The 576,716-nt window shown below is 45.1% G+C and overlaps 2 protein-coding genes across 3 annotated transcripts; one reads left to right on the top strand and one right to left on the bottom strand.

Moving 5' to 3' along the window:
- Window positions 1–92,738: 92,738 nt before the first annotated feature.
- Window positions 92,739–568,530, top strand: LIMD1 (LIM domain containing 1). 2 transcript variants are annotated; one of them, XM_085607366.1, is made up of 10 exons: window positions 92,739–92,963; window positions 152,318–152,390; window positions 243,661–245,698; window positions 370,741–370,842; window positions 440,303–440,370; window positions 485,657–485,719; window positions 543,914–544,044; window positions 544,683–544,734; window positions 547,681–547,749; window positions 566,030–568,530. In XM_085607366.1, exons 3-10 carry the CDS (start codon window positions 244,246–244,248, stop codon window positions 566,165–566,167), a joined length of 2,076 nt encoding a protein of 691 aa, XP_085463492.1. In that variant the 5' UTR covers window positions 92,739–92,963; window positions 152,318–152,390; window positions 243,661–244,245; the 3' UTR covers window positions 566,168–568,530. The 2 variants fall into 2 exon arrangements, with proteins under 2 accessions (XP_085463492.1, XP_085463493.1); XM_085607367.1 differs by having other exon boundaries at window positions 92,884–92,963; window positions 243,791–245,698.
- LOC146823113 (uncharacterized) lies at window positions 441,099–471,002 on the bottom strand. Its single transcript, XM_085608141.1, has 3 exons — window positions 470,923–471,002; window positions 460,868–466,078; window positions 441,099–441,201 (listed from the first exon to the last, which is right to left on the bottom strand). Exons 2-3 carry the CDS (start codon window positions 466,033–466,035, stop codon window positions 441,099–441,101), a joined length of 5,271 nt encoding a protein of 1,756 aa, XP_085464267.1. The 5' UTR covers window positions 466,036–466,078; window positions 470,923–471,002.
- Window positions 568,531–576,716: the final 8,186 nt, after the last annotated feature.

Genomic DNA, 576,716 nt, shown 5'->3' with positions numbered 1-576,716 from the left:
ATTTGTTCGAGTCTTAAGTTCGCCAGCAACCGTCATCATCCTTCAATCCCACCCGTGCCCATTCAGTCAATTCGTGTGGTGAGCTGGCTAATTGGATGTCCCTAATCGTTTCTCTAGCATCCTTCCACTTCTCAGTTTGTGACCTGGTCACATACATGCGGGTCGTGGACCTATTTTCGGCTGTGGTTCGGGCAGTAGTGTCAGCCAGAGCATTTCCCTGTCCTATAATGTCTGTCACCTTCTTGTGTGCCTGGCATTTGATCACAGCTAGCCGTGTGGGGAGGAGGACTGCCTCGGTCAAAGCGGAGACTAGATCTCCATGTAAGACGGGTGTGCCATGTGAAGTCAGGAATCCCCTCTCTTTCCACAGGAGCCCAAAGTGGTGAACTACCCCGAAGGCATACTGGCTGTCAGTGTAAATGTTTGCGGTTGTCCCCGCTGCTAGGATGCATGCTCGGGTGAGAGCAATCAGTTCAGCCGCCTGTGCGGATCGCTGTGTGATGTGGGCTGTCTCAACAACTGTTCGGGCCGTGGTGACTGCATAGGCGGCTGAGGTGGTGCCATCGGGGAGCTTGATGCATGAGCCATCTACCCACAGTTCTCCATCAGGGTCCGGGAAGGCAGTATCTCGGAGGTCAACCCTACTCTTGGTCTGTTCGTCAGTGAGGGTCACGCAGTCATGTATAGGGGACGCATTGGGGTCAGTGTCAGGGAGAGGTAGCAGAGTAGCTGGATTCAGAGTGGTGCATCGTTTCAATGTGATGTGGGGTGCAAGCAGAGTCAGTTCATAACCAGTCAGTCGTGCGCTAGTCAGGTGCTGAGTCTTGTTCTGGTTCAGGAGGGTGTCAACCGCATGGGGTACTAACACAGTGAGGGGGTTCGAGAGCACGATCCCCTCACTTTGTCGGATAGAGACAGCAGCGGCGGCTACTGCTCGAAGGCAGGCGGGCAAAGCTCTGGCTACAGGGTCAAGAGTGGCAGAGAAGTAGGCACAAGGGCGTTGTTTAGGACTTATGGACTGGGTTAGAACAGACAACGCGCATCCCTCCCTTTCGTGGGTGAAGAGGAAGAAAGGTTTAGTGTAGTCTGGGGTTCCTAGGACTGGTGCTGAACAAAGGGCATCTCGCAATTCTTTGAAGGAGGACTGGCATTCGGGTGTCCAGGGGAGGGGGAAGGGGACGTCTTTAGCCAGCAGGGAAAGCAGAGGTTTTACAATGAGGCTAACATTTGGCAACCACTGTCGACAGAAGGAGGTGAGACCAACCAGGGACCGCACTTGCTTCTGAGTTTTGGGGACAGGGGTTTCTAAGATGGTCTGAATTCGGTCAGGTGTAAGTTTCCTCCCGTCTTTGGATAGGAGGTGGCCTAGGTATGTCACTTGAGGTTGGCCGAATTGTAACTTCTTCCTGGAGACCTTGTGACCGTTCTCCGCAAGGAAGTGGAGGAGGTGAATGGTGGCTGTAATTGCAAGTGGAGTGGTGTCGGCCGCCAGAAGAATGTCATCGACGTACTGTATTAACACCACTCCATCTGGTAGTTGGACTGCATCTAGTTGTCTCTTGAGGGCTTGGCTATAGATGCTGGGGCTCTCAGTGTAGCCTTGGGGTGCCCTACAGAATCTGTATGAACGGGCTTTTAGGGTGAAGCCGAACAGGTAGCGGCTGTCTGGGTGGATGGGGATGGAAAAGAATGCGTTCTTGAGATCAATAACGGTAAAGGTGGTGGCAGTGGACGGAATCAGGGTGAGGATGGTGGTGATGTCCGAGACCACGGGGTACTGGGGTATGACTACTTTGTTAACCTCTCGCAAGTCAACAATGAAGCGGTATGCTTTCTCGTCTCCCTCGCCTTGCTTCTTTACAATAGGTAGGATAGGGCTGTTGCAAACATTACTGACTACTTCTTCTACCACTCCTGCATCGACTAGGGACTGGATGATTTCCACCAATGCCTTCTCGCCTTCGGGCGATATCCGATACTGTGGAAGCTTTGGGAGCACTGCGTCCGGTCGGACGGTTATGTGTACAGGGTCGATCACCATGCGCCCTACATCTGAGTCGGTTTTAGCCCATAGATGTGAGGGTAACGTGTCAAGTAGGGACAGGTCAGCATCGGTTATAGAGCACATACGTCGTGTGAGACAAGGCCTGAACAGATCTGGGTTATCGTGCAGGATGACTCGAACTCCGTCTGGGGAACATCTGATGGTAGCTCGGAAATGTTTTAGCAAATCAAGTCACATGATAGCATCGGGGGTGTTGGAGGAGAGCAGGAATGTCGTATCAGTGGTGTTACCTTCTAAGTCAAAGGAGATTGGTGCTGACAAGGGGTTAGTGGAGGGCGTTCCATCAAAGCCTATTGAGGTTACGTGTGAGCCAGACAAGGGTGCCCTAGGAATCAGTCGTTTAGATAACGCACTACGTGTCGCCCCAGTATCTACCAAAAATGGAGACTTTGTGCCCAAGACCTTAGCAGTGACGTAAGGACCTTGCTGGTCAACAAGGAGTTCGACTGGATCCCTCCCTTGCCCCTGGCGGTCCTATGCAAAGTCATGGGCGTTCTCGTAGTCGGACTGCTGGCACTGGTTCTGTCGGGGGCGGTCAAAGGTGTTTGGTCTGCCTGGCCTGTCGTTTGTGGCGTCGTTCGTGTACCCTCGTCCCTGTCCTCTACTTCTGGGGTCATGTGCTATGTCTCTGGTGTCTCTATTTCTGTTCATTTCCAGAAGGACCGGGCACTGAGATTTCCAGTGTCCGAACACTCTACAGAACGCACATTGGTTCCCGTCTAAGTCTCTTCGTCCAGCGTAGGATGCAGGTGTATGGTCTCTAGGGGGTAGCTTTCTAGGAGCGGTCTGTTGGTAATTTCCTTTGGGAGGCTCCCTTCCTATGGTCACCCCTTGTAACTGAGCTATCATTACTCTTTCCTTCAGTTCCTTTTTCTTTCTTTCGGACGCCCTATCGCTCTCATTCTTTTGGTGTTCGTAGTATTGGGTCATCTGAAGGATAGCTGCGGGTTTGGAGGCTGCCCAACTACTTTCGCTGGTCTGTAGCTTCTGGGAGACTTCTTGTGACAGACCCTTCACGTAATTCTGGACAAAGAGGTGGTGTCCGGTTGCAGTGGTCATGTCCTGGCCACTATAATCGGAAAACACTGTCTCGAATCGAGAGAAGTATTCAGACACATCCTCCTGGGGTTTCTGGTGACAAGCCGTCACTATCGACCAGTCTACCTTTCTTTCTGGGATTAGAGTCTTCAATTTCTGTACAATCTTGTCTGGGAGCTCCAATATGGCTTTTGGGGGTTTTTGTCCCGGTTCTCGCTGTTTATCTATGGTATCGAGTTGTACCCAGGTATATCCGAACGGCTCAGCATGGTCGACTTTCCGGATTTGCTTCCACACATCAGCCGGCAGACATAACCCAAAGAACAAGTCGATATCTGCTAAGGTCATTATTGTTGAACCTAAGGCTGTACCTAGTTCGGTGTAGAAGGCAGTTGGGTTCTTTCTTAAGTCGGGTAGGGTTTTTCTAAAGGTCAAAATGTCTTGTCGGTCCCATGGCTGGTAGACCCAGTTATATACAACCCTTCCTTTCGCATCTTGGTGGTTGATGTCGTCGTGTGTTCCCTGACCTCGTGGGGGGACCCAGTAGGGGGCGGCTTCTTTGATGGGCATCATGGTATCAGCCGTTCCTGCCTGGGGTTCAATCGCTATGGGGGTCTCTGCTTTGGTTGTCTGTCTGTGTTCGTTAAGATGCCGGGAGACCTCGAGTGTACGAGTGAAGAGGTCCGTCACATCGCCCTCTCCTCCTTCCCCAATGTCTACCTTCCTATATAGGGTCGCTAAGCCTTCTGGACCCTTATCGTGGTACCTATCCTCATATGTATTCAGGGCGTGATAACAAAGTCGTACGACGAAGTGTCGTCTGTGGTTGTCGGCATACGAGTTATACATGTCTGTTATATACTCCTCACTTTCCTTTCGCTCTACTAGTGTCCTTACTATCTTATCGAGTCCGGCTCGTTCATCCTTTGTTAGTCGATTCACTCTGGCGGAATCTTTCTTTCTCATTTCAGGGTCATCTAGCGTTATTGCTAACGTTGTGTTCAGCACAAGAGGCTCGGCTGGCGCGGAGGCCGTGAGGACCGAGGCCGTGGTACTGCTTTCACTTGCGTTTGGGGGTTGTGGGTGCTGTACTACAGGTTGGAAGGGGGCGTATGGAGGGGGCATGTAGATGATCGGGGGACCTAATAGTAATTCGTCATTTGTTTGTTGCCTGGAACGTAACTCAGGGTAGAGCGCAGAGGAGGTCCTAACAGGGCACTGGCCTGATGTTTCAGACTCTTGTTTTAGTTTAGCTTCCTTTCTCTCCTTTATCTCTTCCTCTAACTTTCTAGCGGCAAGGTGAGCTGCCTTTCGTAATTCCCTTTCTGCTTTTACTTCTTCCCTCTTTTTCCGTTGCGTTGCTTCTTTGCGCCACATGCCGATACTGTCAAGCATAGTAGGCGTCGTTTTATTACTACGTAGAGCTATTTCTAGTGTTTCTAGTTTGTGATCATCGAAGGATCCCATCAGTGGCCACTGACTCTCGGGGTCCCCCTTTGTATATTTATGCTATAGCTTGCTATAAGCTACGGCGACTAGTCCATATTTAGTGAACATGTCCTTATTAGGGGTGCCTTCCAGTGGAGCCGGATGGTTCGCCTCTAATAAGCGGTCCGGGCAGAACCAACTACCAATCAGTGGGGAGAAGACAGGCATGACGGGTTACAACGGGGACAAAAGTCTGCACTACCTATCTTTTCACTGCTTGCAAAGACTAGACAGAATATCTCTGTTCCTTGTTATTTGCAAGCAGAGAATATCTCCAAAGAACCAATATCGAACAACTGGTGTTCGGACAATCAATCAATCAATGGGGAGATAAAAATAGGCACGACGGGTTACAATGGGGACAAAAGTCTGCATTACCTACCCTTCACTATTTGCAAAGACTAGACAGAATATTTCTATTCTACGTTATTTGCAAACAGAGAATATCTCAAAGAGCACTATTCTTCAAAACAATCGATGTTCGGACAATCAATCAGTGGGGAGATAAAAATAGGCACGACGGGTTACAATGGGGACAAAAGTCTGCGTTACCTACCCTTCACTATCTGCAAAGGAAGAGAGAGTATTTCTACTTTTCTCCGTTTGTAGACAGTGAATATCTCAAAGAGAACAATCAATAAGCAATACTAGTATATTCAATCAATCAATCAATCGTTTCGCAATTTGTCGTGTTTCACGACCTTACCCGGACCGCATGGACAGTTTCTCGTCTTCCGCCTCCAGCGCCCGATCGTCCTCTACTCTCCGTATTTGCCGCGGCACTCCTGATGGTTCCCAGTCAGGACCGTAGATCACTCGAGAGAGGTCTGTTCGGAACCAGTGAAGTTCGGATGATCGGCTGCCAGACGAGGGTCTATCAGGCAGGAGCTCTCCCGATCGCTGCAGTCGTTCACTCTGTCGTTGGGACCTCTCTCACTGGATCCACGTGTCGCTGATGGGCCCCACGCTTGGGACGCCAATTGTTAAAAGGTAGGGGCAGTCGCAGTCGATAACCTTCTAAGTATTGCCCGGCGATAATCGCCTCTTATACCATCCGATAATTAACCAACAAAGAGACAGGCGCCGGAGACTGGAAGGTAGGAAACAAAGTTTTATTCCGTCGGAGAAGAACACATCAGATCAGACAGCAAGGTATCGTCACGAGGTGCTCTAACTGCATCTCTGAGGCCTGGCCTCTTATACACAAGTTTATGACTTTATTGCAGGTTTATCATACATGGCACATTCTTGAGATCGCTTTGATACATGAAAGAACATCCTCAGAATCCCCACTTCAAGCTCGTTCCCACACATATCTACAGTGGAAGTCCCCACCCCACCCACAGTAGGAGATGGCTATCACACAGCTGGCCATTCCGCCAATTCCCGGGGGTGTGTGCGACTGGACGGGTCTCAGGGGGTGGGGGGGCCTTGATCTACTGTAATCCCTTTGATGTGGGGTGTTTCCCTTACAGTAGGGGCAATAAACTACATCCGCAGGGCTAGGTGATGGCCTGGGATCGGCCCGGACAATCGGGCGAAGAGGAAGGGGGTTATCAAAGAGATGTATGACCATATATAGGATGTCGGTCAGGCGTGGGATGTGGTTCCATGGCAGGGTCGCGCAGAAGGAGAGGGTTTATGGCCCGTGTATGAGAGAGCGGGGGTGGTCAGCATGTTGGGGGATGTTCGCGGCGTTAGGGGGACGCGTCGGCGATCGACAATGAGCAGGGAGAGAGACCATGGTGCCTAAAATGGCTGCCGTGTGTTTTTGCGTGTGGTGCTGGGGAAAGACAAGATGGCGCAGATAATGTTCAGATACAAACTAAATTTCCACATATGTATAACTGTTTGTATTTACCAAGTGTCTATCATGATGCACCATGGTTGGTTTAATTGTTTGTGTTTATGTCAGAATTGTTTTTTTCTTAACCGCTTTATGAAAATATATTAATAAAATGAAAGTTTTAATCTAAATGTGTTGTACACTGGTTCTCAATATATATCAAATGTTCTTACACATATAGGGCTTAAGATGGTAATATAGCCCTTTAGTGGCCTAGGACTGTTATTGTTCACATTTGTTTCTCCATATAAATGCTTTGACCAATTTTTCCAGCGGGTGGAAGAAAGAAGGGCGAACATAGAGCAGGAGATTTATAAAGTAATATAGGAATTGGGGCAGAATCACCATTTTTGTGAGGGCTACCCTTCCCATCACTGACAACGGGAGCATGCTCCAGAATGTCATCTGGGATCAGACTGTTATCAGGGCTCTTTCTAGGGTGCCATCCAACAAAACCGCTGGGTTCCTGTATATGCGAATTCTGAGATAGCGGAACGTGTCTGCGCACCATTGGACCTGTACCCCGTTGAACGTGTAGCCCGGGTCCCCCCATTGTTCACTGAAGGAGTATAGGCAGGATTTGGAAATGTTCACCCTCAGCCCTGATGTGGAGGCGACGCTTTCCATTGTCAGTGCCAGTTGTTGTGGAATTTGATGGATGTCTTTTATAAACAGCAGGAGATCTTCTGCATAAAAAGATATTATGTGTGTGCCATCCCCTAGTGCGACACGTCACTCATCTCAGATCGGAGTGCCTCCGCCAGTGGCTCGATAGCTAGTGAGAATAGCAGGGGGGAGAGGGGGCATCCCTGTCTAGTCCTTCTTCGCACACTCACCAGGCCCGATATGTAGGGGGCTGTTTTGACTCGCACCGTTTGAGCGTTATATACTAATCTACCATGCTTAGGAAGGTCTCCACTAGTTTGTATCTCTCCAACACAGCGAATAGGAACCCCCACTCCAAGGACTCAAAACCTTTCTCGAGATCTAGTATCAGGCAACCTGAGCGCGGCCAGTGAGTTTTTGAGTAAGTTGCAATTCTGAAGAATCACATTATACATAATGAGGTGCTCCTGGAGGGTACAAACCCGTTCCAGTCTGTGTGTACCGGAGTGGGGACCACTTGCGTGAGCCTATCAGCCAATAGCTTCGCTAATATCTTATAATCGACATTGAGAAGAGCTAGTGGCCAGTATGATCCCAGCACTGTGGGAATCTTGTCGGGTTTGGGCAGGGATACCAGATTCACTTCCCTCATGGAAGGGGGTGACGCTGCTCGCTCAGGGCCATTGTGTACAGCACATGTAAGTGGGGAGTGAGCGTTGTAGCATAGGCCTTATAAAATTCTGCTGGGAATCTGTCTGGGCCGGGGATGTTCCCGTCCGTTAACGCCATTATCACACTTCGAATTTCCTCGGGTGTTATATGCTCGTTTAGTAGCTCCCTTAGCTCCAACGTAGTTTCTAGTAAGTGCACCGAGTCTAAGAATGTAGTTAGTTGCCTCTCTTCTTGAGACCCTGTGGACTAGTACAATGTGGTGTAGTGGCGTGTCATTGTTGCGTGTATTTACTGTTGTGTATACACAACTGGTCCTGCTTCAGTTCTTAAGTCACCTACGGGATGGTGTGCTTACTCTTGGCGTACTTGCTATGCTCGTGTTTTGCCTGAATGGTCTGCAGTGGCGTGTGTGTGTGTGCCGAGTGTGCTGTACAGTTGTTGCATCGGAGACGCTCTAGCAGGTCTGCGTGCTTGGCCCGTAGTGTGTCCAGTCGTCTCGTGTCCCTGCTGTCCTCTATCTGTTTTAACTACTAGCGCAATAGCTGCCGTTCTACTTTGCTGAGCAAATCATTCAGCTGTTTGCATATATTCCAGGTGGCCCCCATGCAGTGTCCTCTTAAAGTCACTTTGAAGGCATCCCATTCAATGAGGGAGTCCTCTGTGGAATATTTGTTTATCTCGAAATGTTAGAGTATTGTTGTCCCCAGGGAGGAGAGGAATGCCTAATATTCCATCGCTGCTGGTTATAGGCACCATTTGGGGATCAGGGGTGCCCTATGTCCCATGTGAGCTGCAGGAGCTGGGAGTTGTGGTCAGAATGTGTGCGCACCATGTATTCAGTGTTTGATGAGTGGGAGGAGGGCGGGCAACCCAACTATGCAATCAAATCGAATGTGAAGATCATGTATTGGGGAGTAGAACGAGTACATTTGTGTGATGTGGTTAAGGATTCGCCATATGTCTGCCCAGTTTGTTAGCCACTCCAACAGGTCCTGTGCATTGGATGTTCCTGTGATGCGTGTTAGGGGTGGGTATGACCTATCCAATTCTGCATCTAAAACTGAGTTTACGTCCTCTCCTATAAGCCAGGGGAGCCCACTCCATCTGGCCAGCACTCCTGTAGGTTTTCTAAGGAATGAGGCTTGTTCCACTTTCGGGGCGTACACGGAGTCCATAAGGAGCGTTTGCCCATTTAGTTTGCCTTTCACGAATACATATCTCCCCTCCGGGTCTGTGACCACTTCTTCTACTATGTGCAGAGCACCTGCCCTTATCCATTGCAGCGACCCCCGTGCCTGGGAAGAGTAATTTGTACTGTATACTTGTCCCCACCAGTATTTGCGGAGGCGGTCTGCTTCTATTTGGGTGAGATGTTTTTCCTGTAAAAAGACTATTTTTGTGTGCCTACGCTGGAGATATGCATACACTGAGTATCTGTGGGCAGGCACGTGCATGCCCCTCACATTCCATGTCAGGATATTAGTCTGTGCCATGAGTGTGTTTTGTAGTCTCCTTGCGTGGGGTGGTTGAAGTTTTTATTGGTGATCGGGGTGCCAGTCAGAGCTTCTAAGGGTGGGGCAAACATAACAAGGAGTGGGAATGCAACATAATGTGTGTAACATTATGAGGGCGAAGTCGTAGTCGAAGCTCGTCCAAACTGTGAGGCCAAACAGTGGCAACTGTCATGTTGGGTGTGACTAACTGCGGGAGTGCGTGTTGGATTGCACCCCGATATTTGCTATGGGTGGTTAGTGAATACCTTTGGGTTTTTTTTATACTCTGGTTTTGGCTGTGAACGTATCTTGTTTGGTGGGGAGGGCGCTCTGCTTTGGTGGTATCCTACCTAATCCATGACAAGTGTATTCACCACGCACCTCATTACAGGCACCAGGCCACGTCTTTCCTCTCTGCTCTTATGGCTCACCAACCTGCTTCTTCCTGCCTGTCAGCTGCACTTTGCTTTGCGATGTTTTCACTTGGTAGTGAGTACGTCTGCTGTGCTCCCATTCACTTGTTCATGTGTGGTGGCTGGCTTAATGTTCCACTTAGGCCTCTGCACCCAGACTCACCCGCCCTGCTGTAGAAGTGAGATTCCTATCAGTCTCACTGGTGCAGGGACACCCTTTGTCTACGGGTTCAGTAAATGTGTTTAGACACTGGAGTGGAATAAAACACAAGTTTATTATATCTTATGAGATGGCTCCATCAAACAGACACTACAAGTGCCTGAGAGGGAACAAACTAGAACAGTCTGAGACCTGCCTTTTATACATTTTGGGTACCATAGGATTTCACCAAAAACCCCTTTGTCATGGTTACATCACACTTAACATAACCCTCTCATGGCATTTTTACATAACGCTTACACAACCCTTTACACAACGCCTACATGCTGAACTGTGAAATCCTGATAAACCCCTACCCACGTCACCTTTGTAGACAGGCAAGGGAGATTACAGGCGTTGGTGGGCTAACAGATTAGACATCTGTACACGTAGGCCTTTCAGCAGGGCAGGGATGTTTACTCTGACACGCGAGCCTTATCAATACAACAAGCTTTCAGTGAACACGTAACTTCTGACTTCACCAGAGTCCCCGAATAAACACAAAATGGGGCTGATAAACAAAATGGCTGAGAGCAGAGGCTAATATAACAAAATACAATTTTTACTTTTTAACACTTCCTCCTTTTAGCCTCTGCTAAATAAATTTTGCCCAATCCAGAGTATATTTTAAACGTATAAATATAAAAACCTTTGCGAATACAGAATATATGAAGAATAAAAAAACAAATCAAAGTTATACTGCAACAGTCGAAGGTGCTCTATCTGCATCGTTCAAGCTTTCTGTATCCATTTTCATAAATTAATTTATTTGTTGCTGAAGCATAACCTGCTTATTAGCATCACGAATATCCACTTTCTTAGGAATACAGGACATGCATAAAGAAGTACAGAGGGGGCATACATTGAATACAAAGGCAACATCCTAGAATAGCGCCTATTATACAGGCTAAAATAACAAGTAATTTCCATCCCCACGACATAACAATGCTCCAGAACCAACTAGACCAGGTCCATGTTCCAGTGCCTTGGTGTATCTCAGCCGCTATCTTATGTAATTTATAAATGGCCTGATAAACAGAAGGTGCGTTGTCTGGTATATAAACACAGCAACTGGCACCGATAATTTGGCATGCACCTCCACGATCTGCAAGAATAACATCTAGAACCATACGGTTCTGCAAAACTACGAGTCTTGCCGCCTGGAGTTCCTCAGTGATGTTACCTAGAGCTGTCGTAGTCTGATTAACTACTGCCTCAACTACTCTAGTGAGTCTTCGTATGTTCCTACTATTAAGAGGTGGACCAATGGAGAAAGACATAATCTTGCAATGAGGTGTCAGTCTGATCCACTGCCTTAATATTTATCATTCTCTTGGTCTGAGCTAATAAAGGATTGAGGGGAGATAGTCCAGTCTTATGATAAGAAGCTGGAGCTAAATAAACGGAGGGGAGGAAGAAAGATACATAACATATCCCTGACCATCCTGGAGGTAGAAATAACCCTTATTCCCACAAATAAAATATGTATTATGGGATGCTAGAAAACTACTAAGAGTTGGACCTGTTATAGTCAATACAGTGTTACAATCAGTATTACCTACAAAAATGGAACCAAACTTTATACACATAGGGGAGCTTGTGTGTCTGTTACTGTTATAATAGGGAATCCTTTCTCTAGTTTGGTCCGTGTCCTTGATAAGACATATCTCGTGGCAGAGGTACCTCTAGCATATTCCTCAGTTTCCCATTCCGATCCCTTTGCTTGAGGATTACCATCATCGTCTTGATAACATACTGTATTCAATTTTTTATTAAGACCCCCTACATCAGCACTAGAAAGGCCCCTAATTTCTGCAGCCCACAAAAGTGCAAACAAAGCACAACAAGAACCATTGTGGGAGAACGGGAGCGGGATGAGAGGAGTTCCCCCTCCACCCTGGTGTGCAGGTAACAATCCGCAAACCCAACAATTAGAAATATTAGTAATGCTATGAGTGTAATGTAACATTCGAATAAATGAATTATTCTTGTAGGAGAGTCTATGCCTTTCATCTAACGGTGAAGGTGTGAAATTTTAATGTTCAGACGGTGTGGGTATTGGAGGTACAAGCATATGCACAGGAAATTTCACATGTAAAAACCAGGCTTTAGCACAAATTCCTATAACACTAATTAAACTTGCTGCTAAACAAATGGACATCTGTTTTCGTTTCTTCTCTCTTGACGTGAGGTGTTGAATATCTTGGTGTTCTTCCTCCATATTTAGCGACCAAAAGTCAACAATGTTCTTAACTGTATTGTCTCTCAAAAAACGCTACACAAAATTTTTTTTTTTTCGAAAAGGGTCTATAGTTTATGATCAATGCATGTATCAGTCAATGGGGAATTTCTGAGAATAAAGCAAATATTTGAATCAAACAACACTTGTTCACCTCAACAGAGTCCAAGCTAAAAAATAAAAATCATTGAAGGCTTGCAGTTCAATAATAGCAAAATAAAAATGAAAGTCAATATAACAAGAACTCAAGAATAATCGTCCAGAAGTTCATCCCCTACATCCTCAAGGATCGTTAGATATACTTCCTCTTTCAAAGGATGCAATTCGGGTTCCCTATAAAATTCTGTTGGGGAGAAGTCAGGGAACTGAAGCTCTGGGCCAAGACAAACCATAGCTATCTTACTTCTGACCGGATTCCTTGGCCAAGATGTGGAAAGTTCTGACTCTACTTCCAGTCCTGGTGTAGTAAATAAAATATTACGCTCTATGTATTTCAGGATATCAATAGGATCATACATAAAGCAAGAGGCTGAGTCTGTGGTATCAGGTTCAAAAAGGGCTTTATTCCAATAACTCGAGTCAAAGGGAGAATATTACCATCACCACAAGGGATCTGGAAGGGACTCAAAAGTATTCTCAAAACATTATTCACAGAGTACAGTATATATACATCGGAAATGAAAAGAGCAAAAGAGAGTGAGATAAGAGCATGTGGGCGTGTAAGTAGGTGTGAAGGTGGGCGTCCATGTGGGCGTCCACTTGATGATAATGGGTAATTTGTCATAGGTGGGTGGATACCTGGAGGGGGTTGCGTGATCTGCTGGAATTGTACTGGAACTTTGCCTTACTTGTGCTCAACTCGAGCATGACGTGTAACTGATGTGTGACTGGGGGAAGGCTGCTTGTGCAGTCGGGAAGTCTGGAAGAGAGACCTTCAGTGTCAGGGCGACCGGCACATCTTGTATTATCTGGTATCTAAAGTCTGGAGCAGGGACTGATTTGTGACATAGGTTGCTCATCACCAAGAGCCGATGTGGCATCTATTTCTTCATTTACTTCATTTACTGCAGAGGCCTTACATGAGGGCTATGGGCTTTTCACTGACGTGAGCTTTGCAATCTCACAAACAGAGACAGAAAGGCTGTGCTTTCTCCTGTGCTGATGGGCTATGTTGATCCCTCCTTCTCCAGGCAGGAATGCGGCTCTGTAGGAGTAAGCAGATAACCGTGCTCAATACTGTCTCGGCACCTTGTGACAGGGCCCCTTTTGCTGAGGCCCAAGTGTGTAAGGCCAAGGATATGCGGCTGCAGCTTTCTGAACGTCTGAGGCCTGAAACCTCTGTTCGGGTCTAGCTGAGCCACAAACACGGGTTTTTATGTGGTGCAGGAAAACATGATGCAAAACGTGTAGGCCTCAATACAGATTTGTCGTTTCTCTCATAGGGGACTGAATGATGGCAGGCCACGTTATAGCATAAGTCTCATGATAGGAAAGGCCATGGAGGGGAAATACATAGGTTACATGCATGTGCACATAAACGTTGGGGGGGGGGCACATGGGGACATATAGGCCTCATAGATTTTTATTTTCCTCACTGGGCAAAGTAGATTGATAAACACTCAAATAGTGTCAGGGGTTTTCTGCACCAAAATCCCTCGAATTCTCTCCATTCAAATACTGTGGGACGGATGATTTTACCACAAATCAATTCGTAGTTCAGAAGTTTGGGTTCTTCCACGGATTCAGGATATCCACGCCACAAACCGCACCAAACCTAGTTCAGCCGCTTCTGCAGAACAGAGTCTCCTGTCAAGTAGGCCCCCTAACTGGACCAGACTCGCCGCACCCTCTTCTCAAAGTCTTCGCTCAGTGGGTAACACGAGGTCTCAGATTGTACCTCTCTCTTCCAGCTATCGTTGGATCAGTAAAAAGCAATTCTTCAGGTGTGGTAAAGTAATATTCCGTCTTTTCTTTGTTGCTGAGAATATTGTGTGCACTTCCTGCGTTCTCAGATTCTGTAATCTGAGTCAGATCGGCTGGCACTTTCTTGCAGTGTGAGCCATGGATCCAACTCCTTCTGTTTGTAACCCGGAGTGCTGTTCGTGTTGCCAAGAGGACCTGTTCAGGTCCCTTCCAGTGAGGTTCAAAGTTCTTTGAATGCTGAAATTTCTTAGTTACAACCCAATCACCGGGTTGTAATGAGTGCCCAGGACCTTCAGAATTATCAGGAAGTGAATCTTGCACCTGTTGGTGAATCAAAGAGAGATTGTCTGTAAATTCCTTCATATAATCTAACAAGATAGGGTACTCAAGTTCTCTCATTTTCTTAGGACGTGGGGGACCCCATACATTCATTGGCCTGCCAAACACCACCTCGTAGGGCATAAGGCTGGACTTGCTATGTGCCACTGCTTGTGTGGACATGAGGGCTAATGGCAAAGCATTAGGCCATTTAAGCCCTGTCGAGGCCTGCACCTTAGCTAATTTAAGTTTCAAAGTCTCATTATAGCGTTCCACCAAACCGGCAGACTGTGGATTTTATTTATTTATTTATAAAGTTTTATATAGCGCGAACAAGATCCCGAGGGATATCAGAGCGCTTTACAATAGGATGGGAGGAAGGACATAAATGCAAAATCGACAACAAGTAGGAGTAAAAAAACAGGAATGATCACATATTCAGGGACAGTTGCACAAGAAAGAACCATAACAAATGATTGTCCAAAGGATGTAAGAGCGGTTGTCTTCGAGTAGGTGCACCTAGCCCAATTAGGGTAAGAATTTATTCATAAATTATTTTTTGGCTTCCAATTTGAATGCCGTTGTTGAAGAGATTCAGCGTACTTCCGGTGGAAGAGAGTTCCATAGCTTTAGGGCAGCACCGGCAAAGGCTCTGTGACAAGTTGTCTTTTTCCTAAAGATGACTGGTTTCAAGAGGAAAGTCTTGGCGCTTCTTGAGGCTCTTACACCACAAGAGAGTTCCAGTTTTTGCGCCAGGTACTTGGGAGTATTGAAGTGAAGGGCTTTGTGCGCCGAACAACAATCTTTAAGTGAATACGTGCTTCATAAGGCAACCATTGGAGAGATTTTAGGACTGGGGAAATGTGCTTGTTTCGCTTAGTGCCTGTAACCAGTCTAGCCGCTGTATTCAGTGATGCTCTAAGTGGAGCCAGGGAGTATTTGGGAAGGCCACAAAGGCCTAGTCCAGCCTAGGCAGTACAAGCGCTTGCACCACCTGCTTGAAATCGTTTTGTGGAAGGAAAGGTCTGATATTTCTGAGTGTCCTCATCAAGTGGTTTGCACCCTTGCATACCTTACTGATGTGATTTTTCATATTCAGGTTCTTGTCCAAGGTGACGCCGAGCGATTTGGCTGAGTCTATGATGAGAGGGGGGCAGTTGAAGGCAGTGAGGTGATTCAACCAGAGGTCAAGCTTGGGGGTGTGGTTAGGAGGGGAGATGACCAGGAATTCCATTTTGGAGGTGTTGAGCAGAAGATGGTTCTCAGATAACCAGTTTTGAGTAGACGTTAGGGTCGAGTTGAGAGAGATGATGTTTTCGGGAGAAGAGATTTTCAAATAGAGTTGCGTATCGTCCGCATACATATGGAAGAAAGTGTTTAAAGAGTTTAAAGAGTTAGCTAAAGGTTCCAGGAACAGATTGAAGAGGATCGGAGATCAGGCGGATCCTTGGGGGACCCCCATGAGAACTGGAGAGGGCTGGGAGAGAGAGTGGTTTGCCTTGACCCTTTGAGATCTGTGGTGGAGGAAAGACGAGAACCATTGTAGCACCTGACCAGAAAAACTCATCCTATTTTTCAGAGTGGCGAGGAGGTTGTCATAATTAACCATGTCAAATGCGGAAGAAAGGTCAAGGAGGATCAGGAGGCAGGATTCGTTTTGGTCAAGCATTTTTAACAAGTCATCCATGACGTGAGTGAGCCCCTTCCGAAAGCCTGATCGATGTTGGTCAAGAAGTTGGAAATTCTCTATATGCGCACAGAGTTTGGATTGTATGCATTTTTCTATGAGTTTCGCTAGGGTGGGGATATTGGAGATAGGCCGGAAGCTATTGAAATCCGCTTTGTCAGCGGTCGTTTTTTGTAGTATAGGTGATACCTGAGCTGCTTTAAGGCTGTCAGGGATCGTACCTTGTGAAAGTGAGGCACTTACAATCCTTGTCCAGGTGGGGATGAGTACATTCTTGATTTCTTAGAAGATGACCGGGGGTAACAGGCCACTGAAGTGGTTGGATGGGTTGATATTCAGAAGGATCTTGTAGATGTCTTTTTCATTAAGTGGTGTAAAGGAGCACCATGACACATTATTCTTGGTGAACAGGCTGGTAGATCTGTGATTTCCTGGGAGGTCATAGGATGGTATGTCCCTGGAGGAAGGCAATAGAGCCTTCTTGAGGCGAGGTCAATAGAGATGAGTCTTGCTTTCTCCGTGAAGAAAGCAGCAAGTTCGTCACAAGAGGGAGGGGTGCCACCAGAGTCAGAGTGGTTGGGACCTACTACGGATTGCTGTTTGACCAACTCGAAGAGTTTCTTGGGGCAGTTTGCCCCTTGGTCCAGTTGGTGTCTGAAGTAGTCGGAATTAGCGCTCTTGATTTATATGTTGTAGAGGCTCCTTTCTAAGGAGTTTTAGTTCCGAAGAGGGGTTGGATCGCCAGGAACGTTCGAGTGCTCTAAGGTTGCGGCTTTCGGTGTTTAGGTTGTCATTATACCAGGGTTTGGATATTTATATTGAAGCATTTTTTTGTTGGATTGGAGCAATGTCATCCATGATGTTGGAGATGGACGAATTGTAGGAGTCGGTGAGTGACTGCACCTCAACCAGGTCGGATAGGGAGGCGAGGGCCAAATTACAGTGGGTCGGTATTTTACCGGAGTCTATTGATCTGAGGTCCATATCTTTAATTTCGTCGGTTGAGCCAACATCATCGACATCTCCCTGTTGATATATCTGTTGATATAAAAGAGGATTCAGTGGTGGTCGGACCAGTCACACGGGGTAATGGAATCCAAAGTGATGGTCTGCTCCTTGGAGATAATGAGGTCTAAAGTTTCTCCTTTAATATGGGTTGGTTGGTCATAGTGCTGAGTAAGATCTTGATCATTTAAGAAAGAATTAAGGCAGGATACATCGAGGTCATTGGAGTTAGACCAGTGAAGGTTGAAATCACCGAGGAAGATATGGGCCATGGTTGAATCAACATTAGCAGAGATGATTTCCATTAGTTGCGCGATGAAGGGGAGCTTGTCTCCTGGGGGATGGTAGAAGGAGTGAAGTTTACAGACCGGTAGGTTCTTTATTGAGATGCTGAGACAAAGGTATTCAAAGGAGGAAGGAGTGGAGGACTCTACTTGAGAGATCGAGAGTGTGTTTCTGTGAATACAAGCTAGGCCACCGACCAACTTCCAGGTTCTGTTGAGCCTAATTATGTCGTGAGTGGGGGGAACTAGGAGGTCTAAGATAGGAGTGGAAGAGGTGTTTAGCCAAGTTTCAGTGAGGATGATAATGTCTAAGTCCTTGTGTTGGATGAGGTTGAAGATATCGGAAGCATGTTTACTTGCTGATCTGCAGTTGAGTAGTGCACATTTAAGACGTAACGGATTTGGGGAGGAAGGCGTCTGGGTGACTTTCACCTGAGTGAGGTTGTCAATATTACTGCGTCTGAGAATGAGTGAAGGTTCTCTGTATGGGTTTGAATGGACGGATTGTATTTGCCTCGGCGAGGTCATGTTGGGTTTGGACCAGGTAGGGTAAGAGTTGTGAGGGTCCTGGAGATCAATGGACGTCGGGAGGGTCACACATCTTCTGGGCCGAGAGGGATCGTTAGGTAGGGGAATGGATTTTATGATGGAGGGAGCTAGGGGCTGACCAATGGACGGCGGGTGGGTCACACAACTTCTGGGCCGGGAAGGATCTTCGGGTAGAGGAATGGGTTTCAGGATGGCGGGGGCTAGGGGCTGATTCCTGCGATCAATAACGCTTGAGGAAGCGCTGGGCAAATTCAAAGATGTGAGGAGAGAGCAGATCACGGGGAAAAAATCATTATAGAGGGGTTTTAGGTAATGATTAGCAGCATGAAATTTCTGACGTATGCCCAAACTTTCAGTAATCAATTTAATAACATGTGCAATAAAATGAGGTCTATTATCACTCCATAATATTTTACAAATTCCAAACCTAGGGAAATATTCTTTCAAAAGGATCTTAGCTGTGGTGAGTGCAGTATTATCTTTCGTAGGATATGCCTCCACCCACTTACTAAAGGCACATACTATAACCAAGGCATACCTAAGGTTATTGCACCTTTCCAATTCAATGAAATCCATCTGCAGGACTTCAAATGGCGCACTAGGTGGAGAGAACCCTCCTTTTGGGGTAACCACTCCCTTCCCCGGATTGTGTTGCAAACAAATTATATAGTGTTTGACATGGTGTTCAGCTGTTTGTCTTATATCTGGATGCTCCCATACTTGCGATAACTTTGTGGCTATACTTTTTGCACTAACATGTGCTAGGCCATGTGCCATAGTAACAAACGGTAATACATAAGAACTGGGTAATTTCCACCTGTCCCCATCTGGTCCTATTCTCCAACAATTTTCACTGTCCAATATTCCTGTCTTTTCCCATGGTTCTTTTTCCTCCTTTGTTGCCATCTGTTGAATCTCTCTAATCTCTTTGTTTACATTGTAATTTTTTTCTGCAGAGGAATACATTACATTAATTTTCCCTTGTTGGCTACGTGCTGTTTCTTTTGCAGTACTGTCTGCAAAAGCATTGCCTCTTCCTACATCATCTACTACTTTCTGGTGTGCACTACACTTAACAATAGCCACCTGCTTTGTAGCGTTAATGCATTTAATACATTTTGAATTAATTCTCCATGTTGGATCCTTGTCCCGTGTGATGTCAGGAACCCCCTTTCCTGCCACAAGTGTCCGAAGTTATGTTCAACTCCAAAGGCATACTGACTGTCTGAATAGATATTTACAGACAATCCTTGGCTAAGCTCACAAGCTCTCATTAGTACAATAAGTTCGGCAGCTTGTGCAGACTTATAGGGGATTCGAGCCGTCTCCACAATTGTGTGCAGCATAGTGATAGCATAAGCTGCAGGCATAGTGCCATCAGGTAACTTAAAACAGGACCCATCTACATACAATTCGCCCTGGGCATCAGACAGAGGTGTATCGGTAAGGTCCTCTCCACCTTTAGTTTGTTCTTCAGTGGTGAAAATACAATCATGTATATCACTAGGCTGTTCAGAAGGCAATGCCAACAAAGTGGCTGGATTTAGGGTCAAACATTGTTTAAGATTAATATATGGTGCTAACAGAGTGAGATTGTACCCGGTAAGATGAGCACTCGTCAAATGTTGTGTCTTAGTTTGATTCAATAATACATCAACTGAATGGGGGACAAAAAACGTCAATTTGTGGTACAGTACAAGTCCTGCTGATTGTCTGATCAAAATGGCAGTTGCTGCCACAGTTTTCAGGCAACCAGGGAGTGCCCTGGCCACAGGGTCCAGAACTGCAGAAAAGTATGCACATGGGTGTTGTTTGTCCCCGTGTGGCTGTGTTAGGACAGACAATGTACAACCTTTTCGTTCGTGTACATAAAGATAAAATGGTTTCGTATAATCAGGTGTTCCTAATACAGGTGCAGAACATAACACTGCTCGGAGTTGCTGATATGCATCCTGACACTCAGGACCAGGGCAAAGGAAATGGGTTATCTTTTGTTGTAAGGGCAAGGAGAGGTTTAATAATGAGTGAAAAATTAGGGATCCAATGACGACAATAGGACGCCATGCCAATCAATGCCCTAACATCCTTTTGCGTTTGAGGAATAGGTGTGTGTATGATAGCCTGAATTCTGTCTTTAGTCAGCGTCCTTCCCTCCTTCGACAAGAGGTGACCTAAATGGGTAACCTCTGGTCGACAAAACTGCAACTTATTTATCGATACTTTGTGTCCCAATTTCACAAGGTGAGTCAATTAGAACAATGTAGCCTCAATACCAAGTTCAGTGGTGTTGGCTGCTATCAGCAGATCATCCACATATTGTAACAATGAAGTACCCGGGGGTATTTGCAAGGTATCAAGTTGACGTTTAAGGGCCTGACTATAAATACTCTGACTTTCAGTGTACCCCTGAGGAGCACGACAGAATTGGAATGACTGCCCTTTAATAGAGAAACCAAACAAATACCTGCTAGAGGGTGCAATAGGGATGGAAAAGAACGCATTCTTAAAGTCAATTACCGAAAAAACACAAGCCATGGCTGGAATCATTGTCAATAAAGTAGTATTATCTGGAACTACAGGAAACTGTGGCACTACTATTTTTATTGATTTCACGCAAATCAATTACAAAGCGATAAACTTTTTCTTTATCTTCAGAGATGGAACGCTTCAAAACAGGCAAGATAGGGCCGTTGCAAACATTGCTATCAGTCTCTCCCACTACCCCTTTTACAATAAGATCCTTTATAATCTGAACTAAGGCGCTTTTGCCTTACTGGGATATTTTATACTGAGGTATGCGGGGCAAGACAGCATTCTGTTTAACCTGAATATGCACCGGTTCAATAGACAATAAACCTACGTCAGTATCTCCCTCCGCCCACACAGAAGGCGTGGATAATGCATGTGGGACCTCATCAATAACATGCTGCCTATTCTGTATTGGCTTACCAAACGTAAGATATACACCATCCGGTGAACAATAGATGTGTGCATGGAAATGTTTGAGTAAGTCGAGACCTAGCAGATTATCAGGACAATTTGGTGCAAGAAGGAACGGTGAATGGACAGTAAACGGTCCAATAGTAAGATCCATGGGTTGAGACACAGGGCTAAGAATAGGCTTTCCAGCAAAGCCTATAGACAGGTTATTATGGCCAGGCGGGGGAATTTCAGGGATTTGTTTTTTAGAAAGCGCACTTTGTGTAGCCCCAGTATCCACCAGAAACTTCTATCAGGTCCCCAATATTTCAGCAGTAACATATGGACCTGTCTGATCTATTGGTATGGAAACCAATCCTTCCCCTCGTCCTACGCTGTCCTAGTTAAACTGCATACCCGTGGCATCGGATGGACTGAAATCATCAGCATAATAGGCTTTCGTCGAGGGAGGATTGTCAAAATAATTCTGTCTATTACTAGGACCAGGACGCTGTTGAGGGCCCCTTGTCACTCCCCGTCCCGTACCTCTACCTTGTTCTTGAAGCAATGGGCATTCAGATCGCCATTGTCTGTCCTGCTTACAATATGAACATTTACTCCGTCCCAATGGACCAAACGTCCGAGAGTCTTGATAATTCCTCCTTGGGAGGTCAGCTCTAAATACTCCACTACCTCTACCTCTCTGTGGCCCATAAACCTGTTGCAACAACATTTTAGTTTTCAATTCCTTATTTTTACCCTCTTTCTTTTCCTTTTCATAATTTACTTGAGTCTCATAATACTGGGCCATTTCCAAAATCTTTGGCGGGGTAGAGAAAGCCCACATACTTTCAGCTACTCGTAACAGGTAACAAGTTAGCTACGAATTTGTCAACAAATAAATGTTGACCTGTATCAGAAGTTGTGTCTTGACCACTATAATCATGAAATGTTGTTTCAAACCTTGTGAAAAAGTCAGAGACGGACTCATCTTTCCTTTGTTTGCAAGCTACCAATTTCGCCCATAATATTTTCTTTGGTGGCACTATCTCTTTCAAATAAGTAATGATGTGACCCGGTAAATCTAATATAAGCTGTGGTGGTTTCTGCCCTGCATGCCCATCAATATCTGCCACTTGTAATTGCGCCCAAGTACCACCAAAGGCCTCATGGTCCTGTTTGCGGATCATACGCCAAAGGTCAGGGGGCAATATCAATCCAATAAAATCTCAATATCAACTAAAGTCATGACACAAGAAGTTACAGTAGCATTCAATTCATCATAGAATGCACTCTGGTTTTCTCTAGGGTCATGCAAAGAATTTTTAAGGTCCAATACGTCTGATCGCTTCCAAGGGAAATAAATCGATTGGAACCGGAACCCAGCCGCGTTAACACCCTGACCGTCACCTACGGCTGCTTGAAACACAGGGGTTGCTTCTTGCATAGGGAAAGCTTTAGTCGAGGCCGACATGATCCTCTTAAGTTTTCTTTTCTGAGTAAATATATCTTCCACCGCTACTTTTAAGGGAGAGGCGGTCAGCGCTCCTTCATTTCTCCTTTTACATATCTTAATTAATTCACGAGGAGCTTCCTCATTCATATTAGTCCTCCAGTCCTCCATTAGTGCATTAGCAATTTCCCCTACAACATACTGCTGGGTCATTTGTGGGTATTGTTTCAAAGTCCTGAAAACCTCGTCCAATCATATATCATCATACCGAACCCATTCACAGGTCCTAACCAATAATACCACTTTGTCATCTTCCATAAGGATAGATCTATGACGTAGTTTAGGAGTTGCAGGTGTACTAACTACAGTCTTTCTATCAAGAACAGGAGTTGCAGCAGAGGCAGCAGGCAATGGAGGATACATTTGAGCTACTGGAGGTAACTGGGGAGGCACCGTCGGGGCTGCATTATTTCCAACAGGATTCGGCGCATAAGGAGGCGGGGCTGATCTGCAAAGCATTTCTTCTAATTCTGAATCCTCCTCCTCTAAAGCCTTAAATACTGTTTCTTCCTTAGTAACATATGCTTTCTGCAATTGAAGTTTAAATTGTCTCTCATCACTCACTACAATTTCTTCTTGCATTTTTAATTGTAGCTCTTTAATCTTCTGTACAATAGTCTGCTCTTCAGCTTTCTTCCTATCCTTTTCTTCTTTAATCTGTTTCTGTTTAATATATTTTTTCCATAATCCTAAAGAATCAAACATACTCTGCCTACTTTTCTTTTTTTAAAGTTGTTCTTCTATATTTTGCAATTTATTTGAATCAAAGGTACCATGAAGTGGCCACTGTAAACTAGCATCTGCCTTTGTATATTTGTTCCATAATGTACTAAACAGTATGGAAGAAATACCATATTTAATGTACATTTCATAATTCGGAGTGCCTTCTACAGGCGCTGGCTTTCTTCCAGAAGATTTATTTTGTTGCAACAACAACATAGTTCACGAAGAATGCTCAAAACAGGCATGTTTACCAAATACTTCTTAACAATAGCGTTAAGAGACTCTTATACCAAAACCTAAAGATGAGAAGAAATTCTCACATTACCTGTCAAAGACATTTGCAAATGACTTTTACCACAAAAAGGACCCAAAAAAAGACAACCAATTCGATCCTACCTGATCGCAGTACTCCAACTCCCACCTGCAGATCCTTGGATCAATAAATCATCTCCAAAATACCAACCAAAGAGCCCCAGTTTAGACACACAGCCGCCACAAAGGTCAGGTTGATAAGCTGAAAATCACCTTGGCCGCGAGAGCAAGTCTCAGTCTGCGGGGCGCCTCTTAGTGTTTCTGTCCCGTCAAAATGACCTCCTTCTGCTCCAGCTGTGTCCTTCAATGGGGCCCCACGTTGCCGGCGCCAATTGTAGAAGTGAGATTCCTATCAGTCTCACTGGTGCAGGGACACCCTTTGTCTACGGGTTCAGTAAATGAGGATCGCCACTGGAGTGGAATAAAACACAAATTTATTATATCTCATGAGATGGCTCCGTCATACAGACATTACAAGTGCCTGAGAGGGAACAAACTAGAACAGTCTAAAACCTGCCTTATATACATTTTGGGTACCATAGGATTTCACCAAAACCCCTTTGTCATAGTTACATCACACTTACATAACCCTCTCATGGCATTTTTACATAACGCTTACACAATACCTTACACAACGCCTACATGCTGAACTGTGAAATCCTGATAAACCCCTACCCACGTCATCTTTGTAGATAGGCAAGGGAGGTTACAGGCGTTGGTGAGCTAACAGATTGGACATCTATACACATAGGCCTTTCAGCAGGGCAGGGCTGCTTACTCTGACACGCGAGCCTTATCAATACACCCAGCTTTCAGTGAACACGTAACTTCTGACTTCACCAGAGTCCCCGCAGAAACACAAAATGGGGCTGATAAACAAAATGGCTGAGAGCAGAGGCTAATTTAACAAAATTAAATTTTTACCGTTTAACAAGGCCTTGTCTACATCTACAATCAGACGCACAGCAGGCCCGCTATCTCCACTCTCACCTTGCACAATCAGGATTCTCAGTCGGTTTCGCGCATCTTTTTTCCCCCGCAGGGCAGGCCTCACATTGCACCAGATTTCCGTGCTCCACCACAGGTGCTAGGCTGCATCTACCCTCTCTGCTCTCGCCGCTCACCAAACGGCTTCGTTCTGCCTGTCGGCCAAAGTTTGCTCCTCATTGTTGAGAGAGGGCGGCACTTGCCAGTGAGTACATCCGCTGTGCTTCCGTTCACTTGAACTTGTGCAGCGGCTGGCTTAGCGTTACACGTAGGCTGCAGCACACAGCCTCCAACCCACCCGACACAGCCTCAGCCAGCCCGACCTTGTCTGCCTACGCAATCAGGCGCACAGCAGACTCGCTATCCCCGCATTCACCTAGCGCCCCCTTCATACATTCGGTGGTGAATTTGACTACGAAGTGGAGTACAAAAAGTTGGAAGAGGGCGAGATCTCAAATTGGGATAAAGGGGGATAAATGCTCTCCCAGCGAGCAGGAGATGGTGTTTGATTGAAAGGTGAAGAGGAGAGGTTGCAGTTAACAAGAGTCAGAGAGTTGGTGTTTTCCAGAGGACAAAAGTACAGGAAAGAGTCCAAGAAGGTGCAGGAGATCTAGGGAACTGGAAGCAGTGGTGCTCAGTATGAAAAGAATGAGAGAACAGTCGAAGGAGACAGACTTTGTCATGATATGGCATGATTGCGAGGGAATTGCGAGTGTGACAAGAACAAAGGGGAAAAGAGGCAATTAGCTGCAAGTCTACAGGAGTCAGAGAAGACTCAATTTATTTAAGTATTTATAGAGCGCGACAGCTACTTCCAACGGAAGTGTCCCGGCGCTCAATAGATGAACAACCATGGGCAGCATGCTTGATTGCAGGGCAGGGAGAGAAAAATGCAAGGAGGTTGGGGATCAGTAAAGTAAAGCAAAGGTGACACGACAGAATCAAAGAAGATGCACTCAGATGGATGGCATCTTTCCTTATGGGTCGCACGCAGAGAATCTGTCCACCCCCTTCACCTCGCAACCGAAGAGCCTCATCTGTGACATCCTACAATGTGTATTCCTCAGCCCCACGCCCTTCAACATCTACATGACGCCTCAAGCCGACATCATCACAACTCACGACATCAACATCATATCTGACACCGACAACACCAAGCTCGTCCTTTTGCTCTCATCAGACCCCACCACACCGAAAACCAACTGCCTGAAGCTCAACACAAACAAAACTGAAGTGCTGATCTTTGGCAACCATACCTCCCTCTGGAATAGCACCTGCTGGTCCACAGAACTCGGATCCACCTCAAAACCATACCTCCCTCTGGAATAGCACCTGGTGGTCCACGGAACTCTGATCCACCCCAACACCCAAAGACCATGCCCGCAACCTGGGCATCATCCTGGACAGCAAGCTCACCATGAAATGACAGATCAACACGGTCTCCACAGCCTCTTTTCACGCTCTCCGCATGCTGTAAAGAATCTTCAAATGGTTCCCCACAAGCACCAGGAAAGCAGTCATGCAAGCCCTTATCACCAGCCGTCTGGACTCTAGAAACGGACTGTATGCAGGGACCACCGGCAATCTCATAAGAAGGCTCCAGATGATACAGAGCTCAGCGGCCAGACTGATTCTAAACCTGCCCAAGAGGACCCACATCACCTGAGAGACCTCCACTGGCTCCTCGGGCAGCAAATATGCCAATTCAGACTACCAACACATGCAACCGACATAGCCACAGTGAAGAACTCTCCTTCTCTCACCTCACCGTGAAGTCCTGGAACATCCTCCCACCCCACCTCCAAACATCTCCCTAGCTGGCAGACATCAGGAAGAAACTCAAAACTGGCTCTACGGCTCAGCCAGCATCTCAGAACCTGAATTCCCTCACAGATGATAAACCGCACTCTACAAGTTATGATTGATTGATTGATTGATTGAGTGACACAAGGAGGTTTGGAGATAAGGGTACTAAGGTATCTCTATCTGAGGCTATAAGAGGAGGGTCCAAAGGGGATGCTAAGCTGAAAGAACTGAGGTTAAGGATAAAGAGGAGGATAAGAAAGAAGATGGGGAGCAGTAGGTTCAGGAATACAGAGGAGAGAAAATTGCCTTATTTGAGAAAACAATGCTTTTGGGCACTTATCTATCAGCATGAAGGCAGGAGAGAATTTGGAATGGGGAGTTCATTGATGTTTAAACGATTGCATAGGGAGGTAGCTGCTAATATCAATACAAGGACGCCGGAGTTCATAATTTACGGAAGCATCCATTATGCAACGCACCCAAAAAGGTCAGTGGCACTCTAGGGGATATTTATGTGATATGGAAAGCTCAGTTGCATTTTGGGGGTTTGTCTTTGCTATGCTATACTGAATAATTCAGGGATGGATTGGGGGTGGATCACATGAAACCATAGGGTGAGTTTGACAATGTGAACTGTGGTTCCTGTGAGATGCCAATGATGCAGCCATCCTGGCAGCCATAGTGGTCCTGCCCATGTTGTATCAGCCCTTACTGGGTCGCCCCATCCAAGGAGGGGTGGGTGTTTTTTGCAAGAGGACACACTGTCAGTGCAGAAGTATGTTGGAATTTTGCAATGGTGTGGTGACCCAATTTAAGCAATAGTGTTCACAAAGTGGTGCTAAACACTCTCTCACTCAATGTTTTGGATAGGTTGCAAGTGGGTCACAGTGGCAACAGTCAAAAGGGAAGGGTCAGCAGCAACCTATGGCCAAGGGGACTTACTCCAGTTAAGTATTTGTATGGAGAGAATGGCTAAATTCCTATTGATCTATTATTCTTCTGACCCACATTTGTATGAGTGAGTGTCTTGGGTCCCATCAGGCTTGTTTGAAAACCTTGAGCTCAACCCTTGGTAGCTATGGATCTGAGCAGCAAGGCTTAGCAAAGCAACAATGTGTAAAGCATTTAACAACACCCAGCAGTGCAATAAGAAAGTCACACAACAAGAAAGAGACACCCCAACAATTTATACAAATAGAACATGTTTTTATGAAGTTGTAGAGTGCTTAATGACCAAATTCCACCAGAGGATTCCGAAGACATGAAGTTTTAAAATTATTTAAAAATGTAATCATCAACTGCAAACAAGCCTTGGCAAGTCAAAACTTTGTAAACTTTTGAAAAGTTTGTAAGAGTTGGTAGCACTGAGTTATGCAACTCAGACCCGGATTGCGAGGCCATATCAGACAGGATAGAGGTCTATGAGACCTCAAAGGAATCTTTGGACAGTTACCTGGCAACCAGAGAATTTTTAAAGAGAATTCCATACTTTAAAGGACAACAGCTATTGACTTCTATGGAGTGGTCCTGATGCTGAGAGATATAGGCTTAAAGATGCTCAATGGGTGCTCCAGATGCTGTGCGGTCCACGGGACTGAAGTCTGGCCAATTCCTCGGTTCACAGGTGAGTGGGGCACCTCCAGCCATGGATCTCGGGGCCCAACAAAGTCCTCTATGCAGGGGTCAAAGGGCTGCTGCAGATAGTCCGTTCTTGCAACACAGCAGTCACAGTGCAAATCTTTGGTGGTGGCTAGTTTCCTTTGGAATGGACAAATCTGGTCCCAACAAACACACACGAGTCCCACATGCTCGGGTGCAACTTCTGGCTATCTCCAAATTGTCTGTTGAAGTACCCGCCGTCCGGTAGGGGCAAAGCAGCTGCAGCGGCTACCAGGAATGCAGTTTGGGCTCTTCCAGCTTTTTTTTTAACCTATTTTTGTTAATTTTGTGAGCAAACATGGACTACACAATTGTTCAGACTATGGTTTTTCGTAGTTGCTCATTACTTATAACTCCTGCAGAACGTCTCGACGTTATGCATACATTTAACAGGTTTATCATTGTTTTGCCAGTAAATTTGCAATCCCGGTTTGTATCGATCAATGTCATTTACAGTTGATAAACTACCGCCCAGATTATTGGTTAACGCAACCCTTCGAAGGTGATTGAGGCGTGTGCTGTACATCTGTGTTTTGATTGCATAATGCTCAGTATATCATTAACTGTGAAGGCGGGCTATAATGGAACGATGACAAATTAACACATAATAGGGTATGAATCTGAACCATGAAGCTAACTCCTGGTCACCCCAGCCGACACTTCCCTGGAATTGGCGCAGCTGACTGGCATTTTGGCAGTGGTTTTTGGAATTCTGTGCAGTAGGCGTGTGCATTGGTTCTCTATCTCCTTAGCGTGAATTTCTCTGTGCCGCTTGCTTTTTGTAATATGTGTGTTTAAGGCACAGCAGCTACTGGAGTTGGGGGCAGTGTGTTGTCATTATGGATAAGAGTTAAAGCGGCCAGAATCGAGTCCCAGCTAGTGGCGAGAGGGACTTTGGGGATACCTAGTGTGTCCTCTCGATGGAGTGCAACGCTTTCCGCTTTGGCCCAGATGAGCATCGGCGTCTCCACATTATTATGCGAGGATGGTCAGGGGCTTTCCACCTTTTGGTGATCATTCTTTTTGCTACTGCCATCCCCAAGTCCAGGAATCTGGAGGTGACTTTGTTGTTATGGTTTCTCCGGTACAGGTGTAGAATGTATGTATATCATTCGGGCGAGAGGGCTCTGTCCGTGCATTGCGACAGAGTGTTTGCTACAGCTTTCCAGTAGTCAAGTATGGCAGGGCATCCCCAAAGCATGTGTAGTAGGTCTGCATCAGCGAGTGAGCATCTGGGGCATGCGGCATCCTGGCACCTAAAGTATTGGTTAATCTTAGCAGTGTGAGATATGCTATGTGGGTGATGTAGAATTGGATTTGGCATAGGCGTGCCTTCCTGGGAACTTGTATTGAGCTTGTCAGTACCGAAGACCATTCAGAGTTTGTGAGTTGGTGGCCTATGTCATCTTCCCAGTGCTGCCGGAGTGGTGATAGGTTGGCTGCTGTGTGGTGTCTAAGAGAGGCAGCAAGCTATTTGGTTTGGTGTCCCCCCGTCCCATAATGTACATATTGTATGGTAAGGTGTGTCGCCACTAGGAGGGGAGCGGTGGAGTAGAAACTGCCTGGGCGGAAATTCATCCTCCTCCACCAGTGTCGTGTATGGGATCAGTGCACCCTCGCGGTACAGGTCTCCTATATCCTGGACTCTTGCTTCTTGCCAGCTTTGTAGCTCCACCACTGTGGTGATTGCGGTACTTCTGGGTGTTCCTTACAGTGGCAAGGCTGGTGCATACGAAGTAACAGCGTGAGTGATATATAGTGCTCTACGGTAGCATATGTGCGCTACGTTGAGTAGCAGTGAGTCTGGCGGCTTGGTTTTTGAGCAGGGGTGGAATAGTCCTGTCAGTTCTGAGAGGTATAGGGGCGGCTGTGTGGTCGCAGTATCTCTTCTGTGGCGGTCCGCTAGCCTTCCGGCCACCCACTTCAGTTGTGCAGCCAGGTAGTATTGCTCTAGGTTTGGGCGCTGACCTACCTGCTCTGTGTGCAGGTAGAGCTTGTTTATCCCTTCTCGGTGTCTGGAGTTTCCCCATATAAAGTCTTTGACCAATTTTTCCAGTGGGTGGAAGAAAGAAGGGGGGACATAGAGCAGGAAATTCATAAAGTAATATAGGAATTGGGGCAGAATCACCATTTTTGTGAGGGCTACCCTTCCCGTCACTGACAACGGGAGCATGCTCCAGAATGTCATCTGGGATCAGACTATTGTCAGGACTCTGCCTAGGGTGCCATCCAACAAATCCGCTGGGTTCCTGTATATGCGAATCTCGAGATAGCGGAACGTGTTTGCGCCCCATCGGACCTGTACCCCATTGAGCATGTATCCCGGGTCCCCCCATTGTTCACTGAAGGTGTATAGGCAGGATTTGGAGACGTTCACCCTCAGCCCTGATATGAAGGCAAAGCTTTCCAGCGTGAGTGCCAGTTGTTGTGGAATTTGATGGATGCCTTTTATATCCAGCAGGAGATCTTCTGCATAAAGAGATATTGTGTGTGTGCCATCCCCGTCACTCATCTCAGATAGGAGTACATCCGCCAGTGGCTGGATAGCTAGTGAGAATAGCAGGGGGAGAGGGGGCATCCCTGTCTAGTCCTTCTTCGCACTCTAACCTGGCCGGATATGTAGGGGCCTGTTTTGACTCGCATCGTTTGAGCGTTATATAGTAATATACCATGCTTAGGAAGGTCTCCTCTAGTTTGTATCTCTCCAATGCAGCGAATAGGAACCCCCACTCCAAGGACTCAAAAGCTTTCTCGAGATCTAGTATCAAGCAACCTGAGCACGGCTAGTGAGTTTTTTAGTAAGTTGCAATTCTGAAGAATCACCTTAGATTTATTGAGGTGCTCCTGGAGGGTACAAACCCGTTCTGGTCTGTGTGTACCAGAGTGGGGACCACTTGCAGGAACCTATCAGCCAATAGCTTCGATAATATCTTATAATCAACATTGAGAAGAGCTAGTGGCCTATATTATCCCAGCACTGTGGGATCCTTGTCGGGTTTGGGCAGGGATACCAGATTTGCTTCCCTCATGGATGGGGGGAGCCGCTGCTCGCTCAGGGCCATTGCGTACAGTGCATGTAAGTGGGGAGTGAGCGTTGTAGCATAGGCCTTATAAAATTCTGCTGGGAATCCATCTGTGCCAGGGGTTTTCCCGTTCGTTAACGCCATTATCGCACTTCTAATTCCCTCGGGTGTTATATGCTCGTTTAGTATCTCTCTTTGCTCTAACGTAGTTTCTGGTACGTGCACCGAGTCTAAGAATGCAGTTAGTTGCCTCTCTTCTTGAGACCCCACGGACTGGTACAATGTGGTGTAGTGTCGTGTCATATCATTGTTGCGTGTATTTAATGTTGTGTATACTCAACTGGTCCTGCTTCAGTTCTTAAGGCACCTATGGGAAGGTGTGCTTACTCTTGGCATAGTTGCTACGCTAGTATTTTGCCTGCTTGGTCTGCAGTGGCATGTGTGTGCGTGCCAAATGTGTTGTATAGTTGTGGCTTTGGAGACGCTCCAGCAGGTCTGCGTGCTTGGATCGTAGTGTGTCCAGTCGTCTCGTGTCCCTGCTGTCCTCTATCTGTTTTAACTTCTAGCCCAATAGCTGCCATTCTACTTTGCTGAGCGCATCGTTCAGCTGTTTGCATACATTCCAGGTGGCACCCATGCAGTGTCCTCTTAAAGTCACTTAGAAGGCATCCCATTCAATGAGTGAGTCCTCTGTAGAATGATTGTTTATCTCAAAATGTTAGAGTATTGTCGTCCCCAGGGAGGAGAGAAATGCCTAATCTTTCAGCGCTGCTGGTTGTAGGCACCATTTGGGGATCAGGGGTGCCCTATGTCCCATGTGAGCTACAGGAGCTGGGAGTTGAGGTCAGAATGTGTGTGCACCACATATTCAGTGTGTTTGATGAGTGGGAGGAAGGCGGGCAACCCAACTATGCAATCGAATCGAATGTGAAGATCATGTATTGGGGAGTAGAACGATGTGATGGGGTTAAGAGTTCACCATATGTCTGTCCAGTTTATTAACCACTCCAACAGGGCCTGTGCATTGGATGTTGCTGTGATGCGTGTTAGGGGTGGGCGACCCCCTGTGCCTGCACAGACGGACGCTCCCTCCCACTGCTGCTACCTACCTGCCTCCGCTGCTTGACGCCTGTTTGCCGCTCCTCACCACCTACCTGACGCCGCTGCCTGCATCTCGCCTCCGCCGCCTCCCAGGTACCGCCTGCTGCTTCCTGGTCGCCACCCACGCCGCTACCTTCACTCCCCACGCCCGCTGACCACCGCCACTTACCTGGTCACTCCTTGGGCTCCGTCGCTTCCCGCCGATTTTCCCGCCGTTTTCTCGGCGCCGCTGCCCCAGGCGCACACTCCCACTCCCGCCTCCTCCTTCAGTCCCGCCCCCCCTCCCTGCCCATTGGCCACCCCGCTCCCGCCTCCCGCTGACCCTCCCTCCCGGCTCCTTATTTAAGGGGACCCCGCGGGCTGGTCAGTGCGACCCCCTGTGCCTGCACAGACGGACGCTCCCTCCCACTGCTGCTACCTACCTGCCTCCGCTGCCTGACGCCTGTTTGCCGCTCCTCACCACCTACCTGATGCCGCTGCCTGCATCTCGCCTCCGCCGCCTCCCAGGTACCGCCTGCTGCTTCCTGGTCGCCACCCACGCCGCTACCTTCACTCCCCACGCCCGCTGACCACCGCCACTTACCTGGTCACTCCTTGGGCTCCGTCGCTTCCCGCCGATTTTCCCGCCGTTTTCTCGGCGCCGCTGCCCCAGGCGCACACTCCCACTCCCGCCTCCTCCTTCAGTCCCGCCCCCCTCCCTGCCCATTGGCCACCCCGCTCCCGCCTCCCGCTGACCCTCCCTCCCGGCTCCTTATTTAAGGGGACCCCGCGGGCTGGTCAGTGCGACCCCCTGTGCCTGCACAGACGGACGCTCCCTCCCACTGCTGCTACCTACCTGCCTCCGCTGCCTGACGCCTGTTTGCCGCTCCTCACCACCTACCTGACGCCGCTGCCTGCATCTCGCCTCCGCCGCCTCCCAGGTACCGCCTGCTGCTTCCTGGTCGCCACCCACACCGCTACCTTCACTCCCCACGCCCGCTGACCACCGCCACTTACCTGGTCACTCCTTGGGCTCCGTCGCTTCCCGCCGATTTTCCCGCCGTTTTCTCGGCGCCGCTGCCCCAGGCGCACACTCCCACTCCCGCCTCCTCCTTCAGTCCCGCCCCCCCTCCCTGCTCATTGGCCACCCCGCTCCCGCTGACCCTCCCTCCCGGCTCCTTATTTATGACGCCCCCTCAGCGACCGCGCAGCGGACGCGCGCAGCGGGAGCCCCGACTGAGCGCCGAAGGTGCGCCAAAGGTAAGCCCGTCTGCGCCCGTCCGCGCCTGGACCGCGCCCAGCGCCAGACCCCCTGGTCCCCGCGCCCGCCAGCCCCCCCGCAGGACCTACGACTTCGCTACGCTCATCGCACTCAAAACCGCCCGAGCCCCCGGTTGCTACCGAGCGTCCCCGCGACGCACCCATGGACCCTTCGCCTGCCGATCCTGCAACTTCTCTTGCCTCCGAACAAGCACCACGCCCACCAAGACTGACAACAGCATCCACCTCAAGTGCATCCTGCTCAACACCCGCTCCGTCCACAGACACGCCGTGGAACTCTGGAACCTCCTCGACACTGCATCTCCAGACGTCGCCTTCCTCACGGAAACCTGGATGAACGACTCTTCAGCCCCCGACATCGCCACTGCCATCCCGGACGGCTACAAGATCATCAGGAAGGATCGCGTCAACCAGACCGGAGGAGGCATCGCCATCGTACACAAGAGCACCATTCGCATCTCGACTGACTCCATCGACGTATTCAACGCCGCCGAATACCTGCACTTCCAGATCCACACCGACCCCAAGACTACCCTCAGAGGCACTCTCATCTACAGACCCCCGGGACCACGCGCACAGTTCTGCAAAGACATCGCCGACTTCATCAGCCCTCACGCCCTCCCCTCCGCCGACTACATCCTCCTCGGGGACCTCAACTTCCACCTGGAGAGCAACAATGACCGCAACACCACCGCCCTGCTGGATAACCTCGCCAACCTCGGACTTCAGCAACTGGTCAACACCCCCACCCACTTCGCCGGCCACACGCTCGACCCACTCTTCTCGTCCAGCAAGCACGTCACCTTCAGCCACTCCACCGGACTTCACTGGACCGACCACAGCTCCGTCCATTTCAGCTTCAGAAAGAACACGGTCCACCATCACCCGAAGCAGGCTCCCCACAGAAACTGGAGCAAGATCACCGCCGACCAGCTCGCCACCTCCCTCAGCCAGAGCCCACCTGTCAGGACCACGGACCCTAACACAGCTGCCCTCGACCTCACGCAGTGGCTGACCTCCTGTGCCGACGACCTCGCGCCACTGAAGAACCTCCTCACCAGGCCCAGAGGCAAGAAGGCCCCCTGGTTCACCGACGAACTTAAGGACTCCAAGAAGGCCTGCCGCACCCTCGAGAAGGCCTGGCTCCTTAACAAGACCGCCGACAACAGAACAGCACTGAAACTCGCCACTCGCAGACATCACCAGCTCATCCGCACCACCAAGAAGAAATCTCTGCGGGAACGACTGGACAAGAACGCCCATGACAGCAAGGAGCTCTTCAACATCATCAAGGAGTTCTCCAACCCCAGCACCGGCAACAACGGCATCACTCCCTCACAGGACCTCTGCGACTCCCTCGCCTCGTACTTCCACCGCAAGATCGCCAACATCCACAACAGCTTCGACATTTCACCCCCGCACCCATCGGTCGTACCTTCGCACCCCGCCGCCACCCTCCAGACATGGACCGAGGTGACCCCCGAAGACATGTCACGCATGATGAACACCATCCACTCCGGATCTCCGACCGACCCGTGCCCCCATCATGTTTTCAACAAGGCAGCCTCTACCATCGCACCCCACCTCCGAGACATCATCAATACCTCCTTCAACACAGCAACTTTCCCGGAGAGCTGGAAGCACGCCGAACTCAGCGCTCTGCTGAAGAAACCAACAGCGGACCCGACCGACCTCAAGAACTTCCGCCCCATCTCGCTCCTTCCTTTCCCCGCCAAAGTCATCGAGAAGGTCGTCAACAAGCAACTGGCAGCCTTCCTCGAGACGAACGGATCCCTCGACCCATCACAGTCCGGATTCAGAGCCAACCACAGCACCGAGACCGCCCTCATCGCAGCCACCGACGACATCCGAGCCCTGCTCGACAACGGCGAAACAGCGGCACTCATCCTCCTAGACCTCTCCGCAGCATTTGACACTGTCTGCCACCGCACACTAGTCCAACGCCTCAACGACACCGGCATCCAAGGGAAGTCTCTGGAATGGATCATCTCATACCTCTCCGGCAGAACACAGAGAGTACGCCTCCCTCCGTTCCGCTCCGAGGCCACCGAAGTCATCTGCGGCGTCCCGCAAGGATCGTCGCTCAGCCCCACTCTCTTCAACATCTACATGAAACCCCTCGCTGCCATCGCACGCCAACACAACCTCAACATCATTTCCTACGCCGATGACACCCAGCTAATTCTCTCCCTCACCAGAGACCCCGACACCGCCTAAGCCAGCCTGCACGAAGGGATGACAGACGTCGCTGAATGGATGAACATCAGCCGCCTGAAACTGAACACGGACAAGACAGAAGTCCTCATCCTGGGACCATCACCCTCCGCATGGGACGACTCCTGGTGGCCCCCGGCACTAGGCACCGCACCTGAACCGACGGACCACGCACGCAACTTGGGCGTCATACTGGACTCCTCCCTATCGATGACCAGACAAGTCAACGCCGTCTCCTCAGCTTGCTTCCACAACCTCCGCATGCTCCGAAAGATCTTCCGATGGATCCCAACCGAGACCAGGAAGACGGTCACCCACGCTCTCGTCACCAGCAGACTAGACTACGGAAACACCCTCTACGCCGGTACTACGGCCAAGCTTCAGAAAAGACTTCAGCGTATTCAGAACGCCTCCGCCCGACTCATCCTGGACGTCCCCCGACGCAGCCACATCTCGTGCCACCTGAGAGACCTGCACTGGCTCCCGGTCAACAAGAGGATCACGTTCAGACTCCTCACCCACGCACACAAGTCCCTCCACGACCTAGGCCCAGGGTACCTCAACAGCCGCCTCACCTTCTACACGCCCACCCGCCGGCTACGTTTCGCTAACCTCGCCCTCGCCGTCGTCCCTCGCATCCAGAGAGCCACCGCTGGAGGAAGGTCATTCTCCTACCTGGCAGCTAAGACTTGGAACTCCCTACCCGTCCACCTGCGGATGACCCAGGACCACCTGGCCTTCAGGAAACAGCTCAAGACCTGGCTGTTCGAGCAGTAGCAGACCCCCTTCCCCAAGCGCCTTGAGACCCTTACGGGTGAGTAGTGCGCGATATAAGTTCCATGATTGATTGATTGATTGATTGATTGATCCAATTCTACATCTAAAACTGAGTTGAAGTCCTCTCCTATGAGGCAGGAGAGCCCACTCCTTCAGGCCAGCACTCCTGTAGGTTTTCTAAGGAATGAGGCTTGTTCCACTATTGACAGAGTCCATAAGGAGCGTTTGCCCATTTAATTTGCCTTTCACGAATACATATCTCCCATCTGGGTCTGTGACCTCTTCTTCTACTATGTGCAGGACGCCTCCCCTTATCCATATCAGCGACACCCGTGCCTGGGAAGAGTAATTTGTACTGTATACTTGTCCCCTCCAGTATTTGCGGAGGTGGTCTGCTTCTATTTGGGTAAGATGCGTTTCCTGTAAAAACACTATTTTTGCGTGCCTACGCTGGAAATATGCATACATTGAGTATCTGCGGGCAGGCACGTGCATGCCCCTCACGTTCCATGTCAGGATATTAGTCTGTGCCATGAGTGTGTTTTGTGGTCTCCTTGCGTGGGGGAGGTTGAGGTTATTATTGCCGATTGGGCTGCCAGTCAGAGCTTCTAGGGGTGGGGCAAATATAACAAGGAGTGGGGATGCAACTGAGGTGTGTAGCATTATGAGGCTAACTCGTAGTCGATGCTCGTCCAAACTGTGAGGCCAAACAGTGGCAACTGTCATGTTGGGTGTGACTAACTGCGGGAGTGTGTGTTGGATTGCACCCCGATATTTGCTAGGGGTGGTTAGTGATTACCTTTGGGGTTTTTTTTATACTCTGGTTTTGGCTGTGAACGCATCTTGTTTGGTGGGGAGGGCACTCTGCTCTGGTGGTATCCTACTTAATCCATGCCAAGTGGATTTACAACGCGCTTAAGCATGCTTCTGTTAGATAAGGTGCATAGATAAATCCATTAAATAGGTGTATAAACAGTGAAAGGACATGCTTAATAAAACAATTGTTCATTGTTCAGATTATGGCGTCGGAGGTCTGCGGCGTAATATCTGGCAGCTGGAGAGAGTCATGGTCTTCAGGTCGCGTTGGCGATGATCCAGCCAAGCTCTGGGAAAGGGCTGAACATGTCTCAGGTTCGGAGGACTGTGGTTGCAGCCACATGGAGGGCTTCCTGTTGCGCCATCATCCTTTGTTCCATGTCAGGGATTGCTGCCTGTGGTCTTGCCTGCCTGAGGCTTCTTCTTCTGCCGCCGCCACGGGTTCTCCTGCCTTGGTGGGGCGATTGCATGTCCACGGGTGGTTTGGGCCACGTTAATAGTGCTGATTCTTCCAGCCAGTCCAAGACTTCAGAGGGTGTTTCAAAGAATCGTGTTTGTCCGTTTGCGACGACTTGCAATTTGCAGTGTCCAGGGTTGGCTTTTTACATCTGTGAATGATCCACGTCCTCTCTGTACCTGCATGGTGTAATCTGGAACAGCCTTACGTATTGGTTTTGCGCCTTTATTTCAGCAAGCTTACTGGTCTCTCTTAGTACCGTGTCTCTGCCCCTGTAGTTGAGCAGTTTGAAAAGCCATGGTCGTGGTCTGGCACCCCGGGGCTGCCGGCGGGCCGGTACCCGGTACGCTCGCTCCACCACAAACTGAGGTGACAGTGCGACCTCTGGGAGAAGTTCCCGCAGCCATTGCTCAATGTATGTGACAGGGTCTTGTCCCTCCTCTCCTTCCAGGAGGCCCACAACACGTATGTTGTTGCAACGCAAGTGGCCTTACGCATCTTTCAGCCTGTCTTCGAGAGTGTTAACTCGGTCCATGATGTCTTGTAGTGCTGCTGCATGGCTGTGGATGGTTGGCTGTAGTTCTATCAGGGCTTGTTCATTGGCCTGGACTTTATCCAATAGCTTTTGATGATCGGACCTCAGTAGGGTTAAGTCAGCTGCAAACTTGTCTTTTTTGGATTCTAGTGAGGTCCGGGTGTGATCCAGGACAGCGCCTATTTTCTCCACCGCAGCTAGGACTGACTCAGGTTTTGTGGAGAGCGCCAAGTTCGGGCCCCTCTTGCACATTCTTCCTCCATACGCTGAGTCCTTTGTGCTTCCTAGTGTGCGGCAAGTTGTTGTGTGTTTGTGCGTAGGCAACCCATGGCTAGCATGCAGGTGCTCAGTAGGTTATTCGACCATAAGACTTTAGCTGTAGCAGGGTGGTCGCCGACCATATAGAGCGGGAGGGACGCACAGCACTTCTATTGCCTAAGGGCTGATCCCAGTTGGCTGGTTCACTGCGGTTCCGCACTTTTTCCTCCTTTTTGTCCACCAGCTTCTCCACTCGTGAGTGCTGAAGTCCCCCCCCCAAAAAAAGTAGGACTGCTCCACCTGTTGTCAGCACGTGTATCGTCAGTTGTGTTTTTTTGGGGTCGTACCCCTCTCCGACGGGGGGGGAGCAGGGGCAGAGGGTCTGGCATCAAATTCTTGTTTGTTTTGCTCTGGGTGCCCCTCATTCAGTCACTGTGCCTTCTTAGGTTCCTGTCAGGTGTCAGGTTTGGTTCAGGGCCCCTTGGAGCCGTCTGTGACATCAAGTTGTGTGTGACAGCATTGTCTCTGGTAAGCACATACCAGACGGGGTCCGGGGGCGTCGGGGAGCCCGTACTCTTGGAAGCATCTCATGTTGCTCCCCTGCTTTGTTTATAGGGTTGGGAGCGCCTCGAGTCAGCGCCCCCATCAGGATGAGCCTCACACCTCTTTGGGGCCATTACATGTATGTCTCGCCGTCCATCCCCTTGTTTCCCCCACTGGGAGCGTCAGACCTGTTTGTTCCTGGTCCTTCCTTAGTGGCGCTGTCTCTGCGTGATTTATCCACTAAGTGGGGCCGCGTCAGTGCAGGCTCACGCCTCAACATTGTGGGCGTCTAGATATTGGCATCAGGGTTGTGCCCCCCCTCCCCAGGTGGCTTCAGGTCGGGGCGTATATACTCAGATTGCAGGCCCGGGCTGGCACAATTCCGGCGCGGACCTCGGCTCGCCCACCCTTTCCACACTGATCTCGCCGTCTGTTATGCTGGTCTCTTCCCGCGGGCCTGCGCAGCTACGTCAGGTCGACACGAGGCGCTGCTCCACTCTCTGCTATGTGTGGATTCCAGTTTCTGCTTATCTTCTCAATGGGGGGGCCCGCGTTGTTGTTAGACCAGGCCACCTGGCCCGTCTTCCGGCGCGCCAGACTCTGTGTCCCACCTCTGGGACTGGGGGTTTTCGAGCTGTTGTCCCTGGGTGACATCCGTCACGGTGGGGGCCCTCACCCCAGTCGGGCTCCTGGGCTCAGGCTCCTTCCACTTCAGCCAAGCTCTAATGACATCACTGCCACTTGTTCTTCTTTTGTACGCTGCCTTGTAGTTTAGCAAAAGTGCGCCATCGACTCCTCCTCGCTCCCAGCCCTCCTCCGTCTCCGCTCTCACCCGCGGCAGGTTCCATGGGCTGGGCGGATCATGGCGCGATGCCTCGCCTTGCCACTGTTTTTATACGGCAGATTTGCTCGCTGGCACCCCAGGAGTGGGTTCTGCCATGTTTCAGGCTGATGGGTCATGATTGTGCTGGATAATCGGGGCAATTGGGTCAGAGCGCCAGAGGCTCGCGTCCGCTTGGCTGGCTAGCAATGCCCCCCTCTTCCAGCTTTCATGTCCCCAGTGTCTTTCTGGAGGGCCAGCCAACTGACCCTTGGACTCTCTGCTTCGGATTGAGGCTGGATAGCAACTTTCCCAGAGCCAAGCATGCAGTACAGGATCCAAACTCTACTTGACCAAAGTGCAGCAGGTGCAGTCTCTCTGAAGTCACAGCCTCTTCTTGTGCATTTCCAATGGGTGCAAAGTGGTCTTCTTCTTGTCCTTTTCCCAAATGCAGCAAGTACTAATTTCTCTGCGTGCCAGGAGTGCCCATTATATCCCAGTAAAGTGCCCTAAGGGGAGGGGACAACGTGGTCACTGGCCAATGGGCTATCTGGTGACACAGTTCTAGTGATGTGTGGCATCTTGCATACAACAAACAACATGGCTGAAATCTTCCTCAAGTGTGAGGACCTTGGAAGTCCACTCCCAGGGGTGTGACTCCCATGGGCTGCACGCCCATGGAATACTGGTTCTGAAACCTCTTTTCCCTCCGTTGGCCAGAGCTCTACCTTGTCTAAGGGAAACAAAAGGCTTCCTGTGCATGAGTGTTGCTGCAGCGGCCCCTCATAAGCGGCATCACCTTTGATGTCTGCCTTTCGGGCTATCACCCTTTGCAACCCATCCTGTGGGGACAGAGGTCACACCTACAGTGCAGCAACATCCTTTGTTCCTGGTCTGGGAGTCATTCACATGTATCCCCAGCAGGAAGAACCCTGTCTCAACCCCAGTGCCTCTGCAAAGTCACTGGACTACCTGAGTCAAAGAATGGCAACTTTTGCAAACGTGGACAGCATAAAATTTGCCATAATTTGTTGATTGCACAAGTGAGTAGCATTTTATGTCCCCTTTAATATGATACTTTACATGACATGGTTAGGTAGCCTCTGTCAGGAGTTAGACACATTGGAATGCCTACCGCTAACCCTGCAATTATCTCCTAAGGCTGCTTAACTGTTCTCAGCAATCACCAACACTTGTTTTTGCTGCAGAGACACATCAAAACATATGTCTATCTTAATAATGTACAGCTCCTTGCCTTAGGGCTTCATAGGCCTGCCTTAGAGGAAACTTATATATATATAGTTAAAGGACTTGTGAACTTTAACACTAGTGCCAGCACATCCTCTTCAGTCTGCAATGACAGCTGAAAGTCATGTTTTCACTTTGTTACACACAGAGTGGCACAACCAGTGCTGCAGCTCTTGTGTGGGCTCTTGTGTGGGCAGCCAACCATACATGCCTGTGTACCATTTACTAGGGACGTATAAGTAAGTCAGCCATGCCGATTGGGGACACCCAATTAAACACATCATTTTGAATAGGAACGAACACTCACTGAGGTCTGGACAGCGGGCCTCAGTGCAATCTCAAAGTCGAAAACCAGAAGATAGTAACCCAAAGTGGGGCAAAACGTTGGGGGAAACCTGCAAAAAGCCTGTTTTCTCACACATCCCCATCAAGGGCATCATTTACAATGCGCCGCCTCAGAGCGGGTTGTGCAGCAGTTAGACTACATTTCCCATGTATTCGTTATAAATTAGAAAGCCTGTGTCATTACACTCATGCTTGCTCACTGTGCCACTGGATTCAAGCTAACCCTTGCTCACTGTGCCACCGGATTCAAGCTAGCCTTGCTCACTGTGCATCTGGATTCAAGCTAGCCTGAAAGAAAACGGTCGCAGGATGCTTGTTTCCGGTCCAGGGAGGACCTGGCCTGGCAGTTCGGTCTGGACTGTTCCCATGGGGCACAGGGTCAAGACTGATTTGCATATGGCTGGGTCCAAACGGGGTGGCGTAGTGGGCAAAAGAATGATGTATTTAACCCAGATCTTTTGACTGGGGGAGAATGTTTGCATTGTCAGCATTCCGTCCATCATATGTTTGCTGTAACACTTTTCGCCCTAAGTGAGATGGGTATGCCCAGACGTGGGTCCCTTGCTCACTGTGCCACTGGATTCAAGCTAGCCTGGCTGAAGAAGGGTGACATACCCTGAAACTGGTCCCAGGATGCTTGTTTCCGGTCCAGAGAGGACCTGGCCTGGCCGTTCGGTCTGGACTGTTCCCATGGGGCACAGGGTCAAGACTGATTTGCATAAGGCTGAGTCCAAACTGGGGTGGCATAGTGGGCAAAAGAACGATGGATTTAACCAAGATCTTTTCACTGGGGGAGAATGTTTGCATTGTCAGCATTCCGTCCATCATATGTTTGCTGTAACACTTTTCGCCCTAAGTGGGATGGGTATGCCCAGACGTGGGTCCCTTTCTCACTGTGCCACTGGATTCAAGCTAGCCTGGCTGAAGAAGGGTGACATACCCTGAATACAGTCCCAGGATGCTTGTTTCCAGTCCAGGGAGGACCTGGCCTGGCAGTTCGGTCTGGACTGTTCCCATGGGGCACAGGGTCAAGACTGATTTGCATAAGGCTGTGTTCAAACTGGGGTGGCGTAGTGGGCAATAGAACAATGGATTTAACCCAGATCTTTTGAATGGGGGAGAATGTTTGCATTGTCAGCATTCCGTCCATCATATGTTTGCTGTAACAGTGATCACACAGCACCTCCCACAGAAAACACTGTTAAACATGGCAAAAAAGGATCACACAGAACCTCCACAGGCCACCAGCATGGGTGAACAGTGGCATCCCTAGGCAAATAGCAGCACACAACCCTTGGAGTGGAAAGGTTACAAGCCCAGAGACAATTCACAATGGTAAGAGGAGACAACAAGGGGTCTAATCTCTTGCCTCTAATTTTGTCATCAGAGTGTGACAACAGGGATGTGCCCCACCAGGCCGTATACGGTGTGACTTTGCACCAGGGAGGGTAAGAATGTATACTTTTTTTGCAAAAATGCATCATACAATGGGTGTGGGACAAACATAAATTAGAGTGAGACATGAGGTACATATATCACTTTTTACATTGCATATATCTAAGACTGCTTACCAAATTCCAATGGAAAAGCATTAGAGGTTGGTGGTTGGTTCTAATGCTTGCAATAGTGTTTAATGGCATGCCCTGTGCATGATGTTATCTGTGTGTTATCTGTCTTCAGCTTCTACAAAATAGAACAGTGGGTATTAATTCATTCTTCCTTTTCTCTATTTGCACATTATAAAAGTGATGAAAATAGGCACCAATAGGGGGGAGACATCCATTACAACGCAGGCGTTGCATCGCAATGCATTTACATCGCGGTCATTACAACGCAAGTCGTTACAACGACTTGTGCTGGATGGCGCTCTAACCTAAGGAATAGTATGATTTACTATTCCAACACCTTCCCTACTGTATGTAGACTGGAGTTGGAATAGTAAATCATACTATTCCTAAGTCCAGCGCCCTCCAGCGCAAGTCATTGTAACGACTTGCGTTGTAACTAACGCGATGTATAATACCGCGTTGTGAATGTAAGCGATGTAACATCATACATTCCCAATAGGGGCCTCCCCAGCTAAAGGAAGAGCAAGTAGGCCTGCCCTATACACCAATGCATGTCTATGAGTATGTTTGTCTATGTCATCACAAGGGCTGGTTGACTGACCCAAAAAAACAGATAGGGCAGCAAAAATACTGCCGAAAAACACGGGCATTGAAAGAAAGTAGTCCTGATGAAAGCACAGGACATATATATATAGCCATTTAGAAGGGCTGAAACATGTCGACAAATAGTATGGGACAGGGGAAGTAACCCTCCCCTACGATAATACCTGACTAATAGTTTTTAATCATAGCAGTGGCACCCGACAATAAAGGGAAACTGGGGGCAAATTAGGTATTTTTAATATTTTTATAGTCCCCTTTAGGTTAGGAACAATATTGAAAGTGCCCACTGGGATTTGTTTGAGCCCACCCCTGTTTTTAGGGACCGGGGTGCGACTTGATGATAAAGCATGACACCATTAGGGTGTGTGTGTGGAAAGTAGCCTTTTTAGGGGCTCACTGATGCAGGGGTTCACCCTTATCTGTCCACCGGTTCTTAAACCAACAAAGAAGAGATTGGCACGGAAGCTGTAATATCAAAGAAATAGATGTTTTAACCTCTCATGAGTGGGACTACATCTATACAACACCCTCGGGCACTGTATGAGGTAGTCCATAGAATACAGAGGCCATGGGCCTTATATTTACATGTGTTGCATAGTCAGCATGGAGACTCAAAGGGGAGGTACTGGCACATACAAGAATAGGTATTGACTAACATGGGCATACAAAAATTGCTTGGTCAACAGAGTGGGAGGGTAGACATTTATGTTTACATCAGTTAAAACAGCCTGACAATTACACTCTAAGACAGGTACATTCTAGCAGCTACAGGCCTTTCTGAGCATGCACAGTGCTCTGGCTCAGTACTGAAAGAGTTAACTATAGTTGATGACTCAAGCAGAATAGAAAAGCAACAGTGAAGGCGGAAGAAGCACATGGCTAACACATGGCTAACTAAAATGGATGCCACAAACAAAATGGCTTCAGCTTATGCTAACGGTCATTTCTGCGATTTCCACAGATGGCCGTTTTAGCATTGGCTGAAGACATCCACTATGAATTAATAGGAGCATGGAAGTTATCCTGCACATCTATCCTCATAAATGTATTAATATCCTGATCCATTGCTAGGTGGTCATTTATATTTTAAACATTTTGTTAAGCGGGTATATAATATAAGATATAGGTAGAAGCACAAAGGGAACAGAGCAATGGGTCACATTAAATACAGAGGCAGCAGGAAAACAGGATCGCAACAAATATACATAGGGATGATAATAACTTCCAGCCCCAGACGGAAAACAGTGTCCAAAACCAACCAGTCCAAGTCCATGTCCCTGAGTTCTGGAAACAGTTTTTGTTTTGGGGGACCAGGAGGACCAAACGGGGCCATGGGAATTAGGACGAAGAGCCGCAAAGGGCTGCTCCTCCTCAAAAATGAGATGACATAAGGGGTACATTGCTAACAAAAAAAGTACTTGGGAAATTCAAGCCGCTGTACAACCAGCCATAGGGGAGTCTTCTCCCTGTGTCCGTCAGAGCCTCACAGACAGGCTCCTATCGTTCATCAAATGTTCACTTCTCCTATGGTGGAGCTGCACAACTTGCAACCCAGAGAAACCATCACGGCCAAAAGTTTTTCTTTCAGGATAGGGCAATCACCCTCCAGGGCAAATACCCTCAATGAGCCTGTCCAGTGTCTCAGGCAGTGCACCAGTATTCTTCACTCTAATCTAACAAGCACCAAAGGCACAGCACCTGTAACCTGAACTGAAGTCCATCCCTAACTCCTTAGTTGCTCACCTGGCGTACTGCTCTTTCGTCGGGGCCACAAATTGTACCCAGTGTGCACAGGCACCTCCTTATCAGCAAACAAAGGTGCAGGCTCACTTTCAGTTGGGGACCGGAACTCAGAGGCCTGATGCTGGAGTATCTGAAGCAACCCTTGTTTCAGAAGGGGTCACCTCGGGCAAAACCTCTTCGCCGTCCTTGTCAGTCTATTCCTCTTTCAGCTGGGCATCAGGAAAAAAGGAACAGCTCTCCATCCTAATTTGTGACCCCATCTTTCACCCAAGACAGTAGTAGGGGTACACACTTCTTCCGGTCTTCCACCTTCACCGCTGTTATAGTTGCCAGCAACGCCTGTGCTGGTTCCCTTTACCTCGACTCCAAGCTGGACTGGCGCTGACTCCCCAGGCTGGATCTGATGTCCTGACCCCTCTGGCAATGGTTGTAGGGCAGCAGATATCTGTTGGTGAACAGAACAAAGATCGTTTAGACAATGCATACACATAATCTATCAACAGAGAGGATACTCTATTTCAGAAAACTTCTTTAGTCTCGGAGCACCCCATACTCCCAAGCCCAAGAACCATTTCATCTATCTGAGAGTAAAAGACACCCTGGACCTATTAGCGAGTATAAAAGGAACTTTTAGTGAACTGGCAAGGGTAAACTTAATTTTTCTCTCCCAATCCCAAGCAGCTGGTAAAGTCTGTATTAATTTACTAAACATACTCTGAATCCTTACAAAACAACTATTTATTGGTGTTGCTTGTGGTAGCAAGATTGTGTTCCATAAATCATATAGTTCACAACACTTCTTCTCCTTGTGATTTTTTCACTACTGTACAGGACTGGGGACACTTCTAGAATTGTTTTCTATACGTAAGAACAACTATGTTTTACTCTTAAGGCATATGAGCTTCTTTCCTAGCATTGTGACACATATGTATTATACTTTTCATGATCTGGGCCATGTAATATCATATTCAGGGGAAAACCCTATTAACCAGCTCTAACAAGGGTTGTCAGCTCAATTATATGAACTAACTAATGAGGGACTAGTGATGCCTCTGCGACTTATGTAGTGCTGTAATAACATAAACAATAATGGTGTTGCACCCTGGGAATTTTAGAACAAAAACTACCCACATATAGTTCTCCTTAAAGGTCAAATAAGGGAACATCAGTCTATCCTACCATCCTTTCATAATTTCATCAGTTTACAGAGAGGATGGGCATTAACGTGGCATATTTATTTGTTCATTTTGTTAATTCTAACAATTTGTTCAAACAGTATTACTTAATAGCCAATTAGACGTGCACTGGTGAGGTGCTTTGTGTCTATTTATTTAAGAACATATTCACAGCATCTTGTGAAATGAAAGACTAAAGCCAGCCCAACCAATTGTCTCATAGCCGTTCCTAGACAGCTTAGACAGGCTCAAGAGTGAGAGAGAGAGAGAGAGAGAGAGAGAGAGAGAAAGAGAAAGAGAGAGAGAGAGAGAGAGAGAGAACACAACAACAAGCTTTCCTGCGTATTTCCACACAGAATAGCTCACAATAATACACATGATAGGCACAAAAACCAAGAAAAATGACAATGTGTTACTTAATTTTGCTTACCCTTAATTTGCCCAGGAGCTAGTCTCCTACCCCCCTTCGACAGTAGGTAACATAAGCAGGTGACCTCCTGTCGACAATACACACCCCTTTTGGCAGCTGGGCACGGACAGACTTGTAGGAGATAGATAACTAGGAGAAACCACACCAAGGAGACCATGTCCAATACTATCGGACTGTACCACTTTCTAAATGTTGGAGTACAAGCACATTGGGCTAACTAGAAAACTTTAATCCAATAACCAGCTACCAACTCCTTTAGCTTATTGAGCTGTGTAACATAATAGCGCATTAGTGGAGAAGTGTAGCTCACTGGTTAGAGGAGGCATACCCTGAAGCAGAGATCAGACCCGGGACCTGGGTTCGATTCCCGACGCGGCAGGGTCCAGAGCCCAATTGTCCATGGACTTGATAATTCTCGCTTCGGTGCCCACTCTAAGCATGAGTTCACACTATGCAGCTCTGGGCAACAAGCCTGCTTAATCTCCACAACGGCCCCCCGCGGTGGGATGCCTGGCTTTCACCTTGGGGATGCCCAGTACGGGTTATCTTACAGGGAAAAACCAGGAAGGGTTCCCAAAGCAAGCGCCAAGATGCCCGTAGGGTGATATCTGCGCTCTATAAGTACATCAATCAATCATTAATGCAAACTGTATTTCCTGGCCTTTTTATCTGGCCCTAGCACAACAATTTTAAGTGGAAACCATTATTTCTGTATGCATGGCACAGCTATTCTCTGCACATAGCCCACAGACGCTGCTACCCCTTGACAACGTTATTCAGTAGGATAAACCCCACCCTGCATATCTCCTACACTTGTATTATTTCTCAAGAAAACAGGGATATCCCATCTGCTCCTAACAGAATATGCAATATTTCCTTTAGCTAATGTTACCTAAAACAGATCTGTGGTGTCCAATCTTGTTCCAGGAAGGCTTAATCAAGGCCATAAGTTCACTGAAAACAACTAAGTAAATTCTTCCATTTCTTAAATGTAGTTAAATTACTAATGACGATATCCTAAATATTCTTAACATACATTAAGAATTAATTTGACCCTAATTTTCCTAGGCACATTATAGCCTCAGACATCTTTAGAGCAAAGTTTACATTACCTGTAGTGTTTTATCCTACAATGTTAGAATCAGGAAATGTAATTAATACAAAGGAATGAATTTTTTAAACTAATCTTCAACATTTCAAGCAGGTATTATATCTATGTTTTTCCTATTTAGAACAAGTGGCACTGATGTGTGAGTTTGCTTAACATTGGTTATTTGCTGTAGACCAAAATAGAAGCAAATCTGCTGAAAAGGAATATATTCCCCGTTCAATCAAATACAGCCCTGTTTATTTATTTATTTGTATTATCACTACAAGGGCTGTAGACTAAATGTACAACTTGCATTAACACAATTATATATGTACATGTACACATCAAGAAACACTGCAATGCTTTCATAGTGTAATGTAGAAATCACACACTGTCACAGTGGCTAACCTCAGATAAAAAAAAATGCTCCATGACTCCCTGCGTGGACATTTTACTTTCAGTAGTGTTGGTCAGTTCTAAATACAGAACTTGGCCTCTGACCCTTAAACCTGTTTTCCCCTGTCTGAGTAAGGCTATTCCCCTGCGGCCTTTACAATTCAAAGTAGCTCTCGAGAAGCATGACTGAAGGGCATCCCTGCTCCGTGCCTGCGTGCTGATCTTTTTTAAAGGTAGGATGCAACTTTTGCTGTCTTATTATTTTTTTATTTGTGTGCACTGTGCTTTCCTAGCACCTAAAGAACTTGCTCAAAATTTCAGCTTTCAGAATGGCATAATGCGCCCAGGATTCTTGTGCACAAAGGCTTGCAATGTAATTCACATGTCTGTACAGCTACTCTTTGCATGACTTTTAATAGCCTTTGTATTTGACACTGCAGCCATTAGGCCATACTACATTTTAAGTTTGTCACTAAGAGACAGTAATATTGGCGTTGTTAGATAAACTAATATTAACCCTTTTAATTTGGTGCAACAACATATTTTAACCAGTTGGAGATAGAAAGAATAATGTGCACATTGAAATCTGAATACATACTTTGCACAGGGTGATTTTCTACATTGCTAAATACTATTAAATGTTCACAGTGATGTTATTAGACATTATAAAGATCATAATAATGCAAAAACGATTTTAGTGCAATGATTTTTAATAAAAAAATGTCATGTAGTCAATTTTTTTTTTATAATGATCACTAACCCTTTCGTTTTTTTCTACATATGAAAAGCAAGTCTTATTCTTTTCCTTCTGTCTGTAAATGCATTATAACACTTACAGAATTTCCTTTGAAACTAAGCACAGAAGCTTTCATGAAACACAGAAAATGTGTTTCACTTTGTCTTTTAAAAAAGCAGTAATTATTTACCATCAGAACCACAGATGTGTTTTTTAGGAAAGCAACAAGAAAGAAAGTCCTTGCTTTTATCCTTTCTCTTTTATCCACAATAATGAAGCTGTATTTCTAACTTTCAAAATTAGTGGTCTGTAATGCACGTGCTTTAAAACCTAGTTGCCACTGCGTCAGCTGTGTTTTATGACCTCTGCTCTGACAGACAGCTTCCTTCGGACAGACCACTTTTGAGCAGCTGTTAAAAGCTCTCTTTCCGGTGCTGGGAATGAGGCTTAGTTAAAAACCAGGCATTCCAAGCCATTCAAAATCTATCGGCAGTGTGGTAAAATAAGGACGCTTTTATTTTAGCAGCAACCAATTACTCAGATAATGTGAATGCCTTTTAATATTTAATATAATGTATCTAAGGATAATGCTGTAACATTTTGTATTGAGTCCTAGTTGTGTAAAACCCACAAATTCGTTTTGTTTTATTTCTTTTTCTGTGAGGCTTACTTTTTCTTATTGGATTTTAATTCTAGTTTTTTACCATTGTGGCAATATAATAATTGAACTTTCACACATCTATACTTTGTTACTGCTTTTACTTTTAATTTTAGCGTGCAGCTACTTAACGTGTTATATAATTCATTCTTTGAATTTTAAAGTGTAATTTTTCCAATGGCATCTGCAGAACATATGACGACAACAAACCAAATTGAGCTACTTCCAGACATTTTCAAGAAGGGGGCCACACACTCATAACACACAACACAGCTTACAAAGGCAAGCCATTCTTACACAAAAAGCACAGTCGCTACTCACTCAAGCAAGTACTTCACAAGCATTACCACCGGTGTGAGTACACAAACCTCATAGACACTCAAACACACAATCAACCCACAAATCAACACCAGACCAAAAACAAGAGGCAACCCACAGACTGTACTCAAACCAAACCAATTGTAAATCATATTTACATACAAAAGAGCTCTCAAAAGCAGTTTAGGGACTGCACCAAGACAAGTAAACAGCCCAAAGACTGTTCCATGTTACAAATATCATAAGGCCTTTTACTCGTATATTCGTTCCACAGTGTACTTATACCTTATGGAAGAAATACTGTATTTAATATACATAAACCTATTAAGTGTCCCCCCTAGGGGAGCCAGCTGACTATTTTATACATCCATATTGATACCTCCAAGACAGCAACACTTTCTACGAAGTGTGCTAGGAGCAGGCATGCCAAAAATATTATAGTCAATATAATATTATATAAGTAAAGTAGTACTTATCCCAAATATAGTACTTATCCCAAATATATCAAAATTAGAGACAAAACATCTCCTCATTACCTGCCTTTGTATATTGCAATCTACAAAAAAAATCAAACCAGAATCTTGGCCTAGCAAATCTAAAACAAGAGTGTCGCTTTAGCGACCTCACCTAAGTCTCCAACCTCCACCTACCAAACTCTGGGTTGACCTAATGGTCACTGCAAAGAATTTACAACAAGGGAGATCTCAGTCGGGGCCTGCCAACACCTGGAGGGTCAGATTGGGAAAACCGGAAAACACGTTGGTCTGCAAAGACTAAGGGTCTCCTCGTGCAGGGTACCTCCTCAGTAGATTCCTGTCTTCCGTCAAGACCACTCCCTTGGATAGCCGCGTCTCCGATGAACCCCGCAAGTTGGGCGCCAATTTGTGGAAATGAGCCTTTTTAGGGGATCACTGGTGCAAGGGTTCACCCTTATCTGTCCACTGGTTCTTAAACCAACTAAGAAGAGATTGGCATGGAAGCTGTAATATCAAAGAAATAGATGTATTAACCTCTCATGAGTGGGACTACATCTATACAACACCCTTGGGCACTGTATGAGGTAGTTCATAGAATACAGAGGCCATGGGCCTTATATATACATTTGTTGCATAGTCAGCATGGAGACTCAAAGTGGAGGTACTGGCACATTCAAGAATAGTTATTGACTAACACGGGCATACAAAAATTGCTTGGTCGACAGAGTGGGAGGGGAGACATTTAAGCTTACGTCAGTTGGGGGGCGAAGCTTGGCTGCGAAGCAGAATGGCTGCCTGAAACCACAGCTCCGCCGATCGAGCGAATTAATCCGGCGTTTATCCTCTAAATCTGGTGCCTGGACTCGGACCTCTTGTCCCCCCTGAGACACACTGTGTGGGGGCTCAGCCTGAAGGAATTCCCGCTCCGGTGGTTGATGTGGCGGCTGTAAACGGCTTGGCGAAAAACGGGCGGCTGGACGGCCTGGTGCGATCCCTGAAGCCGGGGACTGGCGTGAGGCTGTGCCCGAAGGTATCCTGTGCTGCGTGGCGGCGAGCGGCTGGTCGGCCCGGACCTGAGATCCTGACCTGCCCCAGGCGCTACCCCCGTGGGCGGGGCCGTATTCCGGAGGCGGAGGGCCCTGCGCCGAGGTTCGTTGCTGGCCGGAGGAGCTGAGGAGCGGAGGGAGACTTTTCTGCGCCCCCGCGATCCGAGGGCCTGGTGATTATCCGGACGCCTAGGAGTGAGTGCCTGCGCCAGCGCTTGGAGAACGTTGCAGGGCCGAGTGGGCTGAGGCTGCTGTGCCGGACATTCAGGTAGGAGGGGGCGCCCGCGGTCCCCTTTGAACATCGGACCCCAACTCGGGTCTTGTGGCACGGATCGGAGGGCGGCCATTATCGGCGGATCCGAGGCGCTGAGGCTGACTGCGCGAAAGAGCCCCACTTAGGCGGGCGGTGTATCTGGGCTGGCTGGGGCGGCTGACGCTGCGTTGTGCCGGGGACGCTGGGCTGCAGAGATCCGGCCCCTTGATGACCAGTGGGTCCGCCCGGTGAGGAGAGAGACACTAGGTGCTGGCGCTTGGGAGGTGCGGAGCGCGCCACCAGACCTGGCGGAGAAACGGACTGGGGCCTGAAGCATTGCTGTGACCGATCTGCGATACCACGTAGCCCCGTGCTGCGAGATACCAGCGTGGCGGGTGCGTAGGAGGTGGCTGGAGGTTGGGGTCTGGCGCCGCTGTTGTCCCGTGTGGGCAAATTGCTAAACGGCGATCGCACCCCCGCGCAGAAGAAGGTGTCCCCCCGGTCTGCTAGCAGTGGCTGCTCGCTTGACTGACTACCGCGCGGGCCCGGTAAAGAGTGGCTGGGGACGAGAGAGGTGTCTGCGACGCGGCGGCTCCGATCGACCGATTGCGCTGGTCGGCGGCCATGGGCAAGCCGGACACCCGACAGCCGAAGATCACGTTCGACAAATCCAAACAGAAAGCGCCGGACCACGAACCTCGAGACGCTGAAGCTGAAAAGGTCGACCGCAGTGGCTCTCAAGATGCGGACATTAAATCAATGTTCCAGGAGTTAAAAGCGAGTCTGCAGGGCATTGACACTAAAATGGACGCGCTGGCGGAACGTATGGATGGCATCACAACGCGAATGGACAAGCAAGAAGGCAGGGTAGAAGCGTTGGAAACACGCGTGGCCGAAACGGAAGAGAGTCAGACCGACCTCGTTAACAAACTGAGGGGCATGGATAGAATATTGGCGCTCATACAGCAAAAGAACGAGGATTTGGAGGCGCGCTCGAGGCGCAACAACGTCCGCATCACGGGGTGGCGGAAACAACGGATATTGCCAACATGGAACAATATGTCGAGCAGATGATGAAAATCTTGTTTGGATCTGGCCTCTCGTCGATGTTCCTTGTTGAACGGGCACACAGAACACTGGGACCGAAGCCTAAACCGGGAGCACCACCTCGACCCATTGTTGCACGCGTCTTGAACTACAGGGACCGAGACACAATACTGCCTATGGCAAGAGACATGAAAGACGTGCAATATAAAGGCAACATCATCGCAATTTACCCGGATTATACTATGCAAGTACAGGCCGCACGCAGGGAATTCATGCCGGCGAAAAAAATCTTCCAGCAAACGGGCACGAAATATTCGCTCATTTACCCTGCGAAGCTCAGGGTACAGGGCCCGGGGAAACCATCCTTTTTCGTGGATGCTAAAGCGGCCCTGCAGTATGCGAAGCAACTGGCCAGGGACCAAAAGAACCAAACACTTGCAGAGGGTCCAACTTCGCAGGACAGGCTAAGCGACGTGGAGTGAAGGACGAAATCAGGTATCTGACATACTGATGCGACTTTGCTGTCTTGGCTGGCTCGGTTCCTGTTGTCCGCTGGGTACATCGGAGGCCACCTTGCCATGTTGAGGGAGATGTGTATTTGACTGTGGACTTGGGGAAGGGGGTCCTCGAGCCGGCACGCTGGGCCAGAGCTCGATCGCCCTGTCAAAAGTACAGGGTTAGTAGGTAGCCACCCTGCGCGCCTCAGGGGATGTTTCCCACTCACTGGTTGCTACCAATGACTTTAGTTACGGTTTCAAGGGTAGGGGGGGTGACCTGGGGGTATTTAGCACAACCTGATTGGGGGGTTGGAGCGGGTGGGGACGCTGCTATTGTGAGTTTGGGAGATGTTTTTGTTGTTAGTTTGTTCTGTAGCGTAGGGTCTGAGGAAACGAACAGATGGGATGGTCTCACTACTGTAATGTATTCACTGCCTTGTGTTCCGCTGCCTTGCTCGCTGAGCTGTGTACACTCCCATGTTGGGTGGCCGGGCGGGTTGATCAGTTCTGAAACGCACTTTGGCTGGGTGTGTGAGTGTGGAGCGCTGAATGGAAATGGTCTGTTGTTAGAACATTGTTTTTTTTGCGCCTCCATTGCCGTGCAGAACATAAAGTGTCTTACTTGGAATGTGCGTGGCATGAATGACGGCCGTAAGGCCAGGTTGGTGCAAGCCTACTTATTACGGAAGGAAATTGACATATGCCTCCTGCAGGAGACCCACTTGACCTCCAATGCTGCGCAGCTGCTCAGGCGTAATAGATGGGGAGTGATAGCCCACGCTTCGTATTCGAAGTACTCCAGAGGTGTGGCGATACTTATTAGAAAAGGTCTTCATTGGACCACGCACGAGGAACTCAGGGACACTGAAGGCAGATACATACTACTGGTGGGGTCGCTGTGCGGCGTGCGAATGGTGCTGGTGAATGTGTACGGGCCGAATGATGATAACCCAGACTTCTATTGGAATTTGTGGCATAAGGTGCAGACTCGTGGCCCGGCGACCTTACTGTGGGGGGGGGACTTCAATGTTGTTTTATCGGACACTATGGATAGACAGGGCGTAGCCAGGGAGCATCATCCTAGAGCGTTGGAGACGCTGGGTTGTATTGTACGAGATGAGGAGTTGGTGGACTCCTGGAGGCTACTGCACCCCGGGGACCACGTGGGTTCATGCATAACAATGCATAGAGCTGCCTGGTCCAGGCTGGACTTCTGGCTGCTATCTAGAGATTTACACACCTCAGTACTAGAGGTGGAGCACCTGCCGAGGTCACTGTCCGACCATGCCCCGGTATGCCTGACCATGTCCACCCCCTCGCCATATATTCAACCGTTTAGCTGGCGGTTTCCCTCCTGGGCGCTGCGAGACCAGGTATTTCAACAGGAACTCCGCGAAAAGCTGGAGGAGTACTTCGAGATTAATGAGGGCACGGTAAAATCACCGGGCACGCTGTGGGAGGCATGTAAGGTAGTGACGAGAGGGTACTGCATGTCGCTAAAAACAGGTGTCCTACGATCCATCAGAAACACATTGCGCACGTTAGAAACTGAACTTGCGCAACTTGAGACTGCATTGATTACTGCGCCGTCGGATAGTGTCCGTGCTGCGTTTCGTTCGAAGCTTACTAGGTATCAGGAGGAGGCGGACAGAGAAGTCGCTTTTCTGTCTAAAGACTGTCAGGCCAGACGGTATGGTGAAGGTGATCGTGCCGGCCGCACGCTAGCGAACTTGCTGCGAGCGCCGCGAGGATCGGACCATATCCTGGCACTACAGAGCGCAGAGGGCAGAATTGTGAGGGAGCCGCCGGACATACTAGCCGCTATGACGGGTTACTATAGGGAATTATACACCTCGAGGGTAACGCCGGACGATGAGGTGCTCTCCGACTACCTTGATACCTAGGCTGTCCGGTTTTCGGTTAAAACCGACTCTGCACGAGATTACCCTACCGATTGCAAATCAGCTGACCCGGTTTAAACCGAGTATCGCTGAATTTTTCAAATTGGATTCACCACTTGGCCATTTGCACCTTTTGGCCACTTGAGGGAGCCAAAGCAGTACAATCCAGCATCCGAGCTAGGCATCGGTAATTCCACGAACAACCCTGCCAGTCAATACATGAATCCAGATGAAGAAACAATACAGTAGCTGAAAACGGGTAAGAGAGAGATGTGTTAACTTCCAGCTGGAACCAACACAAATATATAGTTTTTTTGGGGGGGTGGGACATTTCTTTAATGACTGTTTGGTAAACATTCAGTACTCCGTTCAGAGCGGGAGCAAGTGATAGCATCAGCACAATGTATAGTAGAGTGGTAACAGCAGAGATACCATAAATGCAGCAGATGTGCAGTGCACAATGTCTCATCAGACATATGACCGTGTACACAGACAGGGGCAGGAGCAGCAATCAGTGCTCTGCATATCCTGAAATATCCCAACAGTAACTAAAAAAATAATAAAGGGGGGGACCCTAGGGGGATCCCATAGTCATCCACCAGGCTGTCAAATGTACAGAGAATCGAGTGGGTGAACAGGTCACCCCATGAGGTGACACCCACATTGGTCCAGTCCATCGCTTCCGGTTTTAGGCCCTGTGCTACACAGCTGGAAATCACCCAGAGGGGTAGTTACAGGGCATAAGGGGGGAACAGGTGAGACGACCCAAGAAGCAGTTGATCTCTGCCCGGCTTAGATAGAACCACCAGCACCACCTCCCGGAGTGAGGAGGGCAATACTCCTTGGCCGTATGCATCCATATACACACGGTGCAGTTGGGGAGCCCGCTGGGTTCGGAAAGTCGCATAAAACTCCAGGGGCCAATAGCCTGCCCCCGGGATTTTCCCTCTCGCCATCTGTTGGATAGCGTCTTCTACTCCAAGTACAGTGTTAGGGGACTCCAGCACCGCAAACTGCGTGGGCAAGGTATTGGGGAGAGTGATGCTTTCCAAAAAGTTTTGTCATTCCGCTGGGTTGCACTAATGAGGGGTTGTGTACAAAGAGGCATAGTACAAGTGGAAGGCAGTGTTCATGTCCTCCTGCATATTAACTATGCATCTCATATCAGAGGCGCAACTAGAGCCAAATTTCGGGGGGGGGCTAAGCATAAATTTCAGGGAGGGCTGAATCTTTAAACAGTAGGCAGAGTGGCGCTGATTTCGAGGGGGGGGCTGAATGTAGGCAGAGTGGAGCTGCAGGGGCTCGTAGAAGGGGTGAAACAACAGCAAGGCCTCATTAACATGCAAATGGTCTTTTAAAGACCTGTGAAGTGCTCGGGCGCGGCTGTTGAGACACTTAACGAGGCTTTGTTGTTCTTTCACCCGAGATTCAAAGGAGATTCAATAATAACACCTCGTCCGATTTTATGGGGGGGTGGGGGGGGGGGGGGGAGCGGGGTGTTCACACATGGCTGTGCCTGCTGAAAACATGGAAGCGCGTCACCGGTGTTAGCATTGATAATTGCTATCGTTGCAGTGTATTGTTTACTTTGGAATCAGGACACGTGGGTCTAAGCCCGGCTTCACCACGTTCACACACTCAAATCTTTATTATTGCTTGCACTTTTATAAATGACAGAGCTTTGAAACAATTGGGAAGCTAACCGCTTCCTCCTCGTAGCATCTCTTAATGTTAGCCCTGTGTGAGAAGGTGCGGCGGCAGCAGCGTGCAGTACTACATGTATTTATTTACTGCAGTTAAAGCGCCTCATGCTTCCTTCCTGCTGCTTCAAAGCGCCAAATGAGCACAATGTTCATGCCGACCTTGTTTACAAAAAAAGTGCCACATTCATGCTTTTTCTTCATCAAATTTGTTTGGTTAGAGGTTTTGTGAAGAACCGAAGGCATCTCAAAAAAATCTTGTGTTTATAAGATGAACTGGAACCTTCAGAGCCAACTGCCCTACTTATACACGCGAGGACGGAGAACAGGCACTGCACAGGCAGGAGCGGTGTAACCTCCCTATCATGCTGTAAATAGATACAGCTCAGGCAAAAATGCTTAGTTTGTAAAAAAAACTAAAAAAAAGTGCCAGGGCTTTGTCAGGAGGCCACTGTAGCTTGCGCCACCTTATTGCCCCTGCAAGTCCAGCCAATGACAGTACCAGCAGAACTATTATCATCAAACTGCTACAAGTGCGACTAGTCAGGCCATTCCAGATACCCAAGGCTGTTAGAATGGCTTGAGCAGAGGTATTAGTCGTTTCTAATGTATATAATTTAATAATACACTTTTGTACTAATTTCTAAATTAGACAAACAGCATGGCAGACTGTCATAAGAGTCAATTCAATTCAATTATAATCTTTATTCGGTTCTTAAAAAGACACCATAAAAGCGCAAATACAATATATATACACAAATTAAAAACACAGCAAGTGATATTCAGTTTAAAAAGTATAAATGTTAAGATTTTCTATACTCAGGGAGAGGGCCAGGGGATTTAAAGAGTTTAAATGTTCAAATCACGTTAGGGGCCAATGTCTCTGGTGTTCCTCAGTCTTGTTGCAATTCGAATAAAGTTTATCGTGCAAAACAGGGTATAAGCGTCCTCCGCTTCCTGTAGGAATCTCAGCGCCAGTTTTGCGTGTTTAAATTTTAGCTCTTTCAGGATTCCCACCAGGAACTTGCGTCTTGGCATCGTGTAAAATGGACACAGTAGAACAAAGTGGAGGGTATCCTGCGGAGATCTAAGATCGCAGCCGCAGGTACCCTTCTCCTCCACTGTGTGGGTAAACCCAGATGGCACTGCAAGGATGTGGTGTAACATGTTAATTCTGAAACGGGTCATGAGGTAGCGATCCTGCGCGTTGTACATGACCCTCAGATAGGGTTCCATGCCTTGCTTCGCGGTGAGGTCGTTATACGAGAGATTGGTGGGTTTATGCTTCTCTTTTTCAGCCCTTGATGTCTTCAGATGTGTAAGAAAAAGTTTTTTGACCAAGGTCTTGCTCTCCGGGGTCAGAGAGTCGGGGGATGAGAAGTATTTAGAGCAACCAATCTCTGTTAGCGACTTCTTGACAAATTTCAGCCAGGGGATTGCGTGGCCTTTGTCTCTTTTGAGGCAGTCCTCAATGATTTGTCTTGTAAGGGCCGCCTCAGGGTTGGTCCATACTTTCACCCATGCCAGGAGAGGTTTGGATTTGATTTTGTCCTCTAGAAAGGGTTCTCCTACCTCTTCGTGTATAATGTGGGCCGAAACACTCTGTGGAACTTTTAATATTCTTCGTAAGAATTTGTTTTCTTCAGTCTGAAGCGGCTGTGCTTTTTTGCCCAGGAAGCCCCACACTTCTGCCCCATAACTTACTTTCGCACAGCAGATGGATCTGTATAAGGTCAGAATTTGTTCCGGGGACCATTTCCCTAGTCTTTGCCCATACCCCATGATTGCTCCTACTGCAGCTGCCAGTTTTGTAGAGTGCTTCTCAATCAGGGGTTTGAACGATAAGTTGTGATCGAATAACACCCCCAAGTACGTAAAAGACTTGACCTGGTCTATTTTATGTGACCCGATGTTATAAGTGAAAGTTCCTTTTGTGGGTTTCCCAGATGACATAATATAGGACTTTTCCAGGTTTGTTGCCAGGTCCAGTTTGTCCATGAATTTGACAAACCCGTCAATTAGTTTTTGCAGTCCCAGAGGTGTTCTAGAGAGCAGGACCGCGTCATCGGCGTAGAGTAGTACGGGCACTGCTCGATGACCGATTTGGGGTGAGTCAACTTTAAGCTTAAGGAGGTCCTTTTCCAATGCATTAATGTAAATAGAGAAAAGGAAGGGCGCAAGGATGCATCCCTGCCTTACTCCACTATTGCAGGTGAAGGGATCGGTCTTTTTACCTTCCTGGCTGTACCTTACGCTTGCAGAGGTGTTCCGGTGGAGGTTTTGTAGAGTGTCGACTAGTGATTGGTCCGCTCCTAGTTCCTTTAGCATAGCCCAGAGCTTTCTCCTATTTACGCGATCGAAGGCCGCTGAGAGGTCCATAAACCCCATGTGTATTGACCCCCTCCCGGCGATGGTATATTTTGCAATCAGGAGGTATAGATTTAGGCATTGGTCGGTGGTAGATCTGCCTTTCCTGAAACCGTATTGGATTTCGGAGAGGATTTGTTGCTCCTCTGCCCAGTCTTGCAATCTCAATAGGATGACTTGCCCCAGGACCTTGGCTGTCACGTCGATGAGAGAAATGGGTCGGTAACATTGGGGGTCATCACGGTTGCCTTTTTTATAGATGGGGACTATGGTCGCCGTTGACCAGGACTGGGGGAGGCCTGCCTCCACTGCCTCGTTTAGCACCCTCGTAAGTAACGGAGCCCATAGTTCAGGTCTACTTAGGAATAGGTCTGGTGGAATTCCGTCCGGGCCCGACGCTTTATTTTTGCTGAGCCCGGTTATTCCTAGTTCGACCTCCTTCAGGGTGAAATTTAGCTTAACGGGCTGATGGGCCTCCGCTAACTCCTCCTGGGGTGCCTGGTTTGAATGGTTATATGGGCTCTGGAAATGTTTCTGCCATTGCTCCGGCAGAATGGTGTTCATGATTTTTGGAGCCCCTTGGTCCTGGAAGCAGGGGGCGTTGATCACTTTCCAGAAGGCAATAGAGTCTTTTCTTTCTGCGGCGTCCCTTAAGTCTTCCCAAGCCTGGTTTTGTATACTTTGCTTTCGTGCCTTCAGAGCTTTTTTGTATTCGGCTCTGTTCCGTGCCACCTTCGTTTTGTCCCTTGGTTGGGCATGGAGGCTATCCTTCAGGTTTTTCAGCGCCTTTGTGCAATTTGAGTCAAACCAACGGGGGTTTAGGGGCATTTTATTCTTAGCTCCTGTGGTTTGTAGGGAGTTATTTACAACCTGCGCGATTTCTTCAAATGCCTTCACCACCTCAGCTCCGATTACGCAGGGGTCAAGACATTTATCGATTGCTGCTGAGGCTTCGAGTAATAGTCTTTTGTAAAAGCTGTCCACATCAATTTTGGCCCATTTGATTCTTCTACCCTGGTCCACTGCTCTTTCCATGATGGCAGGTCTCTTTTGAAGTGAAAAAACAAAACCTTCCATTTTAATGATCACCGGATTGTGATCACTGAAGCTGCTGGCCTCTATGATGATTGTGCTGATGCTTCTTTTTAGATTAGGAGAGACTAGTGCAAAGTCGATGTAAGAGTGACAACCTCTTCCTTTGAATGTTGGGGTTAATTCTCCTTTCTCGTTTAGGATAACAAGGTCTAGAGTTTGGATTAGGTTGTGCCTTTTCATTAGTCTTTCTAGATCCCAGCCCTCTGTTGAATGGGTGAAGTGTGGGCCTTTCATGATCGTGCATCTTGACCAGTCGTTGTTGAAGGGTATTAGATTCTCACAAAGGTGACAATTAAAATCTCCCATTAGTATTAAGCCCGTGGGATTTGGTGTCTTAGATAAAAAGTTCAAACAATTTTCTAGTTCATTTATGGCTATACCCTTCTCCGTTATAGCCGGTGCGTTGTACCAGTTCATTAGCAGGAATGTTAATCTTGGTGAAGTGAACCTTAGTACTTGGAGGTTGTGTGTGGCCCATTTGGTGTTGGACCAGGTGCCCTTGATGTCTAAATTGGCATAGACCGCGAGCCCCCCACTTGCTCTCCCCGAAGTAGCTTTTTTTGCAGGGACGAAGAAGCTTTTATAGCCTTCCAGGCTATAGGCGTGCGGTTCAGTGGCCCAGGTCTCTTGCAGGCATAAGATATGGAATTTGCTTATATAGCTGAGCCAGTCCTGAGATGCGAACTTGGCCGCTAGCCCTGCGATGTTCCAGGTAGCTATTAGTAGATTATCATGGATCATGACCTTGGGTGTTCTTTTTCCCTCGCCTAGCAAAGGCTTTGATTGTTTATCCGTTGCGGGTACGGCAACCCGGCTTGGTTGCGGCCTGTAGGGGGTAGCGATTCTTCTATGAGTAGAGTGAGAGTTATCTGTTGTGGGATTTGTCCCCTCCCCTTTTCCCCGGATGGTATTCGGTGGTGTGCTACTGCCTCCTATGGTATGCACAGGACCCAAAACATCAGTTTGGCCCTGGTCTGCTCCTTCTTTCATCCCTGTTGATGGTAGACTTGGCTCCTTCCTGTATTTGGTTTTTGGAGATGAACAGCCCAATCTCTGTCAGTCCACCCCTTCAAGTGTACTGAACCTGTTCCAATGGGCGTACTGCGTTATAGAGGAGTCATAGGTTGGGAATACAGGATTTGGCCTTTGCCATTGAGGTGGGCCATATTGGAAACCCAAATGCGGTGTTCTGTTAGGACCAATATTCTGCCTGGGCCTTTGAGGTGCAAAGGGGTAAAAGTAGGATAGATGAACCGGGTGAATTTGTGATCGAGTATAACTCGGGGGGGCGTTGCAGATGAAGTTAACAGCCGCAATGTCTCTAAAGTTCACCGTAATAATGTCCCCTGCAATGGTCTTGGTACCTTTGCCGATCCACTCGCCCCTTCTCACTGAAAGGATTTCCCCGTAGATGTTAGGGGGCAAAGGTCTGTGTATTTGCAGCCACTGTGCACATTTGTTTTTTAGTTCGATTTGTGATTCCCGTTGACCCTCCTTTAAAGGAGGAACTCCTGTTAGGACAACTACAAAGGGCAATGCCTCAGGCGGAAGATTAATTGTCCTGAAGCGTGTTGCAGTTTTCTTTTCGTTGGTGGTTGTCGCGGTGGGAATCCGGGAGGACTTAGGGTCCGCCTTAGGGGTTAGGGCCTTATTTTCTTCTAACATTTGTGAAGATCCGGGTGGGGGTTTATTGTTGCCAGTGGGTGTTTGATTTTTATTTTTGCCTGCTTGCGGGATAGAGGCGACCTTTTGTTTTTCCTTAGCTCCTTTCTGCGTGACACTGGTATTATTGAGCTTAGCCCCCCCATTGGTTGCTAAAGAGACCTTATCTTTTGGTAAACTTATTGGTGTAGGGTCCTTTAGTTTTGTCGAGACCCGTTCCTGCACAGGATGGGCTTTCGGGCTGATCCCCTTATTGTTAACCAGTGATGTCAATCTATCTATTTTTGCTATGAGGGGTTTTAACAGCACCGTGATGGAGTGCTCCAGGTCAAGTTTAAGATCCGCCACCATGTTGGTTATCCAGCATGGTATTCCGGATGTAGATGGGTTTATAGGCGTGATCAGATTGTGATTACTGGATTTTACGTGACCTTTTTTCCTCCCTTGTTTGTGGCCTTCCCTGTGCGGCGTTTTCTCCGCGGGGAGTACGTCTTTGTCATAAGTGTTTGTTTGAGTGCTTGTTTGTGCGCCAGGTCTATCCCTGCTGGTTTCAGCGGGCGCCTGGGCACAAGGAAGGTCAGCAAAAGATGGTGGGGTTATGGGCCGGCTAGTATCGATCTCCTCTGCCAAGTCTTCGGAGGCTTCTGATAGATTAATCAGTGAATCCTGAGTTTCTTGGATGATAGTTACAGGTGGTAAGGACATTCTTCTCTCGGTGTTAGCTATGGCGTCGGAAACCGCCCCTATAGTCTGTTTGAGCATTTTGTCGATGGCAGTAAGGGTCGGTAGAGGGGGTGGATGATCCGATTTGGCTTTTGTGCTCGATCTTAGGGTAGGCATCCTGGTCTTCTTAGTAGTTTTCCTCATTGCAAGGGGTACTGTGTTTGGGGGGTAACGGGCAGATGTAGCTTATCTCGATGGGGATGGCCAGTAGTCAGGCTAATTGCCATGAGACTGTTAGCGATGAATTTTTAAAAGGGCAATTTTGGGGGGCTGGCCCAGCCCGGCCTCTTCTGGCCCCTGAGGGCCACAGAGGGCCCGCCCTTTGCCCGGGCTTCGCTCGGCGTCCCGCTCGCGTCCCGCTAAGCGTTGCCGCACTTTGTTTGTAGAGGGTGTTGCGGCCGGGGGCCTGGCTTGCTGGGGGCGCGGCCGTGCACACCTGTGCAGCGCGGGGACTCCTGGTCTATGGAGTCCCTGCGTCACGCGCCCCCAGTTACCTTGCGCAGTTCTTTGTTCCTCCCGGGTGCTGGATGCTGGGTGTAGACCTGCTGCCTCGACCCCACACCTGGGCGCCGCGCTGCGGCACCCGCGAAGCGGGTGCTGCAAGCTGTTTACGCGGGACTCAGGCGGTCAATCCCTCCTGGGACACAGGGAGGCTGCAGGAGCAAGTGGCGGTTCCCAGATCAAGGCGTCGGCGATTATCGGCGTTCTGGAAGGGTTTTCACCAGTAAGTAAGTCCCACTGTGCTCTGGAAAGTTTCGCTTTTTAACAGAGCTTAGACGGCCGGGGGCCTGGCTTGCTGGGGGCGCGCCCGTGCACACCTGTGCAGCGCGGGGACTCCTGGTCTATGGAGTCCCTGCGTCACGCGCCCCCAGTTACCTTGCGCAGTTCTTTGTTCCTCCCGGGTGCTGGATGCTGGGTGTAGACCTGCTGCCTCGACCCCACACCTGGGCGCCGCGCTGCGGCACCCACGAAGCGGGTGCTGCAAGCTGTTTACGCAGGACTCAGGCGGTCAATCCCTCCTGGGACACAGGGAGGCTGCAGGAGCAAGTGGCGGTTCCCAGATCAAGGCGTCGGCGATTATCGGCGTTCTGGAAGGGTTTTCACCAGTAAGTAAGTCCCACTGTGCTCTGGAAAGTTTCGCTTTTTAACAGAGCTTGGACGGCCGGGGGCCTGGCTTGCTGGGGGCGCGCCCGTGCACACCTGTGCAGCGCGGGGACTCCTGGTCTATGGAGTCCCTGCGTCACGCGCCCCCAGTTACCTTGCGCAGTTCTTTGTTCCTCCCGGGTGCTGGATGCTGGGTGTAGACCTGCTGCCTCGACCCCACACCTGGGCGCCGCGCTGCGGCACCCGCGAAGCGGGTGCTGCAAGCTGTTTACGCGGGACTCAGGCGGTCAATCCCTCCTGGGACACAGGGAGGCTGCAGGAGCAAGTGGCGGTTCCCAGATCAAGGCGTCGGCGATTATCGGCGTTCTGGAAGGGTTTTCACCAGTAAGTAAGTCCCACTGTGCTCTGGAAAGTTTCGCTTTTTAACAGAGCTTGGACGGCCGGGGGCCTGGCTTGCTGGGGGCGCGCCCGTGCACACCTGTGCAGCGCGGGGACTCCTGGTCTATGGAGTCCCTGCGTCACCCGCCCCCAGTTACCTTGCGCAGTTCTTTGTTCCTCCCGGGTGCTGGATGCTGGGTAAGAGTCGATGTTGACAATTCTGCTGAGCGCCAAAAACCACTGGCTCAAATTAAGCACAGGTAGCCACTGAACAAGCATCCCTCACACAGATAAAACAGGCAAAGCACACTTTCCTTTCACAAGCAGAAAGCACACCAAACAGCTACATAACAGGCGCTAGAACTGAAACAGTACACTCATTAGGTGAGCAAGCTTCCGCCACCTAGGGTCGGTAAATAACAGACAGCAACAGTGCAAGAGTCTATCAAACACACAATAGGAACAGCACAGCCATGCACCTTCCGCTGCACGCACAAAAGAGGCACAGCTCAAGTACATCAGTGCAAGCTGTATGCACATTCACGGAACGTATACACCTCGCAGTCCCAATAGACCTCACGCTCCATTCACTTCAGCAGCCATGGCAGTATTATATAGCGGGAACTCGACCCAAAGGTATTGGAGCTATATGTGAGCTGGGGCACCATATTCAGATATTGGATCCTATGGCACAGCTGGCCAATGGTACCCACGCGTAAACAACGCAGAAAATGCAATATATGCGCTATGAGCCATTAGTTTGAAAGACACCAAATGAAGTACCAAATAGCGTTTCGCGCACACAACACGTGTGAGGGCGCTATATCGATGATACATTGCAATGCAACACTCTCTGAGCAGGAGAGGGATAGCGACTCTGGAACACAGACTGTAACTTCCAATTTGCTGAGTGACCAATTCACGCTTTCATATAAAACAAGCATTTGCAATGCAATAGGTCTCGCATTTACGCAAGTTTGAGCTATTGACATTGCAAATAACAATGCCTTTTATTTTATTTTCGTTTTTAAATACAATGCTAAAAGCTTAAACTTGCATAAATGCGAGACCTATTGCATTGCAAATGCTTGTTAAATCTGAGCTGCAGAATCAAAGGACAATGGAAAGTATTTCATGACTGTATTAAGCTTCTGAAATGTAGAGCAGTATACAATTTCTGAAGAATGTTTTTTTTTTTAAGGTTAAGGCCCTAGAGGTATATATGTAAATCGATGTTTAGCAAAATATAAAACTGTAGAAAAAAAAAAATCATAAAATAGAAAATATCCAGGGCTGGTTGCTCCGTGGACTAATACATCCATTGTAGGGACCCCTGTTTGACTTAATGGAACCTAGTTCAAATCCTGGCACATCCATCCACTCAGCCTTTCATCTTCTGAGGTTGAAAAGACGAGTGCCACAGAGTCGGGAAACAATAAATTTCAGTTATACAGCACTGTGGTGCTCTTGCTCTTCGGGGTGAAAATACACTTTCTAAATACACTTTCTGTTCTGCTCATCCAATGTGTAACTTTGTATTATGCTGTGGTGGCACATATGAACACTTGTAAATCATGTCGTCCGAAGCTCCCAGTGATATTGTAGGGTAAATTATGAAAAATGATCCGAACTGTGAGACGTTGCTGGCTGCCACAAACGATTCTCTGTAGTTTGTACCTATATACACTGCTTGGTCTGGTCAGATGGTGACATTCTGGCATTCATCTCTTCAGCACACATCATTATCGCCCTCTTATCCACTTTAAATGTCATACAGTGTGGTCCTTACCATGGCTGGGGCCTGACGAAGAAAGCAAGCAATAATAACAGCAAAGCGTTCCATAAACACCGGTAAAACACTGTCTCAGTTGTTTTTTATGGCGTGAAAATGAGTAACCACTGAAAAGCACTGTTCTTTTGAGGTATTGAAATCACTGGAAAACACTGAAAAAACACCACCAGAATTTACCAAAAATAGAAACTGAAAACAGGAAAGCCTATTGATACCATAGCTTTGGCATGGTTCAATGATAGTGCCAGACAATATATGGATTTACCGTTTGAGCCGGACGACATACGGGCGATTATAGCCAGTTTGCCGCCTTGCAAGGCACCGGGCCCGGACGGGCTGACGGCGGCCTTCTATAAAGAATATGCAGACAACCTGGTTCCGAGACTACACAAGACATATGAGGAGGCGATGGAAACAGGCACCCCCCTCCAGTCAATGCGTGAAGCTTTGATTATCACGCTACTCAAACCTGGAAAAGACCCTATAAGCCCGGACTCCTATCGTCCACTTTCCCTAATAAACCTTGATGCCAAAATTTACGCGAAATTGCTCTCAGATCGCTTAAAATTCATGATGCCGCAGATAGCGCTCACTGATCAGTCGGGTTTCGTAATGGGGAGGTCCACCTCACATAACCTACGGGTGTTGTTTGGGCTCCTGCACTATCTAGATCCCATGTGCAGGCCGCGGCGGCGTTACTGGATGCGACCAAGGCATTCGACTCTCTTGAGTGGAAGTTCTTGCGGACGCTATTTACCCGCATGGGGTTCAGCCTGCCATTTGCCAGGCGCATTGGCATACTTTACAATGACCCGACGGCCAGGGTGCGTGTGAATGGTCAGACGTCTGCACCTATCCCCATAACTAGAGGAACTCGGCAGGGATGCCCTCTCTCGCCGCTACTCTTTGCTATCGCTACGGAGCCACTGGCAGCTCGCATGAGACAACACCATACCCAGCGTAGCATCGGATTTACATCGCGCGGTCTACTTATATCGATGTATGCTGACGATATCACCATCTACATGATGAACCCATCTGAGAACTTTGATCCGTTGATGAAAGAGATGATACGCTACAGTGGCCTAACCGGCATCGACATAAATTGGTCAAAGTCGGTGATGTTGCCATTGACGGATGGCACGGCCGAGTGTCACACTGAATATCCGATCACGTGGGTCGCGGACGAGGTTAAGTATCTGGGTATACAGATGAGCCGCTCAGTCCAGGACATATGGCTGTCAAATTATGGAGTAACCATGGAGTGGCTGGAGAGCAAAGTGAAGAGATGGAAAACACTGCCGCTCTCTTTGTTAGGCCACATTGCTATCGCCAAAATGGTCGTAGTGCCTAAATTCCTATACCTATTCGTCAATATCCCTTTGCCACTAACAAAGGCGTTCTTTCGCCGGCTCCGCTCGGCCATGATCGAACTAGTTTGGGCGGGCAAGCAACCTAGAGTCGCATGGAACCTCCTTACACTCCCCTTCCGGCAGGGGGGCCTAGCTGCCCCGGACTTTGAGCTATATGCATACAGTGCGCAGGCACAATACTTGCATTATTGGCATCACCCAATCCCTTACCAGCCACATGTGGCGATAGAAACGGACGTAGCGGCACCCTGCCCATTACGGACAGCGGTGTATCAGAGATATAAACGACCTCGGGAAGACATTGACACCGTGGAGATGGTGCGATGGGCTTGGTCGAGCATTGCGAGACGTGCGGGCGTGTCAGTCTTATATGCCCCGAGCATGCCATTGGATGGCAACCCCCTGCTAAGTCCGCTGACGGACGCGGCGGTGGTGCGACGGGCCCATGCTTGCGGCCTGAAGATGGCGGGGGACTTGTATCCGGACGACACTTTCCTAGACATGCAGAACTTGGCTGCAGCGTCCGAACCGTAGGCATCGGAATTGCTACTGTACTATCAGTTGCGATCGTCCTGCAAACATAGATACCCTATGTTCCCAGAGGCCCCGCCGACGCTGGCGGCCTTGGAAGCCATCCTATCGAACTCTTCCCCGCGTAAACTGATTACACGCATCTACAGGGGTACACAAAATACAACACCCATTGCGCACGTAGACTCCAGAGCACTGTGGGAGGATGACGCAGGCATACAAATCACAGAGAAGCAATGGGAATTTTGTTGCTCCCAGCTTGAGCAACTGTCACCTAATTATAGACTGCGGCTGATTCACTTCAAATACTTGCACAGGACGTACCGTACGCCCGTGCAACTTTTTAAAATGGGACTACAAGCTGACACGCAGTGTTGGAGATGTGGCGACAGGGATGCTACGTTCTATCACCTTGCGTGGACCTGCGCAGCAATACATAGATTCTGGGAAGCAGTCTTTTCTGGCTTGAGGGAGATAGTGGGCATGGTTATTGCTCCAGATCCACTGGTGGCCCTCCTGGGATTTGTCAAAAATATACCTGGTGCGTCGCGACGACTTGTGGCCCTCCTTCTGTTGCTTGCCAAGCGTCAATTGGCGATACACTGGAAGAAGAGGGCCCCGCCTACAGCCTCGGGCTGGGTGAAATCGGCGGTATACTGTAGGGAGCAACTCACCGCTTACTGGGACCAGTTGCCGCAGCGCACGCGACCAGTAGACATATGGCAACCGTTGGTGTACTGGCTGGCAAGGGCGGGGGGGACGGGAAGTGGCTGAGGAAGTGCGAGGGATGACTGGTGCGAGGGTGCCTCTGTGATGGTGGTTCGCGTCGGGGGGAGTGCGAGAGAGGGGGATGCTAACTTCGTCGCGGAGGCTCTAGCGGCTTACCTACGCTATACCGGGACGTGCCACACGGACACAGGGCGGTGAAGGTAGAGATATTGGTCATTTCAGTATGTTGTTATTCCTCAACTACTCGTTTATAGATGTTGTTGTTGCAAAATACGAAACACACTACTTTGGGCACTCTGCTTCAATGTACGACATAGATCAGCTCGAGCGGGTCGCCGCTATGTACTCCAGCTGCCTGCCTCCGGATTGTTGGCTGAATAGCAGTGTACATTTTGAAGAATCAATAAAGGTTTTTTAAAAAAAAAAACCTTACGTCAGTTAAAACAGCCTGACAATTACACTCTAAGACAGGTGCATTCTAGCAGCTACAGTCCTTTCTGAGCATGCACAGTGCTCTGGCTCAGTACTGAAAAAGTTAACTATAGTTGATGACTCAAACAGAATAGGAAAGCAGGCAACAGTGAAGACGGAAGAAGCACATGGCTAACACATGGCTAACTAAAATGGATGCCACAAACAAAATGGCTTCAGCTTATGCTAACGGTAACTTCTGTGATTTCCACATGTGAGGGTCCATAATGAATAAGCACAAATGCTCCTCTTTAGAAAAGGTTGATACGCATTACATTAGGACAAAAGAAGAAGGGGTGGTAGGATAGTTTAGATGACTACATTTCTATTGAGACAGAGAATGAGAGGGGTCAGCAGCAATCTATGGTAAAGGGTGCTTACTCCAATTAAAGTATTTGCATTGAGTGAATGACTATGTTTCTATCAAAACAGTGAAAAGGAGGGTTCTGCACCAACCTACAGCAAATGGTGCTTACTCCAGTTAACGTAGTTGCACTGAGTGAATGACTGTTTGTTTGAGGCAGGGAGGCTGTCAAGGAGATGAAATGAAGTTGTAAGAAGGGTTTTAGGTTGGGTTACTAAGGTCCCAGAAAAAGAAGGTTTGCAAAGAACTTGAACTCAGCTAAAGCTATGCCACTTAGGGTTAAGGGAAACCTTCATAGGGAAGTGCAGGAGGTGAGGGTTGCAAGCTCTTTCAACACATGGCCTGTAGCAGATTTGATCATTTCTTCTTTGGGGATTGTAGGAAGGTGGAATCTGACTATATGGTTGCCCCCACTTTTTTCCTGGTGTTTGGATGGTTTTTGACTAGTCTGGCTGGGATCCTGCTATCCAGGACCCCAGCCTATCTGCTTACTCCCTTAAATGATTGGTGTGCATATTAGATGCACTAGTGATTGGATACTGTGGTACCTTATGAGCCCCTAGTATATGGTACCTTAGGTACCTAGGGCATTGGTACTTCACAGGCCTACCAGGGGCTTCAGCATGTATTATGCCAGCCCTGGGAAGCATTCTCAATCTGCCACCACAGGCCTGCTACTGCAGCCTGTGTGAGGTAGTGTTAGCACTCCTCACTGAGGTATAGGTTCCTATATCTCACCATACACACACATATAAACCTATCAGCCACCCCTATTGCAGGCCCTATCAATCCGGAGGGCAGGGTGCTTGGTTTACTATGTGAGGGGGTGCTTCTGCATGAGCAGGACCCCTCTGCAGCTAGCAGAGTCTATTCTCTGCTACTGTTTGTGGACACGGTTAAACTATATACTCTTACGTGCATTATAACCTCGCCATAAATGCTAACTTTGGAATGACTGTATCAAAACATGTCGGGGCAGATTTATGAAGCCCTTGAGCCTCATTTACGCCGCCGTTGCGTCATTTTTGTGACGCAGCAGCGGCGCAAATCCTGCGCCATGGTGCGGGGTATTTATAACGTGACGCATCTGGGAGATGCGTCACGTTGTAAAGCCCTGCGCCACATGTAGGCGTTCCAGGGCAGGTGGGGGCGTTCCGGCGCAGGAACGCCTCCTAAAAGTGGCTGAGTGAAATCTACAAGATTTCACTCAGTCACTTTTGAGCCCATGCTGCGTCAAAACCCTGCGCCTGCTTGAAGCAGGCGTAAGGATTGACGCAGCATTGTGCAGATAGGGCACCCCCGAGCCTTGCTAGAGCTGCGTCGCGCTTGCGACGCAACTCCAGCAATGCGTCACTTTTACGGCACAGATGCGTGACGCATCTGTGCCGTTTGTGCCCCATGGTGCGCCGCATTATAAATGCGGCGCATCCATGATGGCGGAGCTGGGGCGCAAAATAACTGGCGCATCCCTGCTGATATGCAGGGATGCGTCAGTTATTATAAATATGCCCCGTCGTGTTTGGTGTCAAACAAATGGGAATCATACCCCCACACCAGTAACTGGTGTGGGAGTATGATCCCACCCTTCTAGAGGGGATGACATGTACCCACTGTACTAAACGGTAGAAATCTCATAGAGCCCTGGCATCACAAAATGGATGCCACCAGCACAGACACCGGGCTGCCCTCCTGCTGCTGACTGAAACTTGCAGTGGAGGAAGCCCAACAAAAGGTATCCTGTCACAGGGAGGTGTCACCACCTCCCAGACAGGATTTAGTGTATTGGAGCTGGGTGGGTGCACTCTTAGAGTGCTTTGAAGTCCTGCACTGGGGGAGCAGTAGGCTCCTCTGTGCATATGCCAGCTCAAACCGGTTCAGGGGCTACCTGCCCCTGCTCTGGCGCAAAACTGGACAAAGGGAAGTGGGTGTAACCACCCACTACCCTGACCCTCCTAGAGGAGTGGTCATAGAGCTAGTCCCTCCCCTATCTTCACTATAAGATACCAAGCATTGCCAATGCAATCCAGATTACCCTGGACGACGCTCTACAAAGAAGAATCCTGGCCCTTCGACGTTCCACTATCTCTGGAAGACTGAAGAATCTCCCTTGGAGTCAAGGAGTGACTCCCCTGCTTGGCAGGCACCAGTAACTTTACTCAACGGTTGCAAACTTCACCGCTCCCACCGGAGTCCAAAGTCACTGCATCCCCTGAAGCAGATTTCCTGACCTCTCGATGGCCATTTTGAGTCTCCAGCGAAGCTGTGGCATCTGGAGCCCACGAGTGATGAGGAACAGCAATACCAGGGAACCGTGCACTGATTTCAAGTGTAAACCCTAAACAAAGTTCTACGAACTTGTGCTTTGGACCATATGTAGTCCAAGTCCCTAGCAGGTCTGGTACCGAAAATCAGCAGCCTACCCCATCCCGAGTGACCGTGGGCTCCTGTGGAACTTTTCTTGCAAAGGCGTCTTTGCGGTTACTTGCCCATTGGCTAGTGACTCCACCGAAGACTTTCTCATCAACTTCAAGGGCTCTCCTGGTTGCTCGGGGCCTGCCCTCACTTATCCTTGCTGGGTAAGTCCATCAGACCTTGCTGGTCTGCATCATCGTCTATCTTCAGTTCACACGAGACTTGCAGTTGCCAAGGCTTGTTGGTGCCAATCCGGTTGCCGACACCGTTATCAGCTGCAGACGTTGTGGGACACTCCGAATCCAGCTGCTTGTCATCGTCGATCCCTCCTGGACTTCGTGAGCGAAGAGACAAATCACCATCGATGACCTGAAATGACGGGACATCAATGGTCATCCATCCTGCTGGCCACCGGTCACTGGCAAGTGACATTGAACACTGTCCCCTCAATTTTCAGTCCTCTTCAACTTCAATCCATCTTCGGATTCCAGCGGACACCTCTTCAGTCGTCTCAAGCAGCAAGTCTTCATTGGTCTCCATTGAAAACAGCATCGCGACCCGACACCAAAAGACACCTATGCACCCGGCTTCCCTGGGTGAGGTAACTCGTGCACTCCGGTGCCCAAGTGTGTGTTGGCCCTCGAAATACTTACCCTGTAAGTGGCTTGCTTGTTGACTTCTTCGAAGTGCCCTAAAACTTTAAAATACAAACCGCGACTTACGCCATTGTAACCTATAGGAAACCCGCGGCTGTGTTTAGACACTGCACGCGTCTCCCGTGGGCTTGTTACTTACCTGCTAACACTGCAGTAGTAAAGCCCCAGCGATTCCCAAGGCCCTAGGCTTTGTGACTTTGCAAGTCGAGTTTGTTAAACCATTTTCTTAGTATATGGTCTGGTACGCCCCTAGGGCTACAGCCATATTTGTGCTTAATTTATTGAGAACTGTTGACATTTGAATGTGTATCTGGGTTCTAATCTCATAAAGAGATTAGTAGAGTGTATCTAGAAATAAATACATATATATTTGATATATATACCTGTGTGGTGTCCTTTTCATTTGGTAATTCAAGAGATTATAAGGTAAAACAAGCTGCTTTACATTCCTCAGAGACTTAGCCTGAAGGCTGCTCTCCACAGCTACCACTAGGATAGCTTTCTTTAAAAGGTTGTCTTAAACCTATCTACCATAAGAGTCGAATTGGACTGGTGCAAGGTGGCCACTATAACTAGTGACCAGCATATGCCAGGCCAACTTCTCACAGGGATGGTGCACAAAAAGGTTTTGAACGAATTTAAGCTATTAGGTAGTAGACAAAGCTGTTCATCTGTTGAGGATTTGTGTGGAGGGGCAAAGCTTCCTAAATAAGATATCAAATCAGCCTTCTGATGTTTACTGGTGCACTCTGCGGCTTTTTAGTTATTAGACATGCATTTTGAAGGAAAACAATTGTGAATAAAGTGCTGCTTATGGCCTGTGCTATTTCTTAGTGTTTGTTTGAAACATTCAGCACTTTCCTGGAGTGCACTTCTTCTATGAGATCGGATTGTATGTGGCTCATTATTTATGGTTCATATCTGTTTGTTGCATTTCAAAAATACAAATTAGCAAACAATAAGCGGGTGCTTGCTTCCAAAAGAAAATACATCAAAATCAGAGAACCCAACAAACTAACAGCCCCCACCCCTATCCACACTCTCCCCGGAGTACTCACAACCAATGTCATCATGTTAGCAATGCTCTATTCGCCTTCCGCAAGTCTGTCCCAGGATCCCTCCCCAGTCCATTCCAAGGTGTTACCTTCCAGTAAGCGCAGCAGGTGCAGGTATCTGGGGCAAGTCAGCCCCCTAAACTGCGAAGAGAGGCGAGCAATGTAAGGATACCTCAGCTCTCTATAGGAGTCCCCCTTAATTAGTCAGTGTGAGAGTTAGTCTCTCCATCCCTAGTATATGCCATAGCCGGTGCAGCCGTGCAAGATGTGTCTGGAGCTTTTAGGGGGTTCCAGTGTGAGAGGATGTTGTGTACGACTGCCCCTAATGTAAGACCAATATAACACCCCCTGGGGGATTTGAGCAGGAAGGTAAAAACATTCAGGAGCCCCAGGATAGCATTTGCAGGGAAGCGGGGCAACTGTGTGTTCGAGTAGGTGTTGATATCAGTCAATGTCATGTCCCAATATCCTTTAAGCTTTGGGCAATCCCACAACAAATGAAGCAGCGTCCCAGGAGACCCACAACCCCTCCAGCAGTCCACACTATGGGCAGGGTTGCCCCTATGTAGCCGCACTGGGGTAAGGTACCCGTATGTAGCTATTTTAGTAGGGCTCTCAATGCTGGCAGTGTTACATGCGTATGTCTCTTTCTGTAGTAGACCTCATCTCATTCTTTGTGGTCAGCATCCTTCCTAGTTAATGCTCCCATCGCTTTTGCAATGAGGGCTTGGCTACTGGGGTAGCATGCTGAAGAATAGCATACAGTTCCCTGATAAGATGTCTACCAGAAGTCTAAATTCCAAGCCATTTCTCAAATTGGGTAAGCGGGTGTTGTGCCCCAGCGCAAACTGTTGGATTAGTGAACCAGTGGTAAACCTGAAGATAGTGTGTTCTCTCCATATCTGGCACCACATAATATTTGTGCAGCTGCTCGAAGGAGATGGAGCCCCCTTCATCAAAGAGGCGCTGACGGATCTGTACCCCGCCCTTTACCGGGACAGGAATGTGGCGTGGTTCAACCCTGGTGCAAAGTCCCTATTACCTACGATCAGTGTCATTGAGGAGGGGAACGATGACAGGATCTTGCACATCGCTACACGATCCCCCACATCAAGAGTGGTTTTAGTGACCCGGTAGGAGTAGAGATCCCATGTGCTCTGTGTTGCAGAAACGGGGCCTTCTACAGATGTTCCCCCAATACTACCCTTTCCCTAAACACACAATGTTTTTTGGACTTCTCCCTGCACTATTCTACCGACTAGCGGAGTTGCACCACTTGGTCATAAATTTTGATGTTGGAGATCCCACATCCCCCTCTCGGGTGGTCCGGCAACTCTGTTCCCGGCTCATGCAAGGCCTCCCCTCTTTACAGATAAAACAACACACCTCTCTCTGTAGGGACTGAAGCATGCTTACAGGAGTTTCTATAAGGAGGGTTGGTAAAAAGAACAGGATCTGCTGTAGGGTGGTTATCTTCAATGCCGCAACTTGGCCGAGCCATGACAGCTGGTAGTTTTTCCATTAAGCCAAGTCCCTTCGCATCTGCCAAAGTAGTGTTTGTTAGGTAAGGGCCACTTTCACCGTCTTGGCTAAGTGGACACCCAGACAGGGGATGGAGGTAGTTGACCATTTCATCTGATACTGGCAAGTCAGCAACATCTCCGTCGCTGGAGGGACCGAAAGGTTAAGTGCCTGAGACTTCTGAAAATTAATGGAAAATCTGGCAACTTTCTCAAAGTCCTCAATCTCTGTCAGAAATGCGGGGAAGACGTTGGCATAGAAGATAATGGTGTGCTCGTCTCTGCCGAAGCAGACCCCTGTGATGGTCGGGTTGTCACGTATTCACTGGACCAGAAGCTCCATATACAGAGAAATCAGCAGGGCCAACAGCGGGTACCCCTGCCGAGTTCCCCTGCGAATAGAAAAGGGGGTTGAGGTCTCCCATTAACCTGTACCATCGCTCATGGTTCACTATAGTTAATGAGAATCCAAGTGCAAACCCGGGTTCAAAAGCCAAAGTGTTTGAGAATCGCCTCTAAGTAGGGCCAATGCACCAGGTCAAATGCCTTCTCTGTATCTATGGCCAGGAGCATTAGTTCCCTCAGAGAGCATTTGGCTTGGTCTATCAAATGAATGATCTACTTGGTATTGTTGGTACATTGACGGTGGGGAAAAAATCTGGCCTTATCAAGGTCAATCAGACCTGGTATAAATGGACCCAGCTGCGCCGCCAGGATGCTAGTGAATAATTTAATATCTACATTAAGGAGGGATATCCGGTGGTATGAGCCAAATTGCTTTTTGTCCTTCCTAGGCTTGGGAATATCAATGATTGTTGCATCCAGCAACAAAGGAGGCACAATCCCAGGGCCAGCTAGGGAGTTAAAGAGCCTGGTTAGGACTGGGGAAAGAGCATTGCAGAAGGTTCCTCCACATAAATCGGGCAATCTAGAGTGTTTGATTAGTCAGGCATAAGGTGAGGACTACGTGCCTTTTTAAAACTATAAGTCACTAGTAAATGGTACCCCTGGTACCTGGGGCGTTGGGGCTGAAGAGGGTCCACAAGGGCCCTGCCACGCTAGGGTTCCCTCACCAAGACCATGCAAACTGCCATTGCAGGCTGCGTGTCTTGGTGCAGAGAAAATTGAAGAGTCGACATGGCACTCATCCTTGTGTGCCATGTCCACAGACACTGCATGAGATCTAGGTAAGTCACCCCTACTGTAGGCCTTACAGCCCAAAAGCAGGGTGTACTATAGCCCATGTGTGAACATATCTACATGAGCAGATATGATCCTACCATATCTAAGTCCATTCTTATATGTTGTGCACAGGGAAGCCATAGAGCGTACATGGGCTGAACACTTGTCATCAAGAGTTCCCTAGTTTCATGGTGACTTCACTATACCCTACGATGTTCAGCACACAGATGACAGTGTTGGATTTATCAATACATGCATACAGGAGACCCTTTAGAGGGGCTCCTGAAAACCTATCAAGCACTGGTGTGGTTCTCTGACTAGTCTTAGCCAGCCTGCCACACCAGACATGTTTCTGACCTCATGGGATGAGAGCCAGTGGTCTCAGAGGCCAGGAACAAAGCCTCTCCTGGAAGAAGGTGTTTCACACCTTGTCCAGGCCAGGATGGCCTTCCAGGGCGCGAAGCTTCAAATACAATAACGCCTTTGAAATGCGACCCAGGCAGCTCCAGATAGTGGAAGATGCCAATCCCACTTACCTGTTCCACATTTGGCAAGAGGAAAGGCAGGACAATTAGTAGGTGGGTCCCCATTCAGCCAGCACCATCCCTAAGGTGGGGCAGGTGATGTGGAGCCCACTTGTCATTTCCCTCCATCTTGGTTTCAGAGGGAAGTAGCCAATTAGGGTCAAGGTAGTGCCCTTTCCCACAGGAAGTGATCACTTAGAGGATAAAGGTAATTAGCCCATTTGCTACTACCTGTCACCTCCTTTAACGCCCCTAAATTTAGTTTTTAGGTGGCATCCCTGGACCCTGGACTTAGAATTGACAGACACAGAAGAAAAGGACAAAGAAGAGCTGCTGAACCAGGGACTGAAGACATGCTGCACCAAACCCTGCCTGCTGCCTTAAGGACTCGACAGTTGTGGTGTGCTGTCTCATCATGCAACTGTGAAGCCTCCAAGAACCCAAGAGATTCTCCAGCCTTCTACAAATCGCCAAAGAACTACCTTGGAGTGTAGGTACTGTTCCCCTGCAGCCGTAGGCATCGATCCGAAGAATCCGATTTTACAGACTTGCTGTTCCCCGGTGACTCTGATGCAGCACTCAAACCGAAAGTGGTACAACAGATCTGTCACCCTACCAAGTTAGGAGACATCATGACCTACTGGAGCCCCAAAACCTGGGGTACCAGACCCGCTGCAGCATTCACTGAGATGAAGAGTCCAATCCAGACTCCAGCTGCCCAGGAAGCAAGCACCCGTCAAGGGACGGCAAGACCCCTGAGACCCACTTCATGAGTAGCCCAGCTGTCCCGGAATCGCCGCTCCAAGCTGCCTGCTTATAACAACGAGGACATCTTGGCACATACCGCTCGGCTGACCTATCTGCTCATCAAGAGGCCCGACCGCCCTTGGTAACGACAATCCAGCTGTGTTCCCATTTTCCTCATGCCCTTACGACCCGCTCCCTCGAGTGGGACCCCTCAGACTTACCTTCAAGTCCCCTTCTGCAGTGTATTTTCAAGTGGCTCCCTTCTTCATAGTGCTCCATCTATCAACGACTTCAGCACCCTGCTTCTGGGCGAATCCGAGATGCTCCCGAGAATTCCACTGTTGGAACAGTGGGTCTGGCCTTGCTACTTACTTAAATTCCGAAGGTGCGCCTTGAAATCCAACTGTGTGATTTTAAATGCATTTTTCTCTTTTCTCCCATTGACTTCAATGGTGCATAATTGCGCACAAAAGTTATCTGTTTTACGAACTTGAAAAATTCCATAACTTAAAAAATACTTACTGAAGAACAAAGTTTTTGGTTTGAAAAATTTCATAAAAATCTGTGTTCTTTTTATAAATTGGTATCAGATTGATTCTCGAGTGTGTGTCTCATTTATTGCCTCTGTGAGTACAACAAATGCTTAGCAATACCCTCTGATAAGTCTAATTTCTCGCCCACACTACCACAACTAGAGCGTTAGCATTATCTACTTTTTCCTCTGCATACCAATCTGGGTCTCCCTGGACCCTCTACCTCCACACATTATATTGTGAGGGTCTCTGCTAGTTTAAGGTCAGATTTGAGGGTTTGGCTTTACTTACTGCAACACTTTACTAAAGTGTCCATGCGTGCATTGGTGGAAAAGATGAAGCCAATACAAAACATTGTACGGTTGTTTGGGGGGCATAATTAACTTATTGTGCAGTGAACTAATACCCACCATACATTGTCAGCAGGGAATGCCTGTCAGCAGTGCAAAAAGATATACCCACCGTAGTGTATAACAGTATCACAAATCAGAATAGGCTCCTCTATTTAATTGTAATTGTGATTGTATTTGTATAGTGCTTACTGCCTCTGACGAGGCATTGAAGCGCTTTACGACGAGTAGCACCCTACTTCAGAACCCAGGGTGAGAGATTAATCAAGAGCTTATTGTTGGTGTTTGTGATTAGTCATGTGCTTCCCAGAAAAATGTGCATGGATTTACCCCAGTTACTTTGTAATAGGAAATATAATACCAGGTAGGTCTGATCATTAGTGGGGGCTATGTAGTTTCAGGTGAATGGTTGGTGACAGAGACAGCCTGGCGGAGATTAGGTAATGTTAGGTTACAGGAAAAAGGTTTAACAGAGGAAGGCTTGTGATGTGTAAAATAAGGTGTCAGACAATTGAAGAACTTCAAAAACAGAATTAAAGCAGACAGGCATGAGACTGAGAGGTGGCAAACTCAGAAATAGAAAGCATGCAGGGGATGGAATGTCAGGTGAGGGCCACTGTGTGGGAAGAAGAATAATCAGGCAGGAGAAGTCATGGTCAATATTTCATGCCGGGTTTTAGGAGTATAATGGGAGAAAGGCTTTCCGAGACAGCAAGCAACCTGAGGATTCAAACTGTAGAAATAAACAACATTGTATACATAGTGGTCCATATCTGGGGCAGACAGCGTAAACATATGATTTGGAGTTTACAAAACATTTACACATTAAGAGCCATAGCCTGTTGTGTGCCAGGTCTAGGATGGCCCTTTTAAGCATATTCTGGAGTATCCCAACCATGGTACACGGTTTGCATGCTGCACAAGGGAATTGGCGCCCCAAAAATAGCTGTGATTTAAAGATCTTCCCTCACTATTCTGTAATGAACTTTTTTTTCACTCACTCACTTAACATTATTTATTTGGCACTGATTAAGATCATCTTGCAATTGCACAGCCAGATTTATATCCTGTTTTGTCACTTAATCCCATCCAAGTGTGTGTTTGTGAATGTGGCCATTGTAGTGTGTGCGTTGTATGTAAAAGCAAAGTAGAGTGATGAAGACCTGTGGGTTCCATTTTGAAAGCCCCTGGCCTGTTCCTGTGCACAAGGTAGGAATGGCCATCTTACAAAGCCTGGGATCCTTCTGTTTTGCACCAACACCCTAAAAACATGCATGGGATTTTTGGACACCCCCTTCAAAAGGTCCACATCCTACTTCATCGACTGGTGCCAACTAGTGCAAATAGGTTCCACAAGATCGGACACTCCCCATGTCCTGCTTCGTACTCCAGGGCTCAATTTTTTCTCCCACCATCTTTAACCTCTACATGGGAATCTCTCTGATCCATTCTTGCAGATGGGATGCCCATGATCAGTCATTAAACAGATGCCACCCAATTCTACCTAAATAAATCCTCACCCAATGATATTTGGAATCTCAAATCCTTCTGGAGTCTCATCCCATAATTGATGTAATCTAACTTTCCTAGGCTAAACTCAATAAAGCCTGAATTCCCCTCCTTTGCTAACACCACCAACCAACCCCAGATTGACGCCTGGCTTCTCAACTTAAACCTTAAAGGCTTCACTACCCACCCGACAGGCCATGAAAAATCTCTGGGATCCACCCTTGACATAGATCTCTCATTTAAGTAACACATTCCAATCACGAGCAAGACACCTTTGTTCCCGCTCTCCTTCCTGATTAAATTGAAGCTGTTTCTCACAGAAGCTGACTTAAGAACAACCATGCAAGCCTCTGCCCTCTTTCTTCGGGGTGGATGAACACACTGCTCAGCGGTCTCTAAGATACCGACTTAGTGCCCCTGTACGGTATCCTACATGGATAGGTATGGTACGAATCAACAAAGACTTGAAGAAATTCAGCCACATCGCCCATCAGGCCCCCCACGCCCTCCAAGACCTATACTGACTCCTCCTTTCAGCCTGAACCATAGACAAGCAGCATCTCTTATAAAGCCCTCAACAACAAGACCCCAACTTAGCCAGCAAACAATTTAGCCAAGTCTTGGGGGCAAAGCCAGACAAGAAGCCTGGATAACGCCAGGCCAGAGACAAAATATTGCAAGAAGAAAACGAAACAGAAGGCAAGTATTCTCTGTTCTTGCTTCTAGGATCTGGAATAGCACCTCTATCGAAATTAAATTAGCACCAATTCTCCTACAATTCATAAAAAAGCTGAGGACACACCATTTAAAGGAGCACTACTCCTGATCCAACAGTCTAGCCCTGATCTGCCACCAATAACATTATCTTCCTGGGAGCCATGCCACCTGTTCAGTGCCCCTTTGTTGTTGAGCTAGGTTCACAGTCTTCAAATATCAACAAATGACACATTGAAGAGAAATGCTTTTGGAAGAGCAGAAAGGCACTTTGGCATACCCAAGTGAGGGGTGCTCAGCTTAGACTCTGAACAGATGCCTCTCCGTTGAACATGTTCAACAGTTTTGCCTGGAGATCACCAGAGAGGTAGAAAGCACACAGACCTTGCAATAGCTTCGAACATGTGCAGGCCAATCTTCAGTGTGTTGCAAACCCACCACAATATATCTGACAAATGTAGGCCTCATCGCAAGGTTTACGATAATTCTTAACAATTCTAAAATAATGCCAGAGCAATTCCAAATAAGCTATGAAAATCCTGAGCCACAGCACAAACTGCATTGTTGGAGAAGTGTGGCTCAATGATTAGAGTGGCAGACCCTGAGGCAGAGGTCTAGCCCGGGACCAGGGTTCAATTCCCCGCCTCGGCGGGTCTTGGGCTCAAAAATTCCACGGACCTGCAACTCTGGGCAATAGCTTGCTTAATCTCCCCAATGGCCCCCACAACGCTAAGGATGCCTGGCCTCCACCTTGGGGGTGCCCAGGAGTGGATGCCTCACAGGGAAAGCCAGGATGGGTTCCACAGTGGTATTTGTACAAGTGCCTTGAGACCCTTGCGGGTGAGTAGTGCGCTATACAAGTATCAAATTTATTGGTAGCTCGGAGACCCAGATTATCGGAAACAAAATTATTTCTTGTTCCAGAGTCCAACTTCTTGGCCTCTCTGTCTGTAGTCAGTTAAGCAAGGCATTCCACTTTGACCAGATACAATAACCAAACCCCGTGGAGTGCGGTGAGCGGTCAGGCCGGGTGGCACTATGGTGATTTGGTGGTTTGCTCTCACTAAGAAGAGTGATGTGGAGGACTGTCAGCAGAGAGGGGACTGAGAATAGTTCCTTATTGGAACAGTGGATGTCAGTGAGCACATTGATGAATTTGATCCCAACAGCTTTGGTGTCATTGTTAGGTCCAGAGACCGACCACATGTATGCAAAACGCTGAGCACCTGCAGTTTCTCCAGTATTGAAAGCTTTCTTTGCTTCCCTTCCCACAAATAAAAACTGAAGAAGCAGCACAGTGTCAGGTCACTACTGCCTACTGCAGGCCGCCCAGTCTTTGAAAGTGTCTCCAATACCATGTCCACCTCCTATTCTGTATATGACTGGGACCCCCAGCAGTAATTTGCCCCACGCCCTTACTGAATATTAGTGTACACATATTGTTCTAAACCTTTATGGGCGTACTTACAAGCCACTGGTATGTCACATTTAATATGGGGAAAAAGTGAGGTACGGGCGGCGCAAGGGGCTTGTAAATAAGCCCCTTAATGTTATGTCTATCACTTGTCACCAGCCATTGAATGCTCTTGGTGCTCTGTCTGTCATAAATAAGCAAACACCCAAAACTTGCAAAGAGTGATCACTGCAACCTTCACCCCGTCCTACACAGCCTATCCAAGCTCTAATTATAATATTTGTTGTTTAATTCTTGGCTTGGTCTACTGATAATGTCAGAGGGTGCTTTGCCTTGAGAAATCGCTATTCAGAGTATTTATTGTACCGCATGGAGTTGCCCAGGAGAACTATCAGCCACAACATGTAACCCAATGCAATATCTTACTAATAAGAAAAAAAACTTTAAAAATGAATGCACTTAAACAATTAAACTGGATTCAGAATGTCCCTGTGCTATTGTGAAATGATAGTAACAATAGAAGAAATGCAAGCCAGTTTATTGAGAGAAAATAGAAAACGATAATAAGACACATTGTTAAATTATTAGAGGAAAGTTATTAATATTAGGGGGAAGTAGTAGAGGTTTTGCTGAGGAAAGTAGCCTGGCGCTGTCATATTAATAGTGAAAGCATGCGGGGAAAAAATATTTCAGTAAGTAAAAGACTAGTCAAGTGCTGCAGTGGGATGAGGGGAAGAAAGAACATGGATTTCTGTTACTGACTGAACAATCAATTGAGATAGCCCACTGCTATCGGACCAGCCGATGTGTACAGAGAATTACTTCGCTATTTAAGTATTTAATATAGCTGTATTTTCTAAGTTAGAGCAGGATTACAATGATATAATTTTAATGAGGTCGTTTTCTGAAAACTTAAATACAGTATTAGCGCTTTATACAAACCCAAATGAAGAGAAGCTGTTTAGCTCAGTCACTGTTTAAAGAATACACCTCCACTAGCATGCTGGGAAAAATACATACAAATCTCTGTGACGTAACACATACGGGTTACTGGCTGAGACTGCCATTGCTTCTTCGCTGATTCGCTGAAGTCTGAGCGGGATGCCGCAGCAACCCTGGTCACGGAAAGTCGATCTCATTGAATTTTTTCGGCAGGTTTTTGAGGGCATGACGAGATTCCTTCTTCAGTAATCCTCAGCCTGGAACTGTCACTGCTTCCGCAGACACACTGCATGCCGTTGATGCATTTAAGAGCTTTGCTGTTTCCCTCTAAATATGGCGCTCGTTCCAGCTTTGACGCCGAGGTGCAACGCTAAAGTTCTCACATGGTGGGTGTAAAGCGTTTACTCGGGGAAACTGCCTATTTTTTTATAGGTACAGTCGAGGTACAGCTTTGAATATATCGCCAGACAGACTCATGAAGTAACAAGCATTGGCAAATACAATTGATCTAGCCATGGCAAATTGATGTAAAGGTTAATTTATTATATTTTTTATTGCAAGTATATGAAACAAAAAAAGAAAATATGGTACCACTTAAATGTGGCTCCCATTCCTATGCAATGCAAATTCAGAATGTAAAAACATTCACAGATCTGGCTATTTTACTAATGATTTGTTTTTAAATACCAGCCCTTTGGGTTGAGCCATGCATTGAATTATTATTATTATTATTTGTGAAGGAGGCAAGGATAAATCATCATCACAGGCAGCCACAATGTTATAGTGTCACTTTATAACACCTACTTTAACAAGGACTGTCAATGCTACACTGCTGAACATTCAGGTGTACGTTGATTTTGTTTCTATACTTGTGATGATTGAATGCCAGCAAACGTTGGAAAGGGATTTCTACAAAAGGAAACTCATTCCAAGATGGCCACTTTATAAGGATGAACTGGGCCGACGAACTGCCCTATGATGTACGCTTTGGAGCACTAAATAAAATGTGAATGACATAGCGACACACCAATGGATGAATATGGCTGGCTGAATGCCCCCAGAGGCAAGAATACCATATACATATCATTCAGTAAAAGCAGTCATATCAAAAGGTCCTGGCTAACGCCAAACCTAAATAGGAAATCTAGAGCACGCATCTCCTGGGCAACGCATTGAGAGTCTTCTAGGTTCGTAGAAATGGTCACTTATCTCCAGAGGCAGTTCCACATGCCAGATTGTGCAGGTTGTCTAGCCATTCTCCAGCAAATTACGCAGCCAGAGTGAGAAAAAACTGGAGATCATATAAAGCCCTTCTAGCGGACCAATGCCTCCATTTCCTCAGCCCGGAAATAGATGCTCAAGTGATGCGGGGGCCCACAAACAGTGGTGAAAAGGCAAGGAGCAAATCGTTACAGGAAATAAATGAAATTAAAATTGGAACTGCCTAAAATATGATAGAAGTGTGCCTAGTGGCCGACTGCAAGCCCAATACTGTGAGAGCTGGCCATATAGAGCTAAGTATTGGATGGGATTTCCTTTAAAAAACACAAATATGCAAGTGTTTGTTGTAGTACTGTTGTGCAGTGTGTAAATTGGTGTATCTGGATGCACTCAATCGTGTGTTGCCAGCTTTGAATAAACATGGACATGTACTATTCCAGCTTTATTTTTGAAAATCCATGTTATTTAGCTTATATTCAATTCACAACATTTTGATCTCCCTTTTTAGTTGTTTCATAGAGTTGACCTGTAATGAGAATCAGCAATATTGTGGAAACGAACCATGGTGTCCTGGACTTTACTTTCAAGTAAATCATCCACTGGTATTTGAAAGATGCCAAACTAAACACAGGCCACCATAAATAAAAAACACATTTGAACCCCACTATGATTGAGGGAGGCCAAATTTACTGTAAAAACAGGATTATAATCCTTCTATTACTGATGAAAACTGACACGTGTTAAAATACCATGACCATTGAAATGGCTGATGAGACCACTCGCGAGGAAAAAGAAAATCACTTTTTGTGTGTTTGCCATACCCACAAAACTATGCCTTGTAATGTGCCACCCCCATTAGCATGGGACAAAGGACCCCTGCACCAACTGACATTTTAGATGAAATTGCAATGGACGCTATTCTCGCTTGAGGAAAACTACAGTGACTTAATTTGCAAACCTCATCAGGCACGTTCTACAAACAGAAATTGGTGCATAAAATGACTTAATTGACAGTGCTCGCAAACATAGAAAATGCAGTCCATGTGACAATAGGGTGACTTAAATGCAACTTTTACCCAGTATTCTCTGTGGTAACCTAATTGTTTTCTGCTTGCGCCTGATACCTCATTCCATACAGGAACACATGAACGCTAGATCCCTCTAAAGACTGGGACTAGTGTTGAATCCATTTAAACTATTTTACTGTCCGATGTTATATTGGTAAAGGAAGGGTGAGGCTCAAGGTAATACAATTTCAAGGCAAATATAAATTAACACATTTATACACCAATATAGTAATTATGGAGTGAAAACGCATCAGCCCACCCAGTTGCAAGTCTGACCATAGTGGAAAGGTTATGTTTTGCATGCAATTGTTAATAGCCCCTGGTACTAGAGAACCTTAAAATATTTTCTTATGCAAGACCATGTAAAAAAATAGGATTCAAACCCTTAACTTCAGTAAAGAATCTACAGCCTTAATCAATAAGCCATACATCGTGCTTACAAAATGGGGGGCAGCCACGTTACACAAGAAGGTCAGGTCATTATCCTATGGTCATTGTTCTGTCGCTTTGTTGGAAGTGTTTTCTGATCATACTTCAGATGTGGGGCTATCTTCTTGCCGCCGTTAGGACAGGTGGTAGGTTTACAGCAGATGGTATGAGGATGGAAAGCTTGGGAGGTCAGTATGGACTTTTGAAGATGAGACATTTTGAGGCAACGTTTGTGGCAGGTTGAAAAGAAGGGGTTTGATAAGATGTTTGAAGAGAGTGGATGTTGGGTTGTTTGGGGAAGTTTTTCATGGTTGGGTGGAAGGATTAAGAGCGGGAGCCGAGGTTGGTGAAATGTGTTAGCTAGCTATTGTACTAGCTGCATAGCTGTCCCAATAAAGCAGACTTTTTCTCTCCATTCCTTGTCCTGGTTTATGTCCACTGTCCAGCCCAATGGGAACCCGGGGGAGAGAAGCTGGGGGCTTCTTCCCCCGGAATCTCTATGTGAGTGGCTGCTACAGGGGTAAGAAGGACAAGGATAGGGTGTTTTGAGTTTGGAGGCGGGCCTTAGGGACAGTTACTTGTGACGTAGTGAGGTGCGGCTGTGGTCCTGAGTTTAGTGCCACTCTTTTACTCGGTTGTTCGGGAGTTTTGTTTTAAATTGTTCTTACATCGGAGGTCTTATTAACTAGCAATGGTGGCCAATGCTGTCTCAAAGGCCTTGAAGATGCTTTGTGAGGCTGGGCGGCAGGAATTATCAAGCCGTGAGTCTTGTCCTAGGCTTGGGTTGGCATGGCTGAAGAGAAAAGCAGTGGGAGGGGCTGGACGGGCTAGCAACCCCAGTACGGGCCTGCTCCCGCCCACATGGTAGATCATGGTTCAGGCGTTCGGGAGGTGAGGTGGGGCATTGATATACCACAGAGCCAAAAGCGGGTGCAGCAGCGCTCAGTTCACCTTTCTGTGATGCGATGTCTCAATTGATTTGTAGAGTGGGGGGGTCGCAGTCAATCCTCCAGGTTGCTGTGAGTACTAGAGGGGCTTGCAGTGTCAATAGCGTGAACCAGGCCTCAGGCTAGGCTGAGGCTGGCGGGGACAGCCCCTGTCAGTTCAGGTGCATAGTAATCCGTTGGCCCGCAGGTAGCGCATGCAAGCATGCTGGCCAGCAGTATAGAGGTAAGGAGCGTTTTGGTGGTTGGCCAGCAGATGGTACAAGAGTGCATGGTGGTAGGCTGCAAGACTTCAAAATCCGAGGCCCAACAAAGACAGGACATTAAACAGGGCAGCAAAGTGATGCTACCTGTTAAAAGATTGTGCACTAATAAAATAAAATAAAGTGACACAGAGCCACTGGGTAGCGAGAGTCAGTGGGTGTGCAAAGTGAGGTGTTGTCAAGAAAGGGGAGTGGGTTTCGATTCCAGCCAAAGGCACCCAGTTAATTGATGAAGGAAAGTCTTAGATGCCTTTTTGTTTCTAATAAGACTACCCCAGCCCCCCTTCAAGTTGGAGCACCTTGGGAGACAACGTAGGGACAAGTCTAGGGTGACCACCTGACATGGAGGCAAATTCTAGACAGGAATGTAAAAACAATTTGGGACAAAGGGTGAAAATTCAAGACAAAAATTCAGGACAGTGGTTCAAAATTCAGGACAAAATGTCATTGTTACAGACTCATCCAAGGAGCTGCCACACCCCACTACTTTATCCATGCATTTATTTACTTTTTTCTACACAGCACTATTTATTCACTATGGTTTTATATGATTGCCTCTAGGTATGCTACATTCAGGTAGCATCAGGGGCATTGCTTGGTCAATAAGATTGGGGGTGTGAGCTTCGGATTTTCCGACAATCATGCCGGCATACAATGTTAAAATACATAATAGGGCAAGCAGGGCACATGAGAGAGGATAAAGGGGTAGTGGAAAGAGAGACAAATGCAGATTGATTGGGGTAGTAAGTGAGAGAAAACACAATATTATGGAAAAGGACATTTTTTAAAGACTTTTAAAGAGGGAGAGAGTGCGTGTGCATTTATGTATGCGTTTATGTAAAAATTCCTTGTGAATTCCGAAAGACACCATATCATACTTGACTGAAAGCACCTGTACCCAACTATTTACCTGAAAGTACATTTATTAGGGGGGTGTAACACCCCAACACCTCCAACCCCCGAAGCCACTCCCCTTGGTAGCACATTATGTCCTTGTTCGATAGTAAATTAATGCCTTTGAGCATGGTGTCATGTACATCAACTATATCCAGATTTACCAAAACTTTCTTAGAGAGAAATTAACAGCAAAATATTGATTATGTTTCTAAACATTTTAAAACACATGGCAAACAGTTTGGGAAGCATTAAGGCAAGTGACCATCTACTAGTTTAGACAAGTTAAACAAAAACATCTGGCTCGCCTCAACCTCCAGTCAATGTTAAACCTAAAAAGAAATTCATGAGGTAGAGCAAATGGTGTGGGCCACAGTCTCACACCTAATGTTAGGCTGTGAGTAACCGACAAATTGACTGTAGTCTGCAGAGGTAGAATGCTATATTTAGCTGCACAGCTACTTCAGGTGGCTCGATGGCTGTCTGGCCCCTACATAAGACGGGGTTAACCTGTAAAGATTTTAAGGCGGTATTACTGCACAACTCACTGTTTTCTACTGACCATTCCACCCAACACCACCTGAGGGTATCCTGCACAGCTCTCTTGTCCTTCTAGAACCTGTATATTTACTAACATGAAGAAACTCTATGCTCCTCCAATACCTTTGCTAGGCCTCCCCACTCGCACACAATGGATTTGCTCAGAGCAACTTTGTCAGTTGCATGCTGCAGGCCTCTCAAAATTGGGGTAGTTGTTTGTTGACAGCAAGCTACAAAATTTCCAAACCCTTTTGGCAGATTAGTCTTCTCCCAGGTTTTCTTATGAACACCTTAAACATCATTAAATGGCATGTTTTATTTCCAGACCTAGCTCACCCCCTGATGAAGTGTACCAGAAGCTCTACACCATATTCTTATAGATTATACAGCCACTGTAGCCAATGAGAGACGGTGTGTATTTGCCAGCCTACTGTCAGGTTTGGTCGCTAACATTGGCACAGGGAATACAACTGCACTGTAGGAACTGCGACTATTAACTAAATTGCTATGGTCAATATTTGCCTTGGAAATCCCCACAAAAACAAATATTATGAGGAAACAAACAGAAAAGGACTAAGCCCTGAAGAAGGCCCGAGAAAGGGACGAAACGCATTGGCCACAGTGGCTGAATGATCTATATGAATATGAATAAAGAATTTTGCAACTAACAGCATGCTTCTACATATCTCATTGGAATCTGTGTTATGTGGATTAGAATCATTTTTTGAACAAATAACAGGTGTGGTTAAATTTGGTGATTTTTAATACTGCCTTGGTCAAAACTTATGGACAGAGAAAATTAAGAATAGTGAGTGCTGATCTCAACAGTGCACATAGAGTTGGATATGTAAACGGAATGGCAGCAAGCACCCGAGTTACATAAAGTGTAAATAAAATACATAGTAACAATATATAAAAGAAGTGTGTGATGGACAGTAGGACATGTGAACGTTATAGTTCAGATATAGTTGTGGTAGGGGGGTTATGAGAGTATGGGGAGTAGAGGCACTATTTCTCCCCTGAGGTAGCGATATTCAAATTTACGTGAGGGTTATGGGGTAGGAGCATCAGGCCAAACAGAGGGTTCAGTGTGGAGGGTTTATGTATTTTTGGTGAAGCAGAAGTTTGTTTCTTACTGAAATGAGGGGGGATGAGTGATTATTTATTTATTTAGAATTTGATATAACGCGAACAAGACCCATTTGGGTGACAGAGCTTTGCAGATATTGTATAAAGTAGACAATATATTATAATATATGACTTATGTGTATGTTATTTCCTGAGATGCAGTCGTGTTTCTCTGTTAAATCCATAACATTATGGAAGTGTGTTCCAAACATAAGCAAGGCACAGGAGCATATTTCCGGCTTTTTAGGTTTCACCTAGCGACGCAGCGCATGCACTGCTCGCTTGGCGAGAGCTATTGTTGCCGATTTCTTTTCGGAAGGGGGACAGGAGATGTGCACCCGTACGGAGGACAGGAGATGTGCACGCCTACGGCTCGCGGCGTTAGCACAACACGCGCATGGCACGCTTTCACTTTCCCTCCCTCCCCCCATCGTTCTTAACTTTCACACTGAGCGCAGCGCCTGCTTCATGGACACGGTGCTCAGTGTTAAAGTAAAAAAAAACAACAACAAAAAACGAGCGCGGTGTCCTTCAAGCGGCGCCGCACTCAATTTTAAACGGAAGCATTTGCAATGCATTCGGACCTATTGCCTTGCAAATGCTTGTTTTAGAATACAATGCTCTCCCCTCCATCACTTCATCATTCCTTTCCTCTGTCGCCTTCTCATTTTTACTGCCCCGTCTGGGTTTTGAAGCGATCTAGGGGTATGTATAAAGTGCTATACAAATATATAACATAACTTATGGAAGTCAACAGGACATGCGATCCCCTCCACATGAATTTCATCATTGATGTCGTCACTGTTTCCCTTGATGCCTCCACTCCCCCCATGCGCCCCCCCCCACGCCCTCCACACCGGTCCAGCCCCTGCACACTTTGCGTGATGATGTCAGGTTTCTCCTGCTTTCATGTAGGTCCCCTGAAGCCGTGTGACCTTAAGCAAATTGATTTTCTGCAGAAAGTTAGTGATGTCAAGTTCAACCAAATATTGCTTTCCCTCGAGGACCCCACAGGCCTTCTACCGAAGTGCACATTGGTTCCCGACACAGTGTGTGATTTCATAATACACCCATCTCTTCCGCTCTGGGCCCAGTACATCTTGTGATCTTATGCACAAAGTGTTCTATACAGGTGTAAGTACAGCGTGAACTCGCGGGACGGGGTGGGGTGGGGTCACACTTTTCTTGTACGCATGCCCAGGATGGGCACAACAGCATCCTATGTAAATAATGTAGATAAAGGCGACAGAGTAAATTACTTTGTTCGATACTTAGTTCAAACGTCATCAACTCCAGGCGCTCGTTCTAATTTATATAGAGAATTGGGCAGAAATATAATATACGGTTTGAGACATGCGGAAGTTATAATTTCCAAAACTCGACAAGCATCTCTGCAATCCTAACCAGCCTACTGGATACTTAAGAGGACCGAGACGGTCGGTCTAAATCAGCGCGCATTCAATCTTTGGCCTCTCAGCGGAGATCAAGATACAAGTGTGCCACACATAGAGAGAGTCAAGATATATAGAAAAGAAGTCTCTTGGTTTATGTACATGTGTGTACGGTTAACGGATTTCGCAATGCAAGAGGAATGTGAAGAGGCACGATGCAATTTCATATTTAAAATGTCAATTATAAAGAATGTTGTGGTATTTTCCGTGCAAAATTTTGTTTTTATAAATAGCGCCTTTTAAAAATGTTTGTTTGCCACATTTTGTTTAATTAATAAACCAGGATGCTGTGAAGAGTTAGTTTAAGGGTACTTTAGATAGGATATATCAAGAATGAACAGGGGGGGGCGTAAAAGGGCTTTACGGGAAAGGTCCAGCTAAGTATGCCCTTAAAGTGTACAAGAAAAATGACAAAGCTGTTCCTGAAAGTGGGTGAGATAGACAATGTTGTGTTCACGGGCAATTGAAATTTGGATATTGAAGCCCTCACACAACCTATAGGGTGTCGTGAATCACGTACCCCTAGGGATGTACCCCACTCTACCAGGACTGGCAATTATTACCTTTCATCTACATCACCAAAGAGCCCCACACACCCATTCACCCACCGGCAGCATTGGATAAAAAGATCTCCACAAGAGTGCTCCTTAAACAAGAGCCCGTCGGGTATTGCACCAGCCGACTCGACGCAGGAGCAGCCCGATGATGACGCGATACATCCTAAGGGGTACGTGATTCACGACACCCTACAGGTTGTGTGAGGGCTTCAATATCCAAATTTCAATTGCCCGTGAACACAACATTGTCTATCTCACCCACTTTCAGGAACAGCTTTGTCATTTTTCTTGTATACTTTAGATAGGAGCCTGAGGGAGCGGCGCTCTTGGTGGGTACCCTGCTTGATGAGGGTGCCTGTGCCCTTCATCTGTGCTGGCACTCTTCTTGTAGCAGTTTACAGCTGTCCTGCCCACCGTGCTCAGGTACCACCAAGTTGTCCTGCCAGGATTCAGTCTCTTGGGCTCCACATCACAGCAGACGTGAGTGCCGAGCGATTAACTGACTGAACCAAAATTTGCAAGCAAAAAGCTATGGTATGTACAAAACTCGATCTCAAAACTGCTCTATGGCCGGCCCCCCAAACAGCCCCATTAACCCTGGTCTTAAGTGGGATGAAATCTAGGGGTCTCTCATAGGGCCATGTGTAATGATGGACGGAGGCAAGCGAGGATTAAGGATTTATTCCATAAATACAAGGAACAGGTGAGCGCCAGGCAATCCAGCTTTCCATCCAGGACACCAGTGGAAACTGACGCTCTGGACTGGAAACAGTTTAGAACCCACAGAGATTCCATGCCTCGCTCCACCTCTATACATTTCAAAGAGAACAATATGTGAAATACAAAATACATAATTAAAGTAATACACAACACCATGGCCAATGTAATTAAGGGTGTGGCTTAAAAACACTTAAGCTAACAATCTGTGCTTAGCACACTGTGCTGCCCAACTGGTATTTTCCTGCTTCAGTCATTGTATCCAGATATATAATACAACAAGTAACATTACACCTACATCAAGAACGCCCTGGGATCCTGAGGTAGGATCAAGATTAAACAAGCTTTTGCATTGCAATAGGTTTCGCATTACTGAAAGTTTGACCTATTGGTGTTGCAAATAACAATTGCAATGCCAATAGCTCAAACATTCAGTAATACGAGAACTATTGCATTGCAAATGCTTGTTATTTTGCGTCTACCTCCATCCTCACTTTCTTCGTCTCTCTCTGTTTGACAGTAGGTGTCGCTGTTGGCCTCATCACCGCAGTCCCTCGCGCACCTCTGCATTGCTCAGATTCTCCCTTGCTCTGCTGCCTCTCGCGCCGCTGCTTCCTGTTTACCCTCGGCAGCCGTGCCTGCTGCTAGAAGAGAGCCCCATTGTGTGCCATCCCCTGCACCGGGCTCCTGCGCGAGGAGGGACCAGCCCGCATACCCTCCCCTTCTGCAGGAGGAGCCGCTCACCGGATAGACGAGAGCGGGCAGCGAGAAGAGGAAGGCTACAGCAGACTGGCACCGGGACCTGTGTGAGTAGTGCAGAATCTTTACCCCGAAAACTATTACAGAACCCCTAACGCGTGCTAAGAGGTCGTCTTTTCAATGAGTTACAGAGCGGGAGAGTTTATTTACATGCATGAACTTGTTTGGGAAGGGACAGCCATGGCATGCATGGCTCACCTTCCAGCATTAGGTCTACATTTGGACTTTTAAGTTAAAATGTAAGGGGAACGGTCTCGCGCCACACTGAAACGCAGTGACTTGAATTGGTTTTAAATAGAGTATAACAAGTTTGGCACCCAAACTAGCTATCCTAAAAAGTGAAAGTAAGAGGTAAGTGACTAGTACCCCCTGCTGAGCTGAGGAACGGCCGAGAGTCGGTGGCACCGCACATGTAAAGTAACTTTATAAGAGTCACACGGGTCATGCGCAGGACAGAGAGCGGTTTTAAAGGGTGGTCTTAGAAACTGTTTCCGAGTGTGCAGAGAGTGTCTGACAGGGGTTCTCGAGAGTGCAGGTGCTGACAGTGTGTCGTGATGAACGTAGACCGCAGGAGGGGAGCGGCAGCTGCCCGGGTCTGTCAGCCGGGGTAGCGGCAGTCCCTGTCTCCCATCACCCTTTCCGGTATGCAGTCTTAACTGAAGCAGCAAAAATACCTAACACACAAACCTCGATATATACGTGAACTATTTAAAACAAAAAAGGATGAATACCTGTTTAATCTTTTTTTTCAACCAAAGTTGCACTTTTGTGTAAATTTACGATTGTTTTGGGTTCACTAAGGTAATTCACGAGTAGTATCTTTAGGAGCTTGGAGTCTCCACAAATAAAAAGATTGAACAATCCTATCTTTTTATGGGCGGAGACTTGCACTCGTAGAGATACGACTTGTAAAATACCTTAGTGAATAGCAAACAATCCTAAATTTACACAAAAGTGTAAGTGTACCTCAGTGAATCAGGCCCGGAGTGTGGTGGTAAGAGTAATTTATGAATTAGCATTAGAGTCGCATTGTTTAAGCTTAAATTCAAGGTGAGAGCTCGGTTTAACTTTTTGCCACAAAGGGAGCGGAGAAGATACTCTTTACGGGTTTGACACTGACCTCAAAAGGGATTACAGAACACCACCCTCCAGTCCTGTATAAGCTATATATATAAAATACAGACTGTATCTGAGGCCATTCTAGTGTCAAATATGAAACTTCATAGTCGGGAATTATTTAATCAAATGGAAAGTTTATTGATTTCAGGGTTCCTTTATAGGCCTACACGAGTTTCACAAAACTTGTTGCTTCAGCAAAGCCCAAAAATATATGCTTATTGCAAATGCAATATGAAAATCATTTTTCTAAAACAATTTTTGCACAATGATGAACAAAGAGGAACTGAGTGTAGATTCTCCTGGGTATTAGGCAGTTTTTAAACGTATGTCTTTGATTCATGTAGATAATAGGATAAAAAAGAACTTCACTCACAATACAATGACCGAGTAGCGCCTATAGTTGGGGAAGGGGGGTAGTAAAACCGCTTTATATATTTTTTTGTCCCCGATGAAGTGACATGTTGTCTTGAAACATGAAAAATCAATAAACTTTCAATTTGTTTCAGTAATTCCTGACAATGAAGCTTCATATATGTCCACTAGATTGACCTCCAATACAGTCTGTGTTTATGTTTAACTCTGGTCTTGACATTTTGATATTTTTTTTTACATTTGATTAATTTCTGGACTATATTTTCGAGATTATAGTCCTCAACGTCATAGTCCTCGTTTAGGTGTTAACGTGTCAGTATTTTACATTAGATTGTTTTTGGACACAGCAGCTTTGGCATTCTAACCGTATTTTACCTTAGATTGTTTTTAGACAATGAAGATTAGATATTATAGCCTACCACCTTGTCAGGGGTGCTGCACATACATTTTCTAGATAATGCTTTCTGGTGCATCTCTCCTCAGCACCTCTTGAGGAGGAACCAATTTTGGAGAGCGTGTTTTGTAACAGGCCCTCAAAAAACCACTCCGTTCTAATCTAACTTGAATACCACATACTGAAGGCTTTGTTCATATTTTAGCAGCTATTGGCACCAACAGCGAAACCTGAACACTCACAGCGACTAAGGGCCAGATGTAGGTGGCTAAATACCGGTCGGTAACGCCGAAATTTGGTAAATTTCAGCGTTACCGACCGGTATTTAGCCATTCCTAATGTAGGTAAGGATTCAGTAAATACTGATTCCTTATTGCTCTTGCATTTAAGGAATAGGTAATACCGATTCCTTAAATGCAATGTAGGAAGCATATTAAAGAGTGCTTTTGAGCCTTAAGAAATCGGCAATTACCACCAACTTCAAGTTGGTGGTAATTACCCATTTCTTTTAAAAAATCACTTTTTTGTTTTTTGTTAAGTGCCATGTGGCACAAATTCATGCCCTTTGGGCATGTATGTGCACCACATGTGCACACATGCACATTTCAGGGGTGCAACAGGGTGTCCTTTTGACACCCTGGCACCCTTGAAAGTGCTCCCGATATTAGTGATTCGGTAATACCGAATCGCTAATAGTGAATGTCTTCACATTCATTCCTATGGGCCTCCAAGCCCATAGAAATGAATGGGTAGGTATTCCTTATTACCAAATCTCAATTACCGATTCGGTGATAGGGAATATTAAGGATTCGGTATTTTTTACCGAATCTTTACCTACATAGGAAACATCGATTTCTTAATAGCGAATCGTTAAAATTCGCTATTAAGAAATCGGTATTTCAGGTTTACCTACATCTGGCCCTTAATGTTCATATTCAAAAAGGACTTGTATGTACATTAAAGAATGTTACTCTTTCGACCCCATACACCTTCAGGTGACCTTCTGCTTTTTCACCATTGTTCATAGGACTGCAAAGTTACCATATGCCACAGACCCTATATTTGGTTTCCCTTTGGGACTATAGTAACCTTTGCTGCACAGGTGTGTGAGGGTGGACTCACTCAATAGATGCTGCATCTATGTTAGTTCTGTCTTAAGGTGTTTATTGAATGGTAGTGCATGGTGTGTCCTTGTGAAGAGTTGTGCAGCGATGCCCACCTATATGGTAATCTATGCTGTGTTGGATGTGTGCAAATGGTATATGATATTGTATTATGTGTGTGTGCAAAGCTTGGTGAAAATTCCTGAAAACCCACTAGCTGTTATATTGTGTGAAACCTCAAAGTTAGGGCATACTGTGCATTCAGATGTTTCCCACAGAGTGACATTTGGTCAAATTCATACGTTATGCAAGTGTAATAGACTTTTTCCCCTGCCATAATAACTTTGTAGGGTTCTAGAGTGCTGCTTGAAGTTGTCTATGTCAAGTGATTGGAGGCTGCTTGAAGTTGTTTGTGTGAAGTGATATGAGGCTGCTTGAAGTTGCCTGTGTCAAGTGACTGGAGGCTGCTTGAAGTTGCTTGTGTCAAGTGATTGCAGATGTTTGCTCTTATGAGCACATTGCTCTCTGTTACCCAGCCTTTAGAAGAGTTATTGAAGTGTGCTGTATGACCATCTTCACATGGCTTTGTTGGTCACCAAGTCATACCTTGTGTCAGTCTGCGTTTTTCTATGTTCTCTGTCAACATATTGAAGTTGCCAGAAGTTAGCAGTGTAAAATAAAGGTGGGTGAGCCAACAGAATAACAAGTAGAGACGAGCCAAGGGTCTGGCTTAGCTCTAAAAGCCCATGCATGCACCAAGCCATGACAACATTTGGCATGTAAATAATGGAACAAACATAATGTAAAAAGATGATCCCATGAACTAAAATTATGCTTGGGATATATAAGTGGTCAACTGAGGAAGCCAGGTTTGATCCCAGGTTTTCTGGTGTCATGTTGTGCAATTGAGCCAGTAGATGGGTATTCATTTCTCTCTACTGTGTTACATCAAACATGAGGTTAGAGAGTGTAGGTAGAAGAAAGAAGAAGCAACTTCAAAATTCAACTTGTTCTGTTCCCGAGGGTCCAAGAGGATTGCCGAGCCGAGCCAGAGTCAGGCTCTTGCTTGAGCTTTCAGTGGCTCCCACTTCTAGTGTAATAAAATAATGTACCAAAGAAACAGATTAGGGATAAAAGAAGTGTGTGTATGTCTAGATAGAAAGATATTTATACATATATATATATATATATATAATATATATATATATATATATATATATAATGTGTATATATATATATGTATCAATAAGATATTCAGCAACACCCTACGCAGCATGTAATCGAATATTGCTAGTAAAATAGCTCAATGGTTTCTGCAGAAATATACAAAAGTAGCACATGTTGCAGGTTTGAATGAACATCAGTGGGGTGCTAAATAACGCCATATATTTATACGTTAAAAGATAATTTAGTATATAGTGTTTAAAGCACATATGACAATAAATATATTTCACTTCTGCACTAATCAGCTGGAAAGAGTGTGGACTGAGTCACAGGATTTTACCAGGACTTCCTCCTACCATGAGTTTGGTCAAAGAGTACAACAAACCCCTTCAAATTCCCTGCCCAGTCCAATCTTAACAGATTTCGCACAGGTGGGCGAGGACACAGATATTACTGCTTGTCTGCAATCACTAGTAGCTTAATGGTATTTGTATTACTGCATTCTGATGCTATAACGTGCTTGTAATACTGTGTAATAACAACAGAACAAAGTGGGAGAAGGCCCAAGGGAAAAAGAATTTTTAAAGACCAGCAGGTTGTAAATCCCCTTAACCAAATCAACTATAACACAGGACAACCCGGGTCTGATGTTGAGTCAACAGGGACAAGCAAAAAGCATATCTACTAACTTCGACATCTCTAGTTAGATAAGAACCCTTTGGGGAACAGAACCCATCAATCACCGAGGAGTCAGTGTGTTGTCATCATCTGGGTTTGTCTCTCCTAATACATCGCAACAAGTCTAAGTGGAACGACCTGTTTGCGAGTAAAGAGGAATGGTATACGAGGGTTATAATCAAATCTCCACTAGAGATGACACAGACCAAAAATTGAGCTCTCGTTCAGGTGAAAGGGGTTCTAAAAATGCAGCATTAAATCAAAAGAGTGTGAATAAAACTGGCTAGGGGAACTCAAAAGTGCTTTAATCAGTAGAGTGCCTCTGCCAGAATTAAAAAGCAAAATGGCAACCTGGCATAAATACGTTGTCATTATGCACGTTGTCCATAGTATATGGTCGACATGACATGTTTCTGCCCACTACGATCTAAACAGTATCAAGGGCATTCATCAGGACCTATTTTTTGCTGCTACTATGTGAAAAGTGTGAAAAATATAAATAAATATATAACTGACAATCCTACCACCGGTTGTGCTCTACGGATGTCAAAACCGGATACCTAGGAGAGTAAAGAGACACAAAATAAGAAAAATGCAAGGATTTTATCCGTGTTGACTAACAGTCAACAGTATATGTATACCGTCTTAGATAGCACAAAATAATGTGTCATGTACATCCACTTGTTTATCAGATTGTACTTACCCCAGAATTCTGGGTAATTCCCTCACCTCAACCTGGTCACTACTCAGGGAAGGGGGCCCCGCTCTGATAGGGAGGAGGAGAAAGAGAAAAAGGCTGATGAACACATGCCCAAATCTTAATATTCCCCATCTAAAAGGCTATAAAATAGTGGTATAGAATTTGTCCATATAGATTTAAAAAGTAGGTGGAGGCAAAAGTATGTGGCAATAAAGTCTTCACACAGTTCTAGCCAATAGTTTGAAGAGACAACTCTAACCTTCTAACATGAGTAGTGTTTACGAAAAACAACTGAAGAACTAAAGAACCAGGGTGTTCTTCTACAAAGTGCCAATGTTAGAGGCTACAAGTTAAATGGACTGGATTCTAACTACAAAAAAGGGGGGAGAAAGGGGAACAAAGCGATGTAAATCAAGCTTACCTCTCCGTCGGTACCCCGGGGCGGTCTATGAGTAAAGACCGGAGGTACCGACGTGAGCGAGAGGAAGATGTTTTATAGCACGGCTGTAACAAGAAACAGGTGAGTCTCGTTGCCTAGGTGACTTCGGCACTGCCTGTTGTAATGAGAACGTCGTGAGGACCCAGCTCACTTTGTCTCGTAAAGCGCATATGCAGTTCGAGAAATATTACTCCGGCTGAGCATGCGCAATTATTGTATAAAGACACTACTGTAGAGCAGCTCCCGGGCTAAGTGATGTTAGCAAAATATCTTTGACGATTAAACGAAATAAATTATTGAACACAGGAAGAGTGTCTCGTATATATTTATACGATAGTGTGCAACCCGATGTAGTCATTTTGAAAAAAACTTTTTTTTGAAAGTGTGGAGATAACACGAAAGCATTGTAGGGACAGCATGTGAGCAAGAACTACTTTGTGTAAAAAGAATTTATGTAGTATGTGCCCCTCGTCTGTATACTTAGCAGGTCTATGTGTATACTATCTCACTCAGCGCGTCTAAAGCTGGCAATGTAGGGCCTTGGTAAAACGAGCAGAAATCTTAAGAGTTAATCACTGGACCCAATAATGTTAGAAATTGCGTGGGAGTAGAGGTATGTAGATTTGGATATAAATGTGTTAACTCGTTTGAGAGATCCTTAAATAAAACACAACAACCGCTATGTGTAAATCTCACAAATGGTGAGAAAAGGAGGGACTGGATCCATCAAAAATAGGACGAGATCCACATAACAAAGTGTTGACTGAGATGAAATAAAGGGCACATTACTGGCTACCCACACAACTCATAGCAAAAGCCAGGGAATGTCGTCATTAAGTCCTGTTACATCTGAATGTAGACGATAAACCCATTTCTGTTCTCTACACAGGAGGAAACGTTGGATGTCCACAATATGTTGGGGAATATATGGTTGTTCAAGTATCACCCAACGTAGATCTGTCTCCCTATGGCCTGCCGAGATAAAGTGGTTGGTGAGTTTGGTGGCACTCTTCTTGCACCGAATAGTGCTCTTATGCTCTGCTATCCTTAGTTTAATTTTTCGTGATGTCATCCCCACATAATTCATTTCACAGGGGCACTTTATGAGATAAATAACTCTCTCACTGTTACAATTGGTGTGTTTATCCAGCCGCCAAGGTCTATCTGTCCCAATGTTAACCTCTATGGTGTGTGATGTCTGGGGACACACCGAACAATTCCCACAGGGAAAGTGGCCTTTCACTGGAGGTAAGCCCCACAGGGGCACCATCTCAGATCTCTGGGGTGCTCGGGGGCGTGTGTGTATCAATTGATCCTTAATGTTCTGACTCCGTTTGTAGGCAAATAGAGGAGGAGGCAAAGTCTGCCCTTCGATCTTGACTACTCTCCAATTCTTGAGGATGCTCTTCTTCAGAGCATTGGAGTAGCCAGAAAAAGTGTTAACACAAGTAATCCTATTTTCCTCAGTGTTAGGATTACAAATTCTTGTCTCCAGGAGAGCCTCCCTATGATTGTTGAAGGCTCTCTTCATAGATGTTCTTACGACTCTCTTGGGATATTGTCTATCCAGGAGATGAGAAGAGAGTTGGTTGGCATGCTCAAAATATTTTGAAGTTGTAGAACAATTGCGCCGAACACGGAGAAATTGTCCAAAGGGCAAGTTCTCTCGTAGGGATCTCGGGTGAAAACTCTGAAAGTGTAACAGCGAGTTCCGAGCCATCGGTTTCCTGTATAGTTCTGTAATCAGGATGCCATCCTGAGAACTGATCGAAAGATCTAAGAATGGAAGATTCTCTTTCGACGCCACACAGGTAAATTTCAGAAAATTGTTTCTGTTGTTCAACCATGAGTGGAAGTTCTCGATTGTTTCCATAGGTCCTCTCCAAATGACTAAAATGTCGTCTATGTACCGTTTCCAGGACACTATATGACCTAGAAACGGATTGGTGGTAGACAATACCTCAGCCTGTTCAAATTGATGAACATAGAGATTGGCTAGGGAAGGGGCAAAAATACTCCCCATCGATGTTCCGGAGATCTGTAGAAATAACTGATCCTCAAACTGAAAAAAATTTTCCTTCATCGCCATAGTTGCGCAGAACATGATGAATTCAACTGGAGTGGGACTCTGCAGATCTGTAGTTTCCAGAAGTGTTCGTATAACAGCTAGAGTCTCATCCTGTGGGATGCAGGTGTATAATGACTCCACATCAAAACTCACAAGGAAGTCTTGTGTGGAGTCGAATGGCATTCCCTCCAGGATGCGCAAAAGGTCCTTAGTGTCCTCAACATATGTGGGCATAATTTTCACTAGCGGTTTCAGAAAAAAATCCACAAAGGTGGACAAGGGTTCAAGGAGTGACCCTATCCCCGAGATTATAGGTCTACCTGGGGGGGGTAACACTCCTTTATGTATTTTTGGTAATACATAAAAGTAGGGGACCACTGGAAAAGTGGTTTTCAGAAATAATGCCTCATGGTTCGTAATCCAACCTTGTTCTAAGGCATCATCTACTCTCTCCTTGATGGTAGCTGAAAGCCTCTTGGTAGGATCTAATTTGAGAGGCTGGTAGAAAGTACCGTTGGAAAGTTGTCTCATACACTCACTACGATATGTTGTGGTGTTCATGATAACTGTAGCGCCCCCTTTGTCCGCGGGTTTGATGGTAATTGACTTATCAGATGATAAAGTCTTAAGAGCGAAGTTTTCATTCTTCGACAGGTTCATAAAAGGTCTATTCTCAAGTTGGAACAGTGCTTCAGCATCCCTTAAGACAGCCCTCTCAAAGGTCAGTATTTCTGGAGGAATTAGATGTGTTGGTGGATTAAAGGTGGATTTGGGGCGCAAACCAGTGTTAGTAATGTTCTCATCATCGGCCTCTTGTGGTTTGTTGCCGAAGAAGGCACGTAGTCTCACTTTTCTAAAGAAAACCGCTAACTCTTGTCGAGTTTGGAATGAGTCTCCTTTATATGTTGGGACATACCCAAGGCCCTTCTCCAGGACAGTAGTCTCATCCACAGTAAGGAGGCGGTCGCTTAGATTCACAATCAAGCTGTTGCGTTGCTCGGGCCTGGTGCTGTTGGATCTCTCAGGTTGCTCCGAGTCCGGGACGATGGAGGGCTCCAATGGACCGTCGTTTGGGCGGGTCTTCTTTTGCCTCTGGAACGGCGTTGGCCTTGCCCTAAAAAAGGCGGTTGTTGGAAACTATCCGGATGTAGTGGACCCGTATACATTGGTTGTTGGAAGTACGGTTGTTGAAAATTATAGGGGCCAGGCGGCCACCATTGTGGCTGAGGGGGACCTCCAAAGAAATTGCCTCTCCTGGGCCCTCTTCTCCTCCAATTGCGACCACTAGAGGATTGATGCATGCCTGGGTCTGAATCAGATGAGTTGCCATCACTCCCAGATGTGGAGTAGTTCGAACCAGTCCTGCCACTTTGTTGGTTATATGTGGGAGGAACATAGGAGTCACTCGTGTAGGGGTATACTTTGGTCATAGAGAATTTGGCCAAATCCTTCTTAAATTTTATGATTTTATTGGCCAGAATGTTATCTCTAAACTCTTTGCTGGTTTTATCAGTTTCTTTAGACTGTTTATTATAGGTAGCCGTGACTAGTACTGATTTTATCTGAGACTCTAATTGTTGTATCTCGACTAGAATGTTATCCGCAATCCTCTTAGCTGTTGTGATTATCAGGATTAGCCAGTCACGTGTGCACCGCCATGCCACCAAAGACCAATCCTTGAGGAATGTCTTGTCCTCTAGGAACAATCTCGGTGCATTATTTACTATGAGGCCGGTCGGGGCACAGTCCGCCCGTAAATATTCAGTCATAATGGCCCCATGTACCTGTGTCCGTGCATGTGAACGCTTAAGAAAAAGGACTTTACTCCAATCATCATTATTGATAATGGTAGTGTTAGTAGGCAAGTCAATGATAGATGGTGTTTGGAGAATGTCTAATGCTACTGCATCATCAAAAGCTAAGCCCTGTCTTTCTGACATTGTTAGAAGGGAGTATTCACGATTTTGTTAGAAGTGAAGTTTTCAAAAAGAGTGATTAAATAGCCAACATCGCCATCCACCTATGGAGACAAGACAAAAAACATATACCACTAAAGCCAAAGAGCGTTTAGAATCCTCTCTTAAGGAAAGAGGACTCTTTACAGAAACGTATGGACCTACGGTCAAACGACGGTCCATTGGAGCCCTCCATCGTCCCGGACTCGGAGCAACCTGAGAGATCCAACAGCACCAGGCCCGAGCAACGCAACAGCTTGATTGTGAATCTAAGCGACCGCCTCCTTACTGTGGATGAGACTACTGTCCTGGAGAAGGGCCTTGGGTATGTCCCAACATATAAAGGAGACTCATTCCAAACTCGACAAGAGTTAGCGGTTTTCTTTAGAAAAGTGAGACTACGTGCCTTCTTCGGCAACAAACCACAAGAGGCCGATGATGAGAACATTACTAACACTGGTTTGCGCCCCAAATCCACCTTTAATCCACCAACACATCTAATTCCTCCAGAAATACTGACCTTTGAGAGGGCTGTCTTAAGGGATGCTGAAGCACTGTTCCAACTTGAGAATAGACCTTTTATGAACCTGTCGAAGAATGAAAACTTCGCTCTTAAGACTTTATCATCTGATAAGTCAATTACCATCAAACCCGCGGACAAAGGGGGCGCTACAGTTATCATGAACACCACAACATATCGTAGTGAGTGTATGAGACAACTTTCCAACGGTACTTTCTACCAGCCTCTCAAATTAGATCCTACCAAGAGGCTTTCAGCTACCATCAAGGAGAGAGTAGATGATGCCTTAGAACAAGGTTGGATTACGAACCATGAGGCATTATTTCTGAAAACCACTTTTCCAGTGGTCCCCTACTTTTATGTATTACCAAAAATACATAAAGGAGTGTTACCCCCCCCAGGTAGACCTATAATCTCGGGGATAGGGTCACTCCTTGAACCCTTGTCCACCTTTGTGGATTTTTTTCTGAAACCGCTAGTGAAAATTATGCCCACATATGTTGAGGACACTAAGGACCTTTTGCGCATCCTGGAGGGAATGCCATTCGACTCCACACAAGACTTCCTTGTGAGTTTTGATGTGGAGTCATTATACACCTGCATCCCACAGGATGAGACTCTAGCTGTTATACGAACACTTCTGGAAACTACAGATCTGCAGAGTCCCACTCCAGTTGAATTCATCATGTTCTGCGCAACTATGGCGATGAAGGAAAATTTTTTTCAGTTTGAGGATCAGTTATTTCTACAGATCTCCGGAACATCGATGGGGAGTATTTTTGCCCCTTCCCTAGCCAATCTCTATGTTCATCAATTTGAACAGGCTGAGGTATTGTCTACCACCAATCCGTTTCTAGGTCATATAGTGTCCTGGAAACGGTACATAGACGACATTTTAGTCATTTGGAGAGGACCTATGGAAACAATCGAGAACTTCCACTCATGGTTGAACAACAGAAACAATTTTCTGAAATTTACCTGTGTGGCGTCGAAAGAGAATCTTCCATTCTTAGATCTTTCGATCAGTTCTCAGGATGGCATCCTGATTACAGAACTATACAGGAAACCGATGGCTCGGAACTCGCTGTTACACTTTCAGAGTTTTCACCCGAGATCCCTACGAGAGAACTTGCCCTTTGGACAATTTCTCCGTGTTCGGCGCAATTGTTCTACAACTTCAAAATATTTTGAGCATGCCAACCAACTCTCTTCTCATCTCCTGGATAGACAATATCCCAAGAGAGTCGTAAGAACATCTATGAAGAGAGCCTTCAACAATCATAGGGAGGCTCTCCTGGAGACAAGAATTTGTAATCCTAACACTGAGGAAAATAGGATTACTTGTGTTAACACTTTTTCTGGCTACTCCAATGCTCTGAAGAAGAGCATCCTCAAGAATTGGAGAGTAGTCAAGATCGAAGGGCAGACTTTGCCTCCTCCTCTATTTGCCTACAAACGGAGTCAGAACATTAAGGATCAATTGATACACACACGCCCCCGAGCACCCCAGAGATCTGAGATGGTGCCCCTGTGGGGCTTACCTCCAGTGAAAGGCCACTTTCCCTGTGGGAATTGTTCGGTGTGTCCCCAGACATCACACACCATAGAGGTTAACATTGGGACAGATAGACCTTGGCGGCTGGATAAACACACCAATTGTAACAGTGAGAGAGTTATTTATCTCATAAAGTGCCCCTGTGAAATGAATTATGTGGGGATGACATCACGAAAAATTAAACTAAGGATAGCAGAGCATAAGAGCACTATTCGGTGCAAGAAGAGTGCCACCAAACTCACCAACCACTTTATCTCGGCAGGCCATAGGGAGACAGATCTACGTTGGGTGATACTTGAACAACCATATATTCCCCAACATATTGTGGACATCCAACGTTTCCTCCTGTGTAGAGAACAGAAATGGGTTTATCGTCTACATTCAGATGTAACAGGACTTAATGACGACATTCCCTGGCTTTTGCTATGAGTTGTGTGGGTAGCCAGTAATGTGCCCTTTATTTCATCTCAGTCAACACTTTGTTATGTGGATCTCGTCCTATTTTTGATGGATCCAGTCCCTCCTTTTCTCACCATTTGTGAGATTTACACATAGCGGTTGTTGTGTTTTATTTAAGGATCTCTCAAACGAGTTAACACATTTATATCCAAATCTACATACCTCTACTCCCACGCAATTTCTAACATTATTGGGTCCAGTGATTAACTCTTAAGATTTCTGCTCGTTTTACCAAGGCCCTACATTGCCAGCTTTAGACGCGCTGAGTGAGATAGTATACACATAGACCTGCTAAGTATACAGACGAGGGGCACATACTACATAAATTCTTTTTACACAAAGTAGTTCTTGCTCACATGCTGTCCCTACAATGCTTTCGTGTTATCTCCACACTTTCAAAAAAAAGTTTTTTTCAAAATGACTACATCGGGTTGCACACTATCGTATAAATATATACGAGACACTCTTCCTGTGTTCAATAATTTATTTCGTTTAATCGTCAAAGATATTTTGCTAACATCACTTAGCCCGGGAGCTGCTCTACAGTAGTGTCTTTATACAATAATTGCGCATGCTCAGCCGGAGTAATATTTCTCGAACTGCATATGCGCTTTACGAGACAAAGTGAGCTGGGTCCTCACGACGTTCTCATTACAACAGGCAGTGCCGAAGTCACCTAGGCAACGAGACTCACCTGTTTCTTGTTACAGCCGTGCTATAAAACATCTTCCTCTCGCTCACGTCGGTACCTCCGGTCTTTACTCATAGACCGCCCCGGGGTACCGACGGAGAGGTAAGCTTGATTTACATCGCTTTGTTCCCCTTTCTCCCCCCTTTTTTGTAGTTAGAATCCAGTCCATTTAACTTGTAGCCTCTAACATTGGCACTTTGTAGAAGAACACCCTGGTTCTTTAGTTCTTCAGTTGTTTTTCGTAAACACTACTCATGTTAGAAGGTTAGAGTTGTCTCTTCAAACTATTGGCTAGAACTGTGTGAAGACTTTATTGCCACATACTTTTGCCTCCACCTACTTTTTAAATCTATATGGACAAATTCTATACCACTATTTTATAGCCTTTTAGATGGGGAATATTAAGATTTGGGCATGTGTTCATCAGCCTTTTTCTCTTTCTCCTCCTCCCTATCAGAGCGGGGCCCCCTTCCCTGAGTAGTGACCAGGTTGAGGTGAGGGAATTACCCAGAATTCTGGGGTAAGTACAATCTGATAAACAAGTGGATGTACATGACACATTATTTTGTGCTATCTAAGACGGTATACATATACTGTTGACTGTTAGTCAACACGGATAAAATCCTTGCATTTTTCTTATTTTGTGTCTCTTTACTCTCCTAGGTATCCGGTTTTGACATCCGTAGAGCACAACCGGTGGTAGGATTGTCAGTTATATATTTATTTATATTTTTCACACTTTTCACATAGTAGCAGCAAAAAATAGGTCCTGATGAATGCCCTTGATACTGTTTAGATCGTAGTGGGCAGAAACATGTCATGTCGACCATATACTATGGACAACGTGCATAATGACAACGTATTTATGCCAGGTTGCCATTTTGCTTTTTAATTCTGGCAGAGGCACTCTACTGATTAAAGCACTTTTGAGTTCCCCTAGCCAGTTTTATTCACACTCTTTTGATTTAATGCTGCATTTTTAGAACCCCTTTCACCTGAACGAGAGCTCAATTTTTGGTCTGTGTCATCTCTAGTGGAGATTTGATTATAACCCTCGTATACCATTCCTCTTTACTCGCAAACAGGTCGTTCCACTTAGACTTGTTGCGATGTATTAGGAGAGACAAACCCAGATGATGACAACACACTGACTCCTCGGTGATTGATGGGTTCTGTTCCCCAAAGGGTTCTTATCTAACTAGAGATGTCGAAGTTAGTAGATATGCTTTTTGCTTGTCCCTGTTGACTCAACATCAGACCCGGGTTGTCCTGTGTTATAGTTGTAATACTGTGTACCCAACATTATAGAAAGAAATTCTCCCACACATTTTACTGTGTTTGTTTCACTTTGCCTAAAACACAACCTACCCTATTTACAAAAGTAATCTTAAATCTACTCTTGTAAGTTTCCTGCTATGTTAGGTGTAAATTTGTATTTTTTTGTTTTGGGAAATTTACAAAGGTTTTCAGGACTACTCACAGGATGCTGCCACTGTACCATTTTATCAGGAGTACTCCTGAGCTCCTTTTGTGAAATCCATTTTCTTATCAACAGATGTGCACGTTTATATTTGGTTATGCAAAATCTCAGAACAAGAGAAAATGCCCATGCTTCCTTCTTAAGTCTGGCGTGATACTGTCTATATACATATTGTTACATACTCTTAAAAACATACAAAGAATGGACTTTGAATCCTCCCAGGGGGAGATTTTTCTCTCACCTCGTGCAATTGGCTATTTGATGTACTATTCTGCCATCTAGGAAGTGCTTCCATTGGGGAGCATGGGGGACTGCCTAACTTCTGAAAAGTAAATGCAGTCATTACACTGTCACATTTAATTATTTATCTTCAATATGTATTCAAAACAGAAAGCAGTAATTTTGTACTACTTTTTTAAGCATTGGCAGCAAGTAGTTCCGGCTTTAAAGTGTAAACAGTGTTTACAAATGACTTTGTTTACTTGCACAGTGCATTAAACATTACCTATTGGCGTCACCAATGCTTTTTTCCCGTTCTTTTTTCTCCAAAGGAAAACCCTGTTTTTTTCTTTAAAAAAGTCTGCCAGTTCATACCTTAGGGAAAAAAATACTCTTGCCAATAGGAGAAGTACATCTCCAATCTTTTCCAGAATAGTAATGGTTTTGGAAAATGTTTGTGAGTACTCATAAAGAGTAAAAAGAACAAATGATGGATTGGAAACAAGCATCCTGGGACCGGTTTTGTGGTATCACCCCATATCAGCCGGGCTAGTTTGGATCCAGTGGCACAGTGAGCACAGGACCCACGTCTGGACATACCCTTCTCACTTAGGGTGACAAAAGCAAAAAGAGCACGGTCAACGAAAGGGCTGAGGCACAAGCTTTGCCTCTGAATCACACGGAGTTTCAGACAGATGTGCACATGCGATCAGAGAAATAGTCAATCACAGGGCAATAGAGCCATTGATTGAAGTAGGCTGACATGTTGTCCCATGCAATATGCTGTCATGATTATAAATGGAATGTGAATAACCCTGAAACTGTGCTGACCCACAGCTATCCTATGTACACATCTGAATTTATGTATTTTATTTTTTTATTACAAGAGCCTGGTAGACAGCCAAAGCTGTCAGGCAAGATATGATAGCGCTTTAATAGACACAGAGCTAAATACTATGCATAATATTACAAACATGTACAAAATTACAGTGGCAAAACAATAGACAACACCACCTAAGAAAGTCTAGCAAACAATTTAACAGAGCAAATCTTCTACCCCAATAATTTTTCAGGAGGGTGGGAACCAACCCCCAAACTCTTGCCTATTGCAGTAATCTTAGAAATACTCTGTAACTAAATACCGATCTACAGGCAACAACAATCCACTCTAAAAGGCCTATTGAGGATAAGAAATGTTTTGTACTTCAAATACGAAAAAAGCCTTTGTTGTTCATTTTCTAAAATAAATACACCAGGTCTGTGACACCGTACAAGACATTTAATGTTACACAAATCAGGCCTGTAGCCTTTATCACAAGGATTCTCATAGTTTGTCAGAGAAGGTAACCTTCACCAAAATCCTTACCGCCACAACAATCTATGAGACTCTGTGTAACAAAATGCCAGTCTACAGGCTTTAAAACTGTGTAAGAACAATCCACCCTTAAAGGCATATTGTCTTTAACATATGGTTTTCACAATGAGTGTTTCACGTCTATTGCCTTTGTTGTTATTTTTCATAGCAGACATATCCAACCCATTGTGTCTTACATAACTTTTTCAAGTGGACCATTCAGAACTACATCCTTTATTAGGGGGCCGTCACCATAACTAACTCGTGCCCGCTGTATTGAACATGAGCTTTTCCTCAAGGCATCCATCATGTATTCATTCATAAAATTACAAATGTGTACATAGTTACATTTTATGAAATAATGTACACTCTTATGAGAAACCGGCAGGGAATGTCACAATACAAATCATCTTATCCCAGGGCTTGTCAGGGGTTGGAGCAACCCACATCAAAACTGTTGCCTACTGTAGAAATCTGTGCAATTCCATATAACAAAATACCTGCCTACTGGTGTTAGCACCATGTAATGATAATCCACTATTAAAGGTCTGTTAGCGTTAAATATTCCTTTCACAATAAGTAAGTCAGGCCTAATACCTTTGTCATACTTTTTCATAATAACAGATCATACCTCTGACATCACTGGCTTGTCATCCTAACCATTTTAGCCGTACTCTATTGAGCAGATGTTTTCAGCAGGACATAAAGTACAATATGAACACTCTTTTTCGAATCAAATAGTGTAGTTAAAGGAATAAACATGTAGGCAGAGCCACAGTCCCTCTTTCAGTCGTGCTGCTTAAAGCTCATTTTCATTTGATCGCATAGGGTCTGGTGATTGCTGCGCTGTCTAGCCATATGTGAAAAGGACATGCACTCTTTTATCAAGCAATGAAAATGAATCTACTATTTAATTCTGTTATGAAAAGGAATACACCCTGTTCTATTACCTAATGAAAGGAAGTTTAAAGTTTGTTCTTCAGCTAATAGACAGAAATCTGTAGTTTTATTCGGTTACTACATGTAATAAGATCACAGAGACAGTCATCAGTTCTACAACCCTGATTGGTTTCCAAAGCAGGATGCACCTGTCACTTGGTGTAGTGAGTGACGCTGATCATAAATGGGAAAAAGAGCTTCACGGTTGGCTCAGCTCAACTATATCATGCATTTGTGTATAACCCATCTGCATTTTACACCATATTTAGCACAATAATATGGGCCAGATTAGAACAGGTGGTTGCTCCAAGTGAGTTTATAATGATTTTAGTGAGTGATGCACCAGTATCTGGTTGGCTGCAAAATTAGGTGTTAAGAAAGTGGGGAAACCTCTTGTGTAGACAAGTGGTCTCTCACAAGGGTGTGTCATGGCGTTACTATTGTTCAATATGTATATGTGACCGTGACCATTATCTTAGACAAGTATGTTTATATATGCTGTGCTCTGTGATCTATCTCCTTCAGGATTGCTGGGAGCCTTGAACTTCTTTTTTCCACGCACAAATTGTAATTGCCAGCAAATTAATACGCAGAAGTGGGATATGTGTTTTGGTTCCGCAAAATAATGTAGAAAGGGGAGTTTGAATAATTCTTGGAAATAACAGGTATCTTGCTTAGGCATGATTGTTGATAATCAGCTGGATAATTCTGAAGCTCTGGCTTTACCAACCATACTGCATTATGACCCAACAACTCTTGTGCAGGGTATCTTCTCGAAATTAGTCGGGAATGTGTGTATGGAGTTACCTCATGTGTATTTAAGGTCTGTGCCAGGTCTTCATGTCAGTAGCAGAAGAAAACTATAGTGGAATAGTTTAATTACTTCCAGTGCTGAAAATAAGGAGATATTTACAACATTTATGTAACCTAGTCAAAAGATGTGACCGTTTCCCTTGGAAGCTCACCGCTTGATTACAGCTTATAAAGCACGATTTGAAGTACATAACCGGTTTATCATAAGTGCAGTGCGAAAGACTATGTAGTTCTGGCCCGGAGTAGGCTCATTCGACACCAATACAAGTTTTCCATATTCAGTCACATTCCAGTACCGGAAGTTATGGGTGCTCGAACTGCAGTCTGCAAGAACAGAGACATTGCAGAAACTAATTTTTTTTTTGTTTTATTGAGTGTTAGTGTGACAAGCCATGCAGCAACTCATTGAAGCTATACATGTTATGTTATGTTAATTTGTTCTTGTATAGCACATGTACACCGACAGGTCTCATCAAATTAGAACGAGTTAAATCCCAGCCCAAGAAAACAGTATGTGTAAGTCATAGTTAGTGACGATGTTATACCAGTTCAAATATCAAGGTTATAAATTCAATCCTTGGTTCCCATGTTTTCTGGTGTTTGTGTGGACAACCTCTCATTTCATATTTTGGTTTCTCTAATCTAGCTTATCTCTCCATTTCTCTTTGCCATCCTCGTATTGTAGGTGTAGTTGGTAGTGGCGATAGACATTGCAGACTCCTAATTTTGAAAGTGGCTTCCCGGTCTGGTGTTCCTCTGGCTTCATTTTTAATCTGGTCAAGTGTGAAGAAACTAATTACATTGCAAATTTTGCATGGAATTATTGGAGAAAGTTTTGTTTGTTTTTATTAACATTCCCAGAGCACATACTAGAGTCCGAAGAAAGGCCATAGATACTTTGAAAATTGATTTCAGTGAAGTTTGAGGAACAGAAAGGCTATTTAATTTACACAAACTACCCAACTGTACGGCTCTCATTCTTCACATTCATAATGCTCAGTTAGCTTTTGACAGTACAAAGGAGATATTTTCAACACAAAATGTACACACACCATGCTGCTCCTTAACGTCCTTCAATTAGGATTATTTCCCTAGAAATACATGCAGCGAGGTTTTGGCTGTTGTAATGCGTATCAAGGAATTCCCACATTTCGACATCAATGATTCCAAGCAGATTTGCAGAAGTAAATCAAAATTGCAGATTCTCCTAGATAATATTGAAGGAGAGTTGTGATTTTATTAAAGACAAAGGAGGCAAATATTATGCAGTCTCTCTTCTAATGTAGTTTGTACAGCGCTTAAACAAACACTACAAATCCTATAATCCTTCTCCACTGGGCAGGAAGTTATTAACACAAACAAAAGACATCCCCACACCCCCACAACTGCCCATACAACAGGTCCTCTTCTCTTGGCGAGTCGAATTCTATGAAAAAAATGAAAATTCACAACTGAAAACAAAGAAACAGCCAAAGAACTTATTTTCTTTGCTTATCATCCTCCTAGGACGAATGTTCAGCTTGCGGGGCTTGCCATATGACAGCCATATTTTGATTGGATGCTTAAACCTGTTGCTCGGCAAGTTTAAATTGGCAATAGAGCTATTCAGCAGATATATTACTGTCAGCCATAGGGAGGACTAACAAATATCAGAGGTGGGATAATATTCGCCTCAGCTTCCTTTGTCTTTAATACAATTGGGACTCTCCTTCAATATTATCTAGGGGAATTTGAAATGTTATGACAAGACTAGGGGCTCTATTATACATGTCCAAACCCTTTGCACATCTGCTAAAGCTGCATGCTCTATAGATTTGCAATGGAGAGTTTTCAATGTAGATACCCTTGACCAATCTGCAGTTCTCAAAAGATCCTCCAACCTTGCTTCATCCCAAAATCCTTGAAAGTTATTGAACCTCTTGCTGAGTGAGCCCTAAAACAATCTGTGTCTACTCCTGCCATGACCATTATACTTTTAACCCTCTGGCTAAGGGTAGTAGAAAACACAGGCTTAAATGGCTTGCACAAAGCTATCGAAAGTTGTAGATCCCAGGTCCTCAAAGTCTCTGTTACTTGTATGTACCGCTTGAGACATCTGACCACACACAGCTTAGAGTCTAGAGGGAAGGCAGGCAACTTGATTGAAGTAAAGGCATTTTTGATATGTCTTCATCTTGAAATATGACCCCTCCCTCATAGCAGAAAACTGCATGGCAGAAATATCTAGTGCTCTAACCTCTGAAACCCTTTGAAAAGAAACCAAACAGAACAACAATACCAATTTTACTGACAACAGTTTCAATGTCATTGTCCTCCCCTGATAGAAAACGGTGTAGAACCACCTCCACATCCCATAAAGAATACATAGTTTTAGGTGGATGAATATACATGATACCCTTCAATAATTTACAGACCAGCAGGTGCTCCCTAAAGGAAATCTGCCTGTTCTGTGTGGTACAAAAGGGGGTGGTGATGGACGTGCTCAGACGTGAGTCCCTTGCTCACTTTGCCACTGGATTCAAGCAAGCCTGGCTGAAGATGGCTGAAATGCCAGAAACCGGTCCTAGGAAGCTTGTTTCCGGTCCAAGGAAGGCATGGCTTGGCAGTTTGGGCTGGACTGTTCCCATGAGGCACAGGGTCAGACTGATTTGCATATGGCCATGTCTGAACTGGGCTGGCAGAGTGGGCTAAAGAACAGTGATGGATCAAACCCAGATCTGTTGACTGGGTGTGAGTGTTTGATTGGTTCTGATGCTCTGTCCATCACCACCCCCTTTTGTACCGCTTTGTTCACCATAAGTTGGCAGGGTATGCTCAGACGTGAGTCCCTTGCTCACTTTGCCACTGGATTCAAGCAAGCCTGGCTGAAGACGGCTGAAATGCCAGAAACCGGTCCTAGGAAGCTTGTTTCCGGTCCAGGGAAGGCATGGCTTGGCAGTTCGGGCTGGACTGTTCCCATGATGCACAGGATCAGACTGATTTGCATATGGCCATGTCTGAACTGGGGTGGCAGACTGGGCTAAAGAACAGTGATGGATCAAACCCAGATCTGTTGACTGGGTGTGAGTGTTTGATTGGTTCTGATGCTCCGTCCATCACCACCCCCTTTTGTACCGCTTTGTTCGCCATAAGTTGGCAGGGTATGCTCAGACGTGAGTCCCTTGCTCACTTTGCCACTGAATTCAAGCAAGCCTGGCTGAAGACGGCTGAAATGCCAGAAACCGGTCCAAGGAAGCTTGTTTCCGGTCCAGGGAAGGCATGGCTTGGCAGTTAGGGCTGGACTGTTCCCATGAGGCACAGGGTCAGTCTGATTTGCATATGGCCATGTCTGAACTGGGGTGGCAGAGTGGGCTAAATAACAGTGATGGATTAAACCTAGATCTGTTGACTGGGTGTGAGTGTTTGATTGGTTCTGATGCTCCGTCCATCACCACCCCCTTTTGTACCGCTTTGTTCTGTGTGGTCACCTCAGATTTTTTGCCTTTTGCTGGACCCTATGTTTTTGCTGGCTTTAGAACTCTGTGCACTTCCCCTGCTATCTAGTAGTAAAGTCCCTGTGCTTCACATTTTAACATGGTCGAATTGACATGTTTCTAATTGGTATATTGGTATATTGGTATATTGAACTTCCTATAAGTCCCTACTAAATGATTTTCTGTGTACACAAGATCTGGAAGTTAAATGTTACTAGCGGACTGGACGCAGTACCTATTGTTCCATCTATTACAGTCACAGTGCAAACATGGCTTGAGGCCTACCACTGTCCTCAAACTGCAACAGTGGAAAACATGCACTATGACTATTCAAAATAAACCCTTTTGATATGTAAAAACATTTCCTCCTGTAGCCCACAAAGCAGGGTGCATGGTATTTAAAAGTAGGCATGTAAAAATATAATGTTAAAAAGTCCTTAAAGTGACTAGGACCCCAAAACTATACAGACCTAGTTGTCCTATGTAGAGATACACATTAAAATACTAATCCTATATCACGTAATGGAACCAGCCAAAGAAACATCTTTGTTTAATAGTTAATAAAAGACTAAGTCAATGGTGAAGTCAGATATTGAATAGATATGCAGGAAAAGTACCTTTTAGAAAGATACCTTTTCCCTTCTTGAAGTTCATGAAAGCTAATTTGCATTGGCTCTTTAGCTTCTCCCAGTCAGTAATTAGCCTTGAATAGGTGTAAAATGCTTCCCAGGATCAAACAATAGGCTGACCTGAATGGGCAGAGATGGCTCCTCTGAACTCCACGGAATATGCACGGTGGGGGCATCCGTTTTGACAGTGTAGTGTCAATTCCGGCTTGACAGGTCTGATGGGTTCACATCTAATACTTTGAGAACACTTGAAAGGTTAGAGAACAGGATGCCAAGACAGTTCTTGTGGATCCACTGTCTTGTTGCTGAAGGACTCTGCTTTTGTCCTATTAGACTGCTGTTTCTGGGTCACCAACTGGTGGAAAGAAATCTGGTGTTGTGATGTCACCCTCAACTCCTTATTTATCACCTTTAACTTTGCTTCTGTCAACAAAAGAATCTCCTTTAAGGAATCCACCAGAAACCCATCCTTCTTGAGACACCAATTCCGATTTTTCCCTATTGATAATGAAACCTAGTGAGTGAATCAACGCTATGGCCACCTGAACCTAGTTCACCAACCTCCCTCTCTGCTTTCCTAGGAATATGATATCTTCCAAACACACCACCATCCTTAGTCTCTGTGCTCTGAGGTCCGCTGCCAGAGGCTACATTAGCCTGGTAAGCACCAAGGAGTGTAGGATGGACTGAATGGAAGGGACTTTAAACTGAATACCTGTCCTTATCACAGAAACAACAGGTACTTCCTGTGCTCTTGACATATTGGCACTGTCAGGTAGGTGTCTTTTAAATCCAGATGCACCATCCAGCCCCCCGGAAAAAGCATTTCTGTAAGGCCTATGATAGCCTCCATTTTGAAACTGCAACATTAGAACGCATTGGTTGAGCTCCATCAAATGTATTACAAGCATGCATTTTTTGTTATTCTTTTGCAGTAGGAAGATGTTACTGACAATACCTTTGGGATGTGAGTGACATGGTTCTATAACCCTTTTCTGCAACAACTCCTGTACCTCTGCGATGACCATATCCCAACCTTGATGAGAAAAATGTTTTGGCAAAGGCCATCTAGTCTATATTGAGGTTACATAGAATTCTATTTGTAACCCTCTCATTTTCTGTAATACCCACGGGTCTTTTGATATTAAACACCATTTGTTGACAATATCAACCTGCCTCTCTCTTTCACAAAGAGAGCAGGCGCTACACTTACCTTGAGTTCCCTCTTCGCCACTGCTAACAACAAAGTGTCCTTCCCTTCTTCTTTGTGGGAAGAATGTTGGCCTTGCGTATCCATACTGTTAATGATAGAAGATCCCTCAGTCGGTGAAACGACCCCTATGTCTACCGGCCCTGGGAGAGACCTGTCCAAAAACACGAGCCAGTGATGATTGCACCTTTTCCAGAGAATCAAAGGTCTGAATGTATCAGCCAATTTCTTTAGCAAATTAGTTCCCAAACAGAGACCCTTGAGAATTGGCCCTTACATCCAAGCATGCTATCTCCTAAAGTTTGACATCAATACGTAACAGTCCAGTGTCTCTCTCAAACAAAGCTCTGTGTTCCCCCAAAACAACAGATCGTCCTTTGAGCTCAACCAGAAATTGTTTCCCAGTCCAATTGACCCCGTGACTAATTCGCTTCTTCAGAGGCACACAAAATATGGAAAACAGGGCCCAGGCTATCTAATAATTTATCTTAGCGTGAGGACCATGCCCTATCCACACCTTTTCTTAGGTTCTTCCAAACTTTGCTAAAAAATGTTACAATTTTAGCATCCAACCCCGAGGTTATGGCTGCTTTCTCAGATATTATTGGCCTTGGGCGCTCCGCTCTCATTTTCGATCAAACACTCTTGTCCACTAAACCTTTTATCTTAGAACTAATGTATTCATCAATAGACGGCAATCGCTGAATTTGGATGCTGAATGAGTCAAGGCTCAAACATGGGAATACCTCCCTCACCCAACATAACAATATGAGGCTAATCGCCATGTTTTCTTTTTCAGGACATGAGTACCATCATCACCATCATCGTAATCATTGTCATAGTATTTAGTGAACTTTATTTAGGCCTGCCATACTACCCACAATATGGTTTTGCCATTGACATCAAGTGGTTCTCTCCCTATGGAATTGAACTGCCACCAAATTCATCTCTCATACTCATGAGGAAAAAAAAAAATCTTTATCATTCTGTTGCCTCCATGGCTACACAATTCCTCATAATGGGAATGTAACCTGCCATCTACATGAGTTAAAGAGATTGTAATAGCATTCGCCTTGGGTTTCCTATATCAGTGGCCACAAGTCTAAATGAGGAAGAGACCGCTTTATAAATTAAATTAGAAAGTCATTTGTTCAAACATTCACAAAGGTTTTTCTTTAAAAATCCTCCATTAATAAACGGAGGTCAACCATTTTACTCTGCAAACAACGTGGAATTGATCCCCCAAAATATTTATTTGAACATGCTCTATCAAATATATGAAAACGATTACAAAGGAAAAAGGTTTGTTCCTTTAAATGGCATTCACATACATCTAGACAACTGCTTGCATATACACTGCCCCAGGCAAGCTATTTTGTGGAACAAATAACTAAAATGTATCCGACCATTAAATAAATATAGGCAAAGGTCCCTAGCAGCCTTGCACCGCTACAATGTAGTTATTCATACCCGAGTCTTTAAAACAGGTCAATTTGACCTTAAATAAACAAACCAGCTACAAAACTAAACAAAGTAACAATTTCACAACCAATACCTTTAAATAAAGTGCTTGTGAAATGAACTCAAAACAAAGTAGCAATTTATCGTAGTACCTTGCACTCACCTGTGTGAAAACTGCCGTAAAGAAATCAAAACTTGATTTAAACAACAAAACAAGAATAAATACATCTACAGTAAATCACAATCCAATGCTAGCAAACAGTGTTTTGTAATGGACTTCTCTTTAGTAGCGAGAAAATGGTGTATGGACCACTGCTATTTATAGGTAGGGGTGCCCCTTGTTTGCGTCCATAACTTCCTGCCCAGAGGAGCAGGAATTTGGGAGTTGTAGTGTTCTTTTAAGTGCTGTGCAAATTAAAGCAAGAACAGAGACAGCATAATAGAGCTTCATGACTTGTAATAAAATCTAGTAAGTAGGGTCACATTAAACTGACTCAATCATACTAGACGCACATCTCTCATAGATTCTTAAGTATTACAGACATATTTAACTCTGTTGTTGTAGGCCTCACTGAATCTATTTCAGCTGTTCTGAGAGAGATGGGATTCAAGAAGTGACTGATGCCATACAACCTTGCAGATCAAGCAATTAAAACAAATGGGGGAACATTCATTCCACAAGAAAATGTATTCCTTATAATCACTTGCACATACATGTGTACTAGATAACAAGAAATATTCCACTCTGGGGCTTGGAACAATTGTGTGACACGGGTGGCCTGACTAGCTTTGGGGGTTGGGACATAATAGGTATAAGTACATTTAGTGATGTATGGGGCAGCAATGTCCTGAAGGTTTTTCAGACTCTAAATGAAGTGTATGAAATGCCAGAAAACCCGGTCTTAAGATATATTAGACTCAGGCTAGCATTTCAAACTGATATACCTCCTTTTATTTATGTTTTGGGTTTTAAAACATATAAACGGCATTGCCATTTACAATGCTAATAGCTTAAACTCTCAAAAATGCGAAACCTATTGCTTTGCAACAAAGGGCCTCCTCGACCGCTTGTTATATTGTAAATATCATAGGAAGAGACCGGCCTGCGATGTCTTCAAAGTAGTGATAAATAGTGCAGTGAAGAAGATGTGTAAGTGCTGTAAATTACACAGACACAAAGTGTGAAGTGAGAGTTACATATGATCCAAGCTATAAACACTAGCAAAGCGCTGCAACTCCTTTCGCTCTGTGATTACACTGTCGCGGCTCAGGAGGAAGAGCGGGAGGGGGGCTAGTTCCTGCCCTCTCTGTGATTTGAGTGTGGCATTGCATAATGCCATTGCTATCTTTGGCCATGTAAAAAACACTCCAGCTGTAGTAGGGCCCTGACTTCACCTCCTGGTGCAGGGCGGGCTGGGCTTTATGGCAGGCTTGGGGGGAGGGAGGGATGGCCTCGGCATCAGCTCTGGACTCGTACAGTGCCCTGCTATTACTAGTGAGCGACAGGCGCTGAGGTGGTGGTATTAGTATTCATGGTGGTGGTGGTGGTATTGGTGGTGGTGGTGCTGGTATTGGTGGTGGTGGCATTGGTGGTGGTGGTGGTGGTAGGAGTGGTGGCGGTATTGGTGGTGGTACTGGTATTGGTGGTGGTACTGGTATTGGTGGTGGTGGTACTGGTATTGGTGGTACTGGTGGTGGGGTATTGGTGGGGTATTGGTGGTGGTGGTATTGGTGGCAGTGGGATTGGTGGTGGTGGTATTGGTATTGGTGGTATTGGTATTGTACTGATGGTGGTATTGGTGGTGGTTGTATTGGGCGTGGTGTTGGTGGTATTTTTAGTGGTGGTGGTGGTATTGGTGGTAGTAGTGGTGGTGGTGGTATTGGTGGTGATATTGGCATTGGCAGAGGTATTGGTGGTGGTTGTATTGGCGGTACTGGTGGTGGTATTGGTGGTGGTGGTATTGGTGGTGGTATTGGTGGTGTTGGTATTGGTGGTGTTGGTATTGGTGGTGTTGGTATTGGTGGTGTTGGTATTGGTGGTGGTATTGGTGGTGGCATTGGTGTATTGGTGGTGGTATTGATGATCGTGTTAGTGATCGTATTGGTGGTGGTATTGGTGGTGGTGGTATTGGTATTGGTGGTGGTGGTGGTATTGGTGGTGGTGGTGGTGGTATTGGTGGTGGCATTGGTGTATTGGTGGCGGTGGTATTGGTATTGGTGGTGGTGGTATTGGTGTAGGTATGGTGGTGTTATTGGTGGTGGTATTGGTATATGTATAGGTAGTGGTGGTGGTATTGGCGGTGGTGATGGTATTGGTGCTGGTATTGGTGTATTGGTGCTGGTATTGGTGGTGTTGGTATTGGTGGTGTTGGTATTGGTGATGTTGGTATTGGTGGTGGTATTGGCATTGGCGGTGGTATTGGTGGTGGTATTGGCATTGGCGGTGGTATTGGTGGTATTTGTTGCGGTATTGGTGGTGGTATTGGTGGTGATGGTATTGGTGGTGGTTGTATTGGTGGTATTGTTGGTGGTGGTTGTATTGTTGGTGGAGATATTAGTGGTGGTGGTGGTATTGGTGGTGAGTGGTGGTATTGGTGGTGGTGGTGATATTGGTGGTGGTGGTATTGGTGGTGGTATTGGTGGTGGTATTGGTGGTGGTATTGGCATTGGCGGTGGTATTGGTATTGGTGGTGGTATTGTTTGTGGTGGTATTTGTGGTGGTATTGGTGGTGGTATTGGTATTGGTGATATTGGTATTGGTGGTGGTATTGATCGTGGTGGTGGTATCGGCGGTGTTGGTGGTATTGGCGGTGTTGGTGGTGGTGTTGGTATTGGTAGTGGTAATGGTGGTGATGTTGGTATTGGTGAGGGTGGTTTTGGTGGTGGTATTGGTGGTGGTATTGCTGGTTGTATTGGTGGTTGTATTGTATTGGTGGTGGTGGTATTGGTGGTGGTGATGGTATTGGTGGTGGGGGTATTGGTGTCGGTGGTATTGGTGTCGGTGGTATTGGTGGTGTTGGTGGTATTGGTGTTGATGGTAGTGGTGGTGGTATTGGTGGTGTTGGTGGTATTGGTGTTGATGGTAGTGGTGGTGGTATTGGTGGTGGTGGTGGTATTGGTGGTGGTAGTGGTATTGGTGGTGTTGTTAATAAAACAGGCTTTTGAAAACAACCCATCAGGTGGCTTTAGTAGATGTCATGTAACACAGATGTGCTGTTGTCAGCTTTAGCCCTTTAGCACAGGATTATGTGCTACCTGGAATTCACATGACTTTCGCTAATCATTTCTAAATCCATTTTACTTGGGGGGGGGGGGGGAGGGTTGAAACAGACACGAGATAATGCCGGGTTGAAGTGATTGAAAGCAGGTGCCTGTGTTACGGGGGCAGCCGTGCTGCTTATAAAAACACAAGCTGTTTCAGCTGAAGCAGCGCATGTCTGGCCTGCAGTAAGACAAACTCCATAAAGTAAATAGTGCTTACATACTAAATAACAGGTCCCGTGTAACAACCGAAGTAAAAGGGCCTGTCGCCATGGGAGGGTACAAATGAAGACCAGACCATACTAAGGAGGGACTAACAAGCCTATTAACGAATCCGAAGGTAGCATTTACAAAAGACAATGACACAAGCCAATTAAAAATATGGGAGGAGAGTGGGCACGGCTTCTCTTCCATACTCTACTACAGCAGTCTCGTAGAGTGAGCAGCACATGCGGGCTGCCACTAGGCTCGATCTCAAAAAACAGTATCAACTATATGCAAAAAAAATCTTATTACACCAGGGTCTTATCACCAAAGATTGGGTGAGCGAGTACTAATGAATGCCTGCAAGGATGTGGACTAATTGGTACACTCATCCACACCAAATGGGAATGCCACTCGGTTCAAGAATTTTAGAAAAAAGTTCTGAAAAATGTATCTGGTGTGATCAATTTTTAGTTGCTCCAGAATAACATATTATGCATTCTAAAAACCTGGGACAACAACACATTTAATAAATATCAGAATCAGTTCTGTAATTTGTCCCATGTTGTGGCATGATGAAAAATTGCCGGACTATGGGGGGGTAGTTCACCCACCGACAGCGGAACAATGGATTAAAGATCTAGACTGATGTATGGGTGCTGAGAAAGTTGTATGTCCCAATAAATTCGAAAAGCTTTGGGGTACATGGAAAATATACCAGCGTTACATTACACCTAATGTAGTAATTACCCGCTGTTCTGACTGGTTCTCTATGGTGCATGTATATATGTAGACCCAAAGTGGGAATATTCCACTGCTGTATCGGAATTGATAGCCCCTCAATACATATTATTGTTGAAATTAGATGTATTTAGAAAAAAAAAATTAAGTTAAAAAAATAAATTTATACTAGAAAATATATTCCCTATAATCATGTGCACTAGAAAATATATTCCCTATAATCAGTCGCACACCACAGTTACCTTTGGTCTGTTCTCATAGAAATTTTTCCCCCTAGTACATAGAATAATATCAAGCTTTCAAGCAACTTTTTTCTTTTTCTATTTTTCTGATTTTGTCCTGGAGATTTGTTATGGAGTCATTGTACCTCTTAAAGAGAAAGTTTGATTCAGATTCGACGTTCTAGCCTATGTCTTGCCCATCACAGACAAGACCAAGGAGATTTGTCAGTCATTAAAAGTCAACAGAAGGCCTGTCAGACCGTTGTGCTGGAATAGGTAATGTCAGAGGTGACTCACGAGGTGCATAGTAAATTAGCTGTCTGGTTTGTAGTAAACTCCCGGGCACTGGGAAACCATGATCACGTAACTCTGTTACACCACAGTGTGATTTGCTTTTTTTCAAGGTACAAGTGTGCTGCCTCGTTTATCTTTTAAATTTTTTATTTAAGAATATAAGTGACTGTTTAATAAGACTATGCCCATATTTTAAAAAGGTCTATAGCGCCTAAACCATGAAATGTCATCAAACACTTTAGATAAATCGAAGGCACCTTCAATGACCGTGTGTTTAACGCTTTCTTGAGTCACAGGTGCTCAGCCATGTTTCTCATATTTTTCAGAAGCATGTTTCAGTCCTCGCTGGCGGTAGCAAGAGGTGTGCTTCCATCAGTTTTATCCGTAAGACTTTTTAGAGGCAAAGCAGATTTTGTTTAATGCCATACCTGGGAAGGCGTCCCAGATTTCTCAGCCAGCCATTTTGGTGTCTTGTCATGCATAGTGTGTGTAAGTTCAAGAGATCTGGGTGTAATCCTTGAAGCTAGAGGCAGCCAATGTAATTTTCTCAATGCATGTGAAACTTGTGCCCATCAGGGATGTTTAAGTACTGTGCTTGCCACAGAATTTTGCAAGAGCTGAAGTTTCTTAATGATGGCTTTAAATGTCTTTTGGATTGTTTTGTATAGTAGTTTAGTCTTCCAGGGACTGTTTTATGTGCTGCAAAAACAACAACTCCAACACTGAGGATTTGAGAGTGAAGCTAAATATGTAAGAGTTTGGGTGTAGTGCAGCAGCATATGGCAGAGGAGCCATTGTTTTGCCATGGGGATCAGTGACATTAAAGGAGGTAAGAGGGATTGGTAGAGAACGCATTACAAGTGGGTGAGCCAACAAATAATAGGGCGAGCCAAGCCAAGGGTGTGGCTAAGCTCTTAGAGCCTGTGAATGACCCAAACCTTGAAAATAGTTACCATGTAAATATTACAAGCATCACGTAGAATATGATAGTCTCTTGAAAATTTTAAAAAGTGTATTTCTTTAACATGTTGAAGCTTTGACATTATGATGTCACATTATAGCATTGCCAATATAGAAGGGAAAGGTACCCCCTACAAAAATATACATTATAGCTCCGTGAGCTAGAGGGGAAAAGACAAAAATAAATTTAAGCAGACTCCCACCCAACCTGTATCGCTTCTCTTTAGGCTAACTGGAGCTCTATGGACTGTCCATCACTGAATTGTGTTAAATCAAAAACATAGGCATGCTAATATTTATACTTTTATTATGTTTTTGAACTGTTTTTAAACTTTTTCATAATATTATATTATTGCAATAAGATAATCTGACTATACAAAGTTAAACCATGTTTGTGAAGCCACAACTTATTCATAAATGCAAATGTGCAACTCTTCCACATTTTGATACATCAAATATGTATCCTATCATGCTAAAACAGATTTGAGAACTATACATATATAATAAAACATTCATTAGTGTTGACATATGGTATGCCCCCTATGTCTAGCCACACACAACCATTCTGACCTCATACACAAAAATACATTCTCACATTCACATCTCAGACATAACCTCTCCAACCACTAAGACATACACTGATGAAAATAACAGAGAGAACACTTCAGGGAATAGCTGTAATTGTGTTTTAGGTTGGGAATTCAAAACCACCATATCAACGCACGTTTCAGTGGAATAAACAATTTACATCCACCTTCATCAGGACCACCCATTTATCCAATTTTAGGTGAGTGGTAGGGGGTATCATCAAAGTCCCTGCTGGCTACTAAGGCTTCTGCAAGAGGGTCTGACCGAAAGGATGCAAAGGCAATTGATAAATTCAGTGCATACAGCCTGTGTTAGATTTGTATGTTTCCTAGGCTAGTCCATCCAGTAGATAGCGAGGATGTCGGAAAGTGCAAAACTAATGTGTTTCAGTGATGTCCTTTTGGTCAGAATATCATGTCCAGGGCCCCAAGTGCCTGAGTTGCAACCTTATGTACTGGGTCAGGCTGCTCTGTATGCCAAGACATACTTTATGTTGTATCATACCTGTGTTTGACTGTGTCTTCTGTCAGGCACGTCTGCTATGGTCTTTCACAAACATGATTTTAACTTTGTATAAGCAGATTATCTTATTGCAGTAATATGAATAAGTTTAAAAACAATTCAAAAACATAATAAAAGTATAAACATTAGCATGCCTCAAACCAGGCGATGATTACTCTGGCGATCCCCGAGAATTACAAATGTATTCACCTGGATTGGGGTAATTAAAAAGGAGGAGGCATTGCCATTGCTTTTAAAAAAGACCTTGACGTAAAATGGGTTTCCTCAATATGCAATGACCACTTAGAACTAGGGATTTTTAGAGCTGCGGTTTCCCCGTCCGATACCTGGTATGGAGCCGTAGTATATCGACCACCGGGTTCAAAGGGGAATTTTGTAGACATGCTAGTAGAATACCTTGCACTTCATGTTTTGTCAGCAAAAACCTTCCTCCTGTTGGGAGATTTTAATTTTCACGGGGAAAAAGTAGATGACCCAGATGTAATTAAATGACTTGCCTCCCTCAAACTCATGGGCCTCACTCAAAGAATAATAGGTCCTACCGATAATGTGGGGCATCTATTGGACCTTGTATTTACCAACTCTGACCGGATTCAATGTGACCTTCCAGACCCACTCCCATGGACCGACCACTATATGATTATGATCCACATAGCCCGCCTTGTCGAATCCTGTGTAACGCGGCCCATCAAACTACCCCAAATTCTACGTAGGAGGTGGGATAATCTTACTCCTGTGGCATTCAATGAGATCTTCTCTCTTGACCAATCAGACCATACGATAGATATCAGCAAACAATTGGAGACTTTTAATACTGCGTTGGAAGTAGCTTTCGACACAGTTATTCCTAATAAACTAATGAATTCTAGTACGCGGAGAGTTTCGAACCTCTGGTTCTCAGGTGAATTGAAGCTAGAAAGGGCTACCTGTCGGCGTTTGGAAAGGAGATGGCGCACCGACAAGTCAGAGGAAAACAGAGCACTGTATAAGAAGGCATTGTCTAAATACCACCTGAATTTAAAAGCAGCTAGACAGCAATACATTATTAACCAAATTGACAATGGGAGTAACTCCCAGAAAACACTATTTAGTATTGTCCGGGATTTTGTCTCCCCTAAAGTCTGTAGACAGACGCCCCAGGAATCCCAGGAGCTATGTGATTCTCTGGCTTTCTATTTTCGGGAAAAGATATGAAATATTTATGCCAATTTTCCTTCCCCCACCAACGCCCCCGCAGCCTTTTTCCCAATCACTCCAGAAGCAAAATAACATGGAAGTATGTTCCCTAAACTGTTTTAAACTAGTTACAGTTGAGGAGGTTGTTAAAGCTCTCTCGGGGGCCAAATCTGGATCGCCACTGGATGTTTGTCCACCCAAAACCATGGCAGCGCTGGCCCCGAGTAGTGCCCCCGTAATCCGAGACATATTCAATAACTCCATCATCTCGGGCACCATTCCGGCCGCCTGGAAAGAGGCGGTTGTGCGTCTCGTATTGAAAAAAGTATCGGCAGACCCTCTGGTCTTGGGGAACTATCGTCCCATCTCCCTGCTACCACTGCTAGGTAAAATCCTGGAAAGCTTCATCAACCGACAGTTAAGTTTGTATCTAGAGGAAAACCACCTTTTAGATCCTTCACAGTCTGGTTTCCGTCCTGGTTTCAGCACAGAAACTGCTGTGTTGGCCGTAACAGACTCACTTAGACTAACTGTCGATAGAGGAGGCTCAGCTATTCAAATCCTCCTTGATCTCTCCACAGCATTCGATACTATTTCACACTCGAAGCTGTTGGAGAGACTCCCGGACTGTGGCATAAAAGGGTCAGCCTTGAAATGGCTAGAACAGTACTTATTGGGAAGAACCCAAACTGTCATGTTGGGACCGTATGTCTCACGTAAAATGCTGTTGGATAGGGGAGTTCTACAAGGCTCTTGCCTGAGCCCCACTCTTTTCAATCTATATATGGCTCCTTTGGCTCAAATAGTCGAGCATCTGGGTTTTGAAATCATATCATATGCGGATGACACCCAGCTTATGTTTACCATCGGACCTAACCCAGTACTCGACAAACTCCGTTTTGCCTCTGGAATGCTTACCATCTTTGACTGGATGTCAAGCAATTGCCTCCAGCTCAATCCAGGAAAAACTGAGGTTATGCTGTTAGGCAAAGCCAAAAACAGCTGGTCGGACGACTGGTGGCCTAGTCAACTGGGTCACCCCCCCTTCCTAAACAGTCAGTAAAGAATCTCGGGGTTCAATTAGATCAGGCGCTGTCCATGAAAGATCAGGTAGCAGCAACAACCAGCTCCTGCTATTATGGCTTAAGGTTGCTTAGGAAAATTTTTCCCTACCTGCCCATGTCTCAGCGCAGAACCCTAGTCCAGGCGATGGTTGTTAGCCGTTTAGACTATGGGAATGCCTTGCTGGCTGAAGTGGGTCAAATCCATCTGGCAAAACTTCAGGTTATTCAGAACACGGCAGCACGGCTTGTTTTGAATCGTCCTGCAGGCTCAGCTTCAACACCCCTGTTGAGGGAGCTGCACTGGCTAAATATAAGAAACAGATCCTTTTTTAATATCTGCTGCCTGACCTATAATGCCTTGAGGGGAAGAGGTCCTCTCTACCTTCGAAAGAAATTAGTCAAATATTCTCCAGACAGGAAACTCAGATCCAGCGCCTCAGACCTCCTTCAAGTCCCCAGAATTCGTCTCACGTGTACGGGAGGCAGAGCGTTTTCATATCTAGCCCCAAGCTATTGGAACAAGCTTCCTATAGCGGTTCGTAAAATCCCGTCACTGACTACCTTTAGGAAGCATTTAAAAACTTTCCTGTTTTAACTTTCTCATTCGGAGCTAGTTTTTTCCTTCCCCTCAGCCCTGCCCCGCCCAGTTAGCGCCTAGATGCCCCAGGGTGAGTTGTGCGCTCTATAAGAAATCTATAACATAACATAACACTTGATTTAACACAATTCAGTAATGGACAGCCCATAGAGCTCCAGTTACCCTATAGAGAAGCGATACAGGTTGGGTGGGAGTCTGCTTAATTTACATCATAGCATTGCACCGAGATGTACTTATTAAACGTGCTAGTTTTTAAACATGAACTTAGATCCAGTCCTGCCCCTGCACCCCAGCCTGGCAACAGTGCCATTAGTGATGGGGTTAAGCGGCAAGAAAGTAGTCATGTGAACCCTGTATGCGACCCAGCATGTTATAGACAAAGCAACATTATAGCCTATTAAATCAAACAATAGTTTTTTGTACAGCTGGAATTCTGAACTCCAGTGTATGAAAGGTGCTTTCATATGCGATAGTGAAGAAAAAGGAGGAACAGTAAAAATATATTTGTCTACGGTCACACAATTTGGTTAAGCGGGAAAGCCACAAATAATCCATGTTTTCTGGTTTCACTTTGCACAAAGCATCCATTAAACAGGTATCTGGTTCTCTTCTTTTTCTCTCAACTGTTGATGCTTTGTTTTTATCTCTTTTGTGCATGAGGGTACCGCGCAGATGCCACATGAAAGCTTGACTCGTTATGGGCTCAAGGTTCCAACGGGACCTTGAACTGAGCCAGAGCCAGGATTCAGCCTGGCTCAAGCTTTCAGCAGCTTGACCACCTCTAGAATGCATGAGTGATTGCAATTTCGTATAATAAGGGCACAAGTCCTAAAAAAAGAAGTGGGGGGACTAACCTAGTTAGGCAATATGCAAGTGACATCACGGCGCGCGACATTACTGCGCACGACATCAGTGCGCACAACATCACACATTGCATCACAGGAATTGACTTCATAGGAAGTGGCATCACAAGCCATGACTTTACAGGAAGTGGCATCACAAGAAGTGACATCAGATCTTAAGCCCTCACTTATATGTTTAGCAGGTCTATCATGAGCACATTTGAGTGCAATTTGAGTATACATGCAAACCTACGCCAGCTTTATGTAGACTCACAAGTTTGGTGCAAACCTATATTTACAAGTCTATGTAAATATGGTTCTGTGTCTAAATATATCGATGGATACACAGGGATGCCCTAGCACCACCCATATAATGCCTACCTGACGCATGGTAATGCAGAGCAGGGCAATGTGTGGTACTGTAAATCCCAAAATAGATTTGACATTAGAGTTGAGCCCGAAAAGTGACTTAACCCTGACACAAAATCTGGCCCTCAACTTATACATTTATTTAAACTCTGCCACAAAGAAAGTGGCAACAAGAAGAAAACTGGCAGTAAATCTGTTCTGGTTAATTGGTTGCAAAGAATGTATTTTAAAATATCTTATGGGGTTAAGTCACCTGCTGCAGAGATCCGTGTGTTCCAGTAAATATGTGTTAGAAATGGGGATCTCTAGTTGGCAGCGGATGGCGCCGATGTCCAAATAGAGATCCTTCTTCCTAAGTCAGAGTAAGCAGCTACACCCTTTGATAACCCCTGCTCAACCCTGTGGTAACGTAGTACGAGCAGACAGGCCCATCTCAGAGGCAGTGTGTGAAGCATTTATGACCATACCCAACAATGCAGTGAAGACACTACAAAGGGACACCACACAAGTAGCTATAGAAAAATAAGTATCTTTATATAGGCTTAACACAAGGCTCAAAAGCGATCAAGAAACCACAATGCACATAATTACAACTTCACTTCAAAAGCAATAGAGGCACTCAAAAAGCATGTGGAACGACCTTAGTTCAAGGCCGGGGTCCACGCAACCCGGTGATGCACAATGTACCTGAGATTTAAAGGGGCACGGCATCCAGCCTCACAAGGTGATGACAGGTGGACTTGCAGCGGCCACAGCTCCCCGCTGTAGCGGTCCGCGGCGTGCACTCACGATAATCCTGGGACGGGACTTAAAGGCGGGCACCCAGCTGCACCCGCAGGTGATAACAAGATCCTCGATGGGGTGACTAGTGCGGGCACTCAGCGGCACAGCTCCTCAGCTGCAGCGGCCCACGATAGCGATGATTCTCGTGGGACGGCAAATGCGGGCACTCAGCGGCACAGCTCCTCAGCTGCAGCGGCCCTCAATAGCGATGATTCTCGTAGGACGGCAAATGCGGGCACTCAGCAGCACAGCTCCTCAGCTGCAGCGGCCACAATAGCGATAGCGATCATCTTAATAGGACGCCAAATTCGGGCACTCAGCGGCACAGCTCCTCAGCTGCAACGGCCCAAAATAGTGATAGCGATGATTCTCGTAGGACGGCAAATGCAGGCACTCAGCGTCACAGCTCCTCAGCTGCAGCGGCCCACAATAGCGATCGCGATGATTCTCGTTGGACGGTAAATGCGGGCACTCAGTGGCACAGCTCCTGAGCTGCAGCGGCCCACAATAGCGATAGCGATGATTCTCGTAGGACGGCAAATGCGGGCACTCAGCGGCACAGCTCCTCAGCTACAGCGGCCCACAATAGCGATAGCGATGGTTCTCGTAGGACGCCAAAACGGGCTCTCAGCGGCAACAGCTCCTCAGCTGCGGCGGCCCACAATAGCGATCACGATAACTTTGGTAACACAGGCAAATGCGGGCTCTCAGCGGCAACAGCTCCTCAGCTGCGGCGGCCCATAATAGTGTTAACGATGACTTTGGTAACGCAGGCAAATGCGGGCTCTCAGTGGCAACAGCTCCTCAGCTGCGGCGGCCCACAATAGAGATCCCGATGACCTTGGTAACACAGGCAAATGCGTGCTCTCAGTGGCAACAGCTCCTAGCTGCGGCGGCCCACAATAGCGATGCGATGACTTTCAGCCCGCGTTCCCCGCAGTAGAACCAGAGGCTCTGGAATTCTCAACATAGGCCTCCCCTGCGAGTAGAATCCCTCTCAAATACGAATTCGGACGGATGATGGGTGAAGTCTAATGTCCCTGAGACTTCAGCAGGAGGTAAGCTCAAATCAGGCCCTTGGGTAGTTGCTTCAGCAAGATGGATGAAAGTTTCAAAGTCCTTTCCCTCTCGTTACATGGACAGAGGTTCGTCTTGATATCCAGAAGTAACACACCGTGTAGGGGTTTTTAGCACAGATCTGTATACCCCAAAAGTCTTTGTTCTCAAAAAGTCACAAATCACTGAACCCAGCCAGAACCAGTTTGGTGTTGTCCTGGAGCACTTTATTTACGAGGCTACATCCTGCCTTTCAGGGAGAGGGGGTCTGCCATCAGACGCACAGTGGGGGGTGGAGCCATCATTCACCTTCATCATTCATCAGCACAGCCTTGCTCAGATCAAAGGGTCACCCCTCCCCATACTCCAACTGCAGTTCTCTCTATTTAATCCAGGTCGGTCTCAACCTGCCCTGACCCTCCAAAACCAGACAGCCAATATGCATAACAGCAGAGCACACGAGAAGGCTTAGGCAAGAAAATACCTACTTCCCAAAAGTGGTCGTTTTAAACACAGAATATAAAAATAATCGTCACTAAAAGATGCACTTTAATATTTGGAGCTCAGGCATACTAAATTCGACTTTCCTATCATGTTCCGTGAGTCAATTAGGATGATACCAATTCATACAGTCAATTTACAATAGGGAGCATTCACGCTGTGGCACTGGATGGCAATGGCACAGCGCCCAGAGCATCTAACACCAGCAAACACAAAGGAGACAAAAGCGAAAAATGGAAGGGAGACCCACGCCAATGGTGCCAGGTCTAACAATATGAATGAATAATAAGTGTAAGATAACTCTGGACGGAGGTTGATGCACTTGCTGGAAAGATTTGTGCTTTGTCTAGCCTCAGTTTTGACTCAAATTAGCACAGAGGGTTAATTCAAAGCAAAAGCAACATGCAAATGGCAGATTTTATTTTCTGTAGATAGGTTAGTGGGTTACTTGCAGTTGCATTGTAATCCATTTAATAGATCACAGTGAGCTATGAAAGATGATATGTGACTTCTCTACACCTTGTAATCCCCACTGTTTTATGTAACACCTCCTGTTCAATGATTTACAAATGTATATGATTTATTGTAAATGTAATATGTATGTGTGATGTAAAGGGTTCTGACACCCTACTTAAGGATGAGTAGCGCTATACAAGAAAGCCCAGTGGTACTTAAATTATTTCAACACCTTTTCAGGGGTACTAAGGGCTATATAAATTGCATTTATTAGGTGTAAATACTGGGAAAGACCAACACATCTGGCATTCTTACAGTGCATGCATATCCAGTAAACAGAGTATGAACAAAGTGAAAAGCTGCCTCTATAAAGTTATGTGTGAAATGCTACCAAGGAGTTAGCCTGTGTTTCATCTCTGCTGCTGTTGCTTCTAGGTGTGAGGCCCCTGACTGCTCCCAGCTAGGAGACTCGAACAAAGGAGGCATGAAGAACCCTCAAATGGGATCTCTGTTATGGGCCCAGCAGGAATCTGAAATGCCTGCCCCCGCCTGCACGTTGTTACTTATCTAGAGCAGACAACTTGCAGGCGCTGCTGAATGTGTCCCGGTCTTTGAAAATCACACCAGGGCAAATTAAGCACATTATTCAGTGGGGCCCAACTTCTTGGCAGGGTGTACACTGCCCACCCTGTGAAAATAGTGGGTGACGTCGTCCACCCGCATCTGTGACCTGCCGTATAATGTATATTGGCAGTATGTTCTGCTTTACAGGCAGGCGCGGTGCGTCCATTGGGGCGTGGGGGCGTAGCCCCCCCGCCCGCACCTCGCGCCCGCAGCTCTCCCTCTCCTCTGTGAAGCCCGCGCCTCGCGCCCGCAGCTCTCCCTCCTCTGTGAATGTCAGTCAGCATGACGTCGGACCGTGGGCGGTCCGCGTCATGTTGACTGACATCATTGTCAGACACATTTGGGGAAAGGCAGCACAAGTGCGCATGAGTGGGCATGGAGCTTATTATTTTACTCCGTGCCCAGTCATGCGTACTTGTGTTTTTGCTGCCTTGCGCATGCCCATTAGGAGCCCCTCGGTCTCCTAATGGGCAGGCGGCGGGCGAGGAGTAGGCGGTGCCGTCAGCCAATCCTGGCGCTGCTGCAACGCCAGGATTGGCTGAGGGCCGGGTTGCCAGTCACTTGCGCGTCACGGTGTTCCGGACCGTTTGAAGGAGCAGAGAGGCGCCAACGCGGGCCAGGAGAAGGCGAGGCGGTCACCGGTCAGGTAAGTGTTTTTTAATTTATTTTAGGGTGGTTAAGGTTTCCTGACTGTGACCCGGGCCGTCGCTGGTGTATGTAAATCTACCACAGCACTCCTCAAGCAGTGACAGTTCGACATTGCTAAATCTAGGCATTGCCTCCCAAGTTATAACACACTCCTCAGACATGACTGCCTGCACACCCCGTTTCTTCCTTTTTTGCTGCTGGCACAACATGGGAGGATAAAACATCAGCAGCCCGAAATTCCACTAAGTTACATAAGTCATCATCGGCTACCTGGATAACAGAGTCTAATGCAGTTTCATTCCCATTTAAAATATCCATCCTGCTTGCCCGTATCCTATGTTCAATAGAGAGTCTCTGCTCTAAGAGGGCAATTTCCTTTGAAATACTTCTCTCTCCAACATGCTATCAACACCAGTTACATTAAGCAAGGACACATTTGTTCCCTTGGAGAAACCATCCCTCGGGCCCCTACATGTTTGGTGGCGAACCGTTCCATTTCCCTGTGCGGTTTCTCATTAACACTCGTCATAGTCTATATGCTAATCCATGCTTAAAATGTCATGTCACGGGCCGGCGCTGGAAATCATTCGGTAACTGTTTAACTGTAATCTTATTTTGAAAACACCTTTTGTTGGGAGAAGTACGTGGTGCTTGTATTATTCTGCGGTGGTTTGCAATTGCTTTACGGTCGCCAGGTCCGCTTCCCTGAGGCCGGCAGTGGCTGCTGGCTGGTGGCTACTACTTCCTCATTAGAGGGGAAGGTGAGGGAATGGCGTGGCTCGTCAGCACTATGTCTTGGTTATTTTGGTAAGGTGTGATTGGTTGTCTGGTTGTCGTTGAAAATGAAAAACTCTTATTCGCATGTTCGCACCATGCTTGCGGGAGGCTGCTAGGTAGAACTCGCCGCCTTGAACTGGCATCTCATTAAGTATGTGTGTGGCACAGACTTGGGCAGCCTCGAGCTTCGTGTGATTGAGAGATTGTTACTGCAGTATTTTATTTGTATATTCATTTTTAGCATGTACCCTGGCAGCCCCACCCAACCCCTTGCACGTGAGTTGTATTTAGTGGCACGGGTTAGATTAAGGGGATAAGCTGAATTTACTGGCTGAGAGAAGGCGTCATTTTGTTATTGCTTCATTAATTAAATGTACTGCATGCAGGTGCAGCCCATGTCATTGAAACAAAGAAAAATAAATTAGATGGACTATGACTTCCAGATGAGTGTAAAACATATGTATGTGTTTTAGGGGACATGCTGCTCTCCTGGGAGGGGGGCAGTGGGTGGGATCACAGCGTTCATGGCATGCTCAGAACTGCTCACATGCCATTTAACACTATCTGGATGGTTGTTGCTGGGAACAATACGCAGCAATTGCTCTGTTTCCAATATCTTTTCGCTCGAAGTTTGCATAGGATCAGGATGCTGAACGTAACCAGTTAAGCAATGAAAGGTTAACAACTTTGACGGTTACAAAATGTAAATAGGAGGGCAAAACATTACTATTAGATGACCCGAGACACAATGCGTTTCAAAAATGTTTTATGACCCTGCAGGACACGCTAGCAGTTCTCCCCAGGTGGCTGTCAGTAAGCTCCAAGCACAGATATCAGCGAGGAGAGTGCAACGCGATGTGCTCTACACTGTCAGATGAAGCTGTTAAACTGATAGAGCACAGGTTGTCTGAGGAATTATGAGGCAAACTCATATAGATTCATCACAAGGCTGATATAAATGCAATGAATTAAGGCCTTTGTGCAGATGGGGAACTGACCCTTTATAAATATCAGAATCTGTGCCTCTCTACATATCAGGCAGGGGTGTAACGCAGGCACCTGCAAATGGGCTGTGCAGCTTGATTTGCTGCTAACAGTGATAGAAGACAATGTTTGTATAACTTGTAAGTTATACAGGTACGGTAATATATAAGATGTTGAACAGTTTTATTTCATTTTTATGTGTTTCAGTATTTTAAGTCTATCCTTTCGCATTTGCCTTATAAAACTTCTCGCTTTCTCAAATTTGCTCACTCACTGCACTGAACTTTTACGCCCTACCACATTCAAATGTCACCAGCCGCCACTGTTTACAGGTGTTACTTCTTTATGAGGGGTACTGGAAACCGAATCGCGCGAGGACCGTGGCGCAAGCAAGGAAAATTGACCCTTTGACTGATGTTGGGTTAATGAAAGACAACAATTTTCCGGTTTCCTTGAGTCCGTCAGAGCTTTGGACCCCGGTGGCACTCCACCTGTTGCACCAACGGTTGCTACTCCCCTGAGGGTACGTGGGTATTGCTATGTGCCTTGCTAACAAACTTCCAACTTGCTGCGTCTACACACCCATCCCCACCTTATTCTGCATTGCTGACTGCAACAAAAACGGATCTCGCTCAAGACTGAAAAAGTAGCCCATCAGCACTTCGTGGAATCTATTTCTGGCCACGCCGCATTCCATCCAAGCTGCGTGAGCAGGAAGCGGAAGCGCTTCCGTGAAGTGTGCGGCCCCTGGTGACTGGATCCGGTTTGCCAGGCGCTGTAGCACCGCCATATTTTGATGCTACAGGAAACTCAACTTAAACACAGGATGGTGTTATGTGACAGCGATGAATTGTAGCCTTAATATAGAAAGCATTCCACGGCTCACTAAAGACAGAAACTCCCCGTTTCCTAGGCACCAAAGGTGCACGCAGTACGATTTCTGTATTACTTGTATTTAAAATATGTGTAAAACTGGACAAAACCAAATGCATCAGAGTGCGATACAAAAAAATATATACGTTTCTTAAGTAACAAAACACAAATGTTCAAAATGTGCGCGCGCGAGACAAAAATCCAAATGCATTCAAAACCTGACTTTCAGCTCTTTCTTAGTTAACAACTATGTAACAGAGAATAGCAAGTAACGGGGCAAGAGGATTCCCGGGTCTCGAGAAAATAAATGATTGCACAAAATGTGTTTGTAGAAAGAAATTGCAAGCATGCAATCACAAAATGTATTGACTGGAGGAAGAACGCGCGCCACCAGGAACTGTACGTTTTGAAGCCAGATAGAAAGACGACTGAAGATGACTGTAGAAATAATGTAGTTGTCATGACCTGCGACTTCGTTTCACGGTGATTGCTACGGAACGCAGCACCTGGGCTCATGTATTTTGTGTTCTAGAATTGTTTATGCTGCTGGTGTGGCTGCGCACGCATGAGTGAGATTGGAATGTGTGTGCACGGAGAGAGTGTGGAATGTTGGACCAGGGCTGGGTGGTTGGCAGATGTTGGCAGGATATTGGCGGTGCTGACTGTTCCTTCGTGTTACAGTAAACAGCATTCCACCGCCAAAACAGTTTTTTTTTTAGTATTATCTCATTTTTTTGGCATGAAGATCCCCGGGGAGCCAAATTGCACCTGTGGAGACACCGAGTGCTTGGAAACTAGAAGACCGTGGTGCTGAAACACATTTCAGGCTGGGAATGCTGCCGTCAGTGTTACGTCACTGAAGTCATAGAGATTGTGAAACATCCAAGTGAAACATCCAAGTGCCACACAAAGAACAAGTGTAGCAAATGAGCCACGCCCACTCAGCAAGAGAGTGGCAAGGGTGGTATGTAGCTGCTGGTGCATTTTGGAGCACACTGTCGCAAATATATTACTAATACATGGTGTAATAGCACACTGTCATTTACAGACTGCATATTTTCAATGAAAATGGGGGAATTTTTTTTACTGACTTGCAGTTTTCCTGAAAAGACAATATAGCACAGACATATTTGCCATGTGCACATCACCAAGTAAAGTGTCTTGATTTGTTTTGATCCTATTAAAATCTTTGTTTCCACCACCATTCAGAATTACAATAAAAGTGCTTCAGTTGTGTTTTAATAACTCCGGATACATTTTGAAATATTGGTAAAGTTCAGTTACAGATATATTATAGTTGTTGTGTTAGGAAACAACTGACTTCCTACAGCCAGATTGGCAGATATTTCATTCTGATATACTGCTATATTGTGATTTATAATAATATGCGTGTGCGTCACCATTTGTGAATAGTCTAATCAATCTTTGATTGAGTTCTTTGGGGATGTGGGTGTTATTCCCTAAGTTGAATGCACCGCAGTGCACTGACTGCATACTGAGATAAAATAGTGTGAAAGTTGTAGGAGCACGTGATTACCCTTTACACTTAATTTGGTCAATACAGATTGGCAGATAGTTCACTGTACAAAACCCTCAAACTTTGTAGTCAGAGGAAAAAAAGTAAACACCAATCTCCATGTTAAAAGAATAAGCAGCAATTTGTCAGAAAGAAAATAGCCTATTTGTTTTTGAACACACACTAAATGTGACAAGATACAAACAAAATGTAAAGGCGCCTTTATTGCCCATTCACCTTCTGAACTCCAGCATGGTTATTTGGGGGGTGCTGCAGCACCACCCCACCGCTACTTCCAGCGCCCATGCTAGAAGGGTGGATAACCTAGGGATGTGCTGGGAGCCAGTCCATCAGCAACTTTTACCAAAATTAGCCCTTGTGCACAGTAGTTGAAATGTCTATCACTACTGGGCTGTAACTGTGATGTAGACATTTGAGCAAGGAGAAGATGATTGTGGGCCTCGGTGCCGAAAGAGGCATCAGCGGCGCATTACATGGTTGTGGGGTCTGATTGAGAGGGAGGCAGTGTATGTAACACGCTCATTGAAACAACGTGCACTAGGGAAGCAGAGAAAGCCGTTGTGAGCGCTTTATATATTACATATGGAATCCAGTTGAAATAAAGTGAGGCCTGTTCCTTTAAGCATAGTGACAAGTGACAGGCAAAACCCTGTTGGTGGGCTATAATATGATCCCCTCTACATGGCCCTTTTAAAAATACTGTTGTAAGTAAACTTCTCTTCACAGAAGGTTGGATTGCCACTTTTTAAATCTAGTTGAAGAGTAACTGGTGAATGAAGAATTAAGACACACTTTAAAGGAAGTTGCTGGATAAAGATGTCAGCAAGCTATCTGGACCTTGTGCCTTATTTTATAGCTGCAGTTATTGATTTCCTGAAAGTTTCAGTGGATGGAACCAGCATCCCAATTGCCAAGGAGAATTGGTTTAGGTGTTCTAGAATATATACATATCCTATATTTTCCACAACTGCGTAACGATCTAGAAAAATGGTTTCCCATCCGAGGGTCTGATTCACAAAGGTAACTTACAGTTTTGAGTAAATTGCCATTTTTAAGTAATCTTATGACATTTTTTCTATTCACACACTGCACTTTTGCAGTAACTTACACTTTTGTTGTAATTCCAGCTTTAGACTCGGACAACCACTGATACTGTATCAACCATAGAAAATAATGAAGGTAGGGACTTAAAATAAAATCCCATAGGAAATAATGTTAAATTAAATTATTCAAAATAGTTGACACTATATAATAATGTTAAACAAATATGATAAAGGGTACATATTTATTATTTCATTACAAATAAATAAAAAATATGTACTATTTTAGATATAGTTCTGAATATTTTAAATATATTGTAATAATTGTGAAACAGGCCCTTAATGTTTAAAAAGGAGTAACATTCCTTCTCCCTTATTTACCAGCAGATCTGGTAGCACTATGCCACAATTCTTCAAAGTTCTTATTTTTTAGAGCAATTTAAACAATGAATTATTCCTGCCTCGTTCGGAGCTTGTATTCCGCGTATTTTATTGCTTGCTTAGACTTCCAGTCAATTTTTATAAGATAGAGGATTCTTCTGAAGAAGTATTGGTGGAACATCTTTAATTATTGTGATGAACCATTTAATTACGTGATCTCAATGTTCCTTTAAAAAATGAACAAACCTGAATCCAACTCCTATTCTAGGAAATATGTGATATTTCTGGTTTAGTAAGTCTGTGGTCAGCAAGGTTTTTGTAGACAAATGATGTCCATTTCTGTAAACAGCATATCACTTTGCCTCAGTAGCCTTTTTAAGCCTGCACACTTCCAACACAAGATTGTTAGTTTGTTTTTGGTGTGAGAAGTAATTTGTAATTTGTTGTTTCAAAGGGATTAGTTACCTGTAACCACAATTCGCTTTCTTCAGACATTGAATTTTTTTTAATGAACTTTTTTATTGGTATTTTTGATCGCCAAGATAACAAACCAAAAACCAGCAGGCTATGCAGTTACAAGTTAATATTTGCAACCCGATTTGTGGGGCGCTGGCCAAAACAGAGCAATAGACATTGCACATACATGAGCGAGATGTTATTAATTCACAGCATCAAAAGTGGGTAGACCCTAAGCCATATAGCTCTCACGAGGCTAGTCGCACTGGAGATTTTCGTTTCAAGGATTCCAGATTTTTTCATGTTTGTGGAGACAGCCCCTGGTTTCATATATTGGGCAGCTAAGAGCCACTAATATATCTTCATAATAACTCTTCAGTAAAATAGTTTTCTCTACCGTTATATTTCTCACTCTACACCTTCCTGCCTCCATCATAATTTTTTCAGCTAAAACCCAAGCTTGTGTAGTGTAAGGGAGATGTCACATCATATATTTTGCTCACGGTATCTACTATAAATCTGAAGTTTAACATGTCTTCAAGACAATTAATAGTATGTTTTGAACTCTTCATTTGTATGAGATTCACCTTTATGAAACTAATTAAGTTACAGTTATCACGGGGGGTGTGGCCAAGAAACATGATTGACAGGACATGAGCTCAAGGGCTCACGGCCCGTTCACTCAAAACCCTGAAGAATCCTGCGCTGACCCATGGGCTGCACAGTGGCTGAGGGTGGAGCCATAGACAGGGTGCAGGCGGTGCAGATCGGGGCCCGCCGTGAAGACTGCTTGGCCCACCAATGTCGCCGTGGCCTGGAGTGGCCGTGAGGTCTGTGCCACCGGAGCAGTCGGAACCCCTCTGGGAGGCGCCATGTGGGCAGGAAAGGAGCGGTCTGGCAGCCGACCCTGTCTCCTTGACCGCGTGATCCGGTAGACGACTGTTGGCCGGGAAACCTGCCATGAGGCTCCGACACAGCCCAGGACGAGGCGGCTAGTTGCTGGGAGGAGGCCACGGTGGCCATGTTACCTGTGGTACGCATCACCCATGACATTGCTGCTGGGGCCCTGACGCATTGCAGGGACCAGGTGAGTCATCCTCTCCCCCGCTGCAGAGGAATGCAGCCCTTCTTGGTGCATTGACAGAGCGTTGTACCCATGCAGCCACGTGTCCAGACGGATGCAGTGGTGCGAACATTGGGCGGCAGGCCCCTGGGGGGGTCTTCCCTGGCTAGTTGTGAGGGATCAGGAGAGTACCAGAATTGTGGTGCCCCCTGCACAGTGCAGATTAGAACCCGAACGGATGAGGGGGGCCTGGATCGGCAGGCCACGAAGTCTGGGGGTGAGGCCCTCACTGAATCGTCAGTGGGTTGCCCAGGTCAGTGAGGACAGCCTGAGGGTGTGTGTCTTTGCCTTCGGTGTGCACTTGTATGGCCTGAGACTTTGGGGAGGCCTGACGGAGTGCTGGAGGGGCCATCAGGAGGTGACCTGCAGGTACAAATGCTGGGTGGCAGAAGCAGGGGCACCCAGGTGGCTGGTAGAGGCATGGGTGCTGGATGCCATTGAAGATCAGAGATATGCAGGGAGGTTTATCTTTGCCTCTGGGAAGGCACACAACTGGCTGCGGAACTACTTGTGACTGGCCGGGGACCAGGAGGTTGGGCACAGGTGTGGTAGTGGTCTTAACCTGTCTACATATGAACTGGAGCTAAACAGCGTGCTGAACATCAGCTTCCAGAGAGGCCATGGGGAAGCAAAAGGCAGCACATTCGCACCTTGCTAATATCGTTACACAGTATACGATGATGTGACAACCGTCCCAGATTTAGGTGGAATTTGCCAGAGAATCCCCCAGGAGGGACTCTGAGCCTTCACGGGCAGAGCGGCTGGCGGCCATTCATAGTACTCAGACCACGCTTGAAGAAAAAATCTTAACTGTTTCCATAGATGTCAGTTTGCTTTGCGTGGATCTGCTGAGGGTGACAAACATGGTCACTGCAGCCGAGAGTAATACTGAGTAATTGCAGGGGGAGCTCACCACCCTCAAGGCAGATGGCTAAGCTGACCACAGTCTCCAGTGAGCTCGAACCCTAGGTGGAAGATGCAGATAGTCACTTCCGACGCAGTAATATTCAAGTGCTGGGGTTCCTGAAGAGGGCAAGGGGACCTCAACTGAGGTCTTCCTGGAGAACTGAGTGCATCTAGAGATTCAGCCATGAGGGTTGTCAGACTATACCAGTAAAGTGCAGAAGCAATGTAAATTCTTCTTTAGTGTTAAAAGGAAACTGCGAGCGTTGCAGCTGAAATACATCCTCCTGTATCCCTCAAAATTAAAGGTTATCTCACAGGGGAAGACGCACTTCTTCGAACACCCAGAGGAGGTCTGGGAGTGATTTGAGATGTGGGCTAAGACAACGGTGCTTCCCTAGTAGGGGGAGAGCACAGGGGGATCATGGGGCTGGGCCTCGCTGCGGTCCCAGGCGTGGCCACTCAGGGTGGATGCCTTTGAATGCTGGCCCTTGAGTTACCAGTGAGTGACGAGGAATACGGCATTATGTGGGTGCAGGGAGAGGAGGACCCAGTGATGTCAGCAAGAGAGTGGTCACCATTTCTTGTGCCAGGACCAGGGACCAGAGTGCTTGATCCCGTGAAAGGCTGTGTGCCGGACACGTTGTCCTCTGAGGAGATGCGGAATCGAACTTAAAAGTGCTGCAGGTGCCTCTCAATAACAAGGCAGATCCTGGGGGACAGGCTGATCGGATGGCTGAGTATTGCTGTCACCTAAAGGGAGAAGAATGACTGCACCAAGAGATAACTGTGATGTGTGGTTTGAGAAGCATTGGGCCCCGCCGTCTGGGGCTACAGCTGCAGGGGAGACAGGCTGGAGCACCTCTTGGGACGAGACGATAATTAGCTATTGACAGTGGGGCGGGGACACGGATGACATAAGCAGTGCTGAGTGGCGTGATAGGGAGTGGGGAGTTTTGGGCCTGTCCGTGTTGGATGGGTAGGGTGGCTGTATAGGTCCAGGCACATGCAATGGGTGGGCATCCGGAGACGTTTTGTTGCAATCCAGTTCTCTGTGGAAGGGGGAAGTTTTCAGATCAGTATAATTTATTGTTTATGTTCATGCAGAGGGTGGGATTAATCACAGTGCAGTGGGCTGTGGGAGGCAACCGAATTACTGCATCAAGACGATGGGATGGAATTTCCAGCTGCTGACGTGAAATGTCTGAGAGCTAGGTTCCTACACGAAAAGGTACAGAGTGCTCTCCTCCCTAAAGTGCCACAGGGTCAGTGTTTCCTGTCAGCAGAAGATACACCTGGATGATGTATGGGCTGAGCATTTGGCTCAGAATTGGCAGGGTCAAGTCTTTCATGCATCCTACTCTACGTACACCAGGGGGTGCTGATATGGGTGGCCTTGGGTACACCATTTCCCCTCACTTATGCTGAGGCAGACGTGGAGGGTAGGTATGTGTTGCTACAGGGTGCACTGGATGGGAGAGCAGTACTTCACACGTATGCACTGAATGTGAATGACCCACACTTTTTCTAGTTGTGAAGAATGCGAACGCACCCCTATTCTGGTTGGGGTACTTTAATTGCGGCCTGGATGGGGTTGCCCTGACAGGGTGTCGTCCAGGGAGGGCACCAAACCCCAAATGGCTAGCACTCTTAGGGAGGTAATGGATAATGTAGTGATTGTAGATGAATGGCATACCTCCCATCACTCACAGCGAGCATACATGTGCCATCCCCTGTATCATAAAACATTCAGTAGGCTGGATAGGATACTGGTGGGAGCAGTCTCTGTTGCAGAGTGAATGACCATGATACACCTGGCCCAATTCATCTCTGATCGCTCCCTGGTCTACTGTACGTTGAGTTGGGGGCGGGGGGGGTCTGCACAGCGAGGAGCGGCGTGGTGGTTTCCAGTGGAGGTATTAACAATGCTGTAGGCAAGGAGACGCGGTCCCGGGCCTTGACCGGTTAAATGGAACCGAACTGGGGCACTACTGCTCGTAAGGCCACAGAATGAAGGCAATGCTATGGTGGACATGACTGGGACTTACTTGCAGGATACGGTGCCAAATGCAGACAAAACGTAAGGCAGACGAGACAGGATTGTCCACGCTGCAGGCGAGAGATATGACAGACCCCAGAGTACATAGAGAGGAGATGGACATGTGTAGACGCATAGCGGAAACGTGGAACAGGCTGGACAGATACACTCTGAGACAATGCAGGCAAAGACTGCACAGAGAGGGGGACAAGTTGGGCAGACTCTTGGCCTGGGTCTTGTACAGGGAGAACATGTCACCCCCAATGATGCACTTAGTGGCCCCTTATAGTGCAAGTGTGACATCCAGGGTGGACATTGTGTTTACCTTCCTTTCAGGGACACCTGGAGAGTACATATAGAGTGGACCCCCAGGTCACAGGAACTGATTTAAGATTCCTGGAGGGTCTGGCTAAGGACTTAGACTCTGTCCTTGAGCTCGAGAAAAGATGTGCACCATTACGTATGCTTCTACGCTCAGACCAATGCAGGTTTGTCCCAGGATACCAGGATGACCTTTAGGCATTAGACACGTGCTGCAGGAGGTTGAGGGATGTAGGGCTGTAGGGATGAAATGGCCTTAGTTTCCATAGACGTAGAAAAGGCCTTCAATACTGTCAATTGGGGGCACTTGCTCAAGGTCCTGTGGGTCTTGGGATTCAGGCTCCAGTTCCAAGGATGGATCAGGCTTCTTTACACTGAGGAATTGTCCTAGGCAAGGTAAGCTCCTAGCAGTGGTTCCATAATGCGCTCAGGGAGGGGCCTCCCTCCAGATTTCACCCCATAATGCTGACAAATGATCAAGTGCCCCCAAGGTACGCCCTAAAGTGGGGGAGACCTACTTTCAGAAACAAGTGGGGGGACCTCGTTCGCCCCCTCGCATCCAGCAGACCAAATGCAGCTACCCACCAGTGTGTGTCACAGTTGCCAGAGTACAGCACAGCCCCTTTTGGCCCGAGCACCTCAGAGGTCGCTTCTGACCTGGGTATCGGCTGTGAAAGGGGGCTCCTCTATGTAGTGCTTTGAGCATTGGTCGGCCACCGAAGTAGGGCCAGTGGCACCTGAACGCAGGCTTCCTCCTGGGGGCGGGTCACAACATTGTTGGTGACAAGAGGCATCTCCTTGTTTCCTCAGCAACGTCTTGTTCGGGAAATGTGGCTCGGCGTGCACTCCAGTGCAACCTGAGTCCCTCGAAGGGGAAACGGTCATCTCTTCGGCAGGGCAGCGTCTTGATACCACAGGAAGTGGCTCGCCATCTTTGTGCAGAATGGTGGATCAGCCACGTGCTGATAGGGGCAACCTCTTCCCAATGGAGGGGAGGGGGGCTGCATAAAGCATGAGAGACTTTATGGAGAAGGGTCAAGGCTCAACATGTACTGGCACCATCCCTGAGGTCACTCACACACACTAGGGACCATGGGCAGGGCCGTAAGCACTTACACACAACTCTGCATTCAGCACACAGTTGCCGGACTCACCAGCGACAGTGTCCCACGGCAGAGGTGATGGGAGGCAATCTTTTATGACCCTGAGATAGCAAGAACAGGGGGCAAGTCAGCAAGCCTTTGGAGAACACTTGGGGCACAAAGAGGGCAGCCGGCAGGCAGGCCATCACAAAGGTCATGTTTGCAGAGTGGTAGTCCCTCCAGCAGAAAGCAGGTCAGCACAACAAAGCAGGTGGTCCAGTTGGCGGTTCCTCCTGGCAGCACAGCAGTCCTCTGGCGTGTGCAGTTTGTAGAGCCAGAAGCGTCTGGTTACAAGTCCAATGCAGTGTCTAAAAACATGAGTTAAGAGCCCCAGTACATATACTCAAGAATGTCTTTGATGCTTTGATGAAGGGGTGACTTTAAAGGAACCATTAGAAGTTCGCAACAATCCCTTTCAACCGAGCCCTGGCTCCAGACGATCAGTAGGGGTTAAATCAGCTCTTTGTGTAAGGGCAGGACACAACCTATACAAATGTAAAGTGTGAACCACCTCTCCCAGCCCAGGAAGACTATCAGTATGCAGATGTATCCCCTGTCAAACTCAGCCATTCCTGTGATGTGGTTGTCTGGAAACTATGCACCAAGTGTAGCTGTCACCAAGCCCAGACGTGTATTGGAGTCAGACGGCAAAGCACAAGAGTCCTACAAGTTCAGAGAAATGCCAACTTCCTAAAAGTGAAATGTCTAAAAAAGTAATGTAAAATCTAACTACACCAATAAGCAGAATTTATCACCACTATTCTAAACATACCAAACATGGCAATGCCACTCCTTTCTGATCAGGAATTACAATTAAAAAATATGTAAGGGAATTTCCAATGCTAGCCTATGAGAGGCGTAGGCCTCACAGCAGTGAAACATGAAATAAGGCTACCTAGGGCCTACCTTAGTGGTGACTTATGTGTAATAAAAAGGGAGTTGAAGGCTTGCCAAGTAGTTTTAAATGCCAAGTTGAAGTGGCAGTAAACTGCACACACAGGCCCTGCGGTGGCAGGCCTGAGACAGGTTTGAAGGGCTTCTTCTGTGGGTGGCACAAGCAGGGCTGTAGGCCCACTTGGCCATGCTGACCAGATGATATGAGGAGAGCGGACTGGAAGTGCAACGGCGCAAATTCCATTACTATGCTCCACACATGCAGCATGCTGCATGCTGGTTGGAAAATGGAGGCAATTGGGCGAAGCATATGCTGGCGGGAATGGTTGATGTTGGGCAGCTCCCGGCAATATTGATGGAGGGGTTTGGAGTCCTGGGTGATGCACAGTTTGTGGTTAGGCAGACTGCTCATATATGGCAGAAGCTAGTAAAAATTGTTTTGCGGCGTGCCCTTTTTCATCAAGCGCTGCCGGTATGGATACTGGCACAGATCAGGCAGATGGCTGAAAATATATACTTTCAAGCATGGAGAGATGGGGGCTGCAAGCTACTGGTGGACCTATACCCTAATGAACACTTCATTTTATTTGAGGACGTTCAGGTGAAGTTTGCACTGGGGATGGGCCACTTCTTGCCCAATGTCGGTCTGGTAGAGCTGGCCTGGCTGACCTCGACCACCTATGGGGTGGCCACAGAGGCTTTGATCACTCTGGGGATCCTGCTGTCCTGCGGGTCAGGGCGGTATCTGATATCCTTGATATGCAAAGCATTGGTGTCAGACACTGCTGGTGGCCCGTTCGGGTCCGGGCAACCTGGGAGGTTGACCAGGATGCCCCCATGGCAGATGTTGATTGGGCCTTCGTCTGCGCCCTCACGACAACTGTTTTGAGTAATTCTCGCTTTAAGCTGACTCATTATAACTTTTTACATCGTACCAACCTGACGCTCCAGACGCTGCAATGGATATCACAGATCCGGTCTGACGAGTGCCCTCACTGTGTGCCTCATTGTATTGTATTGTAATTGCATTTATATAGCGCTTACTACCCCTGACGAGGCGTCGAAGCACTTTTTCGGCGTGTAGCACGCTACTCCGGGACCCATAAAGGATTAGTGTTGAATTAGTATAGTGAAATATATAAGTAATTAAAGTGGTGGATAGGTTAGTCAGTTATTTGGATTCGGAAGGATAGCGGAAGGATAGAAGAGGAAAAAAAGTTTGTATTTATATAGCGCTTGATGGGGTGTTGAAGCGGCTTTTTATTTTTTTATTTTTTTTGGGTAGTAGCATGCTACTCAGGAAACCCATAAAGTATTAGTGTTGAAAATTAGTATACTGAAATATGTAGTAATTTAAGTGGTGGATATGTTATTCAGTTGTTTGGATTGAGAAGGGTAGGGGCAGGATAGAAGAGGGAAAGAGGTTTGTATTTATATAGCGATTGCTACTCCTGATGTGGTTTGAAGCACTTTTTTGGGTGAGTAGCACGCTACTCTGGAACCCATAAGGATTAGTGTTGAATTAGTATAGTGAAAAATGAAAGTAATTTGAGTGGTGGCTAGGTTAGTCAGTTATTTGGATTAAGAAGGGTTGGGGAGGGGTAGAAAAGGGAAAAAGGTTTCATTTACCGACTTGCTTCATCTGGCCTGGGAAAGTCTGAGTGCAGGACTTCTGGGGCCTAGTGGTGAGCGAACTCACATGCACCACTTCGCTGCAGACCACCCTTGTGCCGCAGTCTCTAGAGGAGAGAAGGATAGTCCAAGGTGTAATAACACCTTAGCTGAACCAAATCTGCGACCTCACCAGGATAAAGTGGGTTAGTAGTGGTGGGACAATAACCCAATGTAGCCCATATACGGCTATGATGCAATCGATAAACACCTCCTGTGGGGCGAAGACGTCTTCTACTGACCCACCTTATCCTGGTGAGGTCACAGATTTGGTTCAGCTAAGGTGTTATTACACCTTGGACTATCCTTCTCTCCTCCAGAAAAGTGTTTATCTTCGCTATTTGCACTCCTGTGGATACGAGCTTTACATAAATCCGATCTGTGAAGTCTTCCCATTGTGAACACTCCCCTGTTGACACATTTTAGGAGTGCCCAGCTCTTTGATTCCATGATACAGCTTCTGCTGATATGAGCTTTGTGTAGAAGTCGACCTACCTTGAATATTCCTCAAATTAGATGCTTTAGGAGTGCTCGGCTCCTTGATTTCATGCCCTGAAGAAGTCCATCACTGGGCGAAACGCGTTGGCTGTGTTGTGCTTTTTTTACAAAAAGAATAAAAAGAAGAAAGGAAGAAACTATAAGAAAAACACTATGGACATGGACCAGTGATTTCTTGTCTTGTTGTCCAGTGGTGCACCCTTGCATTTTTGAAAAGTATTATAATCCTGTATTGGATTGCACCGAGGCAGTGGGTGCATTAACCATGTGCACACATACTCTAAGGGAAATCCACATTGGATATATAAATGTTAGGGATAGTGGGTCAGGTGCTAGGATCCGACTGGGTACACTGTCACTTGTTTTTGTTTAAGTAAAGATTCATTTGATGCCACAAGTACAGAAGATGATGTAATATTCTTCCTCATCAGGGTGAATATATTTGGATACAAGCAGTAACTCCACTAATTCTAAAAGTGTGGTTTTTTTTTATCAGGATTACCTGGGAGAGAGGACAAAAGCCTGGCAGTGTTCTAATGCCACTCACAGTCCCTTCTTTGTCAAGATGTTGACAGATTTCAGCTGTTATTTTATTAGACATTGTCTCTGGAGGTCATTAAACCAGGAGTAGACTTTCCTTTTGGAAAAATGGATAATCGTTGAGGGAAACAATTATTTAATAAATTATTCATTAATGTATTGTGACTCCTTTTTATCCTTAATCAAGTCTGTACTTTTTTATGAGTTTGTGTTCCGCATTTTCCAGTCCATATTTAATAATGATAGTTCTGTGACATGTTTTTTGTAGTATTGCCATACAGTGAGTCATTAAATATAAATTGTAAAGCACAGCAATATTTACTTACCAAATCTTAAGTGTAACTTAAAAGATCCACTGATTCTGGGCACTTTAACCCATCCTTTGGCCTGTTGGATACTTATTTTGGCTACACTTACTGCGCATCCTGTGCAGATGCATCACGGTTACCACGCTGGATTGAATGCAGATGACTGTAGTTCTGTAAGCATATGGAGTCGAGAGCAGAGGTGTCAGGATGGGCAGCTCAGGGACAGCAGGGTGCAGGTTGAAAAGGTAGTAACTAAGGGCCAGATGCATCAAAAAAATGTTTTGCGATTCCCTTATTGCAAATCTTTGCGATTCACAATTAGGGAATTGCAAAATGGCATGCATGAAAGTGTGCAGTACGAATATGAGATGTTATTTTGCATACCATTACTTCGCATGCTATTACTACGCGGTTATTACTTAGCAATAACCGTTACTACGCATGTTTTTACTTCGCATACCATTACATTGAAAGCGTTAATGTATGCGAAGTAAAAACTTGCCTATTAATAAAAATGGTATGCGGAATAACATTTCATATTTAAAAAAGATGTTTAAAACACAACACTATATAAAATACACTACCCTACACATCTAAAAGACTAAAAACTAATAAAACACTACACTACCCTACACTACTGAAACACCACTACACTACCCTAAATCACTACCCCCTGCACTAACATACACATTCCCCTACTCCGCTCCCTACACTCATTCACTACCCATCACAACCCCCGACACTACACTAAACACTTAAACAGTAAACTACACTACACTAACACTACAACACTACCCTAAACCCTAAAACACTACCCCCAGCACGACCCTGCCCCTAGCCCCAGTCCTGTCCCTACTCCCAAACACTACCCCGCACAACCCCCTGACTTCCCTAAACCCTAAAACCCTACACTACTCTAACCCCACAACACTACCCTTAACCCTAAAACACTACCCCAGCACGACCCTAGCCCTACACTAACACAAGTGCACAACCCACAACTCTACCCTACACTAACACAAGTACGACCCTCCACAGCCCCTGCACGACCCTACACAGCCCCACTTACCTCTTACCATGCGTGGTTCCCTTCTTCTCTCCCTTCCGGCTTCCTCCATCGTGGGCAGGCAGGATATAAAGCTGATAGGGGGCTGGAGGCCAGGCGCAGAGAGTGGCACCCAGAAAAGCAGCAGCATACCCCTCACTGGAGCAAATGGCCGCCGTGACGAGCTCCAAGAGCGGTGCCCGCCCCCTACGCATGCGGCGTTACTACGCATGCGATGTAACAGCACGCGTACTAAAGGCAGTGCGTTGCTACATCGCATGCGTAGTGACGCTTGCGAAGTAATGGCATGCGTACAAACAGCCACGCACTAATGGCTGTTAACCGTGCAGTACACTTTCTGTGATTCCTGAGGGGTCGCAAATGACCTACCACTTGAATATTAAGGAGGTAGGTCGCAATTTGCAACCCCCTAGGAATCGCAAAAGTCACAGGGATGGTGGCCTACTGAGATCAGCAGACCACCATGATTGCTTTTAAATAAAGCAATCATTTTTTTTGTAAAGCAACCCATTTTCCTCAAAGTAAAACAAGATGCTTTACAAAAAAAAAAGGAAAGTTTTCTTTTCATTTTTTAAGAGCAGGCAGTGGTCCGTGAGACCACTGCCTGCTCTTAAAAATGCCTTTACTAGCATTCACAAAGGGGAAGGGATCTCTTGGGGACCCCTTCCCATTTCCGAATGTCTTACCACCTACTTGAAGTAGGTGGTAATATACAAATGTTTTGCGACCGCATTCATGGTCACAAAACATTCATGCATACTGTTAGGATTCGCTATTTAGCAGGTACACCCTAAACACGTCCCTTCCAAATAGTGAATCGTAAAGCCATTTTGGTTACCGAATCGCAAAATTGGGTTTGATGCATTGCAAAAGCATTTTTTGCGATCTCAAATGGGCCAATTCTGCAAATCGGCCCGTTTGCGTGGAGGAAAATGCTTGATGCATCTGGCCCAAGATGTCCGGGCATTCGGTCATGCATCCAACAGCCCCAAGCCCCTTTGTCTTGGCAGTGTAAACAAGCCTTGCCAATGCCAGTAGGTCTGTCTTATGAATGTTATGTCACGCCAGACCTAAAAACACATGTAAATTAATGACTGCCCTCCTCCATCTGTGCTGCCACCAGAGAAAAATGTCATACATTTTATAGTTTTCTATGACAGTTTAATAGCATTGTATTGACATGTGTGTGCCCCTGAAAGTCAAGCTCAGGGATCTGGATAAATAAAATGATCACAGCTATGTGGAGGGTAAGCAGTTTTTTGTGGAAGCACACAACTTCTGCCCAATCAAAATATACTGCCAGCTCCCACCATGTGGGCAGAGCCAAAGTCTCTCTATTGGTGATAGTCGCAAAATTGACTGATGACAGCTGCGCTGTCTAGCCAAATCATAAAAATGTCCCTCCGCATCACAATGGTGCTAATAAATGCTAAACTACACCATTGATAGCAAATTAATGCTCATCTTTTTTTTTTTTTACTGAAAAGTACAACTTTTAAACATACACAGGCTTCCTTTGTATTATGTATATATACATAAAGCTTTTATAGTCATGGCTCCATGCATTAGTTCAGTTTGTTTTGATACAAAAACAATACATTAAATCCGTGATTCAAACTCTAAATGTAGTGTTCCTTTAAGCCACTCCTGATCATCCCCAAGTATCTTGACTTTAGACGAATATGGTAAAAAACAATTAAGATTTATTCTTATATCTCAGCCATCACATTTTGTCTGCCGGACATCTTCAGGGCTTTCTCTTAATCACTTAAATCTTAAAGAGATAAAAATATGGTGCATGAAAACTCACTTTTGGATGCTTATAGATTTTATAATTTCCTCCTGTATATCCTGTGTTGACAAGTAAACTTCAATCTGTCTTTCCTAATGAAACTTGTATTTATCTCAGCATCCAATGCAGACTCCAAGTGCATATGTAGAGATGCCGTTTCCAAAAAGTTTGAGAACTTTTATCAGCAGAGCATACCTTTAATCAGGAGCACTATTTCACTACTCTGTTGTCTAATTAAGGTCACTCAGAAGCCCTTGGTGAAAAACATGTGTTTCCCTGTTTCTCATCTATAATTATGTATGTTATCAGTGTATATGGGATATGTACATGTATCTTTCTTTTTCACTTACTTTGGTAACAAATGTATAAATTGCACCCTATCTCAGAGTTTGTGAAATTACTTTTGGTGACCAAGTGGAGGTGTACAGTCCGTTATTCCATCATCGCCTCTGAATGTTCACCACTGAATGCCCGAGGCAGGGCCTCCTTCAGGTTGGACTGGACACCTTCTACCTCACACAGGATTGGTGCGTGGAGTCGTGCGTGTGCCTCACCAGACCCACTTACGCCCTCCTTTAATCGAGGCGGGCACACTTTAGTTTAATAACTAACCACCGTGGGAGCATATGGACCTCACTAGAGCAGTGCCTTGTCGGATATGTCACTTCTCATCATGCAGTGTCTGTAGGCCTCTGTTTTGCCCCACGCTGTTAGAGAAAACACTGCTATGGAAGCCTGCTATCACTTAGTACACTTTGACATAACAAAAGGTCTGGGTTTGTAGCATTCCTGTAGCCCTGGGCTCTATAAAACAAATCATAAATCCCTGCACACTACTTTGTAAGATATCAACTGAAACGTGTTATTAAATTAGAGGCTTCAAAAACGAAAATGCTGTCCAGACGGCGCATGCACTTTCTTCGAAAAGGAAGATTTTTGCATTTCCACATATTTTCATGGACATGTTGGCACTGATTGAGCGACATTTTTCTCCAGCAATGTTAATTGATAGGAATGACATCCAAGCCTCTGATCTGACCCCCCCCCCCCCTCACCCGCATATAAATGCTACAGGCCTTTCTGTGAATAAAAACCTCTTTCTTCCACAAGAGCCGTAAAAATGTGTGCCTCATGTGACTGACATAACGGTACTAAATATAAGATTCTTCATGCAATTAGTGGATTGTGGGATTTTCATGCTAACTCCGAGGTTTGTTAGTGTGAAAGGTCTTTATTCTCATGTTTTATAATTTCCTTTAATGGCATCTTGTGTGACGACTCTCCTATTAACTTTCTGTTTTATCTTTCGTTTCCAATTTTTATATATAACCTTTTTTATTTAATCTCTTTACAGAAACATTTTATGCATTTATATTTGCGCAGTTCCCCAGGGGTTTGGTCAGCCGCTATGTCAGATTTCCTTTCAGGTAGGTGACATTATTTACATAACAATTGTCGTAGTTGTGTACAGCTGTGTACTGCTATGTTTACCTCTTAGACGTTCTTAAATGGTGCCTTGTTCAAAGAAGAACTTGGAACTACTGTTTCATCTTTACAATATAGATCACTAATAAAGGTAATATTTATTAGAGCCAGGCACTGCAGTGGCAGGAGAACAGATAGCCGGGGTCTTATGTAAGCAGGTCTCCCCTTCAACCAACTGCTCATCAGCTTACATAGTGAACATTACATTCCAACATGAAACCATAATATCCGTGCCATAGAACTAAGATGAAATAAGGGTTAAATGCGTACAGCCAAGAATATAACATCTTCTTTTTCCATTAAGTCAACAAAAACATAATAGGAAAAAATTTAAATATAACAAAAAATGAACCTTATCTTTTCATTGTAAAAATTCCTGCAGTGGTTTGTGATCAGCATATAACAGAGGGGCCCTCCCTGCCCACCAACGACCATTCATTAGCTGTCACCGCCCCCTAGTAAGTTCCCCTAGGAGCATACATACCCTTCTGCACAGCTTTTAGTCAGTAGTTTGGTTTTAACATTAATCCTTTAAATATAGATGACATTGCTGAGCCCTGGTCTGGAGCTGGTGGTGGCCCAAATAGAAGAGGCTGGAGAAAATGGGATATGTCTAGAAGAGTGAATAATTGTGAATCAATGACAAGTCAATACTTATAGATCATAACCCTGTAAAATGTACTGAAGAAACAGAACATCAACAATTATCTCTTGAAGCCAGAATTGAATTAGTACATATGTGCCTCAAGTGCAAAAGATACATGTGAATGTAGAACGGACTTATACATGTGCACTAAAGTACCACAATATAAAATGTCAATAAAAATATGTTTAAAAGAAAACTTTTAGGGCCATCATCAATCTGCATTAACAATGCCCCAAGACTGTTTTCGCTCAAGTCGGTAACCACAGCACAATGTTTTTTAGGGAGAAATTCCTACACATATGTTACTACTTAAATTTTCCACAGACCTTCCATTGAATTCTATCATGCAAAAAAGAATACAAATTCCTGATTATTAGCATATTTTAAATTCTGTATGGTCTCCATCGCTTCTTACTTCAGACTTATACCACTTCTCGATATGCACTGTCTCAAGTAATAGGTTTCATATTTTTCCCCAAACCACATTTCTAAGTGTCAAACTATAAGCTTCAAGTCTTGCCAGTAGTTTTCCTAAATGTTCATTATGCTTCTCCACTGATTTTCCACAAATGAAATATCATCCTAATAATATCCTAATCCACAAGGTTATCTAAAATATCAAGTCATGTTCCACTGAAATACCGATGCCTCCAACAAAGGCAGAAAGGTGTTCTCAAAAACATGAACGTCCTCATGGGAGTGATACATGTGGTCAAGTTTTGTGATTCACTACGCAGTTTAATGTGATGATATTGTCAAATACAGCTAGGTATTTCTTTACAAAATCCACACATTTCCCTTCAATCTGATGTACCTGTATTTATGATGAAGCATTCGAGTCCAGGTACACACCAAGCTCTTTTGATGAGGCCATCCTAAAATGCTTTTCCCTTTAAGAGACACACACCTTGCACACGATGTACCTCCCAGTGAATTCCATACAAACCTGGCAAGTCCCCTTCATTTTAATATCTTGTCCCCTCCCCCCATAACCTTCTAGCTTAATGTCCATCTCACCTAGTTTTACTCTATTTTTTGAACAGTTGGTTGTAAAGTACATCAGAAACTGTGGCAATCTGTATCATGAGTCAAACATCAGGTCTATTTGTTCTCTTCCATTTCAATCAAGTCTGTATTTCCTCTATTCTGACTTCCTACCTGTAACACCTTCTCATCACAAACTTCCTTCACTTCATTGTTTTTCCTCCCTGACGTAGGGCTGCTGCAACTCTCCTGAGGCGGAAGCCGGGAGACGCTCGATTTTTAAAAATTGTAAAACTGTCACAAATACTTTGCTTTTAACCTGCACTGCACTCTCCTAGTGCTTACCTCAAACTTCCTAGCACTGCCTCGCCGTGCAGCCGATTGAACGCTGACACGGCACAGTGGTAGTCGCCGCCATTTGCTTCCCTCAGCCCACAGGCCACGCCCACGGCCCAGAGGCCACGCCCCCCTCGCCCCGGCTATTTAAAGCGCGCAGATCAAGAGCACGCATTTCAGAGGCACAACTCTCCTGAGGCGGAAGCCGGGAGACGCTCGATTTTTAAAAATTGTAAAACTGTCACAAATACTTTGCTTTTAACCTGCACTGCACTCTCCTAGTGCTTACCTCAAACTTCCTATCACTGCCTCGCCGCGCAGCCGATTGAACGCTGACACGGCACAGTGGTAGTTGCCGCCATTTGCTTCCCTCAGCTCACAGGCCACGCCCACGGCCCAGAGGCCACGCCCCCTCTCATATATAAATGTGTAATCCCCGGACGCGCAGCGGACGCGCGCTGCGGGCGCGCCACAGGTAAGCCCGTCTGCGCCCGTCCGCGACTGACCGGGGCCAGGGGCCACCCCCCCTGCTCATCCACCATGCCAGACCATCACCTATAGCTCTCACTCCCTTCATCAACTAAATCAGGCCGCAGGGTCACCCTGCCTACACGCATGGGACCCATCTATAAAACACCCCGCCTGCAACCAGTGCGGTTTTCATTTCTCACCCCATCTCAAAATGAAACCCAGAATATACTCTAAGCTCCTGCTCAATTGCCGATCACTCCCTAAACACTCCATGGAAATTTCCCTAATGCTAGAGGAAATAAGCCCAGACATCCTTTTCGTCACAGAGACGTGGCTGCAGGAACACTCTGAACCCTACTTGGTACAAGCCCTTCCACCTGGATACCAAATACTCCGCCTTGACCGCAAAAAAGGAATTGGCGGTGGGCTAGCAGTAATCCATAAAACAGAATACGAAGTCACTAGCACCCCCGTGCATTTTCCAGACAGTGAATGTCTTCCTTTCTATATAAAATTCAGCCCCACACATACCTTCTCTGGTATGCTCATATACCGCCCGCCAGGGTCACAAGGTCAGTTTCTTTCCAATCTTGCTCCGATAGCCGCAAACCTTGCACTTAGCTCCGCTAATTTTACAATCTTGGGTGACCTCAACATCCATCTGGACGACCCGAATGACCCAAACACCAGAGAACTATCCTCCAGCCTAAATGCCCTCGAACTACAGCAATGTGTCCTTGGGCCCACTCATCTAAAAGGCCATCTCTTAGACCCCATCTTCAGCAACTGCCCCAACCTTCACGTTGGAAACCCTTCCCCCCTTCCCTGGTCCGATCACTTCCTCATTCCTTTCACCTGGACCCTCCCCAATCACCCCCTCCCTAAACCCCCGACGATTCAACAGTCACGCAACTGGTCCAAAATCCCCCTACCTGAATGGCAGGACATCGTACAGCGCACCAAACCTGTCAACACCTCTAATCCCATCCAGGGCAACGAGAATTACAACAGATGGATTACCAGCTCCTTAGACCGAGTACTCCCACTAAAAAGCACCCATCCCAAGCGGGGCAACCCTACAGCCCCTTGGTACACGACGGATCTACGGGAGGCTAAACGCGCCTGCAAACGAATCGAGAGGAAATGGCGCCTCGATTATCTCCCAGTAGACAAAGCAAACTATAGAGCAGCCATCAAAAACTACAAAGCAAATATCAAACTAGCTCAGGCCAAATACTACGAACAAAAGATCGACAAGGCAGCTTCTAAACCCAAGGAGATCTACCGGATAGCTAAATCCCTCCTGCAACTTCCCGAGACCCCTAAGGATCACAACAATACCCAGACCCACTGTGAGGAGATAGCGGAGTTCTTTCACCATAAAATAGAAGTCATCAACTCCTCTTTCTCTCACTCCGCCACCTCGCCCAGCGATACCGCCAACATAGGCCCCACGACAGTCCCACTCAATGCTCTCAATATCATTCCGTCACTAGACCTAATCAATCTAGAAAAGATTATGGGACAGGTCAAATCCGGATCGCCCACCGATCCAGCCCCCCCTAGGGTTCTCATCCCGATAACCAGTCAGATTTCACCTACCATCCAAGACCTGCTCAACTCCTCCCTCCATACTGGCATTGTCCCGCCTCTGTGGAAAAGAGCTATGGTCAAAGCTCTTTTAAAGAAACCCAGCCTCGATCAAACCAATCCTTCTAACTACCGACCTATCTCCCTTCTACCCTGGCTCAGCAAACTTCTTGAGAAGCACGTCAATTCTGTTTTGACTGACTTCCTGGAATCTAACAACATACTGGACCCCACCCAGACGGGTTTTAGGCCTCGTCATGGAACGGAGACTGCCCTGATAGCAGTGACGGAGGAGGCAAGAAGGATCCTGGACGGTGGCGGGTCTGCGGCCATCGTCCTACTTGACCTAAGTGCCGCCTTCGACACTGTAAATCACGACATTCTACTCCACCGCCTTGGCATGATAGGAATCTCAGGAACAGCACTCACCTGGATGAGATCCTATCTCACAGACAGATCCTTCCAAGTATTTGAGAAGGATTTCACCTCCTCCAGTAACCTCTTAATTGCGGAGTGCCTCAGGGCTCCTCCCTGAGTCCCACCCTTTTTAATGTTTATCTTAGCCCTCTAGCTGATGTCGTCCGCCCCTTCGGTGTGAAAATTGTCACCTATGCGGACAACACACAGCTAGTGGTTGCGCTGGACCCACCTCTCAACTCCCACCACAGCCTACACAATTGCTTGGAAGCAGTTGCCGCCTGGATGTCAGGCTCCTGTTTAAAACTAAACGGGGATAAAACAGAGGTAATGCTCCTTGGAAATAACATCATGAAATCCATTGATTCCATCTGGCCCCTCTGCTTAGGCAGCCCCCCACAACCCAAGGAACAAATCAAGAGTCTAGGCATCTGGCTGGACAAAACTCTTACATTCAACTACCAAGCAACCAAGCTTGCCGCCACCTGCTTCGGGCTAATGAGACTACTTCGAAAAATCCTCCCTCTTCTTCCGTTTCACTCAAGACGGATCATGGTCCAAGGACTAATTCTATCCCGTCTCGACTGCGGTAACGCCCTATACCTTGGGGCCCCACAGTCCACACTCAACAAACTCCAAATCATTCAAAACTGCGCGGCAAGAATCCTTCTCTACATCCCTCGCCGAGTCTCAGTCAAAGCCAGATTGAAGGATCTCCACTGGCTTCCTGTGAGAGCTAGAATCGAATTCAAGAGCATGTGCATTGCACATCGCTCCTACTGGGGAACAGGCCCTTCCATCAATCACCCCTTGGTAAAAGCCTATCAACCCAATCGCCCCCTCAGATCCGCGACCTCCCACCTCACCTCATTACCACGCATCAGAAGAGCCAGATGTGGAGGCCGGTCGCTCTCCTACAATCTGGCCAAGATCTGGAACTCTCTCCCTCTCCCAATCAGATCAGAATCCAATCTACTCACTTTCCGAAAACTTCTTAAGACCTGGCTCTTTAATAAAACTTCTACCTAAATCTTCCCTCAGCTCCACTAAATCCAGCGTTCCGGCTCAACCTACTCTCCTCTGCAGCGCTGGGACGCCCCTGGGTAGCCATCGCGTTATATAAATTCTCTTTCCATTCCATTCCATTTGACATATTGATCTTTCTTTCACATCTTTTGCAAAATGCACTTAGAGCAGTGCAAATACTGCTGTTAACCAAGTAACGATTCATTTCATGCCTGTAACACTGTCCTTTGAATTTACCATCTCTCACAGTCTTGTTATCAGGCTTGTTGTCTTCTACAAAATTCACTCTGATACTCTTGCTTTTTTCCCCTTTCTCTACCCATTTAGGCTCTACCGATACGTAAAAAGTAAGCAGCTCATCTTTTGACCATAATTCTTCCCAGACAATCTCCAATTTACAATGTAACAGAAACTAAATCATTCATCTGTTAAGTCAAAAAAATTGCCCTTGGAGGCTAATTCTCTGAGAGCACCAACAAATTCCTCAACAGTCTCTCCTTCGCCTTGTACCCTTATTCCAAAATGGTACCTTACTACGATGGTGCTCACACTTTGCTTCTTAAAGCAAATTTCTTACAAATTTTGACCGTGAGCCAAGCCTGTATCCTAATCTGGAAAACTGTCAAGTACTTCCTTATCCTCTGCTCCTAAACAGTGCACTAGTAAAAATAACTTATGTTTAATACCAACATTGGGCCCACACACTCTTTCATAATTTTGTAATACTTTTTTCCACTACGCCTAGCTTAATGGAGGTACTTCAGGTTGGCCTAAGAAAAAAAAATGAGGGGTTACATCTTGCACGAGACAGGGTCCCTTTGTTCTATGGCACTCTGTTGAAGCTGACCTAATTATATCCTTATATAGTCTCTTCAAATTGTATAATTCCTCACTTACAGATCATGGAATTCCCCTTCCTATTTTCTCTGATCCTTCCTCAAAACTAATTGCAATCAAAACATTCTATATCTTTAATGCCTGAAATTATTTATCTTCTGTTGGTGTGCCAGTCACAGATGTCTTTATTTAGGTGAATTATAACAATAGAACAATGTCTCAACTGGAATATCATACAGGGGGACTGTTCATAGAGAGGGCATCAATCATATAGCACAGGGAAAAGGATGAGGGAGACCAAGTAGGGTGGAAGGGTTGTTATTTGCATATAGGAGCACTATAATACAACTAGATTGCAGTAACCATAACAACCAATTGTGCACTGGAAGTGTTGTAGTGAGTGAACGGCGCAGTGACACAAGTGATTAAGGAACAACGTGAGGCGGCGAAAAACAATAAAGAACAAAAAATTGGGGGGTCAAAAACAAGGTATTTACAATGATAGGTACAATTTCATGGTTTACAAATGACCCTTGGGTTGCCGCGAATGGCGTTGTGAAGTCGACGGCGTTTCGACCTAGTTAAATCAAGGTCATCATCAGGACGATGGTTATAAAATTCTTGAAAAGTGCTCTATAGAATCAGGAAGAAAGGAAGGGAGGGATAGTAAATAGGGATAGAGCCCAGTAGGAGAATACCTAAATTAAAACAGGGCATCGTGGGGCAGCAAGTGGTAAGTGGATAGAGTACCTGCTGCCACTTTGGCAGAGAAGTCCGTGCGGGGAACGCCGAGGCAGGAAACCATCAGTCTGGGCCTGCTGTGAAAATTAAGGAAGGATCAGGGAGGGCAGGGTGAAGGTGAAGGCAAAACAGTTCATCATGACATACACTTCAGGTGTGCCTCTCGTCATCTATTTAAGTCTGCAACAAAGAGTACTTGATTCACCAATCCTATTGTACAGGCTCATTTTTAGGTATGTCTGTCACTGTGATCACTAAGTTCCTTGTCCCACTTCTGTTCAGATTTTTCATAGGAGGCTGTCTTTCAACCTCTTGTCTGTACAACTTACTTACCAGTACCTCGTTTAGTTAGGTCCCTCCAGCAGGCAGGCTGCACCGGGCCTTTGTTCAGCTTGTTGTGGTTCTTCAAAGGAAGTCCAGCTCATTCAATCTTTCCTCCTTTTAGGTCGAGCCTGGGCAGCGCATGCACTGCTCTGCGAGGTATGCTGTATTAGAGTATGGCCTTGAAGCTCCATCCACTCTCCATCTATATTTTTCATTGGCTTGTGTCATTGTCCTTTGTAAATGTTGGCTTCTGATTCGTTAATGGGCTTGTTAGTCCCACCTTGTCTTCATTTGTAACCTCCCATGAAGACTGGCACTTTTACTTCCGTTGTTATACGGTATGTCTTACGTAGTCTGTAAGCTCTATTTTCTTTAATGAGTTTCTCCTACTGCAGGCACGACATGCGTTCCTGCAATATCCAGCGCGCCATGCGCGCTTTCACTTTCCAAGCAGCCAGGGATAATGGCGGCCGCCTCTTTGAAATGAAATAGGTCTAGCATTTACAAGAGTTTGAGCAATTGGCATTGCAAATGACAATGCCTTGTATGTGTTAATTATCAAAACAGATAAATAAAAGGCATTGTCATTTACAATGCCATTAGCTTAAACTCTTGCAAATGCGAGACCTATTACATTGCAAATGCTTGTTTGTAGATGGCAAGAAAGCCATGATAATAAATAGACTGGTCATGAGGAATATTTGTTCTCAACTTGTACTTCCAATTTTTTTACTCTGGGATTAGCGAGGTCCAATAGGGACTCAAATATGTCTCATGAACGTCTCCCATGGCTTATTAGAAAGTTACTCTGATTCTTGCCCGTCATTCTATGTACATCACATCTCTGGACTTATACTCTCCTCTTTATCTGCCGTAGAACACACACCTATGAGAATGAATTGGTCTCCTCTCCTCATCAATCCTTTGTTTCTTTCATCAGCAATCCCTTTTATAAACTCAAGGAGCTACTTTTGCAGAAGTCGCAACTGTCCCGGTAAGCTTCTTACTATGGGCCAACCAAACATAACATTACCTACGACACTTTGCATGGCCTCATCCTTCTCTATATTTATTTTCCACTCTTGTTGATTTACACACGCTAAATCTCCAGTGGTTTCATCAATTCATACGGTGTCCTCCTCCACCTTTTTCACCTGTTCTTCAAGTCTCTCCTATAAGGGTGATCTGAACAAAGTCAACTTTCTTGTTTTTTCCTCAGCAATGCGTTCTATTCAGAAATCATACGTGTCCCTAAACATGCCAGCCTGACAGTGGAGTTGGCTGAATGTACATTGACTCCCTCAAAAATGTACATAGACAGCTTGTAATCAGTTCTTTGTATAAACTTTGAAAACGATATGTATGCTTTGGATCTGTGCTCAGTCCACATATTCGTAAACATTTCTTTTTCTGTGATATAATACACTCCTGTGGCCTGGAAGTGCTTGGCGCAAATGTCACCTATTTCTTTTCATATCCCTCCTCTTGCTTTAAGATACCTTAGTGACTTGCATCAACCTTATTACATACTGGTAAATTTTGATCAAACCTTTTCAATAGTGGAGGATTCCACAACATACTCCTCAATAGCTTGAACGCCTTAATTTGACTGTCTTTGCACAAAACTAAACATTTGTTTTGAGCCACCTGCTGAGTGGTTTTGCTAACCTAGAAAAATCATGGACACTCTTAGTGAAAATATGCAAGTTCCCTAGACTGAAAGCAAGTAAAAGGTGATGTTCTAAAGGTTTATTTTCCAAAATATTTTTTAAAAATCTGACTTACCATTAAATTGGATTTTTACCTGATACAAAATCTTTTATTTTAAATGACTAGTTAACCATTTCCTGTCAAAAGTTATAGATTAAAGTTTAGAATCTGCATTTTGACATTTTCTAGGATTCACCTACGGTCCTGCAAGTGCCAATAATGTTTGTCGTCCCTCACAGATTACCTACTAATCACTGGAGGAACATGCCAAATTTAATTTCTCACAAGTTCCACTTTTAAATATCAGGCACCATGCCTTCTTGACAGCAACAGGGTACTTAAGTATGACTTATTAATATTCAAAAGTGGGATTTCCAACCTGTCAAAAAGGGTTATTATGCCAGAGTTGACACCAGCTTTTAGGCTGCTGCAGTCAAGCCTGAAGCCATGTTTTATACACCCACTCTGCATCATACAATAGGAACTTCAGTCCAAAGGTGGCATTTAACTTCCAAGCCCTCGTGGCATTTTCTACACCATATACTAGGGACATATAGGCAAATCAAAAATGTCAATCTGGGATAAGCCAATGTAACCGTGTCCAAAGTGGGAGCACAGACACTTTATTCCTGTTTAACAGATGGAACAGAGCACAGATGTATAAATCAAACAAAAATAGTGTCCAGAAATCTGAGGTGACCAAGCAGAAAAGGTAGATTTCATACATGGAGACATGATTTATCAAGGGGAAAAACATCCTGAATGGAATACAATGATTTTTAGAATGAAAGAAAAGTCAAGGATTGGATCGAAATCCAGTTACCCTGAGGACACCTTTGAAAACAGGAGAATATTCTGGGCATGTCATAAGAATCCTCTAACAGTTTAGATGATAGTAGAGAATGAGGCTAGTAGGCAGGAAGTCGGCAGACAAATTAGACTCCGGATAGATATTACAGAAGCAATGAATAAACAATGCAAGGCTGGAGTATTGTGAGTCAGGCTAAGAACCCAGGTCTTCCAGAGAGAACAAAGAAATAGATTGATCAGAAGAGTTGCAGCTCAATGAATGCCGGCTCCAGCACTTTTTTAATTCCAAAGAGCAAAGGATGACTTAAAAGAAGTGGTAAAAAGAACAGTGATTTATCTTTCACTATAGAGGGACTGTTAAGCTTATTTTATTTAGTCTAAAGAAAAATCCTTTCGATGGTAATTTCTGGAGCTGGAATTTAGTGAACAGGAATAAAGGATTTTCAAAATGGCAGAAGAAGGTAAAGTTCGAGGTAAGTATATCAATTGAAGATATACAGATGCCATCATGCACTTTCAGCCCAGGCCTGCTGTAAAATCCTCTACATGAGGCTCATTGATTTGCCAATCTTGGACTTTTATCCTGCCTGGGCACATAAAGAGGAGGCAGTTTCATTTAGATTATGCAGCTATCGCAAATAATCCTGGCTACATCTGTTGTGCTGCTGTCTCAAATTGGCAGACGAGCGCCGCCGCCAGCTTCTCCCTATTTTTTGGGCTAAGGGCATCGGGAACTGCAAGGAGGCCTTAGACCTGGGCTTCCCTGAAAACACTGCTTGCACCCTAGCCAGATTGGAGAAGTTTATTAATTCTGTTAGACTTCTATTTACAGAAGCTGCTATAGGATGACACTCGATCCTGACTTGCTAGCACACTGCCCTTTATTCTTCTCTTCCCACAACTCTGAATGCCCCAACGCAATCTTGAAGGTGCTAACAGCATTCAAACTATCTTTTATCCTGTTTTAACTCTGATTTAGTGTGCAATATGACCCTATTCATGACATACTACTGGCCAGCACTCTGCACTTTATCCTCTCCCTCCCAAAGCCCAGGATGTTTTCACTTTTGCTTGAAGGTGCTAATTGTACACAAACCAATTCTTATCTTGTTTTAACTTGGTTTTAGAGTGCACTATGTTCCTATTTATGATATATTATTGATTGAATTCTAGCATATGTCCTTACTGTTGGCGGTTCTAACTGTCACTTTCTTTTATGTGTAAGTACAACACACACGTGTTTTTCCCCCAGACATGTAATGATTTTAATTAATCGAACATGAATAAACAAATTGATAAATACAGCTGCAGAATATGCATTCAGAAAGATGACTGGCTGCTAAACACAGTTTGATATTTAAATATTGGTTAACAGTATTGATTTGTTTGGCAAAGGAAGTATCGGTGAACAAATAGTTATCCTTCCCGTAGGGATTAAGAGCACAGCAAACTTTGCTGCTGAGTGGCCAAAGGAAACCACAGTGTCAGCAGAATGGGCTCTGGGACCACGAGGCAATATGCAGGCCTGACCTGAGCAGTGCATAAGAGGTTCAGACTCAATGGAGTGTGTAGCTTGTTTAATTCATATTGGGCTTGTCTTTTCTGCAGTAAATACAGTGAGAGTCAGAGACCTCCTTGCACATAAACAGAACGCTAAAGCTTTCTTGCTTGACGGAGAATATTAGGAAAGGCGTCTGCCAGGGTCTAATTCATGAGGGATGTATCACAGATTTGCATTTGTTTTGTTTACTGCTGTGTTTACAAACATAAATATAGGGGGCATGGACATCCAAGCTTCAGGGTGTTTCACCATTCTTTGTACTCTGGCACAGGCTCCCTTTCTTGCCAGCCCAGCAAACTCAGAGAAAGAACTTGGGGTCTGCAGCCACTATCAGGATAGAAAAAGTGACAGTGCTGATCTAGGCGCAGAAGAAATATTACAGGCCACCTAATGCTAAATTTAATGTGACTTCCCACTCCCCAAGCTGAAGATCAAAATGGCCCACCAGCAAGGGCCAAATCAAATGTAATCCATGGTGCTGTGACTTTAGTGGTGTGATGACTTTTGCCTGTGGCGATGAGATAATGGATTCTGTAGTGCCATAAGAGTGCTGTAGTGGACTGGACTGCTGGGCTTCTCGTGCTGTGTGCATGCAAGAGGCTAGGAAATGTGACTTTTAGGAGCTGAAGTGGGCCTTGTGGTTGGAGACTATAGTTTCCCCATTGGTAACTACTGGAGGAGGAGATAAGAGTGGCTGATAGGGGGGGCATTTCAAAATTTGATCCTGGACTCCGGGTTAGAGTTCTGTGTGCAAGGGAGGTGTTGCCTTTAATGTGACTATTTTGCCCAGTTTCTTTGGAGCTGGTCATCATATGGAATCTTGATTGAGGCCTTTGAAAAGGACAATAAGGCCTAGCCCCATAAAGAAATGTTTACAATCTTCTAAGCCCACCAGTATAAGAGGAGAAAAGATAGATACAGGGACCGCTGAAACAATGTTCACACCTGGTGGGTCTCTTATGTTACCTACATTCAGGGAGCAGCCTTCTTCCTCTTGTGGCACTGATGCCAATGTGACATCTATGGAGAACAAACATGAGCCCTTCACAACAGTTGTGGAGAGACTGAAAGACTAGTAAAGAGGTTGTCTCAGCAATTGGAAGTTACTGCCAAACTCTGTACTCCCATTTCAAATCAGTAGTATTTCAGGGGCTTTACTTACTGTGTAGTTACTACGTTGATGCAATTGGAATCCAAGGTTGTTAGGTTGAAGAACATGTTGAAGGCATCTTTCTTGAGGATTTGGAGGTGCCCAGCAGTGCCAAAAAGATAGGAGCTGGATATAGGCCTCTGTAGGGTTTCTTAGTCCCTAAGATAAATGGTGATCATGCTGCATGTGTTACTATGCTTAGAGTGATAAAACCTTTCAAATAGGGGCCACCTGGGTCTTTGAAATGTGAAAGAACTTATCTGACTGAATAGAGGCATGCCACAGAGAGATCCTTTATTGGGGCGGCAGCTGTCAAGTGTCAGCAAGTCTTATACCGGGACAAAAAGTTCTGATCTTCCTGAATCGAGGTACCCAACAAAGAAAGCCGGAGCTTCAGGAAGTTTGGAAAAGTGTCTTTAAGACTGGTGCAGAGACACTGGTCTGACAACATGCCTATTTGAGGATGACTTTCAGAGGGAAGGTCCATGTGTTTACTAGGTTCAGCCCATTGAAAATGAATTTGAAAGAAAGCAGAGGGTTGAATCTGCGAGTTTATGTCCGTGTGGACTGCTGTCAGACATTCAGATACCTTATAGTCCACTTGCTAACATGTGTGCTCTGTGATTTTTGAGAGATGATGATTTGTCCCTTGAGTAATATACCATTTCAGCTGTTTGCAGGAAGATTCTTCCCCCAATCACCCCTCGTCCTCAAGTGTGTTACCAGAATATCTTAACCAAAATACTGTCTGACAGAAATATTGTGCACCAAAATATTATTTACAAAAATATTGCCCCATTGGACTTAATGATATAAAATTTTCAGACAATATTTTTGCTACCAATATTCTGATATACAACCTCCCCAGCCCCACATTGGGGTTTGTTTCACTCATTGGCCAGAATCTGACAAAGATCTTGTGTGTGCTTTGCTTAGAGCTTTTAGTTGAGTATATATTGCCGTTTGAGTAGGTGCCACCATTTTCTTATTCCGTTGGCTACATGATCTTTTTCCCTTCGATTCTGACCAAAACTTGCCGCCAACCAGAGCTTGATGGTGGTGGGGTAGGATATGAGTTGCCCCCTCATTATGACGATAATTTTTACATGGACTTACAGGATGCCATTTTGACCTGCAATGGAGGAGAGTGTATCATTTGCAGTGGTAATCTGATGAGCAGCTAAGGTCATGGACTTACAACTGCCCTCTATTGAGGTTAAGATAATTGTCCTTTCAGAAATCTTACAACATGGGCAAGCCACATCTGAGCCCTTGCTCCCTTTCAATGAGGTCCTCATAGACACAGTAATGGGCACCTGGTCTAAGCCCTGGCCTTGCCCATCGGTGATTAGGCATGTGGCCCGAGATCACAGACGTGGATGCACCCCATCAGAAACTGAGAAGACATACAGGCATCTTTAATGGTTATGCCTTTCGATCACTCACACCTGTTCAGCAAAAACGTTGATTCTGCCAAAGAACGCTTACAATAAAGTAGAGCCATGACATTCCTCCCAGGTCATTTGACCCCGCTAACCAGTTTCCTCACCAGTTAAGAAAATTATGAGTCTAATCTAGGGGCCTGGCATATAGGCAACGTTAGTCTCCCCAGTCACTGCTGGAGTCGTCCCAGTCCTTTCCAGTCTATAGCCACGGATCTGGCAGGCAATGTGCAGGCCTTCAAGGCGAGCAGTCCTCCCAAGTCCTTCCTCTGTGGAAGCAGCCACCAAGCCCCTTGAGCTTGCCATTAGGAGCATAGAACCACTGTGTGTGAGGCAGGATCCAGCACCTTTTCCCAGAGTGGCAATCCTTCACATCCAATAGATGGTCCCTTCAGCATGGCTAAGCCCAACCTTTTCTTTCTGCTCCACCAACGATTCCCCCTACATCATAGTGAATCTCAAGGGAACACCTGTCCATTCTGTTGTAAGAGATGCAAGTTTTACTTTCCAAAAGAGACATAGAGAGGGTTTAGGACTGGAGGGTTGCAACTCTTGCTGTCTCTTCAGGCTGAAGAAAAACAGAGGCCTTCCGCCTATCTTAGGCCTTTGTCTTCAGAATGCCTTCCTATGGAAGGACAAAACACTCCTGCAGTTCCATATCTGGTCTTCTTGGACCTGCAGGACACATATTTTTATATACCAGTCATGCAGTCCCACTAACGTTACCTGTGGTTCAAGGTAGCCCAAGAGTATTTTCAGTTTGCTGTGCTCCTCTTCTGCCGCACCAGTGCCCCTTGGGTGTTCACAAAGGTGATGGCAGTGGTCACTGCCCACCTTCAGATGTCAGGGATACCAGTTTTCTCCTACCTTGAAGACTGACTATTGAAGACAGGTTTACCACAGTCAGTCATAGATGACCTCTAGACGACGGTGTACCTCCTGACATCAGTGGGGTTCATGATCAACGAGTCGAAGTTGCACCTGACTCCTTCACAGAGACCTCCTTTTATTGTAGCTGTCTTGGATGTGGTACAGTTCAGGGCCTTTCCTTCATTGCAACAAGTCCAGGACATTCAGGTTATTGACTCGATATTTCATTCTCGGTTTTTGATCTTGGTGAGAGCAGCTATGAGGCTTTATTGTCATTTAGCCTCCTGTGTCCTCCTGATCAGCTACCCAGGTGACATATGCCTTACAATGGAATCTGAAGTTCCAATGGGCCCAGTAACAACAAAACCTATTGGATGCTATTCATTCTTCAGAAAAGACTGCACACAGACTGCTGCGGTGGCCACTCTACCTCAACAGGACCAGTGGCAGACCCTTCTCCCCCCCCAGAGGTGATGGTGGTGATGGAGCATTACAACTGAGTTGAAGAAGACATCTGAGGGTGGAGATCAAAGGACTGATGGTCTCCTACGGAACCAAGCGCCCTATTGATCTGTTGGATTTGTTGACCATTCATCTTGCATTGAATGCTTTTCTGCGAATCATCAAGGGTAGGCTGGTACAGGTTCTTACAGACAACACTACAGCCATGTGGTACTCGACAAGCAGGGTAGAGTTGGGTCCTAGGTCCTGTGCCAGGACGCATTGCACCTCTGGAGTTCTCTGGAGCTTCAGGGCATTTCCTTGATTGTGTCCACCTCGCATGCTCCTTGAATGCCAGGATGAACAAACTCAACCAACGGCACCTACCGCATCACAAATGGCATCTACATCCTGAGGTGGCACAGTGATTCATCCAACCGTGAGGAGAACCCTGGCTAGATCTTTTTACCACCAATGAAAATGATCAGTGTCAAATGTTTTGCACAATGGCTTTTCTGTGAAGAGACTCACTTGGTGAAGCATTCCATCTGGAATGCAACACAGGACTCCTATATACCTTCCTACCATGACTCTCCTGAGTTCCGAAAAAGTGATCCTGAATGACTGAGCACAAGTCTTCCTAGTGGCTCCAGATTGGGCTAGGAGAGTGTGGTACCTAGAACCTCTGGGCATGAGCAGCTGTCTGTGGATTAGATCAAAACTTTGGAAGGATCTTCAGTCAAAGCAGCAGGGCAGGTCTTTCACCCAAACCTGCACAATATACACCTCCATGAGTAGTGATTGAGCGGCAGCAGGTAATTGCGTTGGATATCATCCTTGCTGCCTGGCACCCTTCTACAAAGTTCATTTACTCTGGTCACTGAGGCAGATTTATGGCTTGGTGTGGGGTCCGCAAGACAGTCCCTTTACAAGCAAAACATGTGGATGTTATATTGTTTATTTTGTCTTACGCCCCAAAAAGGCATTGCAGTGGGCGCTATAAAAAATTATCTATCGGTCTTTTTGAGTTTGCCTGACCAGCCGTCCTTGTGTTGTGATGTGGTTTATTTAAGGTGGGACCTTAACCTGATCTTGACGTTTCTCATATGTACGCCACATGAGCCGATGCCCTGCTGCTCATTGCATATTCTGAGTCTAAAAACTATTTGCCTTATTGTGATTACTCCAGCTCTTCGTGTGAGTGAACTTCAGGCAACGCCAGCGAAACCACCTTTTTCCAGACAAACTGGTGGTGAGGACTCTTTTTGCATAAAGCTCCGATCCCCTTCCATGTTGACCAATTAATCATCCTATTAGTGTTCTTCACCCCTCCTCACACCTCTAAGGAAGAGGAGAGACCAGACCACAAAAGGACTTTAAGCTTTCATATTGATCGTACGAAGGAACACAATGTGGATGATCAACTGTTTTTGGGGTTCTACGGGCGAAGAACGGGGAGGCAGTGCAGACGAGGATTCTGTCAAGGTGGATAATCCACTGCATTAAGATCTGCTCTCCACTGGTCACAGAATGTCTGACAGCCCATTACAACAGGGCTAAGACTGCAATCACAGTGTTGGCATGCAGAATGCCTGTCCTTGATGTCTGCCAGACTGTGATGTGGGCGTTAGTGCCTTGACAGCCAGGTCCAACAGGAAGGGCATTTCACTCACTTGGTCCTACAAGACTTTTTGAGAAATGATCCTCTCCACTGACCTACCAGCTGGGGAACTACTGCTTTTATTTCTTTCCAAGGTGAGGAATCTGCAGTTAGAAGTATCCATTAGAAGAACACGTTTCTTACCTTCAGTAACACTCTTTCTGGTGGATACGCTGTCTAACCACTGATTCCTTACTTCTCTCCTACCTCCCCATTCTGTGGAGTGGCCTCTTTTAACATCAAAAAAGGACCCAAATTAGCAATCTGCACACTGGCAAGACCAATTGTTCATGCTCCACTTCTGAAAGAGACTAGCAAAAAAATGGTGCTTCTTATATGTAGCTCCACTCCATGAATTCTGGGAGTGTATGGAGTCAATGTGGAGTTGCACGGCTCTTCCCAGCAATGCATGGTCACCCATGGAGGAGACGAGATGGATATGGCGAGGGTTCTGTTCATTTCTTTATCTGAAAAATCATCACCCTAGCTTCTGCTTCTGCCTGTGAGTTCTAGCTCATCTACTGGCCTTGGGCATGTATTGTTCTAAAAATATCGGAGAACAATTACTGTGTATTATTACCTTCTATCTACGTAAATGAAAGTATTAAACATTTGAAACAATTTAATGATGATCAGTTTTATCTTACACTTTTCCAAATACGCTGGCAAAATGCTACTGAAGAGAGCTCCAATCAGCTTGTGACCTCTAAGCTCTTAATAAAGGAGGGGGCACCATAGTTTTAAGACAGTTGATGTAGTTTGTAGTTCCCATGCCTTTGCTCGTTTAGTGGGTATGCTACAGGACTGTTTTGTCTGTAACTTTCCATTCTCATTCTCTCTGGACTCTGGGCACTTTCCTACTTTCTAAGTTATATAGCTACTATTTCTGAACCCGTCTGCACCTTTCAAGGCTAAGCTGTATCCATTTACCCAACTTGGATATAAGCTGTATTATTTTTATTTGGAATGTATGTACCAGTGCTCTTGGTATGCTGCCCTTTGGCCTTCTAGTTCACATCTTCTTGGATACCTTTCGCTCCCATGTCTCACAGGAATGCTTGGACAGGATCAAATTGCTTTGCAGGAATAGCTTTCACATTCATGTTTACTAGAGACGGCTAAGGGAGCGGAGCATGGTGCTGAGTTAGCTTGATCATCCCATTTTGGAGGACGTGAACAAGTTGAAGAAAGTGATACAGTTGAAACTATTTTGACAAAATGATTTGACAAAAATCAAGCTGGAGAAAATCTTTATTTTCAAAATATTATGCTTTTTCATTACATCGAGAAAATGCATAACTTAAACATATTATATTCCAGTGCCGGGATTTGAAAGTAAACATTTGAAAAAGGGATATAAACCTGTTACAGTTCCTTAAACTAGGCCAAATGAAACTATAAACATATTCACTAAAATAAACTAAATCGTACAGAAACCTGTGACAACAGGATGCAGTGATGGCAGGGAAAGTCTGTTAACTTTTTCTGTGGCAGGAGTCTCTTCCGTCCACATTTGAGAATTTACAAAGGAGAAGACGAGGTTTTTGAGTTGAGGAGGTCGCACCAGAATAGAAGTTGTAAGGTGCAGATGGAGTTAGGGAGCAAATGTAGAGTGGGGAATTTGCATACAAGCCAACTAAAAATCACATTTCTAAAATAAGTGCTGGAGAGCAGATATTGATAAGGGAAGGAGATGGAAATGTAGGAAATTGCTGCGTGGTAGCAGGCTGTCTATGACATTTCATAGAAAAAAAGGGACAGAAAGTGTCTTTTCAATTGAAAGCAGAAGAATACAGCCAGAATATAGCTTTCCATACAAACGTATACTCAACAAGATTGACTCATCAGTTAGGAAAAAAAGCAGTTTAATGCTGTAAATTGTTCATATTTTTTTAGCCTGGAATTGTCAGAGATAAAAAGTAATCAGGTTTTTTCCCCCAATACCTAGATCTGTCAACTAGTCGGATAATAATAATAATCCACATTTGTAAAGCGTGAATTTATTACCCCTAAGGGTATCCAAGCGCTGAGGGGCAGTTGGGGAGATTAAGTGAGCTATCGCCCAGAGTCACATAATGTTGAGCTGAGCTGCTGCCGCCGCCGGTGATCGAACTGAGAGCCCCGCGATCTGGAGTCAGCTGCTCTGGCCGCTGCGCCACACCACACCTCTCCTGAATTAAACAATAAAAAAATCCTAAATGCTGAGTGGGCCTTTCACTTGCTTCTCAGTATGTCTTCTTTGGGGTAAAATGAACATGATTTGCTCGCTAACTGAAGCGTCAGCATGGCAGATGTGACCCCTCATCTTCCCGGAAGTAGTGCCATTAATATAAGTGTTATTTCAGAGAACCGTGGCACGGCCGGAGCCTGAATAAGATTGTCATGGGACTATAACAAGCAAGGCCTTGCTGATATGGCAAGTGTTTTTATCATCAGGGGATATTGTTTTCTGTGCTGCCCGTATTTCTTTTATGTGCGCATGTGGCTTAACGGTTAGAGCGGCCGATTTTGAAGCTGGGGAACCAGATTTGAGTCTGGCGGGAGGCCCAAACATCCTGTGATTCTGGGCAAATTACTTTATCTCCCCCTGCCGGAAAAAAAGAATACATGTATGTGTACGTGTATGTAAATTTCTAGGGTTTCCACAATGTGAATCATTCTCTTTTAGGATTCACTGTAAATGTATCTCATGTGAATAGCCTGAAACTTCAGTGCAGCTTCGCCTTCTGCGGACCAACGGTGGACAGTCCCGGTGAGGGCGTGCACCTTCTCTTTTTTTTTTTTTTTTTTTTTTTGAAACCGTTTATTGCAATCTCAAGAATATACAAGTATGGGCCTACAACCTTCCGGCCGGCCGCTAGAATGACAGGAGCATATGACATACGTTCAAAAACACTTGGCGTTGCAGAAAAGCAAAATCAGGAGGTATCAACGTCGTGGGCCACATCACTCTGACCCCACAATACGGTTTCATTTTATACGAACAACACGAAAACCACACCCGCAAGGCAACCCGCAATCGAAAGTAACAGCACGTGCTCCCCGAATGGGGGACCCCAGCCATCCACAGGAGTCTAAAGAGGGGAAGGGGAACAGATCGAGGACTGGGGGAACTCCGTGCTCGGGGCTAGGGAAAGGAGTCAACTAAGGGGACGGGGCTGGTGAGGCCGCAGGCAGCAGTGGTGGCGCGCAGATACCCCCGCGGTAGGCGTTCCAGGGGCCCCATACTTTCACCCATGCCCCAGGCTTACCCCTCGCCACATACACCACCTTTTCTCGGAACTGCACCTTCTCTTTATCATGTTTTTATAGCTTCTAAATTAGGCTTTTCTATCATGAAAATCTTGGAAAAGTGACTGCAGATTTTTTTTAGAACCCATCCTAGACAGTCTAAATTGAAACAGTTGAAGCGGAAGCTTCTTAATGTTTGTGAAGCATGTCCTACATTTGATTATACCTCCCCTGACTGCACACTCTGAGATTATGACCGCTCGCTGCACTCCGCACAGAGAGGGGCACTTCGGAACACTGAAATAACAATCTTGGCATTATCCATCATCCTTAATCCATCTGAAATCTGGATTAAGAAAAATACATGAGACATCACAATAATCTAAATGCTCCAATCAGAGCTGGCAGTCTCACTCACTATAAAGGTTAAAAAACAGTAGATTTAACTTTTAACTAGATGTACTGTATACACACCGCTGCCCGAGGGTATTGCCATTAGGTCTTTACTACACAAAGCATTCCTCTAGCCCCACCAACACACCCCACTGCCCAAAAGGGACCTACATCTGATCAACCAGTACCAAAATCCCCCAGGCTTAACTGCACCTCAGCACCAAACGCCTTCCAGAGCCGCCATTGCGAATCAAACAACACTCCCAAGTCGGGCAAGAAAACAACTCTTGGCCCGTGCGCCTCCCCCAGGTCTGGGCGTTTTGGACAGTCAACAGCCGGGCGGTGACCGCCTTGTCAGGGTAGGGGAGGAGCCAAGATCCAAGCGATGAGTCCTGTGCGGCAAGCAGGAACGAAGAGACCAGCCCGCCGCATCACAGCTCCTTTCAAGGGGCATGTACATCACCCTGTAAGCACTTAAGTGCTTCCGGGGCAGTGCCTAGGCGGCTAACCCTCGCCCAATGTCAACCCCTGGCCCAGGGTGAGTAATGTGGCCTCAAGCTTGTCCCCCGGCTCCCCACCATAGTGGGGAGAGACTTGGTAAATTTGAACAACCTCTCTTGACATGCCCCCCTTACACATGCTCCCACCCTCCTATGGCTGGCTTTTAAAGCATGGGTTTCTGCACATCCTTCAACTGATTTCTATCTCGTGTAGCTGCTTCTATAGCAGGGGGCCAGTACCTCTAAAGGTAGTTCTCTCTCGCCATATTGGGGGAAGCAGCAGTGTTGCATGTCTACCAGGACGTCAATATGCAAAAGCTGCATTCTGCCAGTTGTTGCAGCCCGTTCCATCTGTTCTCCTAAAGTAATAAAAGCATCCCCCGTTTCTGCCAGTCATGATGCAAAGTGACTTTTATCTTTGAATAGTAATCTTCATTCACTGGCTGAGAAGCTCCAGTAAAATTTGAAAATGCAAGCTTGTATTTGGGCAAGCATGACTTTTACTGTTCCTCGTGCTTGTGGCATTTGAATGTCAGCGGAATCCTCAGATTGGCAATTTTTGTATTACTTTTAAATGTTTCATGGCTATTAAACGTTTGTAAAAAATTAGACAACGTATGCAGGTTTGCTAGTGCCCACTCTTCAAACCCCGACGGCACAGCACCCAGGATAATGTGCTGCATGGCTAAACACATATGGTAAAAAAAGGCGGGACCTATTGGCTATGCCAATACTTGTTCTTGTGATGGCACTCTTCTTCCCAAGCTGCTCTCCATCTGCTTCAACCAGTCAGTAGTTATGATGCTACGACCCACACGGAAGGATAGATTTTTTTGGAGGGAGGGGTTAGTTGAGGTTGACATCAACCTCTATGAATTTTGGAACCTTGTACCTATGTAAACTGTTCATAAAACTACATAGCTAGAGATATCTGACTCTCAACATGCATTTATTGTAAACATGTTCACAGGTTGTGCCGCTGAGTTTCACGTGAGGTGAAATGTGCTAGCCTGCAGCCAAACACCATTTCAGATATTAAATTGCATTGAGCAACAGAGCCCTTTCAAACCAATCCATCATTACTCAATCCAGAAATAGTCATTACCTTTGGCGTCATGGATAATATTGTACCGTGCTCATTGCCTTCAAGCCAGAACCTCCAGTCCAATTAGGTCCAAGAAGAACCATCCCTCTCTAAGTTTTTAAGCAACTCAAACACAATCACAAATGTTATTTACATTTTATTCCAAAAGGGAAATATGCTTCTCTGTTGACTACGATGATGTCCTTGTGCTCTGACTGTTTTAATGAACCCCTGTCCATCAGTCTAGTAGATTCTATTAATTTAGCTTATTATGCTCAATATCAGAACTTATTTCTAAGTACCACCAAAATAGAATAGTCATCAAGAAATAATGTAGTAAACATTTTGCTCCCTGGTCAACTCGACTGTCAGATAGGTGTAGAGATTTATATCCTCATGCGTAAAGTCTGGGCCACCAGCTTCTTAGACTGACTTTCCTTGGCATATATTCCATCCCACTTCTCTGTCATTTTAAAGTTATTTGTGATGCACTGAACCAACCTGATAACAGGCTTACAAGCAGTAAGAACCCAACCTGAGGAGCGAAGACTAATCTGTTTCATGAAAAGGAAGATCACATTAGATATGTGCATTATAAAAATGGAAAAAGTTCCACATTTTGAATTAGTTATCAACACCTACTGCTTGAGGTCTGCTCACTTCAGTGGTTTGTAAAGTGGTGGCATCTTGTTGGACCTGGCTCTTTTTTACAGGGTGTCGCCTAGATTTTTGCCTTCTGTTGCTAAAACAGTTTTTGTTGGTATTGGTTCTCTGTGCAATACTACCCTCTTAACCAGTGATAACGTGCTTGTGCTCTCTCCCTAAAACATAGTACAATTGCACCTACCTGATTTTTACATACAATTTACTTGTCAGTAACTAGTAAATGGTGCCAAATGTATCTAGGGCCTGTAAATTAAATGCTACTAGTGGGCAGTAGCACTCATTGTGCAACCCACTAAAGTTGCCTTTTGAAACATGTCGCAGGCCTGCCACTTCAGCCTTTAGTGAAGCTTTTAACTACCATTTCCACATGGTCAGATAAACCGTTTGTCAGGCCTAAACCTTTTTTTGTAATACTTGTAATAATCCCCCAAAGTAGACCATAAAGGCTCATGAGGGTTACATTGTATAAGAATTAACAGCAGGCATCATCAGATAGAATAAGGAACCCCCCCGGATCCCAGCCCCGCCCACCCAATCCCACCCACACCCCCCCGACCCACAGACCATGCGGCATAGTTACAACAAATTCAACAATGTCCCAATACTGGGTCCAACGCCCAAACATCGTTCGACCAAACCATGCAAACAAAATTGACATAGTTCACATATAACCAATGCTACCGCCTTTGGGGGAAGGTCGCTAACACCATTAACAGTCGCTTAAAAACAGTAAGGCACACATAAGAGCGCCGGACCGGGAACTTACTCATCCGTTCCCACCTTTCGTAACGGCACACATGTTCTATGATGCTCTGCCCGACTGGCAAAGGCGGGTGTAGTGTACTATAGCTCTTCAATCCGGACAGGAAAACAACAAAAGGCTAAACATATCCCACAGGTCTAATGACAAGAAACTAAGAGTCTGCCGAGGCTAAAGGATCATTTCTGAGTCGTAAGGTCGCAGAAGGAAACAGTGCAACGCTACCATCAGATTCAGTGTCTGTGTTCAATCCTTCAGACGGGGTAGAGCTGATATCAGGGCGAGAGGTGCGAAAGGTGGAGGCAGTGTGTAGAGCCCTTTGCCTGCCCTCCAGTACCTACTGACGACTCAAGGAGTCGGAGATCGAACTTTGTGTGAGAAGACCCCTCTTACGCCTCCGATGGGGGCACTGCGACTTGGGTAGTGAGGAGTCCATGTGTCTCATAGGCTGTACATCAGGGAACGTCTTGTCAAGCCACTCCCACGCACCATCAGGGGTATCGAAAAAAAGGGAACGCTGCTCATATAGGATTTTCAGTTTTGCAGGGAACAATAAAGCAAATGTCAGGCCCGCTGCTCGAGCACGTGCCTTCACCTCCATGAAGGAAAACTTCTGCGCTGGACTGCTAAGGTGTAATACGGAAATATTGAAATCTTGGCGTTATCAAGCTGTAAAGGGCCAGGATGGGACGTGGGTTAGCTCCTGGTATTGGACGACGTGTAGGGACCCGATGCGCCCTCTCAACTGTGAAATGTGTGGATAGTCTGTTGGGGGCCACAGCAGTCTTCTACCAGTTCTCAATATATTCCGTAGGCGTAGATCCTTCCGTCCCCTCCGGCAGACCCACTCTTCGGAGGATTTTCCGGCGCGCCCGGCCTTCTGCATCATCAGCCCGCGCCTGGGGGGAATCAATCTGCTGTCGCATATGTTGTAATTGCTCTTCATGGGCCTGTACCTGGGGTGCCATGGTGTCTACCTTCTGCTCAGTCTTTCGAACCCTCTCAGCCAATTTTTTATGATCATCTTTTAGCAAGTTGAGATACACCGAAATTATGCCCAGCTGCGCTTCCAATACAGAACGGGAATCTCGAATCTCTCTCAGAATCATGTCCAGTTTGTCCCCCGACGTGTCGGTCTCTACAGCCCCCTCCACCAGACGGGGCATGGCAGAAGAGTGACCCGATGCCGGAGAGAGCGATCCTGTTCTCCCGTACTGTGGTATCGCCCTAGGCCTTCCCTTTCCCATAGCCGTCGGTGTGGTGAGGCCTGGTAACGGGCACCCAGCAACAACTGGATATCAACGCCTACCCTTCAGCCAGTGATATGATGCACCCGACAACCTGCAACCACCACCAGTCAACAGCTCGAGGCCGTAGAAAGGAAGCCACTCAGATCAATCACAGGGGCTACCCAGGTACCTTAGCAGGCTATGGCAGTCACTATCCTGTGAAATAGTGAGCCCCCTCCAGCGCACCAGTCCCAAAATAGAGGAAAGGGCCTCAATCAGGTGCTCATGCAGTGCCCGTGTCGCCAAACCCAAGCAGCACAATCAGGCCTTTGCGCAGCCAGGTATCCTCAGTGTCCATACCTCAAGGGAAGGGCCCCAGCCACCAATGCATGCCAGTCCCAATTCACCCCTGAGCACACTTCCACGTCAGGGATCACCTGACCATTCAGGGCAGGGCACCACCACAGCAATGCGAAACCAACAGGGCTCCTGTAGGTACACAATCGCCGCCTTTCTTGATCTTCCAGCCTAGGAGGCAGGATTGGGGGGGGTGGCACATCAACCAACTCGTGACAGTCTGCCCCCCGCAGCCTCACCAGCAATCCAAGGTACACAACGTCCGGTGAGCACAGCTGAGGTCCGCTGCCGATCCGTCACCGTCCCGTGACGTAACGCTGCCCCGCGACCAGCCGAGACCTCTTCGGGGGAGCTTCTACTTGTAGCGGCCACAGCAGCACCACCTCATCATCGTATCACCCTTCGCCTCAAGCGGCAGCAGGGACCAGCCGCTCCCCAGCCTTCTCAGGCAGAACACCCTTCAGGGGGAAACAGCGATTATGGCCGGGGCCTCGCGTGGGCGCCGCCTCCAGGATTCAACTCCCGCAGCCCCGCCAGGTCACAGGAAAGCTCGCGACTCCCGGCAGGCCCCAGAAAGGTCAAAAGTCCCCGCCGCTGAAAGGACCGGTCTCCGGGGGGTCCAGGCGTCCGGAAATCTCCTTCGAGGCTGTCCTGCCGGTTGGAGATGTTAGCCGCTCTCTGTCCACCGTCCGACAAGGTAAGGAGGGACGGATATTTGCTCGGATGTGAAGCCCCAGCCCGAAGCTCGCCGCTTAAGCGACCACCATCTTGGGCTGCAGACCACGCCCCCCTTAGGGCAGCATTTATTAACCTGCAAATGAATGCTTGCCTGTTTATTAAACAAACAAAAAAATTAGATCTCCTTAAACAATCCCAGACCCCCTACAGCCACCCTGCTGGCATCATTGCAGCCATCGGTCACACCACAGACCCTACTTTGTGGCTTCTGGGAAAATGTTTGCAAGTACTCCTGCCCTAAAGAATACAATTGAGAACAATTATGTCAATCATTTTGATGACTTCCAGGATATATCGCCAGATGGGGAAGCCGTAATCCCACTATGGTAGTAACTCTGAAAGTGGCTGAGGTACTTGACCTTATTCTGAGGTCAAAACTAATGTTATAGAGGTCCTAAACCCAGAAACCTAAGCTCCCCTTTAATCAGACGCTGATTGATGTGTCTCGCATTTACGCTAGTTTGAGCTATTAACATTGTAAATAACAATGCCTTTTTTTTTTTGTTTTCGGTTTTTAAAACATAAATAAAAGGCATTATCATGTATAATGCCAATAGGTCAAACTCTCGTAAATGCGAGACATTTGCATTGCAAATGCTTGTTGACCTTTGAAAGCTTGGCTCTCTTTCACAAAGAATGAATCTGATTTAGTCTATTAGAATGGACCATACCTCCTCTTTCAGTAGATCGTTAAATACAAAGGGAGGGCAAGAAAGGTTTACCCATGAACCCAGGGCCGTTTCTACCATTAGGCAAGACTAGGCGGCTGCCTAGGGCGGCAAAGGGCTAGGGCAGCAAAAGGGGGAAAAAATGTGTAGCACCTGCTCCAATTCGACGTCGTCGCTGGGGTTTGTATGCCGTTTATGCCGTAGCTCGTGCCTGGCATCTATATTCGGATGCTCTGTTGTAGTCTTGTGAACATGGAAGCATATAACGTTGGATGAAATTGACACTTTTTTTTACGCCTTGATTGTTCGGCTTAAAAGTCAGGGCCGCTAGAGTTATGTTGCAGTGGAGGACTAATTATGCGGAAGGTTTCACTCCATTATGCGCCAAGACAGGGCAAGTTATGCTGCACGATGCCGGGCATTCTGCTGAAGTATTATCTTGCTATTTTAACGCAGTAACTTCCTTCATGCTTTAACACATGTAATTCTTTTGCAACTTTTGACTCATTTGAGCGAGAACATTTTTTGTCAAAATCAACAAACTATTCAGCAGATAGTAGATTATGTGACAAGTACGGTAAATGGATAATTACACGGAATTGGCCTTGATAAAACGCTTCTTGTTTATAGAACACAAAAATATACGCAGGGGGCATTCGAGAGTAGTGCACGTGTAAATATTTTCTTTTCTGATAGCATTCTAGAACCCAGAACGGCGAGGCTTCTTGGAAACTGCGTAAGAGCATGCTTCCCCAAACCTTTTGCAGACAGTCCTCCTTTAGTAGATGCATTCATGGCCATTCCAGACGGCGCCACTGCGGCAGCAAAGGGTTAAGCGGGGTTGTTTATTCGCACCGCTGGGGCTCACAGTCTGCGCTCTGTCTAAGCTTTCAGAAGTTCAACACTGACCCCCTCCCCCCCCCCTGCCTCCGGGAGGCCGGGACCCCCACCTGTGTTCTAATTTCTGGCCTGTCCCACCAGTGATTCTAATTTCTGGCCTGTCCCACCTGTGGTTCTAATTTCTGGCCTGTCCCCTGTCTTCGGGAAGCAGGAGACGCTCTGTGCGCCCCAGGCGTAGCTCCACCCCCACTCGCTGGTGAGAGAGGTGCTACCCACGCACCCTATCCTGCAAGTAACTAGCAAGTGCCTTTGAGCCGCGGCACCAGCTGCAGCACCGCAGCCGCTCACCGAGTCACCCCCCCCTCCCCATCATCCACGCAGTTCAATAATCCTGTAACCCTCCTGTAACCGGGTCACAAAGGTGTTCAGAACACAGCCAGACAATCTTTGGCCTCTCTGCACAGACCAATGGTCGCTATTCCAGTAGCGATTCTGTGTAATGTGTGCGCTGGAGATCCACAGCTGTCAAAATACGCGTCATTTTACACATTTTCCCTGTTTAACTCCTCTCTACTGTCTCAACCAATGGGCAAATGTGCAGATTTTATTGCAAGAAAGATGTACTCGATAAAACACTTTCTTTCAGTGAAACTATTTACTGTGACCGACTTTCAGCCTCCTGAAATAACTGCAAAACGACACGAAGCATGTTAGAAACTCGCGAGTAAACACGTGACAAACTACAGAGCAGGTATACTTATATAATGAAGATGGTAACTATGCAACATACATAACTCGGTGCCTATGATATTTGTAAATATATTAAATATAGAAAGAACCTACACTGGCCCAATTACTCTGTGGTCAACGGTAACTTGATGACGATACCACTTTAATAGACCAGCTTTGCACCCATAGGGCAGCACCAAAGAACTAGAGCGTACACACAGCTAAGAAAACACCTGAAATACAATACATACGGAACTATATAACAATACTAATTAGATATGTCACATAATTGTATATCCTCACCTATGGATTTGTATGAGTAATTAGATGTAGCTACGGTAACTATGGATCCTTGTTGTGTAACTACACTGTCTATCTACATTATAATTAACTGCATATTGATACAAACTATGCCACTCGACTCCAACTCATTATACTCTATGTAACTGTATGAGAACACAAACGATGTAACTATGGGGCATATCAGCAAGGAGGCGATAGAAAATTATCGCCGCTTTTGCTTCCGCTTTCGGGTGAAAAGCGGCGATAATTTTATCGCCTTCCCTAATTAGCAAGGTCATGCTATCGCGTGAAACCTTGCATTAGCGCCTGGATTCTTAACACCCAGATTTGCATCTCTATGAAGCATACGCCTGCTTCAGGACTGACTTAGCCATGATATCCTATGGAAGGTGGATATCATGGCTAAGTGTGTGAGGCCCTATCAACAAGCTATCGCCAAACTTCGTGGGGTTTTCGCTGGGTTTCCAGCGATAATCTCACGTTTGACAGCGCTAGGATTTTTATCGCTATTGCTAATAGCACGCTATCTCAGCGATAAAAATCCACGTTAGCCGGCAATAATTATCCTAGTGCTAAGTGCGCTGAGCGATAATTATCGCCGGTTGTTGCCGATATGCCCCTATATTGGCTATGTAACAACAATTAAAAAAAAATCTACATCGCTAGAGTAACTGTGTAAGGTAAATTACGAAGGCCAAGCTGGCTTCAGGCATGGCATGTGATGGCCACTATCACGACGGAAGTTTCCTGGAATATTATCTGCAACTGCTGATGTGCCTTTTTGGATTTTTCGTTCATTCTCTGCTATAGAGTGAGCCTGGTTAAGGCGGACTAAGATCAAATGATGTTAGTGAGGGAGCGACAAACAATTCTCGCCTAGGGCAGCAACACGCCTAGAAACGGCCCTGCATGAACCTGTCCCTTGCTGCTGATTTTTACCTGCATTCTTATGTGTGATTTCATCTCTGCGGAAACATGTTTTGCAGCGAGTCGCTTCATAACAGAGATACTGTTGGAAATCCCAGGTCTCCCACGAGGGCAGCTCCCTTCCCTCTTGACCTTTTTACTCCTCTGCACACCATCTCGTACTGTAAGAAATTAAAATAGAGTGTTAAGTGTTAATGACTGGCAAGACGAATATGAGAAATGCCGACATACCTGTAGAATAGAAACAAAAAATGTTCTATCCCTATCGTTTGTGGCGCACTCCACCTAAAAGGAATGCCCATTCTGCATGTACTTACACTAGCTTTGGAACCCAAACGATGGGAAACCCAACTCAGACAACAAGATGATAGTATTGTAATTTAAAAACCATAACACCGTCTAGATACTCTGAAAAACACAGGCATGGTTGTGTTACCCTAAATAAACCTGTCATAGTTGTGTCAGCCCAAAACCCTGTCTTGTGTTCCTCAACCTCTAAGAAAACAATACCACCCAAAAAGGAACAGGGACAAGGCAGCAGATTTAGAAAGACACCAACATAAATCTGGTGGAGCTAGAAATATGAAATACAAAGCTCAGAAACGTTTGTACCCCTAGAACTTGGACTTATTAAATGAATCCAACCTGGAACTAGTACATAGATTTGATTTTCTTTGCCCCTTTTTTGTATTCTTTACTCAGCGATTACAAATAGGTACCGACCATATGCAGATCACCGGGGTCTTGCACCATTAGGAACAGGTCAGTATGAACGGACTGGCTGCGTCCCCTCTGAGTGGGAACACCAACACCCCAAATCAGTTTCTACCTCATTGCGCCTCGTCAGTGGGGAGCAGTTTGAGTTCTAGGTGCAGTGCAGTGAGCTACTGCACCTGCATCTGGGCATCGAGCATTTGACTCTGAAAAACAAACCAGGTGATGGTTGGAGTATTTCAATTATTATCAACAACTGACAATTACTCTGGGCCACATTCGGTCAATGCTTTTGTTCACTGTTCTATTAAAGACAGGGACCAAATCAGCCTTGTTCTAAAAGGAACAGTCTAGTATGAAGTTCCAGGTCACGCCCCCTCTGAATGGCAACACCAGCACACCCTATACTGCTTGTCAGGCTTATTGGGCTTCATCGGTGAGACTCAGCTTGTGTTTGAGGCACAGTGAGCTCGGAGACACGCGTCTGGGCATATATTGCATTTGACTGAGAAAGGCAAAAAAAAAGTAAATGGTTGAATGCTTGATGTATGGTCATCAACTGGTAATTAATCTGAGTCACAGTCCAGTCCCTCATTGTTTGGTCAATGCAACATCACAGCAAACAAAACATATGAAAATCAACCTTGGTCCTGCAATCCAGTCTGAACTGCCAGGCCATATCCCCTCAGAAGGGGAACACAAGCAGCCCCAGGCCGCTTTCAGCCTTCTCCGTTGAGGTGCAGCCTTAGCCCTAGGCAGGTTGAGCTATGAGGCCCAGGCATGGGCATACCGGTCACACTAACAGCATTTTACTGAAAAACAAAAAACAAAAAGGTTATGGGTGTAAATGCTCGAATTGAGAAATAACCTGCTTTCCATTTTACCTTTTTGTAGAAATGTTCACTTTCAGACAGGACCAATCATATTCAAATCAACCTCGTTCTTGTTTCATTTAAACATTGCGGTTCAAACTGCCAGGCCACATCCCCTTTAAATCTGAGCACAAGCAAATCTTTAACAGCCTTGTTAGGCCTAGTCAGGGTGGTGCAGCTTGAGTCATAAACAGAGTGAGATACAGGACTATTTTTAAAGAGAGAGAAAGTCCTGGCATATATACAAATGTGGATGTTCTAAAATAGGTTTCTGCGAGGGAGAAAATGAAATGTAGAACAGCACGGGGGTGCTTTGCAACGGTAAACAAACTAAGAACATCAAAGCAGAAGAAATGTGAGAGTTGATATGGAGCATCTGGGATGAAAGCTAATTGGAGCTAGGTAATGAAGACACTAGAGTACAATAGTAAATAAATACAATTTATTAAATATAAACAGGAAGCAGTAAAGGAAAAGTTTGTGTCTAGACCAAGTAAATGGAAATGGCAAATGCGTATAATACCATCAGAGGGCTCTATTCGCAAAAAACAGTAAAGTAGAAGCAGATATTCATGCCTCCCACTGAGCATTCTTTTCCTATTTTTTGCAATTCACAATCTGTGCCAGAAGCTTGCCTGGAAAGCTATGCTGTGTGCAGGTTTCCAGGTTTACTTCTCCAAATATCATGCGTCTTTTCCTACACGCTCTTCGTCCTCCACTGAGGAGTTCACCGTAAGAGGAGAACACACACGGGCAATATATAAGCATGCGTGCAAATGCACACTTTTTTTTCTTCACGGGGAAAAACATATTTCCCTTTGAAGAAAATCATCCACCTACAACCTTACCAAATGTGGGGGTGATCCGCTCTGCGTCCCATCCTGGAATAAATGTTATGACAGTCCTGTGCTGGAGTAAATCTCTGACCATTCTAGGGTGGAGGGATGTAGTTAAAAATTTGGGAAGTCCACAGAGGCATGTTTGAGGATATTTCCAAACTTTCAAACCTGTCCTTGGAAGTCCCCTTCCCACCACTTGTTTGGGATTTACAATTGTATAAACACATTGATGCCAGCCATTATTCCCTTTGTGCATTCGTGGCGTGAATAAACATAGTAAATTTACATTTACGACAACATTTACCTTTGTGAATTGGACCAGTAGAATGGTGCACAGTAATCAAAATTATGTTTGGTGGAACAGAAAGTAACCCAACATTATCATATACCAATTGAAATTTGAATTTACTTTAATGTTTTTTAGAGGTTACATAACATCAATTAACCTTTTTCTTTTTGACCTATACCATCATAACAAGCAATAGCTTCCTATTTAGGTGCGAAATTTGAATAGAGTGATAAATTATCCCATTTTCTATTTGCTTCACACCATGCTTGAGTGGGATCATCTCCAACCGCTTTAACTCCGACTTCCACTTCACAGCACTTCTGTTTATCCTATGAGAGTATTAGGACTGAGACAAATAAGTATTTGTTAAGTAAATCTCTGTCCATGCCCTCGTTTTCCCCTGTCTTTTCCATCTTCTGATTTATAGTCTACCCTTAACGTCAGTTCTTCCGTGATATCCACATCTATAACCCTTGCTTCCAGGTCTCCATCAACAGGCTTACATCCTTCTCCCTCAACTGCTCGTCAGTAAAACCAATGATACGCTTATCAGTCTGTATACAACCTGTCAATCAACTATTGCCTAAAATAGGCATTTACATTGTTATTGAGATGGCATGTTAAATTTTCAGATTTTTTTTTTTTATTACCGAATGTACTTTGGAGAATAGTCATCAGACTAGAATACAATGTGATGAGGTTGTCAACTGCTTTTACACACGCAAGTGAGAGCTAATTAGTAAGAGCCACATAACACTCTCCAATACTGTACAGCTTAGTGCGCCCAATACTTTTTAGGATCTCACTTAGGATTATTTTTTTTAACTGTACTCTTAATTCAGTAAAATATCATTGGGATTAATAATGCCAATTGAAAAGTAATCTGTTCTTTTTCTCAAAGTTTGGTCTCTCTGAAGCGAAGTGTGTATACATTACTGAAGGGTGGTGGTGAGCATAACGATCTTGTTGGGAAACTGCATTGACTTTATGCACTGAAATGACAAAGTGAGTAGCTGGGAAATTTTCTTGTCAATATTGTTCCGCTCGCACTACAATGTGCCTTAGACTCGTAGTCCATTTGTATACTCTTTCCTCTGCTCCCTCAATCCTTCATAATGCAGTGCTGTGCTTGCAAGCTTTCTGTTGGCATGGCATCTTCTCAGTATACATATGCGGGATGCAGATATTGGAAATATGCAATGTCTGTTGTCTTTAGACAAAGACGTTTCGGATCCTTGAATTGGGTGTGAAACATATGTCAAGAGAAAAATATTTGGGTGTATTGGCTTTCAACAGCAAACATTCCATCCCCTACCCACATTTTGTATAGTTTGTTTTATTTGTCAGACTCTTTAATTCAGATTTACTGATTTCTTTAAAAATTCATAAATAATGATCTAGCTTGCCATTTACTAACATGCTGTGTCACCTGTTTATCAGCATAGGATACTTAGTAGTCTTTGAAGAAATTGTCTGTTGCAGAGATTTTGGCTTACATTTTATTGTATGTGATTTTGTGCCGCATTAGCACACCCTCTACACACTAAATGCTTGCACAAAGTAGAATAACAACATAACAATTTGGTCTTGAAAACTAGCAACCACATTCACTAATATTCTAAAGGTTTCAACCTTGCAAGCTTACATGTCGGTCTATTATACGCTGGAAACAACTTCTTTAATATGTTCTCTGTATTTGATTCGGATGAACTGTAGCTGGATCTGACTTGGTGTTGTATGTTTTAAAATACATTTACTAGAATTATTACTAATAGTACTAAGGTATCGAGAGAGAGGATCAAGAACATCAGACCACCAATTTGAACATTTCATGGAGCGTCTCCGCAAAAACGTCCAACTCTTTTGGATGCATGAATAATCCTATTTACTCCCTTAACTGTCACTTAATATGTGTTCTGTTTCAATTGTGACCCAACAACACGTTATTTGTAGCAGCCATATTAATAAACACAGATTCCCACATTTATTTCTATTGTACAAAGGTCCCATTTCATGTTGTTACTGCAAGTCCAGTTTGATGCCTCCCCAAGTCAAGAACCATGTTACAGAAGGAAACAGAAGTGGCCATACGTACATTGTCTCTTTAATGTGATTTTGTTTCTCACTCATGCATTTAACCCCATGTGCTGTGATTATTTAAATACCTGTGTTTATAACTTCTGCACATGAAAAAAACAGCATGGCATAAACCATAAAGGCAGACCTTCTGAGTGTATTATAATTGGAGTCTGGTGATCTGGGCGATAAGAGAGTTAAGGGAGATTCTCCCCCAATAAAAGTTTGGAAAAAGCAGGGTAAAGTAGTATGAATGTATGGGGTATTTGTACAGCAGGGACCTTGCCAAAGCCAAAAGGCAACGGAGCACTCTAACAGGTGAAATGGAAGCATACAGTCAATAAGAGATTCTGTTACTCAATTGTGATGCAGTGTTATTTAAATCAGTATTTCCTACAAGTTAAACAGCATTGCGTTAGTTCCGACTGCTATGGGGATGTTGTTTGAGATCCTGTTTGCATGGATGGAAAAGGCTTTCTTCCTTGTTTTTTTCTTTTGTACACTTCTTAGTCTCCATTCTGATGATGCCCTGACTGCGGGTGTAGTGAGCGTCACCAGAGATGGCGAGAGTGTCTGCATGAATAGCAGGGGTGCTGGTCATGATGGCTTTGTAAATAATGCAGCTGGTTTTGAAGTTGGTGTGGACCAGCAAGAGGAGCCAGTGGAGTTCTACCAGGATGGGGGTGAAACAGGCTGCAGCATGTAGGATACCCTTAAGGGAAGGGACAAATGCGGAATCTGGGAGGCCATGGAGCAGGGCGTCACCCCCATACCGATGCGAGAATACGAGTGCTTGAACCCCAATTATGAAGTTGCTTTCTGGAAGAAATGGTTTCATTTTCTTTAGGAGAGAGCTGGTACTCTGTGTTCCTTGAGTGTGAAGTTGGTGTCCAGGGTGAATCCAAGTGACATGGCATCCAGCAAATGTTGGGGTTCAAAGCCATCAAGGTGCAGGTCATTGAGTCAAGTTTGTACTGTCTCTTGCTTGTTGTTTTTGGCAAATAAAAGGAAATTTGTCTTGGTGGGGTTGATCTTCAGGTAGGCGCTGGGCATCTAGGTTTTTATGAGGTACAGGTAGTGATTGAGGGATTGGAGGTCTAGCGTGGAGGAGACTTCCAAGTAGAATTGTGTATTGTCAGCATATTGGTGAATTTTGATGCTGTTTTCTGTGAGTAGAAACCCAAGAGGCTCAATTAGGAGGTTGAAGGTGACAGTATGGAACCGTGCTGAACTCTGCAGGAGATAGGGATCTTTTGTACCTGGATGTGCCCATGTGAAAGAACTGGTGTTCATTAGAAAGGTAGGAGGAGAACCAGTGAAGGATGCTGTCAGTAAATTCCATTGGAGACTCCACTATGTGAATGAGGGTATGTTCGACTGTGCCAAATGCAGCTGAGAAATGCAGCAATATCAGAAGGCATGAGTCATCTTCATCTGTGGTCAGGAGGGCATTGCCTACAATGTGTAAGTGTTGAAAATGACCATATCTTGCTTGGTATTCCCCTAGATGTTTGCTACTGTAGCTGAACTCTTTTTGTTGACCACGGGACTCTGCACACTTTACTCCTGATAACTAGTAAAAAATAGTCTTGTGCTCTGCATTGTATACACGATAAAATTGGCATACACTTAATTGTCACATTTAATTTACTTGTAAGTCCCTAGTATATGGTAAAACATGACCCAGGGATTGTAAATTAAATTATAGTAGTGGGCTGCAGCCCTCATTGTGTTACCCACTAAGCACCGTAAAACAAATCTATAGGTCTGCTATTGCAGCATGGGTTGGCAGTTATAACTTGGCAAAATAAGCCTTTTGCCAGCCCTAAACCTTCCTTTTTAAGTCGAGCCTGGGCAGCGCATGCGCTGGTCTGTGAGGCATGCTGTATTCAGGTAGGTACTTGAAGCTCCGCCCACTCTCCTCCCATCTTTTTTATTGGCTTGTGTCATTGTCCACTGTAAACTGTGGCTGCTCATTAGTCAATAGGCTTAGCAGTCCCTTCTTAGTACCGCCTTGTCTCATTTTGTAACCTTCCATGACAACACCCCCTGTTACGTGTGTTGTTACTCAGTAGACTTTGTTTACAACCTTGAAGCACTATTTTTTCAAATAGCTTTGTCCTACCTGCTGTTGCAGGCAGGACACACTCTCTCCTAACACTTTAAAAAAAATTATAGCAAGGGTTCCGAATGTGTTTGCAATGCAATAGGTCTCGCATTTGCGAGAGTTTAAGATATTGGCATTGTAATTGTTTATTTATCTGTGTTAACAACAACCCATAAAAAAGGCATAGCTCAAACTCTCATAAATGCGAGACCTATTGCATTGCAAATGCTTGTTAATACGTTTAAGTCACTCCTAAGATAGGCCCTAAATTCCCATAGGGAATGGTGTTTGAAAAGTAGGACATGTAAGTGGTTTATTTCCTCCCTAATCCAAATGTCACGTGGCTGGTGAATGGCTCCCCGGTGGTGAGATGTAGATTGATCCCAGACAGTTGGCAAAATGCTTGGGTGTGGAAAGGTGTTTTTCTTCCTTGGGCAGGATGGCCTGCGGCCCATGCCCAGTCCCTTCTTGAGCTTCAGAGTGTGCCTACCCTGTCACTGACGCACCTAGGACTGCCTCCTTTTTTTTTTTCCTGGTCAGCTTGGCTCAAAACCCAGTGGGAGAGGGGAGCTGCCCCATTTCTGGTTTGGGTTGACTTCAAGAGAGTGTTTGCCCATTATTATGCCACTTCTCTGGGTGGACACAGGGAGCTCTCACCAAGTGAACAAGGGTTTTGCCATGTTGGATTTAGATGGAAAAGGGCACTGTGGTATAGCGTACCGTACAACACACAGGAAGTGCTGCAAAAGTAGGTAGGATCACCCATGCCAACTTTTACCCCATTGGTTAGGGTGTGGCCAGGAGTGAATCCACCCACACGTCAGCACTGGGCATATATATCACACAAAAAGGGCCTGAGGAGTTTTAAAGACCAGCAGGGGGCGACTCACCCCTTTCATGATTAGAAACACACAAAATAGGCCCTTGGGTCTCAGTACGGAGAATTGAGCACTGGAGTATCCCTTTTACAGGACAGTTTCCCTCACCCTTCCGATGGTGGCATGCTTCATCATAGGGAACCCTCCTCACACTGCAAATCTGGTCGCTGTGTGCTACGACCCCCTCTCTATGAGTGAGGAGCTCAGGGATATTGTATTTGTAAAGAGAAAGAGGTATCCAAAAACCCATAGATGAGCAGGGTGTGGTGAGTGGAAGCAAAGAAAAAGTGTGTGTGAAAGCTAAAACTGGCTTTAAGGTATGCCTAACAAACTTTGTTAGGGCACCTTGGGAACAGGATTTAAAAAGAAAGGCCATGACAGGGGGTTATTCAACATGTTATTGGACAAAAAAGGTTGACATGTTTCAGCCTCATACCCTCCGCAGAGGTGTGGTGGCTTTCATCAGGACCAGAGTGAGAAATAAGTTTTAGGTTTGAGTACCCCAAAAAAATTAGAAGTGAAAAAATACTAAATATACAAAACCAGAGGTTGGAGTGAGAGTCACTGAAGTGTGAAAGCCCCTGGTCGGTGTACTACCTGTAAAGAGACAACATTATAATATTGTTGTACATGTTAGTACCGTACTCTACAACCAAATATGCCAATGTATATTTATAACAATTGACGTTTATGAACCATATAGTTCCAATGCGGGAGAATATTCAGCAATGTGCAGACAAGTTTGTTGTGAATATTGCTTACCCGCGTCTTTGGGTACTCAAGTGACACCTTACTTCGGCACAAAACTCGAGGTGGCATCTGGGTCCTGTTTTTAAATAATTACAGGTGTTTTTTAATGGTTTTTACTAATTAGCTGTCTATTTACAAAAAGCACAGTGTAAGCTGTTGACCAGAATCTTAATAGTAAAAGCCATTCATTCTCTGTGAGGGAAATAAATGTGTATATCTATTCTTAAATGTCGCAATAAGCATTATCAGATCCAAGAGGTGCACATCATATACATGTTAAACTTGAATGTTCAGAGTCAGTTGGACTTGTGTGTTAAAACGAGGATCTTGTCATGCACGTAATCAGAACAAGGACTGCTCTGTTGTCGGAGGAGCCTAGAGGAAGGCTACCTGCCCTGAACCCAGGACCCCAGAGTGACTTTACGGGTCAGTTGACAGACTTCCTGTTTGAGCTACAGGGACCAAACAAGCTCCCAGAGGCCTTTTTTGCATCAGCTCAGCTGACCAGTTCAAACTCGACCTGCCCTGGACCCTGCTGCTGGCCTCTGCTTGTGCTGTCCCCTACTGCCCTTTGCTGCTGTGAAAGTGTACTCCTCCTAAATGTTTTGAGCCTGGGACTTTAAACATTTTTGTCAACTTTTTGCACTGACAAGCAATGGTGAACCCATGCATACCTACCAATCGATCTGACGAAGGGACCAAAGATTCTGTTGCTCCCCCTACGTTCTTATCCACAGTAGCAAATCCAATCCAGCGGGACTTCATAGAAAAGGTTACTGGACTCTTTGGCTACAGTCTTCAGCCTTGCTCCACTGGAAAAATCCAAGCTCCAAAAACTGACCAAATCCAAAGATGTGATATGTATCTATCTGTCTGGTTAAGCATCTTCTCTGGGCATAAAATTACAATTTCTCCCTCTCAGAGTTTTCCCACCAAACGTCGACGGCTTCACAAGACCTTCCTTAGCAGCTGTCCAACGACATGGAGCCCTATAAGGCCACAGCCTGCTGCCTTGCCCTACTGAGGATTTTTGACTTCCATCCCAAAGTCTAAGTCCACATGTAAAACTTTGTGTCCAAACAAACCTGTTCCCTGCATCTGACCCGTGCTCCACTGTGATCTGCCTTAACTTTTAACTTTGTCCCTCTAAAGCTCACCCAGATGACCACAGTTGGTGATTATCCCTTTTTGGCACTATTTTGAACCTTAAATTTGAATTATTCATTACACTAGTTCTACTTATTGGGTGCTTGTTATTCTGGTGTCATTTTACTCTATTTTACTAAATTTGTTTATTTTTCTTGTGCATTCACTTTATTACTGTTTGAATATTGAATACATATTTTACACATTGCTTCTAAGTTAGGCCCTTTTTTGTTTAACCCTGAAAGGGATGTAATTATTGTTTGTGTAAAGTGAGTTCTCACCCCCTCAACTAATACTCCCATGTATTTTTACATCATGGTAGTGGTCTCTGTGCTGCAGCATGATGCCAAGCCAGATTGGTATTTGTGCAGGCGATGGTTATAACTGATGTGATATTGGTCTGCTTGTTTGATGACCGTGCCAATTAAAGATAGGTGTGCCATGGACTGGTCATCTGAGTCTAGTGTAGGTTGTAAGGAGTGGGAGGATCTGCCCTGTCTTGAGAGCTTCTGAGAAGATATCATGAGTAACAGAGGCATTAACAGTGGGGAGTAGGGGTGGTGAGCTTCCCCTTATGTATACAAATGTATGTCTGTGCCAATGTACTGGCCATTTCAATGCAAAATGTGCTGTCTACAAATGACAATACACTATAACACGTTGCTTTATTACGTTGAAAATATCGATTGCCTCATGTCCATTAAAGCTAGGTGGATCACGAATGTTTGTCGTACTGAAAAGTGGGCTGTGGTTCTAAGAAGTTTGGGAAGCACTGTTATAGAGCCTAAAACACCGGACATTTTGACTGGTGTGTTTTACTGATCTTTGCACTAACTGACCATTGCAAAAAGAACATTTGCACCAACCTACTGCCATAAAAAGTACATTTGCTTTGAGATTACCAATGGAAAAATCAATTTTGTGTGCTGTGCTTTGGTTGCAAATGTTCATACACAATTGAGGTGCACCATGCAAAGACTTTGTTTGAGTCTGAGCTCTTCTTTTTAAGTCAAGTTAGTACACCTGATAAAGGGTTTAACATGCATCTCTCCATTCTCTAGAAAAATCTCTTTTCTAAAAAAGAATCATGATGGGGAGTTCAGTGAGCATTGGTCAAGTGCAACACAACTAAAGTTGTTTTTAGAGCTCTGTAACACGTTCATTGATGGGTTCGAACAGTGGTAAAGCCAAAGCTAGAGTGTACCTGAACCATCTCAAATGATAGATCCCAGCATCCAACCAATACCGATAATTCTTCATGGGCTCCTAATGGACTCAAGAATTAACTTCAAAATCCTCTACACTGTCCATAAAGCCTATTGATGGACAGACCCAAAATATCTAATTTATGTAATTCCCACTACATACCAACCAGGATACTTCACTCTTAAATTGCACCCCTTGTTGCCCAACAATCCTTTAAATGGCTTAAATATAGAGGCAGATACTTGGGAGTGCATCGACCCATGCTTTGAAAAGCCCTTGACCAACACCGGAGAGGTGAATGTTCCAAACATTTCAGAAAACTACTTAAAGAACTAACTTTTCAAATTTGCCTACAACTGAGTCCATGCAGCAGAAGTGTCCGGAATGAAGAACAACTGGCAAGGTTCTACTTCACTAATCAGTCTATAGTGACCTTCTCAATTGAACAAAGCTTACCTATGTGAAACTGCTAAACAAATAAATCTAAATAAATTAACGTCTCTCTTTCTTGGGGAAGGTTCTATAGAAGCATGTCAGCGCTCCTGGCTGTGGTCGTGGACCTAAGATTTACATTGGATCGAAGCGGCACAGCAGCTTTGATTTTGTTAGATCGTAGCGTGGCTTTCGGCATGGTTTCTCATGCAATTCTGCTGGCAAGGTTACATAATATGCGGGTGACAAAGCTGACCTAGAAATGGCTTGCGTCCTTCCTGGAGAATCAGAGTTTCCCGGTTTGTGCTTAGATTCTTTGCCTCTAAAGTGCGAAGTACCCCAGTGCCTCTTTTAGTCCCACCCTGTTCAATGTCTATGTTTGTTCTTTAGCAGACTTTGTTCTGAGGAGTGCGTCCAGTGGAAAAGCCACCCTTGAGATTGCCTCCCAGTAGTGCTGGACTTGTGAACTTGTCTAGACATGTCAAACATTATCCATAATAATGAGGTGACACATAGTTGTAGTTGGTCACTCAAAACAGGCAGAAGTGAGGATTTCTGGAAGAAATCACACTATCTGCAAATTTGCTTCCACTAAAATTAATAAATAAAGTCATTTACAATTTTACTCTATCGTAATGTAGTCCAATTAGTACTGGGCAATAAGCAAAAGTTAAACCAAGCCTGAAGATTTACTAACTAATGTTATTGCCTCCCTTAAGTAAACAACACTTCTGCTGCACAACTTTTGAAACTTGCAGTAGCCTGACAGAACTAAAGCTCAAGGTGGATTTTAAGTTGGATTATCTATGTATAACTCATATATTTACCAGAGTGTGAGGCATATTCGATTTGTTATTCTATTCCATTATGTTGTTACTTATAAAGGGCATGGTTACCTACCAAAGGCATCTCGGTGTTAGGATGGACAGAAGCCAGATATGATCTTAACACAAATGCTCAAACAGCCAGTTCTTAAGGGATTTCCTAAAGGTGAGCTCATCAGGGGAGTTCTTAAGTGCAGATGGAAGAGAATTCCTTAACTGGTTGTACCAAATGACGCAACAGGCTTGGGCCCTCATCATTAAAGTCTCAGAAAGTTAGGCATAGGGTTCCTCACCTAAGCCTCAAATGACAACTTGGCATCTAGCTAGATTCCTAGATTTTTGATAACTGTTTCAGGCTGAGCCTGGAACCCAAGGCTTTTTGGCCAGCACTCAGGAGTCCAGCAGTTTGAATAGTTTCCAATTAACATCACTTCTGTTTTTCACTGTTAACTTTCAGGCAGCAGTTAGCCGTCCACTTAGCAACTGCTGTGAGACATGGCTTTAGTTTGGCTGCTTTTGAATACTGTTCTGCAGCCAGGGAGATGACCAACTGGGTGTCATCTGCATATGAAACCAAGGTGAGACCAAAAGCCTGGCCTCACCTAGCATGGGTAGACTATAACTCTATCATGCCACCTCCCAAGACAACTTTAAAGACAATCTTGGGGCCTGATTTAGAGTATCCTAATGCACTTATAATTAGGTGGACAGTATATCCATTCCTTTTATGAGGAAGCACCCATTCACCAAGCTCTAAATAAGGCCCTTAGTTACTAAAACATAATTTTCCATAAATATTACATTTCTTTAAGAATTGTGCTGTTTTACCAATCAATCTGGTAGCAGAGTGCCGTCAAGGGATTCTTTTTTAAGAAGCAACGTAGTTGTGTAATCTACAATTAATTTATCTAAATTCAGAATATAATCGTAGATGGGATTTATTCCAATTATTCGTGTCTAGAGTTTATACACAGTGAATTTATCATATGTATAAGTGTTCAGTCATCATAACTCGAGAGAGTGAAAAAAATGAAGCAATCAATTACCTCAAAATAAACTCAATATCAAAGTAATCAAACGAAGCAAAGGTGTGTAAAAGAGAAATGAATTTTATATCAATGAACGATATTCAGGGTACTTAAAAATAACAGCAGTTGTACTTATAATGGAAGGCAATAGTACATTCAATGGTTCCTTCACTTTAACAATAAATCAAACACTTTTTCAACACAGTATTCAATCGTTGTGGAAAAAAGTGAATCAGTCGACGTTTCGGTCTTTTGTTGTCATTTTACAAGACCATCCTCAGGACTACAAGGTTTTAAAAGATGACCCCTTATCATAACAAGTCAGATAGATGTAGCAAATCGTTTTGAAAGCGAGTTCTGATTCCATCCACCCACAGTCAGGATTTCTCAGTTAATGATTAAGTTGCTTATTTTTGTTCACCATAAAGTCCGAACTGGCAGATAGCTCGAAGTTCGAGAAGTAAAGTGCCAAGGGAGTTAAGCCTCACGCTAGTTATCTCTTTTTCAAACTGATACTGGCATTTGTTTGGCGTCGTCCGGGCAAGTAGTGAAAAATTTTCCATAAATATTACATTTCTTTAAGAATTGTGCTGTTTTACCAATCTCACATACACAGCAAGCACTTCAATAGTTTTCACAGAGGAATGGAAACGTAAAAAACAATAAGTTAAAGGTCTCTTTAATGATAAAGCTTTGAGTCAATTGATTTGTAATCCTTGAAGCCTTCCAAATAATGAGGAACTATCTGCAGAAGAACTTCTTGAATGGGCATCGCTCAAATTGCTCTGGAATCCTTTTTTGAGACCTTGTTTTAGCCAAGACATTTTAATTTTAGCAAAATGATATATATAATTACTTAACTTATGGGGCTTACTACAAACCCTCTTCATCCATTGGTTTGTTGTTGTGTTATTTACATTATTCTTCCACTCACTGCAGCTTACCCCGTGGAGCAGTGGGACAGCATACTTCAGCCATAGGCTAACTTTACTGTAAGTGATATCATTCTGATTTTTTACAAGCTGCACATCCACATAAATAGTAGCTCCCTTCAGTGCCAGGGACTACTGTGGCAGTGTGTATAAGTTTAGATTAAAAAAAAGACCCATCTATTTTTTTCAACACTGGCAAGGGTTGGTAGCTTGCCCAACACTCCATGCATGTTTGGGCATCTTTGAATGTTTTTCCAAAAGTAAAAAACCTAGCAAACGCCACCTATATGTGCGCATGCATGGGCAGCTAGGTTTGAATGATTTAACCCTTTAAGTGCGCCCGTCGGCCAACGGGTGCCGCGAGCACTACCTCAGTAGTACTGCGCACGTTCGTTGGCCGACGTGGCCCCGCCCACTCAATGGAACGTCCCGCACCGCGGCGGAAATTCTGCCGCGGTTAAGGCGTTAAACATTATACTACATGGGATTCTGCAGTCCCTTTATAAAAACGTGTCTTTAATTTCGTTATAATACATTGGATTCTGCAATCCCTATATGAAATCCCGTCTCTTATTTCTTCATAATTGGTGACTTGTGACACACCAAGTTGCTGCTTATAAAGAAATGACACCAGAACTAGACTGTAATAACTCATTCTGATGTCACAATGCTGCTAGAACCAGCAGTCAAGTGGAAAGGATGCTCAGGTCATAAGCATAACTTAAGCAACTATTTAAAAATAAACAAAACCCTACTTTTCTTTCTTCTGCTCTATTTTTCTAGCTGTAGAGTGGCAACTGCAAAGTAGATGTTTATGGAAACGTGTTTATTTTTCCACTCACTGCTTAGGAAATTATTGAAAGTTTGAATTTTTCTGCACGCTTCTACCCATTTCAAGCTACTGTGAATTATTTTTTAAACACTGACTTGCATTAAAATGATTCCAATATCTTCTTACAACAATTACCTCACTGCTTTTTTAATGTGTTTAATTTTGCGCTAGATTCTATTTTTGTTCTTCATGTTTACAAACATGCTCTCTATTTTAAATTAGAACATTAGAATAGCTCTGGCCTTATAGTAGCTAGTCAAAGTAATCTTCTCAAACATTCCAGTGGGTTATCTTACTGTTTTATCCTTTTTAATTAAGAAAATTCTATCCTTAGTGGGTGGAATGTGCTAATAACCATATAGCCCTTCTGTTTCGGGCTGTATCTGTTGCTAAAGGCCCTCAACCTCATTATAGGCCCTTGCCAATGACTTGGAACTATAACTTGGGTTCCGGGCCTTTGGCAACCGATATAGCGCTCTACAGCAGGCTATAAGGCTATATGAAAGACGTATGTACCGAGGCTTTAAGTGGTCTGTGGCAAAGGTGATTGTGTGACCATGTATTATAAAGGATAAAATACCCCTGCTGTACATTATAATGATATTGCAAGTCATCTTGGACTTCCATTACCCTATAAGTGAACTCTGCCTTCAGGCTCGTTTCTCTATATGGTCATGGAACTCCTCGGTGACTTGCAACGCTCTTCTAAAGTAAGACGGGAGTACTTTATTCCCTATATAATAGCTTTTGATACACCAAGCTACCTAATATAAAGAAATTACGTCAGAACCCAACTGTTATAACTTATTACAGTTAAGTTCTGATGTCACTATGTCTGCGGCCAGCAGCCGGGAGGAAAGGCAGGTTAGGTCATATGGCATAATTAAAACTGCTGTGTAAGGAGCATATTGAAATGTTGCTTTTCTTTCTTCCGCTTTGATTTTCTAGCAACAGGCAGAAAATATATTTTTTATGACAACCTGTTCTTTGCACTCCTAAGTTATTTATAGAAAAATTTGAATCTTTCTGTGTGTTTCTACACATTCTGAGCTACTGTGCCTTTTTAAAAAAACTGACATATACTGATTCTAATATCTTTTGCAGTTAATATCTAGCAGCCTTTTTTGTGTGTTTAATTTTGCACTAGATTCTATTCATAGTCTTCATATTTGCAAACATGCTCTCTTTTTCATATGGGAGAGCTACATACCAAGGATTAAAGTGGCTTGTAGGAAAGGTGATGGTGTGACCATATGCTATAAGGAATAAAGTACTCCCTGCCGTACATGCTACAGTTATAAAAAGTCACCTCGGAGTTTGGTATCCTTATAAAGGAACTTGCCGCTTGGTCTTCTTCCTCTATATGGTCCTTGAACTCCTCAGTGACTTGTATTATCATTATACTGTACAGTGGGGGTACTTTATTCCCTATATTATAAAAATAATTTCCAGATGGATATTGTTAGAAATGGGGGTCTCTAGTTGGCAAGGGCTTGCACCTTTGTCCAAGTAGGTACCCTTCTTCCTAGTCAGGATAAGGGAGTTACACTCCTAAAATAACCCCTGCTCACCCCCTTGGTAGCTTGGCACGAACAGTCAGGCTTATCTTAGAGGCAGTGTGTAAAACATTTGCACAAAACCAATAGTAATACAATGGGGGTCTCTAGTTGGCAAGGACTTGCACATTTGTCCAAGTAGGGACCCTTCTTCCTAGTCAGGAGAAGGGAGTTACACTCCTAAAATAACCCCTGCTCACCCCCTTGGTAGCTTGACACGAGCAGTCAGGCTTATCTTAGAGGCAGTGTGTAAAACATTTGCACAATACCAACAGTAATACAATGTAAGAACTACAAAAGGACACCACACCAGTTTAGAAAAATAGCCAATATTTTTATATACTTAAAACAAGACCAAAACGATAATAAATCCACAGTACAGTACTTTAAAAATCTTCAGTTATCACAGTATCCTTGAAAAACAATTCCTTGATGTTGATAGCTCCGTCCGGGGCTATCACGGCGTCGTGAACAATCAAATCCAAACAGTTGTGGCTGACCGCTGCGTTGCCGGTCAGCTACGGTGTCGGGAAGACCCGCAAACAGTACCTTTCAGAAATGCAGGTCGTCGATGACCTCTCGTTGTACCACGCGTTGCAGGTCGATCTCCTCTCTGATGGAATCAGGAGCACTGGCGTCGGCAAGCGTCGGGTGTTGCGGTGCGAAGTGCAGCGGTGCGGCCTGCGGTGCCCTCTGGTCGGGGCAGGAGCAGCGGCTCGGTGGCATCGTCAGATGCCGTCGTCGATGAGACCAGGGTCGCGGTGTGAGATGAAGGCGGTGCTCGTCACGGTGCTGGCAGGTCACGGTGCAGCAGCGACTGATGATGGCTGATTAGCCAGAAACAGGTCCCAGGATGCTTGTTTCCGGTCCAGGGAAAACATGGCTGGCAGTTCGGGCTGGACTATTCCCATGAGGCACAGGGTCAGACTGATTTGCATATGGCCATGTCTGAACTGGGGTGGTGGAGTGAGCTAAAGAATGATGATGGATTAAACCCAAATCAGTTGACTGGGGGTGAGTGCCTGCAATGTTCAACACTCCGTCCATCATCCCCTTTAGTTTTGCTTTGTTTGCCCTAAGCTGGCAGGGTATGCCCAGACGTGGGTCCCTTGCTCACTTTGCCACTGGATTCAAGCTAGACTGGCTGATGATGGCTGATTAGCCAGAAATCGGTCCCAGGATGCTTGTTTCCGGTCCAGGGAAGACATGGCTTGGCAGTTTGGGCTGGACTGTTCCCATGAGGCACAGGGTCAGACTGATTTGCATATGGCCATGTCTGAATTGGGGTGGCGGAGTGAGCTAAAGCATGATGATGGATTAAACCCAGATCAGTTGACTGGGGGTGAGTGCTTGCAATGTTCAACACTCCGTCCGTCATCACCTTTGGTTTAGCGCTGTCATCGGCTGTCGAACTGGAGTCGATGGCACAGGCGTCGGTAGGCCAAGGCTGCAGTGCGGGATGAGGGCGGTGCGTCGAGTAACTTTACAAGCGGTGCTCTTGAACCACGGTGCAAGCAGCGGCGTCGAGCCCGGCGTGGAGCGGCGTCGTCGGGGATACCAAGGCATCGTCGTGAAGCGAGGCGGTGCGGTGCCCACAGGTCGCGGTGCGAGCAGCAGCTCCATGGCGGCATCAGCAGGCGTCATCGGTGAGACCAGGGTCGCGGTGCGGCAGTGCTCTCTGTGGTGCCAAAACTTCGGTGTGAAGTGAGGCGGTGCAGAATGCGGTGCCCACAGGTCGGGGTGCAAGCAGCAGCTCGGTGGCGGCGGCGTCAGGTGTCATCAGTGAGACCAAGATTGCAGTGCGGCATTGCGGCGGTGCCCCCTGCGGTGCCTTCAGGACACGAATTCGGCAGCGGTGTCGTAGACGGCGTCGGGCTTGAAGTCTTTGCTTTTCCTGAGACTTCTTGAACAGGGGGCAAGCTCTACCTCAAGCTCTTGGAGAAACTCACAAACGTAGATTGCAGAAAGTTCAGTCCAGTCCTTTCACTGCCCAAGACAGAAGCAGCGACTGCAGGCCAACACAGCAAAGCACACAGCAAAGTGGTAGTTCCTCCTCACAGCTTCTCCAGCTCTTCTTCTTGGCAGTCTTCTTGATCCAAAAGAGTTGTCTGAAGTCTTTTCTATCCCTGAGACTCCCAACAGGAGGCAAGCTCTACTTCAAGCCCTTGGAGAAAACTCTAGCAGCAGGATGATGAAAGCACAGTCCAGTCCTTTCCCGACCCAAGACAGAAACAACCACTGCAGGCCAACCCCTCAACACGCAGCATAGGGGCAGTACTCCTTCTCCAGCTTTCCCGGTCCTTCTTCCTGGCAGGCTCCTTAGTTCAGAAGTAATCTAAAGTTCTGGGGTCTGGGCCCCAATATTTATACCACCAAATCCTTAGTCCTCTGAAGACAGAGGGTCCTGTGCCTAGTTCAACCCAGTTCTGGGTGCATTCTGCCAGGGTGCACCTTCTTCCTTTGTCAGTGTAGGCCATGGTCATCAGACGCACCACAGGAGGTGGAGCCAGCATTGTGGAAGGCAGGCACAGCCCTAGTCAGACCCAGGTGCAACTCCTCCCACCCATCTATGTGCAGAGAAGTCTATTCAGCCCTGTGCTGACTCGCCCTGTCTCCTGGAGTCTCCCCCAGCCCCTGTCACTCACAAACCAGACAGACAATACACAAGCTAGCTGAGGCAGACTGGAAGGTTAGGTAAGAAAATACCTACTTTCTAAACGTGGTATTTTCAAACACAGAATGTTAAAACCATCTCAACTAAAAGATGTATTTTTTTATTCTGAGTTCAGGCATACTAAACTCGAATTTCCACCATGTTCCCTGGGTCAGTTAGGATTATAGGATGTTATAATCAAACTGCCCATTCTGGCCTATGGGGAACAGGTAGCCTTGCAATAGTGAAAAACGAAGTAGGCTGTAATTCACTATCAGGACATGCCACACACACCAGGGCATGTCCTACCTTTCACATACAATGCACCCTGCCCACAGGGGTACCTTGAGCCTACCTTAAGGGTGACTAACATGTAGAAAAGGGAAGGTTTAGGGACTGGCTAGTGTGTGCACTTGTCAAGTCGACATGACAGCCCCAGGCTGCACACAGGCTCTGCAATGGCAGGCCAGAGTTACACTTTACGGGCTGTTTGCGTGGGTGGTACAATCCAGTGCTGCAGCCCACCAACAGCATTTGATTTATAGGCCCTGGCACTCGTAGTGCACTTTACTAGGGACTGACACATAAATCAAATAGGCCAATCGGGGAAACACCAATCCATAACACAGTTTACAGAGAGCATATGCACTTTAGCATTGATTAGCAGTGGTAAAGTGCCCAGAGTCCTAAAACCAACACACACAGGTCAGGAAAAAATTGGAGGTAAAAGCAAAATGTTTAGGGATAACCCTGCAAAAAGGGCCATTTCCAACACATATGTATACAGGTGTATTCCTATGCACAGATGACGGGTGACCATTGTTTTTAATGGTTTTTAAAATAAAGTTTTACAAAATCTGCAACTTCATGCTCGACACCAGACCTATTGGCTTTGCTAATGCTTGTTTTCAGTTTCCATCTAGTAAAGATGTAGGACACTGCACTGAGCCAGCCAGGGTTAATCATCCGCAATGAGCTGCTTCAAAGTGCTTCCTTTGCTCAGAAGAACACTTACACGGCATCCGTGATGATTCTTATTGTCACACATAAGAGCAGGAGCCCACGCATGTTTTTCCCCAGAACTTAGGACTTCTGGATCTACGCATTACAAAACTTTTTTATTAGTTATTAAACAATGCCCCTATTTTAGGACAAGATCCTAGCATACCAAGCATATTAGGCGGTCCTTCAAAGTCCGAAGTACGGTGAGCAAGGCTTAAATTGTACACTGATCCCATAAAATGCAACTAACGACATTCAGTAGAAATGAAACCATATAGTAGACCTCATCAGGATGTGTGAGTGAGTACATCCCTGTTATGTATTTACAAATGTCTGGTAGACCGATAGCAAGTCTGAAACTTGTGCAATTGTGCTGCAGAAAGAAGGCAAACATGGCAAAAATGCAAGTATTCTCAAAGGTCTCTGTTGTTGCAAGTTTCTTTTCATAAATGATGCCAAGGGTCAGAAAAAACAAACATTGGCAAAGCCAATATATTTAATCTATTCAAGATCTATTTGCTTTGTCTGGTTTTTTTTTTAGATGTTGCACAGCAGCAGGGGCTGCTGTACAACATGGCTTAAGGTAAAATAAAATTATACAAGCGCTATGACGAGACCAGTTTTGAGCGCATCAGAGTGTTTTTTTCTTTGTCATGTTGCACAGCAGCCCATGTTGCTGTACAGTGTGTCTAAAAAACTTAAACAAAGCCAAACTTGCATCTCTGGAGAGCTATTTGCCTTTGGTTAATGTTCTTTATCGGGGATGGGATGGTTGGAGAGGGCAGAGGGAACTGTGTTTGAGTGGGGGTTTAGCAAATAAAGGACAAGGGAAGGATGAGGGAGGTCAAGCAACACAAGGAAGGTGTAGGAGAGGAGGGAGGGGGCAGCAATGCCATGGAAAGAGACGAGTGCAAGGGGGTCAAGCAACATGAGGGTATGTGGGGAAGGCGGGAGGGAACGGCAACAGAATGGAGAACAGGTGGGGAGCAAGAGCAGAGATGGTGGGTGAAGGCAGGGACTGGAGACATGCACTCCTATTTCCCAACACTGTACAACATTGTCAAATACAAAAGGTGCAATGATGTGATTGCGTATCACTGGCGAATGCATGTGAAATGACTTATGTGTGTCCATGTGTCGGAGCTCATGCACGCACCAGTGGAATGACACGGTCCCCATTCGCTTTAACTTTGTAATTACTGACTCAAATGGCGAATGCTACTTGGATTGGTAAATAAAGTTTTTTTTTTTTGTTTTTTTTAATGGGAAAGCTTAGATTTAAAAAAAAAAATGGACCACAGAGGTTGGGGGGAATGGAGGAGCAAGTGGAGGAAGTGGATGCGTGAATGGAGGAAACTTTGTACGAAAGGAATACTGGATGGGGGTAGAAGCACTCCTGTAGAGAGGAACACAGGAACACATTGCAGAGAGAGAAGATCGTGAGGTGGCGTAAAGGATACAAGAGAGCAAAAAGCACACAATATTGACAGCAACAGGGAGCGGTAGAAGAAGCACACGACAGCAAGAACAACACAGAGCATTGGGAGAGGGGGGAGGAGTACACGAGAAAGAAACAGAACTAGGAGGTTGGGCAGTTGAAAGACAGAAGACACGCAGAGAGATAGTAATGAGGCTATGCTCCAGGGAAACAACAAACATAAGATGAACAAACTGGAATAAGGAAATTCAACGAGTAAAAGCAAGCAAATGAGTGACAATAAAGCTAACCAATGGTAAGCAATCGTCAGGCTTTAAGTCTCTTTGAGTCCCTGTTCAGCTCATTCTAAGTCTTTTGCAACCAGACAGCTAACGCTACCTGGTGAGCGCTGTCTAAACAGGCAGAAGCCAGCAAAATCTTCTGTCTCTAGCAGTAGCAGAATTCAGGCAGTAGTTGAGGCAACCAGGCATTTCAAGAAACTGAAGACGTAGGAGCAGAGAAACAGGAGCCAAGAGTAGCAGCCAAAGCAACAACCAGCAAGCACGAACAAGTGCTGATGAGACCTCTAGACTACAAACATCCTTTTTACGGTGCTGTTAGATCAATTGGCATGGAAGGTGGAGTGAGCCATACTGGTTTTGAATGTTTCAGTCAAAGACGTATGGATACTCCATGCATATTGGTTTGGGAAATATGTAAATATTAATCATTTGAAAACCTGGAATGGAAGGGTGCCTTTGAGGGAGCATGATGCCACACAGTCGTACTGAATGCCATGCTGTCCTGCAGAGTATCACAGAGTAGGCACATTAGGTATGGCAATGTTATGGCAGCAAGCAACATTCAGGGGCGTCAGCGATGGCACAGAATGATATTCACATTCCCAGTGTCTCCACTGGTTGGTTGTGTTAACTACTGGTCTCAATTATCCCCTTTCTTTTGTAGCCCATCCTCTGACTAGCATGGAAATTCTTTTAAGAGAAAAACATTCTCACTCTTATAGCATACTCAACTTACTCTTTCTTTGCAACTCCCCATTATTAGTAATATGTGCCCTGTAGTACCTGCTCATTAACTATACATTCCCGTAAAGCAACATATAAACAGAGAGGGCAGTGGGAAAAGGAGCAACCTTTAACTAAAATAAACCTGCCCATGGAGTACCTCGGGGGACATCTCTATGACTGGCATTTCATCCACAAATGATGAGGGCGTTGGAATCTATAGCTCTCGTGTTAACCGGGGATGACGCCACGTTGTTGAAAGTTAGGAACATTACAAAAGTTGCAGAAGAGCTACGATAAATGCAGAAAAACTGCGACATTTGGTAATATTAGCACAGAGCTGAACTTCCAAACTATAAGCAGAAACTGGTAATAAATAGTGGGATTGTATTAATTTGGCAAAAGCTCTAGGGTCGAAGTATACAAGCGGAAACTCCAAAGTAGCATGATGTCTAAAGGAAAATCGAGTAGTGATAGGCAAGCAATAATTTTTAATCTTCATTTCACATTGTAGATATTTAGAATAATGTATTCATTTATGTATTCATGCATTATTACAATACAGAACATACACTGGCTGATTGTTTGAAATAGAATAAACACGAATTTAAAAAAGAGACCATTTTAACTGTAAAAAGGGTGAATGGAAGAGGACGTGGTGGCTTTGCATACATAACGGGGGTAAATAAGCATCAAATGACTCATTTATAGAAAAAAAATTGTTACTGCAAGAGGTAACTGCTTAAGACTTTATAAATTATTTGCTCTCTCCAGCAACAAAAACACTCAGCAACAGGAATAGCTTCCTGTGGGAGGGAGCAGGAAGATCATCTTCCAAAGGCTTTATAGAAATTCATGATAAAGTAAGTAGATCTTCAGTATAGAGATTGTTCTTGCACAACAACTGGAAATTGGACGTGATTGCCCCGGGGGACCTTTCAAAATCTCTTCGTAGTGGCATTCTTGCTCAATCCTGCTGGCTTGTAGACTTGAATTTCGACTTTGTGCATTGTTTGTGTACCCTACCTGTTTGCATTGCACCTGCACATTGTTTTACTTGGTATGAAAAGAGTGCCAGTTAAGTATTGACTGGTTTGCACCAAGGTGATTTAGATTTAGACTGCTAACAGAATTTGTTTGGACCATACTTTGTGCGCATCTGAAAGTTTTTTTGATTTGGTTACATCAATGGAGCTGGTTACGTTAAAAAAAGAAGTCGTCCAAAGTCTGTAGTTTTTTCAGAGGGCTTTGTCACCATCAAATCAATTAACATAACTTTTGCAGACCAAGTCAAAAGTGTGAACTAAGTTTCATTTGCACCTACTGTTGACAGATCTGATTCACAGAAACAGAATCTTAAGACCTGGGTAGAGATGCACCTTAGAACTGCAGAAACGCGCACCGCATATCGTAACTGCAAACAGCGGATGTAGCTGGCCAGATTGGTTACACAGATTGTTGTCACGGTTACATTTTAGTAGGCAACACAGGAATATGTTATGACATTCCGTCAAACTTTAAGGGAGAAGAAATAAAGTTCATGTTTTACTGTTTTTGTTAATGTAAGGTAGCACATAAGGAGGATACCAAACGTGAACAGTGTCCACTGTATATCCTGGCATACGTTGCTATAACACTTCTCGCCACTATCCTAGCTCAGTCACAGTTTAATACTGATGGAGCGCAGGTATTTGAATATTAATCTCTTGGTAAAATCATCAACTGGAACCCCCCACTGGTCGTATGGACCTTTGGTTGTTGACTAAATAAATACAGTGAAACCAATGTGGCTTCACTGTAAAACAGAGAGGATAGTATTCAACCGTAAATGTTTAATTTCCAAATATTAGTCAGATCATCAATCAGCGAAATTGGCAATGGTTAAGAAAATCTATTAATATAGCCAAAATATTTCGATGATCAAGTATTTCAAATGTAAGTATTAGAAAAGACAAAATAATAACAATCAATATGTAAAGAATGCAAAATATCCAAATTATGTGTTCCATAAAGGAACTCACTCTGTCTAAATTAAGAAATGAATGAAAGTTAGGGATTTCCAAAGAGGAAGAGAAAAGGGTGTCAGCATTCTGTGAACCTCATTAGAAGTTCAGAGGAAATGAAAAAGTGTCTAACATGAAGCTTTCCACTTAGGGAAAACACAACAGAGAGATATGCTGACTTCCAAGTCGGGTTAGGTCTGCACTAACTAACTATAGAACACTAATTAAACTCACAATCGAAGGTTCCAGAACATCCATCTTTCGCTCTCACACTCCGGAGCCAATCCCATGGCGGCCTTTCCCAGGAGCCCATAAACTCCCTAAATTGCCACCCTCACAAAATTTGTTACACATCTACTTTGAGAGTTGCATCTTCCTAATACTCAAGGTACAGGAGGATCCTTTCACCGTCATCCTCCACGTCTGCTGCCAGCTTTCCTTTCTCAGGCCTCCCTATTAGTCTAATACTTAACAATAAACCTTTCTCTAACTAACGTTTAACCCAATAACAGCATACTGGCAAACTTTAAAGTTTGCAATGCTCAGCTAAGGCACAAAGTCAAGCTAAGTTAACTTGAAAATGAAAATGGAAACACATTACAGTATTGTTAATCCTTAGCAATTACACACTTTTTATTAAAAGTGTAAATATATTCAGTAAAAACAGTTACATTGATTATCATTTAACTCAGTGCAGCTACATATGATTTCTTAGCATGTTGAGAAGTGATGGGCTACTACAATTCTTATTGGAGTGAAACACCCAGGTTAATGAAGTTAAACACACATTGGATATGTAGGTTACATGTAAATGCACATAAATGAAGAAGATGGAGTCTAAATTTACACTGCTCCACTAACGTTCTGCATCTGGACTAAGGCAGGTGTAGATCGTTTACGGTGGTTGCCTTGAACCCAGTCAGAAGTGTGCCAGGATACTTTTGACAAGATTCATTTGTTAAGTCTGAAAACGTCTTCCCCGCTGAGCGTCCAACCATCAGCTTCACCCCATTGCATCAGCGCTCAGTTTCCCTCATGAGTGCTTGGTACACTGATGGTTTTACAGCAGCTTGTGATGGCCCTTTTCTCCAGTAAAAGAGCCAGATCAAGAAACTGTGCTGTTAGGGTATACTTTTTAGTTTCCCAGTACGCAAGCCTCCCATGCATTTAAGTGTAGTGTATTTGTTACTCGTTCCAGTCTCACCATGACTTCCAACTTGGGACAGTGATGGGCAAGACCACAACATATGTATCAGATTTGCATCTGCTATTCAGCAGCAAGGACTGCTGGTGTTTTCAACTGGAAAGAATTGATTGATTTCTTTAATTTATTTTATTTATTTTAATGCTTTAAATTTATTTTTCAAAGAAACAAACCAATGCAAAAACAATGGGTGAGGCAGATACAATCACAATGACAGGTGCCCTCCACCTCCGTTGCACCCAGGCTACACTTGTGCCAATTTCTAGGCTTCCCTCTCAATACAACAAGGAGCACCGCTGGCACCGTCAGGGGAGAAGGAGTCCATCACCATCTCTCGGGCCTCTGGCACAGCCCACAGCCTCCACAACACAGGTGTCTGCCATGTCCCTCGGCCTGTTTGGGGTCACAGCACAGCACTGGAAGCCACCCCAGTCCATTCCTCTAAGGCATCACAGAAAGTGCAGGGCAGCCCAGCCGCAGCCAAGACTACGTCCTCCCCAGGCGACGTTCCCCTCGCCTCGTGCTCCCAAGCTCTTCCATGGCAGTCATCCAGCGCGGCCGGGCCGGATGGCGTCTGCAGCAGTACAGCCTATTATTGGCATCCAGCAACAGGGCAGCCGCCTCTGAAGCTTGTAGGGCAGATTTGCAGGCAGGCAACATACAGGATTGTGAAGGATTCGATTATGGCACCGGGGAAGTAATGATTATTGTCTTGTCGGCCATCTTGGATGGCCACGCCCCAAATTGGTTGATTTTGACAGACAAGAGGCCCTATGCAGGACGGTGGTGATAGTGGGTAGGAACGCACTGCTTGTATGTAACAGCACCATTACCCCATAGCGTCTTGATAGTTGTAGTTCAGTTTTGCACACAAAGTTCATATTATTTTTCCGCCATTGTCGTCTTTCGAATTCGTATCTCTTGACACCAGTGTTTTAGGGTTCCTCCCTCATCAGTAGAGAATATTTATGGGTTGTTGAGCATGCTGCCACTTTTCCCAGATATAATCCCACTCATAGCATAAAGGCGTTACGAAGCTTGTCAGCTTGGGGGCAGCTCATGGGAGCCTTTTTTCAGTGAACTGTATAAATTTAAATCAGCCGGCCTTGGATATTACTGAATGATAAGCCAATATCCGCTCCCATTCTTTCTTGTGGAACACTCTTAACTATCTATGCCATCTTTCACAGAATGTTGCAAGGAGGGTGCTTGTGTGTTCGACTATTGCTTTGGCTAGCCAGCTACAGAAAAAGTTTTCAACATGAATTAAAAACAGAGTTTTCTGGAAGCATATGCAACATACACATTTTCCTTTACCCCAGTCTGGTGGCTTGTTTGCCTGTGGGCACTTTGCATGAATATGACCAAATTATATAATGGTGTGCCTAGAAATCTGCAATTCTCATAAATGTCTGGACCAACTTCTTAGGATTTTGAAAATGTCCAACGGGTGAAGAAGCAAGATTGCTTACGATGTATAGATTTATCCATTTTTTGTATGCTTACTCCCCTATTCCTGGTCTCTCTGTTTTGAGGTTTTGCCTGCACAGCCCTTGCAAAATCTCTAGTAAAGAAAAAAATCCTTAAAAGGGGATTAGAGCCCACCCATTCCTTACCATTGGTTGGCTCCCACATCGCTTTTGTTTCCTTGATTCTGTTTTGTCAATGCCTCCTGCTCCTTCCTGCTTTATCCTTGGGTTTTAACGGTGAGTACAGTTTCCTGTCTTTGCCCAGGGTCCTTCTACTGGCTGCAGGCTTCTTCCAGGTACTTTTTTAAAATTCTGGACATGCCCTTTTCGAGAGTGCATGTCTATGCAGTTGTGTCCCTATTCCCTCGTCTTGTTTTCATCACCCAACCTCCTCCCACTTACCATTGGTGGTGCTCCCGACCACCTCCCCTCCAGCTGTTGCTTCCCACACGTCCTTCATGTTTGTTTTCCTCCCCACTCACTGTCTTTCTCGCTGCTCCCTTCCGCGCACCTTAGTGTGTCTTTTTGTATTTATGGCCCCATCCCACGTTGCTTCCCAAACGTCCCTCGTGTTTGTCCCCACTGCTGTCCATAATCGCTACTCGCTACTAATTGTTGATTTTTCTTCCCGATCAAGAAATTCTAATCTGCATTTGTTTTTCTATGTGTGTTGTACAAATAGCGGCATCAGTCGGACATGGTATCCGAGCAGGGATTACAATGGCCGTGCTCATCTTGAGACAGTTCGTCTTACATGTGATGTGACTTTTGTCTACATTGGCCCACACTGTTTTAGGCAGAAAGTAACCTCAGTTGCTTGGATCAGTTTATTTTACCTGATGACTTCAAGTCATCATTCACACCATACAGAAGTGCCAGAGTCTCATTCAAAAACCTGTTGCATTTTGGGAGCTGTAGTTCTGGGTCACCTCAATTGAGCCAATTGAACAAAAGTTCAAAATTGAAAGGGTTTGTGGATAAAAAAAAGAGTATGGTGGCTTCCCAATGATGTGAAGTCATCTGGTAACTTTAATGTTTATTTAACCCAATTCAGTCTTGCACTGAAAGTTCTTCTTCTGGAGTTCTTCCGGTCTGCATTGGCTTATGCTCCAAAGAATTAGAGCTGTTTTTTTGTGTCTATTTTATCAATTAAATTATGACAATTATCCAATAAAGGGAAAAACAAATCAGAAAAATACACATCTATACTGAATCAGCAAGTAAGAATTGTCATTGCCCTGCACCAGCCCAAGTCAACGAGCTGAAACTGCTGATTAAACCATGAGCCCGGACGGTGTGAGGCTTCCAGTTACCTCAAGCAAAAGGTGATCTTATTGACTTCACAAACACTCTTCTTCCCACACAATTGGGAAACTATTGCAGCTCTCGACTGCAATCAGGTTCCCCAATTGACACTTGCTGGTTGTGCCGTTAGGCCACACCTCTCTGTACAGACGTGGCAGCCCAGACGCTAAGGCCCCACACAGCACAAATATCACTTACACCCTTTGTTATTACTCATGAAGGCAGGGGTCGCACCTGCTACTCTTGATTCAGAGTCCCACGAAATCCTACTTCGAATGTGTCCAGGGATTTATCCCTCACCGTGGAGGCAGAGCCCTGAGCATTGCTACTACCAGTCTCAGGCCACTGCCAACACTGGTCTATTTCCTAACCTCTTGGATCTATGCAGGTGCCATCAACGAGGTGATTGATCATCTCATATTAACTATAGGTTTACCAATTGCTAAACCGATGTCCAAGAATTTTTGGAAGGCCCCAGTATTTGTCTTCCATTGCAGAAGTCCTAGTAGACTCGGTTATGGAAATGACACCAGATTCAGTGCCAAAAAAATCTGCTAGAAATCACTTTCTCCCCCTCCTCCACAGGGGTCTTAGTTTAATACAGTCCCATCGCAGGTGGAATTAACCATCTGACACATACTAGTGCCTTGCCACGGTTAGCCAGGTGCACTGCTCTCATAGTAACATTTGCCATTAAGACACTTTTAGTGGATGAACTTGTGTAACATTGTCTTGTGTGTTACTTGCCTTGTATTAGTCAACACTCTCACACACCTCCGGGTGTCTTTTTGTATTTTGGCAATGCTTGTTGTATTTATGGTTCACTGCAAATTGGCAAACATCCTTGAAGCAATGCTGTAGAGCAGATCAACTGCTGCGCAACATGTAAAGAACACTGGTGCAATCTATTGGCTTTGCCACTGCTTGTTTAGAAGTCATTGTTTTAAGGCACGTTAGTTCACTTAGTTTCATGGGCGTGAACCACGACTGCAGCTGGCAGACACATGAGCTGGTGATCTGAAATCCCTGCAGTGGAAACCCGATGCACCGCGGGCAGAGTCACCGGGGAACCCTGATTGCGGGGGCACGTGGACAGACAGGCTGCTCTGGTGGGCGAGGATGAAGTTCAAACGCGGTGCTCGCCAACTTCTTGGCGCTTGTGCACAAGTTACAGAAAGTGCCGCGACTGTGCCGCTGACCGCGGCCCCCGCAGGGGGCCACTCGGCGGTCGGCGCCTTAGTGGCCCCGGGGCCCCGGTCACCCCTCCCCACTCCATACTTCGGGGGGGGCGGGGGCAGGGTTCCTGATCGTGCCCCCCTCCGTGTAGGGGGCCGGAAGTGACGCGAAAGGCGCGTCACTTCCGGGCCCAGGTGTGAGGGGAAGGCTATTTAGCCTTCCCCCACCCTCACTGGCGACCTCTTTGTCGCCCACCTCGCCCTTTTACCCACCTCGGTCGGTCGTCGCTGTCTCGGGGTTTTGTGGCCGTCGACATCGCCTCGCGGGTCCCACCGTCACCATTTGCTGTCTAGGTGAGTCTTGCTTAACCCTTCTCGCCCCGGCCCCGTCCCTGGGCAGTACCAGGTCGACGGGGCCCTGCGGCCCGGATAGCCGCGGGCGGGGAGGGCGCAAGTTGGGCCACGATGGCTCAGGGCCTTTGTGTCGGATGTGCGTTGGGTGGCTAGCCTCTCCTGGGTCTTGGCCGGGGGGGGGAATTTACGCCCGTCCTTTTGTGCGGGGATTGTCGGCCGGTTGCGAATATTTGGTCGGTCTCCGGTGACCCCCCCCCCCCCCCCACACTCGGCGGGGCATGTCGGCGCTTAGTTGGGGGGTATCAGCCTGCAATTACGGCGCAGCGAGGCGCGAGAGGGCTGAGCAGGCAGGACAGCTCAGGGGGCAAATGCGCATATGGTAAAGCCGTCGAGAGGTCAAAGGCGCTGGGGAAACGTTTCTGTCTCTACGGAGACGTGGGTTTTGAATATCATTGCTGCTATTTATGGTAGAACCAAGGCGCAGGGGAAACGTTTCTGTCTCTACGGAGACGTGCTTTTAAATTCTATTCTGTGGCACGCCGCGTGGCCAGTCACTCAGCTTTGTGCCAGCTGTTTCTTGGGACACCCGCGCCCGGTCATGCTTTCAATCTGGTATCGTTGAGCAGTGCCTTGCTAGTGGCACTGCATCGGGTGCGGGGTTCCGGGTTGCTAGGTATGGCCTGGGCGAGCACTTCGTCCCGCCCTTCGGCACAAGGGGGGGATGGCCCTGGATGGGGTGCTCTAATGAATAGCAATTTTAAATTATGTGTAAGCACAAAATTTTATAGTGGCAGGGTACACTTCCAGTCCAAAACCCAGGCGGTACATTACAGAGATGGCTTTGCACAATAGTGCGTAGCACAAGGCAGACAAAAGTGCTCCAGCACAGACAGGGAGAAACACACAATATCTTAGTCAAAATGGTGCTGTGCTGCTCTCTCTCTCTTTGACACTACACAGCTCATCAAATGTGGTTGTGTCCATTCTTTAGTTATCTCTAGATCTTTTATTTGTTCTTATCTATTTCTATTAGTCTCCGTCTTTCTCTATGTGCCTGGGTCTAGCCGTCTGCACCACTTCACAGTCAGTGTGGTCTTGGGCGAATTATTCATCTTCACGTGCCCCGGTCCAATTTTCACGGGGCGTACGCACAGCGCTCCATCTCCTGGCACTGTCTTCGGTGCTCGTGTACAGCACCACACGACTGCTCCTGAGGGTCATTGCTTTTGGGGAGGACGGGGGGGGCAGCGAGTCCCTCGTGGCCTCCCTCTGGGGCTAACCAGTACTTTCTGCAGTCTCTGGCCAGGGGCAGGGCAGGGAGTCCGGAAGCAGCAATGTTTCCGATGCGCAGTGGGGGACCGTAACAGCCTGAACGAGATCGCTACGCCGCGGGAGGTTGTAGTCATAAATTATGTTCCACTGCATTCAGTGGGCACAGGGTGCGAGGTGCGTTCTCTGTTTCCCTGGATAGTTGAAGTAAAGTGTGCCTTTTAGTGAGGCCATTGTGTCGAGCCACGTTAGCAGGCTTGGGTCTGGGGACCGGGGTTCGAGTTCGGTTTCAACGCTGATCCTCCTGTGTTTCTGGGTAATCACAATCTCCCTGTGACTTTGTGCTCGCGTCTCCCCTTTTGGGAAGGGATGTGGTCCGTCGGCTGCGCTGCCACCTCTGGTGCAGGAATACAGGGGGCGAGCCGCGAGGCCGCGTCCACATGCTGTGATTCGGGACAAATCACTTAATCTCCCCGTGCTTAAATGTGTATGTAAATACGGTGCTACGGGCCCCAATACCTTCGGGTCGAGTTCAAGCTAGATAAGGAATATATCACTTATTTTCCCCGGGTAAGGTGTCCCATACACCCGGGCGACCTCGCGTGATGATTACCAAAGCAAATAATTACTAGTTGAGCATAGTGGCGCGACTAGCACCTGTTACCCCGTCCCTGAATGATTAATGTACAGACGGTGACAATGCAGACAATTGTGTGACACGATAGGGAGCTCCAGCTCCATCTGCATACGTGGTGCTAGGGGAAGCGCTCCAAATCGGTCGCGCTGGATAGATGGTGCCATTATAGAGCCCTCTCTTTAAGGAGAGGCTGCGTGCTCTGCTGCCACTGCATAGGGCATGGCTCCCTCCCTGGTTAGGATGGCTCGGCATTACGTCTATTAGGCTTGCCAATTCCTCGCTGATTGAGCAGTTTTAGTTTGAAAACTAAAGGTGCAAAGTGTTGTGTGGTGCCAAGTTAAGGCGCTCCAAAAATTGAACATCACGGAATCTCCTTGACGGTGGTGTGGTCCGTCGGCTGCGCTACCGCCATTGGTGCGGGAATAGTTCTGCAGATAGCTCAGTTTGGTAGAGCGGGAAACACTTAATTGCAACGTCGTGGGTTTCAATTCACCGTCGTGGGTTTGATCCACGCAGTAGGCGCGAGGACTCATTGGCAGGTTTCGAGCCTCGTAGTCGCGTCCATTCCTGTGATTTTGGGCAAATCACTTATCCTCCCGTGCCTGAATCGGAAATGTACAGACGGTGCTATTTAAGGCGGGAGCTATAGCGCGGTGTAAAGGATCAATTACCGTCCGGCAGGGCGCACATTTTAGTGATCGCGGGTCCGTCGGCCTTTCGCCCGCGGGGCATACTTTGCAATGGCGGTCGCCCTCGCGAGCGAAGTAAATTAAAGGGGGTGCGGACGGCTTGAAGCCGCATACCCTGTGCCGTGGGAGCCGGTAGGAGTCTAGCGTGGGTTCACAGCCCCAATGCACCAGCACTGCAAGGCTGGGAGCTGCCTGGGTCCCCGCTGATCGCGGAAAGTGCAACCCCGGTGGCTCTCCCTGGTTAAGGTTAAGGTTATCGCCCCCCCTCCCGTCGGCTACGCTGCCGTTGAGGGTGGGGGGGGGGGCATGCAGTGGGCTGTGTGCGGCAGGCGCAATGGACCTGGCACGGGGATCGTTTAGTATGACACGAATCTTGTAAGCCCCGTGCTTGAATGTGTAATGTAAATAAGGTGCTCAGGTAAAGCGCTCCAACACCTTCAGGTCAGTTCGCGCTATATAATTCTGCAACATGTATTGCTGACTTCCTATATGGCAGATAAATGACACAAGTGCGTGCACTGTTCACATACGCGATTATGGGCATTAATAAAACCCCCGCACCTCAATGGAAAATCGGGTGCGGTGCTCGCGTGATCCGGTTTTGGGGATCGGGTAATATAATACGAATTTCTTAAGCACCCCCTGCGTGAGGATGTAATGTAAATACGGTGCTCATGTAAAGTTCTCCAAATGCCTTATTGTCGAGTTCGCACTATATAATATGCATCATGTAATTCCAGGCTTCCGATGAGGCAGCTACATGATACCAGTACATGCACTGTTCACATCAGGCGATTACGGGTATTACTAATCCCCCCACGCACCTCAAGGCTTAATCTGGTGCGGTGCTCGCGTGACCTGGAATGGGGATCGTGTTCTATGGTACGTATCTCTCACGCCCCCCGTACCTGTATTTGTAACGTAAAGACATTACTCATGTGAAGCGGTGCAATACCTTTGGCGTCTGGTTCGCGCAAATACAATATGCAACGTGTATGCGCTGGCTTGCTATAAGGCAGATACTTGATACAAGTGCAGGCATAGTTCGCAAGTTTTGCTCCAATACCTTCGGGTCGATTTCACGCTAGATAAATATGCAGCATGTATTGCTGGTTTCCTATAATGCAGACACATGATACAAGTGCACGTATTATTCACAAGAATTGCTTGTGCCCACATTCGCGCGCAGTAAATGAATACGGGCATTACGACACCCCCTGCACCCGAATAGGTTATTCAGTCGGTGCCTGTGCCCGGTGCTCGATTAATTTCGCGCACATTACGGTTTGAGCTAATCACTAATCGACCGTGCCCGAGTACGTATGTTAATACCTATGGCTCATGTACTGCACTCCAACACCTTCGGGCGGGTCACGCTGGGACTCTGGGAAGATAATTTAATATCCACGTGCCCGATGATGCATGTATATACAGTGCTCATGAACGGCGCGCGATTACCTTCGGATAGGGTTCACGCTGGGTTGCGATGCTAGGTAAATCAATGAATATCGCCGTGCCCGAATATGTATGCGAGCTGCTGGACCTGGTATGCCTGGGTTCCCGAGGGTGGTGGACCTGGCGGCTCATGATCTCACTCCCGTGCCCGAATATGTGTGTAAATATGTTGCTCATGCACAGCGTTGCCATAACTTCGGGTCGAGTTCGCGCGTCATAAAAGTGCTACTTACAGCAAGGGTCGCGCAGTCCGATCCCGACCACACGTGACCACGTGTCGCTCGTCTCCAACCTTTTGCTGAAAGGGGGCTTGGGTCGTTTGTCATTGTTGTTTGGCCTCGACACCCACCCCCCATTCCTTACGGCCTCGCCCTCCCAGGTGCATCAGTCCTTGGGCAGGGCGGACCATGGGGAGATAGTCCTAACGTAGAACGGTCATTGCCATGTTAGTGGCAGTTACACACGGGTCGCTGCCGACAGTCTAAAAGAAGGTATGCTTAAGCCTGCAACTCGGCCCCGCCAACATGCTTATGTGGGCAGCCTTCAACGGTCACTGATATGGGGAACTCACACATATCTAACTGTAACCTAGACACCCGGGTGGGTGCCTAGTCGGGCAGGGCTACGCAACCAAGATAGAATGGTAGTTATTATCTAATGCTAAAGGAAGTCTGGTTTGAGCCACTAGATGGGTTAGATATGGGTGCAGCTCAGTGCCCCAATCGCATTGAATACGGGGACGCTCTGACTTAGCGGCAAAGAATAAGTGGTCACCACATAGCGCATCACTAGGGCTTAAATCACGGCACAAGGTTACCAGCGTGATTGTCCAAGTGGTTGCGGGTGCGCCGCTCGCGAGCGGATGGCAACCCGGGGTTTACCTCCGTCTCAAATCGACCGATAGTTCATGGTTAAGCCGATTAGCCTGCAGAACACTGAGCGGGGCACCATAACCAAGAGTTAGGCATGCAGGAGGAGTAGCTGAAGGAACCATATAGGAATAGGTCCAGATGTACTTTGGGGGGCATTCCCATGCAACCAAAGACAGATTTCGGGTTGCTTCGATGAAGACCTTCCACCCGGTTTGTGGGTGGTATAGTTGTTATATAGCAAGTGTGCGGTCGTTCAAAGTTTGGTAAAGACCACGTAGAGCCCCAGGGCGTCAGGGCTTTATTGACCGTGCAGCATTCGCAACGTTCAGAATAAGGGCCGGTATTTGCACCAAAGTTTCCGGTTGGTTCCCACAGACTTGTCTGCCCCCAAGGTTATTCTCTAGGGGTAGAACTTGAGACTAAGGGGGCATTGCCTGCTTCGGCGGCACAAATAAGCGATAGCTACACCGGGATGGAGTTACCATACAGGTCCTGCCACCACTGGGTTCCCCCCAGGCGATGGGATCAATTTAGGCGGGACCTCGAAGTCTACTTTTCCTGGGAAGCTTCCAGCGGTAGGGCATTTAGCAACAGATAAGGTACCAGCGTGCGCACTGGGTCAGCAGCACCGTGCCCGGGGAGCACGCGCGTTGCCCTAACTCGGAGGCCCACCCAGAAGGGGGCCCGAGTAGCAAAACAGGTGAATAGGCTCCAGAGGCGGGCCTCCGGCCGTCAGCTGGGTGAAATCACCATCATTTGGAGATAGGCCCAGGTAAAATAGTGCTTTTCATAATGCCTAGAGGACCATTGCGGCTGGTGGCATTCTCCACCGGAATCACTGGTCGCGTACTGCAGCTGCGGAGACTGGGATCCTGGTTACGGACACTTTTACCGTTCTCAGGGGGCGCCGCCAGCCAGCATATGGGGGCTGCTGTCCCAATAACTGGGGTGTCAGCGGGGCAAACACAAGGGGACATTATGGCAATAGAACATTGGTCACGCCCAGGGTGCACTGAATCTCTACTTCAACGGAGCAGGAATTTGGCACCGCTGGGGATGCTCTGGGTTGTGGTGGGGGGCACCCCCCGCCACCCTCCTTCTGAGGAGCATGATGGGAAGGGCGTAGCAGGACTTAGTCAATCCTCAACGCGTGAACTTTACTGTCAGCGCGCAATGTCTAAGCTGGATAGATTCCCGAAGCTGGTACGCCTAGGGGGTTACATCACTGAGGGATCTGTAGGGGCATAATTCCCATAAGGAATAGGGGATGGTGCCCATGGTCAGGCGCTGGCAGCGAGGAGCTCTCCTGTGCCCCGGGTTTAGCAATCAGAGGGGCTGGCCAAAGGTTAAGTAAACCCCTTCTCGCCTTCATAGCCTAAGAGGGCAGGCCCATAATTGTGAAGAGGGTAACCTGCCCGCATGGGGGGCGAATAGTTCTTGGCACATCTCCCCAGGCCCAATGGGTCCTTTATTTCAGCAGACCCTATTCCGATTAGGATAGCGTCTCGGGCCTTGGGGGCCTTGATGGGGCCATCTACAACACCAGGAGCTATAGCTCACTGGTAAGTCTTGGGTTCGAGTCCCGTAAACGCTGTCAAAGTGTCAGAAGTTGGCAAATTTCAAACTCTTCAACAACCTGGAGCCATAGCTCAATGGTAGGTCTTGTGCCTACGGTTGTAATGGTCTCACAGGACAAGGGTTCGAGTCCAGGAAACGCTGTCAAAGTGTCATAAGGTGGCAAAACTTCAGAATCATCTTTTGGCCTGTGGATATAAGGGATCTCACAAGGTTTGAGCCCCGCTAGCGCTGTCACACTGTCATGAAGTGGCAGAATTTCAAACTCTCCCTTCTGCTAGGACGGTTCCCTTCCAGCTAGTCGCAGGAAGCCCTAGATAGGAGAGGTGGCAGGTAAGACTATAGCGGGTTGGTGGGGGGCCCTGGCTGCGACGGTTAGCCGCCTCCAGGGCTGTGGCGGAGTTACAGGGCGATCTGGAAGCAGGCCGGTACAAAGGGTACCTCTGCGCGGCACCACGTGGTGCCTGAGCCAAAACGAGGAGCCTCCGAGAGGTCCCGGAAGCCGGTCGGCGCCCCGCTAGGCCTGTGGGCGGTTGTGGGCCTGAACAACCGGGGGTTTGCTATGCGACGCTCCGCCCCGAGAGGGGGGGTGTGAGTAGAATCTCAACGGCACGTGATCGAAAAAGAATCACTTGGGGGGCAGCACCTGCGGGTCGTTCCCGTGCTGCCCGGCTCATCAGGCGGGGCAGGTGAAGTAGATGGCCGCCTGCCCTTGGATCGCCCGTAAGATAACCCACCTATTACATATCCTGGAAATTATGTAATAAATCCTGCAGCATTTGTTACCCATCTACAACTGTTTCTTGTGTCTTCTTTGGGTAACCTAATTTGGGGGAGGGGGGTAAGCGGGGTGCCCCTGGGGGTACTATGCCGCTGACCGCGGCCCCCGCAGGGGGCCACTCGGCGGTCGGCGCCTTAGTGGCCCCGGGGCCCCGGTCACCCCTCCCCACTCCATACTTCGGGGGGGGCGGGGGCAGGGTTCCTGATCGTGCCCCCCTCCGTGTAGGGGGCCGGAAGTGACGCGAAAGGCGCGTCACTTCCGGGCCCAGGTGTGAGGGGAAGGCTATTTAGCCTTCCCCCACCCTCACTGGCGACCTCTTTGTCGCCCACCTCGCCCTTTTACCCTCCCTACCGCTTACCCGGCGTGGTGTGGTGGGGTGGGGTTTTTGGCTGAACGTTTTAATGTTTTCTTTTCGTTGCAGGCGGAGTTACAGGGCGATCTGGAAGCAGGCCGGTACAAAGGGTACCTCTGCGCGGCACCACGTGGTGCCTGAGCCAAAACGAGGAGCCTCCGAGAGGTCCCGGAAGCCGGTCGGCGCCCCGCTAGGCCTGTGGGCGGTTGTGGGCCTGAACAACCGGGGGTTTGCTATGCGACGCTCCGCCCCGAGAGGGGGGGTGTGAGTAGAATCTCAACGGCACGTGATCGAAAAAGAATCACTTGGGGGGCAGCACCTGCGGGTCGTTCCCGTGCTGCCCGGCTCATCAGGCGGGGCAGGTGAAGTAGATGGCCGCCTGCCCTTGGATCGCCCGTAAGATAACCCACCTATTACATATCCTGGAAATTATGTAATAAATCCTGCAGCATTTGTTACCCATCTACAACTGTTTCTTGTGTCTTCTTTGGGTAACCTAATTTGGGGGAGGGGGGTAAGCGGGGTGCCCCTGGGGGTACTATGCTGATGTCTTCTGAAGTGCGCCCCACCCACTTAAACCCCCTCGTTTCACATGCTCTTCAGACTGTATTGACTTTGACCACCGGCGGTCGGGGTGGATATGAATCAGAGCTGTGTGTGAAAGGCTCTGCCCTCGTGCCAAGTTTGTGAGCTTTCCGGTCCCGCCTTCTTACCGTTTCTCCCTGAGCCCAGCCAGGCCGCGAAAAAACGTGTTCTTCTTCAGAAATTACATTGGCGGTGTGTAATCTTTAATGAACTGTGCCCGATTTAGTAGTTGCATACACACTTTCAGGCAGGCAACTAGAGCCAAATTTCGGTGGGGGGGCTGAAAAAGATTTTTTTGGGGGGGCTAAGTCTTCCAGCCATAGGCAGAGTGGCTGTAAGAAGGGGTGAAAACACAAAAAAAGCCTCATTAACGAGTAAATGGACTTTTAAAGACCCGTGAAGTACTCGGGTCCGGCTGCAATTAGACGGACGCCAGCCCGCGAGGCTGTCTCAGCCGGGCTGACACACCCGACGGGGGGGGGGGGGCTGAAGCCCGGTGAGCCCAATGGGTGTTGCGCGCCTGCACACTTTTCAGCGTGATTAAGGCAGGTTGGTTAAACGCTGTTATTGTGGACGCTGCAATCGTGAATTAATGTGGAATCGTGGGCAGCGCGGCAGTTCGTGCTGCCCTGGTGTTTTTTTCACAGCTGTCAGCACACAAAAATCGCTTCCTGCATCAGATGGGACGATTAGTTCGCAGTTTTGCTTTGTACTACACGGGTATTTTGACTCATTCGCCTCTGCAACGCTCTGAAACACATTCTCCAGCCGAATCGTCAGGCTCCCGCGGAGTGACAATATGTGGAAGAGCATTATATTTGTGATTAAGGATTCGAACCAGAGAACACATTGTGTGCCCGGACCCACGCAGCGTGGACGTGTTCGTGCACACAGCGCATCCAGCAGGTCATCTCTATGTTCCATTGCAGGATGTTAATCTTCTTAAAACGTATTTTAAGCTGTGGTTTTCAAGTTCGCCTTTGACTTGTGGGTAAACAGCTCCCATGGTGTGTGGATCTGTACGCAGCGAAGAATCCGAGTCTGTTTGACTCTTGTGAAACCCTGGACCCATCAAATGTCTTTATACCACGCAAAACAGATAGATACACCACTCGTACAAAAATATTTGCTCCCTCATTTTCTTTCTTCCTGACAGTATTTCCCCCCTTGCTGTCTGCCAGAAACATTAGGGTGGACATTTCACTCCATTAAGATCTAACAGTGTGGCTTTGTAAAGAGCAAACCTGGGCAACTGTAACAGCCTCTGACTCGATCCCATGCACCATTCTTTACTCGCCCTTGACAAAGTACTCAGCTTTGTCACCAGGGGTCTGTACCTCCTGCCTGGTTCTGCCCACGCATACACTTAGTTGTCCCGGGCCAACTGGCATTCGGTCTTCAAAGAGAGCCTTTCCTCCCCACCTCACCTAGTTTCCTCTCCAAGGCCCGAAAACCAACTCAAAGGCTGCGCCACCTCCCTAGCACAATGCATCTTTCAGTGCATGCCACTCCACCTCTTCGCAACCACCAAAGGCGCCATATCTGAAAAATGCACTCCGGCAGCACACTCTCTGTCGCATCACTTTTTGTTCCTTTTTTCCTGCCGTTTGCAAAGCCAGTGGGAAGGCGTTTATGTGATAAACATCATGTATGCATGCAACGCTTGAAGACAACATTTAAAATGCTAGTATTTACACATATTCCACATAAAATCCAGGCTTTTAGGGTTCTCCGGTGCTTGTTTTTATTGTAATTGAATGTCCTCTATGTATAGACACACACTATGAGCTGCATCATTTCTTGGCACTAGAACGATCAAAGAATAATTTTGAGAGACCACAGCACTAAACAGGAGAGCGTGTTTTTTCCACTGCATGCCACTGTTCCTGCCAAGTGTCGATTAGCGTAGACATTCTCCACTCTTAGACCCCAGTCTCCAAATCTTCTAGCCTCAAGGGATGTGTGCTTTGAGTGAAAATCCTTCAATGACCGAGACGAAGGAGTGGCTAGGCTGATACTGGAACAGTTTTCCACTAGGCAACATGGACCAACCATGGAGGCTGTGGAACACTGGGATCAAGATTAGAAATACTACATTTGAATTAAGCGGCAGCCAGTGAGTGAATGGGACACAAGTTTTGACATCTTGTCTCTTTTCTTTAATCCAAAAATGTATCTGATTATCGCATTCTGGGTGCACTGTAATCACTGCAAACTGTGCCTCGGGCAGACTCTGGTAGGGCTCATTCCTGTAAGTCCACTTGGAGTCGAATATTGCCACCACATGAGCAGAGGATATTTCCCTAGAGCGGATGCCTAACCCCAGAGATGACACCTTGGTTTTAGCTGCATTAAGTTTCTACCTTATAGCTCCCACCCTACAGCGTTTACATCGCCTCCTTGAAGTCCTCGCCCGACACACTAAAATGCAGATAAATGTGTATGGTATTGAAATTGAGAGTGTGACTTCTCAGAAGGTCATCAACAGGCCTGATATACATACATGTTGAACATAGATGACCTCTGAAGTATTCCACTTGCAGTTCTTTGCCTGTGGCTTTTTCTAGATTCTTACCATACCAAGGCAAGCCAACTTTCCTACAAAAAAAGAGAACCTAAGGACGTACATAGATTATTCTTTTCAGGAGAGAAGTCGGTGAGAACTTTTGTAAGACTAGGGTGAGCTGCCTCACATGACAAAGAGCTGTTCACTAATGTGGTAACCATTGGTCTGAGGATGTCTGCGCTGCATGCTTTCTAGCTGCCATTGTTGGCGGTGAATCCTCCAGCCTGCAGTTGGGCTGAATGACCTTCGGTAGTTTCGTACACAGTCGCTCATTGAGAATGTATAAATACAAATTGGGGTGAGGAAAAAAAACATTTCCATAAAATCAAATACGAGAAGTTCTTATCCAGAGAGAAAAAGCAGGTTAAATTGCTAATATGTTACTAATTTCACATCAGTTCAACGCTTCAGCACATCCCTTGGAGGCAGGCCCCCCGTCTTAAAACAATCTGGCCAGAAAATTATGAAACTTTTGTTTGGATTGTTGACTGCAGAAATTATTTTCCCAGTCTGAAAGTTCATTGTGGCTAGGTATGTTGCCTTATTGCATTCTCTGGACGCTCCCTTACATATTTCCAAAGAACTTTATTTCTCCGTAGACTTTCTAGTTACTTACAGTTTTTCCTCAGTGACGCCAACTAGTCCCGTGCAGCACGAAAAGCATATTACAGAAGTCTGTAATAGGTTTCACTAAAAGTAGAAAACAAGCCAAAGCGGCAGGAGCTTAGGTTAATGCTCGAATTAGACTGCGACAGAGATTGCCTAAGGACAGCAGAGGATATTACTTTCGGATCAATGAACCAAATAGGCCGCATGCTGTGGTAGAGTGGTTGCCACTGAAAGGAGCCCGATAGCAAAGCAGGTGACTGGGTGGGATTGAGTGAGCTGAACGCCACATCTGTACAAAGAAAAAAGTTTACGCAGTGCCTCTTATAATGCAAGGTGGCAGTTGAAAGGACCTCAATATCCAGAACTGGAACAAACACCAAGGCATCCACATGTGAACGGAAATCCAAATAAATTACATCCCCATTAACCAAACTGTGAGATGCTCCGAGTAATCATCCTGACACTGTCGGTCAAGTAGGCATGGAAGAGCTTAACTGAGCTTGGGTTTTATAACATGTCTTATACTTATCCCACATAGTTAATGGGAAAATCATACCCCTCAACACCTTCAGGAAGAAATCCGCCCTACTGGTGCAGCTGCAATTATTTGGAATCAAACTTTGAGTCCTTCCCCTTTGCTTTCCCCTCCTAAAATGTGGCTCAATAGAACAGTCATCTGGAGAAGGTGGATCCGCATGGGAGCAGTCCTCCATTAGCAAAGCCCTTTGACCAATAAATAGCCATGTCAAAGCTGTAGAGTAGGTTCTGTTGAATGTACCATGTTATTTACCAGGACAATCCTCTTAATCAGGACATTATTTAAATGAAAGTTGCTTTACGTTCTCAGCCAGTATTGTAATAGAAATAGCACTGATAGGAATCTAGTAGAGAGAATTTATAATAGGTGTGTGCGTTTATGGGGCCATCATCGAAGTACAATCATGTCATAAACCCTAGTTTTAAAAGACCCTCAAAATATTTAGATGAAAGGTGCTCATCAGGTCTCCACCTATAAGCAACAAGCATTGGCATAGCCAATAGGTCTCGCCTTTGGGACCTTATAAGTATTTAGTTATGCAGCACAATATCCTTGGTGCAACAACATCAACTGTTGCATCGCTAAACACTTATAAGGTCCCAAAGGCGAGACCTATTGGCTATGCCAATGCTTTTTTTTATTGTGTTTGTAAAGTGTGGCCTGCAAGGGGGATTTGTTTTATTAAATTGCACCTTGCACCTAATAGCCAATTGCCCGGACCCTCGTTAGTGAAGAAAAGATATTGGGTACACAGTAGTATTGCTGCCATCTGGATGCTGCTTTAAAGGCTTTCCGTGGATTACATTGTAATAGAGGAATAGTGCACCTGAAAGCACTTTAGGAGGAACATTAAGTGACTTTTGGCTCCACAGGAGCATTTTTATCTAGACAGCACTGGACAACTTTTTGAAAGTGAACTTTGTTGAAGGAGATAAGTGTATTGCACAGAATCAGCACATTTAGTAATAATAATTGAATTAATTTGTGTCAGAGGTCCAAGCAGAGCCTGCCTTTGCTAAGATATCCCCTATCGGCGTGTGCAGTGAGAAATGTGGTGCACTTGCTGGTAGTAGTGAATTAAATGAGGAAGCAGCGGTCCCTTTTGTGTTCAGTACCTGCCAGTAACAAGGTAAGTGGTGACAGCGCTATATATGAAGCCCCTGAACACAAACATCCATTTACCTCCCCCAGCTCACCTAATTCATCTTACACGACTATGGTTTTGTTGATGTGTGTAAGCAGGGGTCAGGGGTGAAGGGAGGGCAAGAAAGGGTTGGCTAAAGCACATATATACATATATATTTATTTGCTGCTAGAGATTTCACTTAAAATGTTAAAGTGATAATTCTAGCCTCCATGTCTTTAGTAGAATCCAAACCTGCTGTCACGCTAGTAGGGGGAGATTTTCCACTTTACTGCCTGTGTCTAAAATGATCTCACAAATGTGTGTCAAATGCAAGTGATGCTCGAGTCAGACAGACAGACAGACCACATACACACACCCCTGCATTATAGGCCAGGTACCCACCCGCCATCTTATTATCTTACTCTGCGCAGCAAGCACTCTGCCCCTTTATCAAGGTATGCAGGTTATACATATATACATGTATACATATATCCAAACAACTAAACCAGAAAAATATCACACTGGTTTCATCTATAAAACCTGCAAAATAAAAATAAATATATAATTAAAACGGTTTAGTTCACTTCTGCATCACCTGTACCATTAACCCACCAGCCTATGGCTTAATCAATTATTTGTGAAAAATAGCTGGTGAGAGCAGCGCGACATGTATGGTTTTATAGTACATAAATATATAAACAAATGAACGAATGAATGAATACATATGTTAGTAATATATGTCTCTTCCGTCCGACAAATCTTTGGCCTGAGGATAGCGCCAGAGGCGCTGGCTGTATGGATTGATCATTTTTGTTTAAAATAAATTTGCCTTGTGTGGGCGACGCAAGTGAGGGTGGGTGGGGGGGATGCGAGTGAGGGGAGCAGGTGAGGAGGGTCACAGGTGAGGTGCCAGCCGGGAGAAGGGTGGCTCGGTCCAGCCCCGCTTTCATGCTCCAGTAACGAGGCCTTTGGCGTGGCTGTGGGCGCAGGGCTCCTCATCATCACAGAATGAGGGAGGAAGAGAGAAAGGCAGAAACGGACTTCCACGTTGCACATAACCACCAAAAGATCATATGAAAGAGGTAATTTTACGGGTCATTAAAATGCAGCGAGTGAGCGAGAGGAGGGGAGGGAAAGAAGACGACGGTGCAAGGGAGAGAGCCTGGACAGAGAGAGGCAGGTGGGGGGAGGGGGCGGGGAGAGGCAGAGAGAGCAACAGTGAAGAGGGCTGGGAAGGGAGAAACAGAGACAAGGGGGCAGAGTTAGATTGGACGACGAGGAGGGGGGAGAACGGGAAAGGCAGAAGGGGGCATTTTATGGGTCATTAAATTCAAAGGGGAGACTGGAGGAAAGACAACATTGGATTTAAAGAGAGAGAAGGGCGTGTGGTGGAGGGGAAAGAGATAACAAGGCAGAGGGTAGACCGGAGACAGTTTAGAGAGGCGGAGAAAAGAGTCAGGGAGAGGCGGAGAGTATGGCAGGACGAGACCGAGCAAGCAAGAGGCGGTAAACGAGGAGCACCTGTGGAGGGGACACAGAGAGTAGAGGGGGGAGGGCAGCGAAGAGGGAAAGAGTGAGGCAGGAGGAGGAAGAGACACGTTACGGAGGATGCCAGGCAGAGAGACGGGGAGCAGAGAAATGGAGGGCGAGGCACAGAAAAGAGGCACGGAGAGGGAGACGCAGAGAGGGGCAAAGTGGGACGGCAACATTGGGAGGGCAATGGAAAAGAAAGGGAAGAACAACAAGGGTGAGAGTAAAGAAAGGACTGGTGAGAAAACCAGACTGGTGAGAGAAATGTGGAAGGGGTCGAATGAAGGAGCAAGAGAGAAGCAAGGAAAAGAGAGGGCAAGACAAGAGCAGACACTTGGGGGCGTGGCTTGGCAGCCGACGGGCATGGACGCGTGAGCGACGGGCTCCGCATCCAGCCCAGCCATTAATCCTGACACGAGTGTCCCCCGGGCGGTTTGACGCACCCGGAGGGCTCCCCCTGCCACCTCGGGACCCCTGGAGCAGTCGGACGGCGCGGACCGCGGCGCAGTGGGCGGACGCAGCGACGGAAAGGTGACGGAGGCGGGCGGCCGCCGGCCATCTTGGGCGGCCTCTGAGGGGACGGGAAGCAGCGGCCCACAGTGCTGGCGGAGCGGGCCGGAAGTGAGGCTGCATCGGCCGCGAGCACCGGAAGTGCCGGCCAGGTCCTGCTGGAGAGTGGCGGCGGGGATCACCCTCGGTGCGAAGCTTGGGGCTGAGGTGCCTGCAGTAGAGAGTGACCTAGAAGCGGTGGCTGCATAACGGAGCAGTGGCGACACGGCGGAAAGCTCTGGGCTGGTGTCGGCGAAGGAGGACCTGGACCTGGGGCGCCCGCAGTGAGACGCCACGGGCTAGACGGGCCAACACGGTGGGTGCAGTGACCCCTTGGTGGTAGCGGCTTGACTGCCCACAGGCGGCGGAAGGGCGGTTCTGGCTCCCGGGTGGTGCGACGATCCCGACGCCTCTCGGAGGACGGTGGAGAGGGCCGGACGCGGCCCTGGACTCAGCGGCTCTAGCGGCGACTGGTGGCCCCCCCGCTGAGGAGCCTGGTGAGCAGAAGGAGGGCGCTGGTTTCCCGGTGGACTGAAGGCACGGAGGAGCGGGGCCCCTGGGGCCGACGAGGGGGTGCGCTGTCCGCAGGTCTGGGGAGCGGCCCGGAGGCCGCCTGGGGAGAGCCTCTCGGACGCACCGCCTGGTCGGGAGCATGGTCAAGCCACGACTCAAGCCGGGAGGGCAGTCGGTGGAGTCGGCGGGGGACCCTACCGGTGGCGGCAGGGGCGGCGCTGGCGCCGACTCTGCGGCGGGCCTACAGCAGCGGCAGCTTGACCAGATCTTGCAGGCCATAGCGGACACAAAAACGGCGCTGCAGAATGATATCGCCCAGGTATCCTCGGACCTGGGGCTGCTCCGGGCGGACCACAGGAAGTTGGTGGACAGGGTCAAGACTACGGAGGACAGGATGGACCTGGTGGAGCCAGCGCAGAAGGTATTGGAGGATCAGACAGCGGATCTCCTACGGCGAGTGGTGACTTTGGAAAAGAGGGCCGAGGACGCTGAAGGGCGCAACCGCCGCAATAACATTCGCGTAGTCGGGCTGCCGGAAAAGATCGAAGGGGGAGATATGATAACCTACCTGGAGACCTGGCTGCAGGAGGTGGTGGCGCCCGAGGGACTCACGCGGTTCTTCACTCTGGAGAGGGTGCATAGGGTACCGGCCCGCCCCCCGGACCCGGGCAGGCCGCCCCGGCCGGTGGTGGCCCGACTGCTGCATTACAAGGACCGGGACATTATCCTTCAGAGGGCCAGAACTTCGGGACCCTATCAGGTAGAGAACGCTCGGGTCTCTATTTACCCGGATTACCCCATGGAGGCTCAGCGCAGACGTACCTCATTCCTGGCGGTGAAGAGGGCACTGCGGGAAGAGGGGCTGCAATACTCATTGTTGTTCCCGGCCCGTCTCCGAGTGGTGATGGATGGGGAAGCTGTCTTCTTCACTGACCCTGCAGCAGCCTGGAGTTGGTTGGAGTCGGCCAGGCCCCGAGCGGCGGCGCATGATGCTGGAGAGGGGCTGCGGGGTACTCCGACGAAGGCCCGTCGCACCAGACGCAACAGGGCGAGGACAGTGAGGGCCCGGTCCCCGGGTGCGTCCCAGACGGCACTGGAGAGGCGAGCCGCGCTGCGGGCGGTATCTGTGATCTCCGGGGCCACGGCCTCCCAGCCCAGCGAGGATTCGGGCTCTAGGAAGGGCACGGAGGACTCCCATTCGGATGGCGCCGTCGATGAAGGGGAGGTGCTGCCAGATGTTACCCCGGGGACGGCAGATGGAATGTTGGACGCTTGAAGGTTTGGGGAGTGCTTGGGCCCTGAACTAAGGGACTTGGGTTGGGAGGACTGGGTACGTGTGGAGAGGGACACCGCTTCGGGCTCGTTGGGGCTTACGGAGGGCCGAATAGTGGGTGGCGCCCATGGCTGGAAGGTCTGGAGATTCTGGGGGACCCCGGGGGTGGGGGTGGGGGAGCCTGCGGGGGATGGACTGCTGGGGGGGGTGACATTGATGGAGTCTGGGCATGGATGCTCTGGGGAGGACCATTGCCAACCCGTCAGGCGTAGAGTCACCACCTCAACCTCACGGACATAGTGAGACTCTGGTGGCTACCAGAGTATTTGGTTTTTGTTTGGGGGAGTATTTGGATGGGTGACTGCGGTTTAGAGCCTGTTCTGGGGAGGGGTGGGGAATCGGGGAGTTGGGGTGTTTTAGGGTGTCAAGGGATTGTCAGTGTGCCTCGGAGGGGTAGGATGGGATGGTTGGTCCGACGATGGGATGGGGACCCCCCTTGAATTGAGAATTGTGACTTGGAATGTGAGAGGGCTCACCTCTATGGTGAAGAGACATAAAATCCATGCATACTTAGTGCGGAGAGGGGTCCAGGTAGCCTTCCTTCAGGAGACCCACTTAGATAAAGAGGAGGGGAAGGCATTGCAGCGGTGCTGGCGGGGCCAACTATACTACACCACCTTCTCGAGGTTTGCTCGGGGGGCCCTGATCTGGGTGAGAGCGGGTGTCCCTTTCCAACCCCTGATGACATTGGTGGACACGGAGGGCAGGTTTGTAGCAGTGCAGGGGCGGCTGGATGGGAGGGACTTGAGCTTGTGTAGTGTATATGCCCCTAATGTCGACCAGGCGGCGTTTTTCTCCAGGCTGTCGGGGCAGTTGGCGGCGTATCTGACGGGGCCGGTGGTGCTGGGAGGGGACTTTAATTCTGTCACGGATGTGGAGTTGGATAGATCCCACCCCCCCGGCACAGTCGGCGGTGCGTCGGGTGGCCACTGCTCGGAGTGGCTGGCAGGGCACCTGGGGTCTGGTGGATACCTGGCGTGCTCATCACCCGCGGGACAGGGATTACTCATTTTATTCTGCCCCCCATGAGCTGTATGTCAGATTGGATGGTATATTGTGCTCCTCGGACGTCCAACCGCTGATGCGACATAGTGAGTATCTGGCGAAAACTCTCTCGGATCATAACCCCTGTCTGGGGGTGTTGCAGTGGTCCAGGCAGCGGCAAGCTATTCCCACGTGGCGTCTTAACCCTCTGCTCCTGGAGGACCCGGTCTTCCGGGCTGAGGTTAGCGACTGCTTAACACAATATTTCGAGCGCAACTCGGGTACGACGGCAAGCCGGGCGACGGAATGGGACGCGCTCAAGGCGGTGATCAGGGGGGTCTGCATCTCGTCCACAGCCGGGGTGAGGAAGTCGCTGCTGAAGGAGGTGGAGGGGGCTGAGGCTCTGCTGCGGGCGGCGGAACAGGCGCATCAGTCGGGGACCGGAGAGCTGGCTGCGGTCGCTGAGGCGCGCGAGGCGGTGGCGGTGCAGGTGGAGAGGCTCCGCTGCTTTGACCATAAAGGCTACCTACTGAGAGCGCACGCGGAGCGTGATAAGGTGGGATCCCTTTTGGCTTGGTTGGCGAACCCGGCGGCCCGGGGGGAACCGATACTGGCCCTGGCTGACGCGGGGGGCGCCCCGGTGTATTCCCAGAAGGGGATAAATCAGCAGTTCGCCGGCTATTATGCTGGGTTATACGACAGCACCATGGTGGGGGAGCCGGAGGGCCTAGCGGACTTCTTGTTGGAGGCCCACCTGCCTCGCCTAGACCCGGAGGTGGGGAAAGAACTTGGCGGTGCCATTTCGCTGGGTGAAATTCGGGCGGCGATTCGACATATGGCGCGCCGGAAAACTCCGGGGGCGGATGGGCTGCCTGTCGAGTTCTATGCGGCGTTTTCGGACCTGTTGGCCCCGCAGCTGCAGGCCCTCTACGGCGAAGCTTGGCGACGTGGGTGTCTACCCGCCTCTGCTCGGGAGGCGATTGTGATCCCCTTATTAAAGCCCGGAGGGAAGGCCGATGCGCACACGGCTTATCGGCCGCTCTCCATGTTGACGGTGGACTACAAGATATTGAGCAAAGTACTGGCGTCGCACCTCCTGGGTCATATGGCCGCCTTAGTCCACCCGGATCAGGCGGGCTTCATTCCTCGACGTAGCACTGCCACTTCTGTGAGAAGGTTGCTGCGAGTGATGGAACTGGACCGGGAGGTCTTCCCGGAAGCCTGTACGCTGTCGGTCGACATAGAAAAGGCCTTCGACAGTGTGGAATGGCCTTATTTGTACCGAGTGTTGCGGGAGTTCGGTTTGGGGGAGGACTTTGTGCGCTGGACCTCGTTGCTTTATAGCGAGGCTACAGCCCGGGTGAAGACAGGGGTCACCATATCGGCCTCCTACCATGTCCGGAGGGGGACGAGACAGGGGTGTTCCCTCTCCCCCTTGCTGTTCGCGCTGGCCATTGAACCATTGGCGGCTCATGCCCGACGAGGGGGTGCATATGTAGGGGTGGCCTTGCGGGAGGATACACATTATATCTCCCTCTATGCGGACGATCTACTGATGTTCTTGGAGGACGCGGCGGGTGCACTGGAGGGAGCGGTGGCCTTATTGGAGGTGTTTGGTCGGCTGTCCGGGCTTAAGGTCAATTGGCGTAAAATCTGTTTGTTCCCGCTGTCGCGAGGGGGGCAGCCCCCGCAGGCGTTAGGCCAAATCCGCTGGGAAGGCAGCTGTCTCCGTTATCTGGGGGTTAACATCTATCATACCCAGGCTGATTTGCTGGACGGTAATGTGGGTAGGGCGCTTCGTGGCCTAAGGGGTAGTATGGGATTTTGGAAAACGCTCCCGCTCTCGTGTGCTGGGAGGGTGGCGCTGCTGAAAATGGTGGCGCTGCCGCGGCTCCTTTACTATTTTCGCACCCTTCCAATATGGATCCCAGTGTCGTTTTTTGCGGCACTGCGAGTACTCACCACGAGCTTCATTTGGGGTTCGGGAAGGCGTCGAGTGGCGCTGACCACTTTGCGGCGGCCGCGGGCGGAGGGAGGCTTGGCGGCTCCGGACTTCGAATGGTATTATCTGGCGGCCCAGCTCCAGTGGCTCACACAGGCGGTGGCCAGGGAGTACAGGGGCCCGGACGGTCCCCAGGGCAGGCTAATCCCGCGCCACGTGCTGGCCTTTATAGTCCTTCACCAAAGGCTGGACCTCGCCCAGCTCACCATGGAGGAACGTACCCTCCGGTTATGTTGGAATAGATGCCAGAGAAAGGCCGCCATAGTTCACCCCTATGCCCCTGAGATCCCCCTGGGGATGTGCACGGCGTTCCCGCATGGAGGCGACTGGTCGGGGTTGGCGGTCTGGGAGGAAATGGGGGTCCAGATGGTAGGGGATCTATTTCGAGAGGGAGTACTGCTACCTTTCCAAGACTTGCAGGACTCTTATGGGCTCCCGCGGGGAGACTTCCTGCTCCATGCGGCCTTGGTGGCGAGCCTTCAGAGGCATTGGAATGCGGGGTTGTCGGAGCCCCCGACTGCCATGGGTTGCCAATATGTGGTGATGGCGGCGGGGACGACCAAGGCCATCACATGCCTTTATCGTAGGCTGTCGACGGAGAGCCTCCCCCCATTGGGCGCCTTGAGGGGGAAGTGGGAGGCGGACCTGGGGAAGGAGATCCCTGAATCCACATGGTCCACACTGGTGCGGAGGGCATGGAAGGGGACGAGGAATGCCAGGTTCCAGCTAGTCCAGTTTTTTACACTACACAGAGCGTACCTGACGCCGGCTAAGGTTTTACAGTATTTCGGGGGAGCGCACTCTCAGTGTCCGCGGTGCGGGGCGGACGGAGCAGACTTTCGACACATGTTTTGGGCCTGTAGGCAGTTGAGGGACTACTGGGAAGCGGTGGTGGAGTGCCTGAACCAGGTTACGGAACGCTCCATTGGCCCGGAGATGGGCACCTGCTTGCTGCTTTGGTTCCCCCACACCCGTCGCACGAAGGTCACGAGTAAATTCTACGATCTAGGGCTGATATTGGCAAAGAGGGAATTGACGCTGCACTGGAAATCCCGGGGGGGGCCCAGTTTCCTGCGCTGGAGATCAGCCCTGGAGCGCTGGGCGGGGGCTGAGGGCACGCTCCGGGTGCAATTGGCCCTCCGGCGAGATGACGAAAAAGCGCTAGCGACAGCCCGGGCGTGGGAAGCGTTGGTGGTAGAACTCCAGGGGCTGATGTCCGAGCCGGGGGAAGAAGGGAGCGGGCCTGATGAGGAAGTGGTAGTGGGGAGTGGGGAGTAGTGGAGGCGACTGGCGGGCCCTGACCGACTGCACTCTGGATAGAGTTGGGGGGGAAGGTATTGTGGCTGAAGGGAGAGGTGGGGCTCCTGTATTGCATTGACCAAGGGGAGGGGAAGCATCGAGCGTGGGACCGGGGTGGCAGATGGGGGCACACTGACAGAGGGTGGGGGGCGGGGGGGGAAGGGGCCGGGCGGGACAGCTGAGTGGAAATGCTGGTATATGTGGGGTACTTCCTGACTGGGCGGGGATTGAGAGTTGGTTGTTGTATTGCTGTGTTTGAAAACAATAAAAAAAATGTTTCAACAAAAAAAAAAGACAAGAGCAGACACTTGAAGACGCGAAAAGATAGGCAGAGAGAAAGCAACTGAAGTAGAGGGGTCGACGAACACAGACAGTGAGACGGGGAGACAAAACGACAGAAACAAGCATTGGCCGCGCGGCCGTGAAAGTGACGTGGCCGTGAAAGTGATCGCGGGCTGTAAGGGTGCCCGCGAGCGATGCGCTTATTGAGCCATGATGAGACAGGAAAGCCAGATGGCGCCTGTGCTTCTAACTGTGCGTGTAACCTCACACTCTAGGCCACACAAAAAGCGTGTGGTGAGCTTTTTGAAGCCCACTTACTAAAAGTCTCACCAGGGCTGCACATGCGCTGGCTCAGGCGAGACCTAAAAATTAATTTGATAATTTTGGATACCTGGTTAGGCAAGCAGCATTGACCCTCAAATGACAGTGTGGCATGGCGCACAGCAATTCCTGACTAAATAGGTCGAAACAGGATTCCCATAGTAGCTTTGTGCCTTGGCCACTATTTTGAGGACTGTGGCGCCTGAAGAATAAGGTTGAGATAAAGCACCACAGTGTGGGTTGGGGCTCAGATGTGCAGTCCATCGCTACACTTAAAGCGATATTCGACAGTCTGCACTAGAATCTACCAAGTTGCAAAGAACTACATCGGGTAAAGTATTTAGAAGTCCAACTTATTTTATATAATGGTCACATTAACCAACGTACAAAGGTCCCTAGCAGAGGTCAAGCTTTGCAATGCAGGCATTCGAGTATGGATATCGCAAGCAAAATGCGCAAACTGAGGTAGACACCAGCATTAGGGGGCTGAATCCAGTGTTTTTATTTTTTTATTTTTACAGAAGTTGACCACACACTGTGCCCTGAAAATAAATCTCGGGTTCTCCTATACCAAGACAATTTGTAAACCGAGGTTAAAATGGCACAAACATGGAGGCAGGGCCCTCGAGCTACAGTGCTCCAGGCCCTAACAGTCTTCCAGCTCTTTCTTGAGAGTGCACTTATACGTCCCATTCTTCAGGAAACTTAGAAAACCGATCAGTTCACTAAGCGTAATGTGTGATGAGATGCAGTGAGCTGAATATAACCAAGCATACTAATTATATTGAATTCAAGCTATGGATAATGACTATACTAATGATATTACCTCTCTTCCCATTTAAACCTGTAGTCCAAAACGTTATCCTAAGCATAAACTACCTGTCCCAAGTAAATTCTATCTTTTACTATTTTTCAAACATATTCATTTATTCGAATCAGGAATTCTTTTACACATACACAACTTACAATTGGTAATAAAAGAATAAAAAGCTTGAGAATTACCTGATAACCTAGAAATAATCATTATTAAAAATAAAAACTCTGGAAACACAGCAATTAGTGAGATAAACAGCAACATATTGACTAGTTAAAAAGAAAATGCAATGAATTCTTCTAAAAATGTTTATGCTAACTTTAAAAAACAAATACTAGTTGGGGCCGTCCCTGGTTGAGCATGGAGTAGCACTCCAATAAGCGAAGCTTCGTTCCTACCTGGCCTAAACAGCTTAACAACAGTACCAAGGGCGCTATCAATCGGTTACTAGACAGGGGGGCAAGTGGAGAACACCTCGAAGACACTCTCTGTCAGTAGTCACTACAGGAACCTGCTGAGGGCCCTTATAAAGATAAGCAGGCATCCTGTGTGACCCGGAAGGAAGAAGGCACCACCTTGGAAGCTGTGTGAATCTATCGAGCAGCCGATTGTGGAGGTTGCTGGGTCTTTCAGAGTGGAGGAGTACGCATTGAAGACCAGTGAAAGTACCTGCTGCAAGGAGTTGCCGCCATCTGCCTGACCTGGCGGGGGGGGGGAGAGAAGCTGAAATCCTGGCAAATTACAATGTGGCTCGAGGGGCGATGTAAAGTTAGTTGTTCCTGAGTTCCAGCTGAATACTCCAGGGGAGATATAGAGGCCTGTGAAGAAGGAGACCAGTGAGGACCCTGTGTGAGCCAGGAAGCGGATGGGTCATTCGTCAGGTGCCCATGAAGCGACCCCTGGAGGCCTTGTGGGTTGGAGTCTGTGCCTGCTGGAGGGGCCTAGTTTGATGGGGAGACATTAAACTCTGCTTGCCAAAGAGGCTGGACCGAACCCTGCCGCCATGTCATGGTACCAGACTAGTAGTCCCAGAAGCCTGAAAATAGGCCATGGAGCAGACAAGCCCCCTGGCCCTTTAACAGCGTGAGAGGAGAAGGGATGAGGCCACAAGAAGATGCCCGGATGGATTAAAGCAGCGGGCCTTTAGCCCCCTGCAGGCAAATGGTCTAGAAGGCAGAGCAGTGCAGGGATACTGATATGGACACATCGAGCTACAGAACCAGGCCCCCAGGAGACTTAAAGAGAGTGCTGCTTGGAGAAGAGTATCCCGATGTGGATGGTGGGGTGCCTTCACTCTCACCCCTGCCATCAATCTCTAACCCCTCCCCTCATGGTCCCAATTTTGATGGGAATGTCAACACAGACTGAATATGGAGCCTGACCTTTCTTGCAAATTAGATGCAGCCCAATGTAAAGGTAATCCCCAAAGAGATTTTGTCAGGAGAAGAGTAGAATATGCGTGTGGGTAATCCTTGGCTGGACACTAGCTCTTTAGAGCCCATCTAAGTGCTATTACAAGGTCCTTTGGTGAGCAGAGGCATGGGTCGAGGCATAAAAAGGAAAGAAAGCTCAGTGTCAGAGAGAAAGACACTATCCTCTTTAGAGGTCACAAACTCCAGCTCTTCCAGGACCTCTCAGCAATCAACCTGATGAAATGCAGAACTTTCGTCCATAGGTTGACTTCTGCATGGTTCAGCAAATGTCATAGCAGTGGGGTCATCCTTTCTGCTTGGAATTTACATGGAAGGGACAACCATGATCATTGCTTGAGGCCAGGAAACTCTTGGCCATCAAGGTGGCGGACTACAACCCTTAGGCGCAGACCACGTGGATGAAGTAGTCCAACGCCTGGAAAAAAAGGAGCTCCAAGAGAAGACAACTTCAGAATACAGCACAAAGAAGCAAAAAAATAATCGTAAGCCCTGATGAAGCAATAATAGCCCCTGCGGGGTCCAGGTGTCCCAGTGATGGGGAGGTGTGGGGGGGTTGCCTGAAGGCACATAGAGGTGCGAGCACAGAGATGAAGATTAAGATAATTTGGCAGACCCTTTCTCTCTGGGACGAGGACTAGTTTTAATCACAATTACTCTGAGAGACATAGCTCTACTAACGTCATGCACCATGTAACTTAATGCCCCTAAGGTTACCGCACATCTAAATCTCTACCTCCCTAATGTGGCCCAGGACCACCTTATGAGAAAACCCTGCATGACAACTGGGGAATGCAGAGGGTAGGCTGGTACTTTAGTCTGGTCTGGTTCCCTGATCTCAACAGAGATCTACAATTGCATTGGAACTTGAGGTCATGTTGGGCACACTGACAAAGTTGACATGATATTAATTCACAATCCACGGAGGGTTGCAAGTGACTGTGCAGCCTTTAGGCCAATATTCCTTTAGAATACCGACATGAAAATCTTTACAAATAGCTTAGCGAACAGACGTGTGGATCACATTCCATATCTGGTAGATCCTGAAGAGGGTGGCTGTTATCAAAAAGTACAAGGAGTGATAATATTATGTGCATTGCTTATTTGGTGAATAAGGACAGTTCCGGTTATTTAGCTTGCACTTAGTGTGGAGAATGCATTTAACTGGGTCAGTTGGGGATTTCTGAAGGATGTGTTTGAGAAGATATAAACTGGGGTGGGAATGAAGGACTGGATTGTGGTAGGATTCAGGGCTGAGATCCACAGGGTTTCCCCTGGGCAGGAGTTTGAAGCAGTGTTGCCTAATCGCCCCTCTCCTGTCTGCCCTAGTGGTGGAACCCCTAGTTTTGAAGATTAGAGCCTGTAGTTGACATCAGGGGAATTCTTTTTGGGGGCAAGGCTACAGAATCTGCCTCTTTGCAGATGAGGTCTTAACCTAACCAATCCGGAGAGTTAATCACCAACTATACGAGAGGAGCTACAAATGTTTGAAAATAGCTTGAGCTTCTAAGTGAACAGACAAATCGACCATTGTTACACTGAGCATTTCCCCGAACTGTATTGCAGATCTCCAATTCTGTTACCGATTCAAATGCTAAAATAATCCTAACAAGACGATGTGGGTCCAAATGTTAAGTGCACTGGCAGGCTATTCAAACCAAATAAACACCTGCTCAATATTCATTGTGTTACGCTCTACTTCTAGTGGTCCATCGTCAACCAATCACTAATCTATAAACACACGTTTCTACAAGAAGGAGCGTATAGATAATACAACAATTACACTCTAGAAAATATTAAATATTCATGAATAATGTCCAAAAGAAAACTCTTCCAGTAGAATAGGATGTGATTCTTTGTCTTTTATTCGATTATTTCATCGGTTATTTTATCATTTCAGAAAACTTGATCAGTCATTACAGAAAACAGCCGACGCGTTTCGTCCCCATCTGGGACATCATCAGGGCTGTAAAGCAAATGATATATAATCAAACAATCAGTCGACATATACATAACAAAATTTGAAGATATAAATTCAATGTTGATAAACAATAATAATGGCGTCTGGTACAACCTTCACAAATCATCCAAGTGTATCATAACACATCATGAATCTGCCTATTGAACAATCTAAATATACCAATATATATCACTGAATTCGTAATCATGAATAAAAGAACAATTATTTATACATATTTTATCGCAGCAGAGGAAATCATCATCCGATTATTATAATCTTCCTATTTATGTATTCGTTAAACTATTCGTAATCCTACATAACCCTATATTCTAAAAGAAACAAACCCCCCCAAAAAATGGGTTAAATCACATGTCATAATTAAAGTTCATCGTATATTGTAAAGTCCTTCAGCTAGTCATAAGCATATATAACCTTGTATTATAACCAAGATTTCTGTTATATAACCTCCTAGCTCACCTTAATATCGGTATCCTTATTAAATATCTAAATAGAGATCGTTGTATCACCAATCGTAATTGTAAGTATCTTCATATGTATAACGCCTTCCCATACATCCAACGTACAGAATCTAGATAAGTCACCATGTAAAACAAAAAATAATATACGTATTTATAACCATCTTTAATCAAAAACTATTCCAAGGGCAGGTTAAATGTAGAATATAAGATCACCAAAGGCTCACCTATTTCAATGTAATTAGTTCCACATCACCAGAATTATATTGACTTTCTAGGTGCTTATGTCCACCACAGCAATTTACATATCTAATCAAATATAAAGACAAGACAAAAGTATCCCGTTCAGAAACTCTATCACACATAAATCCAATATTTGTATCTACAAAATCCCAAAAAAACAGCCAGCACCCCCCTTCTTACCATTCTAGGCGAGAATGTCGGAAAACTTCCTACTTCCAGCACGTTGAATCCGCAATAAATTCAAACGTTCTCACGCCACATATTTAAGTCCTATTACCACCATTCATGATTCAGCTTCCATACAAATTCACACTCTCCAATCAAAACCATTCTAAAATCACAAACCAAAAATGCTTCCTTTCACGTCCACTACCATGCGCAACTACTGCGCATGTCTATTACGTGAAACCCCTTCTGACCAATCGCGATTAAGTTATTCAAGTCACTCCGCAGTCTCCAGTCTAAACCAACCTCAAATCCAAAACCTAACTGCTTCCTTTCACGTCCCGCGCAGGTAATGCGCATGTCCGTTCTATCCAAAATTAGTTACGTACTTCCTGGTTACCAAAACATAACAACCGGTTCGCTTTCCGGTACGTCGCCGGGTTCCGAGCATTACAAAAACCATCAGGAATGATACCCACGCACACAGGTGCCCATCCACACGTGTGTTTATTCACACATCGTCCATTTTACCAACCTGTGAAAAAAGACGTACTTACGCCAATACGTCATTAAATTCTGAACTCTTTTCGAGTACAACAATAATGATATATTAATATAGAAAAAAACAGCACCAATTCGTCATTAAATTCTGAGCTCATTTAAAATGCACAAATAATGACATATTATTGTAGAAAAAAACAGCACCAATTCATCGCTGAAAGTCACCCAACCATGCGGTAACTACTGTCCATTCAGACAGCCTATCCAATGTCATAAGTTATCGAAATATCCCAATCTATAAAAGAAATATATTATCACCTTCTAAATACAAGTCCAGGATCTACAAAACCCTCAACTGTCACAATACCTGCTAAGAGAAAGCAGACGGAATCCCATACCATCTCAATCAAAATCAAATCAAAATCAAATTCCCTATGCAAGTGACCAATATCGGTAATGTTAAAGTACCTAAGGCAATCCTAATACTGAATTTATCAAACTACACACACTTCTCCAGAAGTGGGAAATAATCTGCCCCAATTCCAAAAATCGCGTTCAGGGAAGTAAACCTTTTCTCTTCAAAGGACCAATGTCTAACTGTCGGTCATCCCAAAAAAATCAATAGAACCTTGGCAGCCATAACACCCAATCGCAGCACAGCTCAATATGTCCTGGCATAAAAACGGGTATCCATCCGAAAAATGTTACATAATATAAAATGACGTCAAACTTTACAAACACAATTTCGAACCAACACAACCCTCATTACACACCTATGTACCTGACTATATCATCTCTACATCTACCTCATGTCAAAAAGTAATGTAATTCCGAGTCAGTGTTTAAACCTTCAGTCACAGTTCTACATTTACTAATCCATCGTGCTTCTACCTGTCTAATTCTTAATTCCCAATCACCCCCTCGGATGTTGGGAATCACCTTTTGGATCCCATGAAATCTGAATTCTTTTGATGTGCCATCTTGAGCCTCCATATGAGCATATAGCGGTGATCTAGTGTCTCGATTGATCACTGCTCGTCTGTGTTCCTGAATTCTCATTTTTAAAGTCCTCTTTGTGCTTACAATGCTAACCCACTTGTTTCGATGTCTGGTTCTCAACCTGACAAATAAATTGAAAAACTGGAGAAAGGCGAACTTGTGTCCCTACGTAAACAACTTTACAGATTTAAGGCGATGACGCTCCTATGCCTATCTTGGTTGAGGCGAATAAACATTCTCAAATTAAACATATTCCTCAGGGTCCTCTACCTCTTTCAATCCCTCTGAATTTGCATCTTGGTTGAGGCGATTAAACGTATTCCCTAGGGTCCTCTACCTCTTTCAATCCCTCTGAATTAGAATCCCTCTCACTTAGATTTTCTAAATGCTGCAGCATCTGGTGGAATTTGTGTGAGGAGGAGATAGGCCCTGTATTTCCAAAAAGGTCCTACTGGCACCCTCAGGGATGTCAGGGCTGGCAAATCCACACCTCCTGTGCTGCTGTGGGATGCATCTCTGTTTTATGGAGGAATGGTGGGGAGAAAGAGTAAGAACAAATGGCTATTCGTGGATCGAGCAACAGTGAGCTGCGCTGTATTGGGTTTAACTTGGTTAGAAAAGTCACAGTGCCCATGCAATGCCTACCTAATAACTCCAGTGAGAACATTTCCCGATAGTATATGATAAAATAGCAGTGAATGGTGGGTTAACCGAATTCCCATCGCCTAATACACCAATTCTTCACTATCCCTCATTTACACCTTCCATGCAGGATGAAAATTTCTTATATTGGGAAAGGTAGGAATGTAGGTCTTTTGCAGACTTGTTCCATTTAGACCAAAATAAGTCTGTTATCCAATGTAAGACAAGACTTCCGCAAAGCAAACTTGTACTCCCAATTTCCACACGGGGCACTTCACTCCTTCAGTGCTACGGGAGCTACTAGGCCTCTGACACATTTTGAGAATGTAGTATCCTGGGTGCCCCCCTTCCCTGCATGTCTAAGCTAGTGTCTGGAATGCTGAGGGTGAATAAAGTAACAAGATGTTGGTGTGTGCTCTGTAGTGGAAGCTAGGGGATGGTGGCAGCTAGCGGGAAAATTAAGCCCTGACAGACCCTACCTGCTGGTGCTGTAACCTATGGGCTTAATATAGAAAAAATAACTTACCTCCCACTTGAGTGGCTTCAGACTCTTGTATAAAGAACCTGCGCTCTGATTTCGACAGAGAAGCTAGTCTGTAAGTATGCGGGTTCCAGAGAGCTGTTTTCGAACATCTACAGAATAGTCCAACTCAGCAGGTAAAACACAGAAATGGAGCTGTTAGAATAAGGCGGAGATGGAACTCGGGAAGAACGTGAGGGGCTGTAGGTTGACATCCCAAAGTAATACCAAAGTATCCTTACAGGGCATTTGCACACAAAATAATATAAAGATGGTACATGAGACCCAAGTTCCTTCTTCACATTTCACTGTCAGATAAGGGTTGGAGTGGGGATGAGACTGGTACTATCACCCACATTCGGTAGTCATGGTCATCCAGACAGTCTGGAAATTGGTGGTAGGTAATATCAAGGGGCACCGGGATTTCCAAGGTCAACGGACATGTCACTGACTATACTGGGCATACGTTATGATAATCTGGAAGGTAAGACATCACAGAACTGAACTTTGAGGCTACATAAAACCTGGAGTGGTGAGGCAACATACTGCCTTATATGGGAGAAAAAGGGACCCTTGACCATCGCCAGTGGTTCAGTAAGCTATGGCAGCTCTCAGTGATGGCACAAATGCAGCACAAATTCATATTTAGATGGAGACCACTAGTCCACTACTTCTCCAGACCAGCACACTTAAGCTTCACACCTTCATGCTTAGGGACCTTCTAGCTCTTCGAGGGACTTGATCTCCCACATAAGGTCTGGGAGCTCTGCTACCTTCCTGACCAAAACAGAAGTGTTGGGTTAGAAGTGGGGAGTCTAACACATCAGAATCCTTCCTATCACACCACACGTAACAGACATCCAAGCTTGGGAATCAATATAATATGCATCTTATTGGCCTAAATAAGCTGTTGTCTTAACTCCTATCTCATCAGATCTGAGTTGGGATTCATTTAAGGGTGTGCAAATCTCACATTATTATGTGTAATTATGCCAAATTTTACCAAAATTGTGCATAATTGCGTGAAATGCAAATCTGTCATTTCAAGTTATATTTTAGCACAAGTTCATCCTCACTAATTTTTGACACATTGACTCATTTCATACCAAAAACAAGTGCAAAAATCCCCCACCAAAAACAGCCGTTTGATTTTTGTTGTTTCTATGCATTTGCGGTCAATTTTTTCAGTGAATGGCACAGAAGTATGCAAAGTGGTGTAATGGTGTAATTTTTGGAATTTCACTTAACAGGCAAAATACACCCGAACCGACTGGCTAAGGCTATCCTTTTTTAAATCAAATAGATGTAGGCAGCATATGTTGGCAAATGTATCTTCCACGTGTAATCCGGGTTGTAGTAGTGCCTTAGTGCAACGCTTCTAGCTGCTAGATGAACTCTAGGCTGTGGCGCTGAATATGGAAGCAGGCAAGGGAGTCTAACCTTCTCACTCAATAGAAGGTAGGTGACCAAAGAAATATTCTTAGTGCCAGTGTTTGAACAGGGAGTGGACCTTTCAGTCTGTGTTTAACATGATAACTCTACTCTAATCAGCATGATGTAGGACAGTAGGGGAATCCAGCGGAATCCTCCCTTTTGTGCCAGGTATCTTTCCTGTTATGTTATCCCCATGGCTGCTCTCCAGATAAGTCTATTTTCCAGTGCTTGACTTTCTGCGTTGTGATCTCCTGTTTGCCGCTACATGCTCCCCGTCTCCAGCGCTCGCCTGGCAGAGCAGTGAGAGGAAGGAAGTGCAGGTGTAATACTTGTGTGGTCTGGAATGTGCCAGTAGCAATGCAAAGAATCTGGGTGGCCACATCATGAGAAACTGGATCTCTTTTTCCTTGTGGAGTTTCCCTGGGCAAAAAAAAACCCACAACAACTGCAGCTTAACTCCTGACCTGAGGGGAATGCTATCCTCAAGTCTGTCTGGAAGCCTAAAGTCTTTATTTTAATTGTCATACTGGTTTATTCTCAGGGCTTCATAAACCTATTTTATAAATGTTGTTAAAAATGTAACAGTCTATCAAGGTTTCCTTCTTTAAAATGTACATGTTTTCATCCTTTAGGGATGGCCACTGGAATCTCTGCCGATTGAGAGTAATGCTGTCATCCCTAGCGTATGAAAGTCTCGTAACATCTGACTCATTACACGGCTTCTAAATATAATCTGATCTGTCTGATGTCTATAAAAAACAGAGATGTGAGCCAGAGGAGGCAGATATAGAGACGTCAGAAGAACAAAAGGATTTCTCCAGTCGCCATTGGAAGGCATATGCCCGCAAGCCTGGCTTGGAGCGTAGAAGAACGCGGCGAACCTGCGGTTACCTGTCTCCGAGTTTTGCACTGGTTGAAGACTTGCATGCAGTTGAAAAGAGCAGAAACTGAGCCTACACTGGAATTTCAGCAGCAGACTGGTTAGTCAGATGTTGATTTTTGTTTGAGCCCTGTGAGCATGTATCCTCTCTACCAATGACTTTGAAAATGTGTTCATGTAAATACCTCTAGAGTGGCCATGATTGTTCTCACCTGATGTGAATAACTAACGGCGAACAAGTGCTTCTGTGTATGGTATATAGAGGCGTAATATGTAATTGAGTAATTCAAAGCTTGATGAAAGTCTAACGTCACCAAAAAGATTGCAGTCCGCACAGATGGATAGCTACGACCTAGGCTTGGAAGCAAGCAAATTCATTGAAGATCTTAACTTGTACGAGGCCTCTAAGGATGGGCTGTTCCGGGTGGACAAGGGGGTTGGTAACAACCCTGAGTTTGAAGAGAGAAGAAAGGTGTTTGCAGCCAAGATGGCAAGGATCCATTTGCAAAAGCAACTACTGGAGCAACAGGAGGATCAGAATGTGTCTTGCTCTGGCTCACTAAATGGAGGAGTGGGGGTCGAGAGCCAGCAGCAGCAATTCCTTCTGAGGGGTGCAGCAGGAAGCACCAAGCTGTCTCCTGTGGAAAGTGCTGCCAAACCACCTCTGGGCTCATCAGCAGCATTTTTAGGGCACTCAGGGAACGTGGGCAGCAGCAGCCAAGGCTTGCTTTCCAACCATGCTCCAACAGATTTGCAGCGGCACAAGCATACTCACGACGGTAGAAGGGGTAGCTCTGAAGGACAATCGGCAGGCTCAGAGAATAGCTTCTCAGGGTTGGAACAGATGAGTCCTGGGACTTCCCGCCCAGTTTTTCCAAACCATCATGATGCACAGCTTGTTAGCCCTGGCTGGGAAGCAGGTCGCGAGAAGATTCTAGACTCAAGGCCTCGAAAAGGAAGTTTACAGTCAAGCATACTTAACAACAATCAGCTGCCAAAGAGCCCTGTGAAAGACCATGCCGATTATCCTTATCAACAGTTGCCAACAATCAGTAGGACAACAGAGACTGGCTCCGGGAATCGAAAAAGCACAAATGAATCTCAAAGCTGGAACAATCATGAACAAAACCCACTAGGTCAAAGATCATCCTCTTTCTCGCACCGATTAGCCGCTCTGTCATCTTCAGTCAACTTTGTTAATGAAAAGCCAGTAGGACTAACACAACAAAGATCCTCCTCTTTCTCGGTCCCATCAGCATTGCCTGCTCATGGATTTTCTGGGTACCTGAACAAACACACGGAAAATGGGAGGCTAGACCATGACTCTTCGCACAAAGTTGACACAGAACATCGTTCTCAGTTTCAGGGTAATCTAAAATCATTAATCTCCAGTTCAGTTCCTAGCCCTTTAACTTCGCATGCAGTAGGTCAGCAGTCCCACACATTTTACCCATCGACAAACAGTGACTGCAAAGATCACGAAGACCAGCAAGGGACAGCTGGCGGTGACCATGGGGTACATCCTGAAAAGAATGTCCATAGCGTAACATCCCACGGACATGTGGCTCCACGCACTCCCTTATCACTCCCAGGAGTCAACATTCATCCATCAGATTCTGGCCACAACAGTTTGCACCCAGAAACTCCTAACACCACCAAAGTAAAATTGCCTTGCCAGAATCTCACACCGCAACAAGAACCAGGGCCATCCACCGCGGAAATAAAATTGGAAGCACTCACCAAGCGTCTTGAGCAAGAGATGGATGCTCAGCCCAGGGCTGACTACTTTGGTAAGTGTAAATATTTCCAATACTATTTCCCCACCCTTTTCCCATAAGTTAGATAGATGCAAGTGTTTTGCTTAAGGGTGATGTTTTCATATGATCTTCCCCAACTTCTCACCCCAACGTTTTGTCATTGTTTAGCTGTCAGTGGCCATTTTGTTTCAACTTTCTGAAGTTTGCTTGCTTTAGTGATTACTGCATTTCTAGTGGATTAGCTTCTTTGAAGTTTGGTAGTGTTTAATGATCAATTTACTAAATGCTCTGAAAGGTAATCCAGACTCAATTTTATTTCATTGGTGTGCGGTGTAGTTGGTTTCTTTGTGCACTTGTAGTCTTCTATTTGTTATGTTAGCAATAATTTTCATATTTTGCTATTGGGCTACTTACTAATTAAGCGTTTTGTGACAATTTCGATGAGGTTCATGTTTTATTTGCCATGGCAAATATTTTAGTGAAGATGTGTTGCAGGATGTTATGCTAATAAACCACTTCTGCTTACCAATGTTACTAATTTGCTGCAACACTATTTCACTTGAGTATCCCTCATTAGATGAGTCTTTATTTTTAGATCTAGAATTTTTTTTTTTATTTCTTAAATGTATTGATCTACTCACCCTTCTAAAAAACAAAACTTTCCTCCAAAAGCATGTCAGTGATTTTGGCGCACATATGCCAATATATGCTGCAAAATTCTGCCCTTTTTTTACTTCATGATGTTGAAAGGTAGATGCTGTCCTGAGTTTTAGAGTTGGCCAAAAGTATTCCACAGATCCTCCTGCCTCTTTTCTTTATGCGCCTGCTGGCCAAATTGAGCTACAAAATCTGCCCAAGCTTACTCCATAGGTAAACCTGAGAAACAGGCGGATTTATGATGTTTTAATGGTTTGTTCAGTTCTTGTGGTTCTGATTTGTAAAACGAGGTGTAAGGGAAAACAAAACAAACTGCCCATGAACTCAGTAGTTGAGGGGATGCTCCCTCCGCCTTGGTTTGCTTGGTGGCACCGCACAGACTACATGAACCTGCTAAGATATTGCCCTGGGCCTGGCTGGAGATAAATGTGGCACCCTTGCTGATAGTAGTGAATTTAATGAGGAAGAAGGGGGTCCCTTTTGTGTTCACTGGTCAATACCTGGATGAGCAGGGACTATCCCCTAAACACCAACAGCTCCAGACCTCCCCCAGCTCACCTAAATCACAGATAGCTTAGCTGCCTCACGCAGATGAATGTTTTTGTTGATGTGTGTCAGCAGGGTTCAGAGCAGGGCCGGCTTTAGGGCAGTACGACTGGTGCAGCCACCCTGGGCGCTGCCCTTTGGAGGGGGGCGCAGTGACCTCAGTGTTTAGCAATATCTTATGATAGGAGAGATGAGGGGCACTCTTGCAGGTGGGAGGGAGAGAATTTGAGGAGGTGATGATGGGACGTGGTGGCGCCAAAAGTGACTGTCGCACCGGGCGCCACCAGCACTAAAGCCGGCCCTGGTTCAGAGGGAGAAGAGAGGGCAAGGTAAGGGGCTAAAGTGGTGTTAAAAACATTGCACACCATATAATAATGAAGGGCTAAAACCACTTTATATTGGCAAATCAGACAAAAACGAACAGGCGGAGACAAGGACAGGGCTGGAGCAAGATGAGAAGGGCGCTGTTGCTGGAAAAACCTTAATGCTTACAATTCTGTGCACTCCTCAGAATATCAGAGACCTGGGCCCAGCTTGCCTATGCTAAAGGCTGGCCCTGAACCTGACAGTTAGCGGGTCTTTTGTGTTTTTGCGGTAGTTGAAAGCGAATTTCAGACTGTCAACAAACACTGGAATGAGAAAAAATCACCCAGATCTACTCTGCTGGGTATTGTGTGGATGTGTTTTCCTGCCAAACCTTTTCACACATTTTCCACAGCGCATGATCCTTTTGGCACTACTGAGAGAAAAAACTAAATATTAAAAAAGAAACAGTGAGGTTCTGATTATTAGTTGAGGCATTATTTTTCGCCATTGATAAATAACGATACCCCCAAGTACGTTATTTATCGGGTGCGATAAATAATACCTATTATGAGCTTATGGGGAATAACATGCATATTTTGGTGTTTAATGCACCAAAATCCACATGACATGGTGAATACAGGTATGACCTGCCAAACGTTAATGAATGTTGTGTTATTTAACGCATGCAATAATTCTCTGATGCATTAAGTAAAGCCAAACTTTTAATTCAGTCCTGTGTGTAAACCCGTGTTTACACACGGGACCGAATTTAACAAGCCACTCATAATTAGGCCCTAAGAGTTTTCCAACGATTTGCAGACATGGTTCTATGTTAAGTATTGTCAGACAATCGGAACAACTTATGTAACATTAAAAAATCAACCTTTGTTGACTAGGAAAGGCTTAGCACGTAGGGATAGAATTTAAGAGACGGTTCTTTGTATTGTCTGGAAGGTTTTTCAGACATGTTTTATTCTCGCCATATATTTATGTCAGAATATTAATAATTAACTTATATGCAGCTGTATCATCCGACAGGGACAATTCACTTTTTATTCCCAACGATTTTCTCTCCAGCTTTGTGTTTTGTATGATGCAGGTAATTATATTTTTTATTGGATCGAAAGAATTGGCTGTCGTCATTAGTTTGAGAGGCCACGCCTGCCCCCTTCCTAAGATATGACTAGTTGGAAATGGGGATATGTTTTATATAAACGAAGTGTTTTATTTCTTAAAAGCACTGCACTAAGACCAGTTCCTATGATGGTTAAATTAAGGTTTTTGCGTAGTGTGTAAGCCTACCTGCCTCCATGCTTTTTTTAAGGTAAACAAACTTTTATGGCTACATGGGTCAATATTACATACATGTCAACATTTTACAAGACGAATGTGGGAGATTAAAAAAAAAAAGAATCGGGAGAAGGTATTTCTGCCATTAACGTCTATTGAGACCTGAATCGGGTCTAACAGCATGTATGGGACTTGCAAATGTGGTGCTGTAGGATTGGATATCAGAAATGCAAATAAAAGCTTTTCATTACCTCTCAGGAGCACAGAGAGTGCTATGGCAGGCAGAGAGAGCTTGACAAAAATGTTGTGCACTGGCCTGCATGAGCAGGTTAATGGCAGTACATACTCCGGGTCACACAAGACCAGTCCCCGTCGGCTGAAGCCCGCCGAGGAATCGGGGTTTTGTATTTAGGAATCGGGAGGCAGAAGCCTAGCCTTGAAATTGGTAGTCTCTCGTCTGAACCGGGAGGTTTGGCATGTATGGTATTAGGAACGAGGAAGTGAAAAAAAACAATAGATTACGACTTCCACCAGCTCTGTGGCCTCAGAAAAATTCTGTAAGACGTCTGAGGCTCGCTTTAGTTTTCCCTGTTCTAGACTTTTCCCTGGGCGGCTTTTAGCTCGTTTCTAAAATAAAGGCATTCTGCCTGACAACCTCAAACTATTGATTTGCACTTTATTTTCTTGTAGACGAAATGTGCTTCCACGTGTTAGACATAGAAGTGTATAGTATTCTCGTGAAACAGAACGACTTAAACATTCTAATAACATTGTACTACTAAATCTCCCTGTAAAGTTAAATGAAATGTTTCCTACTTTAGGCCCAACCATTCAAATCCGAACAACTTATGCTATGGTCAAAACTTCTTATGTGCCATAACTTATGTAGTCTTTTGGTCATTCGGTGAAAAGGTGTGACTACTTACAGCATGAGGAATTCTTCCCTAGGCCACCACTTTGGCACGATTATCTTTTAAAAAGATAAAAATCGCATTGGTGTTTACTTTCTGTTATCTTAGCTTGCATTGCCTTGAGGTTTCTTACCCTGGTCTACAGTGCCATGTGAGGGGAAGTGATCTGGCTGATCAATAAGGGAAGAAGTGGACAAGTGCTAAGAAATAGCCTTTCTTTTCTTTTCGTGGATACCAGTGATAAATAAAACAAGTGTCAGAAATGAAAGTCGTCCACCAAATCCTATTTAGCCATTCTATACTGTAGTGGGCAGAAGCGCAATGTAAATGACAGCTGAGTAGACCATTGGATGAAGAGGTCAAGCCCAATATTTAATCATACATACATACATACATATATATACATACATACATACATACATATATATATATAGATATATATATGTTATGTTATGTTATGTTATATGGTTCTTATAGAGCGCTTATCACCACTGGTCTCTAAGCGCTAAACAGGCGACCAACAACATCGTACCGCCTTCCAACCATCTGCCAACTCCAATTAGACCGAAGATGTTACTGTACCAAACAAAAATGTCTTCAGTTTTTTCCTGAAGGAAAGAAGGTTAAATTCCTCCTTCAGGCTAGAAGGAAGGTCATTCCAGAGTTGAGGAATGAGCACTGAGAGAGCACTACCTCCTTTAGTTTTTAAATTGAATCTGGGTTGAACCAGATTTGGGACATAACCGCCCTAAGGACAGCAGAGGGGGAGGGGTGGCTATCATGTTCAGAAGGAATCTCAAGGTAACACAAATCATCGCAGAAAGTTGTGTTGGAGCAGAAGTCCTAGGGATTAAAATTTCACTAAAATCCTCATGTATACTGCTTATTGTAGTATATCGTCCTCCGCAGAGCTCGCCGGAATTTAATGACGCCATCTTTGAGCTGCTGACCGATCTGGCATCCAGATATAAGGCCCTGGTAGTAGTGGGAGACTTTAATTATCACTGGGATGAGATCCCCAGGGGGCCCACGGCAGCTGAGTTTGGATCTAATCTTGCGACCCTTTCTCTAAACCAGCTTGTTATAGGGCCTACCCATGAAAAGGGACATACCCTCGATCTTGTCTGGTCCACCATGCCTCGAATGGAAATCCTAGGGGTCAGCCCCTGCATTTGGTCGGATCACTATCTGATCAAGTGCTGGGTCCCAGGGGAGCCTCTAACTGCGGCCCCTCCACAAACAAGGAGGAAGGTCCGTCCATGGAAGAAGATCGAGGCCGACTCCTTAGTCACAACTCTTCTCTCCTCCCCCCCCTCCGAAGAGGATGCAGGAGAACCTTGACGCAGAGACCTTGACCATCATGACCTGGATCCGCTCTGCTTTAGACAAACTAGCCCCAGAACGTCTAGAGCTCACTCGGAAAAAAGGGAAAGGAGCTCCTTGGTTTGATGCATCCCTTAGGGAAAGGAAGCAAGCTCTCAGGAGGGTGGAGCGCAGCTGGAGACGGGATCACGGGCCTACAGAGGCACTGACATACAAAACTCTTCTGGCCAGCTATAAACGGGCCATCCTGGCTAGGAAAGCCGCCTTCTATGAAGGACGGATCAGGGAGGCAACGAATAAACAAAGGGAAACCTTTATTATTCTAAGGGAACTCACCCAACTGAATGACAAAAACAGCGGTCTGGCCCAGCCTGACTGCGACACCTTCCAAGGTTTCTTCCTCCAAAAGGTGCAGGACATCCTGTTGGATATCTCTACGCTCTCGGACAGCCTACCAACGCAACTTGGTACAGACAGCGTGCAGTCTGCGGGAGCTTTGCTCAAGTTCCCAACCATCAATGGAGAGCACCTGATAGAACTGGTTAGCCGTATAAAATCAGGATCCTCCAGTGATCCCTGCCCTCCGAAAATTTTTAAACTAGCCTTGCCAGGTATCCAATCCCAGCTCCTGCAGCTAATTAATGCTTCATTGGAAGCGGGTTACCTCCCAGCATCCCTGAAGGAGGCTAGGGTCTCCCCGCTTCTGAAGAAAGCAGGTACTGACCCTAAAGTACTAAAAAACTACAGGCCTATCTCTCAGCTGCCTTTCCTAAGCAAGATCCTGGAAAAACATGTCTTGAACGTAGTTACCAACTACCTTGAGGAGCACCATCTCCTTCATGCCAGGCAGGCAGGATTCCGACCACAACATAGTACGGAACTGGTGATGGCCACGGTCACCGATGAGCTAAGAGTAAGAGCTGATAATAAACAACCTTGCGCTCCGATTCTGTTACATCTCTCGGCAGCTTTCGATACGGTCAGCCATTCCATCTTGCTGAGCCGTATCGCGAAGCTGGGGATTGCTGGCCAGGCATACAAGTGGTTGGAGTCCTTCCTGTCGGGTCGTACTCAGAGGGTCCAGACGGGGGACCAGCTATCAGGGAGTAGGGATGTAACCTGGGGGGTGCCTCAAGGATCCGCACTCTCCCCCCTACTGTTTAATATCTATCTGTAACCCCTGATTGAGGAACTCACGTGTAAGAACTGTGAGGTCTTTAACTGCGCAGACGACACGCAGTTACTGGTCCAGCTGGGTGATACACCAGAGGCCCAGGAATCAGTCAGAGATCTTCTGAGATTCACGGTCAACTGGATGACTAACAACTTCCTTAAAGTTAATGCAGATAAAACGGAGGTTTTGGTGGTGACTAACACAGCCAATCCTTGGGATGATCTGTACTGGCCCCCAGAACTTGGCAAAACCCCCAGCCCTGGGACGGTAGTGAAGAGTCTTGGCCTAAAGATCGATGCGGCTCTCACTATGGCCCCCCAGGTGTCGACTGTGGTAGGTTCCTGCACTGCCGTGATGCGGCAGCTGCGTAAACTTACCGCCATTCTCTCTGCCTCCACGCTGCAGACTATTGTCTCGGCAACGGTCATCTCGAGGCTAGACTATGGCAACGCTCTGTACCTGGGCCTGTCACAGAAGCTGATGAGGAAACTGCAAGTCGTGCAAAACGACGCTGCCAGACTGGTCTTTTCTCTTCCCAGAAGTGCACATGCATCCACTCTCCTTCGTAAACTGCATTGGCTTCCAGTGAAGCTTAGGGTCCATTTCAAAGGCCTCTGTATGGCCCATAAAGCACTTTTTGGCAATGCCCCGGAATATGTCAAACAGCGCCTAAGGAAGTATGTTCCCGGTAGGTCCCTACGTTTTTTTTTTATTTATTTTTTTATATATATCTATTTATATATATCTTAATTCATACATATTTTCAGTTTTGTGTCTGGCAACACCTGTGAAGCCCTGTGTCGGCCAGACCTAACAAGCATTGGCATAGCCAATAGGTCTCGCTTTTGGGACCTTATAAGTGTTTAGTTATGCAACTGTTGCATGGCTAAACACTTATAAGGTCCCAAAGGCGAGACCTATTGGCCTATGCCAATGCTTGTTGCTAGTGCTACTAGTTTGCTCACCCTAAGTGCGCTGTAGAATGCCATAGCAAACACGATTTAAACAGTGCTGCTTCAAAGCCGAATGTTTCTTGGTTCACTCCTGCCAATAAGTGGCAGCCTGAACAACAAGCAGGAAGTGGGATAAGGGAGGGGGTGGCAAATGGTGAGGACTTTTGCGGACGCTTTGATGTTCTCAATGGCCGCGCGGTTCACTGAGAACATCAAAGCGTCCGCAAAAGTTATTCGGCAGGCTGCCAAATGATGCGCGCGCCCGGTGCACATGCACTGTATTTGGAGGCCTGAAAAGCACTAGTTTGCACTTCCAAATCCCCCATTTACTAAAGCTCTTGCCAGAGCAGCGCTAAAGCGCTGGCTCAGGCAAGACCTAAAAAGCACGCAGCTGACAGCACGAGTAAAATGGAGCATAAAGCTGTTCAAACGTTGGACTGACGGCCTGCAGGATGCAATAGTTGTCATCATTGCACAAGCTGTGGTAACACTATGCCAAGCCATGTCCCATTCGCTGACTCGGTGTGTTGCTCAATGAGGCGGGTCAGGGCTTTAAGCTGTGTAAATTGGTGTCACATTCCTGCCAAACAGCAAACATTCCTAATCGGGAACGGAGGCTGTCCTCTGGGGTCAGGCTGGTCAGCGCACCAGTATTCCAAGGGGCATGAAAGCAATCACACAGCATGTTACTCGGTGTCACTTGCCTCTGATATGGAGAGGGCGCGTTCAGCGGCATCTGGTAGAAAGACCTCGAACTACAAGACTCTCATCTTGTCTGGTTAGGGACAATCTACTCTCGCCAAATGAATCAAGGCCTTATTTTATGGAGCGACCCTTAAACACCTCAGTGAGCAGTTACTTCGCCTTTACAGGGGGGAGGGGAGCCCAAAGTGCTCAGGGCGGACAGCGCACTTGGTCATCTGGGGAACTTTTCTAATGCGCTGAAGAAGGGCAGCTGTGGTTAGGGGTCTGGCTTTAACTGGCCGATGATGTCCATAGGCAGCCCCCCTCTCAGTGCAGAGATCCAGCTAACACCACAGGCTCAGCCCGCCTTAGCCTCTGGCTGTCTTTCACTCGGAGTAATAGCATTGTTTCTGATCAGATGTGTACGTCTGCATAAAAAGCAGTGCACTTAAGTGAGAGAGGGGGTGGACTAACACTTTCCTGATGCTTTCTTCTTTTTTGATACTTTTGAAAAAATACTTCTTTAGCCACCTAAGTGTCTTTAAATTGTCTTCAGGTTACAGACATTTAAAGCCAGTCATGGTTTTTCTTTGCACCAGTAAGATTCATATTTTCCTGTGCTGTGCATTAAAATTAAAACACGTTTTTAAATCTGTTGCAATTACACCCATCCGCCCGCCTAGAAATCACCTATACTTTTCCATTAAAATTAAATGCAATTGTTATTTTTTTTTAATTTAACATTTTTATTGGAAGCATATGGAAGCCGGGTGTAGGCACCATGATTTTTTAGCATTATGTCATATGCTTGCAATAAAAAATAAACAACATAAGCCATCGCACCAGTTTACCAAGGAAGTTCAAGGCCATTCCTATTGACTTTGCCAGTGCCTACTTTCTACATACATTCATATGTGTCCTTTTTTACGGTCCAGTCTTCCTGTTGTGATCTGTGGCTGGCTGCTTACTTGGCTAAGCCGGGTCTGGTGGCTTAGTGGACGAATGCGTCCACTATAGGGACATGTGTTTGACCTCATGGTCACAGGTTCAAATCCCGGCGAGTCCACTCATCCTTTCATCCTTCTAAGGTCAATAAAATGAGTACCATTGATATGGGTAACAATAAACATCCATTATTCATGTCCAAGATACCATGAACGTGCTCTTTACAAATACACGTTCTGTTACAAATACACGTTATGTCCATTCCTCGTGCAGTGATCAGTGTCCTGCTGCTTTCAGTGATCAGTGCCTTCTACATGCATTGATGTGTGCCCTGATAGTCCCCATTCTGTGTCCACCGAGCTGTGCCCTGCGTGCGGTGATCTGTACCGTGCTTTATTCTTAATTCGTCCTCAATAATTGATGGCTTGCTAAAGCAGTGATTATCGTCCTGTTCAATGGGGCACTTTACATGCAGTCATCTGTGCATGTCTTATGCAGCTTCCGCCCCAGCTACTAACTCCATTCTACATGCATTGTTCTGTAGCCTGTTACATACTCCGTTCTCCTTGTAGTCTTATGTCTTACCACATGTTCTGCTCTACACTCATTAATTGCTGCCCTGCCACCTGTGCAGTATTCCCTCTAATGTATCGCTTTATACTCCTATATTGCTTTTTCTAAGCACCCCTGTACCTGACCACTAAAAAAACTGAGGTACAAGGAGATAAAGCGATGTGCCCTGAAGAACATAGTGTGAACTAGCGAGGCAGGGAGGAATTAATACAAGCAACAGATTTGGCATTTTTGAGACTCTAGCACATCCCTTCCTGCAACGAGTCCAAGAACTGTAAATACCAAAGACCAGAATTTTAATCAGTTTATTATAAAGTATTTAAAGAACTCTACATCACGATGCAGTAACAACCCAGTTATACCTCTGGTCGCTCACTAGACTCATTGACTGTATCTTTGATCCCATTTAGTGCTCCACATTCCTTGGTTAAATTCACATTATGCAAATACCACATACATACACATAAGTAACTACATACATAAAAAAAATTGCAAAATTGGTTTAGCAATTAATTAGTTTGTTTTATAAGTGACTGTAATAAAAAAACATACAGCTGTAGAACCATAACTAGTCTACGCATAAATAGACTAAATAGAATAATATGCAACTCCTTTCCTAACACCCCAAAGTACATGTTGCTTTTCCAGTAACCACACCCAGCCTCCCCTCCATCCCTCATGGAGCAATCTGCTGCTTCAACCCACCCCTTCATTCCTTCCATCAATACCAGGACGTTTTGCTATACGTAGCCACAGCTGTTGGATTTATCAATGCTTGTTTTATTTTCTGGTCGAGTTCTGCACCGAGAAAGCACAGCAGTTATGAGTACTGACGATTCGTTCTGTTCATAAAGAGACTTAGTTTCCAAAAAGAGCCGAAAAGCAGGAGATAGAAATATCTCTTGCCATGTCTGAATTTTGTACAAAGTCATTGCATTGTTGCGGCTTTGTTTATTGTTAGCATGCGCGCTTTATTTGTCTACTGCAAAGGAGTCACGAGTGAGAGAAACGCATTTGCCAAACTGACACTCATGGGCGGTGGTGCACAGGCGGCCCAACATTGCAGGCCCGAGTCTACGTGGCCCAGTAATAATGCTGTGTTAATACGGTATAACACAAATAAGGGGTAACCCGGTTATCCGAGGGATCTGGGTAATAAATCAGATGTACAACACAATGATCCCCTTGGAGAGTGGATAATGACTACCCTCCCTCGACCAGTAGAACTGTGTTCTAATTAGTATTGATCTTGTAGTGATTCACTCTATCAAGATGTTTGTAGAAAATGTAATGTTGGTGCTCAACAAATGACGCGTTGCAAACTGACATACGTGAATAAAGTGCGCAAGTGCTTATTTAAAATATATACAGTCTAGGAACTGATGTTAAGGAAAATTGAGAATACAAGACTCATGAAATGTTCTACTACAATTGTGATATATTTGCATCATTACAAGATCAATACATTGTATTTACATACTGTACCGATCATATTTAGTATACAGTTCTCATTATCCTAGGGAGGATAGGCCTTCTCCTCCCTCCAAGGGGATCATTGTTTGGCATATCTGTGCTAATACTGTAGCCAGGGTGTATTACTGAATTCCGACTCCCAGAATATCATGGCATGCTAATATCGAGGGACAAAATATACAAAGGTAAGCGCATATAGGGAAGTATAGATTTACTATTCCCAACTCCACATCCACTAAACTTGAAAATATATATACCATGTAGATACAACTATGTAGAGTTAGATATAGAAAAGCTAGACTTATTGATCTTACAGTGTTTTATTTTAAATATTGTGTCCTCGGTATTCTGTGGTCAATATTCAGGGCACACACATGTAGCCCGTATTACTGTTATCGGGCAGTATTACCGCACCATTACCAATGGAGGTTTTTCTTGATTACGGGGCAGTTTTCATGCGTATCTTCCACCTGGTGTGCCTGGAAATACTGGGCTACTTGTAATCCTGTATTCGGGTTCCTGTCCCACTGTAATGGGGCTGTATGTCTGTTCGCTGACAGCAGCAGGGCTGTTTTTCACAAACCGGCTCAGTCCACTACGATCCATCATCACTTGTCAAAATAGAGGGTCACTGTGATATCAGAAGTCAACTGCATCACTATATTAAATGCACATGCTTGCTGTGATGTCAGAATAAGCCTCTATCATGGCCAGCTGCCGAGGGCTCTACTGCTTTCTTAATGCTCTGAACCTGAGTCATAGTCTTTTAGCCAGCAGTACAGCCTGAGGCAGAAGGGCTGTAAGGGTATTGGAGCATTCCACTCTAGAGACACAGGTAGATAGCAGCCGTTATTGCCTTGAGCCACCCCTTGTCTTCAAAGGAGCTCTCAACATTCCATTGTTCTTATAAGAAAATAAATCTCTCGATCCTATGGGAAGATAATAGACCTATGTATAGATGCACGATAAAGAAATGTAAAGATATTTTACATTGTAATATTTTAGCCAAGAGTTTAGGTAATTATATTGGCTTCAGGTCGATCTTACATGAGAGTTAGTAATAAGGAGATTGTTAATCCTTTAAGTTCAGAAACATTTGGTTTGGCCGTCTTTCCTATAGAGTTAATATACAATTTAGGACCAGAGTTTTGCTTTGGTGCAGTGAAAAGTGGAGGTATTATGGCAGCTCAAATATCGCACATAAACACAAGACTGACCAGGGGATAGTTCTGAAGGCATCTATGCTAGGAGATCTCAAACCTTTACTGATCAGAGCCCTATGGTTTCTGCATTTAAAGGATGAGAGTCCTCACCCACCCAGAGCACATGCTTCTTCCACATCACATTCATAGCAGATTAATTTTATTCTGAGAGCCTGTAAATTGCTCACAGCCTTTTGTAAAGAGCTTGAAACCTGGATACATTTGCAACTGTGAATGTTTGGTTGACTCTGGTTCAGTGAAGAGGCTAGCGCTGGGAAACATTTTTTAGGTAGCCATGGGCTTTACAAATCATGTATTATAATAATAATAATAATCCAGATGTGGGTTTCAAACTTCCAAAAATGAGGAAAGCTATTTAGGAGTAAAGGATGCCATGGCGTGGCTGGTGAAAACTAGGATCACTGGTGTGGGGTATGTGTGATACAGAGAGGAGAGGAAAATTAAAACTACCTACCAGTAGACTAAAGCCCTTGTTTGTGTCTCCAGTGTGAATGATTAAAAACAGGCTAGAAAGGGAATCGTTATGCCCTTCAACATGTTTCAGCCCTTTACATAGCCAAAAAGAGTTGAAACATGACCTACTAGAAAGGGTGTAACGTGAGGAGGAGGCCTAGGATGAAGCATGCCAGCTCTGGGTGGGTGAAATTTCTTGTTCTTCAAGCAGAAACCATAGTACTCTGATCAGGTAGAGTTGAGATTTCATAACATAGTTCCCTTCAGAACTATCCCCTGGACATTCTTGTGTTTATGTGAATTATTGTTGGGAAAGGCATGCCAATTCATATCTTGTATCTCTCTGGTCCCCTCTTGTGGTATACAGCACAAATATTCGTCATTGTATGAATTGAAAAATTCCTGTGGCTGCCCGTCTTCTCTAACCATATGTGTGCATACATGTGCAGATTCTTCATACTGTCAGTCAGTCAGTCAGTCAGAAAAACTTTATTTCGGCTTCAAGCCATAAAAGTCATAAAATAGCATAGTATAATATTAACAAATTTAAAACGTGATTCTTAGAGGAAATACAATTCAGCAATTCACGAATTAAAACAGATTAATAACAATAATTGGTGCCAATATAATTGACTTAGTGAGGTAGTAGTTGTCTTCTGGTTAGCCACATAGAAAAGAGAAATTTAGCTATCACAGTGATGTATAGGGGGGAAGGATCATATTTCAACAACCTGAAGAGATCTCTGTGGTTCGTAACCCCTATATTCTTAGCAAGTTGAATTATCCATTTCCTACGGGAGGTTTTATATGCTGAACAGAAGATTATAACATGGACCTCAGTTTCATCAGTGGCACCACACCCAGGACAAGATTGTCTGAGTGAGCCGGCCCATTTATTTGTTCTCGAAAAAAGGGGGAGAGACCCATGCCTAAATTGTAGGTATAATTTTTTGGCCATTACCGGTTGGATCAAGTCTATTGCAGACTCGAAACTATAGCTAATTTTGACCTCGAGAAAAGCATACTGAGGTAAATCTGCATGTATGATTTACAAACGTTGTTTTCTTGGTTCTTTAAAGGACACACATTTTCGTTGTGAAGTCCTCCCTCCCGTCTGACAATGTTTGGAGAAATGGGGTGTTCCAAGCAGAACCCCTTACTTTCTGTGCTACTTCATTTACATAGTATTTTGTTTGTGTATCACCTGACACTACTAGAAATCCTTGAGGTTCTCACTTATGAATGCAGAAGCTTCAGTAGAGATTGAGGAACTTACCCTTCTGTAAGAGACAAACATACACATGCAAAGCTTTGCCAGTCCAGCCTTTGTGAATCTAGGCGAAGTAATGCATGTAGAGTTTGGCATTTTTCAGTGCTGGACTCAGACATACACAGAAAAAGCTTTCCAAATTGTGTCATTAACTGTACAATGTCTGGTTGCAGGTATTCAGTACAGATGATATTGTCCTTCTCAGGTCCAAAGGTCCTCTGCATGCACACCTGTATTAAAAGACAGTAGCAAACACAGTATTATCATGACCTACAACATTTAGAAAATCCCAACAACTACACAAAGGCATGCTTAATGTTCACATTCTGAAATATTTTGTAGGGGCCTATACATGTTTTCTTTTACAACTAAAGACTAAGAGGTGCTTAAATTAACAAAACAGCTTGGACATGTTTATTAGTATATCGTTTCTTCTAAAATAGATAATCTGTACTTGAGGCACAAATAAAAAGTACAAAAGGTAACAAATCAAAACAAAGTTGGTTAAAATAGATTTGTGAAACATCAAAATTGCTAAAGGAGTAAAATGTGCAAGGGTGCAGATCATAAAGTCATTTCTTGGCTTTTTGTAAGAACCTTGAAGTTGTAGGGGCCACTTCACAATATCAAAGTTGGGCGTGAATGTTTTCCCTTCGTACCAGTATGCTGGGTACTTGTTCTGAGATGGGAAGCTGGGCTTTGAAAGCCTTCTTTGCAGGAGATCTTGGTGGAGCAGTCAAAGCCAAGCTTATGGAAGCTGATATGGAGGTTGACATTAGATATAGTAAAACACAGTCCTCAAAGTCAAACTAAGGATGGAATGTCCAACCATGCAGGCTTAAGAAAATAAAACAAGGAGATAATGATACAGTGTGAGAGGCTGCATATAGGAAAAAAGAGTTTTCTAGGGCCAAGGTCTGCTGAACTTTTCCTGGAAGAGAAGCATAAAAGAACTGGTCTGCAGGGTCAGAGAAGAGCAAAGAGAGTGCAGTGCCCGTGACAGCGAATGTAGACATGAAGGGAAGAAAAGTCATTATTTGTTCTATCATAGGCACCAGACAAGTTGAGAAGAATGGGGATAGATGGTAGGCATTTTTTTGGGTAGTGGTGACAAAAGTATACCCAGGTTTGCTATTTGTATTACACAATGCAATGCAGTAACCAAATTTGCTGTGCTGAGGTGCTCATGAAGGAGAAAAATGTGCAGAACCATATTGTCGTCTCTGGCGCTGGCGTACAAACTGCCTTTCGTGATACAGCCTTGTAACGATGTTGTTGTTAGTGTACACTGCCTGGCATACAATTTGTACTGAAGGGATACCTTTCCAGTAAATTGTTTTATACTTACACAAACTCAGAAGGAACCCACGTGTTGGATGTGTGCTGTGCCCTGCTGTACACATGCAGTACATTGTGTTTTTATGAGACATGAACACATTCCCCCATGTTTTACACAAAGCTCGGTCTGGCTATCTTAGTATATCAGGCTTTGCCTCAATACCTATCGTTATTCGCATTGATATGCCCCAGTAATACCGTCTTTTGACAAAGAGATGCACAGCAGTGCAATTAGTTTTTGCACTGAGAAAAGGAACTTTTCCAATGCAAATCACCTTTTGCGCTGGATGGTAAAGACCATACAAGTCCTTGTGTCAAGGCATCGCTTTGAGCTAGTGGAAAGCCTTAATTAAATCTAGGCCTGAGGGATGTTTGTGATCCTAACTTAGGGCCTGATTACGATGATGGTGGGACTGCCACTGATAGCACTTCGGTGGCGGTCCCACTGCCATCGTAAGGAAGATTCCTGCCCGCCACATTAGGATGGTGGGCGAATGGTTGGCGGTGGAAGAGACCAACTGCCACGGACTGTCAGAGGGACTTTTATTCCCTACAACAGTGGTGGTGCCTGCCGTTTCATGGCGGTTAACCCACCAAGAAAAGGCAGGCGGAAAGGGACATTGGGGGCCTGTAGTGAGCCACCCGTCTCCTCTGGCCCTCAGCTGTGGGTTTTGGGGGGCACCAGCATGGTGCCTGTCATGTATTAGAGGGATGTTTGCAATGTCCACTTGTTGTACTGCGGTGTGTGCTGCAGCCCGCAGCACCCACCGCAATACAAAATATAGGCATTGCGACCGCCGTGATGGCGGTCGCATCCTAATGCCTATGGCGGGTCCCATTTACAAAAAGATGGTGGTCGGAGGAAAGTCTGACTGCCATCATAATGAGGCCCTAAGGCTGGTCCTTCAGGAGTTTGGGAGAAGAAGAACAGCAGCGAGAAAGGCGAAAAAGTCTAACATGAAATGTGGGGTGGAGACCACTTTTTGAGAATGGCTATGACTTCTGTGGTTACGAAGCAGAGAGGATGGACACCAGTGATTGACCGCCTGAGTAAGTGTAAGTTGACGAGATGGAAAAGGAAAAGTTATTGGCAGAATAGTTTGTGAATGCAAGAATGTCTGGAGAGGTGGATAAGGATTAAGAGAATGAGAACTGCGATGGGGGAAGACAATTAAAGGGGAGAAGGAGAGCGCTCTGATTGTTTGAATAATTATTGAGAGTAACTTTCCGAAATCTACTTGTTAAAGCAATTATAATACTAAATGTTGCCATTGGTAATCCCAGCAAAACTGAACTGTGCCAATAGAACAGTGCACAATAAAATATTATTAAATACATAGAAAAAAGAGTGGAAACAAAGCACAAGGAATTCTGAGCATAAGGACAATTTCTTTGGATGATATAAAGGGTGGAGAGAAGGGGCATGGACAATTCATATTTAGGCTTACTTTACATCCTCGGGATCTGTCCCTGAGCTTCGTGGGTTTTCATCTAATGTCAGAGCAGGTGCAGTTTTGTCAGGGTGAGCCAGTTGTGATTACTTTTCTCTTGCAAATTCACTGAAATGTTGCTTTAGTCTTCCTTTTTGTGTGACTGTCAAATAAACTGGGATTTAGCGTTACTTTATTAATGCAGACCTGATGCAAAACCCTGTTTGATATTTACTAACCAATGCAAAAGTAACACAATGCAGGTCAGTGTGCTGCCATGCATTACTTTGCGTCTCGGAGGCGTTCCTTGGGAGGTGCGTGGGCAGTCCTGTGCATCCATCCACCCATAGATTTTGATGCAAATCCATATCTACAGACAATTGAAGACATGGATTTGCACCTAAATCCCGTGCCTACCTGAGGCTGGTGTAAAAAGGAGAAATATCTTTATTTCTCCTCTGTTTTTTTTTTTCCATCCTGGCATGTGTGCTGCATTCTGCAACACACCACATATTGTAAATAGTCCCAATGCATGTTTTTGTACAGGAAGGTGCCACTTTCACAAAAACTATGCAGACCACACAGCAGACACCCTTACACTCTGGTGCAACGGTGACTGCTGGAGAAACTAGAACTGCACCCTCTCTGTGTAGATAAGGCGTAGTTCTCCTCTGTCCAGTTCAAGCAGTGCAGCCACTTTGCTTGCTGCAGTGCGTTGTGTGAACGCTTAGTAAAACTGGCCTTTATTTTTTGCACCTCCCAAGAAAGGAGGCGGCGGCCTAACGGCTAGAACGGTCGACCTTGAAGCTGGGGAACCGGGATTAAGTCTTGGCAGGGACGTTCAACATACTGCGATTCTGGGCAAATCACTTAATCTCCCCGTGCCTAACCAAATGAACGTGTCCATCTGTAACGCAACTAATGCTTATGTGAAGCGCTCCGAAAGAGGTCGCGCTATGTAAAACTCCCCCAAAAAATAAAAAAAGCGACATATGCCACCAATCATCACCGAAACATATAGCACACTTCCATGGGCACAGCATGATGTCAGTCTCCATGGTCACACCTTAGGGTGCAGCACAGTTTAAGGTTGTCGGGTATGAAAACATTAACCCCTTCGGTGCTCATGACGGAACGGTTCCGTCATGAGCCACGGTTGAGCTGTGCTCATGACGGAACCGTTCCGTCATGACCACGCCCGCGCAAGAAACCGTCAGCACAGCGGCGGAATTTGCGCAGCATGGAAGGGGTTAAAGGAAATCCATACAGTAAAGAACGGTATAGATGGTACTGCACAGCCACAATAGAATTCATTTTATTTATCTAGGCATGTATTTACCAAGCAACTATGAAGGCACAACAGTTAATGAATGAAGGTCTACTCGGCTTCAAGCACATGACCCACAGTATGTGTGCGCTGTGGTGCAGTCGAGGCGCACTGGGCAGTTTTGTGTCATTGCAAAGGCGTTTCTTGTGAAATATGCCCTATTTATAGATCCCTGAAACAGCGGGCCCTTCTTAGCTCACAGAGCTGCATTCTTTCAGTGCACTAAATTAACTGTTCAGCAGTCCTTTTTCCAAACCTACTCCGCATTCCCTGTAATCCCCTTTCTGCATTCTGGAACGCTTCTAAAATCTGTGAAATTTAATGTAACAAAAAAGAAATTCTGTTTTAGCATTTTACCAGTGAGCAAAAAACGGTCTTCTGAAAAGTATCTTGGTAATTTTAAGGGTTGTACCAAACTTTTAATTTCTTGGGTGAAATTTAAAAAGGAGACAAAATTCAGAAAGTTGCACATTTTGTCACTTTTGCAAAACATAGGTTGTAGATGGAAATTTCTGCAGAAAGTATTTTTCTGGTTGAATTTCTCCTCAAACATTTATATCTAAAGAGTGTGTAATGCAAAAATATTTGCCTGTGAAACCTAAATTTATGAAAATATTTTCAAACTGTTCAAATGTAAAAAAATGTACAACCTTTGTAAAATATGCAAACCTTGCAAAGTTTTGAAAACATTTTTTGAAATATATACAGAGAAAAATATTTCCACACCCTTGATTAATTACTGGCTTGTGTACTTTAGCTACCCAAATATGTGGCACTTCAAAAAGCTGGGTTTGCCAAATACAAAGATTGTCTGGTCTTCCTTCAACTACATTTGTTTCTTTATTCCAAACAACACTCCAATTCCTGTAACTTTATCTCACTCATGTAGGTTCTGTTTTAACTCTGCTTTCTCCCATTGGTATTGTTTTCCTATCTGTCTCTGCTGCTTTTTTTCTTCCTGTCCTGCCTTTCCTTTCCCTTTTTTTTGCCTTTCCTCTCCCTTTTTTTTGCCTTTCCTCTCACTCTCTTGCTCTGGGTCAAAGTCTGATGATGAAAAATAAGTCATGTTCTCCAAGAATGAGTGCTAGTGCCCAGAATGGAACTAAATAAGTAGAAATACCAGGTATGGGAACCTTCCTGATCTATGTGCAGCAGTGTGGCCATTATTGGATTCTTAAAATGGATTTAGTACAATAGGCCTCTATCTTATTGTTATAGTCATACCATAATATTAAAATCACACCAGCGCAGTGGCAGAGTACACGTTAATAAAAATGTGCACAAATATAGTTAGGGTGCTCAGTTCACTTAAAACAATAATATCTATGTGCAGCTAACAAACTCGAAAAATTACAACCCAACACACCTTCTATCACACTGTGCTAAATACCATGTCACTGTACGTATTATTAAAAGATTAGCCAGTTGGTCCACCGATGCTGATGTTCAACATCTCAGCCTTTCTCAACAAATGATCTTTCTGAATACATATTTAGTGGAGGAGTAAATGACTCGCATTTGGGTTTTTCATTGGAAAATGAGAAATTACTTGCAGAATTTGGTACCTTTGAATTCAAATTCCCCATGTATCAGAGTATACATGTTTTTCTCCCGAAATGTTGGCGATACTGTGAGGATGCAATAATTACAGCAGAACTTGGAATTCCAATCCCTGTGCAAGCACAATTTACCACTCCACTCATAATCTGGGCATCTGTTTTACCTACAGAGAAACACTGGCTAGCTTGACACACACCTCTGAGTAGAGAAACTCGAATTTAAAGTAGAGCAGGAGCACAAGCACATGCCCTGCCTGAAGTCAGCTACTCCAAGTACACATGGTGTAGGGGCCATGTGTACATAATATGTGATGTGGATAATTTTATGATTGGGCATGCAAATACCCCAGAGTTTTTCAGCATTTGACCATCCATTGAATGCATTGTTAAAGAAGCATGTTTTTGTTTTGTTAAAGGATTGCTTCTAAAACTTGTCTGAAACCGATCAAAAAAGCTTAAGGTCCTACAGCTAGGGTTGTGGAACTAAATATGAAACGTCACCCTATCCTGAAGTGTATCCGTGAATGTGGAGAGGAGAGAGAGAATAAGGACAGGTTGTAGCAATGTAGTTCTCACTGAGGCAGTTGAGAAGGAAAAAAAAAGACATTTTTGCAACGAAAAACAGGGGGTGAGGGTTAGTGACCTGTGACTCACGCACCTTACTCTGAACACAATTATCGTTTAAGTTGGTAATCACTGCAGTAAATGAAATGAGATGGAATCACATTTCTAAATAAATGAACAGTTGTGGCATTTGTATTCTGCACAAGTTGCAATGTACTAATTTACAATAATTCAGTAGGGAGCTAGCAATCACTGATGCAGATGACAGTTTTCATTTTTAGGCTGAAGCAGGCAAAGTTTTCCGCAACACATGGTGATGAAAATAGGAAAGTCAGTAACAACGTTTACCTTTGGCAAAAGGAACAAGTGTGCTAAGTCCTAAGTCTTCATTCTACACTTGTAGCCAATACTAAAGAACAAGATCACAGCTTTTTGGGCCAGAAATGACAGAATCAGAGATCATCACTACTGCCCATCACCATAGTCTACGATATCCTGTAATTTAGTATTAACCAGTCGCTGTCCATCAATTCTTGCATGACAAGTAGGCAGTTCATAAATCATGCAGCTGACCCACCTAAATCAGCCCTCAATGGGAGTGTAATGTCCATGAATATATATGTATATATATGGAATTTTTTAGCTCTTACAAAGGGCAGACATTGTTTGGAGTTAAGGGCGAAAAATTGGTGATATTGGCCACCTCTCTCCAGTGCCACATTTTAAGAACTGGGATGGAGATGCAGGTCATTGTGGCTGGCCTCGATCAACAGCTTCAGTAGGCAGCCCACCAAGTTGATCCTGCAGGAAGTCCAGCTCGGGGTCACCAGAACTTTTACTAACGTGGGTGATTGTTAGCTGAGGAGCAACTGTAGTAGACTGGACGCCTGCAGTAAATATCAGCGCTTGAAGCAAAAAAATATAATAAAATCTAGAATGCATAAATAAATACCTGCTACAGCAGTAAAGGTAGGATGCTGAAGCAAGATGTTGACCAGAAAGTGTCATGAACAAAAGGAGTAGGAGCGTCAATGAACTGGAAAGTTGCTCCTGCACCAGGAACGTTGTTCCATGCTGAGGAGTGTGCCCAGTACTGGGAAAAACAAGAGTACATAAATAGCAAAGCTTTTGGCCATGTTGTAGTTCAATTTCGAGCTTACCAATGTTTTAAACGTTTAGCTAATATAGCAAACGTCAGACTTAGCACAGTTTTCAAATTTGACTGAGTTTACTTTTTTGACTGATTTGAGCCCAACTTTGCATGCCTAAGATATTTACCACATTATACAAATTTTTTGTGAGCTAATATTTTTGTTACAACATTTGCCTGAGGATTTCTAAATATGTTTTTAGCTGTGTTTTCCCCACACAAACCAACTTTTAATTGGCATATTTTCAATTATTTTAAAAACTTGATAATGTTCATGAAGATTTCAAAATTAATATGAAAAATACTTCACAGAGTTACAGAGGAACATCTTTAAAACTTTCCACACAAATTTAATTTTGAAGATATTAGACTCCAAGGTTACTAAGGGCCTCATGTAGGTAGCATACCAGTTACCACTTCTAAAATACCGAACGATACCGAATCGGTATTTTAGAAGTGGTAACTCGTATGTAGGTAATGAGTCGGTATTTTTTACCGATTCGTTACAATTCGGTAATTACCGAATCGGTATTTACCGATTCGGTAATGAGGCATACCTTCCCATTGAGGGGAAGGTATGCCTCATTACCGAATCGGTAAATACCGATTCGGTAATGGTGGAGAAAATGCAAGGGTGGCAGGGTGTCACATTGACACCCTGTTGCACCCCTGATTCGGCCATGTGTGCACATGTGGCACACATACATGCCCTAAGGGCATGTATGTATGCCACATTGCACACTGCTACGCGCTTCCAAATGCATACACACATACATTAATTATTTACCACCAACTAAAAGTTGGTGGTAAATACCGACTCATAAACACACACACACACTCCCCCTACATATCATTTCTGAAATCGGAATTTACCGATTCGGTAAAATTACCGAATCGGTAAAATTACCACATCGGTAACGTTACCGATTCGGTAATTTTACCGATTCGGTAGTTTTACCGATTCAGTAAATTCCGATTTCAGAAATTGACCCCCTACATACCAATAGCCAATATACCGGTCGGTAACGGTATAATTACCGAAAATCGGCCGTTACCGACCGGTATATGGCTACCTACATGAGGCCCTAAGTGTTATATTTTGTGTATGTCTACCCCGAAGTTCCCACTGCCTTGCACTATACAAAATCAACATTCACTGACAGTCACATAAACTATTCTGTGTTGTTGTATTTTAGTCCACTGCCTAGGGCTATTGCGATTGTTAATAGCCCAGAACCTGAATTATAGGCCTGAGCCGCATGCAAAGCCTTTAGTCAAGACGAGGGCCTTGATCCCTTTAGCTGCTGAGGCTTTTTCTTTTATGTTTGGGGCACTTCGCACTTAAGACTTCATAGCTATTTTTCTACAGAAGGTATCCAGGCCAAATTTAGATCCTTTTTCCCCAAATGTTGGGGATTCTCAAGGTACCCAGGATTTATAGATTGCCCTAGGGAGAAATGAGAAAATAGCAAAACTGCTGCAAAATGTTGCTTTTACTTTTTGGGAATATGGGAAAAAGTGCTGTGCAAGAAAGCATATTATTTTATTAAATTAAAAATGGCATAAACAAAAGATTTGCTGTCCTAAAATCATGATCACCTGAGTTTTGAGGAGCAAGCATCCTGTTATATTATTTACCCTTTATCACCTCATGTACTTGCTCCTTTGCTAACTTAACTACCTCCGGACAATTCACTTATCCTACTGTCTACTGTTATTTACTGTCACTGCGCATTTTATACTTTCTATGTACGTCACATGCACTTCATGTAATCCCTATTGTGCTAAATCTGTAAAGCGCTCTGATACCCTTGGGTCAAGTTTGCACTATACAAAACTCAATAAATAAAAAAAAATTAAAAAATATAGATCACACATGGTTTTCCCACAGAAATGAATTATAGAAATAAAAAATAATGAAAATAGGTAGAGAATGGCTGATGTACAAAAGTAACGTATAGTGGCATCCGCCAAACCTTTATGGTTGCAGGGATATTGGTTGTCAAAAATACACGATACTCGCAGCTAAAAATTGAACAGCAGCTTATAATTATATTCCAGTTGCTTCCGAGATGCAGCAATATTATTATGTGGTAAAATCTTTTGGATGAAAAATGGGGATGAAGGAAACCTGTCCATTTTTGAAACTACACATGATACTGAGTTTAGGAATGTATGGTTATTTGTACAACTCGGAATTTGGGGTTCCTATACTCCCATTTGATTCAAAGGGCATTTTGCAAAACGTGTTCATTCTTGCTCACTGGCTTTCATTTAAAAGACAAAAAAAGAGAGAAATTCTCTTGTTAATACCAATTTTGTTTTGTTTTTGGAGTTTTATTTAGCGCAAACTCGACCCGAATGTTTCAAAGCGCTTTACATGAACACCAGTTGCATTATAGATGGACACATTCATTTTGTTAGTCACGGGGAGATTGGGGAGATTAAGTGATTTGCCCAGAATCACAGGATGTTATTGTTGAGCATCCCTGCTAAGACTCGAACCCAGTTCCCCAGCTTCAAAGTCACTGCTCTAGCCATTAGGCTACATCCTTGTTCTAATGTTCTGTGTTCCCATATTTTTCCCCATAAAAATTATACCTACTTATGTGGCAGGGCCTGTCATCTTCCTCAAAAAAGTCCCCAAAACACAATGTGGAGACATCCAACCTTTTACCCTGCAAATTAACCCATTTGTCGAAGTGGGTTTCTACATAATTTGGAACTGGGCTAGGCCTCCCCCTAGGGGAAACCATCTGTACCTAGGCATTTCTGAAAACTAGACACCCAGGAAAGTCCAGAGTGGCATGACCTGTGTTGATCCCACAATGTTTTCTTACACAGAGTCCCCTGCAAGCCTCAAACTTGAGCTAACTAAAATCGTGCATTTTCCTCACATTTCCATGAGGGAAAATTTCGGATCTGCAGGGCATAATAAACGTCCTACCACCCAGGCATTCTGTGGATGAAAATGGCATGTTGGAGCAGAAGGTCTGTAGCAGCTATTATTGTCCTTGGTCGACTCCATTTGTCTTCAGTGGAGCTCTTAATATTACAATGTTATAATTTCGTTTAGAAAAATATGACCAAAACGAGGTCACTTACTCCTCAGACTGTCAATTGAACTCTGTGCAAGTATCTTTTGATTAAAGAAACCCCTCTTCCACATTTTCAGGTTTGGACAGAAGCTGCTGCTTTACAGGCCTTCCTTTCAATTCCCAAATTGTTTAGTTCTGGGTGATGCCTATTGTGAGATTAAGAATTTTGACTTTAATTCGTGTTGTAGGCTGCCAGTGACCCGCCGCCACCTCTTCCCTCTTTCCTTCAACAGTTTTGGGTGTACCTAAACGGAAGTGCTTTGGTTTGCTGCTTCCTTCTGCTTTGTAAGCTGTTCTGGTATATCTCCACGATGACAGCCTTTGCAGAGTTTAAGGGTGCCAGCTGGAGTCATGGGACCGGCTGCTATTTATAATGTGCATTACAAGTGCTGCTCCTTTGTACCAGAATAATATATGGCTTTTCCTCGCATCAGTGGCTAAACAAACTTACCAATTATCATTTTACACAAATCAAATATCATTTTATATTTGTTTTTCGTGTTTTGTAACTAATGGCATCGTAATGCGAGCATTTAGAGTGATGTAATGTATTTACTGTGGTTGGTGAGAGATTAATTTACAGGGTTCAGAGATGGTTGTAGTAAATAATATGATGCAAGTTACTTTTTTGTAAATTAATGTGTAAAAAAAACATTGTAGGTGAACTGTAGGCGTGTGGCGTTGTTAGTTAAGATAGTAGGGCATGGTGGACTAGGGTTGCGAGACTCTGGTTTGAAAGTGCTAAAGTGTGTTGCTGGCAAGGCCAGGAAGACTAATTAAAGCTGTTCCAATTAATTGTTTTGTGGTCTGTACTTAAGTAGGGACATTGTCCTTTTAGAAATTTCCATCCCGAAGACAGTGGTGATTCCCTGATACTCCAGGCCTCTTCTCAAGCATATTCAACTCTAGGTAAGAGGCCAAGTGTCCAGCAGCTGTCGGTTTCAGTGTGCTGCAGAGGGAACTTGTTCCAGTTCATGGGTGTGGAATATCTTGATCCTGGGGTGGGGGTCCCCTCAGGCAGATGTAGCTGTAAATTGACTTGGTGCCTTCAGTCCTGGTTACTTCACTCCAGGCAGCTCTAGCAAAGTTATATATGTGAAAAGGAAAAAATACTGAATGTACATAATGCCAGGGGCAAGATTTTGGTCCCATGGCCGCTGCAAGTCAATCGCCCTGTCCTGCTGTGCTAACGGGCATCGTAATGATGATTGTGGCTAAAGGATAATGTCATCCATATGAAACATACTGGGGAGGAGATAGAGCAGTCAAAGGGAAATAACTGTGGGAAATAGTTGTTTACACTTTTTACATTAATTCATTATTGTTCTATGTTCAGTCATTACCTCTAAGCCCCTCGTTCGTGTCCCATTCACTACTGATGAGGTGGTTCCCATCTCATTACAGGAAAAACTTCAGAAATATACTGAATGTGTAAGCTCCATCCACCCGAGATGGCTGCTATAACCTGTCTGGCATTAGCAGCATTTACCTTGTTTTTTCCAGCCCCTGAGATCACATAGTTTCATTCCATGACTTAGAAGGAGGTAGTAGACTTGATTGTGGTAGTTCCTTTTTGCAGGTTGTAGTTCTTCCTCTTTTTGACTCTGTCCATGGTCCCTCCTTGGAAGTTGCTGCTGCCTTCATATCCCGATCGATGATGGATTCAACCCAGATCTGTGACTGGGAGTGAGTGGCTGAAATGTTTCAGCACTCCGTCCATCATCTCCTTGCGTTTGCCTTCATATCCCCTGCGCTCCCTGAGTTTCCTTTGGCTAATGAGGTTGGCAGTTTGGAGGTCGGAAGGTTGGGGCTGATGAGCATGGGCATTCTTTCCATTTAGTTGCGGTTATCTGGAGGCCGTCTTGGCCTTCTATTTTCAATTGAGGCATCAGGCTCTGAGGGCTCTCTAGGAGATGGTGCTCTGTTACTTCCTTGTCACCTTTGAAGTGTGGCTTTGTGTCAGTGCTTCTGCACTTTAATTGCAGATTTGAGGATTAATTGAGTGCCACCTCTTCAGTTTTTTTCCAAATGACCTTGCAGTGATGATGTAGAGGACATATTTGTTTATATCCTTAGGACAATGTTGGGTGATGCGGCAGACTTATTGGGTTTCTCAACATGAGATGTGATTCCAGTCCCACGTTTGCTAACATTAAGCAATAGCTGAGTCTTATTAAGCATGCCTTCTAGACTAGAACCCCTGAGAGTGTCTGAGATACCAATACCAAGTGCCTAGCAACAGACCTCTATGAGCTGAAGGACGGCCGATGCTGTTTACTTGTCAGCATTGACAAATTCTTGAGTTTAAAGTTAATATCTCAAGTAAATCCGACCACAACACCAACTGTGTTACTCACCCACACCTAATGAAAAATTTGCAATATGGGAATTACAGATACCTTTGAGAATGACAAAAGTTTACCAATTACCACTTAACGTGTTTGACATTGCACGGTTGCTGAAGTACACCAGAGTGACCGACACGAAAATAGTGCTACCATGGCACATGCAACTTGTGTGGTAGAGCGATTTATGTTAACAAACATATAGTACAAAGATTGGCATCTAACAGAATATCCATATATCACTACCTATATTTGTTGAGGTTTTAGGGTAAGTACTTTTTAAATATGTGACCCTTTTACAATCAAGCATCCGCAATGGTGGCAGAGCTTTGCCCAACTGCCTGGCTCAGAGCCAGCAAATGAAAAATAAAACAATGTTCTAGCATTGTTTTATTTTTCATTGGCCGGCCATGAACCAGCTTGTGTAGGGAGGGGTGGGGCATGGGAAGAAGAGTGCTATGAGCACTCCCTAAATACTCATGTGTGTTTTGCCGGCCAACTGTCTCAGGCCGACCACAACAAACATGCGCACTTAGGTTTCTCCAGCCCGGCTGCATTGAACAGCCGGGCTGGAGAAAGCCCCACAGACTCCCTAGCCTGAGCAGAACGTCTTTTCAGCCTGCTCACGCCAATCCCTGCGCTACTTTCCTAGCAGGAGAACAGCACGGGGATTGGATGGGATTCCGTCCCAGGGGCTGCCGGGACCAGGAAGGAAACGGAAGCGCGACACAGTATGCAGGCGGCACCTTAAGGTAAGTTTATTTTGTATTATTATTATTAACACCCCCATACCCCTGTGCTTCCTCCACCCGCCTTACCACCCTTTTGTAAATGGCGGCCGCTACTAGTCCTGTGCCTATTCTCTCATGCCCAAGGAGCTGACCTTCACATTTCAGGTTAGCACAGTTTCCTTGGTATGTTTAACACCTTAAAACTCCTAGGAAAATCCTTCCTTTCTCACCAGAAAAACACCATGTACAGGTACGATCAGCATGTGTCATGTAGAAAATTGACTATTGCAATATCCTTTACCTAGGTGTTAGACCTGTCAGTCTTAGGGTGGTCTTCCCCCAGACCTTTTGCCTTTATTCCTCATTTTTTGCTGCTCTCGTTTTGTTTCAATGCTAACCAGTGTTAACCCGTTTGTTGCGCCCGTCGGCCGTCACAAGCACTACCTTGGTAGTGCTGTGCACGTTCGTTGGCCGACGCGGCCCGCCCACTCAATGGAACGCCCCGCACGCCGCGGTAAACGGGTTAAAGTGCTTGTGCTTCCTCATTTAAACATGGTAAAATTGGCTTACACCCAATTTGCAAATTTGATTTATTCATACGTCCTTAGTAAAGTGGTACTACATGTGCTCAGTGCCTGTAAATGAAATGCTACTTGTTGGCCTGCAGCTCTTATAGTGCCACCCCCTTTGGCATGTTATTGAAGCCTGTGTGCGCAGTTCAAACTGCCGTTTCCACCTCGCAAAATAAACCTTTTGCCAGGACTAAACCTTCCTTTTTAATATATATGTCACCACTAGGGTAGACCTTAAAGAGCCCATAGGGCAAGGTGCTGTGTTTTAAAAAAGTTGGAGATGTACTTTTAACTTTTATATGCCCTGGTAGTGAAAAACTCTCAAATATATTTTTCACTACTGCAAGGCCTCCTCTCCCACAGGATAACATTGGGTTGCCTTATTACATTTGATAAGTGCTAACATTTCATTTGGAACAAGTAAACATTTCATGTTTAAAAAAAATATATATATTGATTTTATGGTACTGCAAAAACAAAACTGCGCACTGAGTGTGGCACACATGCTCAGTACAATACCATATTATAAAACAAAAAGCCGGCTCTGGAACCACCCCTGTACAAAGGTCACCTAAAGCATGTGCAGTGTTTTAATGGGACATGCCCTTATCTCCTTGGTCATGCATTAGAAACGTCAACATTGCAGAATCCCCTGCCCCCATCATTAGACCATGGCCTGTCAGTGCCGGCCTCCAACTGAATCCCTCTACACTCTGCTCTATCCTTCCAAATCTTAAAGTGTTTCTGTGGGCAACACCGTGGTACATATATTGGACGTTCAAGTCCCATACAGTGGTCCATGCCTTTGGCCCAGATCTCCACTTTGGGGGGCCTCTGTCTCCTTCCATGCCCTGACAATATCCGGATTGGCGACAATTAGGCCGAGCCACAAAAGCACCCTCTGATAGCGTGTAACCCCCAAATGGTCTGTGATATTGAAAAGGATGAGTTTGAGGTACTGGGGAATATCCCATCCCAGCACTCTCTTGACTTTACTCAACACACCACCCCAGTAGAGGGCCAATGCCAGGCAGAGTCAGAACGTGTGAGGTAAGTCCCCCTGCTGATCATGACAACTCAGGCAATTCTCCACTGAGATAAAGCCCATGCGATGGAGCCTAGCACTTGTATAGTACACTCTGTGAAGCACTTTCGACTGGAATAACTGAAATTGGGATGTTATCACTGCCTCTCTGGGGGCCTCAACAACCACCCTCCAGTCATCATCATCTAATGGGCCTAGTTCCTCCTCCCATGCCCTCCGCACCCCTACCATTGGGTCCAGCATGTAGCTCAGTAGCATTTTATATATTTCCAACCGCTTATGTTCCTTGAGATAGGTAAATAGGATTTTGGCTTCAAATGGGGAAAATTTGAGAACATCATCCACTGATTGTATTGCGGGGAGTAGAGTGTGACGGAGCTGCGGATATCAGAAGAACTGTGTACAATGCATGTCATTCTCTTGTTGCAGGTCTTGGAAGGACTTCAGCGCCCCACCGCAAAGCACGTCCCCTAATGTTGAGATGCCTATAGTGTCTCATGCTGAAAAGCCCTACAGAGCTGTCACCTGTGGCAGATTAGTGCAGTGCCAGATCGGAGTCTCTTATGTGAGACTATACACCCAGCCTATCATCTTCAGGGCCGTGTTCTAAATCTCAAACGTCATCTGTGTGGCAGGTGGGAGAGTCGTAGGAATAGCTCCACCGTACAGCAGGTGCATGAGGCTCTGACAACTCAGCAACTATCCCTCCGCCGCATATGCCAGGAACCCCAAGACTGCGAACCACCAATCATTCAGGATAAGCAGATGGGTCTCTCAATAGTATAGGAGCAGTTCCGTGTGGCCAACCCACCCTCCAAGGCCACTTTGCAATATTTCCCCAGAGCAATACGGGGCACCCACTATCCCATAATAACAGCCTGTTCTGGGTGTTAATTTCCTTGAAGAAATGCTTGCCTATCTGGAATGGATGGTTTTGCAGGGGCTAAAGTAGGCACGGTAAGGATACTATTTTAAAAATAGCTGAGCGTCCCAGGAGGGAAAGATGCAGGGCAGACCAGAACCTGACATCACGTCAGAGGCCAGCCAACTAGGATACCAGGTTTTGCTCGAATGACCGTGCAGTGTCAGCGGTGACATAGACCCCCAAGTACTTAAGCCCAAGGGGAAGGATCGGTATCCCCACCGCCCACTGCATATCAACCGAAAAAGGAGAAGTGGGAGAGATTGATTATTTTTGGGTGTTCATCATAAGGCCAGAGTAGGATCTGAAGATACTTAAGAGCTTGTGCGCTCTAGGATAAACATTTCATGTTTGGTGTCTGATAGATTGTAATTAAATGGTAAGGTCTAATTTTAAGTTACAATTTGGAAAATGCCACTTTTAGAAAGTTGGCATGTTTCTGCCCTATCTGGTACCTGCAGCCTGATCCTGGGTCACGTGACTGTGTTTAGTTGACAGTTGGACTTTATTCATTCCTCCCAGAAGCCCCACAATAGATGGATTAGGTGTGCTTGGACGGACCATTAACTGGCAAGATGGGGAAGGGCAGAGTTGGGTACAGTCCCACTTACAATTGAATAGGTCGTGCTCTGCCTTAACACAAAGGACTTGTCACTACTGCATTGTTGATGTAGCCAGCTTGAAGCCAGGCCAGGGGAGGCAGGAAACTTCAAGGACTTCAAAGAGAATTATCTATAAGCTTCTCCTAATTCAAAAAAGGCACCAGATATAAATAGTTGACCCTCGGATCCAACTCTTCAGTACACTCCAGGACCTGTGGATACTGCAAAAGAAGGACTGTTGGGCTGCTCTGCAGCCAGAAGGGCTGCCACTCTGCTGCTCTGTGGCCTTCTGCCTTGCTTGGTGAGAAGGAAGACTGGACCTGCACCCTACATCCCAGGCTGAAGTGACTCCAAGGGTCATCAGACTGACCTCCTGTTCTGAGCTACAGGGTCATAACAGGCTCCCGAGGCTCCCTGCACCTGCCCAGCTGATCTGCTGCCTGGACCTACCAGAATTCTGCTAGCCTGTGCTGGGATAAGTTTCTGATTCCCAAGTGGTGCTTCTCAAGTCCTGGACCCTGGTGTGGCCTCAGTTGAGCGCTGCTGAAGTTTTGGGCTCTTTACAAATCCAAACGGGCCGTTACGCACCAAGATCTTGCCACCCATGCCGCCCACCAACGTAAAGTTCCAGCGAACTCAACTCTTCGTGCTACAACGACCGGCAACAACGCCCAGCAGCGCGAGATCTGCACTTCTCGCTACAGCATCAACAGCTCGCAGTGATCACCAACGTGAAGATTCAACGACAACCTTCCGCAACGCCTGACAGGATCTTCGTTCTACATCAACAACCATCCTCAACCCTCTCCCTGTCCATTACACAGCGAACAGAACTCTTTGCGCTTGACTTTGAATGTAACTCTTTCAACAGGACTAACCTGGTCCCTGTATCCGGCCTGCACACCATAGTAGTCAGCCTAGTGACTTTCATCCAGTGTCGCACAACCAGATAACTGTTAGTGGCGATTTGTGCTTTTTGGTGCTATACCTAAAATCTTTAAAATTGCATATCTCCAGTTCTACTGATTGGTGTTTTGTTGTTATGGTGTCAAATAATTTATTAACTTTTACTCTGTGTTTTTTAAATTGGTGTGGGATGTTTCTCGTGTTGTATTTGCACTTTATTACTGTTTGAAGTGCTGCATAAATACTTTACACATTGTCACAGAGTTAAGCCTGACTGTGCTTAACACTCTGGTAACTTGGCACAGAGCAGGTTAATTTGGGGTTTGCAGTGACCTCACCCTAACAGGATTTGTGGTTTCTTCTTCAGAAGGGTTTCACCCCCCTCAACAAGTAACCTATTTTCCAACACTAGGCTTATGTGAAACTACCTTGCCCAAACAACAGAGGATACAAAGCTATGAATCGTGAAGAGTTACCTATCTGGAATCACGCCTCACAAGCTAGAACCTACTTTCACTGGTTTGCTATGAGACACAGAATTCATTTTAGGGCATGTTGCCTATGCAACCGTGAAATCCTCTCTACAAGAAAATTTTAGTTCCTATAATCACAAAGCTTGCAGTCTACTTTGCTGCTCTTTACTCACTAAGTACTGTTGGTTAGCATGTTGTTAGCTCTGCCTGCTTGGCCCTCATTAATGAAATGAACTTAATTTACATCTTAAAGCCATCTAGTACCACCTTACCCACAGTAAATGTCTTAAAACATACCTTTTTTGGTAAGGACTGCCCACCTTTTCAGTATTGTCTCATTATGTTTCAGATCCGACCTTTTTAATCTGCATTCCGACTTGATTGTTCCTTTAACTGCGTTCCTACAGATATGCTTGTTCTATAAAATAAATCAAATCGAAAGTTTCCTTACACCAGACAATTGTCACTTGGTAATGTCCAGGCCATTGTTTAACATTTGCAAGTCCATTCCATAGGCGACAGTCGAATTAGATCCTGTAAACTTGATGAATTCACTTTAGTGAGACTGTTAGTTTAAGATGCACAAAAGGAAGTGGAAATGGAGAGAAGTATATACTCTCCCCTACTTGAAGGAAAACTCCTGACATGTCTGTCTTACACTACTGTCCATCTGCTTCTTTCTCTTTTCCTCACCCCAGACTTGATTGCCACAAATCTCGTAGGCCTCTGCATTAGAGAGCAGCACTGCTGTGATCATGGCTCTTATATAGCACTGTCGAGCTTGGATGGAAGGGAGTTGTGGGTGTGGTGACTGGCAGAATCACCCTTTTGCACATGGCATGCAGTAACTGGTAGCTACTTGGTACCCAGTACTAGTTAACATTAGTAGCACTGGTACCAGTGTTGCAGGTGGGACAATGGAAAATTTCCAGTGGACACTATGGGCACAAATGAGTTCTGGAGCTCGTTGCGGTTAATGTACCCTTCAAAATCCCTCAGGACTCTGGGAATAATGGCGGCTAAAGCCAATAAAGAAACAATGTAAGCCTTTTATGTTTAAAATGTTCTGCCACTCCAGTCTTTGCTTTCAGTGACGTCTTGTGGTGAGCTGTGCATTGCTCTGAAACAGGTTGATCCAGTGGCTTGGCATTAGACACTGTTACGCTTCACATCATTTGTCTCTGATTCACACACGAGTAATTTTTGCATGATTGAATCTATTTACTTACCTAAAAGGAATTTGTTTACATTTTTGCTGTCCGTACAATCAATATTCAAAGTAACTAAACCGACCGCAAATATTCACAGCTTATTTGGCATGCCAGGCAGAAAGACAAAGAATAGGGTTGCCATAAATAGGAATCTATCCACAATGTTTGTCGTTATAGAGTACATTCATATGAAGTAGAGGTGCAGCATTGATTGGGCCATATGGACTAGGTCTTTGGGTGATAGTGCAGATATCTTGTAGTCCTGTTTTAGTGTGCACATAAAATGCCTCCTTACAGTCATGAATACATGTACATACTTTGAAAGTATTAAATACCATCTGCAATAAAATACATTGAAAACAGGATTAAATATAGCATCAGTGAGGCACCTTCACTTTAAGTAAGAGCACAACAAATATCCTTTCCAGATATGTCAAACCAGATCTGCGGAGGAAATCTTTTGGGATGTGCCGTTTGCTGCAACAAATCACACGTATTTGAGGAAGTTGCTTCCAACTTGTTCTTGGACTAATTGTGGCATTATCTTTGCAGCAGTTGTTAGACCAGCGCTTCATTGCAAACCAGCACTATTTCTAAACTATGGCCACGACTCAAATTTATTGTGAGCGTGATGGGAATATTGAGTGCACCCAAATCATGGTTACCTCTGCTTTGTGATAACACCCAACCTTTGTTCATTAGAAGTAATATATCTCATGATGTTGAAGGATTGTTGCCCTCCTTAGGATTCAATAAGGAAGACTCATTTTGAATCAGGAATTATATAGCATGTTACTACGCGTGCTATTACCATGCAGTAGGTTGTTATCACGCTTGGCTTTACATCACAAGTCGTTTCCACGACTTGCGCTAGGTGGCGCGCTGGACTTAGGAATAGTATAAATAACTATTCCTACTCCAGTTAGCGCAACACCAGGGAATGTGTTGGATTTAAAATCAAACACATTCCCTGGTGTTGCACGCCACCGAGCGCAAGTCGTAGAAACGACTTGCGATGCAAAGCCACGTGTGGTAGCAACGCGGTCGTTGTAACGACCGCGTTGTTACCTACCTGCGTAGTAACAGCAGCATTGTAAACGCTGTTTCCCATCAGGAACAACAATGTTATTTTATGTGTATTTGTAAAGCACACTATCGCCCGTGATAGTATTCTGGTGCTGAGCAGGTGTGTGTGCCTTGCCCTGCCTGTGGTAGGTTGATTACTTTGAAAGGCAGGTCTATAACTTCTTGCAGATTTCAAGAAGAGAGGAGGAGGCTCTAATGTAGAGTGGAAGGTCATTCCATGCTTTAAGAGCGATTCAATAGAACGCCTGTCCTCCTGATCTGGTCCTGTGTATTTGTGGGATTTGTGTGAGTAGGAGTGCTGTGGAGCGAAGGTGTCTGTGTGGTTGGCGGAAGGAGATATAATTGTTCAGATAGGAGGGTCTGAGTTGTGTAGTGCCTTGAATGTGTGTTTGAGGAGATTGAATTGAACGCTTTGTGTATCGGGAGCCAGTGTACTTCTATGAGGTGTGGTGTGATGTGAGATTGGTGTGGGAGGTTGAGGATGGGTCTGGCTGGCGAGGTAGTTTTCTGGTGAGTTGCTTAGTGATCCCGTAGCAGAGGGTGTTCCTATATTCTAAATTTTCTGGTGACTAGGGCATGAGTGACCATTTTTCTAGTATTGCTTGGGAGCCATTTGAAGATCTTCCTCAGCGTCTTCAGGGTGTAGAAGCAGGATGCAGTGATGATGTTGACTTGTGTGGTCATGTCCAGTTTGCTGTTGATGAATATTCCAAGTTTCCTGAGGTGGGTGTGTGTCCATGTTCAGTCGACCACAAATTGGAGTCCCATTGTGAGTTGTTATTGACAAAAACACTCCTTCTGCCTTGTTGGTGTTGGAACTTCAGACAATGGGCTTTCATTGAGTTTGCGACTTTGTTCATTTAGGTGGTGAACTCGTCTGTTGTCTTGGGGGTCTTGTCAGAGAGGGAGAGTATGAGTTGATTGTCTATGTAGGAGAGGATGTTGATGTCTTGTGCATGGATGACATTGGCTAGAGGGATCATGTATATGTTGAAGAGAGTGGGGCTGAGCGATGAACCTTGAGGCACTCCGCAGATGAGTTTGTGGGCTTCCGAGGAACAAGGTACCAGGCTTGCAGCTTGTGTTCTATCGGTTAGGAAGAATCAGATCCAGTGGAGAGCGGGTCCTTGGATGCCAACCTTCTGCAGGTGCCTGATGAGGATGGGGTGTGAGCCCCTGTCAAATCCTGCAGAAGGATCAGCTGCCTTGTCTCTTCGGATCATGCGGATGTTGTCTGTAGCAGCGAAGATTGATGTTTCTGTATTGGGGTTGGGTTTGAATCCGGAGTGCGTGGAGTCAAGGACCTGGTGGTTGCTGAGTTGGTTGGTTGATTGGTGTCTCAATTATCAAACTTCAAGCAAAAGGTATTGCTTATTGGTCACACTAGCCCCTGCATCAAACCTGCAAATTCTTTGCGACTGGGTAGGACATTAGAAAGTGGTAACAAAAGAATGAAAATATTGCTCAGGAGTGCGTTCACCACAAGACAATGGTGGACCATCCCCAAGCTGAACAAAATAAACAGCAAAGCCCTATAGCACACGGCCCTTCTATATAGTTCATGACAAAGACTTTTGTCAAAATCAGACACTCCTTAATCCTTCCAGCAACCAATACTCACCATTAATAAATATTATCGCCGCTTTAGTGGCAGGAAACTGCCGCTAAAGTGGCGATAATGGGCTTGATAATATGCCCTTGTGAATTCCCATAGAAGCCCAGGTTCACACCAGAACCTGGACTTCTATGAGAATTCACAAGGGCATATCATCAAGCCCATTATCGCCGCTTTAGCAGCAGCTAAAGCGGCGATAATGTTATCGCCGTTCCTTGATAATATGGCCCATACTATGTTGGACCGACGAGGACACATTGACCACACATAATGACAGTACACGTCCATGGCTGTAAAATAAAAAAAAAAAACAGATCCGCACAGAAAGGACTCCCTGACACCCAAAGTGCTACAAGTCATTCAAAAAGTTGAAATGTGCCACACAGATGCTGGTAACATAAAGAAATATTTGAAGGCATTAACCTGTTGGTAACGGGTCCCCTTCTTGCTAATGCGAGGTAGCTATTATGGCATTTCGTCTCAAGGATTGACAATGCAGAAGAAACAGGATTTCACAATGCAGAGCTTCCTCATTTTCAGTCGACTCTGAATTCACAAGTTCAAGCTGCAGCTAGACTGTCAAGTCATTTGAGGGTAAACCCTGGACCTTCCAGATGTGCCGACGCTCTCTGCATGGAACTGTCTATGTTCAGCAAACCTCTGGGTTCCTGCTCCATTGCCTTCGGAGGTAACACGTCATCACCGAGCCTGGAGGTTTTTGTCTTCTCATTTCTGCTATGGGAAATGAACCCTGTGCAATTCCTGAGCAGATCTCCAGAGACGCCTGATCTCGCTGTAGACCATTTCCTTTTCCTCAGTCTCACCTCTTCGTTTTGAGAGGCGAGGGAGCCTTGTGCTGAATGTTGGCGAGATCGCCGAACGCAAAGAGTGAAAATCACTATGTAAAGACCTCACCACACAGCAGGAAGTAGTGCATCTGCGATGGAAATTAAACCGGAAGCTGTCATCGGGCGGGCGATTGATTCTCAGCCTACAGCAGATTACTTTGGTGAGTCACGCCTTCCGTGTCCTGGCGCTACTTGTTTTGTTAATAGACGAATGTGCTTGACCCAAGCCCCAGTTTAGAAGGTGGTCGAGGTTTTGCGAATATTTGGTTTAACATGTCACATGTGTCGTTCGTGTAGGGAAAAGGCCTCTTTTCCTCAGAATTTGACTTTACTTTTTCTATGGCCCTCTTCCTGAAAATACAACGATTTGAGCTTCGAGATTTCTTTGAAAGTCAATGTAATATTATGCTCCAGTTTGCTGTCAGCAGTGAGCGCGTTTTGTCGTATTTCAGACAAAAGCTAATTCTCGGTTGTCATTTAATCTAAAAGGACCGCATTCTTGTGTGTTTTAGGCTTCCAGCTGTTTGACAGTCAGTAAAACACAGGAAACTTTGACTCGGCGTTTGTGAAATGTTGATGCAATCAAAATAGGGACCCCGCTCCTTGAAACATTGAAGTTTCAAAGTGGCCTGTTGAGAGACGACCCCAGTCTGATCTAGTTACAAAGAGTTACTTGATATCTAGACCTTATGCATTTGATTGAGTCAAGAGAGTAGATAAGAAACTTGAAATACCCCTCACTAAAAGCATTCTTCTAATCACAGGGAGCGCTCGAAGCGAGGAAACCTCCCCTTCTATTGGAGAATTCGCATCACCCTTTTATCTGCCTCCTATCCATCCATTGACATTTCATTGGCCTAGCCTCTCACCTTTCCGTATATACCTCCATCTTTTCACCCTTCCACCCATAAATATATACATGTTGTATCCATCCTTTCACTCTTCCCTATCCGTACATTCTTCATCCTTGCTTCCATTCACTCTCTCACTTATGGATCCTTTCACGCTGCATCGCTTCACCTTTCCATCTGTCACCCTTTGGTCCTGTCACCCGTCCTTTCACCTTTCTATCCTTTCACCTTCTCTTCCTTTTTCCCTTCCTTTCTTCATCCCTTCTTCCTTTCGCCTTTTCCTTCTCCTCCCATTTTCTTTTCTCTTTTTATCTAGCCATCTTTTGTATCTCACCCTTTCCTTTTCTTTTTTACCTTTTCAATTGCATGTTCACATTTTCCATCAGTCCCTCTGTGTTTTCCCTCTATTTCTTTCGTTTCTCTTTCTATTTTTGTTTACTAAGCATGTTAGCCGCCTGTCCACACCCTCTATCATGGTAAACCCTAGCAGTGTCATTTATGAGCATTATGTCTGCAGACCAGCAGACAGAAGAGGTCGATAACCAAATAACTAACTTAGTTTACCATCCCATCTGGCAGAGTGGGAGCCCACGCTAAGGCTTCTTGAGGTAGGGGGTACACTACACCACTGGCCTGAGTTTTAACTCCTGCAATTTCGAAATTTCTTGTGGTGGAGGACTTTTGCATGTCATGAAGCAACGTTTTATGGACTTCTGCTTTGGAAGATGTGCAATTCTCACACCGTAGTGCTTATAGACCAGAGTGCTTGTAGTGTGTGACATACAGTCCATCATATTGCAGAGTTTAGAGCGCTCCAACATATGACACTACCTCCACACTGGACACCTTCTCAACATTAAAAGATTCGTAAGATAGATTAGTAGGGCCAGAAAGAGGGGATTCAAACTTTGTATTGAAATATGCTTTTAATGTGATACAAAAAAATCAATCTGTAAACTTTAGGTCTCAAACTCAGGACTGTTCCTTGTAAAGATGGGGTTGTGAGAAGTAGCTATTGATACGGACTGCCATCTAGTCACCTCTTTACCTTCCAAAATCACAGTGGTGTGGAGGCTGATAACACTGCAGAGGCTGCTTCTTGCCTCACGCGTACAAGCCTTACTGTTGCCTCTAGCACAGCCCGAAGGAGAAGGGGAAGCAGCTTGTTAGGTGATATGGAGCTAGACCTGCCCATGTACACCATGCAGACAAGGGCAGTCAAGATGGAGGAATGCAGATTAACTTTCAAGTGCTGTGGCAATGCCAGAGTGTGCAATGCATACCCAGTAGCTCAGTTTGTGTATAAGCCTTCCCTCAAGGTCCATTTTTATTTCTTCTCCACATTTATAGCAGCTTCGCGGCTCACCATTGCTTCTCCTTATGACATAGGTAATGCAACCTCTCTGTTTTAAAAGCTTACGTGGCCTGAACCTTAGCTTTTCATAAGTGGTTGATCAGGCGCCAGGTTTTGGGAGGATCCACCAAATATTCGGCAGAACGGAAAGCAAATCTTAATAGCCTTGCACAGGTATCAAATTTACCATGCATCTGTTGTGACCAATCAGAAACCTGCTTCCTCACTCCCAAACCTCCCAAGAAAGAACCCAAATGATGATGTCTTGGGGCAAAAGATGCTGGGGGTGGGATGAACGCTGTCTAACATTTTGTCCTGCCCAGCCACATATTATGTAAGATCTTCAAAGGTTAGTTCCTTCCCCAGGATCTTACAAAATCTGTCCACTCTGTACACATTTCAGAGAAGGGCAAACACTGATTACCATGGCTACTCACAATATCCCTGGGGGCGTCTTCTAGTCTTAAGAAGTGGACAAGCAAAACAAAGTGTCACCAGGTTTGATTGTGTCAGAACTGCTGCCAATGTAGCAGCTTTTGCCTGTTAATTCTGAAATCGTTGTTTAATAATATTGTGATCGTTGTTTTTTCATATTGTGCCTGTAGGAGTCATCATTAAATAAAGCCATTAATCACATAAAATCCTAAGTAAATGCTGTTTTCTCAATCCAACCTGGAACTGATCCCGAATAATAGGAAGAATACGCCACTGTGCGCTCACCCCACAATATGACCCTGGCATGCACTGCGCAATTTAGCCATATTTGCACCTGTAAAGCAGACATTCAAACTTTTTATTACTTATTATTGTTAATATTAATAAAGAGACAGATGATTTACAGTTTATCTCACGGTACAGGTGAAAATGAGAATTCTATGTTGGATAGCGAAGATGCACATTTGCAGAATTGTTGGTACGTTTTTTGCTACTTGTCTTGTAGCTGCTTCGATGCCACAGACCACCAGCCACAAGAGCACCTAGGGGAGGTCAAGGCTTCTGAAACCTCATATTGGCACTGGCACACATTTCCAAGTGACCAACATGGCGACCTGGCAGGGCTTAGAAGATCTTTGAGGTCCCTGATTTCTGAGCAAGGGTCTTTCCTACAATGGACCCCTGAGACTGTGGCAGGGGTAGTGGGAAGAACAACACAAAAAAGGCAGTTTCAGAATGACCGGGGCAAGGGTTAGCTTGACGCATGCTTCATGGAAATCAGTAGTGGAGAAAGGCTCTATGGCCATGAGTGTCCAGCACCTCAACTGAGTGTTTACATAGAACATACCTAGAAAGGAGAATGAGTTCCTTAATATCAGAAGCAGCAAATAGGCAGGGAATCAAACGTTTTCCCAGACTGTGAGTGATTCCTTTTTAGATCTGGCTGGACAACGCAGCTGTCATTACCTTATGTGATCAGCCTAAAAAAGAGCTTGCCGACATTCTACAGAGAGGGACTTTAGCTCCACTCCAACAAGTTAGTGAACAGGAGTACAGGTTTTAATTGGTCTTGTTTTGATTTAAGCAGACGTGTGCTTCCACAGAAAAAGTGCATCCCCTCCACACAGCTGTGCTTATATTGTTTGTTTATCCAGCTGCATCAGCCAGCAGAAGTATGGCTGCCCAGAGAAAGCTCACAAACACGCATTAAGTATCAGACTCACAATGGAATGGAGCTTGAACTTTAAGGGGCCCACACACGGCACTGCTAAATTGTCTTAGAAAAGTAGATGCCTTATAGTATTCGTTTTTTCTCTGGTACCAACACAGATCCCCTTGACTGGGAAATTGGAATTTTAGAGTGCAGTTCTGTGTTTTGAGAACAGTATGGTATGATCAAAGGTACAGTAATCTACATGCATTTTTAGGGCTGCCTTCGATGCTCAGCTGTTGCCGGACCACTTGCAATCAACAAAAAAACAGCTTTGTGGATAGTACTGCTGAGAGAGGGGCTTAGGCTACACCCATATGTTGGTTTCACTGAGTAGAGGATTTTGAAAGGGCCAAAGTTGTGTGCTTCCACTAAAGAGAGTCCTTGTATTGCACTTATTGGTTTGTGGCAAAGCATATACTCAATACAGCAGGACTAAGTTGGTTGTGGTGGCAAGCTATAACCTGCTCCTGACACTCTTCTTACTGTTAATATATCATATGAGAGATCATTCACCCACTGCGCATTAGCCCTCAACCAGTGCATAATTTCATGTTTTAAGTCCGCTTCAGTTTCTTTCTTCCCCATATCTAGGGTCGGAATACTGTCAAGAATAATCACGTAGGGTGTTGATTCCAGTGGTAAGTGAAGATGTGTCCAATATGGGGGATCTTGCTTGGATCTGGCCTCAGATGTATTTGTCGAGACACCTGCCCCTTCAGAGGAGGCTTCTCCATCCTATAGTCCACTGACTGTTCTCCCTGTATTAGTGATAATGTTATTCTGACTTCCCAAAGAAAGAAGAGTAGCTGTCAACAATCAATCAATCAATCAATCAATCATAGCATTTGTAAAGCGCACTACATACCCGTGAGGGTCTCAAGGCGCTGGGGGGGGATGCTGCTACTGTTCGAAGAGCCAGGTCTTGAGGAGTCTTCTGAACTCAAGGGGAAGATTCTGTACCGGACCCGGGGTTGACTGGACAGGGAAGCGACCAAGCGCAGAGGTTGTCTGTGGCCCTACAGCCAGCTGAGTATACCTCCGGTCTGCTTTTTCCCGATGATGCTACCACTTCCTTACATCCTGCTTTGATTTTTGCTGTTAGGTTCGCTCTAAAGGATCTCACCAATGATTCTAATCTGGTGAATGAGTCATTATATGGAATCTTTAGGAGCGTATCTAGTTGAGCCACCAAACTGGGGCTAATGCATTCCTTTTTTCCTTCATTAGGTGTTGCTGGTCCATCAAAGTCCCCTATTATCGATGATTTGCACAGCAGCATCTTCTTAGTTAGAGTCCGCTTTCTGCGCTGATTACACCGGGCGGTGGCTAATGACAAGGAATTCTGCCTAAATGCATCTGTTTTTCCTTCCTCTAGGCCAATTTCTGAATTTAAAGCCACCATAACTGATGAGAGGTAGTTCCAAATAGAGGGGGTTTATTGATGCCTATGAGATGGCCTTTGTGCTGCCCGATCCTTGTATTTTCCGTTTCACCATGGTTAATGTGTACGAGGGAGTTTCAAAGCTTTCAAAGACACAAATCCTATGTAACAATCCTCCAGGACTAACCGCTATAGTTCCAAAGAAGCCTGATTGAAAGAAGGATGGTCCAGCCATTCTCGTCCGGCAGCGGATGAGCGCAGACGGGCCCGGTTACATGCCCGGGAATGGACCGTACACGTCCCTCGCTGCGGGACCAGCCTCAAAGATTTAAAGTGCCTCCCCAAATTCACTACAGGTGTGGGAGGCCGGCAAACCATCGCGGCTCCTGGTTGCGATGCAGAGTGGTGAATGAAGTCCTTAGGAGTAGCTTCCCATGCTGCAGGACCGGCCTCAAAGATATAAAGTGTTTCTCCCAATGCGCTACAGGTGTGGGAGGCTGGCAAACCAGTGCGGCTCCAGCTGTGTTGCAAAGTGGTGAATTAAGTCCTTAGGAGCAGCTCCCATAGATATTCATCAGTTGTAGTTATACTTATCTCAAGTAACTATTATTTGCGCACCGCCGCCATACACAGTTTTCTCATCAATAATTTTAATGGAAATGTTACAGTGATATTATCAATGATGTCATAGAAGATGTTATGACTGATGTGGGATAATTAGCAGAGCATGGCGAGGGCGTGAGTTACAGTTACCATAGGTCTCGAGTTGTAGTTTGTTGAGATGAGTATAACTATAACTGCTGAATTTGTATGGTTTTGTGCCGTAAGGTATCTATAACGCGCGCCCCTGCCATGCACTGTAAATAATTTTATTGGAAATGTTACAGTGATCTTATCAATGATGTCTTAGAAGATGTCATGACTGATGTGGGATACTTAGCAGTGCATGGCGGACTTCTATGATTTTGTGTGTGTAAAATCTGAACCTATAATGTCCCTGTAACCTTTGGTTGTTTCAGTGAATTTTGATGGTTTTTTAATGATATTTCCTGACTATAACATCTCTGTAACCTTTTATTTTAGTGAAAAACGTAAAGTAATATTTCATTACCATACATTAACTCTACCGCCTCCGCACACAGCCTCAGCAGTAACATCCTACTTGAGGTAACCCATAAACCCGGTAGAGACCAGGGTAGAAGTGTATAACATACAACAATGTCTCTGAGGGTATCGTTTAGAAACAGTTTCTAGAGAAGCACAATTAATTGCTGTGAGCAGCCTAACCGGAAGCAAGAAGCTAAGATATTGTGATATCCTAGCTTCTTGCTTCCGGTTCCAGTTAGGCTGCTTCTGCTGGACTCACGCTGGTATACCAGCCAACCGGATGCCCGCCCAGGGATTCACTCCCCATGGGATCACCTCCCAGATTCGCTGAATCCTCGATTGGACACGATCCTCCGATTGACATTAGACACGTCTTGATGTCCCATCAACTATCAGCCCCTCCCCCGAAGTCGCCTTTCAACTTCATTGCCCTCACTTCTGGACCCACTCACTTCAAGGGGCTCCAGCTAACCACCATACATTCAACAGATCCCTGAAGCCTCCTGTTCTGGTCCTAGTCAGTGATTCCTCTGTTTCAACTCCTACCTCATGCGCTGCTTATTTCCCGACTCAGTGAGTCTTCCTTCAGTGACCTACTCATCAGGTCGTGATTCCTCAGACCCCCCCAGCACAGTTCCCTAAGTAACTGTAACCCGGTCCTGATGATGGCCTAGCGTTGTAATTAAGGCCGAAACGCCGTCGACTTCCACAGTGTAATATACAGCGCCTTTCCCGTGATTGCCTACCTAAATTATCCTGTACCAGCTGCATTCATTGTATGGGCAACAATGTGAATATACTTTGTATATATAATTTGTTTTGTTTGTGCCTTTTTCCACTGTATATACTCCCTCTTGTGTCACCAGCGCCGTTCTCTCCTGCACGAGCACTTGTACACAGTATATCACGGGTTACATGGCATTCAATGTAACACAGTGCTGTTTAGTTCTTTGTCTTTGAATATATGACTAAAATATATGAAAAGTTTCTCATTACTACATGCTTACTCAATTTATTGTCTCCTTGCTCCCCCTCCCTTGCTCACAGCAATTAATTGTGCTTCTTTAGAAACTGTTTCTAAACGATACCCTCAGGGACATTGTTGTATGTTATGCACACACCCTGAGGCCATGCGCAGTGGGGGATTGGCCACAGGGCCAGGCCCTTCCCCTAACCCCTCGCATGCAGCTGACCCCACGCCGGCACGGCCGGCGGTTGGCCGCAGGGCCTGGCCAGGAGCGAACCCTCCACATGCAGCTAGCCCCACGCAACACACAGCCTTTGGGCATGCATGGCTGGGATTTGCCCTCAGGCCAGGCCCTGTGGCCAACCCCATAGAGGCAGCCAACCGAGTGAGGCACACAGACCCCCACAGGCACATTTCAACCCTAGGGGACCCCATCCCCCAGGGCGTCTGCATTTTATTAGGTGAGTGGGGTACATGCCCACCCCCGGCCGTTTTTGGCCCATGGGGAACCCATCTACTCGTGCCCATCCTTAATGTAAATGGGAAGGGGGCTCAAAGCCCCCCTCCAGGGGCCAATTTATGGCCTCAGAGACCCCAGAGCCCAGCCATATTATAAAGGGGGAGGGGACACGCAGTCCCCCTCCTCAGGCCAATATTTTCCCCATCCTAAAAATGCGGCTCCCTTCAGGTGGGGGCAATATTTTTATCTGTTTTCCCACCCGCTTCAGTACGGGCAGGGAAACGTTTGCTCCAACCTGCTGGAAGCAGACTTAGGTTTGCTCTCGCTTGGCGGGAGCTTTGAAATTGCTCCTGCCAAGCAAGAGAAAACACAGGAAACCGCTATGTCCCGGTGGTAGGCACCCCCAGCCCTGGTGCCAGGGTGCTGGCCTTGGGGATGGGGTCTCCAGGGCCATTATTGTCTTCAGGAAAGGTGCCGTGCTGCCCCCTCACCATTAAATGCACGGCCAGGGGATAGGGCCCCTGAAGCATAATTTGGCCGAGGGAGGGGGGCTGGCAAGCCCCCTTTCCTGTTTTCTACTTTGGCCGGGCCTCAGGGGATGGGGTCCCCAGGGTGAAAAAGGCCCAGGGAGGGGGCTGTTTGTGCCCCCCTCCCCTATTATATAATTATTGATTTCCCCCCAGGACCTGGCACACCCAGGGGGTTAGTAAAAACAAGTGTCGGAAGCCGTGCTTGTTTTTAAAAAAAAAGTCTTTACTCACAAGTCCTCTGCAAATTTGCAGGAACATTACCAAAATACATTTCTTGGCTCCCGGGGATCCCACCATCAGACCTAAGGGTCAGGGTATTCCTACCCTGCCCCCTTTTATTTTATTATGTTTTATCTTGGGTCTCGGCCGACTCAGATTACCAAGATGGCTGCCACCACTTCCTGATTGAAGTGGTGGCAGCCAATCAGCTCTCACCTGGAGATCTGTCGGATCCGCTGACCCTCCGTATCTCTAAATATACATAAATCTTTTTTCTTTAATAACTACAAAAACTACTGAACAGTTTTACACCAAATAACAAAAAGAGATCTTTCTGGACCATAATCAAGCTTTCTGACAAATTTGGTGAAATTCTGTTCAGCGGTTCGGGTTGAAGTCGTGTCTAAACTCCCTATGGGAAATTGTATGGGAAAAAAGCATTTTGGGACTCCACCTTTTTCGCTGCCCCTTTGTGACGGTTAACTGCGAAACTTTACAGACTGTAGCTGAAATTAGTGGTAAACTAGTTTAAAAAACTCTGTGCAGATTCGTCAAACTGCACAAAATGTATTAGCAAAACAAAAAACACTTTTCCTATAGAAACTAGGCCCTAACTATAACTACCTATTGAAGACTGCCACTTTGTAGTTATAGTTAGGGTGACCAGAGCTAGGAATGTTTAAAATATTTGTCCCTTAATAACTTTGCACCCATTTGATCAATGTCCACAAAACTTTGCAAACCTACCTCCCCCTTTCATTCTTGGACTCTTGAATGTTTTATGGCGTTTCGTCAAGGGGGTGCAAAGAGGAAAGGAGGATCACAAAACAGTTGTAAAATCTAGTGCAGTTTACTTAGGCTCAGGGCTTTAAGTGGGCCGGGTCCTGCCAGTGCTCAGCACCGGCAGTTCTAAAAAGCAGGTGCTGAGACGGGTCCCTACGGGGCTCTCCATTTTTGCTCCCACCCTCGGGGTGAAAAAAACCAATTTTACCTCTGCAGCAGTACCACTCTTCACTGCCTTTGATGTAACTTCAAATTCTTTATAGTTCTTTCACAGTCCCATCATTTTAAAACGGAAGCATTTTTAATATTCTATACAATGCAGCCATAGTTGTTGCTAATTTATCTTGCACTAATAACAACCATTGACAAAGATAATAGTCCTGGGTTGCTGTAGGTGTAATGTTACTTTTTGTATTGTATATCTGGATGCAATGACAGAAGCAGCAAAATACCAGTTGGGCGGCACACTTTGTTAAACAGATTTTTAGCTTACGTTTTTAAGCCCCGTCCTTAATTACATCGGCCACGTCTCTTTGAGAGATTCCCCCAGGTTCTGCATTCCACTTAAAGCCCTGCATAGGCTTTTGTATGTTGCATAGTGAGAAAACCATCAATTGGATTTTTCTGAAATTTGGAAGTATTACATGTTATGGTGTGCAGATAATTCTTTGGTGTAGTGCACATCAGTAGGGTAAGTATTTCATTTTAATAATTTTTTTGTTAGCTATATCTGTGGCCGCAGTAGTACCTTGGTACTCTGAAATATGTAGATAGATGTGTTCCAAGGATCTGAGGTAGATGAGACTTTTATGTTTTTTAAAGTTTCATGAAGATTTGTGAAACGGCCTAGCAAGTCATCCATCAATAAAATGTTACAAAACCTTTGACACATTTCAATGGGCATTGACAGAGCTCAGTTGCTGGCAGAAGCAGCCGACTCCAGATCTATTGGCTTTGTTAATGGTTTTTAGTCCTGCTGTACAACATCCCCCTGTGCAGTGCAGCAGGGCTAAATAAGAGGGGAAAAAGTCTATGGCATGGCCTGCTGCATCATTGTGTTAGGTGCGTGTACCACAAATGCTTTTTGTAGGACAGAAGGTGAGTCCCGGAGTCTTAAAATGGCTGCCTGCACATCTTTGTTGATGTGGTGCTAGCCAATAATGTCTTATCTTTCGATCTGTTGGATCCAAGGATGCTCTTTGTTTCTATATATACATACATTTTAAACCTTAATTTCTCAAAAACGAATTGCTGGTGGCTGCAGCCGACTCCAGATCTATTGGCTTTGCCAATACATTTTAGAACATGTTGGATAAATTCACCTATGGCACGTTTTTCATGTGTATGTTCAGTTGGAGTTAAGAGAAGCCTCTTTAAATTAAGTTTTCTTATAATGAAGCCAGAAAACCCTCCTTTAAGCAGGGCGGTAGCTCGCCTTGGAGAGTACCCAGTTAGATAATAAACATATGACTGGTTATACACTTTAGACTGTTCGAGCTTTGATTCTGTGTCAGATATTGAGGAGGAGGATAAGGGCTGCAACAGCACCTATTCGTTTCATCACATTTTCAAATCTCTTTTTTCGTAATCTGTGCACAACGTGTGTTTTTGAGCAGTAGCTCTTATCGGGTGCCGCTTCGCTCAAACATGTCTGTATTACAAAGTTTGTGTTTATGGCTCGGCACAAAAATAAGAAGCTCTTTTTAGGACTCGCCTACGCAGCGCGCAAGCGTTGCTTTGGAGTGACCTCTTGGAATCACTCCGGGCTTTTGTGGAAACTCCTGCATGTTCTGCACTGTTTCCAATCAGCCCTCGTGCATGTACGGCATTTACCTTGCGGGAGCGAGCAGCAACGCCATCTGTTAGCAATTATCGCGCCCGCCGCTGCTCGCTCCCTTAAGGTAAATACTTGTCTTTCAGCGCTTGTTATTGATGTTATCTGAGGGGGCGTATTGTTCTTTATTTGGAAACTCGCGATTCTATAATCTCAGTGACTACGCTACGTCCCTGGCGCCATGTCATCACCAGCAGCAAGGGGGCCGCTAACCACCACTGACAGTGAAAGACGGGCACCCATCAGCAGCTGCCAGCTCCGATTGTACTCTGGTAATTGCTAAATGCTCCCGCAGTTTTCCAAGTGACACCTTATCCTCTGAATGCTCTGGAAATTAGAAGTTACTTTTACAAGCACCAATATTATAAAGGGAATTCAAGACAGCCTTTTTTATCACTCAATTGCCTAAGCATGTGTGTGTCGAGCGCTACAATATAACAAATCTGCCCAGCCTGTGTCGTGCCTGGCTACAGGCTGCAATATACTCCTGCGGCACCGGAGCCGGCGCCTCGTGGCTTTAACACACACTGACTGCTGCCAATTACTGACAGGGGCGGGGCCTGCCCTCTCAGCACAATGCTACTGGCTGTCAGTCAGTCATTGTGGCACACCATGGGGGTGCCCGGGATTAAATCCGGATGTGACCATAAGTGCCGTCACGTCCGGAGTGAGCAAAAGCGGCTGGGACTTAATCTGAGTCAGTCGAGTCCTCGCCGTGCACAGTGCTGACTGTCTTTGTCTGCGGTGTGCAGCGCCGCAATAGTTATCCCCCACAAGACTGCTGCAGAGTGCATCATGCAATGCAGTCACAGTGCTGCAGCTCAGCTGTGCAGCTGTGACGGGTCCCTGTCGGCCCGCGGCCGCCTGACGATCAAAGACCGGGCAGAGTCTCTGAACTCGTCTAGTACTAGTTCAAGTAAGTGTTTTATACTACTACACGAGTCATCTCTGAAAAAAATAATTTCACACACAATAGCATCTGCAGGGCTGCTCTGTCTCATCATCCTTCCTGAGTCAGTGAGCCTCCTGGTTTATCTGCAGTCTGATCATTGTGATTTAGCACAGTAAATGCAGGCTGGGCCACAGGGCTGCTCTGTCTGAGTCTCATCTTAGGGCACCACAGTAGTAAGTTTATCTTCACGGGTCAGTGCGTGACAGACTTACCAGGCAGGGCTCTCTCTGCTCTCGGCACTGGGGCCGGGCGGAGGGGGTATGGGGGGAGGGGGTACCGTCATTCCTCAGAGGCCCCCTGTCCGTTCTCATGATCAGAATTAGCATCTGCAGGCAGGGCTGCTCTGTCTCATCATCCTTCCTGAGTCATTGAGCCTGGTTTATCTGCAGTCTGATCATTGTGATTTAATTCACAGTAAATCTGCAGGCGGGCCGCAGCAGGGCTGCTCTGTCTGAGTCTCATGATCTTAACATGATTGGGCACCACAGTACTGAGTAGTAAGGTTTATCTTCACAGACGGGTCAGTGCGTGACAGTTTTACCAGGCAGGGCAGGGCTCTCTCTCTGCTGTCGGCACTGGGGCCTGGCGCGGGGCTGGGGTGTAGTGTAATTCCTCAGAGGCCCCCTGTTCGTTCTCATGATCAGAGTAACTTACTTCACACAGCGCGAAGCGCACCACGCATTGCAGATGAGATGAGTTCTCTGATAATTCATTAGACAGACACATTAAATCTGGAAGGCGCAGGGCTGCTCGGTGTCGTCATCCTTGAGGTCGGGTTTACATCTGCAAGATCTGAGATTTAATTTCAAATTCAGTCACACTCAGTAATAATCTCAGCACTGGCCGCAGGGCTGCTCTATCATTCATCCTTCTTGGGTACCAGTAGTACTAATCATTTGGACTAGAGTGTTATCACGAGACAACAGGGTGGTGCCGGTGGGTGTTTTGCCACTAGGGCTCTCAGTCTCTGCTCTATCTCGTCCTGTGAGGAGGAGGGGTCCGTGACCACTTACTCATTCCTCAGAGGCCCTGGGCCCTCAGTCCTCTCATCATGATGCTCTCTACTCGAACCCAGATTTTGCAGGCAGAAGATGGGGGGGAGGGGGATTATGCAATAAACCTTCGAAAACGGTTAGCCATCAACCGCCAAGGTGTGAAAGAGGATTCCTATCTCCCAAGGAAAAAGCAATGTGCAAATGCAAAATGCTACTGCTTGGTTCGGAGATGATAACAGATAACAAGCTTGGGAAAGTGAACAGGTGTGGTTTTAATGTGCTAACCTGAAATGCATTAGAATATTGGAGCGAGGCTCTCTGGAGGAAGTTGATATGAACTAGTGCAGTGCTAGATTCCATAATTCTACAATAAGCTTACTGGCCACGTTTCATTATTCACCGATGCTTTATACCATAATGTCCTATTCATTGAACATTGCTAGATTCCGGAATGCTGCAATTTGTGCTCATGGCTTGATTCCATAATGTTCCAGTTAGTAGATTGCTGGATTCCACACAAGGGTTAAACAAGCATTGGCATAGCCAATAGGTCTCGCCTTTGGGACCTTATAAGTGTTTAGCCATGCAACAGTTACATAACGAAATACTTATAAGGTCCCAAGAGCGAGACCTATTGGCTATGCAAAGCGGAAGTGAAAGTTATTGCGATCGCGATCAAACATCAAAGCGGCCTTGCGGCCGCAAAAGTGAAAAAGTAATTGCGGTAAAGCGCGCGCGCTCGCACACTTGCACTGTAGCTCTAGGCTGGCCTGGTAGCACTTTTTGGAGCCCTCTCAATAAGTCTCACCAGACCAGCACATGCGCTGGGTCAGGCGAGACCTAAAAAACAAGTTCCAGTCCCGGGCTATGAAGGAAGCGCCTCCGGCTCCAAGCCGTTTCTTAGCACTTCATGTAAGCAGGCACAGAGCACAGCCTATGATCAGGGGGCTCTGCCTCCCCGCTCACTGCCTGTTATTTATAGTAATTTGGTGCCTTTCACCATTATTTAATATCTCGTGCCATGCCGTCCCTTCTCTATCCAGCCTGTCTCTAAAAACGTTTGCTTTTTTATTTATTTTTTATACTCTTCCCGTCCCCTTTCTTTACCAAATCACTTTCTCCCTTACTTTCCTCTTCCCCCTCACCTTGTCACCCCTTAAACTTCACTTCACCCCACCCCACCCCTTCAGAGCGCTGTACATAGGTGAGCGTGAAATCACCAGGCTCGGGCATACGTGCAACTCTGACCCAATATTTTACCAGCCTCCTGCCCACAACTGCCTCTGCTTCAATGTAAGGCAATGGGCAAAATATTTTCTCCCAATTTTATTTACAGTCTCCCAATTACCACTTTTAAAATGTTGGCTTTTATGCACGTCAACCACATGCTAACTACAGACACAGTAATTCCAATATTTCTTGCACTGCAGCTTCTCCTAGGAATACATGGAGCTTCGATGCAGTGATATAAAATGTGGGCCACTGGAATTATGTAATTGTCCGCGGTTCGAACGCAAAGAGACGCTCACAATTAGGATGCGGAAACCATAACTGGGGGCTGCTGCATTAATCAGCTTGAGGATCAGTTTGACATGCTCTCTCCAAGAGTGCATGTCTGCATCAATTGCACGCCCCTCTCTCCCACCGTACTTCCCCGCACCTCCCTTGTGTTGCTGCTCCCAGTCTTCCGGCCTCTTGTGTTTTCACATTCTTTTGGAGGTGGGTGGTGTCTAGGGAGTCATTTCTTTTTAACAGGAGTGCCGGCTGCTGCAAAGGACCTATGGGCCTCTCATTTCCCTATTTGTGCTACTGCACACAGTGTATTTTATTTTTAGTTTACCTATGCTTGGGTTCACATAGCGCTACATAGCTCCTTGCAGCGCCTTCACTACGCTTTGTCAAGAGGTTTCATCCTCTAGACTCCCCCGACTCCTGAATGCTCTGTGTACTGTGTATTCCCGCAGTCTCTCTTTTGTGTATTATTTTATTTGTTGTTTTATGTAGCACCGCCTTCACCGAAAACGGCTTCAGAGCGCTGTACATGAGTGAGCGTGAAATCACCAGGCTCGGGCATACATGCCAAACTAACCAGATTCAAGCGGGAAATTTTTTCTTTTTTTTTAACCCAAAAGTAGCTTTATTTTACCGGCCTCCCGCCTACAACTGCCTCTGCTTAAATGTAAGGCAATGGGCAAAATACTTTACCAATACAGCTCGGATGGTGGGGGGGGGGGGAGCCATTGCGAGACCCGTTGGCTTTGCCAATGCTTGTTTTTTCTTATAGTCCTTGGCTACCGCTTTAAGTGTTGAGACAAATGTGTTGTAATCTGAAGATCTGCTCAGCAGTTGTTTGTGCTTTCTATTTCTTTGATGCTTCAAACCAAAGAGAAAGGTGAGAACCTGTAGCTCCTTGCCAACTATTAACCAGGCTGGGTTGACGCACATGAAAGTCCTATTCAAGGCACAGACTTTACAGTAAGACAGAATTAATGGCTTCTGCCTGACGAATTATTGATAAAGCATGCAGTTTCTTGTGCGTTTCCTTGTTAACAAGTAACAGGAACAGAGCTTCTTTTTCCGAAGACAGAAAGAAGGGAAATCAGATTGCAAAGATCATATTAAAGATGTTAATCCTGCCATAAAAGTCTACCCCACACTTTTTGGGCATCCACTGGCTGACAATACACAATTCCAAAATCACATTTTACCATTGGCAGTCTGATTTTTCCAAGCGTAGCCGATGAAAGTGAGCACGTTGCACCTTCCATGTCTCCCTCGTTGTTATTGTGTCACACATTTCTAACTGTGATTAATTGTCAGTCCATCTCAGTTAGCTAACAAACATTGGCAAAGCGCTCACAGTTCAGCTCTCACAAAAAAGCTCATAAATTGGGAGCTCTGTGATAAGCAATGACTGGTGGTTTTGTAAAAACCTTTAGGAATGTTTAACAGATAGATAATAGGGGAATGCTTTTTGCATTATGTTTTTGTAGTGAGGAGCTGATGGATGATATAGTCAACCACAAATGCCATACTGTCCCTTTTCTTTCTGCTGTTGGTGTTCCAAATAAGTGCTTCCCCGGGTAACTGCAAAGACTTTTAAATTTGTTGCTGTATGATATTAAGGCACTGGGTAAAGGGATCCTGGGCACGGCCAGACTGGGAACAGCTACCAGCCCTAGCATATTGCTGCTCGATCAGCCCCGGAGTGGGGTAATTGGCTATGTAGAGATTCTAGTGAGAAGCACCACTCCAGCTTTTGTTACAGGGGGCTAATATTGGAGCACTGCTGCAAAACAGGCCCCCAGTAACAAAACCGGACCCACGACAGAAAAACTGGCCCACACCCCTCTGGCCCTCCATGGAAACGCCCAGTGCCCGCTAGGGCCAGTCCAGGCCCAAATCCAGGGAGGGGGCCACATGCCTCTCTCCCCTAAATGTAGAATTGGCTCCAGGGGATGGGGTTCCCAGGACTTCTTAAAGGCTCAGGGGGGGTGTACTCCCCTCTCCTCCCTAAAGAATATTGCCAAACTCCTGGCCCCTGGCTTACTTATTCCTTTTTTCCCCTTGGGCCACGGTTCCTCTTCAGATCCCTGGTACCAATAAAAAAATATATATGTGTTTTTGCCCGCCTCCCCCCAAGAACTCCCAGAATACGCTGCCCCCCTATATAGAGTCTTAAAATGGCTGCTGCCGCATCTTTTTTGATGTGGTGGTAGCCAATCATATCTTATATTTCGATATGTTGGATCCAAGGATGCTCTGCCTCTTGATATATACAATAAACCTTAATTGCTCAAAAAATACAGAAGATAGTTACATCAAGTTACAAAAAGCACACTTTCTGTACCAAGATCTAGCTTTCTGCCAAATTTGATATAATTCTTGTTAGAACTGGGGGGTCTCTAGTTGGCAGAGGTAGGTACCTTTGACCAAATAGGGACCCTTGCTTCTAAGTCAGGGAAAGGGGATTACACTACTGGATAACCCTTGCTCACCCCCTTGGTAGCTTGGCACGAGCAGACAGGCTTATCTCAGAGGCAGTGTGTTAAGAATTTGTGAACACATGCAGTAATACAGTGCAAACACTACAGATGGACACCACACAGGTTTTTATAAAAATCAGTATTCTTTATATAGACTTAACACAAGACCACAAACAACAAAAATCCACAATACTGTACTCAAAATTGACTTAAAGATGTTAGAATTAGCTTAGTTCAAGTTGTTGGTAAATGCGACACAGTTCTCACAAAAGTACCAGGATGCGTAACGCAAAATAAACAAAAGGCTTGCAGCGTTGGCGATGTCGGTTCCTTGCTTCGGGGGAGACGATGCGTCACGCCTCAATGCTTGCGCAGAGTAGGGGATGCGTCTTGATCCTTACCGGAGAGGAGGTGATGCGTAGGTTCTCGTGCTGCAGTCCGGTTTTCAATGTGGCAAATGGCGCCTCGATGCGATGCGACAATCCGGTGCGATGCGATAAGATGGCACCCTTGATGAGACGATGTTGAGACGATGCGACACGCCCTGGCAGCCTTGTGACGACTCTCGTACTTTGGAGCGGCGACAGGCCCTGCGACACGCTTCTCCGATGATGCGACGGCGACCCTCGCGGTTGCGATGCGCTTCTCCAGTGATGCAACAGCAGACAGCTGCGACAAAGGCACGCTTCTGGGAGATGCGGCGGCGGCACGCTTCTCCAGCGATGCAATGACTACAGCTGCGGCGGCGACACGCTTCTTCTCAGTGCGTCGCGCTTCCAGCTCCCAGCGACACGCAGGCTTCTGCAGATAGAATTCCCAGCAAGGAAATTCAGAGGGGAGCTGGTGGTGAAGTCTGTTGTACCTGAGACTTCAGCAGGAGGCAAGCTCAAGTTCAAGTCCTTGTAGAAATTTTCTGCAAGATGATGAAAGTTCTGTAAAAGTTCCTTCTCCTCTCCTTGGCAATAAAGACACCACAACACAGCACACTGGCAGGGGGGCAGTCCAACTCCTACAGCTTCCTTTGGTTCATCTCCTTGGCAGCGGTTTCTTCTTGTTATTCCAGAAGTGATCTAAAATCTTGGGGGCTGGGTCCCCATACTTATACAACTTTTCACTTTGTTCTCTGAAGGCAGAGAGGCATTTGCTTAGTCCAAACCAGTTCGGGTCAGTCCTTGAGCACTTTGTTTACCTGACTCCTTCTTTCCTTTCAGAGTGCAGAGCAGAGGCATCAGACACACACCACAGGAGGTGGAGCCAGCATTAAGGAGGGAAGGCACAGCCCTATTCAGGTCCCAGGTGCAACTCCTCCCTCCCATCTAGATGCAGATCTCTCTATTCACCACTGGGCTGCCTCATCCTGTCTCCTGGTTTCCCCACCCCTGTCACTCAAACTCCAGACAAGGAATACACAACTTAGCAGAGGCAGGCTTGGACAGTCAAGCAAGAAAATACCTACTTTCTAAAAGTGGTATTTTCAAACACAGAATGTTAAAACCAACTTCACTAAAAAATGTATTTTATCATTCTGAGTTCAGGCATACTAAATATGAATTTCTACCATGTTCCCTGAGTCAATTGGGATTATAAAATGTAATAATCAAACTGCCCATTCTGGCCTATGGGGAACAGGTAGCCTTGCAATAGTGAAAAACAAAAATGGCTGTAGTTCACTATTAGGACATGCCACACACACCAGGGCATGTCCTACCTTATACTTACAATGCACCCTGCACTTGGGCCTACCATAGGGGTGTATGATATGAAGATAAGGGAAGGTATAGGAACTGGCAAGTGGGTGCACATGCCCAGTCAGCATGGCAGTTCCAGACTGCGCATAGGCTCTGCAATGGCAGGCCTGAGACAAACTTTACAAGCTGCTTCTGTGGGTGGCACAACCAGTGCTGCAAGCCCACCAGCAGCATTTGATTTACAAGCCCTGGGCACAAATGGTGCACTGTACTAGGGTCTGACAAGTAAATCAAATAACCCAATCATGGAGTCACTAATCAATACATCAATTTAATATAGGGAGCACTTGCACTGTGGCACTGGCACAGTGGCCAAAGCATCTAAACCAGCAAAACATATCAAAAATAGAGGAGGCAATCAGTAAAAGTGGAAGGGAGACTCACACCGATGGTACCAGGTTTAACAGTTCTGTTCTGCTGTTTTGGCTGCAACTGTGACTAATTTTCCTATCGAAATTTCATGGGGAATGCATGTTTTGAGATCGCTCCTCCCCTCCTGCCTTTTCACAGTCCCCACTTGATGGATCACCCCAAAACGTTTAAGGACGGATCTGACGTAGATGAGACTTAAAAAAAAAAAAGTTTTGTGAAGATTCGTGAACCGGCCTGCCAGGTCATCCAGCAATAACATTTTACAAAACCCTTGACCAATCTTAATGAGCATTGACAAAGTTTCATTGCTGGCAGCCGAATCCAGATCTATTGGCTTTGCTAATAATTTTTGGTAACATGTTGGTTAAGACTTTGAGACCTATGGGCTTTGTTAATGGTTTTTAGATATGCTGTACAACATCCCCTGTGTGGTGCAGCATGGCTAAGTAAGAGCGTAAAAGCCTATGACGTGGACTGATGCGTCAGTGTTTAGGTGCGCGTACCACACATGCGTGTACCTACAGAATGATGTGGCTCCTTTTGTTTCTTTTTATGTGCCAATCAGCGATGAATCAGCAAATAAAATGGAAAAATTTGGATTTTTTTTTTTTTAAAGTGCTGGTGGAGGGAACAACACAGAAGGCAGGGGTGGGTGAATAAACACTAAGTACATAGGTTAGGGGAGAAATCCCAAAGGCTTGGGTGGGGGAACCCCATCGAAAGGCACTGGTGGGAGTGCAGTGTGGCAGTTGTGGACGAGAAGCAATGGTGTCAAAGAAGAAGAGCATGGGGGAAGCATGGCAGAAGGCAAAGGGATGGAATCAAAATAAGAGATGCTTGGGAAGAAGAGTCAACAGGTGAGATTGCGTGGAGCAGATGGAGAGAAGCATACAGGTGAGAAAGCAACAGGGGAGGACGCAAGTGATTTTAACTAGGAGGGTGCAGGTAGAAGCACTCCGGCAACAAAGAGCAACACAGACTGAAGGAGAAGAGAAATGCACAGGAGAGACAGATGGAAAACACATGCACTCTGGAGTGCTTAACCCAAAAAAAAGTATTACTTCAAAAGCAAGCAGTGGATGCTGGCCAATTGGAAGAGATAGTAAAGAGGGTGTGCTCAAAGAGGGGGACAAACACAAGATTGACAAGTTCGGACATGAATAAGAAGCTGGTAAATGAAAGTGACAGGAAAACCAACCAATAAGCAATGGGCGGACTCTAGGCCTTGATATGTTTGCAGTAGGCCTTCAGACAGCTTTGCTGTCTGGTAGGGTCGACCTAAAAAGGGATACTGGGTATTGCTTAGGACTCTTTGTCCCCTACTTACCTGATAACCTCATTCCAAATGCCCTGTGATCCCAGGAATACAAGGTATACAGGAACTCCACAGCTCAGGTGTTTTCACCCAGACACCTCATCTGTGGAATGCAAGCAAAATGTCAGAGTGAAAAGCCACAAGAAAATAGTGAAAAACATGTAGCAATCGATGCAGAAGCACCAATGCCTGCATGTTATTCCCTACTATTTTGTAATTGGGAATGATCGGACAATTGACAATTACAGATCATCACGATGTTGATAATTCTTGGGTGCGGGAATTTTTACCTGATTAGTAAACCAAATGCAATGAGCTCCTTGGTCTCATCCCTGCTTCCATTGCAGCTAATATCCTAGTTTTCAGGTTTAGCTGTTAGGATTTACATTTGTATATCTACGATTAATATTTGTACCTCCTTCCCTTTTTTTAAGTATTGTAAGGAATTTCTTCTTTTTGCATGATCACCCCCAAAGTTTGGGGACTGATGCTGCTGGCTTTTTGACTCAGAGTGCGCTGAGGCCTTCTAACCAGACCTCAGTGCCAGTGCTCTGACTCTTAAAATTATATGTTTGATTGTGCCACACCCAATTGTCATAACTTAACTTACTTATTAATCCCTAGCAGATGGTTCCAAGGGCCTGTAAATTGAAGTGACTACCCAGGGCTGCAGCACTTATTGCGCCACTCTGTCTGTGGCAAGGCAAACATGTCTCCCAGCCTGTCACTGCAGAATGGTAGGGCAGTTTTAAACTGCTAACTTGAGTTTGCCATTTAAACTAATGGCAAAGCCCAAACCTACCCATTTAATATACATTGGCAGATACAGGGTTACATGCTGACAACTAAGCTGTGTGAACTCATGAATGAGACTAGTAAAGTTGGTACTTCAAGGTAGGGAACAATTTATTTATTTTTGGTTAAGTACACCATCACAGTGCATGTCATACATAGACACGGTCATGATGGTTGCGCATGTCTACAGAATGATGCAGCCGTGTTATTCTGCCTTTGGTTTTTTGTGAATACTAAACCACATTGGCAAAGTGAATTGCTATTTATTGATGCTCTTCAGTATTGGCAAAGCCAGCAGGTGCCAAAGGCGAGGCCTATTAGTTTGGAAGTGTTTACTAAGAAGTATTTGTTAAGTAAACATTCCATGGATGATAGATATCGAGGCCCTTATTTCAAATAGCCCAAACATCCTGTTTATTCAAAAACTCCAGTTTTGAGGATTGCAAGTAGTGCGCTGTTAGTACACCTGGTATACACAGGTGTAGTAATAATGCATGGATTTCCAGGTACACATCTGCTTGTCAAAAATTGGTGGAATGTGTAGCTGAAGAATCTAGAATGCTGAAATCAGTGCAGTAATACCAATTTCCATAAGTAATTCCCTATTCCAACTCAAAGCAGCTGCTGATAACTAAGATATGAGGACACTAGAAGTAATCTGTGTCCCAGGCCTGAACGTATCCTCAGGATCGAATCGATGCTCTAGTGGTCCACCTCTCAACAGCCCCAAGTCTGGATAATAATAATACACAGACTAAAGGGTGGTTAAGCAGGGGAAGGAAAGGATGGGAACAGCAGGGAGGGAGACCTGTAGTAAGACATAAAGAAGAACAAGAACTACTAAGGGAACCTTTTCACCTCTTCTCTCTCTTTCTTATAGTCCCTTGGTACCCATACTTCCACTAACCTGTAAAGAAAATTAACGATGACCAGCTAACAGGGGTGCTGAGCTTGTAACCTCTGCGCATTCAATAAGTTGAAAAAACACAATGGTACATTTGAACAAACCTATCCTTCTATATGACATATAGATATATATATCTCATGCACAAGGTTTATACCAGAGAATGCGAGGGAAACACCTCAGCTCAATATGACCCAATGTCAATGACACCCCTGTGGAGAACGAAAGAAAACAGCAAGCAACATGTGGAAGTAGCTGTAATAGTCACTATGAGGCCAATAGTACAGCGATGCACACTGTGTCTAACAATAACAGTTCACCAATGCAATCCAGTAGAAACAGGTACAAAACTTTGTAGAGTTACGTCACTCATACAAGCTGCAGTACCTCATGAGATAGCTGGTGTTTAGGGCAACCCCTAATTCGTAATGGATTTGGTAGTATTTCCCTCGCATGAACTCTGAAATAAGATTCAGGGAAGAGTTTGCCAATGCAGGGAAAGATACACCAAATGCCCTCAAGTAATCCTTCACAAGTTAAACAGTACACTCTGTGAACAAGTACGGAGATCCTTAAAGTAAATTCCGACCAAAAGGTGAGCTAATATCCCTTATCCTTCGTAAGAATTTCTGGCAAGGTAAGAAATGAGCTCATATAAAGAAGAAAATAAAGGAAAGCACAGCGCACTCTCTTCTTAATGAAATCCAAAGTGGAAGAGAAAGGCCGCAAATAAACTATCAGGACTCTAGCAAAGAAATGAGTGGAACAAGCGGTGCCGCGGGCACCCTTACCCGACCAAAGGAACAAGGAAACGGCCAGCAAAAATCCATAATCCGGCAGAATAATCGGCAGCGTTTCTCCCCACTGCCTCGTCATTTCAATGCTTCCGCATCACGTGGGACGCGGTGATTGACGCGGCGTCCAAAGTCAGGCGGCGTGCAGAGGCTGCTGGGAAATGTAGTCTTTCCCATCCTCAGCGCCTGCCTGTGCGAACGGAGCTGCCATGACCCCTGACAATCTGATTAACTGTCCTCGGAAACTGCAAACTGAATGACAGATCATTGTTTGAAGCTAAATGCTGAGAAGTCAGAGATACTGCTTTTTGGAGGAGCACACATAGTCTGGGACACAACCTGCCCGGTCGCTAGGTATTGCCAAAATGGGTTGTAAAAAATCTGGAACTCCTAGTAGATAATACACTAACCAACGAAGACAAAGGTAGAGTACGGTGTGGTAAATGCTTTGCCATACTAAAACTACTAAGGAGACTTTTCATTTGGATTCCACTGAACTGGAGAAAAATCATTACCCAGGCCTTATTGAATAGCAAACTGGACTATGGGAATGCGCTATATGTTAGCATGGCTGAATACCTATTCTTTCGACTGCAGGTAACCCAGATTGCAACAGCAAAGCTGGTTTGTAACAAAAATAGGTACAGCTCTGCATCAGAGTGTTTGGAGGAGCTTCATTGGCTGCCTATGCGCCAAAGGGCCAAATTCAAACTATTGTGCTATGCGCATGGAGCTTTATACAAGCTTGGCTCCAGAATCCTGCAGGACAAAGTTGAATTCAATGTTCCCTCGCGAGAATTGAGGTCTTGCAATCGCTCACTGGTTAAAACTAGCCACATAAAGAAGGTCATGAACTTCCTTTAGACCTCCGCCTCACTGACGATCATTTGAGGTTTAGGAGGAAGCTGAAAACATAGCTGTTTAGGACTTAACTGCTGATGCCTTTTGTAATGAACTATCTTTAAAAATAGGTTTGAGCTACTCTTAGCGCCGTTATACCCCTTGGGATGAATGTTGCACAATAAATAAAATAAAACTCATAATGGCCTAGAAAGGTGTGATAATAACTCTGCCACAGCAATAATGCCATGTGCAGTATTGCGATGTGATTTTACCAGGCCTCTCATAATGAAAGCCTAAGAAGAAGAATGAAAGATCAAGCATTGAGCAATGCAGAACAGGTAGTATAATCTTTAATGTCAAATTAAGTTGTCGCAGTAGCACATTTACACTGATGTGAATAGAGCATACCAAAGACACTACAGAGCTATGCATGACCATAGACAGTTGATCAGAATCACTGGGGCGTTACACAGCTAAACTAAATCAAGAAATAGGTATGATCCAATACTTTGAAGTTTTAGGACCCCATCAATAAGTTGCATGCAAAATGGTCAGTAGATTTGGGAGCAGAGGCAGCTGGGTTGGGATTCCACTCTGAATCCTGCTGAGAACAAGCATTGAAAAAGTCAATTGGTCTTGAAACACAAAAGCCTTTGGCGTGTCCGCCCACATCATTTTGTAGGTGTGCACACACCACGCATACACGAACCTACAAAATAATGCAGGAGCTTTTTTTTACTTTACCGATCAAAGTTGGGTTACAGAGAGAGAAACACACACACTAATGGATTGCTTCAGATGGAAGGTAAAAGCAGAGTTTAAAAAGCAAGCAGTGGAAGAAGCAACTCCAGCCAATCAAAGGGATTGTAAAGAGGGAATGTTCCATGTGAGAATCAAACAAAAGATTGACAAGTAGGGATACAAATAAGAAGTAGGCCAATTAGAGTGACAAGGAAAGAACCCAATGATAAGCAATAGACAGGCTCTAATTCTTTCTCTGTTCTTGTTAAGCCACAATATGCCTCGCAACAGACAATGTATGCACTGTCTAGTAGGCTCTAGGTGGTGGCTGGTGAAATTTCAAAGTATTGGGGCGTAAATGCCTTTCTTAAATGCCATGCGGTGAGTGAGCCCAATTCTTACAATTCTGGAGACCAAACAATGATCCTTGCAGGAGGGACTGTCACCCACTGAACTACCCTAACAAAACAATGCAGTAACAATCTGCAGATATTTGTACCTGGCTACTGAAAAAAAAATTGGAAGACTTTCTGTCATGCATCAATTAATAAGAAAGACGGACAGCACAAAAGAAACGATTCAAACTTTTATGAGTCTGAAATCACCAGTTTTTTTTATATATTCCAAAAAGAACCACAAATACAAACCTTAGGTCAAAATTCCAGACATCTGAACGAGAGTTGAATGTCATTGAGCAAGACTAGCTCTTAGTGGGAGACCTCTCAGAAAAGGGTGGAAACCCTCACTTCGACTTTTGTTTTTTAAGAGTTTAATAAAGTTATTGGGGAAATAAAAATATCTCCAACAGACATGCACACAACTGTACATATGCACTTCAGGACTTATGCTTAAAAAAGAATGGAAAAACAGTACAATATTTCAAAGTTAACAAAACTATTGTCTCTATCAGAGCGGCTCAGCAGCGCAACCTGTTCCTCATTGTTACAGTTCATCTAATTCAGAGTCGTAACGGGCTCTATGCATTTTCAGCCGTCCTATGCTCTGCTACTCACACAGGTCCTCCTGCGATGCCCACTCAGCTCTCTTTCTGGCATGCTGAGGAGCAGCCAGATCTCAGAGTCCCCAGCCTCATGTTACTCCACCGGCCACCGAGCTGCATCTCATTCAGTGGGGTGGAGTTTGCTTTTTTTGAACCCGGCTAACCAAATCCCGACATTATTCTTTAAAATGAAGACTATTAGAGTTTCATTCAAGTGTGTGAGAGAAGCGTTGGGATTGGCTTGAGCAGGGCAACTCAGTTATCCATCTGAGACCAGGCACCGGCCGCCTCAGTACCCCATACTCTCTACTGCGGCTCAGGTCAGAGGACTTTAAAGTGCACATGTCAGATTGGGCTCGTTCCAGCTCTTTTCAAACCCAACATGTGCACTTTAACTCACTGCAGACCTGTTCCCTGCAGGCATTACCAAAGGAGGAGCACCCCTCCTCCACTATACACTGTAACTGTAAAATTGTGATGCAGCCATCAAAATTGTTTGTGTTTTCATTTGACACAGGAGAACTAAAAATGTAAGAAACACAACAGTGTAGCTGTCAGACGCTGTGGCATCTCCTAGGCGGAGGGGCAACGCTCATTTGACCCTATGGATGAGCTCTGCTGTAAGCTCGACCTACAAATGGAAGAGGGTATGTCTCTATTGCTCAAGTGGACCAGCAGATGATTAATTAAAAGCCACTCAAAAGCCCCTGTCAGACTGCAAGCACTGAAAAGCCCTTGGTGGAGGACTCAATGAAGCATTCTTTCTCCAGAGCCTGCCTCCAGGAGTGCGGTTTTAGCTGCATGCCTCAACTATACCCCACACTGCAAGATGCCCGCTGTACTGACTACTAAGAGCTCTGCCAGCAGGCTTGCCGCCTAGATTGTCTGCGATACTTGCAGTTGACAGTTTTTTTCTGCATAGGTCGAAACTGCCTTCCGAGATGCATAGTGGTGTGAATTAGAAATGTACTCACATGAGGGAGCTATTGGAGTATAACCACACCCAGCATGCATGCTGGTAAATCACTCTTCGATAAACTATGAAATAACTGTGGCTAAGTGAATCCCACTAATATGTATTTATTCTGCATTTCTGTATGCTTACAGTGCCTGAGATGGATCTGAAGTGGTGTCACAGCAACATGTAAGCAAACAAGAACACAAATCAATGTGGAACTGTTTGGCAGAATTTCACCCACTTATGTTTACAGAGTGTTACAGGCAATTATCCATTTATTAGGTCTCGCCTGACCCAGCGCTTGCGCTGGTCTGGCGAGACTTATTGAGAGGGCTCCAAAAAGTGCTACCAGGCCAGCCTAGAGCTACAGTGCATGTGCGCGGGCGCGCGCGCCGCGCTTTACCGCGATTACTTTCACTTTTGCGGCCACACGGCCGCTTTGATGTTTGCGATCACTTTCAATTTCACAGCCGCTTGGCATAGCCAATAGGTCTCGCTTTTGGGACCTTATAAGTATTTAGTTATGCACTTATAAGGCCCCAAAGGCGAGACCTATTGGCTATGCCAATGCTTGTTGAGTCTGAGTCTGGCTCTGAGCAGCTACATGCTTGTGTTTTATAAAGAGGATAAAACAGATATTTGTAATCAATTTACCCCTCTCACTTCACTAGTGATTCTTTACTGCTAACTGAATGTAGTTAATTCCCGAAGACAAGGAAATCTTGTCCCATCACTGAAGCCTTGTGTAGAAAGCAATGTTTTACCCGCAAGTGCCCCTAGTCATGTTACATTACATTTGCGTTAGTGCAAAACATTCTGCAAACTATTTTGCAGTATTTCTGCGCCTTACTTAATAAGGACCGAAGCAAGTACATTTTGTTCCTGACAATGCATAGAATGTTGCCTCCTCCTTCCGTGCCTCCTGCAATGGAATTTTGTTGGTGCCTGAGGAATAAAATGAGTCAGTATCGATTGCAATTTAACAATTACAGTGTAACCCATTTGGCCACACAGTAAAACTCTGAGTAGAAATTTAGGATTAAGTATGGATTTATTACAAATTCAAAACCAAGTTGATATAAATCAGTCTCAGAAACATAGTGTAAAAATACAGAATCACTAATTACTATCCAAACCGTCTGACAAAATGAATCCTCAGTAGCAGGAAGCACATGAGGAATTCCATGGCTGCAATACAAAGACTGAGAAACAGAGTCTGGTGACTAGATTGAAAGTTTTGACCCTCCTGCCTATTCATGAAGTTGTCTAAGAAAATCAATTAAGCCCTATTCTAAACTAGGAATCGGGAAACCCCTATTTAAGTCAGGGAAGCCAGAAAGGTGTCAGCATAGCAGATACTCTGTAAATGTTCTTAAGGTAAAGAATTTTGTATAGCATGAAGCCACACAACAGAGATGTTGCAAACAGGTCTGTAGATGTTGAAAACAGGTCTGTACCGCTCAAAGTTTAAAGGGAATCTTAATGAAGCTAAAGTGCGATCCTCAATTATACCTACAACAGAACCTTCGAAAATCCCATGTCGCACGTCTCATTATTTTCCATTTTCAAAAAACAAAACTTGGCAACCATACTCGAGATTTTTTTTCTTTGGTCCGCACATTAGAATGTCCTCGGATTCCTCCCGTCTCCCTATTTCACACGAATATTAGTCCTCCCTTCGTTCGTTAAAGCTTCTTGTCTTTGCCAAAATATACTCCTTTCGAGCCTCCCTATCTCTTTCACACAGTGTGCCTTTCTTTTACCATTAGCTAATGTAAGTGCACCTGCAGAGAAGAGAAAAATACTGCATTGAAAGCAAGCGTTCATGTTAAACGTTAACCATTAAGAAATCCAAATGCTTAACCCCTTCAGTGCCACGCCCTTTCCCCGCCCTGTGCCGGGCGTTGCATTAGCGGGCGAGGTTCATGACGAGATAGTCTCGTCATGGGCACAGCGCAACCGCGCTCCATGACGAGACCATCTCGTCATGGGCACTGAAGCGGTTAAGGCCTTTGGTCAACTTAAGGTGGCAAACCTCTCGATTTTAAATGCATGATTACAGATATATATACGGATACAATAAAGATATGCAGTACTATTCAATTTAATACATTTTCAGTTATAAAATAAATGCAGAGTATTATCCAAATTAGTACACACCTATATAAGAATTACAATATTATTCAAACCACACACATGCAGGTATATGTGGGAGCTGCAATTATTTGTTACTGTAAGGGCAACCTTAATATGCACACTCAGATAAATGTCGAGATTACACAATAAGTGCACCTTCTGTAACTGTTCAAGTGCTCAACATTACAGTAATAATGGTAAGTCACATGAATACGTAAACATATATGTGGCCTAGTCAAACATGGAAGGGTGAGGCAAAAATTACGCTGCTCCACTTTTCTTTTGAAAATGGGACCAGGTTTGCGGCTAAACGGGTTTAATCTGTTTTTATATTAAGTAATCTGCTAAGAGAGAGTGAATTGAATTCATACCAACTTTGCCCCCGTGGAACCGATATAGATTGGCCCCTGGTGCTTGCACCAAATGAAAAAGGTGTGTTTTTGCTCTGTTTGTTAGTCATGAAAGTGTCACGCTGTGGTTTTTTCGAGCTTAGTATCCCCTCGTGCCCCAGGGCAGGGGAAGCAGCTTAAAATGTTCGTGTTGAGAAACATGCAGAGTAATTGCATGGTGGAAGTTCAAACATCACCTTGTTTGCCGGCTTGGTTGCGTCAAGGATAATATGAAAATTGTAAACAAGTTAGGGCTCTGGCACCCCTTTTACATTCCAGCCTTGTACATGTGGCTTCAGGGTATTCGAAACTGATGGAGTTAAACGATTACAGCCTTGAAAGTGCTTGGTACCCTGATCACCGACTTTCTGTGGATTCCTGAACATTTCTCATGAATTTATGAGATTTCTTCTTGTTGTTTAGAAATTGATTCTAATGTGAAAGGTAGTCTGCAGAGCAACCCGTAGAGAGAATAGTTTTACTGGGGAGGGGGGGGGGGGGAGGAGAGACTATGTTGAAATGCAACACAACACAAGCAGTATCATCTTAAGAACTTTGGGGGGCTCCTGGCAAAACGTATTTTTTAGGCCAAACACATTTTTACTGTTATTAGCATACAAATTTGGAATTTTTTCATTAGCCATTTCCTGCTAATTCAAGCCCACATGATGCCAAACAGTACTAAGTTATGTGTTAAACGTTAACAGGCTCCTACATAACAGTGGAAATAGGTCTTGCCTAGGACCCCAAAAATTGTTACGTTGACACTGGGTAGAGAGACCGAGTCAGAGGAAAAGGTAAGTTAAAAAGGGAGAGAGGTTCAATTAAGGAAGTTTGACTGTGACCAGGGAATGGTCTGGCCTTGTACTTTATCATTTTTACTTATTGTATAAGAAGCCTATATGTGTACGAAGGACATTTTTTGAGTAGGAGAGCAAACAAGATGGCTGAATCCCTAGCGGATATGTGGGTTGCCTGCTGCGTTGTTGCTGATGCACCAGTTGGAGAATTGTATGGTGGAATTAATCAGGAGAAAAATTTGAAGGTGAAGAATGAGGAAGTGGTTCTCTTCCACCAAGGTGGTATGACAACGCACATTCCTTCCTGTATACCACTGCTATGACGAAAGATGGATTTGTTCTCGTTCTGCAGCGTGTAGCCTGAAACTCAAACACTGCAGGACATGAATGTGAGCACAGTACGTAGGATACTTTCAGCCTTGTTTACAGCTACTCTGCCTCCTCGTTTCATCTCTCATTTTTATGTCTCGCCTACAGACCGCTTTTAGCTGTCTGTTGTTGAGAGACATATTCTGCATCATACAAGAAACATGCTTTTGTTCCAGTCCATTGCTTATCATTGGTTGAAGTTCTTGTCTCTCTCATTTGCTTCCTTCTTATTCTGCAGCTTTCCTTCCACTTCTTGAGTTTGTCCCTTCCGTGCAGCCTAGCTTTTTCACCATCCTTTTAATTGCATAACATGTATCTTTACTCTTTTTCTTGTAACAGTACTTTCCAAACATGCATGTAAAGCGAATGGCTTCTCATTTCGCATTATAAAGATGAGACTAATTGACATGGCTAGTTTCTTGTTTTTCTGCCTTTTTTGTGGCCTTGGTGGTGTGTCCCAACAAATACTGTGGTGGGATTGTCGGTAGTCTTAGATGTTTGTTGACTGGCTCATCAACATCAAGGGTGTGTTTAGCGAGTGGGTGTTCATCATATCTCTTTACTACAGTAGAGTAAGCTGCTCCAGGGCCACACGTCAGAGGGAGGGCTGCTGCCAAGAACAGCTGTAAATAGATAGAGGGCACGAAGTAACGTGTCTCAATTCACTGGGTGATGACCCAGCTGACATGATCCTGTCTGTTGGAGGTAAAATGCCACCAGGCCTATTCAGAAAAACATTTCCGAGTAGATACAAATGCACTCTGCAGTAGCTTTACGTATTCTTAACATGCCTTTGTGAATTGCCCCCAACACCTTTAAAATGGTGATAAAATGAGAATATTCAGGGAATATTCATAAACAATTAATACGGATAGAAAGGACTGTGCCCTCTTTTCCTAGTAGGGAGTTGGACGCTTCAGGGGCGATTCACAAGGGCATGAAGGAGTATAGGAAAGATTACTTCAGCAGTGCTCGTTCCCTTATCCGAAATACTTTTGTGAATCGGCCGATGGGGTGCTTCTATATCCAAAGGCAGTTTGTGCTTTAGGAACTTTCACATTCCATAGACAGAACACCTATTCAGAAGGTAATATGACGTGTCAATAACCCAAGGGTAAGAAAATCAACCTTATTTTTTCCCCAGGATTTCCTGCAGTGCTTTGTGTTTATGCATTGCACCGAAGACCGTTAATCCGAGCCCGACTGTGTTCATCTGCTTTTAATGCTCACAGAGAACCCTCGGGAAGATAAGATGTAGCAGTGGTTTGCAAAGATTTGGACTCGGATCAAATAACATTAGCGATAGAGCATTACTGAAGGACCTTATTAAATCATTCATACAAGTGATAGTACTGCCATGTAAATCGGTGTGCGGTGAAGAGGTCGCATAAGGGCAGATTGCAAATGGTTTTCAGTCTTCATGCAGAGACATAGGGGCGTATTACCAAATACCTTTTGGAGTATGTATAGGAGTACTCCAGTAGTTTTCTTTAATATACTCTGACGCATTTTTGAATTGCCCCCCAGACATCTAAAGTGGGAACAAAAGTAGAATACTCGGGCATATTTCGTGTACGGTTAGTGCAGGTAGAAAGCCCTGTGCCCTCTTTGCTCTTTTTCGAATAGGAAGTTAGACTTTTCATTCTGATTCATAAGGGCATGGACTACTCCTGCAGTACTGCTTCCGGTCCACATACAGGCTTTTCTAATTTGGCCCCACAGATTAATAAATTGAAAACATACATATTTTAGTTAAAGTTGCACAAGATACTATGTTTATCCTATCTTCTATGTCTATCATATATTCTACAAGAATACACTCAAAGGTACGCACTGACTGTCTCTTTCTCTGCCCCTCCTCTGTCGCTTTCTTTTGCTCTCACTATTTCAGACTCTCCCTTTTCCATCCCCTTTCTGTCTCATTCTCTCTATTTCTACCTTCCTTTCCTTTCTTATTTCTGGCTGCTTTGAGGAAATGTGGTCTGGCTCCGTTAGACCTATGTATGTCTCATCTGTATGACACTTATTTGGGAGCAGTAAAGTCAGGGGAATGACTCTGGGTCGTTTAATAACATGACAGTAGTGGGGCAGTGTGTATTATCTTTGGATTTAGAGTCTAGGAGAAGAAGAATATAGTAAAACCTCTGGGACACCTACTCGTTTGTTTGAGCTTGACTGCCACCAGGTTTTCCCTCCCCGTACCCCCAAAGCAACCTTGCACTCCCCTCTGCACAAAACCACACAAATCACCCATACACCATTTTTGAAGGAATGAGACCCATTTACAAAAGTATTTATGAGTACCAGAAGTAGTACTGCAGGAGTACCCTTGTGGGTACGCTACATACCTTTGTGAATTAGTCCTAGGTGTTTGTTGGTGCTTGCAGACCTACCTGGACGCTACGCTGCTACAAGGGGGCAGGCTGCGGATTTCTACTGCTGCGGGACTGCGAGGACCACGGTGCACAGCGCCCCTCTGATTTGTCTCACCTGGTTCCTCTTCCCGTCTTTGGCTTCCTCCACACACGCAGCGCCTCGCGGCCCCTGCTTCGCGGGAGCCGCTCGCCGGCCTCTTCAGTATAAAACCCTGGCTGGTGCTCACTTCGTGTGTGTGTGTTGGTGCTTGCAGACCTACCTGGACGCTACGCTGCTACAAGGGGGCAGGCTGCGGATTTCTACTGCTGTGGGACTGCGAGGACCACGGTGCACAGCGCCCCTCTGATTTGTCTCACCTGGTTCCTCTTCCCGTCTTTGGCTTCCTCCACACACGCAGCGCCTCGCGGCCCCCGCTTTGCAGGGGCCGCTCGCCGGCCTCTTCAGTATAAAACCCTGGCTGGTGCTCACTTCGTGTGTGTTTGTTGGTGCTTGCAGACCTACCTGGACGCTACGCTGCTACAAGGGGGCAGGCTGTGGATTTCTACTGCTGCGGGACTGCGAGGACCACGGTGCACAGCGCCCTTCTGATTTGTCTCACCTGGTTCCTCTTCCCGTTCACGCCCCCTCCTGCCTCTAGCACTATCCCAGGTTCCTCCTCTGGCGCGCTAGCGGGACGCGCGCGGGTCGCAGCACAGGGCGAAGACTGGGCAAAGAGCGGGCCGTTTGTGGCCGTTCGTGGACGGCCGTGGTCGGGTCGGGCCAATTTATTCGCTCGTGCCATCGCCAGTGCCACTTAATCCCCAGTACTTTGTACTTTAATACTCCCTGGAAGCCCCCTCTACCGTGTGCTTCTCACCTCAAGAATGACATCATTGAGGTCAGGTAGAAAGACTGCGCGGGACAGCGTAGGGGGTTGTGTCACTGGAACATTGGACAATTTTATCACCAGAGCAGCCCGGGTCCTCGAACAAGAAATAATCTTAACAGAAAAAAGACTGTCTGTTGAACTTTCTGCCAAGAGATCGTCACTTGGCAACATCATGGCTGTTCCCTCTCCTGTATGTGGATTACCCCATTCTATTCTTGACCAACTACCTAGTAATGATCTAGGATTAGCGACTCCCCCTGCCCCGTGTTCGTTGGTCAATTTACCTGCTAATTTAAATGCTTCTGTTTCCAGTGGTCCGCTCCCAACTGCTGGCGACATCCACCCTCAGCCCTTCAACGAGCCGTTAGGTATTACTACCAAGCCATCGGCCAGTAAGTCCCGCCCTATTCAGGGGAAGTCAGAACGTGGGGGTGTGCACCCTAAGGGTAAACGTGCTATAGTGTCCAAACCGTCCAAAACCACCCAATCTCGTCATTTTTCTCTTCATAAATTACCACTTAGCGCCCCTGTTGTCATTGAGAGCCCCGTGCCATCTCAACCCTCTGATATCCTGTCCAACTCCTTCCCCCTGACTCCCGACTATGTCGAGCCCATAGAACAACTATTTAAGTCTTTTTTTCTACCCTTATACGAAAGAGTCAGTCGGCTCTCGCGTTCATTAGAGAAATTAGAGGGTATGATGATTACAAACCTGGCCCTATTAGAGAAACACATTGTGATCCCATCCACTTCTAAGACCCTATTAGCACCTGAAACAGTTATTGAGGCAGGGGCTGCTTCTAGCGGCAATACCCCCATGGTTTGTGTACCCACTGATCAGCCAACCCTTGATGCCCATACGGCGAATGCTTCTCACCCATCTACCAGTAACGCTTCCAACATTGACAAAGATTGTAACGCTGTCACTAGTATGCCCATAACCAGACATCCTAATAGTGAAGGTACTGGCTCCTTTTTAAAATTTCCTTGCATTAATCTCCCACCAGAGTCGTATCCATATACTGTCATTTTAGTGGGAGTTCCATGTCTCTTGCAGGACAAGTCCGAGTCCCACAGTGAACTGAAGAACAAGGTCATCCACTGGTTAAATCGAAATAGACCTTTACCGGCTACTTCCAGTGCTGAAATCTTGACTGTTCGCAGAGTGTGTTGGTTGGGAAATGGGGTCAAAAGAGTGGAGGGTGATTGTGTGATCATTAATTTTCGGGACCCCAGGATAGTGAGTCACATATGTTCCCAGCCAAATACTTTGTGCGCCACTGGTATATCCGCCCTGGATCTGTCACATTTTTATCCCCGTGACTCAGGTGCTCCACATGGTGCCATGTCATCTGGTTGGGAAAGGATCAATAGGGGCTTCCGCCGCCCGCCAGGCCCTGACTTTCACCTCCCTTTGTCCAACATTTATGCTCCACTAAGCAATTTAGACGGGGTTGATTGACCATTCTCTAATTCCCACATGGAGGGCTGTGTGTCTAGGCCACTTGTTGGCCCAGTTCCCTATTGTTTTGCTGGTTGGAGTGGGTATAGGAGAATCAATATGGATCGGGGTGCTTTTCCTTTTGGCTTTGTCCGTGCTGCTCAAGCTGCCCATTACAAGGATTCTAACCTTTCTATTCCCGTTATGGCGAGTTTGGACACCTATCCGCCCCCCAGCATCAGCAGTGCCAACGTCTTAAAAACCAAGTCGGTAGCAGTTGATGGTGAGTCGCTTATTGTTAAATCTCCCACCCTTTCCATTGATTCTCGTGTCCCTGTGTTTGTGAGTACGGCATCTGCAAATACTGCAAACTTTCAAGGTGCCTTGAGTCCATTGCGTACCCCACTGCCCTCAGCCCCCCATAGCTCCCCTGCCCTCACCCTGGCCTCGTTGAATATTGCTGGTCTCCGCAGTAAATTAACCATAGAGGACTGGTCTGCGTGGGTAACTTCCCACGATATCCTGGCCTTTCAGGAGACGTGGGCTGTTGACTCTATCTTCTATCCTGGGTATGTGAACTTCACAAAGGGGGCCTCTAGTGGTACGAGGGGCCGCCCCTCTGGCGGACTTTGCATTTGGGTTAGGCAAACCTTGAAGTATCAACTCACAGAAATGGCAATTGACAATCCCGATCTACTGATCATTTCTCTCCACTGCAATGATGAACCTTTAATCTTAATCATCAACGTTTACAACAGGGGACTCCCTGGTGGACGTGGCACTAACACCTTCTTACAACTGGATGGGTTTCTGGACACTGTTGACCCCCGTTCCAATGTTGTAATAGTAGGTGACTTGAACTGTTGTTTTGAGCCGATGCTCCCTGATTGGGAATCCCTGACCCTGGAAGTTGATTCTACTTTTAAAATTCCCCCTCTTGATCTTCCACCCATCAAGCGGTGGACCGAAGCCGCTGTCCAGTGGATGAGCCTATGTATGGAGCGCGGTTTTAGGGCTGCCAACGGACGTACCATTTCTGATGTGAATGGTAAGGCAACATTCTCAGATGGTCGTGGTCGCAGTAGCAGAATTGATTATGCTTTAATAAAAGTGGAGTTCTGGTCCTCCCTAAGTGACATGGTGGTTTGTGACCGTCCAGAGAGTGACCACAACCCTCTAGTCCTGTCACTTCTGCTCTTTCCCCGTTACAGAAGTGCTCATTCCGAGATTGTGACTGCCAAAGCCCTCTTAACCAACAATCAACTGAGAGTGCGCTGGGAAAAGGTTGCCCTCGATAGTGTAATACTCTCTGAGATTAGTCATAAAGTTTCCACCGCGCTGGAAGATCTCCAGCTTCTTCGGGATATCAACGATGTCGTTGGTAAATCCACAAATATACATACAAAATTATTTTCTGACCTTAAGTCCCTCTTTTCCAAACCCTGTAAGGCCACGATACCCACCATTTCTAAGCCAGGCTCCTGGTATAATAAAAACTGCCGGGAGTCTTATAGTAAATTAAAAATAGCCATTAATACTAAAAACCAGGCAAATATTAAATCCGCAAGGAAAGTTTACACCAAGGCCAAAGTTCAGGCGAAACGTGATTGGGACAATGACCACTGGAGCGACCTTTTGTCTGCTAGCAAACATAGGAACCTCACCTTGTTTTGGCATACTTTCAAGTGGGGTAATACACCCAGTGCACAGGTCCCCTCCAACAATGTTTCCCCGGACAACTGGGTATCACACTACAAATCCCAGTTTTCGGAAAGTAACTTGGCTGCTCAGCCTGCTCTCCCTCTAAGTTGGGATTTGACCTCTTCCACGAACCTTAAATTTGATATTGAAGAGGTTAAGATGGCCTTATTCAAGGTACCTAGTGGCAAGGCTCCAGGAATTGACTGTGTCCCCGCGGATCTTTTTAAATCTGATCTTAGCAACTGGGCGCCCTACATTGTCTTCTTGGCAAATGCTTTTGCCAAGGGGGCTGCCATCCCAGAATCTTGGAAGGGTGCCGAGATTCTGCCCATCTTTAAAAAAGGTGACCGTTCATGCCCAGGGAACTACCGCCCAATAAGCCTCATAGATTCGGTCCAAAAAATAGTTGCAAGAATGATCCTGGCTAGGATCCAGTCTTGGGTCGAACAGGAAGATATCATCACGCCACTGCAGGCAGGTTTTAGATCTTGCACTAGCACCATAGACCAGGCATTCAAATTCCAACTGATTGTCTGGAAAACGGTTTATCTCTGTGGTGGCACAATATATGCTGCTTTTGTAGATCTACAGTCTGCATTCGACCTAGTCAATAGGACCAAACTATGGGGCGAATTAGCGGCGCTTAGGATGCCTCTGGATCTTCTAAACATCATCGTTAGGCTGCACGAAAATAATTTTGGTCAAGTGCGTTGGGGGAACCAAGGTCAGGTTACCGACAGATTTAATGTTAGTAGAGGTGTCCGACAAGGGTGCGTCCTTGCGCCAACTCTATTTTTATTATTTATAAATAGTCGTGCAATATTTTTCTAATACTTCAACGGACGCCCCCACGTTGGGTGGTTCCAAAATACCCCTCCTTATGTTTGCCGACGACACCCTACTTTTATCCCAGACTTTGTCAGGGTTGCAGTCGGCTCTAAATGTATTTTCCACATTCTGCTCTGATTATGACTTGCTAGTCAACGTCTCTAAAACCAAATATATGGTTTTTAATAAAGGGAAAACCGTGAAAGGCCAGGTGTGTATGAACAAGGACATATTGGAACGAACCAATGTTATGACTTACTTGGGGGTTGTCTTTGAAAATAAACTGAACTGGAGGCCTCAAATAGACGTACTTTCTCTTAAATTTGCTCAACTTTCGGGCTGTTTGGCCAAGGAACACAAGCAATCCCAGACAAAAATGATAGGTCCCCCCATCAAAATTTATGAAGCAAGAATTAATTCAGCAATCTTGTATGGTGCGGAACTCTGGGGTTTTGCTGACCTTTCTCCCCTGGTCTCAGCATAATACAAATTTTTAAGGAAACTTACGGGCCTCCCCAGCTCCACCCCAGTGAAACCGCTTTTGCTGGATCTCAGTTGCCACTCCTTCGATGATATCGCCAGGTTCAAGCCACTGGCTTTTTGGAGGAGACTGTGGACAATACCAGAATTAGGCCTCTACGCAAAAGCTTTTCTGGATGTCCGCTCTATCCTGGGAGCCGGCTACATCTCCTGGTGCAAGCACGTTCGACTATTATTGGAATCTATGGGATTAGGTATCCTTTGGACAGACCCAGCTAACAATCCTTTTCCACCAAAAAAACAATTTAAAGATCTCTATTGGTCTATGGTAACCCAAAAACATATTTCCTCAGTTTCCCCTGAGTCATTGTCTGGTAGGTTCTTTGAACATAAATCAGTCCCCTTGCTAGAAGACTACTGGGACATTATTACCAGACCCAGCGATAGAAAACTCTATCACCAATTCAGGGTCGGCTCCCTTCCCACCAATTTATTTACAAAAAAATGGAAGGGTGGGTCTTGCGATTCTTGTAGTTGGTGCTTAGGCTGTGTTGACTCAGTTGGGCATATATTTTTTGCTTGTCCAGCATATGCAGCACCCAGGGCTAAATGGCTGAAACCCATCTGTCGCACCCTGGGAACAAGACAGGGATATGTTGCCCTCAGTATCTTAAGATATGATTCAGCCGAATGTGTTGTAGTCGCAGTGGCCACATTTTTAGGCTGGGTTTGGATAATCAGACATAGGAGGCAACTGACTATCTAAATGACATTGTGTTCGTGATCTTCTCTTTCTTTTTTAACTATTTTGATTGTATTTTTTGATCTTGGCTGTCAAATGTCTTTTATGATGAAATTTTTATCGAAATAAAGACTAATGAAATGAAATGAATTAGTCCTGCAACATCCAACACCCTTTTGGTAAAAATGCAAAGAGGGAACAGATCTTTCCATTTGTAATAAATCTATGAATATTCTCTCAATATTCATGTTGTATTCCCATTTTAGATTTTTTAAGGCTAATTCACAGAGGCGCGTAAGAGTATGTAAAATAGTAGGATTTCTTGAAATCTGTATATTTTGCCGCAGATGGTCTGTCACGTGGCAAGTTCGCTAAATACATAATTACGTGTAAGATGCAGGGGAGGTGCAGCTGTGTCATTTCAGAAGCCATGTCTATGTACTAAACAGAACTATGCATTCTTTCTATGTGTATGTTTTCAGTGCACATGCCGCCTTCATCGCACGTGGAACTCTAAAATCACCAAGAAATAAAGCAAAATAGATGTGCCTTTTCCCAGATACATTTATCACTGCTTTCACCTCTTTATTTCTATTTTTTTATTTGTTACTGGACACAATTTATTTTCTATAGGTGAGAAAGCTACCAATGATGAAAAAACGTGGGCAAGCTGGTGAGAACCTGCCAGTAGCTCCTCTGGTGTAGGGCACGTGAGGTACTTACTCACCTTCACACACATTTTTTGTGAGTTACATATACCTGTCTTGGTTTAGGATATGTATGTGTTGAGTGATCTGACTTACATTTTTTTAAGCAAAATTGAGACATTGGAGGATTAGGACTGGATTAGACTGTGAAAGTGTCGAGACCAGTTGCTGGATTGAGGTGGATACCCCCAACACCAGTCCTATGTAAAAAGTTGATGTTGCCCAGAAAAGCCAGATTTTTGTTGTTTAGTTGATTCATGGGTGGAGGGTGATCTGGCTATCATTTTTCCCCCTAAAGCTCCTTATTGTGGATGAGATGACAAGAAAGTCACAAATTAATTCTGTAACTAAGCCTGGGAAACTAAAACAGTTCCAGCTTCACAGAAGTATGCCTAGATATTTTGTGATTTAATAATGTAAACAAAAATGAAAAGCTAGTTTAAACGTGTGTAAACCCATAGAACTAGATTTATAAATGTGTTTGTGAATGCAACCCATCATTTGTATTAGTTTCTGCTGGCTGCCAACTACCTTTCATGGTTGACTCTTGGTGCTTAGAATCTGTTTACTGTTTGTGGAACAGAATTTATGAACTCAGTTAAAGTGGGTTGTAGCATCCCTGCTGCTGACATTTCCACACCACCTCTTTCGGCTTCAGCTACATAGAGAAATGTTTATTTTTTTTCAATCTTGTCTTTGTTTCGCTCTGTAGTGAGTTGCTTGTGTATCTGCCAAGTTAAGGAAGCACTGCAGATGCCTCATATCTTTAGTGACAGCTTTTCTCATAGCGTATTTAAGCCAAACTAGGTTTACTGAATAACCTCCAGTTGGACAAATCGTCAACAACTCTTGGATATGCAAGCCAAGTATTTTTTTTTATATTTGCTGAATATCATACATTGATTGCAGGGATCTGCCAAGGAGAACTATGAATTCAGAAAGATAAGGGTGATGTACAGCAGTAGCGCGGCTCCATATCCTCTGCTGTTAGCTGCTTGACGTACTGTAGAAGCAACAGCACTGAGATCTTTTTCTTCATACTTCCTCTAACGAAAGGGGACATTCTTCCTGGTTCTTTGGGCAGCAGAACCCTTTAGCTTCTGACAACATAACAGGCTTATTTCCTTGCCTCATCCTTAATCCCTCAGCAGCCGTTGTGGATGAGAGGCGATATACATAATGAATCTATCACCAGGGCCGGACTGGGAACCAAAACTGGCCCTGGCAAAGTGCTTGGCCAGCCCCCCAAGGGGTTGGGGGTGCGGCTAAGCTGTTTGCTAGGGCCGGTTTTGGCCGATTTTGTTACAGGGGCCGATCTTGTTACAGGGGCCGATATTGCAGCTATGCTGCAAAAACGGCCCTATAACAAAAACGTCCCCCCACGGGCCCAAAACCGGGCCCACCCTGGCGGCCCACCGGGAAATGCCCGGTGCCCACTACTGCCAGTCCGGCCCTGTCTATCACTATCTCTAGTCTAGACCAGATGTGTAAGGACACACTAGAATGTATAGTTTTTAGACTTGACTTGCACCCACAACATAGTTGGAAAGGTGCCCTCGTATACAGACCCCGGGGCCCCCTGTTAGATTTTACTAACCAACTGGTGGAATTTATCTCCCCACATGTCATCTCAGCTCGAAACTTTTTACTCCTGGGTGATTTTAATATCCACAGTGAAAATGCCTCCAATCTCGACGCCACAGCTTGTCTGGCAGATTTGGCCACATTTGACCTCTTGAAGATTAACTACGCCCCCACTCACTCAGCGGGACACACTTTAGATCTAATCTTAACTAATTCCTCTAACATCACCTGTGGGGAAACACGTCCTCTAACTTGGTTAGACCATTTTTTGATAGATTTTCAAATCATGAGTCCTAGAAATCATTCAACCCCGGAAACCCGTGCCACGCGTTGGTATAGACAATGGCATAAACTTAACCTTGAGCAGTTCTAGACTCTTTTTCGCTCTTGGAACAGTGACACGGACACGGGTAGTGTAGAAGAACAGCTAGTTCACTTTAACTTCATCCTACAATCCACTGTTGATCACGTAGCGCCTTTGAAACAACAGTCCCACCCCCAAAACACTCTCCAACCAGTTGGTATTCCCCGTTCCTGCAGACTGAAAAGAGCCAATGTAAGAAATTAGAACAAAAATTGCGGCAATCACATAGTGCACAGAATAAAGAGAGATTCAAAGCTGCACTGTCCTCTTACCATGACAATGTAAAGTCCGCACGCAAGCTGCATATAACCAACTAACTAGAGCAGGCCGGTAACAACTCAAGGACTCTATACCAAATCCTGAAGTCCTTTACAAACCCTAAGGCACGCCACGCTGTAGATGCTCCTTCTCAATTACTATGTGACAACATAGCGTCCTATAAATTGACACAATCTACCACAAAATTACCGCAGCTAGTGGTATTTATAATATTCCCTCTATAGAACGCTCAGCAACCTCTGCCAATCCCGCGCAACTGCATAACTTTCCATTCCCTATCCCTGAAGAGATAGAGTCTCTGTTAACTGAAGTTAAATCAGGGTCCGCCTTAGATGTAATCCCGGCAAAGATCACCTTCCGGCTTGCTAAACAACTCGCTACTCCTATCTGCACCATCCTCAATAGTTCCTTGAGGGATGGTAGACTCCCTCCCGAATGGAAAGCAGTACGAGTTGTTCCAATCTGGAAAAACCTCAAAGCTCCCATAGACGAACTGTCAATTACCAACCCATTTCTCTGCTCCCCCTTCAGAGTGAGTTACTAGAAAAACACATTAACAAGTACTTATCTGAGTTTGTAGAATCCTCACACGGCCTGGATGTCTCCCAGTCAGGTTTCCAGGCCACGCACAGTACCGAATCCACCTTGATAGAGCTAACTGATAACATCAGAATGGCACTGGACAAGGGTCAGGCAGCACTTTTAGTGCTGCTTGACCTGTCGGCGGCATTTGACTCATCTCGAACCAATTCCTACTGGAGAGACTTCAAAACATCGGTGTTCAAGGGGCTGCATTGAAATGGGTGGCAGATATTTTAACAGACAGAACTCAGACAGTTACTATGGGCACTTTTAGATCAAAGACCACCAAAGTAACAAAGAGACTACCGCAGGGCTCCTGTCTTTCCTTTCAACATTTATGTCACTCCCTTGGCCAAACTAATGAAGACCCTAGGTTTCAGTCCCATTTCATATGCGGACGACACCCAGCTCTTACTCTCTTTTGATAAAATCCGCCATAATATCCAACTCACCTTTTCAGAGACTTGAAGACCATTGCTGCATGGACGAGGGCCAACTTCCTTCAACTGAACGCCGAGAAATCAGAAATTATGTTGTTTGGAGGCACTGCAATAAGCTGGTCACCCAGTTGGTGGCCGGAGGAACTGGGCCCTGCCCCTCTCCCCGAAAACAGTGGTCAAGAATCTGGGAATCCGTATTGACCAGAAACTTACACTCGAAGCACATGCCACCACTATCACAGGAACATGTTTTCACATACTCAGCCTCCTTAGAAGAGTGTTCCCTCTTTTACCACCCTCCACACGAAAAACACTGATGCAAGCTCTAGTGCTAAGTCGACTGGACTACTGCAATGCACTGTTGGCTTTGGCCAACGAGGCTTCCTTGGACAAATTGCAAGTAGTCCAGAACACCGCTGCCCAAATAGTAGTGAATGCCCCTCCCAGAACAGCCTCTATACCGCTTCTAAACAAACTCCATTGGCTCCCTGTGAGAAAACGAGTGAAATTCAAGATCTGCTGCAACTTTTTCAAAGCTCTCAGTGGGCTGGGACCCCCTACCTGTCCGATAAACTGTTAAGGTATACACCCTCTAGACCGCTTCGATCAGGATCTAAGCTACTTCTCTGCATCCTGAGAATTAAAAAAGCTTGCATGGGTGGCAGAGCATTCATCTACCTTGCCCCTACTCTCTGGAACGAACTTCCCTGCCAACTACGCGAATGCCAGAACCTCCTACATTTCAGGAAGCTGCTAAAAACCCATCTCTTCTGAGGTGTGTCTGTCTGGCTGAAGCATGCTGCCCCAGCGCGGAGATACCCCTGACGGGGTGACTCGGGCGCTATATAAATTAATGAATATTAAATATCAATATCAGTGGCAAGCAGTGCAAACTGCAGGGGGTTAATATCATGTTTCTTACAGTAGTGCGTACTTTCAGTACCTGCCGTGACATTCTTTGTCCCTGAAACCAGCAGTACTACATGGTAATGTCATGGGTGGATGCCGCTGTCACTGGATACTCCAGAGTGGCATCCGGGCCTTGTCCTTAATCTTCCTCAGGCTTCAGCGGGGCTTGAAACCGAGAAAGACTCTTGAAAGCAATCTTGTGTGGGTGTCGTGCAGTACTACATAGAGGTACAGGGGGTCAGCGAGCAACGAAGAGCGCAGGCAGCACCGCGGTGCACAGGTCTCCATGGAATCTAAAACACTTCTCTGAAATGACTAAGTTTCTGGTAACTCCTGGTTCTCAGATATCTCACTCAAGGGGTGCCTCCAAACCACGACTTTCTGTTGTCCCTGCTCTTACCTGGGGTCTGGGCGCCACTGCCTCCGAGTGCCCTGCTGCTGCTCAGTCCTTCCCCCCCCTCCCGCCGCCGCGTGTGTAATCTTCGTGGCCGCAGCGTGGAGGGCGGGCATTCAAAGACTACACTACCCAGGATCCCCGGGCCCATCTCGGCAACCAGCGTCATCAGATTCGCGCCCGGAGGCGCTTAAAAATCGTTAGTACACCCCGCGTCGCGGGACGCGCGCGGGCGGCGCTGGGCTGAGCCGGGGCAGAGGGCGGGCCGTCTGTGGCCGTCAGGGGCCAGAGGAGGCCGGGTCGGGCCACCCCTCTTGCGTCGTCCCCCTGAGGCACTGTTAAAAGTACCCTGAGTGGTCATTGGAAACTACTTACTGTTGGACTGCCCTATTTGGACCAGCTGAAGACATCAGACGGTATTGTGCACTTTAACATTTTTTTATAGCTCACTAACATGGAACCACGTAAAAGTACAGTGGGCACTTTAGATGCGTATCTACTGAGAGCTGAATCCTTACTTATTCAGGAAATACAATCAACCGAAAAAAGACTCTCTATAGAACCATCACTAAGATCAATCAGACTCTCTGACGCTTTCAGCCCACCCTCACCGACTAGATCCCCTAATGGATCAACGGCCACTATGGACCCCCCAGTCCATCTCCCAACTGTGTCACCAGGCTCAAAAGGAATACAGCAGAAAGCCACCTCTCCACTACCAAAAGGGCCCTTAACTCGGGGGAAAGCTAACAATAAACCAAGTATTGGGAGGGGGGCACACAGAAAGGGCCAATCAGTTAAACCTGGGAGGACACCAACCCACCTAATTACTCACGATATAGGTATTCAAACAGATGAACCAATTCCACTCACCCATGCTCGATTAGACATCCTCGAAGAAATGATTAAAATGACAGCACAAAATAGTATGAAGGAAATTCAAACAGCGGTTAGCCATGATATAGAAGAAAAACTGAGTGAAATGATATCTTTACTTTCCTCGGTTTTTGAGGATAAATTTGTCCAACTTACGAAAACTTTACTCGATGGCAGAACACAATCACACTTCTTAAACACCGTCTCAGCACTAAGTCAACCCAATCCCCAGCAAGCACAAAATCCATCTCTACTAACAGAACACTCAAGTAATCCCACTCCAATGACCTCCACCACTGTCTCAACAGCAAGACCGCCGAGCAAACAGAGCATACAGGGAGTTTCAACATCACACACAGCAACGGAACAATCTGTGACACCTTGCATAATTTTAAACCACGAGAGCAGGGCAGACTTGACCACCACCACAATCCCAAACAAAGAAAGTTTACATCTACCGCCAGCCGCACGACCATATGTTTTGGTCCTAACAAACGTCCCGCCCCTACAAAAAGACTGTAAAGAAACATGGGTTTCACTAAGGAACAAGGTTGCCTACTGGCTCACTAACAACACTTATTTCCACCCCAGGCACATAAATCAGATCCTGATGGTGAGAAGAGTGGGCTGGATTGGGGACCTTAATAAACAAAACCCTGGAGACTGCATAGTTATAAATTTTAGGTCTCCAGGTCTAGTCCGCTCCCTTCTTAGGATCAATAGGGGAATAATACATGAAACCACTAACATTAATCTGGTGCCACTCGATTTTTTCTATCGTATCGAGCAAACGAAATCCCCCAGAGAGAACGGGTGCATCCTCACTCAAAACAGGTACGAACAACTCTCCATGTTAGAGGAGGTGGAATGACAATCAATACCATCGGATATCCCTACTCCTTCAATCCCCATTCTGTCCCATTTCACATCAAACGAGCTTCCTAGTTTACATCCTGCTACAAACAAGATCTCGACCATATCTCGTCTTAATTACCCACTACCAACAGTTCAACTAGGGACCCCTTTAAACCCCGATCATACCAGTGTCCCTGAAAACTCCTCGCTTCAAATAGTTAGATCCTGCAGGGTGGATGTCATCACTCCTACAGAGCACACTCTTGCGGGCAAACAAACTACATCCAGGACTCCCAACAGAAGTAACGGAGAAAGCTCCGTATTAACTGTAACATTTTGGAACATTTCGGGCCTTCTCTCAAAGATCCAGAACGAAGAATGGATCAAATTTATGAAAGCAACCGAAATAATTGCTCTTCAGGAGACATGGGCAACCACTCCTATTCACATAAATGGTTTCAAGACCTTCTTTAGTCCAGCACTCCCCTCAACATCCGGTAGAGCAAAAGGAGGACTAACCATCTATGTCTCAAATTTAACACCCACTCTGGAAGCTTACCCTCTTAAAAACGAATCACAGTATCAGATCCTACGAGTTACCATAAACAGGATGCCACCAATTTTAATAGTTAACATCTATAATAACCTCACTGACTCTAGTTTTATGGAGGTTATTAAAGAAATTCGTGAATTCTTACAAAAACAACTTACTGAAAGAAAAGGAAATGACCCTATAATAATCTGGGGGGGGGATTTTAACTTGACACAATGTAAAAGTACCTTAAACGGAAACTGTGGCTATACAGACCATCAACAGAATTATATCCCCCACTTCGTGCACTCCCACAAGGGGTCAATCCTGAATGAGACTATGATTCTCTTGCAATTAGCATTTGCAAATGAACATACTGTGCCTCTAACTCCCTTTGCTCCAACTTTCAACGGCAGAGGCTTATCTTCCTGCATTGACTACATTTTAGTGGGAAACATTCGCCCAAAGCAGATCCTTGATGTTACTACACACGATTGTGTTTTTAGTGACCATTTCCCACTATCTGTTGCCATTCAAATTGCCACATTGCGAGCAAACGCTCAAACAATACTTCACGACAATTACATTTCCATGTCCCGCTTAAACGGTTACGCACTTAAATGGTCAAACATCGATCCCGCAGACATTTTAAAAACCGTCATCACAACAGCTTATCCAGCTTTTGAAGTCTGCCTAACAGAAACTTCTTCTCCCGCTGAGATAGTGACCAACTACGAAGACATAATCTCAGCGGTAAGAAACGCCCTGACAGTGCACCCCAGGGGACAAAAACTGACAAAAGACAAACCTAAATTTAGATGGTTTAACCCAGCATGTTCCAAAGCTTATAAACATCTTAAAAGATCTCTAAAAGAAATCCCCAGAAACACGCTCGAGGTTAAAATGGCCAGGCAAACTTACAATAAAACATTAGCATCCAGAAAAAAGGAATTAAAAGAGGAACACTGGATTGCTTTGCATCATAGCTGCCTAAGCAAAGACTCGGTTACTTTCTGGGAGATTGTAAATTCTCCCTTCTTGACGGGCCCAAAAGGCAGTGGAACGCTTGAGTCGACCATCTCTGAACAAGAATGGGTCAGCCACTTCTCAAAAATATTTTCAGCCCCAACAGATCAATCCCCACAGACGTCAACTTTACCACCGGCCAAAACTAATCTTGTAGCGATGAATTTCAATCTTGCCGAGGTACAGCAAGCACTGAATGGTAGTAGATCAGGAAAGGCCCCAGGACCAGACTCGGTTCCTATGGACCTCTACAAATCAAACATCGACTTATGGGCCCCCCTGCTACTAAACGTTCTAGTGGCTCTGGGACAGGTAGGACTGCCAACATCCTGGTCAGACTCGATTCTAGTCCCTATTTTTAAAAAAGGAAACAGGAACTGCCCTACGTGCTACAGACCTATATCCCTACTAGACTCCTTTGGTAAAGCAGTAGGTAGAATTCTATTAGTACGACTACAAACCTGGGCAGAGACAAATAATATTTTATCTGACATCCAGTTTGGCTTCAGAGCAGGAAGAGGCACCACAGAACAGGTTCTTAACCTCACCCTCCTGAGAGGGAAGTATGTCCATGCAAAGGGTGGCAGCCTTTACATGGCATACGTTGATCTATCGGCAGCCTTCGACTGCGTAGACCATAACAAGCTCTGGGCCATAATGACTAATTTGGGAACTGATATAAACCTAGTCAACTATATCAGAGAAATCTACTCGAACACTACAACAAGAGTTAGATTTGGTATAGGAGGCCAGCTTACTTCATCTTTTGGCATTGAACGGGGAGTCAGGCAGGGCTGTGTCCTGGCGCCCTTTCTTTTTAACATTTACACCAATGGTCTAGAAGCAGCACTGCTAAAAGGTAGCCAGGACCACCCACATATCCAACTGCGCCCAATCCCCGCCCTTCTTTATGCGGACGACGCAGTTATAATAGCCCGCACCCCTCTGGAACTTCAAAGGACCTTGGATAGATACACAAATTTTATGCACTCATTGGGTTTAAATATCAACGCCAAGAAAACCTTTACAATGACTTCAGGTAAACAACTGCGTAAAAGGAAAAACATCTACTCAAACGACTCTGAAATAGAACACACTACAACCTATCCCTACCTGGGAGTCATAATAGATAACAAATCCACCTGGAATAGTGCCGTAGAGAATAGAAATCTACAATTCTTAAAAACAACAACGGCACTGAAAATGTTTGCTCGGAGACTGGGAAAAAGAGCATCCAAAGAAATGCTTGACATTTACAACTCAAAATGTCTCAGCGTGGCGATCTACGGGGCAGGGATCTGGGGCAATGCACGAGTCTCCTCAATTCAAAAAACAGAGAACTCCTTCCTGAAATTCCTGCTGGCAGCCCCGCGATCCACTTCAACTTTTAACATTCACAGTGAACTGGGCCTCCCATTTGTCACAGACGTAATACGAATGCAGCCAATTCTCCTATGGCATCGCATCTGGTCCACACCGGAACTAAAATTTACACAGACACTTATCTTAGATTGTATGAAATTGGAATACGGATCACGCATTACTTGGCTCACCTATGTCAAAAATTTTCTTACTGACTTGGGACTCGAACACTTTTTTACCAATCCCCTAAATACTAAACAAATCTCCAGAGGGAAAATACGTGACATATGTTCAACCCACCTAACAGACCTACGTCTGGCACTTGAAACAAACAAAACTACTGTGCAACCGTTTCTTCACATCCAGACAACAGATCAAATTGAGCCTTATCTGAACTCCGTCTTAACCAACTACGAGAAATTCTTATTGACCAGACTGCGTTTGAACATATTCCACCGCCTAATTACATTCCCCGTGACAAATGATTGGTCAGCCCAATTGGCTCTATGCCCTTGTGACGACTCCTCTGTTCAGTCGACTCTGCACACAATAATGTTTTGTAGATTTTATAGCGAGGCAAGAAAGCTATATCTGATTCCTGTTTTGAAACACCTGGGCTTAACCCAATGCAGACCAGCCTTCATGACTCTTCAAATGCTAGAAACAGAAATGTTGGCAACTAACATGGCGAAGTTCCTAAAATTTTGCGTGCGACACAGAGCAAACCTATAAGTGAAATTTTATCCAGACGGCCCCTCGAGCCACTTAACTATTCCCTACGATGAACTGGGATTAGCCCCCCTTGCATCCTAAACCTGCATTAGGGGGGTTCTGTTTCTCGAGCACTGTCTGTACATTTTTACATTTTTAATGTTTTAAAATACTAGTAAGGAATTGTTATTAACCAATTTATATGTATATTTGTATGTGCTTTTATGGTATGCAATTTCCTTACCGAATAAAGCTTTTCATTCATTCACTCAAGGTATCCTTACTTTCAAGGTGTATACAACGAGGAGCTGCTCACAATTTAATACATTTTGAGGTTGGCAGGACTGGCAGCCGGCGCAGACTAGATCAATATTGGGGGGTTAGAGAAGCTTTTCAGTGTAACACTTTTATAAAAGCAGCTTTAAAAACTGCATCACACACCCATGGTCATTTGAAGAGATTGCGCACCGAATGTATGTCAGTAGAGCCGGACACAGCCGAATGACAGACATGTGGAGGATTTCCTCTCACAGCTAACAACAGGAAGCAGGAAGAGGCCTCGCGCAGGAAAGGGACATGACAACAACCCACCACATGCTTCTCAAGCAGCCCTCAGCCTTGTCGTGCGTATGTTAGAGCAGCAGAGCGCATGTGATCACCTACTGCGAGGCTGACCCCAGCATTTACTGAAACAGGAGGTGCATTAACCAAGAAACTCCTGGCTATTGATACAAATGTGGAGCCCAGTGGAATGCATGCACTGCTTTAATTGCATTTGCAGCCAACGCGCATTAATTCTAAGAATTATAAATGTTATTAACTAGGTAGTGAACTTCCTCCAGAGTTCAATCCTTGAAATCCATTTTCGGCGCACAGGCAATTAAACCGGAAAAAGAGATTTCGCAACTCTGCGAACTGCCTTTCCTTTCTAAGCATAGCGAAAACATGTCTTATCTATGGCTTCTATTAGAAGCCAGCAGCATGAATAAATGATCTACATCCGATTGTTCACTGCTGTGACGTAACAACAATGGGAAACAATAGTGGCTGTGACATCGCCATGGGAAGTACAGCCTTCCCCAGCATTACCCTGAATCGCCTGGGTCTGCAGAGACCTAGCAAGATGCCTGAATGGCAGCTGACGCTCCCACCTGTCAGTTGTTTTCACCACAGATCTGAGGGAGACAGGAGAATAAAGGCAGGATTGTAGCTGCGCCAGCTACCACACTCCCCTGTCAGGGCGGGTCTCTGCAGACCCATGTTGATGGGGAAGACGGCTCTCACTGTCAGAGTGTTGCTGATGGGGAAGACGGCTCGCTGCCAGACTGTCGCTGACTCTCTGCTCATGTGAGAGCACATCTTCGGACAGGGAGAGGTAGAGAAGGCACAGAGGCTGGGTCGGACTGGCCTATAGGGCAATCTGGCAGTGCCCGAAGGGCTGGTTTGACAGGTCAGTGTGCGGTACTCACTTATAAAGTAAATCTTTGAGTATACCCATTGGTATATTTTATTCCTTATATCTCCCCCACTCCTCCCCTGCCCCCCAAAAAACACAGTCCCTGAGACATTGTCCTGAAAATAGATTTCTAAGCGCTCCCAGGGCTAATAATAGCATCCCTCGGTCGAGTCCGTTGGGTTGACATTGCTCCTACCCCAGTGTGAGAGGTCATCAATGATGAAGCATGCCTTGATAAGTGAAGGATGAGACGACCTCTCAAAAATCTTTTGATGCCCCCCCCCCTTTCATGTGAGTCTGAACTGGAATGGCACAGTTGTGACTCCAGTATCCTCAGGTAGTTTTGTGTGTAGGTCAGTGTGTGGGCCAGTTTTTTGCCTGTTTGGGTGCATGTTTCATGTTGTGGTGGGCTGGTTTTTGCTGTTGATTTTTCTGATATTACCATAAACATTTTGTGCGACAAAGAATTCTTGCATTCTCCCATACCTTGCAAAACATCTATACAGCATGTCTTTACTAGTTCAAAACTGGCCGGATTTTCAAATGTGGGACACGTTTCTAGCAATCTGATTCACTTATAGAGGCCACTTTTTGGGAGGGATGGGGCCTTACTTTATTTTCTGTCCCAGTCCAACTCTGCACAGTGGGTGTTAGTGTGGGTAGCCGGACCAAAGTATTTATTTCGATTTGGCTGCTGACAAGGCAATGAATCAGAGGGTTGTGGGTAGCTGCAGGCTAGTTATGTTTTTGTCAGTTTGAGAGGGAGATTATGATCTATATGTCTTCCTCATCCTCTGCCCATTTGTAGATATTAAAAGCAGTGGGAAATGATTCTGGGAGGAGGGTGCATACATAACATAAAATTAACAATTGGTAAAAAGTGAATGATGGGTGTGTTTTTCGCTTCAGGATTCTGAGTGACAAAATACATAACTCAAGCTTCGCTCTCATTGGCTATTTAATGTCACTAATAACATGTTAATACAAAAAATCATATTTTTCACTGTTCCCCATATATAACTTTATATATAACTTACTAAAACGCCCATCCATTCTAGTCTAATTTTGTCCTTTGCATGAAGGCTTCCATGGTCCTTGCATACTTGTCTGCTTCAGTGTTCTGCACACTGAAATACAGCACAATTTAGCCTCTTACCGTAGATCATTATTTTATCAAATCAGAAAGTTTAAGGTACAGCTGTGGGCCTTTCACCTGCAGTGGGGAAAGTGACCTGGGCCATATTTGATTGTGGTACCGCTGTGAGTGGCAACCTGACCACAAGTGTTAATGCCGAGCTCTCTCGTCCCGGCATTAATGAACGATGGAACGTATCCGGCTGCTCCAAGGACAAGTGACTGTTTTAGACCACATTAAACATAGTACAAGATGGTATGGCTAGTATTATATAAGGAGAAAATAAATCCGTTTTGTAGGGCAGTGCAATGTATGTGTACAATGGAATGCAACATGTCCCTGAAGGAGGATTGTTTTGATCTCTAACTTATCAGACACAGCTGCCATCTCTCAAAGCAGGGTGGTGGCACATTGAAATCTGGGTGCAGCCTCCCTCTCAGCTGTGGTGATGGTCTTGTGATTGACAGATAAGTGTTTTTGTTAATGGGGAAGGAAGGCCCATTGTTTTTCCATGTATCAGATAAGATGGCAGTGTGAGGAGCTTCACTTTCAGCAGCGGTGGGTGCCCAGCTCCTGGAGGTGGCATGCAAGCAGTGAGTATGAGACAACATCTAACAATGAGGGTGTCACCGGGGGGTTCCCAGTTGTAGTTCTCCCCCTATGACTTTTCCCACAAGTAGGGGGAAGAAGAAACACAAGGCTTTACTCTGAGGCCTTGAAGGTAGGAATAAAGAGACAATTAAAAATTGAGGCGTGACAGAAGGCGGGAACAGAAAGAATGAAGTACCTAATGAGGGTAAGTCTCCATGCGGTTGTATGCCAGAATATCTTATGCAGAAATACAGCATTTGCATAATATATCACCCCATTATGTATAGATGTTCTTTTTTGAACTTCAATGGAACAATATATTCTGTCTTCAATAGTGTGTTACCACAGATCTCCAATTACAAGGGCAAAAACAAGGGTTTTGGAAACAGTCAGAGGATGCTATGCAAGTAGAAGTACCTTGAGGCTGAGCCTGCAGGGTAAGCCTAGCTAACTTCCACCTGAGACTCGCTGATCAGTCTATCCATTGTTGTTTGGGACAGGAGAATAAACAGATTGAGAAGCGATGAAAGAGAACCTTGCATACGGAATCTTGCATCTAGAATTCTGACAAATGATAATGTGCAGTGAAAGTGATTACTCTTGGGGCTTAGCCCATTTTACCAAAGCTTAAATTCTTGGAATTGGACGGTGTGTGGAGTGTTTTCACATGCAGGGCCACGATTTCAATGTGTTTAGACAAATACTTGAGTGCTTTCTTTAGTTCAATGTAAGTCCATAAAGTACAAAGCAAATTGCAAATACCATTCAAATGATAAAGTAGTGTACCATGTAGAAAGAAACGCGACTCTACATTTATAGGCCTATAGGTCGGGTAGAGGGACTTTAACAATCAGTAACGCTCCTGGCAGTGGTTCAAAATGTCATACGGGACCAGGATTCCTTCTGCGCCCTTACGATCGCCACAATATATTCTTTAAAGTGTAATTCATCTATTCTATAAGTACGGCATATGTCCTCAAGGATTGCAGTCAACGCCTTCTCTGCCTTCTGTACTGAGTGTCTATCTTTATTCATTACCTCATGTTGGAGGAGGAAAAATTGAAGCTACAATGGTCATCTACTGTGAATATCTAGGTTAGAAGGCTGCCATAAGCCAGGTACCATTTTTCCTCTGATCTGTGAGGTTGTGTTATCTTTGCGCCTACTTGAGAGTTGCGTTAAAGTGCCATTAGTGACAGTCGTTTGCAGACTCTTTGAGATCAAAGGAATTAATACTTAATTGCCATTCTGCTTAGAGAAACTAAAACAAGTCCTAGGTAAACCATCCAATCTAATGATGAAACAACAGAACATTCTGTTCATGCTGAGGAGACATGATGCAAGAAAGTCAGATGCACCTCACCATTCAATACCTGCATGTCATGGGTACCGGGAAACACTTTACACGTTGGTTAGCCGTAACTCTGCGCACACCCTCCTGCGTTGCAACTAGGTGACAGACTTGGGGCACCCCTGCACAGATAAGAAGGGGAGTTCCATTCTTGCATGTCCTGTCCGTGTACTGCGCAATGCCTGTTTTTGCCTCATTCAGCACTTTATCCTCTGATGTTGCCTGCCTGATGCAGATTTCTTACACATGCTATGGGCCTGCACATCTCTTAACCAATACTGGCAAGGGGTCACTTCGCAGTTATCAAACTGCACAGGGTGCGCCTTACTACACAGATGGGAGGTCTGTCTTTTGGGCTGGCACGACAGAGATAAGAAACATAGGGCCTCCGACCACTTTCTAAACTTAAGTCTTCTGTTGGCCAAAAGCGTTACCGCTCGCAGGTGGCGATAGTCTCTACCCCCTACGCTTCCTGCTTGGGAGAAGTTCCTGACCACGTGGGCCCAGGCTGAAAGTGTCTCCCTTCATTGGGAAGACATGATAGGACTGCGCAGATACCCTCTTGCGCCCATTTGGGGCACTATCCTAATTGATTTCCAAGCTGTTATGCCACATTCGATTGAGTTACTGGCACAATCCCCAGATGCCGCAGCAGCTTGAGATTTTGCAGCAACGGATTGACTACATTCTGTTTTGTTTGCTTTGGGCTAACCAGCTCTCACTCGCTCTGATGTTTATTTTGCTTGATTTAACATCGCAAAACAAAATGCTTATTGTCAGTCTCAGTGGGTGCGGCCTGTTCACTGGTTAAGATTTCTTGTTTTATGCGGTTTTGTCTGGACTCTATTGCACATTTTCATACTATAGAATGACAACACTGACTGGATCCTGGTTGTCATTACCTGAACAGCAGCCTGCTGTGCCAGGCACACTGCACCGTATTTATAGATGCCATGCTATACTAAACTGCATGTTCTGGTCTTCAGGCACTCATTCTGACACTGTGCTGGCCTTGATAATGTTGTGTTCGTTACATATATGTGCACTACATTGGACATAGAAAGAATATGTTCAATAAAAATATTTTTTTTTAAAAAAGAACATTCTGTTCATGTAATCCAAGAAATCATTGCAGAGTAAGTGCCAGCATCCACCTCCCTTGCATCTAAATGTCTGTTTTTCTCCTAGACCTGTCATTTCTGCTGTGCTGGCAGGGAAGAAGGTTGACCTCTGGTGGCTAAGCTTCTCTTCAAGCCTTTCACTGAGGCAGATACGATCCTTCTCAGTAGCCCTTGAGAAACTCTTGTCGGGCGATCTTACTGCAGGTGTATTTGCCTGTTTAATACGTGGTGTTTGTCTATGTTCTGAGTAGCTTAAGATAAAGGAATGTGTTGGAGCAATTCGACCTTCTGCTAATACCTGCAGGAATCTGTATACCTTACCCTGCATCCATGTCATGGCTTCAGTGGTTTTCATATCTAGATAGGAGGTTGTTTGTTGTGGCAAGAAGCACTTACGTGACATGACTCTGCTGATCATGGCATATTGCTTTCCTAAATAATACTGGTGAGAAACCTTTGGGGCATTTATTGGGCTCTATTAAAATAGAACAGACTAGGAAAAGTTAAAATTGGGCTACAGCTTTGTTTTTGCTAATTGAATTTCCGTACAGATGTGAATAGCTGAGCTACTGGACTGGAAAGTGGCTTCCCTTGCCATGGCTGCATGTTCAGTGAAGCCCAAGCAGCTGTCTGCAATCCCACGCTGGCTGTAAATGCATTGGAAAAGCTGATGTTTCCAAAGATGTGCACAGCCAGCAGCCAAGTACTCCGGCGCTTGTGACAATCAAAACAGCACATACAAGTCTCTGTAGCAACCAATCATTTAACAACCATTGCCAAAGCCATTGTGTTTGGTGTTGGCTGTTTTGTCATGGATCTTACTAAACGTTATTGCTGTGGTAAATGCCGGGCCCACATCGGTGTAAAAAACAAAAAACAGTGACCAACAGCCGAAAAACAATGCCAGCAAAAAACATTGCCATAGATATCCCTGGCACTCAAGGGAACTATTTTGTGTGTGGATGTGCTCTTTGTGAGAGGGAAGAAATCAGGCCCTCACAGTGAAGTTTGTGGCTTGACCCACTGCCCCATGCTGTATGCTGTAGTGAACGAACGAAAAATGTGAGTGACACAATAACAAACCTATAGATTCAGAGTGCTGGCTAAAAGTCCATATAAGTACAATTATATGTCTAATTTTAGGTAAATCAGAAGTTCTTCGCTAACGACAGATCTAAAAATCAATTCTGTGCTCTTAGGATGTTTCTACAAGGGCATCTCAAGCAAGCAAACCAAGTTGAAACCCAGGTAAGGGGCATTTTGTATGTGCAACTTCATTAGTTTAACTTCATTCTTTATTGCACCTGCCAAGCCCTGCCCCAAGTCAGTGCTCTGCTACCAAATCTTGCCCTCAATCTAAAAATCAAATGTGCAGAAGAGAGCCATGGAGAAAGAGGTGCACAGCCTTGAGTTTTTGGGCTTCTGAATTAGCAAAGCTGACTAAATATTTGTATGACTTTAGTTCATCGGAAAACTCAAATCATAGTGAAGAATTTGAAGGAAGCCCAGCAGCATTACAATATGAGATTTCCATGACTAAGTGCTGAATTAGCCAAAGAGAGGCGTAGTGGAGATAAGACCAAGGTGGCAATCAGCAGTTTACTCGAAAGGCGGCCTCTCACAGGAGATCAGGACTCTGTTTCAGAGATTTCAGCGGTTATTCTTAAAGCAAAACTCAACAACATGACCCCAACATTCCAGCCAGCAGTTTCCTGCAGTCCTCTGCCTTCTCAAGCCTTCACTGCGTTTTGTCAGCCTGGGAAATGACCAAAAGATGAAACAGCTAAACAACGTTTACCACGAAAAATTTTGGCCGCTGGAAATCACAATGTGGTCGTTACAACAACCGCGCTGTGATTCCGCATACCATTACTCCGCAAGTCGGAACAACGACTTGCGGGGGGGGGGAGGGGGGGGGGGAAGGTGTTGGATTTAAAATCCAATACCTTCCCTACTGTCCGCACAGACTGGAGTTGGAATAGTAAATTATACTATTCCAACATCCAGCGCTCCCCCCCTCCGCAAGTCGTTGTTACGACTTGCGGAGTAATGGTATGCGGAATCACAACGCGGTCGTTGTAATGACCGCGTTGTGATTCCCTGCGGACAAAAAGAGTGCGGGATAACGACACACATTCGATGAAACATAATGTAAATAGCATTGGCTAAGCCAATGGGTCTGGTGTTGGTGACCAGATGTTTGGATTTTTCAATGCCTGTTTTCTTTCCTTATGGTTTCTGGCAAACTTTATTTGTTGGGGAAGCTGTCAGGACCTCACCAGTCTAAAAGAATCATTGGATAAAAGCCAAAAATATTTTTGGCCTCAAAAAGCACACTTTTCCATAGTAGTCCCTGGCACTTAGGGGGAACTACTTTTTGTGAGAAAATCAGAAAGGTTCAGGAAAATGAACTTTATCTAAGGTAGTTACAATTGAGCATTGCAGATTTTAAGGCAAAGAAATGACGTGGAAAACAGTAATGCACGGAAAAACACTTCCAAAAATCTGGCTGTATAGGTCCAGGGGAGGAATAAAAGAAGTATGGTTTGTCAAGACAAAATGGGGAAAAGCTAAACTTATCCCTGTACCCAAGGCTGGGAGCAGCAATTAAAAGGCTGTTGTCATGGATCTCTGGGCATTCATAGCAAGATGCCATAATGTTGTTCTTACTGTGCTATATATGGCTGCTGAGCGATGGTAATAAAGAGTATCCTTTATATAATATCTCCCCCCTAGACTTTAAATAAATATCTGGGGTCGTATTACACATTAGCACTGTTTGTCCCCTGCGCACCATTCAAAAGGTGCGCTGGGTCCAAACAGTGATAATGCCCCCCATTGTGGCGTATGCGCTGCTCGCAGGGCAGCCGAGACCTCTCCCTGCCCTGGAGGCAGTGCATTCGTGTGAAAACATGGAGCAGCCGCTCCGTGTTTTCACAGTGCAGGCGTCACCCGTCCGCACTTTCAAAGAGGTATAGAGAGCCCCTTGCAGGCGGGTGCAGTCAGTGACTGAACCCGCATGCAAGGGGATGTCTGAGGGGTCCATGGGACCCCATTTACCCCTTGAAGAGGGCTGCTGTCAGGAGGTGCACTGACAGTGGGCCTCCTTTTAAATGGCGCACTATCAGTGCGCCCCCTGAGGGCTTCTTTGACTCTATGCCCGCGTCTGTAATGTGGTGCGGGTGCAGAGTCAAAGGAATTCCCTCCTTTGCTTAGGGCACGCCCCTATACAAATGAGGGAACACCCTCTGTTGATAGCACTGGCGCTTTAAGTGCGCCCTGGCACTATCGGTATTAGTGAAGGGGACGCACGAGCATCTGCGCCCCCTTCTATAATACCAAAGTTCCCCTGGGGTGCGCAAAGCGGGAGCAAACGCCTGTTGCGCCCCCGGCGCACCATCTGTAATACGGCCCCTTATGTTCTCTGCACTATAGATTGAAAAATCATGATTAACAACAGTTTGATCAATGTTTATACCAAAGGTCAAATCTCCTGTATTCTCAAGTGCAAGCTTCCTATTTGTAGTATTTTCAACAGTGGTAGCTATTGAGCAAGCAAATAGAGAGAAAAACAGCATTCTGCATATGTGCCATAATCAGCAAATGTACCTGTTCTGGTATCTTGTATCATGCTCTCTGATTTCACAATCATTCTCCAGGGTCAGACTTCACATCACCTGGCAGCAACAGGCTAAGCTAACACCAGCTTAACTCTGCTATAAATAATGTGTGCCATCATGTACGCCTTCATTTTACTCTTAAAAAACTTTATCCACATCAAAGGCTGTGCAACTAATTCCGAAGGTGTAAAGCTAAATGCTGACTACATTCCCCCTTTGCACCAAGGGGACATTCTCTTACCAACTGTTTAAATGGCCTCTGTGGATCTGCAAATGAAAGCAGTAATTCTATTTTATGATGAATTTATTTTTATTGTTAAAGTTAAATAAATGTAATGTGTGCTCAAACAACCATTCTGAATGGTGCTCATGTAGAGTGAAGTAAAGATGGTCCAACTTCCACAAAGCAACCATGGGTGTGGACCTGTGGGCCCATGCTCAGGGTTTAAATGACTGGCGAAAGCTTAAGCGTGGAACACATGTTTTTAACAGTGACTGATACCTAGGAGTCAAACTAAGCTTACAAAGAAATGTGTTCTTTTATAAATGTATGTGTCTTGTAAAGCGCACTGCTGCCCTGAGGCGTCGTGACGCTGTAGACCACTGGGGAACCCGTCCTGGTTATCCCTGTGAGATGGTCCCTCCAGGGTATCTCCAAGGTGAAACCAGGCATCCCCGGCGAATGTGGGGGGCCGTTGTGGAGATGAGGCAAGCTAATGCCCAGAGTTGCCGAGTGTGATCCCTGGTTAGAGTAGGCACCGAAGCGAGAATTATCGAGTCCGCTGGCCCTGGTCCATGACCCTGCCACGTCGGGAATTGAACCCTGGTCCCGGGCCGTCCTCTGCTTCCGGGTCTGCTGCCTCTAACCAGTGAGCCACACCACTCCACTGTCAGCCACCCTACTGCCCTTAGTCTGATTGTCTTTCAAATTGTTCTCTTTGAAATGTTTTCATGTAACTGCACCCTGTTATTTTAAATTCTACTGGTCCTAGTTGAATCCACATGGATGTATATGGGTGTGTATCCAAGGTACGGTGCATCCTGGGACCACCTTCCTAAAGTTGACTAGTCAAGGTCAAGATACTCTGGTTGCAAACTAAGTTTGGTTGCTCACAAACTATATTGTGCTGTATATTTGGAACTGCTGGTCATGGTAGAAAAACGTCAACTCTGGTAGACACAGTAAACCTGGGTTGTCTCCCTCTTTAGAGATAGGAACATCCTGGGACTTTGGTATACAGTACCTTGTGCAAGATAATGGCACAAGGTCAGTGGTTTCAGTCACCAAGAGGAAGCCCTGTACTCCTTCAGCTAGGGGGCTCCATGTTGGCATGGCAACTTGACCCAAGAAGAGCTACAGAACGAGAGAATACATGCAACAAGTTGCCTGAGACTTCAAGAAATTACCATGCAGAATCCTACTGGCCTTGTTGAGGTGAAGTTCTTAAAGGTGCTTGAGGTAAGCTCCAGGTTACACTGTACGTCCCTGGCAGCAGTGGCGTAACACAACTTGAGGGGGGGGCCTGTAAAGTACATGGAGGGCCCACGTTCTGAACCTAGTCAGGAGCTCTCAGGCCAGGGGCCCGCCACCGCTGGGGCTGTGGGGGCTATTGTTACGCCACTGCCTGGTAGCTAGATGGGATGCCCTTGCCAATTACATCAAATCACTGTTTACATTTTGCCTGTCATCGTTTGGCTTCACTGTGCTTTTCTCACTTCTGAGAACAAATGTATCTCACTTCTGAGAACAAATGTAGATTCCAGGAGAACCTTCCAGCTAGCCCAAAGAGTTGTCGGGTTTATTGGACATGTCCTGCTTCCAGCATGCACTGCGTTGCTGTGGGGCTGTGTGCCACTTTGTAGGTGCGGCTTCGTGAAATTGCTCCAGTGAAAAACATATGTATGCCATCCAGTTACCTTCCCTGGAGATGAAGGAGTCTGGATGGCCTAATCATGTTGTATCTGTGGACAGGCAGTCGTCCTATATTTTAAAAACACAAAATCACACACAGTGATCAAGGAACCTTGCACTCTCTGGGCCCCCAAGTATTGGGGGTGGGGGGTCTCTGTACTTTGACTAGTGGAGCCAGTAGACCTCACCCTTGGGATCATCCTGCATCCCCAAAGAGTCTCTTTGCCTCCAGAGTGGTATGTCCTCAAGACTAAATGGTAATGAAGCCCTTTGTGCATTCACTGTCCCAGGAGGCACCAAGGACAGTTCTGGAATTGGTGATCGGGTGGCTCCTGGGTGGGGGGGATTGGGGTACAACAAACAACAAATGTCAGGATGATTCAACTGGACTAAACTGCTGTAGACTTTCATCCTTACAGCTATGAAAACTATACTGAAGCTAATGCATGCCTGCAACAGGAGTCATTTATTGGGTTCTCATGTAGTAATGATTTGTGGCCCTTGTTTTAACTCTGTATCTTGTGAACGGCATTGTTTGAATTCTTTGTAGACAGATGATGGATTTAGGAGGCTGATTGCCATGCTGGAAATAAGAATACTGCCTCCGGTTGATCCTTACAGCCTGCTGCTATTTGCCTGCCACTGGCTGGCATGCAATTGTTGACGCAACAGATATTTATATTTTTTTTCCGTCATTATTTGGAGCGATAAGGTGATTTCTATTTGCTACCGGTAGATATGCTTTCAGGTTTTAGACAGCATTGATTTCTGGTTCTGGGTCCTGAAGTAAGGTTTCCAGAAAAGATAGCTATTTATACATATGCTGGTATTGTCACTAGATGATATCAGTCAGTCAGTGGCAGCCGGCACGGATTGGGGTAGTGGGGCGGGGTAAAGAAAAAGAAAATTACACTTAACCTCCTCGCCGCGTCTCTCCTCGTCATCCCTCCGCTCTGGCAGGAACAGGAAGCACCCAGGCTGCCTTAAGCCAATCACAACGCTGCAGTGCAGCGTTTTGATTGATATGAGCGCCGTGGTTCGGTTCTCAGACGGGGATGGGAGCCTGGGCATGTTCTCCACCCTGGCTATAATGCAGCCTGGGTGGAGAACAAGCTAAGTGCACGTGACTGTTTGGCTGGCCAAACATTCTTGAGCACTTACAAAGTGCTCACCAACCTCCCCCGGCTCCTCTGTCAGCAGAGCAATTCGCCCCGCCCGCAAAGCAGCAGCGTTACAACAAACAAATGATGGACGGAATGCTGACAATGCAGACATTCTCCCCCAGTCAAGAGATCTGGGTTAAATCCATCGTTCTTTTGCCCACTACACCACCCCAGCTTAGACATGGCCATATGCAAATCAGTCTTGACCCTGTGCCTCATGGGAACAGTCCAGCCCGAACTGCCAGGCCATGTCTTCCCTGGACCGGAACCAAGCATCCTAGGACCGGTTTCTGGCTATCAGCCGTCATCAGCCAGGATAGCTTGACTCCAGTGGCGTAGTGAGCACGGGTCCCACGTCTGGGAATACCCATCCCACTTAGGGCGAAAAGCGTTACAACAAACAAATGATGGACGGAATGCTGACAATGCAGACATTCTCCCCCAGTCAAGAGATCTGGGTTAAATCCATCGTTCTTTTGCCCACTACACCACCCCAGCTTAGACATGGCCATATGCAAATCAGTCTTGACCCTGTGCCTCATGGGAACAGTCCAGCCCGAACTGCCAAGCCATGTCTTCCCTGGACCGGAATCAAGCATCCTAGGACCGGTTTCTGGCTATCAGCCGTCATCAGCCAGGATAGCTTGACTCCAGTGGCGTAGTGAGCACGGGTCCCACGTCTGGGAATACCCATCCCACTTAGGGCGAAAAGCGTTACAACAAACAAATGATGGACGGAATGCTGACAATGCAGACATTCTCCCCCAGTCAAGAGATCTGGGTTAAATCCATCGTTCTTTTGCCCACTACACCACCCCAGCTTAGACATGGCCATATGCAAATCAGTCTTGACCCTGTGCCTCATGGGAACAGTCCAGCCCGAACTGCCAAGCCATGTCTTCCCTGGACCGGAATCAAGCATCCTAGGACCGGTTTCTGGCTATCAGCCGTCATCAGCCAGGATAGCTTGACTCCAGTGGTGTAGTGAGCACGGGTCCCACGTCTGGGAATACCCATCCCACTTAGGGCGAAAAGCGTTACAACAAACAAATGATGGACGGAATGCTGACAATGCAGACATTCTCCCCCAGTCAAGAGATCTGGGTTAAATCCATCGTTCTTTTGCCCACTACACCACCCCAGCTTAGACATGGCCATATGCAAATCAGTCTTGACCCTGTGCCTCATGGGAACAGTCCAGCCCGAACTGCCAAGCCATGTCTTCCCTGGACCGGAATCAAGCATCCTAGGACCGGTTTCTGGCTATCAGCCGTCATCAGCCAGGATAGCTTGACTCCAGTGGCGTAGTGAGCACGGGTCCCACGTCTGGGAATACCCATCCCACTTAGGGCGAAAAGCGTTACAACAAACAAATGATGGACGGAATGCTGACAATGCAGACATTCTCCCCCAGTCAAGCGATCTGGGTTAAATCCATCGTTCTTTTGCCCACTACACCACCCCAGCTTAGACATGGCCATATGCAAATCAGTCTTGACCCTGTGCCTCATGGGAACAGTCCAGCCCGAACTGCCAAGCCATGTCTTCCCTGGACCGGAATCAAGCATCCTAGGACCGGTTTCTGGCTATCAGCCAGGATAGCTTGACTCCAGTGGCTTAGTGAGCACGGGTCCCACGTCTGGGAATACCCATCCCACTTAGGGCGAAAAGCGTCCAGGGAAGACATGGCCTGGCAGTTCGGGCTGGACTGTTCCCATGAGGCACAGGGTCAAGACTGATTTGCATATGGCCATGTCTAAACTGGGGTGGTGTAGTGGGCAAAAGAACGATGGATTTAACCCAGATCTCTTGACTGGGGGAGAATGTCTGCATTGTCAGCATTCCGTCCATCATTTGTTTGTTGTAACGCTTTTCGCCCTAAGTGGGATGGGTATTCCCAGACGTGGGACCCGTGCTCACTACGCCACTGGAGTCAAGCTATCCTGGCTGATGACGGCTGATAGCCAGAAACCGGTCCTAGGATGCTTGATTCCGGTCCAGGGAAGACATGGCTTGGCAGTTCGGGCTGGACTGTTCCCATGAGGCACAGGGTCAAGACTGATTTGCATATGGCCATGTCTAAACTGGGGTGGTGTAGTGGGCAAAAGAACAATGGATTTAACCCAGATCTCTTGACTGGGGGAGAATGTCTGCATTGTCAGCATTCCGTCCATCATTTGTTTGTTGTAACGCTTTTCGCCCTAAGTGGGATGGGTATTCCCAGACGTGGGACCCGTGCTCACTACGCCACTGGAGTCAAGCTATCCTGGCTGATGACGGCTGATAGCCAGAAACCGGTCCTAGGATGCTTGATTCCGGTCCAGGGAAGACATGGCTTGGCAGTTCGGGCTGGACTGTTCCCATGAGGCACAGGGTCAAGACTGATTTGCATATGGCCATGTCTAAGCTGGGGTGGTGTAGTGGGCAAAAGAACGATGGATTTAACCCAGATCTCTTGACTGGGGGAGAATGTCTGCATTGTCAGCATTCCGTCCATCATTTGTTTGTTGTAACGCTTTTCGCCCTAAGTGGGATGGGTATTCCCAGACGTGGGACCCGTGCTCACTACGCCACTGGAGTCAAGCTATCCTGGCTGATGACGGCTGATAGCCAGAAACCGGTCCTAGGATGCTTGATTCCGGTCCAGGGAAGACATGGCTTGGCAGTTCGGGCTGGACTGTTCCCATGAGGCACAGGGTCAAGACTGATTTGCATATGGCCATGTCTAAACCAGGGTGCTGTAGTGGGCAAAAGAACGATGGATTTAACCCAGATCTCTTGACTGGGGGAGAATGTCTGCATTGTCAGCATTCCGTCCATCATTTGTTTGTTGTAACGCTTTTCGCCCTAAGTGGGATGGGTATTCCCAGACGTGGGACCCGGCTCACTACGCCACTGGAGTCAAGCTATCCTGGCTGATGACGGCTGATAGCCAGAAACCGGTCCTAGGATGCTTGATTCCGGTCCAGGGAAGACATGGCTTGGCAGTTCGGGCTGGACTGTTCCCATGAGGCACAGGGTCAAGACTGATTTGCATATGGCCATGTCTAAACTGGGGTGGTGTAGTGGGCAAAAGAACGATGGATTTAACCCAGATCTCTTGACTGGGGGAGAATGTCTGCATTGTCAGCATTCCGTCCATCATTTGTTTGTTGTAACGCTTTTCGCCCTAAGTGGGATGGGTATTCCCAGACGTGGGACCCGTGCTCACTACGCCACTGGAGTCAAGCTATCCTGGCTGATGACGGCTGATAGCCAGAAACCGGTCCTAGGATGCTTGGTTCCGGTCCAGGGAAGACATGGCTTGGCAGTTCGGGCTGGACTGTTCCCATGAGGCACAGGGTCAAGACTGATTTGCATATGGCCATGTCTAAACTGGGGTGCTGTAGTGGGCAAAAGAACGATGGATTTAACCCAGATCTCTTGACTGGGGGAGAATGTCTGCATTGTCAGCATTCCGTCCATCATTTGTTTGTTGTAACGCAAAGCAGCAGCAGCAGCATGAAAAAATAAAATGATAATAACATAAGTTATTTAAATTTTATTTTTCCTTTATTTACACTGCGAAAAGCAGTGGGGCGATGCTTCTCTGGCTTAGCGAAGGAGCCGCCACTGGATAATATTGTGAGGTTGTGCAGGCTGCACCAGGTCTGTCTGTGGTTGCAGCGAGTGGGAGGGTGCAGTTTTAGACTATAGGGATGCAGGAGCTTTTCTAGCAGTGTGGGTGTTTTTTCCTCTGTGCTGTTCTCCTCTGTTGTCACACGACCATGAATAGTCCATGTTTCTTCTGTCACTGCTGGTTGATATAGGCTCTGCTGTTGTATGGTGGAAGCCTTCCTCCTCGTTGCTGTGTAAGTGAATTGTTGCCTTTCTTCTGATGTGGGTGCTGTAAAGAGAGTGTTAGTTCTCTGAACATGACTTGTGTCGACTGGAAACAATGCCACGAAAAAACAGAGATACCAGTGCACGGCGTTATCAATCTTAAGTCTTAGAAAACAGCCATGCACGCACAACACGGTTCAGGTGCCGCAGGAATCAGTTTGGCCGGCGACCGCACCAGCTTAACCTCGGCATGAGAGTGTCTGGCTCCAATTTAGGCCATGAAAGAGCGTCGGCGCTTCACGCTCGCGGTTCATACTTGGCAGAGAGGTCTGACCTTTCAATGTGTTCAAGTGTAAAGGAAATGAGGTCTTAAACTTCCCCACAATGCGGACATCTGTCGTGCAACTCGGCATGTGTTCATTGTACTCCGTAATTAAGAAGGACATTTCTGGGTCACGCCAAGGTTAAGATCCACTCCTGAGCAGTGAGGCTCTAAGCTGCTGACGAGGCAGGAGTTGGTTGGCCAGGGTAAGAAACCTGGGATGCATTATTGAACGTTCACGCCTTCTGTCTGTCTCCGACCCCCTGCTTGGCGGGCTTGAGAAAACTGAGGTTTCATATAACGTTAACAACCACACCGCATTTTCCAACTCTGGTGTGGGGGTGGCGTGGGCTATTTTGTACCCTTCCTTACAATCCTTCAGGATGATAAGGATGAGCAAAGAGGTATGTAGACCAAATGTATGGCTAGATACCCGAATACACTGAGACTAGGCAAGGCAGGAAGATGTATATAACACCTAGCCCCATTTGTACACCTGATGCTTTTTCTATAGCAGCTGGCGCCCTGTCTGAGAAGTACCACATAAGTAACAATTCTTCACCCTTGCATAAAAGGAGACACCTCACGGATTCCAAGGGTGCAATGAGCAAGTCCTACAGTTCCCCGCGCTTTTCGTCATCGGTGTGTTCCTCTGTGTGAGGGTAAGCATGAGAAAGGGGCAGGATATGTGCTAGTTAGGGAATGATGTATATGAAGGAGTGTGAGTAAGTTGCTGCCCCCTACTTTGTCAACCGTTGCATCAGTTAGTTTGTTGGATACCAGTACCTAGAATGGGATGAGATTGCCCCTTTCTCTTGAGTACAGAAGGTAGGGCACCACCCACCAGAGCGAAATGCGCAGGTGTATAAATGGGGCTAGTATTTATGTACACTATGCGAGTGGAGGGTGCCCTGTTTATTTCTACTTTTTAAAACCCACATGAATAGTTATATTAGAAACAGAGATGAACTGCAGTATTAGGATGGCAGACCGGTGTTCTATGCTTTGAAGGAATGTAATTGGCAAAGTTTTATAATAAACTGCTAAAGACCCATGGCTGGGCCTGTTAGAAGCAATTTTACACTTAGTGCCGCATGCACACATTTTAATGAGGTAATGGGATTTGTTGAACCTTCTGTTCTGCTGGATTGCTCAAGCTTAGTGGTTAAGTTCTCCAGCCATGACCTCCTTTTCAAATGTGGTGAAGAATGTTTCCATAATTCCAGCCTTCATCAGGATTCCATGCTATATTAGAAAAAAATGCATTTTAGGACCATGTTTGCTCTTCCAGGGGCACCATTCCCACATGTTGCACCGAACGGCAGGGTGGGCAGTTCATGGGCCAACCAGGTGCCCCTTTCAGGGCACTGAAGTATTAAGACAATGACTCTGTCCTGTGATTGCACCTCTTTGGGTTTATTTGTCAGCCACTTCAATTGCCTCCCTTCTTTTTTCTACTTTCTGACAAACAATTCCACCTGGCCTACTTTGATCACATACCAGTCGGGCAGGGCCAGGTCACCGCCATGGGCAGAGGGGCTTTACTGCAAAATGCCTTAACAGTAGCAAAACCGCCCCATCATCTTTTATGCTGCCTTCTCCTTACATGGTGTTCTCCACCTAAAGGAAGGTATGGGGCATCTTTAAGAGTTACCCAATTCACAATGGCGGTCTCACCATAGACTGATATATTTGCGATCTCAAGGTTAGAAAGCACCCTAATAGCTGTGTAGTGTCACTTCTATCCTACTTATTAAAAGTGCTGATTGAAGGGAATTTGTGTTGCAACAACTCTTAAGCATTTTTTGTCCTATCCTTCTCCCTCTTGCTACTGAGGTTGGTCCAGTTTTTTCCTTCAGCTGTACGCAAAATTTAAAGACTTGGTCTGCTTCCCCACGCTCTGTTCTGTCATATTTTGAGTGTAGTTTAGTACTAGGAAGTTCTACAACACCTTCATAATAAAAGCTCCTGCAGCTCCGTTTGCCTAATGTCATAAATACCCGCGAACTAAAAGAGGGTTACATGCTTTTTGAGCTTTTTCCTCCTTTTAAGCGGCGCTAGGAGACACTAAAGGCCTTTTGTATTTTTCTATAGCGTGGGTCGGGAGTATCTCGATTTTTTGGCCACTAGAGTAGGACATGTTTATCTTTTTATGTGCGGAGTTCTCTGCCTGACTGTGGAGTCTCTGCACCTGTAAACTTATTATTAAAATGCAGTTTTGTGAATTCCAAAACAAATGTACATTTACACAAAAGTGTAGACTTACCTTTGTGACTCAGATCCCAATTATACCTTCTGATGCAAGGAAAGCAGCCTGGGATATTTCCTAGCTACATCGCAACTCAAGAGCACTATTTAGATACAAGGCTGTGCAGTGCAGATTTGGTCTGTACGTTTACACTAGGAACACACACACCACCCCCCTCCACTTTACTTCCTCCCTAAAGTGCACAAAGGCACGTCCCCAGTACGAGGACGCCCGATCATCTCAGCACGAAAAAGTCGGTGTGGGAATATCTCCAAATACGTTGATTTTTTTCTTCAAGAACTTGTTGTCAGTTTGCCGATATATCTGAGAGACACCAGCGACTTTCTACTCAAAATCAAGAATGTCCCATGGTCACAGGACTGTGTCCTAATGTCATTAGACATAACATCGCTGTACACCAGCATACGCCACCGAGATGGATTATCCACTTGCCAACATTTCCTAGTGAAGAGAACCATCACATGTTACAAGCATAATGAACTACTCCTGTTTCTTATCGAATGGTGTCCGCGACATAACTTCTTTGTTTTTGACAATAGATTGTATCAACAACTCAGGGGTGTTGCCATGGGGGCTTGCTTCTCTTCCAGCTATGCCTGCTTACATGTGGGCTGGTGGGAGGAGCAGGTTCTCATGGCGGCATACTCTGATGCTTGGACCAATACCATTAAATGTTGGCTACGGTACATAGATGACGTCTTTGTGGTTTGGGAAGGTAACATCGAGAGCACACGTGCTTTCTTAACACTGATTAATTGTAATGAACTTAATCTTGAATTTAATGCCAACATGACCACTGAGTCAGTTGATTTTTTGGATGTGAAATTATATGTTTCTGATGGCACATTACATTCCACCCTTCATAGGAAATCCACAGCTGCCAACTCCACCCTCCACGCCTCAAGCTTCCATCCCAGGCACCTTATTGCAAGCATTACCTATGGTGAAAGGCTGCGCTTGCGCAGGATTTGCAGCTTCAACAAGGATCTTATAGCCTGTCAAAGGGACGCACACAAGAGAATCAAAGATAGGGGCTACACGGAGAGAGATATCACTGTCGCCATCGACAAAGCTAACGTCATACCCAGAGATGTGCTGTTACTTGGGAGGCCAACTGACGTAACTGTCAGTTCTGAGACACAGATTGAGCAGTCCACCCAGGGCTGCGTCTGCACGTGCCTGATCATCACGCACAACACTGAGGCACATGCACTAAGGTCCATCATCAACAAACATTAGGGCATCATTAAAACTGACCCCATACTGGGACCCATAGTTACCCAACGTCCTGACATCACATATAGGAGAGCTAATTTAATGCATGACGCTATTGTGAGAAGTAGCTCTGAAATAGCCTCCAAAACGAACTGGCTATCTAACGTTAAAGGGTTCTTCAAGTGTAGCAGTTTCATGGTGTTTAAATTTGGAGTTAACACCAGCCAAGTTACAGCTCAGTTCAGAAGCGCACCTATAGTTCTCAAACACAGACTGACTTGCAGGACAGAATTTGCAGTCTATGTGCTTGTCTGCAATTATGGTCTCAGGTACGTGGGCAGCACGATACTCCAGGTACACCTTTGCATCCTACAACACCTGAGGGCGATAGTCAACAGCGACCCCACGTACCCTGTCGCAAGACATTTCAAAGAAGTCCACGGTAACAATTTAGACCACCTTTGGTATTTTGTTATAGTCTGCGTACCACCACTCAGATGGGATAGTAATAGAGCCATACTACTAAGGAAACTGGAACCTAGGTACATTCTAAAACTAAATTCCAAGACCCCTTCAGGGCTCAACATTAGTGAGGACCTGCACAATTTCCTCTAATCGCACATGACAGAGTGTCTCTATGACGTTTTTGTTTCAGCTCCACATCAATTGCACATCTTGCAGCATTTCCCACTTTGGCTTGCCCTAACCCATCTCCATGCAGCATGTATGCACGACTTTTATCCTCTGTTTCTCATGCGCTTGCGTTATATCAGAGTTAGGTTTTGAGTCGGCTGACTCTTTGTTGGTTGTCCCGTTTTTAATTTTCAATATACATCTGTATCATTTCACTTAACATACATGATTTTAACTCACATGCACTGACCACACTGCACCAATTTAACACTGACCATTCACGCCCAACACTGCAGCACCTTCTCTGCTTTGCCGACCCCCCTCCCTATCACTCTCAGCATGACAACTTTAGTCAGTGACCCGTCACTTTTTGTTTACACTCTGCATGGCACATAGCAGTATGAGGGTTGTATTTTCTCTCTTTTAGACTTCAACTCCTAGCATTATGCCGGTAGCAATTTCACATCTGTGGCCATGACCTTTATGCACTAAGTAGACATTTAGTTTATCCCCAATCTTGCACTGACCGTTTTTCAGTAGCCCGTTATTCCTGTTAGGTAGCTCTTCCTGTGCCCAGATGGATTGTCAGCAATTGGTGCCACCATGACCTGAATCCCTTCTCCTCGTTCAATCAAGTTCTTGCATGGCTTTGAAGGTACAGCGTATTCTTTCCAGCATCAGCGCAGCTAGAACAAAAACGCAATACCAGCGTCACCCTTTTTCGGCACTGACCGCGCGCCTTCTGTCTCTATTTACTTTGGGTCAAGGGGTTTTTCCTCTCATTTTGATTTATCTAATGCACAAGCTCTGCCAGTTTATTATTTTTCAAGCATTCATTTTTTAGCAATAGTTCAGATTGTTATGAACCATTGCCATTATGTTACTGTATTCTATGTTAAGGTCATCCACGTTGTGTGATCTCTAGCTGGAAGTCTATTGTTTGTCTGTTGAAATGTCTGCCCCACGTTATGTGCCTAGTCATTGGCTGATGACTATGTAAATTTACTGCATGTTGTAATGTTAGTGTGACTATGTCAAAGTCACGATGGAAATAATAGAGTCACTGCCTCATTGCTCTATATATACAATGTCTATTCATGCAGCACGCTATGTGATCAAGACCGCAGGGTTGCGGTCAAAACGCGTCATCTTTGACATGAACATGCAATAAACTTCTTTGTTTGCACCAACTACGGAGTCTGTGCCCGTGTTTGACCCGACGTGGTCTTGCCTTGGGATTCTGGAGATATATATATACATACATACATCTATATATACGTGTGTGTTTTTATATATGTACATATATAAATACATATATATATACACACAAATTTACACACACATACATACACCCAGTGGTGGTTGCCACTAGGTAGTTATACTTAGGAAAGTGTTTCCATAGGAAATGCATTTTTTTTGTTGCTGATAACTTTAGCGCAGTTTGATGAATCTCCACAAAACTATTCAAAAGCGTGCTCTTTTTTGCCTAGTTTGGGCATGGAAAGGTTCATAGTGATCCGTCAATCGGGGGCTGAAAAAATTGAGGGGGTCCCAAAACGCGTTTTACCCATTCATTTTGTCATAGGAACCTTGGACACAGCTACAGCCTAAATCGCTGAATGGATTTACACCAAATTTGCCACAATGCTTTATCTAGGTCCAGAAAGAGTGCTTTTTGTGTTTTGGTGTAAGTCCGTCTGGTAGTTTTTGAGTAATTACTGAAAAATAACCTTTGTATATATAGAGACGCGAAGGCTCTACGAATCCAAACAAAATTCAAACTGAGATCTGATTGGCTGCCACCACCTCAACCAGGAAGTGGTGCCAGCTATCTTAGGACTCGGTCCCAAGTCCTAGAAAAAAGTAAAAAAAAGACACAAGGGGGCAGGTTAGGAATACTCTAACACCCTAGGCAGCCCACCAGGGGCCAAAAATGTGTTAGCTATTTTAAAAAATAGGTTTGGGGAGTGGGGCCAAGCATCTCCTTTAAAAAAAAAGGGCCCAGGGACAGGCCCTTTAGCCAACCCCCAGCCCCACACAGCTGGTGAAATGTTCAATTTTAAACTCTATAAACCACTGAAATTCACCAGTTATATTTAGTCATTTCAGGTAACTATACCTCGTGCTCTAATGTAACTATAACTTGCGCCCTCACCATAAACTGTTAATTACCCTAGATATAACATCACTCATGACCTCATGATATCTTCTTTGACATCATTGATAATATCACTGGGCATGGCAGGGGCGCAAGTTATAGCAACCTTAGGGCATGATGCCCTATTACAGCCCCAGAGACTGCCACCCCCAGGGCCCAGCAGAAAATGAAAATGGGAAGGGCGGTCGTTCAGCCCCCCTCCCGAACCGATTTCGCACCCGAGCCCCCATCCCCAGGGGGATGGCCGAATCATACAATAAGACGGAGGGACCCCTCCCAGGCCAATTTAAGCCCCAGGGACCCCAGGGCCGGGCTGAATGATAGAATAGGGAGAGGGACCCGGAGGTGGGGTCCCGGGGCTTATAATGGCCTGGGGAGGGGACCTGCGTGCTACACTCCCCCTTATTATATGGCTGGGCCCAGGGAGATGGGGTCCCCGGGCCGGGATTGGCCCGGGGAGGGTGGCTACATGCCCCCCTACCCATTCATAATGTTGTTGGGGTCCCAGAATATGGGATCCCTGGGGACGAAATCAGCCCGTGGAGGGGGACCACATGGCCCGATCCCCAAATACCTAATGCCTAGGCCCTGTGGGATGGGCTGCATGCCCCCTCACCCTTGTTAATATGGCTGGCACTGGAAGATGGGGTCAACATGGCCAGAAATCGGCCCGGGGAGGGGGGCTGTGTGTCCCACTCCCTCATAATTTTAACAGTGGTTTCCGGGGATGGGGTCCCGGGGACGAATACGGCCCAGGGAGGGCGGGCCACGTACGCCCTCCCCTAAAAAAGTGGGGGGTCCCGGGGGATAGGGTTCCTGCGGCTGAAATCGGTCGGGGAGGAGGGCTTTGTGCCCCTTTTCCAGGTTGGCTACCTTTGGGGGGGTTGGCGAAAGGACCTGGCCTCTGGACAGACCCTGCAGCTGACCCCCTGCCATTGGCTGCATGCGGGGGGTTGGCTGCAGGCAGATGGGTGACTGCATGTGGGTGGGTAACTGCATCTGCATGTGGGGGTTGGCTACCTGCGAGGGGGTGACTGCATATGCATGCGGGTGGGTGACTGCATCTGCGGACGGGGGGTTGGCTGCATGTGGGTGGGTGACTGCATCTGCATGCGGGGTTGGCTACATGAGGGTGGTAGCCACAGCCAGGCCCTGTGGCAAGCCACCCTCCGTACACGGTCAAAGGCCATGCATGTTGGAGGTTGGATAAACATATGGTAATTAAATATTATTTTATGTTAAAGAAAATCTCAGAAATTCACTGAAAAAACAAAGGTTATAACTCACACCCTCCCCATACAGTTCTAATTACCCCAGATATTACAGCACTCATAACATCTTCTATGACGTCATTGATAATATATCTACAACACTTGCTATAAAATTATTGATGATAAAACTATACGTGGCGGGGCGCATGTTATAGTTAACTTAAGGCACGAGTTATAGTTACTTGAGATAACTCCTACTATAACTGCTGAATTTCTATGGTTTTTTGTGTGTAAAATGTGAACGTAAAGATAACGTTTATAGGGGCTTTCAGTCTTTTACTGGTCTGCTGTTGTCATTCACATTTTTCTTCTGCACGCTTCAGGATACAGCATGGGACAGTAGGTCAGTAGCTAAATTCACTGTTGGTGGTAGTATTCTGCTCTTTCACAAGGTTCACATTCTCACACAAAGTACTTCCCTTCAGTGCAAGGGCTAGTTTGCCAATGTGTGCCTTATGAGACCAAAAAACAGATTTTTACTTTTTTTTCCATTTTTACTAATATTGGCCAGTGCTTACACAACAAGGCTTTATAAAATCATGGCTAAATAAAACAATCAAGCATCGAAAAAGCCAAAAGGCCGGCTGCCAAGGCCAAACCAATTATCCTTGCTCATGCCTGTTTATCTTTGTAGATATGAAATAGAAACAACTTTCAGATCCGATGCCTCCTTGTAATATTCAGTTCCCAAAAATAAGCATACATTAGAGGAACCACATGTGTAAAGCGTAACTGGGTGTGTTTAAATGGTCTGCAGATAAGCTTGCTGTTTTGCTAGGGCGTGTCTGTACACTAGCTGTGGTCTCGGTGGGAGGGAGTGTGTTGTGGGTATGTATCTCTGTTCTTATCCTTCTTCCACTCTGATGCTCTTGAGTCCCTGCCACCTCAGCTGTGTTGCTTGGCTGCCGGTTGCAGGCAATGCTCTAGGGCATTCGGGGTAAGTAGGGGAAGAATGCTGGGAAAAGAAACCCCAGTAGCAGTAAGAGAAACAGATGCAACTTTTATGATCATTCCCTGTTTGGCTCCAGCACGAAACATTTTCAAATGCTTTAGCTCTGGTCCCGTAAACATTTCCTTGGTAGCTTGGGAAAAAAGATGGTCCTAATTTGTGACTCATAAATACTCATCAGATATCAAAATGAATTAGAGCTGGAGTTTATTAGTTCTGCTCAAGCTTATTGTCTCTCCACCCAAAAAAATCTCAAAGAATCGAGCTTTTATGCTTTGCTGACTTTGCAATTTGCTAGAGTTATTTTCTCTCTTTTGGAATAAGTGCAGGAACCCTTTTTTTGTCCAAAATATTTTTTGAGAGAGGGAGAGATGTTAATATAAACCTTCATTTTCTATAGACACAGTGTGTGTTGAGTGGTGGGTGGCTGGCTTTGTGTGTGTGTGGGGGTAACTAAGCCTTCTGAGTATGGCACCAGTTTTCTTCTATAAAGTTGTATTAGGGAGCAAACTATGAGGCCTTTAAGCAGAGTTTTCACAATATTTCACACTGTATTGTGGTAACAACACCTTTGCACTCGCGTAATAATTGTGAAATGTGTGACACTGTTTATTAGTACGCTTTATCTGAAGAGCACGTGTTATTGGACTACATTTTTTCCACCATGTCTCATAACATTTATTTATGCCATACTGGTGAAAATAAGTGTGGCTCAATACATTGTTATTTTAAGCAACTGTACTAATCAATACACATTTAGTCCCACATGGCAAACGTCAGATTCCATGTTATCATCACAGTAAAGGGAACTGACATGGGAATATATCGGTTTCCTACCTCAGAGATTGAATTAACTATGAGTGTGCACATCTGTGCTAATAGCTAGGGAGCTATTTAATTAGATTTATCTCACCTCACAAATTTAACTCCTTGCATCCTTGTTTTGGTAAATACCTTTTTTGACAAAATACATATCAAACAACTTATTTCTAGATAACAAGAGACGGGCCCCCCTTAGCCAAAGGGGCAGGGCACCAAAATGACAACCAGTCAAAGTTCAACAAATTCCCTTTGGATATGTTAAAAGAAGCCCAATTGTAGATCATACACCATTCATCCCAGATTCAACTAGTATCACCAAGAAGTCCTGATTAATTACATAATCCAGTATATAGTTTTATTCTTTTAAGAAAAGGTTAAAAATACCATATACCAAAATTATGCATTCAGTATGACAATAAAAATATACAAAGCAAGTTGTTTTATATACAAATTCAAAAAACCACACCAGAATTATTCTAAAAACAAATAAATCATTCCAGAAACTGACAAAGAAAATGTATATTGTTAAAAAGGGGAGAATACCATAGACATTAGTTTTTTTGTCATTTTAGCGCCCTAGTCGAGCAAAAAAGTCATTGGTCAAATCACTATGGTGAAAAAGTCTCTTGTTCAACCAAAGCTGAGTCGATTTAGTGCTTTAGTAACTCAGCATCGACGCGTTTCGGTGGGTTTGAATGATCCAACCACCTTCTTCAGGAAAAAGACTTGATGTCTCCCACAACTTCAAATCTATCATAAAAACATTTTATAAAAAGCTAAACAAAAACCAATTTCAAAATTAGTAAAATCTGAACATCTCTAATACACAGCAAATATACATTCAATATTTGTAAAGCAAATTACAGATACACATATAAGAGATATTGCTTCGTACATCCATGTTTAAATCTATACATTTAGAGACCAATAGTGTGAGATGTTGAACTTATGTTGACTCATAGTTCTGTGTCAATACAGTGTTTGTAATACAAATAAGACTGTTTAAAAAAAGAGACTTGGTGATATTGGAGAAAAACAAACTTTCAACAACACATGCACTCCTCATAATGCACAACAAACATAATAGGCCTTTAAATAAAACGTACTCTTTAGTTTTACTAATCTTTCTAATCCCCCTTCTACTGATTGTAGATATGGAGAGTGACCCATCAGCAATAAAAAGTAAGGTGTCTATTAAGAAGTAGCTCCTTAGGGTTGGCTCCTCAGATTCAAATGCCACCCACGAGTTTCATCGACATTTTCATCAACATCAAAATTTCACTGTAAGGCTGAGGGAGAGTAAAATGTATAAATGTATTACCACTGACTAGATAAAATTATATTCTCATCCCTTTCTCCCGCATAATGTTAATAGGAGTCAAATTACCTTAAAATAGTCCTGTTCTTTTTCGTGTTTTATGCGGAATTAAATAATCTCCACTCCTCACTCCTTCCAGCTTGTGGTTACATGGATCCAATTCTCAAGGTCCCAAATGGTACCTGGAGATGCCAAAGAACAATATTCGTTGACCCATAGTACATAGATAATTGCTCAAAGTGATCGAGCCAAGGGTATAGATCTACACTGGGACTGCAACCCCACTCTCTCCCGTCTATGGTGATGGCCGAAAATAAGGACCGAAATTAAGGAACAAAACGCACTACCACATGCCCTATTGTGCCACACTTCTAACAAAAGTTGATTAGATACTAAACTCTTATATAGTGAGAGTATAGTAGGAAAATATGGGGGCCAAGAACAAATTCCTGCTGCACTTGATGTTAGCGTGTAACAATGTTAATAAGGCTATTTCCTACACGGACCTGCCATTACACAAATTCCTTTCTGACTGCAGTGTCGGACTCACCGGGACAAGTGCTGCCTCCAGTCCTCAAAGGATCACCTTCCGTTTTGCGTCTAAAAGCCAGACGTAAAGAATCCTATTTTTTTATGCGTCCATGGAGCATGTGTCTAGTCATGGAAATAGAAATAGTCTCAGCGCTTTTGCAGAAACTGGCACCGTCATCTTAGAGTTGTCTTCCGTATTGTAAATCTACACTATTAAGGTCATAAGTTCCACTCTTATATTGCCAACATGTCTATACTATCCGAAGGATTTTTCGTGTCCCAAGAGTGCAATTTAATAAAAGGCCCAGTTCCTGGATTCCTCCAGTATCAAAAGCGGCATTACTAACTCCCAACTGCAGAATAGACAGCGTATTCAGTATGTCCACCATATTAAAATATCAACAGAAATTCACAAGCCATGGGAAACTGAGTTCTATCTGGGGACCCCATGGAGTGAAATATCAAGTTTTTTTTTAACTTTTTAATAGTATTGACACTCAGAAATAATATCAAGATTGCTTTACAATCAAAGTAGTTAGTTGTAGGGACTATTGTCTCTCTACTTATGTTTTATATGGAGGAATGTGCTCAATCTAGATCAAAGACACCTCCTTCCAAATACCCATCTTGTAGAGAGATTACATATATTCCTGAATGATCCATTCATTAGTTTACTAACATAGCCCACTCTTACCTCAAATTGTGTCCATTTCTTATGGTGTTAAGTGTAGAAATGTACCATTGCTCCCTCCTCTTTTGCAAATCCTAACTTTCTGCAAGATGAACCACTCAAATTGCGATTCTTTGTGGCAACACTCTTGGAAATGAGCAACTAAGGGGGCGTTGCATTTCATTGTTCTAATGGCGCATTTATGCTCCTGTAATCTGACTCTTAATTCTCTGCCAGTTTCGCCCACATATCTCAAACCACATGGGCATCTGAGCAAATAAATAAAATGTTTGCTCTGGCAATTGTTCAGGGTGTGGGCTACTATTCATCTGCCATTATGTGTTATTTTCTTTGCAGCTAAACACTGTGTACAGTACAGACTGATTTCATAGTTGTCTAAACCACATCATGAAATGGATGCATAAGAATTACCTCAAATTGAATACCAACAAGACCAAGGTCATGGAATTTGGGAAGGGCCCCCATCTGGTCCCAATCTTGGTGGCCAGCCTCAGCAGGACCCTGTCCGACCGCGGCCACCAAAGTGAGAAACCTTAGTTTCTTGTGTGACACCCAGCTTAATTTCTCAGCTCAGATTAACCAGTTTACATCTGCTTGCTATTTTCTTTTAAAGGTGCTGCATAAAATCTTGCCTTTTTAACCTATGGGCCTGAGAAAAACAGTTGTTGTGGCCCTTGTTCTCTCCCGCATAGACTAAGACTATTGTAATGCCTTGTACCTAGGCATTGACAAACGCCAGCTCTCGAAGCTTCAATCTTTACAGAATGCAGCGGCACGCACTTTGCTAAACATTCCTAAATATGGTCATATTTCTGGGGCCATTAGAACTCTACATTGGCTCCCAGTCAAACAGAGAACAGAGTTCAAAGCACTCTGCCTGGTTCACAAAGCCCTATATGGGGGTGGACCTACTGATTATCAAAAACTATTTCAATGGTACACCCCCTGTTGAAACTTAAGATCGGCTAATAAAGCTTTGGCCCATGTTCCTAGAGTGAACAAAACCAGTTGGGGAGGCAGATGTATTTCTTTCATGGCATCCAGACTCTGGAACGAACTTCCCCTCAACATCCGGTTAATTCCATCTAGGTCCCAGTTTAGGAAACAGGCCAAAACCTGTCTCTTTCCCTCCTTATAGCTTTCAAGCGTTTCCTGACTCTCGCCCTCGGCTCTTTTTGCTTCCTCCAGCGCCAAGACGCCTCTGCATTTGTGCTCTTTAAAAGCCCTTTACTTAGTTTCTTACTATGTACACATATTGCAGTTACCACATTTAGTGTTGCCCTTGGCAACCGTATTGTCCATGGTCCTCTGCCTATTCCATGATTCATCTCTATAGGTGTGTACCAGTTGATTATGAAGATTTGTATTCCTTTTGTATGCGAAGAGGGGCCTCTCTAACTTTGTCTCTTCTTTGTCATTCACGATGTTCCAATGTCTATTGATCACATTTTTTATCCTATTGCTAATGCCATAAAACTGGCTCACAAATAATATTTTAGTCATCTCCTTTTTCCTCTTCGTGCCGTTGAGCATGCATCTCTATCATAAAATCTGGCACGTTTCAGAGAATGAGACACTCGTTTTCTATAATATCCATCAGCTTGGATTTCAAGACTTCTGCATGTTTATAAAAGTCCTGTAAATCAGAACAATGCCTCCGGAGATGGAGGAATTGACTGAAAGGGATGTTATCATAACAATATATGCAGATGTGTAGAGGTTAAAATGCTCTTTATTACTATTCTTGAGGGAGGGGTGTCATGACCCATTTAAGTTTTTGCCTCTCACGACTGGCCCGCGATGGTCAACAAAGGTACTAAATAGGATATTACACTCTGTGCATCTGCATATATCCTATGGAGGTGTATGTATGTATGTATGTGCATATATATAATATATGTGTATATATATATATTCAGTGAAAAAACCATAGGTTTCACACATGTTATAGTTAGCTGGACATTTTACTGATAAAAAACCATTGAAATTCCCCCGTTATAGTTAGTGCAGGCAACTATAACTCACGCGACCGCAATCCTCTGCTGATGCTAATACTGTATTTAGACACTTATTTGCCCATGTCTTCTTCCATTAAATTTTAGCTATACATATATTACAAATATTTTTTTTTCATAAAGACACATATGTCATCAGCAGAGGATTGCGGTCGCGTGAGTTATAGTTGCCTGCACTAACTATAACGGGGGAATTTCAATGGTTTTTTATCAGTAAAATGTCCAGCTAACTATAACATGTGTGAAACCTATGGTTTTTTCACTGAATTTGCAAGGTTTTTTAAATGCTAATTCCTAACTATAACGTGTGTGAAACCTATGGTTTTTTCAGTGAATTTGTATGGTTTTTTAAATGCTAAGTTACTTTACGCCATTCGTGGCGTGCGCGCCCACTTTACGCAGTTAGTGCCGTGCACGCATGGTGGGCACGCGGTGCGCTACAGCCCCTTTACATGGTTTTGGCCTTTGTTTTTCAACCCCCCCTCAGAGTGCGAGAGAGAAAATGGCGGCCGCCGCTTCCTGGTTTCGACCGATTCGAATGTTTACTAAGATCTAACAGCCAATCAGATTCACGCTCGCGCACGGCACCGTACGCGTACGGTAAGCTTACCGTAAGCGCACGGTAAGTGCACCGTAAGCTGCCACAGATAAATATATATTGATTTAAATGCTATTTTCTCAGGAACTACTGAACAGATTTACACCAGACCTACAAAAGGCACTTCCTTGACCTGAGGACTACCTCTCTGCCAAATTTCAAGTAACTCTGTTCAGCCGTTTGGGCTGTAGCTGTGTCTAAAGGTCCTATGGAAAAATGCATGGGAAAAACGCGTTTTGAGACCCCCCTTTTTTCTCAGCCCCCGCTTGACGAATCCCCCGGAGACTTTCAGGGTAGGAGCAGAGCGTACCGCCCCACCTATTTTGAAAATTTCGCGAGGATTCGTCGACCGGCGCCAAAGTTATTCCAAATAGAATGTTGCGGTTTTCCTATGGAAACAGGGTCCTAACTATAACTACCTACTGGCAACCGCCAGTAGGTAATATATATATATATATATATATATATATATATATATATATATATATATATATTAGTTTTGCCTGAGCCACCAAATGGTGCTGTTAAGTACACATATCCTTCACAGTAAATGGCATCTAATAATCTTGAAGGTGCCTCTTTACTCTCTTAACCATGCCAGGCAGCATCCCTTGGTAACCCTCATCCATATTTCAGACAACCCTGCTGTCCTTCCATAGAAAAGTGAAAAACCTCTCTGTTCAGAATGTACCTCAATATCCGTGTCTGTTCTCCATGCCCCATTTTCTCCTCACACAAATAATTTTTGGGTGTATAGGTTACATTTACCTGAAGTTCTCTGTTGCACTTGTTGTTAGATCATTGCTCTCTAAAAACTGTAAACAAATAAGGAAATGCAATCTCCATGGCAATCATTAGACTTGGGTTGTGCATTCCCGGCACATCGAATAACGATTTATTGTAGGACATGTTGTGCCTATATTACAACTCAATCTATCAACGTAAAGAGGAAATCTTCGTTTTTTGATATTCCATCTATTCATCGATGAGCATAGCTGCTAAGTGGCCCATGTGAAGTGTAACACCTTTAGCTAGTTTGGGTTTTTTGCCCCACCAGAACTTGCATTCTGGGACTTGTAGTTTGGCACTTACCTTTGTAAGTGTAGGTTTGTATATGCCATCATGCAGCATTATACTGGCGAAAAAGTAAGGACTGGCTGAAGGTGTCATATGTGACACCTAGCGTTTTTGAGCAATACTGGTGAGCATGCATGGCTGTATTTGTTTGTTTCCCTATGTGTGTTCTGTGTACCTGGGAGCAGCCATGACATTGCCTGTTTTAAATATGGTATCCACCTGTAAAATGTATCCTGTCCCTCTAAACGAATCACTCAAACGAATTAAAAAGAAAGAGCGGCTGCCCTTCTGTGTCATGCAAATGTCAGGCGTGAGTAACTTTTTGGTTCCCTATATACTTTTCTTTGCATTTTAGTACATACAGTCCTGCATTTAAAATTCAAAAATACTACACGATGCTGAACCCCAGATTTGGAGCCTCCAGGCCCCATAACGCAGTTTTGCACTTAATGGCATGATAATGCGCCATAAGCGTAATTTAGTACTATACATGCACCTGAAAAATGAGACCAGGCTAGTTCCCTTAGTTCTACAATTGGCTTGAGGTGCAAATGTAAGTTGAAGGGCAGGCGTGTGCGTGCGCAGCAGCTCTGGTATCATGCACAGGTTTGCCAAGCAGCGTGTTTTGCCTCGGTTGCTGGTGGAGTGGAGTTGAAGCAGCCACACCAGATGCTGATGGAATGCTCCGTGTAAATTCAGGCATTTGGGAAATGTGATTGAACCGATCGTTCTCACATAGCTAACAGGGCGTTTACGTTCGCTTGAGACTTAACCTCGGCTGCCCCTCTCGTTGAAAGACATTGCCTCTTTCTGGGAGCGCCGCTGTGTTATTAAACAGGAGGCGCGGTCCCTGATGCTTTCACGCAGAGAGCCTGGCTGCCTTTCGCCTCTCCAGAAGGACCCGGGACAGGAATAGCCCGGCTGGCGCATTCCTGCACGCTGTGCGCCGGAGCGCGTGCACAGATGGTTCTGTGCGTGGGAGCCTGCGCTGCCGCAGACTTGGTTTTCCCTGACCCCGAGAACGTGTCATTTTCTCCTGGGTGGCTCATGCAGCGACGTTTAACATGATGTGGAAACTCTTTAAGGAGCCTTGGCTGGCTCAGCCCGCTCTGTTAACGCTGCTGGGCTGGTTGAATGGGATACCAGACGAGAGGCAAAGAAAGGGCACGCGCTGATGCTACAGCGGAAGCTGCGAGCCGCTGCCTGCTCTCCTTTCACTGAATGGAGGGTGTTGCGCATTCCAGGGTTTACCATCACACGTGCACAACGTGAATAGAGTGGAGTTCGGCCTTATTGTCCGACGGCTTCCTGCCGTACTATCCCCGTGGCCATGGGCTTCCGTGTAAACATGGCACTAGATGAACTAAGTGGGCAGCATGACCAGATGGACCGCCACAAGGAAAGAGAGTAGGGCCTGACTGGAAACCAAAACCATCCCATGCAGATATGTTCGAACCCGCTCTACAATGCAGGAGATAACGAGGCACAACTAGTATGGGGGTATGGGTGGACTACACGGCTACCTACTCTGAAATCAGCCCCCGAGCCTGCAACCCAGTGGGAAAAGATCCGTGTGCCAGAATGCCCAGCCAGGCCACAAGAGCCTTCCATTGCACTATATATCTTTGAAATCCAGCCCGCCATCAGAATTCATGATCAGCTGTGGCTTCTTGCACTTTTGTGAATAGGGTGTGCGTGGTTCGCCCCAGAAATTCTGGGCCAGAATCACCATTTGCAGTGGATTAAAAGGTGCTCTGGCACAGCGGGGCTATTTGGCTGTTTTTTGCTGCCTTTTCTGCCACTCTTATCCGAGACACTCTCTGATTTTAGTAAATCAGATTGACCCAAACACCCCTGTTCATCCCTGAATATGCGATTCATAAAACAAGAGTGCATGACCGCCACAGCCAGGGCACAGGAAGTGCAATATGACAGATCCCCATAAATTATTCTGGGAAGAATGTTGTGTTAAGGGGAGTAGCCAGAAAAATAAAATGCCCCCAGGTTGAACCAAATGACAGTAAATATTTGAGCAAGTTGAGGAATCCCGACCATTCCTATGCAGCCCTGTCATTGTTTTTCCTGGGGGGGGGGGTGCTGTTACATCCCCCTCCTATACATTATGTTATTTAAACAGTTGTCGGGTCCCCGAGCTTTCAGTCGGGTGTTGTAAAGGGTCTGTCGGATTTCAATTGGGATTCTATAAATACTAAAAAAACCACTCACGCACTTACACCCTCTCTCTTTCTCTCGTTCATGTGTTTTATTTCTTAGTCATCTCCCTGCCCTTCCTTCTCCCCTTCTTTTCTTTTCATAATTCCTTTCCATCTTTGAAACTTTCCTTTCCTTCCTTTTATTGCTCTTCCTTATCTGTGCCTCTCTCTCATTCCTGTTTGTCAGATTTTTTTGTATGCTTTCCTTCTTTCTTTCCCTCCTATTTAAAAATAATGTTGTTGCTTCCTTCCCTTCCTACCACCCTTCTTTCTTTATCTTGCTTCTGTCCCCTCTATTTTGTATCTTCCTTTCAGCCTTTCTTCGACGTAATTTGTGCCTTCTTTCAGGTGCACTTCCTTTCCCTTTGGCCATTTTCCCTTCTTTACAGTCTAATTTTTCTTTCTTTTTTTTGTTCTCTCACTCTATTAGCATCTTTCATATTTATGTCATTGTTTCTTTCTTTTTTCTTTCTGTACCCCTTTGACACCCATTTAACCTACCCCATAACTTGGCTATTATCTTCTTTCCTTTCATATTTATTACTTTTGGCTTTTATCTTGTGACCTGCATATCACAGATAAAAGACAATAATGGGCAATAAAAAACAAGTTATTCTGACCTCCGCTGAAGCTGGTATTTCTGGGGCATCCATATGGCCATGGTTGTGTCCATCTTTCCTCATGTAAAATGATTTGTGGTTTTCATCCCAGTGGGTACTTCAGATAAAAAGTGCCATCGCAGTTGAAAAACAAAGACTACCCTTCGCACCCTGTCTCATAAAGGGTCGGCACACAATGTTGTATAGTGTGAGGAAGCGTTCACAGAGGACTTCATTTACTGTTCTGTTCATCAAGTACCTAGTACGACTCCTAAACTCATTAGAGCACTTCTTTGCAATTCTGTATCTGTGGCATGCAATACCAAAAAGTCAACAAAACTTAAAAATAGACTTAATCACTTGAGCACATGTAAAGAGCAGCTTTGCCAAGTACCAAGCAACAGGGTTGTATGAATGCATTTTAGTGCTGGTGTCTGCATTGCGACACTAACATGCCAATGTCACCCTAATTATAGCTCCTCTATGCGCTGAAAGGCGACGTAGCTCTCTGGCTTCAAATAGACTCAGCATCCAGAGCGTCTGCTCTGCTACCCAGGCACTTATTATGAGCTGGGTCCACGTCCAAGAGAGGTGTCATGTTGCTATGGAAATCAGTGTGGGGCTGGCTAAGTTTACTTTACTTTCAGTGAAGCCAGTAAGAGTTTCTCACATTGCCTGTTGCTGGGTCATAACGTTGTTTGACTGCATGTCCATCGAAACTGTAGTTTCTCGGCAGAGAGCTAAGGCCAGCTGTCACACGTGCCAATTACACAATTACAACTTTGTGTTAAGGACATAAACCAGTGTGGAAATACTGAAAGCAGCATTGTGCTGCTATCGGCAACCCTCCCCAGCAAACACTGGTAAATGGCAAGTTTAGCACACAAGGAATGAAATAAATCAGACAACACATGGTTTGATGTAAAAACAGTTTGCTGGATGTTTATTTCAGAAATGAAATATGCCATCGTGCTGGGTTACCTTATGAGCGATCCAAGGGCAGGCAGCGATGAGAAACCTAAGCTGCCCACCCGCCTGGTGAGCCAAACGGCACTGTGGGCCAGCCCATTCAGTCCTACCATTTTATTTGGAGAGTTTTTAAATACCATGGACCACCAGTCCATGATTATAACTCACGCCTTTTTAGGGGTGGAGCATCACCAGGCAAGCCCCCGGTTGCTCAGGCTTGCAGACACCGGAGGGACTAACGGGGCACCATGGCTTACATCCAGGGCCGGACTGGGAACCAAAACCGGCCCTGGCAAAGTGCTCGGCCGGCCATACCCCCCCCCCCCCGGACTTGGGGGTGCCGCCAAGCTCTTTGCAAGGGCCGGTTATCGGCCAATTTTGTTACAGGGCCGATTTTGCAGCTATGCTGCAAAAACGGCCCTGTAACAAAACCGGCCCCCAGGGGACCAAAACCGGCACCCACCCGTACGGCGCTCCGGGGGATTGCCCGGTGCCCGCTACGGCCAGTCCGGCCCTGCTTACATCCCAGGGTCCTGCCTTAAAGACTCCTGGGGTTTGGCATGGAGCACCCCTGCTGTGCTTCCTGAGGTAGTACACCTATGTACCAAACTGCCTCAGGATCGCCCTGTAACTCCGCCTGCAACACAAACAATTAACAATCTCAGCACAGGAAGCACAACTCTGCCGTTGGGACACTGGGTACGGGATAGGGTGGGTGACAGCGTATCTAGTGGGGGAACAAAGAGGCCAGCACCCGGGTGGGGCCGGTTTAAGCACCTGGCACCATGTCGGTCCCAGGCACCGGAAATATTGCGGGAGAGTGTTATAACAGAGGGACTCCCACTGGGGGTCCCCACAAGTGGAGTGAGGGTGAGTATGTCAGAAAGCGGCACTAAGGGGCCTCCCTCTTAAGAGGGTGCCCTGCGTGTACTGCGGGCAGCCACACAGTGCTGATTTCGGCAGTCCTCCTCAACAAACATTCGTAAATGGCTACTTTAGCACACAAGGAATTAAATAAATCAGACAACACAGGGTTTTTGAATAGCCTATTACCTATTTTTCTAGAAAATAATATGCTTTTAGGTCCTTCCCAGATAGGCTTTTGTGCCAAAGATAGCGTGAGTCCACGCTGTTAGTCATTTTGGACCATATCAGGTCAGTAGTTGTTCAGGGGAATGCCATGGCCCTCATCCTACTTGACCTGTCTGCAACTTTCTAAACTGTCTCACACAGCTTGATTAACAAACTCCACGAAATTGGACTACACTCAAATGCACTCAGGTAGAGGAGCTCTTTTTTTTGATGAATAGATCGCAGATAGTCCAGTGGAGGACTTCTCGATCCCGCTCCTTCACATTTAACTGTCGAGTCCCCCAAGGAGCCCAGAAGTCAAGCAAGAGGTATGCAGTTCCTATGGCGGGGGGCCGTAAGGTCAATGGGTGGAGGGCCAATTGACCGAAGGGCGTGTAAGGAGGCTCCAGGTAAGGGAAGGAAGGCGGGGGGAGAGCTCCAATATGGAGCAAGGGCCCTCACACACCCAGAGAGGTGTCATGCCACAATGTAGGGCAGCTCCTCGTTGGGCCAGCGCTGCAATGCCCAACGGACCCCGCATGGGGGCTCTTTGCCGGAGGTCTTCTGTGTTGTTTGCCGGCAGGCCCTAGAAGATGGGGTGTTGGAGTGAATGTGTGGTGAGTAGAGTGGGAGTGATAGTGTGTATAAAAATAGCTATGAGTGTCCAAAAATCCTTTATTCGCTGGATACTGATGCTATGATTAAAACAGACTATGAGAGTTGTGGCTGGCAAGGAGAATTAAACCTGCTGTGGCTCAAGGTGAAATGTGAAAGTGGTCAGTTGGTCGACCTGTTTCATGCCTTAGTTCTCCAAAAGGATGAGTGGCATTTCATCAGGACTGGAGGGGGATCCTCATCTACTCTGAAGTAGGGGGGGGGACGGTCAAGAGAGTGTCCTAGGAAGTACCATCCCTGTAGTCTGGATTCAAACGTAATCCACGGTGCAAGAGGGGTGTGGGTGTAAAACAGTGTCTACCTTCTGGATAAAACCTAGAAGGGGATGTGGAGTAGCCACAACCTGGACGTCCGAGACACTCACAACGAGGGCAAACAACCACAGTTCTGGGGTTTCTGCGTGTGGGACCTACCCACGTCTGGACACTCTCTTGACCGATAAAATTGAGTATGGAAGAGTTCAAATACCTCCTTAGTTTCAGAGAAAGGTTTCAGTGTACCCTCAGCCATTACATCTTCCTGAAGAGAGATCCCAGAGAATGCCTACCCCTGAAGCCCTCTAGAGAAGTCATATGGGCTATTATTAGAGCTTCTGGGATGATTCCTTCAGTGATTAAGGTATTCACAATAGTGAGTAGGAGGGACATAGCACTTCTGGAGAGTTTTCATGCAGGATGAGGTTAAGACATCATCTTAATAGGAGTTGGCTTTGAGGGAGTTGAGTATGTTGGCAAGTTCTGTGGGAGAAAGGATATCAAATACATAGTGCTAAAAGTAGAGGTGGTATTGTATGGATAAGAGAAGAAGGAGATGATGATGTCAATGTGCTGTCAAATCTTTTGTATTTTTTCACTTAAGAAGAGGTTGATGGCATTGCACTTCTCAATGCAGTGTTGTATTGGAGGGTCAGGCAAGAGGTTATTCAGTGATTGTTTTGAAGAGTGTTCTGGTTCTTTTGGTAGCTTAATTGATGGTGTTAGTATAGTACTTTGTTTTGGCTTATTTTATGGATTGTCTGTGGGTTGTGTGTTGATTCTTCAGTGGATGAAGGCATCATAGTTTCTGTTTTTCTTTCATCTTCTTTCCTGCCTATGGATGGAGTGTTGTTGTTGGTAAGGTCTTTGGAATACAATACAAGAGTGCTGAAGGTTTCGGCTGACATGTGTATGTTTTAATGGCAGTATGGGTGTTCACACGTTTTGTTTTTCAGAAAAGGGCTGAACTAGTTTAGAAGGGTGTTGATGGCAGACATCGAGTTTGCAAGGTGAGAGATAAGTTCAGTCTTTTCGTTGTTGATGGAGAAGTCTATTAACATCTGAAGATTTGGTTTTCTCCTTTGGGGTAGACTTCAGTTTTTTGGTTGGACACTGAGCAAGAAGACAGGGTTGGCGAGGTGGTGGGTCCAGTCCTGTGTAATGGGTGGGTACATCTTTACACTTTGCAGTTTTCAGGTGAAATGCTCATACATTAAAAGGCATACAAATGAAGTCATTCAATCTACCCTAACTTAAGTAGGACTAGCTTGTACTTATCTGCCAGTAATTCTCAATTGTTTAGCTGTCTTTGTGATATTTGTTCTTGGTTTACTTGTCTAATTTTCATATTTTTCCATTTTAGGGACATGTGTGAAATGCAGCAAAGGTGTATATGGAGCAAACCAAGCTTGCCAGGCCATGGGAAACTTATACCACGATGGGTGTTTCACTTGCGGAGCATGCAGTAAGTACTAGTTCTAAATCGTGATACTTTTTATTCTGGATGTCCACATTCTCTGTATCAAAAATGCCAGATATATGTTTTATGATGTGGATTGTGATTTCTGTGAAATACAAGCTTGCAGGCATTTGATCTTGAGAGAACAGAAAACAGCTGACAAGTGATACCTAGCACGAGGAAGCTACCTTTGGTTTCCCAGTCAAGGTGGGCATGTAAAAGTTGCCAATGCATGTTTCCTGGTTGCAATTAGGGTTCCTCAAGGTAATCCTGACTCCACACCCTTGTGAGCAGGAATTTTGGAAGGCTGACATTTTTGCATTTGACATATTGGTATGGTCCGTGCCATACAGTGGCTTAAGTGAGCCATTACATTGGGGCTGCTGTACCCTTTTCCCATATTGAGTGTCTTCTAAATATCTTTAATGAAATGATCCAGTAGGGATTAAAAGCAGTTAAGGTGTGTTTGCTGTGTGTTTATCAAGAGCTTTGGAAAATTTGGAAGTGGCACAAGTGAGGCTGTGAGGAAGGACCTGAGAGTGGTTTAGCAGTAATGGCAGGAGTTGCTGTGTACTAGAGTGTTTCGATTATCTGACCAGCCCTGGCGATCAGGTTTGAATCCAGTTCCCACCACTGAGTATCTTGAGGGAGGGGGGCTGACAGTTGCAAGTGTAACCCCCAGGTTGAGGTGTGGACCTTTGGTTTCGAGAGAGGAGGAGTCTCGACTGCCACATACTATTGGACAGCCTATACAACTTTACAGGGCCTTATTTGAACTAGTCCTGGCATTAAAGGTGACAATACCTTCAGCTTTCAGTAGAGTGATTGTGATGCCTTCTTTTACTCAAAGATGTCCATCTTATGGCAGTAATCTGGTTGCACTCTTGATAATTAAAAAAAAATATATCCCATTATGCTGATGGGCTGTCTAATGACTTAGCTCAGCTTGTAAACCATAGATGTCCTTCAATTCATGTTGCTAGATTCTTAATCTGTATGTGAGAGTTTCCTGTTTAGTTTGGGCATTTATATAATTTAATTTGTACTTCATTTCCAACTTGTGACCACTTAAACAGTAAGTATGTTAAGAACAAGCATTTGCAATGCAATAGGTCTCGCATTACAGATAGTTTGAGGTACTGGCGTTGCAAATAATAATGCAACGCCAATAGCTTATACTTTCAGTAATGCGAGACCTAGTGCATTGCAAATGCTTGCGTAGTGAGCCAGGAACCAGCATTGTATGTCTCAGAGCAGTACCGCAAGCTGCTTCTAGAGGTCCCTAGTGAGCAAGGCACCAGCACTGCATGTCTAGGTGCAGTACCGCAAACTGCTCCTAGAGGTCCCTAGTGAGTAAGGCTCCAGTACTGCTTGTCTAGTTGCAGTACCGCAAGTTGCTCCTAGAGGTACCTAGTGAGCAAGGCACCAGCACTGCATGTCTAGGTGTAGTACTGCAAGCTGCTCCTAGAGGTCCCTAGTGAGCAAGGCACCAGCACTGCTTGTCTAGGTGCAGTACTGCAAGCTGCTCCTAGAGGTCTCTAGTGAGCAAGGCACCAGCACTGCATGTCTAGGTGTAGTACTGCAAGATGCTCCTGGAGGTCCCTAGTGAGCATGGCACCAGAACTCCATGTCTAGGTGCAGTACTGCAAGCTGCTCCTAGAGATCCCTAGTGAGCATCATAAACTTTTGGTCATATATGGTACTGCACCCTGCAGAAGAAATGGTAAATCCATCCTACCCATAATGCATTGCATGCAAGACAGTATCAAAAGTGCATTCAATTAGCTATGCCCATATATAGAATTAGTAGCTTTGAAATGTGACAAAAGAATTATTATAATAAATCCGGATTAGGTTGTACTCTAAGTGGAGCTGATGAAGGGAAATATAGAGAAGGTCTAATATAAAAGTGATATGTGCTAGCGAGTAAAGTAACCACTGCCAACCTAGTTTAAGACCAAGTGAGTGTCCTGTTTGAACGCCTTCAAGAAAATAGTGCCTTGAGGCTGTAATTAAAACCTAGGGCATAACAACACATAACAGAGGGTGTCCTCATGGGAGGTTACACGAAGAGACAAGGCGGTACTAAGGAGGGACTACTAAGCCTAAGTACCAATGAAAAGCCACCATTTACAAAGGACGGGGACAAGAGCCAATTAAAAAGATGGACGGAATTAGGCGGAGCTTTATGCACATATCTTGAATACAGCGTGGCTCGAAGAGACAGCGCAAGCGCTGCCTAGGCGAGACCTAAAAAAGTGATTACTTCTGTAAAGCACTCTTATTTACAGCTGCCACACATTTTTATTTGTCATTATAGCCATTTGAGGACACAATACCCAAGAATTTTAATATTATATTGGTGTGCCATGGTTATTCTGCACTCTCAGGACATTTTGATTAGTATGCAATTATGCTGATGAAATGATTTCAGTAGACTTTGGTGTGTAGTGCTTTCTTCAAATCCAAGATGCTGTGTATTGTGTATTATGCACTGTGCATTGAGTATGTATGTGACCCTGTGAACAATCACATTTATCTCAGATTCTGTATTATGCAGAGTTAACTTTTCTGGAAGTGTGGATAAAGTTCTGGTCCATAATTTCACGTGGAGGAAGAGGGAGTAATATTCCACTCAGTCAATAGCCCCACAACTTGGCTGCATAACATTCTGCTGTTAGAGTCTTAGCATTCTAGGCAGTTGTACCTGGTGAGTGGACTGAGCTTCCATCTCAAGTTTGACATTACTTCAGGACACAAAAGTTCCTTCTCATAACGTGATTCACTTTCTTGAAGTAGGTGGCCATTCTAATCGAACTGTCCAAAAATAGAATTGTAGTTAAATGTTTTATTTCTGCTTTCTATCACTGATCCCTGGTGAGTGAGGTTAGTAGATCGTTTGTACCATGGATCTTAATGTTTGATTTTATAGGTTACTTGCTAAGAGAGTCTTTTACAGAAACGTTCATGTCTAACAGTCGTGTATCAAAGACTGGTTCTATACAAAATTATAATGCTGTGGCATACACAAATAACAGTGTGGCCACTTTGTAATGTCCATGTTATGGTAAGAGATTGGACACATACCTGGAGAACTTCTCTTACCCATCTCTTACCTTCAATCAATTAATGTATCCCCTCTTTGTTATCAAACCCATCAAAGGCTGAATATGAAACACAAAGACTTGTGCCAGTACTAAATGTGCCTTTTTCAGTACCTCGATCTGATAAGGTCACCCTGGTTGACGACATCAAATACCATTTTGATATGCATATATTTTATATAAGGTTGGTTTCTTTGACAACATAGATTTCACTGCTAGTAAGAACACGCACCCTCTTTCGAAAGCCTTGTACACCCTTTAACCGACTGTGGATCATTTTCTGTAAATTGCGATTCTCATATTACCATGACTAGAGAATCCGGATTTCATTAAAGACACGGAGGCTGACATTATGCATTATTCCTTTAATGCAGTCCAAGCAGCCGCTTACATCACAATATTAAAAGGTTCCAGAATAGAACAATAGCAACACATGAAAGGCATGAGCCATCAACAATCTACCTCTTTTAAATGTGGAGGAAAATAAGTTCAGGAAACTTGAAACATCAAAACGATCTTCTGATGAGCAGGATGAAGGAGAAGGAAGAACGAAGGTAAAACCAAAGGCCAGGCGACACACAGTTAAAGAGCATTACCTGAAAAGAGAAAGAAGTAAATATCTCTTGTATGTAAAAAATAGTGTCAAGCTTATCAAGCTAAAAGGAACAAGAGATGAAACAAGTACTGTTAATAAAAAGTACAGTAATAAACTGTAACAAAAACAGCATTAAATCATTGTAAGACCACAAGGGGTGGGATGGGAGTGATAATGTCAGCCTCCGTGTCGTTAATGAAATCCAGATTCTCTAGTCATGGTAATATGAGAATCGCAATTTCATTACAAGAACGGAGGCTACATTATGCATGTTGGTAGCTTTGTAAAACAACATCAGACATATGTTCAATAGGCTTGCAATAATGACGTGCAAAGGTGCTAGCATTTGACCGGTCAGCAGCTTTGAGAATGTCGTCCAACTTACCTCCAGACCAGAGAGATTGACTGGCCATAGCACCCTCTAAGGGAGTGAGTTTGAAATTTCTTTAAGTCAATACCTGCTAAACTCATAACAGTCTTAACCCATCTAGCAATAGAGGTTGAGGTTATGCCTTTGTGGGGTTTAACCAAAGGATATAAGTAATTGGTTAACATCCTGAGGGCGAAGAGCAAACATTCTGCGATCATACTCTCTAATGCAGTCCACAACGCAAAGTTTTAGCCATAAATCAAAACATGGGTAAAAGATTGAATCAGACATAGTCTTTGTTCTTCTATAAATCTCAAATTTGATTCCGAACATGTTATAAAATCTATTCGTAATCTCCAGGGCTTTGATATCAGAGACCCTTCTGCATGAGATTAAGCATAGTAGAGTAGCCATCTTATTGTAAAGGTTTTTTTCTATTGAGGAGAGTATTAATAGTCCAGTTATTGAAAAGATCAAGGATTAAGTTGACATCCCAAAGACTTACATATTTAGGCTTAGGAGGTCTTCTTAAATGAATGCTTTTCATCACTCTACAAACAATGACATTTTTACCTACCGTTTTACCATTGACAAGGACATGACCAGCAGAAATAGCCGATCGATAGCAATTGATAGTTCTATAGCTGAGGCCTTTATCAAATTGTTTAACAAGGAACTATGTCAACAATAGGTGCTTCCAAGGAATCCAGGTTCCTTTCCAGGCACCAACGTACCCAGATTCTCCATATGTTGTTTTATCTGTAGTGAGTGCCTGGGGCCCAAGACTCTCTGAGGAGAGTTGCAGCCGTCGCCGAAAGTCCTGAGATTTCATTGGATCTCCTCACAATCTCCAGGCAAGAAGGGTTAAACTCCTGTTCTGAATTAGGGGGTGAACTCCTCCGTCTACGTCTACAAGAAGATTCTCTAGGGTAGGAATTAAGAAGGGGGGGTTGCAAGCTAGTTCTAGAGTGGTGGGGAAACCATGCTTGGGATGGCCAAAAGGGAGTTATTGGGACAAGGAAGCACTGATCCTGTCTCACTATCTAAAGAACTCTCTGAATCATGGCAAAGGGAGGGAATGCATACTCCTTGGCTCCTTTCCAAGATTGTAGTAAGGCGTTGACTGCTAGAGCACCCGGGTCGGGCATCCAGCTGAAGTTGTTTTCCAGTTGAAAGGTTAGTCTCAACTTTGCTACAGATTAGCAATATTTGAAATGATTTCTGATTGCCTATATGATGGTGAAACTCATCTTGTTTCAGTTATTCATTTCGTAATTCTCAGAGATATCAGGCTGTACACAGAGGGTCTGTCATGAAGAGGAGTACCAGAAATCCTGTACTATAGGCTGCACCCAATTTCTGGCACAATACCAAATTTACAATGTTCATTATTCTGCTGATGTCCTCTTAGAGAATATTAAAATGCATAACCCAGCTTGCTGTCTGATTCCAAGACATCCCAATTTGAAATGATGTCTCTGAAGCACCCTGGTTATGGTTACTCTTGTTTTCAATTGTGATATTCATTAGTTATTAATTTTATCAGCAATTTTACTGTCTCACTTGAACTCACCTTATCTCCCCCAACACTGGTAACCCAGTTGCTGCTACCCTTGATAAAATATTAGTCCAGCTTTCATTGAATGCCTCTAAGATGATTTTTTTAGAGTACTCCAGCACCCGGGACTTCATGCCTACTCTCCATCTTCTTTAAACCTGTGTGCTAAGTTTGAGATCATTGACCTTAGCTCTTGACATTTCCTATGCACATAGCTGGACAAACAGTAAAAAAGCAGAAATTCAAGTTGAAGAAACCCTATGCTAGCTGTACTCAATGTTGTCACCAAATACACCCAATGTGGCAGTCTACATCAAAAAATTAAACAAAGTATAATGTCATCTGGGTAAGTAACAGTTCCTTGTACATTAGAGATAATCCAATTGCCAAACTTTATTTCTTGGTAATTTTAAAATTCTACTGGGTCATAACAAATACTGTCGTTTTAATAGTTGAATTGTGCAATCACTAGTTAGGTAAGAATGAAAGACTGACAATTGATACAATACTGTTTTATTTATTTATTATAATTCTAAGATATTTACCCTAAGGCAGCAGCACAAGCTGGAAAACAGGTGTTGGCAAAATAATGAGAAATTAAATTGGACAATTGGATTATCTATAATGTGCTAAGACATTATAGACTTGATTTCACGACAATGAACCTGATGTGAGTTGATCAAACCCTGGATTTTGTTTTTTTCCACCATGTGGTCCTTTCTGTTTAGCATTCATGTAATTTATTATAAGAAAACCTCTTGCCCCATAGCAAATGCTCTCTCTTGCTCCTTGCCCAGGGTTACTGAACTTGCCCCCGTAGGTGCTTTGACCCGTTCACAAAATATTTTGCATGAGATCTATGAACCACCTTAGCGTACCACTTCTTTATTGATTTTTATTTTGGTGCTGCTCGATCTTACCTCCTTACCTTGGGACTTTTGGTTGATTCAGGAATTCCAAAATCCCAAGGTTTTACACCCTACCAAAAATACATAAGCAAGGATTACCGCCCCCTGGGAGACTGATTATTTTGGGGATAGGTTTTGTCGCTGGTTCCTGTAGCCAATTCTGAAAACATCGACCTCGTATCTATGTGTCACTAAGGATGTCTTATGTCTACTTCAGGATATGTAGATCAGGATTCCGGAAGATACGATAATAACTATGGATATAGAAGTGCTGTACACCAGCATCCCACAGAGACGTACCCTGTAGGTAGTAGAGGGGATTCTGGCAGAAACAGAGTGGGATTTCATGACTCCGAAACACTTTGTTATGAAATGTGCAGAACTGGCACTCACAGAATTTTAATTTTTTCATTTGAAGGATTGATATATCATCATATACAGGGGACATCGATGGGGAGTACCTTTGCCCCAAGTATGGCCTCCCTCTATGTGCATCAATTTGAACCGGGCCACATTTTCACCCAGGAGGACCCATACAAAGACAACATTAAGTCGTGGCGCAGGTCACATATTTTGCCAATTGGATTACCTCCAGATAGACACTTGAGGTTAACTCATACGATATGTAAAGAAGAGGCAGTGTTCCTGGATTTAGTAATTATCATTGGGCACAGTGGCATTGAGACGAGGGTTTATAATAAAACCACAGACGAGAACAGTTTGCTTCTGTACAACAGCTTCCACCCTAGGGCATTATTAGAGAACCTTCTAGTGAGTAAGGCACAACTGTTCCTCCCTGGAAACCTTTGAGACACAAGCCACCGTACTTGAAGAAAAATGTCTGGCACACTAGCATCCTAGTAAAACCATTAGGAAGGCAGGTAAAAGGATGAAGAATAATAACAGAGAGGCATTGTTAGAGACCCACCAGAAACCTTACACTGAAAGAATTGCTTGTGTCACTATATATACCCCCATTTCAAATAAAGTACAGCACATCATCAAGAAACATCCAAGCATGTGATCTTTTCCTTTTATCATTCATGTCTCCTCTTATAAGAAAACCTCTTGCTCCAGCTTATTGGCAGCTCCTCAGTCTCAAAGGATTACAAGGGAGGAATTAATGACTGTTCTCAGCAAGTTCCCACTACTTGTATCTTTAGGAGAATTGCAGTACTTTGAATGTGCATATAACAGTATTGAATCCTGATGAGAGTAGATGAAAAGATCAAGCCCAGATTGTAGCCAGTGGTTGGTCCCTGCTTCTGCCTCCACAAACTTTCTCCAATGAAAGAAGAAAGATTGTGGGCTTAAATAAATAAACTGCTTATATCCAGCAAAAGCTTTGGTCCCTCCCAGTTCTCAGCCAATTCGCAAACCCCTTGCAGCCTATTCACAGTCATTGAACAACCCATCACTAATACAACCCTCCCCCCCTCCAAACAAAATTGAACAGACTAGCAAAACTCTCCAAACCCTTTGTTGCTAAATTATTTACAAATTGAACGCATGGAAAAAGTAAAGCCGGAGCTCTCCCAGAATTAACACTCAGAGACCGGGGTCTCCTAGGAAGTACAATAGCTGTGAACCACTGGTCTGCTTCCACCGAACCTCTTGTATAGCTCAGAAGCACCACATCATCAGCCTGAGCATTCCTTACCCTAACATAATTTCAGAGTTCCCTGTGCTCTTAACTGAGCAACGTGGAGCAGTGTGCCTGAGATCAGAGATGTCGGAGACCTTGTTAGCAAAAGTAGATATAAACAGACCTCACTGCCTGTGGAGGCTGTTAAGTTGCACTTGGTACTCCTGTTTGTTAAAATACCAGCACACACAAGGGAACTATAGAGGAAAAATAGATCAGGTCGCCCTCTACTCAAAACAACCAACTAACACAATTAGACCTGATCAACCAGGCCATTCAATTCTTTTGACTTCGTGAGTGGGAGTGGGAATTCATTTTCTACCCCAACATCAATCCTTCATATTTCTGATGTATTGCTCCTACTCACACTGGCCCTATCTTTTCATATGTTAAACAACTGCCCTTCTAATTAACAGTCACTGTGTTATCAACAAATACCCTCCACTTCAACAGGTGTTCATAAGACATATTTATTTATTTATTTATATATACTCTTGTATAGCGCTGGAAGTCAACCCCCGAAGGGGTATCTCCGCGCTTATGCTTAACCAAGGAGCCAAGATTTTAAATTGAACAGAGAAATGAAAGGGGGAGAGACCTAACAGGCGACAAATAGAAACGTTTTCAGGGACTTCTTGAAGGATTGAAAATTGATCATATTTTTGAGAGCAGGGGGCAGTGAGCTCCAAAGGATGGGGCGTTTGTAGGACAGGGCTCGCCCTCCCTGCCTAACTTTTTCTTATCCTAGGAACCTGAAGTTGTTGCTGACTGCTGGAGCGCAGGGTTCGACTGGGTTTGTAGGGTTTAAATATTTCTTTTAAATATTTAGGTCCATTGCCAAACAGACATCTGTGGATAGTGCAACAGATTTTAAATTTTACACGCTGTCTAATTGGCAACCAGTGGAGTTTTGTCAAGAGGGGGAGTGATGCAGACCTTGGCTGGGCGTTGAGAACTAGTCTCGCAGCGGTGTTCTGGACCACCTGTAGTCTCTGTAGTTGTTCCTCGTTTCCCGAGACCAACCGGCCATTACAGTAGTCCAGTCTACTTATAACCAAGGCCTGGATGAGAGTCTTCCTATAAGGGTCTGATAGAAATGGGAAGACTCGTCGTAGCAATCCAATGACCTGGAAGTAGGAACCTGCTACTTGATTTGTGTGCTCTTTAAACAGGAGTGATTTGTCTAAGCGCACACCGAGATTTTTGACAATCTGTTTGGGACTTGGGGTTGGTCCTAAATCCGAGGGCCACCAATCCGGGGACCACAGAAGTGTGGCCTCCCCAAACAGCATTACCTCAGTCTTGCCTACATTACACTGGAGGCGATTAGTGGCCATCCAGTAAGAAATTGCCCTCATTCCGTCCGCAAAAGATTTTTGTATTGCGGGCGTCAGGGTTTTAAAGGGGAACAAAAGCTGGGTGTCGTCAGCGTACGACACAGGGGTGAACCCATGAGATCTTACAATATCCGCCAAGGGGGCCACATACACGTTGAAGAGTGTAGGGCTTAGGCATGAGCCCTGTGGCACTCCCTTGGTGAGCTCCCTTGAGATAGAATGGTGGGAGCCCAATCTTACCTCTTGTTGGCGATCCGAAAGAAAGCTTTCTAGCCAAGAAAGAGCCACACCTTCTATTCCCCTCTCCCTCAGACGATCGAGAAGTATCTTATGAGACACAGTGTCGAAGGCAGCGGAAAGATCTAACAGCACTAGAATCATTGAGTTTCCTCCATCCAGTGACATCTTGATGTTGTCAGTCACTGAGAGGAGGGCAGATTCTGTGCTGTGATTGGGCCTAAATCCAGATTGAGAGAAGTCTAGGCCCTCCGCTGCCTCGATGTACTTGGACAAGTGAGTGTTTACGTGTCTCTCGGTCATCTTGCTGAGAAGGGGTAGGAGGGAAATGGGTCTTGGAAAGGTCGGTCCATAAGTTCGTGAAAAAGCGAGATAGCACCTCACATGCGCAACACCAACAGAGCTTCCTGGTTAGTTATCACCAGTTGTGCCCACGTTTTTCATCATCGGTCGCTATCTCACAAAAAATAATGGTGTCCGGAAAACCAGTGAAAAATAAATATGTGTCTACTGACGACGACAATCCCTGTGAGGTCAAAATTGAGATAGGCCACACCGCCACCAAGCCATTTTATTCTGAACTCGTGGGCCTATTCAAAATAAAACCACCTGCATACTTGCAGACCATTTTAATGATGGGCCATGTTAAAATACCAGACTAGTCCAGATATAGGAAATTCGGCCTTGGAATCAGCCAAAACTGACTATTGCAAGAGCCCTGAATGATAATGACTTTAATGAGCATTCCCATTTTCCTCTAAGGGGCTATAGCACCAGAGGTGACCACTGTTAAATACCAAGCTGGGCTTTCACCATTGTAGAATACCCTGCCAACTTTAAAAACAGTGCTTGCAAGTGCCACTTCGTTTGTACTATGGAAATTTCTTTTATGAGGGACTCCACCGCTCCTATAGCTGTATCAAGTGCAGAACACAGCAGCCAGTCTTGTGGCATGTGCTCACTAGAGAGAACATATGTCCCACACCTGACCACTTTTTGTCAGAGCATCCAGTTAGAGGTTTTGTGCACAAACCCTGATTGGGCCTTTGCCTGATCTTGCTCCAAAACAAATAGTTGTCTTATAAATCAAGCAGGACGCTTGCATCTACACATCAGTTTCTGCTGTCCATGTATTACTTTTCATTATGAGGAACTTTTTTTTCTGTCCCGCAAGGGGCCCCTTCGAGGTTGCCCTGACTTTGCGAATACTTAATTTGTGGCACACGGTCATATCGCTTCCTACAGTCTACTACTCTCTGCGCCTTCCTCTGTAATATGACATGAGTGCAAGGGCAAACGCATTCCCTCATCTGCACAGGGCCACATCTCAACACAAATAACAGTAAACTCCCAGGGCATTGAGCAAGCGCAAAATGAGTGGCCAAGAGAACTATAGTGCATAAGGGGCTGCACAAGCAGATGTGACCCTTCGACCCCTTCTGTAAAACCAAGGTGGCCAAGATGTATGAAATGTGAGTGCAAATGCTGTTGCACCTCTCGGAGTGCTTATGTAATTGGAGGAAATTGTAGCAGGGGCGGCTCCTCCGTTACAGCTCAGGAGCGTTGCCCCACTGAAATGCCCACAGAGATTAAAAATAAAATGGTAATGAAGCGAATTCATTACTATTTTATTTTTCATCGCCCTGTCCTGAACGGAGTGTCAGGACAGGGTGGGGCGGGTGAGGCCTGCTGAATGGCAGCAGGGATGAGGGTGGGCTCCCTTTTGCACCGGTTTATAGTGCGCATGTCTCTTAGGCTGGCCATCTGGCTACAGCCAGCCAGACATGCACACTTTAAACCTCTCAACCCAGCTGTCTTAAAACAGCTGGGTTGACAGTAAGTGCAGGCATCCATTGCCCTCGGGAGCGCTGACAGAGGCTGCTCCCTCCAATCAGGGCTGTCTCATGAACATTAGAGCAGTGCCTGGATTGGCTTGGGAGCCTGCCTCGGCGAGAGAAGACGACAGAGGACTTCGCCTCGTTCCACGAAGTTAAGTGTGTTTTATTTTTACCTAATTATTATATATATATTTTTTTCTGCCACCTGTCTCACCACCTTTGGGACATTCCAGCCGCCACTGAATTGAAGCCTTGTTTTGAGGAGTGTAACTGACTGCCTTAGATGGGGTTCTTTTTTTTTTATATATTGGTGAGTTAACTATTTCAGAGTCAAGGTGTTGAGATGGAGTTTCTGTGTGCTGTCTGCAAGTTAGGCTGGATATTTGGTTTTGAGTGGTGATTGGTTGAGGCATACGGGCTCCAAATGGGCCCTTTGTATGTTAATAAGGCAATATTACTGTGTAAGTTATGTGAGAGATCTTTGAGGTTTTGCTAGTGACAAAATTCTGTATTCAAGAGAGGCAAAGATGAATTATAGCATAGTTTTATATTTTTCCTAAGTCAGAGTGGGTAGCTAGCATTTGAATTTCCTAGAGTGACAGTCTGATATGAGGCTTTTAGAAGCATATGTTTAGGAGAGTAGGATCTGCTTCTTATAGTTACCCCCTCTTTTTTGCTGATGTTTCCCTGTTTTCGACCCCTAGCTGCTTTTTCCTCTAAATTGATTGCATGTACTTTAGATACACTCCAGATTGGATTTTGGGGTACCCTTATAAGTCCCTAGTATATGGTATACTATGTACCCAGGATATAGGTACCCCAGAGGCCTCTCAGGGGCTGCAGCATGTATTATGCCACCCCTGGGAGACCATTCACAATGACACGACAGGTCTGCTACAGCAGCCTGTGTAAGGTGGTGGATGCACCCCTTACTTAGATATAGGTTTACTGTATCTATCCTATATCACTGCACATATAAACCTATCAGTCACCCCTATAGCAGACCTTATCAATCCTGAGGGCAGGGTGCTGGGTTTTATGTGAGAGGGTGCTCCTGCATGAGCAGAGCTCCTCTGCAGCCTTCGGAACCTATATTCCGGGGTTGTTTGCGATGCAGCCAACCATATACTCCTAAGTGCATTATAACCTCGCGATAAATGCTAACTTTAAAACCGGCTGCATGGAAACATGTTGTGTTTGGTGTCAAACACCTTGGAATCATACCTTCCTGCCGGTAACTGGCGGGGGAGGTATGATTCCACCCTCCCAGAGGGAGAAATAGGACAACACCGTTACACCCGGTACCAGGTTAGCAGAACCTGGCATCACAAAATGGATGCTGCCAGCCACAGACACGAGTCTGACCTCCTGCTGCTGGACGAAACTCCAGCAAGGGAAGGCTTGACAATAGGTTTCCTGTCACAGGGAGGTGTGAGCACCTCTGAGACAGGCTTTAGTGTATTGGGGTTGGGTGGGTTTACTCTGAGAGTGCTTTGATGTCTGCACTGGGGGCACATTTGGTGTCCCTGTGCATAGTCCAGCTTAAACCGGTTGCAGGAGCCATTTGCTCCTGCTCTGGCGCGAAACTGGACAAAGGACATGGGTGTAGCCACCCCTCTTTCCTGACCCTCCCATAGGTGGGTCCCCAGAGTATGTCCCACCCATTCCTTGGGTATAAAGTAGGAACCCCTGACTACAGGACTTTAGATTTCACCTGGACTAAACTCTGCTACAGAAACCAAGTACTTCGACGATCTGCACAATGCTGGATGACTGAAGAATCTCCCTTGGAGTAAAGGAGTTACTCCCCTGCAAGGCAGGCACCTAAACGCATCTGACCGGTTTGCATCTATGAAGCTCCTGAAGGACTCCGAAGATTTCTGCAACACAGGAGGTGGGTTCCCGTGGTCTCTGAAGTTAATCTGCTCTCTCAGCCATTCTAAGGCCCGTATCCCTCGTGGGGACCGTGCACCCGAACCCCTAGGCACTGTGTACATTTGCAGCTGCATATGCTTATTGGCGACCCCTGAGGCTGTGCTTTGGGCTACTTGTACTCCTGACCCCAAGCAGTATTTCCACTGAAGATTTCTGGCCTACACTCCACGAGTGTTCCGTGGGCTGGTATTTTGTGATTCAGCTCGAGGTCCCTTCGCGAGCCCTGGTCCGTCAACCTGTGGGTCCCTGTGAAGGTAAATTTGACTTTCTGTGGGCTTTCCTGGTTGCTCCAGATGTGCCCTGACTCTCCATAGCTTGGAGAGTTCCCAGGACCTTGCTGGTCCTCACCGAAGCATCTTTCCTCTGATCGTGTGGGTTGCAGTTGCCAAGGCCTGTTGGTGTTCAATCCGGACACTGACCCCCCAGCACTCGACATTCTTCGTGGGACAGCTCACCTCCGGACTTTGGTCGACGTCTCCTGGTCCCCGTGGCTGCAGAGTCAAGCTTCACCTCTTCTTACCTGAAACACCCGACATCGGTGGGCATTCGTCTAACATGCCCCTGGTCACTGTGAAGTGACCCAGATTCTGTCCCCTCTGCTTTCAGGTTCTTCTCAGCTCCGATCCAGGCTTGGATCACACCAGACACTTCTCACCTTCCCGGCAGCAGCACTTCTTCGCATCATGCCACTGAAATCAATGAGCGTTTCCGATACCACTTGACCCCTATGCACCCGGCTCCTCTGGGATAGGTATTACGGGTACCTCGGTACTCTCGATGGTGCCGGCCTTGGAACCTTCTATGTTCCAAAGGGTTTGCTTGAAGTCCTCTCCTAGGTGTCCTTAATCTTTAAAATTCCAACCGCGACTTTCCCTTAGAGTTGTACGGAGCTTGCAGCTGTGTTCTCACACTGCACGCGTCCCCCGTGGGTCCCCTGTGTCACTACGTTGGGTGGTTCCTTGGGGTCCCATCGATTCTACGTGCTCTAGGCACTGTCTAGTCAAGTCGTGGTTGTTATACCACTTTCTTAGTGTATATGGTTGGTCTCCCCCTGGGGCCCACTGTGTATTGTGCTATTTACTGTTGTCTACCTGTCATAAAGAGGTTAGTAGGGAGTGTTTAGTAATAAATACATGTATTTTATATATTCCTGGTGTGGTTCTCCTTTCATTTGGTCATTCAGGATGTTATAATCTGGTAAACCAAACTGCTTTACATTCCTTCGAGACTTAGCCTGAAGGCTGCTTTCCATAGCTACCACTAGGATAGCTTTCAATAAAGGTTGTCTTTAACCTAATCATCAATAAGGGTCGTTTGGACTGGTGCAAGGTGCCCACTTTAATTAGTGGACAGCATATACCAGGCCAACTTCTCACAATATGTCTAAGACGATGTCAGCCAGCTTCAGAAATAAAGTTGGGTTTTACTTCATTCAAAGAGGTTTTTCTTTAATGCGGTATTGTTAAGTTTGGCAGGTCATGCAGAGGGAAAAGGACATTCAGTTTCTGAAGTGATGAGGGGCAGCCAGCATGTAGGTTTATGCAGATAGGCTTGTTGGATGACAGATCCTTTATGAAAGAGAAGTGCCGGGACAGTTGCATGTAGTTTGCGTACTGATACATAAACATAGCAGATCTGGCAATGGGAATTCCCAGGTGCTTCATGTGTATGCTGTAAGGGGTTGGGGATGGTATCTAGCCTGCTGGTGAGGGAGCGGTCCTGATGTTTACCCGGGATCACCAGTTTTCCTAGCGAATGTCATCAATTCAGGTCTTGGTCACATGATTTTAATTTTGACGGAATTATTTCCTGCAAACACTACTTTCATAAGCATTTATTTAAAAGCCTAAAGCCAGGGATTTCCACTTGTCATTGAGTGAGTTTGATTGTACATTTAGACGCTCCTGCTATGAAGCTGCTGCTTATAACGTTCAGTGCAATGGAGACCTGTTAGCATTATCTTCCCTGACAAAACAGCGAAGGACAATACTCATGACCAACTAGTATTGAGTAGCTTGGTTATTGACCTTACAGAGGACAGTGATAAAAGAGCATTGCTGTAGTTTTTTTTAGAGTGAAGTGCTATAGCTCACCCCTTGACCTGCCAATTTCGGACACTTAGCAGTACTTTCTACCCAGCCGTACTCAGTAAGCAAAGCCTTTCCAGTAACACCTATGATTTGCCTTTACCAGACCGAACACGCTAGACAGAAGCATAAGAAACTTACACGCATGCAATATTGGATCTGAGTTATTTTCCTGTATACCTGTCTAGAAAACAGTATACACTGGCCAGGTAAAGGACAAATATACAACTCAACCAAAAATGGCAAATTTGTATAGAACACTATTCAAGCCTATAACATACATTTATCTTTATCCAACTAGACCATTAACACTTAACATTTGCCACTAAACACAACCAATCAATGGATATCCCAGTACTGTATAAAAAGGGTGTCATGATTAAAGAAGCATTGGCATAGCCAATAGGTCTCGCCTTTGGGATCTTGTAAGTGTTTAGCCATGCAGCACATTATCCATTACATTACATTAGCCATTAAAAACATCACATTTTGTGGTAAATCAATGGTGGGAGACATAATTAATATGCTGTCAAAAAAGCCATTGAATAAATGAATATGTAAGCCCATTACATAACGCTACATAACAAGCACCACACCGCATCACACCGCATTACACTTAGTTACCTGTTTTGGCTATGCTCTCTATAAAAGAATGCAGATAGGCCAGGTCATCACAACCAATGACGATGCTGACCTGTAAAAAGTAAAGTTCTGGTGCACACATCTGTAAAACTAATACCCCCACAAACTTCGTACGAAATAGCACATTTTACTTTCCCATTAACACACACCATTGCCTACCACATTAAAAGTTCTGTTAACTATTGAGAATGAAAACCACACATAAGCAAAGTAATTTCCAGAACTATGCGAAGACGTTGCCCATATTACAAAAGCATATCAGTTCAACACTAATGACAAAATGAACTACACAAACAGTTGACAAACTATACATGACAAACGTACCAAAGGGAGGGACAAATGACACCGATTTACCACTCAAAAGAAAGACATTTCAAAAGGCATACGAAGGAACTAATGAACATTGATGGCATGCTGAAAGCCCATAGAGTTGATACAGCATGTCTCGAAGACAGCACATGGGGGCTGCCTAGGATCGACCTAAAAAGCACTCTTTTTGGACCAAGATCCAGGTTCAAAAACATGGGAAACACTTTTTTTGCCCCGCCCCCTTTTTCTCAGTCCCCATTTGACAGGTCACTTCGAACCTTTACATGCACAACTAGTAACAGTAGGACACGTTTTTTGGGAAAATGTTGTGAAGATTCATCAAATGGCACCAACGATATAGGCAAATCAAAAAACGCTTTTTCCATGGAAACAAGGTCCTAACTATAACTACCTACTGGTGACTATACTGGGCAAAGTCTTATTCATATAGACATCATCCGCCGTATGAAATCCTCTACAAGCCAGGTGAGCACAGAACTGAAGTCTGCACATATGAATGCCATGCAGTGCTGAACATACCCCACAAGCCGGGTGAGCAGAGCTGGTCATGTGTAGATCATGCATCCCAAGCAGGCCCTCTTATCTAACAGCCAAGGCCACCAATGCTCACATTTCCTGAGTCGAACAGTTACTTTTGCTGTTACACCATCCTAAACATACATAAAACATTTTAAAAGACTTGGGAGAAAATATGTATCAAATATGAACATTTCACTAATAAAAATCCAACTTAAAATATTCCTGTAAGAAAGGAGGTCTATTATGTGTCCCCATTGATGCTATATAGAGGGCAGCATCTGACCTATATTAACATGCCTGGTTATCAGTCTCTTGATCCGCAATAGACAGACTGCAGAAATCACTAGTTATATTTGACATCTTTCTATGTTCCATCCCATCTGCTGAATGCGAGTTCCATGTCAGGTCTTCATTAGCACTGCTAGAAACAAACACACCTTCTGTGAACTTGGGACAACCTTCACAAAGTTGTCTTACTGTAGTTCACACGCAACAAGTTTTTCTTCACAATAAGGTCCTTTATTTAACCACAGACCACAAAGGTGAATATAGCTCCTGCTAGCCAGCAGTGGCCACTCACCTGCTGGAACCCATTCTGTGATTTCACTGGACTATAGAGGACATGACTGTGAGAAGTTGGCCTGGCATGTGCTGGTCACTAGTTATAGTGGCCACCTTGCACCAGTCCAATTCGACTCTTATGGTAGATAGGTTTAAGACAACCTTTTAAAGAGAGCTATCCTAGTGGTAGCTGTGGAGAGCAGCCTTCAGGCTAAGTCTCTGAGGAATGTAAAGCAGCTTGTTTTACCTTATAATCTCTTGAATTACCAAATGAAAAGGACACCACACAGGTATATATATCAAATATATATGTATTTATTTCTAGATACACTCTACTAATCTCTTTATGAGATTAGAACCCAGATACACATTCAAATGTCAAAGGTTCTCAATAAATTAAGCACACATATGGCTGTAGCCCTAGGGGCGTACCAGACCATATACTAAGAAAATGGTTTAACAAAGTTGACTTGCAAAATGCCAAAGCCTAGGTCCTTGGGATTCACTGGGGCTTCACGACTACAGTGTTAGCAGGTAAGTAACAAGCCCACGGGAGACGCGTGCAGTGTCTAAACACAGCCACGGGTTTCCTATAGGTTACAATGGAGCAAGTCGCGGTTTGTATTTTACAGTTTTAGGGCACTTCGAAGAAGTCAACAAGCAAGCCACTTACAGGGTAAGTATTTCGAGGGCCAACACACACTTGGGCACCGGAGTGCACGAGTTACCTCACCCAGGGAAGCCGGGTGCATAGGTGTCTTTTGGTGTCGGGTCGCGATGCTGTTTTCAATGTCGACCAATGAAGACTTGCTGCTTGAGACGACTGAAGAGGTGTCCGCTGGAATCCGAAGGTGAATTGAAGATGGAGAGGACCTGAAAATTGAGGGGACAGTGTTCAAAGTCACTTGCCAGTGACCGGTGGCCAGCAGGATGGATGACCACAGATGTCGTGTCGTTTCAGGTCGTCAATGGTGATTTGTCTCTTCGCTCACGAGGTCCAGGAGGGATCGACGATGACCAGCAGCTGGATTCGGAGTATCCCACAACGTCTGCAGCTGATGACGGTGTCGGCAACCGGATTGGAGCCAACAAGCTTTGGCAACTGCAAGTCTCGTGTGGACTGAAGATAGTCGGTGATGCAGACCAACAAGGTCTGATGGACTTACCCAGCGAGGGTAAGTGAGGGCAGGCCCGGAGCTACCAGGAGAGCCCTTGAAGTCGGTTAGAAAGTCTTCGGGAGAGTCACTAGCCAATGGGCAAGTAACCGCGAAGACGCCTTAACAGGAAAATTTTCACAGGAGCCCTCGGTCACTCGGGATGGGGTAGGCCGCTGATTTTTGGAACAAGACCTGCTAGGGACTTGGGCCATAAATGGTCCAAAGCACAAGTTCGTAGAACGTTGTTTAGGGTTTGCACTCGAAATCAGTGCACGGTTTGCCACGTATTGCTGTACCTCGTCACTCGTGGGGTCCAGATGCCACATCTTCGCTGGGGACTCAAAATGGCCGTCGAGAGGTCAGGAAATCCACTTCTGGGGCCGCAGGGACTTTGGACTCCGGCGGGAGCGGTGAAGTTTACAACCGTTGATTGAGGTTATAGGTGCCTGCCAAGCAGGGGAGTCACTCCTTGACTCCAAGGGAGATTCTTCAGTCTTCCAGAGATAGTGGAACGTCGAAGGGCCAGGATTCTGCTTTGTAGAGCGTCGTCCAGGGTAATCTGAATCGCATTGGCAATACTTGGTATCTTATAGTGAAGATAGGGGAGGGACTAGCTCTATGACCACTCCTCTAGGAGGGTCAGGGTAGTGGGTGGTTACACCCACTTCCCTTTGTCCAGTTTCGCGCCAGAGCAGGGGCAGGTAGCCCCTGAACCGGTTTGAGCTGGCATATGCCCAGAGGAGCCTACTGCTCCCCCAGTGCAGGACTTCAAAGCACTCTAAGAGTGCACCCACCGAGCTCCAATACACTACATCCTGTCTGGGAGGTGGTGATACCTCCCTGTGACAGGATACCCTTTGTTGGGCTTCCTCCACTGCGAGTTTCGGTCAGCAGCAGGAGGGCAGCCCAGTGTCTGTGCTGGTGGCATCCATTTTGTGATGCCAGGGCTCTAGAAGATTTCTACCGTTTAGTACAGTGGGTACATGTCATCCCCTCTAGAAGGGTGGGATCATACTCCCACACCAGTTACTGGTGTGGGGGTATGATTCCAAGTTGTTTGACACCAAACACGACATGTTTTGATGCAGTCATTCCAAAGTTAGCATTTACCGCGAGGTTATAATGCACTTAAGAGTATATGGTTTAACCGCATCCACAAACAGTAGCAGAGAATAGACTCTGCCAGCTGCAGAGGTGTCCTGCTTATGCAGAAGCACCCCCTCACATAGTAAACCAAGCACCCTGCCCTCAGGTGTGATAGGGCCTGCAATAGTGGTGGCTGATAGGTTTATATGTGTGTGTATGGTGAGATATAGGAACCTATACCTCAGTGAGGAGTGTTAACACTACCTCACACAGGCTGCAGTAGCAGGCCTGTGGTGTCAGATTGAGAATGCTTCCCAGGGGTGGCATAATACATGCTTCAGCCCCTGGTAGGCCTGTGAAGTACCAATGCCCTAGGTACCTAAGGTACATATACTAGGGGCTCATAAGGTACCACAGTATCCAATCACTAGTGCATCTAATATGCACACCAATCATTTAAGGGAGTAAGCAGATAGGCTGGGGTCCTGGATAGCAGGATCCCAGCCAGACTAGTCAAAAACCATTCAAACACAAGGAAAAAAGTGGGGGCAACCATATAGTCAGATTCCACCTCCCTACAATGACATTGTACAATTAATACTATTTACCAGAAGATTCAACCCTACTTTTCAGACCAACTCTGAAGCTTATATATACACACTTGGGAGTTTCTGATTAATGCATTGTTTTTAGATTGCATTTTGTGCGGACACCCTTTTTTCTTTATTTACTGTTTTGGGTTGCATAAATTCTTTGCATCCCAAACGCCTCATGGGGTTAATTATTTAACCTGAGACAAGCTTGAAAATGACTAAAGTATACCTTAGAGAGCCGCAGCAGTACAAACTCGATTACAGCGCACATAAGTCTACTTTTAGCACTTCAATCAATTAATCAATCAATCAGGGAATTGCAAGCGTGCTACTCACCCGTGATGGTCTCAAGGTGCTTAGTGGGGGTGGGTGTCCGCAGATTTGTTTAGCCGAAGAGCCAGGTCTTGAGGGTCTTCCTGAAGGTGTTCAGGGAGGGGGCGCATCTGATGTCTGCTGGTAGCTCATTACAGGCCTTTGTTGCAATGTGAGAGAAGGATCTTCCGCCTGCATTGGCTCTGTGGATGTGCGGGGGTTCGGCCGGTGCGAGGTTGGAAGATCGAAGGTTTCTTTTGGGTACATGGAAGTTGAGTCTGTCGTTGAGGTATTTGGGTCTGTTGTTTTGTAGGCATTTGTCGGCGTGATTGAGGATTTTGAAAGTGACTCTTTTCTCCACGGGGAGCCAGTGGAGACTTCGTAGGTGTTGGCTGATGTGTTCATGTCGGGGGATGCCGAGGCCGAGTCTGGCAGCGTTATTCTGTATTGCCTGGAGTTTGCGGAGTAGGGACTTGTTGATGCTGGCGTAGAGTGTGTTTCCATATTCCAGTCTGCTAGTGATGAGTGCGTGGGTGACTGTCTTCCTTGACTCAGGAGGGATCCACTTGAAGGTCTTGCGGAGGGTGTTGAAGAAGCTGGAGGTGACGGCGTTGACCTGTCGGTTCATGGTGAGTGATGAGTAGAGTACGATGTCGAGGTTCTTGGCGTGGTTTGAGGGGCTAGGTGGGCTTCCGAGGGCGGTTTGACCACCAGGTGCTGTCCCATGCAGAAAGGGTGGTACCGAGGACGAGGACTTTTTTTCTTCTCGGCGTTGAGCTTCAGGCAGCTGTTGGTCATCCAGACTGCGATGTTTTGCATTGCTTTCTGGAAGTTGAGTTTGGCAGTGGTGGGGCCTTTTTGGGGGAGAGGATGAGCTGATTGTCGTCGGCGTAGGATACAATGTTAAGGCCGTGTTGTCAAACGATGACAGCGAGGGGGGCCATGTAGATGTTGAAGAGAGTGGGGCACAGGGATGAACTTTGTGGGACTCCGCAGGTGATTTTCGTGGGGTCGGAGAGGAAGGGTGAGAGTCTGATCTTTTGGCTTCTTCTGGTGAGGAATAATCAGATCCAGTCCAGAGCTGTTCTTTGTATGCCTACGTCGTGTAGTCTGGCAACTAGTGTGCGGTGGGAGAGGGTGTCAAAGGCCGCTGATTGGTCGAGTAGGATGAGGGCTGTGAAGTGGCCTTGGTCCAGGAGGGTGCAGATGTAGTCTGTGACGGTGAGTAGGGTGGTCTCTGTGCTGTGGTTGCTTCGGAATCCGGATTGGGACGTGTCGAGGACGGCGTTCTCTTCAATTAATCGTGTCAGTTTCCTGTTGACTGTTTTGGCTGCAAAGGGGAGGAGCGAGATGGGCCGATAGTTCTTGAGGTTGGTGGGGTCAGCTGTGGGCTTCTTGAGCAGGGGTCTGACTTCTGCGCGCTTCCAGTCATCTGGGAAGGTGCCTGCTTTGAAGGTGGTGTTGATGGTGCGTTTTAGTTCGGGTGCGATGGCGGTCTGTGGTAGATGTGAAGGGGCAGGGGTTGGTGGGGGCCCCCAAGTGGATGCTTTTCATGGTCGAGGCGGTGTTTTCGGCCGTGATCGGTGTACCGTTGGAGATGGTGGGCTGGCTAGTGTTTCTGGGGGGTGGGGGCCGTCGGTGGCACCTGGTGGATGGTCGATGAAGTTGTCGTAGAGGTTTTTGATCTTGAGGTGGAAATAGGTTCCAAGCTTATCGCAGAGGTCTTTTACTTTCGCATCGAATACCTCATGCTTGGATAACCTACATCCAGGAAATCCACCGTGCAACACTCAAAGAGGTTTGCAAAACTAAACTTAGAGGTGGAAACTTCGGTGACAGCGTTGACAATACAGCACCCTTGACAGAATCATGAGTGAGCACAAGTCCTGTCTCAGCTCTATTAATGTGCAGAAACTGTTTCCTATTGCTAAACTTTTATAATCTATCACAACACACAACTGTGCTACTGAGTTTTATGTTACTTAGTCGCTCTTATCGGATGAAAAACGGTACAGTTTTGTATTATTACTATAATCTCCAAGAATATTTGGTCGGCACATCTCAAGAAAATGCAGGCAAGCTCCAGGTGAAGAGCTGAGGTGGAAGGGACAGGAGCAGCTCAGATGTATGAAAGTATCTGTGTTCACCCTCACAGAAATGTGGTTTACAAATAAAAACGAAACTTCTGACTTGCAGCCTCATCCTCACCTTGTCATCCCACCTCTACAATTTTTAAAGCACAGCAATGGGTCCCATTTCGTCGCATGCTGCAACGACAAAAAACGAAGGCAGCAGAAGCAAAGACTACAATTCAGCACACATGAATTTGCTCGCACCCGCTTGCCATTGGCTATGTGCATTTTCTAGATCCTGCCTCCATAACTACGATAAATGCGACTGGTAGAAATAGGACGCCTTCAATATCATCAGGGCCTCGTCCTCTCCTCAAATTGGATGACTTGGATATGAGACGCTAGTAGAACAAACTGTACGGCCCAATGGGTTAGAAAGAGAAGCCTCTGTAAATGGTGGAGAATTTACCATGGTTCATAAAAAACATAACAACCCGATGCTGCCTCTGCTCGCCGCACTGTGACCTCGCTGCACACCATAGCCGTCTGTGCATGAGGAGAGCCTTTCCCTGTATAGATGTCTTGCTTGGCATAGAGCTGGAGTGGGCACCAATAAACACTGATGAGTGCCTCGTGCACGCTTCCCTCCGTAAAATGAGTGGAAGAGAGGACTTTAATTACTGTTTTATTCTGGGAATCTCTAGGGTCTGTTGCCACCCGGAGGCCTGCAACAGTGGGGAGAGCAGTGAAACTTGATGTGCTTTGGAGACACATGCTCGGGCATATGATGCCTTTAAGCTGCCCCAAAAGGAAGGAAAGAAAAAAAATAGTCCCACACAACAAAGCAATAAGCATCAAAGTGGATCAACAGCAGTATTTAGGCGCTGCACCATGGGAGGAAAGAAAATGAGCACAAGGCGGGACAAAGAGGAACGATTACCCAGTGCCAAGCAAGCCTTTTTAAAAAACAATCAATGGAACAAATATAAAGACAATGGGCGGGCTGTAATCCCACAGAGTTATTACTGCATGTCTCGGAGAGACTGGTCATGCGTTGCCTAGGCTCGACCTAAAAAGCGGCATAGACCACACTTATGGTAGAATGAACTATACAAGTACGGGTTACAAAACATAAAGACCTCCCCATCTAAGGAAAATAAATTCTAGGTCTCACCTAGTACCGCCTGCAGGGGCGTAATGCAGGACACAGTGATGTAGAGGGTGCCCATGGCCTTCAAAGGCCCCAAACCCATCGGAAGACCCCCATTCAGCCGAAGTCCAATGAATATTTGTGAGATATGGGAGACTCAGGGGTCCCTCTGCACATTCTGCAGAGGAGCCCCTTATCTTTGCCGAATGCCACTGACTGTCTGGCTGCAATTTGTGCTAAGTGGGTGGCGGGTTTACAAGGCAATCAACCTTCACTTTCGAACCACAGTTTATGAATACCCAGTATGGCTGCCAATGCACTGATGTCACACACACAAGATGAAAGGAGATGGAAGAAAATAATCCTTCCTGTCCATGCAAAGCATTTACAAGTTGTCGCCAGCTTGCGTTTTTGTTATTTAAGTAGGCGTCTGGCATTGCAAGTTTTCAGCTGTTTAGTGGCAATGCCAACAATGTGGGGGGCCAGTTAGGGTTTCCAGTGTTGTTTCCTGACCGCGGCATCTTTCAGTTCCTTAAATATCACATGGCTGTTTTTCTTGTCTCTATTTTTGTCGTTGATCTTGCATGTTGACCTGCTGCACAGCTCCCTGGATGTTCTCACAATTCCTGCAGCCTCTTGACGCTCTGAAATAGCTTTATTATGCAATGTATTTGAAGTCTAAACCTCATGACCTTCTACCTCATTCCCTTATCCAACATTGCTCTGTGCGCGCGTGGTCGGGGTGGGGGCTTGGAGGGCTTTAAAGCCTGCATTCGGCTGTGGGTGGTATCAGGGCTCATCTACAATGATGCATCTCTGTTCGGTTGCTTGGAACAGTAATGCCATTGTGCGCCTTTTAAGTGCAAGATGATCTGGCAGAAGAACACACCACCTTCAGACATGCAGCAGTGCACTCGTGACTCATTATTACGTGATGGAACTGACAAGCGGTTGCCACATTTTATAGGTTTGGCGGCCTAATGTTAAAAGATAACAAAACGATCTTTACTACTTGCCCACTTGGCGCACATTAACAGCACACCCTGCAGGCACGACTTACAAAATAGGACGCCAATGCATGGAATTTAGATGTCATTTATCATTTACGTAGAGTTTTACTTTTTTTTATAGTTCACAAAATGCAATGGAGAATGCCTAGAAATATACACTGCTTTAAGATGTACAGGCATGCTTCCAGTTCACAGGAGTGCAGTGACAAGATGTTTCGCCAGCTAAGTAAAGCGTATTTCTTGGCTTAAAAAGTTTGGTTGTGTCTCTCATGGAGTGACCGTCATTGACGAGAATGTCAAAAGAATGGAAGAGGTGAATACCAGATGAAGGGTTCATTGACCGAAAGATATTTTAGAAAATAGGAAAGAAGAGAGTAAATACAGCCCTTTTATGAACATTCACTTCAAAGGATTGACTTCAGTAGTCAAGCGGAAGTGGGGTGTTGGTGCCGACAGGCAGTCGTGGTAGATTATCCATATAAGCTGTGTGGCCTTCAGGGAGCAGGGTTTCTTTTGCCCAGGATGAGGGTGATAGTATTTTTGGAGTAACTCATGGCTGAATGTGGTTTGAGGTTGTTGTAAAGAGGGTCTGCACAATCCTAAAGAACCAATAGCCGCGCCTGACACAGCTATAGAAGCAGTGATGAAGACACAGTGGTCAATAGAAGGGACAACTGGTGGCTTTACAAGAGTCTGGATAGACAAAATTGTTCTTTTAGGTTGAGGGTGATTTGGAGGGAGAAAGAATGAAGACTTACTGTGTAACAGTGCTTAATTAGTTTTAACAAAGTTGGTGCTGGGGCTTAAATCTTTCCTTGTGATCCACCGCTGGCGCTGTTGAATGCCAGGGGTGCCGAATAAGTAGTTGGTTCCACCTCATGCCTCGTTCGTCCACCCACTACACACTTCCTGTCTCTTTTCTCACTTTGTCACGGCTTTCCTAACTTTCTCTTCCTCTTTCTTTCTTTATTTTCTGCCTTTTTCTTTCCCTCTCTTGCTCTGGATCTGGATGAAAAAAAATGAAAGGTGCTATCCCTAAAAACAAGCGCTTACATCCACGACATACAGCCTTGGGATAAATTAACCACTGTTGTTAAAATGGATAGGGCCAGTTGAGATAATACAGCAGCTGCTTAGAGGTAAAAAAAAAAAGCAGATAGAGGAGTTTGGCAAAAGAAAATAGGGCAGAAAAGTAAAGAAACATCTGTTAGCAATATGGATGATGGGGTAGTGGATTAGCCCATCTGCTTAGAGAGGGCTGAATTTTCTCATGGTTGCTGAGGATAGGCTCATGTAGCCTCCACTGACCTACAAGACAACAGTAGGTATCTTGAATGGAACAACAGGCTGGCGAGTCAGGTGGCACTAGGGGGACTTGGGAAAGGGGAGGCTTGTTTCAGTAGCTTGTGAGCTCATCAGTAAGTGAAGTGGCCGAGTTGACTTTGTTTGTTGCACATCCTGCGTCGTGCGAAAAGATGCATTTCAGTAGCCTCAAGCAGGAATAGTGTGCACACTGCTGATGTAGAACTGGTAATCCACTATAGTAGGTGTGCATTAAAAATGCTGTAGGTTTAATGCAACAGCAAGTTAGCAATGGGCAAAGTTCTGGCACAGTACATGGGCATTGAAGCTTAACCATTGTGAAAATTGATCCGAGCTGACTGGGAGATTAGATGACGCAATATCAAAAATGGAAGTGTTTTCCTAAAGATACGTACACATCCCAGGTGAATGTTAATGTTGCGGTTAGGGTGCGTAATGGGTAAGTCGCGATGTGTGCACAGATTTATATGGTGCAGATTCAGGAGGAAAGGATGACAAATGGATTGCTTGTGGGTGCAGTTGATAGGAAGGAAGTAGATGGTGTCTGTCTTGGTGGAGTTGAGCACTAGGCATCACCTGGTGATCCAGTACCAGATGGTAGATGAGGTGAGGGGTTTTGTTGTGGACAAAGGGGTGTTAGGTAAAGCCAGGTCTGATGGAAATATCGCAATATGGTTTTCTACATAACAAAAAGAGATTGTAGTAAACATTTTTAAATGTGTTGAAATGCAGGTGAAATTAGAAGGTTCGTTATAATTTGGAAACTTTCAGAAAAGTCAACTTGGCTAATGAGAAATGGGTGATGCAAGTTCCCAATAGAATTGAGACTGGCTGCTGCTCACTGTCAACACTAACTAGTAATGCTAGTACATTGTTTCTAAAGTCTAGTAGTTTCATTAAGACAAAAGCATTAGGCACTGTTATTTACCATTTTCAAGCATGTTCAGCAGCTGGTTGAATGCAACACGCAATGATTTTCGAAGTAGGAAAGTAGTTATCAATCTTGGCCACATCTGCAGCCAGTTCTGCTACTGTGGTGTCAGATGTGTTATATTTTACTTGAGTATGGGAGTGCTCATAACTGATATTTACTTTTCATGACTTTCTCCCTAAAATGCACAAATGTATCGTAAGTAGCAGGTTATTGTGGTCTATATAAAATTCTAAAAAACAAAATAAAATATAAAAGAATCCACTGTTAAGCCTCGCTCCGTCCTCCAGTTCAGCTTCCTTGACCTAGGTTATACAACTTGCATTTTCTTATTTCGTCCGCCTTCTACACAGACGCACCAGAAGCAGGTTACAACAAGGTTATGTTTTTTGTTATATTAGACGTTCTAATGTAGCATGGTGCAATCCAGTCACCCTGACTATGAAGATGCTCACTAACGTAACAAAACTTGAGGAGGCCCCCCTGCAAACTACAGGGAGACCCCCCCCCCCACACCCCAGACTCAGTTAGGAGCTGTCACGCCAGGGTACTGTGCTGAGGGGGGCCCCCTGCAAACTACAGGGAGACCCCCCCCTTCTGGATTCCGTGAGGAGCTGTCACGCCAGGGTGCTGTGCTGAGGGGTGCCCCCCGGAGCTCAGGCCCCCCGCACCACAGGGGCTGCAGGGGCCTTTGTTACGCCACTGAAGATGCTGACATAGACTGGAGTCTGGTTGGGTACTGTTGTTTACACTGCGTGTCTTTTAATTACATATTGTATTGTATTGTATTTTAATTGCATTTATATATCGCTTACTACCCCTGATGAGGTGTTGAAGCGCTTTTTCGACGAGTAGCATGTTACTCTGGAACCCATAAAGGATTAGTGGTGAATTAGTATAGTGAAAATATGAAAGTGATTTGAGTGGTGGATATGTTAGTCAGGTATTTGGATTGAGAGGGCTAGTGGAGGGATACAAGAAGGAAAAAGCTTTGCATTTATATAGCGCTTGCTACCCTTGATGGAGTGTTCAAGTGCTTTTTTGACGAGTAGCACGCTATTTCGTATTGATCATTTAGCTAATAAGCATAATATTGCAAGAGACATAAATAGGACTCTTCTACCCCGTAAAGAGGCCCATCAAGACTCTGACTTCCCATTCCAGAATCAGGAATCATTAATCCGTCTCTTTGATGCATCTCGACCAGCCAATCCCCAAGCAAATGCCCTCCTTCAGCCGCTCCTGATGCATTTGTTTGACTGTACTCCTGTCACCCGGAGACTCTCAAGTAGGTGTGAGTGTCATGATTCTCCCTTAGGTTTTACTTAAATACTAACATTGCATTTTCCTTTCTTGTCACAGAGACCTCTACCACCAAATGAAGCTCTTTTAAGTGTAGGTTGTATTCACAGTTTTGTTCCCTTCCTCGTTTCCCGTTTCATTTCCCAAGCTTGATATTGGACCTCAGCAGGGCTTTAAGTGGGCCGGGTCTCACCGGGTCTGAGCACCGGCAGTTTTTTAAAGGAGGCCTCAAAACTGGTCTCTATCGGGCTCTGTTTTGTGCCCTGGCACAGGCGGTCCATTTTTTTCCGGACCGCAGTGACAGCAGGCACATCAATGTACCCGTGCTCACACAGCTCACTTCTCACTAGTGGAGAAGTTACGGCATGACGTCATGCCAGGCGAGTGTTGCAGGGGGAGGGAAATCCTTTAAATATAGTCATTTTCTCTCTAGATTTCCCTTCTCTTTTTAAAACTTAGGAACAGCAACATTGTCGTGGTGTCACCAGAGCTTTAAATTGAAGCTTTTTCAAAATTGTATACAAGTCATAGTTGCTGCTTATTTATCTTATACAACTAACAACCATTGACAAAGCCAATAGTTCTGACTTGTTGTAGGTATGATGTTACGTGTTGTATCATATACCTGGATGCACTGACAGAAGCAGCAAAATACAAGTCGGGCGGCACACTATGCTAGGCACAGATTTTTAGCGTATGTGTTTTTAGGCCACGCCCTTATTTACATTGCCCCCCCCCCCCGTTTAAAGGACCCCCCCCCCCCATTTTTTCTTCCCACTTAAAGCCCTGGACCTCAGCTCTTACACATAGTTTAACAAGAATAGTGCCGCTTTTTCCCAGTTCTTACATTTCAAGTTTGGCCCCGATGTGTCATTGACGGCATCGACGGATTCAGAAATGCACTGAAGCAGGCTCAATATGTTAAGTTACAGCGTCCAAATATGATTTTGCAATAATGATTTCGTAATGGGGGATGGTTCGAACAAATCTATCCCAAGAACAAAGAGTTTGTAAAAAAAGAACAAATCAATACAATTAGAACGCATATGCAGAATAATAAGATGTAACAATTTCATGTGTAGAATTGCACACAAGACCCGGGAAGTATTTATGAAAATTGAAGCTCAAATATGAAAGTAACCACAAGGTGCTAGTGATAACAAGAAACATATACACCGAACAAGATGATCAAATATAACAGCAACAGGAAAAATCTATACAAAGAGAAAAAGAGAATCACCAGAGCACGTTTATGAAACAGAGTCCAAGTAAAAATCTATTATGCTCTGTATGAGATATAGTTCGTTCAAACAGTGTATTTTCGCATTAAAGTACCAATGGCGTTTCAACCCTCCTTAAGTCACGTGATCATCATCAGGACAGAAACAGTTGTAGAGCAGTGGATAGGTCCTATGTCACTAGAAAAAGAATACGTAAAGAATCATCACAATAGGAATAAAAAAGAATTGAAGAGTGTGGTCTAATTCAGTGGAGTTACACAAGTACATTTTCCATAAGGTGGGGGCATAGTTTACCTATAAAGATGAATAATGAAAGTTAAGAAATGAGATAGGAAGACATAAAGAAGAATGAGACTGTGCTCCAGTGGCGTAACGCAAAATGATGGGGCCCCTCTGCAGAATGTGATGAGGGACCCCGGCGTCTCCCACAGCGCACAGATGTTAATTGGTTTTGGGCTCAATGGAGGCCCTGTGAATGGATTCCTCTTGCCCCCCAACCCTCCCATGCTGCAGGGGCCTGCTCGGGAAAGCAGGGTGGCTTTCCAGAGCGTTTAACTATTTCTTATTCCATGCCCTTGCATGCATTCTGTAAGGCATGCAATGGCATGGTTTAGAGGGTGACGGTCACCCCTCCAAAACAAGAAACTCTCCCCCCGCACCGTGGCAGCTGTAGAGGTCTCTGTTATGCCCCTGCTGTGCTTGTGTACACTCATGTAAGAACCACATTTGTGAAGTATAGATGAACAACTCATGGACTCATAGGGGAAAACAATACGACCTATGTTGAGGAGTGTGGCACTTCTTGAAACAATGCAATGTCACCCCTAGGGGACCCATAAAGGGCCAGGAAGGCTAGCGAACGATATCGTAATTACACTAACTGGCTGCATGAGGTGGTTGGATGAAGGTGTAGAAACGGACAATGTTGTGGGCTGATGGTAGAGGTAATTCAGTAGTGTCCCAGCAAGATGCCACAGTAGGGCAATGGAGGCTTAAGAGTCATTAGGCTTGAAAAAAGGAACAGTAGCCACAAAAAACCTGTAGGGCTCACTTCCAGGTCCCTGGCCACATAAGAGACCAAAATTGCGAGGCAATCAAGCAACTAGCCAAGGACTTGGCTGGTAGCAGGGGAGTTTGGAAGTTATACGCAGGACCAAAGTGCACTAACTGGTGTGAGTCGGGAGCACCTTGGCAAGAAGGCTTGTCAAGGGGGGAAACTAATTGAAAGATTGGGCCCCAATAAAGTTGGCACAGCCTCCAAGCAGCTTAATTTTCCAGACATACCCTGTAGGCTCTGCCTCAATAGTCACATGACAAAGAGAAAGAAAGAGATTGGGAGGGCTACACTTCTTGGTTCAATGTACTCCGGTCTGGAACTCACTTCCTACTTCAATTAGACTTCGCACATAACTTAATGCGCTTCAGAAGAATGCTTAAAACGTGGCTATTTACATAGGCACATAGAAGCTAAATACCTGATCTGATGACGGCTCCTGACCCAGCGCCAAGAGACCTTTTGGTGAACATGCGCTAAACAAATGGCCTATAACATAATATAACAAAGAGCCTCCCTTAGGGCCCATGGCACCCATCATCACCCCTCCCTTTCATCTATTCAAATTCTGTGGGGACTGGCCATAATCAGTATGGAAGATTCCTAACCTAGGAGTTCTCTTTGACCATGAATTCTACTTTGCTCCCCACATCACTTATATGCAACCACCAAGTTTGCCTTCTGCTATGTTCGCCTGCTCTGAATATCCTGTCTTCTTGAAGCTGGACTTGTAATTTGCATTTGTGCTTGCTTTAGTTACACTTGGATGAGTGCAGTCTCTTTGCTCGGATCTGCTGCAGAAGATGTTTCCTAGCTCCAATTGATACTCCTATTCAGATGCTACTACCACTCCTATTTTTCCTGAAGTCCGTATACTATCTTGGGCTAGAGAAGAGACTGAATTGTGGTGTTACACTCATAAAAGATCTTCCAGGGATTTCCAGCCCTACCATCGTCAGATGCAAGCAGTCGTCTACCTTGAGTCTGCTGTCATCCTCTCAACAGGAAACAGTACTTTTGACAGAAGATTCCTTTATTTTTATGGTTCTGCTCTTTGGAATGCTCCTCCCACTCACCTTGAACTTGACTGTCAGAATTGAAGACACACCTCTTCCAATCTTCTTTCGACTAAGAGAGGTACTGTCTTCAGTGTCTCCTCACTTGGTCTATCTCATGCGAGTCATCTTCTGGCCATTCTACACCTGGGTGTAATCATCTGTCCGTTTGAATTTAGGACTGTCCTGTTACCAACTATTTGTTGGGCAGAGAATGATCCTATGTGGTCTCCTCCACGTCAAGTAATTTTCGACTTCTCAGCAAACCCATGAGAGCTATACCACATAAGCAGGATGGAGCTACTGTTATTCTTGTTGATGCATAAGATACTCATGATCCTTAAAGACACATGCCTGCTAATACATTATCTGTTTTGCCCTGACAATGCACGCAGAGGTGGCTATCGGCTGCATGCAGCACTAAAATATAACCCTAATAAATAAAATCCCGGTGATCTATTGCTGTGTCATCCTAGGGCCCATCTGCAAGTTGCAAGGCACAGGAATGTCTGGCATGGAATTACCATTTTTGGCCAGCATTCCCGCCACTGCACCATGACATTTTGAGTTTTCAGGCCTGAAAGTGGACATTCCACAGCATTGTTTGCACTGTGGAAGTTCAGGAACCCGGACCATCGTATGTTTTTGGGATTTCCCAAAATGCGATCCGATCCCTTTCCACCTTAGAAACGGCTACAGATATATTCTAACACACGGCTGGAGTAACTCCTCAGGGAAACGAACGGTTCACCCCCACATTTGGGTGAGATGGAGCGAAAGGCTTTCACATCCAAAAGGAAAAATGTTTTCCCCGGAAATAAAAAAAGAAATTAAAAAAAGATGTTTGTATTTGCACTGCGGATCCATTTTTCTTATGCGCACTTCTCTTCTGTGAAGAACTCTGTACAGGGGGTACAAAGAAAGTCACATGACATTCCTAGAAATACGCCCGACGCAGCTTTCCAGGGGTACTGCTGGGAATATTTGTGAATTCCAAAAAGTAGTAAATATGCTCCCGCACTGAGACATAAATCATAGTCATAAAACGTGTTTGTGAATCGGGCCCAGGCGAAGGAACGAACTCTGCCTCTCTACTGTGGCCGCAGACGTGCCTTATTTTAGCCGAGTGCGTGCGTTTCAAAGCCTCGGACCTCACCTTGTGGTGGCTTACTGGAAGCTAGCATTGTCCCAGGCTTAAAAGAAAAGTCTTGTGCGTGGCCTCAGCGACAACGGAATGTTTGGAAGTGTTTTATTGCCACTTGAGACCAAAAAACTGGGATTCTTCATTGCCTGCAGCCCCGGGGAAACTCTCTCTTCCAGGGCATTTGTCTACTTAGGGGCCTTGAGTTTCTGCACTCTGCTGCCTTTTAAAGAATCGTTTCCTGGCTCCCCGCTGGGCGACAAACTAGAGGGCAACATTCGATCTACTCACATGCCACTCCTCTGAACGAGCTGCTTTAGGAATGTAATCCTCCTCCCGTGTTGCTCTTGATCACAGTGTTGGTGTATGTGTTTCGTGTTTTGTTTTTGCCTTAAGCCAAACGCCTGTGTTCAGGTGAGATCGTTCTTGACAAGAAACAGGTGCATTTAACATAATGCCACAAGGAGCTGCTGTAAAGCAGATGACGTTTTAAGGCAAGGACACAGTGGGCAATTGACAAGGTCAAGCACCTTCCAAGGAGCCCCCGGGAGAGTTATTTGTCTCTCTGTTGTCTTTTTCTCTACTTTCGCCTCTCAATTTCCCTCTGCCAACCTTTACCTCTGACTCTTTCTTTCTCTCTATGCTAAGTGTCATCTCAAGTGGGGTGTGGCTACAGCGCTGAACCAAGATGGTGCGGCTGCCATCAGCTCTTGCAGATGAAGGCGAACGTCGGCTGTAAGCCAACATTCCCCAGGCACCCCAGCTTGTAATTGGCCGCCGCTCAAGTGTATAACATCTGGAGCGGTGACAGGTGCCCCGAAGTGGCTGATGATTATTCTGAGGCTGTCGCAGTTCTGCGTCCCGTCTTGCCAGGCTGCGGGGAGACAAGATGGCAGCTAGTGCCTGAGGCCGCACATACACTGTTGATCCGCGTACCCATGAGAGAGGTTATAGGGCGTGCTTCTACTGGGGAAGGGCAGGACCCACCATTCCGACCTCCATAGCAATAGTGATCAGAGTGTGGAGGAGGACCATCAAGAAGTTGGTATGGGAAGGGAAACTAACATTGGAGACGTCCTTGTGGGATTCGGCTATCCTCCCGACCTGAGACATTTGGACTGCCCTAGGCAATGGTATTTGCTGAGCATATTTAAACTGGGAGAAGTTTGGGGCATAGAAGGTATGCTGCCCTTTGTCAAACTACAGGAGCAATACGACCTAGCTGATAATCAAAGGCTCCGGTATTTATATGTTTGACAGGCCCTCGCCAAGTATAAAGATCACCCCCAGGACACTGGAATTCAGGGTAATAGCGGTCCGCTGCTTAGCCAAACTATTTTGCAACTATACAGGATTCTTATGGCCCATGGGGCGACCTTTCTCCATACCCTGTAGGAAATTTGGAAGCCAGAATTGGGTCCATTGGAGGACGCAAACTGGGAGAAGCATGCATCCTAGGGAAGTTGCCATTAGAGCAGAGTTTTGATTGGTACAGCTTAAGATTCTCCAACAAGCATACTACACCAGGACTAGATTGTACCACATAGGGAAAGTAGGAGAGGATACATGTTTGAGGGGATGAGGCTACGAGACCATACTGCACACATTGTGGGGGAGCCCGCGCATTCAGCCCTTTAGGTGCAGGGTGCGCCAGTGGATGGTGGGATTTTTACCCCTGCTGGCAACATTGGGGAATTAGGGGGGATCAAACATTGCCTAAATATACCCTCTTGTGATGTAACATCGCCCTGGTCATGGGGCACCCTGACTCCATCGAGCCGCTAGGTGAGGAACATGGACTGGTGTCGACAAGCGGATGAGACGATTTACAAAGCACAATGATGTCCATGCAAATTTAACAAACTATGGTATCTGTGGATCAACTGTGAGTGTGTCACTCTTTGAGCCCATGGTGGATCAGGGGACAGGTCCCAGGGCTCCGATACTGGGGCCCAGTTACACCTAGATAAAACACTTGCTGGATATGTGTCTTCATGTTGGGTTGAGGAAGTCGGTAATGGGTTTCAAGAACGGTTGTTTTATTTTCTGTAATGAGATGTTGATGTAGAAAATAATAAAAATGGTGTCCCTCACCAAAAAAGTATAAACTTAAGGATTTTTTGGGGTGCCACCCAAAACACATTTTAGTTGGTTTTGTATGACCCCAGTTCCGAAAGTTTAACATATAATTCAATATTGTTTGCCATCAAGCAGTCTTGAAGTAGCAGAAAAGGATAATGAATTGCAAAGTATTTCCGAACCTGGGGTCTCCAAAATATGTCTTTTTCTTGGCGACCCAAAAATCCTTAAGCTGAAACTGCTGTGACTAGAAAGCATACTAGTAGGGCGTCGTACACTAACACTAATTTATACAATATCTGAAGGGTTAAACGTCCTGCATACCTCACGTTGATCCTATGCTAAGAGAAGGTATTCATTTGACGGCTTTGGTCGAAACTGAGATTACAGTCACAACTCTCAAACATCATTAAAGGTTGTGGTCAGTGCGGGCATGTTGGTATTTTGGGCTTAGCTGCATTCATTCTTTTGACGAAACGTCCTGCAGTCACATTTGCTGATTTGCCCTTGTTTGTCTATGGTGTGGCGGATTACCTGCTTTATAATTCTGGTGTGCATGCATTAAACATCCTGCTACCTGTTACTTCTGATTGATGGTGCATCCTGTTTGTAATTAGGACAGGATTATCCAAATGGATTGGAGTCGGTGATCTCCTTTTGAGTGCTATTTGGTGCACACACGGATGTGTGTTTTGAATGTGTTGATCTTTTTATTTCCCAACTCCACACATGGCAACAAACTCGATCCAGGAAGGAAACTCACAATGTTTAAGGCAAAAATAGCTTTATTTCAGCTGTCTCCCGCCGAAAATTGCCTCTGCTTCAATATTAGTCAATGGGGAAAATACATTCCCCGATTTATGTTTTTTATATCTTCCCACTTTCCTGTTCTAAAATGTTGCCATGTATGAAACTCCTTGAGGAGATCGGAGTAAACAAAATGCAGCGAAATGGCAGGGCATGGCCACTCCTGAGTGTCAATGAATAAAACCCATGACTCTAAGTAAGCACTCATAAATGGGACCCCTCAGGAAAACCCAGATTCTCTGAAATGAGAAACCATTTTGATAAGAACTATTATGAGGAAAACTATTTGCAAAATGACGTCCTACAGAATTTGAAAGGGTTCATGCAGGAAGTAAAGCCAACCATGTGTTCCTGCAAAGCATGAATGCCATAAGTGCTTATGTAATGCCATTGCCTTCAATGATCAAATCTATTATTGTTTAGTGAATAATGTCAGTACGGCCATTGATCCAGGACAATTCTCGTTATATGATGAATAGAACTTTATTTATGAGTTGCTGTAGTTTTGGTTTTGTGATCAGTATCATGCTGGTCTTGTCTGTTTATTATGCCCATGTTTGTTTAACCCCTCCCCTGCTCATGACGGAACCACTCCGTCATGAGCCACGGTCGCCGTGTGCTCATGACGGAGTGGTTCCGTCATGCCGCGGCCGCTCCGCCCACGCGGCGCTAATTCCCCGCTTGTGCGGGCGATTAGCGCAGTGGGCGGAGTCATGACGGAACCACTCCGTCATGAGCACAGCTCAACCGTGGCTCAAGACGGAGTGGCTCCGTCATGAGCACAGCGCCACCGCGCTGCCCCCAAACCCCCCCCAGCGCTGCGGCGGAATTCCCGCCGCAGCGAAGGGGTTAAAAGCAAGTGTTAAGGGACTGTATACATACGTCTACTCAACAATCACCACACTAAGCGCAGCATTGATAGCAGTGGCATAGAGAGGTCATCAGTACCGCATCTGTGGAAATGGATGCATACAACAATTGCTGCGTGTCAATGAGGCAGGGATTGGGGTTCAGTACAGTGCTGTTACTAACAGTACATTCGGTCCAGAGACTATGTTTGGTGAAGCGCATATGTCCAGAATATGTTTTCTGTGCATGTAACTGTGTTGACAGTGGACAGCTCTACATTGTTGCAGTGTTTTAGAACTGGTACGCATAAGTGACTTGATTATTGGAGTAACTGGTAAAGTGGACCACCCCCCAGTTGCGCCCTGAAGATTACCACCAATGCCTAGACCTTATTTTACTCCTGTCGCCATCGGAGACCATAAAGGATGGGATGGTCCTGAGGCATTATTGCTAACCAACGATCACCTTTATTTCCTTTTCCTTTGATTGACGTCCTGTCATCAGTGTTATTCTTCTGGGGACTCAAGTAGTATTTGTTACTGTAGTCCAACCAGCGGGAGAGCGAGTAATGTTTTTATGTGTTAGGAGGACATTGTCTGCACACATTCTAGCACTCTTGTCCAGGGGGTAGGGTTTGATGCATTAGCTCGTCTGGAGGATTTGAGTTTCTCCTTGTTGGCCAAGAAACAGCATCAGTACATTCTTTACAACCTTTGGTTAGAGACTACACTGTGCCTTTCAGTGTTCAAATTGTAATTCCGCAAACATTGGAACAGTCTTGTTGGTTGTGTTTTGCAGACTGCTTTAGTACCGTCAACATGTTGCTACGTGGCTTTTTATTGTCTAGAAAGGGTTCACTAATGCATCTGAAAGGTTGATGAATAACCTCGGTGAATAAGTTGGAATATTGGTATGAAAAGCCTTGCTCATGGAATTACCTCTTGCGCAATCCACGTACTAGCAAGTAAGGAATCTGGTATCTGTTGTCTGAAATAAAAAAAGAGTATTTTTGTTTGGTTCAGTGCTTGCACAAGCCTACTTCTTTATGGATATCACCCAGCCCAGAAAAGCATTCCACTTACTTTCAATCTTAATTACCTGCTTGCTTCCCTCAAGTGCTACGAAGTGCCTAGTAGACAGACAATAAATGTAATGCTGCTGTAACTTCCTGCGACTATCATATGAGCACAAAAAGAGCTGGGGCCATAACTGTATCAGTTATGGTTAAAAACCTGACATTCACCCTTTCCTCACCTTGGAGTGCACAGTGCTCGTACTCTGGGTCTATCTTGTCATGCGAGTCTGTCCACCGTATCCAGCTATTTGAACCTGTATTATTGACATTGATGAGGGCAAACTAAGTTCTTAGAAGCATTTGTAAGCACTGTTGCACATTGTTCAGTGTTTGTTTGTGGAACTTACTTAGTCTTCTGAGGTGTCAATAGTGATAGCAGCTTCTTCTGAACCACCTTGCTGAAACATCTGCTCAACCCAGCACCTGTCAACAGCATCAGCAGCATTTTACACACTGTAATAAACAAAGTATGGGCAAGCAGAGAACAAATGTGTTCTGAGAGTGTCTATTGTATTGCAGAGCAGGGATGGGCAGTATTATTTTTTAAGTCGAGCCTAGGCAGCGTGCATGCTCTGTCTTCGAGACATGCTGTATTCAGTAAAGGACTTTATTTCCGCCTGCTGCTTACCACAGGTTGACTCCAGTGTCAGATGCATCCTGATTGGTTCGTGCAGCCGATATGTCACTTCTGTTCCTAGCTGAGGCACACTGGCCAAGCACAGATTAATTCTACTTGATTAGTGCCTGTTCGCTGAAACACAGGTGCTTATTTTTCCACCCCCTCCCATTCCCCCTGCCCTCTTTGCCGCGCATCTTTTGTTATACTAACACTTTTTAAATCATTTGTCCACATCGCTGCAAGGTGTGGGAATGTCTCGCAATGTTTGCCTCTTGGCAAGGCTATACAGGATGTACAATTGTAAATAATACAGTTGAGAATGCGCCCTTTGTGTCATGACTTGCTGCAGTCTGCACTGTTACTCATTGCAGTACTAGCAGCTCTGGTTCGTCCTGAGGCTCAGGTAACAGGTGAAGTCTTTTTTTAAGTTGTACAGCACAACCGAGGCTCTATCTCTGCCTCTTGATGAGAGTTGACTGGCCCTTCCTCTGTTGTTTGCCTAGTTTTTATTTGGAGTCAGGACGTTCCCGATTGCCGCAAAGTAAAATGATTCTCCCTTCCAAGATGGTGACCGGTCCGGCCAGCCGTCCCGTTGTTACCACGCCCCTGCACTGAGCAGTATGCTCATCTACAAGTTGCACCCCAAGCACTCCTCTTTTGTGCATCTGGAGGCTGCACAATCTATGATTGGTGATTGTTACAATTGGGCATTCCGACACAGGAGAGGGATCAATTCTTGACTCCAGGGAGGCAGACACATTGTGTTTTTTAGTCTATTTGTTTTTTTCTCTTTGTTATGAAAGCTGTGAGAAACTCTGGTTCATCAAATGTACTGATGCAGCTCCCCCAGTTCAAACTTGTTTTATATGTAGTGCCCCTCCAACATACTTTTTTGGGGGGCGTCTGTGGAAAAGCTGTGCGACTGTAGCTTTGGCATGTAGCAGAAAGGAAGGAGAAAGCAAGCCAGCTCTCTCTCCCCTTCCCTCCCCTTTCCTCCTTAGAAAGCTCCCGCCTGCTTGCATCAGTCAGTGCTGCTGTGACAAATGCTACTGATCGCGGTCACTCCACCAAAGGCTGCCTAATTTCATCACATGGGAAAAGTAACCCGGATAAGTTCGGACTGCCTCTGTGACACTGCCGGCGAAGCATTGGGTGATGTTGATCATAAGAGAGCTGTATGTTGTCCATCAGGAGGGCATCAGGGTAACAATGAGTGTAGCCCAACCTAGCTTACTTTTTGTTGGCTAAAGTAGGCATGTTGCAGGACTTGGGAAGGAAGGTCTGACTTAGCTCATAAAGACGATTGATAATTGGTTCTTCCTCTTAGTACGGACAGTAAAGTACACTTCAAAGCATTTTTCCATATGCACAAGACATAATAGTCACTCTTCTCCCTCTAGACAACCAGACCGGGTCAACCATGTGAATGGGCGGGTCCCAACAGTCGCTAAAGCTATGCTGTTGTAGCCAACTTCCTTCATGCTCAACGTTTGTGTGGTGGGCTAGTGCCCTGAAATGACTACTAGGGGACACCCGGTGCTCATCAAGTAAAGATAAATGGGCAGGGGAAGTACCTGCAGCTGAAAGTAGACTGGAAAATGGCTGTGCAGCCACTTCTGTTCCCTTCAAATAATCTTATTCCTTCTCCTAGGAAGAGCCAGCTTCCCTTTTCCAGATTAGTGTAAATTACAAGAATGAATAAATAAGCACACAACAACACATACATAAAGTTGGTCCAAGAAGGTTTAAAAGACCTTCGACACATATTGAGTACTTATTGTCAATAAATAGTAATTGTTTGCTTGGTTGAAATGTCATCTTTTGTGATCTTGTGTGCTTATTTAGTTTTGAACTAACCTAGTTCTTTCATTCCTGTCTCAATGAGGCCTGCATTATTGTTCTGTGCTTTCTTAATGGTACGGTTGCAAACTTTATTCTATTTTGTGCTTCTTATAAAGCGCATGGCAATGCAAAGGTCTCATAGTGCTAGAGCAGTCATTGTTTAAACCAGACTCCTGGCAGAACTAGATTCTGAATAGCCATGTTTTTTAAGATTTATGGAAAGAAAGCTTGCAAGATAACTGGCGAAAGTCAAGGGGGAGAAAGTTCCACAGCTTTGGGGTCAGATGGGTAAAGGGGCGGCTGCCCCAGCAACTTCTGCTGCACTAAGGAACATGTAGTAGGTGAGCAGAAGCGGATCTCAAAGAGTAGAAGAAGATCTCCGAAGTTCATAAGGCTTTAAATTGGACCCAGTGCTCATCTGGGAGCCAGTGGAGATCCTTCAGAGCCTTTTTTGTAGATTGGTGATGGGGGGAGATTCATCAAAAGCCTGGATGCAGCATTTTGTGTGATCTGAAGTCTATTTGTGCATACTGTGGAGAACCCAGGTATAAAACATTGCCATAGTCAAAGCGAGAAAGAATGACAACTTGGTCAATCAGTCTACTGGCTATGAAAACCTTTCTTAGCAGCCTTAGAACACCAAAGCAATTGGCTGTAAGGTTTTTGCTTGCTGCTCCATAGTGAGGCCGGAATCAAATTACATTCCGAGGCTCTTTATTTTTCGTTTTAGGACTTGGAAACTTTATCCAAATAGAACTAATTGTCAATAAACTTGTGATAGAGTTTTTAGGGTGTCACAAAGAACATTACAGTAAGTGACTCCACATAGAGGTTCAATCTCAAATGGTTAATGGAGCCAATAACTGCTCATTCTTTTTGAAACTTCTGGTTTGAAATGGCTGCCTCCATGCATGTGGATGTAAGATACCATGTATTTGCGTCTGCCTACAATAGCAGTCGGAAACACCTGTTTCATCTAGAGGTGGGCGAGCCAATAAATTAAGCAAACACAATGAGATGATAGACGGAACACTGAAACTTTTCTGACATTCACCCTCAGTCACAGACCTGGGTTGAATTCATCATTGTTCTTTAACTCACTTCGCCACCCCAGTTCAGACCCAGCCATATGCACATCAGTCTTGACCCTGTGCCTCATGGGAACAGTCCAGCCCCAATTGCCAAGCCAAGTCTTCCCTGGACCGCAAACAAGCCTCCTGGGACCGGTTTCAGGGTAACACCCCTCATCAGCCAGGTTAGCTTGAATCCAGTGGCAAAGTGAGCAAGGAACCCACGTCTGGGCATACCCTGCCAACTTAGGGCGAACAAAGCAAACACAAAGAGATGATGTACGGAGCGCTGAAAGGTTTCAGACAATCACCCCCAGTCAGAGATCTGGGTTGAATACATCATTGTCCTTTAGCTCACTTCGCCACCTCAGTTCAGATCCAGCCATATGCAAATCAGTCTTGACCCTGTGCTTCATGGGAACAGACCTGCCCTAACTGCCAGGCCAGAAAATAAATTAACAGGGAGAGCAGAAGCAAGCTGAGGGTCTGACTGAGCTCTAAGCTCGTGCAGGAGCTGAGCCCTAAAAATGTATGGCACGTCAACTGTGCAAAAAGTCCCATATAAAAAATATGATAGACTGTTTAAAATTTCAACGAGTGTATTTCTTTAACATGCAGAAGTGTTTCAGCTAGTTATTCATATTATATCAATGCACTGAGAGGCACTTATTGAAAGCAAACGTTTTTAAACATGATTTCGAAAATATTCTGGTCTCCCCCCCCCCCCCCTCCTACCCCGATTAGACGTTGCCATTAGTGAATTATGAGGCAAATCTATTGTTACGTGCACCCTATATGTGGCATAGATTCTTACAAGGAGCAACAATATAGTCAATTTATATCGGGCGAGAATGCTCGAATGCCCTAGAGTGCTCAAATGCAATAAAGAAAAAGGAAGCACAGAGGAATAAAATATTTTCCTAGGATGACTCTAATTGGTCAAGCAGGGAAGCCAGGAAAAATCCTAGGTTTTCTGATTTCCCATTGTGACATTAGGCAACTGGATGGATATCTCATGACCTCTCATTGTTTACATCAAAGACTAATAATTTTAATGTATTTTCTTTCATTCATGGTGCTTTAGTTTACAGCGTGTGTAACAGCCAGAAGCCACATGGAAGCTCAGCTTATTTTGGGTTTGCGGGCCCAAGGACACCTCAAGCTACACCAGAGCCAAGCATCTGGCTTGAGATTTCAGTTACCTGCCCATCTTTAGTTTCATCTCGCAACACCTGTACTCAGTGGGAAAGTGGATTTGTCAAAGAGGTGGTTGACATGGCTGCTAATGACCAAATGGGAAAGACTAAGCCAGGAAACTAGATTTACTCGGGAAGACTCACCTGCAACAGTCTGGTGTGTACTCGCTGCGGTGAAACTGCCGGTGCTGCCTCTGTGGGACAGATCACTTAGACCTGCAGTTATGCAGTGTGCTGATCTGGTTCATTGCTTCACTCATTTCTTGGTCGTTGCAATGTTTGTAGATCGACTGGTATTTTAAGCCATCTTTGTCATTGCTCTAATCTCTCCACTTTCCCTTTTGGTTCTCAGCCGTTGCCTTTGCACTGCTGGCCGCAACGTGCAGCAGGATTCAGTCACCAAACAAAACCACTCGACAGGGGCAACAGGGCTCCCAAGAGGTCGAATTGTCCAATGCACAGATCACCCAGACAGCCAATGGCAGCAAGCAGATCATCTCCACGACTGGTGGGAGAGCCACTTCTAAAGAAGGTTCTGAAGATTCTGCCTGGAAGAACCGTACTATAGCACCAGGGGAGTCTGTGGTTACGGCTGCACACGATCTTCAGAACCAGCAAATGCTGACTGGTCTCCCTAGAATGATGTCAAACATTCAATACCAAGTGATCCCACAGTTCCAGACTGTTGATGGGCTGCAGCTGTAGTTTAGCACAGGCCCAGAACAGCTAAACGTGCAGCAGGATGTGCCGGGTCAGTTTCAAATCATCCCAGGAAATAACCAGCAGATCATAACAACTGATCAAGCCGGAGCTGCTAACCTTATCGCCGCCATGCCAAATATACTTCAGCATGGTGTTCCTATTCAAGGACTTAACCTCCCCAACAATGTTCTCTCAGGCCAGGCTTAATATATAGATAATCTCTCCCTATCGTTAGATGGGAACATCACACTGCTGCCTGTGAAGAGTATAGGAGCAGCAACCTTGGCACCCAGTTCAAACGCAGTGACAATAAACAGCAGCACCTCTCAGGACAGCAGCTCCCAGCCTGCAACTTCTGGCTCTGCTGCAAGCTCTTCCCAGCAAACCTCACAGGCCAACTCTGGCACCAGGGGTTGTGATGTCTCCACCATTGGAAAGTACATCGCTGCATTTTTTCATAGACTGTTCAATGCTGTAGTGATGCAGTTGCAGACAGAAAGTTATAGTGCTGTTGACTTGCATTGAGGCAGTTGTATTTGTGTCTGTGCATTGAAAAGCCTTGGAATGTGTCTATAAATGTTTCCTGAGGCAAGTTTTTATTCCTGAATCACACTGCATGACTCGGTGTGTAGTAATTGTACAGCTCTTCCATCCCACAGCACAGCACCCATGATAATGCGCTGCATGGCTGAACACTTATAAGGTCCCAAAGGCGAGACCTATAGGGTATACAAATGCTTGTTATATGTTAGAGTATATTTATCGTAGTCATATATTGAGCACAATGGGCAATAGCACGGACAGAGAATGAGAGAGCTGTGGAGCGGGGGACACTGGAGATGGGGCGGGCAAAAGGCAGGACACGGGCAGAAAAGTTAAAACACTGCGACGAAGCAGGGAGCAAGCTGGGTGCCGCGGACCCAAGAAGCTGTATGGACTGCACTGGGGTGTCAGATGGAATCCAGTTAGACTGGAGAGGGGACCAGACATAAGTGGAGGGGGGGATCACTGAAAGCAGCAGGCACTGATGGTGTGTACAAGCGAAGATAGGGGACAGCGCGTGGGAGCCACTGTGGCTGGACAACCGGATATAATTGGCGGTGGCATAACTAGTAGGACCCTTTAGAGTAAGGCAGGCAACAGAGTAAGGTAGGGGTAGCAAACAAACAAACTAAGTGGGGAGCAGACTTCAGCACCAGGGATCAGGCAAGGAATGCTGTGAACGGTTGGTGTTGGCTCGGTGACATTGTCTTTTTATTTCCGTGTCAGGATAAGAGGTGACATTTACTCACATTTACTAGTGTGTTTGCATTCTCCTTCGCACAAGCCCCATTTCCGCTTCTACCGTGTGGTGAGTTTTGCACACGATTTCCTGTGCAAGCTGCAGATGGCCGGGCGTTTCCCTCTCAAACGACAGAAGAAAGGGAGAACAGTGGCCAGGAGAGACAGAGGGCTGCATCTTTGTACGCATATATATTTTCTTTTTGTTTATTTGCTCATGTACACTCCCGTGCCTCAAGTCTCCTGAAGCTGCCTTTTTTTTGTCTTGATGGTTTTGGGTCTTCTTTATTTATTCTAGGCCGACCACACCATCAATAACCTCCTTCGCGCTGGTCTGTCGTGCCTTCTGCCGATTGGTCCTGGGCATCTGGTGGTTTCAATTGTTTCTTTATTTAGCTGCTGTACATCATGCTATCAGGTTTAAAGTAATCACCTCCTCGCCTGAGCGCGGCTGCCGCCTCGCAGATGAGAGCACAGGTTCGAACTTAGCACAGCCTCTGCCCCTGTGCCTCTCTAGGGTAGAAAGCTTCATCTCCTCACGCTGGGGGCAGACGAAAACGTGTAGGAAAAAGTAAACGGGGTCAGACTTCAGATATTTTGGCTTGCCAAGTACACGAAGAAGGAAGGGTTGGGCACTTACTGTACTAGGAAGGTGGCAGGCATTCTAAAAACTTCATGTATTTGTTTACTGTATAATAGCGCTCGTATTTTAGGATGACGGCTTCAGAACGCTAAGCAGATAGTGGGAATACAGCAGAACAGGGTGTGATGTCGTGTCAAGGTGCAGTTATAAGATGTCTGTACACGAAGGAGAAATAGGAGACATTTTAACCATTCCCAATGCCTAAGAAAGTGGCCTTTCTGGGGGAGATGCAAGGGAATGTTACAATTGCTTACAAGTAATTTCATTACTCCGGGTGCTTTCTCCCTCGCACCGATCATTACTCTGTGAGGAGTGCCCATCTCTTCTGACATACAACATATAGTTTTAGTTTCATTTTCGATTTCATAAGAATGAGGGTACCTTCGCTTATAAGGCCACTCCTCCCCACAGGAAGTCCTGTAATCACCAATCACACTCGATGAGCAGTTAATTGCCCCCCCCTTAATGACTGGCACGAGGAAGAAAATACTCAGAGTAATGAAATTAGTGGTAAGTAATTGTAACATTACCTTGTTATCCACTTCCTTGTTCCAGTCATTACTCTGTGAAGAAATCCCTAGCTTAGCAATTCAGGTCATAAAATACATTATGCAGGAGTTTCATGCCACCTTGTGACATTTTAAAAAAAATATTATCGGCTACAGTTAAACATTCACTGCTGCCGACAGTATTTTAGACCCAACACCTCCAGAACTCATGCATGGATTCTGTAGCGGTTCACGAACATAGATTGAACGGCCCAGATAGTTGCTCTGCATATTTCCAAAATAGAGGCTCCCTGGACGTCTTGCTTCACGTTGATTTCCTTTGTATTTTTCCTGGACTAGGCAGCCCCTGTTCAGCATTGGTTGTTGCAATTGTTGCTCAAATCCATCCGTTCAGAGAAGAAGTAGGGTTTAATCCTGTACTAGCTAGTCCAAGATGTACAAACAACGCACCCACCTTCCTGAAGGCAGACACGCTCTCCAAATAGATGAGAATTTTTCATTTAAAATTTAAGGCAGGAAGGGTTTCTTCTTCTGATGACAAAGGAGATGATACAAAATCTGACAAAATGACATCTGGATGTAAATTAAACTTTAGAGACAAAGGATGGTCGTAGCCTAAGGCTGAAGTGATTGCTATTAGGAAGCAAACTTTCCGTGTCAAAACTGCAAAGACCCTGATTCCAATGGCTCAAAAGGGTGCTTTTGCAAAGCATTAAAAACCAAAAGAACATCCCAATCTGGAACCATATTTCTAATGAGGAGGTCTTGCTAAGGAAAATCCTTCAAACAATCTAAAAATATAACTTTCTAGATTATCTACACCTCCCTATGATTCTCCCCAAGACCTTAATGGTTGCCCGTTGAAACTTTAGTGTTGAGACCATTAGCCCTAAGGAAAACCCTTCTGCCTAAAAAACATAAAATCCTTACTTCTTCTCAAGGAACCGGGTCACAATTATTCCCATCTTTATTTCTGGAATGACTGCCAGGGATGTTAATAAACACTTAGCATGGACTGTCTCCTAGAAGACTGTACTGCAGCTGTCAATTCCACTGACATGTCTTTATTCTGAAGGCCTGCACTCTCAGCTTCTAAGCTGTCAACTGAAATCTGGTGATGAACTTCTCCCTTTGAACAGGCAATAGAGTGGAGGGAGAGAACACAAATATCTATTCCTGACCCCTGACACCTCATTTGACGAAGAGTAGGGGACCAGGAAAAATGGACCAAAGAGACACAACCATTATCACCCTCACTTTGGGAATCACAGGGAAAGGTGGAAAAGCGTACAATAGGACTAGAGGCCACATACAAGAAATCGCATCAAATGCACATGCTCTGTCGAACCTCTTTCTTGACACAAACTTGGGACACAGGGAATTCTCCCGGGAAGCAAACATATCTATTTCTGGAAAGCCAATCTTGAGACAAATTCTCTTGAACGCTTGAAGGCTCAGACAAAACCCTGAGAAGATGGGAATACTCTCCTGAGCCTGTCTACCACCACATTTTCACACATCTGCTGTGGTTTGCTGTCAGGGAGCAGATTGTCAAAGATCAGTTCTGCTAATAAAGTTGGACTCCCCGTGTTTGTTCAGCTAGGACTTGGTCATATGATTGTCTCTTTTTATCACAATGCAGGCTTCTGGATGAAAGGGGAAAAAATCAAGAGTCGTATACTGACTGCTTCCAGTTCTCTCCAATTCCAGAACAAGTCTTATAAAGAGAGGGCTATTTCCTAAGACTTTCTTGTGTTGCTCCACAACCATAACGGCTGGCATCCATCGTGATGATCTTCACCGAAGGGGAACGAAGGGAAATCACCAAACTTAAATGACTTGGATCTAACCACCACGTTCAAGCCCTCCTTATGGTATGGCTGAGAGCTGTCGGAGAATCCATGTTCATGGAAGTTGTTTGTCAAGATCTCAATTTATGGTAAATTATCTGGGATAGTGCACTCGTTGTACAATGGGTGCACCAACACATGTTATTTACCATTGTTTTGATCTGTGGAGCAGCGGTATCACTCAATGTCTGGTGCGGAGGACAGAGTGCACCGAACCTTGATCTATAGAACTGTGCGGAAGGTGTGGTCAGTAAGTGTTCACGTTTGCTTTGGGTTCTTCAAAAGATCTCAATGTACATTGAATTACAATCCTTAGATGAAGCCTTGCACAGGGAACCCCTGCCACGGCATCAGCAATGTTCCCCTGCACTTGAAGCCAGTACTTGGCATTTGGAATCTCCAGACCAATCAGATGTGAAGTACGAGAAATTTACTTGCCGGTTGAGGACAGTGAGGGACAAGGTGGCTCCCGCCTGGAGGGAAAAGATAATGAATAGAGCGAATGGTGCCCTGTGGTATTCAGAGGAATTAAGAGGGGAAAAACAGGCCCTTCGCCAGTGCGAAAGGCACTGGCGGAAATCATACAATCCGAAAGCCCGGGAGGAATACAAAGCAAAACTAGCTCTCTATAAAGCATCAATTATCGCAACAAAATCCGCGTATTATGGGCTGAAGATTAAGGAGGCCACGGATATTCAGAATTAGACCTTTAATATGCTTAGGGTGCGGAGTCAAAAAAGGAACAGAGGAGAGCTGCCAACTCGGATGGCTGCAAAAAAATACAGAACTTCTTTCTAGCTAAAGTTAAAGACATCCTTATAGAAATAGGCAACACTTCCACCGGACTTCCAGGACGGTATTCTCGCAGTGTTTCCTGCTCTAGACTCAAACAGCTTAGCGCACATCATGGCCAAAGTTAAATCAGGTTCACCAGAAGACCCCTGCCCTCCTAGGGTGTTCATAATGGTCCTCCCTGTGGTAGAGCCAGAGACGCTGTCCTTGCTAAATCTTTCCTTGGCAATGGGGAAGGTTCGTCTCAAATTTAAGGAAGCTATGGTGACCCCGCTGCTGAAGAAGGCAGGGGCGGACATTAACAACCTGAAAAATTTTCGACCTATTTCCAGACTTCCATTTCTGGCTAAAATACTTGAGCAGCATGTGCTCAGAACACTGTCATCCTTCCTGGATGAACATCAGCTTCTACACGCCCGAGAAGCGGGTTTCAGGGCCCACAATAGCACAGAGCTGGTGATGCTCTCAGTGCTGGATTAGTTGATGCTCGCAGCAGACAAGAAGGAATCGTCAGCTCTGATCCTTTTGGATCTCTCAGCCGCGTTCGACATGGTGAACCATGCTCAGCTTTTGGCCCGTGTTCGGCAGCTGGGAGTTACTGGCGTGGTCTTCCAATGGATAGTCTCCTTCCTGAAGGACCGGTCACAAAGGGTCCAGCTGGGGGAATGTATGTCCAGGAAGGGCTCTCTGCCATGTGGGGTCCTGCAGGGCTCTGCGCTATCCCCCCTGCTCTTCAACATCTACCGTCAGCCATTGGTAGAAGCACTGGCAAAACTGGAATGTCAGGTGTTCAACTATGCCGACGACACGCAGTTAATCATGCTGATTGACAGCTCTTCACAGGCACAGTCCAACGTGCAAAATATTCTCCAGCTAACAATGAATTGGATGACCAATAATTCATTGAAAGTAAAACCTGACAAGACGGAGGTGCTTGCTATCACTGCAGGAGCTAACCCCTGGTCTAATTCCTTCTGGCCGCCAGAGCTAGGCACTCCTCCAACAACGGTGCCAGTTGTGAAGAGCCCGGGCATCAGGCTGGACACCAAGTTAACACTGAATAATCAGGTTACCGCTGTAGTGAGGAGCTGTGTGGGCCTTATGAGGCAACTTGTACCCTTGCTGTCATTTTCCACCATGCGTACTGTTGTGTCGGCCCTAATCGTGTTGCGCCTGGATTACGGTAACGCAGTATACATAGGGCTACCTGACAAACTATTAGGGAAACTTCAGGTGGTTATGAATGACGTGGCAAGACTGATTGTCAAACTCCCGAGAAGACCATGTGCCACAACGCTGCTACAACAACTGCACTGGTTCCCAATCAAGCAGAGGGTTAGGTTTAAGGGTCTGTGCATTGCACATAAAGCCCTACATGGAGCAGCACCCGGTTACATCAAAGACCGTTTGAAGAAATACGTGCCAGGTCGATGCCTCCGATCGTCTGAGGCAAGCCTGCTGGCATGCCCACGCTTTGATAAAAACACTCTAGGGGGCGAGCTTTTACAGTTGTGATTCCCCAGCTCTATAATAAGCTTCCGGATAGCCTGCGCAAGGAAGTCACCTTACTCCCGTTTAGGAAAGGCCTAAGACCTTTCTTTTCACTCAGGCGTTTGGATAAGCCCATCTGGACATGCCGAGATTTAGGAGGCATGTTAGGCTCCAGGTTCAGGGTCTTGTTTTAGCGCTTAGAAACCTGCTGTTGATTTGGCGCAATGCAAATAGAAGTTAACATAAACACACATAAACTGGACAGTGGACCAATTTACCTGCAATTAGCACCAACCTCAGAAAATAAATCAATAATTAGCTAAACACTAAAATAATTCTGTGTGCCAACTCCAAAGGTGCCCTCTCTCCAAGGACACCACCCTCATAAACAGGGTCAGTCTTGTATATCTCTTATATTGAAGATGCACCACCTTCCAGATATGTACAATTAGATCATTTAACATTGAGTCCATATTGAAGAGATGAATGTGATGCTTTCTTAAGTGCTTTTCCAATACGGGCAGGAATCGGGTCGCCGAGAGATCGTTTCGGGCGGATTGGCCCCGTCGATACGGCATGGTGTATACTGGGTCCGACATATGAAACGGACTGGATATTTTGAATTGACTACAATATTATCACATTGTACTTGGAGCTATTGGATTGTTGTTTTGAGGACGTCAAGTTTATCATTAGATTTGGAAGCACAATATCAACATTCATAACAAAGAGGAAATTATCGCCTCATAGCATCATATTTTCTATTTGCTCTGAGAGACTTATGAATGCCCTGAAGAAGTTCTGTTCGCAGAACGAAACGGGTCAGCTGTGGCTTAATTATAAAGAAAAATAAAAGCACTTAAGAAAGAATCACATTCATCTCTTCAATATGGACTCAATGTGAAATGATCTGATTGTACATATCTGGAAGGTGGCGCAGCTTCAATATAAGAGATATACAAGAAATTAACATAACATAACAGATGTGTTTCATGACTGAGTATCTTTTGAATCATTGACTGTGGAAGAACTAGCCCGTTCTTTGATAGAAATTCCTCTCCAATGAATTTTTACTAATTTATTAGGATCCCATGTCGCTGATGCTCTACAGTCAACATCTGGAGATAAGTCTCTGTAAGTTCTTCTGATGGAGCATGGATTATCCAGTGGTCCTGATAAGGATGTAAGGCAGTCTAGTGATTGACTAATATTGCCACTATCGAAGCCTGCATTTTCGTGAATACCCTCGGGTCTAATTTCAACCAAACAGGCAAAATTCAGAACAGAACCTGATGAAGTGTAGAAATGCCCGATGATCGCGGCACTTAGGAATGTGCAGATAGGTGTCTTGTAAGTCTAGATTCACCATGAGCTTCTCCAGTTTGACTAGAGGGATCAGTGACAATCCATTTTGAAGTGAATAGAAAGAAGATAGATAAATATCTTTGGCCCCTTACACCCTAGAACTGGGAAACTAGCCTTCTTTTCCAATAGATTCTTTACACTTTTCCAGTGTGATTCTGCTTTGTGCTGTTTTTTGGAACAGGAGTATGAATAAAGAGTGGATTTGGAGACATAGATGCAAATTATTTTACAGAACTATTTTGCACTATATTCAGTACTCCTGCATCGGACCTATCTTCCTTTCATACAGAACAAAGTCTTGGATACCGGCTCCTTTCAATCCACTACATCCCAATTTTCCAAGTGCGGTTAGTTTTGTGATCCTTCATGTGACGATTTCATGAAGACTTATTAGATCCTTTGTGATGTTGAAGTAGGCTCTTCTTTTTTGCATGTCTATGGGCCTCTTGTGATGTATCATTTCAGAGATTAGATACATATTTACTCCTATAGGGCAATGCATGTTTCAAGGCTTTTGTAACCATTGCGTCCAATTGGTCATTAAACATCTTTACTCCCGAGAATGGAATCTTTAATAAAGCTATTTTTTCTGAACTTTGTGCCTTCTAGTCTCTCAACCAGATTTGTCTCTGTGCAAGGACTGCTCCCGAGCTACGATGCATGAAGATCAACCATCTCAAGCAATGTCGGAGAGAAACCGTGCATTTTGTTCAATGTTAATAACTTAGAACAATCCTCCCCTTCCTGCATTGCCCCTGACAAACCATCAAAATCTTTAATGCTAGATGTGGTGCTGCATAATATTTCTTGAATATAGTATCTTACATCTTATCTACCTCATCCGATTGAGTAGAATCATCTGAGATCACAGAAGTTTTGCCTGAAAGAGTCAGCATCAGTGAGTCTGCTTTTACTTTGAGGCAGTACAGTCTTAGGCTACTCCAATAAGTACATTTTCTGTAAACATCTCGTAACTGTTAAATGTTTTAAGTCCTTCTATTCTCTTGAGATTATAGAACAGATTTTCTAATGGAGAGTTAGGGGTGGTCCTGACTGTTTATCACATTGGGCAAACCACAAAGAGGATTCTTTATCCTTCATTTCAGCCTGAGGAAACCCCAGAAGGACCAACATCTGGGGACGATGAACTAGACGACTAAGAATCATCCTTTCCATGATCTTTATGCTCTCTCCACTTGTCCTTTTTCTGCCTACCACATCCTTACCTTTGCCTCTTGAACAATTTGATAGACTTTAGCTTCTTTATAAAGTCTGTCAGAATGCACAAAGCTACTGGAGGAAACTGGAGACCTTCTGCTTCTCCCTCTCCCTGTCTCCTTCCTAGAAAAGAATTCCTCTCTGTGCTGCCTTTCGTCTGCTGTCGTTTCCTATATTTTGTCATGTAGAAGTAAAATATCAGGAAAGGAGTACATGTATAATAAAGTCATGTGACACTACTTAACACTTCTATTCGTATAAAACAGCAATCCCTTAAATGCGATTTTTTTAACCAGTCAGGCAGAATAACAACCCTAACAAAAAGTACTTTTTTTATGTATAAACCCCTTTTATCTTGAAATTTCTCCAATAGGCTGGTTTCAAACTGCCTCATAAAAACAAAGCGGAGCAGATCCAGACACATCTCGCTACCTCTCACGTGTCCTCTTTTTATCTCTAGGTTAATCCTTAGCATGTTTCGGAAAAATATGCCTAGCAGGTTTACATTTCTCCAACCTGCATTTCCCGGCGCCTTTTACACCGGGCACATGCTGCTTTTACAGCTCCATAGTTCTCGGTGTCCGGCCAGTAAGTTATGACGCACCATCCAGTACCCGGTATAATTCTTTAATAAGGACATGCCTTTACCTTTATCTGAAAAAGATGCTATCATGGGTAGCTTGTCTCGACAATTACCAAGCGCTGCAGAGCTAGGGGTCACAAAGCCAAGTACACCAGTTAAATTACTAATTATCTCTCCCTTGCAAAAGATCCCCAAAGCCTGGAAAAACATGATTAAATACTTTAAAGAAAATAGACTATATAAAACTCCTGGTATCAGGACGACAACCAAAACAAAATCTTCTGAATAACTATTACCTGCCACTGGAGAGAAACTATTGCGAAAAAAAAATATATAATATATATACATATATATATATATTTATAGTTATATATTTAAAAATTTTGATAAGAAATTGTGCATGGTGAGGGCACAAGTTATAGTTACCAGACCTAAATAAAAGTGGTGAATTTCAGTGGTTTTGTATGTTTAAAATGTTACATTTCACTGAAATATTGTTATTTTATAACTACATATATATATGCGTGTGTATATAGTTTTATATATATATATATATATATGTGTGTGTGTATATAGTTATATATATATATTACAAATACTTTTTTTACAACGCATATGGCTTTACAACGCATGCCTTTACCACAAAACCGTCGAGGTAAAGGCATGGTTGGTGAAAACATACGCGTGGCAAAAATTAACATAAGCACACACAATCACTCACAGCTTAACACACACAAATACGCTTCCGTTACTTACCATAGCTGAGCTGCAACATCACTCATTTCTTTTCCGACCTGGAAAACTTGGTAGCGATGTGTCACCAGCATGGACTGATTTATTACTATAAACCTACGTAGCACGTCTGAAATAAGTGTCGCAACACTAACAATTAAGGCGAAGCAATTCATTTTGGACTATATTTCCCTGTATGCCTCGACTTGGGATCAGTTGCACGTGATGGCTGCTGCTCTAAAAATTGAAAGTTTCTAGCCTGCTTTAGGAGACAGAGGGAGCGTAATTTATGCCGGGTGGCTATCCTTAACGAATTGGGCGGCAGAAGCTGTTTCCCAAAAATGCTCCTCGAGAACAGGGTTGAGTTTCATTGAAGAATTATTTTATTTATTTCAGGTTTTTTTATTGTCTTGCATGCTGCTACTTCAGCTCATTTTACTCAAATGCACCCTTCAGGAAAAATAGCAAAAGCAATGCATTTTGGCCTAAGCAGCTCAAGGCGGGCTCTTCTAGCTTTCACGTAGTACCTATTACAAGGCTGCCATAATCTTGCATATCTATCACCACAAATCCTTTACCACAAACATGCCTTTTTTACCCTTGGTAAAGGCATATTCGTGGCATGTCCGTTGTCAAGGTTGCGTGGCAATGGTTATGCGTGGTTATGACCATGTTGTAATGGCTGTTTGCCTGTGAAAGCAGATGCGATTGTTGAGGTATGCTGGACCAGTGTTATGTAGTGCATTGGTAGTGTGGGTAAGGAGTTTCAATTGTGCCAGTTTGTGAATGGGGAGCCAGTGGAGCTTCTTCAGGTGTGGTGTAATGTGAGTGCGGCAAGAGTTTGAGAGTGAGTCTGGCTGCCGAATCCTGAATGGTCTGCAGCCTACTGGTGAGTTTTTTGTTGATTCCAGCATAGAGAGTGTTCTCGTTGTCCAGCCTACTTGTGACCAGGGCATTTATGACAGTTTTCCGGGTGCTGATTGGAAGCTATTTGAAAATCTTCCTCAGCATCTTCAGGGTATTGAAGCATGAGGCAATGACGGCATTGACTTGGATCGGTCATGTTGAGTTTGCTGATGATGATGCTCCAGAGGTTCTTGGCGTTTGTGGTGGGGGTGGATGTCTGTCTGGGTTTCTTTCCTAGCTCTGTTGGCCACCAGGGGTAGTCCCACAGTGATGTGCTCTTCCCTAAGATCACAATGTCATTCTTGCTGGTGTTTAGCTTTAAATGGTCTTCCTCCAGCGAGTGATTTCAGTCATGCAGGCATTAAACTTGATCCGGGTACTCGGCGTCTTGTCTGTAAGGGACAGAATGAGTTGCATGTTGGAGCAGGAGAGGACGTTGATATGATGAGAGCGTATGATGCAGGGATCATGCATGTGTTTAGGGTCGGGCTCAGGTAAGATCCTTGCAGAACGATGCAGATGATGTCCCGGATGTCCGAGGTGTATTGTGCCAGGTTGACTGATTGGGTCCTTCCAGTCAGGAAGGAGCAGAGCTATTGGAGAACATTTGCCTGTCCTTGGATTGCAATGTCATGTAAGTGTTGGATGAGGATCTGGTGGGAGGCTGTGTCAAATGCTGCGGAGAGGTCCAGGAGGATGTGGACCACCCAGTCTCCTCTGTTGACAGTCATGTGGATATCATATGTGGCGGCAGTAAGGGCAGTTTGTGTCATGTGGTTAGTCTGAAAGTAGACTAAGTACTGTCGAGGAGTTGGTCATTGAAGTGTTCGGTGAGGCGTCTGTGAATGATTGTTTCTAAGAATGTGGCTGGGAGCAGGGAGATTGGTCTGTAGTTGCTGAGCGTTGAAGGGTCTGCAGAGGGTTTCTTCAGCAATGGGCGGACAGTTGCATGTTTCCAAGCAACTGGGAAGGTGGTGGAAGAGGTGGAGACATTCAGAAAGGGTGTGAGCATGGTGCTGATGTTTTGCAGTCCTCTGTAGTAGACATGGTGGGCGAAGGGGTCTGATGGGGCCTCTGAGTGGATACAATTTATGGTGGGGGCAGTTTCTTCAGGGACCATGTGGTTAGCATTGCTTCTTTGGATAAGATCAGGAGGTGTTTGGTGAGGTCTGTTGGATCTGATTGCAGGCTGAAGTTGCTGTGATTTTGAGGTGATTTTGTTGCTACATAATTGAGAGAGATTGGAGAGGTCCTGCAATGGGGGGGTGGATTGAGTTGGAGGTGGCCAATGGTGAGGACAAATCTTAACCAATGGTGAAGATTTCTTTACTTCTGTTGGTGGTGGCATTGATGCAGTCCACCAGAGTGGCATATTTGGTGATCCGGATCATGTAGTGATATTGTCTTATGGCGATTTTTGAAAGGTCTACTCTTTACATTGTCTTGGCTCATTTTCCATTTGCTCTCCAGTTGTTTGAAGTGGTGTTTCATCAGCCTGAGTTCCTCCTTGTACCAACCGGTCTGGATCTTTTTGTATTGCTGTGTTTTAGGGGGGCAAGGGAGTCTGCACAGGAACTGAACCAGTCGTTGAAATTCTTGATGGCTTTAAGAATGCTTTTGATGTTTTCGGGTCAGAGGGTGCTGAGAGTGGTGTACTAGTCTTTTTCAGTGATGGTGTTCCAATTTCAACTTGCTGGTCTGGTGGTGGCTCATGTGCGTTGGACCACGATGGGGTGCAAAATTTGACGAGGGCATGGTCTGTCCAGGGGACTGGTGTGTGTTTGTCAACTCGGATGTTATCGAAGTTGGTGAAAATAGGGTTCAGGAGGTGGCTGGCAAATTTGGTAGGTCCCTTTACTCATTGGATGAAGCCCAGGCTTCCAAGGTCTTCAGTGGGTACTCTTGAGTTGGTGTCGGTGGAAAATGTTGTCTCCAAGTAGGATGTAATTGCTTGCATCGAGGGCAAGTGAAGCAACAAAATCCATGATGGTGCTGGTGAAGTTGGTGCACGGTCCCAGTGGTCTGTAGATGATACTGCTGCTTAAGGTGAAGTTGGCTGTGATGTGGAACTTGAACAGAAGGTGTTCCATGTTGGCTGATGGTGTGTCCGTGGATGTGGGGCAGCTGATGGTGTTCTTGTGGATGATAGCGATTCTGCCTCTTGGCTTGTGAAGCCTGTCTTGCCTGGCAATCTTGTAACCAGGGAGATGTCAGCGGCTATGTCAAGTGCCACTGCAGGGTCCAGACAATTTTCCATGAGGAAAAGTAAGCCAGGGACATTGTCGTGCAGCAGGTTCCAGATCTCTGTGGTGTATTTGGTATGTGAGCTGGTGCTTAGGAGCATAGATTTGAGTGTGGAGTGTTGTGTGTGTGGTTGTAGGACTCTGAGTGTGAGAGAGTCAGGTGTTGGATGCTGTCAGTGCAGTGAGTGTTGGGTATGGGTAAGTACATGAAAACTTGCAGGAAGCCCAGGAGAATGCTGCCTCTGTGTTGTGTGGTACAGCATGGCAGCAGCGTGCGGAGTGGCGGCTGGGGTTGAGGGCATGTTGGGTCGCAGCATGGTAGCGGTGGGAGGGGAGAGGACCAGTGTTCCTGGCACTTGGCGCGAACCAGGCGCAGACAGGCTTGCCTTCAGCGCTCCCACTGTGCACATCCTTTAGGCATTCATGCTGTGGCAGCCATTAAGTAGGTCCTGGAAGGGGAGAGGATTGATGTCACTTCCTGTGCTGCTGGAAGATGAAAAATTCAGTGATGTCACTTCCTGTGCTGGTGAATGATGGGAAATCCAGTGATGTCTCTTCTTATGCAGATGCACATGGACGATGGACTAGTGATTCAGATTAGTTTGATGTTTATGACTACGGCCTTCACTGAAGATTTCTAGACAGATGCTAATGCCCTGACGAGACCTGCATTTTTATTCCATAACAGTCAAAACATCGAATGGGTATTGAACATGAACTTTCAGTCATACACTGATATGAGGTATTGAACTAGTACTATTGATATCTTTTTGACACACTGAATACAGTCTTGTTCATGTGTATATGTGTATATATAAAATGTATACACTTTTTTCACAGAATACCATTGTGGAGGATTTTTGTTCCCTTATGTTTTTTGTACATCATTAGAACGTGCAGAAGTAGTTTAACACTCAGTTACACATGTACACACTGATAGAGTGCTGCTGCTTTTAAAACAAATTTCTATTGTTGTGTAGAAGTGTGTTTTCCTGAACCTTGTTAACTAGGTCTCATTTTAGTCCTATCTATCATGTTTCCCAAAATAGATGTCACCTTTGTCTCCCCCTGCCCATTCCCCTGTTTGTTTGTTATTTTTGCAAAATGCAGTCAAGCAAAATTATATTTGATTTTTCCATTGTCATTGTTCGTGCTGTTCTCGATTAATCTTCCCCAGCTCAGGCACAAAACTGCAACTATTAGTTCAAGGTCTTTCCGCTAGTTCACTGTACCCTATTCATTCATAATAGCTTGCTGTTGTTGATGTGTCTAGTTGAACGCTCCACCAGCTCCCAGTTAAAGTAACATATTTGATCATACTACAATAAATCTGCAGTTTTGCTAATTTTATATGCCAAAATAATATATAAAAACTCTTGAATTAGGGGGTGAGTCTGAAGACTTTGATGCTGCCAGGAGTGCTTTCCGTTTCTCTCTTGATTTTGCTGCCCACTTAGGACTTAAAACAATATTTGATTTTGTACTTCGCTGTAATGCCCTTTTTCCTGAGAGCCTTCCTGGCTCTGTACCATCTTATTTTTCAATGTTGTAATAAATCCCTTTAACTAGTCTACTGATCTAGACCTCCGTTATTGAGTGGGCCCTTTCACTTAATTGACTGTTTCCTGATATTTCTGTTCTGCAGGGTGTTGCCTTACCACGGGTACACATTGCTTCATGAAATTGAGGTTTAACGCAATCTCTGAGTCATAGAATTGTGGACGTTCTGTGGAGATAGATTTCGGGGTGTCAACATTGCAGGTTTCTCCATGCCCACACTGTTTGCACTGGAACGTATTTACATACAGTATGATGATGCTTTGAATAATGCCATTGGATAGTATAACTTTGGTGACCTTTGTCTTGCATTTATTCTTATACTACTACTCCTATTGCTGAGAGTTTCCTAAAGGTGTGCAAGATTTGTGAACAATTGAACCCATGGAACCATTGTTTGTGTTCACCTGTACTGTAGCGTGTGTGTGTGTGCGTGGCTTGAGTTGTTGCTGTTGTACCCGTGATGTATGTTAGTAATTTATTTATTTATTTTTAGTGTTTTCTATAGCGTGAACGAGACCCATTCCTGGGTGTCAGAGCGCTTTACAGTTCAGCACCAAACAGTTTCTATCACATTATACAATTTTACGTTAATAACATATTCAGTTTTACCAGGCGGTCACAAGGGTTATAGTAATACATGTCATGACCTACTTGCATATAAAAAGTAATGTACAATGAATATCCTTTCAAAAGAAAACCTGGATTCTGACTGGATGCACAGTTACCGGCACATATCAGTAATCAACTTGCTTGATAGAAGTATCAGCATTAGCTATCGCCCTTGACTCTAGCGTGCGTATCTTCATTAGTTATCATCCTTGAATCTAACGTATGGATTTGGGAATCCTATGCAGGCCTGATTGAGGTCCATGGGTGAGACTCGATGAAAACACACTGACTTGTGCTATCCAAGCGCCATTACTTTGCTATTAACATTACAGTCATCCTGCTTATCTCCACCTGTTCACGCATCTGAAAATCGAATATTCAGGGATGTTTACAGGTCTCAAAAGAGTCACAAACGGGCCGTAGTTAGTTATGGAAGAAATTTACTCATGAGAAAGGACTTAGCTTTGTTTTTGAATTGCGAGACCGAGGTGATTCTTCTAATATTTGGTGGAAGTGCAAATGATTTGTTGAAAAAAATCACTGTACAAAAGTCCAAAATATTTGCTTTGCCAATGCATTTTTACCTTTTCCTCATTTGTTCACCGTCCCCCACAGTGTTTCCCTTCCCTGATGTGTTACGGCTGAGTTGACACTCTTTATCAGAGCATTTTCAGAGTGCAGCTTCAGCACTAACTGTAGGGCGTTTTGAGTTATTAACCGGTGTTCCTTGAACCATTTTCCTTTACACAGCAGCACTGAACACTGAAACCCAAGTCAAAAAGAAAGATCTTCCTGGAGTAATTCTAAAGTCATCCGATGACTCCAGCCTGCAGTAAGCTGGACTGCTGGTATTAAATCCCTGTAGCCCCATCACCTTCGAGCACTTGATGCTTCTCATGTAGCAATGTTTTATCAAGAAGCACAACCCAGTGTTCTGTCACTGATTGTAGTGAACTTTGTCTCCTGACTCAGTGGAGGTAAATGAGACATCGCCTACGGAATAGTCATGTGGTTTTGTACATTTGTCCGCAAGCTCTTTCCACCAATTATTGCGGATAATCATGTCTAACATCTTTTGGCTGCTGTTTGGTGGTCCAGTATGTGCACACTTTGGACTTCTCCACATATGACCTCTGTGATCAGGGCCAGTTCTAGGATTTTTGGGGCCCTGGGTCAAAAGGGAATGTGCGAGGCCTCCCTAATTTACATAAGTAACACATTCAGGGCTCCAAAAGCTGCTTTGTGCAGACTCCTCCTGGGCCGCAGGTCCGCCTCTCAGCCACCTACAAGCACCTCTTTTAGAGCTCCTATCAGGCTGAAGGTGTGAGAATTGATTGTAGTCTGAAAGTTAAAACTGTGAGGGCACTATAATGCTGGACAATAGGCGTCCCGCAGTGTCTCTGAATGGGCAGGAGGCCTAATTGCAGAACAAACCTGCAAAATGTGTCTCCTTGCATTTGGGATTAGTGTAAGTGTCTCCCTCCCCTAGGCCTCACCACACCATCCCTGAGAGGCCCAGGGAGGGGGCCCCCTCCCAAGGATCCAATTGCAATGAGACACCTTCTTTCAGTTGGATCTGCAGGGATACCAAAGGACTGGTGGTGTGTTGCACTGGTGTGGGGTCCCATGCTGGTGGGCTGAGTGTGAGGACCTGGGTAGCTGCCCACATTGCCCATGCCTAGCGCTGGCCCTGTTTGTGATTCACTCTAAAAGAGTGCTTGTGTGTTGCACCTTTTCCATTGTGCTCGCAGAAACACATAGGATTCAAAGCAGGGAGGCGGGACGTTCTTTATCAAGTATTTAATTATTGTTCAGGGGGAAAATGCTGCAAGACCAAAATTACCAGTTTCATCAAGCTTTTTTCCAAGTTTTATAATTAAAGGACTTCCTCATATCACATCAAGGGCCAACACGCATTGGCAAACCCCATAGGGTGGCTGCCAACCTTTTGGTTTTCACAATGTGTTTTTTTTTTGTTATATAATGGGTTTTGTACATTTTTCTCTCAAAAACCATTTTCATTTCCTTAAACTGCCTTGTCCAGTTTTTGTTTCATTAAATAACACATATGGGGCCAGTAGTCCAGGCCGTAAAAGGGACTATTTTTTTTACATTAGTGCACCTTGGGCAAGAGCACAATGCTATTGCTCACAGTGAAGTTAGCCAGCTGCTGAAGTAGGTTGACCCATAACTGTGTGCTGTAGTGGGTGGAAAAACGTGAATGACATAACAGGCCAACAGATGAAGAGGGCTAATTGAAAGTAAGTAAATGATGTGTATACTTTTGCTAAAAATAAAAAATATTTTGGCTGACACCAGACCTTATAAAACTTTTGCTGACCCCCTTCAAGAAAAGTAAACTCGAACATGAGGGTAATGACTAATACGGGAAGGCGAATTCGCTTTTTTTTTAATAAATGTAGTGCTATAACAGAGTTCTCCTAGTTTAACAAGACAGAGAGACATGTGTTTCAATATCCTTATCCAGCACAAGTCTCAAACGTGGAAATAGAATTCAGAGAACTAATTACAAGTCCACATTGTTTGACAAAGAGAACCAGACACCTAGGTACACCCCTAGCACACATTCTATATTTGATGCTGTTTGGAATTACTTCAGCTGGTGTTCTGACTTAGTATTGCGACTGTCTATAGCTATATATTCGCTTATCATAAAATATGGAAAAAAAAAAAATAGTCCCTTTCTTGTTATTTTTGACCGGATCTAGCATTAAACCTGCATGCATTAAAGTGAACTCTTCATGCCGCCTACAGAAAAGATAAAAAATAAGTTCTACATTTAAAGTCCCTTTATTTAAAAAAAATAAATAAAGTAAGTGCTCTATGACAGAAGGCATTCTTCTACTTTTGGTATGACCGTATAAGTCTTGCAAAGTTGCTGGAGAGTGGTTTTGAGTCTCTGCACATTTGTGATTTCAGACATCGTTTTTGGAATAGGTTTTCCAACATATTGTTTACGTGATCTGAGTACAAAAATGTAATTACAACTGTGTCAAAGGACTGTGGTTTTGAGTTCCTTCTAAAAGTTATTTCAGAGTCTCATTTAAAACAAACATTGCCCCTTCTGGTTTTCTTTCTACATCCTTCAGGGCCTGGAAATCTATCCTTGTATCCTCTCGAAGCACTCGAATACGGCTTTTAACAAACAGGAAAACTCTACCGCTTCTGGTACTGCAGTCAGAGGAAAATATGCCATTAATAATAAAATTATTGTCCTCCTCTTTGAAGAGTCTCACTGATTAATAGAGAGGGAGAGGATGTGGCCTAAGGGCTAGAGCGGTCGACCTCGAAGCTGGGGAACCGGGTTCGAGCCTGGACAGGGACGCTCAACATCCTGTGATTCTGGGCAAATCACTTAATCTCCCCGTGCCAAACAAAACAAAATGAATGCGTCAATCTGTAATGCAACTGGTGCTCATGTAAAGCACTCTGATACCTTCGGGTGGAGTTTACGGTATATAAAATTCCACTCCACCAAAAAAACAATATATATATATATCAAATGTTCATCCCGAGAATCCCTACCACCCTCATTCTGCTGCAAATTATTCAATGTAGTCCAGATGATGTCCCTGGGAAAGTCGATATTAGGGCCCTATTGATGCAAAGAATGGACTTTACTGCTATTGTAAAATTATTAATAAGTCCATAACTAATTAATTGCAGGAGATTATTCTCTTCCCAGTACGCCTGTGAACCTATATAGGATATCAGAGCTGTAGAGGTATTCTCAAAGGAATATAGCTACATTATTTGAAAGTCACATATAATAAATAAGTACCAGACAAGCGTGCCAGGTCCTATGTTGAACTTCCTCCGCCATGAGAGCGTGGAAGATGTTCCATTGTAAAACCATAGGCACATACATTGGGTGGGTTTCTAAGCACTAGAGCCCATGTCTCAGTTAGCATAAACGAATCTGTTCCGAAATGTTCTTTCCGGATACCATAGCAGCCGTCCTTGAAATTTCGAAATTGCTTTGACCGCAGAGGGCAAACACTTGAAGACAGTCTTCCATGATCCCATTTTCCTCGTTTAATAATTGGCCCGCGCCTCTTCTGTGAATGGTTTATTCATTCACTGCATATTTTCCGATGCAAGGGATTGCTAGGGAGACAGACCAACCAAAGCACTCTCTGACACAGGCCACTCATCTCCAAGAACAGAAGTGGAAATTGTAGCTAAGATGCTCTTAAACACAGGGTGTGAGGAGGCATGGAAATAAGACGATGAAAAATCAAACAACGCTTTCACACAGTGTGGCACTGCTCCGGAAACAGGAGGTTGCGACTTATAATCGTTGACAGAGGGGTGCCTACATCTCTTCTCTTAGGGCAATTGTGAAAAATAGGGCATCACCTCCTTCTATGGTTTTAAGTGAGCAATTGTGGAAAGAAGAGACTTGGGAGACCGGTAGCACATTGAAGCTGTCTAGGAAGATGTGAGAAGGCATACTGATGAGTGTGCCTGTCTATTAACCAAAGAAAGTGGCTCATATGTGGGCTACCAATACCTGCCAGCACTTAGTGTAAGGTGTGCACGACTTCTATTTCAATTCACATGTCAAGGGTAAACGCAGAGTTGGAATAAGACAAAAAATGACCCCCCACCCACCAAAAAAAATAATAAAGTCCCACATTCACAAATGGCCAAGCAAGATGTTTTGGAATAGAGGTTTTTGGAGGAAACTGGGCGGTGCCCTTTCAGGAAAATTTGTGCAAAGTGATGCATAATAAAACACATTTGGTCTGTAATAATTTCAGGCATTCTTACAGTAGTGATTGGGATTATGCACTAATGAGCTTTCATACAAATGGGTTGCTGATTTAACATTTTAAGGTCGATAAGTGGTGTCACCCAGTCCAAGGTGGGGATATGGAGGCGGAGGGGATGGGCAACTGCTGATTTGTGCGGGTTGTGTTTTTTTTTACTTTTGTTTTACTATGTACAGGGTATTTTTGAGGCCTGACTCGGCAAGTTTATTCAGTGGATATTGCCTTGTGTACTCTAGTTGTTATGGAACTCTGAACCACCACACCGCGTCCAAGCCATGTCCTTATAAAATGCAGCCCTGCCAATCCCTTTTTAATACACAAGAAAGAAAACTAAAATGCAAAAGAAACGATTTTGAGTGTAGCACCGTCCTGCTCATAACTCAGAAAATTCAAATGCTTTGATGAGGTCTCAATGGCCACCTTGGGACATATACCTCACCCAGACTTTTTTCTTAGTTTTATCTGTTTTGATTTACATATTGCACATCTTAGCTATTTTTGGAGCTGTAAGCTATGAATTCCATTGCCCTGGTCTAGTTCATCTCCGGGTTATCTCTCTATGAGGGCTGAAAAACGTTGCAATCGTGGGGCATAGACTGACGTCTACTCTTATGGCCGTTAAATCCGGATAACAGATGCCCTAAGACTCTTATTTTTGCTGTGACCAGAAACGAGGCAGTCTTAAAGGGTTGTGTGATGGAACAACGCATGCCTCAACAACGCATGCCTGAACCACGCGGTCTTAACCACTGCCGCGTCTTTACCTCGCATGCCTTTATCATGCATTGCCTTTACCACGCAATTTCGTGGTAAAAGACATGATTGGTAATGGGACATATGTGATAAAGGGGCACACTTCTGCCCCTCTGCCCTGAGCCCTAAAAATCGGTCCTCCTGCGGTCTATTCTACCTGCCCAAGCCTTATAAACTTCCCCGACCCCTATCCTGAACCTGAATACTTGACCCCCCAGCCCCTAAAAATGACTCCGACCACAGCCCCCCTCCCTGAGCACTAAAACCATCCCCACACCCTAAAACCTACCTCCACTCCCCCCTGCCCCAGTCCCACTGCATCCTGGACCTGAAAACTGCCCCTTTCCAGAGCCCTAAAATCCATCCCCCTAAAAACTACTCCCACCACAGCCCCCCTCCCTGTGCCCTAAAACCCAACCCCACCCCCTAAAATCTACCCCTGCCCCAGCCCAAATGCTCCCTTAGCTTGTAAACTGCCCCTTTCTTGTCCCCTACCCCGAGCCTGAAAACTCTTGACACCCCCAGCCATGAAAGCTACTGTGACCCCCACAGTCCTTAAAACTACCCCAACCCAAACAAACTACGCCCCCACCCCGTCCCCTGCCCTGAAACTCCTGAACCCACCTCCCTGAAAAAGACACGAACCTCAGCCCTCAAAACTACCCCAACCCAAACAACTACCCCCACCCATGTCCCCTGCATGAGCCCTAAAACTCCTGACCCCCTCCAAGCCCTGGAAACTACCCCAACCCCTACAAACTACTGCCCAGCTCCCAAAACCCCACTTACCTCACCGCCTTACCTCACCATCTTTCCTCTTCCTGCTCTTTCGCCGAGCTGCAGCCAGCAACTAGACTGCACATATGCCTTAACCACGTATATGCTCGTTTCAGGCATATGCGTGGTCAAGGCATATGCGTGGTTAAGGCAAGTGTGGTTAAGGCAAGCGTGGTTACACTTGTGGTGTCGGAACACTCGTGGCTGAGGCCGCGGTGTTTCAACTGTTTCCCATCTTAAAGTACAGCAAAGTCCATGAACGGCTTTATTGAATTGCTCAGTCATTTAAATCCCCTTTGTATCTTGCTTGAGCTGTTTGACAGCACTGCAGCCCATCTACTGCTTGGTAGAAGCATAAAGTGACTGTCCCATCCATCAATCCATCCATCCATCCAACCTTCATTCATGAATGATCTCTGCAATGGACGACCTGTCATTGATATAAAATGTGTCAATACTAGTATGCGCCTCAAATTTTCCCTAAGTAGGATACTGAAAACTTGCCTCCTTAGGCAGTGACAGAGATTTCTCTTTCTCTTCGTGAATCCAGCTCTTTGAGGGAGGAAACAATGTAGGATATTGGATGAATGGAATGCTGAATGACTCTAAAGAGGAGTACTCAAAGATCCTGGAGGCAAGGAGGGTAGCAGGCATCCAAAGGGAGCGCTAAATGAACCTGACTGGGGATCATTTTGAAGGAGTAGAGCTCTAGAAGAATCCGAATGGAGTTTATTCCATATCCTGAAGACAGGGAGCACTGCATAAAAAGATTAGGAACAAGACGTGAAGGTATGATGTGCTGCATAGAGGTAGGAAGAGGCAGTGCTGAAGGAATCTAGATTTTTAAAAAACACAAAGGTTCAGATAGTTGCAGAAGGGGTTTTACCCACAATGCTTTTAATTCATCAATGCCCTACTTTGGATTTGAAGTCCCTAGCAAACGACCAATCTTTTTGGAAGAGGAGACCTCGCCCACATCACGTGGCATGCTTCATCATAGGCAACCACTCTCCACCCCGGTAGGATAGTATCACAAAGGGCAAACTCAACCTCGCAAAAGGGTGGTGAAAATTCTTAGTTAAAGTACTACTGACCAGCGAGGGATCCAGACAACTAAAAATACCTAGAGGCACCCAGGTTATCGCCTTCATTATTGGGAGCCTCTGGTACGTATAAAACTGATACTAAGATGGAACTAATACACGGATTGAACATACACTAATAAACCCAGGGCCGGCTTAGGCACCGATGGCGCCAGGTGTGACGATCATTTTGTGCACTCCTCTCCCCATGACCTCAGGCTCCACAGAGTCCCTCACTACCACCCTCCAACAATGTCCCACATCTCCACAGCCCTTCCCTCACATGCATTTATTTTGTTTTATAGTGCTACTCATACCAATGAAGGGTGTCAGAGCCCTTTACATTAAACACACATTATACAGAGACAATGAATCCTATATATGTAAATCAGTCTATATAAGAAATATTGCATAAGACCATGAGGAATACAAGGTGTGGGAATCACATGTCATCTGTACTAACAGGCAGTATTTTAGAAGTGTTTGGTCTGGAGGAGCACAAACTCAGGATTTAAAATGCACCACAGTGTCTGGGGTTGGCTTTACTAATAAGAGAGTACTTCTATCCAAACGAACCCTTTTTTATCAACATTAAGATAATGAAAGACTGGAGAAAAGAACAATGTTCTAACATATACCATATAGTTTGCATACAGCTCTTTGATGGCATTTCATAGGTCACTGTGCTTTATTAGAGCAGTGGAAGTTACAAAAGGATCTCTACGACATGGTACACGTTATTTGCAGCAGGCATATTAACCCTGTTTGTTACTTTATGCTGAGTCACTAGACAAAACCCCAATCTCTCTCGAGCAGGAACATTAAGTATTGTTGCCTGAAAACTGCTGGACACACCTGGAGATCTGTAGCAGGTACTTTTAAATCCATAAGTTATTTGTAAATACAGCGCTCTGAGCGAACGGTGGGGCTGCACCGGGCGCACCGCCCTAAAGCCGGCCCTGGCTGATTACAAACTTATCAACTTGTTCTTCTTGTTGGCCGAGTGAAAAAGTGCAATGCTTTGAAGTTCAGCAAGATGGTGATAGTTTTGGGCTGGATTCACAAAGTTAGCGGGTGGGTAGAGGCTGAGGGAAAAGTGTTTACGAGTGTAGGAGAACTGGTGGAGATGTGACACTTGATACTAATGAAGTAGCTGCATGATGTGGATGGTCACACTGTAGACACTCGTTTTAGTTGCATAATGCTTAACGCAGTGTCATCTTAAGTATTTTGGGGGCAAAAGGCAAGAAATATTTTGGGGGTCCCTGTTTGAGTCATCTTTGAATTTTTAAAACCCTTTTTTTTGCTAATTCAAACCCTTTGTTAACTAACAATATAAAATTATACATTAAAGGTTACGATACAGAAATACACATAAGTGAACTTGTGAGAAACTTCACTTTCCTGGGGGGCTTTGAAAGGTGGGGGCACTGGGCAATTGCCCACTTTGCCCAGGACTTAAAACTTCACTTCGAGTTTAACTGTTTTTGTTGTGCGTTACAAATACAGCTCTGACAATCAAGTATTTGTGTAAGATGCAAAACCAAAGCGGGGCTAGCAATCAATGATGGTGGTCCTTGGTGTCCATGCCATTGTCATAAAGTGGCCAACCCAAAACAGAGTTGAGTTTAGCTTAGATAGACTGAGTCCATACCATCACAGACCATATGATTGTTTTATATGTAAGTATACTTGTTTGTATGTAATGTTTATATATCGTAAACCTTGCCAAAAGGCTATGTGCTGTACTTTATCCTTTTCTTTTACTTGCATGTCTCACTGGACCAGGATAATTCATTGGATAGAAACTGATACTGTCACTCAGTGTTGATCAGTGTTACACATAAGCCATGAGAATGTGCTTTTCTGAAAGGTGTCACACATAAGACTTGGAAACGCCACACATAAATGCACTGCAAACATGGAAAAGTCACACCTAATCAAACTTAATGCCTTGACAGGCCTGACTTAGAAGGATAAAATGTGACACTGAGTGTGTAAATTGTAAATGGTGATTCATAGATTCTGGGTTCATGGATTTTATGCTTAGAAATTCCATTTGCGAGTGTGGAAATCGTATTTGTATGTTGTGCAGAATCTGCCACTGTGGCATATTTTACATAGGGGTGTTACAGTGTGGTGCTGTGTCAATTGTGAAGGTGGTGCTCACAGCTTATTGGGCCTTCACAAATGTATCCGGTGGTCTTTAATGTCCAATGGTTCATGTGCTCTTATTGCCAAAATCGACTGGAGAAAGCATCTGTAAGAAGTGTCAGAAAGACCAAATCAACGGCACACTGGATGTGGATGTGCGGGAAGAGGATCCTCTTCATGGACCATGTTTCTCCCATGGAGAAAAAAAGGAATTAAAAAGTTAAAGTTCATTTGCATTTTTTAAACCACTGTAAACAGATGAGTTTTTTAGGGGCTAGGTGGTGGTGGGGTTGATTATTGCAAATTTAGCGTTAGGCATACATGTGGAAATATGATATTTGTTGATTTCCTTATGTAGTTGTGAAATTTGTGTGAGTCCCACAAAAGAAGAATTTTATAAAAGTTAAAGTCCTTATGTAACTGTGGATTTTTTGTGAGTCTCACAAAAGTAGAATTTTTTCAAAGTAACTTACTACTTTCGGTTTCTGACTAGATCAGTATGAGCGAATTTAGGTAAAACATTGACTTTCTACTCGCTGCTATGTTCTTCCCGTCGTTTTTGTGAATCACTTCTAGAGAGTTGATCTCATGACCTGCCTGATCTCTATCCACTTCCTAAAGGAAATAAGCCTTAAATGTGTTCTTCTATGGCGGCCACTTGTGTATTTATATTTCCAGATTGGACTATTAAAATGACATTTACTGAGGTATAATTCATAAGTCTCATATACCTTGTGTTGGACCTTAAATATAGCATGTTAAAAAATATTTTCCCATACTTTCTTTTCAGGTCGAAAACTTAGAGGAAAGGCTTTCTACTTTGTAAGCGGAAAGGTGTTTTGTGAAGAAGATTTTCTGGTATGTAATGTTTTTCTTACAACTTGTACAGATTCAACTTCCTGATTGTCACCCTTAATGACATGACTATATATCAAATCCGGTGCCAAGGTCATCCCCAGGAACCAGCATCAGATTGTTCTAAGAAAAAAACGTATAGGTATCTTGCCAAAAAAACCCTACCCACCTCATGAACTACAGTGTGGAACAAACTCCACTGTGGCGTACTTTGTTTCCTCTTCCTGTCCGTCTACCTCTACTTCAAATTTCACCACTACATTGGTTGCAACAGAGGACGGTGCCTAGGACGTTGTAGTGTAGCTCCCTTTTACTTCTGTTAACTATGTGGCCATTTTTCCAAGGGTTCCACTTGCACCACTTGGAAGAAAATACCTTCCAAGAGTACGATTTTAGTAGCACATGGAGTCATTGGTGGGCACCTTCTCTTTTCTTTTCAACACTCCCTGCCTTTTTGACTATTAAATATTTCCCCTATCTGAAGTTGGCACAGTGCTTTGGCCTCTCCTGAGTGACCCAAATATGGTCACAAGTCCTGCAATCGCAAGGTCTGCCCCGGGTTCAGATCTTGGTTGCTTCCCTCTCGCTGTACCCTTCTCATTCTGTCTTGTAAGGCACCGCACACCTGGAGGGCCACTAGTTAGAGACCAGCAGAGTCATGAATAAACATACCTGGGGACCTGGATCCTCTCAGACCCTGACCAGGGCGTGTAGATTCTGTCGACTGTGGGCTACACTTCTCCTGATTGAGCCAGCCGGTCACTGCCAACCACAGGCGCACCCATTCCTGTGGTCAGCTGTTTGCCGGCATGGATGGAAATAGCTGAAAGCTCCCTACAGAATTATAACATCAGATGCAGAACATGGATGGTTGCGGTCCCACATGAGAACTTAAAAACTGAATATATTCTTACCACGCTTAGCTTACATTTTTGGGGTTACAGTGTCGGTCTCTGTCCACAAATGTGTGCTTGCTACTGAGAAGTGTATTTCCGATTCTAGCAGAGAAAAACAATTATCATCTCAAAATCAGTTGAAAAAAATAACTCTATGAACATAAACCAGCTCTAGGTCATACTAAAATAAAAGTCTCACCTTTGTTTCTGAGGGTACTACTTCTCCAACAGGCACACCTGTTTGCATACATTCAGACCATCCGTAAAGTATATATGCCCAAGAATTAACAGCTAAACCCTTCCCTGTTGTATTATGAATCTTCCCGAAGGCTCAGTTGTGTGTAGAAACGTCTGGGATGCAGGTAACCTGGTCAGTGGGGAGCACCTTTCATGCATGCAGGCATCATCATCTGGTGATGGTGACATTACTAGGAAAGCCAAGATCACCAAATTATTAGTGTGGCCCAAAACATATGAACGCTGCATCGAGATCCATGCACGCCCAAGGGATTAACCCCAGGAGCAGCACCAATAGGGAACGACCTTGGACTGACCGAGCTCAGACTATCAATGGTGGGACTCCTAAACTGCTCTCCCTTAATCACGGCATATAAGTATATGTGGGAAAATAGCAGCTGCAGGAAATGAGTTTAATGCGCATTTAGCCAATCCTTATTTTCTTAAAGCATTTTTGAAATTACTGTTTCAACAATGTGGGGGAAACGATGCCTTATACTTGAATACAGTCACAATTAATTACATTAAAACGTATTTATAAATATCTACTTTCCCATTGAGCAGACAGGGAACTGATCATTTTTTACATGATTAACTCACAGAAAAAATGGCCTTGCGTGGGAGACTTACAATCGAATTCTACTACTCATGAGAAATCATTTATTTATCTTAAAATCCCCAAAGAACGACGATTATCGTTCCTGTTCCTTCTTTTTCTCTATCCGTTATAAGAGCTGGATGTAAAACTATAAATAACATTTTTGCTCACGCAGCGCCAATTGGATGTACAGCATTGAGTTAATTTCTAGCTTTATCAGTGTAAACACTGGCCCGGTGTCATATTGAAGGGAGTCACTGATAATGGGAAGCAGCACAACTTTTCAAAGCAGAGATGATGAAATAGAAGGGATATAGTAACCATGACAGGGATTTACACTACTGGTGAGATGGTGCTGTGAGGATCCTTATCCAGCAGTGAAGAAATGTTCTTTGAAGAGATGGGTCTTCAGGTCCTTGTGGCAGTGAAGGGATGGAGACTGGTGGCTCTGGACTGGCAAGGCGGCCCCTGTCCTCTGTTTCGTGGAACCCTTGCTGCTGTTCTCCAAACGAAATGATGCAGGACTCCCGGCGTAATATGGTCAGCATTTAGGCATTAGTTTGAATATTAAAAAGTTACTCTGAGACACATTCCACTCTCAGGGGACCTGGGCTGGTAGTTCAGCAGGACTATTTCTATTAGAGCAAGACCAAGTTTGATTTCCGTGTGGTTAGTCTCTGTCTGGAGTGGCATGGCAAGGAGAGGCAGAATGAACTGGAATGTGGCCACATACATATCAAAGACCGAGATTAATTCAAATCATACATATAATTTATATATACGCGTTGCTTGATTAAGGGTACGCGAAAGGTGTTGGGCTGTTTGAAATCTTGAAGTAAAAAAGCTCTTGATACTTATATCCTGGAGTGCGAGTACTTCTTCTTTTTGGTGAAAAAAAAAATAATATATATATATATTTATATATATATATATATATATATATATATATATTCAGTCGCTTCACAAGAGGATTCGTTTCCGGGATCCATATCCCATTGTCAGGTGGCGTGTTGCACTCGGCCAATCCCACCGCCGAGTTAAAGTCAATAAGGTTTCCTGCTACGATAAGCAAAAACACGCTCTCAGAAAGGTACAACTAGTGGGAGTTTATTCACAAGATAACGCTACGCGTTTCAGCACAGAAGTGCCTTGATCACACGTGTGATCAAGGCACTTCTGTGCTGAAACGCGTAGCGTTATCTTGTGAATAAACTCCCACTAGCTGTACCTTTCTGAGAGCGTGTTTTTGCTTATTGTAGCAGGAAACCTTATATATATATATATATATATATATATCTCTCACGAACTCTGCAGTTGAGCAGCAGCACAGCACATACGGACACGGACCAAAGGGTAGGTGCAGATTAATTTGTTTAGTGTGTATATATATATATATTACCTACTGGCGATAGCCAGTAGGTAGTTATAGTTAGGACCACGTTTCCATAGGAAAACCTCAACATTCTATTTTGAATAACTTTGGCGCCGGTCGACGAATCCTCGCGAATTTCTCAAAATAGGTGGGGCGCTACGCTCCGCTCCTACCCTGAAAGTCTCGGGGGGATTCGTCAAGCGGGGGCTGAGATAAAAGGGGGGTCCCAAAACGCGTTTTTCCCATGCATTTTTCCATAGGACCTTTAGAACGAGCTACAGCCCGAATGGCTGAACAGAATTACTAGAAATTTGGCAGAGAGGTAGTCCCTAGGTCAAGGAAGTGCCTTTTGTAGGTTTGGTGTAAATCTGTTCAGTAGATTCTGAGAAAATAGCCTTTAAATCAATATATATATCTGAGCCAGCTTACGGTACGCTTACCGTACGCTTACGGTAAGCGTACGGTGGCGTGCGCGAGCGCGATTCTGATTGGCTCTTAGATCTTAGTAAACATTCGAATCGGCCGAAACCAGGAAGCGGCGGCCGCCATTTTGTCTCTCGCACTGAGAGAGATTTTTAAAATCGGAAGCCCAAAAACATGTAAAGGGGCTGTTTTGACAACTCCCTCCCATATAGTCATGTTGAGGGAGTCCCCAAACATCCCCCAAGTGCAAAAACGGTTTTATTTTTTTTTCGGCAATTTCGCGGGGTACGCTTACCGTACGCTTACGGTAAGCGTACGGTAAAAAAATAAAAATAAAAAAAACACTATCCACACTTACCCCACCCCCTGTGCTTTTGGTGGCCGAAGGCCACCAAATGTGCTGGGCTTATTACAATGGAAAAAAACACTATCCACACTTACCCCACCCCCTGTGCTTTTGGTGGCCGTAGGCCACCAAATGTACAGGGCTTATTATAAGGGAAAAAAACTTAGCATTTAAAAAACCGTACTAATTCACTGAAAAAACCATAGGTTTCACACACGTTATAGTTAGGAATTAGCATTTAAAAAACCTTGCAAATTCACTGAAAAAACCATAGGTTTCACACATGTTATAGTTAGTGGAAATTTTACTGATAAAAAACCAATGAAATTGCCCCGTTATAGTTAGCGCAGGCAACTATAACTCACGCGACCGCAATCCTCTGCTGATGACATATGTGTCTTTATGAAAAAAAAATATTTGTAATATATGTATAGCTAAAAATGTATGGAAGAAGACATGGGCAAATAAGTGTCTAAATACAGTATTAGCATCAGCAGAGGATTGCGGTCGCGTGAGTTATAGTTGCCTGCGCTAACTATAACGGGGCAATTTCATTGGTTTTTTATCAGTAAAATTTCCACTAACTATAACATGTGTGAAACCTATGGTTTTTTCAGTGAATATATATATATATATATATATAAATATATATATATATATATATATATATATATATATATATATTCACTGAAAAAACCATAGGTTTCAGACATGTTATAGTTAGCGGAAATTTTACTGATAAAAAACCAATGAAATTCCCCCGTTATAGTTAGTGCAGGCAACTATAACTCACGCGACCGCAATCCTCTGCTGATGCTAATACTGTATTTAGACACTTATTTGCCCATGTCTTCTTCCATAAATTTTTAGCTATACATATATTACAAATATTTTTTTTTCATAAAGACACATATGTCATCAGCAGAAGATTGCGGTCGCGTGAGTTATAGTTGCCTGCACTAACTATAACGGGGGAATTTCATTGGTTTTTTATCAGTAAAATTTCCGCTAACTATAACATGTCTGAAACCTATGGTTTTTTCAGTGAATATATATATATATATATATATTCAAAAGCAAAGAAAAGCCGCACTCTTTCTGGATCTTCGTTTAGTAACTTTTAATGACCATCTCTGTTACCAACGTGTTTCGAACTCCACTGGTTCCTGATCACGGTATACCGATCCTCAATACCGTGATCAGGAACCAGTAGAGTTCGAAACGCGTTGGTAACAGAGATGGTCATTAAAAGTTACTAAACGAAGATCCAGAAAGAGTGCGGCTTTTCTTTGCTTTTGAAAATATCTGTGAGGCTGTCCTACCTCACGGCCGGCACCAGCTTAAAGCGCTCCCCCCGCAAGGACACTTTGCTCATTCATATATATATATATATATATATATATATATAGATATATATATATATATATATAGATAGATAGATAGATAGATAGATAGATATACAAAATTCTTTTTCTAAGTAGTACACCTCAAGTGTATACCTAGACGTGAGTTCAGTGCTCATTGTGTCAGTCCTCGCCTCCTCCCCTGCGGTGCTCGTACCCACCCACAGGCCAGGATGGATGGATTCACTAATCACTCAAGCTGGGAAAACATGCGGGTAGAGTCACCGAGGAATTGCATATGAACCTGGGCTAAGAGCCAGGAGAGAGCATCAGAGCACCAGAGGTTGCGGTAACAGTTTTCCCTTAGCTTTTGCCCGCCTTCTGCCTCATCCTCAGTCCCTGTCCCCGTCGCGGTGAGATTGGGTTTCTTGGTCCCTCTTCGTCCTTGATAGCCTGCCGCTCTTACTACTACCACCACCACCACCACTGTACCCAACTTACTTAAAGAGCCAGGTGAGTTCCAGGTGTATGGGGGGGCGGTAGGTTGGTCTCGTAGTTTAGGGCTATACTGGATGAGGGGTTATACCAGTGGGTTCAAGGCCCCCCTTAAAACAGAGGAAAAAAGGGAGTTGGATGGCAAAATTCCTAAGGAGAATCCAAGGGGAAAAGCCGGAGGATTTTGAAGTGCATCTGTCTGAGGTGTTTGGTGCGTTGGGGACAGTATCTCTTAAGAATTCTTTTGACCGGCGCCTGTGGGTGGTAGCAGTGGCTGTTATCAGGAATGGAGGAGGCACGTGATACAGCACCTTTTTCTGTGATTTCTTCTGGCGCGAGGTCTGTTAACCCCAGAATACCTCTTCAGAATGCCAAAGGGGCCCTGTTATTCCTGGCACCTTGCTTGCACCTTCTTCTTTATCTGTAGACGCCATAAAGTGTCTGGTCACGCTCCATATTTAGCTGAAAGTACCCTGCATCCATTTTAGTTGTACTGGCCCTGAGGAAACTGTTCCTGCCATCCTGGACTTTGTTCTCTTTGCCATCTTGGGTGGGACTACATCCCCCATAACAGCACGAGTCAGGTGGGTGCCAGAGGCGACAGAAGTGCTGAAAAGTGCAAGTGAACTCCCTCACGGGCCTGTCCTAGCTCATAATAGGCCAGACAGAGGCCTCCCTTTTTTGCATGACTTGTGAATTTATTGAGGCCCCCCCTGTGTCAGATGTTAAAGAATAAGGTAGCATCCGCTCCTTTGTACCCAGTCCCCATGCTTCCTCTTCCTTCAAGGCATGGTCCAGGGCCGTACTGGCAGTAACGGGCACAGGGCAATCCCCGGTCCGCCACACGGGTGTGGGCCTGTTTTGGGCCCCTGGGGGCCGTTTATGTTACAGGGCCAATCGGCCCTGTAACAAAATCGGCCGAAAGCCGGCCCTGGTAAAGAGCTCGGCCGCACCCCCAACCCCCTGGGGGGGCTGGCCGAGCACGTTGTCAGGGCTGGTTTTGGTTCCCAGTCCGGCCCTGGCATGGTCGTGGAATGGTTGTGAAAAACAGGGAAAAGAAAAAACGCCAGTACAGTAACCGCTTGTCCACAGGTACAACCACGAACAATGATTAACACATGGTCAGGGCAGTAGATGTCATAAATAATTAAATAAGACCGTCAGAAAGGAGGCTTTCTTTTACAGCAGAGGAACTTGCCCGGTCGTTCCCTTCTACCCCATCTAGGGTGTTCTCACCAGATAAACTGCCCATTACTAATCCCAGGTCTGGCCAGTCCAAACCTCATCTCTCAGTGGGGGCGCATGAGGAAGTTGCGGAGCAGGAAGTTGTCATTGGAGAAGGAACCGGCTGAGATTTTGAGATCTGAATCTATTATCCTCTCACCGGAGTGTGAACCAGCCATGAAGTAAGAAAACAAATACAAACCCCTAAAATGAGTAAAGTTGGCCTGGCCCAGGAGGCCTCAGAGCAGCTTACCGCACTTGCGCCATCTGTTCCAAGTGCAGCTCTGTGGACAATTATTTGCGGGCCTCTCAGTGATCTGTTGGACTTCAAGTTATGCCCAGTGCTTGAACAACTAACCGCAATCAAGGATGGTTTAAAATCTCGGACCACACCTTATGAAGGTGCTTTGAACTCTTCCCTGTTGGGACAGACATCAGGGGGTGGGATGGAGAAAGCCCCAATAGTAAATGCCTATTTACTGTCTATCCCGACACATGTGGAAACAGGAGTCGTCGATAGTATTCAGACCGGAAACATTATCACGGGAACAAACACCAATTTCACAAGTATGGGAAGTAGGCTGCAACCTTTACGGACAACATCAATAGTAAAGCACATTGATCCAGAGATTAGAGTACCCCCGTTTCCAGTAATCTACCTTCCTCCAGCAGCCAGTCCATTTGTGGTTGTCTTGGCAAATGTCCCTCCTTTACCCAATGGTGCAGCTGAGCCAACCTAGCTCTGACTAACAATGTGGATCAATGGCTGACCCACAACATCAATGACCAGTGGGTCTTGTTTAATGAGGTTATTTTTGTGCGGCGTGTGGAGGTTATTGGCCCGCTTGAACGGCATTTCCCAGGAGACTTAGTTATTATAAACTTTAAAAATCCCAGGACAGCCAGGAAAATCCTGGCAATGGCTAGAGCAGGAATGACTAAGTCAAGTCCCATAAAAATCCTGCATTTGGGTTTCTTCTATTGGCATCTAAGCTTGCCTCATAGAAGAGTAAAACTCACCCAAACCTGCTTTAATGAGGGAAATAAGTGTCACTCAAATCTCCAGGTGCTAGCAGGAAATAGATTCAGGGCTCTCGCCTCCTTGGATCAAAATGATCGACTTTCTTCGGCGAGAGCTCTGACTCTGCTAGCAGGCCCTATCATAGAGGCACTTGAGAGTGGCCACCTGTCTTGTGTGATTACCTCCCCTAGGGTGGGTACTAGGGCCAGAGCGAGTGTAGAGGATGGTAATCAAATGCCTCATCCAAGTCATTTGGGCACTCTTCTTGCACTAGAGCTCCCTGTCTTGAATAAGGGCTCCCAATGCATAGGAGCTCAAAATCCTGTTCCCTGCTCACCCATGGTTACTAAAGATCAACAAAACGGACTGCACGTAAAATATTGCAGGCGCTCGACGCAAAATAGATAATCCTGATTGGTTAAATCTAGTGTCTTTTTTTATCTTAATTGCATGCAAAAGCCTTAGATGAGAAACTCCTCTACATTTTTGGCTTTCACACTCTGTTTCAACCAGCTCTACCTTCTACTGCAGGCATTCCACGAGGAGGGCTTGCTACTCTCGTATCTGTAAAAATGTAGAAGGTCAGTGTTGTCCTCAGATGGTCATCCCAGCAGTTTTTAGTATCACAAATATCTCTAGGGGCCAATGGGACATTTTGTTGATACATTTTTATAATAATATTTTCAAACCTCAGACATCGAAAGCAATCGAGGATCTTGATGAATTCCTGGGCACCTTCTTTCTGAACCTGAATAGCAAAGTTGCTGTGGTATGGGTCGGGGATTTCAACTCTACACTTTGTTCCCGGGGAGATAGCCAGCTATGCAGCATACCACAAGAGGTTGGTGGTTTGAATAAGGCCCACTTTAAACACAACTTACTGGGCGATGCTTTGAACACACTTATTCTTAAACTAGATTTACAAATTATATGTGAATCAGGGGTGATCACTATGAAAATATCCCTTTGTTTACTGGAGGGGCCATAGGGAGCACTATAGATTTTATGATTATCTCAGTGGATAACTGTTTCCAATTGCCTCAGTGACCATAATCCTGTTTGCATTACCCTTGAACTAAACACTAGGATCAACTCCGCTGAAAAAGGGTGGTCGTCCCGCAGGAAGAGTAGGTATCAGAGGGTGAGATACCTTGAGGAAAGTGTGACTACAGGGTTCACCCCCTCGGCCTATGTCAGTTAGCAAGTAGCTACAATTGCTGAAAACTAGAAGCAACATGAAGGTTTTCTAGTGGGTTGTAAGTACAATCCACACATCAGCTGCATGTCTTAGTGTGCATGCATGTTTCTATCGGTCCTGACGAAAGCCATTTGACCCTGAGGGGCACATTTGAACATGGCTGAAACTTGTAGACCATTCACAGGATAAGAAGGATCAAAATAATATTCTTCATATATCCGCCACCTTTCTAACATTGACCAATACTCTCAACAATAAAATTGAGGTTTATAAAACAGAGAGTATTTGAGCCAATTTTAAAAGCACATCTCACTTGAGCATCTTTCACTCATGATCACAATCTCACCCAAAAAACAACCAGCTCTGCTGTAATCAGACGTTGCAGAACACACTGGAAACATTCGGTGACAAGGGTGGGAACCCTATAATGGAGCATGTCACCTACTTGGTAGGTGAGTGAGAGTTCTTTTTAAAAACCTGAGGATTTCATAGGTAGTACACACTCCAGGTACATCCACGTAAAATCTAGGTACTGGTGTGTACCTTATAACTAACCTGTTCTTTTTGTTTTTATGTTATTAACCGGAAAGAGGAACAGGCTCGTCTCCTGACTTCTTATTCTCACATTTTGTTGAGTCTTATATATGTATATAAATTATATTATTTGAGATGTCATCAGTAATGTCACTGACCATGTCATGAGTGATGTAATATGTGACGTCATCAGCAGTGCATTGCGGAGCACGAGTTATAGTTAACTCACCTAACTATAACGGCCCAATTTCTCTGGTTTTGTAAGAGTGAAATGTCCAACTAACTATAACGTCCCTGAAACCTATGGTTTTTGCAGTGAATATATATATAATGTTTTCTAAGTAGTACGCCCCAAGTATATACCCAGACGTGAGTTCAGTGCTCATTGTGTCACACGATTCAAGTTGTATCTTTCTAAGGATGCTCAACAAAGTCAAAATTGGTCTGGGTTTTTGTGTTCCTCTCTGCGGTAATCTGGTCAGATAGCGTGGCTGGTACTGTTCAGATGCACCAGGGCAAAGTCTGATTTGAATAAGACTGGGAACGATCTGGGCTGGCTCATAGTGGGCAAATAACATTGACTAGAATGCATTTTCTACCTGAGTCCCAATTAAAATATATCTATGTGCAATGGGTTCCCAAAATGTGTAGAATATGCAATTATGGAATACATAAAAGTAAACACTGGTAAAGTAGATCAACGTTATGAGTGCCCACGGAGAAACTCAGCAGTCACTGGTTCACATTTACACAGGGCCGACTCAAACTTTCATCCCTCCAGATGTAAATATGAGTACCTTTGACCTGGGAAATAATTACATCTATTATTCAAGCTCTAGGGAGACTTGCATTTAATTTCTGCATTATATGTAATATGTCATTAATGCCACTTTATTTACTAGCACATGAATGTATGCAGAAGTCGTAAATGTCTGTAACTGTAAAGCTATCCGAGACTTCCAAGTCCATATATATTGAAAGCTCTGTTGGAAAGAAAAACGTTCTTGTGAAAGACTGGGTCGGAGGCATTGTGCATTAAGTACAATTGACTTGCTTAAATCAAACTCCCACAGAGAACACACTGTAAGCTGAAGGGCCTCTTGTACAAGTTCTCAGGCCAACCTATTCAGCATCTTCTTTTTGTCCATATACAAAATGTGTAAGAAGGTCAAGAGTACCTTGCTGGCCTTGAAGACTGAGAACATCATGTGTGGATGTATCTACAAGTAGTTGAAATCAAAAGTCATATCACACATGGTATTCTCTATTACAGCCCCTGGGTGAGTTACATGTTGGATATCCAAAATTGCTCCCTTTGGAGCTATTTGGCCAGTGTTGGTACATAAGAGCCAGATCCCTGGCACAGTTTGAGAATAACCCCTCAATATTTATCTATTGTGGATATCATAAAAGTCTAGCATGGGTTTGGCTTGCCTGGACTGATATTCAACACCCTTGATCTGAAAGAACTAGATGTCGTATCATTCTTTCCCTATTCGTCTCACTGCTATGGCATTAGGGGAAGCCACACTTTATTTTGGGAAAACAAAATGTAACCGGCATAGAACAAGCTTGCGGTTTTCGGGTCCAGTTATCAATATGTTGTGCTAAGCTACTTGAGCTTGCCACCACCTACTCTCTAGCATGTGATAAATGCTTTTGATTACTGGAGCTGTGGTCTCACTTGGGATTTGTTTTGAAATGCTGCCCGCAATTGAGTTGCTGTAGATGCTACTAATTTAGATTTAAAATAAAATCATTGTTTTTCAGAGTACAAACAGAGAATATGTGGAGGTGCATAGCAGGGCAACACAAGTGCGTATCCTCCCCCATGAACGTTCATGGTTTTTGAGGCAGTCTTTACATATGCTTTTGAGGAGAGTTAGTCTATCAGCCCTGCCTTTACCAGGATCTCTCTCTAGGACCTGCTGCTCAACAACCCGCTTACAAAAGTAGGCGGCTTGTTGAGCCCACATGTGAGTATGGAGTCAGTGTGAAGAATCTTCCAATTTGTTTTTATTTGTCTTCCTAGTGGAATCTTTGTAAGATTGAGAAACAAAGGGATTCTTTCACAATAGGTCTTGTTGGTCAGGTATAGCATACGTCAGCATCCCATTTTCAGTACCTGGTTCATGTTTGACACCGCTTTTGACTGCTTCCTCACCATTAATCAGAAGATTTATTTCCTGGAGCCCTTCTATAAGCGTCAGTTGACCTGGGCTGTCTTGGATATAGCTGGAGATATGAAATGGCCTCTTCTAGAAAGAGCTATAGCCATCAAAGAACAGTCACAGGTGTAAAGGTCCTCGCTTGCTTGGTACATTGGTGGGACAATCAGATTTTGTTCATGGCCAAGCAGAGAACAGGAGATGAAACCCCAATTTATACTCACATGGACAAAAAAGGAGAATTCCTAATACGAGGACTTTGCCTGAGCATCATATTTTTGCTGTTGCTTGATTTGTTTATTTGACTGTAGCGGATATCACCTTAGAATTATAAATGAACTGTAAACTTTAAAAATAGTAACTTACAAAAGTATTGCTCATGGGGGTGCAGTGTTAGGCACTGATATTGAAAACGTCAGAAAAGGTTGAATGGATTTAATATGGAACTCAAAGGAAGATGGTGAAAGGGGTAGATTTATCAAGCGGGCGTGTTTTAGATTAGAGCAGACTTCTCCAATGAGTAACTTGTGAGCTACAGGTAGCTCTCTAGGTACCTGTAAGTAGCTCTCCTCTGTGCAGCTTACCCTACTAAAGTTGAAGCTTTTGCTTGGTTGAGTTAATATATTTACACCAAAATTAAGTGGGCGCTTGAGACAAAAATTATCTCGTGAGCTGATGTTTGGACAAAAATGGCTACATTTCCGAAGTATATTTAAAGCTGATATTTTTGTAATAAATCATGCGGCATGGTGGAGGACTTACAACTAACATTATTACCTTGCTGCCAGTGACATTACAGATATGTCTTTTCTGTATTTTCACAAGTAGAGGGATTTCAACTGACAACGTATTTGCATTACTGCTGGCGACCCTGCCTAATGAAGTGAGACCATCGCTGCTGGCCATCTTGCTTATGGTGGCCACTAACATAAACATGTCTGATGTGATCGCTATTACAACACTTATAATGTTAGTTGCTTGGGATGATTTTCATGAGCATGAGTAGTTTCTATTATAAAAAAGATTGGAGATCCCTGGGTTAGAGTATAGTAATGAAACAAACGCTGCTAAAACCATTTACGAGAAGGGGACCCCTAAGAAATGATAAAGGGCAGGGGGTAACGGGGTAAGTCAAAAATTCTAAGAGAAAAGGAACCACTGCCCCAAAATTATGAGAATGGGCCTAAGGAATAGGTCCCTAAATCTAACCAGCACTAAACTGTGGCAGAACAGACAGGACAGAAAAGTACATGCATCAGACAAAATTTGTATATACAAAAATATATTTTTTGTTTATTTTGTTTTTTACACATAGGATGTTTTCAAATACTTTTAGTAAGTTTTACATATACATTCATTCAGTAGTAAAGACAGCAAAGTTATTGGCCTAAAAATAGATCAATGTCCCACACATAGCTCAACACATATACACAAACATTCATTCAATACACATGCTGCAAACAAATCCCAGTCAAGATGAAGACTATCCAGATGTGATCGTATAGGTGATGCACTCATGTATCATCCAGTTGGAGGAGGACGATACTATGGGAGAACAAGGAGCCGAAAGTTCAGGCGCCAACACGCGTTTCGGTATTGGACCCAGTCATGGGCCCCACCTTCATCAGGGCGAAGACCGATAGGTAGTGGGGGACAATGAAAATACCTAGGATTGATAAAACAAACATAAATAACCAACAAAAAATCGACAACAGAAATTACATAATCATGTATAGCATCTGGCGCATGGAACACAGAATTAAAGCTTTGTCCATAGAGTTCAGCTCCAGTTAGTGAACGCAAAAGGGATATCACATTCGATTATTTATATATATATATATCATGGCGGCAGAAAGGCACAAAATAAAATAATCAGCACTGAACTTTTGGTCCGTGTCCGTTTATGCTGTGACGGTGTGGAGTGGCGTTCGCAGCAGCTTTACGGATCTACTCATATATATATATATATATATATAGATATATATATATATATATATATATATTACCTACTGGCGGTCGCCAGTAGGTAGTTATAGTTAGGACCACGTTTCCATAGGAAATCCGCAACATTCTATTTTGAATAACTTTTGCGCCGGTCGACGAATCCTCGTGAATTTTTCAAAATAGGTGGGGCGCTACGCTCCGCTCCTACCCTGAAAGTCTCGGGGGGATTCGTCAAGCGGGGGCTGAGATAAAAGGGGGTCCCAAAACGCGTTTTTCCCATGCATTTTTCCATAGGACCTTTAGACACAGCTACAGCCCGAACGGCTGAACAGAATTACTTGAAATTTGGCAGAGAGGTAGTCCTCAGGTCAAGGAAGTGCCTTTTGTAGGTTTGGTGTAAATCTGTTCAGTAGATTCTGAGAAAATAGCCTTTAAATCAATATATATATCTGAGCCAGCTTACGGTGCGCTTACCGTACGCGTACGGTGACGTGCGCGAGCGCGATTCTGATTGGCTCTTAGATCTTAGTAAACATTCGAATCGGCCGAAACCAGGAAGCGGCGGCCGCCATTTTCTCTCTCGCACTCTGAGTGGGGCAGCATAAATGAAGCCCAAAAATGTGTAAAGGGGCAGTTTATTGAGATAATATTCACCCAGCAGTGATATACGGGCCCCCAAACAACCCCCCAAGGCCAAAAAAAAATTCTTTTTTTTTCGAAAAATCGCCGATTACGCTTACCGTACGCGTACGGTAAAATTTGAATAAAAAAAAAAATACTATCCACACTCTCCACAACCCATGTGCAAATGGTGCCCGCAGGGCACCATTTGTGCATGGCTTATGTAACAGTTGCAAATAATAAAAAAAACATTTCACAACGATGCGCATAATATGTCCCCCATGTGCGCACGGTGCAAATTCACTGAAAAAACCATAGGTTTCACACACGTTATAGTTAGGAATTAGCATTTAAAAAACCTTGCAAATTCACTGAAAAAACCATAGGTTTCACACATGTTATAGTTAGCTGTACATTTTACTGATAAAAAAACCAATGAATTTCCCCCGTTATAGTTACTGTAGGCAACTATAACTCACGCGACCGTAATCCTCTGCTGATGACATATTTGTCTTTATGAAAAAAAAATATTTGTAAGTTATGTATAGCTAAAATTTAATGGAAGAAGACATGGGCAAATAAGTGTCTAAATACAGTATTAGCATCAGCAGAGGATTACGGTCGCGTGAGTTATAGTTGCCTACAGTAACTATAACGGGGGAATTTCATTGTTTTTTTATCAGTAAAATGTACAGCTAACTATAACATGTGTGAAACCTATGGTTTTTTCAGTGAATATATATATATGTATATGTATATATATATATGTATATATATATATATATATATATATATATATTCACTGAAAAAACCATAGGTTTCACACACGTTATAGTTAGGAATTAGCATTTAAAAAACCTTAGAAATTTAGTGAAAAAACCATAGGTTTCACACATGTTATAGTTAGCTGGACATTTTACTCGTAAAAAACCAATGAAATTGCCCCGTTATAGTTAGTTCAGCTAACTATAACTCGCGCGCCCGCAATGCACTGCTGATGACGTCACATATTACATCACTCATGACATGGTCAGTGACATCACTCATGACATCACTGATGACATCTCAAATGACATCACTGATGACCTCACTGATGACATCATCCTTGTGATAGAGTGGCAGACCTCCTCTCACCTTAATATAAGCTTTGATACACACATTCAAAAATAGAGACTAAAAATTTCAAAACAATGGACATACCAATACCAGTTACAACAACCTCTTCAGTAATTCTAAGATCCACATACACATCCACTCATTCACCAACAGTCCTATACAGTCACTCATACATGTACTCACTCATCATATGTACTCATACATCTATACATCCTGTTACACAATGCCACTCATCCATAGAGTTACTCACACACATAGTCACTCATGCTAATAAAGAATCAAACATACATTTACTTGCATATACAGTTATACACACACCACCACACTTACTTCTACGGAAACTTACACATACTTAGTCTTTTAAACAATCACTTATAGAAACACATACTTATTCATACAGGAACTCTTTCAATCTCTCACTTTCACATATACTCACATATATACACCAATAGTCACATATACTAGTTTAAAACGTATGTAGTTACTCCTGAAGACACTATTGAGACAGTCATTCACTCACTAACACACCCATACACACACTCATCCACCCATACAGTCCTGCACACATGCTGTGTTCAACACATACAAACAGTGAGTCACTCATTCATGCACCGATGCACTACGTAATACCCCCCACCGAACCATGCAGACACTCAGACTGATACTCAAAAAAACAACTAATAACCTAAATAGGCACCCATGTAGCTACTCACCAACCCATGCAGCCACTTATACACAAAGTGAGAGACTGATACAGATATTTACATATTTAAACATTACTCACTAAGCCATGTATTCACTATGATACACTTAATCAGTCAGTTACACAATCAATTTTTCAAAAACAAATCATCCATTTAGACACTTATATACCCATTTATTCTTCCATCGACCATGAGATATACATATATAAAACATATTTAATTTTCAGAATAACACACATTCACTGGATGATGTCATCAGTGATGTCATCAGTGATGTCATTTGAGATGTCATCAGTGATGTCATGAGTGATGTCACTGACCATGTCATGAGTGATGTAATATGTGACGTCATCAGCAGTGCATTGCGGGCGCGCGAGTTATAGTTAGCTGAACTAACTATAACGGGGCAATTTCATTGGTTTTTTACGAGTAAAATGTCCAGCTAACTATAACATGTGTGAAACCTATGGTTTTTTCACTAAATTTCTAAGGTTTTTTAAATGCTAATTCCTAACTATAACGTGTGTGAAACCTATGGTTTTTTCAGTGAATTTCTAAGGTTTTTTAAATGCTAATTCCTAACTATAACGTGTGTGAAACCCATGGTTTTTTCAGTGAATTTGCAAGGTTTTTTAAATGCTAATTCCTAACTATAACGTGTGTGAAACCCATGGTTTTTTCAGTGAATTTGCAAGGTTTTTTAAATGCTATTTTTTTTTTATATTCTTCATTTTTTTCAAACATTTTTATTTTAATTTTCTTATCTTTTATAAAGACTATGCTTTAATTTTTAAAATCCTTAAATATTTTTTTTATATATATTTTTTAAAATAAACATGTAAAATTTATTTCCAGATTTTTTTTTTTTTTTTTTTTTTTTTTATAGTACGCGTACCGTAAGCTCACGGTAAGCGTACGGTTTACGCAACGTCCGTAATCTATCTACGCTGCTTGCGTATAGTTACGCACTTTGCGTAGCCGCGCGTACTGCGCGTGGGACGCGTGCGCGCTTACGCAACACGCGCACGTTACGCGGAAGTGCCGGGAAATGACTGTTATGCGCATGTGCGCAAGCGCGTGTCTTTTTTACGCGCACGCGTACTTTTTGCCGTAAGCGCACCGTAAGCGTACCGTAAGCGTACGGTAGGTCATGTGATCTTGAAACACAACTTTTGATTGGTTGAAACTACTTTCAGTTCTAGAACTCTCCTACACCACACCCATTCCCCTCATTTCTGCTTGTGATCCCTTGGGAGAAGGAGCTGGTTTGTCTTTGGGATACGATGGCAGAACAGCAGAGCTCTTCTGAGAGTGAGGCTAGCACCAGCAGCACTGTCTTGAGGCAGAGAGCGAGGAAAGTAAAACCTTCTTATGTTTGGGATTATTTTACTTTTCCAGAAGGCCAGCAAAAGGTGAATGCACCCTTAGTTACTTGCAAGCTGTGTAAGCGTGTACTTTCTAGAGGTAATCCTGACAGGAAGTATTCCTTTGGGAATCACACCATGATGAGGCACCTCAAGGATGTACACAAAAGGACACATGCTCAACTTTTTGGAGGTAACTCTTCAGAAAGACGAGCCAGTACATCCACAGCAGCTCAGCCTGGACCATCACCTGCAGAGCTTACTCCTTCTTCTGCAGCTCAGGTGAGCCCTTCATCTGTGGGGGGAGAATCTCCTTTTGCTGGCCCTCTGGAAATGAACCCTCGATTTCGGAAGGTTGATATTCATTGCACATTTTGTAAAGCTCTAATTTGTTATAGGGAGACCAGTGTTTCCCTAGTGAATAACAAAATAGATCAGCACATTTGTAGCTTTGAATGATTTTCCCATGGTTCCTTTCCTCTGTCCCTGCATGAACACAACGGTTCTTTTAAGAGCCAACCTTATCTTTCATCTTTTTTTTACATTTTTTTTAAAAAACTTTTTTTTTTTTTACCGTACGCGTACGGTAAGCGTACCTTTTTTTTTATTTTTAAAAAAAAACACTAAAAATCATTTTTCACATTACAAGGTCCTTGAAAGACTACAATTATTACTATTGACTTACCATACTCACTGAAAAAAATATTTATTCATTTGTTTTTTTAAAAAATAGTTTTTAAAATGGTTGTAGTTTACGAAAATTTTCTATATCGATCTGAAAAAAAAGAAAAAAGTATTAATATTTTTAAAACATTTTATAATACAGTACACATATTTACATTTTTTTCCCAAAAATATTTTTGCCTTATTTTTGCTGTTTTCAGAATATATTGCATTTCACTATAAATTGTGAAAGCAATTGCATTCATCATTTTACAGCGGGCAAAAAAAAATAACAATCTCAAAGATTGTATTAAAAAAGCCCAGAATCTCTTCTCACTTAAACTTATCATTACAGAAATGCATATTATTCTTAAAAAATGTCATCTAAAAACAATACTTTTTTCTTTAAAATACCGTCTGATATTTTTGTTTCAGAAGTACATTCACAATAATATATCTCAAATAACTCCAAAATACATCTGATTTTATTTCCTTTAGGCCAAATAGTATTTTTTATTCTTTCCCTGGAATAAATTTCCAAGGGAAAACCATTAAAATTCTAAAGTTTAATCTGTCCAGATCTCACCGATTCTCTGTAACATTTTGGTTCACGAAAATTTTTCGAATAATTTATTTAGTCCACAATAGAATTGCTTACTTTTCCACATGGCCAAATAGTAATTTTTGAAATTATTTTTGAAAAAATTTCCAGTGGCAGTCCAATAACATTCCAAAATTTAAAATGTGCAGAAGTTACCGATAATCTCTAAATTATTGGTTTTTCAAAATTGCATTAAAAATTTAAAAAGTCCACATTACAATTGGTTATCTTTCCTTTAGGCCAAATGATAATTTTAAAAATCTTTTTTCTACAAAATTGCAATGGTAATCCTGTAAAATGGTAAAATTATTTTGTCCAGATCTTGCCAAGTCTCTCTAAAATTTAGGTTTCAGGAAGATTAGATAGGAATTTGCTAAATCAAAAGGCAAACGTTGTTTGAAAATCAATTGGGAATCATTACACAGTGTCCATCCTTTTTCACATTTTAGATAAACTGTGTAATGTCCAGAAGTAACAGTAGGTCCATCATGGAAAATTATTGCAACAGTTACAAAAGTTTTTCCTGAAATTGATAATTGCTGTCCTGTAAACTTCTTTATTAAAGTATCCAATTTTGATCCATCAGCTCTACATCGTTGCATCATTAAAATTACATACTGTCCGTATTCCCTTAAAATTAATGTTGATAACATGTCAGAATTACACTCACCACATTTCATGCTATGATTAGCATCTTTAACTAAGTTTGCAAAAGTGACTGTTTTACTCTCTGGCAATGTCAAATAAATAAACCTTTCATTATCAACAATAGAACCACTTATATTATAACAATTATCACAACTATGTTCCCATTTATAAGAGAGACCAAAAAAAATGTCAATGGGAACTCCTTCTTCTTCCACTACCTGAAGAAAATACATCAAAAATTCGTGAGCATCTTGCTGTTCATTTTGAGAAAACTGTGTTCGTCCTGAACATACATCTAAAAGTTTTCTAATATCAGTAGCACTTTCTATTTGAGTTTTATCTTTACTCAGCTTTTGAAAAAGGAGACTGAGCTCTGAACAGAATCTTTTTCCCTGATTTATTATTATCTGCTCTTGCAAACTTTCCAGATAAAAAGCAACATTCAGCACTACATTTGCGTAGCAGTTGACACCAGAGCTATTTTCAAAATGACATCCTACAACCTGTTCTTCATTTTCCTTATTCTTTTTGCTTGCAATTACATCACTCCTCTTTTTTTTCCTCTTCTCTACATCTTCATTACAGATATTCTCATTTCTCCTTTTACGAGAAACTACACGTTTCTCCAACACAGGATACTGACCTAAATGAGGAGCATAGCTTCTTCTTAATCTATTATACTCCTTTACACAGTTTGTATCAGCACTAACTTTTGAGTCATCGAAGTCTATCATGAATAAACCTGATAATGTTTTGACTCGTGACAAAGCAACATATGCCATACCTTCTTTGAACACACTAGATCCAATGTTCACAAATGCACAATCTACAGTCAATCCTTGAGACTTGTGAATAGTTACAGCATATGCTAGAGAAAACGGAAACTGCTTCCTACGTACATATAAGTCTTTCACAAGCATGAAACGAACTGAACAACGACAAATGTCTTTAACTTCCTCTATCTGATCAAATTTTATTTTTAACCATTCAATTCCATCTTTTTTCTGATAATTAATAAAACCCACAACTCTTCCCATCGCTCCATTTACTAAGCCTTTTTCAACATCCAAATTTCTCCTTAAAAACACTCTACAGTTCATGCAAACATATAGATTTTTTTCTAATCCTGCTGTTTTGGAGATGTTCTTCTCTAGTGAGTCCAATTTATTTTTCAGTTTGCCTGTTACTGTGACAGTAATTCTTCCATCCTCAATTTTGTCCACTGCTTCCAATTTCCTGATCTCTTCCTTTTCCAATTTCAAAAGCTCCTCATTGAATATTGAGCATTCACGTAGAGTTGGCATTAAGCAGATGACACTTTTGTTTTCTGCAATGTTCTTGTATATCTTCTCTGCAACTATTTCTTCCTTTGGAAATAAATTATGTAGCAGCCGAGTCTGTAATGCTTTTTTGCCAGCTTCTGTGAGTAGTCCAATCCTGATATCTTTCAGAATACTTCCATATTCTTCATCGTTTGCTTGCCTCATATTAGTTGTAAGTTCCTTGTACTCAAAGAAGGACCAAATATTTGTATTACCGATGCTTCCCAATGACTTCTTCGTGTCTTCATGTGTCACAGTATTAAACACTGGTTGTCCTTTAACCGGAGTAAGTTGCAAAAGATCCCCAAAAACTATGACGTGTTTTCCACCAAATAACACGTCATAGTCTGTCTTCAAAATTTGCTGCATTCTTAAATGCACAAAGGCAAGCATTAAGTTTGATACCATGCTCACCTCATCAATAATGAGAACTTGCATCTTCTTCAATACTCTTGAAACTTCCAAGCATGCTTCTCCAGTTAGCTTGTTGAATTGTATTTTGTTCTCATGCTCCACTGGTAACATTAGCAAACGATGTAAGGTGATTCCTTTTATGTTATATGCTGCTAACCCAGTTGGAGCAGTAACCACACAAGACAAAGTAGAATCTGTTTTTTGCTTTAGGTAGCTTCTGATGACTTTAATTAGGAAACTTTTTCCAGTGCCAGCTTGTCCGCTTACATACATCCTGATTGGATGAAATGATGTGCATGAGCACTCTTTTTTTTCATGTAGAAATCCGTGATCAATTTTGTTTTTGATCTCTTCATAAATTTGTTGCTGCTCTTGATTCAGTTGTCTTTCCAAATTTTCTAAGTCTATAAATTCTTCTTGAGCTTGATTCATAGCCGTTTCCACTTCATTCATGGCTATTGATGCTTCATTTTCAACGATTGGTTGTCCTAGGGGATCTTGACTGTATGTTCCTGAACTTTGGCTGTCCTGAGAACTGTCTCTAGCAATTTCTGCTGCAATTGTAGTTTCCTGTTCAATTTCTTCATTTAACATTTGCAGATAAGTTGAGAATGTACTGCATTGTATGCTGTCTTTGCAAGCATTAAAAGAATCTTCATAGCTCTGGAATTCTCCCAGTAGTTCATCCTCTGAACGCCATGGTTTAAACAACTGTAAAAGAGCCAAGTAGTAAAATTCTTTCTTGTCGGTAGTGTCGCAACTCAGCTTCCGGTGATTTATCAAACTTCCTTTGGTTTGCTTCACCAAACATCCTTCTTCACCAACGACTTTATATTTTCCATTATTGATGTCTTCTGCAGCTTTCCGTGAATAAATGTAGTTCTGCAGCACTTCATAGAGACACATGTTCTCCAGATGATGACTTCTCTTGGGATAATATGTGTCCAACATGTTTGTTTTCAATATATCTGTACTTTCAGGTTCGAACTGTGCCAAATATTCAATTTCTCCAACAGATTTCAGTACCCGATTTCTCATTGCTGCAAGGCCTAAACTTGCCCAAATTATTCTTCTTGACTTCGAGTAGAGACTTGCAGAAGATAATCTATCTGAACATTCGTAGGATCCAATTTCTCGATGCGATAACATCTTCAAACTGAAACTGTACAGCTTCTTACTGACAGTCTTCTCGTGAGAAATCTCTTCCCACATTTCCTTCAATTCTGTTTTTTCTGATTTCGTAATGTAAGACGTTACATATCGAGCAACAGCAATGGAATTGTCAGCAACATACTGTATATCCATGTTAGCGTTCCACATGGATAAAATGACTGGGTTGTAGTCATTTATATTTTTTGATTCTTCTTTTCTTTTAAGGTTGTAGGTATTCTTAGGTGATTTTCTTGTGATAGTATGTCTCACAGCTGACATAAAACTGTTGACTCTTCCATTTGTAAGAACAGGTCTAGGAAATCCAAATCGACATTTAGTGTAGTATTTTTCTTTGCTCTTGTATTTCCGTCGACAGTATTTTCCACACCGATGACTTTGGAAACGTAGAACTTGCTCCTTTAACTTGTACTCTTCTGTGCTTTTAGGTATAGCACATGTTGCATATTCTTCAATGTAAGATAACACTGCTTCATCAGTATCTGTTCCAAACTTTGGGGCATCCTTGATCCACAGCAGCATATGAATATGAGGAGCACCTCTTGCCTGGTACTCTTTTCTCCAAAAGAAATCCACTACTTCTCCAAGGGGTGGATTTTTTTTATTGCAGATGAAGGACATCATAGCCTCAAATCTATGATTGAAATATCTGCAAACATTAACCGGATCCAATGAGCACAGTTCTCCTGCTGTCTTGTATTCGATGTTTTCAATGTTTGAATTGGCCTCTCGTAGAAAATCCAGTAAATCATCCCAAGCGTACTCGGCGCAGCTTAGGGTAAGGAACCATGTTGGTGTTCCTAAATTGCGTAACATGCATTTTAGTTCACCATGGCGTCGGTACCAATATTCATTTGTCCCACGCTGACAAGCCATCAGATTGATCAGTTGTGTTTCCAAATGATCATCTCGGTGCTGCACTTTCTCCATAAAATCCTTAGCAGACACATTTTGTAAATGTACTCCACTTTTTAAAATGTGATTTACTGCATAAGACAGTGCAGACAAGTCGCTTTCAAATAAAAGATGGAACAAATAAGGGATACTTTGTCGAAATCTGGGATCTTCAGCATATAGTCTTGTAGTCCGATACTCAGAAGCTGGAATCTGTTCCGGACGTTCATCGTATCGTCCTCCTTTTCCTTTAGGAAACAGCTGGGGAAAACATCGAGCTTCCAAGCTCTCCTCCCATACACTCACGGGATTTCCTTTTGCTTTCTTCATCTGAAAGAGATCAATATTGTCTCCCATAACTTCTTTCGAATGGAGAGGATGTATGCTAAAATGTTCATAAATTTCTTCTTCCTTTGACTTGTCCACTTTTTCAATTTGTCCACTTGGTGTTTCTGTATCTCCTTGTAAATCTTCTTCTTCTTCTTCTTCTACTATATAAATTGATTCATACCATTTGTTATTTTTTTTCAAATACAAATTTGCTCTTTGTACTTTCCGCACATCTACCAGCTCCTGCCAAATCTTCTTATTCTTTGTAGGTACACCATTAACCAGAATAATTAATGGTTCAGTTTCCAAAGTATCCGCATCAATAGTTTCCATATTTTTTTTCAAATCCAAGGGCAAATACACCACTCTACCTTTTAAACCTCTCAGTAAATCTGAAGGAGGTAATTTACCAGTTTTGGGCTCCATACGTACTATGGTCTGGAACGGATGAACACATTGAATGAGTATAGACTCATATGTATTTAATTCAGAAAGTTCAGCAGGAATAGCATCCAATTCTAAATTATTATGTACAGCTCTGGTCGGCATTCTATTTTCCTCTAACTTGTTGTAGCAGTATTTACAAATACGCTGATCTTCACCCAATTCAAAACAATTTTCAAGAAATATATATGTTGCAAAATCCATCCACTTATAATTATCTTCATTTTCACTCTTTCTGTAGAGATCAACATTCCTAGTTTGTTTTCTATAATGAGTTCTGCGGCAACAAATACAAGTAACATTTGGTCTTTCATTAGAGACTATTGCAAATTTTGTTATGTGATCATTAAATGTCTTACTTACACAAGGTTCTACATTCTCTTCCACTTCTGCCTCATTTACTGTGTCCTTCTCTGCACTGTTTTGTTCAGGACCAAAGTAACAAAACTGAATTTCATCAACAACCTTCTCTACATCTGATACCGTTCCTCGGAACAGAGCCCTATTCAATTCATTTAACTTTATTGCTGGACTTTTGGCAAAATACAACCGTCTCACAAACTTTCTCATTTCAGTATGATGAACAGCCAGCATCCTAAAATGATGGAAAACACTATTGCACACTTTTCTAGATAGACAAGCAAGAGAATGACCCTGCAAACCAGTATTCTCTCTCACTCTGCATGGATCCAGACTTTGAAGCACCTTAATCTTTTGTTTTACACTTTTTTTACTATATTCTCTTAGAAACTCTCGAAATCTGTCAATAGATTCCTGACGCACAGTGCAAATACTACTACAATTCCAAGTGTACACTGGGGCTTTAGGACGTCTCCCCATTGCCTCATCTGCCATCACTTGTACCTCATCTCTTGGAACCATTATCTCCTTCTCCATTATGCAACCATTTTTTACTTCGTATGAACGACCTCTGGTGTCAACTGCATGCAGCAAACTATTACTTTGAAAATAGCTCTCTTCATTAAAAAAAGGTTCACTACTTGAGCTATGCATCCACTTTCCTAAAAACACTTTACAAAAATTTGTTCTGTTCACTACTCTTTTGCTTTTGCTTTGTGATTTCAGTACATTAACCATTTTATCTAATGTACGCATCCTATTCAAAATTAATATGAATAGTTTCCTTTTTAATTCTAATGCCTTTGCTGCAATGGCTTCAATTTCTTTTTTTCTCTTATAATATTTAGCCTTTTGCTTATATTTCTTTATATCCTTTATCAAATTGGACATAACTCTTCTCTGAAACATTTTTCTACGTATCTCTTTAAATGCTGTTTTTCTGTTTATGTTAAACTTTTCAATTGCAGAAGGTATATTTGCATTAACTAAATCCTCAATTTTTTGCTGTTCTGTAGGTTTTGTTACATTTTTCCGAGAACAGACATTTTGTACATTTTTGTTTGTTTTCAATATTTTGTTTAGGAATTGTCTTTTTTGCTTACCAGAAGATTTTTTCTTTTTCCCAACATCAGCATCTTCTACTAACTTTGGTCCTCCAGTTGTCCTCAAATATAGTTTTTTTTTTAGCGTTTTTTGAACTCGAGATTTTGTAGGCATCTTAAATTTTGTTCACTGTTCTTCAGCAATACCTGCAAAAAAACTAAAAAAAAAATTCTTTATTGTATTTAAATATATTACTACATTTCTTTTCACAATAGTCACAAAACGAAATTTCTTTGCCAATTTGAATGCACACAAACTCCTCTTTTTTTTTGGGCAAGTGAAAATCTGTATAACAAACTGTCACATTATGAAACCAAGCTGTTTTTTTTTCAGACCACCACCGTGTGTATTCTCTGTGACTGCCTACACTCCAGCAGGGGCAACCAGCCTTAGTGATGCTGAATGTATTTGCATTACAGACTTAAACCTGAAAACCCCACTCGCTTCTAATTACTGTGCATGACTATACATGGCAAGCACATGGGTGTGTGCTAAACCTCTGCTTCTTCCCCCAAAAATTCGCTCCTCTTTTCCATCTACTGCAACTGTGAAATCACCAGAGCAAGACGCAATACATTTCTGCCTATAATTCTTCTATGCACACAGAGTCATGTTTTCACATTAGTGCCAAAACGAAATTTCTTTGCCAATTTGAAAGCACACTTACTGCTCTTTTTTTTTCGGGCCAAGTGAAAATCTCTTTTTACACTTTGAAATCACTTTTACAGACTGACACATTCTGAAACCTTTTTTTTTAAATTTATTTAAATGCACATGTCCAAGCTGTTTTTTTTTCAGACCACCACCGTGTGTATTCTCTGTGACTGCCTACACTCCAGCAGGGGCAACCAGCCTTAGTGATGCTGAATGTATTTGCATTACAGACTTAAACCTGAAAACCCCACTCGCTTCTAATTACTGTGCATGACTATACATGGCAAGCACATGGGTGTGTGCTAAACCTCTGCTTCTTCCCCCAAAAATTCGCTCCTCTTTTCCATCTACTGCAACTGTGAAATCACCAGAGCAAGACGCAATACATTTCTGCCTATAATTCTTCTATGCACACAGAGTCATGTTTTCACATTAGTGCCAAAACGAAATTTCTTTGCCAATTTGAAAGCACACTTACTGCTCTTTTTTTTTCGGGGGCAAGTGTATATCTCTTTTTTCAATTTGAAATCACTTTTACAGACTGACACATTCTGAAACCTTTTTTTTTAATTTATTTAAATGCACATGTCCAAGCAGTTTTTTTTTCAGACCACCACCGTGTGCATTCTCTGTGACTGCCTACACTCCAGCAGGGGCAACCAGCCTTAGTGATGCTGAATGTATTTGCATTACAGACTTAAACCTGAAAACCCCACTCGCTTCTAATTACTGTGCATGACTATACATGGCAAGCACATGGGTGTGTGCTAAACCTCTGCTTCTTCCCCCAAAAATTCGCTCCTCTTTTCCATCTACTGCAACTGTGAAATCACCAGAGCAAGACGCAATACATTTCTGCCTATAATTCTTCTATGCACACAGAGTCATGTTTTCACATTAGTGCCAAAACGAAATTTCTTTGCCAATTTGAAAGCACACTTACTGCTCTTTTTTTTTCGGGGGCAAGTGTATATCTCTTTTTTCAATTTGAAATCACTTTTACAGACTGACACATTCTGAAACCTTTTTTTTAAATTTATTTAAATGCACATGTCCAAGCAGTTTTTTTTTCAGACCACCACCGTGTGTATTCTCTGTGACTGCCTACACTCCAGCAGGGGCAAACAGCCTTAGTGATGCTGAATGTATTTGCATTACAGACTTAAACCTGAAAACCCCACTCGCTTCTAATTACTGTGCATGACTATACATGGCAAGCACATGGGTGTGTGCTAAACCTCTGCTTCTTCCCCCAAAAATTCGCTCCTCTTTTCCATCTACTGCAACTGTGAAATCACCAGAGCAAGACGCAATACATTTCTGCCTATAATTCTTCTATGCACACAGAGTCATGTTTTCACATTAGTGCCAAAACGAAATTTCTTTGCCAATTTGAAAGCACACTTACTGCTCTTTTTTTTTTCGGGCCAAGTGAAAATCTCTTTTTACACTTTGAAATCACTTTTACAGACTGACACATTCTGAAACCTTTTTTTTTAAATTTATTTAAATGCACATGTCCAAGCTGTTTTTTTTTCAGACCACCACCGTGTGTATTCTCTGTGACTGCCTACACTCCAGCAGGGGCAACCAGCCTTAGTGATGCTGAATGTATTTGCATTACAGACTTAAACCTGAAAACCCCACTCGCTTCTAATTACTGTGCATGACTATACATGGCAAGCACATGGGTGTGTGCTAAACCTCTGCTTCTTCCCCCAAAAATTCGCTCCTCTTTTCCATCTACTGCAACTGTGAAATCACCAGAGCAAGACGCAATACATTTCTGCCTATAATTCTTCTATGCACACAGAGTCATGTTTTCACATTAGTGCCAAAACGAAATTTCTTTGCCAATTTGAAAGCACACTTACTGCTCTTTTTTTTTCGGGCCAAGTGAAAATCTCTTTTTACACTTTGAAATCACTTTTACAGACTGACACATTCTGAAACCTTTTTTTTAAATTTATTTAAATGCACATGTCCAAGCTGTTTTTTTTTCAGACCACCACCGTGTGTATTCTCTGTGACTGCCTACACTCCAGCAGGGGCAACCAGCCTTAGTGATGCTGAATGTATTTGCATTACAGACTTAAACCTGAAAACCCCACTCGCTTCTAATTACTGTGCATGACTATACATGGCAAGCACATGGGTGTGTGCTAAACCTCTGCTTCTTCCCCCAAAAATTCGCTCCTCTTTTCCATCTACTGCAACTGTGAAATCACCAGAGCAAGACGCAATACATTTCTGCCTATAATTCTTCTATGCACACAGAGTCATGTTTTCACATTAGTGCCAAAACGAAATTTCTTTGCCAATTTGAAAGCACACTTACTGCTCTTTTTTTTTCGGGCCAAGTGAAAATCTCTTTTTACACTTTGAAATCACTTTTACAGACTGACACATTCTGAAACCTTTTTTTTTAAATTTATTTAAATGCACATGTCCAAGCTGTTTTTTTTTCAGACCACCACCGTGTGTATTCTCTGTGACTGCCTACACTCCAGCAGGGGCAACCAGCCTTAGTGATGCTGAATGTTTTTGCATTACAGACTTAAACCTGAAAACCCCACTCGCTTCTAATTACTGTGCATGACTATACATGGCAAGCACATGGGTGTGTGCTAAACCTCTGCTTCTTCCCCCAAAAATTCGCTCCTCTTTTCCATCTACTGCAACTGTGAAATCACCAGAGCAAGACGCAATACATTTCTGCCTATAATTCTTCTATGCACACAGAGTCATGTTTTCACATTAGTGCCAAAACGAAATTTCTTTGCCAATTTGAAAGCACACTTACTGCTCTTTTTTTTTCGGGCCAAGTGAAAATCTCTTTTTACACTTTGAAATCACTTTTACAGACTGACACATTCTGAAACCTTTTTTTAAAATTTATTTAAATGCACATGTCCAAGCTGTTTTTTTTTCAGACCACCACCGTGTGTATTCTCTGTGACTGCCTACACTCCAGCAGGGGCAACCAGCCTTAGTGATGCTGAATGTATTTGCATTACAGACTTAAACCTGAAAACCCCACTCGCTTCTAATTACTGTGCATGACTATACATGGCAAGCACATGGGTGTGTGCTAAACCTCTGCTTCTTCCCCCAAAAATTCGCTCCTCTTTTCCATCTACTGCAACTGTGAAATCACCAGAGCAAGACGCAATACATTTCTGCCTATAATTCTTCTATGCACACAGAGTCATGTTTTCACATTAGTGCCAAAACGAAATTTCTTTGCCAATTTGAAAGCACACTTACTGCTCTTTTTTTTTCGGGCCAAGTGAAAATCTCTTTTTACACTTTGAAATCACTTTTACAGACTGACACATTCTGAAACCTTTTTTTTTAAATTTATTTAAATGCACATGTCCAAGCTGTTTTTTTTTCAGACCACCACCGTGTGTATTCTCTGTGACTGCCTACACTCCAGCAGGGGCAACCAGCCTTAGTGATGCTGAATGTTTTTGCATTACAGACTTAAACCTGAAAACCCCACTCGCTTCTAATTACTGTGCATGACTATACATGGCAAGCACATGGGTGTGTGCTAAACCTCTGCTTCATCCCCCAAAAATTCGCTCCTCTTTTCCATCTACTGCAACTGTGAAATCACCAGAGCAAGACGCAATACATTTCTGCCTATAATTCTTCTATGCACACAGAGTCATGTTTTCACATTAGTGCCAAAACGAAATTTCTTTGCCAATTTGAAAGCACACTTACTGCTCTTTTTTTTTCGGGGGCAAGTGTATATCTCTTTTTTCAATTTGAAATCACTTTTACAGACTGACACATTCTGAAACCTTTTTTTTTAATTTATTTAAATGCACATGTCCAAGCAGTTTTTTTTTCAGACCACCACCGTGTGTATTCTCTGTGACTGCCTACACTCCAGCAGGGGCAACCAGCCTTAGTGATGCTGAATGTATTTGCATTACAGACTTAAACCTGAAAACCCCACTCGCTTCTAATTACTGTGCATGACTATACATGGCAAGCACATGGGTGTGTGCTAAACCTCTGCTTCTTCCCCCAAAAATTCGCTCCTCTTTTCCATCTACTGCAACTGTGAAATCACCAGAGCAAGACGCAATACATTTCTGCCTATAATTCTTCTATGCACACACAGTCATGTTTTCACATTAGTGCCAAAACGAAATTTCTTTGCCAATTTGAAAGCACACTTACTGCTCTTTTTTTTTCGGGCCAAGTGAAAATCTCTTTTACAGACTGACACATTATGAATCCACCATGTGTAACTACAACAAAAACAATTCCCATTTCTATTATTCATTTCTTAAGTTACCACATACATCCCCTCTCAAACTGTAAACTCACCTTTAAAATTAGTTAGTTGTGAAAGAAATGTGTCACTCAAACAGCAGATTATCAGAGCCAGGATCTCTGTTCTGTACACCTCTCTCCTCTCAGCAGAACCAGATAATGGCAAACTTTCCCTCTATTTTTCCACACATATACATGTAAGTTTCAAATCTCAGTGCTTCCCCCTTTTTTTCAAATGTAATGACACATTTCTATTGGTTGAAAACCAACCCTTTTCCAAAAGTACCCTGCCCCCAACTTGACTTCTGCCTAGTACCCTTCCCCCAACTTGACTTCTGCCTGCTACCATAGCAACAGCTCATGGAACACTGCTGTGTGCAGTTAGGTCAGAAGTTCGACACACAATGTTTCAATTCCACAGAGCAAGAGTGCTTGACTTTTCAAACCTAACTGCAAATCCATAGTACTGTTCTTTGGTTACACATTTTTTTGTACCAATACAAAACATGCTTCTATTAATTTTCACATACAGCCTAGTTTTTTTTCTAGAATGGTATGAAACAGCCAATCAGTTCTTTTTGTTTTGTAAAAAATATGTATGCCTCCATTTCCAAACTGTCTTTCTTTTCATATTGCCATTCTACTGAAAGACACCTCCTGAGTGCATCCAGTTCTCCTTTGAAGATGTTCACAGTGTGGATTGTAGGGCACAGCTATGTCTTCTGGAGTGAAAAGTTTGCAGAGAAAACAGATATGGTGAGAGACCTTGCTTTGCCAAATGTAGACATTAAATGGATTGGTCAGAGAGGGTTAAAGTGGCACCAATTGATGCCATTGGTGAAATCCTTCATGCAAATCCAACACCCTGACCTCATAATAGTGCACTGTGGTGGCAATGACCTAGGCACCTTGACTGGGGTAGGTCTGGAAATGCTTATGAAGGACACCTTTGCACAACTGTTTACACTTTTCCCTAAAACTGCCTTTGTGTTTTCCAACATATGCCAAAGGCAAAAATGGAACTGGTCCAATCATTTCTGTCCACAGATTGACAAAGCAAGAAAGCACGTCAACAAATCTGTTTCTGCTTTCCTCCGTGACTATGGTATGGGTGCCATTTACCACAACAACTTGCGTTACGACATGCAAGACATTTATAGAGGAGATGGTGTGCACTTCAATGATGAAGGGAACAGAGTCTTCCTCTTGAACCTTAGACTCTGCATCGGTACTTACTTGTAGGTACCACTAAAAAAATGACTCCATAAACACAACAGCTCTTTTTAGAGCTCCCTAATTTCTAAACTCTTAAATCTGATTTTCATTTATTTATTTTTATTTTTTTTACCGTACGCTTACCGTGAGCTTACCGTACGCGTACCCCGTGATTTTTTTTAAAATCAATAAATGTTTTTTTTGTACTTTTCTGTCCTTCTTTGACCCCCTTACAATTGTTAGGGGGTCTGTAACTCTCCTCATTGCCCCCTTTCCTTGTTTTCACTCTTTTTTTTCAGAGTGAAATACACAAAATGGCGGCCGCCGCTTCCTGGTTTCGGCCGATTCGAATGTTTACTAAGATCTAAGAGCCAATCAGAATCGCGCTCGCGCACGCCACCGTACGCTTACCGTAAGCGTACGGTAAGCGTACCGTAAGCTGGCTCAGATATATATATTGATTTAAAGGCTATTTTCTCAAAATCAACTGAACTGATTTACACCAAACCTACAAAAGGCACTTCCTTGACCTACGGACTACCTCTCTGCCAAATTTCTAGTAATTCTGTTCAGCCGTTCGGGCTGTAGCTCGTTCTAAAGGTCCTATGGAAAAATGCATGGGAAAAACGCGTTTTGGGACCCCCCTTTTATCTCAGCCCCCGCTTGACGGATCCCCCCGAGACTTTCAGGGTAGGAGCGGAGCGTAGCGCCCCACCTATTTTGAGAAATTCGCGAGGATTCGTCGACCGGCGCCAAAGTTATTCAAAATAGAATGTTGAGGTTTTCCTATGGAAACGTGGTCCTAACTATAACTACCTACTGGCGACCGCCAGTAGGTAATATAAGGTCCAACAAGGTACCGACAGAGAATATGTGACAGCACACCTCCAGTTAAAAGAGATTTTTCACCAAGAAAGAAACTAGTCACTGTTTATGAAACAGAGAAGATTTAGAGAACCATGCAAATAAGAGTGAGCTAGGGTGAAAAATAGGCAGAACAACGAGCAAACGTCCGTCAGTGAGAAACCCGTATAGAGAGGCAGTGAATAAATAAAATATAGATGTAGATGTGAATACACGGAGTAAAGAAATGTATATAGCACTACGTACTTAAAATCCAACCCACGAGGTAGGGGTCAGAATGGATATCTTCAGAATGTTTAGAAATACTCAATAAATCATGGGAATGCTCCACTTCAGTAAAGGTAGCCCTGACGGGTTCATTCCCAGATATGTAAGCCAAAGTCAGGTCGTGGTCAACGTATTCAAAACAAAATGAGGTTCAGGCAGCTTACAAAGATACCGTCATGTCTAGAGAAAAACACAAGGGGCAGGAACAAATTAAATTATAACCAGACCCTTGGCTACACTGGGGAGCAATTCCATATACACTGCTGCGCAGAAAAGTGTGTAGATCGACAAACACGTACTTGAGAATCAAGGCATCGCCAAGATGGAGGACGCACGGATATTCATGCGAAAATAGAGGATTTCTAGGGCATGGAGGCCCGAGGCGTGGAGGTAGCGTTGAAGCGCTGAGTGAGTAAAATTTCTTTCAAGTCTCAGGAATCTTCTATATGGAACAAACAGAACAAACAAAATGTTACTAGATAGATAAAATAAAGAAAAGATGGTAGCTGTCAGTGTTTCAAAAACCGCTGAAGTTAGTTTGTTAACGTCATAGGGGGCATTATATATGAGAGGGTCCTAAGATGGATTAGCAAACACAAAGACCAAAACAGATGATTCACTCATAATCAAAGGGAGGTAGCAATGGGACATAGATCTTGGTGCAAGCAAGCCGTAAGCATCAGAGAGATGGCAACTATAATGGATAAAACATGGAGCTAAGGGAAATCCCTTTGGTTGTGCCTTCTCCCAACCCCTGCTGGAATGTATGTCACTCTACCTATGAGGGCTGCCGTTTTCCTCCATGTTTTATCCATTATAGTTGCCATCTCTCTGATGCTTACGGCTTGCTTGCACCAAGATCTATGTTCCATTGCTACCTCCCTTTGATTATGAGTGAATCATCTGTTTTGGTCTTTGTCCTCTCATATATAATGCCCCCTATGACGTTAACAAGCTAACTTCTAACTAACTAACTAACAGGTCGCTTGCGCCTTTAGAAGTGTAGCTGCTATATGTGTTCCCACGTGAAATTCATCCGGAAGACAAGCAGGGTTCTTGCTCCCTTGTGAAGTTGATCAAAAATATGAGTCAAGAGCAAAGTGAGAAATATGTGCTTTCATTGAAGACAGTTATCTGCTCTATGGCGATAAAACCGGCCGTCTTCATGCCCTTAACATTAATACCAAAAACATGGATTGATTTACGAACAATGAATGTTAAAAACGTTAAGGTAATGCATGTCAGCGATTTGGGGCCAGATGTACGACCATTCCATTTTGCGAGTCGTAATTTGAGATGTTTTGCAAATCGCAATTTGCGACTCACAAAATGAAATGTATGACAGTGTCTGAGACACTCTTTGCGATTCTCAAATTGTTCGCAAGGGACCAGCCTCATCAATATTCTTGAGGCAGGTCGCAATTTGCGACCCAGTAGGAATCGCCTGCAAACACAGAGATGGAGGCCTGCTGGGGACAGCAGACCCCCATGTATGTGTTGGATTTTTCTATAAAGCAACTTTTTTTTCCAAATGCAGCCCGTTTTCCTTAAAGGAAAACAGGATGTGTTTTTTTTAAAAATGAACATTTTTCTTTTAATTCTTTAAGGGCAGGCTGTAGTCTGTGGGGCCACTGCCTGCCTTCTTCAAAAATGTTTTTGCATTCATTCACAAAGGGGAAGGGGTCGTCTGGGGACCGCTTCCCGTTTGTGAGTGGCTTACCACCTACTTAAAGTAGATGGAAAACTGCAAGTGTTTTGTGACCGCAAATGCGGTCGCAAAACAATGGTACATACCATTCTGACTCGCTATTAGGAAGGGACGCCTTTGACATGCTCCTTCCTGTTTTTTTAAAAAAAATCTTTTTATTAAACATTTTTTACATTTATGTACAAGGCACAGTGCACTATTTCAAAAGAGAAGCGTAACAGCAGTGAGATATTCCATCTACGATAAATGCGAAAAGGGCAAGAAAATGTTATCGTAAGAGCAAGCATACATAGCACAGATAGAGAGGGTAAACAAACGAGACCATAAAAAAAAAAAAAAAAATCATTCATTAATTACCATAAACAATATCCCCCACTCTTACGAAGCACTATCTGCGCAACTTCAAGTCAGCAGAAAAGATATATAAACACGTATTACCAGACCCATTCAGTTCGTTGAACTAAATTAGAGATTCCCTTCCTTCCATCGAGTAATGGGATCCCAAATTACCCTGCCCAATTTCCTCCCATTTTTACCTTTCCTAGCGTATATCTCTTTCTCCAGATGATACATCGAGAGCAGTTTAGCAAGCCATTGATGAAATGTAGGCGGGAGAGGATCTAGCCATGCAGAGGCTAGGCACAATCTAAGGACTGCTACGCTACAAACAAGAATTCCCCCCCTGACTGCATCCCTCCTTCCTCCTCATTTATGCCTAATAGAATAATTGTGGGAGTTAATGAGAAATAATTTATTCCTAGTACAGTCTTTATGAAGTTCCCAATATCCTTCTTCAGCGAGTATAAATGGGGGGATGTGGCAAATACATGTTCTAAGTCTGCCTCATCACTTCCACATCTATAACAATTTGTTCCTACAGTTCCTCCCCACTGAGCTAATTTAGCTGGGGTGTAGTACAGATGATACAACGTTTTATAATGCTGTGCCTGCAATGATGCAGAACACAGAAGTCTATGCCCCTTTTCCAGGGATAACTCAAAACAATCCTGACTAACACTCAGACTATCCTTCCACTTATCACTCCATTTCGCTAAATCATCCTGCTTCCCTTTCGTTAGTTCAGAATAAAATCGTTTAATCGTACACTCTTTCCCTATTCGTATCAATTCCATTACAGAGTCTCTACCAAACCCCAGAGATCCGCCCACTTTACTCATCAAGAAACTCCTAATTTGCAAGAACTTAAAGAAGTGACTGTTGTGCAAATTGTACCTATTCTGGATTTCTAAAAATTGGCAGACACTTGAGTCCCCCAGAACGTCCCCAATGCTCTTGACTCCCTTACCTACCCATTCTGTAAACACCGAGTCCGCGAAAATCTCTTCTGGAATATTAGGGTTATCTGTGAATCTAGTGTAGCGGTTATACCTCCCCAGGCCTGCCCTTTTCCTAAATGCTTTCCAGACTGCATATGCTGCCATAAGAGTCTTGAATTTTGTTCGCTTGTAATAGCTGGCCTCCGTGAATTTTAGAAACACATTTTCTACCTCCATACCCAAAACCAGTCCAAATATTGCAACCATGCCTAGATCGCTACCTCCTTCAGCCTCCGCACTCCCTACCAACCCTAACATATTTTGAAACGTTGCAGCCCAATAATACAGTCTTAAATCGGGCACTGCCCACCCTCCCCTTTCCTTTGGCAATGTCATGAATCTTAGTGCCCTTCGTGTCTTCCCTTTTCCCCAAATAAATCTATTAAGCATGTGTTCTATCTTTTTGAACCACCTAGCATCAAACAGCAAGGGGATTGCCCTAAATAAATATAAAAATTTAGGGAGAATTAACATTTTAATTATATTTGCCCTCCCCACTAAGCTCAAATGCAAGTTCTCCAATCTGTCCAGGTCTTTTTCTACTTTTTTCATTAATGGAGCAATATTCCTTTCCACTAAAGAATCCAAATCAGCCGATATAGAGACTCCTAAATATGTTCCTGAGCGAATAACTCGGTTATCAGTACAGATGGCAAATCTGTTTTTAATTATTTGAGTCTTTCCCGTGTTTAACCTATACCCCGAGATATACCCAAATTTTGTGGCCTCAATTTCGATTTGATTAATGGACTCCGTTGGTGTTGGTGTGACCACTGCGACATCGTCAGCATAGGCTAAAACTTTACACTGCCCAGTTAGGGTAGGGAGAGCACTAACCAAACCACATGCCTCAATTCGCCGTATAAATGGATCCATGTAGATAGCAAACAGCAGTGGTGAGCAAGGACACCCCTGCCTTGTTCCGCGACCTATTTGAAATTGCCTTGTACACCCTGCGTTGACCCGAACGGAGGCAACAGGATTCAGATACAATGCCTTAATTGATTTAATAAATCCCTGCTTTACACCAGATCTTTCCAATGCCCCCATAGATAGCCCCAGGAGACCTGATCGAACGCTTTTTCCGCATCCAGTAGCATAAAAGCCATCGGGTCTCCTGTAACTTCCGTCGCGTCAAATAGAGTAATCACTTTACGAATATGATGAGTTGTCCCCCTTCCTGGAATGAAACCATGTTGCATTCTGCTCACAGTGTTAGCCATCACTCCTGCTAGTCTTGTTGCCAATGCCTTAGAAAATACTTTGGCATCGGAGTTCATTAAAGTGATTGGTCTATAAGACCCAGGCTCCACCGGAGGTTTCCCTTTTTTAAGTATTAACACAATCACCGCACCCCCCCACGATGCAGGGATTGAGGATCCTGCTTGCGCCTGCTGCATTATATTTGTTATAACCTCCTTCAGTGCCCCCCAGAAAACCCGATAAAATTCAACCGGGATTTGATCCGGTCCTGCTGCCTTGCCCGCCGGCAAATTCCAAACTGCCTCTTTTATTTCTTCTAATTGCAATGTCCCTTCCAAACACTCCGAGTCCTCCTCCTCCAATGCTACCCCAGGTATCCCTTCAAAATACTCATTCAAAGCCCGTTTATCCATATCCCCCAGATCATCAGTGTATAGCCTCTCATAAAAGCTCCTGAATACATCTCTAATTTCCTCCGAGTCCGTATGTAGCCCGCCCGCTGTATCCCTTATCTCCCTTATTATTCCCGCAGACTCTTGCTGTCTTGCCCGAACAGCAAGGTGTCTACCTACGGCTTCACTACACTCATAACACTTCTCCCTTTTTGACGTGAACAATTCTGCCGCTTTAATAGCCACATCCCTTTCAGCCTCCCCTTTAACTTTGAGTAGCTCATTCCATGCATTGTCAATTTGGATACCATTCAAAAGACAACTTTCTAGTTCTGCCTCCGCCTCGATCACTTTTCCCCTTGCCTCCTCGCCCCTTGAACGTTCTTGCTTCTGTTTATAGGAGCTGAAGCTCATTGTCTCGCCCCGGATTCCTGCCTTAAAGGCATCCCAAACCACCCCCTCTGCCGCACTACCTCTATTAATCAGGAAGAAATCTTTGATCCACTTAGTCATGTGTCCTACATAACCCTCATCTTTTAACAGTCCCCTTTCAAACGTCCAATTAGTACGCTGTCTCTCATTTGTTTTACTTAAAATTGTAAGTATTAGTGGGTTATGATCACTAAATATCCTTGGTAATTTACCTATCTGTACATTCGAGACATCAGAGCTAGGGACCAAAAAATAATCTAACCTGACACACACTGCCTGCCTTCTTCAAAATTTTTTTGCATTCATTCACAAAGGGGAAGGGGTCGTCTGGGGACCGCTTCCCGTTTGTGAGTGGCTTACCACCTACTTAAAGTAGATGGAAAACTGCAAGTGTTTTGTGACCGCAAATGCGGTCGCAAAACAATGGTACATACCATTCTGACTCGCTATTAGGAAGGGACGCCTTTGACATGCTCCTTCCTGATAGCGACTCGCAAACACTATTTTGCGAGTCACCAACTTGCAAAATAGCATTTGTACACTTTTTTGCAGTCGCAACCGGGCCGACTTCCTGTTTGCGACATACATCTGGCCCTTAGTTCCTCTCTTATTTCACGAGTTTTACTTAATCTCGCATTCCTCAAGAGAGTTATCTATTTCATCATGCAATTTTTCTTTATTTTTTTTTGTGCATCATATTACTCTTGCATAGTGCATACTGAGAGTTCTGCCCGGTATTAATGAGGAGCTTTGATTGAGAGCGCTGAGGCTGAAGGCAAAGCAAAGAGCCTGTCAGTGGGTCGGCCTCTCTGCAGAGCACACAGAACAATGGTCATGTATTCCAGTTGCAACTGAAATTCCGTGTAAATGTGTGTGAAGTGGGTAAATAGATGTTAAAATATTTACATGGCTAAAGTAAAAGAAAATAAAGTGCTTAAATGTGAGTGATTGCAGGGTATGTTTGGGGGTGAAATGAGGGAGATGTGAGGCAGTGCTTTCAGAAAAAGTATAAAGGGGGTGCTGAAGAGGAAAGAGAAGATGTTAAAAATGCGCAGATGAATGAGATGTGCAGAGAAAAGGGGCATACATATCTAAAATAAGGCGCTCATAACTGAACCCAAAACTCCTTCAACAGGCCTCAATAATATTTCATTCGGTCTCACAGTTTCAGAATTGAAACACTTCCAATGTTAATTATTTAAAACAAATCATTGTTGTTACTCATTTATCTTAAACAGCTAACAACCATTAACAAAGCCAATCATACTGAGAGGTTTTAGGTGTATGTCAATTGTTGTGTTGTATATCTCAATGCAGTAACTTCTCAGAGAGAAACGAAAATGCTGGTCAGGTGGCACACTATGGGAATCACAGAAATGTATTGTAAATGTTCTCTTTTAGAGAGCCCCCACTTCTTTCATCCCACTTAAAGACCTGTCTGCATATATATTTCTATATGAGATTACAGCCAGCAGCTGTGGGTGCTTCCCGAAGCCTAGTTAAAGCATTTTCTTCCAAAGACGATGCAGCATGCAGTGCAAGTCTCTGGGCAAAAGGGGCCTGATGTTGTTGTGCTGTACAATTTGCACATTAAAGTAACTGTTGAACATATTAATGCAGTAAGGTATGGAGCATTTTTTTATGTGTTTAATGTTTTAAGGCTATGTGTTCCCACTGCCTTTATAAACCTTTCTTTCACAATAAATTAATTTGGTCTCAAATGCTCCATTTGTCAATCTTTAAAAAAAAAATTCTCTGGAGTAGATCCCACCCTTGACCACACGTTTGTCCATTAAGCTTGCTTGCTTTGCTCGCTACATAAGTCATACCCAACTTTCACGCCTCACCACTTTTAAATGTCTCCTGCCGCCACTGGTAGTATGGTATATAACACGTATGCATTTGTAATAAGCATCAGTTGTGGGAAATAGGATGGGATGAGGGTCAGTTTAATACATGAAGGAGACATTGAGCTTACTTGATAAGAAAGCAGACAGCCTTAATGATAGCTTGAATACCCGAGACACAATAAAAACTGCTGCCAGCATTATGGATCCATTATCATGTAAGCAGCGCAGAGACGTATTTGTGTGATTGCTACAGATTTTTTTGTGGGTAAAAAAGACAAAAAAATCGATCAGATTCTGCTGAGTTCTTGGAGCTAGAAGTGATATGGTTGCAAATGAGGTGGAAAAAGAGGAGGACACATCAGGGTTTCAAGCAGGAGGTTAAAGGTCAGCGAGTGACCGGAAAAACAGTGGTAGAAAGATACATTGTGAACAGTCGGGGATACTAGCAAGAATTAAGCTGCCTACTTCCTTCCCAACTTGTGGGACCTCTGCCACCTAGTGGCCACTAACAGTCCAGCCAACTCCAACTCGCAGGACAAGAAAGGAGTTGTTGAAAAGAAAACGTGGTCTTCGCTGTGTCAGTACCGTGGACTCGAGTTTTCTAACAGATTTCTGTGTCTCACTCTACAATCAAGTGTATTCTTAATGTTTCTTTTACCATTGCAGGCCCTAAACACCTCTGAATTAACAGAATCACTAATATTGCGGGGGTAGGGTCAAGAGATGTATAATTTGCGTCTAGGCTTCTGACCTCTCAGAGGCCGTTGCTATTCCTGGTGGGAGTTAGCTTTCCCGACTTTAACCCGCTCACCAAGAGGTGACAAGGCAGGTGTATCTTCTTTTTAGTCATCATTTTATTGGCATTTTCCTTACAACAGCAATAAATCATTGGAACCAGCTACAATCGTCATTTAGAATTAGAGATCGTTCTAATGTATTGCACGGTCTCACATTTACAAAGATGAGTCACTACTGGGTTCCATCCACATCCCCCATATACGTTTGTGTTTCTTGGAGTTATTCGTAGATCTGTTTCTCTAAGATTATGAAGTGGTCACATCCTGCTTTCCAGTTGGCCACAGCGACGGTCCCCATTGCCCTCCAGGTTTGCACAATGTCCTTCTTGGCTATCATCAGTCGTAGCCCCATAAAGGCGTTCTTATATCTGTTCATTTCCATCTCATAAAAAATATTTAACAATGCTGTTCTCTGATTAAGGATAATATTTTGGTATACTGCTTCTGACAAGATTTTCGAGATGGCTTTCCCAGTATATCTGAAGAGTGCGGCACCTCCAAATCGAGGGCAGGAAGCGGCTCTTTCCTTCTTGGTATTGTAAACGGGCGAGGGAGGACTCTTCACCTAGTGTCAAACATTTAAAATATATATATATTTTTATTGGGGTTTGCAATACACATATTCCCCGGGTGCTCATCTCACGAGGTGACACAGCATATCTTGTATATATTGGTGGCTCGACAATCGTCGAGACAACTTGGAAACACACGCCACAATTCACGACCGAGACAGCAAACCTCGTTATTACACAGTTCAATTGTGTGGAGTGTACACAGTTTCAAGGGGGGCGTAGGATAATGCATTAGGTGTAGTTCCATAAATTCTATCACTCTATATTTTGCTGAGACTGCCCCCACTCGTTTCCCAGTTCTGGGAAGGTATCTGTGGTGTGGATCACCAATATTTCATAAACGATTGATGCCCATTTGTTTCAGAGTGGTATGATTGTAATTTTCACCTCCAGTGGATTGACCTCTGCTATATTACCTAAATTAACAAGATTTGGCGACAGTATATGTCTCCACTGTAAGTATATAAAAAACTGGTTACTCAGGAGTTCAAACTCTTCTTCCACTGTTCAAAATGTTTTGAGTTCTGTGTTGATAATGACATCTCCCAGTGTTGTGATCTGCAGTATATTCCAGACTTTGAAGTTCCTAATGCAGGAACTTCTCACCCATAAGGGAGACTGCTGTATCAATTTATTGTTCCATCCCTTTACGCCAAGGCATCTTTCCTAATATTAAGTACAGTCTTAGTCACTGGGGATACTGTGTTCAGTAGATGAGCCTCCTCTCCCCCATAGGAAATTTGTTACATCCCCTTTACCCGTTGCCCATTTTTCAGTTTTATATGCAGGGCTCAGCTTCGTTTTGAAAATATACATTACTGCTAGTGAGGATGCCCAGTAATATGCAACTAGATCAGCCATGCTCAAGCCACCATCGTGTGGTGATTTTCAACATTTGGCCATCCTGACTCCTGGAGTTTCATTATTCCAAAGAAAGGATCTAACCATAAAAGTTATTTGCTTGAAAAAGAGTGCCTGTACTTTATAGGAATGTTCTGGGTGACTTACAGTATCCTCGAGGGAGCGACCAATTTAAATAGTGCTTTCTTCCCATAATGGATATTGGGAGGGTAGCCCAGTGGGAAATCACCCTATTGAGTTTTTCATCTGGGTCCCTATATTACCCTTTCAACCCTAGCCAGATCCTCGGAAATAAATATGCCCAAGTAAGTGAGATTTCTAGCTGTTGAATGTATTAATACCTGGAATGCCCAGTCTCCTAACTCTTTTGTTTCTACTACTGAGAACTGACATGACTTATACCAGTTGGTCCACAGGCCAATATATATCTTCCAGATTTGTTAAGTATATGGATTATCCTTGTGCCAGATTTCTTAGGAGCATCGTATATACATGGGTAGGTAAGAAGTCTGCTTAGAGTGACACTTTATCCTTGACTCCTATTGCCCATCTAAGCCCAGTTATTGTTGGGTCTGTTCTAAGAAATGTGGCATGTGTAACATTTGTATCTCTACCATTGAAACCCACTTAAGCATGTCCCTTTCAGGCATTTGCTATTCGCCTTGCAAGCACAGCTATTAGCGTGGAAGGCGTTTATTAGTCCCATGTCATGTAATCAAGCTTTCCACAACCAACCAAAGATAGGAAGTATGTTTACCATGTTCAAACGCCGGTCGGCGTACATTCTCAGGAGCACATCACAGAATACGTGAGATTCTGGTACATGATACCAGCAGGATGTTATAAATAGGATGCCTAAGGAATAACGAGTTACTCATTTGCTTCCTTGTTCATGGCAATCTTTTCCGGACTTCGTATGTCGGGCTTTATGCATCTTTTCAAATGGGTGAGATTCACAGAAGCCAGAAAGTGGAATACCACTGAGCTTGTTTGCCCAAGGCTATCCTGTAAGTTAAAAGGAATGTGTGCATTTCATTGGGGCATATATTTGAGCATCGGCAGTTCTCTGGGATAGGAGCTAGCAAAAAAGAAAGAAAGCTGGAACAAGTATTTTGCTAAAGTTGGGGCATATCCTATTGTAAGAAGGACCAGGTCATTTCTGATGTTTGGCTAACACAATTTTAATCTGTGCCTTCCAAACATTATCAAAATAGTGTCTGTTCTTAATGAAGCCTACCTGGTCTAAATAATTCGGATGTGGGAGACAATCTTAAGGTCTTTTTAGGTCTAGCCTACCAGACTGTGCACGCTATATGGTTAAGAAAGATCTAATGTTAACTTACAGTGGGCTTAAAGCCCAGACCATTGCTAACCTTTGGTTAACTTTGTTGCCACTCATTTGCTTGTTTCTTATTGGATGCCTTGCCTTCCTCTTCTTGTATTTGTCCCTCCCCTGTAGTATAGCCTCTTTATAATCCATTTGATTGGCTGACTTGGCTGACTTGTATACTTTGATTACGCACATTTATTGAACTACTTTTTTCTTTTTCATGCAGCACTCTGTGACAGTACCTGTGTATTCTAGCTCTCTCCATTGTGTGCTTCTACCCCACTTCAAATACGTTTATAACATTAGCGGTTCTACACACGTTTGGGAGTCCGAGTGGAATTATTATGTCCTCCTCTTTGTCGAGTTGCGTTTTAATATAAGCGTGTTCGACAATGATGCCCGTTCGAGAGGAATGACTATTCTGTCCTTACAGGCACTGTGCCAAATACTATGATGTAGATATGGATTAAAGATACCACAGTGACTATCATATCACTTCGCTCCATTTGATATTATTTTTTCAATGACATCACCATTGTTTCATTCAATAAGTTGATCGGGAAGCACTGGATGATTTTATTATATTTCATTGGACCAGGATTATATTGTTCCATACTCTATATCCTACATTCTGTGGAAACTACTTACGCCCTGAAGAAGTTCTCTTCGAGAACGATACGCGTTGGCTGTGGTTGTTTAAATAAAGAAAAGATTTTGCACAAACAATTAAGAAGGAAATCCAATTACTCACTGAAGTTCATGTGGAGTATCGGATTGTATATATCCATTATGTGGTGCAGCCTCGACATAACTGTTTTTGTATTTTAAACCCTGGGGTACGGGGTGGTGCCTTTGGACAGAAGGCGTCGTGGGGGTTTTGCACACAAGAATATTTTGGTTCGTGTAATTTGATTGGTAGACTTTCTGAGTTTGGTGCCTATTGCCAGTCAAGGGTTGGTCCCCTGTCCAGTTCATGTTTGTATTCAAATACAAACCCACCCTGTGCTGTGTTGCTCCTCGCCCCTCCAAGTGTGTCTGTGAAAGCACAAGAGTAGAGATATTTATTTCGGGTATGGACGAAGAGCAGACTTTAAGGGTTATTTTTCTATCTCCTATATTCCACATATTGCATGGAAACACTGCCTTTAGCCTCTTATGGTGCTGGGGAAGGGCCATCTGCTGCACTTACTCAGCTGGCAGAAGGTGTACTTAGCATGACCCTTTTCCAGGAGGCCTATACATTTGCTCCACGGACTGCTGCAGAAGACCAAATGGCTGAATTTTGTGGAAAAACTAAATTACGCCTTGCCAAGTATTTCCTTTCACATTCCGACACTTACTTATTATGTTAAATTCTGTTCAGGGTTTTCTAGAGCGAAAAGTATTTGAAATCAACCATGACATTTATAAAGGATGAAAACATTGAATTCAGTGTAGTTCTGAGATCTCACAAGTTATGTGTTTGTTTTCCCTACAGTATTTTAAAATGTTTTTCTTTTACTTTTTTAAACAATACTTTACTGAACAACATTTGAAAAGCTAACAGCTTTTTACCCACATTATAAAAGCAAAACCTATTTGTTTTGACATTGCTTGTTTATAGTTTGGTGGATGAGAGGCCTATGCCAAGAAGCAGCAGATTCCTCATCTGCCATATTGATAGAACATAAATGCCTTATACACTCTAATGAGGGCTGATTGGACTTTCAGAGCTTTTTGTTGAATGCCCCACATCCTCACTCCGGAAAGAGGTCAGGAGCCTGTGCATGTCATTTCAATGTAATGGACAATTGCAAACAATACTCGCAACATTTTATTACTAGACAAGTTAAACAGTGGGTTTTCTTTTGTTGTGTGATTTTCCATTGTATTTTGCACATGTGAGAGTGGATAATAAAAAATGTACTGTCCCCGACCAAATCTAAAACTCCTGACATCAATGTCTTCCTTTGTCTTTCAGTATTCCGGGTTCCAGCAGTCAGCAGACCGGTGTCTTGTCTGCGGACATCTCATCATGGACATGGTGAGTACTGAACACAAAGAGCCACAGCTTCACTAGACCAAGTTTCCCTTCACTCTGTGGAGGTTGCAAGTATGTGGCACTTGCTAACATATGAAATCAAGATACTGAGAAAAATATGGTTCTAAAATAAAGACAATAAACCAGTGCTTAATTTGTGCTGGTGTTTGCCATACTTGACACCAGCATTTAATTGTTATCACCAGCACTTATTTATGACAGCCCATCACACGGTCACACTGTCCGTCTACTTTTGACCCTCGGTCTAGGTCCACTCTCTTCTTGCAGCTCCACTGTGCCGTCTCTTGCCTCCAGACCCCGACCTCCTCCATGGGAGCTTCGGGGCTGCTGCCCACTCCTGCGTCTGCTGCCCGCTCCAACTGGGACCAAACTGCCTGCAACCACCGTAACCTTTCTCAGCCGTTTTTTTTCTTAATCTTGCCCTGTTGTGCCACTGTTATTTTGCCCATCTGTGTCTTGCTCTAATTCCACCACTGTTTTTATTTTCTCATGCCTGCCTGTTCCTTTCGCCGCTGCTGCCCCTGCGGAACTCCCCCGCTCCCGCCTCCCTGCCTCTCCTCCCTCCCCCACTTAATGGGGGCTGCTGCGCGGTCGCGCATCGGACGTGCGCAGTGGGCGGCGTGCCAAAGACAAGCCTGTCTGCGCCCGTCCGCGACCCGACCTCGACCAGCGCCAGGAACCCTGGACCTCCCACTACCCATCACTACGACACCACCACCCTCCTCGCACTCAACCCTGGAAGACTTAGAGAATGCCAACAGGCCTCGCCGAACACAACCCACGGTCAGTTCTCCTGCCTCCACTGCTGCCAGACCCTCACCGCCACCCCGGCCTCCAAAAACCGCCGACGCCAGCACCGGCGACACCCTAAAATGCATCCTCCTCAACGTACGCTCCGTACACAAACACGCCATGGAAATCTGGAACCTACTCGACTCTCTCTCGCCCGACATCACCTTCTTCACAGAGTCCTGGACCAACACATCCTCTGCCCCGACACAAGCACCGCATTCCCAGATGGATACAAGATCCAGAGGAAAGACCGCCCCAACCACCCAGGAGGGGGCCTCGCCATTGCCCACAAGAGCACCTTCCGCCTCACCACCTCCAGCGAAACCTTCCCCTCCGCCGAACACCTGCACTTCCAGATCCAGACCACCCCCAAAGCCACACTCCGAGGAACCCTCGTTTACAGGCCCCCTGGCCCACGAACACCCTTCGCCACCACCATCACTGACTTCATCGCACTCCACGCCATCGCCTCAACAAACTACATACTCATTGGAGACGTGAACTTCCACCTCGACAACCCCAGTGACCCCAACTCCACTATCCTTCGGGACAACCTCGCCAGCATCGGACTTAAACAACTCGTCTACACACCAACCCACAGAAAAGGACACAGCCTCGACCCCATCTTCGCAGCAGGAAACAGCGTCCAAATCAGCCATACAATGCAGCCACCATGGACCGACCACCACTGCGTCGACTTCGCCATCAACAAACCCAAGGCACCCAAACCAGCCCCACGCCCACCGCGAAGGAAAAGGAGCAAGGTTACTGAAGAGCAACTTAACTCCACCCTCACCCGAGACAACCACACCTGGGCACCCGACGCAAACTACACAGCCAGAGAACTCCACACCTGGATCTTCGACTGTGCAGACGAGCTCGCCCCTCTACGGAACCCCAACAGACAGTGCCCCAGGAAAGCTGCCTGGTTCACCACTGCTCTCCAAGGAGCCAGACGCATCTGAGGACGCCTGGAGAAGAACTGGAAAAACACCAAGACAACCGAAAACCACACCACCTACAAGGACGCCATGATGGACTACCACAACCAGATCAGAGCCACCAAGAGGAACTTCATCCACAACAAAATCCCGGCCAACTCCACCAACTCCAAGGAACTTTTCAGTGTCATTCAAGAATTTACCAACCCACGCAGTGAAGCCACAGACATCACCCCATCCCAAGACCTCTGCGACAAGCTTGGAACCTATTTCCACCTCAAGATCAAAAACCTCTATGACAACTTCATAGACCATCCACCAGGCCCCCACCCCCCAGAAACACCAGCCAGCCCACCATCTCCAACTGGACACCGATCACGGCCGAAGACACCTCCTCGACCATGAAAAGCATCCACTCGGGCGCCCCCACCGACCCCTGTCCCTCTCACATCTACCACAGAGCCGCGGCCACCATCGCACCCAAACTACAACGCACCATCAACATCACCTTAAAAAAAGGCACCTTCTCAAATGACTGGAAGCACACAGAAGTCAGACCCCTGCTCAAGAAGCCCACCGCTGACCCCACCGACCTCAAAAACTATCGGCCCATCTTGCTCCTCCCCTTCGCAGCCAAAGTTGCAGAGAAAACAGTTAACATGAAACTGACACGATTCATTGAAGAGAACGCCGTCCCCGACCCGTCCCAATCCGGATTCCGAAGCAACCACAGCACAGAGACCGCTCTACTCACCGCCACAAATGACATCAGCACCCTCCTGGACCAAGGCCACTCCGCAGCCCTCATCGTACTCGACCTATCAGCGGCCTTCAACACCGTCTCCCACCTCACACTAGTCGCCAGACTACATGACGCAGGCATACAATTAACAGCCCTGGACTGGATCCGATCATTCCTCACCGGAATAAGCCAAAGGATCAGACTCCCACCCTTCCTCTCCGACCCCACGAAAATCACCTGCGGAGTCCCACAGGGTTCATCCCTGAGCCCCAGCCTCTTCAACATCTACATGGCCCTCCATGCAGCCATCATCCGACAACACGGCCTCAACATCGTATCCTACGCCAGCGACACCCAGCTCATCCTCTTTCTCACCGAAGACCCCACCACTGCCAAACTCAACTTCCAGAAAGGAATGCAAGACGTCACAGTATGGATGACCAACAGCTGTCTAAAGCTCAATGCGAGAAGACAGAAGTCCTGGTTCTCGGTACCACCTCTTCTACATGGGACAGCGCCTGGTGGCCAACCGCCCTTGGAAGCCCACCTACCCCCTCAGACCACGCCAAGAACCTCGGCATATACTCGACTCATCACTCACCATGAACTGACAGGTCAATGCCGTCACCTCCAGCTGCTTCAACACCCTCCGCATCCTCCACAAGACCTTCAAGTGGATCCCTCCTTAGTCAAGGAAGACAGTCACTCACGCACTCATCACCAGCAGACTGGATTATAGAAACGCACTCTACCCCGGCATCAACAAGTCCCTACTCCTCAAACTCCAGACAATACAGAACACCGCCACCAGACTCGTCCTCGGAATCCCCCGACATGAACACATCAGTCAACACCTACGAAGTCTCCACTGGCTCGCCGTGGAGAAAAGAGTTACTTTCAAAATCCTCACTCCCACCTACAGATGCCTACACAACAATGGACCCAAATACCTCAACGACAGAATAAACTTCCACGTACCCAAAAGAAACCTCCAATCTTCCAACCTCGCACAGGCCGAAACCCCACGCATCCACAGAGCCAGAGTAGGTGGAAGATCCTTCTCTCACATTGCAGCCAAGACCTGGAACGAGCTACCGGCAGACATCAGACACGCCCCCTCCATGAACACCTTCGGAAAGACCCTCAAGACCTGGCTCTTCGGCTAAACAGATCTGCGGACCCCCCCTCAGCACCTTGAGACCCTCACCGGTGAGTAGCGCGCTTACAATTCCCCTGATTGATTGATTGAGCAGAGCAGACCACAACAGTTTAATAATGAAAAATAGTTTTAACGTGTCCAGGAAATTCTTAGAGCTTTGGGTGGCCTTGAATTGTCTAAACTGTCCCATTTGTATGAGTGTGATGCTTAGTAGGGAGAGTTTATACTGCCATTTGGTAGCGATGGCAGGTTCAGTTGGTCGTGCAAGCTGAAGTGGCCTCCTGAACAATACCTAGGCCCTGGCACGTGTTTAGTTTTTTACAAATTAATCGCTGCATAATACAGATCTCAATGAGCCTTAAATATGCCTTTCAGCAATCTATGGCTGTTTAATTTCAACTAGAACATCTCTTTGATTTTTGACTGTAGATGAAACATTTTAACATGTACAGATGCTTATATCTGAAAACTAACTATATCGGGCTAGTTTGATAATAAATAGATGGAGTTGTTGTAAATAGTAGAGAACGGTTTGTTAAACCAGTGTACCAAGCAACCTTTTCTGCAGTAAATAGAAATGTTGTTCCTTGTTGTAACCTAGTTCAGTAGTTTCCTTGTTGGAACAGACAATTGTGCTGCTGAAAGAGAAGTAAGATGACAGAAATGATTGAAAGAATTAATGTAAAGTGCTTGCACCCTTTTTCTCACTTTTCTTCTCACCATAATGCTGTTAAGTGCAACGACCCAGTGCAACGACCCAGTACAGGATTGTGAGAGTGGTCACTCTCACAAAAAAAAACACATCCTTAAGAGGCCTCACCACAATGAAACACTCAACCTACCGATTACTCCTTTGCAGTGTAGCATTCTGTCAGTTAAATAAAAGTGCCTCTTTGCCTTGTCGGGTATGAAACGCTATACAAATGCGATAACGATAAAATACAACAGTTGACTCCTGCATTAAAGGGCAAAATATAATACGTAACAATATAAAATACATTGGCCCCTACTACAGAACATGACTGTCTCGCTGAAGGGAATTACTCAACTACTCGGTAGAAATGTTCGCTGGGAAAGAGATTGCACAGTTGAATAACTTTCCATTAAGGTGATCCTGTGATCTCAGCAGATCATGTTGTCACTGACTGACTGTTTCCACATGGAGCTCCTATGGAGATCATATCACAATCACAACTTTATGTGATGTCCAAGAATGGCTATGTGGTATCCCTTGTTAAGGGTGGGTAAAAGAGTGATTGGCTTCCCCCGGCACCCCCAACATGGTGATGGAGAAAGGCAAAGAGTGAAAGGCTGGGATACACCGAAAAGGAGATGGGAGAGTGGGAGAGACCAGAGCCAAGGAAGGATAATGTTAAAAAAAAAAAGAGAGATACAGAACTATGGTGGGCAAGTGTTCTGCTTGGGTTTTCGGATCAGATAGAACCCGCTCAACAGAGCCTCTCTAACCCAGCCAGAACGTTACCCCCTCCCTAGGGCCTATTCACACCTAAGAAACCACATATATACATACCACCTAAGGACAGGGAATTCCTATATATATATATATATATATATATATATATATATATATATATATATATATATATATCAAGACCTCTTATAATACAAGTGGCGGCCTCGCGGTCCCAAATGGACCCAGGACTTCCTACCCAGACGGCAGCCTCAGCCTCGCGGTCCCAAACGGACCCAGAACTTCCTGCCCAGACGGCAGCCTTAGCCTCGCGGTCCCAAACGGACCCAGGACTTCCTACCCAGACGGCAGCCTCAGCCTCGCGGTCCCAAACGGACCCAGGACTTCCTACCCAGACGGCAGCCTTAGCCTCGCGGTCCCAAACGGACCCAGGACTTCCTACCCAGACGGCAGCCTCAGCCTCGCGGTCCCAAACGGACCCAGGACTTCCTGCCCAGACGGCAGCCTTAGCCTCGCGGTCCCAAACGGACCCAGGACTTCCTACCCAGACGGCAGCCTCAGCCTCGCGGTCCCAAACGGACCCAGGACTTCCTACCCAGACGGCAGCCTTAGCCTCGCGGTCCCAAACGGACCCAGGACTTCCTGCCCAGACGGCAGCCTCAGCCTCGCGGTCCCAAACGGACCCAGGACTTCCTACCCAGACGGCAGCCTTAGCACAAGTTCATCCTATAATTACCACGACATACAACAAGGGAACCAGTGTTACTATATATCAGATCACACAAAGACTACTAGTTGAGCGCAACCTGTTCCCCAGTTCGAGGGGCTCCTTTCTCCCTTATTCAGCTACCACTTACCTGATCAGGATTAACATCTGTTCATATCAAGTCACAGCTGACTAGAGGAATAGGCTACCCTCTTATACAAGAACACGCAGCACATGTTGATTCACCACAAACTGGATACTTTATTTAGTCACTACATACACGCTCACAGAACATAATACATATCACATATGACCTGCAAAGAAAAGTGATAGATTAAGTTGTACACTCTAATAATAAAGGGGTTGACATCACCTTGGTCGTATGTAGCCTGCACTCAATGGTCATCTAGGTTCCCTTCTCGTCTGTGCCTCGGCTTCGCCTGGAAGTCACACCTCCGCAGTCACGGATCTACTCCCTTCTCCTTCTCCGAGTCACTGGGACCTCTTCCTCATCGGCTACTCTCTTTTCTTTGGCTATTCTGTTAGAAGAATATCTATCTCTCGGTTTTTCTCCACCTTCAGGTTTGTCATCTGTCTTCCCTGGAATAAGTAGTAGCTTTACTGCTTAACGGCCAGGTGCCGCCTACGGACTAAAAAGCAAGTGCCAGTATCTGCCTCAGACTTTCACTAATATAGAGGTGCATTTTCTCATGGAAAATTCCAGCCCGTAACCTGCCGCCCACCAAATTCTTGTACCTCCCCGTACCAAGGACACGTTCCCAGCCGGCCGGCCTGATGTAGTGTCTTCGGCATGAAGAAAAATACAATCCTTCGATAAGGGCCGGCCTGAACCGGTTCTCTCCAAGCGAATAACACCTCGTAACTAAAACATCACCCTCGACCTAGAAACTTTCCAAGCTGCCGGAGAGGAAAGAAAGATGGAGTCTCTCCCGTTTAAGGCCTACCAGGCCTGGATTCAGCACGACTCCATGAAATACCCTCACTGTAGAACAGATTACCCCTAATACTAACGGATCTATCCTCTAGGATATATGTGCAAACCCTAATCTATGGGGAAGAACACAGGATCATGTCGAAGTGCCTAATAAATAGGCTCTATACACTACTCTAACCCTTAGACTTGGATGGAAAGAGACTGAAGTCACATTAGTCCCCTTAATCACAAGAGAGCCGGGAAAATCGAGCAGTACATTTCACCCTTGACTTCAGTCTATTATACATTCATTAAATGGAGCTAACATCTGTGGAAGAATAATATGAAACAAAGCTAACTGATCTATGTCTAGTACCGAGCGTACAGAATGGAAGCAGTGAAGGAATACACTGAATAAAGCAACAGATAGAAATCAAAACAGCAACAGCAATCAGAATACCACCTAATGTGTGACGTAGCATGTGTACGTCAGGCAACCAATTAAAGAGCCAGTCAAACCAGCCCTGGTCAACGTGTTTTCTAACTTCTTCCGTTAAATCATGCAACTTGTCAATGTGTGCACGTATGGATTGTGTATGATCGGACAAGTTAAAACAACAGAGACCTTCAAAATCGGAGCAACCATGTCCATGTTTAAGCAAAAGATAATCAATGGCCGCTCTGTTTTGCAAAATGGCCCTACGTTCACCCTGGGCATCTAATAACATGTCGGACAGGACTGTAGAAGTATGATTCATGGATTTCACCATCCAACAGGCCATTTTCCCAATGGATTTGGCATTATAAACTGCCAGAGCAGGAACACCAATAATTGAAATAGCCAGGCTAAGGTATTCAGACTGGGAATATAAATGCAAAGATGAGTCACAATCCTCCTGTAACATCACAGTATCTCGAATCACACGAGAGTTGGCATTCGGATGTGATGAAAACATTAACAAACTGAGTCTTGTAATAGCACAAGGGCCTCCGGAAATGTTTGCAGGGACATATGGCCAGGAAGTATTACCACATGAGAAAAGCCATCCGGCAGGTAGTAACATCGTGCGATAATGACTGGGGGTAACTACCAAACTATTGCAAGTCATATTGTTCTGAACTGAAACACATGTGGTCGGTGTCCTTTGAAAGCACAAAGTCCGTTCATGAGCGGTAAATGAAGTGGCGCCTTTTAGTTTGAGGCGTAGACATTCAGAGATCGCACTAGGATTACACGTAAGAAAGAAGCATAAATCACCTTGTGTGATATTATAGGTAACTATTTGGGACTGGATGGGGGGTGGCTCGTTCGGCAGTTCAGTGCATAAAGGGCAATATACATGGGTAGCAAAATCACCCAGGAGAACATTGGGGCGAGCCTTTGAAACATTAAAAATGTGACTTAGGGTTTCCAACGAGGCAGGGACAGCAACCAGACAGGTCGCCAGAATATCATGTACAGATCTCATCGGTGTCAAACAGAAGTGAGGGGCATCAGTCACCCTCTTGGCTAATGATGTCCAAAAGTTCGATGATGAATCCCACGCAGCGAAGGAACGCAACACTCGGGTTCTCAGTTCATCCCGGGTTGACGGGATCCCTCCTTTCCCGTCGTACCATCCCAAAAGGAGTCCAGTACCGACACATCCTGCAGCAACAGTCCAAAGAATGATCTGAAAGACAATCAAATGCAGGCATTAATCATTCTCGTAAATAACATTTGTCAGCCGGGACCGCCTCCCAGCTATCTTTCCCTGGTCTCATAACCAAAATGGTATTGTCCTGACCAGTGGCAATAACCTCTGCTTGTTCAGGGGGATTTTTAGGCGACTGCACCCAAACCCTAGCCCCAGGGTTATCCGTAGAGCCAAAACCTTTCTGGCCTCGTACAGTGAGCAAAGTTGGGGCAGTGCCTTTCATTAATGTACCACTGAAAACAGGCATAATGAGTAATTGAGCCACTCGGTCAGTGCGGTGTATCAGTAAGTCAACCTCACTGCTATTCAGCAGGAGCACCTTAATCTCTCCCTGATAATCACTATCAATTATTCCTCCAAGCACCTGAATGCCTTTTACAGCCAGCCCCGATCTAGGGGCGATTAATCCGAAATTCCCAGGTGGTATATGAATACCAACACCGGTAGCAATGATGACCCGATCCTTACTTTTTAAAACGGTGTCATCCATGGCATGCAAGTCTAAACCTGCCGACCCTGGGGTCGCTCTACATGGAGCCAAAGCTCCAGGAGTAATTTCCCAGTACATCACAGTCTCTCTTATTTCATTGGGCTTGGCATCAACATTCGGAGGAAACAAACGCATAAGTGGGGATTCAGCATTTAGGAAAGGACGGTTATTCAAAATCAATAACGCTTGAGGCAAAAAGTCTCGCCAATTCTTATACTTGTCATTTGTTAACTTACGCAGCTGGTCCTTTAGCAGGCCATTCAATCTCTCCACCAGGCCCGAGGCCTGTGGATAGTAGGGTATATGGAATATCCATTCAATATTGTTTTCCGCACAGAATTCCTGTACCAATCTTCCACGAAAATGGGATGCATTATCAGATTGAATTTGGAATGGCACACCATAATACATCATAATCAATTCTAATGTTTTAATGGTATTCAATTGGGTAGCTTGCTTACAGGGAAGGGCTACCAGCAGGCCACTGTATGTATCAACAATAGTGCAAACATATTGACAATTCCTACTCATAGGAAGTGGACCAATGTAATCAATCTGCCAAATTTGAGCGGGCAGTTTTCCGCGATGTAAATGACCTTTAACAATTTGGGGCACTTTACGCTGTCTGATATGCTGACAGACGGGACAGTGTAAGATAACATTTTTAATTAAATCTAGGGGAATATAAATTCCTCGATCAGCAGCCCACCTGCTAGTGGCCTTCTCTCCAAAATGTCCTGCCTTCTGGTGTGCCCATTTCGCCAATCCCGCAATGTCAGAATCTTGCCTGTCCACCACTGCCTCAGCAATTTTAGATTTCTCATCTGCAATGTTATGAAAAAATTTGTCAAGAGAATCTATCGGGGTGTGAGCATCCACATGGAAGATTGTAACAGTACTCTGTGGGAGCATCTCCCAAATCTCTTGCCATAACTCTTTTCCCCACAATTCCTTGGAATGTAACTTCCAATTATGGGAATGCCAAGTCGGCAACCAAACAGCCAGTCCATTGGCAGTAGACCAAGAATCAGTGAAAATATGACATGTACCAGGTAACTCTTGTTTCAAAACTTGATAAACAGCGTACAGCTCGGCAAATTGGCTGCTTTTACCTTCACCAGTTGTGCTCAGCAATTTTTGTGTGACCGGATTATAGGACACCGCCTTCCAGTGCCGTGTCGTCCCTATAAACCTCGCTGAACCATCCGTGAACCAAACATGGTTTCTGTCCGCTGCGGACAAATCATCAAAAGGCTTACCCCACTTGACAGGAGACTCCTGTGCTAAAGGTACGGAACATTCACTCTCAGTCTCAGTCGACGGCGCTCGCGCCACCTGCTCATGTAAAGAAGCAACTCCTTTCGGGCCCACACGTGCCCTATCTTGTATACCATTTCCATTTAATCACACTCGCCTCTTGAGCATGTCCAATTCGTGAGTTTTCGGCGAACTCAGAACCCACTGCATAATAGGAATTTCAGGGCGCAAAACTATATCATGTCCCAAAGTCAATTGCTCGGTATCCACCAGAGCCCAATAACAAGCAAGTAACTGTTTCTCAAAGGGTGTATAACGCTCACCAGCATCAGGTAACTTTTTGGTCCAAAAACCTAACGGTACTCTACTCCTGCCTTGTTTCTGCCACAAACTCCAATTTGCATAAGGGCCCTGTACAGACACATTCAAATCCACATCACCATCACGTACAGGCCATAAATCCAGAGCATGTTGAATTGCTTCTTTTGCCAGACTAAACGCATCTTGCTATGGTTCATCCCATTCAAATGCATTCTTTTTACGCGTGACCCGGTACAAAGGGGCCAATATTTGACTCAAATGAGGAATATGCTGGCGCCAAAAACCAAACAGGCCAATGAAGCTCTGGGCTTCTTTCCTATTCCTCGGAACTGCAAAATCAAGAATCTTCTGTTTAACCTGAGGGATCACTTCACGGTGCCCTTCATGCCAATTAATACCCAAAAATTTTACAGACTGGGACGGGCCTTGCAATTTATCTGGGTTGATTTCCCAACCTTTCCCACGCAGGCACTCAATGATCCTGTCCAATTGGGTCTGAACTTCCTCCTGTGTATCGCCTTGGATCAAAACATCGTCAATATAATGACATATCTGAATTTGGGAATGAACCGGTACCTCAGCCAAATGCTCTGCCACCAGCCGGTGACATATTGTAGGACTATGCACATAGCCCTGAGGAAGACTCCGAAACGTCATCTGACGCCCGTTCCACGTAAAACTGAACTGTTCCTGACACTCAGGGGCAATAGGAATAGAAAAGAAAGCATTAGCAATATCAATGGACGCATACCATGTACCTGGATGCTTTTGGATTCTTTCAATTAGGGTAATAACATCCGGCACTGCAACAGTCAAAGAGGGCGTGTGTTTGTTCAATTCTCGATAATCAACAGTCATGCGCCAAGAATTATCACTCTTACGTACAGGCCAAACAGGATTATTCCAAGCAGAAGTAACCGGGGTTATAACACCTGCATCCACCAGCTCCTGAATAGTGGTACTAATCTCCTCATGGCCACCTGGAATACGATACTGCTTCTGACAAACCACTTTTGTCGCCTGGGGAACTTGTATGGGAGGCATTCTTAAACGACCAACCCGTATAGGTCTGGACGATATATAATGCGTGGTTCCAAATTGGTAACACCCATCATCTAGATGCAACGTCATTCCTTTCAAGATATCAATTCCAATTATGAATTCTAAGAGTGGCACCACTAGTACAGAATATTCTTTTCTAGGGATTCTACCTATTCTTATTTCAAGCAAAGTTTGAACTGCAGGGGTTTCTTTTCCACCTAATCCGGTAATAGTAAAAGGCTGACCTGTAAACTTCTTTGATTTTCCATGAATAAGAGTGGCCTCCGCTCCTGTATCTACCAATGCTCGGGCCCTTTGGATATTACGATGTCTCCAATAAATATCAATATCTACATAGGGTCTATCATCTCGGTGAGCCCATCTGTGTACCGGAGCTTGACCTATTTCCTAGTCATTCTTACTGCATTCTGTGTACCAGGACAAATCAGGATAAAGACTCTCACGTTTCTTAGGTATCGGTACCTCCTGTTCATATCCATTCCCCGTACGGAACGGATTCGAGTCTTCAGCATTGTACTGCAGGTTACGATCGACCAAACTGTGACGATCCTCTCTCCTCCTCAACTCAGGGGATTGATCCCTATCATCTCTACGTCTGCTGTAAACATAATCATTTCTCCCCCTTTCTCTTTCCCCCTCTCTCTCCCTGTCTCCCTCTCGACGGGGGGACACATCACGTACATAACGTCGATCATCACGACGAACAGAGCGCCCACGGCGGTCGTCATCACCGCTACCGTCAGAACCACCACGATCACACTCAGTGGTCCGAACACGCCGGGCACCCTCCTTCCGATCCAAACCACGTTTGCGAAACAACTCCCACAAACGAGCGGTAGTCTCACCGTCTATGTCCTCCCTACGCACACCATCAGCTAGAAGACCAGAAAAGATATCACGCCTAGTAAGTTTATTTTCACCAGGAGTACGGGTGTCAGGCCGGGACTGACGTTCAGGTTTAAACCACTCACCCAACTCACCGAGTTGGCGTACCGACTCCAGTACCGTAGATAACACGTTACCAGTCTGATTAATCAATAACGTCATCATGACCTGCTTATAGGCAACAGGGGAAGACCGAATAATGCGATTCCGCACAGAAGATGTCAACAAACCATCAAGCAACCTGTCAGCAGTACCCAAAAAAATTGCCGTTTTCATCACCTCCTCTTTGAGACGTTGTGCAGCGTCGCGCAAAGTATACCACGGTTTGTCATTCACAGGCCAATCAGACTCAGTAGGATACTTTTGATTACAACCCTCAGTCGCCAATTGAAGCAAAGACATTTGACCACCACCATTATAGTTACGAAAATGATCCTGTACAGTAGAATCCGAACTCAAGGAACAAAACTTCAAACAATCGCCAATATCTAACATAATACCAGCAGCGCCCAGTTCATAAAGGCGCACCATCCATGTGAGCAAGGTCTCACCAGCTCGCTGCCGAAATCGCTGCAAAATATCACTAATTTCCTGTTGAGTAAAGTCCTCTAAAGAGTCCAAAGAAACACCCTGCGGAGCAGCGGGAGACTGCTGCAACTTCCGACGAAAAACTGGATGCGCAGAGACCGCGGGACGAGCATCACAAGGAGCCCGATCAGCACTCGTAGAGGGATAATCAGTGTAAGAGGTATCGATCCCACCCGAAGAACGAGCGTAATCACGGGGTGCACCATCAGAGGTGCGAGAAGCAGACTTACAATCATGACGGGAACGAGAAGACTCGCGCTTGACAGACTCCTCACCCGAGGAACAAGAATCACTCGAATTCCAGATATTACCATCCCATTCATCAGGATTCCAATCCAGTCCGGCTTTCGCCACGACCAGACGCACCTTTCGCGTCGAAACCCGACCGCGCCTGTTCTTGTATTTATAACGAGCAATTCGCACAGCAGCCCTTTCGGCAATAGTTTGGTAAGTCTCCAGCTTATCAGCAAGCAACTTATTTTGACACCGCAACAAAGTATGAGAATTCTGAATCTCAACAAAGTGCGCTTCCACATCTTTAAGAGATATCTGTAATTTCAACAATCTCTCATGTAGAATCCGATACGCAGACAGAACAATCCAACCTCTGCGCCCCAAAATAGGAATCTCTTCACCCTTCGATATGGGTGCCTTCTGCAAACAAGTAATCACATTAGCCGGCTCCGCCAGCTCCAAAGAAGAATTCCAATTCTCACTCAAACCAGTAGATTCAGCCCACTCACTTGCCAAGGCTTCATAAGGCGTTGAATCCCATCCGGGAATATCAACGGGAAACTTAAAAGTAGATTTAGATCTTCTAGAAAACATCGTGGAAAAGAAAAAGAAAAAGAAGAAAGAAGAAAAGGAAAAAAAAACTATATACACAAGTATACAAAAATAAAATGCAAACAAAAACCACGCACACGCCGAAAGCAAACACAAGACAACCACAACGCACACAGGTTTCGTAAACGGTTCGTGACGCCAAATGTTCTGCTTGGGTTTTCGGATCAGATAGAACCCGCTCAACAGAGCCTCTCTAACCCAGCCAGAACGTTACCCCCTCCCTAGGGCCTATTCACACCTAAGAAACCACATATATACATACCACCTAAGGACAGGGAATTTATATATATATATATATATATATATATATATATATATATATCTCTTATAATACAAGTGGCGGCCTCGCGGTCCCAAACGGACCCAGGACTTCCTACCCAGACGGCAGCCTCAGCCTCGCGGTCCCAAACGGACCCAGAACTTCCTGCCCAGACGGCAGCCTCAGCCTCGCGGTCCCAAACGGACCCAGAACTTCCTACCCAGACGGCAGCCTCAGCCTCGCGGTCCCAAACGGACCCAGGACTTCCTGCCCAGACGGCAGCCTTAGCCTCGCGGTCCCAAACGGACCCAGGACTTCCTACCCAGACGGCAGCCTCAGCCTCGCGGTCCCAAACGGACCCAGGACTTCCTACCCAGACGGCAGCCTTAGCCTCGCGGTCCCAAAAGGACCCAGGACTTCCTGCCCAGACGGCAGCCTCAGCCTCGCGGTCCCAAACGGACCCAGGACTTCCTACCCAGACGGCAGCCTTAGCACAAGTTCATCCTATAATTACCACGACATACAACAAGGGAACCAGTGTTACTATATATCAGATCACACAAAGACTACTAGTTGAGCGCAACCTGTTCCCCAGTTCGAGGGGCTCCTTTCTCCCTTATTCAGCTACCACTTACCTGATCAGGATTAACATCTGTTCATATCAAGTCACAGCTGACTAGAAGAATAGGCTACCCTCTTATACAAGAACACGCAGCACATGTTGATTCACTACAAACTGGATACTTTATTTAGTCACTACATACACGCTCACAGAACATAATACATATCACATATGACCTGCAAAGAAAAGTGATAGATTAAGTTGTACACTCTAATAATAAAGGGGTTGACATCACCTTGGTCGTATGTAGCCTGCACTCAATGGTCATCTAGGTTCCCTTCTCGTCTGTGCCTCGGCTTCGCCTGGAAGTCACACCTCCGCAGTCACGGATCTACTCCCTTCTCCTTCTCCGAGTCACTGGGACCTCTTCCTCATCGGCTACTCTCTTTTCTTTGGCTATTCTGTTAGAAGAATATCTATCTCTCGGTTTTTCTCCACCTTCAGGTTTGTCATCTGTCTTCCCTGGAATAAGTAGTAGCTTTACTGCTTAACGGCCAGGTGCCGCCTACGGACTAAAAAGCAAGTGCCAGTATCTGCCTCAGACTTTCACTAATATAGAGGTGCATTTTCTCATGGAAAATTCCAGCCCGTAACCTGCCGCCCACCAAATTCTTGTACCTCCCCGTACCAAGGACACGTTCCCAGCCGGCCGGCCTGATGTAGTGTCTTCGGCATGAAGAAAAATACAATCCTTCGATAAGGGCCGGCCTGAACCGGTTCTCTCCAAGCGAATAACACCTCGTAACTAAAACATCACCCTCGACCTAGAAACTTTCCAAGCTGCCGGAGAGGAAAGAAAGATGGAGTCTCTCCCGTTTAAGGCCTACCAGGCCTGGATTCAGCACGACTCCATGAAATACCCTCACTGTAGAACAGATTACCCCTAATACTAATGGATCTATCCTCTAGGATATATGTGCAAACCCTAATCTATGGGGAAGAACACAGGATCATGTCGAAGTGCCTAATAAATAGGCTCTATACACTACTCTAACCCTTAGACTTGGATGGAAAGAGACTGAAGTCACATTAGTCCCCTTAATCACAAGAGAGCCGGGAAAATCGAGCAGTACATTTCACCCTTGACTTCAGTCTATTATACATTCATTAAATGGAGCTAACATCTGTGGAAGAATAATATGAAACAAAGCTAACTGATCTATGTCTAGTACCGAGCGTACAGAATGGAAGCAGTGAAGGAATACACTGAATAAAGCAACAGATAGAAATCAAAACAGCAACAGCAATCAGAATACCACCTAATGTGTGACGTAGCATGTGTACGTCAGGCAACCAATTAAAGAGCCAGTCAAACCAGCCCTGGTCAACGTGTTTTCTAACTTCTTCCGTTAAATCATGCAACTTGTCAATGTGTGCACGTATGGATTGTGTATGATCGGACAAGTTAAAACAACAGAGACCTTCAAAATCGGAGCAACCATGTCCATGTTTAAGCAAAAGATAATCAATGGCCGCTCTGTTTTGCAAAATGGCCCTACGTTCACCCTGGGCATCTAATAACATGTCGGACAGGACTGTAGAAGTATGATTCATGGATTTCACCATCCAACAGGCCATTTTCCCAATGGATTTGGCATTATAAACTGCCAGAGCAGGAACACCAATAATTGAAATAGCCAGGCTAAGGTATTTAGACTGGGAATATAAATGCAAAGATGAGTCACAATCCTCCTGTAACATCACAGTATCTCGAATCACACGAGAGTTGGCATTCGGATGTGATGAAAACATTAACAAACTGAGTCTTGTAATAGCACAAGGGCCTCCGGAAATGTTTGCAGGGACATATGGCCAGGAAGTATTACCACATGAGAAAAGCCATCCGGCAGGTAGTAACATCGTGCGATAATGACTGGGGGTAACTACCAAACTATTGCAAGTCATATTGTTCTGAACTGAAACACATGTGGTCGGTGTCCTTTGAAAGCACAAAGTCCGTTCATGAGCGGTAAATGAAGTGGCGCCTTTTAGTTTGAGGCGTAGACATTCAGAGATCGCACTAGGATTACACGTAAGAAAGAAGCATAAATCACCTTGTGTGATATTATAGGTAACTATTTGGGACTGGATGGGGGGTGGCTCGTTCGGCAGTTCAGTGCATAAAGGGCAATATACATGGGTAGCAAAATCACCCAGGAGAACATTGGGGCGAGCCTTTGAAACATTAAAAATGTGACTTAGGGTTTCCAACGAGGCAGGGACAGCAACCAGACAGGTCGCCAGAATATCATGTACAGATCTCATCGGTGTCAAACAGAAGTGAGGGGCATCAGTCACCCTCTTGGCTAATGATGTCCAAAAGTTCGATGATGAATCCCACGCAGCGAAGGAACGCAACACTCGGGTTCTCAGTTCATCCCGGGTTGACGGGATCCCTCCTTTCCCGTCGTACCATCCCAAAAGGAGTCCAGTACCGACACATCCTGCAGCAACAGTCCAAAGAATGATCTGAAAGACAATCAAATGCAGGCATTAATCATTCTCGTAAATAACATTTGTCAGCCGGGACCGCCTCCCAGCTATCTTTCCCTGGTCTCATAACCAAAATGGTATTGTCCTGACCAGTGGCAATAACCTCTGCTTGTTCAGGTGGATTTTTAGGCGACTGCACCCAAACCCTAGCCCCAGGGTTATCCGTAGAGCCAAAACCTTTCTGGCCTCGTACAGTGAGCAAAGTTGGGGCAGTGCCTTTCATTAATGTACCACTGAAAACAGGCATAATGAGTAATTGAGCCACTCGGTCAGTGCGGTGTATCAGTAAGTCAACCTCACTGCTATTCAGCAGGAGCACCTTAATCTCTCCCTGATAATCACTATCAATTATTCCTCCAAGCACCTGAATGCCTTTTACAGCCAGCCCCGATCTAGGGGCGATTAATCCGAAATTCCCAGGTGGTATATGAATACCAACACCGGTAGCAATGATGACCCGATCCTTACTTTTGAAAACGGTGTCATCCATGGCATGCAAGTCTAAACCTGCCGACCCTGGGGTCGCTCTACATGGAGCCAAAGCTCCAGGAGTAATTTCCCAGTACATCACAGTCTCTCTTATTTCATTGGGCTTGGCATCAACATTCGGAGGAAACAAACGCATAAGTGGGGATTCAGCATTTAGGAAAGGACGGTTATTCAAAATCAATAACGCTTGAGGCAAAAAGTCTCGCCAATTCTTATACTTGTCATTTGTTAACTTACGCAGCTGGTCCTTTAGCAGGCCATTCAATCTCTCCACCAGGCCCGAGGCCTGTGGATAGTAGGGTATATGGAATATCCATTCAATATTGTTTTCCGCACAGAATTCCTGTACCAATCTTCCACGAAAATGGGATGCATTATCAGATTGAATTTGGAATGGCACACCATAATACATCATAATCAATTCTAATGTTTTAATGGTATTCAATTGGGTAGCTTGCTTACAGGGAAGGGCTACCAGCAGGCCACTGTATGTATCAACAATAGTGCAAACATATTGACAATTCCTACTCATAGGAAGTGGACCAATGTAATCAATCTGCCAAATTTGAGCGGGCAGTTTTCCGCGATGTAAATGACCTTTAACAATTTGGGGCACTTTACGCTGTCTGATATGCTGACAGACGGGACAGTGTAAGATAACATTTTTAATTAAATCTAGGGGAATATAAATTCCTCGATCAGCAGCCCACCTGCTAGTGGCCTTCTCTCCAAAATGTCCTGCCTTCTGGTGTGCCCATTTCGCCAATCCCGCAATGTCAGAATCTTGCCTGTCCACCACTGCCTCAGCAATTTTAGATTTCTCATCTGCAATGTTATGAAAAAATTTGTCAAGAGAATCTATCGGGGTGTGAGCATCCACATGGAAGATTGTAACAGTACTCTGTGGGAGCATCTCCCAAATCTCTTGCCATAACTCTTTTCCCCACAATTCCTTGGAATGTAACTTCCAATTATGGGAATGCCAAGTCGGCAACCAAACAGCCAGTCCATTGGCAGTAGACCAAGAATCAGTGAAAATATGACATGTACCAGGTAACTCTTGTTTCAAAACTTGATAAACAGCGTACAGCTCGGCAAATTGGCTGCTTTTACCTTCACCAGTTGTGCTCAGCAATTTTTGTGTGACCGGATTATAGGACACCGCCTTCCAGTGCCGTGTCGTCCCTATAAACCTCGCTGAACCATCCGTGAACCAAACATGGTTTCTGTCCGCTGCGGACAAATCATCAAAAGGCTTACCCCACTTGACAGGAGACTCCTGTGCTAAAGGTACGGAACATTCACTCTCAGTCTCAGTCGACGGCGCTCGCGCCACCTGCTCATGTAAAGAAGCAACTCCTTTCGGGCCCACACGTGCCCTATCTTGTATATACCATTTCCATTTAATCACACTCGCCTCTTGAGCATGTCCAATTCGGTGAGTTTTCGGCGAACTCAGAACCCACTGCATAATAGGAATTTCAGGGCGCAAAACTATATCATGTCCCAAAGTCAATTGCTCGGTATCCACCAGAGCCCAATAACAAGCAAGTAACTGTTTCTCAAAGGGTGTATAACGCTCACCAGCATCAGGTAACTTTTTGGTCCAAAAACCTAACGGTACTCTACTCCTGCCTTGTTTCTGCCACAAACTCCAATTTGCATAAGGGCCCTGTACAGACACATTCAAATCCACATCACCATCACGTACAGGCCATAAATCCAGAGCATGTTGAATTGCTTCTTTTGCCAGACTAAACGCATCTTGCTATGGTTCATCCCATTCAAATGCATTCTTTTTACGCGTGACCCGGTACAAAGGGGCCAATATTTGACTCAAATGAGGAATATGCTGGCGCCAAAAACCAAACAGGCCAATGAAGCTCTGGGCTTCTTTCCTATTCCTCGGAACTGCAAAATCAAGAATCTTCTGTTTAACCTGAGGGATCACTTCACGGTGCCCTTCATGCCAATTAATACCCAAAAATTTTACAGACTGGGACGGGCCTTGCAATTTATCTGGGTTGATTTCCCAACCTTTCCCACGCAGGCACTCAATGATCCTGTCCAATTGGGTCTGAACTTCCTCCTGTGTATCGCCTTGGATCAAAACATCGTCAATATAATGACATATTTGAATTTGGGAATGAACCGGTACCTCAGCCAAATGCTCTGCCACCAGCCGGTGACATATTGTAGGACTATGCACATAGCCCTGAGGAAGACTCCGAAACGTCATCTGACGCCCGTTCCACGTAAAACTGAACTGTTCCTGACACTCAGGGGCAATAGGAATAGAAAAGAAAGCATTAGCAATATCAATGGACGCATACCATGTACCTGGATGCTTTTGGATTCTTTCAATTAGGGTAATAACATCCGGCACTGCAACAGTCAAAGAGGGCGTGTGTTTGTTCAATTCTCGATAATCAACAGTCATGCGCCAAGAATTATCACTCTTACGTACAGGCCAAACAGGATTATTCCAAGCAGAAGTAACCGGGGTTATAACACCTGCATCCACCAGCTCCTGAATAGTGGTACTAATCTCCTCATGGCCACCTGGAATACGATACTGCTTCTGACAAACCACTTTTGTCGCCTGGGGAACTTGTATGGGAGGCATTCTTAAACGACCAACCCGTATAGGTCTGGACGATATATAATGCGTGGTTCCAAATTGGTAACACCCATCATCTAGATGCAACGTCATTCCTTTCAAGATATCAATTCCAATTATGAATTCTAAGAGTGGCACCACTAGTACAGAATATTCTTTTCTAGGGATTCTACCTATTCTTATTTCAAGCAAAGTTTGAACTGCAGGGGTTTCTTTTCCACCTAATCCGGTAATAGTAAAAGGCTGACCTGTAAACTTCTTTGATTTTCCATGAATAAGAGTGGCCTCCGCTCCTGTATCTACCAATGCTCGGGCCCTTTGGATATTACGATGTCTCCAATAAATATCAATATCTACATAGGGTCTATCATCTCGGTGAGCCCATCTGTGTACCGGAGCTTGACCTATTTCCTAGTCATTCTTACTGCATTCTGTGTACCAGGACAAATCAGGATAAAGACTCTCACGTTTCTTAGGTATCGGTACCTCCTGTTCATATCCATTCCCCGTACGGAACGGATTCGAGTCTTCAGCATTGTACTGCAGGTTACGATCGACCAAACTGTGACGATCCTCTCTCCTCCTCAACTCAGGGGATTGATCCCTATCATCTCTACGTCTGCTGTAAACATAATCATTTCTCCCCCTTTCTCTTTCCCCCTCTCTCTCCCTGTCTCCCTCTCGACGGGGGGACACATCACGTACATAACGTCGATCATCACGACGAACAGAGCGCCCACGGCGGTCGTCATCACCGCTACCGTCAGAACCACCACGATCACACTCAGTGGTCCGAACACGCCGGGCACCCTCCTTCCGATCCAAACCACGTTTGCGAAACAACTCCCACAAACGAGCGGTAGTCTCACCGTCTATGTCCTCCCTACGCACACCATCAGCTAGAAGACCAGAAAAGATATCACGCCTAGTAAGTTTATTTTCACCAGGAGTACGGGTGTCAGGCCGGGACTGACGTTCAGGTTTAAACCACTCACCCAACTCACCGAGTTGGCGTACCGACTCCAGTACCGTAGATAACACGTTACCAGTCTGATTAATCAATAACGTCATCATGACCTGCTTATAGGCAACAGGGGAAGACCGAATAATGCGATTCCGCACAGAAGATGTCAACAAACCATCAAGCAACCTGTCAGCAGTACCCAAAAAAATTGCCGTTTTCATCACCTCCTCTTTGAGACGTTGTGCAGCGTCGCGCAAAGTATACCACGGTTTGTCATTCACAGGCCAATCAGACTCAGTAGGATACTTTTGATTACAACCCTCAGTCGCCAATTGAAGCAAAGACATTTGACCACCACCATTATAGTTACGAAAATGATCCTGTACAGTAGAATCCGAACTCAAGGAACAAAACTTCAAACAATCGCCAATATCTAACATAATACCAGCAGCGCCCAGTTCATAAAGGCGCACCATCCATGTGAGCAAGGTCTCACCAGCTCGCTGCCGAAATCGCTGCAAAATATCACTAATTTCCTGTTGAGTAAAGTCCTCTAAAGAGTCCAAAGAAACACCCTGCGGAGCAGCGGGAGACTGCTGCAACTTCCGACGAAAAACTGGATGCGCAGAGACCGCGGGACGAGCATCACAAGGAGCCCGATCAGCACTCGTAGAGGGATAATCAGTGTAAGAGGTATCGATCCCACCCGAAGAACGAGCGTAATCACGGGGTGCACCATCAGAGGTGCGAGAAGCAGACTTACAATCATGACGGGAACGAGAAGACTCGCGCTTGACAGACTCCTCACCCGAGGAACAAGAATCACTCGAATTCCAGATATTACCATCCCATTCATCAGGATTCCAATCCAGTCCGGCTTTCGCCACGACCAGACGCACCTTTCGCGTCGAAACCCGACCGCGCCTGTTCTTGTATTTATAACGAGCAATTCGCACAGCAGCCCTTTCGGCAATAGTTTGGTAAGTCTCCAGCTTATCAGCAAGCAACTTATTTTGACACCGCAACAAAGTATGAGAATTCTGAATCTCAACAAAGTGCGCTTCCACATCTTTAAGAGATATCTGTAATTTCAACAATCTCTCATGTAGAATCCGATACGCAGACAGAACAATCCAACCTCTGCGCCCCAAAATAGGAATCTCTTCACCCTTCGATATGGGTGCCTTCTGCAAACAAGTAATCACATTAGCCGGCTCCGCCAGCTCCAAAGAAGAATTCCAATTCTCACTCAAACCAGTAGATTCAGCCCACTCACTTGCCAAGGCTTCATAAGGCGTTGAATCCCATCCGGGAATATCAACGGGCAACTTAAAAGTAGATTTAGATCTTCTAGAAAACATCGTGGAAAAGAAAAAGAAAAAGAAGAAAGAAGAAAAGGAAAAAAAAACTATATACACAAGTATACAAAAATAAAATGCAAACAAAAACCACGCACACGCCGAAAGCAAACACAAGACAACCACAACGCACACAGGTTTCGTAAACGGTTCGTGACGCCAAATGTTCTGCTTGGGTTTTCGGATCAGATAGAACCCGCTCAACAGAGCCTCTCTAACCCAGCCAGAACGTTACCCCCTCCCTAGGGCCTATTCACACCTAAGAAACCACATATATACATACCACCTAAGGACAGGGAATTTATATATATATATATATATATATATATATATATATATATATATATATATCTCTTATAATACAAGTGGCGGCCTCGCGGTCCCAAACGGACCCAGGACTTCCTACCCAGACGGCAGCCTCAGCCTCGCGGTCCCAAACGGACCCAGAACTTCCTGCCCAGACGGCAGCCTCAGCCTCGCGGTCCCAAACGGACCCAGAACTTCCTACCCAGACGGCAGCCTCAGCCTCGCGGTCCCAAACGGACCCAGGACTTCCTGCCCAGACGGCAGCCTTAGCCTCGCGGTCCCAAACGGACCCAGGACTTCCTACCCAGACGGCAGCCTCAGCCTCGCGGTCCCAAACGGACCCAGGACTTCCTACCCAGACGGCAGCCTTAGCCTCGCGGTCCCAAACGGACCCAGGACTTCCTGCCCAGACGGCAGCCTCAGCCTCGCGGTCCCAAACGGACCCAGGACTTCCTACCCAGACGGCAGCCTTAGCACAAGTTCATCCTATAATTACCACGACATACAACAAGGGAACCAGTGTTACTATATATCAGATCACACAAAGACTACTAGTTGAGCGCAACCTGTTCCCCAGTTCGAGGGGCTCCTTTCTCCCTTATTCAGCTACCACTTACCTGATCAGGATTAACATCTGTTCATATCAAGTCACAGCTGACTAGAAGAATAGGCTACCCTCTTATACAAGAACACGCAGCACATGTTGATTCACTACAAACTGGATACTTTATTTAGTCACTACATACACGCTCACAGAACATAATACATATCACATATGACCTGCAAAGAAAAGTGATAGATTAAGTTGTACACTCTAATAATAAAGGGGTTGACATCACCTTGGTCGTATGTAGCCTGCACTCAATGGTCATCTAGGTTCCCTTCTCGTCTGTGCCTCGGCTTCGCCTGGAAGTCACACCTCCGCAGTCACGGATCTACTCCCTTCTCCTTCTCCGAGTCACTGGGACCTCTTCCTCATCGGCTACTCTCTTTTCTTTGGCTATTCTGTTAGAAGAATATCTATCTCTCGGTTTTTCTCCACCTTCAGGTTTGTCATCTGTCTTCCCTGGAATAAGTAGTAGCTTTACTGCTTAACGGCCAGGTGCCGCCTACGGACTAAAAAGCAAGTGCCAGTATCTGCCTCAGACTTTCACTAATATAGAGGTGCATTTTCTCATGGAAAATTCCAGCCCGTAACCTGCCGCCCACCAAATTCTTGTACCTCCCCGTACCAAGGACACGTTCCCAGCCGGCCGGCCTGATGTAGTGTCTTCGGCATGAAGAAAAATACAATCCTTCGATAAGGGCCGGCCTGAACCGGTTCTCTCCAAGCGAATAACACCTCGTAACTAAAACATCACCCTCGACCTAGAAACTTTCCAAGCTGCCGGAGAGGAAAGAAAGATGGAGTCTCTCCCGTTTAAGGCCTACCAGGCCTGGATTCAGCACGACTCCATGAAATACCCTCACTGTAGAACAGATTACCCCTAATACTAATGGATCTATCCTCTAGGATATATGTGCAAACCCTAATCTATGGGGAAGAACACAGGATCATGTCGAAGTGCCTAATAAATAGGCTCTATACACTACTCTAACCCTTAGACTTGGATGGAAAGAGACTGAAGTCACATTAGTCCCCTTAATCACAAGAGAGCCGGGAAAATCGAGCAGTACATTTCACCCTTGACTTCAGTCTATTATACATTCATTAAATGGAGCTAACATCTGTGGAAGAATAATATGAAACAAAGCTAACTGATCTATGTCTAGTACCGAGCGTACAGAATGGAAGCAGTGAAGGAATACACTGAATAAAGCAACAGATAGAAATCAAAACAGCAACAGCAATCAGAATACCACCTAATGTGTGACGTAGCATGTGTACGTCAGGCAACCAATTAAAGAGCCAGTCAAACCAGCCCTGGTCAACGTGTTTTCTAACTTCTTCCGTTAAATCATGCAACTTGTCAATGTGTGCACGTATGGATTGTGTATGATCGGACAAGTTAAAACAACAGAGACCTTCAAAATCGGAGCAACCATGTCCATGTTTAAGCAAAAGATAATCAATGGCCGCTCTGTTTTGCAAAATGGCCCTACGTTCACCCTGGGCATCTAATAACATGTCGGACAGGACTGTAGAAGTATGATTCATGGATTTCACCATCCAACAGGCCATTTTCCCAATGGATTTGGCATTATAAACTGCCAGAGCAGGAACACCAATAATTGAAATAGCCAGGCTAAGGTATTCAGACTGGGAATATAAATGCAAAGATGAGTCACAATCCTCCTGTAACATCACAGTATCTCGAATCACACGAGAGTTGGCATTCGGATGTGATGAAAACATTAACAAACTGAGTCTTGTAATAGCACAAGGGCCTCCGGAAATGTTTGCAGGGACATATGGCCAGGAAGTATTACCACATGAGAAAAGCCATCCGGCAGGTAGTAACATCGTGCGATAATGACTGGGGGTAACTACCAAACTATTGCAAGTCATATTGTTCTGAACTGAAACACATGTGGTCGGTGTCCTTTGAAAGCACAAAGTCCGTTCATGAGCGGTAAATGAAGTGGCGCCTTTTAGTTTGAGGCGTAGACATTCAGAGATCGCACTAGGATTACACGTAAGAAAGAAGCATAAATCACCTTGTGTGATATTATAGGTAACTATTTGGGACTGGATGGGGGGTGGCTCGTTCGGCAGTTCAGTGCATAAAGGGCAATATACATGGGTAGCAAAATCACCCAGGAGAACATTGGGGCGAGCCTTTGAAACATTAAAAATGTGACTTAGGGTTTCCAACGAGGCAGGGACAGCAACCAGACAGGTCGCCAGAATATCATGTACAGATCTCATCGGTGTCAAACAGAAGTGAGGGGCATCAGTCACCCTCTTGGCTAATGATGTCCAAAAGTTCGATGATGAATCCCACGCAGCGAAGGAACGCAACACTCGGGTTCTCAGTTCATCCCGGGTTGACGGGATCCCTCCTTTCCCGTCGTACCATCCCAAAAGGAGTCCAGTACCGACACATCCTGCAGCAACAGTCCAAAGAATGATCTGAAAGACAATCAAATGCAGGCATTAATCATTCTCGTAAATAACATTTGTCAGCCGGGACCGCCTCCCAGCTATCTTTCCCTGGTCTCATAACCAAAATGGTATTGTCCTGACCAGTGGCAATAACCTCTGCTTGTTCAGGTGGATTTTTAGGCGACTGCACCCAAACCCTAGCCCCAGGGTTATCCGTAGAGCCAAAACCTTTCTGGCCTCGTACAGTGAGCAAAGTTGGGGCAGTGCCTTTCATTAATGTACCACTGAAAACAGGCATAATGAGTAATTGAGCCACTCGGTCAGTGCGGTGTATCAGTAAGTCAACCTCACTGCTATTCAGCAGGAGCACCTTAATCTCTCCCTGATAATCACTATCAATTATTCCTCCAAGCACCTGAATGCCTTTTACAGCCAGCCCCGATCTAGGGGCGATTAATCCGAAATTCCCAGGTGGTATATGAATACCAACACCGGTAGCAATGATGACCCGATCCTTACTTTTGAAAACGGTGTCATCCATGGCATGCAAGTCTAAACCTGCCGACCCTGGGGTCGCTCTACATGGAGCCAAAGCTCCAGGAGTAATTTCCCAGTACATCACAGTCTCTCTTATTTCATTGGGCTTGGCATCAACATTCGGAGGAAACAAACGCATAAGTGGGGATTCAGCATTTAGGAAAGGACGGTTATTCAAAATCAATAACGCTTGAGGCAAAAAGTCTCGCCAATTCTTATACTTGTCATTTGTTAACTTACGCAGCTGGTCCTTTAGCAGGCCATTCAATCTCTCCACCAGGCCCGAGGCCTGTGGATAGTAGGGTATATGGAATATCCATTCAATATTGTTTTCCGCACAGAATTCCTGTACCAATCTTCCACGAAAATGGGATGCATTATCAGATTGAATTTGGAATGGCACACCATAATACATCATAATCAATTCTAATGTTTTAATGGTATTCAATTGGGTAGCTTGCTTACAGGGAAGGGCTACCAGCAGGCCACTGTATGTATCAACAATAGTGCAAACATATTGACAATTCCTACTCATAGGAAGTGGACCAATGTAATCAATCTGCCAAATTTGAGCGGGCAGTTTTCCGCGATGTAAATGACCTTTAACAATTTGGGGCACTTTACGCTGTCTGATATGCTGACAGACGGGACAGTGTAAGATAACATTTTTAATTAAATCTAGGGGAATATAAATTCCTCGATCAGCAGCCCACCTGCTAGTGGCCTTCTCTCCAAAATGTCCTGCCTTCTGGTGTGCCCATTTCGCCAATCCCGCAATGTCAGAATCTTGCCTGTCCACCACTGCCTCAGCAATTTTAGATTTCTCATCTGCAATGTTATGAAAAAATTTGTCAAGAGAATCTATCGGGGTGTGAGCATCCACATGGAAGATTGTAACAGTACTCTGTGGGAGCATCTCCCAAATCTCTTGCCATAACTCTTTTCCCCACAATTCCTTGGAATGTAACTTCCAATTATGGGAATGCCAAGTCGGCAACCAAACAGCCAGTCCATTGGCAGTAGACCAAGAATCAGTGAAAATATGACATGTACCAGGTAACTCTTGTTTCAAAACTTGATAAACAGCGTACAGCTCGGCAAATTGGCTGCTTTTACCTTCACCAGTTGTGCTCAGCAATTTTTGTGTGACCGGATTATAGGACACCGCCTTCCAGTGCCGTGTCGTCCCTATAAACCTCGCTGAACCATCCGTGAACCAAACATGGTTTCTGTCCGCTGCGGACAAATCATCAAAAGGCTTACCCCACTTGACAGGAGACTCCTGTGCTAAAGGTACGGAACATTCACTCTCAGTCTCAGTCGACGGCGCTCGCGCCACCTGCTCATGTAAAGAAGCAACTCCTTTCGGGCCCACACGTGCCCTATCTTGTATATACCATTTCCATTTAATCACACTCGCCTCTTGAGCATGTCCAATTCGGTGAGTTTTCGGCGAACTCAGAACCCACTGCATAATAGGAATTTCAGGGCGCAAAACTATATCATGTCCCAAAGTCAATTGCTCGGTATCCACCAGAGCCCAATAACAAGCAAGTAACTGTTTCTCAAAGGGTGTATAACGCTCACCAGCATCAGGTAACTTTTTGGTCCAAAAACCTAACGGTACTCTACTCCTGCCTTGTTTCTGCCACAAACTCCAATTTGCATAAGGGCCCTGTACAGACACATTCAAATCCACATCACCATCACGTACAGGCCATAAATCCAGAGCATGTTGAATTGCTTCTTTTGCCAGACTAAACGCATCTTGCTATGGTTCATCCCATTCAAATGCATTCTTTTTACGCGTGACCCGGTACAAAGGGGCCAATATTTGACTCAAATGAGGAATATGCTGGCGCCAAAAACCAAACAGGCCAATGAAGCTCTGGGCTTCTTTCCTATTCCTCGGAACTGCAAAATCAAGAATCTTCTGTTTAACCTGAGGGATCACTTCACGGTGCCCTTCATGCCAATTAATACCCAAAAATTTTACAGACTGGGACGGGCCTTGCAATTTATCTGGGTTGATTTCCCAACCTTTCCCACGCAGGCACTCAATGATCCTGTCCAATTGGGTCTGAACTTCCTCCTGTGTATCGCCTTGGATCAAAACATCGTCAATATAATGACATATCTGAATTTGGGAATGAACCGGTACCTCAGCCAAATGCTCTGCCACCAGCCGGTGACATATTGTAGGACTATGCACATAGCCCTGAGGAAGACTCCTAAACGTCATCTGACGCCCGTTCCACGTAAAACTGAACTGTTCCTGACACTCAGGGGCAATAGGAATAGAAAAGAAAGCATTAGCAATATCAATGGACGCATACCATGTACCTGGATGCTTTTGGATTCTTTCAATTAGGGTAATAACATCCGGCACTGCAACAGTCAAAGAGGGCGTGTGTTTGTTCAATTCTCGATAATCAACAGTCATGCGCCAAGAATTATCACTCTTACGTACAGGCCAAACAGGATTATTCCAAGCAGAAGTAACCGGGGTTATAACACCTGCATCCACCAGCTCCTGAATAGTGGTACTAATCTCCTCATGGCCACCTGGAATACGATACTGCTTCTGACAAACCACTTTTGTCGCCTGGGGAACTTGTATGGGAGGCATTCTTAAACGACCAACCCGTATAGGTCTGGACGATATATAATGCGTGGTTCCAAATTGGTAACACCCATCATCTAGATGCAACGTCATTCCTTTCAAGATATCAATTCCAATTATGAATTCTAAGAGTGGCACCACTAGTACAGAATATTCTTTTCTAGGGATTCTACCTATTCTTATTTCAAGCAAAGTTTGAACTGCAGGGGTTTCTTTTCCACCTAATCCGGTAATAGTAAAAGGCTGACCTGTAAACTTCTTTGATTTTCCATGAATAAGAGTGGCCTCCGCTCCTGTATCTACCAATGCTCGGGCCCTTTGGATATTACGATGTCTCCAATAAATATCAATATCTACATAGGGTCTATCATCTCGGTGAGCCCATCTGTGTACCGGAGCTTGACCTATTTCCTAGTCATTCTTACTGCATTCTGTGTACCAGGACAAATCAGGATAAAGACTCTCACGTTTCTTAGGTATCGGTACCTCCTGTTCATATCCATTCCCCGTACGGAACGGATTCGAGTCTTCAGCATTGTACTGCAGGTTACGATCGACCAAACTGTGACGATCCTCTCTCCTCCTCAACTCAGGGGATTGATCCCTATCATCTCTACGTCTGCTGTAAACATAATCATTTCTCCCCCTTTCTCTTTCCCCCTCTCTCTCCCTGTCTCCCTCTCGACGGGGGGACACATCACGTACATAACGTCGATCATCACGACGAACAGAGCGCCCACGGCGGTCGTCATCACCGCTACCGTCAGAACCACCACGATCACACTCAGTGGTCCGAACACGCCGGGCACCCTCCTTCCGATCCAAACCACGTTTGCGAAACAACTCCCACAAACGAGCGGTAGTCTCACCGTCTATGTCCTCCCTACGCACACCATCAGCTAGAAGACCAGAAAAGATATCACGCCTAGTAAGTTTATTTTCACCAGGAGTACGGGTGTCAGGCCGGGACTGACGTTCAGGTTTAAACCACTCACCCAACTCACCGAGTTGGCGTACCGACTCCAGTACCGTAGATAACACGTTACCAGTCTGATTAATCAATAACGTCATCATGACCTGCTTATAGGCAACAGGGGAAGACCGAATAATGCGATTCCGCACAGAAGATGTCAACAAACCATCAAGCAACCTGTCAGCAGTACCCAAAAAAATTGCCGTTTTCATCACCTCCTCTTTGAGACGTTGTGCAGCGTCGCGCAAAGTATACCACGGTTTGTCATTCACAGGCCAATCAGACTCAGTAGGATACTTTTGATTACAACCCTCAGTCGCCAATTGAAGCAAAGACATTTGACCACCACCATTATAGTTACGAAAATGATCCTGTACAGTAGAATCCGAACTCAAGGAACAAAACTTCAAACAATCGCCAATATCTAACATAATACCAGCAGCGCCCAGTTCATAAAGGCGCACCATCCATGTGAGCAAGGTCTCACCAGCTCGCTGCCGAAATCGCTGCAAAATATCACTAATTTCCTGTTGAGTAAAGTCCTCTAAAGAGTCCAAAGAAACACCCTGCGGAGCAGCGGGAGACTGCTGCAACTTCCGACGAAAAACTGGATGCGCAGAGACCGCGGGACGAGCATCACAAGGAGCCCGATCAGCACTCGTAGAGGGATAATCAGTGTAAGAGGTATCGATCCCACCCGAAGAACGAGCGTAATCACGGGGTGCACCATCAGAGGTGCGAGAAGCAGACTTACAATCATGACGGGAACGAGAAGACTCGCGCTTGACAGACTCCTCACCCGAGGAACAAGAATCACTCGAATTCCAGATATTACCATCCCATTCATCAGGATTCCAATCCAGTCCGGCTTTCGCCACGACCAGACGCACCTTTCGCGTCGAAACCCGACCGCGCCTGTTCTTGTATTTATAACGAGCAATTCGCACAGCAGCCCTTTCGGCAATAGTTTGGTAAGTCTCCAGCTTATCAGCAAGCAACTTATTTTGACACCGCAACAAAGTATGAGAATTCTGAATCTCAACAAAGTGCGCTTCCACATCTTTAAGAGATATCTGTAATTTCAACAATCTCTCATGTAGAATCCGATACGCAGACAGAACAATCCAACCTCTGCGCCCCAAAATAGGAATCTCTTCACCCTTCGATATGGGTGCCTTCTGCAAACAAGTAATCACATTAGCCGGCTCCGCCAGCTCCAAAGAAGAATTCCAATTCTCACTCAAACCAGTAGATTCAGCCCACTCACTTGCCAAGGCTTCATAAGGCGTTGAATCCCATCCGGGAATATCAACGGGCAACTTAAAAGTAGATTTAGATCTTCTAGAAAACATCGTGGAAAAGAAAAAGAAAAAGAAGAAAGAAGAAAAGGAAAAAAAAACTATATACACAAGTATACAAAAATAAAATGCAAACAAAAACCACGCACACGCCGAAAGCAAACACAAGACAACCACAACGCACACAGGTTTCGTAAACGGTTCGTGACGCCAAATGTTCTGCTTGGGTTTTCGGATCAGATAGAACCCGCTCAACAGAGCCTCTCTAACCCAGCCAGAACGTTACCCCCTCCCTAGGGCCTATTCACACCTAAGAAACCACATATATACATACCACCTAAGGACAGGGAATTTATATATATATATATATATATATATATATATATATATATATCTCTTATAATACAAGTGGCGGCCTCGCGGTCCCAAACGGACCCAGGACTTCCTACCCAGACGGCAGCCTCAGCCTCGCGGTCCCAAACGGACCCAGAACTTCCTGCCCAGACGGCAGCCTCAGCCTCGCGGTCCCAAACGGACCCAGAACTTCCTACCCAGACGGCAGCCTCAGCCTCGCGGTCCCAAACGGACCCAGGACTTCCTGCCCAGACGGCAGCCTTAGCCTCGCGGTCCCAAACGGACCCAGGACTTCCTACCCAGACGGCAGCCTCAGCCTCGCGGTCCCAAACGGACCCAGGACTTCCTACCCAGACGGCAGCCTTAGCCTCGCGGTCCCAAACGGACCCAGGACTTCCTGCCCAGACGGCAGCCTCAGCCTCGCGGTCCCAAACGGACCCAGGACTTCCTACCCAGACGGCAGCCTTAGCACAAGTTCATCCTATAATTACCACGACATACAACAAGGGAACCAGTGTTACTATATATCAGATCACACAAAGACTACTAGTTGAGCGCAACCTGTTCCCCAGTTCGAGGGGCTCCTTTCTCCCTTATTCAGCTACCACTTACCTGATCAGGATTAACATCTGTTCATATCAAGTCACAGCTGACTAGAGGAATAGGCTACCCTCTTATACAAGAACACGCAGCACATGTTGATTCACCACAAACTGGATACTTTATTTAGTCACTACATACACGCTCACAGAACATAATACATATCACATATGACCTGCAAAGAAAAGTGATAGATTAAGTTGTACACTCTAATAATAAAGGGGTTGACATCACCTTGGTCGTATGTAGCCTGCACTCAATGGTCATCTAGGTTCCCTTCTCGTCTGTGCCTCGGCTTCGCCTGGAAGTCACACCTCCGCAGTCACGGATCTACTCCCTTCTCCTTCTCCGAGTCACTGGGACCTCTTCCTCATCGGCTACTCTCTTTTCTTTGGCTATTCTGTTAGAAGAATATCTATCTCTCGGTTTTTCTCCACCTTCAGGTTTGTCATCTGTCTTCCCTGGAATAAGTAGTAGCTTTACTGCTTAACGGCCAGGTGCCGCCTACGGACTAAAAAGCAAGTGCCAGTATCTGCCTCAGACTTTCACTAATATAGAGGTGCATTTTCTCATGGAAAATTCCAGCCCGTAACCTGCCGCCCACCAAATTCTTGTACCTCCCCGTACCAAGGACACGTTCCCAGCCGGCCGGCCTGATGTAGTGTCTTCGGCATGAAGAAAAATACAATCCTTCGATAAGGGCCGGCCTGAACCGGTTCTCTCCAAGCGAATAACACCTCGTAACTAAAACATCACCCTCGACCTAGAAACTTTCCAAGCTGCCGGAGAGGAAAGAAAGATGGAGTCTCTCCCGTTTAAGGCCTACCAGGCCTGGATTCAGCACGACTCCATGAAATACCCTCACTGTAGAACAGATTACCCCTAATACTAATGGATCTATCCTCTAGGATATATGTGCAAACCCTAATCTATGGGGAAGAACACAGGATCATGTCGAAGTGCCTAATAAATAGGCTCTATACACTACTCTAACCCTTAGACTTGGATGGAAAGAGACTGAAGTCACATTAGTCCCCTTAATCACAAGAGAGCCGGGAAAATCGAGCAGTACATTTCACCCTTGACTTCAGTCTATTATACATTCATTAAATGGAGCTAACATCTGTGGAAGAATAATATGAAACAAAGCTAACTGATCTATGTCTAGTACCGAGCGTACAGAATGGAAGCAGTGAAGGAATACACTGAATAAAGCAACAGATAGAAATCAAAACAGCAACAGCAATCAGAATACCACCTAATGTGTGACGTAGCATGTGTACGTCAGGCAACCAATTAAAGAGCCAGTCAAACCAGCCCTGGTCAACGTGTTTTCTAACTTCTTCCGTTAAATCATGCAACTTGTCAATGTGTGCACGTATGGATTGTGTATGATCGGACAAGTTAAAACAACAGAGACCTTCAAAATCGGAGCAACCATGTCCATGTTTAAGCAAAAGATAATCAATGGCCGCTCTGTTTTGCAAAATGGCCCTACGTTCACCCTGGGCATCTAATAACATGTCGGACAGGACTGTAGAAGTATGATTCATGGATTTCACCATCCAACAGGCCATTTTCCCAATGGATTTGGCATTATAAACTGCCAGAGCAGGAACACCAATAATTGAAATAGCCAGGCTAAGGTATTCAGACTGGGAATATAAATGCAAAGATGAGTCACAATCCTCCTGTAACATCACAGTATCTCGAATCACACGAGAGTTGGCATTCGGATGTGATGAAAACATTAACAAACTGAGTCTTGTAATAGCACAAGGGCCTCCGGAAATGTTTGCAGGGACATATGGCCAGGAAGTATTACCACATGAGAAAAGCCATCCGGCAGGTAGTAACATCGTGCGATAATGACTGGGGGTAACTACCAAACTATTGCAAGTCATATTGTTCTGAACTGAAACACATGTGGTCGGTGTCCTTTGAAAGCACAAAGTCCGTTCATGAGCGGTAAATGAAGTGGCGCCTTTTAGTTTGAGGCGTAGACATTCAGAGATCGCACTAGGATTACACGTAAGAAAGAAGCATAAATCACCTTGTGTGATATTATAGGTAACTATTTGGGACTGGATGGGGGGTGGCTCGTTCGGCAGTTCAGTGCATAAAGGGCAATATACATGGGTAGCAAAATCACCCAGGAGAACATTGGGGCGAGCCTTTGAAACATTAAAAATGTGACTTAGGGTTTCCAACGAGGCAGGGACAGCAACCAGACAGGTCGCCAGAATATCATGTACAGATCTCATCGGTGTCAAACAGAAGTGAGGGGCATCAGTCACCCTCTTGGCTAATGATGTCCAAAAGTTCGATGATGAATCCCACGCAGCGAAGGAACGCAACACTCGGGTTCTCAGTTCATCCCGGGTTGACGGGATCCCTCCTTTCCCGTCGTACCATCCCAAAAGGAGTCCAGTACCGACACATCCTGCAGCAACAGTCCAAAGAATGATCTGAAAGACAATCAAATGCAGGCATTAATCATTCTCGTAAATAACATTTGTCAGCCGGGACCGCCTCCCAGCTATCTTTCCCTGGTCTCATAACCAAAATGGTATTGTCCTGACCAGTGGCAATAACCTCTGCTTGTTCAGGTGGATTTTTAGGCGACTGCACCCAAACCCTAGCCCCAGGGTTATCCGTAGAGCCAAAACCTTTCTGGCCTCGTACAGTGAGCAAAGTTGGGGCAGTGCCTTTCATTAATGTACCACTGAAAACAGGCATAATGAGTAATTGAGCCACTCGGTCAGTGCGGTGTATCAGTAAGTCAACCTCACTGCTATTCAGCAGGAGCACCTTAATCTCTCCCTGATAATCACTATCAATTATTCCTCCAAGCACCTGAATGCCTTTTACAGCCAGCCCCGATCTAGGGGCGATTAATCCGAAATTCCCAGGTGGTATATGAATACCAACACCGGTAGCAATGATGACCCGATCCTTACTTTTGAAAACGGTGTCATCCATGGCATGCAAGTCTAAACCTGCCGACCCTGGGGTCGCTCTACATGGAGCCAAAGCTCCAGGAGTAATTTCCCAGTACATCACAGTCTCTCTTATTTCATTGGGCTTGGCATCAACATTCGGAGGAAACAAACGCATAAGTGGGGATTCAGCATTTAGGAAAGGACGGTTATTCAAAATCAATAACGCTTGAGGCAAAAAGTCTCGCCAATTCTTATACTTGTCATTTGTTAACTTACGCAGCTGGTCCTTTAGCAGGCCATTCAATCTCTCCACCAGGCCCGAGGCCTGTGGATAGTAGGGTATATGGAATATCCATTCAATATTGTTTTCCGCACAGAATTCCTGTACCAATCTTCCACGAAAATGGGATGCATTATCAGATTGAATTTGGAATGGCACACCATAATACATCATAATCAATTCTAATGTTTTAATGGTATTCAATTGGGTAGCTTGCTTACAGGGAAGGGCTACCAGCAGGCCACTGTATGTATCAACAATAGTGCAAACATATTGACAATTCCTACTCATAGGAAGTGGACCAATGTAATCAATCTGCCAAATTTGAGCGGGCAGTTTTCCGCGATGTAAATGACCTTTAACAATTTGGGGCACTTTACGCTGTCTGATATGCTGACAGACGGGACAGTGTAAGATAACATTTTTAATTAAATCTAGGGGAATATAAATTCCTCGATCAGCAGCCCACCTGCTAGTGGCCTTCTCTCCAAAATGTCCTGCCTTCTGGTGTGCCCATTTCGCCAATCCCGCAATGTCAGAATCTTGCCTGTCCACCACTGCCTCAGCAATTTTAGATTTCTCATCTGCAATGTTATGAAAAAATTTGTCAAGAGAATCTATCGGGGTGTGAGCATCCACATGGAAGATTGTAACAGTACTCTGTGGGAGCATCTCCCAAATCTCTTGCCATAACTCTTTTCCCCACAATTCCTTGGAATGTAACTTCCAATTATGGGAATGCCAAGTCGGCAACCAAACAGCCAGTCCGTTGGCAGTAGACCAAGAATCAGTGAAAATATGACATGTACCAGGTAACTCTTGTTTCAAAACTTGATAAACAGCGTACAGCTCGGCAAATTGGCTGCTTTTACCTTCACCAGTTGTGCTCAGCAATTTTTGTGTGACCGGATTATAGGACACCGCCTTCCAGTGCCGTGTCGTCCCTATAAACCTCGCTGAACCATCCGTGAACCAAACATGGTTTCTGTCCGCTGCGGACAAATCATCAAAAGGCTTACCCCACTTGACAGGAGACTCCTGTGCTAAAGGTACGGAACATTCACTCTCAGTCTCAGTCGACGGCGCTCGCGCCACCTGCTCATGTAAAGAAGCAACTCCTTTCGGGCCCACACGTGCCCTATCTTGTATATACCATTTCCATTTAATCACACTCGCCTCTTGAGCATGTCCAATTCGGTGAGTTTTCGGCGAACTCAGAACCCACTGCATAATAGGAATTTCAGGGCGCAAAACTATATCATGTCCCAAAGTCAATTGCTCGGTATCCACCAGAGCCCAATAACAAGCAAGTAACTGTTTCTCAAAGGGTGTATAACGCTCACCAGCATCAGGTAACTTTTTGGTCCAAAAACCTAACGGTACTCTACTCCTGCCTTGTTTCTGCCACAAACTCCAATTTGCATAAGGGCCCTGTACAGACACATTCAAATCCACATCACCATCACGTACAGGCCATAAATCCAGAGCATGTTGAATTGCTTCTTTTGCCAGACTAAACGCATCTTGCTATGGTTCATCCCATTCAAATGCATTCTTTTTACGCGTGACCCGGTACAAAGGGGCCAATATTTGACTCAAATGAGGAATATGCTGGCGCCAAAAACCAAACAGGCCAATGAAGCTCTGGGCTTCTTTCCTATTCCTCGGAACTGCAAAATCAAGAATCTTCTGTTTAACCTGAGGGATCACTTCACGGTGCCCTTCATGCCAATTAATACCCAAAAATTTTACAGACTGGGACGGGCCTTGCAATTTATCTGGGTTGATTTCCCAACCTTTCCCACGCAGGCACTCAATGATCCTGTCCAATTGGGTCTGAACTTCCTCCTGTGTATCGCCTTGGATCAAAACATCGTCAATATAATGACATATCTGAATTTGGGAATGAACCGGTACCTCAGCCAAATGCTCTGCCACCAGCCGGTGACATATTGTAGGACTATGCACATAGCCCTGAGGAAGACTCCTAAACGTCATCTGACGCCCGTTCCACGTAAAACTGAACTGTTCCTGACACTCAGGGGCAATAGGAATAGAAAAGAAAGCATTAGCAATATCAATGGACGCATACCATGTACCTGGATGCTTTTGGATTCTTTCAATTAGGGTAATAACATCCGGCACTGCAACAGTCAAAGAGGGCGTGTGTTTGTTCAATTCTCGATAATCAACAGTCATGCGCCAAGAATTATCACTCTTACGTACAGGCCAAACAGGATTATTCCAAGCAGAAGTAACCGGGGTTATAACACCTGCATCCACCAGCTCCTGAATAGTGGTACTAATCTCCTCATGGCCACCTGGAATACGATACTGCTTCTGACAAACCACTTTTGTCGCCTGGGGAACTTGTATGGGAGGCATTCTTAAACGACCAACCCGTATAGGTCTGGACGATATATAATGCGTGGTTCCAAATTGGTAACACCCATCATCTAGATGCAACGTCATTCCTTTCAAGATATCAATTCCAATTATGAATTCTAAGAGTGGCACCACTAGTACAGAATATTCTTTTCTAGGGATTCTACCTATTCTTATTTCAAGCAAAGTTTGAACTGCAGGGGTTTCTTTTCCACCTAATCCGGTAATAGTAAAAGGCTGACCTGTAAACTTCTTTGATTTTCCATGAATAAGAGTGGCCTCCGCTCCTGTATCTACCAATGCTCGGGCCCTTTGGATATTACGATGTCTCCAATAAATATCAATATCTACATAGGGTCTATCATCTCGGTGAGCCCATCTGTGTACCGGAGCTTGACCTATTTCCTAGTCATTCTTACTGCATTCTGTGTACCAGGACAAATCAGGATAAAGACTCTCACGTTTCTTAGGTATCGGTACCTCCTGTTCATATCCATTCCCCGTACGGAACGGATTCGAGTCTTCAGCATTGTACTGCAGGTTACGATCGACCAAACTGTGACGATCCTCTCTCCTCCTCAACTCAGGGGATTGATCCCTATCATCTCTACGTCTGCTGTAAACATAATCATTTCTCCCCCTTTCTCTTTCCCCCTCTCTCTCCCTGTCTCCCTCTCGACGGGGGGACACATCACGTACATAACGTCGATCATCACGACGAACAGAGCGCCCACGGCGGTCGTCATCACCGCTACCGTCAGAACCACCACGATCACACTCAGTGGTCCGAACACGCCGGGCACCCTCCTTCCGATCCAAACCACGTTTGCGAAACAACTCCCACAAACGAGCGGTAGTCTCACCGTCTATGTCCTCCCTACGCACACCATCAGCTAGAAGACCAGAAAAGATATCACGCCTAGTAAGTTTATTTTCACCAGGAGTACGGGTGTCAGGCCGGGACTGACGTTCAGGTTTAAACCACTCACCCAACTCACCGAGTTGGCGTACCGACTCCAGTACCGTAGATAACACGTTACCAGTCTGATTAATCAATAACGTCATCATGACCTGCTTATAGGCAACAGGGGAAGACCGAATAATGCGATTCCGCACAGAAGATGTCAACAAACCATCAAGCAACCTGTCAGCAGTACCCAAAAAAATTGCCGTTTTCATCACCTCCTCTTTGAGACGTTGTGCAGCGTCGCGCAAAGTATACCACGGTTTGTCATTCACAGGCCAATCAGACTCAGTAGGATACTTTTGATTACAACCCTCAGTCGCCAATTGAAGCAAAGACATTTGACCACCACCATTATAGTTACGAAAATGATCCTGTACAGTAGAATCCGAACTCAAGGAACAAAACTTCAAACAATCGCCAATATCTAACATAATACCAGCAGCGCCCAGTTCATAAAGGCGCACCATCCATGTGAGCAAGGTCTCACCAGCTCGCTGCCGAAATCGCTGCAAAATATCACTAATTTCCTGTTGAGTAAAGTCCTCTAAAGAGTCCAAAGAAACACCCTGCGGAGCAGCGGGAGACTGCTGCAACTTCCGACGAAAAACTGGATGCGCAGAGACCGCGGGACGAGCATCACAAGGAGCCCGATCAGCACTCGTAGAGGGATAATCAGTGTAAGAGGTATCGATCCCACCCGAAGAACGAGCGTAATCACGGGGTGCACCATCAGAGGTGCGAGAAGCAGACTTACAATCATGACGGGAACGAGAAGACTCGCGCTTGACAGACTCCTCACCCGAGGAACAAGAATCACTCGAATTCCAGATATTACCATCCCATTCATCAGGATTCCAATCCAGTCCGGCTTTCGCCACGACCAGACGCACCTTTCGCGTCGAAACCCGACCGCGCCTGTTCTTGTATTTATAACGAGCAATTCGCACAGCAGCCCTTTCGGCAATAGTTTGGTAAGTCTCCAGCTTATCAGCAAGCAACTTATTTTGACACCGCAACAAAGTATGAGAATTCTGAATCTCAACAAAGTGCGCTTCCACATCTTTAAGAGATATCTGTAATTTCAACAATCTCTCATGTAGAATCCGATACGCAGACAGAACAATCCAACCTCTGCGCCCCAAAATAGGAATCTCTTCACCCTTCGATATGGGTGCCTTCTGCAAACAAGTAATCACATTAGCCGGCTCCGCCAGCTCCAAAGAAGAATTCCAATTCTCACTCAAACCAGTAGATTCAGCCCACTCACTTGCCAAGGCTTCATAAGGCGTTGAATCCCATCCGGGAATATCAACGGGCAACTTAAAAGTAGATTTAGATCTTCTAGAAAACATCGTGGAAAAGAAAAAGAAAAAGAAGAAAGAAGAAAAGGAAAAAAAAACTATATACACAAGTATACAAAAATAAAATGCAAACAAAAACCACGCACACGCCGAAAGCAAACACAAGACAACCACAACGCACACAGGTTTCGTAAACGGTTCGTGACGCCAAATGTTCTGCTTGGGTTTTCGGATCAGATAGAACCCGCTCAACAGAGCCTCTCTAACCCAGCCAGAACGTTACCCCCTCCCTAGGGCCTATTCACACCTAAGAAACCACATATATACATACCACCTAAGGACAGGGAATTTATATATATATATATATATATATATATATATATATATATATATATATATATATATATCTCTTATAATACAAGTGGCGGCCTCGCGGTCCCAAACGGACCCAGGACTTCCTACCCAGACGGCAGCCTCAGCCTCGCGGTCCCAAACGGACCCAGAACTTCCTGCCCAGACGGCAGCCTCAGCCTCGCGGTCCCAAACGGACCCAGAACTTCCTACCCAGACGGCAGCCTCAGCCTCGCGGTCCCAAACGGACCCAGGACTTCCTGCCCAGACGGCAGCCTTAGCCTCGCGGTCCCAAACGGACCCAGGACTTCCTACCCAGACGGCAGCCTCAGCCTCGCGGTCCCAAACGGACCCAGGACTTCCTACCCAGACGGCAGCCTTAGCCTCGCGGTCCCAAACGGACCCAGGACTTCCTGCCCAGACGGCAGCCTCAGCCTCGCGGTCCCAAACGGACCCAGGACTTCCTACCCAGACGGCAGCCTTAGCACAAGTTCATCCTATAATTACCACGACATACAACAAGGGAACCAGTGTTACTATATATCAGATCACACAAAGACTACTAGTTGAGCGCAACCTGTTCCCCAGTTCGAGGGGCTCCTTTCTCCCTTATTCAGCTACCACTTACCTGATCAGGATTAACATCTGTTCATATCAAGTCACAGCTGACTAGAAGAATAGGCTACCCTCTTATACAAGAACACGCAGCACATGTTGATTCACTACAAACTGGATACTTTATTTAGTCACTACATACACGCTCACAGAACATAATACATATCACATATGACCTGCAAAGAAAAGTGATAGATTAAGTTGTACACTCTAATAATAAAGGGGTTGACATCACCTTGGTCGTATGTAGCCTGCACTCAATGGTCATCTAGGTTCCCTTCTCGTCTGTGCCTCGGCTTCGCCTGGAAGTCACACCTCCGCAGTCACGGATCTACTCCCTTCTCCTTCTCCGAGTCACTGGGACCTCTTCCTCATCGGCTACTCTCTTTTCTTTGGCTATTCTGTTAGAAGAATATCTATCTCTCGGTTTTTCTCCACCTTCAGGTTTGTCATCTGTCTTCCCTGGAATAAGTAGTAGCTTTACTGCTTAACGGCCAGGTGCCGCCTACGGACTAAAAAGCAAGTGCCAGTATCTGCCTCAGACTTTCACTAATATAGAGGTGCATTTTCTCATGGAAAATTCCAGCCCGTAACCTGCCGCCCACCAAATTCTTGTACCTCCCCGTACCAAGGACACGTTCCCAGCCGGCCGGCCTGATGTAGTGTCTTCGGCATGAAGAAAAATACAATCCTTCGATAAGGGCCGGCCTGAACCGGTTCTCTCCAAGCGAATAACACCTCGTAACTAAAACATCACCCTCGACCTAGAAACTTTCCAAGCTGCCGGAGAGGAAAGAAAGATGGAGTCTCTCCCGTTTAAGGCCTACCAGGCCTGGATTCAGCACGACTCCATGAAATACCCTCACTGTAGAACAGATTACCCCTAATACTAACGGATCTATCCTCTAGGATATATGTGCAAACCCTAATCTATGGGGAAGAACACAGGATCATGTCGAAGTGCCTAATAAATAGGCTCTATACACTACTCTAACCCTTAGACTTGGATGGAAAGAGACTGAAGTCACATTAGTCCCCTTAATCACAAGAGAGCCGGGAAAATCGAGCAGTACATTTCACCCTTGACTTCAGTCTATTATACATTCATTAAATGGAGCTAACATCTGTGGAAGAATAATATGAAACAAAGCTAACTGATCTATGTCTAGTACCGAGCGTACAGAATGGAAGCAGTGAAGGAATACACTGAATAAAGCAACAGATAGAAATCAAAACAGCAACAGCAATCAGAATACCACCTAATGTGTGACGTAGCATGTGTACGTCAGGCAACCAATTAAAGAGCCAGTCAAACCAGCCCTGGTCAACGTGTTTTCTAACTTCTTCCGTTAAATCATGCAACTTGTCAATGTGTGCACGTATGGATTGTGTATGATCGGACAAGTTAAAACAACAGAGACCTTCAAAATCGGAGCAACCATGTCCATGTTTAAGCAAAAGATAATCAATGGCCGCTCTGTTTTGCAAAATGGCCCTACGTTCACCCTGGGCATCTAATAACATGTCGGACAGGACTGTAGAAGTATGATTCATGGATTTCACCATCCAACAGGCCATTTTCCCAATGGATTTGGCATTATAAACTGCCAGAGCAGGAACACCAATAATTGAAATAGCCAGGCTAAGGTATTCAGACTGGGAATATAAATGCAAAGATGAGTCACAATCCTCCTGTAACATCACAGTATCTCGAATCACACGAGAGTTGGCATTCGGATGTGATGAAAACATTAACAAACTGAGTCTTGTAATAGCACAAGGGCCTCCGGAAATGTTTGCAGGGACATATGGCCAGGAAGTATTACCACATGAGAAAAGCCATCCGGCAGGTAGTAACATCGTGCGATAATGACTGGGGGTAACTACCAAACTATTGCAAGTCATATTGTTCTGAACTGAAACACATGTGGTCGGTGTCCTTTGAAAGCACAAAGTCCGTTCATGAGCGGTAAATGAAGTGGCGCCTTTTAGTTTGAGGCGTAGACATTCAGAGATCGCACTAGGATTACACGTAAGAAAGAAGCATAAATCACCTTGTGTGATATTATAGGTAACTATTTGGGACTGGATGGGGGGTGGCTCGTTCGGCAGTTCAGTGCATAAAGGGCAATATACATGGGTAGCAAAATCACCCAGGAGAACATTGGGGCGAGCCTTTGAAACATTAAAAATGTGACTTAGGGTTTCCAACGAGGCAGGGACAGCAACCAGACAGGTCGCCAGAATATCATGTACAGATCTCATCGGTGTCAAACAGAAGTGAGGGGCATCAGTCACCCTCTTGGCTAATGATGTCCAAAAGTTCGATGATGAATCCCACGCAGCGAAGGAACGCAACACTCGGGTTCTCAGTTCATCCCGGGTTGACGGGATCCCTCCTTTCCCGTCGTACCATCCCAAAAGGAGTCCAGTACCGACACATCCTGCAGCAACAGTCCAAAGAATGATCTGAAAGACAATCAAATGCAGGCATTAATCATTCTCGCAAATAACATTTGTCAGCCGGGACCGCCTCCCAGCTATCTTTCCCTGGTCTCATAACCAAAATGGTATTGTCCTGACCAGTGGCAATAACCTCTGCTTGTTCAGGGGGATTTTTAGGCGACTGCACCCAAACCCTAGCCCCAGGGTTATCCGTAGAGCCAAAACCTTTCTGGCCTTGTACAGTGAGCAAAGTTGGGGCAGTGCCTTTCATTAATGTACCACTGAAAACAGGCATAATGAGTAATTGAGCCACTCGGTCAGTGCGGTGTATCAGTAAGTCAACCTCACTGCTATTCAGCAGGAGCACCTTAATCTCTCCCTGATAATCACTATCAATTATTCCTCCAAGCACCTGAATGCCTTTTACAGCCAGCCCCGATCTAGGGGCGATTAATCCGAAATTCCCAGGTGGTATATGAATACCAACACCGGTAGCAATGATGACCCGATCCTTACTTTTTAAAACGGTGTCATCCATGGCATGCAAGTCTAAACCTGCCGACCCTGGGGTCGCTCTACATGGAGCCAAAGCTCCAGGAGTAATTTCCCAGTACATCACAGTCTCTCTTATTTCATTGGGCTTGGCATCAACATTCGGAGGAAACAAACGCATAAGTGGGGATTCAGCATTTAGGAAAGGACGGTTATTCAAAATCAATAACGCTTGAGGCAAAAAGTCTCGCCAATTCTTATACTTGTCATTTGTTAACTTACGCAGCTGGTCCTTTAGCAGGCCATTCAATCTCTCCACCAGGCCCGAGGCCTGTGGATAGTAGGGTATATGGAATATCCATTCAATATTGTTTTCCGCACAGAATTCCTGTACCAATCTTCCACGAAAATGGGATGCATTATCAGATTGAATTTGGAATGGCACACCATAATACATCATAATCAATTCTAATGTTTTAATGGTATTCAATTGGGTAGCTTGCTTACAGGGAAGGGCTACCAGCAGGCCACTGTATGTATCAACAATAGTGCAAACATATTGACAATTCCTACTCATAGGAAGTGGACCAATGTAATCAATCTGCCAAATTTGAGCGGGCAGTTTTCCGCGATGTAAATGACCTTTAACAATTTGGGGCACTTTACGCTGTCTGATATGCTGACAGACGGGACAGTGTAAGATAACATTTTTAATTAAATCTAGGGGAATATAAATTCCTCGATCAGCAGCCCACCTGCTAGTGGCCTTCTCTCCAAAATGTCCTGCCTTCTGGTGTGCCCATTTCGCCAATCCCGCAATGTCAGAATCTTGCCTGTCCACCACTGCCTCAGCAATTTTAGATTTCTCATCTGCAATGTTATGAAAAAATTTGTCAAGAGAATCTATCGGGGTGTGAGCATCCACATGGAAGATTGTAACAGTACTCTGTGGGAGCATCTCCCAAATCTCTTGCCATAACTCTTTTCCCCACAATTCCTTGGAATGTAACTTCCAATTATGGGAATGCCAAGTCGGCAACCAAACAGCCAGTCCATTGGCAGTAGACCAAGAATCAGTGAAAATATGACATGTACCAGGTAACTCTTGTTTCAAAACTTGATAAACAGCGTACAGCTCGGCAAATTGGCTGCTTTTACCTTCACCAGTTGTGCTCAGCAATTTTTGTGTGACCGGATTATAGGACACCGCCTTCCAGTGCCGTGTCGTCCCTATAAACCTCGCTGAACCATCCGTGAACCAAACATGGTTTCTGTCCGCTGCGGACAAATCATCAAAAGGCTTACCCCACTTGACAGGAGACTCCTGTGCTAAAGGTACGGAACATTCACTCTCAGTCTCAGTCGACGGCGCTCGCGCCACCTGCTCATGTAAAGAAGCAACTCCTTTCGGGCCCACACGTGCCCTATCTTGTATATACCATTTCCATTTAATCACACTCGCCTCTTAAGCATGTCCAATTCGTGAGTTTTCGGCGAACTCAGAACCCACTGCATAATAGGAATTTCAGGGCGCAAAACTATATCATGTCCCAAAGTCAATTGCTCGGTATCCACCAGAGCCCAATAACAAGCAAGTAACTGTTTCTCAAAGGGTGTATAACGCTCACCAGCATCAGGTAACTTTTTGGTCCAAAAACCTAACGGTACTCTACTCCTGCCTTGTTTCTGCCACAAACTCCAATTTGCATAAGGGCCCTGTACAGACACATTCAAATCCACATCACCATCACGTACAGGCCATAAATCCAGAGCATGTTGAATTGCTTCTTTTGCCAGACTAAACGCATCTTGCTATGGTTCATCCCATTCAAATGCATTCTTTTTACGCGTGACCCGGAACAAAGGGGCCAATATTTGACTCAAATGAGGAATATGCTGGCGCCAAAAACCAAACAGGCCAATGAAGCTCTGGGCTTCTTTCCTATTCCTCGGAACTGCAAAATCAAGAATCTTCTGTTTAACCTGAGGGATCACTTCACGGTGCCCTTCATGCCAATTAATACCCAAAAATTTTACAGACTGGGACGGGCCTTGCAATTTATCTGGGTTGATTTCCCAACCTTTCCCACGCAGGCACTCAATGATCCTGTCCAATTGGGTCTGAACTTCCTCCTGTGTATCGCCTTGGATCAAAACATCGTCAATATAATGACATATCTCAATTTGGGAATGAACCGGTACCTCAGCCAAATGCTCTGCCACCAGCCGGTGACATATTGTAGGACTATGCACATAGCCCTGAGGAAGACTCCTAAACGTCATCTGACGCCCGTTCCACGTAAAACTGAACTGTTCCTGACACTCAGGGGCAATAGGAATAGAAAAGAAAGCATTAGCAATATCAATGGACGCATACCATGTACCTGGATGCTTTTGGATTCTTTCAATTAGGGTAATAACATCCGGCACTGCAACAGTCAAAGAGGGCGTGTGTTTGTTCAATTCTCGATAATCAACAGTCATGCGCCAAGAATTATCACTCTTACGTACAGGCCAAACAGGATTATTCCAAGCAGAAGTAACCGGGGTTATAACACCTGCATCCACCAGCTCCTGAATAGTGGTACTAATCTCCTCATGGCCACCTGGAATACGATACTGCTTCTGACAAACCACTTTTGTCGCCTGGGGAACTTGTATGGGAGGCATTCTTAAACGACCAACCCGTATAGGTCTGGACGATATATAATGCGTGGTTCCAAATTGGTAACACCCATCATCTAGATGCAACGTCATTCCTTTCAAGATATCAATTCCAATTATGAATTCTAAGAGTGGCACCACTAGTACAGAATATTCTTTTCTAGGGATTCTACCTATTCTTATTTCAAGCAAAGTTTGAACTGCAGGGGTTTCTTTTCCACCTAATCCGGTAATAGTAAAAGGCTGACCTGTAAACTTCTTTGATTTTCCATGAATAAGAGTGGCCTCCGCTCCTGTATCTACCAATGCTCGGGCCCTTTGGATATTACGATGTCTCCAATAAATATCAATATCTACATAGGGTCTATCATCTCGGTGAGCCCATCTGTGTACCGGAGCTTGACCTATTTCCTAGTCATTCTTACTGCATTCTGTGTACCAGGACAAATCAGGATAAAGACTCTCACGTTTCTTAGGTATCGGTACCTCCTGTTCATATCCATTCCCCGTACGGAACGGATTCGAGTCTTCAGCATTGTACTGCAGGTTACGATCGACCAAACTGTGACGATCCTCTCTCCTCCTCAACTCAGGGGATTGATCCCTATCATCTCTACGTCTGCTGTAAACATAATCATTTCTCCCCCTTTCTCTTTCCCCCTCTCTCTCCCTGTCTCCCTCTCGACGGGGGGACACATCACGTACATAACGTCGATCATCACGACGAACAGAGCGCCCACGGCGGTCGTCATCACCGCTACCGTCAGAACCACCACGATCACACTCAGTGGTCCGAACACGCCGGGCACCCTCCTTCCGATCCAAACCACGTTTGCGAAACAACTCCCACAAACGAGCGGTAGTCTCACCGTCTATGTCCTCCCTACGCACACCATCAGCTAGAAGACCAGAAAAGATATCACGCCTAGTACGTTTATTTTCACCAGGAGTACGGGTGTCAGGCCGGGACTGACGTTCAGGTTTAAACCACTCACCCAACTCACCGAGTTGGCGTACCGACTCCAGTACCGTAGATAACACGTTACCAGTCTGATTAATCAATAACGTCATCATGACCTGCTTATAGGCAACAGGGGAAGACCGAATAATGCGATTCCGCACAGAAGATGTCAACAAACCATCAAGCAACCTGTCAGCAGTACCCAAAAAAATTGCCGTTTTCATCACCTCCTCTTTGAGACGTTGTGCAGCGTCGCGCAAAGTATACCACGGTTTGTCATTCACAGGCCAATCAGACTCAGTAGGATACTTTTGATTACAACCCTCAGTCGCCAATTGAAGCAAAGACATTTGACCACCACCATTATAGTTACGAAAATGATCCTGTACAGTAGAATCCGAACTCAAGGAACAAAACTTCAAACAATCGCCAATATCTAACATAATACCAGCAGCGCCCAGTTCATAAAGGCGCACCATCCATGTGAGCAAGGTCTCACCAGCTCGCTGCCGAAATCGCTGCAAAATATCACTAATTTCCTGTTGAGTAAAGTCCTCTAAAGAGTCCAAAGAAACACCCTGCGGAGCAGCGGGAGACTGCTGCAACTTCCGACGAAAAACTGGATGCGCAGAGACCGCGGGACGAGCATCACAAGGAGCCCGATCAGCACTCGTAGAGGGATAATCAGTGTAAGAGGTATCGATCCCACCCGAAGAACGAGCGTAATCACGGGGTGCACCATCAGAGGTGCGAGAAGCAGACTTACAATCATGACGGGAACGAGAAGACTCGCGCTTGACAGACTCCTCACCCGAGGAACAAGAATCACTCGAATTCCAGATATTACCATCCCATTCATCAGGATTCCAATCCAGTCCGGCTTTCGCCACGACCAGACGCACCTTTCGCGTCGAAACCCGACCGCGCCTGTTCTTGTATTTATAACGAGCAATTCGCACAGCAGCCCTTTCGGCAATAGTTTGGTAAGTCTCCAGCTTATCAGCAAGCAACTTATTTTGACACCGCAACAAAGTATGAGAATTCTGAATCTCAACAAAGTGCGCTTCCACATCTTTAAGAGATATCTGTAATTTCAACAATCTCTCATGTAGAATCCGATACGCAGACAGAACAATCCAACCTCTGCGCCCCAAAATAGGAATCTCTTCACCCTTCGATATGGGTGCCTTCTGCAAACAAGTAATCACATTAGCCGGCTCCGCCAGCTCCAAAGAAGAATTCCAATTCTCACTCAAACCAGTAGATTCAGCCCACTCACTTGCCAAGGCTTCATAAGGCGTTGAATCCCATCCGGGAATATCAACGGGCAACTTAAAAGTAGATTTAGATCTTCTAGAAAACATCGTGGAAAAGAAAAAGAAAAAGAAGAAAGAAGAAAAGGAAAAAAAAACTATATACACAAGTATACAAAAATAAAATGCAAACAAAAACCACGCACACGCCGAAAGCAAACACAAGACAACCACAACGCACACAGGTTTCGTAAACGGTTCGTGACGCCAAATGTTCTGCTTGGGTTTTCGGATCAGATAGAACCCGCTCAACAGAGCCTCTCTAACCCAGCCAGAACGTTACCCCCTCCCTAGGGCCTATTCACACCTAAGAAACCACATATATACATACCACCTAAGGACAGGGAATTTATATATATATATATATATATATATATCTCTTATAATACAAGTGGCGGCCTCGCGGTCCCAAACGGACCCAGGACTTCCTACCCAGACGGCAGCCTCAGCCTCGCGGTCCCAAACGGACCCAGAACTTCCTGCCCAGACGGCAGCCTCAGCCTCGCGGTCCCAAACGGACCCAGAACTTCCTACCCAGACGGCAGCCTCAGCCTCGCGGTCCCAAACGGACCCAGGACTTCCTGCCCAGACGGCAGCCTTAGCCTGGCGGTCCCAAACGGACCCAGGACTTCCTACCCAGACGGCAGCCTCAGCCTCGCGGTCCCAAACGGACCCAGGACTTCCTACCCAGACGGCAGCCTTAGCCTCGCGGTCCCAAACGGACCCAGGACTTCCTGCCCAGACGGCAGCCTCAGCCTCGCGGTCCCAAACGGACCCAGGACTTCCTACCCAGACGGCAGCCTTAGCACAAGTTCATCCTATAATTACCACGACATACAACAAGGGAACCAGTGTTACTATATATCAGATCACACAAAGACTACTAGTTGAGCGCAACCTGTTCCCCAGTTCGAGGGGCTCCTTTCTCCCTTATTCAGCTACCACTTACCTGATCAGGATTAACATCTGTTCATATCAAGTCACAGCTGACTAGAAGAATAGGCTACCCTCTTATACAAGAACACGCAGCACATGTTGATTCACTACAAACTGGATACTTTATTTAGTCACTACATACACGCTCACAGAACATAATACATATCACATATGACCTGCAAAGAAAAGTGATAGATTAAGTTGTACACTCTAATAATAAAGGGGTTGACATCACCTTGGTCGTATGTAGCCTGCACTCAATGGTCATCTAGGTTCCCTTCTCGTCTGTGCCTCGGCTTCGCCTGGAAGTCACACCTCCGCAGTCACGGATCTACTCCCTTCTCCTTCTCCGAGTCACTGGGACCTCTTCCTCATCGGCTACTCTCTTTTCTTTGGCTATTCTGTTAGAAGAATATCTATCTCTCGGTTTTTCTCCACCTTCAGGTTTGTCATCTGTCTTCCCTGGAATAAGTAGTAGCTTTACTGCTTAACGGCCAGGTGCCGCCTACGGACTAAAAAGCAAGTGCCAGTATCTGCCTCAGACTTTCACTAATATAGAGGTGCATTTTCTCATGGAAAATTCCAGCCCGTAACCTGCCGCCCACCAAATTCTTGTACCTCCCCGTACCAAGGACACGTTCCCAGCCGGCCGGCCTGATGTAGTGTCTTCGGCATGAAGAAAAATACAATCCTTCGATAAGGGCCGGCCTGAACCGGTTCTCTCCAAGCGAATAACACCTCGTAACTAAAACATCACCCTCGACCTAGAAACTTTCCAAGCTGCCGGAGAGGAAAGAAAGATGGAGTCTCTCCCGTTTAAGGCCTACCAGGCCTGGATTCAGCACGACTCCATGAAATACCCTCACTGTAGAACAGATTACCCCTAATACTAACGGATCTATCCTCTAGGATATATGTGCAAACCCTAATCTATGGGGAAGAACACAGGATCATGTCGAAGTGCCTAATAAATAGGCTCTATACACTACTCTAACCCTTAGACTTGGATGGAAAGAGACTGAAGTCACATTAGTCCCCTTAATCACAAGAGAGCCAGGAAAATCGAGCAGTACAGCAAGTCATGAGGAGACAGCTGAGAAAGAATGATTTTTAAGGAATAGGGGAAGAGCAGGTCTAAGTGAAAGGGGGACAGTGGGCAACCTTGTCTGGTGCCCTGTTGCAAGGTGAATAGTTCTAGCACTAGAACCTCTCATCCAAGATATCAAACTAAACAAGAACATAAAGGGCATAGATATCAACGGCGTTGATTTAAAAGTAGCCGCCTACGCTGACGATATTTTAATAGTAACAGAATAGCCAAAGACCTCAATTGTTGGCCTGATGCATACAATAGCGGAATACTCCAGGTTCTCTGGGTATAAATTAAACAAAGACCAATCTGAATGCAAACCACTAAATATTCATTGCACGAGTGACAGCCTGGGGGGGTCGGGCTTAACCTGGCAAGCGGAATATAACAATTACCTAGGTATAAAATTTGGTAATGACCTAATTGACACACTACATCATAACGAGGAAATAATGCTAGAGACGATTAAGAAACTCCTAGAATCATGGTCACCAAAGTTCATAATGTGGTTGGGGAGATTTGAAATGATTAAAATGATGATCACACCAATAATTAACTTATCAGATCAGCATGCTCCCACTCCTCCTCACAGATGATTTCCACTGCAAAGTTGATATGCTGATCTCCAATTTCCTTTGGCGTGGAAAGAAAGCACGGATAAGCATTGAAAAACTAAGACTGGAGAAAAATCAAGGAGGGGTAAATCTAGCAGACTTCAAAACTTTCCAGTTAGCGTTTCTGGCAAAACAAGGCTCATACTGGATAGTGCCGCCGGCTGGCTACACGCCGGCATGGTTGCAGGTGGAGAAGGCCATCCTAAATAACCTAAGCCCTCTCGCTCTGCTAACAGCAAACCGATACCCCCACACCTCAAAGCCGATATTTAAAACACAAAAATTGCCCTACTAAAGGTAGATAAGAAGCTAGAAAACAGCTCTGGGCCAATAGCAGGATCCTATACAAAAGGAAAAGTTTAACCTTCGAATCATGGATCGAGAAAGGGATCTACTATCCCCTACAATTAGAAATCAAAGCTTACCCTGTCACCTTCGCCGACTTCAAGGAAAGACACAAACTAAATTATATCGAATTTTATAACTTCCTAAAATTCAGATCGGCTTTGTCCAAAGCTAAACTTTTAACCTCGCAACCGTCAATCTTCCAGTTTGTATCTAACATAAATAAATTAGCGCACTAGGTCTCACACCTCTACAAACTCCTCCGTCCTAAATCCTCCAAACTTAACGACAAGACAGTAGCCTACTGGGATAATCAAACTAAAGCCACTCTCAATGATTAAGAATGGGCCACAATATGGTCATCGTCTTCACGTAATAAGATTTCCCCGGTGCTCTCACAAACAAAATTTTAGTTGCTTCACAAGGCTTTCTGGACCGCGGCACGATTATACTCATTAGGCCTCAGGGAGGAGGCAGTATGCTGGAACTGTAACAAAGAAAAAGGGGATCTAGCACACCTTATCCTTTATTGCCCAGCTCTCAAAACATTCTGGGGAGAAATCTTTAGGTTTTTAAATAAACTATTTTACTGCACGTTAACAATAGAACTCTCCACTATAACCACAGCATTTATGAGTACAGAGCTGAGGTCAGTACACGACAGGGACCTTCTGGACTTGCTACTGACAGCAGCGGTGAAAATGGTCCTCACTAACTGGAAAGACACTAGTAAGACATCCTACAAAGGATGGTTCAACTGGATCACGCATCTTAGAGGAGCAGACAACATGGCACTTCAGAATTCGCCCTTGTGGAAGTCCCTGGACACATTCCTAGACTCTTTTGAGCCTCCATGAAAATGTGGTAGGCCGGGGAGACACATCCTGGCACCCCAAGAGAGGCTCCACCCCTTCAAGAATGTAAAGGGGCCCTATTGGTCCCAACCAATGTGGCCGCTAGGTCCTGCAGGGATGTCATAAGGCGTAACAACTGCCACACTGCATGTCAGACATATTTTTTAAGCAATGTAACTCTCAGGTGTCTGTCCCCTATCTCTTCTTTCACTCCTTGCTTTCCTGCTCCTTTCTGATTTTCTTTCTCTTCTTCACTGTTATGATATGTAGGTCCTGCAAAGAATTATATGTTCTAAAAGCGAGTGGTCTAATCGATGCAAGCCCTGTAACAGAATTGCTAATGTGTTCTTGCAAAAAATTAATAAAACATGTTGAGATAAAAAAAAAATTGCCATTTGCCTAAAAAAATAAAATGCGTGAAAGGGAAGGACAACGAGCTATATGGAGATCTGAAAAGAAGGTTATGAAAACAAGAGAAAGGGGAAGGGGGAAGAATCGTTCAAGAAATATAGAGTCAAAGCAGAAATAACTGAGCAAGAGAAACACTTAAGTGTTCATGGCACATACTGGGTATGATAGCAGTATGATGTAATGGATTGGAATGTCTAGCTGCAAGACTTAGAATACTGGGTGAGTATTCTAAGTCAGTTGGAGGAGTAGCTGTTGGTGGCTGCACAATGTTTCTAGTGTGATGGATTAAAACCATGATCTCTTGACTTGGTAAGAGTATTCTGCATCATTCAGAAACTCTGTCCATCACCACCCCCTTTTTCCCAAATCAATGTTTCTAGTGTGGCAGCTCTGTACGTAATAAACAAGCATTGAAACTTACAGCGAACGGTGTTGCTCGTTCTTACATGGTGAGGTGATCACCACACACAGGCGAAAAGTAAGGCTTTCTGAATTAAACACACAGACCCCGACCTCGCGTTTTATTCTAATGTGTGTTACAAGTAATGTGGTACTTCCGCATGAAGTATGACTGCACCCGAGTTACCTGAATATGCATTCCCAGAGTTAAAGATGGTGGCGTTTGTCCATAAAAAATGGCCTGGAGTTTGGGAAATATCAAGCTGTTGTATTTTCACATCGTAAAATACAGGTCTCAGTGTTGTCAGCAATTACGGTGTGCACATCCACTTTAGCAGGAATAAGGGGCAGCATTGCTTCTTCCAGAAGCAAATTGTCATCTTGGCTTTATGTTCACTTTTCAGTATTTAGGGGTTTAGTCCTTATTTGGAGAGCATAGTATGACAACCAAAGATGCACATTACCATTCCTGTGTATGGGTTTTCCCTTTGGAGTAAAAATATTTCTTTCATCATTGTTTTTGTTAAAACAACTTTATTTACATATACATGCACAAACTCATCTAAAGATGATCAGGACCTAAAAAAGACCCCAACGCAGTGAGGCAAAACAATTCAATTGCACATCCAGTTTCTCAACACCATCCATCCAACTCCCACAACCGCAGTGTCTGCTGCTGTAAAGACTACTCCCCGAAGCCACTCTGTTCACCCTCATCTGGTCCTTCAATGGAGATAAAAATGCCCTTGCAATTACCCTATATACCATTCAGTGTTTTTATGGCTTTTCTCACTCCATACATTGTTTTTTCCATCTCCAAGCATCTGCCCATCATCATTAGCTATTTCATCTCCATCAGATCATGTCTATCCTTTTAGTTACTGATGAACATCTGGACTGTAAGTGTTAGTTTCTTGGCTCTGTAGCAATTCTAAATCTTGAACTACTCCCAGAAACACTTTGTTGGGCCTCGACAATATCTACCAACTGCTACCTCATCTGTAGGTCTGGAAAACTAAAAATAATATGAGTGCTCTAGTATTGTAAAATGTATATGATGAATCAGGTTTTATATTCATTGCTTGCAAATGAGCTCCTTGTACAAAATCGATAGCCACAAAAATTGTAATTCGATCGCAATGGTAACGTTTATTTACCACCATTTAAGTTGAAGTAGTGTTAATTTAGTCAACTATTCAATAAGTTAAATACATTGCCCATTTAGGCCCCCCTAAGTACCTCTGTATGATCCTACAGCTACATGTTGAGTATAAGAATCCTCCCTTTTCCTTCCATGGTCATGTAGGAGACTGGCACCCCTTCAACTTCCACAGCCTTTCCCTGTTAAGTGGTGATAACTGAATCAGGTAAAACCCTGCTGGGATTACCACCTCTTCCAGGCACAAGCTCCCCTATGCCATTTCTCATCGCCTGGCTCACCTGAATATGCCTTACATGTTCCTGAGCTTTTTAAAGTGATGTGGTGCATTGTCACACTGCTGCATATCTGGGAATTTGTCTCAGAGTCAAATACTTGTTATGGATATTCTTGGTTTGTATTCCGTCTGCTTAATTGTATTATTCAAATAAAATGTTCTTTGGCCTGGGTGCTTTTTATCTATTGTGTCGGCCATCTTCTCCTGTGAAGTCTTCCAGCTCATAATATGTGTATACAAAAAACCGTCACACCAGTTCAAACATGCCTTCTCCCAAATTCCAGTAACCCTAACCGCAGTAACCCTGCATTCCGTGACCTGTGACTTTCAAACATTTTTGATTTAAGTGTATTCCGTTGCTGCCTCCCACACCACGCAACTCACATCTTTGATGTATGTATGGGGTGTTTCTATACTGCAAACCTATCCAAAAGGAAAGGGAGTGCTGTACATGATCAAAGACAACTATAATGTCAATAAATAATAGAAGAAGTGGGTGGTTTGTGGACTGATAATGCATTTTGAGGTAGCGTTTTCTAAACACTACATCTTAGTCTGTAACCTGATGTTGTCCTGGATGTGGCATGCCGAGCACCACCAGAGATGATGAGCTTGTCTGCAAAATGAGCAGGGGTGCTGATCATGATGGCTTTGTAAATGCAGGCTTTCAAGAGGAGCCAATAGACTTTCTGACACTTAAGTTTGGCTTTTACCATACGGACATTCTTTTTAGGTCTTGGTTAGACAGCGCATGCACTGTCTTGAAGAGACGTGCAGTGTTCTATCTGCGGGCTTCAGCCCACCATCATGCTGGAGCCCAGGAGCTGCTGGTACCGTTAAAGGAGAAAGAATGGGGGAGAGCATGTGCATTGGTTCAACACACAACAAATAATGTGAGATTTAAATTGATTCACTTTAATTTCATGTACCCCACATATCTCACACTGAATTGGTTGCACAAATTAGATCAGAGCAGCCTGTATTCGGTGAGACTCCAGTAGGACGTGTTGTGCATATGATCTGCGAGTGTGGCTCCATACAAGCATTCTGGCTGGAAGTGGCGATGACTTTACAAAGGGTTAGCACCATAAATATAGAAAATACTCTCAGCCACTGCACGCTAGTGCACATACCATGTCCAATGAGAGGAATTATCCGATATAAATTTGCCTCCCTGGGACTGGTGCTAGGCAAACACCACCTTGCAATACATTGGCTTTCCCCTAGAGCCCCTACTTATATATCCTGGCAAGATGATATGAAGGAATGGCCACTAGTGGAGAAAAGACAGATGAGCGAAGGGTGTACTGATGAAAATTTGGAGGAAGACACAGTTGTGCGGAGCCATATTGAACGAGCTTATGGAGACTAGGGAGGGGATGGATAGTGGACATCCATGATTCGGACGTCATAAGGGTATCTTCACCAGACACATTCTCCACTTCAGAGGGCAATTCTCTTCTTTCAGTTCCCCACCCCCTTTACTGGCCAACAAGTGACTTCTCTGTTCCTATTATGGCCCAGGGTTCTCATGTTGATACTCTTATTCCTGGAGTTTCGGCAAATGTCCAAAGGAAAAAGGCACTAGTTGTCATGGTGCCACCCAACTGTAAACTGGTGTAATGGTACTTTCTCCTGCATCACTTAGAAACTGGTAAAGCTTGAGTGGTTATGCTTTAACCGTGATCCTTCATCGTCTTCTGGATTCCCCTCACAACCTGTCTGCTTGGGTTTAGAAGGCAGAACTTCAGTGAAATAATCTGTCTAGAGAACAGGTTGTGTCAAACTTTGTGCCCTTATATTAATCACTGGTCAAAGATCTTTTAGTTGTTTTTACAGGGGTCACTGTCCTCTAAGTTGATCATTGCATCCGTGTTTGTCTTACTTCTGGATGGTTCATTTGTGGGTGTTTAGTTGTGGCCTTACATTGTGGCTTGAGGGCTAGCAGGATCTTCATAGAACGTTAGAATCATATTTTGTTATAAACTACTTACTATGATTATTTTTTACATGGATTTGAACAGTCTAACCATCAAAGAGTGTAATTTAGAGTTTGGAGGGAGCTGAAGATCATTCAACTTTTGGAGGACACCATAAATATGGGGTAAAATTCACTGGTTTTATTAGGATAATTGGTATCTAATCCGCCCATTCTGTATAGACCTGTGAATTAAGATTTTGCTAGAATAACATCGTTTATTGGGCTACAATTCAAAGCTTTGTGTTATTTCCTGAAACTAACAGCTCTTGCACAGTGATGACAGGTTATTGTCTCATTTGTTTTACCTTGCTTTGTTGTAAGATGTAAATGCTCTTCTGCTGAGTTAAGCGATTGGATGACTGGTACGAACTTTTCCTGAGACTTTAGTACAGAATATCACGGAATAAAGAACCAAGTAAAATCTGGAATTCTGTAATAATACAGAATGTACATCACTGTGAAAATAAAATGGTAGAATTGTGCATTATCTATACATCTATACATAATCCAAAAGCTAAGCAGAATCATAGAAACCTACCACTTTTATTTTTATTTGAAATGTTATGTCATTGACATTATTTTAGCGTGCCTCTGCTGAGGTGCTTACATTTATTTTGTTGTATTTTTATGTATATTATTGCGTTAGAGCATGTATGAGCTTAAACGCTTGGACCCCAGTTGTGACTAGAATTGTGTTTATCAATTTTAACTGGCAGTGGCGGATCACTACATTTGTACTTGGTTTCATGATAGGAATGCCTCCATTCATGGCATAATTTTCTGTTAGTTATTCAATTTTCCCATTCTCTGCTCCCTTTTGCAATTCTTTCCCTCCATCTCAGTCTTCCACTTTATTGCCTTCTTTTGCTTTCAGACCATTTTCTCCGTTCTCTGTCAAATTTTATTTTCATTTCTCTTCCTCTCCTGTCATTGTCTCACACTTACTGACAGTACCATCCTCACATTTCACCCTCCTTCCTTTCTCCATTCATCTTGTTAGATCCTACAAGCCCTGGGAAAATCCTACCACCCGAGCTGCTTCCGCTGCGTGATCTGCAACGAGTGCCTGGACGGGGTGCCGTTCACTGTGGATGCGGACAATAAGATATACTGTGTGAGGGATTACCACAAGTAAGTCCTGCAGTCTGGTACATATTGTATAGTGTGTAAAAATCATTAGAATTATTTTTAATGCTGAGTACAAAAATGGCGCTGTTTTCAATTTGATATCTTTTTGGAGGGTAAAATGCTGCAATTTAATGGCAAAAATGGTGTTAAAATATGTCAAAAGAAAAATGGAAATGGTCCCTGAAGCTCAAAAAAGAAATGGAACATTGACTAATGCTAAAACGTCACTTCATAAAAACACTGAAAAAAATACATGGGAGCAGTAGATGCTATAAATAATGTTATGGGTGGTCAGTCGACAAGAAACCAAGGGAAAACAACTCCACCTATTCTACACCCCAAAATACTATGACAATCGATATAATCCCAAAGTGACGTAATTTCATGATTTTTTCAAAAAAAGAGAGTTGGGGTTGGAAACCCATCTGTTGTTACGGGTGTGCTGCTTCGAAACAGAATGAGTTATTAGAAAAGCACAAAAGATTACAGCTGTTTGTTGACCAAGATTTATTTTTTCTTGTCTGACTGATATTGGGAGCTACAACACTTTCCATTTCTGTCACACATCCCCAGATATGAGATCTCATTTCAGCTTCTCTAACAGCATCAGGCAAACACTTTTTCACATTTTTCTATTTCAGAGTTTTGGCTCCGAAATGTGCTGCGTGTGGACTGGCCATTCTTCCATCGGAGGTAGGAGTCAGATGTCTGCTATCAATGCTGTTTTTTATCTGTAACTTATGACACAAATTCCTATTGAACGTTCTTGCTTCCATCAGACTCAGATCTTTCAAATGTTCTTACAAACATATCATGCAGGGTAAGCACACTAATGGAAAATATGTCTTTGAGGAACTGTACAACCTTGCAAAAGGCAATATCAGTCATTATTCAAGAAAAACTAAATTAAAAAGGTGAATTGTTTGTGTGCCACTGGTGCCCAATTCCTATCTGTGGCCATGGAAGTCAGTCATTTAAGTGCATTACAAGGAAACTAGCTAGTTTGCTATTACAGCAGTGCTGCATAGCTGCCCTGCAGGCACAATTTCTAGCCAGTTTTGTGATGGCAAAGAAGTGTGTGGGTGTGTGTACAGGGGCATAACACAGGCCCCCGCAGCCCCTGCGGAGCGGGCGGGCCCCCAGCTGCAGGGGCCCCCAACCTTTCAGGATCCCCCCCCCCCCCTCAGCACAGTACTCAGCCGCTGTCGGTAGTAGGAGTAACTGCAGGGCGGTGACGTGGGGAGGGGGAGGGGCAGGGTGGGGGGGTAGTAAACTATGGATTACGGAGGTTTACAGGTAAGTTAACATATAAATTAATAAAACGAATTTCGTTGTGTGCACTGCATCGCTTTTGGGGAGGCAGTGCACGCAACGAAATACGTTTTATTAGTTTATATATTAATTTAGCTGTAAACCTCCGTAAGCCATAGTTTACCGCCCTGCAGTTACTCCTACTACCAACCGCGGCTGGTAGGGGCCCCTCTGTGTACCTTGCAGGGGGGCCCCTCAACTTTTGCTACGCCACTGTGTGTATGTGTGAGATTATTTAAGTTCTGGCATTGTTCTCAAGAGGCAAGTCTCTGTCCATTGCATGTCAACAATTAGTTAGTTGCTGCAGTTACCACTAAGAAAATGGCAGACTTATGTTGTAGGCGTTATCTAGGCAGTACTAAATCTTTTTGAAGAGCTGGATGTGTTTTTTAAAAGCTGCCGCCTGAAGAATATCTTGCGAGTGCAAAACATCCAAAGCATACTTATTCCATTAAAAAAATCTCAAGCTTGACTCAAACATATCTCGGACTCTAAAAGTAGATTGCTGGCTGCATTTTTGTATTTGTTTATTTAAATAATGTTAGGACACAATATTAAATCAGTGACCCACATTCCTGTTTTTACCTATTTTCATCTCATTCTTTCACCAGGAGTGTGAAAAGCAATTTGTGAGTAGATTTCTGCTGGTAATATCACTTTCTGCAAAGCCAGTGGCGTTTGTGAATGGGTTCCTATGGAAACGTTTGATATAGCGAAGCAAAGAAGTCACTATCTCTGTTGGACTTGGCTTTGTCAGTAAAGACATGTAGGGGTATACACAATACTAATTAACACTCAGGTTACTAAACCTGACATTTTGTCCGATTTCTGTGGGTTTTGTCCTTCAGACATTCACCGTACACAAGGGGGGACAATGGGTGAAGAAAGATCCAGCATACACTCCCCCGATTAGGCGATGTAAGTCAAAGAAGTATGCAGTTCCTAAATGGTGAGGAAAGGAAGAGGTCTGGAATAGTCTGAAGCACCAGATCAGGGGATCTGATTCCTCAGGAGCAAAAGCCCCCACACACCAAAATGGGTGCCATGCTTCATCATCAGGCAGCTCCACCTAGGGCCAGGGCTGCCATTCCTAATGGGCTCCGCAAAGGAACTCTTTTGTGTTTTTTGCCAATGTGAAGAGTGAGGTGCGATGTTAAGTGTGATAATGTGAGTAGACTGGTTTTGTGTGAGGTTAAAAATAACTAAGGAGGGATACTCACGTTTTTTAATATGTGGGTGCCTTTGTTATCGTTAAAAAATAATGAATGGTTAGACATGGATTCAATGGTCCAAACAAGCTCAAAAGGTGTTATTTGAAGAATGTTCGACCTTCTTTTAAATATCACCTTTTCCGACTTCTTCCTTTCCTCTCTGTTTCGGGGCTGCATGCCTCTTTGACTTACACTTTAGACATTCACACCTAGGCAATGGCAAAAATGCATCCGATGTCTCATCGCTAATTAGCCACTTTGATTCCTGTCCCATTAAGCATTATCATCCGTGCTCCACTGGGCTGGGTAGTCTCTCTGTAGTGGGTGTTTACAGTTCCAATGCTTTTTCTATTCACTGATTCTACAGAGACCCTTGAGATCCACTTATACAGTCTAGACTCTCGGTGACCTTGTAGGAAATCGCTTGGATTTAAGGATTTATAAAATGCAGAAGTAGTAGAGATTCCTATTAGAAACATCGTCTTGGGAGAACTTTCAAATTCATTTGTACATACACAATGAAGCCTTATCAGTTGAATGGACAAAGTGGCTTTAAAATGTTTTCCTTTGCAGACAATTTGTCTTTTTTCTGTAAATTCTTCCAGCAGAGCAAGTTTGGTATTTAGTCATATGAATTTCAGGTTCATATTTGTGTTTTGTTTCCAAAGTGGTTTCCAATTTGTATTCAGACAAGGACATCATCTTAACTGTTTCCCCCAAGTTATGATGTAGGGCTGCTGAAAATAAATTACAAATAGACAGTGTCAGCATAGGTATTGCCATTTTATCTTGTCGCAAGGTAATTCCAAGAGCTACCTAGTTCTAGAAAACTTACCTAAGGTATTAAACAGGCTCAAAATAATCTCCAAGACTGCAGTGGTTGAACCAGCACTCTTTATTGAGGTAGTAGGCCAATCTGTTTCTTAAAAGTATGAGATGTAACACATTACTTGATGGCAATTATCTGTAATGTAGTGGTTGTAAATAGTTCTTCTTTCGTCATTCACCATCATTCAACTAGGTGAAGCGCTTAAATTATAGCAGGGGAATTTGAATGGCTTTATGTGCTACCCTGTTGCTAACTTTATTATATTTTTGCTTTTTCAAATGCTTAAAGGGGTCGGATGAAACCATTAGGGTCGTGTCTATGGACAAGGACTACCATGTGGAGTGTTATCATTGTGAGGTAAGGAACACAACGCATAATGAACACATTTTTCCAAATGATTTGAAAATATTGAATTGTGTTGGAACATATGACTCTGGTTGTTCTAATAAACTATGTTCCCTGGTGCCTGTCCAAAGTCATCCATCATTTGTTCACCATAATGATTTACACACTGGTCACTTCTGGGCTATTATGATCAATGAGAGTCTGAGTCTCAAAACATTTTTGAGATATAGTAGTTTTCATATAAATATACATCTACCATTAACATAGATTTTCACATATTTAGTAATTTACAAGTATCACCAAACTAGGCTTGGAAATCTAGTTAAACTGTAGCTGTCCATGCTTACCACACCTGTCTTGTGTTCACTGCAGAAGACAAACTGCAGTACATGTGCATTACCACATGTGAATTTATTTAATTTACTCTGTGTCAATATTTTTTCGGGTGAACCAAAACTTTAAAAAACATTTCTTCAAATATGTGGTGTTTTCCATACTTGATGTGCTCACTTGAGCTTTGTATAACATTTGGTGTGGGGGACACACTGGTGAAATTCAAATGGAAGATTTGTGAGTAACTTAATGTTTTGTGATTGCCCCTTCCTAGAAGGCCCACTGCCCTGCCTTGTCCCAGAGAATATCTATGATCCATACTTAAAGATTCACCTTACCCATAAGTCTTAAGATTCATCCTAGTTTTAAGTGAGATTTGTTGTTGTACAAATCTGGACATCCTTGAATTTTCAACAACAAATACATTTTTGAGTACTCAAGTGACCCCTAAGTGTGAAAATGTTTTGTGAAGTGGGCCATTTATGGTCTGAAAACTCTTTCATGTAGCTTGTTGATTTAGCAGAAATATTTTCGCCAACTTCCCACTATTATGGTTAAAGTAATCTTATTAACGTGCAGGACTGAATAGTACCTGTTGCAGTTTCTAACAGACCTACCCATAAGTGACTACATTCATACAGCATTTACAGTGTCTTTCAGGATGCTTCAGATATTTCATATTTCCACTTGGGAAAAATAGGCACAGACATAGTTGTCCTAGAATAGTAGATAGTGTTCCTGACACTCTTTTGTACCATTTTCACCTGGAACCCTATTACTCAAGTTCAGTGAAGCTTCTGCCTTTAAGCTTTTTTTTATAGGCATCTGAATCCAAAATCGAATAGACTCCCTTCTCATTCACTTGCAATATCTACTTCTCCACACATTCTTGTTGCCAATCGTTTTTCTGTGCTCTCTGACGTACCGGAGAATGATTGATTACCAGCCATCAACACCAACACTCTTAGTATCCTACAGTTTAAGTCTGAGTACTCCTATGTTATAACTGAGGGAACCCCAGGAGGGGAGGAGGTCGGCGAAAGTTCCAGACGACTTTGAAATTCAAGTAACTATCAAGTACATTGACTTGAGGGGCGTGGCCTGACCGCCAATCGAAATGGACATGCGTAGCTGAAGCTCCGACGGAACCCCGCACAGCAAAGCCAAATGGAGCTGAATAGCTGCTTTCCAATGCAAGGGGCAAACTAATAAACATCCTGGAAGACCCCCTCAAAACACGCAGAGACATGCAGGGTATGATTAAGAAGTAATCAGTGCTGCCATCGCCAGCCTATCTCACCCTTTGTGGGACCAGGGGCATGGTGTGAGGTCTCAACGCTGGAGCACGGAGGAGACAGCGCCCGCTCCATTTTCACAGCACTTGGGGCATGGAGTTATGCTAGAATAACCGGGGGCACTGACCTGCAATGCATCTCCTTTCTGATCCTGCTGCACCCAGATCACGCATTCGAGGACCGCGAAGAAACAGCCACGGAAAGACCCGCTACTCGCCAATCACTGCGGACTGCTGGGAGGTGCACTGACCGCGAGGCTGAATAATGGAGGTGAGGTAGGGAGAGAAGACAGCTGGAGCCACGCTACGAGGAGAGGTAAGGGCACCCTAGGATCGCTCCCCAGAGGCCCTGCGGTGACCGGGGCTAAAGGTGAGCCTGGGGATGCGACCGTCGGGCCGTGCCAGGCCGTCCCTCTGCCTGCTCCATTGCAATCACAAATTGCCCTACCCTCAGGCCTAGCTGCAACAGAGATCGGCCAGTGTTTAAATTACCCCACCCCATCCTCAGACACTGGCAAAACCTGGCTGGTTGACATAAGTAAGATCAGTAAGAGACAGCTAAAGGCAGCAAAAAGCTACTTGCCATATTTGAGGGAGGCCACGAGCCAGATGTAGCATGCACCTCAAGCCCACCCCTCCTGAGAGGCTGGAGGTTTGTTAAAGAACTACTCGCTGTGGAAAGAGGCACAGTGCTACTCTTGGAGGACTACTTGAGATACTGGCGACCCCCTACTCCCCCCCATTACAAAGACTGACCGAGGGAGCTGCAAATGGAGTAGGAACTTGCGTGCTCTGGGATGGAATGGCCTTCAAAGACCCCAAACCACGCCGACTGCCATTCGACATGGTGAAGAACCAGGCACCAGCGCAAACTTGAGACAAGCAGATGAGGCAACAATGGGAGACGTTCGTGGCAGTCCTCCCCCAGACACAGAGGCACTGATGATAGAGCTGCGCTCTGGCTTTAAAGCACTGGACAGTCAGTTCGATGCCCGAGATAAAATCCTCAACACATTAAGGGAGGGAATAGATTGACATGACACCCAGCTGGGCACGGCAGAGGAAAGGACATCTGACCTTGAAGACGGTGCAGCCCAAACAGCTAAAAAACTCAAACAAATGGGGAAGGTCGGGAAAACTATTGCTATGAAGAATTAAGACTTGGAGACGAGGAGTAGAAGAAACAGCATGCGCATAGTGGGAGTGCCAGAGTCCACAAATGCCGAAAGGATAGACCAGTTGTCAAGCGAATACTGATGGAACTATTCCGAAGTGAACACTTTACATCCACGTTTGTTGTCGAGCGTGTGCATCGGACCGCACCCAAATCCTGGTTGCCCACTCAGGCCTATTATCGCTAGGCTCTTGAACTTTAGAGACCGCTACACCGTTTTAAGACTGGCTCGTGAAACTGGCCCACTATCCTGGCAGGGATCCTTGCTATCCATCTTCCCAGACTTCACAATGCTAGTGTAAGGAGCCAGGAGTAAATACACTGGGGTAAAAGCAACGCTTCGAAATCTGAGACTTAGATACAGAATGTTCACACACACCATATCCAGCACACCTCAAAGTAGAAGTCAATGGCAAACCACATATTTTTGACAACCCTACGGATGTCCAGATCGTCTGCAGACAATACTCTAAGAAAAGACAAACCTTCGGGGGAGGCTCTCCAGGAAGAACACTGCCGGACATCCACTCTACTGCAAGCTTGGACCTCTTCTCATCAGGCTGAACTTGGGACCCCATTCATATCACACTCTATTACCATGATGCCTTCTCATAACATGGTCACACTGCCCCTCCCTTGCTCTCTGTTCGTAGCTGGTGGACGCTTCTGAGATGCAGCTATGTGACACATGCTTTGAGTTAACAATTACAGTGTGCGGGGTTATGGCGTGGCATTTCCGCCCCTGTGATGTTAACAACTGTATCTATATCTTGCTATAAGCCTTTTGGGATTAGAGAAGTTTTGATGTAGGGAAATTTTTCTATGGGGCAGAAAGCTGCCAAGAATGGGGGAGGGGGTGGAGCTACCCACGCCTGCAAATGGACACTTTGTAAGCGTGCTCCAGCGGTTGCTTACCTATCCTGAATATATCCTGCGCACACAGCCTGCTTCTTGAGCTGAGACACCCAACTACTGCACCGGAATGTAGTGGCGACAGGATGCACCAACGTCTGCAGTCCCAATTGCCCCGAAACGACCGAATTCAGCCGCTGAGACGGTGCCGGGCGTGGCCTGAAGCTGCGCATGTGCAGAGGCCCTCGAGCCCGGAGTGGCGCTGTTGGGGACGCAGCGATCAGACAATCGAGAGGGTGTTTCCTTTCCCCTGTACATGCTGAGCGGTGGGTCACATCATCACCGGAACCGCAAGACTGCCCTGCAGTGTGCCCTGGCAGAGTGAATCAGCCCATGGCGGTGGGGCGGTGACCACGAAACTCCAACCACTTTCTGGATGGGAAGTGAGAACTGCCTGGCGCGCGGTCTTGGACCGCTGGAAGTGATCTCCGTGCAGCGCGGATGCGGGCAAAGAGAGTGAGGGACGCCCATAGCCCATAGCTCACGCACAAGCACACCCTCTGCAAAGAGACTCCTGACCTGCCTGCGAGCGGCGCAGAGGGGCTTCCTCTCTGGGCTTCGCTCGGTGGCTCTGTATGCTGGTGGATCCTCCCCAGGTGAGACTGTAGGTGAGGCTGCAGTCAAAGTGGGCTATATATTGGAACAATACCCTGGATGAGTTGACAAGCGGATAACTCCCCCGTGGAATCTGTGTCATACACGCCGAAAACTTGTGGCACGACACACAGGTGATGCGAGACCTGGGGTAGGAAATGCGCAGCTGAATATTGGCACCCTTCCCTCGTACCTGCTTCCACTTCGTAAGGGTCCACTTTGCATGTCTTGTTGGGGGTGCTCGTGGATGTGAAGGCTGACAGTACACTTTTGGGGACCACGAGGAGAGACTGTGTCAACGATCTGTGTCACGGCGGCCCTGTCAACAGAAATGCAAGTAACTTGAGCTGTGGTGACTGGTCTTTGGCTACCTGGGGTGATTGTGGCTTATTTGGCACACGGTCACTGTATAACCGCCCACTAGACTTCGGCATCATTGTATGTGTGCTAGGCTGAGTTGGCCCGCATACTGCTGCAGGGTGCTACTGTCTGCGCCAATCCTAGTGGTGGGGGGTCCTGGCCTGCGAGACGTAACGCCCCGGCACAGCGCTTGGTCGTACACAGTACTGACACAATGGGGAAAACAAACAGGACTCAGCCCAAACTCCATTTTGAGCAGGCAAAAAAAATGACAGACAACAGCGTGGCAGAGCTGGCATTGAACCAGATGCCCACGACGGATGCCAGATCCGCCAACACTGTAGATTTTCAATCCATGTTCACAACGATCCAGGCAACGCTGACTATCATAGATGGGAAAATTGACTCTCTGACCTACAGAGTGGATCGTATGTCTGAACGACTGGATAGGCACATGGAGCGGATAGATATGGCGGAAAGACGGATCTCAGACACGGAAGATGCGCAGCGTCAAATAGAAACTAAACAGGAGAAGACCGAAAAAACGCTCGCAGCTATCATGGCGAAGTCTGAAGACTTGGAAGCGAGATCCCGCCACAATAATTTGCGCTTTACGGGCATAGCAGAGTCGCCGAACACGGGCAATATGGAGCGCTATATCGAGAACTTGCTGGTGACACTGTTCGGCAAAGACACCTTTTCAGAGGTTTTCATTATCGAAAGGGCACACAGATCGCTTGCTCCACCGTCTCCACCAGGGGCAAGACCATGACCGATCATAGCAAAGCTACTGAACTACAGGGATCAGAAAGGCCAGTGAATTGGGAAACCTCATGCACGACGGGATGGCCATTTCCATTTATCCGGATTTCACACAACAGGTCCAGGAAGCGCGGAAAAAGTTTATGACAGTCAAAAAGAAACTAAGGGACCAAACATTCCGTATGCAATGATATACCCGGCCCGCCTCCGAGTAACAGATGGGGGGAAAAGTGTTGTATATAATGATCCCAAAGACGTGCTCAAATTCCTACAACTAAAGGGCTCCCAGGCTCCGCGCAGGAGATCGCCTAGAGGTGAGCAGGAAGAACAGGGGAACACCCCAGATGTTGAATAATGTAAGCTTTTACCGAACTTTGGGCAGTACTGGATCATTATCCATTGAATAACTTCTTCTGCACTATACGTGGACATAGATGAATACCCACCACGAACTCCTGGTTTGTTTACAGCTTACAATTGAAATGGTGGGCGCGATGTATACTTATGGGGTGCAGTAGTGCAAATAGCGAGGACACTTGTAATGCGGATAACGCATTGCTTTGTTGCTAACTGTTCCCATGAGGCACAGGGTCAGACTGATTTGCATATGGCCATGTCTGAACTGGGGTGGCAGAGTGGGCTAAAGAACGGTGATGGATTAAACCCAGATCAGTTGACTGGGGGTGAGTGCTTGCAATGTTCAACACTCCGTCCATCATTACCTTTGGTTTTTGCTTTGTTCGCCATAAGTTGGCAGGGTATGCTCAGACGTGAGTCCCTTGCTCACTTTGCCACTGGATTCAAGCAAGCCTGGCTGAAGACGGCTGAAATGCCAGAAACCGGTCCTAGGAAGCTTGTTTCCGGTCCAGGGAAGACATGGCTTGGCAGTTCGGGCTGGACTGTTCCCATGAGGCACAGGGTCAGACTGATTTGCATATGGCCATGTCTGAACTGGGGTGGCAGAGTGGGCTAAAGAATGGTGATGGATTAAACCCAGATCAGTTGACTGGGGGTGAGTGCTTGCAATGTTCAACACTCCGTCCATCATTACCTTTGGTTTTTGCTTTGTTGCTAACTTCAGCAGGTTGTGTTGAATGTATTACTTCTTTAAAGCGACCCCCCCAGGTGACGTTGTCACCGGGGTTTCCGGCTGGCGGCTTCCGCCACCTTGTGTGCACCACAACACCTTATTTTTTTCTTTATGGGTTTGTTTGGTGGTTGGGACGGGAGAATGTTAGATGTATCTAGGGATAGCTTTGGCGATTGGGGTATGCTGAATTGGGTGGGGGGGATGGGTGTGTTCTGAGTTGGGGAATGTTAATGTGATTGAACCGACAGGCCAACCGAGACTCACATTGATTGTGCTTTTTGACTGTTGTGGCAAGATGTTAGAATCAGCAGGAATGTTGTTTAATTTTGAATATGGGTGAGAAATATAATACCACTAAAAAGATTAGACAGGTGTTTGCCTATTTAGATCGGCATGATATCCAAATTGCTCTCCTTCAGGAGACGCATTTGACCGCGACTTCCGAGACCAAGATTGCTCTTAGATGGGCTGGGTACAAATAAGCTTCAATGGAATTCATCATATGCAAGAGGGATGATCATTCTAGTTAAACCGGGCCTTCCCTTTACACCTATCAAAACACACACAGACAAGGTAGGGCACTGTGCCATGGTACACGGTAAACTGGGAGCCTCCCTGGTCACTTTTATCAACGTTTATGGGCTCATAGCAGATGAGCCAGAAACCTTAACATGGGTACTGTGGAGAGTGCAGCTACACTATGGGAGGCTTTTAATGTAACCATATGGGGTGTCTGCATCAGTACTACGGCTGGCATTTTAAAAGATATCCGGGGTCAACTCGAACAGATCGAACTAAAACTAACAGCGCTAGAACGCCAATACACAGCCACACCCTGCTCCAAAACTCTCACTCGTATTCACAATCTACTTTTAGAATATGACTCTCTGGCGGAATCAGAGATTCGCTACATAGCACATAGACATACTGCGTGAGCATATGGTGAGGGAGGAAGACCAGGCCGTAACCTTGTCACTAAAATCAAAATCCAAGAAGACCATCACCATATCACTAAATCACAGATCATCAGGGAGTGGAACACTACGCCCCTATGGCGATAGTGGATCAATTCCGGGGATTCTACTCAGATTTATATACATCACGGGGTGCGGCTACTGACCTAGAACTAAAAGCTTATTTATCTGATATAGCATGCGCATGGTTGGCAGACAATCATCGGTAATATCTGGACCAACCAATAGACGAAACGGATATAAAAGCTGCAATTCGCTCACTGCCCAACCAAAAAGCGCCATGGCCAGACGGGCTCACAGCCGAATTTTATAAAGAATATATTGACTTAGCCACGCCTCACTTACTGGAGATATATGCGGAGGTGCATGAGGCTGGTGTGTTACCGTCATCTCTCCGCCAGGCACTACTCATCACACTCTTAAAAAAGGACAAGGCCCCAGATTCTGGCGCAGAAACTAGCTATCAGACTGCAGCCCCTAATGCCTAGCTTAGTCCTTCCAGACCAATCAGGTTTTATTTCAAAATGGTCTACGTCCCACAATCTTCGCCATGTTCCATGTCTTGGACCCTGAGCTGTCTGCCGCTGAGGTGATGCTCGACGCAGCAAAGGCGTTCGACTGCATAGAGTGGAGCTACATGTTCCACATACTGCAACACATGGGATTCCCACTTTTATTCCTGGGTTGGGTACGGCTATTATATACTGACACATCAGCACTGGTGCGCGTCAGGGGCTTGACGTCCCAATCGTTTAAGATACATAGAGGCGCTCGACAGGGGTGCCCGCTATCCCCCTTACTGTTCGCACTAGCGCTCGAACCGCTGGCTTGCGTTATTCGTCAGCGCCACAGAGAATCGGCACTTAATTTCCTACATCGGCCGGTCGGTATTGCACTTTACGCCAGCGACATGGTATTATTTATAAGAGAACCAAGATGGTATTTGGCGGAGGTGCTGAGGGAATACATTAGATTCTGACTATTCTCGGGCTTCCAAATTAATTGGAATAAATCAGTAATGATACCCCACACAGCTAAAACGACCCCCGGAGCATGGATTATCCCTTGTTGTGGACGACGGACCCAGTGAAATGTCTGGGTACACCGCAACCCAGAAGTAGTAATAAGAGAAAACTACGGCAGAGCTTGCGCCTCATTAAACCAATAGATAGATAGGTGGAACAAGCTGCCACTCTCCCGGGCTGATCACATTGCGGTCATCAAAATGGTTATACTTCCATGCTTTTTATATTTATTCTGTAATGTCCCGATCAAGCTGACAAAACAGTTCTTCAAGGAGTTACGATCCTCCTTCATCCGCTTGGTATGGGGGGAAAACAGGCCAGAGTGAGCTGGACCATGCTAACGTTGGATTATGCGAGGAGAGGTTTTAGTGCTCCTGATCCCTTTATATATTACCTATGTGCCCAAGCACAATATGCATATTTTTGGTTCCGACCGCACGCGTACCCTCCACATGTTGCACTGAAAGATGGTGGTGCCCACCCCATTCCTCTGTCGGGTGTTCTCACACACACACATAGAGACACACCAAAAACAGAAATCAACACACTAGACATGACTATTGCAGCATGGCAGACTTTAGGTAATATCGCCAACAAACTCCCACTGTATGCACCAGCGTTGCCCCTCGCGCATCATGTGGCACTCTCAGTGACGCGGGAAGAGGGCCTCCTTAGGGCGCAGAGAGAGGTGGGCATGGTCACCATGCAAGATATTTATCCGGATGGACACTTTCTCACAGCAGACGACCTAACTTACATTTCCAACCCCTCGCTACTGTTTAACTTCACTATGCACAGGCTAAGACAGGCTGTCAAAGCCCACTATACCACGTACCCAGCCGAACCCACAACGCTGCGAGCCCTACAGGTGCTGTTGGTTGCGCCTTCAAGGAGTAAACTAGTAATGAAACTATATAGAGAGGTGCGGGATGAGAGGGTCCCCAAACCGGAGAAAAGCCTGGCCCGTTGGAATGATAGACTAAACCCGCCACTGTCAGAGACGGATTGGGAACATATCTGCAAATTGACTGGCGCCCTGACGCCCAACGGCAACTGGCGCCTGGCGCATTATACATTTTAAGTATATAAATCAGATCTATCACACCCCCATTAAATTACATAAATGTGGCCTCAGGGACACCAGTAATTTTAAACGATGCAGCCAACCTGATCGCTTGGGAGTGTGGGAGAGTGACGCTGTTCTGGGAGGGTGTACTGAAACACATACAGGAAATGACTCAGACTATGTTGCAATGTACGCTATCAATTTGCTTATTGTGTCATTTTCCTCAACTAAAAGGAACAATTGGTAAGTTCGTGTGCATTGCACTGTTGATGGCCAAGCGCCGAGTCGTCCTGCACTGGGAGAGTGGTCTGGCTCCAAAGACAGAGAACTGGTTAAAAGACATGGTCTACTGTAATGAGAACCTGGCATTATATGCAGAAGAATTACCTGTAACGTCTAGGCCAAGAGATATATGGGAACTTGTACGTCATTATATGCAACAATTGGTTATCAATAACTCACAAACTGATCAGTAACGATATTACTGTATTTACGATTGTATTCTGCTGCAACTGTACATAAGGATACTGATGAGACAATCATTACTCCAATATCCGTGAACAGGTCAATCACAGGCTAGTTATATGTTTTGTTATTGTTGTACTGCCGTGTACGGCAACGGAATTGTACTTATCGCTTCAAATGCCAATAAACAGAAATAAAAAAAATAAAAAAGAATGGGAGGAGGGAGGGGGATGGGAACTGTAGGATCTGTTGTTTTAAGGGTTTTGTTTCCTTTGTTTCTATTCTTGATCTCACTTGTTATTGTTACCACAGATACATGCCACCATGCTCATCATCACACTCAATGGCACATCAGGTTGATGTTCACTCATATGTAGATATTACACTGATGACTTGGAATGTGAGCAGACTAAACAACTCGCTCAAGTGCAGGCATGTGCTGCAATACATCCGGCGACACAAAGCTGACATTGGGTTTTTACAGGAAACGTACTTAGCGCCCACAAGCCATTCACGTTTGCCTCTGCTTGGGGTTAACATTGCTTTTTCTCCAACTATAGCTCGTACTCACATCGGGTTTCCATATTAATTCACAGAAACCTGCCATTTAAACATGTGTCCACACTCACTGACAATAAGGGGGCTATCTGTTGGTTACAGGACACCTTGCGGGACATAGCATTCTTTTTGTCAATGTATTCTCCCCAAACATAGATGACCCCACCATTTACTAGCGTTTACAGTCACAGATAGATCAAATTGATATGGATCACATATTCCTGGGGGCCGAACATAATATTTTAATAGACCCCAAACTGGATAGCACCTCTACGACTCCTGTCAACAAACCTCGCTCACACAAGATACTGAGGACAATTTGCAAAACATTTGCACTGCTGGATGCCTGGCGACAAAAAAAAGCCAAGATGCTGCATATACCCACCACAGCATGACACTTGGACACGGCTGGATTATTGGCTTTTGTCCAGCTCTCTTATTCCATGGGTTCAGACCGTAAGGCACTTGCTCTGCAAGCTGTGGGACCACTCACCAGTTCTCATATCTGTACGAGTCCCGGGGGAGGGGGTATTTCAAGAACAATGGCGTTTTCCTAATATGGTGCTAAAGGACACCGTGTTTTGGGCAGAACTGTGAGCGCCTATTATTAAGTATTTTTACCTTACCAAGGGGTTGGTGCCATCACAGCCCATCCTCTGGGAGACCTTTAAAGTGTATACCGAGGAGTTTGTATCTCTACAAAAACAGGGATCTTAAGAGATCTGCGGTGCACCTTATCCCGGCTGGAAGATGACCTATTGGCCTCAGACTGCGTTTAGCCCAGGGGCAATGCCCTAGTATGTTTAAACAAATGGGCGGAACTGCTTGCTGAGTATCAAGAAGCAGCAGAGCGGGAGGCCCATTTTCCAAGGAAGTACGCAAAAGCTTGCAGATATGGTGAGGGGAAGAGACCAGGGCGCACACTGGCCCGACTATTGCGACCTCCGCTGGGTCTAACTTATATCACGGGGCTGCAGAGCCTGGATGGCTCACAAATGGCGGGCACACCGGGCATCACACGAGAACTGCTGACATATTACACTGACATAAACACCTCTGGATCGACAGATAATCAGGGTATCATCCACGCATATGTAGATGAAATAGCAATGGTCTGGCTCACAAATGCACAACAACAGTTCTTAAGTGAACCCTTTACCACCTAAGAAATAATACAAGCCATTATTGCCATGGATGGATCCATAGCACCTGGCCTGGATGGCTTTACTGGCACCTTCTATAAGGCATATAAACATCTCCTCGCACTATACCTTCTAGAGGTGAATAGGTGGGGCATTGACAACAGGAGTCCTCCCCCCCCGCCCCCCACTTTCAGTGAAGTGGTCATGATCCTCTTACTGAAGCCTGGGAAGGACCCACTACAGTGTGGCTCCTACAGACCATTGTCATTATTGAACTTTGGCAATAAAATATTGCCTAAATTACTAGCTACCCAACTGGCGCTACTTATGGAACAGATAATCTCACCAGCACAGGCAGGATTCATACTGCATAGGTCCACTGCACTGAATCTATGAACTTTCTCCGCCGTCCTCCATAGAATAGCTCCTAGAGTCCCTGCTGTGGTGGCATTGTTAGATGCTGAGAAAGCCTTTGACTCCGTGGAGTGGCCCTTTTACATGCCGCTCTGCGGAAGTTGGGGGTTCCAACAGGATTATCGGCTCTTGTGTGCTTACTATACACGCTGCCTACGGCGCGCATTGGCTTCAATGGCACGGTGACTGGGCCTTTCCCCATCTCTCGCATGACTAGACAGGGATGCCTACTATCGCCATTGCTGTCCATGATAGCGATGGACCCTCTGCTGCGACACCTCCAGAAGAGCCACTCATAATGAGGGTTGCAATTCAAAACCGGCCCTTCGTTGATAATCCTCTATGCGGATGACTTAGTGCTGTATGTAAGAAACCTAGCTGAAAACCTCCCACCACTGTTGACAGAGGTGGACAAATTCGGGTCACTCTCTGGATTACTTAAAAATTGGGGGAAATCTGAGATTTTTCCATTGACAGAGGTATGAGACCGGCAATGTGAGAAACTCCCTGTGACCTAGTGCGAAGCGGAAGCAAAGTATTTGGGTATATACTTCCACAGGGACAAAGAACAGATATTGCGATTAACCTATGGCACAATCGTTGAAAACTAAGCGCCAAGGTGGAGGGATGGATCAGATTCCTGTTGCAGGGCGTATACCAACTATCAAAATGGTGGTCCTGCCCCATTGCTCTACCTCTTCCACAACATCCCCATCCGCTTTACAAATGCTTTCTTTGCCCAAAACCAAATGCTTTTGACAGAGCTGATATGGGGGGGAGGGGTAAGCAGGCCCAAATAGGCTAGAAAACCCTGGTACTGCCATACAAACTGGAAGGATTTGGAGTCCCGTAGCGATTCATGCCACTGGTATCACCCAGATGCTCGTGTCTCTTACGTCAAACTAGAGAGGGACCTAGCAGCCCCAACTCCAGTGGGGTTCTTGCTACCAACTGGAGTGCCGCAAGATCCCCATGATATTCAAACATTATCCATCACCTGCTAGGCATGGACAAGACTACTCAGAAAAATGGGAAGCATGACACTGTACTCATCAGCGCTTCCGGTATTCGCTAATCCATGGCTACCCCCCACGCTGGACCCACTGGTACAGCGCATCCTCTAACGATAAGAAGTGCGCACAGTCCGGATCCTTTTTCCCAGTGGCCACATATTTTCCTGTACAGAGGACCCTCGTTTTCAGAGCGCCCCCAACATGGACTACTTCGCACTGGCTTGTATACAGGCAGCACTCAGGGACAAAATATCAACATATCCTATAGAACTGACCGACTTAACACCACTTACATTCCTTATCACAGACACTTGTGGAAATCATCTCATTTCTAGACTGTACCGTGCATATTTAGCGCTCAGACCACCAAAAACAAACCAAAGTGAGGACTGCATGGGAAAATGATCTGAGATATCCACTTACAAAGTTTAAACAGAATGCTGCCTTCAGACAAAATTGGTATCCTGTCCCACAGCAATAATCTAATACACTTTAAATTTCTGCGGAGGGCTAACACTACCCCAGCGCTGTCCTGTGTAGACCCTAGTCGGTTCTCTTGCCCTAAATGCCACACACATGTAGCGGCTTTACGCGCATGACCTGGACGTACAATTAAATTGCTCCCTATTGGAACGGAATATTTGGGGACTGCGGCAAATGACTAGCCTGAAATTAGCGCCGTCCCCATTGATGGCATTACTAGTACATGTCGCTGGTATTTAAAAAATTATGCGTAGATTTGTAGCAATTGCGCTGCTTCTTACAAAGAGAGAAAAAGCCTTGCTCTGGGGCATTAAGAGAGGGCCCACAGTGGAGAAATGGATAAGGAACCTGATCTCCTGTGATACTACTAGTGAGTTATTTGCAGAACTGCAACCCCCCACATCCAGGCCTAAGGATATATGGCAACCCATGAGGGACTACCTGAGAGAACGCAAAGCGCAGAGCGCCAGTTAGGGACTAGAAATAGCGCCAGATACATTAAACGCTACACACATCCCCTCGAGTTAACACCAGCACTAGGGCAGAACACTAGACTTATACATCGAAAACTTTTGGACCCAACTGGGCTACATGTAATAGGCATGTATTCAAAATTTGATGTTTTGTACGAAACTACTGTATCTTTTCCATATTTTTCCATTTATTTCCCCCTTATTAATGCTTATACCAAATGTTATGTATAGCTATAAATGTATAATACCATGACCTTCAAACTTAAATAAAGTTTAAAAAAAGTACATGGACTAGATACAGTAAAGGCTTTTGTCTCTCCTCAATCATTTTCAAGGGAAAATATCAAAACTGAATGATAATGATTGGGGTTGTTTTATAGATGGATATTAATCCTGTATGTTCCAAGGTCATGAGCCTAGATAATGTGTATAGGGTTGACTACAGGAGTTTCTGTACCCCAGCTATAACTACATGGGTAGGGAGAGCTTCTGGCAGCCTAGTAGTATGGATAAAAGTTTCTGTAAAGTGGTCTGTTAAAGAGTTATCTACAAGTTCGCCAGATAAACAGGGATTGCAGATTATCTATGACCATGAGATGCCCTCCTCGTTTTTAACATCTATAATAGAGGCACAAACACACAGATTGAATCAGCTACCCCCCAACTTCTCAAGTTCTTATATTAGTACCTATTATGTCACTGTTGCGGGTGACTTTAATTTAATATATGAATCATCAGTATTCATTCTGGATCTGACTAAATACACGGATGCATTTTGGGATATCTCAGAGTTATTGGTAACATTTGAGCATATCAGAAACCAATTGGTTGATATAACTCAAACCCATGGCTCACGTGCATGCAATGGCTACTACTCCTCTGATAGCATCCTGCTCCTACATTTAAGAGAGTGGATTACAGAAGCTATATAGATTATATTATTCTGGATGTCAGGGCTGGTAGAACCATGCTTGATATGACAGTCATCCACAGAGAAGAGAGTGACCACTATCCATTATCTCTTAAAACTCAGAGTTTATTGATTGATGCTCATGTGTGCATCCATCATTCTAATCTCGACACCCTGACAATAAGTAACACCCTGACAATAAGTAGCTCTAACAAAGCAGTCTCAAAGATGTATGAGCCTGTATCAACTACATTGAGACTGATAAGTGAGAAAACAGATGAACTCAACTTAATCCTACGCCCATGGTACCCTCTGTGGAAATAGCCAACTAATAGAAAAAGATAAAGTAATTAAAGGAGTCTGCTAAGGTTTTGTTGTTGCCCTGTTTTTATTCATCCTCTTTATCAATGTTTGGATTACTATTATAGCTAACTGTGAAAATGATATGCAGACACTACTTGAGCAAAAGGTACCAGCATTCCACTCTCTGATGATACCCTTCATATCTCAAAATATCCAAAGGATTTACACATTCTACTACATAGGTTCTCCCTATTACTCTGTGACAATCATAGGTTGGAACTCAGTGCCCAGTAAATTAAGTTCATGGCTTTCAAACAACATACAAAATAGAGGTAGGATAACGTTGGTGGAGAATCACCTTGAAAGAGTTAGAGAATTTGATTATTTGTGATTCAGGCTAACTGATTCCAACTCATGGGTGCCACAGATTACAAAGGGTTTTCGATTCATTAATCATAGGGCTTCAGTTGTCCTAAGGTTTACCAGGCGTAAATCCTCTTAACCAGTTTCCCTCGCCATAAAACTCTACAGAGCCCAAGCTGGTAATGGTGCTCTCTGCAGCACAGAATTGTGGGGATACAGTGATGTGGCAGGCTTAGAGACTGAGGAGAACCCATTCTTAAGGTCCTTATTCAATTTGGGTCAGAGCACTCCTTTATTGCCCTTAAGATTAGATCTTGCACTGAAACCTGTCCTAGAGCTCGCAAAATTAAGGCCCATTCCACACCTTTGTGATTTCTGCATTATACCAGATGAGTGCAGCTGCATGCACATACCCATGTTGTTTCAGCGATTTGTGGCTATCTTTCTTGGCCTGTACTGGTTCCACTTATGGTGTGCTGAAGAGTTCAATCATTTAGAGACGCACTTAGTGACATTATTAGTCGACCACGGACTTCAAGAATTCCTTGGCTAAATTATTGCAGAAGGTCTCTACTGGATTCAGGACTAAGAGATAGTTGGTATAATCCATTATCTACTTATCCAGCACTAATCCAAAGCTAGCAGTGTCCATAAAGGCCTAGAAAGATAGCCACAAACCTCTGAAACAACATGGGTATGTGCATGCAGCTGCACTCATCTGGCATAATGCAGAAATCACAAAGGATAACAAGCCCCTCCACTGGCCTCAATGGATCGAGATGGCATCCTCTCATTGGGTTAGATTATATGAGACGGTATGATCATACCATTCCAGGAGCTGCAAATAGAATTCCAGTTAGTCGGCACATTTTCTACAATACCAGCACATGAAAACACAAATTACTTCGGAAACTGGGAAGCCGCCCAGACCCCTTGGGCGATTCTGCACTACATACCTACCTGACCAAGTTGCGGGGGAGGTGGGGGGGGGGCTACAAAAACTGATATCTGGTCTTTATGGAACAATAACTTCATGCCCTTTACTCAAAAACTACTCTGGTCTACTTGTTTCAGAGGTGGCCACCACACCGACCAACCTCGCTCAAGGAATTTGACTGCCTTGATATCATACCTTTACATGACAAAAACCTGAGGGGGGCAAGACTGAGGTTCAGTTGTTTTAAAATCTTATATGACTGGCACTGGTCTCACTTTAAGTTATACAGAGCTTGCCTGTCCACTACTGAGCAGTACTGCTGATGTGGCCATGCCAAAGGGGATACAGTGCACATCTTGTGGGACTGCCCATTATTGGTGCCCTACTGGAATTTAGTCTTACAAGACAACACTGACCTAAGGTTGCACCCATCTCTGGAACTTGCAGTCTTACGTGCAATGCACATCAACGGTATCACCAACCATCAGAAGGAGTGGCTGGACTCGTCATTGGCAAAAGTCCAAAGTGTTTATATTAAGGCATTGGAAGTAGAAGACACCCTAGAAGGTGGAAGAATGATTGCCAGCTATGGGAGGAACAGCTTCATATGAATGAATGATTTACCGGCTCAATGATCAGGTGCACAAAATTGAAAACATATAGGGATCCTTTGTTTGCGAACATTCTCGCTCTTTCCGGTCTCCCGTCAGCATCGATAAAGCTAGTTTTCAGCCCTCTAGAATGCAGACTATATGGACTCTAAGAACTATGGAATTTCCTTCTAATGCTCTGGTTTCCCCATATTCAATATTTGTGATATACATAAGAATGGGCATTCACCATACTTGATCAATACATTTTGTGCTTGTATTGTTATGTTAAAGTACTTTCTATTCCGGATTCCTACGATTGACTTTTGTGCGCGCGTTGGACTTAGATCATACATTCTGTAGATACTGCAAATCAGTCAGACACTCACCCTTGCAATTGACCTGTATTGTTCCTACAGTTGACTGTTATTTTTGGTTATTATCAGATGTTACTATGACCGTATTGTACCCATGTACACTGTGCATGTGTCTTTCTACCTATATTGCAAAAACCAATAAAAAGATATTTCAACAAAGAGTGTGCAGAACTGATACCAGAATGAACATATTGTTGACTGTTTCCAACTTTTTGCACATAGCGCGTTTGACGAGATCCAAAATGATGCCCAAGAGCAACCATTGCACTATTGCATAGTTGTGACCTTAATATAGGGTACTTTTGGAGTTTGTAAGACTTTGCTGATTGATTAACTTGTACATATTCTTACTGATTATATTGCTTTTTATATGATGAATTTCATTATCTGATCTGACAACAAAGGTGAGCTAGCATCGGATATCTCTCCATATTTCGATGACACTCTGTACACTACCAGGTTGGAGAAATTGGGTTGTATCACTTGCATCCTGTTATCAATATATGGTGTGCTAAACAAATTACGTATTTGTCAATCCAGTCTAATTTCTGCATCAGTTTCTATAATAATATTTTGTTAAATGACATTCTGTCAAATGTTTGATTTTATTCAGAATCTTAACATAAATATTGTATGCTACGTGGTTGCTATTTTTGGTAACTTTTCCTTTCGTGTTCTAGGATTGCGGTATGGAACTGAATGACGAAGAGGGTCACCGGTGCTATCCCATAGATGATCACCTTCTGTGCCACTCCTGCCACATCAGACATCTAGAGAAAGGCACAGTGCCTAGCTCGGCCTTCCCGCTTCGCTATTAGGCAGCGTTGCCAATTCTGTAGACCATGCTAGCTGTTGACTTTTCCCAAGCACCTCAGCCAATAGTGAGTGCTTGGAGCAAGGGTGAACAATGCACAGCTATGCATTTTGCAAGGATCTAGAGGTTGGCATCTAGCCCAAAGCGTACATGTCCATTGGAGTTCTTCAGGTGTCGGACTTATCTATGACTTGGTTAACGTAGACACTGCGTGAAGTCAAGTTGCTTTATTTCCAAGTGCCTTCGTTAACAGTCCTACGCTTTATGAGATATTTCACAAGATGTCAACTGGCAGCTAAATCGAAAGGAGACTCTTCCTACCCCAGGCATGATGCTGAACATCCAGAAGACTAAAATGTTCTGTTTCCCCTATCCTGGGCATGGCTCTCAGAAAAAGAGAGATTGTCCAATGATATTAAGAGACTTTGACTCTTTGGTAGCATTGTCATTTCATTTGCAGTGGTAGAACATGATATGTTTGCATTCAAGAGCCAGAATTTATCGTAGAATGTTACAAGTAATGGAATCTATCAAAGTGTGTGTGTGTGTGTGTGTGTGCGCGTCACCTACCTGTCCCCAGTGTTTCCTATAGATAGCATGTCTAGAAAGTTAATCTATCAAATTCAGGCAGCCTGTTGTGCTTGATGTAAAAGCACTGCTTGAGTTTGTCTCAACTTATTGGCAGGAAGGTAGCAAGAGTGAATGGAACTTCAAGGAGCAATAACTGCTCTTCACAATAGCTGCTCTTTGGATATTAAAAACCACCTCATAAACTGAACTATATCGCTAAAAATGTGTATGCGGTTGCAGGGTTGAGAATGTTCACTCTCAACATCAGTGGTTTTTAACACAAGTTGTGATTGGTGGATGGTGTGTATAAATTCTATACTAACCATGCAGTACAAAAGAGGCATTTCCCATAATAATCCGTTCACAACGGGACTTCCTTTGAGCCCCAGAACAGACTTGAAGTGAAAGATTTATTACTAGTGTCAATAACAGACGCAGATATTGTGGGTGTGCAAATGCTAACGCGGGAATCTCAGAGGAATTCAAAAACATGCCTGTTTTTCACTCTGTTCAATGCTTGTCTGTTTGTTGGTGTGACATTTGAGACTCCCCAATAAAATGTAATGTATGTTATGTTGTGTTTGTGGAGCGCAACTGCTAGTTGGAAGGGCATCCTGGCACCGAGGAGTAGATCGAAACTTAAGGTCAAATAAGAACCTAAGGATTAATCAAATAGGATGTTTATTTAAGGAATTTCTATAAAGAACACGATTACCTATACCCTTAACAGATTGCGGAAGGGTGTCCCAATGCCTTGCGGCTAGTAGAAGAAAGGCATGCCTGCCACATCAAGCTTTCCTAAAACGAGGAAGTATCAGGCTGAAATAAGCATGGAAGTAAAGAGATGTGTTAGGAGTGGATTTCCAAAATGTATTCTGAAGATGGGTAGGTCCAGACAGATTTACCGCTTCATCTCTTGAATTAAATTCTCTTTTCTGGAAACCAGTGCAAAGAGTAACATGTGCCTGACGACAGAGGCCAAAGATCATGCTAACCACAATATTCTGGTTACGTTGTAAGTTTGCAATCATTTTCTTAAGGGCACTGATGTAAAGACTATTACAATAATTAAATGTTGAGTTAATCAGAACGTATAATTGTTAGTGGAACTGCAGTGGCAGGAGCCGGTCCACATTTTCAAAAAGTGAAAGCTTGCGAAGACCATCTTGTTTAGTCACCTTAGACCTTGACGTCTCTCAAAAGTGTGCCAACGATAAACCACAAAGAGGGATGTGACTGTTGACTGATTTTGAGTGATGCTTTTCTTTGGCGGACAAAGCCAAATGTAAACCGTTGCTGCCTTTAGACTGAATAGCTGATTTTTGTCATTGTTTTGAGTATTTCCTTGGAATCATTGATCCTAGAAAGAATGCATTTCCCTGTTGGAATTTCCATACCTGCAAGCTCTGCTTATTCGTTGATTCTTGTGAAAATTTATCTATGAAGAGTTAAAAGTGGTTGTGCAGTGTGTGGATGCTCAGAAGAGATGTACGTTTTTTTTAAATTGGATATCATAATGGATATTTTTTCCTTACCTTGCTATTACATTGAGGTTTTTGAGTTTCAATACTAACTGGATTAGTAGTTCGTTTTGCCTCAATATTCTTTACGTGTTTTAAAGACCAGAACGTTTTGGATTTATTAATGTACCATGTTAGGTCGGATTGCATTTCACTCTGCTGTTGCTGACAGCACCACTTAAATGTAGAGAAGAAACGTGATTCACAAATCTGGAACAGAATCAAAGATATAAGTGATAAAAATCAGTCTTGGAGTAAAATATAGATTTATTACTGACGTGGTTCCTGAGTTTTTCTTTCTTGGGAGATGGGGCTGTGTATGTATATATATAGGTGTGTGTGTCTTCATGGGTAATCTTAAAATTCTCTTGCAGACTCCCTTGCGAGAGCGGATGTTGAGACACAGTGCCATGTTCAATACACACTTAATGCAATCTGTTTACGCCCCCCTGCTGGGCTATTACAGATGGATGTGTGTTTGATGCCCCACACACCTTCAAATATCATTTTCACCTGACTAGAGTTAATCGATTAAGGCTTAGGGCGACTCCATCATCAATTTCTCTCCCTTGAGTAGTGTAGACATATTGTCACAGCTAAATGTTTGCTTAGAAAGTCCTTCAAACATAGCTAAGAATTTGCACAAAAGAATTCCCGTGCACAAAAAAATGTACCTGTTGTTTGTGTATTGAGTCTGCAAAACATTTCTCTTACAAAGGGTATGAGCAAAACTGGAGGAACAACTCCAGGCACCTGAGATTGCCCAAATATGTGTGTTTAAACCTTCCCTCTAAGAAAACTTTGTGTATGCTGTATGTATATACCATTTAGCTAGAGTGGTCACAGCAGCTGCCATGCACTACCAGAGACAGTGGAAGGAGGTCTTCGTGGAGCAGTTCTAAGTGGTGTTACATGTAAGATGCTCCACTTATTCCCATCCTACTACACCAAGAGATTCTCTCCCATGTACGCTTACTAATGATATCCATGCACTGTACCCTCCGTGTACCTTTACCAATAATGACAGGTTGTCAGAACCTACATAGATAAGATTGGGTGGGACTATTTGTCTGTCGTAGAGGCAGATGCGTTGGAATCATCATTTACTTTAATGGGTGTTGCAAGCGGTACAAGCAATTCCACACGAGAAAGCATTAAAGGAATGATATTTTAGAACGGAATGTTATTAAAACACTTCCATTGTGGTAGGGCCAGTTCTGCAAGAGCTATTTGCATCTATTATAGGTGGCACCCTACCCTCTCTGTGGCGCCAATCTCATATTCCTGCTTGAGCTATGCCAGGCAATGTCGACCTGATTTCTTACTAAACAGTGATAACAAAATCTAAGCCAAAAGCGTCTACAAACAGGTAAAGTAATCATACATGAAATAAGAGCACAACATGGTTTTGTGTCACACGTAGCACTACCAACAATGTTAACAATGTCATGGAGCTGCTTGATTGCACGAAGAAAGCCCATCACAGAGTGGGATTGATCCTATTTGACACCAAAAAAGTGTCCAATAGGGTGTAAAGGTCGCATCTTTGGGATGGTAAGGTGAGGACAGGTTTTAAAAATCACTTTGTGACCTGGATTAAAATTTTATATACAGGGGCAATAGTTAGGATATGTTTTGATCAACTACCCAAGTTGCACAAGGGCGTGCCCTCTACAATTCCTTTTGTAATATATACTGAACTGTTCATTAAGGCTATTCTGATGACCCGGGGTATCCCGCCTGTTTGATCCATATCCATGATTACAGTATTTATCGCTGGTGTCCTGATTTTCTCATCTTCGCTGGGACAAGCTGACTCCGCCGTATTTGGTAACAAAGATGATTTTGACAATGCCTCCAGTTGCAAATTCACCACAATAAAACCCATGCATTACTACAGAAGGGCCTTAATGGGAATCACATGCAATTGTTTAACTTGGGATAAACTAGTACTCAACATTTTTTTTAATTCTAACTATGGAACATAAGACAAACTGTGGAATAGGTAAATGAAACTTACTCTTTCTCTAGGTTTCAATCATTTTTAGTTCAGTTTACTCTATGTGCCTGATAAAACCTTTAAACCACTGAACTCTTGTACTGACTAGTGTATTGGGAGAAGGAGGGATATACCAATCTATCGCGAGTCCCCAGGTACCAGAAACTATAAATCCTTTAAGTCGGGGTCATATTTCACTGTTAGCCTTCGCTGAGTATTACTAATGACTCAGTACATTTAGACATGTCGGTGGTGGGTAGCAGCATCTTCCCGCTTTGTTAAGCACCTGATTTCGTATTGGGAACAAAGGAACTTGATAAGTTTCCATCAAAAATAAAAATGGACCTTTTCCAGCAATCAAAAATGTATTCCTGTGCTAATCTATAGTTATTGTGTCCCTCATTTAGAAAATTGGGTCAATTACAATAAAAGTGCTTTATTCCGGTTACTGCTCTCTCACCCTGTCCTGCTGATTTTGGTTAGTGCAGCGTGGCTGCATTACTGAAATGCGGTAATACCACATTGCAATATGGACGAAATTGAAACAAAAGGCTGCTAGTATTTACTCAGCATATAAACGCAGACAACTTGCTGTGAGCGCCATTACCGCTCGTTATTCACCATTTAAAGAGGCCTAAAACAGCGCCTCTGCCATTAACTCATTGAGGCCTTAGCCCTGGTTCAGCGCAGCCTACGAATAGGATTTCTAGTTGAGTGATGAAGGGAAATAACATCTTCCAGTGCAAAATCCTCCACCGTAGCTGCTTTACTACACCTATAGTGGGAGGAATTCCACTAGCAGAGTCTCCACTGCTGAATTTAGCATTTCTTCCAGAAATCGGAGACTTTTCTTTTACAGCCCTTCTCTAAATCGACGCCTTTTAGTTTAAATCGGTTTCTGCTGCTTAATGCAAAGCACGCAGCAGCTGCACAGTTACACCCCTCATGCAGAAACCGTTGTCTTGTGTTGTGTCACCACAGTCCGTGTTGTGTGAGGCCTGGCTGTGCGCGTATCCTCTCCACCCGGGGTCCTCGCCAAGGATACGGACCGGCAGATGTGACATTTGTGGACAGTACCATCGGCAGTGAGATGGAGCTATTTATTATCCGGCAATGCGAGGTGAAGGGAAGTGTTTGGAAGAGAACTTCCTTCCCACATCTGTCTTCTGACATTTCATAAACTCCTGGGGATCGCTTCCATCGCCGAGACAGAAATCCCACGTTCCCAACGACCTATTGTTACTTTTTTGTTATAAACATCCTAAGAACGAGTGTGTTTATTTAAAAGACCAACATCTGGTTAAAATGGAGTTTCTGAGCACGTTTTTAAACGTTTCAAATTAATATAATCTTACAGTGGCTACGCGCAATCCAGTATTCTTTGATTTGTGGGAAATAAGGATGAAACTACAGACCAAACATCCATCATATGCTACATTGCACCCACAGCCTTTTAAAATGCGATCTTCACATGGCAGACAGTCCACTGCTTAATTTGAGGTAGTGTTTTCTAGTGCTTGGCACGGGCACTTAATTGTCAGCACCGGCACCTATAGTAGTCTGCTACATTATTATTATTATTATTGGAGTTTTATAACGCGCACGGTTACCCTTGAGCATCCCAGCGCCAATCGAAGGACCAACAGAGGCTAACACGTGACACGCTAGTTTGGGAAGAGATAGGTTTTCAGAAGTTTGCGGAAACGCCGAGTACAAATCTCAGCTCGCAAAACAAGTGGAAGCGCGTTCCACGCAGCGGCCGTGTTCACCGAGAACCTTCTTCCTCCCGTACGGGCTCGTCTTACTGTAGGAGACTTTAAGAGGAATTTATGATCCGAACGGAGGGCCCTTGCTGCTTTATAGGGTTGGATCATGTTCCTCAAGATTGCAGGCCCCTTCCCCTGCAGACTCTTCTGTGCCATGCAGAGAGCTTTGAAGGTTACTCTTTCACGCACCGGGAGCCAGTGCAGCGTCTTTAGAGCCGGTTTGGCGGACTGCCTTCTGGGGACATTTGTCAGCAGTCTGGCTGCAGCATTTTGCACCTGCTGCAGCTTCTTGAACGTAGATTCCGGCGCACCCAGGAGGATTGCATTGCTGTAATCCAGCCTTGAGATGATGAGCCCCTGTATCAGCAATTTACGGGAAGTGTCTGGGAGGAGTGGCAGAATCTTGCGGGCTGACCGGAGCATACCAAAACATACACCAGCGGTCTTTTTGGCGTGTGTTCTAAATGTCAGATCCTGCTCCAGCCACACCCCCAGGCTCCTGATCTCTTTCTTTGGGCTGGGAGGAACCCCCATGCAGTCAGGCCAACTGCTGGGAGACAGAGCAAAAGATGTATGGCCTAAGATCATGAGCTCCGTCTTTGACCCATTCAGTTTAAGGGATGAGGTCGTCATCCACCTAAACACTTCCTCCAGACAGGAATGAAGTATCGCCGGTTGCTTCTCTAATTGGGAGAGCCCCACAACCAACTGCGTGTCATCCGCGTAGCTGATGATGTTAAAGCCGAACGGAGACACCACATCCTCCAGTGGGGCCATATATACATTAAATAGGGTAGGGCTCAGCGACGAGCCCTGAGGGACCCCACACTGGAGGGCAAAGGAGGGTGACTTCCCACTTCCCTCCCACACTTCAAATGACCGTCCACCTAAAAAGGAGGCAAGCCATCTCAAAGCCAGTCCTGTGACACCCAGCCCTTCCAGCCGTTCGAGTAGTACCTGGTGGTTTACGGTATCAAAAGCAGCACTCAGGTCCAGGAGGATCACTGCCACTGACCCTCCTGAATCCAGAATGCACCTGGCTTCTTCCACCACGGCTAGCAGGGCAGTGTCAGTCCCCTGTCCAGGGCGGAATCCCGTCTGGGAATCCCATAGCCGGCCATTAGTCTCCAAAAAGTTAGAAAGCTGGTGGTTAACCAGTCTTTCTGCAATCTTGCTTATACCCGGGAGCAGTGAAATCGGCCTAAAATTAGCCAGATCCGTCGGGTCAAGGCTCGGCTTCTTCAGGAGGGCCTTGACGACCGCTCCTTTCCATCCCGATGGCACCACTCCCTGTGCCAGAGATAGATTAATCAGCTCGGTCACTGGGGCCACAATTGTCGGTGCAGCCTGTTTTAGAAATCGCATCGGGACAGGGTCTTTAGGGGAGCCACTCTTTACTTTCCCCAGCACACTTCGTACATCTTCCGCAGTCACAGGGCCGAACAGATCCAACTCCGGTGTGCCTGCCCTATACTGAGTAGTTGGTACTGCCACTGCGGTTAACTGGGGGAGTGAGCAAAGGATAGTCTCAATTTTGGCGCTGAAGTAGGTAGCCAGCTCAAGACATTTCCCTTGGGCATTATCGTGAATCACCGGTGGGTCGGGGGTTTTTAGCATCTCCTTTATTACCTTGAAGGACTCTCTCGAGGAACAGGTGGCTTTGCAAATTCTTTCATCAAAGTACTTGATCTTGGCCTCCCTTATCGAGTTCTTATAAAGTCTCAAGGCTAGGCGATACTCGTTCCTACTGGTTATCCCCCAGTCCTTTCTCCACGCCCGTTCTAACCTCTTGCAGCTCTTTCTCAGTGTCCTTAACTCAGGAGAGTACCAGGGGGCCGAGCCCGCTCTCTTCTCCCTAATAAGCATTTTTTTCTTCGGAAGAATGGCGTCTAAGGAACCGCTCAACCAGTTCTCTAAGCTGGCATCCGCCTCCTCTGGGTCAGACCCCACTTGGGGGCAGGTTGACTCCAGATGGGCAGTCCATTTGTCCATGGGGAGCCTCGACCAAGCTCTGTCTATCCTGAATGTCCTAGGTGTGGGAGCATCCCAGCCCACAGAAGACCAGCTGGCTAAAACTAGGCAATGGTCCGACCATGGTAGAGGAAGGGGGGGGAGGGCGGATAGTTGCTCCATATTGGAAAAGATAGGATCGAGCAGGTGACCCTTACCATGGGTGGCACCTGAATTGATTCTTTCCATATGTATAGCACTCATGTCAGACTGCAGGTCACTGGCCGACTGGTCCGTTGCGTCTTCAAAGTGAAGGTTCAAGTCTCCTAGCACGATAAAGTTAGTAGTTGAGGAGGCAAGAACGGTGACGGATTCCATAAGTGAATCAATGAAACCGGCCACTGCCCCCGGGGGACGGTACACCAGGAGCCCAGAGATAGCAACCGTAGGGGACAGCTGAAGGGAGAAATGACAGCTTTCACAGTCCTTAATCCCTGCTTCCTGTGCCCTACACCTGAGCGTATCCCTATACAGAATAGCCAAACCCCCACCCCGCCCTGTGGGTCTGTCGAGATGGTAAATCACAAATCCGGGCGGGAGGGCTTGGATCATATCTGGACTAGAAGCGGGCGTGATCCATGTCTCCGTTAAAAATAAAATATCCAGGTCGTAGTCCATGATTAGTGAATTAATTTCCGTGGAATGGCGAGGGAGTGACCTACAGTTCAGAAGGCCAAACTCCAGGTTTTTTCTGGCCTTGTGGGAACCAGACCCCAGGCTGCACACCCTACAGTTTACAAAGGGTTGACCGTCCCTCACAATGAACTGACATGTGTCCAATTTGTGTGGTCGTAATGTGTGGAGATCGGTCGTGTCGTACCTGATGCGACTGCCCTGCCCATACGGAGTAACGGACGTAGTGGCTGGCCCTGGACCCGTCCGGGCCCGGACGGGCACAGACGGGCTTTCCTCTGGCGCTCCTCCGGCGCGACGCTGCGCGTGTACGCTGCGCGTGTACGCTGCGCGCTTGCATACTGCCCCCTAAATAGCGTGTGGCAGTAGGCTCGAGCCGCCACTAGAGCGCTGACCCCCGAAACGTCCTGGGAGCGTCAGCCACACTCACCCAAGATGGCGGTCGGGAGTAGAACCGAGTTACAAACACCCAAATGGTGAGTCTGTGTGGGTTATTCTTTTAAAGTGCGTGCAATGCGGACAAAGAGGGAGGATGAGGTATTAAAAGCACAATTACACTCAAATAAGCTAAAAGTTATAAAAAACACGAAGCAATGTCAATCAATAAAACGAGCAGCAGTGTACAGTAAAAGCAGCAGTAACGTAGTGGTCTTCTCTGAGCTCTGCGCAAACAGCCAGTCCCCTAAATAGCGTTTGCCAGGAGGCTCGAGCCGCCACTAGAGCGCTGACCCCCGAAACGTCCTGGGAGCGTCAGCCACACTCACCCAAGATGGCGGTCGGGAGTAGAACCGAGTTACAAACACCCAAATGGTGAGTCTGTGTGGGTTATTCTTTTAAAGTGCGTGCAATGCGGACAAAGAGGGAGGATGAGGTATTAAAAGCACAATTACACTCAAATAAGCTAAAAGTTATAAAAAACACGAAGCAATGTCAATCAATAAAACGAGCAGCAGTGTACAGTAAAAGCAGCAGTAACGTAGTGGTCTTCTCTGAGCTCTGCGCAAACAGCCAGTCCCCTAAATAGCGTTTGCCAGGAGGCTCGAGCCGCCACTAGAGCGCTGACCCCCGAAACGTCCTGGGAGCGTCAGCCACACTCACCCAAGATGGCGGTCGGGAGTAGAACCGAGTTACAAACACCCAAATGGTGAGTCTGTGTGGGTTATTCTTTTAAAGTGCGTGCAATGCGGACAAAGAGGGAGGATGAGGTATTAAAAGCACAATTACACTCAAATAAGCTAAAAGTTATAAAAAACACGAAGCAATGTCAATCAATAAAACGAGCAGCAGTGTACAGTAAAAGCAGCAGTAACGTAGTGGTCTTCTCTGAGCTCTGCGCAAACAGCCAGTCCCCTAAATAGCGTTTGCCAGGAGGCTCGAGCCGCCACTAGAGCGCTGACCCCCGAAACGTCCTGGGAGCGTCAGCCACACTCACCCAAGATGGCGGTCGGGAGTAGAACCGAGTTACAAACACCCAAATGGTGAGTCTGTGTGGGTTATTCTTTTAAAGTGCGTGCAATGCGGACAAAGAGGGAGGATGAGGTATTAAAAGCACAATTACACTCAAATAAGCTAAAAGTTATAAAAAACACGAAGCAATGTCAATCAATAAAACGAGCAGCAGTGTACAGTAAAAGCAGCAGTAACGTAGTGGTCTTCTCTGAGCTCTGCGCAAACAGCCAGTCCCCTAAATAGCGTTTGCCAGGAGGCTCGAGCCGCCACTAGAGCGCTGACCCCCGAAACGTCCTGGGAGCGTCAGCCACACTCACCCAAGATGGCGGTCGGGAGTAGAACCGAGTTACAAACACCCAAATGGTGAGTCTGTGTGGGTTATTCTTTTAAAGTGCGTGCAATGCGGACAAAGAGGGAGGATGAGGTATTAAAAGCACAATTACACTCAAATAAGCTAAAAGTTATAAAAAACACGAAGCAATGTCAATCAATAAAACGAGCAGCAGTGTACAGTAAAAGCAGCAGTAACGTAGTGGTCTTCTCATGGTGGTGCCTTTTATCATATTTAGAGATGAGCACAGCTACCGTTGTTTATAAATTCAATAT

The sequence above is a fragment of the Triturus cristatus genome, chromosome 5_2, assembly GCF_964204655.1.
Source record: "Triturus cristatus chromosome 5_2, aTriCri1.1, whole genome shotgun sequence".
In the NCBI taxonomy this organism is placed as follows: domain Eukaryota; kingdom Metazoa; phylum Chordata; class Amphibia; order Caudata; family Salamandridae; genus Triturus; species Triturus cristatus.
This window is presented reverse-complemented; position numbering and strand designations above follow the sequence as displayed.

What these genes read in the sequence shown, in the direction of transcription:
- LIMD1 (XM_085607366.1), top strand. Translation starts at nt 244,246, where the DNA reads ATGGATAGCTACGACCTAGGCTTGGAAGCAAGCAAATTCATTGAAGAT. An exon ending in TTTCACTTGCGGAGCATGCA is followed by an intron (nt 370,843 to 440,302) that starts GTAAGTACTAGT and finishes CTTTCTTTTCAG; the next exon opens with GTCGAAAACTTAGAGGAAAG. An exon ending in GACATCTCATCATGGACATG is followed by an intron (nt 485,720 to 543,913) that starts GTGAGTACTGAA and finishes TCATCTTGTTAG; the next exon opens with ATCCTACAAGCCCTGGGAAA.
- LOC146823113 (XM_085608141.1), bottom strand. Translation starts at nt 466,035, where the DNA reads ATGCCTACAAAATCTCGAGTTCAAAAAACGCTAAAAAAAAAACTATAT. An exon ending in AAAAAAGATGGAATTGAATG is followed by an intron (nt 441,202 to 460,867) that starts GTTAAAAATAAA and finishes ATAATTCTGTAG; the next exon opens with GGAGCTTTCAGCTATTTCCA.